This window comes from Sciurus vulgaris, assembly GCF_902686455.1.
Source record: "Sciurus vulgaris genome assembly, chromosome: X".
Taxonomy (NCBI): Eukaryota; Metazoa; Chordata; class Mammalia; order Rodentia; family Sciuridae; genus Sciurus; species Sciurus vulgaris.
This window is the reverse complement of record NC_136471.1, coordinates 126,566,606-127,143,321: the sequence shown is the minus strand read 5'-3', so window position 1 is coordinate 127,143,321 and position 576,716 is coordinate 126,566,606. Positions and strand designations below refer to the sequence as shown.

Genomic DNA, 576,716 nt, shown 5'->3' with positions numbered 1-576,716 from the left:
TGGATGAGGATGCAGGAAGGGCTGAGGGTGGTCAGAAAGGATTCAGTCTTGGAAAAGGGAGGGATTTTTTAAAAAATTTTACTCTTTTTTTCCTTTTTAATTAACATATAATAATTGTACATATTTAAGGGGTACAGTATGTTTCAGTATTTCATATTGAATATTTGTATACAATGTGTAATGATCAAGTGAGTGTAATTAAAATTTCCAACTCCTTATCATTTCTTCTTTTTTGTTGTTGCTGAATTTATTTCTCCTATCTGATTACATCGTGGTACCCATTATCCAACTTCCCTCTATTATCCCTGCCCCTCTACTCTTCCTAGCCTCTAGTAATCACTGTTTTACTCCTCTTTTTGAGATCAACTTTTAAAGCTTGCACACTAGAAAGAACATGCAGTATTTGTCTGTCTGACTTATTTCATTTAACATAATGTCCTCCAGTTCCATCCATTTTGCCACGAATGACAGGATTTCATTCTTTTATATGGCTGAATAATAGTTTTGAAATAGCAGCATTGAGATGACAGGTGGCAGATGGTACCATGAATTTGGATCTTAGAAGAAAGGTCTGAGCTTGAGATATAACTGCATGTGTGTGTGTGTGTGTGTGTGTGTGTGTGTGTGTGTGTGTGTGTCTTAGCTTTGGGTGAAATAACCTATGGAGAAAATATGGGGTAAAGAATATTGGGGGCAGTTGACCTGTAATAGGATTATATTTCCTTCATTATGACACCAGCCATAATACTTTGTTCTATAGTGGGTAAAATTAAAATAACTATAATATCAAGAGTTCTGATTACTAATTTCTAAGTCTTAGAGTCAAACTATAGATAAAGGTTCTGAAGTATTTAAGTCAACCATTTAAAACAGATGAAGGATTCTGTTTTAGAATATTAATATTGACTCTACCACTTGCAAGGTGTGTGATTTCTGATGAATTACTTTACTATTGTAATGTTCAATGCCTTCGACTATAAAATGGGCCTGTCAAGGTTACTTTTTCACATAATTTTGATTGTGTGAGCTAATGCCATTCAAATTGGTACACTAAGAAGCTTCTTTAAAGTAACATAATAATGATAATAATAACATTAATAGTTTTTATTGCACTATGGAATTACGTAAGTAAAAATTATCTGCCAACATAATCCAGGTCATTCATACATACAAGAGATATTTCTAGATAGGATGTCAAGTGTGATGATCGAAGTAATAGAAGCTTACTTTCTTAAGCTTCAAAAGTATCGGGTTTTGGTCACTTAATATGTAAATATAAAACTACTGACATTTTTCAGCTAAAGTATTCTAACCCTGAAATAAGCAATGGGCCTTGTTTTGTAATAAGAAAAAAAATGAAAACATCATAAAAACATCAATTCCACTACTAAGAGCAAAAGCTATAGTCTTGTTCCAACCACTTTTGCAGATAAGATGATGTAGTTGAAAGAATGGTGGTTAAAGTTGCTTTTTCTAATGATGTTAGAACACTCTGCACTCCTTGTTCTATAGCATTAGCACTCCCTTGCCACAGACATTAAATGGCCCACACAACAGGCACTGTATTTTTGAATGTAGCATTTTGATTGCCTGAGATAAAAGATGGGATGCAATGTGAATGCCTGAATACCCTAAGTTATTAATATTAACAGGCCAACTTCAGGATGCACACATCAACCTTTCCATTTTCCTTGCTTGCAAAATGATTTTTAGGAAAATCAGATTACATTTATTTTGCATATTTACTTCATTTAGATTGAAATTACCTTTGGTCTCCTGTTGATCTATGAAGAAACAGTACCCACATGGTTCTGAGTTTAAAGATCCGTAGACAATCTTATGGGGTAACTATCATAAAATCAATGAGCAATCTTTCCCTAAGCACCAAGAAAAAAGACACAATTTAATTCCTAAGCATGAGTCCTAACAAAAAGATAAATGATACATACATCTTTAAACTGAGAGACATTTATTCCTAAACAGGCACCTATAAATCCCACCACTCTCATACCAAATGCAGAGTTTCTGTGTGTACTCAATGAGCAATTTTTAAAAGTTAATTATTTCCTTTTCTAAGTCTCCAGTTAATCTTCTGTTATGATTTTATAGCTTCTTACTTATCAGAACTTTTTCAGATAAAAACTTGCTTTGGCTTCTCCAAAAAATACCAGAAAGCTTTTCATAACCTCCCCCATCTCTACCAAAGAGGGCCTGTCTGGGCTGTCATGTCAAGCTATTTCCCAGTCATTCTTTTCTCCCCACAGTGATTCTCCAGGGATATGTGTAAACAAAGAGAGGGAAGGGGGTGTCTTAAAATTGTGCTTCTCAATAAACTGCCCCTTAGATAAGTAGTAGTAGATTGGGGAAGCAATCCCTGGAGAAGTGGGACAGGAAAGGGAGGAAGCTACTTCAGGGTGGGTTCTTGGGTGGATCACTGCTGTGGACAACCCAGTCTTTCTGCAGCTTGAGACATCTGAAGACACTCTGGAACATGCCTCAGAGTTGTTGCACCTGAGGGGCAAAAAAATTGGCATATTCAATGTGCCAGCCATTAATTGAGGGTGTTTTTGAGACTTAAATATCTGGCACACATGGCCTGTCCAGTGCATACACAAGTCTGCTTCCATAGCCAGAGAAATCCCTCAGGTCTCTAGAGAGCCATGGTGATATTTGCAGTAGAAAGTCTTTGGCAAGTGTATAAGTTTCCTGTTGCCACAAATTTAGTAGCTTAAAACAACACAAATTTATAAGTCTTCTTATTTAGTAGGTCAGAAGTTTCACATTTCTTCTGAAAACACCAGGGGATAATCCATTTCCTTGCCCTTCATAGCTTCTAGAAGCTGCCTAGATTTCTTTGTTTGTAGCCCTGTCTTCCCATTTTTAAAGTCAATGGTGTGTCTCCAACCTCTGCTTCTGTAACCATATCTTCTTCCCTGATTCTGTTCCCACTGCTTTCCTCTTATAAGGACCCTTGTGGTTACATGGGCCTATCCAGATAATCCAGTATAATCTCCCCATCTCAAAATCATAACTATCACATCTGCAAATTCCCTTTTTATTTATCAATTCACATATTCATCTGTTGTGGGGATTAGAATGTAAACATTTCTTTTTTCTTCTTTTTATTTACTTTTTTAAAGATAGGGTTACTCTATACTGCCCAGGCTAGCCTCAAACTCATGGCCTCAAGTGATTCCCCATCTCAACCTCCCAAATTGTGATTAAAGGTATATACCACCATGCCCACCTCAGAACATAAACATCTTTGAGAACCAATTAATTGTTCTGTACCTGTCACAAAGGATACAAGGATCTTGAATGCCCAGGGATGTATGGGGCACTGACAGTTTCCTTCTTGACAAAGATAGGCTGGTGCAAGGTAATGTGATTAATTAATCTTTGAACACTTTATGGAAAGAAAAAGTAGGTTCTGTATAAATAAATATAACTTTTATTAAACTAATACAAATTGACATCCTCCAGGTCTCCTGTAATGGTGCAAAACCCTAATACATATAATATCAAGGGGGATATCTAGTTGTTATTTCAACATTAGAGTTAACATGTTTGGAGGCCCAGGATCACAGAGGAAAATAGAATGCCAGAATTTCAATTTCTTGTCAGTTACACAGGGGAAAAAAAAAGCCTCGAGACAATCGTATCTTATTTTAGGGGCCCATCTAATTTCAAGATGTTTCATCAGAAGCATAAAAATATTTTTCTGGGGAACATCGCTGTTCTGTTTATGAAAACAAAAACAGCAAGTGTCCACACAGGTGTTGGGAAGTAGAGAGAGATAAAAGTGAGAGTAAAGACTTTTTTTTGCCATGATGGGCTTCTGCAAGATGAACCAAATAGCTTCAAACCCTAGAAAAGTTAACACTTGCCAAAAAGAATGAAGATAAAGAAGGTTAGGAAGAAACTCTGCAATAGTCCCCAACATAAAGGATGGCTAACCCTTGCTGTTTCTTTTTCTCTTTCTCTTTTGTCTTAATAAGGCTTTGAGAGAAATAGATCCATACTCTTTTGTTCCAGAATAATTTACTAAGTAATTTATTTCTAGAATAATTTAGCCAGTACCTCACATAAATGCAAGTTTTATGCTAGGCATGGAAATTCAGAGGTGTGCAAGAATTGGGCTCTATTCTCAAGATGATCAGTCTAGTTTGAGTAGAAACAGGTAAAATAAGCAATTTCAGTACACTATAATACTTTCTATTTATGGAGTATTGAATTCTTCCTCCCTGGTTCTTCACTCAACTGAAGTAGCATTATATAACCTCACCTTTACCAAATATACTTCAGAGGCAGGGTTACTTCCCTGATCTTTTGATTTTGGGTTAGTAAAGGTGACATGCTTTAGACAATAGGATGCTAGTGGGCATGACAGGACCAAAGGCTTGAAATGTGTTTGTGCTATTGAGTTTGTCCTTTTGTACTGTGTGCACTGCCATGAAATGAACATGCCCCATACAGACACTACCTTGTGATCCTGGGTCCTTGACTGACACATCTGGAGTTCATCACATGTCCTGGGCAGCCACTGGTCCATGAAATAAGACACGTGTCAAACAGAACTGAATTCAACCTGCACCCTAGAGCCAGAGGTCTGGAACCTAAAGCTTAGAACCCAAAGTCTGAATACCAACCTATCCCAGTCTAGTTGCATTCAAACTACAGACCTATGAGTACCAGAATAAATGATTGCTACTTAAAGTCACAGTGTTTTGGGGTGGTTTGTTATGAAGCATTATTGTGGCAGTAGCTGATGGATACATTCTTGCAGAAACTGGGAATGAGGACCCCAGAAGAATGGAAAACTAATGCTCAAAGAGGTAGTTGAAAAACAAAAAAGAAAACACAAAAAAAAGAACAGAAAATAAATAATCTTCCCCTTCCCATGATAATGCCTTCTCTTATTTAATTAACAGAGGGTCAAGTGAGGAAATCTTCCAAGAGCCAGGTCATCCTGGGGACTGAAGACATGAAAGATGAGATGTACTCATGACCTCTGCTTCACAGAACCTCTCATATGTCCTCCCTTTCACCTCTGCTTTGGATCTCAAAGGCCTTTTATGGAAATGAATTGGAAAGGAATTACAACTAAAAAGCTACACTTAAAGGAAGGTAAAGGTCAGAGCCTTTTTATCCATTAGCATCTGTATGTGGTAATCTCCTTATGAAATCTGGGAAAATGACTAAATGAAAAAAGCTATAGCAATATGAGACCTAGTGTTAGGCAGAGATAGGAAATGAAATGAAATGCAATGAAAGCTTCTTGGTCACTTTGGAATTCAGGGGCCTTATTTTAAAATGTGGAAACTAAGCTGGCAATCACTAACAGAGAAACTGCGGTAGCCTGTGACTAGATATAGTTTCAAATAAATTGAAAATCTCTTACCAAGGCCCCTTAAAATATAGTATATAAGGACATTATTATATTGGCTTACTACTGATTATGATACCGCTGTTTACTGGTGACGAGTTCTGCTCCCTCTAATGTTGAAGTTTGAACACTAGAGAAGCACGCCAAGGCAAGCATATTAAGCAGGTTTTATTTAAAGGTAATAATACAGACTTCTCCTGGGAGGGAGAAGGGGGCCATGGCTGATGTTCTAAAGTCCCAAGAAGTGAGCGCACCCTACATCTTTTATAGGTTAAGGTCTCTTTTGTTCTCCAGTTCTTTCCCCCCTTATCTCTTCTTCCTGCCTATGAGGCCTGGTTTTGCATTAAGTGAGAAGCCATGGGCAGGGGGAGGGCCAAGGCGATTCAGGCAGGTAAGGGCCCAGGGGTCATTAATTAGCATCTCCTTGTCTGTAGTCCCTGACAAGGGCAGGTAAATTTGGTTATCAATGGGCTCTGCAGGCCTATGACATTCCATTCTTCCAGGGCGGTCTTCAACTTCCAGAGGCAGATGACTTTCATAGCCTTCGTTTCCTCAATTTGACCCAATCCCCTATTTCTACACTAACTGCCTGTCCCCAATTCTGGCTTCAATTAGATTTCTAAGTTTCAGAGAGATAAGTATATAAAAATTCTCTTCAGGGTAATAGTGCTGGAACGCTATCTGTTTTAAACCCACATTGCAAATACATTAAAAAAATTAAGTAAAAATGTCCCTGCTAAGGTCTTCATGCAAATATAAATTGGAGGGTACATGTATATTAAAATAAATCTATGTGCAAAGATTCCCAAGATCATTTTTCTGTCCTAAGAGTTGAGTCTTTTTCAGCTCAAATTATACTTTGTGTATATATGTGATGCCTCTGGATTCAGGTATAGCGTACTTCATCTGAAATACTCGGGACCAGAAAGAAGTGTTTGGGATTTCCTTTTTTATTTTGGAATATTTACATATATAGAATGAGATATCTTGGGGATGAGATCAAGGCTTAAACACTAAATTCATTTATGTTTCATATAAATCTTATGTACAGAGCCTGAAGGTAATTATACACAATATTTTTAGTGCCTTTGTGTTTTGACTGCGACATATCACATGAGGTCAGGAATGGAATTTTTCACTTGCGGTCTTACATTGGTGGGAAGGTTATGAAGCATTTCAGATTTCAGATTTTCAAATTATGGATGCTCAACCTGTACTGGCTTTTGTCACCAAGGGCAAGGTGGAGATTATGAAAATGTCATCTGTGCTTCCCCAGGCATGCATACACACACAGAGCTAGGCAAGTCAAAAGAGAATGCTGGAAAAACTCAGTTCAATCAGCCCTGAGCAGCCTTTGGTTCTGATTTCTGCCCTTCTTGGTGCCTTCCAAGTCTTGCATCAAGGTCTGCATGTTTATCAAGTGAATCATGCTCCAAAAGTGGTGTCAAGGCTTGCCCTTTCTTATCAAGCCTCCAAGCTTGGCTTCTAAAAGATGCATAGTACACACAGGTGGAGAAAAGGTCATTTCAGAAAGGGCTTTAATCAAATATGCCACACCATTCACCTGAAGCCAAATTGTTTTACGTGGGTGAATTACACAACCCCTTCTTCAGTTTTCTCCCTTCCTCCTTCTTCCAATAACCACTCTGTAGCTCCAATTGAGGTATTCAGAATGAGCTTTGCTATTTAATCTAACAACTAACCACATACCATGCCACAAGCACAAAAATAAAAGCAGAATTGACTTGTTCTGAAATGACTAAAACTCTTGGAGGAAAGGATTTGGGGCATTTCTTTTCTTTTCTTTTCTTGTCTTTTCTGTTTTGTTTTGGTCTTAAAGGGAAAACAAAACGTAGAAATGAAAAGTTGGCTATTCTTAGTTGTGAAAGCAGTACCAGGAAAGTTTAGAAGACTGGCCAAACTCAGCGTATGCAATGACACATAAAGAGTGACTCCTTTCTGGCCTTTCTCATTTGAGTTCTTTGCTTCCCAGTAAAAGTGCCCCTATTATGACAAGTGAGACCAGAGATTTGGGATGAAATATCTAAGAGTGATTTGTGTGATATTGGACACACATTGTCTTTGCAAATATGGTAACATGCTTTTGCACTATAGTCCTGGAGACCAGTTCCAACTTAGAACCCCAAATGTAGGGATCACATTTGCATGTAAAGGGTCTTGTATCATTGAAGAATCAGACCATGAAGTGGGGTATTTGACCATTGGTAGCATTCCCTCCAGCTTCAGCCCCACCCAGGGCCCTCTGCCCATTCTTCTCTAAGAGGCCAGCTCCCAGCCTCTCCCCATTCTTGCTCTCAGGAATTTATCTCCTTTTTATTCAAATTTATGAAATTTGTTCTTAATTAAAATGTGCCGGCATCTTTTCCCCCACTACTTTCCTATTCTGCATTTTCTGCTTATTCTTTTCCATTTCTAATCCTCACTTAAAGCAATTCCAGTAGTGGTAAGGTGTAGTAGAACATCAGACCCAAGTCTCAATCCGAATCTCACCTCGCCACCTAGTGGCCGTGTGACCTTTGGCAACTCACCTTCACAACTGGCATTTTTTAAAGAGCATTATAATTATACACAGTAGTTGGGTTCATTTTGACAAAACCATACATGCATGAGATTTTATTTCAGCCCCTGTTATCCCCTCTTTCCCTTTCCTCCTCCCTTCCCCTCTCCTCCTCCCTTCCCCTCTCCTCCTTCCTCTACTCTACTGATGTTCCTTTTGTTTCAGAACCAGTCAATTCTGCTTTTATTTATTTTCGATTGGTTATTTCTACTTATACATAAAGGTGAAATTTGCATATACACATGATGTGATTTTGTTAAATTCATTCTGCATTTTCTCCCCTTTCTCATCTTTCCTCCCTCCCTTTCAATTTCCTTCTTTTACTCCACTGATCTTTTCTATATCTTTATAATATCCTATACTCCCCTCCCTTCTTTCCCTTATTTTGGTCTAACTTCTACATATTAAAGAAAACATATTGATTTTCTGAAACCGGCTTATTTCACTTATCATGATGTTCTCCATTTCCATGGGTTAACCTGCAAATGCCATAATACTAATTCAATGCAATCCCCATCAGATTGGCACTTTTTCAGTGGAAATATTGGGATAACCAATTTTGCCAAAGAAGATTATTTGAGGATATAGTGAAATAATACATGTGGACTTGTTTTGAAAGTTTTCAATTACTAATTTGAACTTTTGATAACTAGTAAGTTTCTTTTTATTGTCAGTTTGGGTTAGGGTTTTGGCTTTCCTTATTTGAAAATGTCAGCACTTCAAATGCAGCTTCTGATTGATATTCTCTACTTTACAGCAACTTCTACCCACCCTTTCCACCTTCTGTCATCCAGACCAAGATTCAGGAACAGAGATAAGTCCCTAAGTGGCACAGACAAACCAGTAAACTGACTATTAGAACCTGGGAAGAACCACCTGGTGGCACGAAACTTAGAAGTAATTCCAAAGAAAAGGTAACTTTAAAAGATTCAAGGCTTGAGGATCTAGGAAGAGAAAAATACCAGTTGAGATAATGGGCAAGGGAAAACCAGTCTCAGAGCTTTGCAATGTGTACAACGCTGGCCCCAATGGCCTTGTTTTCTTAAGGACATCTGACTAGGAACTTACTTAGACTCAGCTGTGGATGTTCTGTAAAAGTAAGAAAAGAAATGAATTTTACTGAAGAAGAAGTGCAGTTCTGAAATTTTGTTCTGAATATGTTTTCTACCCTGAGATTCCTTACCCATCAGGGAAATAGATTCTTACACTTTGAACAGCTGGCTGAGAGTGTGATGGAAAATTTATATAAAGCTGGGGCTCTGAGGAGACCTCGGGGATAAAATTATATCCCCAAGGCTATAGTTTTATCAATTTTTATCTCTTGTCTGATAGTTATGGATGCAACTAGCCATGAATACAAAAAAGTCTTCTGTTTGGAGGTGCTTCTGGCATTGAACACATTTCTAACACTAAAGCAATAGCACTGACCACCCACAAAGTTGGAATCTGTCCACTTCATGCCCTAGTCATTCAACTTCAAGTCAAAGTGGCATGAATCTGAAGATCTCTTCATATCACTTATGCAATAATACTTAATGGTTTGACACATTGTCGCCGCCCGCAGCAACAATCCAGGGGGAAGGAATCGGAGGTGGACTGGGAATGAACTACTTCTATTATCTTTCTCTTTAGTGGGCTGCTTTGTTGCTTGCTTGCTTGTTCGCTAGTTTATAGAGGAAGAGAGGCTTGCTTGCTTTTACTACGCTTTCAGAGAGGCTACGCTTATCAGAGAGGCTACGCTTTCAGAGGAGCTATTTCTTAGAGTTCTGCTGCTTCTTCTTAGAGGTGAGTCCTGCATCCTGCGTCCTAAAGGTGCATGCTAGAGGTGCATGCTAGAGGCGTGTCCTAGAGGTGCGTGCTAGAAGTGCTGTGCTATCAGAGGTGCTTCTTAGTGGTGCATCCCGTGTACTGCGTCCTTCATTCTGCGATCTAGAGGTGTGTCCTTAGTCCTCAGTCCTGCGATCTTCTTCCAGGCAAAGAGAATGTCTTATATACACTAAAGCAGCCAATCAGCTTAGGATTAGCACGATTGGAGCACGCAACCTGGTACCAATCAAGAAAGAATGAGGAACTTGTGTCGACCACTAGCGCAGAAGAGACATTAACCAATCAGGCAAAAGGTCATGAGAGATCATGCCATGTTAACACTAATTATGCGCCACCTCTTGGCCCAATGCCAGCTGCCATCTTAGAGCTGGTTAAACATGTCTCTGCAACACATGATCATTCTGACCAAGTGAATAAAATTGTTTTAAGGATACCAACACCATTATCTGTTTCTACAGTCACATACAGAGTGGCCCTGGTCTTGGTTCCTCCAGGATAATATGAATAATTAAAATAATATGCAATATATAAATACTGTGAAATCTCTCAAATTTTTAAACCTAATGAGTTTAACACTAAACAAGTGTTAGGTATCAGTCCTGCCTGTGGGTAATGTTACGAAGAAACTTGGCTAGTGTTTCAGAGTGGATTGCAGATGGTAAGGTTAGGAGTTTATTCTCAGCAATGAAAATCTCCATTTGACTTGTTCCTGTGAAGCTGTGATAGCTGTATTAGGAGAAGTCAGTGGGTTAACTTTATGTATACTGAAGTAAATTGAGCTAGATTTAAAGGATTAGATGTAAAACTGACAAACAGACCAAAAAGGAGCTGGGAAAGTACTAGAGAAAACACAGGCATATATTTTTCTAATCTTGTAGTAGGAAAAGCATTTCTAAACATGACATTTCCAGGAGGAAATATTTGAATAAGGATAAATTTGCTTTTATAAAAATGTAACGCTTCTGCATGTCCAAAAATTATAAATGTTAAAATACAAATGACAAATGAGGAAAAAATATTTATAGCACGTACAACACAAAGTTCTTTCCAATCATAAAGATAAGCAACTCAATAGAAAAATCATCAAGGATATGAATGGGCAATTTACAAAAGAAAGAAAAGACCTAAAGACAAATACACTTTTTAAAATATTGTTGAACTCAGTAACAATAATTTTCAAATAACAATAACAAAGTAGAAACTCATATGTTAAAGTTTGGCCAAACTTAACTTCATGGAGATTGAAGAGCATTTGGAGAACCATGCACCTTCACATATTCTTGGAAGAAATGTAAAGTCATATAACATTTTGTAGTTCAAGTTTATAATGTATTTAGCCCTTTGGTGGCATAATCTTTGACCAAAAAATTATTCTTCTAGGTATTTATCCTAAAATAATATTTAGAATGATGTGCAAACAGATATCTGCTTGTATGTTCATTGCTACTATAGTAATTAATATTGGGAACATTTCAAATGCCCACCAATAGAGAATTTGTTAAGTCAATTGTGGCACTGTAGGTCTATTTTCAGGGTTTCTCAGCATTATCACTACTGACATTTGGGCCATAGGTCATTTTTGGCTGTAAGGGCTGTCCAGTGCATGTAGGATGCTGAGCAACATTCTTGGCCACCACCCATTAGCACCTTCTGCCCAGTTGTGACAACCAAAAATGTCTCCAGACATTGCCATCTGTCCCCTTGTGGGAGGGAGCAAAATTGCTCCTGCCATTCCCAGTTAGAGGCCACTAATTTACATGAATGTGATGCAGTCTTTAAAAAGAATGTCCCATAGCCACACATACTGACATGAAAGACAAGCATGTTATTTTGTGAAATTAGATAAGTGATTGCTGAATACTATATACTATGTATAATCTGATTTGCATAGATAAAATAATTTTGCATAATTATCTGTGATGCTAATATGTCCCTAGGTAAAAGTCAGGGAGAGATTTGCTAAATCAGTGGTCAGCAGTCAACCTCTAATCCTAGGCATAGATGAATGTCTTCGTTTAGTATAAGTCACATGTCATCTCTGATTCTCAGATTCTCTCATCTCTATGCAAGGTCACCCAAACGGTCAAGGATTCATGAGAAAACACATTCAAAACAAGACAGAATCACTGGGTGAAAATATTCTGTAAAAAGACATAACCATCTTTGAGACCATTGTTTTTAAGCTTTTTCAAAATACATTAAAAATGATTTCTAGAAGATTTTTTGTGAGTATGAAATTCCTGTTTCAGAACCCATCAGCTGATATTTACCTCACCCCTCAATTCCGCTTTATCCGCAGTCCCCTAGGCTTCTCTTTTGCTCTATTTACTTGGTATTTCTTTTTGCTGCAATTCATTTATTTTTGCACTGACCTTTTTTTAAAACAAAGAAAATGTGACCTTGAAACTTTGGTGAGACAAGCCATTTAAAATATGAAGGTCTCTAGTGCTTTTTTTTTTTGTACAATGCTGGTATCTATCTTATGGACTATAAAGAAGAATAATTTTCTAGGTTTTCACTGTTTAAAAATAGGCAATGATGATCAGTGGTCTTGGAATTTAAAATGTCTAGAGAACTCAGAGAATGATGGAAGTTTGGGAGCAAATATGAGTTGTCCTTGCTTATCTTTCTTTGAATGAAAATAGAGAGGGTGACTACAGTGTCAAATAAAAGAATTTATTTGATTGAGAGATTTCTTTAACAAGAGGCCCCATCTGTGATACAAAGAACAAAATTAACTGCTATGCTTCATTTGTTTTCATTATCTACAAAACAGCATGTCTCTGAGATCAAGCAGATTTCATTCATTTCTTCTTTAATGCAGCTTTGGCAAGTGCCTCTGAGGAGAGAAAAATCTCTTTTTCTTGCAGGCCAGAGAGCCTATGGGAAATAAGGTAAGGCATGTATTGGATTCAGGAATTTAACACAAAATAGATAATATGATCATATGTAAGGGAGAAATTGTCCAATAGACATATTATACACATGTCTAGAAATGTTGAATGTAGAAGAGTCATTCCCGGAAATGATGAAAGATTAGATTATCCGAAGGAAGATTAGACGAAAACTCCAATTATGTGCAAACAAAGGGCTATATTCTGCTGAATTGCATACTCTTTGTATAAGCAATTGGGAATTAATTCCAGAGTTCCTTCTTTCAGTAAGTTCTGCTATGAAATAACAGCAACCCTAAATAATTCAAAAGTGAGTTATAAAATTACAAGCCTATTGTAGACTTTTAATAAAGAGTAGCTACCTTGAATAATAACCAGCCACCATTCACCTGAGTCAGGTACCCTTATTACTTCTGTGGTGTGCTTGGCTTCCACCTGCCCTGGGTGCAGGCCACAGATGAAGGCCTCAGTGGATTTGTAATAGTTAACCAGCAGCTCCTTGACCCTGGAAGCGCAGGTATCATTGCTCGCTCTCCATGTCCAGGAGCTTATCCACATCAATTTCCAGCTCTGCGATCTCTTCTTCCTGGCAGTCATAGAGGCAGGTGAGCCGTTCCAAGATTCACTCCTCTAGGTTGAGGCGCTTTTGTAGCTCCTTGCAGTCCTACTTGACGGTGACCTTCCATTGGCGTCTACTGGGCCCTCGTTGTCCGCACCGCCCGGGTCCTTGCCTGCCACCCCAGTGGAGTTCTGAAAGTACAGGCAGGACCCAGGGCCACCACCGCCTGGCCTGAACGGGACTGCAAATGCCATGTCCCCAGGGAGGTCACTGTCCACCAGTGTTCATTTATCTTCTCATCTTTTTTGCTTCCCCAATATGAAAAGTTTGAAATCCTCTATCATACTTTAATTTCTGAAGTTGTTTTTTGTTAGGAAGAGGCAGCCATCGCTTTACATTAATAAGTAATGTGCACAACTCTAGTGATATTTTTCTATTAATCTTTAGCAAAGCATGAAATTTAATCTCCTCAGTGTGATAAACTTATAGAATTGATGAGTTCTGATCATGGGCCTTCATAACAAGGCACATACTTATGTAAGACATTATTTCATATGAAGAGTTTTATATTAATTTCTGAAGTACTTGGGTTAATGATATTTCATTAAGTAACCCTTAACAAATGCACGATGTTCGCTTTCATGGAGAAATTTCATGGAAACTTAATGAGTTTATTGTATTACAATGTTTGTTTTGAAAATCTTTTAAATGAGATATTACTATTAATGGACTTATTACTCACATTTCAAGAATCCCTCCAATTATAGGGAATTTAATCATTGAAATTTGTCAAACCAGATAGAGAAAGCAGAAATCAAAACAGGAGCATATTTAAAAGTTGAATTTAATACAGATGTTATAAGGAGGTGACATCTAATAAGGAGGGAGTTTCCTTATATATATTAGTAAACAGAAAACTGATCATTCATCCAAATTTTTCTTTTTTATGCATGTGATTTTTAAAAAGAAGGAAGAATGTTGGAATCAAATGAAAGAAGAAATAGTTAAATGAACAACTACACTAGAATGTTGTACTTGCTAAAATAGAAGTAAAACAGAGTGCCATGGAGCAGAGAACAAGGGAAATTCATCACACTTAAATGGGAAAAGAGGAAATTGTATTCCAGAGAAGGTGATATTTGAGTTTAGTCTTAAATTTTGGTTTAACATTAACTAGGCACATGAGAGGTATAAGGATGTCATAGGCAAAGAAAATATGCAACATGGAACACTGTGTTTCAAGAGGTCATGGTATCCAGAGGGATTTTGGAATAGCATGAATTAAGGTAGTGGCAGTGAAGAGAAGAGGAGAGGATGAATTGGGGTGCTATTTCAGATAGATTAATATGCCTTGGGTGACTACATGCACAGTAGGTGGTTGGAGAAGTCTGGTGCATTTACCAGATTTCTGACCTGGGTGACAATAATGTGTGGTAGTGCCAACTGCCATTGTAGGGAATACAGAAGTAAGAGTGAGTTTGTGAGAAACAGGATGAGTACCATCTTGGACATGCATTAGGAAATCCCTGTGTCCCAAGCAGCTAAATATTTGATACTCTGGATATTTGACACAGAAAGAGATCTGAACTGAAAATACAGTATTGAGATTATGAGTATCTTATTTGCTTCAGGATATCCTGTTATATACAAAACCAAGTAGTCAGGACAGATACAAATTTGTTTAGAATTCCCAGGGGCCTGCTGAGGAATTGGCATTCTGGGAACATGGGGTATGGAAGAAGGTGGGCTTGAGGGTTATGACTGGGGAGCAGTGCTGAGAAAGAGGTCAACAAATGACCAGAAAATTAGGGCTTAAAAAAGCAGGCGATATGCATGAACATTCATAGCAGCATTATTTCAAAGAGTGGAAATAACCCAAACCCATCAGCTGATGAATGGATAAATAGAATGAGGGATATCATTTAGCAATAAAAAGGAGGGAAGTACAGATATGTGCTACAACATAGATGAAATTTGAAAACATTATGCCAAGTGAAGGAACTTAGTCACAAAAAAAATTGTATGATTCCAATTCTATGAAATATCCTGAACAGGCCGATCTATTGAGATAAAAAGTAGATTAGCAGTTTCCTAGGGCTAGTAAAGGGGAATAGTTTAGTTCCCTCCAGTCTGAGGGAACTGGAAGGCAATTGCTAAAGGGTATGAGGTTTCTTTGGGGAGTGATGAAAAATTCTAAATTGATTGTGGTATTGATTGCACAACTCTGTGAATGTACTGAAAACTATTGAATTCTATATGTTAAATGGGTAAACTGTATGGTATATGAAGTATATTTCAATGAAGTTGTTACCACAAAACAATTTTATAGTCTTATTTCATAAATGAATATTTTGGTACCTATTGAATGTCTACCAAAAAAAATATACATATGATGGATTGTTAAGTGAGAAAAACAAATTGCAGAGTAAACTATATCTTAGAAACCTATTTTTATAAAAGTAAACATTGAGTAAATCCCTATACTACATATTTATGTTTGTGTAAGTTGTATGATATGTCCGAATGTATTCTGTCAATACATGACAGAACTAGTTTTGTTATAGCTAGTTATAACAAAAAATTTATGGAAATATAAACACATTGATTTCATAAAAGAGTAGAAATGAGGGAGAAAGTGTCCTTCTTAAATACATGTCTGGACATTTTTCTATTCTTAAGATAAGAAGGCTATACTTTTATATTTTAAAATAGTATAAAATGCATAAACAAAAACCAATGTGGCTCTAGACTTTGAGCCTCCTTATTAAAGTAATGACTCCCTTTCTCTTTTGCCTGTGTCCTGCACTGAGTACCCAACTGGGCTCTCAACCCAAAATAGAGCAATTCATCCCAGTTCAACCCAACCTTGTATCCATGGACAGAAAACTAATCCATGCTTAAAAAGAGAAAAAGGGAAAGGAAAAATTAAAATAATGTTAGAATATTTGAAGATGTTAAAAATATTTCATTTGGTTTTTAATTGACAATTTTTATTAGCTTCTTTTAGCTATACATATTGGGATTCATTTTGATATAATTATACAAGCATGGGATGTAATTGAAAAATAATAATTTTTGACAAGTACCTACTCTATGCCTAGAACTTTACATCAAGCCTCTAATTTATGCCCTCAGAATAAACCTTGGAGGTAGGCATTCTTACCTCCACTAGACATACAAAGATTCTTAGGGAAGTTAGATAACTCACCAAGGTCATGTAGCTGTCAAAGTAGAAGGATGTGTCTACCTAGTTCTTTCCCAAAATCTCAACAAGTTTTATATGTCAAAGACCCTTGAGTTCATAATTATGTTCAGAGAAGAGAACAAAACCAACCTTAAAAAGAAACTGCTTAAATTATGTATGCACATGTATGAATATGATATAAAGAATCCATCCATTATAAGTAATTGCAATGCACCAATAAAAAATAAATAACCATTAAAAAATTAAGTTGATCAAGTTTTAGAATGAAGAAGGAATAATCTTCTTCAGGCTGGGCCAATACAGAGGAATATAGAGTAAAAATATCAAAGACCCAGAGGGACAATGAAGTCTGGGAAATAATTTGCAGTTCACATGAATTTTGGAGAACAGGAAATACATTTTAAAGGGTTGTGACTTTGACAATTATTCAAATACATCAGACTTTTTTTCAGAGGATACTGAGATTCAGTCCCAGTTTTCAGAGACAGCAACTTGAGGGAACTGAACACACAAGAGTTCCATAGTCACTTCTGCCTTCATTCTGTCTAGGTCTCCACATTACCCCCATATAACTTCATCTAGTTTCTTTTTTTATTTGTTTGTTTATTTTTATTGGCAAATTACAATTATACATAATGGTAGGATTCACTATGCCGTTTTCATACATGCACATAATATTATTTAAATTGTTACAAAGGTACAGCAATTTAACCCTACACCTCCTCAGATAAGGGTGAATACCAAGTTCCCACTAGTCCAGGCTGGGGTTCATATTGACTGTGTTTTGAGGGACATTGGCCTTACAGACAGCAGTACATTGGAGCCAGCTTGTACCAGCTTGCAAAGAGCTAGATCATGCACAGTCTCTTCCAAACTCCACATCCAATGACATAATCATGCATAGTGGAAAAATTTATACCATGGATACTGATAAATGCTCCAAATCAGAACTTTTTTTCTAAAGACTGCCTCTGGAAATTTACACAGATGGATAGTGATAAGGGAAACTATGAGGAAATTTTGAGCATCTGGGAATAGACATAGGAGGATGAAGAGACTGAGAGGATAGTATGATATCCATTGCCTGGCCTGACCTGAACAAGGGTATTTGAACAAAACAGAGGAGCTCTACACAGCAGGAGCACTGGGGAATAAGCATCACTATTTGGATATCCGAGTTGTGATCTACAGTGGGGATGGAGAATTTTGTCCAGTATGCTTTTGTTTACTTTGTACATGATAGTCCTAATAGTGCAAAGAAACAATCCCTTTTTAGCATCTTAAGGGTTCCCTCCAAGAGCACTGGTAACAATGACAATTCCTGGTTCCATTTCTTAAAAGTTGCAACCAAAGACTGAGATGGCCTTGTTCATGAGACTATGTGAGGTATTCCTGTAGATGCTCAGAAATAACCCAAGTTGACTTTGAAGGAAAAGGCTGGAGATCTGGTGTCTTCAGGTAGGGACTATTATATAGTTATATTTGGACATTAATAATGATATTGCCTCATTTTTATTCCTCCTTACAAGACCTGAGAAAATTTGGTTTATGGTTATTTTTCAGATTGTGCTGGGATGGAGCCCACAAATTTGGATCCCATTTGGCTATATGATAGGCAGACTTCTAAGATGGCCCATGATTCCTCCTTCTTGGCTTTTATGTCCCTATATAATCCCTTCCTGTTAAGTGTGGGCAGAACCTAGTGACTTGCTCCTAATGAAGACAGTATGCAAATGATGGACTGTCATTTCAGCTGACTGTCTCTATTGCCTTCTTAGCTTTCAAACTTTGATAAAGCAAGTTACCATGTTGTAAATGTCCATATTTCAAGGAACTGAGTGTAACCTCAGGCCAATAGCCAACAGAGAACTAACCCATCAGTTCAGTAGCCTTTGAGGAACTGAATCCTGATAACAACTATGTAAGTGAGCTTGGAAGCAGATACTTCTTCAGTTGAGCTTCATGTAGTAAAACCAAAGCCTTGAATGTGTAGTAAGAGTTCCAGGGCTAGAGGAACCACACACTTAAATTATGCTTAAATTCATGACTCACATAAACCATGTGCTGCTTTAAGTTGCTAGGTTTGGGGATAATGTGTTAGGCAGCAATAGGTAACAAATAAAGGCTGGGATAAAGTCCACAGGCATTTATGCACTCAGTTTCATATGTGCACTAACAATCATAAATACTAATAAAAAAAAGGTAGTTAAAAGATGGCAGACTACTAAAAGAAAATACCCAGTGGTGTAAAGAGATACTGTGAGAAACAGAATTTGGAAAGCCAGGTAAATCTCGTTTCAAATTCTGGCTGTCAAGCACAAGTCAAAGCCAAGGTCTGACAGATTTGGCCAGTAAAGAAACATGAGTCCTTTTTTAGAGTCAGAGAATTTATTACATAGACACTGAAAGGAAGAACAGCCAAAGACATCAGCTCTTCATGTCCCTTAAACAGAGGAACATTGAAATAAAAGGGGTTAAATGGCTACAGCATGAATGATAGCACATTTTCATGTCTATATACAAGAATCATTTTGCATTGCTATCAGTTGTCTACAAGTTAGAGTTGCAAATTTGCCCCCATAGAATCAGAGGCAGGTAAAAGGGAAAGGTATGTAGTTTTCCACTGAAGTACAAATTTTTTCTCACATCACTGTTCAAGTGCTATAAGAATATTAACTTTTTTAAAGATTTGCAACAATGATTAAGAATGGTAATGTTATTATCAGCATTTTGTAAAGCAGAAATCTAAGGCACCCAGAAGTTAAACTGAGCCATTCAAAGTCACCCAAACTGAGCCACAGAGCCATGCTTTGAACTGGGTCTACGCTGTGAGGCACCACCCTCTCCCTGCCTCTCTGTGGTAAGCCAATCAGTTTGATTGTACAAAGGTTCTAAAGAAGGAAATATCAAAAAAGAGAAGTTTAGAAAAACCTAAAAAAATTTTTTAAAGAGAAGTTTCCAACCACTAAGATCAGGAACTCCAGAGAACTGAGAAAGGGTCAATTTAGATGATCAGGTTGTTCTTCATTGTCCAGAAGCTACTGTTTGTTGTCCTCTCTGAATCAGGAAAGAATCCAAAAGTAAAACAAAATGAAGTTTCTGTGAGGGGCGGTGTTTTCTTCCTTGTGAAATAAGAAAACCAAGACACAGAGCAGTACTGTTCCTAAAATTCTGGCAAATTTTGACAGTTTAACAATTGCTAAGAAGTGCTTCAGTCACATGGTAGCCATATTTCCTCTTAATACAACCACATGGGAATCTTTGGTGCCAGGTTATGATGAGCTTCTATTGTGGACCTGGAAGTCCTTCACTCTGAATCTCAGAGACAGAAAACACTGAAAACCCATTCTTGGCACAAAATACACCTTCTCTCACTAAAGCACTGCTAATCTATGAAACAATTTCCCCCCAGACATCTGATAATATCTGGAGATTTTGGATTGTCATAAATGGAGAGTGAGGGGTACTACTGGTCCCCAGCAGGTTGAGGCCAGGGATGCTGCTAACCATCCTGCAATGCACAGAACAGCACACACAACAACAAAGAATGGTTGTGAAACCTGTCCTAGAGAAAGGAGTAAGTTGAGCCAGTGACATAGATATCACTTAGAACATCTCCAGAAAAAGAAGTACATTGGGGAAGAAGGGACAGATGGATGAGTGCAAAAGCAGTAAATTACTGGATTTACACACCTCCTAGAAAAGTCAGACATCTGGTTCATGACTAGAGCCAATAACTGAGAATCATGCCACGAAATTTAGAGTCTAAACAACCTTTCTTTCCATGCCTACGACATCCTCAATTGACAATTAGGATCACCAGACACCTTGCAAAATATCTGGACATCCATTTTCTGGTTTCTGAGTAGACACAGAAATATGGAAAACCTGAGGTGCTTCATTATTCAGCAGCAAAATTGATTCACTGAGAGCCCACAAGCATAACCACTTTAACTTACCAGGTGCATTAGGATAATTTGAACTGCATAATAGCGAAGCCAAAAAGCCATTCAGTCATTGACAGATATAAACAAGCCCAAGAAATTTAAAAAGAACAGCCTGCCCAGAATAAAACTCTAACATATGTTGAAAAATAAAATAATCTTACTGAAAAAAGACCTCACTCTACCAATATAAAAGAAAGAGGGAACACATTTTTAAAGTAAGCGATACCAGATTTACATGCTTGTAAGGTAGCTCAAATGTACCTACAAAGACAAGAAGAATTTAATACAAATTTCTACAGTGAGAAGAAAGAATAATTCAATCTTCTCTTATCTCTTTGAGAGATAAGGGCATTCATCTGTAATAATCCCCTGTGTACTTCATGAGAGAGTTAAATTTGGAAGTGTACAATTACAGCACCAGATAGCAAAAGGTCCCTGACATTTCATTGTAAAACAAAAAGGTTGGACCTCTTATTGACCCTCTTATGGTTTCAAGGAAACACTCTAGGAAGACGCAGGTCAGGAAGTAGCTGCCTCTTAACCCTCAAAGAAAATTTCACCATTTTATACTTACGCATAGAGAGAAAAGAGAAAGGAAGAAGTATTGTTTAGTTCCACCTAAGTACCAGGCATTTAGAGTATAGTTAATCCTCATTATTTGCTGTAGTTATGTTCTATAAGATTACTACAAACATGGGGTCAGCAAATACTGAACCATTGTTCCTAGTAGAAACACAGGATTAGGTTCTGGCAAGCATTTGTTCACATTTTCATCTGATCAACACATAACTTTCTTTGATTTATTTCTGTTTAAAGATCTTATTTAATACATATTGTTCATTTGTTACCATCAAACTCATGGCCAGCAGTACTATAAGTCATGCCTGAATGAATCTTATCTAACATACATGTTTTCTCCATAAGGCAGAAAGCCTTCTGGCACTTAGGAACACTAGGCAGCACTAGAAGGTACTTCAGCACTACACTTGGGGGCCATTTTACACAGTTAAATTACCAACAAAAAGCATGAAAATGCAAAAATGTGGCACTAAAGACTGGAAAAAGGACACTTCTTTATAGTATAAGAGCTAGACCAAGACAGAGCATTGTTTGTTTGGCTCCAGCTACTAATGTACGTTTCAGAACTCAAAAATTTGGCCATGCTGCTTCTCCATGTGAATTGTTGTAAAATAGTCACAGTATTAATCTTGGAGTTACAAATAAATTTTAGCAAGTGGGTGAATTCACAAATGCAGAATCATGAATAATGAGAACCAACTGTATATTATACTGTCCAAATCTCCCAGTGACTGAAAAATAAGCATTGTCGTCTGTTTTTTACAGTAAGTGGTCTATCTGTTGATGGAGAATTCTCGAGTTTCCATAACACTGTGCTAGGACTTGAAGTCCATTGAAGGTCATCCAATAGCAACAATCAGGCAAAGTATGAAGGATCAGTGGTGGATCCCAAGAAATAACCAAAGTGGCAAAAGAGAAGAATGCTAGAAGGGCTATGTTTGCTACCACATAGTGGAAGCTCCAGGAATTCTCTGAGTTTTTTCCAAAGTAGTAGGAGAGATTGAGAGAAGAATTAATTTTGTAACTTCTGAGAATGGGATGAAGAGATACTGCTTTGTAAGTGTTATTGTGAGGCCCTATTTTGTCCAGGTCTAGTGAAATGTGGAACATGTCTATGAGGTCAATAATGTGCTCCCCAGGGCTCATGAAAAAGTGTTCTCTTATACTAAGTTTAAATATGGCACCATTTCTTTTCAGTAAAGACTGAGGTTGTGTACATCTGTGCAGTTCTATGACTGATAAATTCCTATAGGCACTGTTTGGGGATATCTTCAGATTACAATACTTGGCCCTAATTTAGGGTAATGGAAATACTTAGGATTAGTCCACATTTGATATCTACATTATAAATCATCCTTCTTATAAAAGCATTGGTAGTTTAAAAGAAACCAGGACTAAAGTAGATGACAGATAAAAGGAAATAAATTCAAAGGCATTCTTAATATTCTCCATATATTCTTGTTTGATATCTGGTTGAGGATAAGTTATAGTTTTTTATTCTAAACTTCTTAAGAGAATAAGAGGTTTCCATAGATACCTAATCCAGATCTTTAAGAAGGTTTTGAAGTAACTTTAGTGGAAAATAAAAACATCCAGAAGAAACTAAATAAACCCTATTTTTTCAAATGCTGATGTTTCCAACTAGATTACTATCTAGAAAGTCTAAGCTTAAAAAGCAAAAGATTTAAGAAGTCTTAAATCTGAATCCTTAAAGTAATCTATTTTGAGTGGGAATATGAGGTATTTAAAAAGTGTGCAGGGTTAAGTATCACATAATCGTTTTACCATAATATACAGTGGCTTTTCATAGGTATCAACATTTGAGGAAGTGCTATAATTGAGATCACAATAAAACAAAGATTTCTTTTTAAAGAATAAAGCAACTAAGCCAGCTTTAATGACTCCCAAGGAGCCTTCATGCTTTTGTTTAAATACCTGACTGTCAACTGTTTAGGTTCATTTTAAAAGTTGCAATCAATAGAGAGTGCTCCCTTTTGTCAAAGTCAGTTGTAAAACTGCAGATAACATAGACTGCTTGGCTAGGAGACAAATTGCATGAAGTTCTGACTCTGGTTTATTAGGGCCACATCTTGTGAATCAACCATGGTGCCTAGAGAAACATCTTGCTTCTAACTGGTGTCTGATGTCTTGCTAAATTAATTAATGAATGGGCAAGTGCACTGGCAATACCAAGGGGACTGGGGAAGACAACAAACAATAATCTCAACAATTTCACCAATCTCAACAAATAGGTTACATGTCTCCAAATAGAATTATTGCTTCCTCCTTTGAGTCTTGCCTTTTCAGAAATAGTCAATAATTTCACCTTTTTGTTTTCTTGTATTGTGGTTTTATTGTCTCCTTTCTTAAGTAGATAGATCAATAAACCAGATTCATCTAGGTAAAGGATAAACTGCAAAAGAGGGGTGAGTGAGAATGGGGTTAAAACCCCTTCCTACAGTAGCACTAAAATCTCAGTGTTGCAGAGTTACCTTAACAAAGCTGATAATGCATAGTACCTATGATATGTCATTATATGCTAGGATATTCTCCCATTATACCAATATTTACTATACCTGGATATAATGGCACCATTACCTTATCTCTACAGGGGGTACAGACGCCAAGGAAAGGAGTTTAAGACAACTCCTTTTATGATGCCTTTAATCTGCCATAAATCTAATTATAAGACTTACGCCTCATCTTAATGTTTTTCCAATCTCTAAAAGCTTTTTAGGCATGGTGGATAAATTACCTTGTGCTCTCTCAATTTTATGGCTAACACTTGAAGGGGAGTCTGAAAGCCAAGAGAATATCATTGGTTCAGCAAACATTTGCTGGGCTCCTTGTATGTGATTGACTGTGAGCTGGGAGCTAAGGATACAGATGAACAAGCCATGAACCCCACTCATAAGCACTTTTAGTCTAAGAACCATAAACAAACATATGTATAAACAAATAGCTCTATGATGAGAAGCATAAGTTGTGATAAATGCATGTATAATATACAGTGGGACTCAAAGGAGAGCATCATCAATTCTGTTTAGAGGATAAAGGAAAAGCTTCAGAGAAGACATGAAATTGAACCAAGCCCTGAGTAATGAGTTGTTACCAAGGTAGTTCAACCCCTTACAGTGAAGTGGTATTCTTCAAACTTAAGTGATATAATGATAGAAAGAAAAAAGTTTTGACCTCTAAGAATTGACTTATTCTAATGGTATTTGGAAATGCACATACATCAAGCTAAGTATAAAATCTTTATGCTTTTTTCTATTATAAAATCAAAACAAATTTACAAATTAAATATGATCAAAGCTACATTGCCAATAGAATCCAAATTAGCCCCATTTCATTTAATGTAATGGATGATGTTGCTTTCTTGAAACTAAGTTGCTGACGTTGCATCTTCCCTTTCTCTGGCTTATCAAACGAATATGTACAAAGTAATATACTTAAAAATAAAGTAGCATGGAAGAGCTTATGATAGAAAACAGTTGCCTTCCCTAGAAGAAATTTCTATTTCTAATTTTGTTCCTCTGATTGGTACTATTATACTTCTCAATAAATTACTTATATTGATACTTTTACTTATGTATCAACCTTAAGATTTCTGATTTCTCAATTTTCAGATATAGACTTAGTTGACTTACCTGCTCCTCACTTTCCCTCTATATTACACATAAGAGAATGACAAAAGTAGTCACCTCTTATAGCATTTTAAGCCTCCTTGTCTGGGATTATCAAACATGGGCTCTTCCTTTTTTCTCCTTATTTTGTTAGACAAAGATAATACTACCCCATCCTATGTTTCCTATGTTTCCTCCTTCCCTTTCATGTCCCAAGTATTGTCAATTAAAGCTTTCTTCTGCATGATAACATGTATAGCCTGACTTGTAGCCCAGTTAAGTTTCCTATGATTTGGTTTATAAATTGAGTCTAAATTTTAAAAACCTATACACTTTGCTAAAATTGGTTTAACCAAATATCATTCACCCTAGAACAAAAAAGATGTTTTCTGGAGGCAGACTGTTGAAATCTCAGCTCTGCTTGTAACCCTGGATGAACAACATCATCGTGCCTCCATTACCTCATCTGAAAAAGAGGCAATAATAATTTTACCTAACTCATAGTGTTACTAGGGATATTTAAGTGAATTAGTATATGTAAAATTATGCTGCCTATACATTGTAACTCCTCAATAAATATTTAGCTTTTATTATAATCAATTTACTTCCTGTGGCTTTTGGAAAAGACTGTCCCTAGCATCAGGTTTGAACAGATTATCTGCCTTACTAGTGGTCTTTTCCTTATTCTGTATTGTCTCCAAACTGTTCACGTTGTATCTTCTGCTGATTCTCCTTATATCCAGACACTTTCCTCCATCCTCTCATGTGCATTGTCCCTCCTGCAGCTGGACTGAACATCTCTAAGTTGGCTCATAGCTTTTGCTATCTTCAGATTTCCCTGTCCCATCACCTTGGGACTCCTGTTCAGTTTTCTATTCTCTTAGATTCTCCATTTCCCCTGTCCCTAGACTTCCTATCTCTTGGCTTGTTCTTATCATTTTTAGATAAAATATATTCTCAAGAAACTTCTCAAGGAAAAATGTATAGATTTCTAACTTTCTTGCATGTCTGAAAGTCATTTTTAAGTTAAAAATCTTTTTTTCTTCAGAACTTTGAAGTTCTTATGCTTTTAGTGGTTGGCCATGTGTTCCAGTTCACTTGTGATAGTCATGGTTTATACCTGTTATCGCAGAGACTAATCCAGGTGAAGTGTCCTGGTCTAGACAATAAATGACATGATCCCTGCAGTATTTAGCATCTGGTGTTGCTGATGAAAAGAAGGATAGTGGTTTAATACTTATTCTAGTCTAAATAACTTTCATATTTTGTCTTTGAAAGTGTTAGACTTTTCTCTTTATCCTTTGTTTTCCAAAAAAGCTATAAGATGTGTAGCTATTTTTTAATTGTAATGGCTGCTTGGTTGTTCTACAATCCAGTCTTTTTCTTGTTCATCTATAGAAAATTGTCACTTTTAACTTCCTTGAGACCTGCCTGCTCTCCATTTTCTTCTATTCTCATTTTATTTAATTCCCAAGTTTCTGACGTGGTTGTTGAGAGGATGCTTAGGATGCTCACAAAACAGGGAATCCAGAAGGAGGAATATATATATAGAGTGAGGAAGTCAATTTTGTACAAATGCTTTGCCTGTAGTACATGTCCATAAAAATCAAAGTGACATGTTCTCTACCTAGAAAAGATTTCCTCTACTTTTATCTATAATTTTCCAAGAAATTAGGGTATATCCTATTTGTAGTTTTTTTGGGAGAAAAACATTCACTTGGGAAATTATCTTGAAAAAGTAGATTTCTCAAAACTTCCATGAATCAAAATATGGTTACTCAATTATGCCAAATGTCTCAGTGCAGGTTAATATTTTCCAATCCCTACAATAACAAAACAGTAATATGCCTGATAGGCAATGAAGAATTCATGTTGATTTCAAAGATACAAAACGGGCAGCTAGAGAAATAGAATTGAACAGGATGATGTTTAAAATTATGTCTCTCCATCCTTTTCCTTTTCTGCTGTAGTTTTTTTTTTTCCTTCTCAATCACACATTACCATAACATTTCAGTCCTCACATCCCAGGATAACTTGCAAGACTTGGGATATGGCAGAAAAACACTCCAAGGTCATAAGACATTTGCAGTTTATTATGCCATTTGAAAGAGAGAAAAGGTTTGATAAAATATTAAAATGTTTCTCCTGAAACTCTCCTAGAATCCTGTGGCCATCACTGCACAAAATGTTCTCTTTTAGTACAGCAAATTAGAGCCCTGGGGGACCCCAGTGGTTGTTTGGTATATTTAAGTATTTAGCCCACAGGCATTTTAAGAGGATTCCTATGGCATTCTCCTTAGTTCCTTCCAGGTGTTGTTTTCTTGAGCTGATGCTGGCAGATATATATGCCAGAATATTTAAGCAGGCTCAAATTTGGCCAAGATATCTATGGATATTGGAAGGTCCTAAAAAAGGACTGATACAATAGATCATTGAAAGTTAAGAGTGGAATACTAATCACACAACACCATCTGTTTTGTATGAAACTGAAACGCTAAGCCACAAGAAAGATTTAGACAACAAAATGGTACCTAAGAGAAGATATGTTTTCCTTTGTGTGACAGAAAAGCCTCTTATTGAAGATGCGCAAAGATCAATAATGTTTTGGTGAACATTGTGGTAGACCACTCAGATTTCCTTTCAGGTAGGAAGGACTTATACCCCTAGCTGCTGGGAGTACTATTGGCTATTGGCCCTCATCAGAGACTGCCTCAACTCAGTCTAGCAGATTGGATCAAGCCTGTGTTTTCTTTCTAGAGCAACCTCATCCAATGATGATCTATCCAGGAGGCATCAAGGCCCAGAACCAGGGCTCATTCCTGGACAGCTTTGAAGGGACATCCTAGTTCTAAAGTTTTCATGGTACTAGCTGACAGAACTGCATTCTGGCTCAACTTCTCCCTAGCCCAATCCTGCTTCCTTCAGCTCTTGATCCCTGAAATAACTTCAGACCTTAACTCCAAGTTCCATCTTCAAATTTGCTTCTAAGACAATCTGACTTGTAACATATGGGAAGAACTAATGTACAAGTACTTTGCCAAAACCTATGGAAGCAACCACTTGATGTTTGTATGGCATTTCAAAGTTTGTTAGTGCTTTCATCTCATTAGCATCTTAGGTACACTCGGAGTTAGGGACAATTTTATCTCTGTTTTACAGATCAGGAATGTGAATCTCAGAAAAGTTAAGTGATGGACACATGGCTCAATTCACTAAACCACTGGTGGGACTCCTAATGATGAGTGGCCTTAAGGATAGGAGCCACTGAGTTTGACTATAACCTCCGGTATAATTTCTCCATTGCCACCATAACAAATGACCACAACACTGGTGGCATACAACAACACAAATTCATTATCTTACATTTCTGTAGATCAGAAGTCCTGGTGGGCTTAGCTTGTTTTCAAATTTCTTATTTCACAAGGCCAGGAACAATCTGTTGGCTAAATGGGCTCAGATTATGAGACTCTGAGAAAAAAATCAATTTTCAAATTAATTTATTCAAACTGTTTAGTTCCTTGATGGCTGTGAACCAGGAACTGGTCTTTGTTCCTAGAGGTTTCCCACATTCCTTCTTATGTTCTCCATGTGCCCCACCCCCACTCCAGCATCAGTAGGTTAAGTCCTTGTTATGCCTCTAATCTCTCTAACTTTGAATCTGCTACAGCTCTCTGAATGCCTCTTCTGCCTTCCTCTACTGTGGCATCATCCATCTGACTCCTACTGGAGAAAATTCTTTTCTTATAAGGGTTTGTGTGATTAAATTGAACCTACCTGAGTGATCTTTATGACTATTTTAAGTCCTGTAGCCAGAATTACATTGGCAAAGCCCCTACATGGCAATACCTACATTAGCATTTGATTGAATAACCAGAGGATGAGAATCTTGGAGAGACATCTTTGGAATTCAGTCTACCACATTTCATCACTTTTGTATCTAAAGCCAACAGCAGCCCCAAGGTCCAGGAAGCAGGTGTCTCAAATACATTTGATCTTGCTAACTTTGGTTGCTGCTCTTAAGAGGTTAACACTTCTGAAATAAGGCACTATGAAAACCATCAAGGTTATACATCGTGTTCACACTCAGCCCCCATCTCCTTGAGATATACCACTGTATATAGTTCAAATAAAATTGGTAGTTTTTATGAGCAGAGTTTTGCAAATATTCCTAATTATAGCATTTACCTATTTCCCAGGGATCCTTTCTCTGGATCCTGATGCAGTGCATCTGTGAGAGGACCACAGGAATTTATAACTTTTGAAGTACCTCTAAGTCACCTTAACCTAAGGGAAGAGGGGGATACATTGTCATAAGACTCAGGTTCTATCCTACCACTAGGCTTTTATATTTGTCGTTCCCTTTATCTAGGTTATAACTTCCTTTGCTTTTCACAGGTCTACTTATTCCCCATCCCTCAGGTCTCAGTTTTCATGTTCTTCTCTCAAAAAACTTTTTTTGACCACCTTATCTACTTGAGATTGTCCTCTCCCTAATTGTATTTCAGTTCCTCCCTGTTTTCATTTCCTGTACAGTACTGATCATCATCTGCACACATTTTATTAAAGTATTTACTTGTCTCTTATCTACCTCCTAAACTTGCATGTAATATTGAACAAGCCAAGGATGCTTTTATACCTTCCTCTTAGGTTTAGTGGGCTGCTCGATGCTCAACAAGTGTCCAATGAATGAATGAACAAATGACGAACTGCAGCAAATTCATGAGTGTCGCACCCTATTCCTGTATACACCAAAGTCTTCCCTAGGAGCTCATCCACTTTTACAATAAGAATATATGCTCTAAGTTATTTTATTTTACTTTTGGTACTGGGGATTGAACCCAGGGTGCTTAACCACTGAGCCATATCCCCATCCACTTTTTCATTTTGAGACACAGTCTAAGTTGCTTAGGGTCTCTTAATTGTTGATGCTTCTCTTGAACTTGTGATCCTCCTGCCTCAACCTCCCAACTCACTGAGATTACAGGTGCAGGCCCCCATGCCCAGCCCCAATAAGAATATATGAAAAATAAAATAATTTGGTCCAATTTGAATGAACTTTTGAGATGTGGATTCAATATTCAGTCAACTGAGGAAAGATTCGTGTAATGCTAGAATTTGAAATATTGAGGAAAAAGAAACCCTTCTGTTTCATGACACTTATAGTTTTTTTTCCATATTATGGTTGACTATTGCAGTTCTTTGCTTAAATATGTGCCCAAATGTGTATAGGCTTCCAAGTAAACATTAGTGAATAATAAAAACTTTATGGTAAAACCTACTTCAAGTGCTTCTGTCTTGGTTACTGTAAGTGGTGGTTCTAAGTCCTACCCTTTCGGGAACTAAAGCTTCCATGAAACTGATTTTACTCATGTATGTGACAGGATTGATTCATGAGTGAGTGGCAAAGCAGTACTTTCTTTTCCTTTCACTAGCTTCTCCAGTTTTCTCTGTCCTTCTCTGTGCCCCAGCAGACTGACCTATATGAGCTACACCATTTGACTCCCACTCCCACTCCATGCCATTGGCTTCTGGTTGATTTCAGCTAAGTACCTAGAAAGTGATCTGAAAATAGGAGATTTTTTTAAATGGCAAAAGTATTTACTACCTTGAACCTCTGCCAACTTTACACCATTCTTCTGTTATCACAATTTCCAGGGGTGGGGGCACTTCCATACTTCCAGCTATCACTGTGTCTACTAGATCTGTTCCCTCCTTTGCCTCATCAGGTCTAAGATTACTAATAGCTTTCTAAAGTTGCTACATGCTGGTACCCCAGCATCCTTAATGGTTCCCTTAACTCTACCCCATACCTCTAAATAGTAAATAGTTCACTTAGATGATTATAAGCCTAGAGAAGCTAAGAGGGCATTCCCAGGATGTCATCTCCTGCCTGCTATCTGTGACCATTTAGGATGGTAGCCAAATGTTTTCCATCAGAGTTTTTTCTGTCTTGATACTTCTGATGTTTTAAAAGACTGAAAATGGCAAAAAAAAAAAAAATGAGTTCACAATTGGACAGGGACTTTCTTTTCTGCTTAATTGAAATTAGAGTTGAGAGTTTAAAGTTAATTTGAATTTCTTTAAATGAGGAAGCCTAGATTGAGTACTTACTTTTGAAAGCTTAATTGTTCAACTTTGGAGCATTTTCATTTATTTGTGAAAGATAATAAATCATTTGAGTGGCCTGTTTTGCCTACAAAGTGCTTCATTTGGCTCTATTTCAAGAAATGAACATGGCAAACAATACTAGTAACATGAATGGTTCTGAAAACAAGCAAAGAGATGATAAAAAGTCTCCATTCTTTGAATCACTATAAATAGGTCCTAGCACTTGAACAAAACTCATCAGATTAAGTATTTACCATTTTGCCTACTTGCAAAGAGGCCACTTTCTACAAATTGTAAAACACCTTATGCCTACTGATACATGTAAATTTTTATATTACAATTTCATACAGGTAATGAAGTACTACGTGGGAAATGCTTTGGATCTTAGGTGGAAAGGAGACATCAGTAAAATGGAAACACTGGACCTGGGTCTATCCTTAGCTATGATGTGTTCTGGAAATAAAATTTTCAACAAGTTATTTCACTTATCCATGCTTTGGGTTTCTTGTGTTTTTCTTTTTATTGTGGTGCTGGGGATTTGAACCAAAGGCCTTGTGCTTACGAGACAAGCACTCTACCAACTGAACTATATCCCCAGCCCCGGGTTTCTTGTTTTTAAAGACATAGTAATAAAACCATCCAACTTCACAAATAATGAGATAATTTGTATTTCCTCTAAGCAAAGCCAAGACCAAGAGTAGAGAATAGGTAGTTCACTTAGGAGGCAGTCCCAGAATGCAGAAACAAGAGAGCAGAATGAGTCAAGGAAAGGAAAAATATAAGAAAATACTGCACGAATGAGCTTGTTGCCACCAAGGGTAACTTGAACTCAAACCAACCAGGGCATCAATGAAGAATGTTCCTCAAAATTGTTCTTCTGAAAATAGGGGGCATGTGTCATTGTCTAAAGTGTTTATCCAGAGTCTTTCCACTTACTAATACCAGGTAATAACTCTCTAGCACCTCCAGATGTGCCCATTCAGAGATTAATAGGGTCCTTTGGAGCCCTAGGGTAGAAAAGAAAAACAAGGCTCTATGTCCTTGAGATTGGATATCTTCAGAGTATAATGAGCTATCCACCACAGACTTGCTGAAGCCAGGTGCATGTGATATGTGATGATGTCTCTGTTACAGGACATATGCTTTAGTGTTTTTTTTCCAGTACTGGGAATTGAACCCAGGTCAAATGCTCTACCTCTGAACTGCACCCCTAAATCCAGGAAGTATATTTTTAAAACTTTTTGTTTAAGGTCTGAACTAAAGGACTTGTGGTGGAGAAGTAGAGGAAGAAAGGTTTGAAGACATCTGAGGTAGAAATGGCAAAGTTCATGACTAGCAAAAAAAGAAAAACCTGGACTGAACTTTGTATTTCTAGTAAGTTTGAAACCAGTGAAATTTCCTTTTCCACAGCAGAATAGGTGGTAAGATGAGTCAATGAAAAGGTTTCATCTTGAATGATGCTGGCATTTGGGTCTAGTTCTCTCCATGTCTAATGTTTTGTCCTTGTAGAGAGATATTCATGAGTGTGGTGTTCCTAACCTCTCCATCTCAAAATGATTACCTGTTTGGTATGAGATCATAAAATAGACTTGAAGAGCCCTATTCTTTTCTCTTCCTGCTTTGTTAGGTTAGGGTGTTGATTTTTTATTATCTGCATCCCTACTGTTTTATCATAGGCCTGTAGTTTTCAGAGATTTTGATGATGTCTGATTGATTCTGGAGATCAGTGTTAAGAAGTTCACTTGTGCACAAATATAAGCCACATTCTCCAATATTGTGTTATCTTTCCCTATAGGTTTAGAACGTAGGTAGTAAATAGGGATGCTATTAGTTCTTCTTGGACCCCCACAAATGAAGACCATTCAACTAGAAAGAACTACCAAAGTACTGCTCATTAACCACAGCTCATTTTAGAAAGGTCTTGGTGATAAATGGAGAGTCTTAATAATTATGTAGGAATAGGCTACATTTTGGGGATGAAATAAGAGAGCACACATTTTCAGGAATTTAACAAAGGGATAGCCAGAAACCTGGACAACTATCTTAACTGACCAAATACACAATGGTGTATGTAATCAGAGTGCATGGGTGGAAGGCACTGAAATATTGGAAATATAAGGGGATGGGGAAAGCAAAATATTTCATTTTGGAGCAGAATGTCTTCTTAGTACATTTAATTCACTGAAAGGTGCAGCATTTTCTGGCTATTTTTCTTTCAGGGTCAGACAGCCAATTTTCCCTATTACCAAGCATCGTGGCAGAATTATTATCTCTTCGTGCTTGAAAGGACCTTAGGAAATTAATACAGCTCCCTTATTTTCTGCCCCCTATAAACCAAGATGAACAAAGTTTTTCATAAAGGGTTAGATAGTAAATATTTTGGTCACCACAGGGTTTCTGTCACAACTCAACTCTGCCATTGTATCACTGAAATCAGCCATAGACAATATCTTAAGTGAATGGAAATGGCTGTGTTCCAAGAAAACTCAATTTGCAAAAATAGGTACTGTGCTAGGTTTGCCAATCCCTGCTCTAAACTAGTGCTACTTAAAATATGGTCTGCAGACTAATACCTGTGCAAAATAAATGTTTGTCATTAGTTCATAATGAGATAGGTACACCAATAAATGTAAGCATTTAAAAACTTGCATTGTAATTTGACATTGTAGACACCTAAGCACATGATTTCGGGGGATTGCACTTTTTAAAATATGTTTTTAGTTGTAGATGGACACAATAACTTTATTTTATTTATTTATTTTTATGTGGTGCTGAGGATAGAACCCAGTGCCTCATATGTGCTAGCCAAGCATTCTACCACTGAGGTTATAGCCCCAGTTCATGCACATGATTTTTTTAATAATCTATGCTTATTGTATTTACCAAAAGTATCTGCTGATGACGAATTCAAAATAAAACATCTAGTTCTTCATTCAAACAGTTTGAGAATTAGGCCTCTAAATGTCACACATCTTCTCTTCCAGATAAGGAAGGTGATTCAGAACATGAAGCTGTTCAGTGTCATCCATTCAGTTAGGGGCAGAGCCAGGATTTGAACCCCAGTTTCTCAATTCTTAGTCCAGTGATGTTCTCCCATATGGCACAAATTTCAGTCAGTCTGAATGACTTCGTCCTTTACAGCCTACCCAAAAGGCCACAGCTATTTCTTTGAGCCCTTAAGTCTGCACAGAAGGTTAGATGGTAATATGCCAAGTGATTTTCTGTCAAGGTGGAGAATAGAACCCTTCAGCATTTAAACTCTTACCCCTGTTTCTGGTGCCATCTGGGCTCAGTCTGTTGGTTCAGGTCAGCCTTTCTTTTTTCAGTTATTGATTTAGGATTCTGCAACTTTCAGGCTGAATAGATGGAAGAAAATGAAAATAAAAATTAATTCAAGTGTTCCTTTTCATTTGTACCCCTATGCAAAATTACTGGGTTAAAAGGAGAGTTCAATGGCCCTCAATAAAACAAAAAGTATATTATTCTAAATATTATGTCTCCTTTCCATTCCCTACCATCCACCCAGAAGATTTTCAACTGTCACTTCCCTAGGAAAGAAATAGCTACTTATATATCCAAAGAGAGTCCGAATAGCTATTAAAAATGCAATGAGTAATTAGGGGCAAAGGCAATGTCAGAGGAAGATAGAGCAGCTGACAGAATTTGTAGAGGGCTCTTAAAGGCCTACAAGTCTAAATGATGCCAAAGATTCATTGACCATGTCAGCAAGATCAGCTTACAGAATGGTTACTTAAAAATGAATGAAAAATATTGATTCAGAAATGAAAAAGATGATGCACTAATACAATTCAGCCCATGAGATAAAATGACCACCCCCTGGTAAATCAAGGATCAGTTTTAGATACAACTGCTTGAATTTTATTTTGAGGACCTTTAGATGCTTAACAGTCTAATTTTCAGATTTCACTGATTTAGTGTCATTGGTGAATGATTTAGGACTTGGGCCAAAGTTCATCTATTCTGAATAAAGTACATAGAGCAGAGACTACAAATATTAGACATTTGTTATGGACTTGGTTCATAATTATAGACTTATTTCTAATTATACCTTATTTTTTCTTTTCTCTAAGTAGAACCTTGAAGAACCTTTGCTGGGTGATGGATGTGGCAAGCTTATTTGTTTCATTGTGTTTCTAAATATGCACGTGAAACAAAAGGTACTTGTGTTGGGGCATCTTATAATTTGGTTATTCTTATGGTTCTGATGGTCTTTTTCTTTGAATTAATCCAGATTAATATTAATTGGATTTTTAAGATCTTTTGATGTATCTAGGGCAATGAAAACATTCGGACTTACACTTATTCAAAAATATTCACCAGAAAGGAATGAAAAATATGTAGCTGCTATGGAAACAGTAAGAAGCATCCTCAAAAAAATAAAAACAATTGCAATATGATCCAGTAATTCCACTTCTGAAGCTATATCTAAACTAGTTTGAAACAGGATCTCAATGAGATATTTACATACTCATATTCATTGAGGCATTAGTCACAATACCCAAGAGGTGAAAGCAACCCAAATGTCCATTATGGGTGAATGAATAAAGTAAATATAGTGCATAAATTCAATGGAATACTGTTTAGACTAAAAAAAAATAAAGATATTCTGTCACATGGTACAATATGGAGGAACCTAGAGGACATTATGCTAAGTGAAATAAACCAGTTACAAAAAAAATACTGGATCTTTTCCCTTCCTTCTGCCTGTCCTCCTCGCTTTTCTCTATCCTCCTCGCTTTCCACTCTCTCTCTCTAGCACGCACCCTTTCTCTTTCCCTTTCTTTTCCTCTCATTTTCTCTCTTACCCTGCAGGGAGACACTCTGTTTGCTTAATAAATTCCCTTATGTGAAAAAAAAATACTGTGTGATTCACTTATATAGGGTAGCTATAGTAATAAAACTAAAAGAATCAGGAGGTATAATGGTGGTTACCTGGAGCTAGGGGGAAGGAGAAATGGGGTATAGAGTTTTAAGAGGTATAGAGTTTCAATTTTTCAAGGAAAAAAATCTAGAGATCTACTTCACAACAATTTGGATGCAATTAATACTGCTGAACTGTACACTTAAAATTATTTAGATGGTATATTTTGTGTTTTCTACCATCATTTAAAAAATAAATTAAGAAATATACACTAGTTTCTTCATATGTCACCATGGAAGTTTAGGAAGCAATGTGCTATAATGGGAAGACACTACAGACTGTAGCATTGATAGGCCAAGATACAAATCCAGACTTGTCATTTAACAGCTCTGTTGTATCCAGCAAATAAAAGTATTTCTCTAAGCTTCAGTTACCTTACCTGTGATATACTCATCTTGTAAGAATGTTGATCTGACTAAAAGTAATCATCAATGTAAAGCTTCCAGTATGCTCAAAAATGATAGCTACAGTGATGATAATAACAATGATTATGATAGTGATAATGTTGAAAATGACAACAACTTGTTGCAAGGTGCTACAAGAGAAAAAAAGAATCAAAGCATTCCCAACCCTAAAGTCCTATTAGTGTTTTGGATTTTCTCTATTGGCTTCTATCTAGCAAAAGAGATCAACCTCCAGTTTCGCTTAGGATGGTGTGGGGGGCCAGGGGCAAACTTCTTCCTTTATCTAATGGAATCATTTTAAATGATGAGATCACAACTTATTTTTTCCAAACTCTTCATTTCTCAGGAGCAAAATAACCTTCTCAAATCATGACCTGAGCCTGGATAGCAAAGAATTTTGCAGGCACTAGCTATGAAAAAGGCAGTCTATGTTCAAATGCCAGGAAGAAATCACTCTGTACCACACTTTGCCAACTTCATACTCAGATACATTCACCTTCATACTCATATATGTTAGCTGTCATGCAGCCTGTGTGCTTTATGGTTATAGTCATAGTCTGCAGAGTAGATTATGTAAGGCCTCCCTTTTGAAACTTTGATTTTAGGAAAAGCCTGTCATGAAGTATCAGGATTTTGATTGTAAAGAATTTTTAATATAGCATACTACATTATTATGAAATAAAAGTGAGACGAAAATAAAAATGGCCACTTAGCTGAAAAGTGGTGGGGTTTTGTCACCTGAAGTGATCAACAAAAATAAAATTCTCAAACAAATTTCAGATTTTGATTATCTAGGCCAGGGGCTGAAAAACTGTTTCTGTAAAGAGCCAGAAAATAAATGTTTCAGGCTTTGTAGGCCACAGTACCTCTGATAAAACTATTCAACTCTGTCATCAAAACACAAAAGTGGTCATAAATAATATTTAAATAAATTAGCATGGCTGCATTTATGGACACTGAAGTGTGTTCCAATAAAGTTGGATTTATAAACACCAAAATGTGAATTTTATATGATTTTTAATTTTCACTAAATATTATTATTCTTTTGATTTTTTCAACCATTTAAAAATATAAATATCATTCTTAGTTGGGAAGCTATATAAATAGCCACAGGCCATATCTTACCTTCAGGTTATAGTTTTCTGACACCTGATTTGGGTTATTTACCCTTTAGAATGTTGTCAGTACTAACAGGTGTTATAAACATCCATGAAATGAAATCCAAACATCTTAGATCACATATGAAGACATTTGCCATCTGACTTGAATTTTTCTCTCATTATCATGCTCTAGCCATCCTCTCTCCACATGTATCCATTTTTCATCATTACCAGGACTGTCATATTACCATGCATTTTCCTCTCCCTTTCTCCACCATTCCTACATGGTAAAAACTTATTCATACCTTAAGGTACAACTCCAGCGCCCATGTTCTCCATGAAAAATTCCTCAAAGGTTCACAGTTTCTTTTGTATACCTCATCTGTGACATAATAATGTAACATATTCTCACTTTTTGTCTATATCACAATCAGATGGTCATCTCTGTGAGGGCACAAAATGTGTTTTATTAACAACTGTGTATTCCCCAAACTCAATTCTAATTTTTACCTTGTAAAAATGTTTTCTATAACTCATAAAATAGTGCTTGTTTAAAAGTTCATGCAAATCTATGAGAGAGCATACAGGTCACGAAATAGTCCCAGGTTTTTGTTACATTTAGTTTTCTAATGATTCAATGGTAAAATGCAGACATTATTCAATATTTCATTATATTTGATATAACTATACTCATTATTTGGTTTCTCCATAGTATTAACTCTGATAGCTACTTTGTGCAGGGTCTGCCCTTATTGGAATGTATTAAGAAAAGCATTAAGACTGGATCTACTAGAGGAAAGTCTTTCCAAACAGCAGTAATAACCTTGGGCCTCCATCCCCACTTGAAAATCCATACCTACACAAACAGGTAGGGCAAGAGCTCAATGACCTCCAACCAGGAGTCTTGAGATTCCCCTCTCAAGAAGAATGCCCTTATTGGGAAAGGTGGAAACTGAGGCTATCTCTATAGAAACCTAAGTGACCATGCCAGCAGTTGTATGATCAGGCCAGCAACTCTTACTTAATCACCACTAAGTAGATCCCATTTTTTGGTTGATGATTGCTGCTGATATGCTCCACTACGAACTTAAAAGGGAAAGAAAGTTTGGGATCAACATTGAACAGAAAGGGGCACACTGGCACTGATACTAGATACCGCTTTATATCCTGTCAAATGTTTGTTGTAGTATAGACATGGCAACATGAACTGAGACAGAATTTGAACACAGAGTACATTTATGACTATCTCCACAAATTCTTTAACAACTTACTAACAGAGAAAACCATGACCACTACCACCTACTGTGACTTACTACTTTACTTAACATCAGAAAGTATCTGCTAAATTCTTCAGTTCTTAAGATACAAGTCAAAAAATAATCCAAAACACAAACAAGAAAAAAAACAAAAATATTAGATGGGGGAAGGAAGAGGGATGCCAACAGATTTTACGAAACACAGTTCTATACTTCTAATGTTTCATGTAAAAAAAAACACATGCCCACCAGAGCCACATGTACGGATGGAGAGGTGAGGATACCATCCAAAGTCAATTCTTAACATAATATAGTCAGTGTTCAATAAATATTTGTTGATGAATGAACTTATGAATATAGTCAGACACATAATCAGAAAAGCTTTCTAATATACCCATTAACATACCTCTTCTTTGCTTCCTTACAGCCGTGGTAGGAAGAGAGCAGGAAAGAACTTTCCTGTGACAAGGAGAGAATTCCTGAGGAGCTGCCAAACATTTTGTGTTACTTGTAATATGAGCCCTTACTCTTACTGGTGGCAAGTGGACACAGTTTTTATGGCTTCTGAAATAAGGGTCATATCACAATGGAGTAATTCACAGAATCTTAGCAAGCAGAGATATAAAGAAATCACCCAATTGTGAAATGAGAAGGTAGAGCTCAGAGAGATGGCAGAACCCACTGAAATCCTCCGAGTCAAGGTGCAGACACAGCAACTCTGAGGGAGGGTTTGTTCAACTCTACTTTATTAAATATACATTTTCATTCCTTTGTGATAAATAACTAGAAATGAAAATTCTGGGCCAAACTAGGTATGCGCTTAATCTAATAAGAAAATTAAACTTTTCCCAAGTATTATTTCACATTTCCACCAGTAATGTACAAGATTCAGTTCTTCCATGTCCTCAGTACATGGTCTACTCAGTACTTTATTTTTAAGCATTCTGGTGAATATATAGTGGTATTTTTATTTTTTATTTTTATTGGTTCTTTTAGTTATATATAACATTAGGATTCATTTTGACAGAATTATAAGAGCATGGAATATAACTTGTTCTAATTCAGTCTCTAGTACATCTCCTTCCCCACCCTGTTCTCTTCCCTCTACTCTACTGATCTGTCTGCTATATATTTATAATTTTTTAAAAATTAGTGTCTTGTCAATGTACATGATGGTGAGATTCACTGTGGAATATTCATATATGTGCACAGGAAAAGTTAGGTCAGATTCATTCCACTGTTCTTCCCTACTGCATCCTTGCTCCCATTGCTTCATTCTCCTTTGTCTACTCCACTGAACTTTCTTCTATTTTTTGTCCCCCCTTATTTTGGATTAACTTCCTCATATCAGAGAAAACATTTCACATTTGACGTCTTGGACCTGACTTATTTCACTTAACATAGTGGTCTCCAGTTCCATCCATTTACTGGCAAATGCCATAAAGTCATTCTTCTATATGACTGAGTAAAACTCCAATGTGTGTGTATGTGTGTGTGTGTGTGTGTGTGTGTGTGTGTGATATACATATATCTATCTATGTATATCACATTTTCTTTATCCACTCATCTGTTGAAGGACACCAAGGGTGGCTCCATAGCTTAGCTATTGAGAATTATGCATTGATGCATTGGTATGGCTGTGTCACTGTAGTATGATGATTTTAATACCTTTGGATATATACTGAGGAGTGCAATAACTGGGTCAAATGGTGGTTCCTTTCCTAGTTTTTTGAGCAATCTCCATACTGCTTTCCAGAGTGTTTGCACTAATTTGTACTCCCATCAGCAATGTATGAGTGTTCCTTTTTCCTCGTATCCTCACCAACATTTATTGTTGCTTGTATTCTTGATAATTACCATTCTGACTGGAGTTAAATGAAATCTCGGTGTGGTTTTAATTTGTATTTCTCTAATTGCTAGAGATGTTGAACATTTTTCCATATATTTTTTAAATAATAACTTTATTTTTAAAATTTAGTTTTGTATGTGGAGCTGAGGATTGAACCCAGTGCCTCACGCATGCTAGGCAAGCACTATACCACTGAGCCACAACCCCAGCCCTCCATACATTTTTTAACCATTCAAATTTCTCCCTCTGTAAAGTGTTCAGTTCCTTTGCCCATTTATTGATTGGGTTATTTGTTTTTTGGTGTTAAGTTTTTTGAGTTCTTTATATATTCTGGATATTAATGCTCTGAGGTGCAGATGTCAAAAGATTTTCTCCCATTCTCTTGGCACTCTCTTCACACTCTTGTTTCCTTTGCTTTGAAGAAATTTTTTTAATTTGATGTCAGGCCATTTATTGATTTTTTTTAATTCTTGCACTTTAGAAGTCTTTTTAAGCAAGTCAGTTCCTGAGTTGACATGTTGGAGTGTTGGGCCTACATTTTATTCTAACAGGCACAGGGTTTCTCGTCTATTTCCTAGGTCTTTGATCCACTTTGAGCTGAGTTTCGTGTGGGGTGAAAGATAGGAGTCAGATTTCATTTTACTACATATGGATTTCCAGTTTTCCTAGCACCATTTGTTAAAAAGGGGCCTTTTCCCCAGTGTATTTTTGGCATCTTTGTCTAATATGAAATATCTGTATTCATGTGGGTTTGTCTTTGTGTCTTTTATTTTATTCCATTGTTCTTCATACCTGTTTTAGTGCCAATATCATGCTGCTTTTATGTTTATAGCTCTGTAGTATAATTTGAGGTCTGGTATTATGAGGCTTCCTGTTTTACTTTTCTTACTAAGGATTGCTTTGGCTATCCAAATGAATTTAATGACTGTTTTTCCTATTTCTGTGAAGAGTGTCATTGGAATTTCAATGGGAATTACATTAAATCTGTATAGCACTTTTGGTAGTAGGGTCATTTTGACAATATTAATTCTGCCTATCAAAGAACATGGGAGGCCTTTCCATCTTCTAAGGTCTTCAATTTCCATCTCATTTTTAAGGTTTGGAAATTTTTTCTGATATTATTTAATTGAAAATAATGTGCATTCTTTTAGTTTGTGTTTCAGAATCTTTTTCAATCCCAATGAATCTTAAGTTGGGTTTTATAATGTTATCCCAGATTTCTTAAATATTCTGTTAGTGGTCTCTTAACATCTTTTCCCTATGGTCAACTTTATTTTCAATATTATATACTTTGTCTTTGAGGCCTGAAAAATCTATCTTCACAGTGGTCTAATCTATTGGTGATACTTTCTTTTAAATTTTTAAATTTTTAATTTGTTTTATTGATTACTTTATTTCCAGGATTTCTGTTTGGTTCTTTTTCAGAATCTATATCTCTTTATCAAAATGATTTTCACTTTCTGCATTTTCTCTCTGATTTCATTCATTACATTTTCTTTTAGCTCATAGAACAGTTTAACTATGAACTTTCTAAGGCCCTTCTCTGACATTTCCTCCACTCTGCTATCAGTGAAGTCCATTGTTGAAGTATTATGGGCTGTTTGGAATGATTTGTTCCCTTGATCTTTTATATTGTTTGTATGTCTATCCATCTGTGGCTATAGTTCTCACTTCTTTTAAGTGAAGGACTACTTTGTGAGCTTCTTTCTCTTAAGAGTCCTGGGTTGGCAGAATATGCAGGTAAAGACATTTTAAGTCATGTGTGATCTCTGCTGTTCCCAATATCAGCACCTCTCTAAGGGATACCACTGAACCTTATTTACTATAATCACTTCAGAGACAAATTTTATTCTATTCAGCCTTATAAAAACAAAAACTCATTGTAATTGTTCTTTATGTTTCATCAAATTCAGGTATAGACCTGTGATATATTTCTGGAATAGGTTAAAAAAACTGTTGTTGAATTTAATAAACTTACCATAACCTTAAATGAGGGCTAAAATGAGGGAGGAAGGAAGATTGGGCAAAAATGAGAGAGGGAAAATAGAAACAGAGAGGGAGATAAAACAATAGAAGAATAACATACACCCATGTATAAAGGAGAAATAGATGAATGGTTGGTATTCGAGGTAGTACAGACAATGCAAGAGAATGAGGAGGGGTAAGAGCAGCAGGTATAAACTTGAGCTAGGAAAACAAAGATAGGAAAGTCGATTCCAGTTAATGCTTTAAACCATTAGATAAAATACATTCAAATGGGGTGAAGGTACAATGCTGGCTATTGGGTTCACAATTATCACTCAAGTAAAAGAGTTATTTATATGATCAAAGTTGACATTAGAGTTGTTTATAGTAAACCATGTTTACTAAAAACCATGTTTTCTTCACCTTGTTGAATCTTGGTTTGGTTTTCATTGGGGTTTGGATGTTTAGCAGATGTCCATCAGCCTTTGGCTGTGGATCTCTCCTGACTTGCAGGGGCACAGGAGCCAATTCCCCAGTTGCTATGCCCCTCCTACTAGCAGCTTCTGGTTTTCAGTCCAGGGGCCTGCAGGTGACTGATAGGAGGATGCGGTGTGTGGGTTGGCTATTTCTATTGTGTGCAGTAGTTCAGGATGCAGGCTCTGGAGTGGACCTGCTCCCCTCTACAGGATCTTTTTCACAGTAGTGAAGATCCTGGTGGCTGTCTGTGAGTGCAGGAACTCTGGTTGTGGGTTTTCCATGGGTGTTCCATGGTACATTCCCCTGGATAACACCACTCTTTGAGGTAGTGTAGTGAAGGGTCTCAGGTGGTTCTCCTGGACTCTAGTTTCCACTGCTCCAGGTTGTGAATGGTGGGCATTGATTCCCTCTGTTTAGTAAGTCTGATGCAAGTTCCTGCAAGTATCCAAACAAATGCCCTTTCACTCACCAGTTGTGATCACAGGTCAGGCTGTGTACCAGTTAAGATTGAGATCGGCCCTTTCCTGCTATGTGGACTCTGGTAATTTCCCACTATGCTTCTGTGTCACTGAATATTCAGGCAACTTCCCTCTGGTATGACCCTGCCATCCCAGGGATCATCACTAGTCTTCTCACATTGTCTCCCCACAAGGGAAATGGATTGGGGCCTGGCAAATCTATTTTTCTTTGTTCAGAGCCAAAGCTGCTTTGTTGCTATCTCTGTGTCAAGCCAGTGGATGCTGTGCAGAGCTTTCTCCTCTTACCTGAGTTGGAGAGGCTGAGCAAGGTTAGGAGCACTTCTTGGCCCAGGTCCCCACCAACCCATTCCTCTTGTTTGTAGTGAAGGGGAGGGAGAGGGGTTTCAACAATTTTCGTCTAGTAGTAGTCCTTGTAGAAGTTCTCTCTGGCTGGATTCTTAATAGGTCTTACTGCAGATAATTTCCTTTGCAGCCATCTAGGTGTGGGAAGACAGAGTGCTGATTTAAGGGGGTGACTGGTCAACTGAAAGATCCATGAGATTGCTGTGGATCCCAGTTCAGTTTTCTTTTCATGATTTGTTTTTAAGCTGTTTGCACTGTTTTAAGGACCCTTTTGTTACTGTCATGCTTTAAATTTTATATGTCTTTCCAAATGTCTTTAAGTGGGCAAGCTTAAGAGATTTTTCTGCTCCCATCTCTCTTTCTCTCTCTGTGGTCCCAGGTCTGGGTTGGGGTTAGGGGACTCTGAGTTTGTTTTCTACTCTGGAGATCTATCTTCCAGTCTCTCCAGGTCTCAGATATTGTAACATTAAGCCTTAGAGCATTTATTTTGTCACCTGCCTCTCAATTCTGTTTTTCCTTTGCTGCCTCTTTTTTGTGTTATAAGGAGATCTGGACTTGTTGCCTAGCTTGGTTACACCATCTTCCTGTCTCTGTAGTGGTATTTCACTGTGATTTAATTTGCCCAATGATGTGGAAAACTTTTTCATGTGCTTCCTGAACATTCATATAGCCTCCTCAGTAAGTTGTTGTTCAAGTCTTTTGCCCAATTTTTATTGAGCTCTCTGTCTTTACTGGGCTATAGGAGTTCTAGAGTTTGTCATATTTTTAAAAAAGCCTTGCAAATAGTTTTCTGAGCATTTGACCAGAATAAATGTATTTGGTTCACAGTATTTCACTGCTGTCTTACCCATATATACTATTTATATCCCTCATCATACTCCTAAATACTGATACCACTTATTCTTAGATCACTGAACTGACATGTACTTTCAACTTGCAGCTGAATCACATGATTTCTACTGCAGGTTGCAACAAAAATCCACAACAGCCCAATATAATATATGAAAATAGATGTGGGAGATATTGAATTTCTCATATTGCTATCAAGCCTGTTGACCAAAAGCTATTTGATTCACAAAGCCCTTCCTGAGTAGATGGGTCAGTGTTTATTTTCATGGATTTTGCTGTTCTAAATCAAATCAACCAGCCAACAAGCCTTTATTGAGTGCTCTAAGTCATCTCTATAAGGCAGTACATATTAAATTCCAGTTCACAAATCCAATTCCTCTTTTTTTGCCCCAAGTGTTATTTGCTTTCTTTTGAAATCCTGTATTAAACCCTTTCATCATTTTTAGTAGCCAGATAGCCAATGGGGAAATCAAATTATTTCTCTGAAACTTGACATCATCATAATTCTAGTACAAGTAACAATAATCATAATACTAATAAAATTCTAACTTTTTGTAATAATTTATAGTATGTGCATATAATTCAATTATACTTAACAACTACTCCATAGGGTAGAAATTACCTGTTTCACTGATAAGGAAATAGTTTCAAAAAGTAAAGAAATTCTAAGCTAAGTAGAATCTTCACCCCTGTGATCCCAACTACTTGGGAGGCTGAGACACAGGTATTTAGAGTTCAAGGCCAGCCTGAGCAATTTAGCAAGACTCAACTCAAACAAAAAGAAATAAGTAAAGAAACTCATTGAAAGGGGTGGAGCAAGATGGCAGCCAAAATCCTCCAGTGACTGATCATTTCCCTAGAAGTGCACCAGTTTGAGCAGCTATTCATGTGCCAAACTACCTTCATAAGAACTAAGGAAACCAGGGAAGAGACCATGGTGCCAGTTTTTAGTGTACTAAAAAGATGCACTCAAGAAGTCAGGAAGGAAAGAGTTGCAGTATCACCCCCTTTCCCAACTCAAAGCAGTGTGGAGAGAGATTCCTTCCACTTAGGGAAGAGAGAGGAAATTAAGTTTCAGGACTTAGACTTGAAACCGAGCACCAGGCCCACCAAAGCAAATCCATGTGCAGGTAGAGCCCCACAAACACTACCCCCATGCCAATACCCACAGACAGCTGCTAGAACTGCATTTACCAGGCAGTTGATAGCAGTCACAACCCCTCCCCCCAGCTTTGGACAGCAAAAGTAGAAGATGCCAACCACTGGGTAGCAGGACACAAAAACGAGTACAGGACTTTATCTTGGAGTTCAGTGCTCGGCCCACCATAGCAAGACTTAATACCAAACAGAAAACAAAGGCCCTGTACACAAACCAGGGCTCACAGATTGAGGTTCCAGACTGACTGTGGCATCAGGTGGAGACATGAATGCTGCCTGGAGGGATCTGAGTTTTCGTCTACATATTGTCAGCCTTACAGCAGGCCTACAGTTACCTCCTCCCCTCCAGACTGCACAATCCCTGCAGCTGTGAGGCTCAAGTGCAACCCAGGTTAGTATCAGCCTTGGTGGCCAACCGACTGTCTCCACCACCCACCCCCAGCCCAGTATTTGCAAATAGAGTCTCTAGACATGCCCCAGCACTAGACAGAGATGTTTGTTCTCTGAAATTGATTTGTGTTTTGGCCGGCATCACCACAAGCTGTGGTGCACCTGAGACTGTGCAGGTCCTTATAGCTATGAGACTCAGGTGTGGCCCAAATTAGTATTAGCCTTAGTGGACAAAGGACTGCCTTCACCAACACTACCCCAAACTGAATAGCATGTCATGGAGCATAACTTCATTTGCTGAGGCTATGACAGGGTAGTTGGCACAGGACTTTGCCTTAGAATTCAATGCAGACTGCCAAAACCTAACACTAGGCAGATCCTAATGACTTCTGTTCCCAGGCCAGGGTCTGCAGACAAAAATCTCAGGAACAGGACCCCTGTCAGGTGGAGACAAATAGACCCTGTCTGTGGAACTGCTATTCTGTCCAGCATCACCTGTGGCTGTTTGCAACAGTCTTGGGCCACAAGTCTACCTCAGCAGTAGGCAGTCCATAGTAGTGTGGGTCTTGGTCCTACCCCAGTGTTATGCTGGTCTTGGCAGGTCATCGGCTCAATACATGACACACTTTTATGGTGTTCTTGGTCACAGGTGTGACATAGGAACTTGGGGCTGGTCTCTCAGTAGTGAATCTGCCCAGAGCCAGGCAGAATTCCACAGTGCCCAAACACAGACTAGTGACTAGGTAAAAATATTCATATACATCGGAAGGTCAAATTTAACTCAACCAAGACTATGCCAAGATATTTTTAAATCAAGTTCTCAAAGTTTAAAAGATAAATAAATGACTTTCAAGGAAGTAAGAAAAAAGAAACAATGCATAGGGTGTCCCAAATTTACCTGACAGAAGATTTCTTGGGAAAAACTTTACAGGTCAAAAGACAGTAAGTAGCATGAAGTTTACAGAGTGTTGAAGGGGAAAAAATCAACTGAAAATAGTGTAACCAGCAAAGATATCCTTTAAAAATGGAGAAGCAACAAAGATATACCTAGACAAATAAAAGCTGGGAATATACATCTCCACCAGGCCTAAGATACAAGAAATGCTAAAAAGGAGTTCTTCAAACTGAAAGAAAGAAATATTAATAAGTAAGAAGGCATAAAATTCATTCATAAGAGTAACCATACAAATTCACAAAATTCTAATACTGTTAACATGGTACATGAAGCCATTCATAGCATTAATATGAATAGTAAAGAACAAAACAACTAAATAATGACATTAATATGTTAAATGATATGCAATATAGAAATATGTGAAATGGGATATTGATCAAAATGTGGAAAGCAATGGTGTACATGTGAAGAGGATTTATTTGTATATCTTCTGTATTCCTTTTTTGTTTTATCTTTATGATAATGTTCAGTTGCTATCATTTCATAATAGCTTGTTATAATCAAAAGATGTTTCTTGTAAGACTCATGGTAACCACAAAGTAAAAAATGTAATAGACACACCAAACAAAATAAATAAGGAATCAGAGCACATTTACCGACAAAAGAAGACTGTAAGCCAGGGTGGAAGAAAGGAATTACAATAAAATTAGAAAATACGTTACAAAATGGCTATATCAAGACCTTACCTATTGATAATTACCTTAAATGTCCTGGATTAAATTCTCGAAAGCAGGACTAGCTGTATGTATATCAGATAAAATACAGCTCAAACCAAAAGCAGAAAGAAGAGACAGAAGGTCATTATACAATGACAAAGGGGTCAATTTATCAAAAAATACCAATTGTAAATATATATTCACCCAGACTGGAGTACCTAAATAAATGAAGCAAACATTAATAGTCCCAAAGGGACAGATATGTTCCAATACAATAATAATAAGGGACTTTAAAAGCTCACTTTGGCAATGGGCAAATCATTCAGGCAGAGAATCAGCCAAGAAGCAAAAAACTAAACTGCATTGTAGGCCAATGGACCTAACAGGTAACTGCAAAATATCCCATCCAACAATGGAAGAATACACATTCTTTTCATCAGCACTTGGAATATTCTCTAGGATATAGCATATGATAGGCCATAAAACAAATCTTAATAAATTTGAAAAATTAAATCATGGTATCTTTTCTGAACATAATACACTAAAAGTAAAAATTAATAACAAGAAAAACTTTGGAAACTATGTAAACACATAAAAATTAAGCAATTTACTCCTACCAATGGATCAAGGAAGAAATCAAGAAATTTAAAACATGAAAATGGAAACATACCAAATCAATGGGTTACAGCAAAAGGAGTAACTCAGAGGGAAATTTAGAGTAATCAATGCCTACGTCAAAAGAAAGAAGGAAAGAACTCACAAAAACAACCTATCACTGCACCTCAAGGAACTTAGAAAACAAAAATAAACCAAACACAAAATTAGTAAAAGGAAGTAAATAATGAAGATTAGAGAAATGAAATAGAGACTAATGGAAGCTAACCCACAATGAGGCAGGGTGAGGGGAAGAATAGTAGTGCCATAGACTAGACAATGGGAAGTGAAGGGGAAGGAGGGGGAATAAGCAAAGGAAAGAAAGTGAAATGAATATGACAAAGTTTTCCCACGTACATATATGAAAACAACACAGTGAATTCTACCATCATGTTCATCTACAAGAATGGGACACTAACTAGAATAAGATATATTCCGTGCTTATATAATTGTATCAGAATGGATTCTGCTGCCATATACAACTAAAAAGAACCAATAACACAATCAAAATAGAGTGGTGGCTTCCAGAAGCCAAGAAGAATAGGCAGGGAGGGAAAGGTTGATCCATGGGTAGTAAGTTACAGTTAGATAGAAGCAAGAAGTTCTGGTGTTCTATTGCTATTGGATGATAGTTATTTACTGTGTATTACAAAAAGCTAAAAGAAAGAAATGAAAATATAGCTGTCCTTAACCTGAGTTAAACATATATACACATATACATCGATACCACAACTTTTATGTCTTTATGTGTCACCTAAAAATTAATTCAATTAATTTAAAAAATGAAACTCATCTGAGATCATGTAGGTATTGACCATTAAGGAGAAAATCTGACCATCTGGCCTCTCATTTCATAAAAGAGATTACTGGTTTATCTACATTGTGAGGAATAGTTTTACAAAGGTGATGAGCCTATTCCAAAATTAGATGTGACATAGAAAGTGTAATTCCTACTAAAAGCTGCTTAAAATGAGGTACCCTAGGAATTTGGTTCCCATTTCAGTCCACTTAAAATATTTCAATGACTTGTTCTTGTCCTTTAAAAAGAAAAGTCAAATAATTGAAAATCATGAAGGAGAAATTAAAAGTCAGTTGAAGATACACCGCAGTTAAGGTCTTTTGAAAATTTGAGCATCCTTCCAAATAGCTTGTTCTTGATTTCCTCTTCACTTGTTTGTTATGGTCTGTATACACACCCCATATATGGAATTTGAATCATGTGGTTCTTTTGTATTTTTGTTGTCAAGTGTCCTCAACCATCTCTAACAGATATCCCAGTGTGTACTCCCACATGTGCTGGGAAGTACTCATTTACTGTTACCATCCTGTTACTTGACCAACTTGCTGCCTCTGCTGCTAAGGAGGAATATTGTGAGCTGTATTTTGGCTCTGGAGGGCACTGCTAGCCTTACCAGGTGACTGCTACCACTTCCTCACCCTAAGTTTTCAGAAGGGAACATTATCATATCACTCTCTTCATTCCAAATGAGTAATATTATATTCATTTCCCTATCTCATGTCAACATATCACCAAACAGACTATACCTCTTCACAAGACTTTACAGTGAAGCTGGCAAAAATAGAAAGTTTAAAAAAAACAGAAGAATTAAATAGCAGTACCTTCAATAAAGACCTAGATTTCCTTAGGAGACTTCTTGTCTTTGCTCCCAAGCAGTTTATTTCCCACCACTAGAAGCTCATGGGCTTCTTCAGGTATCATTCTGATCCTAGGATCCAGAATGAGAAAGGTTCCTTATTCTATTGTAATGGTCACCTGATAAGTCCTTATTTTAGGTTATTTTAATCTCTTTGCAGGATGATCAGGAGGGAGAATAACATGTTTTCTAGGTGTGAACCTTATTCAGCTACAAAGATGTGGTCCTTCAGTACAGGGAAGAGGACACCCATTAATGGAAAATTTATTAGATATGGAACATCAGAATTTGAATCTACTGATTGGCCCTGGTCCATTAGATGTTAAAGCAACCTATCTCAAATCTGTTTGAAACCAGTTACCTGGCATCAGTGACACAAAAGTTAGAGGCAACCAATCACGATGAACTTGACTCTTGTGCCAACCAGAGAAATCTATTCATGACTTATTTAGTGTTCTTTTCCCTTTTTGTCCTATATCTCACCCTTTTAACTTCTGCTCAGTCACAAGCATTGGATTCACACCTGAGTGACATAGCTTTGCTCTTATAGGAAGACTACAAATGCAGTTACAGGACTACTTTGATTTTCTTAACATTTATCACATAAGTTAAATTCCCAAAGTTCCCATTACTCAGCCTTAAATAAAACTATGTAGAAGAACAAAAAACTCATCAGTCCTTTTCTAGTTTGCTTCACCAATTTTCTCAGCTGAAAGTTTTAGCACTTTCTTACTGGGAATTTAAAAATTATATATGTATTTATGTACCTATATACACATATATAAACATGTGCTATATGGTATATATAAAGATATGTTGTTATACTTAAATTGAGTCATACTGCAACTACTGTTTTTTTCACTCATCAATATGTCATTAGCATCTTCCCATATTAATAAATATAGATTTATACTATTCTTTTTAAAAGCGAAATAATTCCCTATTGCATTTCTCTATCATAATACCTTTAACAAATTCCGATCAATATACATCAAGGCTGTATATCATCATTCTTTTGTCCAGAGATGATAAAAACAAATTCGAATAAGTTTATGCAAAAACAAGAATTCATAGAATAATATAAATGAAAATTTCAAGAGCAGATCAATAATGACTGGATCTTCAGGCTGAACTATCAATAAGAATTGACCTCTCACTATCTCTCACTTTGATTCATCCCTCCTCCTCCTCACTTTTAAGATTTACTATTTCTTCTTCCATGTTGCTGGGAAACAGTGCAAATATATTCACTCTTACGATTGGTTTTTTGTTGGGTTACCATATATGCTGGACTATAAAATAATCATTGTGGTCAGAATAGATTAATTTGAGTGATTACTCTGAGTTGTCATCTCACAAATGTAGAAGAAAAGAATGGAGAGCCATGATAGACAGCATGGGAGAAGGTAGTTCCTCAAAATAAGATCAGAGTGCATTTGCCAGATGAAAACAAAATAAAGATGCCAAAAATCAATGAATAAATCACCAGAAATTGGCAGCTAAATCTCTTCAAATACTGATGTAATGATGCTGAATAAAACATTTTCAAAAAATCTACCAGGATATGCACAAGTAAGATACTTATACCAGTTTCACTTGTCCTAGAAATTCAAGATTTTTTCAATATTTGTGTATCAATAATTATAAATTACAGTTACCATATTGGTCGGTTGAAGAAGAAAAATACACACCATTAGGTCAAGAAAAAAGATAAAGAGGGGACAAGAAAAGAGCACTGACCTGAGTCAACTCCCTTTAAAAACCTTTCCTGGAAACCTGCCCAACAAACTACTGTCACCTTTCATCTTCCAGGGACCTTGAAAGTCTGGGCACACTGATACACCCAACGATAAAGGAGTTCTGTCACTGAGAAAGACAGGAAAAAATAGGCTAGTAGAGATGACTCTTAAACTCTGTATATCTTTGATTTCTTTGTAGCTACTTGATCTATCAGATGGATTTTACCCTTAATTGTTTTAAAGTAACCCTTGATTTGTCCTACTTAATGTTTTTTAATTCTCAATTAAACCTTTGCTTGATTTGCATCTACATTTGTCTAATATATTTCCCACAGTCTTTTATTTTAAATCATTCTGACTTTTTTATGTTTTCTATTATACTCAGCATTTATTTATATTTATTATACTTGATTTTCTTGCACAGAACATGCTTTTTATTTTTTAAAATGTCCAGCTTGGAGCTTAATTTTTTTTAGCACTGGGGATTGAACCCAGGGGCACTTAACCACTGAGCCACATCCCCTGCCCTTTTTATTTTTTATTTTGAGACAGGATCTCACTAAGTTGGCTAGGGTCTTGCTAAGTTGCTGAGGCTGGCCTTGAACTTGTTATTCTTCTGCCTCAGCCTCCCCGGTCGCTGGGATTACAGTCATGCACCACTGTGTCTGGCCATTTTTTAATATATAAATTTATTTTTTACATTTAATGATAAACACATTTGGTTATAATCTTTCACGGTGTTTATTTTTTTCTCGACAGTTTATTTCCTTTTTCTTTTTCACAGTCTTTGTTGTCTTTCTTACCTTTTGGCTTCTTTCTGATGAATTTATAGTTATGCATCTTATTTTAAATGATAATTTTTGATAAACACATATTTCATCTCTGAAGTGTATTTATTAATTTTAAAATTGAATAATGCCTACTAACAAATTCACTGGAAATGAGAAAACAATTCCACTCTTCTCACTTCCCAAAATTATTTTGTTTTGAGTTTCATCTGTTTCTGTGATTTTTTGACCAATTATTTATATTAAAAGCATTTGTTTATGTTACTGTAATAGGTAAGTTTGGATTCTAGTTTGCAAGTTAGAAACTCCCAAAAAGCTTAAACAAACAATGCTCATCTTTCTTGCTATAGCCCACCTGCACCTCAGCCCTGCTCTGGTCTGGTCCTCAAAACCTCCATCCCTCACCTCTTACAACCCTGTGTCAGCTTCATATGCAGAAAAATTGTTGTTAGTTCCAAAATCATTTCTCAACTTTGAATGATTTTATTATACCTGGTCACTATTCTCTGGAGACCTGGTAAAAAACAATCCCCATTTTTTTCCTATAGGTGTTTTAATGTTTTATTGATTTCTTTCTTTGGTCTTTTCACCTTCACTCTTCAAAGGTAAAGTACACACAAATTACATGTTTCAAGAAAACCTTCAATATTTTACTCTATAATCTAAAGTGGGAAAACAAGGCAATCAATTTTCAGCAACATCTTTTTTCATTCTTTGCCAGAGCCAGAGGCACATTACCATGAAAACTGTGTTGTCTTTATGAAAACAAAATGTGCATTCCATCAATGGACACAAGGGAGAAGCTAATTAACTTGCACCAGAAAACAACTATATTTAATCTTCTTGGATAAAATTATATGAACAAAACTCAATCAGTTCAGATTTGCTCAGCAGGCTCCTTGTGAAGTTTTTCATCTCATAAGGAGTTTGTTCTCCCTTATCTTTATTTGAAAGAGTTCTCAACTGGACAAGGATTGACTTGACACACAAAATTTTACACCTCTAGGTAGGAATGATATTAAAAATATTTTATGATTAGTCAGGCGTGGAAATGGACCAATCAGAATGGATACCAGCTGTAAATAATATGCCCAGATATTTAAGTGGACAGCTTCTGAAAAGAAGTTGTGACTATGAAAAGTCTTGTATCATAGGATGAGACACATCCAGAGGCCTCTAACTCCTTTCTTTCTTCAAATCCTGTGATTCTCCTTCCAGTTGGTTCTCCATCATTTGTTTAAAACCTCCTCTTAGGCTTATCTAAAGAAAACTAACCAGAATTTTATGGGGAAGAAGCTAGAAGGGGTAGAAGTAGAGAAAATAATTTCAGGCAAGTATATGAATACAATAATTTTCTGTAAGTGTAGAATTACTATAAAGGTATACTCATATGTCCAAAATTGGAGCTTAGAAAACCAACTGAAAATTCAAGGATTTGAGGTTATTGGCAGAGGTCCACCAAGAAGGTTAGCTACTTGAGGTTCAGTTAAGAACCCATGTCCATAAAAAAGTGAATGTTTCCTTCTATAATTAAAAAAAAAAATCAGAATGTCAAATAAAAAAGAAAAACTTGTTAAAATTGAAAACAAATGAGCCTAATTTTATATCCACTTGATAATATAACCAGACAAAATAATTAGTTCAAGTGTCCTTAAAACACAGTGCTTTAACTTTGCATCATTAGGATATACATTACAAAGAGAAAAAATGCAAAGAAATTTCATTCAATGATTTTGTGGTTAGTGTTAATACAGCATTGTTATTTTGAAACTATTTTTGCATATCAAAAGGTAGAGAAAATAAATGGCATTGTCCAAGATTTTTCCAGTGTAAAAAAGCCACATGTATAAAACAAAAAAGAAAAAAATACTTTAATATTAAGTTGGAATTGAAAAAATCAATATGAACTCTGTGTATATGTGTGTGTATGTGTGTTCTAAGGCTGTCTGCTGAAAGCACCTGAAAATAAAGGCATATCAGAAACTATAATCCACAAATGCTATTAACTACTGAAAAGAAGCAGGGTCCTGTAAAGAAACCGTTATTTCTAGGTATAGGATATTAGAAATTCAAGGTGTACCTAGAGCATCCTGTTGAGCCAGAGAGCAAGAAAGTATTCAAAGACTAATGGGCTCAACCATGGTGGCTCACACCTGCAATCTCAGTGGCTCAGGAGGCTGAGGCAGGAGGATGGAGAGTTCAAATTCAGCCTCAGCAACATCAAGGCACTAAGCAACTCAGTGAGACCCTGTCTCTAAATAAAATACAAAATAGGATTGGGGATGTGGTTCCATGGGTGAGTGCCCCTGAGTTCAATCCCCACCCAGTACCAAAAAAAAAAAAAAAAAAAAGGATTAATGGAATCCAGTCAAAACAGCTTGAAGGAGTTCCCACTGACAAAATTTGGGGCCATTTTAAAATTGAAAAGTGTAAAGTGGCTGTATATTTGAAGAATGCAATCAAATTTTCATAATATTATAACTAAAATTGCCTGGCACATTTATAAATCTTTGCTGCAATAAATGAAAATTGTATGTCCTCCAAAAAAAGTAATGACTATCATTAATTGAAATGCATTACCTATATTAAAATCCATGAATCTGTAAGAAGAAAACAATAAAACACTTCTTTGCCATCATTGCAGGGGATTATTACACCTACTCTTTACCCTAAAATTTGTATTGAAAAAAACCAAATATTTATCCTAGTTTGCAACAGCAATTTTATTTCAGAGTAATCAAACTGACATAGCTAATGAGAAGGCTCTTCCTCAAAGAAAAATGATAGTTGTTAAGTGTAGGATGGATGATTGAATTAGAAAGCCACCAATTTGTATCCTCTTAATGTATCCCTTCAGTCAAATGAGGATTGTCCATAGATGCGAAAACCACTAGGTAAACTGATGGTAGGGAACTGGATAATCACATCGTATTAAAGAATTACCACAGAGATTAAGACTTGCTTGCCAGGGAGCAATGTAACTTTACAAGGGAAGGATTTGGTTATCATCACCTTAATCCAGTGACCAGTTGTCATTATTGAACATAATGGGACAATTAGAATTAGTAAGCTCCCTGAGGTGATGTGGTAGGAAATGGCACACCATCACTTACAAAATATTCCTCCCAATTAATGTTAATGTGAATTAAATCAAGCCTGAAGATCCAACATCTAGTTTATAGGAAATACATGAGTTAGAGAAATAAATAAAATAAAATCATGAGGTAACAATTGAATAAGTCCAGGAAGCATAATTATTATATGAAACAGTTGCATTCCATTGACCATCAAGGGCTTTGCACAAATATCACAATCTTCACACCATGCAGGTTAGAACTCACGGGCAGAAGCAGAACAGAAAGCATCATGGGCAATACTATAAAAAAGGGACCTCTCATGAATAATCTTATGAACAGAGGGAGCCTAGGAAGTGTAGGATCAAGAAAGTGATAGACAAGTGATTATGTCACTGTCAGCCTCTGCAAATGTGAAAAGAGAGCCTACAGAGTGGGAGAAAATCTTTGCCATACACACTTCAGAGACAGCACTAATTTCCAAAGGTTATAAAGAACTTTAAAAACTTTACACCAAAAATACAAAGAACCCAATCAAAAAATGGGCTAAGGAACTGGGCAGACACTTCACAGAAGAAGATATACAGGTGATCAACAAATACATGAAAAAGTGCTCATCATCCCTAGTAATTAGAGAAATGCAAATTAAAACCACCCTAAGATTTCATCTAACTCCAATTAGAATGGCTATTATCAAGAACACAAGCAATAATAAGTGTTGACATGGATGTGGGGAAAAATGCACTCTCATACATTGCTGGTGGAGTTCCAAATTAGAGCCTGGCAATCTCGTGGGATGTTGAAGCCAATGTGCTGCACCTTCCTCTGGGGTAGGGAGAGCCAATTCCAGCTAGCAGAAAACCTGGAAAGACTCACCAAAAGCCAGTCAGTGGACAATTCTGTTTCCTTAAGAAAGTGATCCCCTATAGGGACTCCTAGCCTGGTCTCTTCAGCATTTCAATGGATGGGGGCAGATGTTTGGGGGGGTAAAAGAGATTTAAGGGAGACCACAATTATATACAATGCATGCTATGATTGGATCTTGGTTTGGCAACTATAGATATTTTAAAGTGAATTGAGGGATAAGTTATTTTAGACAATTATTGGGAATTGTGCTAGATAATCACAACCATGTAAAGATTCCCTATTATTTCTTTAGATATGCATACTGAGCATTTAGGGTGAATGTTGTGAAGTTTATAAATTAAAATACTTCTGACATAAATAGATGGAGCAAATATGGGAAAATCTAGATGAGGGATGTCCATTACATCTATTTTTCTGTTTGAAAAATGTAAACATACATATTCCAATAAATGTGTAATGAATTTTATCAAGCCTTCAGATTTAATTATATATTTTAATTAAATATATTCAATGTTAAATAAAATATTCAATTACATATATATCTCATTATATATAAATAAATATACAGAATGTGAGTTTACTATATTATTTTCTATCAAGTACTAAATTATTGCAAGCAAGCTGAAGATTTTAATTAAAATAATTAGAGCATCAGTAGAAGACTAAGCAGGACCTGAATTATTAATAAATGTACTAACTGGATAGTCCTGCTGAGAACCTTAGCTCATTTGGATTTAATGGTGGCATACATTATTTCTAATAGTAGATTTAATGTTTCTATAGCATTTTGTTTTCATATCAAAATACTGAAAAGTAAACATTCCTTCCACCTTATGCAACCAAGGAAAACATTATCAGTGTTATTTTTCCCAAAATTTTCTGTGCAGATTCATTGTAAACCTTTCATACTTTTATTCAGTCACCTTACTATTTTGGTTTTTAGGTGTTGTTTTGTTTAGTTTTCAACTTTTTGAAACTTTAGTTATTAACTAAACTATTTAGTTATTAAAATTTAGTTTTAAGTTTTTTTTCATATAGAAACAACTTATTGCTGGGGACAAGAAATATCAGAATTTTTGCAGCCAGTACCCACCACACCCTCAGCTCCTACTTTAAAAAAGGAATTTTTATAATCACCAGTCCTCTGTACAGTGCCCCACCCCCATCTCACTGTACACAACTGTCTGGCTCTGGATCCTGGTTCAGAGTAGGCCTGGGCTTGTAGCTAGCTAACCCTGGAGTTGGCCTGAGCCTTGAGCTCACCTTGGTGCTGCCCATCAGCTGACCCTCCTCAGGCCCATCCCCTCTTGGAGCTGGCTTCTGTCTTGTCTCCCTTCGCATGTCTCTTCAGAACCCCAGTGGGGGTAGAATGGGTTGTCAGCCCCAGTTCTGTCAGTTCTACTGGCACTGGTATGGGCAGTGCCTGGTCACCACTTTACTCTCTTGCTCCAGTTCTTTAGAGTGAATTGGACTCAATTTGAAGGAGTCACTTGAGCAAAGACTGTTTGTGCCCATTCGCAAAGTCCTCTGATAGAGTGAGGATGTACTGGCCCTTGTAGTAGTTGATGAGGTTGAGATAGTACGGTGGAGATGACATCCTCTTTCTTGATGCTGGTGATTTCACTGATCTCATTGATGGTGATCTGGCCTCTCCCCACTTTCTGACTTCAGCCCCATTAGGATTTCCAGTATAGTCTGGGACCAGTAACTTACATAAGACAGGAGGCCAAGATCTGAGAGGGGCTTCTCAGGGATTCCTGTCTTCCCTTCCACTTTGGAGAGTTCATAGCTGAGCTCCATCAGCAGCTTGCTATAGTCCCGGCGTTGGTAGGGAGGCAGGGCAAGGATGCAGGCCACACTGTAGTCTTCTGTGGACTCTTTTTCCTTGGAGAAGTAGTCCACAAGGTGGAAGCCCTTACAGTCACACTTCATCATGACATAGAAGGGGAAGGAGTCCGTGTCATAGTACAATGCCTTGTGGTCAAGGAAACACTTGGCCAAAAGACAGATTCTGGAAGAAATTCTTCTTCTTCCATCTGTCAATCTCAAAAAAAGGAGATGGTACCCTTGAGCTAAATCTCATTGCCTGGAGGATGTCCAAGGTCACACTTGGTGAAGTGACGCTGGAGACACTTGAGACTACATCCATACCTCGAGGCAGATCTCACACAGGTAGAAGACAGGCAGCATGGTGAGCTCTTGTGGGTGTGGGGAGAAGTACCACAGCTTGAGGCTGTTCCATGCACTCAAAGTTCTTCATCTGGGAAACAATATCATTGGGGCTTCAGTCAGACACCTGGCTGCCAGTCATGCATGGTGCCAATGGTACTCCATCTGAGCTGTCCTGGGAGTCCTCATCAGTGCCCAGGCAATTAGATTTTCACTTCTGTCCTGGCTGAGCTTCCACTGCCCTATGGGCCGATCCATTCTTGGGGAAAACTGTGGGCTGTCTTGCTGGGGAAACCACCTCCACCTTTCGTTTCAACTCTCTCTCTGGAGAGCCGGGCGGTGCCCAGGAAGTCTGTTCTTTTTTTTTTTTTTTATTCTTTTTCTTTTTTTTTTTTAATTAAAAAATCATAAATTAACATAGGGCAATATTGTTTGATTCATTCGGTTATGTTTTTCCCTTCCCCCCCACCCCTGCCACCCCTCTTTTCCCACTATACAGTACTTCCTTCCTCCATTCTTACCACCATCCTTATCCCTAACCCTAAACCTAACCCTAACCCTAACGCTAACCCCTCCTACCCCCCATTATATGTCCTCATCCGCTTATCAGCGAGATCATACGTCCTTTGGTCTTCTGAGATTGGCTTATCTCACTTAGCATGATATTCTCCAATTTCATCCATTGGCCTGCAAATGCCATAATTTTATCATTCTTCATGGCGGAGTAATATTCCATTCTATATATATGCCACAGTTTCTTTATCTATTCATCAACTGAAGGGCATCTAGGTTGGTTCCACAATCTGACTATTGTGAATTGAGCAGCTATGAACATTGATGTCGCTGCATCACTGTAGTATGCCGATTTTAAGTCCTTTGGGTATAGGCCAAGGAGTGGGATAGCTGGGTCAAATGGTGGTTCCATTTCAAGCTTTCTGAGGAATCTCCGTACTGCTTTCCAGAGTGGCTGCACTAATTTGCAACCCCACCAGCAATGTATGAGTGTACCTTTTCCCCACAACCTCGCCAACACCTATTGTTGCTTGTGTTCTTGATAATCGCCATTCTAGTTGAGGTGAGATGGAATCTTAGGGTCGTTTTGATTTGCATTTCTCTTATTACTAGAGATGTTGAACATTTTTTCATATACCTGTTGATTGCTTGTACATCTTCTGTGAAGTGTCTGTTTATTTCCTTAGCCCATTTGTTGATTGGATTATTTGTATTCTTGGTATAGAGTTTTTTGAGTTCTTTATATATTCTGGAAATTAGCGCTTTATCTGAAGTACGAAAGGCAAAGATTTTTCTCCCACTCTGTAGGCTCTCTCTTCACATTACTAATAGTTTCCTTTGCTGAGAGAAAGCTTTTTAGTTTGAATCTATCCCAGTTGTTGATTCTTGCTTTTATTTCTTGTGCTATGGGAATCCTGTTAAGGAAGTCCGATTCTAAGCTGACATGTTGAAGATTTGGACCTACTTTTCCTTCTATAAGATGCAGGGTCTCTGGTCTGATTTCGAGGTCCTTGATCCATTTTGAGTTGAGTTTTGTGCACGGTGAGAGATAGGGGTTTAATTTCATTCTGTTGCATATGGTTTTCCAGTTTTCCCACCACCATTTGTTGAAGAGGCTATCTTTTCTCCATTGCATTTTTTTGGCACCTTTGTCTATTATGAGAAAATTGTATTTATTTGGGTTTGTGTCCATGTACTCTATTCTGTACCATTGATCTACCTGTCTATTTTGGTACCAATACAATGCCGTTTTTGTTACTATTGCTTTGTAATAGAGTTGAAGATCTGGTATTGCGAGAACCCCTGCTTCGCTCTTTCTACTGAGGATTGCTTTAGCTGTTCTGGGTTTCTTATTCTTCCAGATGAATTTCATAATTGCTTGCTCTATTTCTGTAAGGTACATCATTGTGATTTTAATTGGAATTGCATTGAATCTGTATAGCACTTTAGGTAGTATGGCCATTTTGACAATATTAATTCTGCCTACTCAAGAACATGAGAGATCTCTCCATCTTCTAAGGTTTTCTTTAATTTCTTTCTTTAGTGTTCTGTAGTTCTCATTGTAGAGGTCTTTCACCTCTTTTGTGAGATTGATTCCCAAGTATTTTATTTTTTTCGATGCTATTGTGAATGGGGTAGTTTTCTCTTTCTGAAGATTCATCACTTATGTATAAAAATGCATTGGATTTATTAAAATTGATCTTGTAACCTGGTACTTTACTGAATTCACTTATGAGTTCTAAAAGTTTTCTGGTGGGATTTCCGGGTTGCTCTAAATATACAATCATGTCATCAGCAAACAGGGATAGTTTGAGTTCTTCTTTTCCAATTCGTATCCCTTTAATTTCTTTGGTCTGTCTAATTGCTCTGGCTAGAGTTTCAAGGATGATATTGAATAGAAGTGGTGAAAGAGGGCATCCCTGTCTTGTTCCAGTTTTTAGGGGGAATGCTTTCAGTTTTTCAACATTTAGAATGATATTGGCCAAGGGCTTCACGTAGATGGCCTTTACAATGTTAAGGAATGTTCACACTACCCCAATTATTTCTAGTGTTTTGAGCATGAAGAGATGCTGTATTTTATCGAATGCTTTTTCTGCATCTATTAAAATAATCATGTGATTCTTAACTTTTAGTCTGTTGATATGGTGAATGACATTTATTGATTTCTGGATGTTGAACCAACCTTGCATCCCTGGGATGAAACCCACTTGATCGTGGTGCACTCTCTTTTAAATATATTTTTGTATGCAATTTGCTAAAATTTTGTTGAGAATTTTTGCATCGATGTTCATTAAGGATATTGGTCTGAAATTTTCTTTCCTCGATGTGTCTCTGTCTGGTTTGGGTATCAGGGTGATATTGGCTTCATAGAATGAGTTTGGGAGAGTTCCCTCTCTTCTATTTTATGGAATACTTTGAGAAGTATTGGAATGAGCTCTTCTTTAAAGGTTTTGTAGAACTCGGCTGAGAACCCATCTGGTCCTGGACTTTTCTTTGTTGGTAGGCTTTTGATGACCTCTTCTATTTCATTGCTTGAAACTGATTTATTTAAGTTGTGTATGTCCTCCTGGTTCAGTTTAGGTAATTCATATGTCTCTAGAAACTTGTTGATGTCTTCGAGGTTTTCTGTTTTGTTGGAGTATAAATTTTCAAAATAGCTTCTAATTATGTTTTGTATTTCACTCGTGTCTGTTGTGATATTTCCTTGTTCATTCCAAATTTTAGTAATTTGAGTTTTCTCCCTCTTTCTCTTTGTTAGTGTGACTAAGGGTTTATCAATTTTGTTTATTTATTCCAGGCCCTTCTAGCTTTTAGGGTCTGGATTGAAAAATCTGCTGATATTCTTGTTGGTTTCCCCCTGAATATAATTTGATTCTTTTCTCTCGCAGCCTTTAAAAGTCTGTCTTTATTTTGTATGTTAGGTATTTTCATAATAATGTGCCTTGGTGTGGGTCTGTTGTAATTTTGTATATTTGGAGTCCTATAAGCCTCTTGTACTTACGTTTTCCATTTCATTCTTCAGATTTGGGAAATTTTCTGATATTATTTCATTGAATAGATTGTTCATTCCTTTGGTTTGTTTCTCTAAGCTTTCCTCAATCACAATAATTCTTAAATTTGGCCTTTTCATGATATCCCATAGTTCTTGTAGATTCTGTTCATGATTTCTTACCATCTTCTCTGTTTGGTCAACTTTGTTTTCAAGATTAAATATTTTGTCTTCAATATCTGAGGTTCTGTCTTCCAGGTGTTCTATCCTATTGGTTATGCTTTCTATGGAGTTTTTAACTTGGTTTATTGTTTCCTTCATTTCAAGGATTTCTGTTTGGTTTTTTTTCAGTATCTCTAACTCTTTATTGAAATGATCTCTTGCTTCCCGTATTTGCTCTTTTAACTGTTGATTGGTGCAATCATGTAATGCCTGCATTTGCTCTTTTATCTCCTCCTTCAATGCCTGCATTTGCTCTTTCATCTCCTCGTTTGCTTCCCTGATTATTTTAATTATGTACATTCTGAACTCCCTTTCTGATATTTCTTCTGCTGTGCTGTCGTTTGGTTTTATTGATATAGCATCTAGGTTTGTTTGGGACATTTTCTTTCCTTGTTTTCTCATATTGGTCAGATGTCAGTGGGACTCTGAGATATTGCAGATTTCCTCTATTGGCTTATAGTGTCCCTGTAGATTTCCAGTGTATTACCTCCCAGCCTTCAGTAGCCTGAAGTCTTGGAGTAACTTGATAATGCAGTGCTTTCAAAGAAAGCTGCCCCTAGCCCACTACTGGTTCCAGGGCTTGGAGCTGGCTCTGTGTGGAAAGGCTCTCACTGGGGGGCTTGCTCCGAGAAGCTGAGAAGCTGGCCCTGTGGGAGGAGCCCACTGCTGGAGTGCTCAGGGCTGCCTGGGGTGGACTCTAGCTGCCGTGCCCTACTCTAATAAGCCACCCAAATCCGGGCCTGCCGCCCGGGCCACCCAGCTTCACCTGGTGGGGGAGACTCACCCCGTGGCTCTATTTTAGTCGGAGTCTCTCAATGCCTCCCCTTCTTGAATCCTGGGTTCTGTAGCGACTGGAGATGCAGTCACCATCAGGTTCACCATCTTGGATTGCCCCGTGGAGAAAGCCTGGGGCTGGAGGGGGCAGGGCTGCCTGGAGAGGTCTCTGGCTGCCCTGCCCTGGTCCCAGAGGCTGCTTGTGGGTCGGAGCTCTCCGCTGGCTTGGGGACTTGTGCCTGGCTCTGTGTAGAAAGGCTCTCACTGGGCGGTCTGCTCCGAGACGCTAGCCTAGAAAGGCGCTTCCCGCTGGAGGGAGCCGGGCTGCTTGGGGAAGTCCCTGGCTGCCCTGTCCTGGTCCCTGAAGCAACCTGCAGGCAGGAACTCGTCACACTGATCAGGGACTTGGAGCTGGTTGTGTGCAGAAAGGCTCTCACTGGGGGGCCTGCTCCGAGAAGCTGGAGAATCTGGCCCTGTGGGAGGAGCCCACTGCTGGAGTGCACAGGGCTGCCTGGGGAAGACTCTAGCCCCCTGCCCTACTCTAATAAGCCGCCCGAATCCGGGCCTGCTACCTGGGCCGAGCTTCACCGGGTGGGGGAGACTCACCCCGTGGCTCTGTTTTAGTCTGAGTCTCTCAATGCCTCCCCTTCTTGAATCCTGGGTTCTGGAGCAACTGGAGATGCAGTTACCCTCTAGTCCACCATCTTGGAACGCCGGAAGTCTGTTCTTGAAGGGAATCTTGGCCTATTTCTTGGGGAACTGGATCTTCCTTAGGTCCAGGCGCTCCTGGGTCACCCATTCATCCAGACATTTGTTGAAGTCAATATAATGGACATAGAAAAGCTTCCAGCCACTGCTGTCCTTCACACTCAGGATCTCAGCCAGGAGCCATTCATCTTCATGGTCCTGGTTCCAACGCAGCACAGGTAGGCAGCAGCCCTCGATTATCTCCCCCCTCTGCCATCTTCCCTCCCTCCACTACCACTTCCAGTTTTAAATTTTATCAGGGAAAATTCCTAACACTCAAAGGGCAAAGAATAGTCTAGTTTAGCCCCATGTACTCATCATACAGCTACACTACTCTTCAGCTGAAGATCAATCAGCACTCCCTTTCCTTATCTCATCTACACTCCCTTTTCTTCCTACAGATTATGAATTTTCATAATTCATAGTGTTATGAAGCAAACATATTGTTTGACCCAGAACACTTTAATATGTTTCTTTGAAATGTGTTGTTCTTTACATGACTTCAACCTTATTATCAAACCAATGAAACCCAATAATTCTTTAGTATCATCAAAATATCCAGTCAACAGTCAAATTTCCCCTAGGCAGTTCATAAATGCACCTTCAAATTTGATTTTCTTTAGAATTCAAACAAGGTTCATGTGTTACATTTGCCTGAAATGTCTTTTAGTTGTGTGCAATCTATACTCTCTTTTATTTAATAATACTTCTTAGAGTTCTTTCCTATGACCTATTTTTTATTGGCTGTATAGTATGCCATTGTATAGGTGTCTCATAATACATTTTATCTATTACCCAGTGGCAGGTGGCTAGGTTTTTCTTAGTCTGTTACTGTTATAAGCCATACTGCAATAAATAGTCTCAAACATACTTTTTTGTACACATATGAAAGCATAAATATGTAAGACAAATTTCTGTATAAGGTATTGTGCATTAAATAGTATGGGACTTTGCAATTTTGATAGAACCTGATGAATTGTCTTCCAAAGAGATTGCCCCAAGCATATGTTTCCCCATACCCATATCAATATCAAATACTGTAAAATTACCTGCCTACAGTGTATTAAGTGAACAATGGTAGCCACTGTTTCATTTTCATTTTCTTAACTAGGAGCAAAACCATATTTTTGTATGTTTATAAGACATTGGTACTTTGTTTCCAATGAACTATATGTGACCTTTGGCCACTTTTCAATTGGACTGTTAGCTTTTTCTTATTGATTTGCATGAATAATATATATAGTTGGGAAATTAGTTATTTCATGCATATGTTGCAAATACATTTTCTTGTTTTATTGTTTACCTTTTAATTTCTTTGTGCATTTTCTGATGCACTGGATTTTTAAAAAATTCACATGCTGTGATGGTTCATTTAAATGGTCAACTTGATTGGATTAACAGATATCTAAGATTAAAATGCTTCTGGATGTGTCAATAAGGGTATTTCTAGGAATGACTGACACTTGGGACAGCAAACTGAGGGGAAGATGCATCATAAATATGGGCAGCACAGTCCATTAGGTTAGGGATCTGGATAGAACAGAAAGTTGGAAGAATGAAGAAACATCCACAGATATAAACTCAATTATTCTTGAGTGCATGCTTTTTTCTTTTTTTTTTTTTGTGGTGTTGGGGATTGAACCCAGAGCCTTGTGCTTGCAAGGCAGGCACTCTACCAACTGAGCTATATCTCCAGCCCTGAGTGCATGCTTTGATTGCTGCTGTGATGGCCTGAGAACATCAGACTCTACCACCTTCAGTCTTCCAAAGGGGACTCTGGCTACTGACTCTCCAGGAAATTACCAGGACTTCAGTCCTAGACTGGGACTACATCTTCATTCTGAAGCCCCAACTTCTTGGACTGAGCAATTACTGGTTCCTCCAGCTCTCCAGCCTGATGACAGCCATTGCAGGATTTTCCAGATTCTGGTCATGTAAGATAATCTAATAAATCCCTTTTTTGATGATAGATAGATAATTGATAGATGGATAGATATTCTGTTGGTTATGTTCTTCTAGAGAACTCTGACTGATATACATCCGCTCTTTATCTATCCCATGATGATAAAATTTCTTCCATGTGTCTTTATATACAGGCATTAGAATTTTCAAAGTCTTCTTCATATCCTTGTAACAAAAAAGAGAGGCAGATTTGGCTAAGTGATTCCACTCACATCATCTTCGTTGTGAACACTTATAAATGTTAATAAGTATGCAGGCATATATTTTTCCCCTAAATTCATATCAGAGGTATCCCACCAGAAATGAACACTTTCATCAAATAATTTTGAGAAATAATGAATAACATCCTGGATGGTCTTTATTTTCCTTTATTACTTTTAATGATGTAACTGAGAGTAATTGAAAGAAATGATGATTAATGCTGTTTCTCCTGACTATTAAAAGAATTTCCAATATTGGTTAATTGAGTAAGGCCTTCAGTGGAATTGGTTGCCTAAAAGTCCTCCTAAAACAAAAGCAAAAACAGTCTTTAATAGAAGGAGCTAGAAGTTATATTTGTTTAGCCTCTTAATGTATAATACTGGATAATGGAAGAGATAACTTGGCCCCTTTTGGTTGAAAAATGATGCTAAGAACAACTGAGAAGTTAAATGAGTTGCCCAAGGTCACACAGGGATCAAGTGCTGGAGCCAGGATTCTTATCCATATTTGCTAGTTTTGACCCCAGCCACTATCCCATGTTTTCCCAAGAGGGTAAGTCAAAAAGTGCAAAGGGTATTAATGTGAGGCAACCATACTTTGAAAGGAAATTTGGGGTGTTGATGGTCCTCATTTTTTGTGCAATTTCTAAGAAAACTAATTTATTTTATTTTTTTAATTTTTATTTTGATTCATTGTACACAAATGGGGTACAACTATTGTTTCTCTGGTTGTACATAAAGCAGAGTCATGCCATTTGCGTAATCATACATGTACATAGGGTAACGATGTTTGTTCCATTCTATTATTTTTGCTTCCCCCCACCCTCTCCCCACTCCTCATTTTCCTCTATATAATCCATCCTTCCTCCATTCTTGCCTCCCTCCCACCCCCCATTATGTATCATCATCCACTTATCAGAGAAATCATTCAACCTTTGGTTTTTTAGGATTGGCTTATCTCACTTAGCATGATATTCTCCAACTCCATCCATTTACTTGCAAATGCTATAATTATTCTTTATGGCTGAATAATATTCCATTGTGCACATATACCACAGTTTCTTTATCCATTCATTTATTGAAGAACATCTAGTTGGTCCCACAATCTGGCTATTGTGAATTAAGCTGCTAAGAACATTGATGTAGCTGTGTCACTGTAGTATGCTGATTTTAAGTCCTTTGGGTATAGGTCAAGGAGGTGAAAAATTAATTTTTAATAAAATTATTTTGCTTATACAACATTTATCTTGCCAAAATGTGCTATATTTTGTCTGTATTCTCTCCTTCCTACAGTTGTCAAGGCATCACACTATACTTTTTATGGGATAAATGCTTGATATTTGTTGAATGGACTTATTGTTACTCAAAATCTCAAAAGAAATTCAGTGATTGGTTGCTACTCATGAATCTTGGCATTATATGCACAGGAACACATATATTTAAGATGTTCACATCAGTAAAATTTCCCATTTTTTACTGTGAAGATATCAAATCATTTGATTAAGGAGATGTTTCCGTTATTAAATATAAAACCCAGAACCTAAATTTAACCAAAGAAATACAACTTGGATTTTCTTTTTAATAAGCCAAATTAAAGTATTATATGAATAAAAGTAGAATTCTTCAACCAAAAGTATATGTTGAGATATAGATATATGTAGATATGTCAGCCTACTGAAATCTTAATGTGCAAATTACAATCATAAAAACTTATATTGAATGTTCTCCATGTGCTGGGTGCCAGATTTAAGCCTTATCTGGTTTATCTCATTTCATCTTCTTAATAACCTTTTGAATTACTGTAAAATTTCCCCATTTTACAGGTAAGAATACTAAGGCTCAGAAGCCAGGGTAGATTTATAACTTAAATAAGGGTTATGCAATATTGACTGTCTAAACACTCCCTGTTGCTCTGTGCTCATCTACTAGAGTTGAAGGATTTGATTTTCTCAATATGGCACCAGCTTATCCTCCAGTCTATGGCATGACTCAGATGGAGAAGGCCTGAAAAATGATTCATACTTGATAAGTCTTAAAAATGAGGGGATAGGTAAGATTTGAACTAGCAGAGAAAAGAAGAAAAGGCCATCCAAATGAAGAGAACTAACACTGGGAATCATGGACATTAATACTTGACAAGTGATTTATGCCTTAACTTTAAAAAATGTGATGGCACTAGCTATTTGTAGGAGTAATGACCCCACACTTTCTTTTCCATCTCTAACAAATCAAATCAGTTACTAACACTAAAATCACCTTCTTCTCTAAGAAATAAATTTCAGACAAGTTAAGAAACAGGGTGCTGTGAATGGTTAAAAATAAAGAAAATAGAATGTAAAATTGAGTTTTGTTTTAACCTTTTTAAGTCAAAACAATGATAGCTCTCACATAAATTGTACAATAAATACAGTCTGAAAGTTGACATGAATTTAGCATGTTACTGTCCTTCATGATGCAATCAGTATTATCAATTACAGTCCCAGCAACCCTGAGCACCTTGTGAAGAATTGCCAATAAAGTACTAAAATAAGCTTTGCATAAGCTGGGAGTATCATGACATCTGTTTTCAAAATTACTGTTCTGTAATTGTTGAATCTCATTACAGTTGGTAAAAATTGTATTCTTTCACCTGGGATAAGTGCCTATGATTTTTAAATAGCAACACATCAGAAATGACGATTGTGACTCCATGCTAATTTCATGGTTGTGCTATGTTTGCTAAAAGCAGAGGATTCTTACCAATTACTTATATCACTCTGGATGTTTATGGATGTGGGCAGTAATAAACCTTACCTCAAAGGTGACTTTGGCAGAAAGGTAGTGTAATAGTTCATGCCACAGAAATTCCAAAAGTAGAGCACCTTCAGGGATTCAACAGAGTCATTGGAGATGTGTGTTCTTTCTGTTCCTCTCCTCTGAAGATTTGAAATTCGCAAAAAAAGAATAAACAACTTATGATCAAGTCTATAGGGTTGAATTTATCTTAACACTTGCTGACCTTATAGTTGTAGGACAACCGTGGGTGGCGATCTATACCCATCCACCCTCATTTATGCCAATCACGTGAGAGGGAAGCTTCTTGTGGGTCTCTCCTAAGACTGAAAAGGCTTCCTTCCCAGATGCCCTTGGCAGGTTTCTTCTGGTATCTCTCTTTGGTCCAAACTGGCTTAGGACTGTCAAGTCCTGAACTAATTACTTGAAAGAAGAGTAGAATTTTTATGATTGGTTTGGAGCCTAAGTCTCTGGGGGTAGGATGGATTCAGGAGGGTCAACCACAATACCTACCATGCCATGATATTTTAGTTCATTATTAAACTTCTTAGGACATCAAGAAAGCTCTCTGCCAAAAGCAGAATTAATCCCTAGAATTACAAATGATCTTAGCAGACAGTCTCTGATGCATCACAGTCAACACTAGAAGTGGTAGTACCTATCACTTCATCAATTTTGTGGTCCCAAAGATATCTGTTTCTCTCCTCTCTCCTCTCCTCTCCTCTCCTCTCCTCTCCTCTCCTCTCCTCTCCTCTCCTCTCCTCTCCTCTCCTCTCCTCTCCTCTCCTCTCCTCTCCTCTCCTCTCCTCTCCTCTCCTCTCCTCTCCTCTCCTCTCCTCTCCTCTCCTCTCCTCTCCTCTCCTCTCCTCTCCTCTCCTCTCCTCTCCTCTCCTCTCCTCTCCTCTTCTCTCTCTCTCCTCTCTCTCTCTCTCTCTCTCTCTCTCTCTCTCTCTCTCTCTCTCTCTCTCTCTCTCTCTCTCTCTCTCTCTCTCTCTCTCTTCCCCCACCCCTGAAATTTGCAAAAAGAGGAGAGTACTTTCTTCTTAAGCTTCCGGGATTCATGATATTCCTCTTCACACTGGTGTCCAGCAACACCTCCACCTCTTATCTTTACTGCCATCATCTGGTATTGACTCTGTTCAGGTGCATGACTAGATCTTATGATAACTTTGGAAGCATTCTGATTAATAATAACTGCTTATTAGTTGGTTGTGATATAGTTAAAGTAGTTCACAAGTACAACCCTGATTTGGATCAAGACTATAAATCCTTGAGGCAGTACATCTCCAACTTCAATGCGCATGCATATAACAATCATCTTATTAAAATGCAGATTCTGATACAGTAAATTCTCACAAATGAATATATCACTGTCAGCAAGAGCAAGGGGACCTTCAGAAAGACATTGTGAGATGATGGTACATGAAGACAAGGTGGGGACAGCAAAATAAGCCTAATAACAGGTTGTGTTGCAATTTTGCATTGCATCCCTACAGAAAAATGGAGTATGGAAATGTGGATATTGGATCTGCTCTCTGTCATTCACAAGATTAAGCCCAAACTATGATTCTTCCCACACAAGCCTCCAGATATAACAGATGACCTCAAGGATTCATATTGCTTTATCTTATTCCTCCTTTCCTTTTACCAATCCTAGATCTCATCTTCAGTGGTACACTAACTCATGATACTGCAATTAGAAAAGCTGCATGCTAGATCCTGTGACCAGTTTTCCAATTGGTTACCTGTCCTCAGTTCACAGTGGCCAACTTGCCTTTGTATGTTCCTACCAAGTTCTGGAGTTCTGAAGACAGATGATACCTGTCTGCTCTGCTATACACTCCCATGATATTTTCAGTCATGCACCTGAACCTAGCTTGGGGAACCCCACAAGAGTAGATTTGAACAACAAAGGCAGAAAATACACCTCTCTCCATTTTCCTAAGTGTATCTTTTACACACACACACACACACACACACACACACACACACAAAATGTTTATGAAATCTGAAGGGAGTCTCTGTTAATTCGAAGCCCCTTGCTGGAGGGACCCCCAGAACTGTGTGTGTAGCTTCCTGCTTCTCCCTTTAGACCAGTGTTAGGAAGAATGATAGGCATAGAATGATTCCATTTCTTTCATCTAGTTCAGTGTCTATTCCAAAATAAGCATTTCCTTTAAGCATTGCTGAAAACCATTCATCAGTTTCTGCTTGGACTCCTCTGAAACAGCTCATTCCATTTTTGTGGGGACAGCTCTATATTTGAGAAGTTCTTTATTCTTAGCTGAGAAGTGGCATCACTACATTACTTTCTTACGTTGACCCCATTTCTAATTTTTTTATTCATTTTCCACTTGGAAATTCTTCAAAAAGTTAAAGATAGCTATCATTTTCCCTAAGGTTTCTCATTTCCCAGTGAAACATGACAGGGTCCTTTAATGATTCTACATTTAACATGATTTCCACACTTTATTATCTTAGTAATTCTCACCTGTTCCTCATTTATCAATATCCATCTTGAAATTCCTTTCCCAGGCTCTTACCTAATAGCATTTAAATATTGGGACAGGTCCCTACAACACTACACTAAATATTTATCCCGGGTAAGAATCATTTGCTTGTTTACTTGTTTTCTTGCTTGTTTAAATGGCTGATTCATAGGACAGACTTTAATGGCATTTGAGTCAACTAAAACATCTAGGGCCTTTCCCATGCTCACACACAGAAACAGCTATTAAAGCAGCTGTTCTTTATCCCAGGAGATCATTGATACAGAATAAAAGGCATGGTACTTAGAAGACATACATTCAAGCTTTGGCTCTTATGCTTACTAACCTTGGACAAGTTACTTTGTCCTTTCTGAGTCTCTGCTTTTTCATCTGGAAAACAGGATTTCTCAGATCTGTGTTACTTCACTGATGGGATTCTTTGATCAACTGAGAGAATACAAGTTACATTCTTGATTAAAACTATGATAAAAAAATTTAGTAATGCCCAGTTAATATCTCATGCTTGTACAATCCTGATCCTATTTAATTCCTGAAGATACTAAGTCTGTAGTAAGTCATCAAGATATTTCCTGATTCAGAAAGACAGATAAAATCAATGAGTGTTAAACCTAAGTTTATACCCACAGTTTATTCTAAACCAATTTCAATATGATCACTCTCCTTTTTATGCCCATTTTGGTCTTTATGCTTATGTTTCAAAACAAATCTAAGGCAAAAAGAGAAAGAGAAATATGAACCATCAGTATACCAATCTATAAGAATGAGCAAAAGCTGGTGTTTGATATTATTTTTTATTTTTTATTTTTACATATATATTAAGTTCAACATTACAGATGAAGTTGAAACTCTCTTTTTAGTCCTATCTGCCATCCTTTCCAGAGTCAAATGCCAGTACAAAGAGCTGTACATCTTCCCTGTCCACGTTTTTGTGATTTACTACAAAGATGACATCCATAGACCACATACAATGGTGATTTATACATTTAAAATTATATGAATGATATTATGTCATGTATACCTTAGTACAAATTGCTGTATTTACTCAATAGTATGTTTTGAAGATCTATACATGTTGAAACATACAGTTTACATTTACTCATTCTAACCAATGTATATAATCTATGCACAGGGCATAATGTATTTATAAACTCCTCTATTGGCCAGTAATTAAGGTATTCCCCAGTTGTTTTGCAATTATAAATTATGCTACAGGGTTCATTGTTCCAGAAATCTCTGGCGCCTCCTATGCTAGATTTTTCTCAAGGATTTATCCCTCAAAATGAAATTGCTGTATTCCAGGCCATGCCAAATTTTAACAACAAATACTGCAACCTTCTGTACAAAATGTAGGAGTGAGAGTGAGGAGTGGTACTTGCACCCCACATCTTTCCAATATTATCAGATGTTTTTATGATTATCATTTTAATAAGCTAGAAATGGCATCTCATTTTAATGTTCCAGTTTGAGTTTCTTTTCATACAGTTATTAGGCATTTATAGCTATTGTTCTGAAAATTGCCTAGTCCTATCTGTATTATTTTTCTAATGCTACTGCAACAAATCCAGTCACTTAGAATGACACACATTTGGACTGGGGATATAACTCAGTTGGTAGAGTGCTTGCCTAGCATGCACAAGATCCTGGGTTCAATTCCCAGCACCACCAAAAATATGACCAAATGTATTATCTTGCTGGTCTAGAGATCAAAAGTTCAAAATGGGTTAAAATCAAGGTGTTGACAAGGCTACACTTTTTCTGGAAGCTGAGGGGGAAATCTGTTTCTTTGCTGACCTATGTATTGTCACAGGATGGTTAGCAGTATCCCTGACCCCTACCCACTAAAGTCAGTAGCAAACCTTCCAGTTCTAACAATCAAAAATATCTTTAGATATTGAAAATGTCCCCTGTGGGGCAAAATCACTCCTCATAGAGCTTTATACTCTAAATCAGACTTCTTTGTCTCCTATGATACTAACTGAAGGATCTGTCAGGGATGAAGGTAGCACAGATGGGAAAGATTCTGTGTCTTCTGGAAATTAGAATCATGTGGGTAAGTTAGGCAAGTAAACATAAGACTTCAAATCTTGACCAGATAAGATAAGCTTCCCAAAAAAGGTGTAAAGGCAACAACAATAACAAACAAAACTGAAGTTTGTGTTCTAGATCATCTTGTACTAGAGAACATGAGTCTGCATATTTCTAGTTAAAGTATGCTTGGAAATAAGACTTATTTTCTAGGTTATTCATAGGTGAACATTGTCTCAATATGCCATGGGTACAACTGAAGTGAAAATTTCTTTTCCATTTTAATCTACTCTCTTTATATTAAAAAGAAATCATAATCATACATGATGTGCAGTAGACTAAAATAGGTTCTTTCCAATTGTACCATGAACCTGAAAATTAACTGAGAAAATAATTATGATTTGAACAACAATTTCCATATAATTACAGGATGTTTCTATAATTGCCACAGTTTTTCCTTTTAAAAAGTGCAAATTTTCCCTTTGGTTTATATTATTAAATTGTTCCTAAGACCCAAGACACATGTAGTTAACATTCTTTTCTCATTTTTTTCCTCAATAGTTGAGTAGAACCAAAGGACCTAGATCAAGGCTCTCAGATAAATCTGTATTTTCTTAGTCAAATTGATTTAATATTTTATGATTGCAACATGTGTCCAGATAAGTCTTGGTCAATGTAATTACTTACATGTACCACTCACAAAGTCTTTTGTCAGTCCTATAGCTCTCAAAGTCACGAATTGCCCCTTGAGATTAAGGGAGGCAGGACCTCAGTCAAAGAGGCAGTGGGAGACATTGTGAACAAACTTGAGCAAGCTTAAAAGGAATCAAGTGATGGAAGAAGAGCACTGGGTGGGAGTCACAAGCCTTGGTTTATGGATGAAACCAGAAGTTCCAGCTGCTCCAGATTTCCACTCCTAAGAAATGAGGGAAGAAAGGCCATGGGAAGACAAAGATTCTAGGCTTCGTTTAGCTGCTTGCACAGGCCTGATGGAATACAGGAGCCCAGACTGCAACTCAGTTGTATGAAATGTGCCTTCTCTGAAGATCAGAGGGACCTTCATGTTGAGGGTTGGGGAGGCTGAGGGAATGGGGGGAAAGCCCACATATCTGTGGAAAGCTGTTTGGTTTTTCTAATTCACAAAGGGTGGAAAAGCCTTTTGAAAAAATGCTATCTCCAGAATTAGAATACAAACATATTCTACTGACAGAAATGATAACTCTCACAAGGCCAATTTATAGCATCTACTCAGAGCAATAATGTTAATATATATTAAATATTAATAATGACTGATTTTACTGATTTTACCAAGGCTTCTGTCCAAGTTTATTGCCTGATGAAACATTTCATTTTTCAGTCCACAGACAGTTAAAATATAATGTATCAAATGCTAAAAGAGGGTTTCATGTAGAGAGCAGGAAGAAAAGAGTCCATGATGCAATACAGAAGGTTGAAATACATATCAGATGGAGGGAGCACCAAGGTAGTGGAGAGGAATGAGTCTCAAGAACACAAGTCAAAATAGGATGACTTTAATTGCCCTCAGGTGAGGCTTGCTTAATCCAGAGAGGATAGAAGGTCAGGGAAAGGATGAGGGTAGAGGTGGGATGGGAATGACATGATCAACTTCATTCCTTAGAATAATCATTATGGCAGCAAGTAGACATGGATTGACCAGTCAGAAGACAAGATACCAGATGAGAGATGATGGAAGATATGGAAGAAAGGTTGGAATTAAATAAATGGACTCAAGAGCTCTCTGCAGAGAAATTGTTGGTGTCTCTTCAACCATCCCTCCCCAATGGTCCTAGCCTGCTGGACATCAGGCCTCCTTTCTCCATACTTTCCTGAACTCCAGTTTCCTTCCACAATCATTCCTCCTACATTCAACTTAAGCTAGAGATAGAGAGTGAGTGCAAGGAAAGAGGCACAGAATGGTAGTCAGAAGCCCTGTTTCTCAATTCCAATTCTATTCTTCATAGGTTCTGAAATCTTGGGCAAATTGCCTAACATTTCTACCAAATCTCTGTTCCTGCACCTATAGCACGGGAATTTCTTTTTACCTTATGCCATAAAGTCTTTGGTTTGAGGTTCAATTATGATAGTGCTATATAGTAATATGAAATAATTAGCAATTGCTGTTTCAGTAATATTGCCTCTATATCTACATCTTGGACCCCCATCTCCTCCTCACACATATACAGAAACATTATAGGGAAGACAACCACTTGACATAAAAGAATATGATGGGAACTGAAAAGTCTTAACTTTATACCTAACTAGACCTCTAACTATGGGCAAGTCACAGTTCCCCTGAGCCTTGAATTAATAATAGCCAACACTTACAATGAAGAATTAAATTTTACTCCATGCATGCATCATTATGTCAAAATGAACACCAATATTATGTATAACTATAATGCACTAATAAAAACATTTTTTTAAAATTGTTTTCTAAAAAGTAAGACAGTTTAACTCCTTGACATGTTCTAACTTATTTAATCCACAGAACAACCCCCAAATGTAGGTACTGTTATTATTCTTCCCATTTTATAAAGTTGGACATTTGGGACGCAGAGAAAGAAGTAGCATGCTCAAGCTGCACAGTAAGTGGAAGAACTGGAATTCTATTCTAGGTAGTCTGTTTTTATAGCTCACATCCTTAACTGTTATGCCTCCCTTCTAGCTATGAGTATTGTCTCCATACTGGTGTTTTATTCTTGTTTAAAGAGTGGATTATTTGTATTCTCCATTTTCATCTTTAACTCTATTTGATAGTTTGACAACATTCAGATTTATCTCATTAATTTCCTTGGAATAATCTCCCCATCAGTATTTTAGGGATAGGCAAACTCTACAAAGATATGCTATGAGTCATTCCTTCCTATTTCAAAGTATTTGATGTTTGGTGAATTCAACCATTTTTCTAGGAAGCCTAGTTCCTCATTTCACATTCCACTAATTCTTTGAGTGAAAACCATTTCTAAATCCACCCTCTCAATTTCCTTTATCACTTGTTTGTGGTCACCAGTTTTATTTGGCCCTTCCAATATGTTCTTAAATAAAATCACATGACCTCAGTCAAAAGCCCTTTATCCTTGTAATCCACAGCATTTCTCAAATTTAGCCCTAATAGCAAAAGATAAGTTTAAAAAGCAAACTTGGAATTAATGAATATTTTATTCAATATTTATTTTTTGTACTGTCACATGCATAAGATGCATAAAGTACATTGAGTTCAGAATCTTTTCCAAGCTTTATGAGTTTCTCTCTGTCTCTGCCTCTCTTTCTCTCTCTCTCTCTCTCTCTCTCTCTCTCTCTCTCTCTCTCTCTCTCTCTCTCACACACACACACACACACACACACACACACACACACACACATACACACACACTAACTTTTTAAAAAATTTCTTCCACTTTCATCAGGGGCCAGTGAAAGATTTTCTAAAACTCAATAAATACTTCTAACATTTCACCCTAGTGTTTTCCCACAGCTTAAATCATGATGGGAACTTCAGGATAACATTTAGAAAAGTCTTCCTCTTAGACTGGTGTGTAGCTCTGAACTTCTTTATAAACAGCCCATCTTGTAATTGAGCATAATCAAAAAAGTAAGAAACATTAAAATATGTTCAATAGTCATTTCACACCCTTTAGACAGTATTTAACTTAGTAGTTTTCAATCTGGGGCAATCTGGCACCCCAGGGACATTTGTGATATTTGGAGACATTTTTAGTTGTCACTACTGTGGGGGAGGGCATTACTAGTAGAATCTAGGGGATAGAGGCCAGAGATGCTACTAAACATCTAATAATGCACAAGGCAGCTGTGCCTCCCACACAACAGCTCCCCTCATGCAACAAAGGATCATCCAGCCTAAAATGTCAACAGGTCCAAACTCAAGAGACCCTTAACACCTCTGTCAACATTTAATACAATTTATGCTTGCACAATTCAATGTCCTGAAACATGTTCTTTTAGTGATTACATAACATTTTAGCCTGCAGACAACTTTGGTGAAACTAAAGTTCCTTCATATTTCATTCATTCTGTAAATGAGAGTATTGGTACTATCAGGTTATAAAGACAAACCAGGCCCAAAGCTTATGTAGCCAGAAAAATCAGCCACCCACAGCCATTTTTTACTGTTTTTAAAATACTTCATTTTAAAAAACAAACAAGCCAACCTAATAAAGTAAGCCAAATTTCTTCTTCTAATTTAATTTCCTGTTCTCAGAATTTCAAGTTTCTAAGACTTAGTGTCATCTGATGTCACTTCTGGCTTGATTTTATGTTCATATGAAAGGATATGTCATAGCAGACCTCTTAAGCTTCTAAATGAGAGAATATGTTCCGATATATGACATAGCAAAAATTACACCGTCAGATAAGATCCAAATCTGAGTAATCTGACATAGGCTATACAGTAAAGGGTTTTGTCTTCTTAGTTATGACACAGAAAAATGTGATTTATTCTTATCAACCTCATTTGCACAATGAGTTGCCCTTGGAAGAAAATGGCACCCCTTTCAGTTTGTGATAGCTACAGCTTTTTCAAACTATACTAATGATCATTCTTTGCTTGGCCCAGTGCCACCAAGGACTGTTGGCTCACCCCAAAATCAATCCTCTCAGCTACTCTCTTATTTTCATTTAGTAAATTTAGAACATTATGAAGAACCCTTCAACCCCTCTCTGGGATGATATCCAGGAGCCACTTTGCCTAAACAAAGTCATTGATTTTAATGGAACAAATGAGAAAGCCAATTTGTATTGTGTGGCATCCTGACAAAAATGGAAAAATGCTAGGACTCATTTGTCCCAAATTCTATTCCTAATTATAATAACAACTCTATAACCAAAGCAATCTTTCAAAAGAGTGAATTAGATCATGTTACTCCAAGGTTAAACCTTCTCCATAGCTTTCCATTACTGTTAGGATAAATTTCCAAATCTGCTGTACAGCCCATGATGTTATCTTCTAATCCCTGCCTTTCTTGCCAGTCTTAATGCACTCCCTCTCCATTGAATTCTGTGCTCCCCAGTTCTGGATCTTTCTACATACTCTTTCTTTTTCTAGGAAAGTTTATCCTGCCCACACCTGCTCCTTCGAATTGCTTAGGTAATCCTTCTCATCTTTCAGATCTTGGCTTTAATTCATTTTCTCAAAGAAATCTTTTCTGCTTTGCATCAGTCTGCTAAAATTTACATTGGTCAAAACAATTCACATGGTCAAGTCCAAAATCAAAAGGTGAGATTATAATAAGGCTAAGGCAAGAGTATGGATGTAAGGAGGGTGAATTGGAGTCAAGAAATCACATTCATCTTCCATGTGTACAGGTAATGACTAGACATGTAAGAGTGCTCATTTGTACATAGTCAAATCATTTATAGAGTTTAATGGTGTCTCTTTCAGGTGCCTTGTCTCAGTGTGTCCTTCACCTAAAGCCCTATCACACCCCACAACACCCTAGTAATATCTGTTAAGGTTATTTCCTTCAAAAACCTCAACAGCTTATTCTTTCTTAGAAATTCTACTGAAAGGCATTCTAACAGGGGCAGGTCCTAAGCTCTTGTAAACAAGAAGGCAGCTGTGTGCCTGAGAAAGTGAAAAACAGGTCAAATGGAGCCAACCTGGATATTCTAAGCTGACTGTAAGTAAAACTTACAAAATATGGACTATGTTCAGACAAGGCCACCCTGTGACATGTGTGGAACAAGGCCAATCCACAACCACAAAAAATGATTCAATAACCCTCTCTTCTGCTCAGCACGAGTGGCTGATGCTTCTTGATCACTCAAGCCTTGCTTTAATCTCCTGCCTGCTCAATAAACATTATTAAGTTACCCAATCACAAAATTGTCCCAGTCAGATTTAGCCCAAGTCAATGCACTCTAAGGTGGCCCTCCCGGATCCACGGTTCTTCTGGGGGAAAGATATCCCTTTTGGTGACAAACTTAATAAACCTAATTTTGTTTGAATATAGATGTGTTTCTGGGAGTGTTTAGTCTGTGGGCTTGAACTCATTCCCTTTAGTACTCATTCCTATTCAAAGAGTTAAGACCTCTGACATGGACCTGGTTGAAAACACACTAAATTTAGGATCTTTAAATGATATCACCAACTGCATTTGCTATTTATCCTTTTTTTTTTTTTTTTGGGGGGGGGGTGCTGGGGATCGAACCCAGGGCCTTGTGCTTACAAGGCAAGCACTCTACCGACTGAGCTATCTCCCCAGCCCCTGGTATTTATCCTGACTAGACAATGTCCTAGCTACAAGACTAGTAGTCACTGGTGAAGCATGATGTCCCTCTTCTAGAAATTCTGGATTGAATTGTCAGTAATATAGTTACAGTGATTAAATTTATTCTCCCATTAGTGCCTAGACTTCTGTGATGGTTTAGATATGAGGTGTCCCCCAAAAGCTTATGTGAGACTATGCAAGAATTTTCAGAAGTGAAATGATTAGATTATGAGAGTTGTGACCTAATCAGTAGGTGTGGCTGGAGGAAGTAGGTCACTGGGGCCATGACTTTGGAGTTTATATTTTGTCCCTGGCAAGTGGAGTTCTATCTCTGCTTCCTGGTTGTCATGTCCTGAGCTGCTTTCCTCTGCCATGTCCTTGTTTCATGATGCTCTGTCTCACCTCTGACCCAGAGCTATGAAGTTCACTGACCATGAACTAAGACCTCTGAAACCATGAGCCTAAATAAACTTTTCCCTTCTAAATTGTTCTTGTCAGGTCTTTTTGTCACAGTAGCAAAAAAACTGACTAAAACAACATCCAACAAGATAAGAATATGTAGGGGGAAATCCATCCCCCATGATGTAGCTCTTTTTGAGACACCAACTTGCACAGAGTAAGCAAAATCAGTTCTTACAAGGACCAAGACACCCATTCTTCAGAGTTAGTGTGGCCCAAATCCCTGGTTCATTTACCTCTTTGCATTTTTTCCAATGAGAAATTTGTACTTTATTCTACAACACTGCTTTCACTTGAAGTTCAAAGTTACTGAAGAAATAAACAGTAAAAATTTTTGGTACCAGGAATTGAACCCAGGGGTGTTTAGCCCCTGAGCCATATCCCCATCCCTTTTTAGTGTTCTCGCTTTGAGATAGGGTCTCACTAAGTTGCTGAGGCTGGCTTTGAACTTGTCATCCTCCTGCCTCAGCCTCCTGAGTTGCTGGGATTACAGGCATGCAACTTCTACCAATTTTCCAGATTCTAAAATTATACATTACTCATATTACTAGAAGACATACTCACCCTTGTAGAAATATCATTAATCATAGTATTATCAGTAATTGTCATATTTTCCTGAGATAAATTATTATTTGGAAAAAATAGATACATATTCAGTATCAACCTGTATACCAAATAAAAAGTGTTAAATGCTTTGAAACATTTTCTCAGATATTCAAATAAAGTAGGCCTAGAATCGGTAACCTACATTTTTAGCGTAGTCTAAATTCTCCAGTTTCATAAAGAAGATGACTATTTTTAAGTCAAATGAGGAAGGGGATGGGTAAGGAATTTATGAATATTGATTGTGTTTTATAAATATTATTGTAGAGGTTTGAACTCCAATTTTCTCACTTGGCTTTTTTTCTTCTATTCTTAATTTAAAAGATAATGATACAAAGGTGGTAGACATTAGAGATGTTTGCAAATTCACCTTTCTCTGGACACATAGTCTGTATTTCCCCACCCTGTTGAACTCAGGGTGGCCATGAGCTTCTCTTTAGTAGATGAAATGCCAAAGGTGATGTATATGAATTTCTTCCAGTAGAAAGGCTTCAAATTGCCATTGTTGGACTCCCTTTCATATCATTTCTATCACCATGGTAGCCAGCAAGACTCCTGATAGTGTAGGCTCCATTAACCTGGGTCCTAGGATGATGAGACATGGAGCAGAGGCCCCCTGCCGACTCACAATGAACATGTGTAATGTGAAAGGGAAATAAGCATTCGTTAAGTAATAGAAATCTTTCAGGATATTTATCACAGCATAACCTAAATAGAAGTCAACATTTCTATTTTAAAAAAGAGACTTTAGAAATGGTACAAAGGTATATAAAGCTACACAGAGTAGCCACTACTTATATGTGGCCATTTAAATTAAAACCAGTAAAATTAAAGATTCATTTCCTCACTGACCACATTTCAACTGTTCAATAGCCATATATCACTCGTGGCTCCTGAACTGGAAAACAGATACAGAATATTTCCCTCATCACAGAAAGTTCCATAGGACAACACTGAACAGTTAAACAGTAAAGTATTCAAGTCATTGCCCATGCCCCTCCCCCAATCTCATCCTAAAGGTTATGCTTCCCCATAAATTGTTATGTATCATTCTAATTCTTCATCTGCATTCATTACTTTTTCTATGGTTTTACGTTATAAACATAATTCCACCTATATATATACATATACATCTACATATTGCTTGGTTACTTGCCTTTTTGATGTGACTAACAAAATATCCTTGTGTTAATTAGCTTCTCATGTCTGTGACCAAAATACCTAACAGGATTGACTTAGAGGAGAAAAAGTTTATTTTGGGCTCACAGTTCCAGAGATTTCAGTCCATGGTCAGCCAACTACATTGCTCTGGACCTGAGGCGAGACAGAATGTCATGGTGAAAGAATGTGGTAAAGGAAAGTTGTTCATTTAATGGCAGCTGGGAAGCAGAGAGAGAGAAGGAGAAGAGAGAGCACATGTGCAAGGAGAAAGGGACAAGGTACAACCCAAGTGCACACTCCCCGTGAACTTCTCCTTCTAGTCATGCCCCACCTACCTACAGTTGCCACCCAGTAGTCCATTCAAAGTATTAGTCCATCAATTGTATTACTAATTAATAATGAATAGTCCATCAAATGGATTAATCCACTGATGAGGTTACAGCTCTCATAATCTAATCATTTCACTTTTAGACATTCCTGCTTGGGGATGATGTTTTCAAAATATGAACTTTGGGGGAGAACATTTCTAGATATAAATCATAACAATCTTGAAAATTATTCTGTTCCATATATTCCCTTAAATCTTATTTAAAGCTAAATAATATTACACTTAAGGAATTTTCATAATTTCAACTGCTTCTCCTGTTAGAAATTTTAGTGGTTTCTAGAATTAACCTCTCAAGGCACATTGGCATGGACCCTTTTGATTCTTTGCCCATGTTGCATGTTTTTCTCTGCTTTGAAACAATACATGATATATATTGCATTATGGTTTCTCTTTTCCCATTAAATAATGATAAAATTTGGACATTAGGTCATTATATTCTCCTAAATCTTCTCTAATGTTTTCATAATTTTGATTTTACACATGGCTCTTGAATATAAATGAAATCTATTATTTAGTAAATAAATACATAAAAATAAAAATGTGTAAGTTAGGAATCTAAAACATTGGTTTCTTCCATATAGATAGTAAATTATGTCAATTTACCTTCCTGACTAATCCATCTTTGCCAATTGAATTTAGTCATCTACTAATTACAAGTAAACATTCATCAGTTTCCCAATTCCCTTTTCTGTTCTATTAATCTATGTTAGTTTTAAGTACTATAGGTTTTATTTGAAGTACTATAGCTTTATAGAGAATTTATAAAATATTTTGCTTCTGATATGGCAGTTTATCTTCAATACTCCTTTATCAAAACTCTCTTGGTCCTTTTTCTATACATTTTCCATTCTATGTGAATGACAGAATTGGATTGCCAACTTCCTTTTAAAAGTTCTTGTTGGAATTTTGAATTGGAAAGCACTAAGCTTATAAGTGAATTTGGCAAAAACTTGCATCCTTATAACAGTGAGTTTTATCTAGAAACATGACATAACTGCATTTTTCAGATACTATTTAATATCCTTCAGTAGAAATTTCTTTTTCAGTTTTCTTCATATAAATCTTACAAATTGTGTTATATTTAGTCCTAGTTTCATTTTTAAATATATGTATTATGTTGTTCATATTATATATATGATCTTTACATTATTTTGTTTTCAAGTAAGATATTACCAGTATAAAAAGGCCACTAATATTTAATTTTTTATTTTATGTCATCTTAATTATATGATCATTCTGCATAGTTTTCATCATTTTCAGAGAAGTCTTTCAGATTTTAAAAACAGGTACTAAGTGTTATCTTCAGACAGAGATATATTTCTCTCTTCTTTCCAATAATTATTCTTTGTTTCTTTTCCCAATCTTTCTACTTTGGCAGGACATTTTGTATACCTCCTGGATTTGATTAAAAATAATTCATAAATTTCTCCAATAGGCACAGGAAAAATCAGTCTTTAATTATCAAGTGATTTTTCAACATGCATAAAATGATTACTCAGATGAACTCCTTTAATCTGCTGTTATTGTAATAAGGAACTGAAAAAACAATAATACATTTAAAAGTGGACAAATGATCTGAATAGACATTTCTCAAAAGAAGACATACAAATGGCCAAGAAGTATATGAAAAAATGCTCTCAACATCACTTAGCATCAGGAAAAAGGAAATCAAAACCTCACCCCAGTAAGAATGACTAATATCAAAAAGACAAAACTACACAACCAGTGTGATTCTACATCATGTACAACCAGAAAAATGAGAAGTTATACTCCATTTATATATAATGTGTCAAAATGCATTCTACTGTTATGTATAACTAATTAGAACAAATAAAAAAATTAACTCCAAAAAAAGACAAAAATAATAAGTACCATTTATAAATGCCCAAATTCTAAACCATTCTTTCATTCCTTGGATAAACCTTACTTAATCATTATGGAATACACAGCTAGATTTCAAATGCTAAATTTACTTAGGACATCTATATATGACCTTATAAGTGAAGTTGTTCAAATGGTGTGTGTGTGTGTGTGTGTGTGTGATCCTTCTTTGATTTTCCTATCAGTATAATAATAGCCTCAGATATTGAACGTAGAAGCCTTTCACGTTTTTATGTGCTATATAAAAATACAGTTCACAAAGTATGGAAGCAATCTTCACTGAAAGGTTTGGGAGAAAGTACTCAAAAAATGGCACTTCAGTACTGAACATTTCTGAATGTAAATCATTGAATATCATTTCTATTTAATTTATGATTATTATTCTATTTCATTTTGATACTTCTTGAGTCAATTTTGTAAATTCATATATTCTAAAAGTTCTTGAATTTCATTTAAACTTAAAATTTTATTAATACACAGTTGGTGAATCCTCTCATCATGTAAATTCCCTTCGTATCTCTTATCATGTCCTCTTTTTAAATTCCTACAGTTATTTACTTACGTTTTCTTTATTTTTCATGATATCAGACTGAGGATTTTAAAAAATAATGAAATTTGTGGGCAAGATTGTAGCTCAGTGGTAGAGCACTTGCCTAGCATGTGTGAGGCAATGGTCTTGATCCTCAGCACCACATATAAATAAATTAATTAAATAAAGGTCCATCAACAAATAAAAAAAATTATAAAATAATGAAATTTGTGTTCTATTCATCAACTATATTTTATAGAAAAATGCCTCCTCTAATGTCTACATTTTATACTTACACTTACTTCTTTCAGATTTTTTGTTGTTCTTTTACTGTGTTTTGAATTTCGATGCTAATTTCATTCTCTGTTTCTCTGTGAAATATATTCTTAACTATATATTTGGCTTCAAGCACTTCTTTGACCATATGCAACATGTTTTATGTTTTGTGGGGCTTTCATTGACCTTTATTGCCTTATAACTTGCTCTTTTTTTTTCTTTAAAGAGTAATTTGGATTATTTGGGCTTTATTTGTCAATAATTACATTACACTGTATTCAGAAAATATGGCCTGTAATTTTTGCTTTGGAGAATTTATAGTCACAATTTATAGTCACAATTTATAGTCACAATTCATATTCACAAAGAATATTATCTTCAGTTTGTTGATTATGAAAATATATAAAGTTAAGCTTCATAAACGTGTAACCAAAAGCTCTGATGTGTGAATGCTAACCCATAACAAGGGAGGGTAGGGAGGGGAAGAATAGAAGTTTATTGAATTAGACAAAGGGGAATGAAGGGGAGGGAGGAGGATGAGAGTAGGAAAGTCAGTAGGATAAATCTGACATAACTTTCCTATGTTCATATATGAAACATGATCAGTGAACCTCCACATGTACAACACAAGAATGGGATCAAAATTGGAATGGGTAGCACTCCTGTATGTATGATATGTCAAAACACATCCTACTGTCAAGTGTATCTATAAACAACAAATTTAAAACGTGCTTTTGTGCTTTTTATGTCAGTATCCAGGAAGCTGTGTTAAATTCTCCCAGTATGTCTGAGGACTGGTCTATTCTCCTTTATTCTATTAGCTTTCCTTAATACAAAATTCTGTTCATAGTTGTCATATTCTTAAACTAACATATGAACTCTTTCTCTTTTAATACTCTTGTCCTTCACATTTATTTTAACAATATTAATATTCTACCCCCACAGAAACATCAATTTGAACAACTAGCCATGCACAAAAAATACTTTCACAAAAGCTAAGGAAGGGCTGGGGAGATAGCTCAGCTGGTAGAGTGCTTGCCTCGCAATCACAAGGCCCTGAGTTCGATCCCCAGTACCACAAAAAAAAAAAAAAAAAAAAAGCTGAGGAAACCAGGTAAGAGATCACAAAAAACATACTCTGCTTCCTATAAAGATAATGTGGGCCACAATGTAATTTAAAATTTTCGAGTAGTCACATTTGAAAAAGCAAAAGTAAGCAGATGAAATTAATTCTACTAACAGCTATTATTTAAACCAATACATCCAAAATATTTTGACATGTAATCAATATGCAAAAATTATCAAGGCAATATTTGACTTCTCTTCCTAAGTTTTTGAAATCCAGTTTATCTTTTATACTTATAGCACATCTTAGTTTGGACTGGCCACATTTCAAGTGTTCCATAGATACATGTGGCTAGTAACCACCATGTTGGGCAGCCCAGTTTTATGCCATGCTGCTTTTGAAAGCAAATACTCTCCTGACACTGTTAGAAAAGATCCTGTGTGGGTAATTCTTTTCAATCCCAGTTTGACATGAAGAAATCTGGCTCTTCCTGGAAATAATTTTATGTTTATTTTGTGCTGATTGCAGATACACAATTAATTCCCCTTTGGTTCTCATTCTCATTATGTAGTACAGCCTCTTCTCCTGATCTATGCAGCCAAAAGTCAGAAGTGCTTTCTTGAAGCCAACTGTTAATCCATTCAAAAGACAGATTAAATGTTTTCCTTATTTGATGCCAGCTGCATATATATTTCTATGTGCTCATAAGTTACATTTTCAGGCAAATACCTGGCCCCAGTTCAGACAGGGCTTTTTATCACTCTTGGGACAGCACTAGGGTTGAGGCAAGCATCTGATAGCTTTCCTTTATTCAATCCCCAAGAGGGTTATGAGAAGGAAATAACATATACGTGTAGCAATTTATTTTGAATCTCTAGAGCATCCACCACTTCAGTTATCTTCTACCAGCAATTCTACCAAAATTAATCTCCTAGGCCCCTCATAGGAGCTCCCTGAAGCCTCACAACTCTAGTAGTATCAACAACTTAGAAACTGGAGTTTTAAATAATAAAGGTTGCCCTTTTTCCATGGTTCATATAACGTGTTGACAGGCAGGACAGTGGGGACTGGATATCAGCATTTGGGAACTCCAAATTGCAGCTTGATGTACATGACAAACAGAGAATAGTAGTTAGAAGTTCAGCCAGAAAACTTTACGTTAAATATATCACAACTCGGGGCTGGGGAGATAGCTCAGTCAGTAGAGTGCTTGCCTTGTAAGCACAAGGCTCTGGGTTCCATCCCCAGCACCCAAAAAAACATATACATATATCACAACTCCATCTTACTCAAAAGTTGTGCGATCTTGGGCAAGTCACTTAATTTCTCTACCCTTCATTTCCTTCAACTCAAAACATGTATATTCCAGATGTCTGTCAGAAAGATTAAAGGATATGATGTGTACAGAGTTTTGTTATAACCACCCCCTAGAAAAGTTAGCTGAAAAAATTTTTATTTTGTCACTGGAACAATTGCTTTCAGGCTTAGGTTCAAATGCTAGCTCTACTATTACTAAATTTGAAAGCTTGGACATTTCTTACTTCTCTAAGACTGCTTCCATGACTGAGTCAAGGTTTTGGGCTCAAGGGTTGTCATTAGAATTGAATAAGGCAACGTATGTAAAGTACTTTGCACAGTATAAGCCACACATTGAATGCTTCATACATTGTAGCTCTTGTTATAATGACTTGATATGATACTACAATGACAACATTTCTATTATAATGTTTTACAAGACTAATTCTAGTTGAAGTTCCTAGAAGAATGCTCACCCAAATACACTGGCACACCTCAAACTCTTGAGAATACAATATCACTAATCATTGACCTCTATTGAACATTTTGATGTAAAGGCATTTCATTTGTTTTGAAAAAATTATTAGGACACTAGCAGAGGACATATAAGACCTTTAAGACAGCCTGACTGGGAAGGTGTGTACAATGAACCAGCTGCATGGCCATAGCAGCAGTCAAGCAGTCTGCTGGAGTTATTAGTGCATCTGCCATGCCCAATTCATGTTCTCCATCCTCATGCCCTATTTGTCCCTATAACTTTTAATCTCTGAGTTACAACTACTTGCACTCCTCAAGATGCATTCTGTCTTGATCCCTTAGCTCCCAATGTTAGCTTAACCTCAACTCTGCTTTCTGCCTACCCTGGTGGGCCATTAGCACCATATGGACCCTGGGTAGATTTTCATTCAGTGTCTTTATTTATACAATGATATTTATTTCAGCAAAGCAAAGGAGGGGGTTACTATCTGGGCATCAGAAAAGCAAACTAAGGTGGCCTCAGGGCCAGAGAAATCTCATTCCTTTGGCTCAAATTAGATTTTGCCCAGCAAATGAGCAAAAGTTAGTGTTCCCTGCTTTCTGTTGCCCCCAGACTCTTCCAAAAAGTCAATGCCATTAGCTATGAAAATGCCTCTAGCAGAGGAGCAGCTTGTAAGAGAACAGTGACAGCATGATGTACATAAAATGCTTTGATGAAAGGCAGACTCTTCAATACAGAGGGCTTCCCCGGGGAAATTAGGGCTGGCAAGCTCAGGAGCACACTCCATATGCCTCGTCTACCATCATCAGCCATGGCCACCTGTGACAAAATGTCCCTACCTTCTAATGTGCCTCAGGCCCAGGCTTTCCTCTGCTGTTTACTTCTTTTTTCTTGTTTCCTCACTTGTAATCTCATTTTTGCTTTCTCTTCTCCTGCTCCCTGTTCATTTAATTATTCATTTGATAAACATATCCTTAGCATTATGTGAGACCATGCTCTCTCCATTTCTCAAAATAGCTTTCCTGGTGCATCTGCATCACAATCATGTAGGCTAATGATTAAAATACATACTCCTGGATCCCTTCCCAGCCCCAGTGAATGGAACCCTCTCGTAGATGGAGTTCAGAGACTTAAAATCGTGATGTTCTCTGCCAGTAGTGTGATACACAAGCTAGTGTGTCAATTATTCACATAGAAATCCCTAGCTATGGCATTTTCTTCTGCTTTGTCTACCCCTCTCCTACAGCGGAATTCCCTCCAAGCATCAACTCCTAATACCACCCAGACCCTCATGCCATCTATTAGACATGCTAACACTAACTGCTTTAACAACTACACCTGCAAAATTCTGTGGCTTAACAGAGTAATGGTTTATTTCCTGCTCATATAGCACTTCAGTGCAGCATAACTCCTCATGCAGCTTTTCTCAAAGTCATAACTCAGAACCCAGACCCTTTCTTCTGTGGCTGCCCTATCTTCATGATGTAGATCCCTAAGTGTCCTTCAAGGATGCCCTCCCTTCCGGCTTGTGAAAAGAGGAAGAACATGGGGGACTCCAGTAGAGGTTTTCATGAGCCAGGCCTGGATGTGGCCTTTCCCACTTCTGTTCAAATTCACACAGTGAACCTCAAGGAATGCTGGGAAGTAATCTAGCCATATTCCCAGAGAGCAGAGACTTTATTTTACTTTTATTTTTAATTGATAAGCCAATCCCAAAACCATTTAAGCTGTGAAAGTAATAGATGCAGAGTTGCCAGGTAACAAAACCACAGTGTCTTTCTTGCTTTTGGAAGACAACAATTCTTTTTCTTCTGTGATTATGCTATATATCTTTGTTTTAGAAAACAAAAGTTTTAAAGAGAATTTGTCAATCTGTACCTCATATAACTCATTCAAAAAATCTTTCTTCAGCACCAGATGACAGTGACCATAAGCGTGCAAACTGGAAGGAGCTATCCACAGACTTAAGAACTTCACTAAAATGGGTTGCAATGCCAATGTTGGCATGGATCATTTTCACAGAATGGGAAAAAAATCAATCCATTTGCCCTCTAGCATGCCTTCTGCAGAGGGACCCTGCTGAACCATAAAGGTGAGGTGCAGCCTTATTTTGATGCTCAGTATCAGAAATCTCAGGTGTCCTCCAAATGTTTTTTTTAATTGCCAGCTAAAAATCTGACCATAGTCAATCCTACCAGACAGAATTTTATTGACAGCAAAAAGCACTTGAGTGAGACTTGGTGACCAAAAGAGTGTACAATCAAGAGTCTGTTACACTGATAGAGATTCTGTAGCAAATCCAAAGCCCCAGAACTTTGGAGGCTGTGAAAAATGGGCAGATATTGTAAACCAGAAGAGTTCAAATTCATTATCTCAATCCCTTCACTTTGGGACTATAAAAGAATTAGCCCAGAAGTGCAATTTTGGGACTCAATGGTAAAAGGGGAGTGGCTTGCCCCTCATGACTCTCAATCATGAGATGGACAGTTGGAAACAATGAGAAGAGTAGCAGGGTGCTGTTGTTTGATGATATTGCAAACTGGAGTCTTCTGGGAGAAGTCTGTTTATATTTTTACTGGACTCAAAAAGATGCTACAACTCTATTTTGGCAAGAAACAGGGAATAAATGGGCTTTATTTAAACCCCAGCTGTACAGATTAACAAACCATGCTCCACAGCTACATTTTTGCCAGAAATGCAGAAACAGCAAAATATAATCAAATCCCCAGTCACACACAAATCAGCATTGGTAGCTACTTAATTTCTCGGTCAATCTCAGGTTCAAGACCTAATAGTCTTTAACCTTAGAGATATAAGAGCAAAGAAAGTGTCTATAGTAATACCTTATATTTCTGAAGAACTCGACTGTTTATATAGCACCTTTATTTTAATTAACAGGATGGTTGTGAGAATCAAATCAGAAAATGTATAAGGTGAAGTTTTATCTAATTCATCATCATCTTTATCACCACCAGCATCAGAGTCATTCACAGTAACATCACCATTCCACACATGTATTGGTCCTTGCCATTCTTTGCTGGGAATGTCCCCTTCTTATTCTCCACTTTATTCTACACTTAAAATTATACCTATATTTCAATTAAAACAGATTAAAACAGTGATTCCCTCTCATAGAGTTTTGATATTATATAGCTATTTATTTCTTCTTTTGTGAACCTTTTTAACTCCTCTATTGGAATAAAATTATTAAGAGTTACATGGGGGCTGGGGTTGTGAGTCAGTGGTAGAGCACTTACCTAGCACATGTGAGGCACTGGGTTCAATCCTTAACACCCCATAAAAATAAATAAATAAAATAAAGGCATTGTGTCCATCTACAACTGGAAGAATTTTTTTTTTTTAAGTTACATGGGAGTTTTTCAAGATGGCAGAATAGAGGAGGTTGCATTCCTGGCTACTCCGTGGAGTGAAACCAAGGAAACCAAGCTTCTCAGCAAGGTGGGTGTTTTAGTCCACTTTTTTGCTGCTGTGACTAAATGACCCAACCGGCACAACTGTAGAGGAGGAAGAGTTTATGTGACTTCTCACGGTTTCAGAGGTCTTGCTGGCTCCAATCCTCGGGGCTCAAGGTAAGGCTGAACATCATGGCAGGAGAGTGTGGTGGAGGGAAGCAGCTCACATCATCAGGAAGGAGAGGAGAGAGAGAGAGGGAGGGGAAGAGAGAGAGAGAGAGAGAGAGAGAGAGAGAGAGGGAGAGAGAGAGAGAGAAAGAGAGAGAGAGAGAGAGAGAGAGAGAGAGAGAGAGAGAGAGAGAGAGAGAGAGACTGAGACTCTACTCTCCAGATACAAAATGTATACCCCATAGAAATGCCTCCAATGAACCACTCCCTCCAGCCGCACCCCACCTGTCCTCATTTACCACTCAGTTAAACCCATCAGGGATTAATTCACTGATTAGGCTAAGACTCCCACAACCCAATCATTTCTCCTCTGAACCTTCTTGCACTGTCTCTCACATCCAAACCATAACAGTGGGTGAACAAAATAGCAGGAAGACTTTACTGGAATTTAAAACTGGGCACTCAAAGCAGATCAGGGACTCAGGAGTTTGAAAATAATAAAATAAAGAAGAAATTCCCAGTGGCACAGTGGCTGTCACAGCCAGGCCAGAAGCTCTGGCCAGAATGGTCCCTCCTTGAACATAGTGGAGAGACAAGGGAATTAAAGGAACTTACATTTTGGGGAGGTCTGAGGCATGTCTGGGTACAGAGTGTTTAGAGATCAAGGACATTGCTTGGCAAACCTGAAAGACGTGCTGCACGATATCCATGTGCGGAGAAAGAAACTGCCATCTCTCCAGGTGGCTGCACAGGCCAAGGAAGAAACCATTTTGCAACTGAGGTGTGGAGGCCAGCAGCTGAGGAAGCTGTTCCCTGGCAAACCCAAGTTTGGCCCAAAATACAGGCCCAGTAAACACACACTGCACACCATGGAATGTGCTTAAATTACCAGGAGAAAATCAAGCATGGAGAGAGGTTTACACAGGGGACAACAGATCTCAGAAACCTACCCAGATCTACCCCTTCCGCTTCAATCCAACTGCTTGCAGGACCTGCTAGGAGAGACTCATATGGCCAGGAATTTGGAAGGGCAGAGTGGGAGAAATTGTTTGGAGACTTAACCCCGAGACTATGAAATGTGGGGTCTGAAGGTGATGTAGGGGACTAAGAATTGGGTCCCCCACCACACGAGTAGAATCCAGGGGTACAACTTCCAGAATGAACCAGCAAGTACTGGGCACTAGAGGTGACTGATTTAAAATCTCCAGACCAATTGGCATTCATTAAAGAGCCTGGAGCATGTCTAAGCCTAAACCCTACCTCTAGGACTCCACTTACAGGATCCCCTCTTTTGCTCCAGCAATCTAGTGGGTGGAGCATCACACTCTAGAAGACACCTAAAACTGCTGAGAAGCTGAGAATGTTTTCAATTCCAGTGGAAAGAATTCTTTTTATTTTTAATTTGGTTTTCAATTTTTACTCTCTCTATATATTTTTTTCTCCTGTTTCCCTTGATTCTCTCTTTTCTTCTGCTAGTAGCCAATCTCTATTGTTCTCTCTTTCGCTATTCCTTTAATTTTTTACTTCTTCTCTCCTCCTCCCTCATAATGTTCACGTCCTATATTACTTCTGTCCTCTCTCTGTCCACCATTTGAAATTGTATAAACCCTTTAGCAAATTTGCTGTTTTTATCGTAGGCAATAACTAATCATATCATTTCTGTTTATTGTGATAATTAATATTGTAGGCATCATTGTAGGAACTATTTGGTTTAATTCTGTATATTGTTTGCATTGATTGCTGTTATTATTTGTCTCCCCCTAAAGAGTGAGGTACTGGAAACCTTCAGGGACACTATAATTCCACAGGGTAGAAACTCTATTGTCTCAGATCCATACTGTTAGATGGGTAGACACACAAACAACATGCAAAATCAAGGGGACGAATTGCCCCAAACAAACCAAGATACTCCAATAACAATTCATCCACACCACAATGGAAGAAATGTCAGAGAAGGAGTTTAGAATGTACAAAGTTAAACCGATCTGCAAATAAAGGATGATGTAAGAGAGCAAATAAAGGTAGCAAAAGATCACCTCAACAAAGAGATAAATATCCTGGGGGAAAAAAAAAAACAAACAGAAATCCTTGAAATGAAGGAAACAATAAACCAAGTTAAAATCCAATAGAAAGCATTACCAACAGACTGTACCACTTGGAAGACAGAACCTCAGGTAATGAAGAAAAAATATATAATCTTAAAAATAGAATTGACCACAGAGAGAAGATATTAAGAAACCATGAACTTCCAAGAACTATGGGATAACATGAAAAGACCAAATTTAAGATTTATCAGGATAGTTGAAGGCATGGAGATACAAATCAAAAGAATGCACAATCTTTTCAATGAAATAATATCAGAAAATTTCCCAAACCTAAAGAATGAAGTGGAAATCAAATATAAGGGGCTTACAGTACCTCAAATTGACAAATTTACAAGTCATATTATAATGAAAATGCCTAACATACAAAATAATGCTAGAGGGTGGGGGGAAGGGAAAAAATAACAGAATGAATCAAACAACATTGCTCTATGTAAATTTATGATTACACAAATGGTATGCCTTTACGCCATGTACAAACAGAGAAACAACATGTATCCCATTTGTTTACAATAAAAAAAAGAAATAAAAAAAATTTTAAAAAAACAAAATAATGCTAGAATTTTAAAGGCTGTGAGAGAAAAGTATCAGATTACATAGAGGGGGAAATTAATTCGGATCTCAGTTGATTTCTCAACCCAGACCTTCAAAGCTAGGAGATCCTGGAATAACAAGCTTTGAAAGAAACTGGATGTCAACAAAGAATCCTATATCCAACAAAATTAAGCTTCAGATTTGAAGGAGAAATAAAAACCTTCCATGATAAACAAAAGTTAAAAGAACTTGCAACCTGAAAGTCTGCACTACAGGATATTCTCAGCAAAATATTCCGTGAAGATGAAGTGAAAAAAAAGTGAAAACCAGAAATAGGAGGAACTACACTAAAGGAATAGTCAATCAAAGGAGAAACTAATTCAAATTAAAAAATAGAAATAAACCCAAATGACTAAGAACAAAAATCATATCTCAATAATAACCTTGTACATTAATAGCCTAAACTCATCAATAAAAAGACATAGACTGGCAGATTGGATTTTTAAAAAAGACCCAACAATATACTGTCTCCAAGAGACTCGTCTCATAGGAAAAGACATCCACAGACTGAGGGCGAAAGGATGGAATAACACATGTCACTCACATGGACTGTGTAAACAAGCACAGGTTTCTATCCTCATATCAGACAAAGTAGACTTCCAGCCAAAGTTAATCAGAAGGGACAAAGAAGGACATTTCATACTGCTTAAGGGAATTATACATCAAAAAGACATAATAACTGTAAATATTTATGCACCAAACAATAGAGCATCTACATATACCAAACAAACCCTTCTCAATCTCTAGAATCAAATAGACCACAACACAATAATACTGGGTAACTTTAACATGCCTCTGTTTCCACTAGATAGATCCTCCAAACAAAAACTAAATAAAGAAGCTATAAAAGTAAAAACTACAATTGATAATCTAGACTTAACAGACATATATCTCATCTATCGATGACTGAATACACTTTCTTCTCAGCAGCACATGGATTATTCTCTAATATAGACCATGTTATGTAAGCTATCACATCTGTTGGCATACAATTGTAATATTACCTTAATATATTTTTAGCATCAGGAGGGTTATTTTGATAGCTCCCTTTCCATTGATATTAAATCAAATTATAGCTGTATTTTTTCTTCTCTATTTCATATATTTCTGCTCCTACTCTTATTTTTTCCTTCCCACTACATAATTTGAAAATAATTTGATTGTTATTCTAGTTTCTTTCTGATATAAGTACTTTAAGTTATAAATATTCATCTGAGTACTATTTCATCCCAAAGGTCCTGATGTTTTAGCTTTTATTATCACTTTTATTTTCAAAGCACTTTTTATTTACTTTTCTTGTACTTTCTTCCTTGACCTCTGAGATATTTATAAGTGTGCCATTTAACTTAATTTTGAAATAGTTGATCTGGGTGTGGGGTTCTATATATCTTAAGGTGGTTGGTTTCTAATGTAATAAATCATGCAGGAAACATGGTCTGCATGATTTCACATTTTAAAAAAGTAATGGGGAAAACAACGGGAAAAGAGTTACATGGATGGATGTCTGAATCAATGGGTGGCTAGATGGATGGATGAACAGATGGTGGGATGCGTAGATAGAAGATACAGAGATGTAGAAAGTACAAAGGTAGTATAATATTATAATTACATACTTTGGCTCTGGAGCTACCATAAGTCCAAATTTCAGCTCTACTACTTAATCTTCAGTAATATCCTCTTCTCCAGTTATGATTTGGAGTAAATGGATGAATTCATTCAGTGTTTGATGTGGTAAGCATTCAATTAACAGTAACTGTTTTTATTTTGATAGCAAGTTTAAAACAAAACTTATATGTTTTTCCCATCCACCAATCTTTAAGCATTCTGAGAACTTATTGTGTAACTTTCAAGCATACCTATTAGGCTTGGAGTCCCTTGAAGCAGTGACTATGTTCTGTTCATCTTTTTATAGCCAGAACAGTATCTTATACAGAAAAGAAACTTAATAAATGTTTTTTAAACATGAATGAGTGACCACTTGTTGGATTTAACTCACAGTTGGCCTAAAGAATGCCAAAATAAATAAATAAATAAAATTTTCCTTCATTATCAACTCTCCTCATTTTCCTTCATATCCTTCTTTCCTTTCTTCTTTCCTTCCAACTCTCTCCATCCTTCCTTCCTCCTTTTTTTAAAGAATAACACTAAAAAACAAATAGTAGAAAATTTTACTCCTTTCACCCTAAGAACTACTAGAACTGGTTCATATTAACCGAGAATTAATAATCTTGTTCTACCTTAAAAAATACTTTTTATTAAATAGCAGATAAATCACTATGGGTGGAACTCTCAGAGTAGGGGCATTTAGGACTGGTGCTAATTCCTCTGGAATACCATCACGGGGTGAGGTTTTTCAGGAGGAAGGGCTCTAGGTCAGGTTGTAGTACCAACTACTCCTGCTTCTGTTCTGGAGAAGCATGACTTCCTAAACTGGTTATTAGGCAGAGGTTCAGATGTCCTCTGAAGTTGCTTACTGTCCCCTTCCATCTGTATAATGAGTCATGTTTCTATAAGATGAATTCTGGATGACCAGCTCTGATAGGATAACATTCAGGTGAATACAGAACTATCAAGAGTCAAGAAAGATGCCTCAATTATATTTCTCAAAAATTAGAGTGTGTGTGCTCTGCACATGTACACACACACAATTCCAAAGTGTAACTTAGTCCTTGCAATATCATTTCCTACCTTTATTTCTTCAACATATTAAAAGTATGCCAAGCCAATTTCTTTTTTTCAATGAAATATAGTGGTTACTACTACATTTTCCTGGGACAATGCAGTCCCCAACATCTAAAGTTTCTATGCTCCCTCTCTCTACATAGTGAATTTCTACAATAAAAAAGACTCATTTCTCTGTGCATCACCATTCCTTTGTTGTCTAAATGAAAACTTTCTGATGCACTCACTCATTTATGTATCTCCCTCTTTTATTAGTCTAAGAACTGTTTTGGTGTAAGGTATCTCATTTATCCCTGTATTCCTAGTGCCAGCATATTGTGGTCTGCATTCTAATAATGCTGCTCAGTGAATATAAAAGAGGCCACACTTTTCTCATGTAGTGGTATCATACACAAGTCCTCCAATTGAACCCAAACAAGGTAGCTATTCAGTAAGGGTTTTGATAAAGAGATCAAAGGCTCTTGCTTGCAATTAGAGCCAACTCAGTTCTGATGACCATTTGACAGCCAAAATTTTCAGAGACAACTGTGCTAAGATGCTTCATAAATGGATCATGTCAGTACTAATATAAACAGTTGGTGCTCTTAAATGAGGAGAAATTGTTTGAATTACAGTGATTGCCTCATTCCTGTGAATTCCCTCAGCAGCAACACAATCTGTTCACCCAAAAGGGGCTTTTGAAAAGCATCCCACATTGCAAGGCAACGCTTGATATGATGAATAAATTCTCTCAAAAACATCTGTTAAGGTACAGCTTCTACAAGGCAAAAATGATTTCTTTAAGAGTAGTGAATTATATGGTAGTGCTTCTCTGTTAACCAAATATTGTATAACATTTTCAAACCTCATGATCTCCCCAAAGAATGTACAGCAACAGTAAGGGAAAAGGGAAAAGTAGACCAAGGTTAACATTTACTGAGTGCCAGATATGGGTGCATAGAGCTATTGTTTCACTGATGCTAAATATCTTATTTTGTTGTTACTTGTAATTTCTTGATTGTACTGTTCTGTCATCCCTTTATGACACAGATCAGATGTCATCTCTTCCAAGAACCCAGCTCCAGCTCCCTTCAGGCACCTTGTCTGAGTGCCTTCAGCATCCCATATATAACTCTATTGCATTGCCATTCACAGTTCCCCAAATAATGTCTGTTTCTCTTATTGAATGAGGAGATCCTTGAAAATAGGGTCAATTTTTTGTATCCATCAAGTTAAATAGTAATTCCTCCTGATTTGGGGCTTGGAAATGCTTGTCAAATGGATATATGCATCTGCTCTGCTGTTCTTAGTCAGAAAGCATAAGTTCCCTTTCACAGCATTTCCATGCTGTGATGTTTTATTTTATATGTCAACCAGACTGGGCCATAGTGTACCCAGACATTTGGCCAAACATTATTCTGGGTGTGTGTGAGAGAGTGTTTCTAGATGAGATTACCATTTGAATAGATAGACTGTGTAAAATGAATTACCCTCCTAATGTGGGTGGCCCTCATCCAATCAGTGAAAGGTCTGAATGGAACAAAAGGACTGAGTAAGGTAGAATACCTCCTGTCTGACTGCCTTTAAGCTGGGACATTTTTTCTGCCTTCAGACTCCAACTGAAACATTAGCATTTCCTGGGTCTTGAACCTCTAGACTAGAACTATACTATTCGTATAGTCTCTAGTTTGCTCACGGTAGATTTTGGGATTTGTAAGCTTCCACAATTACATAAGCCAATTCCTTATAACAAACTTGTCTATCTATCCATTCATCCATCCTTCCATCCATCTATCTTACTGTTTTTCATTGCTCTGGAGAACCCTGACATACACATGCATTTTACTGGGATTAATTTTCTAACTTTATCCTAAATATTTTACCAAAATAACAGATTATGGATTAGGATCCTTTACCAAAGGATTCTGGCCCAAATCTCTGGGGTAATAGTGCAAAAAAATGCTTTAAATGGAGAAAATTGAACAATTGGCTACATTGGAAATATAATAACTTAAGCATTCATTCTTTTTATGACTCAGGCCTTTGGACTTATATGACTAGGGTACTAGTTTACTCCAACAGGAGAAGGAAAGCTTTCATGTTATTCTCCTGCAGATCTAAAGAACTTAAAAATACTATGTTTTAAATTGTTATCTTTCTGGTCTGACAAAGAAACATTATATGATAGATTTAGGAACTCTTGTGCAACCCAGAATTCTTTTAATTATATTACAGTAAATTTTACATTTTATTTCACTGTACCACACAGTACACAATTTCCAGTATCAACACCCATGAGAAGTCAGATAACACAGTCACTATGTGCATATTAATGAGGCTCATATTTCCTCCTTTATTCACCTTCAAGGACGTAGAGAAGACTCTAATACATCTACTTTTGAGATTGTGCTGCCTAATATCCTTCAGATTCATTCAGGCTGACATCTCTTGAACAAGAAGAGAATATTTATCATCAAGGATCCCCTCCTCTTGAAATAATTTTCACCTTGACATCCTATGTAATGTATTGGCTTCATCTCTCAGAATATTTTTGCTTTGTTACCTGAGCTGGATGATGTTATCTTTCTCTCACTTATTATCCATTATCATTTGCAAGTCAAATTCAAGTTTAAAACATTTTATCTCAATAAATTTAGATAATACATGTGTATCAATCAGGGTTTGACTACAAAAAAAAAAAAAAAACAGAAACCATTCTAGGTGTGTTGAGCAGAAAGGGATTTGCCATAGGGAAATTGGAGGCTTACACAACTCCTGGGAGGGTTGTACAAAAGAAAGTCAGGGAAATTGATTTAAAAAATTATAGGAGTCACAGGATTTGCCACCAATGGACTCAGATGCCTGCAGTGTTAAAATAAATAATTTTTTGGGGGTGGGCATCTATAGCCTCTATCTTCTATGTTCAACTACCACTAAAAGATATTAACATTTCAAATTATGCCCTCGTTAACAGAATGAAACTAGAACCCTAATGACAAGGGACCTGGGAGATGTAATGTTCATTCTTTCAGCCCCTGTAGTAAAAGAGCAAGCTTAGAAAGGCTGGAATGTTACCCAGAATCCATAAAAGGTATTTGGTACAGTATGTGAACATGCTCAGTAAATCTCTAACATGCCAAGATTGCAGAATCAAGGGTTCACACAGTGCTGGTAATGACAAGATCCAAGCAAAAGCATTTGACAGTAGCACTGAATCACAAATGAGCAAACAGAAAGAAGGGAACAGGAAAGGAGGAAAAGCCAATCTCAGGTGCATTATCAAAGTTACTGATGTACTAAATGGGGTCTCCATTCCACCAGAGAGGCAGAAAAATGACCACTGTAAAGATGGGATATTGAAGTATATGTATTATTATCCCCCCTCGTTGTGAGGGTAGTTCCTGGAGTTACTTCCCTCATATTTCTGGTCTGGGCTCATACAAAGTTCTAGCATGATCCCAAGGTATCAGAAGAGACCTTGAGGCAGAATGCAGAAAGGTGTGCTTGAGGTGGGGCCTTGTAAATGCAAACTGAGCCTAAATTTGCAAGGAACTGTCCATCACAGATGCAGTCGAAATCAGAGGTAGGCTTGAGAGGGTATGATGCAGGTACTAGAGGCATCTTCCTTAGAGGATCAGTCAAGAGTTCCCTTCCCCTGAACTTCATCATTGATTTCTTCTTGCAAGAATGACTATCTCCACTTCTTCACCTACCATTTGTTTTCAACTCACCATCATCAAATTTCAAACCCAATTAAGCTGAGTCTCTATTTGATTATTTTTATAGACAAATTAAATGATCATGTCTTAGTTTTTCTGTTTGGGAGGTGTTGATATAAAGATGGCATTTATCTCAGGCTGGATTAGGCACTTGACACTTTAAGGATCATAAAGTGTGTGCTGCAAGAATAAGTCATATTGCTTAAGTGAACAGAGGCAGGAACAGCTTAGGCAGTAGTTGAAGAGATCTTCTAAATGCTCATCTGAGCCCTAACATCTGTTCTTTCAACCTACAAAACATGACATTAGAAGTCATTCCTTTGTGCCTTGAGGACTTCTTGTTTCCCAGAACCTGCAATTACTTTGCTAGGGAATATCTTGGGCTTTCATTAACAATATCAGAACAGGAACAGTTAGCAGTCAGTAGAGCACAAGATGGTTAGATAAATGAGCCATGGATTCTGTCGTGGGAAAAAATGCCACCAGAGGTGATTAAGAACAGCCACTCATTATGGTTTGCCCTACTTCTCAATCTGCTATTCATCTAGCTCATATACCATTACCATCTCCCACAACTCTGTGAAAAGGTGCTCATTTCCCTGTCATTAATTTTCATGGTCATTCTTTAGCCTTTCCTTTCCATAGGTAAACCAGAGCACTTCTAACCCTGACTTTAGGTGGGGGTTGGGGTATTGGTGGAAAACCTTTAATCATTTAGCCATTCCACTACATGGGTAATAGTTTCATTCAAGTTCTTTATTTGAATAAGAGCTCAAAATAATATTACTTTGAAGGAAGAAGACATATATCAGTAAACACAATACATTATGATTGATATATAATTGGTCAATATTTGTCAATAATATATTGTTATTTTAATATAAAATTGAGCAAATTATATCCAAAGGTGGGTGATTGTCTAAGTGTTGTCAGACAGAGCCTTGCTGTAGCCTTCCTTGTTCTTGGCTGGCTTTTTTAATCCATAGGAAAAGTTATAGTAGGGAAGAAATGAGCAATTTCCATGAAACAATCTGAAGTCCAGAGCAGAGTTGTGTTTGCAAAATGCATCAGAAGAGACCGAATGTATACCTTTTCCTCCCTCTTCTACCTGGCCATTACTGTTCAAGGCACTCATTCATCTCTGCAAGCCTGACTCTACCATCCTCCACACTAGGGTTACTCATCCTTGGCATCACTCATATTCAGGTTAGATTCTTCTTTGCTTTGGGGGATGCCCTGTGCTGTTATATTTACCAGCATCCTGGCCTCCACACAATAGATGCTCAGAGAGCCCTCCAGTTGTGACAATCAAAATTATCTCCAGTTATTGTCACATATTCTCTAGAAAGGGATTTAATAGCCTTCACTTGAAGACTACTGCAGGTCCAAGAAGTCAGTGAGCCCAAAGGGACTCCAGAAGATTCCACTGCATTGTGGAAGGTGTAGAAAGGACTAGTTGGCTAAATGTTCGTTGTCAGCACCAAATTTAGCCCATTGTCAGATGTGGTCAGAGCCTTAAACAATTACTAAAACAGAACTAAGGAATTATTATTTGTCAGGGGAGCATTGTTGAGCAGCCCCCTCTTTTAAAATTTATATAGATCCTTCAGCCAAAAACATATCTGAATAGCTGAGCACTATAAACAAATCTCTGGTTACCTGAGAGAGAAAAATCAGTGTTGATGCTGGTCCCCTGCTGTGTTCACACATCTCCTTAAGCTTTCCTTTTACCCTCAGCAATAATAAGCCCATTCCAGTCCACTCATGACCTGCTAATGGGATGCATTTTCATATTTATCTGCTTTCACGTTGTCTGTGGCCTCTTTGGGAACATTCTCTAATCATTTCCCACCCCTTTCGAGAACATTAGGTATTAATTCAAGCTTGTCAAATCTTATATGATATATTCCATTCAGGAGCTAATACCTCATCAACCTTACCTGGCACTGGAAAATTCAATTTCTCAAGACCCCAGCTGTTATCCTGGAGATCTGTTTGGAACGACTAATAGGAAATGTTCTTGCTGAGCTCTTTTTTTTTTTTTTTTTTTGGAAGCTGGTAAATTTCTATGAGTTATATGTGAAGGATACCTCAATCAATCTCCAGAAATAAAGAATATGAATACATTCACAATATAGTAATGTAAGTACTTATTTGTTATCACCATAAATAACCACAAATAATAATGATACATATACACAAGTTAAGAAGTTATAAAAGACAATTTACATGAAGGCTGTTGTTGCTTAATTTCAAAAAGCACAGTAAACTGTGGAGTGATCTTTGATAAGGTTGGAGGCACATCATGTTAAATATCCAGTCAATATCAAATTTTTTTTGTTTAAATTGATACCCAGGTTAAAAAGCCAATCCCTAGAGATACACTGTGGCAAATGGAATTTAAACTTCCGTAGCTCATCTTAGAAGACCAAAATAGTCTCTTTGCAACATCAGAATGCTCCAGAGTTTTCTGCGTTAAACCCCAGTTATGAAAACATTAAACTTCATCATTTCATCTGGAGACAGGAAGACCATGATCATATATACTGTAGCAGCAGGTTAATAACTACAATAACTTCAAAGAAGTGATGAGAATAAATGATATTTCAGAATATTTACAACAACTGTAATCTGGTATAAAAATCTCTGTTATATGAATGGCAAAGTTACAAGTACCATTAACACTATTGTGATTGCTGCATTCCTAGTGGAAAGAAATGCTCAATTTCTGATAGAGGTCACTTAAAATAAGATGCTTTAAATTTTAAATTTATGGGACTCATAGATTCTGTCCATAGACTTCCAGGTTAAAGAATCCCTATTCTGTGACTAATATATTCCAATTCAACACAAAGGGAACTCAAGGCAGAGTTGTAAAACATTTGAAGACCTTGGAATTCAGATTTCCACTCAGCATCTGCCAGTTACCTCTTTGATATCATCTAAGTTTCCCCATCATTCATTCATTCTTGGCTTCAGAAACTCCCTTGTTTTTCTCTGAATAAGGTCGAGCCTAAAGGCCTTTGCACTGGCTGATCTCCATGCCTGAGGGGAAAAACCTGCCCAAAGATTTCTTCATAGCTAAGTCTGTAACTGCCTTGAGATTTTGACCTGCTGTTTAGAATTGCAATTTAGAATTTAGAGTTGTTACTTAGAATTGCAATCTGTGCTCTGAGAGTTAATTGCAGCATGCTTGAAACTGGCCCAAGTTGTTCTGTTGAAATGAGAAATATACCTATATGGTACTGACCCCTGACCAAGATATGAAGTCTATTGATTAATAATGCTGCTGTGTAACCACGAGTGTGAGGAGTTTTGGGGAGGTTTGTACCAACTTGTCAACATTGTTTATTGATAATAGTAAGATTGATGATCTGAACCTGGTCAGGTTGAGACTCTCAGAGGTCTCAGCTGTTAATACTGGTTATGTAGCAGGGATATGCATCAAATAACCAGCAAAATAGTTTTTTAAAACTCTAGCCAAAACTCCACTTTGGGTTCTCTGGTACCAAGTACACATATATGGCTCCTGGTTGAAAAGGAAGAGTGTGTCCTGCTATGGCCCTTATAGAAGGAAGATAGTACATCCCTACCCTTGACCTCTCCAGATTCTCAAGATAGCCTTTGGTTGTGATGTATATCCTTTTCTTAAGGCTCTTTCTTGACCATATAATTTTCCTGTAATAAACTCCAGAATTTTAAGCACTGTCATTTAGGGTCCAGTGAGTGTTCGGCAATCAGGTCCTGCTTAACTGCCACCATTATTAGAGCAAAATTCCTGCCCCCAAATCTCCCTCCTCCTTGTCTCCAGTTTACTTGTCTTCTTGTGCTTATCATTATTTGACATACTATGTATTTTACATATTTTATTCATCACATTACATATTTATTTGTTATTACTTTGTTACATTTTGTCATCCTCCCATTGACAGATTCTATGAGAATGGAGTTTCTGCTTTATTTTATTTTACTGCAGTATCTCCATTGTCTGGACCATAGCAGACTTTCTACAAATATTCAATGAATAAATGAATGAATTGAAGAAAGATGCAGAGTACAAAAATCACTTAGAGTTCAAGGCTGTTTTGGCTCAGCTCTATGGCTGAAAATCAATACACAGAAGCTTAGAAAGATGGACAATGATAAAGAGTGTGTTCACCTGCTGATTATACTCAAGTCAGTTATCATAAGGGACAGAGATGTTAACTGACAGCCGGCTGCAATAGGAATTGATGCACATAATCTACATTGAATCAAAGACCAAAAACCTGATGTCCATGAAGGGCTGCAAGTGGCTAAGAGCTTCTCTTTCTGACAGATATTTCAGCATCCAAAGGCAATCAGAATCACCCAGGTGTAGCATCTCTTCGAGTTTCCCTAATACTTTATAAGGTTTTGTTTTTCAGAGACTTTGCTCAAGGGATGGGAGAACGACATGGTTACAGTTGGCAGGCACCACAGGATTTCTCAGCCAGGGACATTAGCAGGGAAATTTGGGAATCTAAAAGTTTGTTGGTGAGCTGCTTTGATAGAGCACTGAATCAGAGGTTTGGCTTCTCATCACTGGAAACATTAATTTGTAAATGCCCCCGTTTGTACTGCTGATCTAGAAAATACAGATTAACTTTGAGTGCTGTCCAGTTGAACACAAATAAAGTCCTTCCTTTCTCTAGAGCATGATTTCCAAATGATGATTGTGTATCAGAATCATCTGAGGAGGTTTTTAAGAATACAGAGTCTGAGGCCAAATTTAAGAATTATTGGGATTGAGGAAGGCTTAGAGAAACAAACCAAAGGAATGAACAATCTATTCAATGAAATAATATCAGAAAATTTCCCAAACCTGAAGAATGAAATGGAAAACCAGGTATAAGAGGCTTATAGGACTCCAAATAAACAAAATTACAACAAACCGACACCAAGGCACATTATTATGAAAATACCTAATGTACAAAATAAAGACAGAATTTTAAAGGCCACGAGAGAAAAGAATCAAATTACATTCAGGGGAAAAACAATAAAAATATCAGCAGATTTTTCAATCCAGACCCTAAAAGCTAGAAGGGCCTGGAACAACATTTACCAAGCCCTGAAAGAAAACGGATGCCAACCAAGAATCTTATACCCAGCAAAACTTACTTTCAGATTTGACAACGAAATAAAATCCTTCCACGATAAACAAAAGCTAAAGGAATTTAAAAGAGAAAGCCGGAATTATAGAACATTCTCAGCAAAATATTCCATGAGGAAGAGATGAAAAACAATGATGCAAATCAGCAACGGGAGGAACTAGCCTAAAGGAATAGCCAAATAAAGAGGAAACCAAATCATGTCAAAAAACAAAAATGAGTCAAATGACTGGGAATACAAATCATATCACAATAATAACCCTGAATGTTAATGGCCTGAACTCGTCAATCAAAAGACATAGAATGGCAGATTGGATTAAAAAGAAAAATCCAACAATATGCTGCCTGCAAGAGACGCATCTCATAGAAAGACATACTCATAGACTAAAGGTGAAAGGATGGGAAAAAACATACCATGCACATGGACTCAGCAAAAAAGCTGGAGTATCCATCCTCATTTCAGATAATGTGGACTTCAAGCCAAAACTAGTCAGAAGGGATAAAGAAGGACATTACATACTGCTTAAGAGAAGCATAAATCAGCAAGACATAACAATCATAAATATCTATGCCCTGAACATTGGCTCATCCATGTACGTCAAACAAATCCTTCTCAATTCCAGAAATCAAATAGATCACAACACAATAATACTAGGCGATTTTAACCTCGAAGACGTCAACAAGTTTCTAGAGACATATGAATTACCTAAACTGAACCAGGAGGACATACACAACTTAAATAAATCAGTTTCAAGCAATGAAATAGAAGAGGTCATCAAAAGCCTACCAACAAAGAAAAGTCCGGGACCAGATGGGTTCTCAGCCGAGTTCTACAAAACCTTTAAAGAAGAGCTCATTCCAATACTCTCAAAATATTCCATAAAATAGAAGAGGAGGGAACCCTCCCAAACTCATTCTATGAAGCCAATATCACCCTGATACCCAAACCAGACAGAGACACATCGAGGGAAGAAAATTTCAGACCAATATCCTTAATGAACATCGATGCAAAAATTCTCAACAAAATTTTAGCCAATCGCATCCAAAAATATATTAAAAAGAGAGTGCACCACGATCAAGTGGGTTTCATCCCAGGGATGCAAGGTTGGTTCAACATCCAGAAATCAATAAATGTCATTCACCATATCAACAGACTTAAAGTTAAGAATCACATGATTATTTCAATAGATGCAGAAAAAGCATTCGATAAAATACAGCATCCCTTCATGCTCAAAACACTAGAAAAAAATGGGGATAGTGGGAACATTCCTTAACATTGTAAAGGCCATCTGCACTAAGCCCATGGCCAATATCATTCTAAATGGTGAAGAACTGAAAGCATTCCCCCTAAAAACTGGAACAAGGCAGGGATGCCCTCTTTCACCACTTCTATTCAACATTGTCCTTGAAACTCTAGCCAGAGCAATTAGACAAACCAAAGAAATTATAGGGATACGAATTGGAAAAGAAGAACTCAAACTATCCCTGTTCGCTGATGACATGATTGTATATTTAGAGTAACCCGGAAATCCCACCAGAAAACTCTTAGAACTCGTAAGTGAATTCAGTAAAGTAGCAGGTTACAAGATCAATGCTCATAAACCCAATGCATTTTTATACATAAGTGATGAACCTTTAGAAAAAGAAGTTAGGAAAACTACCCCATTCACAATAGCATCGAAAAAAATAAAATACTTGGGAATCAATCTCACAAAAGAGGTGAAAGACCTGTACAATGAGAACTACAGAACACTAAGAAAGAAATTAAAGAAAACCTTAGAAGATGGAAAGATCTCCCATGTTCTTGGAGAGGCAGAATTAATATTGTCAAAATGGCCATACTATCAAAAGTGCTATACAGATTCAATGCAATTCCAATTAAAATCCCAATGACGTACCTTACAGAAATAGAGCAAGCAATCATGAAATTCATCTGGAAGAATAAGAAACCCAGAATAGCTAAAGCAATCCTTAGCAGAAAGAGCAAAGCAGGGGGTATCGCAGTACCAGATCTTCAACTCTACTACAAAGCAATAGTAACAAAAATTGTATGGTATTGGTACCAAAATAGACAGGTAGATCAATGGTACAGAATAGAGGACATGGACACAAACCCAAATAAATACAATTTTCTCATATTAGACAAAGGGGCCAAAAATATGCAATGGAGAAAAGATAGCCTGTTCAACAAATGGTGCTGGGAAAACTGGAAATACATATGCAACGGAATGAAATTAAACACCTATCTCTCACCCTGCACAAAACTCAACTCAAAATGGATCAAGGACCTCGAAATCAGACCAGAGACCCTGCATCTTATAGAAGGAAAAGTAGGTCCAAATCTTCAACATGTCAGCTTAGGATCAGACTTCCTTAACAGGACTCCCATAGCACAAGAAATAAAAGCAAGAATCAACAACTGGGATAGATTCAAACTAAAGAGCTTTCTCTCAGCAAAGGAAACTATCAGTAATGTGAAGAGAGAGCCTACAGAGTGGGAGAAAATCTTTGCCACTCATACTTCAGATAAAGCGCTAATTTCCAGAATCTATAAAGAACTCAAATATCTCTACACCAAGAATACAAATAATCCAATCAACAAATGGGCTAAGGAAATAAACAGACACTTCACAGAAGAATATGTACAAGCAATCAACAGGTATATGAAAAAATGTTCAACATCTCTAGTAATAAGAGAAATGCAAATCAAAACCACCCTAAGATTCCATCTCACCCCAATTAGAATGGCGATTATCAAGAACACAAGCAACAATAGGTGTTGGCGAGGATGTGGGGAAAAAGGTACACTCATACATTGCTGGTGGGGTTGCAAATTAGTGCAGCCACTCTGGAAAGCAGTGTGGAGATTCCTCAGAAAGCTTGGAATGGAACCACCATTTGACCCAGCTATCCCACTCCTTGGCCTATACCCAAAGGACTTAAAATCAGCTTACTACAGAGATACAGCCACATCAATGTTCATAGCTGCTCAATTCACAATAGCCAGATTGTGGAACCAACCTAGATGCCCTTCAGTTGATGAATGGATAAAGAAACTGTGGCATATATATAGAATGGAATATTACTCCGCCATGAAGAATGATAAAATTATGGCATTTGCAGGCAAATGGATGAAATTGGAGAATATCATGCTAAGTGAGATAAGCCAATCTCAGAAGACCAAAGGACGAATGATCTCGCTGATAAGTGGATGATGACACATAATGGGGGCTGGGAGGGGTTAGTGTTAGGGTTAGGGTTAGGTTTAGGGTCAGGATTAAGGAGGGTGGCAAGAATGGAGGAAGGAAGGACTGTATAGTGGGAAAAGAGGGGTGGGAGGGGTGGGGGGAAGGGAAAAAATAACAGAACAAATCAAACAACATTACCCTATGTAAATTTATGATTACACAAATGGTATGCCTTTACTTCATGTACAGAGAAATAACATGTATTCCATTTGTTTACAATAAAGAAAGAAAGAAAGAAAGAAAGAAAGAAAGAAAGAAAGAAAGAAAGAAAGAAAGAAAGAAAGAAAGAAAGAAAGAAAGAAAGAAAGAAAGAAAGAAAGAAAGAAAGAAAGAAAGAAAGAAAGAAAGAATACAGAGTCTGGGGGCCAGCAGTGTAGCTCAGTGGTAGATTGCTTGCCTACCATGTGTGAGGCCGTGATTCAATTAGTAGCACTGCAAAAATGTTAAACATATATGCCCTTCCTCTCCACTCCCCACCATGACTAGGATTCTAAATCATTAGGTCTGAGATAGGGTCTGGAGAATCAGTATTTTTTAAATTTTCTGTGTGTAATTTTACAGTTTGAGAACATCTGCTCTGAACTGTGTTAGAAAGGATTAGTGAACTCAAAAGTGATTGGTAATTTCAATGAGCAAATTATATTCATTTCTTTTGAATTATAGGGGAAAAACATTTTTTACTGTCAAGGCAGTGAAATCTTTTCAGAGGAGACTATGCAATTTGCTCAAGGCTTGGTGAGTTTGCTGACACCTTGTTCCTGTCTTCCATTCTTTGTCCTATTGTTTAAGCTTCCAGAAGGAAAGTAGAAAAGTTGAAGATTAAAATATATAACATTATAGGTTTGCTTTTGAGTTGGTTAGGAAGAAGCTGGCACCTGACTGTTATTCATAAGTTGTTGAGACGAGAGAGAAGGGTCAGGTGGCATACGATTTTCCCAAGAGTGAGGAGTTACAGCTAATAACTGGAAGACCTTGAGATAGAAACAAGGTCTTTCCCCCAATATGCCACACCCCTACCCCAAAACAAAGTTCTTTCCACAATTCTGTACTGCCACTATGAAAAAGTGAAATAGTAGGTGGTCACACACAATTCATCTAGAGTGACCAAATACTCATTAAATTAAATAGCCTCATCCTCAGCTTGTGTTTAAGCCATAAAGGTGAGGCACTGTTGAAAAACACATCATCAAAATTCTCCCTTGCATCCCAACAGCCAACATCATTGCGTATGGCCGAACTATCCCTAGAAGACAGTCATATCTGGAGCCAGCAAATATTAGCTTCTAAAATCTGATTGTGCAAATTTTTCCCAAATTCTGCATTCAATGACATCATATTGATAGATTGAAATCGGCCATTGTGGGCATATTTATACCACAGAAATTGTCAAACACTACAAATCAAATCTTTATATTTCCTGGAATTTTGGATGTTAGATATTTTACCAGCATCAAAGGTTATTGTCCAGGCCAAAGTAGACAAACTAAAATGTCATTGGGTTGTTATTATGTAGTCAGGTTAAATATTATTTTTTTAGTTTTTATTAAAGTGGGTCTACTATATTGAGAGCAGCCATATGCCAAATATTGCCCTGTTATTCCACACTGGGGGATAAACAAGCCTCCTCACTAATTTCTGAGTCATTCTTTTTGTGACTAAGAAAGTAGTTCAGAGAAGCTCATTATTCTATGACTTTCCACTTAAAGAGGGACCTCTGCCCACTATGACAAGCCTAAGATGAAAGCTTACAGAAAAAGTGATTTGTTTTGATAACTTCTTCTAACATAATACAGCTGGAAGTTTCATGTCAAACTAAAGTTTCCCCTCTCCTAAAGTAGCTGTCTTCAGTACTGACCTCGAATGGAAATCATACAAGACACAGAAATTCACAGCCCAAGGAAAATGATCTGCCAGCTTCATTTAACAACCAATTTGGCATCACCACCACTGGTGGTGATCGATTGTAGAACATCTGCCTTCAATCCACAGATTATTGAACTAAAGACATAAAACTGCTTATTCATTAATCAGGGGGAAAGGAGTCACCATTGGCCAGGCAAGGGAAAAAGAATACATTTAAAACCTTAGAACCTGAGATATCAGGAATCCTGCTGGTCCATTTTCTAAATCCCTGGTGTAGCATCTTCTCTATAACTGGCACTGTTATATGTTTGGTTCTTCCTTTCTTCTGCTAAATCCCCAAACATCAGAGTGCATTTTCATTCAACCAAACTGTAATGGTTAATTTGAATTGTCAGCTTTATTGGATTAACATATGCCTAAGATTAAGAGGCTTCTGGGTGTATCAATCAGGGTGTGTCTAGGAATGACTGGCATGTGGGAGAGTGAACTGAAGTGGAGACCCTCCCTAAGTGTAGGCAGCACCATCCAATAGGATGGTAGCTTGTGTGGAATAAAAGCTGGAAGAACAAGAAAGCAGCAGCAGATGCAAGCTCCATTCTTCTTGAATGGGTTCTTGATTGTTGCCGAGATCAGACTTTCCCTTCTTCACTCCTCCAAAGTGGACTTTGCCTATGATTCTCCAGAGAGTTTCCAGAAGTCTTCTGTCTTGGACTAGGGCGGCACTGTTGATCCCTCTTGTTCTGAGGCTTCAGCCTCTTGGACTGTGCAGCTACTGGTTCCTCCAGCTCTCCAACCTGCAGATGGCCATTGTGGACTATCCAGCTTCTGGTTCTATAAGCCAATCTAATAAATCCCCTTTTTATAATCATACTTCCTGTTGATTCTGTTCCTCTAGAGAACCGACTAATACACAAACCAACAAAGGAAGTAATGGGATCCAAAGAACTTATTAATGAATCAAAGGACACAACAGGAATTGTTTCCATCACTAACTGTTGGAATCTATGGGCTGTGCAGGAATTTGTTTTAAAAAATCCATCATCATCAGTTAATTCCAACAGACAGTCACATTCAAAATACACTTCTGCAAACACCCCAGTTAATGTCTGTTCTGGAAAATGCAGAGAGTAAAATGGCCAACATGATATTTCTAGTTAATAAAATCTTCCAAGAAAACTGTTTGTGCCCCAAACTCTCACTCTTAACTTCAAGGAATCCCTAGACTTTTTAGATGACAATTCACTCCAGTGACCCTTACTATTCAAATATCAGTCCTTCATATTAAGGCTAGACAAGTATATCTGTTGCAGACTGTTTACCTATTGACTGTTTCAGTTGGGTTCATGCCCTCAGTGGTCTCCAAAGAGTCAAGGTTGATTTGCATTTGTGCTGTTCCCTCAATATTATTTTCTTTTTATGACAAAGGGAATAAAAGACTACTGTCCTCGGGAACACATCCTATCTGAAATATTGGAAGAGACAAGCCAGCGAATTCACTTATGACCAAGAACTCTACTCCAGCTAGTATAAATAAAGGATAAAGATCTCATGGAACAGGGATCTGTATAGATTCCAAGTTCCAGGAGAAGCAGAAATAAAGAAGATAGTTTCAGGAAGTTTAATGATACCTATACATGAATACTTACTCTGTAGTCCTATCATTAATTTAACTCAGTTGTCCATTCTCTGGAGTGACTATATCACTTGATATAATGACAAGAATGTGAGTCACCACTGCCAGTTCTATAGTTTCACTACCCTGGGAATACTGTCCATGCTTGTCTCATTAGACAGTGAGCAAAGTCATGTATACATGGAAAATTTCCCATTCTCAGGACTACCAACAGGGAACAAGATAAGGTAGAAGAGGAAAACGGAGGTGAAAGACAAATCCACTAGCATTTTTACTCAGTACTCTAACAAGCCAAAGAGTGCCATAGCCTGAAGTTAGTTTTTTTAATGAATAATGATTGGGATTTGCACATTATGAAATTTACCTTTATAAATTGATTATCTAAGCTGGCTTGGACTTAAAAGGAAAAATATATCCATCCATGTACAAAACTAAAGCAGTCAGCCATTCTGTCATCCAATAAGTTGATTCACTGTGGAAAAAAATCAATTGCATGAAAATGGTTGATCTGGTGACCTAGAACAGACCCAGACTGAAAGGCACAGAGGATCTGACATTTGCGTGTCAAGAAAAATCATCATAATATTAATTGTGCTTACTTCTCACTGTGAGGTTAATATTTTTGCTCTTCATTGCTAATTCAGGATCAGAGGTCAGAAATCTTTTTTCTGTGAAGGACCTGATAATAAATAAGTTAGTTTCTTCAGGCCATGTTATCTCTGTTACAGTTATTCAACTCTGCTGTAGTGCCAAAGCAACCATAGACAATATGTACATGATGGGTGTAGCTGTATACTGGTAAAATTTTATTCACAAAACAGACAACAAATTGGAGTTGATCTGCTAACCATTGTTTGCCAACCCGTTTTTGATCATTTCTTTTCCTCCTCCCTCAAACACCTAACTTCTTTTAAATATATACCAGCAGAGGCTACAATCCATCACTCCATTTTGTTGTGATCATCAAGAAATGTCTGATTTTTAGACCTAACTCTCCATTTGCCTCTTAATCTTTTATACTTGTCATTGTTCTTGGCAACTTTTCTACTCATGGAGAAGAGACTTCACTCTGCATCCTAGTTTCTCTGTCCCTTGAAGTCTTCACCTCCAATCACCTTTTCCTCTACTCAGTTCTCACTTTCCCCTGTAGGCTGTCATCTGCAATAACCAAACTAACTCTAAAATCTTGCCTTCAATGTTCTCACTAACCATAAATGCTCCTCCTCTAATTAGCTTACTCTAGTTCTCCAGACACCAGTGCTTTCTTGACTCCCTGAGGCCATTGGGACTTCCAATGTATTGGTCCCAGTACTTTTTCCTTGTCCATCAGCCTTGCCTTCCCCAGTCCTCCTGTCCTTCCTTGACCAGTTCGGACAGCAATCATACCCTTGTGCACTCCCATTAATTTCACTACCTCACTTTCCCAGTTCTTCACCTATTCCACCACTGCACTTGAGCATTGAGTGTGACTGGAGGAAAAACACAACCATGACCACAGATCTCATGTGGGTGTTGAGCATACCTAACAGTCCTACCACATGTTTCTAGAAAAGTTAATTTTTCCTTTCTTAGAGACAACCAGTTTACATCTTTTCTGTCCTTTTAACCCCCAAAGTCACTTCCCCATACTCACTGTTTCTGTTTAACTGGGAAATAGAAACTAAGTTTGTACTTCCCTGGGCTTAGAAACATTTGTACTGTGGAGTTGAAGGTTCTCTAAAGACAGGCACTTTCTGCATGGAATACCCAGTTTCTTGTTTGCATTTCTGCAAATCACTGAGGGGATTGTGCTAGATTTTTCCAGAGCTGAAAGACAGAGAGCGCTAACATGGGAAGACACAAATTCCCCAAGACTGAAAAGGAACTGGGGCTTTGAGGTGGGCTCCAGAAGCAGATACTCATATCTCCTTCCCACACAATGAAGAGGTGGCATAGGATTGAGAGGGAATGGTTACAGGGATCTCTCTAGGAAGGCCAAGTCCCATTCTCAGCCTGAGCATTAGGTTGCATGGCTGCCTCAGAAACTTCTGCCTCCAAGGAACCTCATAAGCCTTAACAACAAACATCACCAGTGACCAGAGGTCCTTTCTTGATTATCCTGGGCAACATAAGGCCCTTGAGATCCTCTGCTTTACCCTTCAATGGGGTCTGTATTTTGATTGAAGTTGAATCTCCAACCAGGTTACTGATGGTTCAGGACCAAGTAAATTCATTTCAGAAAACTAAAAGAAATAAGGCATTCTTTACATCCTATGTTGAAAAGTAAGACATAGACCCACTACATCTGATTCTGAACAATGCAACTCAGAGGAATAAATTTTTGCTGGTGGCTTTTTGATGCATTCTACTTTAAGTGAAATGTACAAAATGTGAATTCAATGAAAAGCAGGATGATATTATCCTCAGTCTTCCTGGTCATAACCAAATATTTGCAATGCAAATACTTAGGCTTCCAACTATGATACAACAGAGGTGTCTTCTTGAACTTATGAAGCTCAAACACCTAGGATATCACATTAAAATTCCTGCACAAGCCTGTGGAACCATCTGATTTCATGTACTCAAAAAAAAAAAAAAAAAAAAAACGGAAGAAAAAAGAAAAAACACCCTAAGCTTTTCAAAAAGGGCATAGAAAGTTAGAAAATCTCATATCACCAAGAGTGAGCAAAGAGGCCTTGGGTGGGGAGGAAAGTGAGCGGAAATCAATTTTACTTGCTTCGGTCTCACAATGGATTTTGCAAAGTAAAGGGTAGAAAATCAATCTTGTCAAATCAGTGAGAATTTATACACTTGAAGGAGTCTAAAGGTCTTGGAGGGTGTATTAGGCAGTAGAATGTTCTTGTCCTCTATCACATTGTGGAGACTACAGAACAATGGTTGAACTCTTTTCTGTGCTGAGAGGACCGTGACAAGGATTTTTGCCATGTCTCTCAAGATAAGCCAAGACAGCAGCTAAATCTGAAATTGCCTTCTTCAGTCCAAGTACAAACACCTTGAAGGGCAGGACAGGAAGAAAATATAGGAAGCCCTCAGTGTGCCTGTTCTTTGCTCACCAGAATAAGCCTCCAGATTGCATCTCACAGAAGGCCCCTTATCCTGCCTCTGAAGGTATGTGCCTCTGGCATTTGAAGGCAGTTTGGAGACCATCTGATAAGACTGGCCTCCTTTGATCATAGGGTAAGTCCATGCCAAACTTAGTAGGAACTGGTCGCTCCCAGTGACATCACCAAAGAATCTGAAAGAAAACCAGGATATGGAAGCTGGACTTTGAGCAGAAAGGAGGCCCTGTCCTTCTCTGAGTTTTACTCTCCCAGGTGTGGAGATAAGTGCTGAAGAGATGTCAGGAAAGGCAAGGAACTGATGTCTTCTGTCCCAAGAAAGATGGTCAAGATCTAGGCCAGGAGGTGACCTGTAGCAAACTTAGCTGCATTTTGTGAGCATGTTACTCAGTTTCTGCTCTGGTTTCTATAAACTATGGAGAATCCTCTTGTAAAATATCTGCCTAGTTGTAACTGACCTACTAAGATGTACAAAAGAGTCATGAAGGACAACATAAGAGAGAATGGCACTCTACTACCACATCTGACCCCCTAGGCAGGCATGCCAGTGGCCTTAAACTGGCAAAAAAAAAAAAAAAAAAAGGCCCAAAAAGGAATGGAGTCAAGGCTGAGATGTCCCACTTCCTGGCCTCATGTGGGCCTTCATTCTTCAGCACCAACTCTGATGAAGTAGGTTTGATGTGATTAAAGGAAACATGTGGTCCCTTGACAGAAGTTGTATGAACTTAGAGAAATTACTTGACTTCTCGGTGCCTTGGTTTCTTTAGGTGTGGAATGGATATAACAGTACTTATATCATAGAGTATCATGAGTATTATATGGGTTGATGTGTGTGAAATTCGTAAGAGTCACGCCAATACCATGGAGTCATAGATGAAGCACCATATACATGTTTGATGAAATAACAAAAAAATCATTATTATGTAATTACATGTTGAACTTCAGATGAACACAAAAATCGATGGCTATTAGCCATCAAAAAGTATGGTAGGAAGAATTCTAAGATGCCCCCAAGATTCTATGGCTCTGGTGTATATACTTCTTCTGCCAGGTATTCAAACATTAACATAGGTTCTCCTTTGAAGAAATTTTGTAAATGTAATAAAGGTCCCAAGTCAGTTGACATTAAGGTCAGGATATTATCCACTAGGCCTGACCCAATCAAGCATGAAGTTTTGAAGTAGAGAGTTTTTTTTTTTTTTTTTCCACATGGTCACAGAATAGGAAGTCAAGAAGATGCATTCCATTTAGCCTGGAAGAAATTAAACATTCATGCTATGAACTTCCTATGGAAGTGGTCACGTAGTGATGAATTGGGTGGTCTCCAGATGCTGAGAGCAGCCCCTGGCTGACAGCTAGCAATAAGACTGGGGCCTCAGTTCAACGACCATAAGGAACTGATTTCTGCCACCAACAAGAGAGCTTGGAAAAAGTTCTGTGAGCCCCAGATAAAAATCCTTGCGCTGACCAACACCTTGATGTCAGTCCTGTGAGACCATGAATGGAGAATCCAGCCAGCCTATGCCTAAAATTCTGACCTACAGAAACTAAGATATGATTAATTTGTGTTAAGTCACTAAATGTGTGATCATTTGTTACTCAGAAATAGAAAACTAGTATGGCAGGAAAGAAAGACAAAGAAAGAGAGAGAAAAAACCAAAAACATACACAAGTACATGAACATTCAGTGCTGTCCTAAGCCCAGGCAACCTCTCCTCTGCCCTACCACATTACAGGGAAAGATTTTCCCAGTATCACTGACGAAGTTCGTCCAAAAGGTTCTCAGTTCAGAAAAAGAAAGGTTCATTCGCCATGCCAAGTTGATCTTCTGGGAAGGTTCATTCTGTGCCCAAAATCACTGGCAGCACAAGGCTGACTCATCCTTAGAAGCAGCAAGTTTGGGGTCTCTCAGCAGGCCCATATGATTAGAGGAAGTTCTGTGTGGTATCTAGGCCTAAACTTGGCACAATCTCCCAGTGTCACATTGGGACCTTTGACCTACAAACTTGCATCTGGCTCAACTTTTCAAGAACTACTTAGGAAATCAGGCAGGGAGCTTTTAGGACCCAGAGGCCTGAGCTTTGGGACTGACTGAAAAAAAAAAAAAAATACAGAAGACAGAGTTTGTAATGGTTAAGAGCTCTGGCTTCTGCATTAAACTCTGGCTTTACCATCTACTAATTGTGTGCCTCTTTGCAAGTCCCTTAACCCCTCTTCACCCTCATCTGTGAAATGGGGATAGGAGTTGTAAGGATGCTTACAATTCACTAATGCATCATGCCCAGCTTTTAGCAAGCCCTCTAAAATGGCAGCTGTTATTTAGTTGCTTTTGATGCTGACCTGGTCTTACACTGAAGTCCTAATGCTGGGCTTTTATCATATTATGAAGGCCCAACCCTGTGCCCCGGAATAGATAGCTAAGCACATCTTGATCCCTTGTTTAGGAGCTCCTAGTGTCCAGTTAATGACTGATCACTCCAGCCTGGTACATGGAGTATCAGACCATGTCAATCAGCCCTTTACAAACCCAGAATAAAAAATCATCATCCTTCCCTGGTCCCTTTCTCTCATTTTCTTCTTTTATCATAACATACATTGTGCTAGCAATGTGCACCATCTAGTCAGTGTTTCTACTGAATAAAACCAAGCAAAATGTAACATAATGGCAATATGAGGCTAGTCTACAAACTACATAAGTTTGCAATCTAAAACCAGACAAAATGGTCACCATTTTTAAAAGATGGTTTCATGAGGCTAAGTTTACATCCATCATCCATGAACGTAGGGCCTATTAAATGTTACTTAACCAACTTTGATAATACAATTTGAGGTCTTGCCACACTAGGATGACAAAGCATTCAGAGGTATATGTTACTTATAAATATAACCACATCTAGACTCATAAAAGTATGCTATTTAAATAGAATCTTCTTTCTGAGCATTGCTAAGTGAGGTAACTTGAAATTTCCCTAAATTGCAATGAGAGAGGTGGTTATGGTTATTTTTCCCATTTGTGAGGATGACCATCTATTATATGGATTTGCAAATTGGTTAATTGCCTGGAATAGTTAGGAAGAAAAATGCTATTCTATAATTCTGTTACAATCATGAATTAAACTCAGTGGATTTAACTAAGGGAAGATTAACATAAGCCAGGGGTCTTTCTGGTACATTTTATATGAAAAAACAGGGTATTTTTTTAAACTGATGTTTTAAAAAGAACTATAGCAAAATGTCTACAACTCCTTATCCCCTGGCAAAAGATTTCTTGGCTGGAGAGTGTAAGATTCAGGAAGTGAAATATCTGCATTCTTGGTCACCCTGGTATACCTAGAATAGTATGTGGCAAAGACACAGGCACTCACTAGAAAGTTCCTAAATAAATGAATTCAACAAATTAATGAAATGAAATTAATTATCAAGTGGCAGGATACTGATGTTCATTAGCTGTCTAAATTCCAAACACTAAATATATATATGATTAAATTAAGAAAAAAAACGGGAGGAAGTGAGGTTCTGTAGCCACATTTTAATTACTGGGTACTTTGGAAAAGAAGCAAACCTGGTGTCAGTAGAATCTATCGCCACAAAGTTTTCATTCTTGAATGGAAATTTCTAGAGCCTCTGTTGTAAACCATTTTATGATGGATCATTTATGAGAAGCAACTCTCTTGCTTGTTATCATGTGACAACAGCGCCACCTTCTGGGAGAACTAGTTGAGCATTTTAGGATAATATTCTGGAGGATTTTTTTTTTCACATTGCAAATTAAATTTAGAATCACAGAAAAAAAACATATTGGAAATGTCTTTAAAGATCACCTAGGCCATATGTCATCTTACAAGTACAGACTTGCCTTCAGTAGTTACGGTATTTTCTTTCTCTCTATTGATGAATTCATCTCTCAGACAGAACTGAAACTACAATCATCAGTGCTAAACTACATCACAAGTTTCCCGTAAATCTGAAACTGTAAAGCAGTTAAAATCCATTCATTGAACATCTAAAGAGCACTGTCCAGGAGAGATTTCTGCACTGATCTATATCTATCTATGCAGTTTAATATAGTAGTCACTAGCCAAGTGTGGATATTAAAATACGGCTAATAACATTCAGGAACAGGCTTTTTAATTTTACCTAAACTTTTTTTTTTTAAACCAGGGACTGAACTCAGGGGCGCTTGACCACTGAGCCACATCCCCAGCCCTATTTTGTATTTTGGGGACAGGGTTTCATTGAGTTGCTTAGTGCCTCACTTTTGCTGAGGCTATTATTACAGGCGTGCACCACTGCACCCAGCTTAATATTACATAAATTTAAATAACTTAAATTTTTTGATTAGTCACATTTAGGTAGTACAGGGTTTCTCAACCTGAGCACTATTTACATTTTGAACTGGATAATTTTTTGTGGTATATGAGGTGCTGTCTCCTGTATTGTAGGATGTTAGCAGCATCCCTGGCCTCTACATACTCTATGCCTGTAGCATAATCTCTCAATTGGAACAACCACAAGTGTCTCCAGACTACCAAATGTCCTCTGGATGGAGAGCAAAAATCACCACGGTTGAGAACCACTAGACTAGTAGATACTACACTAGACAGCACAAGTCTAGAACATACTCAACACGTATATGACAGTTTGGTTGAGAAAAAGAATTTGCCCCTACACTCTACTAGGGTGTAGTAGTTTTGTCATAATAACGAAAACAATAAAAAAATAGGTAAACAAAGAAATGTTTTATCTTCTCCTATCATAGAGAGGTGGAGCCAAGAGAGTAATGTCGGAAAATTCTGCCTCAGTCAAAATTCCCCAGGTTCTTAGCAGAAAATCTATATTTTAATCTGGCTCCTCTCTACTTGATCTCCCTGAGTTTTGGTGTATTACCTTGGAAAAGTAGTGAATAGTGCCCACCTGGTAGGTTTTCCGTGAAGGCTAAACTAAACGATGTATTAAATGTTCCTTCCTTTGCACTTGGCATGTAGTAGATGTTTAAAACAGTAGCCATTATTTCAGACATTCTTTCAAGGGGGAAGCAGGGGCATCTTCATGCCTTCCAACCAAGAATATAAAGTACCTAATGTGTTTCTATTAAAAATAAAACAAACTAGCCAAACTCTATAAACCTAATTTTATTTTAAATTTCAGTAGCCATAACATTCAATGTTATCCTGTTGTTTTTGAATCCGTTCCCGTGACAAAATTAAAGGTGTAGAAGAAAGCGTTTCAGATCCTCTGGGAGAACAAGTCCGCTTATCTTATGATGCTGCTGGATTCCAAAGCACTTCCGGATTCTCAGGCGGCATAACTGCATCAAAGAAGGGGGCCCTGGGGAAAGATCATGAGACAAGTCACATGATTTCATTGATCTAAGACTGCTTTTCCTTTCCTTCTTTTAAGCATATAAAATACAATATTGTTATAAGTAAATAATATGGTACTGTTTAAGACTTTTCTGGTTTTTTTGTGGAGGGCATTTTTAGGTCATGTTCTCTCTTTTCTGCTATCTAACTGAAATAAGCTCATTGGGTTTTAATTTAGAACAGAGCACAAGAAATTTAAAGCTTAGCCTTACTAACAAAAGCTTAAGAAAACTCATTTGGGAATTACACACTACACAAAAATTCTAATAATGAAAATAAAAATCACATTTAATAGGAATGTTGTCTTTTACCTTTAAAGTAAGGTAATATTTCTAGGGGCAAGCATGTCTTTTTTATAATTTTAGCAATTTATAAGATACTCAAATAAAATGAGCTATCAGTGAATCATAAGTGTATGCTACCTTATTAAGTTACATTTGCTTTCATATTCTGTATTCAGAGCTATCACAAAGCTTCAACTCAGGTAAAAAGTGCATTAGCATAAACCTTGCCTGGGGAACATTCAAGAGTTTACATTTTAGGACGGTGGCTTTCAACAAGAGACAGTGGGGGTAAGGGAAGAAGTACTTTGCTTCCCAGGGGACATTGGGCAATGTCTGAAGTCATTTTTTATTATCACAGCTTGGCTAAAGTGTTACTGGCATCTAATGGGTAGAGAGTTAGGGATGCTACTACATATCCTGAAGTGCACAGGACAGCTCCCAACTGGCCCAAACTGTCAATAATGCCAACGCTGAAAAACCCTGTTATAGGGTAAAAGGATAGGGAATGATTTTCCACTCCACTCCCACTCCCTGCATCAAATTGTAATGTAAATTCTCTTTGGGTTATTTTTTTTTTTTTTTTAGAAAAGGAAAACTCTACACCCTCAAAAGTCCCTAAAACAGTATCCCACAGTCTGCACTTCAAAATTGTCTATGGAGGGAGATCTATAGGATGTTAGGCCCCATCTCAGAAATGTTGCTTCAATAATTGTTGGCTGAGGCTTGTGCTATCAGGGGCAACTGTATTTTTTAAAGGCATGGGCCCTGGGTCATTTTACTGTGCAGCTACAGTTGAAGATACAATTGAAAGGATACTGTGGCCTCTACTTTCCTATAGCCTCACCACAAGCTACAGGGTAAACTGAGTTACACATCTCTCAGGTGATGGAGAACAAGGAGAGGTGGAAATAGACCAATATAATTTTTAAAATGAACTCAAGATTTTAAGACAGGCCCTAACAGCACTTTCAGAAGGGCCCTGTTGGAATTTAGGGCATCTTCCAGATTATGTCCAGATGATGTGCCCAAGGAATATACTAACAAACTGCAAAAAGTAGACTGTCAGGAAATAGAACTTAATCTCATCTCACTAAGGATTATCAAAGGATGTGATTAATCACATGTGCTAGATACACTGTCAGGGGAGATAATGATAAAAGCATTAAGAAAAACAAGACCTCAGAGCAAGCCCAATAGAGAATTATGAAAAGCATGACATCAGAGTAAGGTCAATTTAACTACTAATGACAACAGAGTAACTGCCGACTAAAAGATCTAAATATAAACTTCCCTCAAAAGAAGAAACACAAATGCACAACAAATATTTGAAAAAATATTCACCATCTCTAGCAATGAGGGAAATACAAATCAAACCACACTAAGATTTCATCTCACTCCTATCAGAATGGCAGTGATCAAGAATACAAACAGCAATAAATGCTGGCGAGGTTGTGGGGAGAAAGGAACATCTGTATATTGTTGGTGGAACTGCAGACTAGTACAACCACTCGGGAAAGCAGTATGGAGGTTCCTCAAAAAACAAGGGATGGAGCCACCATATGACCCAGCTATCCCACTCCTTGGTAATTACCTAAAAGGTCTAAAATCAGCATACTTCAGCAATACCTCAATGTTTACCTCAGCCACCTCAATGTTTACAGCAGCACAATTGACAATAGATAAATTATGGAATCAATCTAGGTTCCCTTCAATAAATGCATAGATTAAGAAATTGTGGTACACACACACACACACACACACACAATAGAGTTCTACTCAGTCATAAAAAATGAATGAAATTATGGCATTTGCAGGTAAATGGACAGAAATGGAGAACATCATGCTAAAGTGAAATTAGCCAGACTCAGAAACTCGATGGTCAAATGTTTTCTCTTGTGTGCAGAAGCTAGAGTAAAAGAAAGGAAAGGGGAGGGAAGGATAGGATAACATAAAGAACCATTCAAATACAAATTAATAGATGAGTGGAAGGAAGTCTAGTAGAGAAAAGAGAATGGGGGGAGAGGAGGAAAAGGGGGATCATGAACTGAAATCAATTTCCATGCATGTATGAGTTTGTCAGGATGAACCCAACTACTATGTATAAATAAAGTCATATGTATACTATATTAATGTCAATATAATAATTTATCATAGTAAGTATATAAAGTTCTAATTTTGAAAAAAGAATAGCTGCTGACTTTTTACTGCAAGTAGGATGATGTATTACAACTATAGCACTAATTCCATATAAACAAAGCTGAAAATCCTCTACAGTTTTGTAGCCATTTGCTGGCACCTACTTTGCTCAATAATAAAATCAGTTAATTGTATTTATGAATTGGCATATTCCTTTGTGTCTTGATTTCCTTTTTTCTCCCAGCAATACTCATGATGCTTCAAGGCCAAAGTGCACTTTGGGCGAAGGGGCTCCTGTCATGCTGGGCTGAGAGAGTAATGTTTAGTTCTCATTGTGTTCCATGAACAAACACTGATTTAGCTGCTAATCAAGAATAGTGATATTTCGGTCACTCCATAACTCGGGTTTCAAGCAGAGGATATCTGTTTCTTGGTGAGGCAGTTTTTGCTGCTTATCGATCCCCTGCTGTTTACCCCATTTGTCTACTGCAATCACCTGCAGTCTGCCAGCATATCGACTACTTTTTGAGTGCAGATTGCTCATTGTCTGGCACCTACCATCCGCCATTTGCCTGCTGCTTGCCTGTTGATCGCCTGCCTTTCACCTACCATCACCCACTGCCCGAGGTTCACCTCCGATCCTCCTACAGCAGTCAGCAGACTGACCACAGACTGCCAGTGGAGCACCAGCTGCCTGCTGTTGCCTGGAAGTTCACTGTCACAGTACCTGCAGGTTTGGTTACACGTGGCTGCCACCATGTTGAGACAACAGCCAGGACTTGTAGGACCCCTGGCCAGACTGACTGAGCCCCATCTCCAGGATTCTTCAGCCTGACTGATCACTCCCTGCCTTTGGAGCCCTCACATCAACTGACTGCTCCCCACCACCAGGAACCCCAGACCGACCAACTGCACCCTACCACCAAGACCCCCAGACCAACTGACTGCACCCAGCCTCCAGGATCCCACAACCAGACAAACACACCCACCTCCAGACCCCCTGCCTGACCAACCGCACCCTGCCTCCAGGACCTCCAGCTGATCACACCCATACCCTGAGATGCAGCTCCCCATTTGCCAACACATTTGGAAGGCAGAGCAGCCATCTTGGATAATCCTGGATGTTGCTGCCCACAGCAACAATCCCACCATAATTTATCAGAGGTGGACTGGAACTGAACTACTTCTGTTTTCTTTATCTGGGCTACTTCCTTGCTTACTTGCTTGTTCACTAGTTTATAGAGGAAGAGAGGCTTTGCTTACTTTTAGAGGAAGAGAGGCTTTGCTTAGAGGAAGAGAGACTTTGCTTAGTTTTAGAGGAAGAAAGACTTTGCTTAATTTTAGAGGTGCTACTCTTTCAGAGAGGCTACTATTATCTGCTGCTTCTTCTTAGAGGTGCGTCCTGCATCCTGCGTCCTAAAGGTGTGTGCTAGAGGTGAGTGCTATCAGAGGTGCTTTCTATCAGAGGTGCTTCTTAGTGGTGAGTCCTGTGACCTGCAACCCGCGATCTAGAGGTGTGTTCTTAGTTCCACATTCTGTGAGCTCCGATCTAGAGGTGCATTCTTAGTTCCGTGTTCTGCGATCTGCGATCTGCGATCTAGAGGTGTGGCTTTAGTCTTCCATCCTGCGATCTGTCAGAGGTGCTGCTTAGTCCTGCGTTCTGCCAACTGCGATCTAGATGTCCTCCCAGGCGAAGAGAATGTCTTATATACCCTAATGCAGCCAGTCAGTTTAAGATTAAGTAGCACGGTTGGAGCATGCGCCACGGTACCAATCAAGAAAGAATGAGGAACATCTGTTGACCACTAGCGCAGAGGAGACATTAACTAATCAGGCAAAAGTAGATCACGCCGTGCTAACACTAATTATGCGCCACCTCTTGGCCCAACGCCAGCTGCCATCCTAGGGCTCTCTGCACTGGAAGCCATAGCTCCCATCTTTAGGTGGGGCAAATCCCATCCTGAGATGCCTGCTGGAGACTTGAAGCTCATTGTTAGGTACCTCTCATGCATCAGGCTACTGAAGACTAGGAGGTTTGAATACTATATGACTGTTATAATGTAGATTTTCTTTTTTCTCCTTATTTGAAAAATTTTAAGTTTTTCTTTCTTTACTGGTCTCACTCTTTTCCTTTTGTTTACCTGTTCCCTCAGAGTCTCTTTCTCCCAATTCACATGCTAACAACCAACTTCTTTGGATTACACTCTCACTCTTTCTATTATCTAGAACTTCTATATATTCTTTTCTTATCCCATTAACAGCTACATCCTACACCCATCCACATCCTCTTTGTCCTCCATTAGAAACTGTAGACCTTATTGCAAATCTATTTGTTTATACTGAAGATAATAATTGAACTCATTCTGTTTATTATGACAATATTGTTAACGTCCTCATAGGGGCTATTTGGTTTCCGGTTGCATACTGTCTGAACTGGTCACTGCTGATATTGACCTCCCTCTTAAAGAAAAAGTTTTGGAAACCTATAGGGTCACTATAAGCCTATGGGGGAAAACTGCAATACCCCAGATCTGCACTGCTAGAGGAGAAGATACATGAGCAACATGAAAAGACAAGGGAAGAAAATGATCCAAACAAATCTAGATTCTATATTAATAGAATCCAATGACAGTATGGTAGAAGAAATGTCAGAAAAGGACTTCAGATTATACATGATTAAGATGATTCATGAAGCAAAGGATGAGATAAGAGAGCAAATGCAGGCAATGAATGATAATACCAATAAGCAGTTGAAAGAGCAACTGCAGGAAGCAAAAGATCATTTCAACAAAGAGATAGAGATTCTCAAAAAAACCCCAAACAAACAGAAATTCTTGAAATGAAGGAAACAATAAACCAAATAAAAAACTCAATGGAAAGCATCACCAAAAGACTAGACCACTTGCAAGACAGAACCTCAGACGATGAAGACAAAATATTTAATCTTGAAAATAAAGTTGCCCAAACAGATAAGATGGTAAGAAATCATGAACAGAATCTCCAAGAACTATGGGATATCATGAAAAGACCAAATCTAAGAATTACTGGGATTGAGGAAGGCACAGAGATACAAACCAAAGGAATGAACAAACTATTCAATGAAATAATGTCAGAAAATTTTCCAAACCTGAAGAATAAAATGGAAAATCAAATACAGGAGACTTACAGAACATCAAATGCACAAAATCACAACAGATCCACACCAAGGCACATTATAATGAAAATGCCTAACATACAAAATAAAGATAGGATTTTGAAGGCCGCGAGAGAAAAGCATCAGATTACATATAGGGGAGACCAATACGGACAGCAGCCGACTTCTCAACCCAGAATCTAAAGGCTAGAAGGGCCTGGACCAACATATTTCAAGCTCTGAAAGAACATAGTTGCCAACCAAGAATCCTTTACCCAGCAAAACTAACCTTCAGATTTGGAGACAAAATAAAATCCTTCCATGATAAACAAAAGTTAAAAGAATTTACAAATAGAAAGCCTGCACTACAGAATATTCTCAACAAAATATTCCATGAGGAGGAAATGAAAAGCAACAATGTAGGTCAGCAAAGGGAGGAACTACCTTAGAGTAAAACCACTCAAAGGAGAAACCAAGCCAACTTAAAAACCAAAAATAAGCCAAATGACTGGGAATACAAATCATATCTCAATAATAACCCTAAACTCAACAATCAAAAGACATAGACTGGCAGAATGGATTAAAAAGAAAGACCCAACAATATGCTGCCTTCAAGAGACTCATCTCATAGAAAAAGACATCCACAGACTAAAGGTGAAAGGATGGGAAAAAACCTACCTCGCACACAGACTCAGTAAAAAAGCAGGGGTTTCCATCCTTATATCAGATAAAGTGGACTTCAAGCCAAAGTTAGTAAGAAAGGATAAAGAAGGACATTTCATACTGCTTAAGGGAACCATAAATCAGAAAGACATAACAATCATAAATATCTATGCCCCAAACAATGGTGCATCCATGTACATCAAACAAATCCTTCTCAATTTCAGGAATCAAATAGACCACAATACAATAATTTAACACACTGCTGTCACCACTGGATAGATCTTCCAAACAAAAAGTAAACAAAGAAACCATAGATCTCAATAACACAATCAATAACCTAGACTTAACAGACATATACAGAATATTCCATCCATCAACAAGCGAATTCACTTTCTTCTCAGTAGCACATGGAACCCTCTCAAAAGCAGACCATATGTTATGCCACAAAGCAGCCCTCAGGAAATGCAAAAAAATAGAGATACCGCCTCGTGTTCTATCAGATCACAATGGACTGAGAGTAGAAATCAATGACAAAGTAAAAAAAGGAAATTACTCCAACACCTGGACACTAAATAATATGCTATTGAATGAAACATGGATAACAGAAAACATCAGGGAGGAGATAAAAAATTCTTAAGAGGTAAATGAAAACAATGGCACAACATATCGAAATCTCTGGGACACTCCAAAAGCAGTACTAAGAGGAAAGTTCATTGCATTGAGCTCATACATTAAAAAAATAAAACGTCAACAACTAAATGACCTAACATTACATCTCAAAGCCCTAGAAAAAGAAGAACAGAACAACACCAAAAGTAGTAGAAGACAGGAAATAATTAAAATCAGAGCTGAAATCAATGAAATTGAAACAAAAGAAACAATTCAAAAAATTGACAAAACAAAATGTTGGTTCTTTGAAAAAGTAAACAAAATAGACAAACCCTTAGCCACACTAACAAAGAGGAGAGAGAAAAATCAAATTACTAAAATTCATGATGAAAAAGGAAATATGACAGACACCACTGAAATACATAACATAATGAGAAGCTACTTTGAAAATCTATATTCCAACAAAATAGAAAATACCAAAGACATCAACAAATTTCTAGAGACATATGCCCCTCCCAAACTGACCCAGGAGGACATACACAATTTAAACAGATCAATATCAAGCAATGAAATAGAAGAAGCCATCAAAAGCCTACCATCCAAAAAAGCCCAGGACCAGATGGATTCTCAGCGGAGTTCTACAAGACCTTCAAAGAAGAACTCATTCCAATACTTCTCAAAGTATTCCAGGAAATAGAAAAGGAGGGAACGCTACCAAACTCATTCTATGAAGCTAATATCACCCTCATACCCAAACCAGGCAAAGACACATCAAGGAAAGAAAATTTTAGACCAATGTCCTTGATGAATATATTCAAGAGTCTTTCTGCCCCCTCCGCGCCTGAGGTTCCGGGGAGGGACTCAAACTCGGGTTCTTGCGTATCCTAGGTTCCTTGATGAATATAGATGAAAATATCCTTAACAAAATACTGGCAAACTGTATCCAAAAACATATTAAGAAAATTGTGTACCACGATCAAGTGGGGTTCATCCCAGGAATGCAAGATTGGTTCAACATCTGTAAATCAATAAACGTAATCCATCATGTCAATAGACTTAAGGATAAGAATCATGTGGTTATTTCAATTGACACACAAAAAAGCATTTGACAAAATACAACACCCCTCATGCTCAAAACACTAGAAAAAACAGGGATAGTAGGAACATACCTGAACATTGTAAAGGCTATTTATGCTAAGCCCACAGTCAACATCATTCTTAACGGAGAAAAACTGAAAGCATTCCCTTTTAAAACGGGAACAAGACAGAGATGCCCTGTTTCACCACTTCTAGTCAACATCGTACTTGAAATACTAGCCAGAGCAATTAGGCAGACCAAAGAAATTAAAGGGATATGAATAGGAAAAGAGGAACTTAAGCTGTCACTATTTGCTGATGACATGATTCTCTATTTAGAGGATCCAAAAAACTCCTCCAGAAAACTTCTAGACTTCATAAATGAATTCAGCAAAATAGGTTATAAAATCAACATGCATAAATCTAAAGCATTTTTATATATGTGATGAAACATCTGAAAGGGAAATGAGGAAAACAACTCCATTCACAATAGCCTCAAAAAAATAAAATAAAATACTTGGGAATCAATCTAATCAAAGAGGTAAAAGATCTCTACAATGAAAACTACAAAACACTGAAGAAAGAAATTGAGGAAGACCTTAGAAGATGGAAAGATCTCCCATGTTCTTGGATAGGCAGAATTAATATTATCAAAATGGCCATACTTCCAAAGGTGCTATACAGATTTAATGCAATTCCAATTAAAATCCCTATGACATTTCTCATAGAAACTGAAAAAGCAATCATGAAATTCATCTGGAAGAACAAAAGACCCACAATAGCCAAAGCAATTCTGTGCAGAAAGAGTGATGCAGGAGGTATCACTATACCAGACCTTAAACTCTACTACAGGGCAATAGTAACAAAAAAAGCATGGTACTGGCACCAAAATAGACAGGTAGATCAATGGTACAGGATAGAAAACACGGAGACACACCCACATAAGTACAGTAACCTCATACTAGACAAGGGTGCCAAAAACTTACAATGGAGAAAAGATAGCCTCTTCAACAAATGGTGCTGGGAAAACTGGAAAACTATATGCAGCATAATGAAACTAAACCCCTATATCTCACCCTGCACAAAACTCAACTCACAATGGATCAAGAATCTAGGAATTAGACCTGAGACCCTTCACCAAATAGAAGAAAAAGTAGGTCCAAATCTCCATCACATTGGCTTAGGACCAGATTTCCTTAACAAGACCCCCATAGAGCAAGAAATAAAAGCAAGAATCAATAAATGGGATAGATTCAAACCAAAAAGTTTTTTCTCAGCACAGGAAACAATCATTAATGTGAAAGGAGAGCCTACAGAGTTGGAGAAATCTCCACACACACTTCAGACAGAGCATTCATCTCCAAAGTTTATAAAGAACTTTAAAAACTTTAAACCAAAAATACAAAGAACTCAATCAATAAATGGACTAAGGAAATGGGCAGACACTTCACAGAAGAAGAGATACAGGTGATCAACAAATATATGAAAAAGTGCTCATCATGCCTAGTAATTAGAGAAATGCAAATTAAAACCACCCTAAGATTTCATCTAACTCCAATTAAAATGGCTGTTATCAAGAACACAAGCAATGATAAGTGTTGGCGTACATGTGGGGGAAAAAGGCACACTCATACATTGCTGGTGGGGTTGCAAACTGGTACAGTCACTGTGGAAAGCAGTATGGAGATTCCTCAGAAAGCTTGGAATGGATCCACCATTTGACCCAGCTATCCCACTCCTCGGTTTATACCCAAAGGACTTAAAATCAGCATACTAGTGATGTGGCCACATCTATGTTCATAGAAGCTCAATTCACAATAGCTATATTGTGGAACCAACCTAGATGCCCTTCAATTGACAAATGGATAAAGAAACTGTGGTATACATACATAATGGAATATTACTCAGCCATAAAGAATAGTAAAATTATGGCATTTTCTGGTAAATGGATGAAGTTGGAAAATATCATGCTAAGTGAAATAGGCCAAGCCCAAAAAACCAAAGTCCGAATGTTTTCTCTGATAAGTACATGACAATACGATGGGAAGGGTGGGGGGAAGAGAAGAATGAAGGAACTTTGGATGGTGTAGAGGAAAAAGGGATGGGAGGGGGTGGGAATGGAAAAACAGTAGAATGAAATAGACAGTAATACCCTATGTATATGTGTGATTACATGAATGGCATGAGTAAACATTGTGTACAAACATAGAAATGAAAAGTTGTACCCCATTTGTGTACAATGAATCAAAATGTGTCTGTAGAAATAAAAAGTATTTTAATAAAAATAAAAAAAAGAATAGTGATATTTCTTGAAACCCTTCCCTTCCCTCTGAAGAAGGGGAAATTCTGCCTTTTCTAACAACCATGCAAAGCCCAACTCAGAACATAGCTGTATTTCACCTGATGTTCTCCTATTACTACACTGTTGAAGGAGGACAGTAATTTAATTAAGCTGCTTTCCTGAGCACAGAGAAACAGGTGGACTGGATCGACAGGGACATTCAGAGACAGAAATTACTGCTTCAGTTTGCAGGTCCAACTTTCCGCACTTCTCTGGAACCATTTCAGGTGAGTTTTCAGCCTGATGGGAGGTGACTTCACCAGAATCCCAAAAGTGGTACAAGGAGGCAAAACATGTGATTCTCCCCAGTGACAAATTATAGTTTATTTGTCTATTTATCTATTTATTTATGGTGCTGGGGATGGAACTCAGGGCCTTGTGCATGCTAGGTTTGTGCTTTACCACTGAGCTAGGGGCCCCAGGTCCCTAAATTTACACTTTATAAACCAGCTGTATCCTTGGCTACACTGTCACCATGTGAACTGTGAAGCAAAGGAATTAAAGTCTCTAAATAATGACTTTGGGAAATAAAATGGAAAGAAAGAGCTGATGAAGGCCATTTGAAAATCTTATGAGATAAATGACAGAGAAGGATATATATATATATATATATATATATAAAACACATCTTTATATATATTATATAGATTATTATTATCTGCATAATTATTGATTATTAATTATAATATATTAACATTTTGATATTAGTATTGATATTAATATATTATATATATGACTTTAAGGAGCCCTGAGGCACTTTTGCCTTTGTGTATCCCTTTCCCAATAAAAAATATTAAAAATTACGTTTTACAACTATGTTGGTATAAGGATGAATATAATCCAAATTGGGTTTCATTCATTTTTCCTTCTGATTTTGAAAGAAATTAAGATATTTCTGTGGGCCCTGAAGCACTACAGGAGAAATTGGCCCTGTATATATGCATAGCATTTTTTTGAAAATAAGAAATCATCAAAATGCAGATAGAAATGCCCAGTAATTATCCTCACTGTTTAACATAAAATTGTCTCTGTTTGTTCCTTCTGCCTGGATCAGTCTTTCCTAACCCTGCCAGCACGCCCCAAGATGGAAGTTTGGTCATGGCAAGTACCCTGTGGCTGTGGAGAAGGTGGAAGAATTCCTTGGCCCACTTTATAGTTCTACACAGGATCCACCCAAATTCTTAGTATGTGGGAGGAAAAAAAACAGATTACATGACATCAAAATCCTTCTGGTGGGCAAGTCTGCTTCAAAACTCACAAGCCCTAAAACTTAACATAATCAACACTCTGGTAAGAGAACAGGTACTGACCTGGCTGCTGAACTGCCTCTAGGACAATTAAGATTGCAATGAGGTGTCACCCCAACCTGAGGGATCTTTGTTCCCCATCCTAGCCCACACCTCAGGAAAATACCCCTCCTCCTGTGCACACCACTCAACCACAATGTTGAGCTGTTTGGGTTAGGAGTGTCAGTTCTTATTATGAAGGAGTATGGATTTATTGTTGGTTAACTTATAATAGAAAATGTCTCTGGATTGGTGTGAATTATTAAAGAAATACCCTAAACTCTCTATTAGCTGCATTTTAATCCTAAGTCAAATGTCCAGTAGTTTGTCCCATCTGTGGTACAATAAGACATCCTGGAGCATCATGTAACACCAAAAAGGCTTCTGCTGTATCATTCTATAGTATGTTTTAGATAACTTTAATATTTAAATTCTTAAATAATTACTTAATTCTCTGAAAACTGGCCTACTCCATATATGCATATTAGAACATCCCAAACAGCCTATTTCCGACATGCAAAACAATAGGAGGGCCATTTACAACATAACCAATACTGCACCCTGTTAAATACTAACTAGTCATAACTTCCCCACATTTGGTGGTGGCAGATGGTAAACTTTTATAGGATTGGGAGTCAGAACTTAGTACCTGCCTCCTACTAGGGCCCAAAGGAGTCTTTATAGATTAGGGCTTAGGTTTGGGCAAAGGAGAAGCACCTTCTCTCTCCAGGAAGAGTTGAGTCAGAGGGCTCTCTGGAGGCACCAGTTCCATGGGTCGTTTGCCTTCAGCATTCTTGGCACAGGTGTCTGCTCCAAAGTCCATCAGCAGGCATGCCAACTCTTCACTGGATAGCCTGGCCACTGCATGGAGAGGCGAATCCAGGCCTTTGCCTTGGTTCACACCTGCTCCTAAATAGTCATAAGAACAAAAGAGGGTTAGTCAAGGAGCAGAGTCTGACCACCCCATTTCTCAAAGCTCTGAGCCTCAAAATTCTCTAAGAAAGCTAATCCATGATAAGCATGGCAATCTGATGATTGGATTCTATTTAATATTATGAGGAAATCATCTGACAATGTGCCTGAATGTACAGCATGAGCTATCTACCATATTAAGTAAAAAATGTGCCACTGAGCATTATACATTGGCATGATACATACAAGAAAAATCCTGGCAGCATGAAAGCTGCACATTCATTATTAAAATAGTCTTAAGTATTAGCCAGTATAGGCTGAGAAGGAGGATAGATGCTAAAGTCTTGCATATACCAAGCAGCCAAATTCATACAATGAACAATCCCACAGGTTTTTAAACCTGGGACTTGAGATTGTGTGATTTGGACTATAAAAAGCAACCAACTCATGAAGACATCACCTAGGTTGGGAGAGCCAATTGCAAGATCATAGGGAAGGTGGCCAAGGTCTCCTCTTCAGGAATGTGAATTTCAAAGATCATCTCCACCTAATTCCACAATGATAGTCTTGACAAATCCCTGCCCAGTCCAGATCATGGCTCTTGTGATATGTGAAGACATGTGGCTTTGCTGTCCCTGCAGCAAGATGAGAATCTATATCCACTCAATAAATGTGAACTGAAATGAGGAATGACAAATATGGCTCTTTCCTGGCTAGTAGCTTAAAATCTATTTAGAGTGATAAAGAAAAATGAAATTATATCATTTTCAGGTAAATGGATGGAACTTGAGACTGTTTCGTTAATGTGAACAAACCCAGAACGCCAAGGGTTGTATGTTTTCTCTTATATGTGGAAGTTTGAGAGGAAAAAGGGAAGGGGGTGAGTGTCATGAAAATCAAGGGGAGATCAGTGGAGGAAAGGAAAGGGACCAAGGGGTGGGAGAAGGGGAAATTCAGGGGAATGATATTGGCCAAATCATATTGTTATATTGTGTGCATGTATGAATATGTAACAACAAATTCCACCACTGTGTGCAACCATAATGTGCCAATAAAAAATGTGAAAAAAGTCTATGTAGGGGGATGGGAGAGAGAGAGAAAGAGGAAAAATAGAGTGAATGAATCTCCTGATTCATAGCAATGGCTGCTAAATGAATGGAAGGCAAAATAAAAAGGGCTATAAGAATATTCAGTGGGGAGGAGAGACTCCTGGAGTCTTAAAAAATGAATAGGATTAAAATAATTAAAGATGTGATAAAATGGTGAGAAGGGGGCTGGACAAAAGCAAGGAGGTGAAAAGGAAAATGAGAACCTTTTCAATGAAAATATTTACAATAGGCTAAAAATGGAACAAGTTCAATTTCCAAATAAAGAGAATTGGTGAATATGGTCCCTAATTGGAAGATTCAGTCCAAATGCAGCAGCACTGCGAGTTACTTTTTAAATTTTTTTTTAGTTATAGATGGACACAATACCTTTATTTTATTGATTTATTTTTATGTGGTACTGAGGATCAAACCCAGTGCCTCACACATGCTAGGCAAGCGCTCTACCACTGAGCCACAACCCCAGCCCAGCATTGCAAGTTATACAGGGCCTAATCATATGACTGGCCAGAGGAAGAGAAACAGAGAAAAGAAAAACCAGTGATCATGGAGGACCACCCCTGGAAGGTGGTATCATCATCATCATCATTATCCTGGTGACAAGGTAAAGAACTAAAGTTTTAACAGTGTAAAATAACTCTCCATAGAAACTCAGTCAGTATGAACTCTGATCTGGCCCAATTCCACTGCCCGCACTCTCCTCTGCTACAATAAAAAAGACTTAAAATACATTTACTTTACTTTTCATTTTCTTTCCTTATTTTGGTTTGCTTTTTGTCTTACCTGACTCCAGAAGCTTCCTGACGCAGGCTATCTGCTGGTTTTCACAAGCCAAATAGAGGGGTGTGCCCAGGTGGCTGATGTTATGGTCAATGTTGCCCCCATGAGCAGCAAGGGACTCAATGCACTCCGCATGGCCTAAGTTCAAAGCAGGAGAAAACAGTTACAGCACAACTTCCCTTAGCTAAGGAAACAACACTGTCCCTGTTTTTGCATGTTTAAATTTGTTAGCAACATATACAGGGATCAAAAGTGATCTCCTTCATATAGAATAAGGAATGATTTTAAACACAAATTGTGATCTGTAGCTGTGGATGGAACTGCACTTGAGCTTCCTAGCCATGGTAAACAACCAGCAATCATTCATGTGTTTCAAATGTTTGTGGTTTTGTAATTGGTCTGAGTTGGGGAGAGCTATGGAGGAACAGGGATTGAAGATGGACCTAAAGAAGAAATGGCATGATGTGGGTCACAGGACAAGGAAGAAAACTTAAAACCTCAGCAAGGCTAGGCCTTGGAGAAACAGGCCACAGTGAACATAGGTCAAGCTTCCAAGAAGCTGGCAAATCCCACAGGAGCAGGGTCCAGTCTGGTAAACTAGGTATAATGAAAGCTGAATCACTTTTCCGTGGTTCAGAATGCTGTTCTTTAAACATTACTCCTTTATGTTTCTCAAGTTATACCATTTTAGCTATATGTATCCACTGAATTTGATAAATCAGTGTGTCGATAAATAAATGTCACTGGGCATGGTGGCACACGCCTGTAATCCCAGTGGTTCCGGAGGCTGAGGCAAGAGGATCATGAGTTCAAAGCTAGCCTCAGCAATTTAGCGAAATCCTGTCTCAAAATAAAAAAAATAAATAAAAAGGGCTAGGAATATGGCTCAGTGATTAAGTGCCCCTGGGTTCAATCCCTGGTACCAAAATAAATAAATAAATAAATATCAATGCTTTGGTAGGTAATTATCATATGGGTTGGGAAACTATTCTGTTAAAGCCACAAGGAAAACAGAAAGCCCACTGGCAAAATGTAATTGTGATGATAATGATGATGCTAAACATCGGAGAAAAGCAAAATTTACAATTTTATTTTTTGTCTCAGTTAAGAATATCAGTGAATCTGTGGCTCTATGAAAAGAATTACATCCCCCCACAAAAATGTATATCCATCTTATAGTTCCCAAAATTGAAAATTCGTTTCACTTAGCAAACTTAGGTGGCCCTAAGATACTATTTCTTGAGGCCCTAAAATAGAAGAATATAATTTGTTCCATAAAACTGCTTGATTTCTGTGGGGTCACAGGTTTCACAATATGCTCCACAAATATTGATGGATTATCTACTATGTACCAGGTCCTGTTCCAGAAAAATAATGGTGAACATTCCAAATGCAATAAAACGGAGATTTTAAAACTTCTGTACATCATCATCAGTTGGAGGGCTTGTTAAATCAAACAGATGGTCAGGCCCCACCCCTAGAGTTACTGATTTAATGGGGCTGGAGTGGCCCAAGAGTCTACATTTGCAGGTCCCCTCATGCTCATGCTTTTAGTATCAGGACTTCACTTTGAGAATTACTGCTTCAAAATATACCTTCTCCTCCCTCTTTTGACAGTAAGATGCTCCTTGAAAAAGTGGGTGGAAAACCTAAAATTCTCAACAGATTTACCTCTCTTGGCAGCCTCATGGATGGGGGATGCCAGATCACTCTCAGGATGGGGGCTGGCCCCATGTTGCAGAAGCAAATTCACACAGTCCAGGCTGCCACTGACACAAGCATTAAACAAGGGAGTATGCCAGTCTGTAGTTGTGCCATTCACCTAGGGGGGAAAAAATGCTCTAAGCTACACACAGCTATAAAATGGGGAGTAAAATAACAAAGTCTAGAAGGTTGTTATGAAAAACTGAATGAGGTGTCAAATGCAAGGCAGAAAGAATATTATGGAAGATTCTATCTCTTTCATGCCCTCCCCAGGAACATGAACTTTGAACCTAGTTAGAGTAATTTTCAAAGTTTCCAAACTAATCTTATTTTAAACTTTCATCCTAGATCAATCCAATTTCCTCAGAGCAACCACAGTAGTCTTCTAAAATTGTTAAAATATAATTTTTAAAAATTTAAAAACATGATTTTCATATAAATATAGTTATATAGTTACTATAAATATAGTATTAACACTATCTTAGTGTTAATACTTATTACATTGTGGTGGTTTGCAAAAATAGCCACAGTATCTCTCTATCCCACTATGCACATCCCTTTGCAACTCCTCCCATCACAAGATGGAGACTATTTTTCCAATCCTTGAATCTAGGCTTGCCCATGTGACTCACTTTAGCCAATAAACAGTAGCAAATATTATGTAGAAAGAGCCTACTCTTACAATCCCTGCTACCATGTGGATAAACCCAGGCTGCTTGCTGAAGTAGGAGAGATCACACAGAGATTTTTCCATCTCCCCAGCCATCCTGACCAAATGTTTTATGCTTTCCACAAAATTTCACTACCCTCCACCCACAGCAATGAAAGCAGAAATATAGCAGCTATTTATTAGTGGAGGGCAATGAAGAAAATGCTAGAGACTCTGAGCATGACTTTGCAGCAAAAAATTCAGTATTTCACATATCACTAATGCAAACAAGTTTGATGGACCTAATAACTCTTGAAAAACACCACTCTTCATATTTCAAACCAGGCTCATCAAAAGTGCTGGAAATTATTCAGAAGGGATAGAAAGAGTCATTTTTCATTCTTAGATAATATTTGTCTCTAAGATATTATTTGACCTGCACTTACCTGAGCTCCATGCTTTAATAAAATACTTGCACAAGACAGATGACCTCCAAGACAGGCTTCATGAAGTGGCGTCACACGGTCTGCTGTGGTGAGGTTCACAGGCCACCCCTGGCACAGCAGAAATGAGAAGAGTAAGGAGTGCAAAGCATCAGTGCCCTAGGGTTGGTTTTCAGCCACAATTCCAGTATTTATATGACAGTTCTTCTCAAAGTGTTGTACTGTCACACACTACATTAAGGTGTTGATGGTGGTGTAAAAAAAAAAAGAGGAAACTGACATGCACTGCAAGTATAATATGATACAACCATTAAGGGAAAGTTTGGCAGTATCCGTTACAGCTGATGAGACACATGTCTACCACCCAGCAATATCACTAAATAAATATATACCTAGATAAATATACAAGAAAGTTCACAATAGCATGATAGCTTGAACCTACAAACAACCCAAATGTGCATCAACAGTTAAGTAGATTAATAAACTTTGATATAATCATTCAGTGCAATATTATACTGAACAAATTATAACTGCAAACAACTGCAAGAATGAAGCCTGCAAAAATTATGTTGAGCAAAAGAAGAAAATACCCAGTATAATACATACTGAATGATTACATCAATATAAAATTCAAAAGGAGGCACAACTAACCTATATTGTTTCCGAATACACACATAGGAAATAAAACCACAACAAAGCAAGGAAGTCAGGATATGGTTACTTCTATGGAAGAGGGACAGGACTGTGCTCCAGAAAGCATAAGGGGAGCAATGGGGTAGGTGTTGCTTTGGGGGAGCCAGCAATGTACTGTTTTTCCATTTCTTGACCTGGGAGGCAGTCACATGGCAGGTGATATTCTCATTATCATCACTCTTTCTTAAATTGCACATATGCATTTAAGTTATTTTGTTTGCGTACTTCTCAAATTAAAAATTTTCAAGTTAGCACAGCCTAAATTGCTATGTTTAACAAGCAATTATTAAATTCTAACAACTTAACCAGTGTCTTTTTCTTGTAGGACAATTAAAAGGAAACTGCAAGTGAACGCAGAAATATACAACATGTGCCTTTTAGGAAGTATAAATGTATTTTATTGCTTTAGGAAATTAACATGTACCTATTAACCAATAAAATATTTCTTTAAATATAACTACTATATTTAGTAATGCACAGGATTCAATAATTTATGTGATAAAAATACCACTTTTATACAATTTTTTTTTTTCTCAAAAGAAACCAAAACTCTGTCCCCTAATGACATTTACTTTTTTTTGGTACTGGAGATTGAACTCAGGGACACTGGACTACTGAGCTACATCCGGCCTTATTTTGTATTAGAGACAGGGTCTTGCTGAGTTGCTTAGTGCCTCACCATTGCTGAGGCTGGCTTTGAACTTGTGATCCTCCTGCCTCAGCCTCCCAAACCGCTGGGATTATAGGCAAGTACCAGCACACCTGGCACCATTTACTTTTGTTCTCGGTCTTCTGTGGCGGGCGGAACCGGGGCCCAGGGTTACGCCATGTGCATCCAAAGATGGCGACTGGCAGAGAGCAAATGGCGTTCTGATTATGCATGGAGAAAGGCAGAACGCATTTACAATTGGCTGTATTATAATCAGTTCAGCCGCCTAGCGCGTGGACAGATATACTTTACGTGTATGCTCGAGCGAGTGACTGCTTGACCTTTAACAGGATTGGATGGACATATCTGGTTACAATTGCTTATGCATGAGACTGCTTATATATTGAGGGTGTTATTTTGAATAAAGGGGAAGCTGCTTGATGAACCTTTGAAGTGTGTGTGTCTTCTGTCCCGCTGGTCGGGCGTAAGCGCGAGAAGCAGCGGTTTTAGGTAAGCGAAAAGAGCAAGAAACCGCGCCGAACCGCTTGGAGCAAGCCGGGCAAAGAAGCCGAGGTTTTCCTCCGTAACTGGAGCCGCTTGAAGCAGCCCTGGGGCAAGCAGCGGTTCTCGGTAGTCTTCCTAGCTCTGTCTTGGTTTTAAGGAGGGGATGAGCAAACGATAATTCATGAGTCAAATACAGTCCACAGTCTATTTTTTGTATAAGGCAGTAACTAAGATTTTTACATTTTAAATGGCTGAAAAGAAATCAAAAGAATACTTGGTGATATATCCAAATTATTTCATTGTCTACAAAGTTCTACCAGAACACAGTCGTGCCCACTCATTGTTGTATTGTCTGTGACAGTTTTTGCACTACAACAGCAGAGAAACTAGTCTGCAAAGCCTAAAATCTTACTATCTGGTTCTTTATGGAAAAATTGCCAACTCTGGTCTTGATCAAAGGAAAGAATACATCATTTCTTAACTTTACTATTCATACCTGACTTAAATGCCCAATTAGCCAGGAAGTTTTACATACTTTTAAAAAGTAGCTTTGTCAATGCAACAAGGAGGATGTAATTTTCCCATGAGACAGGAATTATGTGAAGGTATCAGATACAAATGGTTGGAAGAGATCCAGGCACAGAACTTGGGTAAAGAAAAACCACAAGAAGTGTGGCCCATAAGAAAAGGAACATAATGTCAGCAAGACAAAGCAAGCCAGGAGTGACTTTTCTAAGTCTTCTTCCCTCAGTCCCAACCCTCTGCCGAGCTACCATTCTATGCCCTTCTTCCCTTCAATGACCCTTTTTTTCAAAACTTGCTTATCCCCGTTGTTTCTCTGTTTACCCATTCTCTCATCTTCTACCCATGCAATCCTACCAAAACTGTTTTTTAAAGATTTCTGGTTTTTATTTTTGTTTTTGTTTTGGTATGAGGGATTGAAGCCAAGGGTGCTTAACCACTGAGCGACATCCCAGTCCTTTTGTATATTTTATTTAGAGACAGGGTCTCGCTAAGTTGCTTAGGACCTCCCTAAGTTGCTGAGGTTGACTTTGAACTCATAATCCTCCAGCCTCAGCCTCTCAAGCTGCTGGGATTACAGGTGTGCACCCTCGCACCCCGCCAGTGACTTCTTCTTTATCAAATCTAATATGTAATGCTCTGTCCTTCACTTCCTTCCACCTCTGAATTTGCTACATATTCATGTTGACTTCATGAAATCTCTCCTCTGACTTTTAAAATCCAGCTCTACCTGATTTCCAACCTCTGAAGACCTTTCTTCTCTCTTTGACTCTGTCCTTTCCTTCCTTATATCTGCAAACATAAGCAGTCCCTCAAGGATTTGCCCTCTTGTGGTAGGACAGAATGGAAACGTTAGCAGTTTAAGAGCTGACAGGCTGTGTTTTTGCACGCTGACACACAGCAGCTCTGCATACTGACATTTAACCATAGGGGCTAACAGGTACCTGTAACAGGTAGCCACTGTAGCAGAAGCAGGAAACAATGTGGTGGGGACAGAACAACCCCCATTTAGGCTTAGTGCAGTGACAGCCCCTAAGCTGTATGTGCTAAGAGTCCCAGCTATTGACAAGCTTGTGTCCATATAAGGAATGTAGAATGCACCCTCCAAGAGAAGAGCACCAACTCCCTTGCCTTGATGTACCCCAAACTTGCTTATTATGTATAAAAGTAAAAGCTCTGCTGTGCTCAGGGCTCAGACTTTGGGAATTATCCATCCAGGCTGTGGCGCCACTAATAAAATGTTGCTTCCAGATCTTGGTGTCCTAACCCTCATTTCCTGCTTCACTCTAATCTTTTTCTTTTCTCTCAATACTTACTCTTTCCCTCTCTCCCTTTCCCCCATCCCCCTTTCCCTCTCTCGCTCTCTCACACACACACACACACACACACACACACGAGCATGCACTTACTGTCAAATCTAAATCTCCACCCATGGTACATTTTCTAATTTCCTGATAAGACAAAATCAACTAGAGACCCAGCTAGCAACATAAACTCAGCCTTTGCCAACCTGAATGAAAGCTCCATTTTGCTAACCCTAATTCTCTTACCTGCTCCACCATCTTGTTTCATACCTAGAATTGAGGCCTCAGGAGGGAAGATGGCAGAATGATTCCCAATTCCCAAGTTCAAATACTAGCACCATCACCGAGCAAGTGATGTGACCTTAGGTGACTTATCTCCCTAAGTCTCAATTACTTTGTCTGTTAAATGGGGACAACTGTACTTACCTTAAAAGATGATTATGAAGACTAAAAATGATGTATGAAAAATTTAGCACTCAGTAACTTCCAGGCATTTATTATCTGAAATTTCTTCTTCTTTGTCACTTAGCTTTCAATCAGCTGCCATATCCTAAAGATTTGCTGTGTCACAATGCCAGTTATCTTTCCTTGTTTCCACCCTGGTAGTGATTTAACCTTTTGAGAATCACAGTGGGCAGCATAAGGAGTTTGATGCAAGTTGCTGAAAAGTCAGTCCTCATCATTTGCTTGTGGTGAGATGTTACTGAAAAAGTTCTCAAGTCTTAACAATACATTGGAAACACCTGGGAAGCTTTAGGCACATCCTGATATCCAGGCTGCATACCAGGGCAATTGCAATATAATCAAAAGAGGATGAATTCAGACCTCAGTATTTCTAAGGGCCCCCACAGCCCAAGGGGATTCTAATGTGCAGTCTGGAGAGAAAAAGGTCGCTGATACAGTCAAGTGGTACTCAATCACTTTCTGCTGACCTAATAAATCACCACCATTGTTTTTTAAATAAATTTTTATTGAAGCACAATACATACAAAAATGCTCACAGATCCTAAGTGTAAATCTCAGTGAATTAACACCAAGAAAACATATCTGTATAACCACCAAACAGGTAAAGAAAACAAACATTACCAGAGACCTGCATGTGCCCCCTTCAAATTACTACCTACCTCTCATCCCCAAAGATATTCATGAAACTGACTTCTAACACCATAGTTTAGTTTTCTGTGGGTTTGACTATTATATTAATTGATCCATGAAATATGAATTTTTGTGAGTGTGCTTGGCTATTTTAATTTCAACATGTTGGATGGATTCATTCATTCATCCATTTTCATTACTATATACAGTTTCATTCAATAATATCTATAGTTCAGATCCGGAATATCCTCCAAGGGCCCATGTGTTCAAGGATTGGCCCCCAGTCTGTGGCAGAACTGGAAAGTGGTAGAACATTTAAGATGTCGGGCCTAGTGGAAAGAAGCTAAGTTACTAGGAGTTTGCCCTTAGAGGGAATACTGGAACCCTGATCCCCTCCTCTTTTACTGCTTCCTGGTCACCTTGAAGTGAGCCGTTTCCACCACCCTAGGCTTCTGCCATGATATACTGTGCTGCCATGGGCCCCAAGTAACAGAGTCAAGTGACTGTGGACTGGAACCTCAGAAACTATGAGGCAAAACAGACCTTTCCTCCTTATAAATTGATTTTCTCAGGTATTTTGTCACAGTGATAGAAAGCTGATAAAATCATATGCCATAATTACCCATTTTACATTTGATAGACGTTTGGCTTGTTTTCAACTTTCTTTTTACTTGCCATTATGAATAATGCTGTATGAATATACCTGTACCTGTTTTTTATAAACATATATATCTACTATGTGTATACCAGAAATGGATTGCTGAGTTATAGAGTAGGAATATGTTTAGCTTTAGTAGATATTACTTAATAATTGCCCAAAGTGGTTTGTACAAATTTACACTTATGCTGGTAATGAAAAGGAGTTCTAGTTGCTCCACATCCTTAACAACACTTGGTATGATCAGTCTCTTCAAATTTAACCATTCTAGTGAGGAGCAAGGATAGGAGTATCTCAAACTTTTAATTTATATTTCCCCAGTTGACAATAAGCACAGTTCAATTTTTATTGAATATTTGGATATTCCCTATTATGAATTGCCAGCTCAAGTCTCTTGTTCACTTTTCTGTTGGGTTTCCTGGCTTTATATTTTTTTGTATTGGTTTTAGACTATGAAATCTAACATTGACTTTAAATTAGATTAGGAATTTCAAAGTATCAAAAATATTTTAATGGTTTTGATCCCCATACCACAAAAAACATTTGTAGATATTTATTTACTCCTGGTTTATGGCTTGCCTCCTCATATTTCATGGTGTGGTGGGTGTTCTGGGGATTGAACCCAGGGGTGCTTTACCGCTGAGCCACACCCCCAGTCCTTTTTATTTTTTGAGACAGGGTCTCCCTAAGTTGCTTAGGGCCCTACTAAATTGCTGAGGCTGGCCTTGAACTTGTGATCCTCCTGCCTCAGCCTCCTGAGTCACTGGAATTACAGGTGTCTGCCACCACACCCAGCACCTCCTCACTTTTTAAATATGGCCTTTTAATGAAGTTCTTAATTTTAATGAACTCCAACTTATCAATCTTTTTGTTCCTTTTCTCATGTTATATTTCTTTTGTGTCAAATGCTTCTCCCCCTCCTACAACCATCAAAATAACTTTTTCTTAACCCTCAACTCGGTGGTTCCAGAGAAGCTTTAAAAAAATACCAATGCATGAGGCCTGGCCTAGGCTAAATCAGACTATCTGGGATAAAGTTTAAGCATTTTTATTTCTTTAAAGATTAATCCTGGATTATTTCAGAGTGAAGTTATGACATCAAATAACCAGTTACAGGTTCAGATTTTCCTTTAATGAGAAGTTTTTAATAATTTTTTCTTTGTTTTATAAGTCATTTGAATGCTTTATCTGATTCCTCTTACCAAAATTTTTGTAGTTTGCCAAAAGTGCTTTTCAGTATTCCTTGATTATCTAAAATACAATGTAGATTGTAATAAGAAAATAGATACCATTTGTGATGACTATAACTGAAATAGATAATTTATATGTGTCACCTCAGTAAAGTCTGTCAAACCCATTTAAGTTAGCATAAAAAATTGAATTTAGGCTCTCAGGTCATTACTCACCTATGACAGTATAACAAATTCACATCCTTCTCATGACCTCATATTAACAAAATATATACTTTCTAAATAAATCCTTGACTTTGGAGTTAGATCATGTGATGTGTTTTAACCAATCTGATATTAGCACATTGTGATGAGCAAACATAGGAAGTACCATATTCTTGCATGGTTGGGCTTGCCCTGCTATGCTCCAGCCTTTTGCCAAGAAAAGAAAATCCCTCAGGTAACCAGTAGTCTATAAGGGATGAGAATAATGTGCAGCAGAGCTGTACCCAACCCACAGCTTGGAGCAGAGCCCAGTCAAGCCCAGCTTAGATCAGCTGATCCAAACACTCATTAGCAAGAAATCATGATTACCATATTGTGCCATTGAGTTTTGGGATGGTTTGTTGCTGAGTTTTGAGGTGCACTGATGCAGATAGTCATTAGAATGCTTATTTATTTTGTGAAGACAAAATTGAGGCTCTGGGATGATAACTCACTCAAATAATGTGCTAGAGCTTAGACAAAAACATGCTTCTGGCTGATGTTCAGTAAACATATAAATACTGAATATAAATAAATATCTATCCAATTTAACAAGTGATATATAAAAGCTGCAATGATCATTTTTCATCCTATCAAAATTGGGTAGATATTTCATTTTATCTGAGAAGCAGACTAACATTTTTGCCAGAGTTATGTGTTATAATCTATATTTCTATTTATAATAGGCTGCTGCTATGAAAAACAGCTTAAGATAGTGGCTTAGGATAGTATAAAATTTTTCCTTAGAAACTATTTTCTTATAGGATGATTTCTTAATCTATTTAGGTCCATGAAATTGGATTTTTTTTTTAAGAAAAGAACTTTTATTTTCACTAACCTCTACCTCAAATTCCACATGTCCTTCAATAAATAAATATAGGTAACAAACCACAGTAGTAAAAACAGTTTATAGTATTGTCACCAATAGAAACCACAGATATTTTTAATGCACTATGATTTTTGCATGTATTTTAAATATCTCTAAATATAGGCTCATCCTACTTAAAAATATAAAAAGAATCACCATTAGATCTTCTTTAATGAATTGATTTAAAAGTCTACATGTTATTATGTCATACATTGTTTTAATATTTTGATAGATTTCCTCTGTGTTATGTTTTATGCATTTAAAACTTTATTCAGAGAAGGCGTGTACAGACTTTTGTCAGATTGCCAAAGAGGTTCATAGCACAGAAAGTACTAAGAGTTCCTAACCTAAAAGATATAGTGTCATTTTAGAGAACAAAACTTTCTGAACAAAAACTTGATTAGGATTTTGAATGGTGATTTGAACTGCTTTCTTACAAACACCTTTGTGTGGGTTCCTAATAATTTCAAGCCAGGAAAACTCAAATCATTGTGTACTGGAAATTATAATAGAGGGACAGACAATCTAAAATCAAACCGTTCAGAGTCATGGTCAACTGAGGATTTTACAAATGACAAGACTACATACTTAAAAAGACATTTTCAAGCATTTATTTTACATTAGGCATTTTCAACCTCAGCACTACTGATATTCTGGGCCAGATCATTTTTGATGGGGATGGCTGTCCTATGCACTCTACAATGGTTAGCAAGCAGCATCCTTAGTTTCTACCCACTAGATGCTATTATCACCACCACTCCAGTGTGACAACCAACAATAGCTCCAGACATTGTCAAATGTCCCCAGAGGGGTAAATGTGCCACGGTTAAGAATCCCTGTTTTACATGATAGTTTCTAAGACCACGGATTATTGAACAGTGTGAAGGCAACTTGAATATGCTAACTTGCCAGTTACTCATTTAACAGATATTTAGCACAGTACCTACTGTGTGCTTAGCATCGTATTAAACTCTGGTATCATGCCAGCTGACAAAGAAGGAAATGATAAAATAACCAATACAAAAAGAAAACAAGAACAAGTTACCTCTAGTTACGTAAGAGGAAATTCATTTCTTAATGTCAGTCTATGATTTCTTTTTTCTAAGTTTGATGTAGCAATAGGATGTGCTAATTATTTACCAGTTTTTTTTTTTTTTTTTAAAGAACTACCTGGCTGATCAGGTTCCTCAGAGAGAGCAGACGTCCATGGATTGCAGCTTCATGCACAGGAGACCAATCAGACACAACATCTGTATGGAAAGGGAAGGATGAGTCACATTCTGCTAACTCTCCTAAGACTGGGAGTCTCATCATTATCCATCAATTTAGAGCCGAACAGGTCCTGAATGAAGACATAGGAGTCACTCGAAAAAAATCCCCAACAGGACTTCAGCATTTCTCTATTAATGTTTCTTGCACACAGTTTATCTGAAATGCCTAGATAACTAAAGAACTACAGCCAGTGCCCAAACTGAGAACAAAAGAGGCAGATTATTAGGGAGATTATTATGTTAAAGGTGAAAATAAGCCAGGCACAGAAAGACCAGAAAGACAAGCACCACATGATTTCGCTCATGTGGAATCAAAAAAAAAAAAAAAGCTAATCTCATATAAGTTTAGAGTAGGTAGTGACTACCAGAGGCCAGGGAAAAGTGGGGAGGAAAAGATGGTGAGAAGTTGACCAACATGTACTAAGTTACAATTAGGTAGGAGTAAGAAAGTTCTGGTGTGCTACTGCACAGGAGAATAATTTTAGATAACAATTACATACAGTATATTTCAAAAGCTAGAATAAAGGATTTTGAAAGTTTTCACCATAAGGAAATGAAAAATGTTTGAGGAGATAAGATATGTTTAACCTAATTTAAACATTGTACAATGTCTATATCACACCTTCACATGGTACTCCATAAATATATACACCTTTTGTTTTTACATATCACTTAAAATAAATTTAATTTTAATTCAACAAATTTTTCAGAGCTGTTATTTATTGATTTATTGGTGCATTATAATTGTACCTAATAGTGGAATTCATTATGCCCTATTGGAACTTGCACGAAACCTTATTTGATCAAACTCATTCCCCAGAACCTTCCTTTTCCCTCCCCCGATCCACCACCATATGATCCACCCATCCCACTCCTTGCTATTTAACAAATTTTTTAAAAGAGACAGATTGGGATGATAGATGACTGTACTTCCATTTTCACACTGGTCTCAAAGGCAAATGGCCCATTTAGTTAAGTGAGAGCTTCACTAATTACCAGCATTAGTGCGTTAAGCTGTGTTTGCCAGTCTAGTTTCCTGCATGAAATGCAAACTTTGACATCTCAGCAAACAGTGCCATATACTAATAGTAGTAATCATGTAATTACATACACCATTAGGTTTGGAATCGAATCTGAACAAAACCTTATCTATTTATAGATTACCTCTTGTCTTGTCCTAATATAAAGCAAAAATCAGACCTTGAAACAGGGATATTATTTACCCCCCAATATCAGTGTGCCAGAGTCATTAAAAGCAAGCTCTGAATTCAGACCCACTTGACCTTTTCTGGGTGGTGGACCCCATGAACAGGTCTTGACTCTCAGTTTCCTTTTTGGTAAAGTGAGGACAACAAGATACATATCCATGGCTCAGCACATATTACTCACAGTTATTATCTTTCCCTAACACTAAACAGAGAATCTCAATTATATCACAAAATCATGGCAATTTAAAATAGCAAAAAATTTATAGCCATACAGGAGGAATAAAAATTCTCAGGGGAAAAAAGCCTGTAAACTCTACCTTAACACTTTAAATGCTTTCCTCTTGCCTTATAATTAAGTGTGAATGTACTGAATGAGGCACAGGCCTCATTTCTTTCTCATCTCAAACTGTGTCTGATTTCCAGAACAAACAGATGCAGGAAGTCAGAGTGTGAAGAGGCTTGCCTGAGCTTGTGTCAGCTCCAGCTCTGCCTGCTTTGGTAAACACATGATATACTAACAAGGTATATATATATGGTCTGATACCAGTTCTGCCTTTCATGAGAGCTAATAGCTTCCTAAAAGCTGAGAAAACCTGGAGAACCAGAGTGGTGACTAATGCATTGCAAACTGAAAGGCCATGAAGGGGAAGGCAAGAACACTTTGCATTTACCACATGGTGGTTGTGGCCTGCCTACCACCTGGAGCCACCAGTGCCCTGGAAAATCTGTCCCAGTGAGCAAATTACCATTGTTCCAGATGGATTCATTAAGCATTGAGTACATAAAAAGAAGCGAAGTGAGGCCACCTACACATGCCCATGCAGTGCTTTCTTTGTGAGTTCACTAAGATCTTAGGGCAAGGTATCTTAAGTGAAATGACTTTTCCCACCTCCAAATTCTTATGCTCAATAGACATTCAATGAATGTCTCACAGCATTCTTTTACATTCCTAATTCAGTAATAATAGTGCCATTTCTAGGACTTGGAATCTAAATTCCAGACTAGAGATATGGAAAGATTTAGCTCCCAATTAGAATTAAAAGGACAACTGAGTCCACTCATTGGTCCTGATAGTGCAAAATATCATTCACACAAAATCCTGAGCAAGAAGAAAGAACCAAAAATTAAGAAAGGTTTTGAAAATTGGTTTTAAGCAGGTTTACAAGTGCATCCTAATGGATCACTATGTGTGATGATTAGTCCATTTTTTTCTTCCAAGTGCTCAGCTGCTAAGAAATAGAGCTGCCACCCTCCTCAACCTTCATTTTTTGGGAGGTGGGGGTACCAGGAATTGAACTCAGGGGCACTCGGCCACTGAGCCACATCCCCAGCCCTATTTTGTATTTTTTATTTAGAGACAGGGTCTCACTGAGTTGCTTAGCACCTCACTTTTGCTGAGGCTGGCTTTGAATTCATGATCCTCCTGCCTCAGTCTCCCAAGCCACTGGCATGTGCTCCTCTTCCTTAAAGCTACTAAGATTATTAGAGCTGACAGTCTAAACAGTCCAAGCAGTATTCTTGGGTCCTAAGTTGTAATTGTTCAGATGTCATGAAAATGTTACAATTATATTATTAATAAACAAAAATGGGGTTTATTTTCTACTCATTCATGATCAAACCATTATTTCTCCTATTTAGGGAAAATTAAGAATCATGTACTTTTTCAAGAGAAAAACAAAAGCTACCTGATGTTTTGCACACACAGAGAAGGTAGTATCTGCAGAGCAGACAGCCTGTGTCTTTCTGAGAAGTACAGAGGGTTGTCTTGGTGCACATAGTAAGGGGCTGACAATACCAATGCCTCTAAGCTAGCTAGCTAGCTAGCTAGCTAACAGCTCCATTGAGCTATAATTCACATCCTATATAATTTTCCCATTTAAAGTGTACAATTCACTGCTTTTCATTACATTCACAGAGTTGTGCAACCAATACCACAATCAATTCTAGAACATTTTCATCACCCCAAAATGAAATCCCATGCCCATTAACATTCACTCCACATTTCCACTTCCCTCAGGCCCTGGCAACCATTGATCTATTTTCTGTCCTTGTGGATTTGCTTATTCTTAAAATTTCATGTAATCAGAACCATACAATGTGTGTTCCTTTATGACTGGCTTCTTTCGTGTGGCATAATGTTTCAAGGTTCATCCACATTATAGCATATATTAATACTTCATCCCTTCTTTGCTTAAATAGTGTATGGATGACCACATTTTATTTATTCATCCATCAGTTGATGGAAGTTTGTGTTGTTTCCAATTTGGGGGTGTTATTAATAATGCTGCTATAAACATTCATGTACAACTTTTTTGGTAGCTGTATGTTTCAATTCTCTTGTGTATATACCTAAGAGTGGAACTGCTATAAGATAATGGTAACACAATGTTTAGCCTTTTGAAATTATATTCCACTTTATATTCCCATCAGTAATGTACAGGGCAGAGCTTCCTCTCCTAACTTAAAAGTCATTTTGGTTTAGGGTTTCTTAGGCCTGTCACAGTATATCCTATGCTACTGCCGAAAAAGAAAAGCATGGGTTCTTGCGAAGCCTCAATCCATCTCATGTTTATATAAGAACTTTACCCTCGGCAGGTCTCAGAACAAATCGAATGATTGTGCTAAAACCTGAAATAGTGACAATGGATAGATTAATACTTTTCTAACATTTAGAGCGCATAGATTGTGTGTGCTCGTGCAACATGCATGGGCACACACAAACACACATATACAGTTTAGCAAACACCACAATTGGCCACACAGATTAGTCCATAGGCTCCCCTTTGCTCTGGAAAACAGTGAAAAGATAGCAGAGGTTCGCACCTTGTGAAATTCAAATGAGGTTCTGCCTGCGTTATGGTTTGGATGTAAGGTTTCCCCCGAAAGATCACGTGTGAGACAATGAAAGAAGGTTTAGAGGAGAAATGATTGGTTATGAGAGCCTTTACCAAATCAGTAGATTAACCCCCTGCTGGGATTAACCAGGTGGTAACTGAAGGTGAGTACGGTGTGGCTGGAGGAGGTGGGCATCTGTGGCATGTCTTTGGGGTATAGATTTGGTATCTGGTGAGTGGAGTTGCTCTACCTGATTTCTGATCATCATGTGATCTGTTTCCCTCCATCACACTCTCCCACCATGTTGTTCTACCTCACCTCAAGCCCTGAGAAATGGAGCTGGCTCTCTATGGATTGAAACTTCTGAAACCATGAGCCCCCAAATAAACTTTTCCTCCTCTGCAGTTGTTCTGGTCAGGTCTTTTAGTCACAGCAGCATGAAAGCTGATTAAATCAGCCTGGCAGGACCTAGTGCTCCCCCAGCGTTTTCCAGAGCCTATCCTTCAAGCAGGCAATGAGCTGTAGGCTCATCACAGGTCTAGTTAAGACCAGAAGTAGCCTCACCTACCTTCCTGCTAACTGACAGCTGGAAAGAGCCGACCATGCAGAAAAGGGGACCTAGTTTTCCTGCCAAAATATGGATGATGCTCACAGTAGGAGACTGATAGATAAAGGGGAGGTTGAAGATTACAATACTCTTTTCCATTGACTCCACCAAAGTCTTTGAAACTTGAGGGTCATTATATACATGTAACACGGTATACAAGCCCTTGACACATACTAAGTATTCTCAGAACTATTTTAGCCATGGTTTATTAGTTTTTCTGTCAAAAAATAGTTGAAAAATGAGGTCACTGGCAGCACCATGGATCCAGTAGTGTATTACATAGGTAAAATGGGGCAGGGAGCTCTCATAACAAAACTACTCCACAAGTCCTCCAATTGGTGCCATTAAACTTACCTTTTTTAAGAAACTCGTGTCTCCATCAAACCTACTGCACATTAGGAAGGCTGATATTTCATTTTTATTGCACTTTCTGGAATGATTTCTAAAATTTCCATTAATTCAGGAGAGATTTAAAATACACTAATTGGTACATTGCAAAAGAGCTATTAACCAAGCTGAAAGCCCGAGCGAATGCTGGGCAGCAGCATAAATCTATCCATCTCGGGAAACATTTTGCAAGGTCAGGAGGAGAAAAGACCTCTCTTTTGGTTTGTTCTGAGGGGATGGGCACTTTCGCCTCCAGTTTTTGGAACATGATAATGATGGGTTCGATGGAATGACTCAACATTGGAGAGGATCTGGGTGTTGTGTTTATAATCACAGTGGACTTTAATTTGATTCCAGGATAAAAAGAGAAATAGAGTCTCAAAGTCAGAACGAGGGATAGAGAAAGGCCCACTGAGACAACTCCTGGGCAAGTTGCACCTTCCCACTGCAATTCTTTTCCCAGTTGCATCATCCAGATGCTCACTCACTATCTCTCCATTCTCCATAGGAATCTCATTTTCACCTATTCTGTTTAACTGACAGGTTTCCCTCAGAAAACTTTCCCCTGCTGAGGTGCACCAATATTTAAGATTCACCATAAGAGAATGAATTTTTTTCCATTCAATGCCTGTTCTTAGCTGTTTTCTGTTTAAATGTGAAAAGTCTACAGGGTGGCTCAATATGGTGAAAAAAAGAGAGAAATTACCTCTTACAGTTGTGAGCTTACAGGCAAAAATCCAAAGGTTAGACACTGAAAGTGGGAAGAGTGGTTATGTGTTTGGTTGGGTTATGATGGTTATTATTTTCCAAAGTGTCTATGGACTAGGTATGAATTAGTTTCCTAGGAAAGCCATAAAAAAGTACCACAAACTAAGTGACCTAAGACAATAGAACTGTATTATCTCACAGTTCCAGGGATTAGAAGTCTGAAATCAAAGTGTCAGCAAGACTATACTCTCTCCAAGGCTCTAGGGAGGAATCCTTCCTGACCTCCTCCAGCTTCTGGCAATGGACACTCATCCTTGACATTCCTTGGCTTTGTAGATGCTTCACTCCAACCTCTGCCCCTGTGATTACACAGCATTCTCCCTTTATGTATCTTCTCCATGTCTTATAAAAATACCAGTAATGTGGAATTAAGGGACCATTCTACACCAGTACAACTTCATTTTAACTGATTACATCCACAATGACCCTATTTCCAAATAACCCATTCTGTGGTATAGAGTGTTAGGATTTCTTTCTGGGGACACAATTTAACTCATAACAAGGTACTTTCAGGAAAAAAAAAAAAAAGATATTCTTTCCTTGCTCCTGGGACAGGAAAGTTGAGCATTAAAAAAATTCTCTATAGAGTTGGCTGCCCATATTCACAGCCTTTTTTCTCTGCCAAGGAGGCAGAGAAAAAAAACCCTGCAGGTGAAGATGGGAACAGTAAAATTCCCCAAGATGAACTATTGTCCTGGGCCCCATTTTCCCTCTGATTTACCCTTGTGCCAGGGGACATGCTTCAGCAGAGTTGAGTTTCTCTGGGTGGCAATTTGGAAACAGCACTCTGAGTGTTCCACATTCCACACTTCACCAAGGTCAAAACTTCAGAAGCATAAACAAATGTAACCAGCTATAACTGGGGTTTTATCCCAAGTGCAAGACTAGTGCAAAGCAGAGAATGACTCCACATAATAGGAACAGGGAGAAGGACTAAGAGGACTTGCTTCATGGGAGCAGTTGCCTGGCTGGGTGTGGAAGGTATGAGTAGGAGTGTGTCAGTCTGATTCAGAGAAGGAGGTAAAAAAAGCAGAGGTGTCCAGGAATCTATCCTTTGATTTCCAATTCTTTGAAAACTTTCCTTCCTTTAGTCCCTGTGGAATTACAACATCTGGAGTCTCTTCCTGCTTCCCTGCCAACTCACTGGTTCCCTATCCTTAACCAGGGGTCTGTCCCAGGGCTTAATCCTTGGCTCTCAGCTCTTGGCCATCAGAAAATTTGTTCTTTCACTGACTTTCAACCACAGCCCTTGTGCAAAACATTCTGAGGTCTGACTCCCAACCTGTATTTTTCCCAATCTCAGTCTTGTATCATCATGCTGTGCATACAGCAGGGTTATTAGTACTTTTTTTTTCTTTTATTTATTTGTTCTTGTTAGATATACATGAGAGTGGAGTGTATTTTTACATATTATACATATATGGAATATAACTTCCCAGTCTCGTGGTTGTACATGATGTGGAGTTACACTGGTCACGTATTCACATATGAACATAGGAAAGCTATGTCCAATTCATTCTACTGTCTTTCCTGTTCCCATCCCTCCTCCCATCCCTTCAGTCCCTTTGTCTAATCCAATGAACTTCTATTCTCCACCCCCTCCGCCCCCCCCACCGCCTTCATTGTGTGTTAGCATCCACATATTAGAGAGAACATTTAGCCTTCAGTTTTTAGAGACTGGCTTACTTCACTTAAGCATGATGTTCTCCAGTTCCATCCATTTACCAGCAAATGCCATAATTTCATTCTTCTTTAGGGCTGACATCTTCCCTTCCTCACTCCACTCCAAAGCTAACTTTCCTTCCCAACTTGCCTTTTATCAGGCTCTCCTATCTCACAATAATTTAGGCTTGAAAACTTTATCATTTGGGACTGACTTTTATCTTTGAGCCCTTGTATTTAATTAAGCAGCATAGCCTGATTATTCTTTCCTTTGAAATTATCACCCTTTTTCTATCATTTCCAAACTTTGTTCCAAATGTAAATTTCTATGCTTAGATTAGTGTAGTAGGTTCTCTGACCATCTCCATCAGCATCACCTTGGAGTTTGTTGTGAATGAATATTCCCAGGCCTCTCCCCAGACCTACCAATTCATCAGAAGCTTCACCACCTGCATTTTAGCAACCTATCCAGTTGAAGTTGAGACACACAAGTTTGAGAACCAGAGCATTAGTGCAGTAATCTCCTGGGATGCCACCACAGTCTATCCTGACTATAGCTACTCAATTTGTTTACTTACAGCCTTGATTATTGCCAGGTCTCTGCCCCAGAACTATCAAGGGCTGCCAACTCCCTGACTCATGAAGGTTAAACTCCTCCACCTAGTTTTTAAAGCCTCATCATATGGTTCCATCTCTCCAAATTTGTCCTCACTAGACTCCCTGAGACGTTCTGCATTCTAGCTATAACAACGTGTTCACTTTCTAAGCAACACACCTTTGAGTATAACACTTCCCCACCTCAACCCACTCCTCCTGCTGCAACCAGCATTGGATTGGGACCTTTCAGAAACCTTGGCCAGTGAAAAGTGGCTAGTTCCTCTTTCCCACATGGAAATGAAAATAAACGTAATACTTAGGTGTAAAATAATTGTGTAGAAATCAACCAAATTACTGATCCTTTTCTGTAGTGATTGGTTTGCTTAAAAACATATTTAACAGTTCTTTTTAAAATGTGATTCTTGGTGCCACACTGCTTTCCTAATACTTCAAATTTGTGCTCAATGTATCCACTGACTAATTCAGTTTTGCCTTTGTGGATGCAAAGCCTATTCACCATTGAGTGTTCTGCTTATTTTATGAGTAAAATTGAATAAATAAATGAATGAGTGAGCAGATTTCTCTGCTCAATCAGTCAGAGGGAATGCACTTTGTATTTTATTTGTTCCAGTGCTTGTGCAGTAGGAGATTAATAAGTCTTTGCTGACTTCAGAGTCCCTGTTTTTTGTCCCCTGATTGAAAAAATATTGTGAGCAGCCTACCAGTGTCAGGAATAGAATTGCAAATTGAATGTTATAATCTATCCTCAAATGCTTAAACCCATTTTTCAGAATCCTTTCAGGCAGAAAGCACCTGCTGAATGCTCACAAGACAGTGACAGTGCCCTGACGTGTGGGATTCTATACATAGGTAAAAACACCTTCTGACAGATGAGACTCATACCTGTAAAACACCTCTTCAAAGTGGAAAAAAACTCTCCTTTTAAAGTGAATCAATCAATGCTCAGTGTTTGAACATCATTTATAAACTCATCCCTCAACTAAATGCTAACTATTCAAAACCTTTTCACTGGTTATGTTTGTTTGTTTATTGAGTTTGTTTTGCAGTACAGGGGATTGAACCAAGGCCCTCATGCATGCAAAGCACTCACTCTACTACTACTGAACTACCTAAGACCTTTAAATAAAAGAATTATTTTAGAATTCAACTTTTTCTTAATTTATAAATTAATCATCTAATCCAGTAAGTAATGCATTTGACCCCCAAGGAATGATTCTTTTGAGCTATAGTTTTTACTGGAGAATAATCTCTGACAATTAAATTTGTATCATCAATAGGACACTTCAAGTAGAGCTGTACACATTTTTGAAAACCACATCAAGGACCTATACCAGCAAGCTGTGGACTTCTGTCCAGCAACTGCACCCTGGGCACATCTCAAATGTACCAACTGAAACCACCAGCCCTCTTCTCTCCTAAGCATGTTGGCCACCCTCCCCAGCACCCTGATTTCACAGCCCCTAAGACTCACCCCCCATCAATGGGTTTGAAAGGAGCCTGGTGTCAGGATAGCTTCCTGGCCCCAGGGGCTTGCTGCCATTCTTGCCCCCTTGTTCGCCATCCATGGTGCTCTCCTGGACCAGCAAGCTCCACGTTCCACTTCAGTTGCTCAGTGAAGTCCAAATTCCATGCACCTCATGCTCTGGGAAATTCCAGTTCTGTGGCTGGCTGAACTGCACAAGTCCTGGTCAGACTGTCTGCAGCAGAGAAGAGTACCTGTGGTCAGAAACGGGCGAGTGCACACACACACACCACCTAGCTGGCTGCAGTCTGGCCAAAGCCCACATCAGCCCCCCAGCCCTAAGTCTGCAAAACTGCTGATGTCACGTCCTTTCCAAAACTGAGACCAATCAGTGAGGAAGCCTTGGAGTTTATCAGGAAGGAAACTTAGTTTGTAACTTTTGGAGGATGAAGGGAACAGGGTAAGGGGGAGTGAAGGAAACAGCTCCCTTACTGCAAAGTTGCTCACTCTGCAGATTTGTTTGCTACTTGGGGGCTTCTTGGTGTTGAGACAAGCCCCAGCACCCAAGAGCTGAGAAAGCTGGTTTTGCAGCAGCCTTGTGAATTGCTTGCACAGTAATATGCACAGCACGCCCTGGCCATCTGCACATGTGGTTTCAATTTTGCTGGGAGTGTCTTATGGAAAAATGTGTCTATATGTTACAAAAATGCAGGATTTGGAAAGAACTTCTGTTTTCTTCCTTTCAGCTGCAAGAATTTCATTAAATGTCCTATTTCACCCTTCCTCCACACATTTTAACTTCTAGATAAACAGTGAAAATTTTCCATTGGAATAGTGGATCCCTAGATGGCATGGGGTGTGGAAGAGACCTTCCGTTTTCAATTGTTAATTATAAAAATATTATTTTGTTAAGATTTTATCAATTTGCCTATACAAAATACATAAGCTTTCTGTGTGTGTGACTTTTCAATTTCCATTTTTCCACCACACCCCTGGGTGCTGGCCTAGGTTGATGGCCACCCCTAAATTCTTACCCTCCTCTCTTCCATGTGGAAGACGATTTTTCATCCCAGTGGAGGAAGGCTTTGAGTTTACTCTCAAGCATCTGCTGTCTGTGAAATGATTGTGGATTTGTTTTAATGCCAAAAATGAAGCCTTACTGTTTCAGACATATGAATCCTCAATTGAAATCTTTAGTACACACCGTGAACAGTTTGAAGCACATTCTCCATATTTTTCAATGCATTTCTGTGCATGTATAGATATATATCCTGAGCATCTAAACACACATGTGTGCTCACACACCACACACACACACACACACACACACACACACACCCCTCTATTACTTCACATTTTCACTTAAAATTATATTATTATGCTGTTCTATGCTTTTTACACTTATTTTGTTTGGGAAACATTTCCTTTTCAGTTTATACAGCTATGTTCCTTTCTTTATTCACTACTGCATTCCATATTGTGCCAGAAGTATTTATTTATTCTCCTAGCAAAGCAAGCAGAATGTTACCATTTCTTTTACTCCTATAAAAATAACTGCAGTTCATATTTTTGTACACATCGCTTTGTGCACACATGTAAGTATTTTCAGAGAGATTCCCAAGAGTGGAAATGCTGAGTCAAAGGTGTGCTCATGCACATGGGATAAATTATGTGGAACTATATGCACATGCACACACACACACACACACACACACACACACACATAGGAATGAACACAAGATAAACTGGTGAATTCTGAAAAAGATCAGTAGATTATATGAATGCTTATTTCTGATTGTGATATTGTACTGTAATTTTACAAAAAGTTACCATTGGGGCAAAGTGATCTAAGTGTACAAGGAGGCTGTTTATATTATTTCTTAGAACTGCCTGTGAATCTGTAATGATCTCAGTACCAATTTTAATTTTTTTTTAAAGTCTGCTCATTTAAAATTGGGATAAACACTGCCAAATTGCCCTCCATCTCTATTTGCAGAATTAACTGAGAAGGCCATAAGCATACAAATTCTTCAGTACTCTTTCTGGAAAGACTCGAAGAACTATAAACTTAAACTTGTATTTGGCAGAGAGTAAGAATATTACTCCCAGTATAGACTGGATTAGGAGTTAAAACAGAGGAGTGTGAAGGGGAAACTGGATACCATCACCATTTTTTTCCTAGTAAAATCTTCACAGTTCAGCTTCTTTATTTACTTTTAATCCAATTCCAAGAAGAAAAGATTTTCCCATATTCAAATTTAAGTTCCAAAATGACAATAGAGAAAATTTCCAGGTTGTTGCCCTAGTACCTGGGAGGGCATTCACCAGCTTTTCTCATTTACATTTATAATGTTGATCACCATAGTGAACAGGAGGATGGGAACTGGATTTTTTTTAACTGTTTAATGTTTAAGCACAGTTACAAAAGTTCTCCATGCATTTTTAAGAATTAATATGAGGATAAAGCATATAAGCTGTGATTATAGGGTGGCTTACCACAAACCATAGAGAATAGCAATCTTAATAATTTCTAGTTGGCCCTTGTGTTTGTCACTGTGGGTCTGTATGTTTGGTGAAATTGATGCAGGTTAGATAAGGAAAAAGAATGACAGGCTGCAGGAGATGGTAAGGACACAATCACTCCTTACCAGGAGCAGTGTTCACATGAGCCAGTGCCTCTGCCCACCCTCGCTTAGCTGGCCAAGGCACACCTCACTCACAGATTACAAGTTCTTCCCTCCCAAGGCCTTGGGAAGCCTTGAAAGTCACTTCCAATTAGTCAAAGTTGATCCAGCTGGCATTTTTTCTAGCACAAACCCTTTAAAACCTAAGAGGTACACATCTCTGATAATTGGGAACTCTGCTTCTCAGGCAAAACTTCTATCTACATCCGTTGTTCTTGCAGAACTGGCTGTGTATGCTGAGTATCTGATGCTACTTTAGAGAGCAATCACTCCCAGGAACAGTACAGTGAGATTCAAACAAAGAAGTGTTTTTTTGAAAAAACAATCTGGAATAATGTGGTGTTCTTGGAGAAACAAACAGTCAAACTAAGAAGGAGAGAGTCTACCTAATGATGAGCCTGGACTCTCCAAAAGTGCCAACAGTGGGGAAGACAAAAGTGGGGAGGGGAAGCTTTCTAGACTAGAGGAGAATAAGGAGACTTGATAACTAAGATCAGTGGATGATCCTTGATCTGATCCTTGACCAGATCCTGATGGTGGCAAGAGACAGAAAGGACATGAATGCCACAGTTGTGGAAATGTAAAGGCAGATGCATATCGGATAACTGGGGGTCACTAGATGACCACCGCGCCATGGTTCTTTGGGAGAATTTCTAAACATGCTCTTAGGAGATGCACGATAAAGTTCTGGGTGCAGAGAGCCATATTGGATTGTGAGGCCAAGGGGAAATGGGTCCCTGTCTACACGTTCTGCACCAGATTGAATAAGTCAATGCAAGTTTTATAGTCAAAACACATGAGTAGGGCTGAGGCTGTAGCTCAGTGGCAGAGTGCTTGCCTAGCATGTGTGAGGCACAGGGCTCAATCCCTAGCACCACATAAAAACAAAATAAAGGCATTCTGTCAATCTACATCTACAAAAATTTTTTTTTTCAAAACACATGAGTAGATACAAAACCTGGGGTGCTCAATCTGTTTGCATGGCATTGTCATTCCTCGTGAATGTAAAGGCCACATATCCCAGAAACATGGGCTGATTGGAAGCACTTCTCATTGCACAACAATGCAGGGTCATAAAACAACCAACCTCTGCCTTTATTAAAATTTGTGATCTTTAGGCTATCATGGGCTTTTTGCCATAAGAAAATACTGACCTTGCCTGCTAAAGTGTTTTGCCTTACTCACCTCATCTTGATCCTAGCCCTGGTGAAGAATCGTGATGCCTGCAACTTACAAATAGTTCACTAAAACATATACGCATATGTATTAATTATATATGGATTCACACATACAAATATGCTATATAGATGCATGTGCTCATGTGTATATATATATGTATACATGTGTATGTGTGCATCCATACATGAATACATCAAAAGAGAATCAAATGTGGCAAAATGCTAACACTGTGAATTGAGATGATGGACCAAAGATATTCATTGTGCTATTCTTGTAATTTTTCTGTAAGCTGAAAGCTTTTAAAGATATAACAATGGTAAGGGAAGAAAAATTAGTAAATGGAAATTAAAACCAGATATGTTTTATACAGGTTAGGATAGGAAACTGCTATTCCCAGTGTGCCCCATGTATTTGTTCTGGTACAGATTCTGCTAAGGGAAGGACATGATATATTCCATATGCAAATGGAAAACATTCATGCAAGAGCAGACCTTGGCAGTGATTTGTGATGGGAGAAAATATGAGGTCCGCCAGTGCAGAGAGCATCCTTCCCTGACAAGCTGTGGTTACTCATTGATTCATCCCTCACCATGGCAGCTTTGGGCCATGTCTCTGAAGTGTCAGCTATTCTCTTTGTGCTCTATGCACAAATCTTCTGAGCAATCAACATTGTTACTGAAAAAAGTCATCCACAAATCTCATGTTTATTTGACATGGCAGTGTTAGAAATATCAGGGAAGAAAATTACTTTAGGAGAAATAATTCTTTAATAAAATGAACACAAAATTAGCAATGCCGAATGACATACCCAAACATTTAAATAATTTTAGGGATTTTGAAAGCATTGAGGTTAAAATATTCAATTGATACAAGCTACAAGCAAGCTTATTTCTTTAAAATAATGGGTCAAGGCAGACAATGGAGTCATAAGTGACAGAAGGTGTATATATATATACCATCTGTCTATCACATATATAAATAAGTATATATATATATATATATATATATATATATATATAGAGAGAGAGAGAGAGAGAGAGAGAGAGAGAGAGGTGCATGTCTATCCACATAGAGAGGGGGGAAGTATATAGACAGATAATATTGGGTACTGACTTAGTTATCGAAGGATTTTTCCCCTAAAATTATTTATTGTGTACATATTTTAAATTACATTAAACTAAACAAAGGGGAGTGAAGGGAAGGGAAGTAGAATGGGAAAAGGAAAGTGTGGAATGAATATGGCATAAGTTTCCTAGGTACATATAGGAATACACCACAGTGAATCTCACCATCATGTACATCTGCAAGAAATTAATTAAAAATAACTATGGGTAAGTGGTAGAAAGATCAAGAGGGAAGGGGGCAGGGGGGAGAGGGAAAGGGAAGAAGAGGTACTGGGGACTGAATTAGAACAAGATAAATTCCATGCTAGTATAATTACATTAAAATGGATTCTACTGTTATGTATAACTAAAAATAATCAATAAAATAAATATTATTTGGGGCTAGAATTGTGGCTCAGTGGTAGAGTGCTTGCCTGGCATGTGTGAGGCCCATAGTCAGCACCACATATAAATAAAAAAAAAAAAGATCCCTCGACAGCTAAGAAAAATATTTAAATAAATAAATAAATAAGATATTATTTGAAATAGTTTTTCAGTATATAAATCCCACTTCTAGAAATCTCCTAAGAAATCCTTCATTTTTAAAGACTTATTTAAAAATAAACTTTATGAAAGTTTTATCTATAGAAGAAAGAATTAGAAATAATCTAGGTATACAAGTTGAAAAATGTTAAGGAATATGATACAATCATTTAAAAGGATTTTATCAAAAGGTTTGAGACTTTAAATATCATTGCAATAAGGTTTATAAGAAAAGTAAGCATCAAAAATAATTTAATAAGATACTAACATTAAATCAGGCAAAGAAATAAAAGACACATGGGGTACAGTAGTCCCCTTACCCACAGTTTCACTCTTCGTAGTTTCAGTTACCCTGGATCAAGCATAGTCTGAAAATATTAAACAAAAAATTTCAGAAATAAAGAACTCATAAATTTTAAATTACACACCATTCTGAGTGGCCTGGTGAAATCTTATGCCATCCTGCTCTGTCCTGCCCACATCAAGAATCATCGAATTGTCCAGCATATTCACACTATACCCAACACCCTGCCATCTCATCCCTATCAATCACTGTGTAGTCATCTTGATTCTCAGATCAACTGTGGCAGTGTCACAGTGCTTGTGTTCAGGTAACCCTTACACAGTAGCCTAACACCATGTCACAATGCCTCTATCAGTCTCCTCACTCTGTCTCATCACACAGGCATTGTATCATCTCACATCACCACCAGGAAGAAGTGAGTACAGTACAGTGAGAAATTTTGAGAAAGACAGAGTAGGGCCACATTCACATAATTTTATTATAATATATTGTTATAATTGTTCTATTTTACTATTATCATTGGTGATCTCCTATTGTACCTAATTCATAAATTAAATTTTATCATAGATATGTACATATACAGGTATGTGTAGGAAAAATCAGTATATATTGGATATGGTAGTATCCATGGTTTGAATATCCATTGGAGGACTTAGAATATCTTACCTGCAGATAAGAGGGGACTACTATACTGAAAAAACACTAGAAAAAGTCACTTAAGATTAACAGTAAAAATTGACTAACAGATATTATGTACATTGCGACCTGATGTTATATATTTATGTATTGTTTATTCCTTGTATCGCTAATGCATACGTTTTTCAAGGACAACCGTCTTGTCTTTCACACTCTTCCACAACACCCAGCACATAATAGATGCTGGGTAAAGTGTGTTGAACAAATTGAGAATTTATCCTGGAGCACTTTGAATATAAATCCTAGTGTACTTCAAATATGACTGAAAAAGTAAAAAAAAAAAAAAAAAAAAAAAAAAAATATATATATATATATATATATATATACTGTTTTGGAAGTAAAACATACTACATACTATAAAAATGTTATACTCTGTATTCATGATTTAAGAACCTCAAACTGCAGGCAAAATATCCCATAAAAACCAGATGACCAGTCTGATGGTCTAAATATAGGTTAATAGAATGTAGGACTATTTAGGAAGGAAATTTATGTAGGACTATGTAGGACTATTGAAGGAAATTTAAAGATGATCTTGTGTCCAATACAGTACTTTCATTCATAAATCATAAGACATCAACACCACTCAAGATGCAAGAACCTAGACTACCAGATATGTTCTGATGTGTGGTCTCTCAGGACGTAGTTCAGGATTGGGATATTGACACACAGCATAGTTGGGACTCTGTACAAATGACTTGCAATATCCATGGTCTGAAGTTTCAGAAAACAATAGAACAGCAAAACCTCAAATCCCTTGGAGCCATAAGCAGTTTGAATATTCTAGAGCATCCCAGGGTTTAATACAGAGGTCAGGCATTCAGCAAGATCCCAGCTGACCAAAAAATGCACTTGTCAGAACATCTCAAAGAGGGAAGTCCCCAGTTCCTGAATGTTCTGTGATAGGAAGAGACTCACCCTTTCCTCTTTGATCTTTCCATGGCTAGCAGTGGCTCAAATGGCTCCTCATCTTCTTTCAAATTCATCCTTTCTCTTCACCATATTTCCATCTTATGGCTATTTAATTGTGTCACCTTTGATAAAGTTTCCAATTCATTTCCCCTTGATAATATTTCTATTAGTGAAACTGGACTCTCCTTATTAATTTATAAGTGAACCATGATATGTTGAAATGTAGATATCAGTGAGCTCACCCTGCCCTTTAATATTTGCAACACATTGAATTGTACTTCCTTTCATGGAATTTGGAATATCCTATAACTTCCCCAACATTTGTGAAAAGTGTATTCCCTAAGATTTGTAAAAATTCTTCAGGAGTTTGTTTATCTTGTTAATCTATCACAGAAGGAAAGGTGCCATACCACCTTAAATAGGTAAGTTTACATATTTTTTGCCACCGTGTAATTCAATACATATACTACAACATGTAGAGCCAGATAATAACTAGACTTTTTCCTTATCCTTCTAAAAAAATGTGCAGGGTACCATATGTTTCACACTGTGCTGTAGGTATGAATGATTTCACTATTTTGCAAGTAGTAACTCAAACAATTGAGAATGAGTATTAGTATCCCTATTTACCAAAAAAGATTCTAAACATTTGCTTCCCAGTCTCAGCTGGGAAAGGGAAGGAAGCTAAGGGCAGGAAGTGAGGATCTCCTTTGTTCTAGTCAGAATATTAGCTTTTGTTAATATCCATTCCCTCAGTTGTTGAACCAGGGATTGAACCCAGGGGCGCTTAACCACTGAGTCACATCCCCAGCCTTTTTTGGTTTTCATTTTGAGACAGGGTTTTGCTAAGTTGCTTAGGGCCTTGCTAAATTGCTGAGGCTGGCCTCTAACTTGTGATCCTCCTGCCTTAGCCTCCTGAGCCTCTGGGATTACAGACATGTACCACCACACCTGGCAATTGACTTTTAATCTGCCCTAAGTATCACATGCAGCTTTTCTTCATTTGTGCTTGTCCTTTCATTTTATGTATGGCATTTTTTGCAACATGACTTTTAATGTATTCTAATTTATCAATATTTTTCTTTAAAATTTTTGCCTTTGTTATTATGCTTAGAAAATGCCTTCCCCTTCATGTACACTCATGTACAATTTCTTGTAGTATTTTTACCATATTATTTAAACTTTTTAACATTTACAAAAATTCAAGATTTGTTTTTGGAATATGACATAAAAACTTAAACCTTTTCCCAGATAGTAAACTAATTAAGATTATTAGATATTACAAAGTTGTAATAATCAGAAGTCTAGAGCAGTGCTAACAGATACATAATACAAGCCACATATGTAATCTAAAATTTTATTGTACGTATTATGTTTTTATATTAAAAAGTAAAAATCAAGTGGAATTAATTTCAATAATATACTTTATTTAACCTAATATATCCAAAAGATTATCACTTCAATATGTAACCACCACCAAAAATATTCATATTTCACATTCTTTTTTGTACTGAATCTTCAAAATGTGATGTGTATTTAATATGTATAGCACATCTTCATTCACCTAGCCACAATTCCAGTGTTCAATAGCCGTAAGTGGTGGATAGCTACTGTACCAAATAGCATAGGTCTAGAGTAGCTTCTCAATCTCGGCACTGTTGACATTTGAATCTAATAATTCTTTGTCGTGCACTCTCCTGTAACTTGTAGGGTGTTTAGCTGCATCCCTGGCCTCTACCCAATAGAGGCGAGTAGCTCCATTCCCTCAGTTGTTGCAAACAAAAAGGTCTCCACACATTGCCACAGTTGTCCCTGTGTGGGGGGCAAAACTGTCTCTTGTTGAGAATAAAAGGACTAGAAAAACTAGGGGGGGGGGGAAGGTTGGAAATGAATCTTAGGATCATCTGAGAGAGAATTTTCATTTAGAAGCTTATATTACTGTAATCACTGAACCATGACAGTATTTACAATAATGGTAAATCTGTTGAGTTCCCATGTTCTAAATTCATGAAGAGGGAAAAGAGGATCCAAAAGGAGGAGGAGAGGCAGAAAAAAAGGAAGATAGGAAGAAGAAGAAGAGAGAAAAGAAGGAGAAGTCTCTTTACATACCTTTATGCTTACTTTGGGCACCTATCCACAGAAAAAATATTGACTCATCATTAAGCCCACCTTGGTGGCTGGCATCAACATGCAATCATTTCAAAAACACTGAGGATCTTGACTTTGAAAATAAGGCAATGTTGGGGTGCCTATATGCATCAGACAGTGCTTATGAGTTCAGGTTGTTGGGGGCATCTATTGCTGCATAATCCTAGAACTATCTGCTTCAAAGAGTATTCAACATCAGAAATAATGAGAGCAATAGAGGTCAAGCTCTGTATGAGTTAATCTCTTCCAAAATCTCTTATCAACCAGGACCTCAAGAATTGGAAGCCCCAAGTAACTGTGATGTTTTCAAAGTATTTTTTTCTGTGTATCTTAAAAAAAGGCAGAGAAACCAAAGTTACAGCATAGATTTATTCAAGGAAGAAGAAAGTGAGGGAGAAAGAAAAAGAGAGGGGGAAAGGTGGAAGGAAGGGGTAGAAGAGAGGAATTAAATCAAGAGCACATCCTGGAATTCTTAACATTCATTATAATCCTATTCACCTGGATTTACATGGGTCTGTACAATATTCAGAATGTTGACCCATAGGTACTGGGAAATCCTGTATTATCAGAAAATAGCCTATTATGTTCATTCTACTTCACAGATTTTTTAAGTTTATTAACAACAAGAGCTAAAAACTTTAAGGTTCCAGTTTATCAGGGATTTACTGTAATTGACAGGTCATTTGAAGATACTAAGGGTCTAACTGTTGGGTGTCTATAAGTACCCTTGGTACAGCAGACAACAACCTACTTATTTCCAAATAGCTTCCCATGGACAATTGGGGCTATTGGTACCGGAGGAATCTTTCCAGTGGCTCTGGCAGACGTAGCTTGTGGATGGCTTCATGACATGCTCGACCCAAGCATTTCCGGACACACAGGCGGCAGAGCTGGGCAAGAGTAGGTGGGCCTGAGAGAGGGAATAAAAATGGTGTGAACCTCGTGGTGGGTGGGTGGTGAGGGAAGATTAGAGAACTAGAAGAGGCCGGAATTTTCTAAAAGCAGAGAAGCTGAGTCTATATAGGAACTATAGAACAAGGTAGCAAACACTAAATACAGATAGGGAATCCTGATTTTCTCCTCCAGAAGGGATACTTTTCTTCAAGTTTATCTTCCAATGGTATTGAATTACTGACATCAGAGAATGAAGCAATCCAGAGGCAGTTAGGAAAGAAGTGTGAGGTATAAAGAGAATGCACCTCATTTATGTGTACCCTGTGTTAATGAATAGTGATATACTACTGAACAAGGAGAAAATGTAAATGAAAGTACCTAGCATGCAAGACCCAAAGATAGAGCTGCAGAGCAGAAGGACAACTGCAGAGAGTGTCAACAGGAATTTTGACCTGTGTGGCCACAGAGACAGTATTAAGAGATGGGTCAAGGGCTAAATAGTTAACCCTTAAAGTCTTCCTGGACCTTCCGGCACTAGCTGGCCATGAAGTGGTGCTGGCTAGGTCCTGCATCACACCCAGAGGGGCCCTTCGTTCTTGCAAGGATTTCAAGCTCAATAGGGATGTGCAGAAAGAACTCAGAGCACTTAGACCCCATAATTCCCTGAACTTCAGTTTCATGGGGTCTCATAGTGTTCTCACGGCCATAACTTTCAGTAGCTATGAATCCTTAAGGAAAATAAGTTGATGTGAGTCCAAAACATGGTTGAATAGGATAAATGAGCTCTGGATTGGAATACTAGTTTTACAGGGGCATTCATATTATCCCATTATTTCCTAACCTATCAGTAAAGATCTCTTCAAGTAGATCTAACTACTGACCTATACAAAGTTTCCCTTTTCAAGAAAACCCTACCATAACAGCATCTTATACCTTGTGATAAATGGTGGAGTGAAGGGTTGGGAGTGTAGCTAAATGGTGGAGTGCTTGCCTAGCACGTGTGAGGCCTTGGGTTCAATCTGCAGTACTGCAAAGAATAAGAAGGTAGACTGCATATGCAAATATCCAGGTAACACTTAGAATGACATTGACAAGGAGCTTCCACGGATTGAGCCTCTATCCGTAGCTACCTGGAGGATGAATCACCTTCAGTTAAAATCTTGGGAATCAAAAACTTCTCCAACTGTTGCCCCTTATGGCTAGGGTCAGACTGTAGAATTAACAAAATAACTAAGTTCTTCTGAAAAACGGTTACATGGACAAATTGTCCAGTTTGCCTGGAGATGTTCAGACACAAGTGAACTTGGCAGAGCTGATGTTCGTCCTTTTAGAGCAGGTGCCTATATTTATAAAGGTAGAGCACAGAGGAACTTGCTTATAAGAAAGCAAAGCCTAGACCTGGCAACATTTTTGATAGAAGAAAACCGGAAATGTGACAACTGCTATAAACTACCCTCAGCCAATCATTGCAAAGTACCTTGTATTTTCAGACTGGCATCTGAAAAGGAATATCAAAATTCTTCTGGTGGAGATTCAAAACAGCAATCACTAATGACATAGACCACTGGGAATAATCTAGACCAGTAGTATTTAAAGTGTGGTCCTTAGACCAGCAGCAGCAGTATCAATTGGGAAGTTATTAGATATGCAGAGTCTAATTGCAGACCTCCTGAATCAGAATCTGCATTTACATGAGGTCTCCAGGTGATCTATATGTGCATTAAAGCTTAAGAGAGACTTCCTAAAATGATTTAACAAAGCATTCTACTTGGAAGATATTAGACATGGGGGTGGGTTCACCAAATGGAACCAAGGAGTGAAATGAGACCCCCACACACTGGAAATTGTTTCAGAAGCTTTAGGATTGGGGTCTGACAGCATTAAGACTGCATGTTCTGGGGTCAGACAGCTTGATTAGAATCCTAGTCCCACTTCTTAGTAGCTGTGTCACCCTCTGCAAGCCAATCTCTCCATACTTTACTCTTCCCATTTGCAGCTGGCGCAGCACCAGCTACTATAAGGTTCTCACTGCTTTTAAGTTTCAAGAATTCAGTGAGATTAATCTATGTTTCAAAGCATCTCAGTGCTGGCACGATTTATCTTTAATATTCTCCCCAGCATACAAATGATCAATGAAGGCTCAGAAAATGTACTCTTACTATACAGACATAATAGGATTCTCTTTTGAATTTGAAATGCCAAGCATTTTAGAAGGTGACCTTTCCTCCCCCAGCACTGAGAGTTGCTCTCAATGCTCGTGATGGAAATAGTAGTGAGGGGATGAGGAACACAAAACTGCCTACTGCCCAATCTGGAGAAAAGGCAAACCACCTTACCATTTAGTTAGGCTCTGAAATACACCCTCTGTCCCTCCTACTGCCCCTAACTCAGATATGGTCACATGTCACCTAACAATGGGATAAGTTCTGAGAAACGAGTTATTAGGCACTTTCATCATTGTGCAAACATCATAGAATGCACTTATACAAACCAAGATGGCTATGATGTCACTATGTAATATAATCTCATGAGACAGTAGGTTGTATATGCAGCCCATCATTGACAGTTGTTTTCAGGCACGTGGCTGTATTTCTAATCTGCCTCTGGATTGTCTCCCAATATTACAAAGCTGACTTTTGGTTTGCTTAATCATGTGCATATGATAGGAAAGCCCTGGCTGTTTAACCTTTTCAGGATGAAAACAAGACTGTCTGATTATTTTCTTTTTTTTTTTTTTTGGGGGGGGGGGGGTTCTTTTTCTTTTTTATTTTTTTTTTAGCTTGAAAGTTTTCTCTTTTTAATTTTGATTCATTGTACACAAATGGGGTACAACTATTGTTTCTCTGGTTGTATACAAAGTAGAGTCTCACCATTTGCTTAATCATACATGTACATAGGGTAATATTTGTCTCATTCTGTTATTTTTCCTTTCCCCCACTCCTCATTTTCCTCTATACAATCCATCCATCCTCCATTCTTGCCTCCCTCGCACTTCCTGATTTTACAGAAAATAAAAAGCAATGATCTGATTGCATGTAAATGTTATTTTGCTATTAAGTGAATGAACACAGCATGTAAAATTCCAGAAGCTACCACAGTGATACCAGAACTTGCTGCCTCCCACAATATCACCCCCAATTAGGAAGAGAAAAAGAAAAAGGAAATATTGCAGGGATGTGGCAGGAAGGAGAGATAGCAGTGTGCTTAAGAAAGAGGACACCCAGCCCTTCCTTACCTTCTCGGAGCAGGAGTGCCTGCTCCACACTACTTTTGGGAATTGCCAGATCAAGAGCACTTTTGCCCTGTGCGTTTCTGAGCTTCAGATTAGCCCCATAGTCAGTGAGCAGGTGGATGATCTCCACACTGGACTGCCTCGCTGCAGCATGGAGGGGGCTGTCCAGCCATTGGCCATGGTCAACACTGGCTCCTTAACAAAGCAGATGGCCACAATTCAACATTGTGAATGTAAAATACAATCAGCCTAAAATGCAGTCACTGTATATGAATTTCATCTCAAATTCCATGATATATTTGACAAATCTTTGAAAATATGTGACTTCAACCTAGAACTTCAGCAATGCCTACTAAGACCATTCAAAATATTTTGATGAAAAAAAGTGAATTTAGAGATTTTTAATCATTTCAAATAGTTTACTTGCTTTCCCATACAAAATACTTTACTTACAAAATAAAACATTTGAGGCTTCTGTTACATAATTATTTTGTATTTTGACCATGTATAAAGCTGAATTTATTTATTTTTATATTATATTTAGTTACTTACTTATTTTCATAATTATTTTATATTATTTAGGGCTCAAATAATTTCTGAACTCCGTAGAGTAAATGCTGTGAATTAAAAAATGACCAATAAAACATCTTGGACATAAAAATTCTCAACTAAAAGTTCTTACTACAACTTTCACCTTTATGTCAAAGACTAAGTATGTCGAATCTTTAACCAAATGATACTTACAAGATATTTTACTTTTCCCTAGAATCTCAGTTTCTGTATATGCTTTTTAGATTAAAAAATAACTAATAAATTTTGCAGAACATATGTAAAATAGTCTATATCAAAAGTCTGTTGTTTTTACTGCCCAGCATCTTCCTGGTAACCACAGCTAGATTTCCCTCTAGGTTACCACCTTCTTGTGATTCCCAGTTTATGTGTTTCTAGAGAAGCTTAATAACTACAGAATAAACTAAAATCTAGGCCTAAGCCAATCAGTATATTGTATTTTTTTTGGCCACCATGATTGGTTCAGAGATGGGCATGTGACTCAAAAAGAGCCAACCCCTTCTTGCTGTGTATGCATGAGGAAGGCAACAAGCCCAAATGTTGCTGGCAGCCATCTTGAGACTACCAAGAAGAGCCATACCAGGTAATTGGAGTCAGCATCAAAGGAAGCAGAACTGATAAATACAGACACTCATTTCTCTGGAGAAGTTCTGTTTTTAGCATTCAAGCATTAAATACTATCAAAAATTTGTTCTATCCTAATAAGAACCTCATCTTTGAAGTCATTTTTTAAAACCCACAAATTTAGCAGATTCTTCTCATAAAAAGATTTCTGGTAATTACCTAATTCCAAAAGCTTCTTCACACAGTCTACTTTCTGGTATGTGCAGGCTACATACAGGGGAGTTCCAAGCTGAGGTACCTCTTGGTCAATGTTAACATTATTTGCCAGCAGAATCTCCATGCACTCCCTGTGACCTGGTGAAACATAAGATAACCCCACTCAAGTTAGGAACAGTTGAATAGTCACAGAATTATAGGATTGATTATCTGAAATGAGCTTTAGAAATAACCTAAATCTCTTTTGGTAGTAGAAAAAAAATTTGTTTGGTTTTGGAAATCATAGGTACAAACTCCCCAAACAGAACTACAAAAAAGAACAGCATGCCCATGCTTCTTTTTTATGGATATTTTAAAATTAGAACATTATAATCATGCATATTATTTAGGTTCATTTTGACAAAATCATACATGTAAGAAATTTTATTTCAATCCCCATTTCCTTTCCCCCTTTTCCTCCTCTCCTTCCTCCCCTTATTTTCCCTCTTCTACTATACTAAACTTACTTCCTTTCTTCTACATATACATAGAGGTGAAATTCCCTTTGGTACCTTTATATATACATATATAACATGACTTTGTTAAATTCACTCCCTTTATCTTCCCCTTCCCCATCCTTCCTCACTCTTGTTCTCCTTCTTCTACTCCATTGATCTTCCCTGTGTCTTTATGATATCTGATCCCCTCCCCAACTGCCTACTTTCCTTTGTTCTGCTTTAGCTTCCACAGGTGAGAGAAAACATTTGACCCTTGTTTTTATGAGTCTGGCTTATTTCACTTAGCATGATGTTCTCCATTTCCATCCATTTACCTGCAAATGCTATTATGTTTATGGCTGAGCAAAACTCCATGGTGTGTATATACCATATTTTAATGATCCACTCATCTATTAACAGGCATCTGGGTTGATTCCATAATTTGTCTGATGTGAATTGTGCTGCTGTAAACATTGAGGTGGCTGTATTGCTATAATATGCTAATTTTAGTTCTTTTGGAGCTGAATAGTTGATGCCCATGCTTCTTCCACTCAAATGTTTCTCTGTAATTCCTTAGAGAACTCCAACCAAACTGAGGCTCTGAGGAGCACAGCTGAAATCACTTTCTAGAATGAAGCCACCATTTTACAAATGGAGGCTATAAGACCCAGAGGGATAAATGACTCACCTTGCCATTACTCTAAAGACAGTGCTCAAACCCAGTGCCCAACTCTGTTCTCTCTCCATTACAAATCTATCATTATCTTCTACATCCATGCATGTGAGATTGGGTGTGTGGCCTGAAAGCTTGTTTAGGTTAGCCTGGAAGATACCTATGAGAAAGAATTAAAAGTCTCCTGTATAGAATATATTTAAATACACTTTGAAATTCAGTGGCTAGCAAGATTAGGAAAGTAAGCATTCTCCTTGAAGAGTTTACCTAATGAAGAGACAGACATGATTAATTTGCAGTATATGAATGATTTGCTCACGAGGGAATGCTTCTGAGGTATTGATGGGAGCTTATAAAAATTCAGTTCTCCCTGAAGATTTAAATGTTTCCTTAAATAATCTTATCATCACTAATTTAACCAACCTTTCCTTTATAGATAACATGAGCTTCATCCTATACCTGCATGATTTATCACAAGTTCTGATTTAATCATATGTATGTATGCATTACAGTGTACAAATCAAGACTTGTGTATGAAGTATTTGGTCACATAAATAAGTCTTATACCTGGACTATAATATCAATATGTCAAGATACTGACTCAGACTGTGAACCAACTTTCTCATAGAGGTTTAAAGTTACACAGATTCAGAAAAAAAATCTAATTAGTGCCTAAAACTGCCTAACAAATACAAGGCATCTAATAAACATTTTTTAATAATTCTTGTCTTTTTTTGGCATAACAGGAACATTAGCCTAGTTTAACGTAAATTTAAATAATCTCAGGAAGTTTTAAAAAATGAACATAAAAACAATGACTAAAATTCATATCTAAAACAATGAATTTGCTGAGCATTCTTCTATTCTGTGCATATTGTTTTATAACGAGCTTTTATGAAACAGAAAAAATATGTAGAAATGTAAATTGTAGGCACATAGATACAAAACACTCCATGTATAATCAGGCAAGCACTGCAGGATTACTTAAGAAATTTGAGCTGGGCGCATTGGAACATGCATATAATCCCAGCAACTCAGGAGGGTAAAGCAGGAGGATTACAAATTCAAGGCCAGTCTTAGCAACTTAGTGAGACCCTGTCTCAAAAAATAAATTAAAAGATCTGGGGGTATAGCTTAGTGGTAAAGCACCCCTGGTTCAATCCAAAGTACAAAAAAGGAAGAAAAGAAATTTGAATCATTCCCAGCATTTATCTATTTTTAAACATTTGAATGGACATGCAAGTAACCTTTTCACTTCAAATCATTATTAAAAGTTTTTAAAGACTTTAATTCCATTGCCAAAAAATCCATTACTCTATAATTTAAAGGACTTACTTGATGTTTGGGGATTGACCCACATCAGTAATTAATCAATAAATGTTTACTAAGTTTGTTCTGTATATAAAAGACATAGATACATTGAAATTTGGGTCTTTTGTATCATTTAAAATATTCACTGGGGGAAAATACCAAATGACATGTTTATTAACCTGGGGCAAATCTTTCACTTTTGCCTTTCATCTCCAAGTATACCAGTAAAGACCTATTCTAGATTCTACCTTCTCTGTTGTATTTCTGATCTTGATATAAGTGAAGTAACTGTACTGCTAGGTATCACCAAAATGTTGCACTTTCGGTATGACCTTTGACAAATGGTCTTATCTTTTTAATGGCATTTTATTGTTCATGTGTAGTCTATGCATATAGTTTTAAAATTCCTTAAAATTACTCTTTTTTCTCATTTCAAAAGTGACTGAGAACACAGGAGTCTAGCGTCAACTTCAAAATTTCCAATGCCCTGATTTTTTTTCAATGACTGTGACCTTGAAGTCATCAGCTCAGCTGAAGTGTGTTACTTAAGGACAGTTACATTTACTAATCCATTAGCGATATGGATTAGTATCATCCTTGGCTTTCAGACACTTTCATAATTTATTTTATGTTAGTGGTTGATATTTTATGAGCTTTGGAAGATAAGCTGTTCTTTTCTACTAAGGATAGAGACATAAGCTCAGTATAAATCATGAAGTTACAACTTCTGTCTTGGCTGCTCTAGCTGCTTCCAAAACACTAGCAAAGAGGCCCAGGAAGTGGGACATCTAAGACACAAAGACATTCCAGTGTACTGAGAGGAACTGTTTCATGCCACAGTGGCATTTCTGAAAGATTTAGGCAAATTGAAGTTACTGCTGTGGGATTTCTAAGTCACACATATTCCATATTCAGTGGAAAATCTGGGTGACCCTCATATGGCCAACACTAGGCTATTGATTTATGCAGATTGGAGTGAGCCCACCACTGTTTTGTGTGCATTGTGGTGGCTCATTTACCTCTCTTCACTGCCTCATGGATAGGTGAGGCCAGGTGCATCTCAGGCTGGGCCTTGGCTCCAAACTCCAGCAGCACGTTGACGCACGCAGCACTGCCACTGCAGCATGCATTGAAGAGGGGCGTGGCTCCATGAACTGTCACTCCATTGACCTAACAGTGGGCAAGGAGAGACCCAAAGGATTTGGTACTTTGTTCTCACTCTCTCCAAGTATGTATTACTATGTATGTGCCTAGGGAAACTCCCAAGCTGATGAATGAGTGAGGGAACTCCAAGTCTTTACATGAAATCTCATAAGGTTATAGGTCGGTCAGATTACATATAAATTCCTATATGTTAAACAGAACATTGCCTGGCACTGAATGAACATTTGCAACAACTATTATTCCCATTTCCAATTAATATGGAGCTCATCTCCCCTCCCAATTGTAAACAAACATGGCAGGAACCCAAAGTACTAGAGAAACCAACTAGCCTAACCCATTAAGTTCCAAGTTCTCAATCCTGTGACTATTTCAATGAAATTGACATAAGTACATTAAAATAGGTTGGAAATTGGGCTGGGGATATAGCTTAGTTGGTAGAGTGCTTTTCTTGCAAGCACAAGGCCCTGGGTTCAATCCCCAGCACCAAAAAAATAAATAAATAAATAAGTAGATTGGAAATCATCATCTAGAACTTATATCACTTACATATATCTTCATGTACATATGACACATATATTTCAAATGTTGATCATTCACCTATTATTTTTTCTCAAAATAATAGATAGATCTCTAAAAATACAATAATAATTTCCAAGTACAATAAATGGTATATTTGTTGCTCAATTTAAGTTTTTATAGGTGTGCAACATCCAGGATGATGGGACAGAATGGGTGAAGATTCCAAATCCTGTGCTTGCAGAAAACTCCTTTACAACTCCCAGCAGTTATACTATCCTTCTTGTCACATATTTCCTCTCTGGTCTATTATAATCCATAGAAATTGCACAGGCCAGCTTTGACTTCTGAGAGATCATGACCAAGCTAAAGGCACACAGACAACAGCCTTCAACACGTTGTCTCTAATCATCCTTGGTAACTTCTAGTGATAAGGAAGGCACATGAGAACCAGCAAGACTGGGAGGAATCATTGAGTATCAACAATAGATAGGAAAGAACATCATGGGACCCAGGTATTCAGGAAGGGAGGCTCTGATATGATTCAAATGTCCTATCACAATGGTGGTTTGATGTCAAACCATTTGGCCTCAGTAAGTAAAGATGAATGCTTGGACTAATCAGGATTATAAATTATCTTATTTAGAAACAAAAATGATTTGTCTCCAGGAATCTGGTAGAATCCCATTAAACTGGAAAATTAAAGAAGAGATGCCTAGATAGCAGAGACAAACAAATACAGGGGAAATTATGTAAACTTATATGCTAGATTTTTCTTATAAACAAAAAAATATTTCATGGAACTGGTTTGATTTGTTTTTTTACTAAGCACCATTCTTATCCTCAGTCCAGAAACTCTTTTTGATTTCTTGTAAATTTCTCTCTTAGTTCAAGTCAGCAAACATTTACTGAGTATCTACTAGAGGTCAATGTCTTATAAAAAAAGATAAGTAAGACAATTGCTTCCCCTTGAGTAGGTTGAATTCTATCAGGGAAGACAAACATAAGAGATAATTTAGATACAATAAGTGTTTTAGATCACTGTGTGAGCAGGACAAAGAAGAGCATAGACTTGAGAAATAGGAAGAAAAAATAGCAGAATCTTGTGATTAAAAAAATAAAGAAATGGCAGGAACAAGATGATTCCCAGGCGTGGGAAACCAAAACAACGTTTCGCCTAGTCTCTGAAACTGGGAGCCCAAGATGAGGAGCAGATTCTGGTTGGAAGAGCATAATACGCACAGTGTCAAATGTGCTGAGTTTGAAGTATCCATGCAACTGAGGATTGTGGAGAACTTTCTACTTCTTGACCAAACTTTCACTCATTTCTTTTCTCATTCTGATTTAATGTCAAGTGGTATAATGCAGCATTTATTGACTTTTGCCTTATGAAATTGCCAAAGACAAGGGACCGTTGTCTTATCCTTTGCTTTGTCCCCCACAGAATATCCCCTCTAACCAGAGAGAAATGTTCAACATTTCCCACCAGCAATCTGCTTGTGAGTCCAATCATTTAACTTGAAAGGAAATTGCCCTCCCAGAGCCTCACCCTCATCATTACACATGAGTTAAGTGACAATTTAGAGAAGCACCACCTAATGGAAATGCACCTCCATGATGACACTGGAAAAATCAGTTTGTGCCCAGAAGACTTTTATATTCAGTTCTACATGTAGAAACCAAACTTCATATACAATCTGAAAAAAAAATCATCAAATACTTAAAGATCTCGCAACTCATGAAACAAAGAACATGAGACTAGATTAAACAATGAACTTAGCAATAAAGCATTATTTGGGTGTCACTGAGATTTGAAGAAATTTTGATTTTTATAAGCTTATTCTGAGAGCTGTATTATACATAGCACCTCCATTATTCTCTGAAGAAGTTAGGATATAAGTTAAAAATAAAATAAACCTTAATTTGTAGAATTTTTTCAATGTATTATTTATTAAAAACTCACTTAATTTTATAATTTTGCTCAGTACGAATAGTGGCTGGGTTAGGCTATTGAATTGAGTGTTTTTATTATTCTGGTAAAAATCGTTCTTTTTTTTTTTTTTTTTTTTTTTTTTTGTGGTGCTGGGCCTTATGCTTGACAGGCAAGCACTCTACAAACTGAGCCATATACCCAGCCTCTAAAATTTGTTCTTTATAGCATTTGATAACAAAGAATTTTTCTAAAGTCAGCATCACAGGCTGGAGAAGTAGCTCAGTGATAGAACACTTGCCTAGCATGCATGAGGCCCTGGGTTCCATCCCCAGCACTGCAAAAAAACAAATCTGCATCACAATTTTGAAAAATTCCTGTGAATTACTGAATCTGGATATTCACACATGGTTAGGCCAAGAAAGAGGAGTAACGGTAATGATGGGATATGAATGTGCATGGGATAAGACTGTCACTACCAGTCCCTCTCAGTGAGTAAGCAACCTGGAAGGTGCTATCTCTTTAGGTTTTAGCAGATGTACCTAGGCAGACAGACCCATGTGGGCAGGAGTGGTACTCACATGTGCACCATTTTCCAATAAGGCTTTAGCACAAGCCACATGACCTCCAAGGCATGCCTCATGGAGAGAAGAGACCCGGTTAATTGTCACAAGGTTCACGTTGACACCCTATAATTTGGAAAGAAGATAATTAAATGCTCCATCAGCCAGAGCAGTGAAAGCAATGTTGTTCAACAGGTTCTTGAAGTTTTCAGTCTTTGGTTGTAATGTTAGCACTGAATAGAGAGGAGTCAAGACCATGGCTAGGTGAATCTTAACACAGCATAGGAGCTTCAAATTCATTTATTTGACAAATGTTTATGCAGAATTCTGGATCAGGGTCTTCAAAATTTATGCTACTGGTCTCTCTCCTCCAGAGCCTACTGGGAAGGCAGAAATGAAACCCAAAAAGAGCAAAGGTATTGCTATACTGGAAGCATGTTCACATTTCACTTGGGAGCACAGGGCTTCTTTGGGTCTGGCTTGGGAAATAAGAGAAAAAAAAAACTTCACAAATGAGAAGATAGTACTTAACTAAGGCTTGAAGCATAAAAACTTTAAAACTGGGAAGACAGAGTATGCCATTAGGACGGAACAGAATATGCAAATGCAGGAAGTGACAGAAAGTATGGCAGGGCCACAGTTGGATAGTTGGTTTTTTTTCTGAATCAGAAGGAGCATACAGAAAGGGGAAGCAGAAGATGGGGAGAGATGCAGGAAGACAGTGAGCTGGAGCAACATCATGAAAGACCTTGATTTGCAAATGGGGAGTGCATATCTTCTATGGAATGGGGCACCTATAAGTTTTTTAGGCTGTGGAGGATCTGGAGCTAATAGATTAGCTGTTTTAGGAGAAGCATAGTGGAAGCAGCAACATGGAAGGTTGATGGCAGGGGCAGAGATGTGAGACAGAAACAAGGAGCACTATGGAGACATTGCAGTAAGTGCAGGCACAGACCTGTATGGGCCTGCTGTGGGTGGAACAGCAGTGGGTATGAGGAGTAAGTGATGGAACACAGAGAAGGTTGGGAGCTAAAAACTGGGTCTGGAACAGAAGAATGACTCTGGGCTTAACAGTAGAAAGTTCCATATGGGGTGCTTCTAGGAGTCACATGCTCTGTGGCAGAAGCACTGTTTAGGCCACAACCCCACTACATGGAGAAGACTCTGAAGTCCCAGGGTCTTAGACCAGAGGGATTATCCTAACCCTCATCTACTTAACCAGGTATGATTGTCACCACCATTTCCTAGCCTATTCCCCTTTCCCATACTGCTATGTTCCATCTTGCTCATCCTGGAGTCCAAGGTCAGCCTAGCTGCTGGACAACTCTGCCTTTGTACCCTTATTTTAACAATGTGGCTGTTACAATTTCCTCTGTGATTAACATTTTCTTCTGCAAAAGAAATTAGGTCCCTGATCTGTCTGTCCTTCCTGCCAAGTCCTGGTTTTGAGTTCCTGCTTTGTAATGACCTTCTGAAAGTTTCCAAAGCCTTGTGACACAATCTTGAATGGCAAACTCCAATCTAGTACTCACTGCTTTCTGCCACATCTCTGTAGTGTCGGCTGCAACCTGCTGTGGTCAGGTTTTTATTGCTTATCCTTTCATCATAAGGGCTCCCTATGCCTCCTGGATCCTGTTCATTTTCATGTTCTGAATATAATGTCATTACTATAGAGCTGTACTTCATATTTTAAATTTTGTATCTAATAAATTAGGGAAGTCTTTTCCTTTTCCTTTCTCCATACATGATTTGTTTTTTAACATTTTATTGGTGCATTGTAATTATACAGAAGAGTGGGCTTCACTGTGATTTCCTTTTAAGATTTTAAAACAGTCTAGTCCATAAGGTGGCAGCATTGTGCTAGAAAAGAAATTGCAGCAATACAAAATCTCAGAATACCTGGAATTGGAGAAATGTAATGGACAGGCCTGAAAGATATCTAAAGTGAATCACCTTAATTGTGTGTGAGAAAATGGGGAGGCAGGAAGTTCAAATTATATGTAAGACTTGAGGCTCCCCAGCTATTGGTGACAGCCAGCATAATAACCACAGAATTCTTGAACCTTGGCTTAATACTTTACTCACATTTACTCAGAGTGGTTTAATGTTTTACTCACATTTACCACATTATCTAAATGTGAAATAAAGTTTTAAAAAGTAGAATATATTTTTTACTAGTGTGAAAGGTAAAGAAGTAGGGATGTCGCCAGAAAAGGTTGAAATTTTTATGAAATGCTCCTAAACATTTAATCACACTATAGAAGCTAACATACTTAGGAGTAGGGTTAAAAATAAAAAGGGTTAAATGCAGTGTAGGATCCTGGGTTGGATCCTGTAACAGTGAAAAGGCTCATGAAATCCCAATAGTCTTCAGTTTAATTAATGGTATTGTACCAATGCTAATTTCTTATTTTTGACAAATGTACTGTATATGTAAGATGTCAACATTAGGGGAATCTGGGTAAAAGATGCATGGGAATTCTCTGCACTGCCTTTGCAACTCTTCTTGAAAATCATTTCAAACTAAAAAGTTTATTAAAATACTAATAAAAGTATAGAGGTGGGGGTCTGAGAGGGAGGTGGATATGAGACTTTTCTTTTTTTCATTATTTTAATTATTGAACTATGTGAATATATTGAATACATAATAAAATAATCAGATCAGATGAAATTTAAAGTGCTTAAAAAAAAAACAAGCAAGTCACAAATTCAAGTTCAACACCCATCATTGCTGACAATACTGTTTTCCTCCGCTTACTTTCTTATGAAATAACAGAACTTAGAAAGGAGGAAGCAAAAATGTTGGGGGTGGGGGCAGGCACACATAAAGATCAGTGCTCCCAGCTGTTTAAATTCAAAATGGTAAATAATACAAAAATGGTTAGGTGATAGCCAGGATGTGGAAAATGGGCACAATGACTCAACTCCACTGTATACATAAAAACTCAAAAAAAAAAAAAAAGCAAGTAGTAGAATGTGTACTTTATTTCATTTGTTTCACAAATGTTTACTAGGCTGCTACTCATTATTCAACATACTTGGGATGTAGTCATAAATCTTCACTAAAGAGTAAGATTTATATATTCTTCAACCTATTTCAGTGCTCACTCTTGAAAGTGGGGCAGGCAGCCTCGATGGTGCCCAGCGATTCCCAATTCCCAATGTTGAGTCACTCATGTAATGCCTTCCCTTTGAGTCTGGGATGCACTTGTATCTAATGAGTAGAATATGGCAAAAGAGGTGGGATTTTACTTTGGAGATTAGGTTATAAAAAAAAATCTTGCAACTTCCTTCTTGGGTGCTCTCTCTGAGGAAACCCAGCTGCCATCCCATGACACAACCCTGTGGAGAGACCTATGTGGCAAGGAATTGAAGTTTGTCAACAACCATATGAGTGAGTTTGAAAGCAGATTGTCCCCCCAGTTAAACCATGAGATGTCTGCAGCCATGACTGACACCTCGTGACCTGGGAACTGGCCCACAGAAACTGTAAAAATCTATTTGTTGTTTCTAGTGACAATGTTTTGAGGTAATTTGTTACACAGCAATAGCTGACAAGTGAGATTTCAGGACTGCTATCTCTAATGTACACTAGGAGAATACGAGGTGAGTTAGTTCAACATAAATTTGAAGGAACCTTTCATTGATCCTCACAGAGAAACTTCCTATGGAGTAAAGAAAGCCCAGAAGGGAAAGGAGGTAACTGGACCAAAAATGAGGCAGCTCCTCAGGAAAGGATAAGCAAGGGAAGCAAATTGTGAGGAGCAAGAGCATATGCATGCTTGGAATGGCCGTATGGGAACCTAAATGAGGCAAAGAAGACCTCTGCTCCAGTCAAAGCTAATAAAGAATGATGCTCAATTATGGCATAGCACAAAGGGTCATGTCTTCAGTTTACTTACTTGTGCAATTAAAGTTTTAAGGGCCAGTAAGCGTCCCTGAGCCGCAGCTTCATGAAGTGGGGATCGATCAGCCCAGCAGTCTGAAACACAAATCAAGCTCAGAGTCAAGGTCTAGACACTTCTTTCCACAGCTTGTTCATGCTGCCCCCCCTCACTGGGAGGAAAGGAGGTATCATGCATCAAGCTCTCTTGTCAGTTACTTTCAGAATGACAAGCTACTAAGGGCACAAAATCTGTTTGTTGTGGTATGTGCAGAGGGGGCACAGTTGATCTCTCTCAGCTTAAATGAGCACCTGAGAAGGAACTCTTTATTAAAAGTGCCAAAGGACAATCATTTGTTCAGGTAGAAAACCTACTCTGGTTTGCAAAATTTGAACATTTCAAATTGTGATTATGTTCTTCATATGTTCAATAGGATGTAATATGATTTGGATTTAACACAAAGGGCCTCTCTTAACAATCTCTTCTAGGTGGTCCCAATGAGGATAACAACTCAGGTTTTCCATATCTGCAGATTTGGCAAAAACAAAATCCTACCCGAAAAGTGTGTGAAATTGAAATAACACAAGACCTCAAGGAAAGGGTGAACTTCTCTGATGGGTGAGAACCAAAGTTATAAGCATTTCAATAAGCTCACCCCCCCCCCCACACACACACACACAGACATTGAAATCCAATGTACCTTCTCTAACCCTTTGGATTACAAAAATTGGGGAAGGCCATACTTTTTTAGCATTGTACATTGAGAAAACCTAAACCAGCATTCCTTGGGGAAATGGTTGATCCCAGGCCTGGGCCAGAAAAAAAAAAAAACTGGTGCCACAACCAGTGCGACCAAACTCTCAGGTCTGGCGAGGGGTGAAGGGGGATTGGAAAGTAAAGATTCACAGACCCAGATTTTGAAGATTTAACTGGGATCTGGGGGAGCTTTGCCCTCTGATGGAGATGCAGATCTCAGGAGTTACACAAGTGATCTCTATTCACATATGTCTCATTATCAGGTTAAAATAAAGACTATGCAACCATTATTCTTTGTATTCAGGAAAGTTACAGGAAACTAGGACATCTATGTAGCTTTTCCACAGTTGCAATCCACAGTTGCAAAGTGCAATGTTAGGAGCTTTGTGTAGCTCTCAAAAAAGTCCATTGTTAAAAGTTACTATAAGGCAGGCAGGAACTGGAGAAGCGGAGCTGGTGAAACATTGTGGTTGTCTAGCATAAAAATTCCTTCCTTCCCAGGAGCTGTGTGCCTGAGATCAAGGTCAGAGCTGATAGCCCTCTTGCACACAGCCTCCTCATGCAGGGCATTGCCACAGCAGCTGAGCATCCTGTGCCTTGTACAGGAACATTCTCAGGCACCCGGCATGCCACAGCCATGAGGTCATCAGGGACCCTCAATCTCAGTCACTGCTCTCCCATCCTCTGTCACCACTCTCTACAAGCTGGACCTCAAACATCTTGTCAGAAAGGAAGGAAGTGCTCAAAGGATGATAGGAAATGTTAGAAAGACACAGAGACTAACTTGGAGGGGCCTCTACTGGCTAAATATGGGACAATTTGAGCATCAAAATAAACAATGACAATGAGAAATTATATGCTATCAAATAAAATAGGAAACTATAAATTCTCACTGATAAAAGTAATATATAAATACAGAGAAGAGAAAGTGCCTCCTCAGAATGCTGACTAAAATATGTGGAAGAAATGATAAAGTCAGCCTCAAATTATTTCCCCACATTAAAAAAAATACAAATTATAGAGGAAACAGGATAATTATACAGTGAACAGGGATAATTAGAAAATGGAACAAAATCCTACAGCCTACCTTACCCAGGTAATCAAAGCTGACATCAGCAGTGATAGAACAAATCAGTACTGCGTGCCATTTAATGGAATGTAGTGAACCACATCATGTGTCATCAGAGGGAACACAATGTGAATCATAGGCCATTGCTTCTATGATATTCCTGCGCAAAATGTCTCTGATCATGAGGACACCGTGCACTAACCCAAACTGATGGGACAGACTAGAAAATAATTGGCCTATAATCAGTTCAATGAGGGACTGAGGAACTGCTCTAGATTGAACAGGGTTGAACACTATATCTAAAAGCAACACTTAACCTTGAATGGGATCCTTTTATTATAAAGGACATTATTGGAACAGTTGGCTAATCTGAATAGGGTCTCTGAGCAAAGACAAGTGGGAATTCTTTGTACTGCTCTTGTAATTTTTCTGTCAGTTGAAATTATTTCTGAAATAAAACGTTAAAAACATAAAGATAGGTAGATTGACAGATGAAATCATTTGTGAGCCCATACTCCTGCTATAAATGTGTAATGCTTTTATAGTAAAGAAAAACAGATAAAATTTTGTAACATGAACATAATTGTGTTTGTGTCATCTTCACATGTTCCTGAGCTGGTTAAGAGTTGATGAGCAGATAGCCATAAAGAAAAATGAAATTATGGCATTTGCCAATAAATGGATGAAACTGGAAACTATCATCCTAAGTGAAATAAGCCAATCCCAAAAAGCCAAAGACTGAATGTTTTCTCTGATGTGTGGATGCTAACTCACAGTAATGGAGGGTAGGGAGGGGGAGAATAGAAGTTCACTGAATTGGACAAAGGAGGATGAAAGGAAGGGAGGAGAGATGAGAATGGGAAAGACAGTGAAATGAATTAGACATAGCTTTCCTATGTTCATATATGAACATACAATCAGTGAAATTCCACATTATGTACAACCAAAAGAATGGGAGGTCTTACTCCATGGATGTATGATCTATCAAAATATACTCTACTGTCACGTATATCTAAAAAGAACAAATAAAAAAGAGTTGACGAGTAGAATATTTTTAAATCTCTTTTGATATTTATTTTCATAAGCTAGAAATAATGAGATAACATATGCATATAACCCTCAATTAGTCTGCCTTGGTTTTCCTCTAATGCATCTCCATCTCATTCAATATTAATTGTGCTTCACACATTACCCCTTTTCTAATTGCTCTTGGAGGTGAAGACAGGCACTGGGATGGGGAGGACAGTATACCCACAGCTGGCAACTCAGCACCCTGACTAATAGAAGAGGCAAACCCATCAATGCAGGGATTTTTTATTCTGTTGTTCTAACATTTGCTTAGTCAGTCATAGTCACTTGAAGGTATCCCAGGTTGAGCACCTGTAATCTGAAAATTGAAATCCAAAATGCTCCAAAATCCAAACCTTTTTTTGAGTACTGACATGATACCATAAATAAAAAATTGCACATCATGAAACTTTGTTTCACACCCAAAATTATTTAAACAACTGGATGAAGTTATCTTTAGGCTATGTGTATATAATGTATATGAAACATAAATGAATTTGGGGTTTAGACTGGTGTTCCATACCCAAGATATCATATATATGTGTGTGTGTGTGTGTGTGTGTGTGTGTGTGTATGCAAGTATACATAAAATCTGGGAAAAATTGAAGTCCAAAACACTCTGGTTCCAAGCATTTCCAGTAAGGGATACTCAACCTGTGAAAGTATGCTATTCAAACATAAAAAGATTCAAGTAGCAACTTGCCATTAAAAGAGTTCATTTAGGATATCAACATGGAATAGCTTTATAATTTCTAAAGTTTTTCTTCATGCAGGCTGTGATGATCTTCTTTCATCCTATTTCACATCCTCACCTTATTTCAGACTCTGTAACTTTCTGATACTCATTAGTCCCATATATGAAGATGACAAACCTTACAAGTCTAATGTTGGGTGAAAGAAACCAGACACAAAAGAGCATGTGCTGAGTAATTCTGTATCGGTGACAGAGAGGAGGACAAACTCACCTTGTGTGTTAGGAGTCAAAAGCAACCCGAGGAGGGGTGAGGTCTGACAGGAATTGGGCATGGTTGGAGCCATGCTGACAATACAATGTCTCTTGCTCTTGGGTGCTGATTCCTGTGTTCACTCTGTGAAAATTCATCCCACTGCTTGCGAAGGATTTGTGCAATTCTCTGTATTTACATCATATTTCCACAAAAAAAGACTTTCAAAGGACTCAGCCACCATTTAAAATGTCATTGCTGATCCCTTCCACAACTCCTACCCTCTTCCCACTCCCAGGGCAGGATGTGGCTCTCTCTGGTCTACTGAGCTGCTAGAGGCCAAAGGAGAGCATGTTCTTCACATGCCTCCTACTTCCTCCTTCTAGATGCCAGCTTCTCTGGTGCTTTGGGGGTGGGAAGAGGCAAGAGGGACAGGAAGATGCCTTCCCAATTAACCGGAAGAGGAGACCAGTCCTGTTCTTTGAGCCTCAAGTGCAGAGTTCACTTTGGGTCTGTGGTTTGCCTTCCACTCTTGGGCTCACTCCTAAGCATCTTTCTTTCCTGTTGGAGTTTGGCCACCTCTCCTAGTGTCCCCTATCAAGGCAGCATCTTCTGATGCCCCAACTCTAACACTGTGCTTCTGAGGTCTCAGTGGCAAGCCTGTGGCCCCATCTTCCATTGCACCAAGAAAGAGGGAAGGGTGATGGTCCTGGGATTCACCCTCAGCACACCTCTTCTTTCCAACTCTTTCCTCCTGGTTGAGTAGCATAGTAGGATACATGAGCATGTCATATGCTCAAGTAGACTTCCAACCGGAGAGTGAAATACCAAGCCCCCTTTCCTCTCAGGCACCCCTTATCTAAACTTGTATTTCTCCTAGAGCCCCATAGCTTTCTCAAGAGGAGGGGATAGTCTTACTTTATGAGTAAGATACCCTGAATTACACATCCATCTCTTTCCTCCACATAAACAGAGGTGTCATGGCTAGTGTCAGAAGTAGTGCTGAAAGTGGAGTTTGGAGACTTCAGAAAATACCTGATTCTGTTTTAAGAACCATTGGTCTATTCTGTCTATTCTTCAGTAAATTCTTAGATTTACTGGTCTTGGAATGCTTTGATATCTACTTTCTCTCGATAAATTGTGAAATAAACCAATTATATCATCCTAAAAATAGAAATAATTTTTGTCCCCAACTAGAAACAAAATCATTCACAAGAAAGTCACCTTTCCAGTCCCATGGTGGAGGTCTCCTGTTTTTCTATTTTTTGTTGCCAAGGTAGTCTCTCACTCTTATCTTTCTTGTTTTGTGAATTGAAATTAATTGTGAGAAATTCAGAATAAAAATTATTTGGCAGGTTAGGAATTTTTCCATTCCTTTCAGGAAATATGCAACTAAACTCTCCAAGTAAATGAATGCTTAAGTAGTACTCGGTCATTCTCTTCTAAGGCAAACTATTTTTAGTTATTTGGCAAACTGCCTGGGTCATAGGGCTGCAAACACATTATGAAAATAGTTTACTCTACAGATAAGTTTGTTTGCTCCTGATGAGGTGTACAGAAAATGTTCAAGTCCTTTTTCATTTCCTCCTTTGAATTTTTCTCAGAATGTCATTTATATCTCTAGTTCTCAAATTCTTTTAATAACAATTTCATGACAACTTTTAAAACCATATATTTCAATAATGAAATTGGTTCAGATGGAATACAGTTGTTTAAGTTCCAAGTATTCAGAATAAAAAACAATTCTTTTTTGCATTTTTTTCTTACAGTTTTTACCCTGGCTAATTTTAACAAGGATTTGAGATTACTGGTTTATTATTCCAAAAGACCATCTAACTGATTATAATCCCAAGGGTACTGTAACAATCTTTATTCTTATTCATGTTCTGAAACCATATGAAGCAACATCTTTCATGGCATTTGTCGAAGAGAAGAAAATCATAAGGAAATTCAATTTTGAGCCCAAATAAAGGTAAGAACCTAGCAGAATTAATGATATCTTAAGGAAAACAAAGGTAATTGAGAAAATATAATAAAATTTGAGATCTCTAAAAATATAATGAAATGGAGTTAAATATTTTCTAGAACATCTAGTTCTTGTCAGAAGATTAAACTTGATCAATGAACTGTGTTAGAAGGAAGCCTCCTTTGAACTCATTAGGAGCAGGAGATTGAGCTAAAGGTGACAGGTGGGGAGACAGAAGTTCTGCCAGGAACTAGTTGTCCCAACTTGGAAAAAGCCAGCAGGCATCTGAGATAATGTAACCACACAGAGGATGGTGAGGTCAAGGCTTGGGGAAACAACCAGCAGAACTAAACAAGAGCAGAAATCTAGGTGGGAGGTTGGGCAAAACTGCAACAAAAGCAAGAAAATCCTATTGGAAGGGAAAGGACAGGAAAAAGGAGTGAGGATTTTGAGTCAGACAGAGGGATAGCTGTCAAGTCAAGGTCAATTCCTTGAATTTAGAACAAGGACAAGTGATTTTGAGCATAACACTTGGAAATAGAACTAATCTGTTTTATTTAGCTTAAAATAGTTTTTGTTTGTTTTGTTGTTTTAGTTCTACCTCCTCTCATCTGCAACTGTAAAATCCCTCAAATTCTGAAAACCAAGCTTTCCTCCAAATTCCATGCAAACTCCCTTGTCTGCAAAACATGGCTAGGACTCAGGTTAAGCAATTAATTATTTTTATTTGTACTTTCACTTAGCATGAATATTTATGTTTGCACACCTTATTATTTTTGAATATCCAAAAGCTCCTGAATTCTGAAAAAAGTCACATAGTATTAAATATAGCTTATAGCTTAGTAAAGATTGAAAAATCACAAATCTCTCTTGAAACAGTTAGTGCCTATAGAACTATCTATGTTCCAAAGGGGTATCCAGTGATCTGCCTGGTGCTGTACACATAAGCTAAGGGCCAAAGACAATGTTTCAAACTTATCTACATAAATGTGTGTATTATATTTGACAAAATACACAAAGATTCTTGAAAGATCAAAACTAGTAACAGTCAACCATAGCTTAACCCAACTTTCATGAGTTATATACAAATATAATACTTTCAACCACAAAGTTGTATCAAATAATTATTTTAAAAAATGAATTTCTAAGAGATTTTACAGCCAAGAACGACATTTAATAAGGGATGTTAGGTGCAGCTTCCAAAGAAAAGATTTAACTCTGCCCTTGTTTTTGACATTGTTGACAATAGTTTATAGGAATGGAAAGCAGAATCAGGAAATTTAACTTTGAGCTGAGACTTTTGTAAGTCAGTTAGCTAACTTAATGATTAAATGTCATTTATTTCCCCAGAATACATTTTCCAACCAATGAAGAGGAAAGATAATTTCCGGATTGACTTTAACACCGCCACAAAATTTTGTTCTTGATTTTTAATACACCTGCTTACAATGTCAAAAGAAAAAACACCTTTAGAATCATGTAAAACTATGGTCCTGGCATCTTACCATCACATTACTATAGAAAAACTTATTTGCCAAATCCAGATATGCTATGATACATATGTAGGTGGGAGTATGTGAGGTGACATACAGACACACACATAGGAAGGAAATTAAACTGAGAAATTAACATGCATTATTCTCACTTCTGCCTCTTGTTAACTAATTGAAAATATGTTTTTGACCTTGTAATACTATTTACTTGCAGTTAAGTGACTATTATCCCAGAAGCTTGAACAGGTAAAGCTATTTGAGCCAGAGAGTAATCAAATCTATTTAAGAGCTTTGAATTCTGACTCCAGGCCAACTGAAATCACGTTTTTGTGGGTTTTGACTGCTATAAAACACTTTAGGAAAAGTCACTCATTAAGGACCATAAAGATAATATTAACGCACAGAAGCAATGACAGAAAACATTTTTACAACCTCTGGCAATATTTACTTTGTGGGACTTTACCTCATTTAAACCCTGAGAACATCGAAATTAATACTAAAAAGTCTAGAAAGTCCCTGCTCAAATTTACAGGTTAAATTAGAAAATAGCTTTCCAGATCATGCTTAACTTGAAACTAAAGATAAGCATTAATTTTTTTCACCAAAGTAACATACCTCCCTGAAATGTGTGACAAATGTAATCCCCAAAAGAAATCTCTTTCCACAGTCCAGGCCTTCTGACACTTTGTGAAACTTCAAAATTCTTCTCATTTTCCCCAGTTAGTTGAAGCATTCTGATGCTTTGTCTTTGGAGGTCCTATTTCTTTGGATAAGACTGCTGATGTCTAGTGTTTTCCAAGTTGCCTAGTGTATTGGAATCACATAGGTCTATTTTGAAAGAGAATCCTGGGTGCAAATTGAAATGGATACTAAAGAATGATGTAATCCTGGAACCCTGCAAACACCAAAAATACAGAGGGAGATTCTGAACTCGTTTATGAATAAATATTCCTCTATTAAGTGGCAATCCCAGTAGTGACAGAGATACCTGATTCATTTACTTTATAGCATCTCACTACAGTTAAAGTGAATTGCTTCTTAAAAGAAATGTAGTCTAATCTCTACTAAGCATGAGACTTGATAAGACGTTTTACCCAAATCTTGGCATTCCATATTATAACCACTTTTCTTTGTGGTGCTTTGCATGGTGGCACTCACAACTGGACTTAGTGAAGTTTTCTGACAGTGACAAGTGGTTAATCAATAACATTTGCAAATGACAGCACAAAAATATAAATAGCATGCCACCTTTGCTGCTTTAAATCAAATGGCTCATTTTATTTCCTGAGGAAATTTAGTCTTGCTTGAATGTCATTAACTTGAAAGGTTGATTAAAAATATTAAAGAAGTAGAGCTGGGGATGTGACTCAGTGGTAGAGCATTTGCCTGGCACGCATGAGGCCCTGGGTTTGATCCCCAGCACTGCAAACAAACAAACGAAAATTATTAAGGAAAATAATGCTATCTAAGCAATTCTTTTGGCCAGTAGAAATGAGGTTTCTCAAAATTACTCTTAAAAGTCACTATTCTGTTTTCCTCTTAAATAATAACTGCTAATTGCTCTACCAACTTGCAAAAATTAAGCTGAAAATTCTTCACATATTGGTGCAGCCAACATCATTTGCTAATTTAAATGACAGGTAATTTTTTAAACTGCCCACTCAAAACTGAAGTATAAAGAAAATCTGCCTTCTAAAACACTATTCATATCTAGGAGGGTATATTTTAAGTATTGGGAATAAATTCATGTATTTTTACCTGAAATTCCACCATAGATCTCTTCTGCTATCCTAGCCGCTTCTTTTCTATTTCCTTTGACGATATAGAAATGGGTTAGGAGAGCCAAAAACACTTTAATTAAAAGTTTGAAGAAAAAAAAGGTAGCAAACATTGTAATAAAAATGTTTTTAAAGCCATAGAAAACAGGTCCATCTTCCATTTTGGCTTATGCTCTGTATAGGTTCCTAGGACTGCAAAATTTCACTGAGTTATAATTGGTATCATATGACATCTATTTTAAACCTTCTAGCACTCCGTGCTCCTGTTACCGAGAACTCAGTTTGTAGGTTCTAATCTAACTCTGATTTGGCGACTGCAGATACTGACATCCATGGCAACGTTAAATAAAGAAATTTCCTTCCAACCAGAAACTCCTAGGAGTTCTAAATTATTACTCAGTACCATCTAATAAATGGGATTCAGTCTGAAACTTTTTATACTCTTAAATTCCTACTTTTGCTATATTATTGGAAAGCAGGGTTAGAAAGTTAAAAGACACTTCTCTGACCCCATAGGGACAAAGCAAGTTATTTGATGTTCATACAAAGAAATGTGAATATAACCTATGTTCTTAGTGGGAAATACTACTCCTGGGAACATTTCATTTTCTCTTTATTCTAAGGTTTATGGAGGATTAAAGCACACATCTAAAATAAGACCTGCTAAAAAAGACTATTTACTCAAAGTCAGTATTTAATGAAAGGTCTATCATCTTGGATGTCTCTCCAAGCAAAAGCTTCAAAGTGACTGGAAGTGTTAGACTCCTCGCTGTGGTAGTTTTGCCCATGACAAGTACCCACAGTAAGTTTCCTTCCCAATCATTCACCTCTATTTCAAGCATCAATAAAGGTGGAGCCTCTTTCTGGAAAATGTGGGCTATCCTCAATCTTGGAAGAGCCAAAATAAAATGGATAAAAGAGAAGCTTTAGGTTCTAGGTGAAGTAACCCAAGATTCCACAAATCAATACCTTCCCTAACTGGACAATATTCTCTTATCAGCTGACCAACACAAGTGGATTTATTTTTAATTTTCCTCACAATGTCTCTTCTTTCATTCTTTTTTTTAACCTTTATTTTATTTTTATATGGTGCCGAGGATCGAACCCAGGGCAAGCGTGCTAGGCAAGCGCTCTACCACTGAGCCACAACCCCAGCCCTCTTCTTTCATTCTTGACTATATTTGATTTTCTAAATTTCTAAAACCTACCACTGAGGCAAATTATAAAAAAAAAGACCAAATAAATCTTATTTAATAAATGATTTATGCAAAACTTTGGGAGTTTCTCCTAGCACTCAGGCAAATTAAAATGACTATCTTTATAAGAACTATTTCTTGGCACTGTCAAGGTCAACACATGGTCATACATTGAGTCACATGATATAGCTCATCCAGTTCACGGCACTGTAAAGATTTTGAGTTGTTTCCATTCTCAAGGAATAGATACTAACAAAAGGTTTCTTTACCAAGCTTAGAATATCTGGTAGAACACCACTGTAGGAAAATACATAATTACAAGTGCCTTAGCTCACTTCCTGTATCTTCTTCTCCAATTGGACTCTATGGAGGCTGCTGTTGGCTCATGTCCAACCAGTCATGTATATATCTCATTGTAACATTCTTCATCTTGTTTTGGTTTTAATTTTCACTTAAACCATGCAGTCCTGTTTTTCATATACAAAAAATGTTGGTTCACATAGATGGCTATACTATTTCTGAAAGACTGTCTTTACTACATTTGAGCAATATGTTTGGCATAGAAATGAAAGGTTAATGCTATTTAATAGTTAATTCACAGTATCTTTTACAAATCAAACAGTCTACCGAGTTTCTCAGCCTCAGCACTACTGATGTTTTGAGCCAGACACTTCTGTTGTAGGGGATGTCCAAAGCACCGTAGAATGCTTAGCAGCACCTGATCCCTTGTTGCCAATGTCACACCCCATTCAGATACAAGCAGAAACGTTTTGACTTTGCCAGACATCCCCTTGGAACAAAATAATCCCCCACCTCTCTGTTAAGACCTACTGAGCCTAAGCCTAATATAAATGATCAAGGATAAAATAAACTCAACTCCCCAAAGTACTGCAGAATACAAATCAAATTTTATACAGAACTGTAATTAATTTTCATAATTTCATATAGAAAATCCAATCAATCATACAGTTTAACATCCAGACATATCCTTTTAGGCATACAAGGATAGATAAAAAGTTCTTTAAAAACACTTCACAAAAGTTAACACGGACCTATTATATGTGACATTGCCAAAAATAAGTTCTGGTGTAAGATAAATCAGTACACACAAGTGTAAGTGACTGCTTTACAATGTTTCTAACAAAAGGGGTGGGAAAGCTGGGTTTTTAAAAACGAAGTTCAAATCCAAATTTCTCTTACAATACCTGGCAAGATATAAAGTATAATTATGTAGTTCACACAAACGATAGTGTATAGATGTATTCATTTATCTTATGTGATAACTCTAGAGCAGTGAAAAACAAGGGCTTATTTGGGTCACGAAACAATGGTGCATTGGAACTTGCTATTCCATGAGCAAGAAAGAATATTTCTAGAAATAAAGGATGACAGAGAATGATTCATCTTCTGAAGGACATTTCCTGTTTTACTAACAAACCAAGCAACATACTTACACCAAAAAAGAAAGGGGAGGGTGGGGCGGGAGGACACTCCCTGCTCCACTAGTAACTAATATTTGGTCCATAAAACAAGACGAACTCAGAAAATTGTCAAAATGTCATTCTCAACTTTATTTTTGGGCATATAGCATGTTTTAACAAACCAGCTTTACATGTGCAACCATCTGTAATATCAAAAGAAATACGATATATTTTTAATATTATCAATATTAAGTTCACTTTTAAATAAATGTTAAGTAGCAGGGTAGAACAATGTGTTTCCACATACTGACCAGTGCAACACTGACAGTTACAACTAAAGTATATTTTCAGGAAGTCTGAAAATTAAGATTTATGTAAGACAAATAAATTTACTTTCATTTGTTTGAAAAAAGGAAAATAATTCTCACTTGTAAATTACACATTTTACATGCAAAAACAATTTTAAATGCAATTTTCACTTTAAATAAATAACAACTGAAGAATTCAATGACAATTTTGAAAAAAATTAAGCAGCAAAAGGAAAAAATAATAGTGTACCTTTTAAAATTGCTAAGTAGAATAAATAAAACCAAATGTTAACCATTTCTCACTTTACCATGAATATTGGCACTGTTTATTTCATATTTATGTCAGTTTCAATGCATAAAAATCCTAGTAGGACTGAATGATTTGGATCAGCCCATTATTCTCCAACAAAAGAATCCCTAACTTCTAGATTTTAAAAATTGCACTCTTGCATTTGTGTTTTAGTACAAACAAAACACAAATATATTTCTTTTAGATCAGTGGCAACCAGGTAATAGGCATATTAAGATACTTTTAAAAAGTAAGAAGTTTTGTGAATGTTGTCATTTTAAAAATCCTGTACAGAATCACAATACTGACAGAATCTATCTAGTGCACCCACAAGTGCCTCATTGTTTTGATTTCACAGTCCTTTTCGCACAAAAGCTTATTCTAAAGAGTTCAAAGACTTAATAATACACACCATGTGGGTAATTTGGGGTTAAAAAACCCATGGCTCTGGGCAACAACAATTAAAGTTAATAACATCCACTCACAAAGAGACTGTGTCCTAAGATTCAGACTTGGTTTGTTATAAATAAAACATTCTTAACTAAAGCCTTTCTGCACACTGACAATACTTATCAGACATCAGCTAGGCCACAGTGAAAGAAATGACTTATATCAAAAGGACAGGGTAGCAGCTGGTTTTGAGATGGCATACCTCGTACATTCTGCTCAGAAAACACAAAGGCCATTACAGAAGACAAAATTATGCACTGAAAATGTGGAGGGCTTCTCTGCACTATCATCAACAGTGATATCGGTCCCTAGAATTTAAAAATCAAAAGCTTCTTCATAAACACAACTGAAGATGAAGGTTCTACTGAGGCGAATTCATATAATCGGATCAAAGAAGTACTTGCAGTATGCCAGTGACCTTTTCCTGGCATTAACTAACATGAGTAGTCCTGGCATGTTAGACATTTTACCAATTCATGTCAACTATGACTATAACAAAAGAAGCCATCTGAATGATCAGCAAAGAGCAAATGCAACCAGGGTCCTTAATGGCAGGAAGGATCTAGTTCAACATTTTACACATAAGCAGGTACTCAAAACATGCTGGTAACTGACAGATCATCTTACTTAAGAAACCTGCTGATTAAATGTAATGCTAACTGAGTGGACCCAATAAATGTTTTAAGAGCATGACTTAAATGTCTAATAAATGTATAAGAACGTGACTTAACGTAGTTCATGTAATTGTTGTACTTCCCTAAAGAAAACTTGTAAACATCTGGTGAGTGTCTAATTAATGGTTTAACGTTAAAAACTGGCCAAAAAATGCCCAGAAACGTTTGGCCCTTCAGCACCCAAAGCTCTCAAAATATAATGTTAAAACATCTCTGCTAGAAGGATTTCAGTAATCTGAAAAATGTCATACCTGAGTGGCTTAAACGTTCTCTTCTACATTTTAAGGAAGTGCAAGGAGTTTCTACACTCAGGAATTGCATAAGTGTTTATCTTTCCTCAAAAGAAAACATCGAATGATATAGAGGTAGCATAACTTGCTAAAATTAAAAATCAAAAACGAACAAAGCAAGGTTATTTTCAATCATCTCAACAGAATTATTACAAATGTTTTAAAATTTCACAACCCGGGTTCCCCATTCTATCTGGTTTTAGACACCTCATCCTTCTCAACGTTTTCTGTACTGTGAGAATTTTGAGGAGTCCAGGCACCCCTTGGCCCAGTGGCGTCTATTGCAACATCAATGCTAGAATCTGGAGTCATCCATCTGAGGAAAACGAGGAAGAGATAGTTGAATACAGCTAATAAAGCAAAAATGTAGCCTGTCACTGGGCCACAGTGAGAGATGAGCCTGTCCAGTCGCTTGTCCATCGGCAGCATGGCTTCCCCCGCCACCCGCTCGTACACCTGGAGGAGAGAAGACTGAGAATGAGTTTGTGGACCCATCACAGGACAACTCACACTGACCAGGAATGTTTCAGAAACACACAGAAGTTGCTCGTGCTTATTACTGTTGTTCTTACTATAACAGGTCTTTAATGAACTTATTAGCATTTGATTCAGCTCTCATGGGGTACTTATTCTGGGGAAAAGACTGGGCTAGATATGTGTGATACAAAGAATAAACTACATTTAATTTCTCGGAGCCCCTACAAGATCACCATCAACTTCAGCTGAGTACTAGAACGCCAAAGGCCTGTAAAGTATGAACAGTTTTTATGGGTCACCACTGCAGAGGATATTTAATTCCAAACTGACTTCAGCAGTGCTCAAGCAGGATTGGCCTTTTCAATGCCTTGACTGGGCAGAGAAAGCTCTCACTGGCATCTGGCAGACATCAGGTACAATCAGAGTGCCACAATATAGTGGGCTTCTGGGGACACACAGGCTCTTCTTTCAGCTGCCACAAGGCCATCCATGCTACACAGAAACATTTCCTAGACTGCAAGTAAAAGAGGGGAAAACAGGGGGTAAATTTTAGTAGGTAGTATAGTTCAAACTTTAGCAAACTAAGTTTGCTGCTGAGAATTGGTAAGTAGGTGGCTTGCTTTTTAAAATGCTGAGCACGTTTTTGCTCTAAACTAGCAAACAACAAAGATCTTTAAACATACTTTTTAGAACACATCAAATGTGCCAGCATTACCATTTTTAATTGCATTGAAGCATTATTTGTGCTCAGTTTCACAGACCTGTAAGCTGTCTTCTTTTGAATTCAAGAAAGTTACAACATGCAGTACAAGTTCGAGAGGTCAGTGGCCTTTAAAAGTACAGGACACTTTCATCTAGTTCTATCTTGAGGACATTTTAAATACAAATGTTTTAATCAGGATGATGCCAAGAAGTATGTGGAGGCTGAACTCCAATTAAATTTTGTGATCAACTTTTTGAACAACACAGTTAAAAGGAATTGAAAACAATCAAAATGTTGCTGGGCACAGTGGCTCATACCTGTAATCCCAGCAGCTCGGGAGGCTGAGGCAGGAGGATCACAAGTTCAAAGCCAGTCTCAGCAACTCAGTGAGGCCCTAAGCAACTTAGTGAGACCCTGTCTCAAAATTTAAAAAATAAAAAGGGCTGGGGATATGGTTCCGTGGTGAAGCATCCCTGGGTTCAATCTCAAAATAAAAGAATCAAAATGCCTAGAATTAAAAGACCAACTACAAATTGACCTGTTCAGGTTTTTTTCATGTTAGTTAATTTATTATCTTGAGTGATAAAATAATAATTGACAACTATGAAGAAAATGTGACAATCTGTTATAGATGAGGATTTATTTTTTTCTAAATGTATACCATAAACTACCAGAGTATAAAATAAATATACAGATGCTTTATTATTAAACATAACTAAGGGGCTGGGGTTGTGGCTCACTGGTAGAGCACTTGCCTAGCACGTGTGAGGCACTAAGTTCGATTCTCAGCACCACATATATAAATAAGTAAATAAAATAAGGGTCCATCAACTAATAAACATATATTTTTAAAAATATTTTTAAAAATAACTAAAAGCAAATATGTGGTTATAAAAAAATCCTAATTAGCTCCTTTAATGTACGCTGACAAACTGACACCATAGTTCTTTCTCCTGAATTTCTTTACCAATAATAGCTCAGACTTCTGAGGTTTATATGATGTCAATCAAGAAGGTCAAGTCACACAACTAACAGAGTTCTCAATCGGGGTGGATAAAAGGGTGGTATCACAGGAAAAAAAAAAACCTGTCTAGCCAAATATCCCTGCCAACCATACACAAAATTCCATCTCTGCTCCCCAGGGTCACATTAGAATTTAGCAAGTGGTTGGGGACCTAGGGGACAGGGAGATAGGAATATACAGAGTTTGAAGAAACTACCCAGGTGACTCTGACATGCACTGTCACAGGTAATCAGTGCTAGATTCCAACTTTCAAAGGAAAAGGTAGCTATTTCACATGGGTAGAGATACTGCAAGATTTCTAGGTCAAAGTGCCTAAGAGACACTTCAGTCAAAATCATTTATTTGAAAAAATGCTTACATTTCAACTGAAAATTTTATTGTATGTGACCATTTTTAGATATAAACAGGTTTTTGAATTTATTTTCAAATATGGGCTCATCCTATATACTGAATCTTTTAATTTAAACCAAGTAAAAAAGTCTTACAGTAAAGAACAATGTATTCTCTTCTCAGCTACACCTTGCTACTATACTACCTTAGGCTAAAAACTGTCTATTCCACTGCATACCCTGAAAGTATAAAGCACTACTCTACACTACAACCTTCTCCATAGTCTACCTGGCTGTCTTTCTGGTCCAGAATTTCCATATACTAAGAAAATGAATTGTTTCCATTCTGCTTGTTACATGGTGATAAGAAGCATGAGGAAAAAGTAGTCAGGAGAAGGACCTAAAGGACAAAACAGAATAAATGAAGTCTCTAGACCAAAATCAGGAAGCACTGCTCACAAGCACACTCTCCTATGGAAGGGTGTCAATCTATTTCCTACACCCATCCTGTTGGAAATTCCCTATGGCTATCTTTTATTTGTGATCATTTTTTCAACTTTTTATGTATATTTTGAATTCTAACTGATGTTCTCAATCAGCTCAAAGATGCAAAAATCATTTTCCTGCCAAAAATCACAGTACTTAGCAAAAGGACCACGAAAGGTTTAGGAAGTAGCCTAAATCAAATATTAACAAGCTATGGACTGGGGTTGTGGCTCAGTGGTAGAGCGTTTGCCTAGCACGTGTAAGGTATTGGGTTTGATCCTCAATACCATACACAAAATTAATTAATTAATTAATTAAAGGTATTGTGTCCATCTACAACTAAAAAATATTTTTAAAAAATTTTAACAACTTATGAAGTTGTTCTAATTGCAAAAACCATGCATTTTCTAACAGATCTATATACTTTCAAATTATAAGTAGCCTTAAGAAAATGTCTGAGTATTTTTTTGGGGGGGTAGGGTACCAGGGATTGAATCGGGGCACTCAACCACTGAGCCACATCCTCAGCCCTATTTTGTATTTTATTTAGAAACAGGGTCTCAATGAGTTGCTTAGCACCTCACTTTTGCTGAGGCTGGCTTTGAACTCGGGATCCTCCTGCCTCGGCCTCCCACACCACTGGGATCATAGTCATGCGCCACCACACTAGGCCTGGTGAGAAAATTTTAATACTAGTTTTGCTTCTAATTGCTATGACTTCTACAAAAGTTTGTAACTTTCTTATGCCCAATTTAATGAGTAAGCTAGACTACAGAACTGCTATTTTCAGAAGTCAAGTGCAACGATTTGACTAAAACTTAGCCCAGTATGTGTATCAAAAGTAATGCACAGTTCCTTTCTTTTCATATGGAAGAGAATTCATAAATTTAACCAACAATATCAATGGCAAACTTGTATGTAAGAGAAAGCAAATATGTGTGTGAAACATCAAGAGTTCAGGCAAAATCTTTTCTCAGCATGTGACATACTTTTTCAGTTCTTTCTGCAACATTCCTCCAAGTGTAGAAAGTCTTTACTATGTTATGGATATTTTCTGGAGCCAGCAATGCCCCCGACTTCTGTTGTAAAATAGCTTTTTCCAACCCTTCACACAAAGATTTTACTGAAGGCTCACACAAAATAATAAGATTTTCTGGAAGCACCTCGGGAATTCCACCAACCCTGGTACTTACAACCTTGAAAAGAAAAAAGGAATTACATGATCCACTGTAGTTAGACTTCAGGAAAATCAACAAAATCAAGTTAAAAAATTATTACAGCATGTGTCTCAGTGTTTTTTCAAAATACAAACACAGAAACCCCAACAACATAAGCCCTGAAAGTTTTTTACCTGTAAACCACAACTTGCTGCTTCCACAATCGCCATGCAGAATGCTTCAGTAAGAGACGTATTAAGAAAAATATGTCCTTGAACTAAGACATTTCTAACATCCTTGTGTTCTAAAGCTCCCAAAAGACGCACCCTGATTGTTTAAATGAGAGGGGAAGAAAGAAGGGAGTGAAAAATCATGCCACAAAAGAAAGTTAATTTCTAAACCTAGTCAGCTATTTATATTACACTTAGATTCTTTTACTATAATGTCTACCACCTCTAAGAATTAGTATCACCAAACAATGACCTAAAAGTCTTAGAGAGCTCTTGAGTTATAATTCTTATAACTAACATACTTTTAACTTTTGTTACATATACCAAATTTCATCTTCTCCAAAACTAATTTGCATTTAATGAAAATATTAATACACTTCAATGATTGAATATTAAAGTCTCGTTTCTAACAGGAAAATGGCCCTTTTAAAATTGATGTTTCATACATACACATTTTGTGTGTTATCTAAGATAGCGAAGAAAAGACCTGTCTCAACCTAGATGTGCAGAGCAATTTACGTGATTTGGGTCATGATATTCTTTTCCACTGCTGGGGATTGAACCCAGGGCCTTGTGCATGCTAGGCAAGCACTCTACCAGCTGAGCTACATCCCCAGCCAGGGCCATGCTATTTAAATCACAACACAGTATGGCTCAGAAATCTGCAAATGTTTTCAAAGTGGTTATTTTTTTGTGTGCCTTCCACAGTGCCTCCAAAACTGTCCCTCAAAGTCACATAATATTGAACTAAGGGGAAAAAATAAAACTGTGAATTCTCATTTTATATAAATTCTTTAAAAAACAGGCTTTGAACTACATTTTTATATCAATTATATGTAGGAGAAGCAGCACACCTAAAATAGGCATGTAGTCAAAACCAAATATGGATAGCTGATATTTTCTCACTCACGACACTATGGAAGCCATCAATACCTGTCATGTAGCTGGTATCTTTCTCGTACTTCTTCCAAAATGATTCTCTTTGGTCCCTCTCCACCAATTATGAAATTTAAATCTGGATATTTCTGACAGAGTTCAGGTATTATACCACTAAGCAAATCGGTTCCTGGAAATATAAAATAAAGATAAATGTTAGAGATATTAATATTTAAACTTTAAAAATCATCAGAACTACTGAGAATCCACTCACTTTGAAAAGCATTAACTGTGCCCTCTTCTAAGTTGAGAAGCCAACTCTCTTGAGAGTGGACTGCTTCATAAATTCCCAGGAGTCCCCAAGAGTAGAAATTCTTGAAGATAAAGACCTTGACATCCACTGTTACCTTCCACACACCCAAAACATAGACAATTAATCCTGTTTAAATATACTATTCTTTAAGTTATTTACTTGTCCACATAAACTTCTAAAAAGCAATATTTAAGGTGGTTAAGGTTTGAGTTAGCTTTCTCCAGAGCAGAATGACTGACAGGAGATCTAGGTCTTGTCTCTGCTTTACTTTTTTGTTTTTAACCAGCAAGTCCTTTGATCATGGCAGTCTATTAATTGCAGGGAACTATGTACCTAAAGACCAAGGTCTCTTTCAGCTATAAAATTCTATCAATCTATAATTCCACTTCCTGCCACAGGAAAGGACTAAGCAACAAAGTGTACTGCTACCTCCACTTTGCTCAAAATGCAGTTTGTACAAAGGATTTTGCAATGAACACTACATTGTTAGCAGAATTTAAAATAGTCCACCCAAACCAGCAAGAGCCCACTTTCCCAGAATGGGAGTAAATGAGGATAGTAGGACCTCAACTGTTAGATCTTTATCGTCCACAGAACAAAAGAATGCATCTTGATTCCTCTTTTTTAAAAAATGATTTTCTGATAATCTGTAACTACAACCTCATGTAATATAAAGCAAGAGAGTAAATCATGCCCTACAGTCTGAAAAAGTGAGTGGCTGTCCAAAGCCACCACAATGTTGTTACTATTTGGTTATTTACACCCAAGAATTGCATTTCTTATGTTCACCTTCCCCAAATAAGCAGATCAATTATAAACAGATAGTGGGAGAAATGACATATATAAGGTCATTTTCATTAAGTAATGCAAAGTAGGACTCATTAAACAAACACTGCTGGTATTTTCAAAATATGATGGCATGCATCAAAAATAAATTCCTATGCAGTTTTTCTGAATTAATGAAGGCTCCCATTAAAATCTTAGCTGTCTTTGTTTCAAGTCCATTATCAAATTCATCAACTAGATTTCCACATAAACCAAAAGGTGGCTAAATAATCTTTAGCCTTCTGTAATTCCTTCATTTTCTTTCTTTCCTCTCCTTCTTCCCCTTCCTTCAAATATAATGCTGAGTTCACTCTTCAAACAAAAATAGAGCAATAATCCTAACTGCTGATAATTTTAACATTTACTGGATGCTTCTGTATCAGGCAATGTACTTTAAATGCATTGTCATTTAATCCTGACAATCACTTTACAAGAAATGAGAATGGTTAATACTATCAGTGTTCTGTAACAGTATTATCAGAATAGAGGGTTTATTTCCTCACTACAAAAAATCATTCTGGTGACCCTAAGAAGAGTCTTACACAGGAACATACAAAGAGACTTTCAATTGCCATACTCAAAACAGATAAGGAAAAAACTGTTTTAAAAGCTCAGTCTAACAATATTTTAAAGAATTTTCTGATCTATCCTAGGATAATGGTGGCCAGGCTGGGAGCAGGGGCACAAGAGGTCTTAACTCAATAAGAGCTGGACTCACATTTATGTCTGTTACTTACTGTGTAACCTGGGTGAGCTACTTACCCTCTCTGAGACTCAGTTTCTTTGTCTGTTACATGCAGATAACATCTACCCTACAGTTGTTGGGAGGGTCAAGTGAGGTACTGTACCATGCACAGGCTTTATGAACTGCAGAATACAAATGTTAAGTTGTCATTACCACTATAAGAAGAAGTGGGGCGTGCCTGCACACACACACAGAGCACGGGGAAACCCTGCCGGAGAGCAAAATGGAGCTAAGAAGCCAGCCAGGGAACCTGGGCAAGGAGGATATGGACTTAGCCTCTCTTACTTAATCCCCTCCAATATGCTTTTGATAGCTGGTACAACAGACATCTCCTGAAGAAATTAATTTGTTAATAAGGAATGGACCATTAATATAACTACTCACTTTTGGACTACAAATGTGGCTGTTCCTTCTTAGAAATGCCACTTTTTGCAGGGTGCCTGGCATATGGAGAGAGTTCAATAAATATCTGTTGAGTGTTAAACTGAGAACAGGAGAAGCCATACCTTCACTCTGTTGGTAGTTAGCTCAGCTGGTCAAAACATCACAATAGTGAAGTAAAGGTAACGAGTTTAACCTTTGGATGAATAGTTAATTTTGCTAACCCTTAATCCCACATGCCTCACACTCATCTACCTCACAAAGGTATACTATTTGATTAAAAAATAAATTAGGCACATTTTCTAAGTTGAAGCACACATATCACCAATATGCCAAGAGGAATTCAGAATAAAATCCCAGTCCATTCATAACTTCATTATTTTTAATTTTTCCGGTGCTGGGGATTGAACCCAGGGCCTTGCACATGCTAGGCAAGTGCTCTAGCACTGAGCTACACCCCCAATCCCATTCCTATCTTCTCAGTTAAAGACAGAAGCATATTGCTGCCTTTGCCCCCAAAATGTGGTCCAGTTGAAGTTTTTCTTTACCAATCTCCCTTAAGTGGGCTTAAGCTTCCCCTTCCAAAAGTAAAATATACCAACCAAGGACAACGTCTAGGTTTTAGGTCACTTCCTAGTACCCTGGTACACCACTATGTTTCATGGTTACTCGAAACCTGCTGCGTTTGTTCACAAACCTGTGTGATGCCAGCTGTACTTGTCACTGGTAATTTAATTACCACATAAACTGACAACGTAAGTTTCTACGAAAACTAAGCTGAATGGTTTGAAAAATTCAATAAAGGAAAGTCACAGGAATACGTTCTTGTCAGATGAGGAGTGACCTAAACCATTGTGTAAAATTGAAAGCAAATTTAAAAAGTCCAGAGAACATTGATTCATACCCCTTTAGGTTTTCACCCCACTTAAGAGAAACCCAAAGTGGCAATGGTAGACTGTGCTTTGTGAAGGTGACTACACTGCAAGATGAAGCCACTGAAATCAGTGAACCAGTACCTGAAGCCAGCAGCTCTACATCAAACTACTCGCTATTCAGTGTGGTTAATATTTTGAGTTAAGATCAAATATTTCAACAGGGCAAATATTATTTTTAAATGAGCTCCAATTTAAGTGATTATTTAATTATTGGACAGGTTTTTAAATAGCATCCAGAACCTCTCTATGGGTGGGCTTTTTGTTTGTTTGTTTTTGGCACCAGAGATTGAACCCAGGGGTACCTAGCCACTGAGCAACTTCCCCAGCCCCATTATTTTGAGACAGGGCCTCACTAAGTTACTACGGGCCTAAGTTACTGAGGCTGGCTTGGAACTTGTGATCCTCCTGTCTCAGCCTCCAAAGTCGCTGGGATTACAGGTGTGTACCACCACACCTGGATCTATAATGATTTTAATAACCAGACTATTTCAAATTCTGGTAAACAAGCTTCCACAAATGCTGTGGTGGTGTCCATGAGTTCTGTAGAGGTACTAAAAAATCCTCCTTGATAATACCAGACATTTAACAAGTCCAACCTGGGCTAAGGACTTTATAAGAACCATCACTGAACTTTCACAAAGTCCCCACTGTGGCTTAAATTAAACAAATGAAAAAAAACTGAAAGATAGAGATGTTAAATAACTTGCCTCTGATCATACAATAGGGTAGAGCCAGGCTCTGACCCTGGGCCATTGAATCCTCTCCTCTTTATCACTTACCTGCCAACGTCATCAATGTCTCATTTATGATTAAGTCAAACAAGCAAGCTATAAAACAGCTGTGTGCAAAACAGGCCCACTGATTTTGAGCGTATGAACACAGGCATAAGAGACAATTAATTATAAATCAAAATGTCCATTAGGGTCATCTCTGAATGACACAGGTACTCCTGATTTTAGTTTTTATCTTTGTGCTTTTCTTAGCCTTTAAAACATCTGCAATAAAGATATTACTTTTATAATAAAAAATAAATGGCCATGTGGTGAACTGTATTCTTTACTTCTTACCACATGTGCAGGGCCGTTTTAATTTTGTAAAAGATCTTAGTGATGACACAGCATCTGATTATTGTTTTTATCTTTCATCAACCATTAACACATCGAAGGCTGGGGACAGCGTTCATCACCATTCTAAAAATTTCTCTCCCTGGATGGTTAAACCAATGTCAGAGTTTTCTTTACTCTGGTTAATGCAGAAGTAATTATAAAACCATTAAACAAAATGAAAACCCAAACAATTATCTCATATATACAAGTATTCAACAGCTTTCTACAAGGAAAAACGACTGCAATGCAAATATAGCTATCATTTCATTACCTTTTCTGTAAACAAGTCTGCTGACAACAACAACAGTTATTACACTATCATGCCTCCTAAATGGGTCTGGAGTGAAGTCAGTAGGATCTACAGCATTAGGAATGACGGACACTATTTCAGGATTCAGTGCTGCTCTTAGTACAGTATTTTCCTTACTAGTATAAGAGACACAAATGATGTGGTTTGTGTCACAAAGAGATACAGTTAGAAGCTTGTTTGTAAGCACCGAGCTGACATCAGCAAATCCAAAAAGGGAATGGTCCGTGAAGACTGTCTGGAGCCCCATTGTCTTGGCGTGGAAGAGAGCATCATGGGCCATGGCAGAAAAAGAACTATGGGAATGGATTATGGTGACTCTCTCCCGAACAAATATGTACCTGAGCAATGGCAGACTGTGAAAGAGGGTCGTGGCTGTAGATTGGTTGTACATGACTTTCAGAGGCAAGTAATAGACTTTGAGGCCATTAGTGAGGTAACGGATGCCTTTTCGATTTCCGTAAGCATGGGTGACAATTATGACCTTGTGCCCTCTTTCAATCAGGCACTGAGAGAGCTGGTAAATGTGGCTCTCCACGCCTCCCATGTTTGGGTAGAAAAAGTCAGACACCATGCATATATTATGGGCACAGGTGCTACAGGTGGAAGGACTTCCAGGGCTAACCGGGGAGAGTACAGCTGAGGAAGGCTGGCCGTGCCCACCTCCTCCTCTACAGGTCATGCTGGGATGATTTAGGCATCAGTTCTTAGAGAACCCAGTTATGTGCCACCTGAAAAAGAGTAAAACAGAATCTCAGCTCAGAGACACAACACATTCCATATTCCAAATCCTGTTAGAAAGTAGCTTTAATGTAAATTTTTTAGCTTTTCCTCTAGACATAAAAACAAAGCATATAATGAATTTACTCACTTGACAACTTTTACTTGCTTAACATTTACTCTGTGCCATACAACAAAACTAGATTCCACACAATGTCTTTATTTTGCTACAATGTCTTCATTTTGCTCTAAAAGTCATTGCTACTCACAGTTCACAATAACCAAGCTATGGAACCAACCTAGGTGCCTTACAAACAATGAATGGATAAAGAAAATGTGATATATATACACAATGAATTATTACTCAGCCTTAAAGAAGAATGAAATTATGGCATTTGCCAGTAAATTGATGGAGCTGTAGAATATTATGCTAAGCGAAATAAGTCAATCCCAAAGAACCAAAAGCCAAATGTTCTCTCTGATATGTGGACGCTAACACACAAAAAGGGAGAATAGGGAGGGGAAGATTAGAAGTTTATTGAACTAGATAAAGGGAAACGAAGGGAAGGGAAGGAATGGGAATAGGAAAGACAGTAGAATGAATCCGACATAACTTTCCTATCCTTATATATGAATACACAACCAGTATAACTCTACATCACATACAAGAATGGGATCCTCTATGTATGTCAAAATGCACTCTACTACATGTATTTCTAAAAAGAATAATAAATTTTTAAAGTCATGGCTACTCATAATTCTAAATGAGTTTGTTATAACATAGTACATAATGGTTTGCAACACTGGCGAACTAGTTCTCTTTGATAATTACATATACACACATTGCATACACACGTACATATACATATGCATATTTTTCCTGTTATCACTTCACCAGCTTCTATTTATTTTTTAAATGTTTTAGATTTGTTCTAGTTATATATGACAGTAGAATTCATTTATGCATTTTGATAAATCATACATAAATGGAGTAATTTCTCATTTTCTGGTTATACATGTTGTAAGATCATATTGGTCACGCAGTCATCTATCTTATGTCACAAAGCTTCTATTTATTAAATGGCCACTATACAAAAGGAATTGTGTGCTAAGAGTTTTCTGCATCTTATTTGTAGCTTCACCAAAACCCTATAAGGTATTAACTCTATTTTATAAACAGAAAGTCTAAAGTTTAACAAAGAGTAAGAAATGTGTCCAAGATCACTCAGTTCCTTAGAGGTAGAATAATGTGCTTCATTGGTGATCCTGCCTATCCCACATATTTGGATCAGGTTTAACTCACAGGACACAGGAAAAGTGACGTGCAAATTTTTGGCCTCGGCCTGAAAAAAGTTCTGTGGCTTCCACTTATGTATTCTTGGCTACCCTAAACTACCACGTAAGAAGTCTAACTACTGTGCTATAGAGATGTGGGGAAATATGAAGTGGGACAAACTCTCAGACTACATGAGGGAGCCAGAGGCCCAGCCATGCTCATGTTATCTGAACCCAGTCTCTAACCAAACTGCTAGCTAAATGCAGCTTCCCTGGTAACCACTGGCCAGACCAGAAGTACCACTAGCCAATCCTAGTAGACTGCACTATCATGAAAAATTGCAAAATGGTTGCTGTTTTACACCACTAAATTTCAGGGAGAAAGGATGATTAAAACAGGCTAGGATTCAAATCTAATTATACTGGTCTACTGCCTGTTTTTGTAAGTAAAATGTTTTAGGGGAACACAGGCTCGTCCATTCATTTATGTAATGGCTACTTTTGTGCTACAACAGCAGAGTATCTGCCACAGAGACCATATCACCCACACAGCCTAAAATATTTACCATCTGGCTTTTTACAGAAAGTTTGCCGATCCCTGCTCTAGAGCTTAGCCACTGATTCTATTCATCTCATAAGTTTCTGCTAGTATTGGCTTTGTGTTTTACATTAAAATATATCTGGAGCTAGATAGCACCTTTTCAAGTGTCACCTAAAGTTCATGCTGTGGAAAATCCATATTTTCTCCTTCCTAATTGAAGGATGGTGATAAACTGCTCTCTTCACTTTTTCCTTAAACTTTCTTTCAGTTATGTAGGCCCTTCCTCCCTGAGAGTCCCTCCTTTCAATGTGGAATCTGAGAAAATAAAGGCCAAACTAGAGACAGGTTCCATCTCCAGCCATTTCCTACATCTAAAGAGGGAAATGTGTACCACAGGGGTCCCCTAAAACCATAGGAATGTGAAATGCTCGTTTGATATCACTACAGATTCTTAGACTTTTAAAGTGTCTTGGAGATCTAGTTTAAAATCTTCCTTAGCTTACAAATGAAGATGTCCAGGGCTCCAGAAACAACTATACGATGGGAAGCCATCCTTAATCTCTGAGTTTCAGATTTCACCTGCAAACTCAGAAAATACAAATTAACTGTGTGTGCAAAGTCTTAACATCAACTCTCTCCAATAAACTCATCTACATTTTAAATATGCTCTCAGAAATACTCCAGAAGTGTCTGCTGAACTGAATTCACTAATTAAGATTCAATATTATCAAATATTAAGAATCCTCAAGTTCGCGCTTTGAAGTGGTTTAACTAATATTGTCTTACTGTGATTTGTCACTTAAACCTGAACTTCCAGTTCTTTTCAGTTTTAAAAGATGAATGATAACGAAAACAGTGCATAATGAACCAAATGAAATTATTTTAGATTTTGTCATTGACGTGCAACATTCTGAGGGTTCTGCCCACCATCAGGTTATCACTTCTAACATCTTTATGAGGTAATCGCTCAATATACGTCATAATCTGAGAATCTACGACTTTAAAGCTGAAAAAAGGCTAGAGATACGATGGATTTGTCTCTCAATTTACAAATGGGAAGTGACACAAGTTGAGCAATTTCTCCAAGGTCTCCACCCAGTCACTTAAACTGGAAAACTCAAGAAGACCTTATTCTCGACATGGACAACGAGCCCCAAGCAGTCATTAGTAGTAGAGGCTCCTGGGGAGCCTTGGGGAGACCTGGCAGACGTTGGGGATCAAGGGGACGGTACTTCACAGACAGCCTGGGCAAAGCCCAGGCGCCACTCTGAGAGGTAGCTAGGGAGCGCTAGGGCCAAGGAGGGAGTGCCCCCGCTCAGTCCGCGACTCCGCGGGGTCAGGCATGGTCTGTCTAGGCCCAAAGGGAGGAGGAAAATGGCCAGAGGGTGTGCAGGGGTCCAAGGCCCGGAGTCCCAGAGTCCCCAGTCCCTCGCCCCACCTGCCTTAGCCAACGAACCGGCTCCAGCCTCAAAGCTTCCTCAACCCACACGACTCCGGAGACCCTCTGACCCGACTTCCGGGCCTGAAGCCCGATCGGCTTCATCCCCTCCACAGCCGGCCACACTCCCGCAGGAACAGCACAGCCCTACCTAAAGTGGCCGATAGTGCGGAAGGGGAGAGGGCAGATGCGCACTTACCGGCAAGTCCCATGGCCGCCTGTGTCCGGACCTCCCGCGGCTGTAGCCGGGGTTCCGCCCCACAGCTCCGAAACTCCAATCCGGGGCGTCCGCGCCCGAGCGCCGCGCCCCCCAGGCGTCCAATCACAAGGAGGCACTGAGGTCACATGCAAGAGAGACGTTCAGTTGTCCCCACCCTTCAGCGCAAGAGGTCGCGTCAGCGAGCGCGTGCGCAAGTCTTCTGGATGCGGCAGAGTTGGGTGCGTTTGCGTCCTGGTTGCCTAGTTACGGCGTCTCTTCAGGAAACCTGTTTTCTCCTTTCTTGCTTCGGATTGGAGAGACTTGGGTGGGAAGGCTACAGAAAGCCAGGGTCAAGGTGGCGTTTTGTTTGTAATCATTGGCGCCACAGGAGAACCGTGATGGATCTTAGCATCCTGGCAAGGTTGCCAGATGAAACAAATAAAAATACACAAAAAGAGCAGATCAAAACAAATAAAAACGTCAACTCTGAATTTGAGATAACAATTTTTATACAAGTTTGTCCCAAATACAGGAGACTTCACTAAAAAATTCTCAATGTTTAAAGTTCTAAATCAACTGCGCAACTTAAATCTTCTCGGACAACCCTGCACAGTAGAGGGGGCGGCATCTGAGCACTCCTATTCAAACAGGTTCAACTGGCTATATTTGGTGCTTGGCCAGAAGACTAATAGAATCAGTAGGAGTAATCTATGGTTATCCACCCTTCACAGTTGTTACTTGGAGTTCACCAGCCCTGCCATGCCATACTTTAAAAGAACAAATTCCTTTTTGAGCACCATCACTACCACCATTGTGGCATCTCTTTTAAACCTGCAGTAAACCTATTCATCCCTGAACATTTCACCAACCCCAGCCCCACTTTTGTATTTTGGTAGTACTTTGGCATTGAAAATGGACATGCTCCAGCCTGTCCTAGGCTCTGGGCATTAAAAGGTAAATAAAAACCAGGTGTTGTGGCACACGCCTATAATCCCAGCAGCTCGGAAGGCCAAGGCAGGAGGATGGCAACTTCAAAGACAGCCTCAACAGTTAGCAAGGCTCTAAGCAACTTACCAAGATCCTGTCTCAAAATTTAGAAGGAAAAGGAGGCTGGGGATGTGGTTCAGTGGTTAAGTGCCCTGGGTTCAATCCCTGCTTAAAAAAAAAAATAGGTAAATAAATCGTGATTCCACCTCTCAAGAATTCACAATCTCATATAGACACATGACACCACTTATAATCCGTTAAATATTAAGCAACAGTATCTATTTAAGGCTATTTTCTAAAAGTCAAAAGAAAGTTGCAGTAGGAGGATTAAAATATAAATCTAGAGATAACTCTAACTATAGCGTTCAGCCTAAATGTATGACCTCAAAGTATGCCTTTAGAGAATTTGCTTAGAAATCACCAAAATTAGACCAGATTACTTACATACACTATATTCTGATTACACTTAATAAAATATAAGGGCAATCAGTACAGTTGTAGAATTAATGATCTAAAATGGAAAAGATGTAAGATAAATGTGGATGTCATCTTCCCTTGAAATCCAGCTCTTTGCAAATTCGTGTGTAAATGAGATCCCTTAGATAATTTTGAAATGGGAAGGCAACAAATATGTATTGAGAGCTTGCTATATATGTGCAAAGCACAGTACAGAGAAAATCTGGCGTGAACATTGCCCAAAGGAATCAAAATGGAGTTAAGGTATATGCAATTATTTATGATAAAAAGATAGGAACTGACAAATGCCATAAGAGAAATACAAGAAAAAATACAGGAATTTCATGGGGAAGAGTATTTCTGTCTGTGAACATTTAGCCAGAAGAGTAAGTAAAGGGTGTCTGTGCAACTCTTGAGAGCAAGACCATTTCAAGAACAAAATGAACAAGGAACAAAGACAAGTACTCACTGCTCATTGTACACTGGTATATTATTACACAAAGAAAGAGATGGGGAAAGGGTGTGAATAGGAAAAGAGTAACATTTTTAGTGAAGGTTAGAGCAAACTTATAGAGGATCTTACTAAGGAAAATGGACTTGGTATTGAGCCAGACTTCCAGACAATATGACATTTTCAATGAATATTCCAAGACTCATCATTCATTCTACCTCAAACAGAAAAATGAGAAGAAATACAAAATAAATGAGGAAAGCACATGTTGCAGCTGTGATTTTTTAAAAAGGGGATATACTTTTCCTTGTATCAGAAACAGAATGAAAATGCAAAATGATGATCAGGGCCAAAGTCAGATAGGTCCCATACTCTGTATATATGGCAACAGGAAGACATAAACCAGGGTTCATCTCCTGTAGAATAATAGAAACTAAGAGGATTCCACATCTGGCTAGAGACAGGAACCAACCTTATGAGAGACTATTGTATTAGTGGCATTCAATAAACCATTTGCCAATATGGGCACCCTTGTCTAATCCCCTCCCACATTGATTCTGAGGTTTGGTCATACGATTTGCTTGGCAATGGGACATCAGTAAGTGAGATTACCACAGAGACTTAATAGGTGTTCATGGACTGGTTTATGTCCTATTGGAAACTTTTCTCTTGAAAGCCAATGGCCATGTTGTGAAAAAGCTCAGATAAGATGTTAAATGTTGGAAAGAAACATGGAAAGAGACACCTTGAAAAATGAGAGGTCATGGGATGGGGTTGTGACTCAGTGATAGAGCACTTGTCTAGCATGTGTGAGGCACTGGGTTTCATGCTCAGCACCACATATAACTAAATAAATAAAATAAAGGTCCTTCAAGAACTACAAAAATTTTAAAAATAAAAAAGAATGAGAGTCATCTTGAGCATTCTAGCAGTAGGTGAGTTTCCATTTTAATGTAACCAATGGAGTGACTTCAGCCTATACTATATGCAACAAAAGAACCACCTAGCTGATCCTGATCAAGTCACAGAATAATGTGAGATAATAAGTCATTGTTGTCTCAAGACATTCAGTTTTATGGCAGTTGTTACAGCAATAGATAACCAGTCTTCCTTACTTAACCATCTCCCCCACTTGACGATCAAGATTGAAATAATTTATGGCAATAGTTTCTGCTTTTCTGGGGATATTACCTTGCTTAGAGAACTAAACTAAGCAATGTGATCTGCAATATGCTACTATCACTGCTAGTCTGAGAGATGATAAGCAAATACACACACACACACACACACACACACACACACACACACACACACAGATCTCAAAATTAGTTTGTAAACCAAAATTCCAAAACATTGGAAAAGATAAACTAAGAAAAACAATACATAAGATGTAATGATAGAAGTTGGACTCATTCCAGATACAATTAAAATAATAGGAAATAATAGAAATATATGGAAAAAATTGAGAATTTGGAAGCCAAAGCATGAAGAAATGAAACAAATGTCAATGGATGTTAATCAATTATCAATACTGAACATAAAGAAGTAGGAATATTTTGAAAACTCATTATAATGATAAAATTTAGGTTAAACAGTTGAAATAAAAATTAGTATGGTGGAAACAGTACTAAGGAAGTCACTTCTCTTTAGTGCATAACATAGAGATGAAATGTATCAAACTACAATCAAAGCCTTGTCTCTGGAAAACTATTCTAGTAGCTGTAGAAGAGATCAGGTTAGGCTATTTCATTAGTCCTGAGTGCCTTTGCAATTCAAAGTCCAGTCTGCAGATCAGCCGTGCCAGCATCTGAGAACTTAAGATGCAGATTCTCAGGACCCATTCCAGACACATTGAATAAGAATCTACACTTTAACAAAAGATGCTGACAGGCCAGGCGCAATGGTAGCTCAGGAGGCTGAGGCAGGAGGATCCTGAGTTCGAAGCCAGCGTCAGCAGAAGTGAGGTGCTAAGCAACTTTGTGAGACCTGTCTCTAATAAAATACAAAATAGGGCTGGGGATGTGGCTCAGTGGTTGAGTGCCCCTGAGTTCAATTGTCAGTACCAAAAAAAAAAAAAAAAAAAAAAGATACTGGCAGACTAATGTTCACATCAATGCTTAAGAAACATAGTCCAGACAAGAGGCAAGGAGGACATGATCAATTTTAGTGCAATGAAAAAATAGGAAAAAATCACAGGAGCCAGAGATTGGCTTGAACAATGCATTCTTCTTTGTTTTATTCCCCTATTGTGAAGACCATCCTTCCTTCAACGGCTTTCTGAGGAAGAATGATGGAAGATTGGAGGGATTTTCTAAAACCTTGAAGGTTGGAAAATACGTTTTTCATCCCTTCAATTTTATTTGTTGTCTGCGTGCCAAGTACTAGTACTGATATTATTTTCCTTCAGAATTTTAACAGTATTGCTCTGGTCTTCTATCTTTCAGTGTTGCTGTTGAGACATATAAGGTCATCATGATTTCTGTTTTTATGAAATTATCGTAATTTTTACCGTAGAAGCTTGTACAGTTATCTCTTAGCCTCCTGCGGCCTGGAATTTCAGTTTTATGCTTTGGTATAGGTGTATTTTCATTATTAGTCTAAGCACTCTGAGAGCCTTCTTATTTGCCAAACCATGTACTTCAGCTCAGAAATTTCCTTGAATGTTTAAATTATTGATTACATATTCTTCCATTGTCTCTCTGGTTTGCTGGAACATTCCTTATTCAGATATTAGACCCCCTTTGTATTTCACTTTTAGTTCCTATTTATTTTCCTTTTATTCTACTTCCTGAGAAATGTCAACTCTATCTTCCCCACCCCACCCCCACACTGGATTCTTAATTTCTCTTAGAATTGTTTTAGTTTCCTAGAGCTCTATTCTGTTCTCCAGCATTGTCACATTGTGTGTGTGTGTGTGTGTGTGTGTGTGTGTGTAAGAGAGAGAGAGAGAGAGAGAGAGAGAGAGAGAGAGAGAGAGAGAGAGAGAGAGAGAGAGAGAGAAAGAGAGACAGATACTGGGGATTGAACCCAGGGCCTCACACATACTATGCAAGAGCTCTACCACTGAGCCACACGCCCAGCCCCTGGCACTGTGTTTTCTAAGAGCCCCTTCCCTTTTGCTTATTGGTTGCACTGTCTTCCCTTCTTGCCCCACCTCCTGGATATCAATGATTTGACATTTTCTTCTCCCTCCTTAATCTGTTCCTTCCCAAATTGCCTTTTTCTGTTCGTTTTATTCTCTTTCATATTAGAGGTTTTACCAGATGTCTGGAAATTCATGGTTACCCACTCATATTTAAAAGTAAGGGACAAAAGAGCTGATCAGAATTCTGAGCCCTGGGGTGGGGCCTATTGACTCAGTTAGACAGTTTCACTGAGAATCCCCCCTTCAAACTGATTTCAGTCACTTTGGAGTCTCTCCTCTTGGGCTGGCCACATTCCCCTCACAGAAACACTTTTTGAGTAAAGACCTGACTGCCAGCATTGTGGTTGCACATAGAGGGCTAAGGACTGAGGTTCTTAGCATTTAGTATGCACATGTTTACTTAATGAACCTGTTCTCAGTTCAGTACCATGTTCTCATGGATGCCAGGTATCCCCTAGTCCAGGTGCATTCCATTTTACCCTAGCCAGAGAATTAATAACCTCTCATTTCCCTGGGCTCAGGAGGAGCATTCACCCCACCACGGGTTATGTGTGGTGGGGGGGCAGAGATCTGGGATCAAACTGTTTCTTATTCAGATTTTATTTTTCCCCACCTGAGGGGCCGGGGATTCAAACCGTGGTCCTTGCGCATGCTAGGCTTTTATTCAGATTGAACCTCATTTAAACATTCCTCCCATTTACAGAAGTACAAGGGACACCAATTTCTGAGCTTTGGGGGAACTCAGCTTTCCCTATTATTGGCTTAGATTCCTATTTGTATTTTCAGATCTGCCCAACCATTTATAACTCATCCACGTACTTTTCAGCTTTCAGAATGTTGTTTCTGTTGACCTTACTGTTCACCCTGTCTTTGTAGGTTTATGCTCTTATAAAATCCCTTTCCTCTTGGGGGAGTGGTTTACTCAGGGCATTGGAAGACAACAAAAGTAGATGAATGTTTTTATGCAGACAATTTTTATGGACTATTCAGAGTCCATACCATTGAGATGTACCATAAACATAACTCGAATCTTTCAGTTAATGTATACATGACTTCATTTGAATTACTGAGAACTTGGCTGGGGGCATAACTCAGTGGCAGAGCATTTACCTAGTATTCATGAGGCACTGGGTTCTATCCCAGCACTGCAAGAAAAAAAAGGAACTGTTCTGAATTGCTGAGAACTGAAACTTAAATCATGGTTACTCCTTAGTTTCACTGGGTTGCACACTTACACAATGACAAAAAAAGGTGGAGCTAGCTGATTCCAACAACCCATCAGCCGACTGACAGAGTCCTTTACTGTAAAGGCTCAAAAAACAATATTTCTTTTTCATGGTAATTGGTGACACTTGATAAAGTAAGGAATATTTTACACCAAGGGATTGGCTAGCTTTTTCTATTAAAAAAAATACATATTTAAGGCACTGCAGGTTATATGATCTCTGTCATAAACTATTCAACCCTGCTATTGCAGAGCAAAAGTGGCTATAGATAATGCATCAACAAATGAGAAGGACTGTGCTCCAATAACACATGATTTACACAAACAGGCAGTGGATCAAAATTGGCCAGTGGGGTTGCTTACAAATAATATCAGTGGTGAGATAACAAAAGGCAGACTTTTTATAAACTGAGATATTACAAGGGTCAAATAACAGAATATTTTTGGATAGTTGTTATTTCATAACTATTGGAGAATACATCTTTCCTTAAGTTCCTATCTAGAGTTACAACATCTGAATAATTCAGATATGCCATGTTCTAGCTGAGTTTAAACAATATGAATTGTATAAAATTATCCTTGACTTTCCTTTTAGAGAGATTTTCATTCACTGGTCACAAAATCAATGCAGTCATTTACTATTCATTAAATAATTACTTATTAGACACTATAAACAAAGCAATTGTTCTCACACTGAAGATTAAGAGTAAGTTAGCTCTTCTTGCTCAAATGATCAAATCCATAAAGTTCACAATTTTCACTGAACTATGGCTTTCCTCAAAGGGCTTAAAGTGTATTTTTTGTGTCATCTCTTTTATTAAATGTCTGATAGTATTTTAATCATCATCCAATTCTGACTATTATGCTGCCCAATTTGCTTCCACCTCTACAGTGGAAAATACATACAAAAATCTGTGCTATCATATTAATATGTTCTCTGGCCTTGTGGCTTAAATAATCAGGAGCATCATGCATTACTGGCATTTACTATTTGCTTTAAGCTCTTAGGACTTCTCTCATATTTTTATTTTGCAACAAGTTGAATATTTTCAGCTCACATTCCAGGGCTACTAGTATGACAAATGTTTCTGTACAATGACTAGTGGACTCTAATAAGCAATATGCCATTTATCCTACTTTCCCCACTCAGGGACCAGCCCTATCCTGATCCAGCCTCAGGGATCCAAGTGCAGATCTCCTAGTGATTTGGGGGAAGAAGAAAGGAAAGGGACTTGGCAGTGCCAAGCCAGATGGTATGTAGTTTGGCCTAGACTCGGGCTCCCTATAATATCTGCATCTAAATAGCAATTAGTGTTCATTTTGGCAGTGCATATACTAAAGTTGAAATAATACAGAGAAAATTAGCATGGCCCCTATGCAAGGATGACAGGCAAATTCATGAAGCATTCCATATTTTTTAACAAATACAAAAGGATCAGTATAATCCCTTGCATTTTATCAGATCATAATGGAGTGAATTTAAAATTCAACAAGAAAAATTACAGAAACCACATAAACACATGGCGATTGAACAATATTCTTTTGAATGACGACTGGATCATAGAAGAAATGCAAGGAGAAATTTTAAAATCCCTAGACCCAAATGAGAATAGTGATATAATATACAAACATGAAGGCGGTTCTAAGAACAAAGTCCAGCCGGCGTGGTGGCACATGCCTGTAATCCCAGCAGCTCAGGAGGCTAAGGTAGGAGGATCTCAAGTTCAAAGTCAGTCTCAGCAATTTAGTGAGGCTCTAAGCAACTCAGCAAGATCTGTCTCTAAATAAAATACAAAAAAGGACTGGGATGTGACTCAGTGGTCAAGTGCCCCTGGGTTCAATCCCTGGTACAAAAAAAAAAAAAAAAAAGAAGGAAGTTCTGCCTGCATTAAAAAAAAAAAACAGAAAAATCCCAAATAAGCAGTCTACTACTATATCTCAAGGTCCTAGAAAAGCAGGAACAAATTCCAAAACCAGTAGAAGACAGGCAATAATTAACATCGAGCTGAAATTAATGGAATTGAGAATAAAAATTATAAGATCAATGCAACAAAGAGTTGGTTCTTTGAAAAGATAAAATTAATAAATCCTTAGCCAAACTAAGAAAGAGAAAGAAGAAAGAAAACCTAAATCAACAAAATTAAAGATGAAAAAGGAGATATCCTCACAGGCATTTCTGAAATTCACAGGTTTATTAGGGACTATTTTGAAAATTTATATTCCAATAATTTGGAAATTCTAGAAGATAATGGCAAATTTCTAGATACATATGACCTACCCAAATTGAACCAAGAAGACATAGAAAACCTAAACAGACCAATATCAAGCAATAAGATTAAAACAATAATAAAAAGCCTTCCAACAAAGAAAAGCCAAAGACCAGATGGATTCTCAGTTGAGTTCTATCAAACTGTTAAAGAAGAGCTAATGCCAAACCTCCTCAAATTATTCCATGAAATAGAAAAGGAGGGAATACTCCCAAATTCGTTCTATGAAGCCAGTATCAACCTGAGGCCAAAACTAGATAAAGGCTGTGTTATGGCTTGGATATGAGGTGTCCCCCAAAAGCTCATGTGTGAGACAATGCAAGAAAGTTTAGAGGCAAAATGATTGGGTTATAAGAATTTTAACCTAATCAGTGCACTAATCCCCTCATAGGGATTAACTGGGTGGTAACTGTAGGCAGGTAGAGTGTGGCTATAGTAGGTGGGTCATTGGGGTCGTGCCTTTGGGGTATATATTTTGTTCCTGATGAGGATCCAGTTGCTGAAATTACAGGCATGTGCTACCGCACCCAACTGAAGAACTTTCTTCTGATGCTGGAAAGTGAACTCAGGGCTTTGTACATGTTAGGCAAATGCTCTACCACTGAGCTACATTTCCAGTTCCTGATGAGGACCGACCGATCTCTCTCTCTCTCCTCTCTCTCTCTTTCTCTCTCTAGCTCCCCTTCCTGGTGCCTTAGCTTGAACCACTTTCCTCCACCACACCCTTCAACTATGATATACTGCCTCACATTGGGCTCAGAGCAATAGAGTCGGTCATCTATGGTCTGAGACCTCTGAAATTGTGAGCCCCCAAAATAAACTTTTCCTCCTCTAATTGTTCTTCAATTAAAACAGACTCATCAAGGAAAATAAAACTATAGACCAATATCCACGATGAGTACAGACATAAAAAACTTTTTTTTTTTGTGGTGCTGGGGATTGAACCCAGGGTCTTATGCTTGCAAGGCAAGCACTCTACCAACGGAGCTATCTCCCTAGCCCCATAAAAATCTTTAATAAAATATTAGCAATCCACTGAGTGCAGTAGCACATACCTGTAATCGTGGGTCAGGAGGCTAAGGCAGGAAGATGGTAAATTCAAAGCCAGCCTCAACAACTTAGTGAAGCCCTAAGCAACTCAGTGAAACCCTATCTCTAAATTTTTTTTAAAAAATTCAAAAAAATATTAGCAATCTACACTCAAAAACACATTAAGAAGATTATACACCATTATCAAGTTGGTTTCATCCAAGACATGCAAGGTTGGATTGACATACCCAAATCAATAAATGTAATTCATCACATAAATAGAATTAATGACAGAAATCACATGATCATCTCAATAGATGCAGAAAAAACCTTCAGTAAAATCTAACACCTGTTCCTATTAAAAATGCTGAAGAAACTAGGGCTAGGATGAACTTACCTCAACATCATAAAGGTTATATACAACAAACCCAAAGCCAACATCATATTGAATGGAGAAAAACCAAAAGCATGTCTTCTAATCAGGAACAAGACAAGGATTCTATTCAATATAGGTCTTGAAACTCTAGCCATAGCAATCGGCAAGAGAAGGAAATTAAAAAGGGATACAAATAGGAAAAGAAGTAGTCAAACTATCTGTTTATTGATGACATAATTTTATATCTAGAAGACACAAAAAATTCTACCAAAAACGTAAAGTTGATAAATAACTTCATCGAAGTGGCAGAATACAAGATTAACATACAAAAATCAATAGCTTTCCTGTAATCCAATAATGAGTCAGCTAAGAAAGAAATCAGGAAAGCAATTCCATTCAAAATAGCCTCAAAAATATCTGGGAATAAATCTAATGAAAAAGATGAAAGACCTCTACAATGATAATCAGAATGCTGAAGAAAAAAATTGAAGAATAAAAAGATGGAGTGGCCTCCCACGTTCTTAGATAGAAATATTATCAAAATGGCTATATTGCCAAAAGCGAACTGTAAATTTAATGCTATCCCCATCAAAATACCAATGACATTCTTCACTGAACCAGAAAAAAAGTCCTAAAATTCATACAGAAGAATTAAAGACCCAGAATAGTCAAATCAATTCTGAGCTTCAAATTAAAAAGCTTCTGCACAGCATAGGAAACAATTAAGAGCATGAATACAGAGCTTATAGAATGGAAGGAAATCTTCACCAGCTGCTTTTTCAATAGGGTAATAATATCCAGAATATATAAAGAACTCAAAAAGCTTACACCAAAAAAACAATAACCCAATAAATAAATGGGCAAAAGATCTCAACAGATATTTCTCAAAAGAAATACAAATGGCCTTTGCAATCAGGCAAATGCAAATCAAAACTACATTGGTATTTCATCTCACCCCAGTCAGAATGTCAATCATCAAGAATATAAATAACAATACTTGCTGGCAAGGATTTGGGGGGAAAGGTACACTTATACATTGATGGTGGAATTGCAAATTGGTACAACCACTTTGGAAAGCAGTATGGAGATTCCTCAAAAGTCTGGGAATGGAATCACCATATGACCCAGTTATCCCACTCCTTGGTATTTATCCAAAAGAGATAAAATCAGCATACATGCAACACCAATGTTTATAGTAGCACAAGTTACAATAGTCAAGTTATGGGACCAGCCTAGGTGCCCTCCACAGACAAATGGATAAAGAAAATGTGGTGTATATACACAATGGAGTTTTATTCCATAAAGGACGAAATTATGTCATTTGCTGATAAACCGATGGAACTGAAGAGTATCATGCTAAGTGAAATGAGCGAGATACAGAAAGTCAAGGATCAAATGTTTTCTCTCATATGTGAAACATAGAGAAGAAAACAGGAATAAAAAGAGGGGTCTTATGAAAGTAGAAAGGAGACCAATAGAGTAGAGGAAGGAAGCGGAGAAGGAGGGAAGAAAGGAGGAGATGGGGAAGTACTAGGGAATGAAATCTACCAATTTATGCTGTGTCCATATATCAACATGCTACAATGAATCCTGAATACATATATATGTGTATGTACATATATAAGTATGTGTATAAATATATTATAATGTATCAACTAAAATAATCGTAATAATAGAAAGGAGATCAGTAGAGCAGAGTAAGTAGATCAGGGGAGGGAGGAGGAGAGGGAAAAGGAAGGTACTGGAAATGAGACTGATCAGATTGTTACGTACACATACAAATGTGACATAATGAATCCCACTACTATGTATAATTATAATGTATCAAAAAGCTGCTGGGATTACAGGTGCCCACCACCACACCGCTCTCCCCGCACCACACTGGCTCCCCCCCCCCCCCGCTTTTTTTTTTAACCAATCAAGGATAAGGGTGACTCTTTTAACTGTGTAGTATTCCTTGGGTTGTCTTCCGCCCCAGCTCTCATGGGAACTTAACCAAATATCATAGAGAGGAAGGAAATGGTAGAAACTGAAGAAAACACTAAACTGTCCCCAGGGAGGCAGTTTTGAGATTTGAGTCTCTGGTATCCACATGTGGTCTCCCTGTGAATAAACAAAACTACTTGGTGCAGTAATTGCCATACTGTGTAGTGAGCCTAAGATAGTAACAGACCCTTGGCTAGATGCAGATCAGCCCATGACTCTAGGGCAAGGACCAAGAATTAAAGACAGGAGGTATCAAAGAGCCTAGATCTAAAACTACAGGCCCCAGAGAACTTCAAGGAACAAAGGGAGAATTCAGGAATGGTTTAGGAACCCTGATGGAGGAAGGCAGGGATTTAGGCCAGGATCCAGCAATGCTACTGTTTATCATTGTCTTTCTCTTTGTGATTGTCCTGCTCCAGGGTGGTCTAGCGTGAGAAATTTGGGCTGCAAAAATTTGATCTGGACAGTTTGCAATCATAAGAGGGTTGCAGTGTAGTGGGGAGATAAATATAAACATGAGTATTTACACAACTGTGTAAATGTTATAAGATTGTGTGTCTGTCTGTCTATGTAAGATGCTATGGGAGATCAGTTTCTAAGTTATTTGATAATCATGTTGCAACAAGAGTTGAGATGTGAATGAGACTGAGAGCTAAGTAAGTACAGAAACTTGGAACCAGAGGCTTAGAAGAAGCCCAAACTCTCAAAATTGTCAAGGGCATCAGTGGGCTCCCCTCTGTCATGTCAAGTCCAATTTCGATTTAATCTCAAAGCACAGGGCGATTCCCAGCTGCTCCTTGGGTCACACTCATTTAACCTTATTTACAATCATAAACCTCTGAGAATTACTTTTCCAAAACTGAGGTGGAAGGGCTGGCGTTGTGGCTCAGTGGTGGAGTGCTCGCCTGGCACTGGGTTTGATACTCAGCACCACATAAAAATAAATAAATTAAATAAAGGTATTGCGTCCATGTACAACTACAAGATTAAAAAAAAAAAAAACTGAGAACCATCACGCTTGGAGGTCCTACAGATCTGTCTCTTGCTTCAACAGTGTTTGGACAGAACAGACCTGGGGACTCCCTTTTCTTCTAGCTTCCAATTGCCTTCCAATCTGATCTTCATGTACAATCTCCAAGACCAGCTAACTCCACTTTTTGTGGTTAGCTCCTTATTGACAACCAACCACGGCCTCCCAGATTCGTCAGAATTATTCTACTGAGGTGGAGGCTGCCGTCAACCACCTGGTCAATTTACATCTGCAGGCCTCCTACACGTGCCTCTCTCTGGGCTACTATTTTGACCATGATGATGTGGCTCTGGAGGGCGTGGGCCACTTCTTCCATGAGTTGGCCGAGGAAAAGTGTGAGGCAGCATCGGAGCATCTCTTGAAGATGCAAAACCAACGCAGCAGCCGCTCCCTCTTCCGGGACGCGCAGAAACCTTCTCAAGATGAGTGGGGCAAAACCCAGGATGCTATGGAAGCTGCCTTGGCCCTGGAGAAGAACCTGAACCAAGCCATTTTGGATCTTCATGCCTTGGGCTTTACCCGCACAGACCCACATTTCTGTGACTTTCTGGAGAACCACTTCCTTGATGAGGAGGTGAAGCTCATCAAGAAGATGGGAGACCACTTGACCAATCTCCACCATCTGGCAGGCCCCCAAGCTGGCCTGGGTGGGTATCTCTCCGAAAGACTCACCCTCAAGCATGACTAGAAGGCCCTGGAGCAATGTGGCCTTAGATGGGCTCCTTGGCATATCCTGGCATCAGAGTTTTGGCCTGAGCCTCTCTCTCTCTCTCTCTCTCTCTCTCTAACCCCTAGGCAGCTTTTTAACCTCCGTGGAGCCCCTCCCAAACCTGAGACCAAATGAAAACAAAGCTTTTTCCAGCAAAAAAAAAAAAAAAAACTGAGGTGGAGTTTTGTTGTATTCATGTTGCTTCCTGTCCCTCCAACTTCTGAATTTCTCTTGTTTTGTAAAACATTTTCAGCATAAAATGCTGAGTGGAAGCATATTTAAAAACACAAAATTCCAGCCAGGCATGGTGGAGCATGCTTGTAATTCCAGCAACTCAGGAGACTGAGGCAGGAGGATCACAAGTTTGGGACCATCCTTGGCAACTTAGCAAGGCTAAGGACTGGGAATGTGACTCAGTTGTTAGGCACCCCTGGGTTTGATCCCGGTACCAAACCAAACCAAATAAGACACAAATTCTATGGCTTGAATAATGGTGTTTATTTCCTTTAAATACCCTTAAATATGAAACATCAGAGAGTAGTTCACTAAACTCAAAAACTACAAGCTGGTCAGGAATTAGAAATTCAGTGCTGATCATACAAATGAAATTCTGCATAAGAAAGAATCAGAATAATTCACAAGAGTTGCACTTAGCAAAGGACTCAGCAACTGCAGTTTTCCTCATCCGCTTTGAATAATCAGTCACATGGTACCTGTCACTCCATGACAAGCAAACCTTTCTCATGCACCAAAAAATGGGTTCCTCGGGAGCCTTCTTCTCCAGTCTTCGATGTGCAGAGGTATCTGCAGCTAGAAGCCATCTGTAAATGAATCAGGAAATCCTCAGCTGATGTCAATGGAAGGCTGGTCTGGACTTACCATGGCACTATGTAAAATAGGGGAAAGACGGCAACAGCAATTTGCAAAGCAGCATGATCTTTAAAATGACAGGGATGGGGAACTGGAGCAAAGGTGAATCAAGGATTCTCTTGGCTGTGGAGCCCCTGGGCAGCTCTTTTCTCCTTTGGAAAGCGACAATGCTTTGGACATGCTGGTTTTCCACTTGTGCATGTTCTGGTGTGGAAAGGGCACCGGTCCTCACAGCTGTAGCCACAGAAAGTGAAGATGAGAATTGAGAATCAAGGACGGAGTTCAAAGGGATAACTGTTCTGATTTAATTAAATTTTCAAAGGAAAATTTCAGATGTGTATTTAAAATGTCAATATAAAATCCTGAATGCTTTCCCACATATATTGGAAATTTATTAAAGTCCAATGGATAACCTCTAACTGTTCTATTCATCAATAAATTTCTTGCTTGCATAAATTCAGCAACAACCCCTTTATTGAAGAAAAAACAAACCCACTTGGACATATATAGTGAAAAAGAGGTTGAATCAGAGTTTGCTTATCTGAGCTTTCCTTCCCCAAAATGATTGTTTAAATCTTGTCCATTTAGGTTTTCCTTAAGAACTATAAACCAGGGCTGGGGAGATAGCTCAGTTGGTAGAGTGCTTGCCTCACAAGCACAAGGCTCTGGGTTCAATCCCCAACACCGCAAAAAAAAAAACTATAAACCATTGATAGTAACTAGGATTTTCCTAATTTCACAATTTATCATCCTTCTGTGTACTTTCACTTAATCCTTAGTTGCCAAATCTCTGTCTTATTGTCAAAAAGGACTTGGGCACTGAGAAAAAAAATTAGCTTACTATGGAATCCCATCAAATCAAAATGGCATTTTTCATTAAATGTTGATAAGCCAAGTTAAGGCAAAAGCCATTGACCTGCAGGTGTCTGGATGAAATATTTTGTGCTTCTGGCAGCAGCTCTCTAGGCTTTCTTTGCATTCAAAGCAACTGCAGTTTTCTGGGTGCTGGATAAGATCTCTGGGACACTGTGTTTTACAGACACACTCGCAACGATCTTCATCAAATTTCATGTGTGGTCCACAGAGAGCTGGTTCCTGTAGATGAGAGTGGTCTAAACAGAAACAAAGTGTTACTTAGATGCTGTGACCTGCATAACGTGATCGCCAAACTTTGTCACAGATTCCACATCATCCATAACTTGGATTTACCCAATCCCCTTTCCCACACATTTGTACCCTTAATTTGATTTCACAGGACAAACACAGAATTCTTGTGTTTTCTTAGATTTTTTTTTTATTCTTTAAAAATCACAAACTGAATATTTCTAAGATATATTTAAGGATTTTTAGATTGGTGGCTTGTTGAAAACGTAAGCTTCCACAACCAAGGATTAGTAATAAGGACTGGGGTTGTGGCTCAGTGGTACAGCACCTGCCTAGCACGTGTGAGGAACTGGGTTTGACCTTCAGCACCACATACAAATAAATACATAAAGTTACTATGTCCGTCTACAACTAAAAATATTTTTAAAAGGATTAGTAATAAAATACAGGCTGTCTAAGGACTAATGTCTAAGTCCTCCCCAGTTTTTTTAAAAACTTAAAAGAATAGGAAGCATTGGTGTTACAGAAATATACTTCAGAACTTACAAACCAAGGGTGGCAAAAATGATGTATTTCCTCACCACAGATAACTATACCGGCATAAAAGATACAACAGTGACCATGAACTTTGATTCCACAGATGTTTACTGGAAGACACACTCAGCCAAAGAGAAGGCTCTGAGAAGTCTCTGACATTCTTAGCTGACAGATACTTCCAGAAGATGTACAAAACCACTGGAGAATGTTACTTCATTTCCAAGTCTAATCAGCAAGTTGAAATTTGTTGCAATAAAAAATGGAAGAGACAGAAACTTTAGAAGAATGTAACTTTGTCACATTGGTATTCTTGCAGGTTTGAGAGGAAAATTCATGTTTCTTCCCCAAATCTGCTTCTTTCCCAGTTTGCCTTGTTTGGAAAATGGCAGCATCGTTCTGGACTCACCCACTATACTGAGTTTGATCACCATGTCCACTCAGCCCCACCTCCCAGAACTTGCTCATTCTTTTCCATCACCACTGCTACTTCCATAGTTCAGTCAGTACCTTGTTTTCTTGTGTAGATAGCTGTCACTCATCTCACCACCACAAGTTTTATCAAACAAACCCAGTCACATCACTCCACTACTTTAAATGCCTTGAAAGTTCTTTTGTATCAATAAAAGGCAATTTTTCCCACTACAACATATAAAACCTTCCATGAACTAGACCCTAATAACCTCCCAGACTTATCTTCTGGCATATACCCTATGCACCATTCATATCAAATTCCAGTTCTTATTTCTGATATGCCAGAGTCTCTAAGACATTTGTCCTTATTCTTCATTCCACTAGATCCGTGATATCTTTCCCAACATCTGCAAGTTTATCTAAGCGCCCTGACCCTGTGCATGTTTCCATTCTGTCCCCAGTCCTTCCTTACACTAATTGCATTAGTCTGTTTATTTCTGTTTCTCCCGTTAAGTAAAACATCATGGAGGTTAAAGACCAGATCTCATGGTTTTGATTAAAAAAAAAAGGCACTCAATAAAACATCTGTTGGATTTATTTGGCACAATAAAAAGGGTCCTGAAGAACCTATCTAGGATTTCAAGATTTTGATAAAACTATATATTTGATCATTAATGACATACCAAAATAACAATCTCACATCAATCAGTCTCATGATTTTGACTTCTAATTGATTCTGTTTTAAAAATTATGTGGAGTGGGTGTCTGGGATGACTCCATTTTGAATTTTGTGAAGAGGAAAATGGTGTGTTGTATTAGCCATAAGCCAATGAGGCGGATGGCACTTTAGGGTAAAATGGACTACACTGATACAGTGAAGTGCAGAGAAGATTTGCATTGATCACTAGGTGGCAGCAGAGATCCACTTACAAAACGATGCAGTATCAACATTCTTGGACAGAGTGGCTTAGGGAAACACAACCCCCCACAAGGTGTTTGTTGAACTTCAGCAAATTATGAGGCAGAAATAATCTTTATATCCTTAGAGTCAAGTTAAAAGGAACAGAAGATACGCAAGTGAACTGGGTGGAACACCAACTAGTTGAGGAAGATATTCTAAAGTATTATATATTGATTTCATCCCTAGGGAGCTTGATGGTGGATCAATGTGTTCTGTCCTCAGCCTTATTCCATTTATCATTGTTTACAATGAACTAATGGAATTTCTCAAAATAAATTCTTGAAATTGTGACTTTTTGAGAAAGGAAGGGATGCATTGTATATTTTACAGTATAGAATTGAGACCTTGTTTTTCTTTTCCATTTAGAACAATGACCTGAATCTAACAATATAAAATTAAATTGCACTTGGATTTGCTAACTCAGTTGCACTTGTTTGAGGAAAAAAAAAGTCATTGTAGAAAAGACAAATAGACTTAGCAGTCACATATGTGAAAAAGATGTTTGGTGAATAGTTAGCTCAGTGTATGTTACCATTTTGGTGGGACCACTGGAGAAATGAATGTGAACTTGGCCTACATTAGGGAGTTGTGAGAGATGAAAACTGGAAGTGATTGTGATCTTGTCCACCTGCACTTTTTTTTTGGGGGGGGGGTGCTGGGGATCGAACCCAGGGCCTGTGCTTACAAGGCAAGCACTCTACCAACTGAGCTATCTCCCCAGCCCCACCACCTGCACTTTTTACTTCCATCATTGCTAACAACTTCACAAAAGTTCCCCTCCCTCCTTTCCTGCCCACGTCAACTCATCCTCTTCTATACTGTTACTGATTTGATTTTGTTAAAATTTTAATTTGCTTTTACTCTCCTGCTTGAACCATTTGGTGATTTTCCTTTGACCTTAGCATTCCACCCATGCTCTTCCTCTCACATCCAGGCCCTGAATGTCTATATTCCCCCTGCTCTCCTTCTCCAGTTCTCTCCTTCGCCACTACTCTTTGCGCCCTCATGCCTGTGTACTGAACGAATCCTTCTCCAGGAATGACCTCCAGACAAAAAGAAGTTAGCTCACTAAGGTTAAGTCCCCTCCTACAGCAGACCATAGTCATGACCAGTCCAGTCCATAGGGACCAGTTCCTTCACCTGGTTATTTAAGACATCCCCCCACGGGGGTTCCAGCTTCAACTCCCTGTAGGATTGGTTGACATCTCTTAGCAACTTTATTGCCATATGCTACCTCCCTGTTCTCCCTTTAATGCATTGTACCTGCATACAAACCTCCCACATGTAAAACTCTGTCTCAGAGGCAGAGTTGGGGAAACCTCAACTAGATCAGCCTCTAAGCTCTATGTATATTGTCTCCCACGATAACTTTCTAACACTATTAAAATGAGTCACATAGGGAAGAATCAGATTAGTTTGACATGGCTTTATAGGGTAAAAGCTGAACAAATGAATGAATGCCAAAGAGCCGGGCTATTCAACAAGGTAGCTCTGGGCCACATGTGGCTGTTGAGCGTGAAATGAAGAGTCTGAATTGAGAGGTGCTGAAAGTGTAACAAGCATATTGGATTTCAAAGGTTTAGTGCAAGGAATGTAGGTGTCTTGTTAAGAAGTTTTTTACTGGTTGCAAGTTGGAATAATGCTATTTTGGATATATTGGATTAACTAAAATGTATGAAAATTAGTGGTACCTGTTTCTACCTCTTTAATATGAGCAACATAAAACTAAACTTTCATTATAATGACTTTCATTATATTCCACTGTTCTGGAGAGAGAGAGAAAGATTCAAATTCAATATAGCAATGGGAATGTGTGCACTCCTTAGTGCCTCCTTAGTGAGTGCTGAGTTTCCCCATAACTGATGCATATTCTGGCAGAGGGTGGCTGAACAGTTGATGGCAAGAGTGTCGAGAACATTCCAAATCTGCACAGGCGTTTAAAGTACATGAACTTTAAGTTTACCTCATACCCTAGGTTGAGCTTTCATAAAAACATTTAGAAGGAAGCCAAGAGACAGGAGGATAGAAAGTTGCTATTTACAGCTTCTAAGACAGATTCTTAGCATTTACTCCTTAATATTCTTGCCTGTAGACCATAGTTTAAAACAAGCAAGATTTGAGTTGCATGAGTCCTTGTGATTCCCCTACCCCCCCGCCCAGTGGAACCATGTCAAGCTCTCTGGGAAATAAATTTTAAAAGTATTAATTTTCAGTCATATGTTCATCATCAAAAATCAGCATTACAGAATAAGAGCAATGACAATAGCCTATCTCACTTTGTTCCCAGTTCATCTCGGCCCCATATCCACGTTTTGCTTTGCTTTTGCTCTAGTTCCAAAAATGCCCCCCCCCCCGCTTTTAAAAATTATTTGGCATGTTTTTTCATGATGCAGTTGAAGGAAACCAAGTCCAAAATTACTTTGTGTTCCTGTGAGACTTTCAAATGAATTAGTTAACTGAGCTTGACTAGTGTTTAGTTCTGAAGTGGTTTTTATTAAAATTTAGCATTCTCTTTTGAATCCAGTGCTTTGTGGTAGTGTAATCACTTTTGGCTTTTCTTTGAGATTAAAAAGCAGAGGGATCAATTGGCAGCCCCACTATATGATCACAGCACAAAGGGCTCCGGAATCTGACTGCTTCTATTGCTTTTGGCTGTGTGACCTTGAGGAAATTATAAGATATCTTGGTGTGCCCATTTTGAATTGCAAAAAAGAAATTATATGGGGCTGGGGTTGTGGCTCAGTGGTAGAGCACTTGCCTAGCACGTGTGAGGCACTGGGTTCAATTCTCAGCACTACATAAAAATAAATAAATAAAATAAAGGTATTTTGTCCATCTACAACTAAAAAAAATTTTTAAAGAAATACTAATAAGCTTGTGAAGGGCTGGGAATATAGCTCAGTTGGTAGAGTGCCTGCCTTGCAAGCACAAGGCCCTGGGTTCAATCCCCAGCACCACAAAAAAAAAAAAAAAAGCTTGTGAAGACAAGTTAATACATAGAAAAGATTATGACATTGCTGAGTCATAGTAAGTACTCGATAAAGTTTATTGCCATTGCTTTTATTTTTATAATTACTATCATTATGTCTCTATTGCTATCATTACCTTCTGTTCCAGCAAGTGGATTCTCCTCCTGTAAAACACATTTACATTTGTTGGTATCCCATTGCATATCAATAGGACAAAGCTTCTTGGACTGGGGACAGCTAGGAAAAGAGAACAATAAACCAAATTTAAAAGTTTTCAAGAGTAATCATAATTTTGGAACATGAAATAAATTTCTGGGCTTAAAATTTTAAGACATTTGTGGTGGTAGATGCCTGTAATGCCAACTACTCTGGAGGCAGGGGCATGAAGGTCCCAAGTTCAAGGCCAGCCTCAGCAACTTAGTGAGACCCTCAGCAACTTAGCAAGATCCTGTCTCAGAATTAAAATAAAAAGGGGCTGAGAATATAGTTCAGTGGTAAAGCATCCCAGATTCCATCCCTAGTATAGCAAAATAAATAAATAAATAAATATTTCAAAAATTTTATTGTTTTATTTTTAATATCAGTTATACAGAAGGAATAAGTGTTTGAGATCTACTGTATTACAGAGCATGGTGACTACAGTGAATGATAATGTATTGTATATTTCAAAATTGCTATGAGTAAATTTCAAATGTTTCCACCAACCAAAATAATTATGTGAGAATAGTTAAGATTTTAAAGAGCTTAATTCATATTTATGAACTACATCTTATAAGATAGTAATTCTGCAATTATAAATATTCAGTTGAGAAGCCTTTAGAAACCAAACTGTAATTTAGGGAAGTTATTAATCTCTTATAAAAGATGGGTGTTAAAACCATGCAAATTATAGCTGTCAACAGTTTATTCAACAAAAGCAAATATTGTTCTCACATAGCTTCTAAGATTACTTTCTTTAAAATAGATGAACATGGACTGGGGCAGCAGAAACAGCTTGAGAATGAATGTTCCTTTTCCGTGAGCTTTCTCTTCTGCTTGAAAGGCAGAAGTGAGTCTGGAGTTCAGCATAAACCAGCATAAAATCACCAGTTCACTCGTTCATTCCTTCTACTCACACAATATATTCACTGTTTTACTTCTGCAGAATGTATCTCACTTACTTTATCTTTTCATTCAGTGTTTTTGTAATTTTCTCTTCAATTCTCTATATTTAAATCCTTTTTTTTTTTCCTCAAAAATCAATGATCCTTACCTTTGGTTTCAGAAAACTTCAGAGTCATAATTTGTTTTATAAAGAATCACTAGATTATCCTCAATAAATTCAAAGTCAAACTAACTTTTTTGGATGTATGTTGGAACTTGATTCATTCATCAATGTCTAAGTCAAATTATCTTTAATTTATTTTAATTTAAAAGAAGAATTTTCCATTTGGTAATCTTTGGGGAAACGTTAGGAGGTTGGGAACTTCATATACTGATAATTGCCACCTCCCAATGGCTCCAGGAATCCTTTTCATTTTTTCTTTTTCATTTCAGGACTTGAACATACAAACAGCCTGAAATGAGTTTTATTTAATGCTTGTTTTGGAATGCTGGGACATATGCCAGATTCAAGGCTGTAGTAGTTTTACAATTGCGTTAGACTTTACACACAGGAACAGAGAACTGACAAGAACCAAGGCATCTACAAGTAGCCATGCCAGAGTTCATAACCACCAGCCACACTGGTTCTACCACAATATACATCTAATGCCTAATAAAAAATACATTTACCAAGTTGTTGTTATCAATAGATCTGGGTTTTAAGCTGAAAGATGAAGAACTTTAAGAAAAAATGATCACTCTGTAATTAATGAACTATTCTCCACCAAAAGCTTTGGCAAAAGCAGGAATTAATAATTGAGTACAAGAAAGTCTTACCGATCTTCTTCCAGGATCTGGATGGATCTTCTGATAATCGAATATGGATGGCGGGGGGCAGTTGGCAAGCACTTGCAACCTGTATGATTGGCAACTTTAACAGGCACTAATTCAGGTACCGATGTCAAAGGCACAGATATCTCAAAGAGCTATAGCAGAAAAAAATAATCACAATGTGTAGATTATTTTACACAGTATTTTTATTTAAATTTCTACAACCTGCATTTTTGCCTTTGTCATTTACAGTGGAGACTTCATCAAAGTTGTACATTAACAGTGGAACTAAGAATGATAAGGGCTGGTACAATCCTGGGCTGGGAGTCAGGAGACCAGTTACTAATTCAGCTTTATGAAGTATCTTCAGTTTTTTTTTTTTTTGCAAAGCTCTTAACTTTTTGGTGTCACTGCACCTTTATAAAATGGTACTGTTAGTCCCTATGTCTGCTTTAAATCTGAATATAAATTGTAAGAATTAAATGAGATTGAAATATGAAGATTATTTGAGATCTTGGTGGATTAGATAATTATTAAAACTACCTATCCCTTCCTATACCATCTCCATTGAAGAAATAGTTTCCTGCCTCTTGACTTTGAACTTGGCTATGTCACTTGCTTTGGCCAATGGAATGTTAGCAGATATGACACAAGAACATGCTGGAACTGTGCATGCTTGGTGGGGCTTGTTTTCTTATGCTTCTGCTTTTGGCATAAGAAGAAAAAGATCTAGCAGGCTTACTGGTCCAAGAGATGAGAGACACAGGCAGCAGATCTGGGTTTACAATGCAGCTTAGAGTTAAGCCCAGCAGAGACCACCCTAAAACAAATGGACTTCAGATATACAAATGAGAATAACTCATTATTATTCAAAGTCACTGAGTTTTAGGGTGTGTGTTATATAGCATTGTGAATTAATGGCTCACATAAGATCATAATGCCCCCCAGATTATTATAGCTAAGATGTATATCATTCTTTCTGTTCCTATATGCCAGGCTCTGTTGTCGGTACTTGCGTATTAATTTATTTACCCCTTATTGAAATCATTATGGGGTAGGTTTTTAGTAACCTTATCCTACAGATAAAGAAACAAATATCCAAAGGGATTATATACCTTTCCAGAGTGGTTCTATGATGTATGAATGAACTTGATTTTAATGCATGTCCATTGAATCACCATCCCATAGGGTTCTTACTGTATATGGTATTCATTTATCCACTTTGTTTCTAAGAGGTAGTTCACCACATAATCCATAACTTTGGAGTGAGAGGTAATTCTTTCAAACCACTACTAAAATGTTCACATATGCATGTTTGGAAAGAAACCCTGCTCTACACTTATACTTAAATACATTCTTTAATCATTTTTTGAGTACTATGATCAAAATACAGTGCTCATCTATTAAGTGGAAACAATCCATTAAGTTTGTGTTTATTCTGACCTCTAACATGTAATGGAACTTGCATGAGACTAAGTAAGAGTGTTTTCAGAGTGTTTACTTTGCATAAGCTTCATCTTCTTGCACAATTCCTTAGCTATGCTCTGAGGAATAACATAATCATGAACTAAGCTCTCTTTCATTATGCAAGCTTTGTTTTACTAAAAGCTGATGCGTAGCCATGCTTTATGTCATTTTTTTTCTAATTGTCAAATGGCAAGATCAGATTTTTCACCAGTTCCAAGATTTTCTAAAAGTATTTTGGAAAAGAAACTCTCAGTTTAAAGCTTGTTTTATAGGGGAGAAGGACCAAAATTATAAGTTATCTTATTCGTTCGGTGTTCGGTGAATAGGCTAATTGCCTAACATGAATATATTTGGTGCATGTGTAACTTTATTGTACTACTTCCTTTTGAGATCATGAAAAGAAGAGATTATATGGGCAAACGTGACAAATAAATGTATCAACGTGTGAGGAATTTACAACACAGGACCAGAAGGAATGTAGTTTTATTTACAGCTTTTTAGTAATGCTTTCCTAAATTTGTTGCTATGGCTCCCATAGGCAACATTTACTCTATTGTACAACAATTTATCTGCTTGGCAAAGGGGATTTTATAAAATGGAGAGGGGAAAATATTTCTTTCATGGGAACTACAGAAATTTTTCCAAGTTCTTTTGTACTGAATATTCTCTCTCTGCTGGTTCCAGGTACTTGACCATTTCTTTCCTCTTCCTTCAACTCTGTCTATACCCTTCATTAAATGAAACTCTTGTCAGTCTCTCCATTTGAGCAACACAGAACTAACACGAGATGATGCAGCTATCTTCACTGCTTTTAACATTCTGTCCTGATAACTTCCATTTGGTTTTCTGGTTCTTGACATTATAGCACAAGAGACACAGTATCTAATAAGAGTTCAGGCTATGGAGTCCCACAAGTCTGGGTATGAAATCCGGCATGGTGGTTCACACCTGTAATCCCAGCAGCTCAAGAGGCTGAGGCAGGAGGATTGTGAGTTCAAAGTCAGCCTCAACAATTTAGTGAGGCCCTCAGCAACTCAGCAAGACCCTGTCTCTAAATAAAATATTTTAAAAAGGGCTGAAGAGGCACTGGGGTTGTAGCTCAGTGGAAGAGCACTTGCCTAGCATGTATGAAGCACTGGGTTTGATCCTCAGCACCACATAAAAATAAACAAATAAATTGGAAGTATTGCATCCATCTACAACTAAAAAAGGATAAGTTTTTAAAAAGGGCTGGAGACGTGGCTTAATGGTTAAGCATCCCTGGGTTCAATCCGTGGCACCAAAAAAAAAAAAAAAAAAAAATCTAGGTGTGAATTCCAGCTCTGCCATTCACCAGCTGTATAACTTTGGATAAGTAATTTATCTCTCTGACCTTCAGTTTCTTCATCTATAAAAGAGGATAAGAATTCAGGCATGGTGGTGCACGCCTGTGATCCCAGCACCTCAGGGGGCTGAGACAGGAGGATTTGAGTTTGAGACCAGCCTCTGAAATTCAGTGAGACCCTATCTCAAAATAATTAAAAAAAAAAAAAAAAAAAAAAAAGAATGAGGGATGTAGCTCAGTGGTAAAGTACCCCTGGGTTAGATGCCCCAGTATCAGAGAGAGAGAGAGAGGGAGAGAAAAAGAGAGAGAGGACAAAATACCCTTTAGCTTGTTTGGGGGATTAAATGAGATTAAGCACCTAAAGCGTTTAGCATAGTGCTTGGCAACAAGGTCAGTGGTAGCTACCCATGCGACCACCATCAGAGTATTGGAGAGGGCACACTTGCTAATGTCTCCATACCTGTTTGGAAACGTAAGAGGTGCTCGTGTTCATACAGACAAGGCTCTCTTCATTGCAGCAGCCACCGCATCTGAACACATTCACGCAAGGGGGCTTGAAGAACGTGTTGGTACTCTTCCCCAGTTCATTGGCGACTTCCACGCACGTCTCTCTAGGGCTGCACTGGGTTCTTTGCCATTCCTCATCTATAACTGCAGAGAGGAAGCTCATTGGGGCCAGCAGATGAAATGACCCTAACATGCCAACCTGTGCCAGGGTGCTGAGCATAGGCATTTTCATGGTTTTCTGCTTATTTTACTAGATGGGAATTTTTTGTCAGTTCTTTTTTTTTTTTTTTTTTGTCAGTTCTTTAAACAAAGATTACAAAAAAATTAAACCCCAGATCTGTGTCCTTTCCCATTTATACTCTACCCTTCATAGAATTTTTTATTTCCCTTTGGGGAACTATAGCACATCCTGTACATAATCCCACTGAATCCATCTGGGGAATGTGGCTAATAAGTAAGTAAATGGAAGCATGTAAAAATAACATATTAATGTTATTTATCAAATGTTTACAGGATACAGTTGGATAGCATTTCTTCTACTTGAAGTCAACTGTGGATAGGTTTTAGCACCACTGAGAAATATGTTTCTGTTAGTTGCTTAAGTAACTATAATGGGACTTAAACCTGGGAACCATGTGAATGGACATGTAAATGGAACTAATCTTTTCTCAAATCAGAGTTTTCTCACTGGTGAATGTTCCTCACTGACGTTCACATAGCATGGTAAATTCATTTGAATAGAAGAAGCAATCCTCTGGCCATAGCTAACTTGAGGAAAACAAGAAAAAGAGAAACAAGCCTCTGGAAATAAAAAGAAAATTACATGTTTTCTCATAAAACAGTACTTGATTTTTTTCTCAATTTATTTTTTAAGTCAGATTTTGACACTTGGATACTTAATGCACTATGACTGCTTTTGGGGGAAAGATTCAATTTTACAATAAAAACATACTTAAAGACTTTCTTTCAGCTTCCCATGGATTGAAGTGTAGACTTTATTGTAGATTAAGGATACGGTGAAAACTTCTTGTTGCTTTTTTTTTTTTTTTTTTTTTTTTTTTGTGGTGCTAGGGATTGAACCCAGGGCCTTGTACTTGATAGGCATGCACTCTACCAACTGAGCTATCTCCCCAGCCTGAAAACTTCTTGTGATAGGCAGCTTCATAACTGACCCCCAAGCTAGGCATGATGGTGCGTACCTGTAATCCCAGTGACTTTGGAGGCTGGGGCAGGAGGATTGCAAGTTCAAAGTCAGCCTTAGCAACTCAGTAAGCCCTAAGCAACTTAGCATGACACTGTCTCAAAAAAAAGCGGGGGGACTGGGGATATGGCTCAGTGACTGAGTGCCCTGGGTTCAATCCCCAGTACCAAAATCAAAACAAAACAAAAAAACTGACCCTCAATGATCCCCACCTCTTTGTGGCCAGGCCTCATGGAATCTCCTCCCCTTGTGTGTAGACAGGACCTACTGACTCACTTCTTATGAAGAAAATACAGTAAAAGTGGTGAGATGCCACATCCATGATTAGGTTTAAAGAAAAATGCAGTCTCTATCTCTTGCTGGCACTCTCCCTCCTCCTTTCTCTGCTCACAGGCTTTCAAGAAGCAAGCTGCTATGTTGGAAAGATCCACATGGCAAGAAACTAAGGAAGGCCTCTGGCCAACAGCCAGTAAGCAACTGGGACCCTCAGTCCAAGAGCCTGTGTGGAATTGAGTCCTGCAAACAACTGCTGAATGAACTTGGAAGCACATCCTGCCCCAGTTGAACCCTGAAGTGCCTGTAGTCCAAGCTGACATCTTGATTACAGCCTCTAGAGAGACTGAAACAGAGAAACCCATCTAGGCCATGTCTGTATTTTGGATGCACAAAAACTGTGAGATTAAAAATGTTTGTTTATTCAGGAAGTTAGGGGTCATATGGTTTCTCTTATATGTGGAAACTAGAGAGAAAAAAGGAAAAAAAAAAAAAGAAGGCCTCATGAAAATAGAAGGGACACCAGCAGAGCAGAGGAAGGGGACCAGGAGAATACTGGGTAATAAAATTGACCAAATATGGTGTGTGTGTGTGTGTGTGTGTGTGTGTGTGTGTGTATGAATATGAAACAACAAATCCCATTGTTATGCATATTTATAATGGACCAATACCATTTTTTAAAAAAATGTTTGTTTTAAGCAACTAAGTTTTGGGGTCATATGTTAAGCAGTAGTAGACAAGCATGTCTCCAATTTTACTACATCTTTAAAAGGCTGTGTTGGTCTTGCCCCAGAACTTTCTGAATTCTCATGCACATACTTAGAGAGGGCCTCTGCTTGAAGTATACAGACATGAAACTACTGTTTGAAATTTGACCCTAATCTAAATTATTCCTTTAAACTATCTTTTTTATGTTCTTTTTCCATTTCTACTCCTTAATCCCAATTTTTCTCATCTGTTGCTTCTACAATTACTGAAAATGCAAAATATAACATTTTTGCCTGGGGTGCACTGCTTATACTACACAATTTACCTAAACTTTATTTCATAATAAAAATCTTCCTAATTATGAATATTTATATAAGAGGCTGAAGGCTATAAACAGGAGGGATAAATTATTCAATTAAGTTTTAATGTAAATATTATTTAATTCCCTACTATTAATCATGAATTTTCAAAAAAAACCCAAGTAATCAGTTTATGAAAATTTTCCTCGTTTAAAATTCTACTTAAATGTTGCTTCCCACTCACTTTTTCTCTTTCAACAACTAAGCTTTGAAAGTTGGAAGGTAAGATCTGAATCAAAATTGTATGCAGTTATCACTAATGCTACTGACTAAGGGCTTCATAACTCTACCATCCCTTACTACTGCCAGGGAATTACCCTGACATCCATAAAAGAGAGTTGATTACAAATAATAATTGGTGTAACACACTGATTCAATTATTTACTGTGTCTAACTTTAGATAATTCCCCAAGTAATAAGGAGAGAAATTTTGGAGTTTGCAAATTCCATTAATTTTTATGATTTCCTCCTTAGAAAAATGACAATGTGTCGACTTTTTAAAGTCACTTAGTTTTGGTTTTATGATATTGCTTGTCTCCCAACAGTATCACCAGGTTCACCTCAAGCCTTCAGACAGGCAATCTGGTTAAGGCCATGCAATAGATATAATCATTTACTAGGCAATCATGTTATTCAAATATACAATGCTAGATCAACAATGTTGCAGTAGCTTTTGTTATTTTGACATGTCATCAAAAAGTTAAATGCCTAATCAGAGGCCACACTTCATTGGATATGCATTTCGTTCGTTATGGTGCAGTATATACATACAATGGTTTTCTTATAAAGAATATCCACACCTTACAGGGAAACCATCATTTCCCCCTATTTCAAATTATATTCCTCTCCCTCGGGAGATTGGTTCCAGGATCCCCCACAGAAACCAAAATCTTCAGGTACCCAAGTTCCTTACAGAAAATGGCTAGTATTTACATGTAACCCGTGCAACTCCTCCCATATACTCTAAATCACTCTAGATTACTTATAATATCTAAGAGGATGCAAATAGCTCTTATACTGCATTCTTTAGAGAATGATGACAAAAAGTCTCATATATTCAGTACAGATGCAAATTTTTTTCTCAAACATTTTCCATCCACAGTTGGTTGACTCTATGGGTATGAAACCTGCAGATACAAAGGGCTAACTTTGTTATTTTCTACTCTGGAGTTTTGATTATTTTGTATTGAGAATTTTCTCCATTATTCTCAACAATACCAGTACCCATTATTATAGCTCAGCTTCTGACTTCTAATTTTCGAGTTTATTAAAAAAAAATCACAGAATGTTGAAGACATAAAAAGCTATACATTTTTTTTTATCTATGCATATGGGGCAGTAGAATGCTTCTTGTTCATGAATATCCAGGTTGTTTTATTTTTAAAGTAAACCCAGTGATTTTCTTCTATTAAGAAGTCTTGCGAGGGTTTCTTTTGCCCTCACATCCCTGAGTTAAATTTATCCCCATATTTTGAAATGTTTTTGTGCTGGTTTTAGACCTCAAAATCATATCGTAAGTATTTCTCTGTAGAGTAATAAATTAAACATCAGGATCCTCCATTAATACCAAAGCTGTAAAATTAAGACACCCTTTTATTCTCCCTTTAACATCTGTCCTATTCAAACTTTTGGAAATTGGTACATTTGTCACTATCTGATAAAGAGAAAAAATTTGTGTCTATACTCACACACCTACCTTTGAGTGTTTCAATGTCATAGAAAGTTGCTGCGAACCTGGTGGACCGATGAGATGCTGAGCGGGAATCCATACTAGTAAAACTTTTCAGCTTCAGCCGGCACCGCCACAACTTCCAGTCCTCAGAATGTGTGATTCGCAGTAGCTCCTCCAAACTGGAAGCAGCCCTAATCTGCTGTTCAGATTGTTCTAACATTGACCGAGATGACCGCTTAAAAGGAAAACGGGTTTAAGAGCAAGTCACTAAATCTGTCTTGACAAATTTCATTGCTAATGCTTTAAAACGTAAGTAGATCTGTAAAGAAATTAGAGAGATTATTCAAATATACATCAATGCCTAGGAGAAATGACATCTAGTACCTTTGATTCACATTTCAGTTATTCATGATTGAATCAGAGGATTTGCTTTTTTCTCCTGATTTCTCAGAACTCTTACAAAGAATACTGTAGTGGATTGAATGGTGGACTTCAAAATGATATGTCCACATCCTAACCTATGGAACCCATGAACATGACCTTAATTGGGGAAAGAATCTGTGCAGATGTAATGAACCTAAGGATCTTGAGATGAGATTGTCCAAATGGGCCCTAAATCCAATGAACAGTGTCCTTGCAATAAACAGAAGAGGAGAAGGTATAGACACAGAGAAGGTCATGTGAAGACAGAAGCAGACATTGAAGTAATGTAGCCACCACATAGGGATCACATAGAGCCATGAGGAACGGAAAGAGGTAAGGAAGGAAAAATTCTCTCCATGAGAGTTTGACACCTTGATTTTGGATTTTTCCTATTGTTTTAAGCCACTGAATTCGTGGGAACTTGTTACAGTGGCCACAGGAAAATAATACATATTTTTATCATACTAACTTTATGACATTAGTCAATGACAATTGTTTTCATCTTTGTTACATCTTTATTATTTGTTAGAAACAGATTCACAAAGTTCTGGGGAACTCCTGCCTACAATCAGGCAAGAAAGGAAGATTTTGAGACCCTGATAACCTAACTTTGAAACCTCTGTGTCCTTTTCATTTCTTTGAAGGCTTGTTTATTATTTCAAAAGCATGCCTTTTTCCTTATAAAATGCACTTCTAGAATTTACATTTAAAAATTGCTTTCTCAGTTACATGAACTGTATTGATAGATAAAATGTAATTATATTAGATGAGTTTGTGAGAAAAAAGACTCAGTCAATAAAAGGTTTTCAGTATGTAATATCTTTTTCAAAATTGAGGGCTTTTATACATGCACACAATGAAATACTACATGATCATCAATACCAATGATGTAGAGGTAATTTGGGACAGAACGAATTTATATCTTACTTGGGATGTGCTGCAGAAATAATAAGGTGATCTGCCTATGGCTAGGACTTGGGATTTTCTCTTGCTGAGCCTGGAGTTACTGGGTTCTTGTTTTGCTGGGTGATTGGGATGTACAGACTGAGGGCATTTTTAGAGCTGGGGTGAGGTAAGAGATGAAGAGCCATGTGGATACTGCGAGAGGAAGGCGGAAGGGAGAGATGAATGTCTACTGCCTGCTGCATGGGAGGAAAGAGGCAGGCAGAACCAGAAACAAGCAAATAGGATTTTTAGGAAGCTTTACCAGAGTAGTGTGAATGGACACACTCCTCCATTGCGCCTTGAAAACAGTAGGTAAAATCTATATTGTTCATCAGTATTTGGGGAGGTTTTTTTTTTTTTTTTAGATATGATAACGGGTACTGAAAAAAAGGCACTCAGAAGAGAAAGTGTAGTTGAAGTTATATGTACATATGGTGTGTGTTTCATCTATACATATATGAAGACATGTATACAAATGTATATGGTATGTATATGAAGATCTGAAGACATGAAAATGTAAAAATGGTTATTCTTTAGATCAAAGGTCATCAAATTATAAACTTCTGACCTTAAATAAAGTTTTGTTGGCACACAGAACACAGCCATGTCCATCTAGCTTCATATCACCTATGGCTGCTTTCATGCTACAATGACAAAGTTGAGAAGTTATGACGGAGACCTTCGTGGCGGTTTTGGTCTGAGGTCACCTGCCTCTTTCTCCTCAATGCTTTAATATCTCAGCCATTATCTCTCCCGCTATTCCATCTATAATGCTGTCTCTACTTTCTTTTTTGAAGGACTTATCAGATATATGTTGAAGTCTTTAAATCTACTTATGTGTCATTTAAATGTGCTTTTATATTTACCTCTTTTTCCCCTTCACCTATCTTTAATATTTTATGGGCAAAACACATTTAATTGGTTCATTTTCCTAATCACCAATTCTCCAAATGTGTAGTTAAGAGTTTATTTTGTTCAATCATTAATTTCAATAATCATATTTGTAATTTCAAATATTTCTACTTCATTCTTCTTCCCATGTCCTTTTTTTTACCCATTTCTGGAGGTCCTTAATTTGTCATTCTAACTTTATGGATATTATTCTTTTACCTCTTTGAGGGTCCAGAATATACTTATTTTAAGTATTTCTTCAAATTATTTTATATTTTAGCTTCACAGATATGATTGGTATCCTAGTGCTTAATTTTATTGCTGCCTATCTCAGTAATAAGTATCTTTTAAAACTATTTTTTAGTTATAGATAGAATACCTTTATTTATTATGTATTTTTATGTGGTGCTGAGGATCGAACCCAGTGCCTCACACATACTAAGTAAGCACTCTATCACTGAGGTACAGCCCAAGCCCCAATATTAGAATTTAATAGTCTCATCTTTGTTGGGAATTTTTTTTCTTTCTCACCATTCTTTCCTCATCATTTAGATCCACCAGTCGTGTGTGTGTTTAAACAAGGTGGGAGAATTCTGAATGTGTTTATAAGTCGAGGTAAACAGCCAAAGAGAGGAAGAAACTAAAAGTTTATGCATCAGAGATACAGCAGGGACTGAGAAGGTCTAGTCTGACATGAGTTCCAGAGGTAAGTCGTCACAGTATGAATAGACGAGAGGATGACCCTCTGAGACAGGTGAGCTATAGGGAACAACATGGAGTTGTAGATGGCAGGGTTGCCTGGGAAGTTTCATGAGCTCATGCCTGTGGCTTCCTACTTCTCTGTGAAGTGTGAATCAAGGCAATTTTCTGGGAAGCTTGAGGAGTACAGATGGGGTTTGTGGGCACTGGCATCGAATTGAAGTGACTTGCCACAGCTTCTTCATCTAAGAACTCTAGGGATGAAACTGAATAATTGCTAGTGTCCCTGGCAACTCTGAAATTCAATGAGTCTATATTTAAAGTCTCATTTGTCAATAGGCTCTATTTTCCTGATTATTCACCTCCTGTTCTTGTTGGGTGATATAACCACTTCACATCCAACTTAATCTCCAAAATAAAATTTTGGGACAATACTACTTCCACACAAAGATGATGAAAGCAACCAAATAGCTTTTTTAATGTTTTAAAATTATACTATATTGAAAGGATTTTTATTTATTGAGGTGAAATTTCATCCAATACTATCTATAAATACAGACTGACATATGCCTTCATAATTCTTAAGGGTTTCAATTCAGTTTCAGAAATATTTTAAAACTATCCAACCATGAGAACTCAGAAGAAAATATTAATTCTCTGGATTGAATTAAAATCAATGAATGGCTCATATGACTTGTCTCATTAAAAATGCACTGTATACTCAAGTAGTCAGCCATTTAAGCATCCTTTGTCTCATAATTTAAAACACAGTTAGAAATAATTTAGGAATTGCAGACACTCATTTTGCTATTATAAATGGAAGTATTAAATTCAATGTAAGTAGACCCCTGACAATGAATTCACTGGGGCATACATTTACTAAGTCAAGAATGGCTACCTAGGGGCTGGGGATATAGCTCAGTTAGTAGAGTGCTTGCCTTGCAAGCACAAGGCCCTGGGTTCAATCCCCAGCACCGCCAAAAAAAAAAGAATGGCTACCTAAAATGGATGGAACTGGAGACTATCATGAAATAAACCAATCCAAAGAATCAAAGGCCACATGTTCTTTCTGATATACGAATGCCGACTCACAGTAGGTGTGTGGGGAGGGGAGAGGGGGATGGGAATGGAAAAAGACAGTAGAATGAATGGGACATAACTTTCCTATGTTCATATATGAATACACAAGCAGTGAAACTTGGTATCATGTATAACCACAAGAATGGGAAGTTATACTCCATGTGTGTATGATATGTCAAAATACACTCTACTATCATGTATGACTAAAAAGAACAAATAAAAAAATTTTAAAAAAGAATGGCCACCTATTACTTCTAATTGGCTTTCTGCACTGGTTGATTTTTGTATAACCAACTTTATGCTATCTGCTTTGGAAAGACAAAAATAAAAATTCAAAGTGCAGACATAGTCTCAAAATACATACTTAAACCATTGATTTCAATGGTTTTAACTACTAAACTTTTGTCAAACAAGTTGCACTTAATTTCTTCCTATTTTCTAATGGAAGTGCTAATCAAAACTAAAACAACTAAATAGAAGTCAGAAAGAGGAAGGAAGTGAAACAGCGTTAGCAGATGTTTTTTATTACAGCAGTAGCCTTTTTTCATAATTCATGCAAGACTGTTAGCAATTTCATTTCTAACTAACAAATTATTCTCTGATTTCTTGGCTACCACAAGCCAGTATCTAATTTGTGAGGCTTAAAGTCTTTGTAACAAAATTTTACCATCATGTCAAAGTATACATATTCCTCACAGAGTAGATCTACACCTAGTGACTTAGGGTATTCATTCCTAACAAGCTCCACACCCATAGCAATTCCATTGGTTGGCTGACTACACTTTGGGAAGGATTTAGAGCAGTGGTTCCCAACTTTGGCTTCACCTTGAATCTACCTGGAAAAAAAAAACTTCAAAGAAATACTGATGTTTGCATCTCCTCTTCAGAGATTCTCATTTTATAGGCTTGAATCTCAACTTTGCCATCAGGATTTTTATAAATTCCTGGGTCAGCCTCAGGGGAAGCTAGGTGAGGAACATACAGGAACTCTTTATACTATCTTAGCAACTTTTCTGAAAATCTCAAATCACTTAAAAATAAAAAGCTCATTAAAAAAAAAAACTTCCCAATCAATTTTAATGATTTGGGGGTGCGTGGTACATTCTGATTTTGAGTTCAAAGACCTGGGTTAGAGCCTGAGCTCTGTCTGTACAAGTCCATTGATCTTCAGAGCAGAATACATGACTGATACATGCTTAGAAATAGTTCTAGTTTCTTTAAATCCCTTGAGTTATACCTTAGGTTCAAAATATTTGTATGAGTATCTCGCTGAACTGGATTTTAAAGCCTTTTCCTCACTGAAGTTACCTGATGGGTTGCAGGCCACTTCCCAGCCTGTAGGACTTTTTCAAGATTAAAGACCAATGATATTGTTTTCCCAACTAAACATGATGAGCTGGCTGCCCATGTGAAACCATCCTAAATGACAGACTAAAATGCCCCTAATATTCCCCCAAATCCCAAACAGCCCATTTCTTGAAATAAAATTTAACATACTACATACTGCTTTAATTCAATGTCAATTTAATTAAATAATATATGCTTTAATTAAATAATACATACTGTTGGAATTAAACTGAAAAAATATAAATTATAATTCTCTTAAAAGGCAGTCCTAATCGAACCACCATTTGACCCAGCTATCCCACTCCTCGGCATACACCCAAAGGACTTAAAATCAGCATACTATAGTGATGTGGCCACATCAATGTTCATAGGTGCTCAATTCACAATAGTTAAACTATAGAACCAGCTTAGGTGCCCTCCAACAGATGAATGGATAAAGAAAATATGGTACATATATACAATGGAATATTATTCAGCTATAAAGAAGAATAATAGGGGCTGGGGAGATAGCTCAGTCGGTAGAGTGCTTGCCATGTAAGCACAAGGCCCTGGGTTCGATCCCAAGCACTCAAAAAAAAAAAAAAAAGAAGAAGAATATTATGGCATTTGCAAATAAATGGATGAAGTTGGAGAATATCATGCTAAGTGAAATAAGTCAATTCCAAAAAACCAAAGGCCGGATGTTTTCTCTGTTATGTGGATGCTGACACAAAATAAGTGGGGAGAGGGAGGAGTCGAAGTTCATTGGATGAGACAAAGGGGAATGAAGGGAAGGGAGGAAGGATGGGAAGGGGAAACACAGTAGAATGAATCGGATGTGACCTTTCTATGTTCATATATGAATACACAACCAGTGTAACTCCACATCATGTACAATCACAAGAAGGGGAAGTTATATTCCATGAATGTATGATATGTCAAAATACACTCCACCGTCATGTATAACTAAAAAGAACAAATAAAAAAGGGCAGTCCTATAAAATATTTCAAAGGCCACTTCCCAGCCTGTTTAAATGGAAATATATATATGGATGCCAAGTGGAAGGAGCTGGGCTTGGGAGTATGCAGCTGGTCCCCATCCCAGCTCTGAGCTGACAGGCCATCTTCAAAGACTGCTAGGAGGGGACCCTGGCTTGTTTCCTCAAAGAGCTGCAAAAAGTTTTTTGGGGGCCATTCCAGGTTCATGCAATTAAGAACCTCCTGTCCCAGACATGGGAAAGAAAATCAGCTTTGCTCAATTTGTCATTGGACCTCTTGAGAACGATGGGTATTAGACTATTTCCAAGCCTTTAAAAACTGCAAATGCTATTTTCTTTGTGAAATTGCGTTGGCAATGTCTTCAGGAAGTTTGACGATAAGGGGGTATGGTGAGTAGCATTTGTATATTTGCAATATCCAGGAGCTTTGGGGTGTTATGGAGAAAACACCTTTCATGCAACTTTCCCTAGATTTGCTTAAGAGTTCAGAAGAGCTGCCTGGGGCTCAGCTCTCTTATTACTCACCCTGGAGTTCAGGGAAACCACGATCAGCAATTTCCCTTTGCAGTGTGTTTGGGGAAGTGGATTATATTGCAGTACAAATAGTTCCGTGTTCCTTTCACCTCTTAGCAACTTCTTTGGTTTCACTGGAAGAGCATTTTGCATTTCATCTCTATCTTGATGGCTAAGGCTTAGCCAAAACCACCACATTTTTCCTGGTTTGGGATCCAAGTTGCACTGTCACTCTGTGCTCCTGGTTGTCCTCCACAGATGTTCTCCCTCCTGCATCTGTCAAGGAACCTGCCTGGGTCTTAAACCTGGGAGTCTAAGTTGACTTTGCCTCCCATAGTTCTCAGGGAAAATAATGTCCCCCCAAAGGAAGCTTTGCCTAATATTGTAATCCACTCTTATGTCTGGACAGGTTATTTGAGAGGAGAGAGCACAGATTCGAATTGTTCACAACTAGCTTTGAATGGGATAACACTCTGGAAAATGTGTTGGCAGTTTCTTATAAAAATAAACATATGCTCACCATATGACTAGCAGCCTTACTACTGGGAATATACCCTTGATAAATGAAGCCTATGTTTACATACATACACACACACACACACACACATACACACACACAAAATGTATACAGATGTTTATAGTTGCTGTATTCGTAATAGCCAAAAACAAACAAAAAACTCCCCAAAACAAACAAACAAACAAAACCCCCTGGAAACAACTCACATACTAATGGTTAAGCCATTCATGGATTACTACTCAGCAATAAAAAGGAATGAACTACTACAGCAACTTGGATGGATCTCAAAGGCATTAAGAGCAAAAGAAGCCAATCTCAAAATGTTACAGACTGTATTCCATTTGTATGACATTCTCAAAATACCAAAACAATAGTAATAACAGATCAGAGGTTGCCAGAGATTGGAAGGAGTGTCTGACTATAAAAGAGTAACCGAAATGAAATTTTGGGGTGGTGGTGAAGGAACAATTATCTGCATCCAAGTTATAGTTGGTGTTACACAAATCTATACATAAGATTCATAGAACTGCACACCAAGAAGGAAGAAAAGTAAATTTTTCAATATAAAAATTTTTAAAATAATAAAATGGCTTTGAATCAAGGTACTACTTCCTTTTAGCTTTTGACCGAGGATAAATTATTTAATTTTCTTGGTTTCTTCATTTATAAAACGGCAATGTTAACAATATCTCAGACTATATAAGGCCAGATATGGGAGAGGGTCAGATACAGAGTAGGTAGGCATACAATAAATGTCCTCTTTTTCCTTTCTCAGGGGTGGGCCATCTGGTCCTATGTGTTGGTTTAGAGGTTTGTGCCTTATGGTCCTTGATATCCCTTAGTAACCAAAGAAGAGCTTGAAAGAGCAAGATGGGGCAACTCTAATCACAGGAAATAAAAATTAAAAATTAAGTGGCTGATGATACATAACGGGGGTGGAGGGAGGTAAGGAAAGAATGGAAGAAGGATAGATTGTGTAGATGTAAATGAGGGGTGGGAGGGGGCAGGGGAAGGAAAGATAATAGAATGAAGCAAACATCATTACCCTATGTACATGTATGAAGAACCAAATGGTATGACTCTACTTCATGTACAACTAGAGAAATGATAGTTAGACTCCATTTGTGCACAAAGAATAAAAATTAAAAAAAAAAAACTCAGAAGAAAAAAAATTAAAAACCAGAACAACTTTCCCAGGGAAAATCTAGGACAAGCTTTTTTCTTAAAACAAAAACAAAAAAACCTTTGTAGGACGTATTTTCTGACGAAAGGCTAATTTTAAAGTGCTCATGTTTTACATGTCTTTGTAGATAGATGAAGCAAAAAACAACTCAATCTTCAACTTTGAGTTTTGTTATCAGGGTCTGGCCTGATGGCATGGGGCATACCATCTGGGAGTGGGGAGGAGAGTGCACACTTGCTAATAACGATTGCTGTGGCTATGGCTGCTGTGCTGGTCAGTGCAACCTGCCAAGGGCTTGATCCTGCATCTCTGAAATCCAGAAACCTGGCCATCTGGGGGCGGGTGGGGGTTGTTTATTTCAGGAGCCTCATGCTATATACAGTTTTATATTTAGATACATATGTGAGACTATAGACTTAAGAAAGGAACTACAAATACCAGAGCTCTGTGTGTGTGTGTGTGTGAATTTATGTTTGTGCATGCTTCTCTGGATATTTTAAGGGGATTCTAGGACCTCCATATCCTCCAATTTGATGAAGATCATTGGTGATTTTCTCTCCAGTCAAATCATCTAGCATTTGTATATATTTTAAATATATATTTTAAATCTGTGTTCTACTCAAATGCGTCTGTTTCCATTTGACATAGCTGTTTAAAAAATGAGGGGGTAGATGGGTGTGGGATGGGCTTGAGTGGCAAGATAGCTCTAGATCTTTTAAAAGTATGCTCTCTCTGAATGACCCCAAGAGAATAGATTCCTGGGATATGTTATAGTCCCTGAATCACTGATCTCAATGACCAAGGGCCCACTGTTCAAAAAAACAACTGAAAGCTTTTATGGTGATTAGGTTATTGTTAAAAACAATTTCATCCCCTCCCTCTATCCTCTGTGGAAGGAGTGTATTTCCTAGTTCTATTGATGTTGGGTATGTCACCTACTTTGACCAATGGGACATTCATTATACGACATGATACAGGCTCAAGCTTACATATGATCTCCCAGTTCTCCTTCATGTTTGCTAATAGCACAAACACAGGCTCCTGCTAACCCGCTGATTGAAAGAGAATGAGCGCCATGTGGGGCAGACCCACCCTTTACCTGTGGTTGAGCCTTAATCCCATGACCCCCAGCCGACCCACAGAGACATAGAATAAGTTCTTAATGTTTTAAGTCACTGAAATTTGGACTGACTTGTTACCCAGCATGACTATGGCAATAGTTAATGGCTACAGCTCTGTTTCAGTCAAAATATAGCATAATCCACTGGATGGGAGGAGGATCTTCAGGTAAAATTTGATTATGCTTTCTAGGCAGCCCTTCTTGCCACTGTCAGTCAACCCAGAATGTCCTTTTTCACATTTCTTCCTAAAGATCTAGTGTCCCACATCAACATCCATTGATCACCTTCTTTTCTTCATTACCGGCATCCTTTGCACAAAGATGCCCAATGATTCCCCGTCTTACTGTGACAATGTAGTTAGTTATGAACTAAGTACACCTTTGCAAAAGGTACTTTTATCTTTTTTCATCCCACTCTGTTCTCTCTCTCTCTCTCTCTCTCTCTCTCTCTCTCTCTCTCTCTCTGTGAACTCTGGAATTTAGGGTACTCATTCAATCAAAATTATACATTTTCTAACTCTATCCACAATGGAACGGTAAGTAACAGCAAAATATTTCTCATATTCCTGTGCCATTTTCACTCTCCAGAGACAATTTTAGCCAAACCCAGATTTCAGGAAAGCAACAGTTAGTATTTAGTAATACTCAGTAAATGATCAAAAAAAAAAAAAAAACCCTCTATAAAATGTATATTATTACTTAAAGTTTCAGGCATTAAAATCATCCTCCCCACAGGTCAAAATGAATTCTCTGGCTGTTGGTAAGACATGCAAATATCTAGGACATCTTTATTTTATAAAAATATCATTTTTACTCATGTACCTGGCACATGGGAGACATTCCACAGATGTTTGTTGAACCGAATGTAGTTTTCCTTTTCTGGGGGAGGAGCCTCCTGAGCAACAGAAATAAACCTGTCTTCTTTCAGCATACTTCACCCCAGTGACTGACCATGCTTGTTTCCCATCTCCATTAAAGTTGTTCCAAGCATGGAAACCAGATTTTCTAAGCAAAGTCGAGGGTCTTCCATGTGAGGAAGTATGATGGAAATCAGTGAATTTGGTCTTTCTACTCTGTCTCCTCCTGCCCCACCCAAGATGTCTCAATACATTCATTCTTCATCATTTCTGTAAGCTTGGGGATGCTTTCAATACTCTAGAGACAAAGATACATTCTTGGGAGCATTTTAAAAGACCAAAGTTCTGTGTGATAGTCATTGATATATTCACCAAATAGCATCACCTTTCTACCTTCTGAGTGCAAGATGGGACTGCATTTCCTGGCCCCTTGTGGCTAGGTGGGCCAGTAGGTCTAAAGGCAGTGACCAGAAGTGATGTGTATCAGTGCTCTTTCCCTTGTCATAGTGGTTCCTAACATTCTAGATGTGGATACTCAGCTAGCTGCATCCCAATATGGAGTTGACACTACATGAACCAGATAGTGATATGGTATGAGCAATAAATTAACCACTGATGTTATAGGCCACCAAGATTTTCTGGGTGTTTGTTATGACAGCATATCCTGGTCTAGCCTGACAAAGTATCTGACTAGAGTATTTTGCCATAATTTACTATGTCATCACAACCACCTAATATTTACAGAGGGCAACAGAGGTTTTAAGGTTCTTAGGGATGAAGGAAAGCATCAGGGTGTTTAAATTTTGTCCAGACCTGCTGTGTGGCCAGAGCTGCTTTGTCCATCTCTCTTTCTGTGACCACCAGGCTGGAATAATGGGCTACTGTGATTTTCTTCCATAACGTTGGCTGCTAGAAGCAAACACCTTATAGGATAGCTTGTGGCTGGAAGGACCTAGAAGACTCTTTGATACATCTACCCAAACCCTAAGCTATCTCCATTGGAAAATAAGAGTAAATTACTGCCTTAGGAAAAATGCTTTAGAATTTTTTTTTAAATTCACAAAATCACACAAATTATGATGAGTAGATATTAGAGACTATTTAATGTAGTAGTTTACATCCTGGATATCTCAAAATCCCACAAGCCTAGTCTATCAGTCATGGACAATTGTACACCATGAAGAAAACAAAACAGTGTAAATGACCTTGTAGGTAGCCTATATTCCCACACTATTTCTCCAACCTCAGTATCTGCACTTCTAACCTCCATTCACCTTTCTCCAGCCACACTGGTCCCCTAATACCCAAACACCCAATCAAATCAATTCCCTGCCCCTGTCATCGTTACTGCACTGATAGTGACCTCTTCCTCCTTATGAAAATGAAACTGAATCAGAGAATTCTTCCTGCTCCCCAGCATTGTGTTCCCACCCCTTACTTGATTCTGTTCATGTCATATTTGACATGTTATAGACTTGCATATTGTCCTCTTCTACCAACTACATTTGGAATACAAGATCCAAGAAAGCTAAAACATTGTCTTATTTCCTGCTGCACCCCAGCCCCTAGATCAGTGCCTAGACATAGTAGGTGCTCAGCAAATGATTGATGAAAAACTTATTGAAGAAATTACCAAATATTGGAAAGTTCTAATGAGAAAGAAGGGAGATTCTCTACAAATGAAGACATCTCAAGTAGTCAAGGTTTTCATGATGTGGGAGATGGGATGGGACACTCAGAGTGTCTTCACTTAATAATGCTGTGGTGTCTTGGTAAGGACTGGAAGAATGAGCAGCAAGACAAAAAGAAAAGTGGACTCAACTACCATAAAAGCAACTAAAAATAAATGCTTCATCTTACCTGTCTCATCTCATGTCGGTCTCATCCCCAATTACATATCATTCCCACCCTCTGCTCATTTCATGCAACAAGAAAAAGTTGGACCTAGAAATATGCTCAGAAACAATTTTACTGTCATTTTTACCCCTATTTCTCTAGCACCTTTATCCAACTCTAGTAATAAATGTGTCTGGGGGCTCCAGATCTTTTTACCTTGAGTTCTGCAGGGAATCATTTGTGTATACAAACATCATATTCTCGTTCCAGAAATTTTCTTTGTAAGGGGTTTATACCAAAAGTTTATCTACAGGTCTAAATCAGGATGTTAGAGTTACAAATATATCATTCAAGATGTATGATACAAGAAGTTCTATTATATTCTGGGTAGGATACCAATAATATGCTACAGTGATATAAAAGCCTCAACCACCAGTTAGTTAAAAGTGACTAACTAGGTTAAAACACATCTGTGCACAGATGTATTTGACTACAAGATCGTAAATGAAGAAATCAATGAAAAATATTTCAGATGCCTTGTGCCAAGGACTATATCTGGTAGAAAAGTCAATCAGAGCACAATGGGGCTGTTTTTCCAGCAACAGTCAGTGGACATGGCTATACATGACTTCCTAAGTACTACCGGGGTGGGGAATGGGAATGGACCTGCTTGCTGGAATTAAGTATGGAAGGTACCCCTCAGTCCTTTTTATTCGATTCACTTGACACAATTTCAGAAGGCAAGTGTCACAAAGGTAATGAAGTCTGTGAGCCCCATGGCTTCTCATAAGTTAGAGGTCTTCCATATTCCTGTGGATTTTGGACTTATTCCAGATTTACAAAGAATTTGAATGACTCTATTATCCAGCAACATTCTTCCAGTGGACAAAACAAAAAAATTAGTATATCAAACAGCTCAGGAGGCTGAGACAGGAGGCTCATGAGTTCAAAGTCAGCCTTAGCAACTTAGTGAGGCCCTAAGCAACTTAATAAGGCCCTGTCTCAAACATAAAAAGGGCTGGAATGAGGCTTAGTGGTTAAGTACCCCTGAGTTCAAATCCCAGTACCCCCCCCAAAAAAAAGTAGTATAGAGAAAAGATAAAGAAATTTGTTGCTACAGTGATTCATCTTCATTTGTGATACTGAAAAGATTTACAGAGATTAGCTTCCCTTAGTGTCTTAAGGAGACCCCCACATTCCTGGTACTAAGAATTGTTTATTAGATCAGCTAGAAATAGTGCTAGTCAGAAGGCCGATGTGAATGGCAGGACAGTGAGATTGCTGGTACTTACTTATTTACCACAGGTCCAAAGTATCTACAATATTGTACTTCAAGCTGTCACATACAGATGTGAGTCTATGCAGATGCAGCTCCCTGGAGTTGTGAATTGCACACCCAGTATATGACTGTTTCGACTGTATTTTAAAAAAGCTTGGGAAAATAGAGACAGAAGAAAATCCCGTATCTAGGCTGTAATATGATTTTGTTAGAGAACTAAGAAGAAGCTTTTCTTATTTTTAGAAGAAAACGTGTTTTTCTTAGACTGAGAAACTTAAAAGCTATATAGTACATGCAATGGATTCATTGAGATTTTCAGACAGATTTGCCTCAGTTCACATGTTCCATGCATTACTGAACCCAAACAGCGATTCTTCAGAGTACAAGTGGGAAGACTAATGAAATTAGCAAGCCTTACATTCAAGTGGCGTTAAGCACAATTGTCCGGTACTGTAGCTGTTTACATGGTTGCTATAAAAACGTTGTTTACAGACTCAGAGAACTGTAGGGCAAGCACCTGGCGTGGTGGCACAGACCTGTAATCCCCATGGCTCGGGAGGCTGAGGCAAGAGGATCAAAAGTTCAAAGCCAGCCTACATTTGCCATGTGTAAGAACATGTTTTCTGTCACATGCAAACTCAGCAGCTTTCATCTACTGTCCCATTATACACATTTATATGTTAACAGTAAATTCAAAACATTTAAAACTTCATTGTGCCCAAGACGCACAGAGAATTCTAGTGTTCACGTTCTTTAAAAGAACTAAATGACCTAAAGAATACAACTTATTTCTAACAATTCAGTCTCCTTTATTGTATCACCAAATAAACCGAAGCATTAAAAGTAAACTAGAGGGGCTGAGGATATAGCTCAGTTGGTAGAGTGCTTGCCTTGCAAGCACAAGGCCCTGGGTTCAATCCTCAGCACTGCAAAAAAAAAAAAAAAAAAAAGTAAACTGGAAACATTTGAAAACATAGTGAACCCAGCATATCTAAAGGATTCCTGAGTTTTGTGGACTCACAAACAAGCTGGACAATCTGAAAAGTCTTAACTTTCTTCAAATAAGTCAGACTTTTTGTCTCTGTTACCTATGCACAAAATTTGATCCCCAGTTGGGTGAAGTGGCACACACCTCTAATCTCAGTCATTAGGGAGGCTGAGGCAGGAGGTTGGTGAATTCAAAGCCAGCCTCAGCAACTTAGCAAGGTCCAAGCAACTTAGTGAGACACTGTCTCTAAATTAAAAAAAAAAAAAAAAAAAAAAAAAAAGGTGGGGGGCTGGGATGTGGCTCAGTGGATAAGCACCTCTGGGCTCAATCTCTAGCACCAAAAAAAAAAAAAAAAAAAAAAGAAAGAAACACCCAAACCAAACCAGAATAACAACAAAAAGACTGGATTCCCTTTCGCCTACAATCTGGTGCTGAGATCCAACAAGGCTGGTGGCAGTAAAGTGGAGCGCAGGATTGTGATTTCTCCCATGTGCATTTTAAATCTGAAGTCACGAAGCTGCTAGACAAGTTGACTCCCACCCCTGCTTGACCTTTGCTTATTATCAATCCCCAGGCTCCCCTAGCCACAGATGTCAACCAGGAACACTTTTAGACATTTTTCCTATGACATTTTAATACAGATATACTGTAAATCTGTTTATGTACTATACATATATTTGTGCTTTATATTCAAAATTTTCACATACCCCTCCAATAAACCAATTTTCGCCTGTTGGGGGCGATATCATCCCTGTTGAAAACAGGTTGTGAAAAAACAGCTACATAAACTCAAGCCCACATTTAATTATCATCAGTAATGATTTAACACCCTTCAGTCAAAACAATTACATCTGAATCATCTTCAAAATAAAAAGTTTTAAAAATATATAATCTATGAAATACTTTAAATCGGGTAAAAGATTGCTCCAGCAGTAACACCAGTTATTTTATTTTTCAATTTTTAATTTTTTGCAATCTGTTGGACTCAACTTGATTCTTACTCATAGAACCCAAGATATGATTACTATTGAATTCTGTACACGTTTCAAAAAGTGAAAAACAAAAACAACCTTTGAGAAAAGGTTCTGGACGGTGGCAATTGGTAATTTGTAAAAGCAGATAGAATACGTCCATAGAAGGGCTCATAATTTTCAATTTACAGAAGAAATAGACTAACTTTTGCTACTCACAAAATAAATGGCCCACAAAATTGTGTGTGTCATAAGAACAAATCCGTGCTTCAATAGACAACCACTGTGCCTTTCGCATATACAATTGGGAGAAACTTCTCCATCTGAAAAGATTTCAGAATATTCAAGTTCAATTACAACTCAGAAAAAAAGCCCGTCTGAAAACAAACAAACTCTCCAGCATTTTGCAAGTACTCATGGCAAGAAGCTTATTAAGCCCGAGAAACAAAATAGTCACTAATAGACACAGGATATATTCTGCACACTATAAAGAGAGCTCTGCATTTTTATACTGTTTCAAAAACAGTGATGGCAAAGAAAGTCTTCTATATAAATCAGTAAAAATCTTCATCACATTATAAATCTGTATAAATCTTCATATCAGTAAAAATTGAGCTCACCTACCTTCACTGGTCCATGTTCATTACCGAAGCCCTGCACCAGCTGCACATAAGACATTATGAAAATATTCAACACTGCCCACTCTCTGTACATTTTGAATATTTTAATATCCACTAATGACTAAGCAGTTGACATCAGGCGGCTAAAGAAAATGGTTTCAAAAGGCATTCTCCAGAAGGAAATTTCGAACCCCTAGAACTTCACATGGAAAAGCGATCAGTTGTGATCAAAATCCAATGAAATGACTTCAATTAGGCAAGGTACTTTTTTTTGCACAATCCTAGTGGAGAAGGGGAGAGGGAGAGTGAAAAAAAAAAAAAGTTTTAAAATGTTCTCATGCTCCAAAAATAATCAGGAGATGGTCATGTCTCCCACCTGAAGTTAGAAAGCACTCTACATTCATTTGGTATCCAGCAAATTAAAAAAAAAAATCTCCACCCTAATCCCTAGGTTCTAGTTGCTTTGTAGGGAGGTGGAGCAGCCTGCAATGCTTACAGCTACAGAAAACTGGAACCCAACTCTGGATTAAAACCTTTTTCACAACCTTCATGGAAGCTTGCAGAAGCATGTGTCTTAAATCTGACACAGATTTTGGCAGAAAATGCAGAGAAGTCTTGGCTGTAATCCTGTTGTGTCCCTACCAATAGCAGGGCGGTTTTAAAAACTGACTCCAATGCTCAGGGCTGCGGTTATTTTGAAGCAGATAACCTGTAACATGACACCTCAGCACATAGACTTGATGGTTGTATTGCAATAGGATTGCTTAGGAAGGGACCTCAGATGTTTGCATGCTGACAGTAACACAGAAACCAATCAAAGAGCCTTCAAAAAACCCACATGTGTACAAAAATAACAAAAACACTGATACACACATACAAAAGGCAAACATACACAGAATTTTGTAACAGAAGCTTAACAACTTAGGTCAAAATGAAGAATGCTATTTTTTAAGGAAGTAACAATCAGGTTTATTTGCATATGCCAGGAAGTATCCTACATACATTGCCCAAAAAGCCATGTTATCACTTTAATGTGGAATTCTTTAGAAGCACCAGCTAAGTCAACTTTGGAAACTGAATGCCTCAAATGGCTGGACAGCACAAATGACAAAATTCTAGGAAGCATCGAGATCTATTCCTGTGCTCTTCGCTAGTTTCCAATCTTTGATTTCCAGGTTTTGGCCCTTTCAAACCCATTTTTTGCATTTCTGAAATCAAGAATAGCCTCAGAAATTTCTTCATTCGTGTTCATCACAAATGGACCTAGGATAGAAAGAGACATTCAGAAAGTTCTGGGTGGCAATATTTTCCTCTATGTATTCAAGTACTTTCTAATTTGAGACAAAAATCTAGGCATATCTGAACAGTAAAAGTTCCCAGAGGACTGTGATACAAGATTCCTGGCTAATATTGTATGTGATCACAGATTACTGTAAAGATCAAACTTTAAATGAACAAATGCAATTGAATCTCAACACCATTCACTGAAGGTGCCTCACCATCAAGGACAATTTCTTTATTCAAAACATTCTTAGGTTTCGTTCTACAAATATACTTTAGAACCATACTTTGTAGTTGTTGCTTTTATAGCATTAGTTGATATCAAGAATCGCACCAATCTGATATGAATTGGCAAATCTCATCATAGTCTAGGTGTCTAAGCAGTATATTAGGCTATGTATTAATATAAAGGTTTAAAAACATTTTTGAAAATTGGTAGCATCTCATTGACAATAAACAGGAGATTACGAAATTTTCAAGTCAAGAAAGCATCATTTTTTTATTATTCCCTAAGGGTCAGCAGATTTTTTTTCTATAAAGTACCAGAGAGCATATTATTTTAGATTTTATGGGTCCAACGGTGCACATCTGAACTACCCAACTCTCACTGAAGCATGAAGGCAGCCACAGACAATATGAAGGTGACTACCTATGTCTGTATTCCAACAAAACTTCATTTATGAAAACACACAGTGGACAAATTTGGCCCATGGGCTATATTTTGCTAATCTCTTTGTTGAATTCCTGAATCTGGACTCAGATTTTGCTAAAAGTATACAAGTTCTCTCCCAATTTATCAAGAGGAAAAGTGTCTGTCTTGTCCCTTTTCTTCACACATTGTAGGGGTAAAGGGGCTCTGGAGTGTCTCAAGGACAGCTCTCATTGGGCACAAGTAGTGTCATGAAAGCAAGTGACAGACTTGTCCTTTCAATATGTTTCTTCTGCTAGCCTGACATTCCTTTTCTAGAACTCTCTCCACTAAGGGTCTTTCTCTGGGAGACCCCAATTTACATATAACTGTATTACTTAAATACATATAACTGTATTACTTACTCAATTAAGTAATTTTATTTACTTAAAATTACACATTCAAATTTCTTAACTATTATTATCATATCAACATAGATTTGGTGATCACTATAATTTAAAACCTGAGAAAGAAGACACAGGATAATATGCCAGATTGATGTTGACAGGTCTTTGGGGAGGTTATGGGAAATAGAATGCCAATAGAAAAGGAAATTTCAGTAAAAGCCATCTACATTCATTCGTTTTATCTGTTAGGTATTTATTGAATACCCATTAAATGCCAAACACCTTGCTAGAAGCTGGAGGTGAATGGTGAATGACAGACTCTGTACTCTCAAAGACCTCAAATTTATCACATAGACATGAAAACAAATAATAAACCAAATTACAAAACAGTGTGATACATGGAATAATAAAAGTGTGTAAAATCTACAGAGTCCATACCAAAAGAGGAAGAGGAGGGATCCAGGAAAGGGTTCAGTTAAACAAAGAATGGCGTCTTTGGGACTATCCTTCTGGGGAAGTTCGAAATAGAGTCATAGTGCTGCAAGGAGGAACTGAAGGGCAAAAACGAATGGGGATCTGAGATGGAGGAAGAGGCCAGACAGTTTTGGGCTTCGGAGGCCATCTACAGGAAGAAGTTTGGACAAAATTCTGTAGATAATCAGAAAGGGTACGTAGGAAATGACATGATGTAATGTGTAGCTTTTAAAGGCAGTTTTGGTGTCAGTGTAGAGAAGCCATCTAGCCTGGGAAGCTGAGTCAATGGTGGAGCGAGTTGTAATTGGTGGAGTCTGGCCTGGGAAGCCGAGTCAATGGTGGCGTAAGGGTAATCGACATACAGAACACAGGAGGTCAGGGGTAGAACAAGAAGTTTGGTTCTGCATATTTTGACAGAACATTTTGGAGACAATAAAATGGTTTGCTGTGGTACATTGTTGGGACTATGGATCTAGGACTCATGACAGAAATTCCACCTGGAAGTGAAGGTTTGAAGAATGAGAGAGCCCTTATATGCTGAATAAATAATAAGTCCAAGAGAGCACCCTGGAGAAGCCAACTTTTTAAAGGACACAGAGGAAAGGGAAGTGGAACTTGGAAAATGAAATCAGGTGTCAGGCCAAGGACCGATTTCCTGCTCATCATAATTTTCCTATAGTTTACACCTGTAGAGCATCACTATTGTGCACCAGCTATTTTTCTGCAGTACATATTTGGGATTCAATTCTGACACTTTTCTGGGGTATTCTGCCATGTTTCTCAATTTAGAATGTTCACATGAATCAATCACCTGGGAATCTTATTAAAATTCATATTTTGATTCAGGAGTTCTGGGGTGGGGACGAGGATTCTGTAGTTCTAATTATCTCCCAGGTGATGCTAATCCTGCTGATCCATGAACCACATTTGGAGAAGCAAGGCTCTGGTATGCAGGGAAGCACTGGAAGCTTGGAGCCTACAAAGCCAAGTTCAGAGACTTGGGAAGAAAACCGAGTCCAGAAAACACCTTGGTGCCAAGAACAGCATGGTATTAGCCATTAATGAAAATAGCACTAGTTCTCATATAGCCTAGAGATGGTTGTAGTTGCCTCTAAACATTCTTAGGTAAAAGGAAAACTTGAATTCTGAACTATAGAAGTTAAATAAACAAAATAAGCAAACAAAACAAAATGTTTCATTTCTTAGTAACTGATATTTTAAAAGACATTCTGTTTTGGTAGGTTGATCTGAGTTTGTATTGGCAGGCATACTAGTGTCCCTGTGTTTCAAGCCATTGAAAGAGGATTCACATAAGTAAGTGTATGGTGGTTTTGAGCACTCCCCTTTAGTCTGTCACCTAATTCTTTTTTATACCAAGGTACCAAGGATAGAAACTAGGGGTGTTTAAACACTGAGCCACATCCCCAGCCTTTTTTTTTTTTTTTTTTTTTGAAAGACAAGGTCTTGCTAAATTGCTGAGGCTGGTCTCAAACTTGGGATCCTCCTACCTCAGCCTCCCAAGCCACTGGGATTACAGGCATATGCCACCATGCCCAGTTCTGTCACCCAGTTCAGCTGGACTCTTGTTTTTCATTACAGTTGCAAAGGAAGTCATCTAACTTAAAAGATGTCAATCCCACACACCTTTTTCCCACCTAAATTCTAGTCTCTACAAATAGAGATTATGGCCCTACTCAGTTTGAATGCAGCCTTCTTCTAGAAGAACAATTTCAGTGCTGTTAGGTCAAGATAAAAAGAAACAGGGTTGGAGTTGTGGCTCAGTGTAGAGTGTTTACCTAGCACATGTGAGCCCCTGGGTTCAATTCTCAGCATCACATAAAATAAAGGTATTGTGTCCATCTGCCACTAAAAATATTAAAAAAAAAAAAAGATAAAAAGAAACAAACTATTAACCTTTGGAATAAAAATTGTATGCATGCAAAATGGATGCCATATACTATAGTCTAGGGGGTTATTATTTAATATTCCCTCTGACTTTATTAATAGAACAAAAAAAGAAGACTTGCAAAACAAGCATGTTCTTTAAACTTAAGATCAACTGGGGTTTACCTGCAATCATTGTGTATATCTGGGAATTCATGAAAGGCAAAGTAACACAATGAATTTGAATGCAAATTAAATTTAATAATCAGTAAAGTGAACATATGTTTTGTTTTGTAGGTTTGTATCTAAATATTAAGTTGGGTTCTAGGTGCTTTTAGATGTTTCTCATTTAATCAAATGCTAATGATATGAGACAGTCAAGATTCAAAGAATTGAAGTGATTGGATCCTTAATGTCAGGATTTTCTGCCTCCAAGTACAGTACTACTTCTACAAAGCTGAAATTACCTCTATTAGTAAAGTAAAGAAGAATGACTTAACTAAACTTTCAAAGAAATATTATTCCTAAGTGGTCCATATTTTTTCACTAAAAATAATAAACTATAAGGACAGTATCTGCTATGGTTTGAATATGGTTTGTTTCTTCAACTCATGTTGAAAGATTTGATTGCCACTGTGGCAGTATTGGGAGGTGGTGCCTTTAAGAGGTGATTGGGTCATTAAGAGGGGCTAATGCTTTTCTCTGGTGAGTTCTTATTCTTGTGGAGCTGGATAAATTACCATAAGAGTTGGTTTTTATAAAGCAAGGACACCCTTGTGTTTTTGTCTCTTCTGCATGCACCTATTTACCTTTTTGCTTTTTGCCACAAGTTGAAACAGTATGAGGACCATACTGCAGCCATGCCCTTGAACTTAGCAACCTCCAGAACTGTGAGCCAAAATAAACCTCTTTTCTTCACAAATCACCCACATCACATATTCTGTTACAGCAACAGAAAACAGACTAAGACAGTATTAAAACCACTGGTATTTTTGGTGAAGAAAAAAATGATATTCAGGTCCCCAGTAGACAGCAAAACCTTTTTTCAAGTTGAAATCCCCTATGACACAACACAAAAGCACTCTTTTATTCTTCCCACAGATCTATGATTAATGTCCTACACCTAGGTACTTGAAAAAATTTTTTCCCTCAAAAGACAGAGGCTAATGTAGGAAGAAGAGGCTAATGTATGTATTTGCCTCTGATGGTGAAGAAATGAAACAACATCTTTAAGTTTGTTGATGGAGAGTGAGGACGAAAATCCAGTCAGTCTTCCCAGTAATTTTATGTATGTACACTACTCAAAGAAAAAAAAAAAGTTGACCAGGAAAATCAGCATCATTTGGGGCTTACCATGTTGGACAACTGGTTCTCTTAATGGCTCCCCAGCAATTAAGACAAAATGGCTTCTCTCAGGATCCTAAAGTTAACAAGGAAAGCATCAAACAATAAACATGCTTGTTTTTGAATGTCAAATTAGGAGTAATTTGTAGTTGACATGCTAACTAAATGAATTACAAGTAATGAACTACTTCTGAGTACAAATTCCAAAAATATTTTCTGTGTAATACTCATTATGGAAACATTTATTCTTTAATATATTTAGTAGTAACTAGAACTCAAAAATAAGTTTATGACACCAAAATATTAACATTCTCAAAGGAGGAGAATTTAAAATCTTCTTTAACTAGAAACATCTTCATGACAAACCATGTGACTGACTTGGCTTATTATAGAATTCACTAACAATATAATTTTTAAAGGGGAAGATTACTTATACAAATCCAAATAAAATTAGATTTTATTTACTTTTGACATTTATTACTAGTAATGTAAAATATGCCCCAGATATATTGCACTAAATGGAACCTTATAAAAACAGAGCATCCAAGGAACATCTGCTCAGACAAGTTTCTTTCCAAAGAGGTCCTATTTTTTTTGAAGCCTCTAAAAGTTTTTGATTAGAATTGAGGATTTGATTTTTTTTCCTAAGACTGGAAAAAATATTAATTATAATATCAAGGGCTAGTGTGATGCAGGGAAAGACACACTTTCATATATCTTTTGGGATATTTTGAAATTGGTATAGTAGTATTTCCAGAGAGCAATTTGAAATTGATTCAAAACTTCCAATATTGCTGATGTCCTCTAATCTAATAATGCCAGTTTCCCACAGTTTCTTCATTGTAGAACTATTGATCACAGCAAAAATTGTAAATAGTTCTCCAATGAAGAGGGGTTGGATTTTTTAAGATGAAATATCATATGGCCATTAAAATTAATCTTCTCAACAAATATTTCAGAGTGTAAATGTTTATAATGTAAGTTTTTAAAATACCACAAAATGGTGTATATACGGTATATTTTTCACTCAGGAAAATAAAAATATCATACATTGAGAGACTAAGGAAAAGACAAACCAAAAGTTTAGCATTGGTTCTTTCTGAGTAATGGAAATGAAGGTGAATTTTATTTTGTTTCTTTTTTTTAAAAAAAATTTGCACCACCAATGTGCTGTGTTAATTCTAAAAGTTAAAAAGAATGGTTAAAGGTGGAGTTTAGTGATAGATCCCAGCCCCCCCCAAAAAAGCTAAAAAGAAACAGAATGTATGAGAAAATATAGATATTTTTATAAGTTTGTATTTAGGGAATTATTTTATAATCAAATGCATTTCAGACTTATATGACCATTTCATTATATAAAATGACATTATTTAAATATTTTAAGCAATTAATACATTAACTCTCAGGGTCTCCAAAATCATACCTACATCCAATATTAACTTTTCAATAAATTTACTTATTCAAAATGGTACTTTGATTTGAAATTAAGGAGAATTGTAGTTCTGTTGGAAATGAATTATATATATACTTAGATATATGTGGTGCTTTGTGCTCTCACAATTTAGTTATGCTCAGACAGAATGCTAGTAGGTTCCAGCTTGTTCTTATTTTCCTCCACGCCATATCCAATCCTTCTTCCTGATGTTAACCCTGCTGACTAAAAGCAATACCAAAACCATTTTTCAGACTTCTGGCTGCAGAACTACAGACTCTTTCACTAGATTCTCCATCAGTTTCCCTTTTGTGGCCTCATTTCACTGTCTGGATATGCTTAGATTAACGGGATTAGTGACTTCTAGATTAACTGGATTAGTGACTTCTCTGATTTCTCAATTTCTGCATTTACAGCTTGGTTTTCACACAGTTCCTCCCAACTGTGAATCTTTCTTTGGGGAGCTGTCTCGTGACTGCCATCTTGTGAAGAATCCCAAACTAGCCAAGTGGGAAGGCCACGTAAAGCAGAACTGAGGCACCCCCAAACAATAGCCCTAGCTAAGCCTAACCACTAGCCTGCTAGCCAAATGAATGACACTGGAGAAAATAGCATATTCTCACCATGATTGTGAGAACGTACAAACTATTGTTGTTTAAGCCAAAAAATTGCAGAGTGGTTTGTTACTAGTTGAATATTATGTATTTCTTTTTAATCTTCTCTCGGGTTTATCCAATTTAGAAAAAACAATTAAAAGCAACATGATTATGTACTTTTAAACAAAACCTTGAAAATTTCTAAAACTTCATCAATTTCCTAATAATTCAGCATTTACCTATATCTCATACCATTATTTTAAACTATATTATATATTTATGTACTTCTATTAACATAAAGTTCTAGGAATCAATATAATGTTTCTAGTCCCAGATTTATTACTAGATGCAACAAAAATTAATAATTCTTTACTTTTCCATGTATTTAATAAAAACTGCCATATTTAATAGGGCTGAATTTTGTTTCTCCTCCTGGTTTTTCAACTTCAAAAAAATTAAATGGGAAAGTAAGGTAGATGGTTTCTTCAACCCTGGGGCTGGTGTCACTTAATACATCCACTTAGTTGATGATTAAATCATTTCTTCACATTTAAAAAATGAAGCACAGAACTATATTGTTTGGACCTTTCTCTTCTTTTCTCCTTCTAGTTCAAAATTCTTGCATTTCTTAATACTACCAATTTTGTAGATCTGCAGTTGAGTTCAATGCACTCAAGGCTCAGGACAATCTTTGCAGTTTTAGCCTTCTTCCAGAAAATTGGCCTAGTTTTCCACCATAGCCACTCCACTTCCTGTCATAACACTACTTTCCCTGGTTCTCTGTGCCCAGAGAACATTTGTGGGAATGCTACCAGCATAGAAAGAAGCAGCAAAATGTTTCTATCTGAAGTGATTTCTTTCTTTCTTTCTTTTCTTTCTTTCTTTCTTTCTTTTTTTCAATGTGGCTATATTAGTTTTAAATGGTAAAAACTAACCATTTTAACTTTAATTAATTTTTAATTTAATTGTCAGTTATCACTAAAGATTCATTCTCTGACAGTTTTGAAGTGGTGAAATTTTAGTGTAAAAAAAGAGACATCATTTATAAGTTGATCTGAAAGAGGATGTCATTTAATAGTGTTTGGGGGTGTTTTTTAGTAGGGGCAAGGAGATATACTTGAGTTCCAGGGTCAGAAAGCAAAAAAGAGGGCTGGGGAGATAGCTCAGTTGGTAGAGTGCTTGCTTCACAAGCACAAGGCCCTGGGTTCAATCCTCAGCACCGCAAAAAAAGAAAGCAGAAAAGAAATGATTAGGGGTTAAGAGAAGAAAAGAAAGGTGTGTAAATGCTGACTTCTCATTTCTTAATTCAGAAGATAGATCTTTTTTGAGTGTTAACCATGCCCTAAACTTTGGAATGATAAAACCTTGAAAATAAAAGTTTGTACTTTTGATATTACTCAAATAAAATGATGACTTTTCAATTATTATTTGGGCAGTAGGATACAAAGACATGTGCATTTTGTGTGAAATACAAAATTATTAAACTCCTGGGAGTTGGTGGATTGGATTTTTCATCACTTCAGAAATCCACAGGATGGCCCACATTTCTTTCAATGAATTTCCATAAATTTAACCTCTGAGTGGTGACTTCCCTTCCTCTCCTCTAAACTAGATCTGTTCTGTGTCTTTTAAAAAATAATAATAATAATTTTTGCTTTCCTTAACTAGTCTTCTTTGGTAAACTCTGGTTATTTTTTTAGATATTCAGTAGAGCACTGATGTGGTTTGTAATCTCAGTTGCTGTTATCATGAAACTCCTCATCTACAGTAACCTTGCCCATAGTGGCAAATGATGAAAATCATGCAAAAGCAAAGAAAATGAAAGACCTGTTTAAGACATGAGTCCTGGTGTGGCTCTAAGTCAATAACTTCATGGGGTTTCATGAAAATACAAAGGTAACAGAGGCCCACTTACTACTTCATTTAGAATTACCCCAACTGAAACTCATGATCTTTGGGGGCTGAAGTCATGTCTTTTACTTTAGTGGACATTCTCAGAGTTCCTGGTTCAGAGTCAGGCCCTTTGCACCTCACTTTAAAGCTTACTTTTAGTAGTTGGGTGCAGTGGTGCATGCCTGTAATCCCAGCAACTCTGGAGGCTGAGGCAGGAGGATGGCCTCAGCAATTTAGCAAGGCCATAAGCATCTTAGCAACAGCCTGTTTCAGAATAAAAATATAAGCCAGGTACAGCGGTGCACGCCTGTAATCCCAGCAGCTCAGGAGACTAAGGCAGGAGGATGGTGAGTTCAAAGCCAGACTCAGCAATTTAGTGAGGCCCTAAGCAACTCAGCAAGACCCTGTATCTAAATAAAAAATAAAAAGGGTTGGGAATGTGGCTCAATGGTTAAGCGCCCCTGGGTTCAATCCCTGGTACCAAAAATAAATAAAATAAATAAAAATATAAAAAGAGCTGGGGATGTGGATCAGTGGTTAAGGCCCCTAGGTTTAATCCCCAGCACTAAAAAGAAAAAAAAAAAACAACTTACTTTTAAAAATTATTTATGTTATTCCATAAGTATTATTGCCAAGCTATGTCTTGAGTTCCACTGATACTAACAACAGATGATTAAAGTCCAGATGAAAGTCCTCTGATTCATTTAATGTGTTAATAACTTCTAAACTATGACTTTCTAACTCGGTTTGTTTGATTGATTATAAATACAAAGTTTGAGATAACAGCAGGACTTTGAGAATTAATCAAAGGGCATGCTTTTGCGATAATAGAATTTATCGTAGTCATATATTACTCAAAAAATTACCAGAAATGAAATGAACTTTAGTATGACTTAATTGTATATGATTGTTCTTACTAAGTTCATTGTTTATACTTCTTAAACCAATGAAAAGATAAAACAGTTAACTGTTATCAGTTTTTAAAAATTAGTGGTTTCTTTCATCATGAACTTTTTACACATAAATAAGCAAAAACAGAATGTTTCATTTTATTTCTCTTTCCATGATTATTTTAATCAACTGTTATATTTAATCAATCTTCATCTCGTTATTTCAGTGAGGTCTGCATGAATGGTGCCAGTTTGAGAGACTGGTTACTCCCTAGTTCTGAAGATAGTCAATGAGGAACTGATTGTCTACCTCAGTATACTGCAGGTGAGACTGCTAATAAATAGTAAACTAGTAGAAACAGGGATCTTAAGGTGAGATGGAGTGTTTCATATCAAACTCATGTGCTCCTAATCATGGAGTCATCAGAGCAAATATTACTCAGGAGAAAATCCAGAGCAACAACCAGGAGGCCCAAGCAGCACAGGGAGCCTTAGCCCTTGAAATGGAGGCTGTTCTAGAATGACTGGTACCAGTCCAGGATTAAATGTCCTGGGTAGCCTGAGGTCAATTCTAATCTTCTAAGAACTCTGAAAAATTCAAGTCTGTTTTGAAGCCATTGTGGTTTGGGCTTCCTCTAAGAAGTCAAAGGGTCTGGCAAGAAGACTCTTAAATCTAGCATTAAATCAACCCCCCCTGCAGTTCCTCCTGCTACAGCAGGCAATTCATCCTCTGAGTGAGGAAGTTAAGGGTCCCTGCAGGCTGGTATGTGCTAACCTGAGATAGGTCAAATATATGCTGAGATGGAGCAAAGGAACCCAGTAGAGAGAAAGCATGGTTTTATAATTTATTCTTTTCTTGCCCTCCTCTCCTGTCTTAGAGATTGGCTACTCTAGAGGAAACTTTCCCCACTGCTGGTTGACCAAGAAGATGGGCAGGATGCTGAGATAAAGTATAGTGACAGTGCAGGAAGACAGAAGCAGAAGAAAACCAGGAACTAAATCAGCTCCTCATTCATGATCACAATTTAGCACAGTACTAGAAGGTCACATCTTCCTTCTTTATCATATCCTCAGCTAAGGATAGTTCTTCATTGAGGATAAACCTGGCTTACACCGTGACTAAATCAGGGTCCCTTGGGAATTTTTCTTTAGTTGTAGAAATTGCCCAGGATATGAATCCTTATTATAGAACACGTGTGTGGTATAAGTTATCTGTTAAATTAGGTGTTTGGATCGGTAAACTTTCCAGCTACGATTATTGGGTACCTCCAATGTATTACACCAAGGATTGGCAAACTTTCTCTGTAAAGGGCCAGAGAATTTTAGGCTTTGTGGAAACACAGCAATTCAATTCTACCTTTTTGGTGTGGTAGAATCCATAGACCACAGAAAAGAATGGATGTGACTATGACAAAATAAAGCTTTATTTATGAAGACACATTGGGATTTGGCCTATTATACATCATTTATTGACCCCTATGCTAGATGTAAGGAGACTCTTAGGTATTTCAAATATTCTTAACAATCTCATACAGTTGGCCTTAATTATTGCAATTTCGAAGACAAAGAAAATGAAGCTTTGAGAGGTTTAGAAACAGGTGCAAAGTGTCATAACGAACAAATGGCAAAGCCAAGATTCAAATCTTCACAATTTTTTTCTTGTTGTCATCTAAGGGGAACTTTCTACTCTCCTGTGGATATAAGTGACACATGCCCTCTTTAAATGCTAATTTTTTAAACATCATTTTTTGATAGAAGTCTTTCTAAGGTTTCAACAGTGCAGGTTATTGCTTAAACACAGAACAATGGCAGATTGTTCTTTGAGCCAGGAGTGCTGCTTGCCCATGAATTGATGATTTCTAGCTAATTCCTTTCTATCTCAGTTGTCCCCTGTCCTTCTGGCTCTCCTCATCACTTCTTCCTGGTGTTCCATTTCAGCTTCTAAATCCTTATTATCTGCAATGTGCTGTTACATTATAGAAAGAAATGAGGTTGCTAAGTTAAATAACATTGCAAACTAATCTGACATCAGTAGGTTCTGGCCCCATGTATAGTTTTCATGCCTCTTTTCTGAATTGGGTTGAAATATGTGAAAGTGTCATTTTTTGGTAGGTCAAAAATGGCAGTTTCGTATGGTTCAACCTAATATTACAAGGCATCGATTCTGAGATATACATTCTTTCTAGTGCTCATGAGATTTTTCTCCTATTTACTTTACAGTTCACGGAGGTGCTTCAGATGATTAAGGTAACAGAAGGTGGCTGCCAGAAAGTGGGCTAAGATCTAATAATTCCTAAAATCCATTGCACCCTGTATAGGGGTCAGGGGGCCAGAAGTGAGTCACACTAGCTCTCTATCAGTCACCTGTGCACTGAAATAATTCTCATTTCTACTTCTTAAAACTCATCTTTCCAGGAGCTTTTGCACAATTGTCTCTTTAATCCTCTTTATTAGAGTGACTCAAAGCTATCCTACTGGCTTAATAGTCTCACAAGAAGGTGAGCAAGTTACTCAATGGAATGAAACAGACATGAGAAAGAAGCTTGGAAACATGGACAAAATACCTCTCAGGACTTCTAAAATATTAAACTTTACCTAAAAAAACAGATATTCATCAAAAAAGGAAAAGAAACACATCACATGGTCCCCTCAGTTCCAAATGGGGATTATTTTCAAATGGCTCTATGTGGCTATGCAAGCAGATCAATATTTACCCTTCTAGAGGGCCAAATCATTTTTACTTATACAAAAAGCAAAAGAAATCAATTTTACAAAGGACAAAAATTAAAGACAACAAAGATGTGTTGCCTCCAGGTTCAAACAATGGGGGACTCCACATGATTCCTGAAGATAAGGAATCAATATATATGAAACTTAAACCAATAAAAATAGCATAAATTAATGAAAAAACTTATGGCATAATTTATTCCCCCAGGAAGAAGAGGAAAAATTTCCAGCTATATAAGAGATTGAAGTATGTTCCTGGAAACTAGCAGAAAGCACAAGTTAAGAAAAGTAAGGGTTTCTAATATGTACCTTGTTCTCCACCTGGACACTGTCACCTTCTCCGAGCACTGCTGTGTGATGAGGTTCTATTTTCTGTTGAGCATCATCAGGCCCTACAAAAAAAAAAGATGATCCACTAACTTTAAGACATATTATAGTCCTATGATTGCACATTTGGGCAACCACTTAGCACCATATTAGTTTCAATTTCTGAAATAACAGACTTAGAAATCTCCTCAAGCCTCTTGGTCAGGTAGATTTGACACTACCAAAGTCTGAAACTGGTTGCTTTTCAATATAGATGAGAATAGGGAGGTGAATCCTGCATTGTGTCTCCATTTATGATTCAATGGATAAGCAAAGTCCTTGGTATTACATGTTCCTAAGAGTGTTTCCTTGGGAAAATTATAAACCTCAGAAGAAGTAATCATACCTAGGAAAATTTTCAAATTCCATGATTAATTCAATTCAACAAATGTTTACTGAGCACCTACAATTGCCAAGTACTATGGGAAAATACAAAGATGTGTAAAGCAGACTTCTTGCTTACAAATAATTCAAAATTTCATTGGGACCAGGTATTGTGGCACATGCCTGTAATCCCAGCAGTTCCAGAGTCTGAGGCAGGAGGACTGCAAGTTCAAAGCCAGCCTCAGCAACTTTCCAAGGTCCTAAGTAACTCAGTGAGACCCTGTCTCAAATATAAATTTAAAGGGCTCAGCATGTAGCTTAGTGGTAAAGTACCCTGGGTTCAATGCCTGGAACCAAAAAAAAATTTAAAAACAAAACAAAAACAAAAAGCAAAATCTCTTTGGAGCAAACAAAACACATATACAAAATAATCAGAGAATAATACAACTGAAAAATAAATGTTAGATAGCTATTGAACAATAGCTATTGAACTATGAACAAGACCCTATTCTAAATGCTGTAGAGGGTGTCTTCGGGATAGGTAAGTTTTCATTCCTTCTGTATTGACGTATCAGATGAAAGAACAAATGAAATTGACAAACAGTTGATTGGGAAACAACAAAAAAGTTGATTGGGAAAACAGGGGCTGCAGGGTTCTTTCAGATCTAGAGACCCCAGAAATTTGTTGTGGAGGAGATAAGACTCGAACAGAGCTCTGTAGGACTAAGATAAACCTGCAAGAAGCAAAGTTAGGTAAAGCGGAATTCTAGACAAGAGGACAGACAGTGGGAAGGCAATGTGTGGACATTTCTGGGGAAACTGAACCTTCCACCATTGCTCGAACATGCTTCTAGAATGATAGAAATGGAGGCTGGCTTTAGAGTTGGCAATAAAAGAGAAGTCTGGGAATTAAAGAAGAACCTCATTTAGAGTTGGATGATATTTTTAACTGTGATATGGAAGAGCATTTTATTAGGTGTGCTTTATTGAGATCCCCTGGGAGCAATGGACCAAGTCTTTATCTTCAACTAATTCATATATAGCTCCCATTACCCACGTGGTCCCTTCCTGGCCCCTAATTTTGTCATATAGGATGTTTCATGATACATAGACCAAAACAGTTTATAAACTCTTTTGCAATGAGTTAATGGAGTGAGCTGACAAGAGACAGCACTTAAAGGTAATGCCGAGTTGATAATTCTCTGCACCCTTTATCAGAGTGGCTTCTTCTACTAAAGTGCTCACTGATTTGTGAGGAAATCTTAATTTAGAAACCAAGAGTTAAGCTGTCTGAAGGACTCTAATCCTAACTTTACATGGGATGCAACTTCTGCCCATTGTCCCTGCTAATGTATGAAAATATTGATACTGTAAAGGTAATTTGAAATGTTCCACCCTAAGGCAGACCTTTCTTACACTGGAGTCACATTTCCACTTTAATTATTTTAAATGTACCTGTAGCTTTTGCATTGTTACATGACATGCTTAAATCAGGGTCACAGAAGGCAAAGACTGATTTCACCATCATTTCCAGGTCATTTCTATGACATTTTGCCCAATCTGGTTATCTACTGAACCCAAAATTAGTCTCAAAGAAAATATATCTTATTGTTTCTGATTACTTTCAATTATAAATAGGGCCAAATCAGATAATAAATAGTTTCCATTGAGAATCTGTGCCAAGAATGTTCAATCTAATAGGGCAGTTAAGAAAAATTTAACCAAAGACAATTTAATTGCAAAATTTTTACCTCAACCATCAGAAAAAAGCAAAAATACTTGAAAACCTATTTTAAAGTTAGTGCTGAGGCTGGGGTTGTGGCTCACTGGTAGAGCGGTCACCTAGCATGTGTGAGGCATTGGGTTTGATTCTCAGCACTACATATAAATAAGTAAAAGGTCCATCAACATCTAAAAAAATATTTTTTAAAAAGTGCTATGTCTCCAGTATGCCATTAACTGCCATACATCCCTTCTGCATATGCCATCTGGCCCTTTTCTTTTCCTTCTCTTTATAAGAACTGCTGTCTCACTTACTCTGTGTCCCACACATTCTGGTACTTCCATTAAATTTTGACATCATCAATTTTATGTGTATAGTTGAAGACCCCTTACCTGATACAATCAAGACTGTTAATTGAAAAACACAAACTTTCTCAAACATTTTATTTTAAATTGAAGTATAAATATGCACTAGTTTCTGAAGTTTTATAAACACAGCTAAAATGGGCCTGTTGGCTGGATTCAAGCACTGTCTTTCTTTGTAAGGCAAGCCCACATTGCATCACCTAAATCCTCCTGGTTTATTACAATTTCCCCTCATCTTTGCCATCTGTCTCATTTATATTGATTCAAAGGCATTTTCTTTAGTAATTTATTTGACAAAGCATTTGACTAAGTTGTTCTAGAATATCATCTCTCTTTTCACATTTATTTCCTTAATTTACATACTGTCTAATTAAATTACATAATTGCAATTATTGGTGCAACTGGCACAAACAAATGGAGGACAAACACAATTGCCTTTAAGTCCAGTACAGCTCGGCTGGTGGGAAAAGGTGATCCTCCCAGTATTCAGGTAACTCCCTCAAGGTATTCACTATGGAATTCAAGAGCACGGGTCAATCCAGTTAATTGAGTAAGTGGAGGTCAATTAAGAGCCCTCTGGTATACATGTGTTTGCCCACTTTTATTGTAATATCCAAGGACCATGTCAAGTTTCTTAATACCACTCAGAATCAGAAACCAAAGGTTGAATACCAACTAAGCATGAATAGCTACTTATTTAAGTGTGACCATTTTACTGCCTTTGTGAGCCAGTTAGCTGTCATTTCAGTAACTACAGACAAATGTTTTTAGATTTCTAAATGCATTTTTTCAGCACCAACATTATATTTGATATCAATCCTTTTAGGGGACTGGCATTCAAACTGATAAAACCATAGCAAGCTTCAGGGATGCAACACATACCCTTTTGATCTCTGCATCAATGTGTACTTCTCATCACAGCTGCAGGGAAGGGGTTCAGTACTAGTACCTGTGGGGTCTATTAGCTTTCTGACCATATAGTTTGTATGTTCTTTTGATTTTTTTCTTTTTATCACATGCTGCACTGAATCCAGCTGCGGGGATGGTCAAAGGATTTTTCGCCTCCATAAAAGACTTTTATCAAAGGCAACAGTTGACTTAGAAAGTTTTCCATGGTTAAAGAAAGCAAATGTATGAAAATTTACAAAGAGCCTTGAGAAGCATGCCATGGATACTTTCAAATGAGTCTTGAATATTTTCTTTTAGTAAAAATGCTAGTTTTATTCATCTTATATCAGCTCTGTTAACTCCTTTTCTTTGGGGTATTTTTAGAAGACAGTTAAATGGTCTCACTGTATTTACTTTGAACTTGAAAATGTATGACTGACCTTGACAAGTGTATGTCCAGCCTCTCCTATCATTCGAAACTCCATCTGTCTGTAGTCAAACAAGTACTATCTACATCAATTAATACTTTTTTTGTTGTTGCTGTTGTTACTGGAGATTGAACCCAGGGGTGCTTAACCACTGAGCCACATCCCCAGTCCTTTTTATATTTTATTTAGAGACAGAGTTTTACTGAGTTGCTTGGGGCCTTGCTAAGTTGCTGAGGCTGGCTTTGAACTCACGATCCTCCTGCCTCAGCTTCCCAAGCTGCTGGGATCAACAAATATTTTTAATAGCTCTCTCTCTTAAATTTCTACTTTGTGAAGTCTCCCCTGATTATTTTCCCAACCCAAATTGCAGCCTATTTTATTGTAGCCTGATACACTAGTTATTTTATATTTATTTTTATTAGTGTATTGTAATTATACATAATGGGATTCATTATATCAAATCTGTACATCCACATAATTTGCTCAATCTCCTCCCTCAATACCTTTTCTTTCCCTCCCCACCTCCCTCCCTCCCTCTGATCCACCTGCTCTAGTCTACTGATCTCCCTATTATTTTAATTAGTTCATTTGAGATATATATATAATATATATATATATATACACACACACACACATACACACACACACACATATATATAAAATCAGGAATCATTGTGGTGCATTCCTATATGGACAAATCTTAATTTGGTAGATTTCATTCCCCAGTACTTCCCCATGCTGCCTCCTCCTCCTACCCCATCCCCATATTTATAACACCTACTTCAATAGAATGGAGGTGCTTATTAACATTTCAAAAAGGATAATTACTTGCTTATCAGTTGCTGCTATCTGTGATTGGCTTATGCCAGTCCAGTTTTGCTAGCAAGATAAAATCAAGGCAGCAAGGTCAGAAAGCATTTTCTGGGTTCTATATAAATTTTATAAGTCAGAATGCATTCAATAGCTCTTTCTGTTTTGCCATTTCTTTTCTTGATTATTTGTTCTTAACTTTTTTTTTTTTTATTATTAACATCCGTATTAGAAATTGGATAGGAAGAAGGGAAAGAGATAAAATTCAAACGAGATCCTCATAAATTCAAATGAGATAAAATTCAAATGAGGTTGCTCATTAATTCAAGCAGAGTCCTAAGAGGCCAGTTTTGTGAGCTTGATTCTCTCCATGGTCCCGCTTTCTCTGGATAGATGCAACTTCACTTTAAGACTATAGAACACAACCAACCCTATTTTTTAGGGGGAGAGGTGGTACCAGGGATTGAACTCAGGGGCACTTGACTGCTGAGTCCCATCCCCAGCCCTATTTTGTATTTTATTTAGAGACAGGGTCTCACCGAGTTGCTTAGTGCCTCAATGTTTCTGTGGCTGGCTTTGAACTTGTGACCCTTCTGCCTCAGCCTTTTTTTTTTTTTTTTTTTTTTTTTTTTAGTACCAGGGATTGAACTCAGGGGCACTGGACCACTGAGCCACATCCCCAGACCTATTTTGTATTTTATTTAGAGACAGGGTCTCACTGAGTTGCTTAGGGCCTTGCTTTTGCTGAGGCTGGCTTTGAACTCGTGGTCTTCCTGCCTCAGCCTCCCAAGTCACTGGGAGTACAGGTGTGTGCCACCTGGCCACACGACCCTATTTCTTGTCAGATGTTTTGCATTTGTGGCCCATGCTTACAAACAGGGATCAGGCCAGTGAGAAGAGATGACTCAGGAAAATCCTGCCTCACCTCAAGAAAAATGAGTGGATGTATAGGGCACTCTCCGCCCTGAGAAGTACAGAGCTTTTCATGTGTTAATTTCTGGAACTAAAGGTCTCTCAGGAAACAAGGTTGTAAGGATGGATTAAAACAAGTTTTGAAGATTACCTGTTAATTTTTCTCCCCTTGATCCTCTACAATGACATTAAGACCAAAATCAATTGTAGAGACAACAGACTAAGAAAGATCTTTGATTTTTGAAATGATTGGAAGAAATTTAAAAATGGTATTTGATGACATATGAAAAAGTTACAAATTTTACATAAAATTTTATTGTGTGTATTTGTATGTATTATTATCTATGGCTGCTTTTGGGCCTTGCAGGTAGGGTTGAGTAATCACAACTGAGACTCCTTTGTGGTTCACAGAGATGAAAGTATTTGTTGTCTGGGCCTTTATAGAAAGTTTGCTTCCTCCTGCTTTTTCTTATTCCACACAGATTTCTGGAATTCACCTTAAAATTCATGTGCTTTCTTTATTACTTTCCATTTATGCAGATTATTTTGTTGGTCTTGAAATCATAAAGCAGGGGTACTACTTCCATAAAAAATGTTTTCTCTGTTTTTACAAAGTATTATGGATATCAGAAGATTATAAAAACAAATGAAGCCTCATTTCTTCCAAGTGGTTAATATAGCTTAATGTATGTGCACAGGGATTTATATACACTACTAAATTATTTCCATACTTTCTTGAATGCTAAAATAAATGAATTTTGCTTTTGACCCTTAATGGAAATGCTATTCAAAGATGAATCAAACCTACTTAAACCATATTAGGAATAAGTTCAAAATACTGTTATTTCCAGAAGAAAACTTGCAGGTAATTAAGCACTCTTTTTGGAAAATATAAAGAATGGTTTAGCAGGGCATGGTGGCACATGTCTATAATCCTAATGGCTCAGGAGGCTGAGGCAGGAGGATTGAAAGTTCAAAGCCAGCCTTAGCAACTTAGAGAGGCCCTAAGCAACTTAGCAAGACTGTGTCTCAAAATAAAATACAAGAAAGGGCTGGGGATGTGGTTCAGGGTTTAAGTGCCCCTGGGTTCAATCCCTGGTACAAAAAAAAAAAAAAAAAAAAAGGATGCTTTAAACTAGCTCTGGGTGTAGCCTTTGAACTCTGAGCAGATGATATTAGCAAGCCAGCTATCCTGGAACTTAGAGTGTATTGCCCAAAGAGGTGGCCATGTTAAGGCCCCTGGGAGTTCATTGCTGGCACCTGCAGGAGGCAGGTGGCGAGGATCCAACCAGAGAGGGTCTGAGAAACAGAGATTCTTGGCCGGCACCTTGGGATCCTACCCCTCCCCCACCCCATTGTTGTCCACAGGGTTGAGAAGCAGAAAATGAGAACCTGTGGGTTTTCCCAGAAGCACAGCTAGAGATGAACATTCTGGTGCAAGAAGTTTATTTGGGAGGTGATTCCAGGGAACAACAGTCCAGAAGTTAGGAGGCTTAGACAGGAACAGAAGGCAGACAATGAAGGGCAAGTCATCAGACACACTCCCACCAGGAAACTTTAGGGAAAGGTCTCTCACATAGGCCTCCGGGTTATTCTACCTGAGGAGCCAGGTAGCTTTCAGAATATTCATTCTCCAGCACTTTCATCCTGCCTGTCTGGGGCAAAGCAGCCTTCCAGGGGTTCAGAGAAAGTAGCACAGATATTGGCCATCGGAAGTTAGTCCTGAGGATGTACAGCCCCAGGGCTATAGGTGCAGCACTAACAGCATCTGCTACAACCATTTCCTGCCTTGGTCTACCAATGCGTACCCTTGGCAAGTTAAATAACTTCCTTTAGGTTTCACATTCCCCATATAAAAAATGAGTTAACTGGTTCTCAAATGTCCCTTTTTTACTAGACTCAACAAGCTATGCATACACAACCCTTAGAATAGGAGAAAACCCACTTTGAGATATTTCAAAGGTACCTGGGACTGCTAATTCACCTCCTTTCACCTCCCAGGAGATAGATTCCTGCTCCTATTGGAGTTCATTACAGCTCCATCCCCTTATCAGTATGGAGGTTGCCAACCTCTTAGGGAGATAATACACATAATCATGCCTGAACATGTCTGCACAGAGACCACAGCAAAATGGCTGTCATGAATGGTATTCATATAGTCCTCCCTCACTGAACATTCTGAAGCCATAAGCACCCTGCCCTGAGTGTACCCGTGCTGGGGATACAGAGAGGACTGGTGTATCTGATTGTACAAAATAGTTTCCATCTACCATTTATCCCTTCAGTAGTTTAAATTAAGTTGCAGTTGAAGCCAAAATGACATGCCTATAACTTACCAATATACACATCCCCAGATATGGTATAAATGAAACTCGTCCACCCTGGAAAAGGACCAGCAACATTAAAATGTTAGTGTCCATAATGCCAAAAGGAACAAATATATATAAAGCAAATACACACATGCATGTCCTCTTACAAACACATGCAAGCACACGTGCACACACACAAACACACACTTCTAAACCCAAATTACTTCGCTCCCAATGTTTAACAGCCACCCAAAGTAGAAAGCGTACAATTCACTTGGTGGTGTATCTGTATGCCAAAAGTCATATTAACAAACAAATTGTTCCTTCCAGTTCTATTCACTGAAACACTCCAATTTGTCTTGGGTTTGCTGTGCCTCCAGGTAGTTCGAAGGGTAAATAACGCTACAACTATTTTTTTTTGTACTTAGTTGAATTCTAGTTTCCAGTGAACTCATTCTTTCTTATCAATTCCAAGGATGTAAGGATGCAAAAACCCCTGGGGGACTAATGGGTTTCAGATGGCCTGTGAAATCTCTGGAATTGTCCATACGATTTTTCAAGAGTGTGCATTTTTCTGGGAAAAGGGTACGTAGTATCTATCAGATTCTTACCATGACCTGAGGAGCCACGAACTCAGAACCAGCCACAACCCAACATTTGCACTCTGAGCACCAGCACTTGATTTTCATGAATATGTATTGTACTTGTGGCTCAGAAGAGATGCTGTGTTTGCAGTGAGAGACATAAACCTAGCAATGGCAAACTCAAAAAGGAGTCAGGATGTCACTCCATATGCCTTCAGCAGAAAAGACAATCTGGAAATGAAATATAGGGCAGCGTTCTTGGTGGGAAGGATAGGCCCAGACTGGAGTCTGTGTGGGAGTCAACAACACAGTGACAGAGTAGACAAAAGCAGGCACAGAAGGAGTAAGGAGGATCAAGTACACTCTAAGGATATGGTTGTGATGGTGGGTGGGTTCGAACACACAAGAGTACCCAAAAGAAAAGAACTGATAACATCTAACACAAGTGGACTCTTAAGAAAATCCGAAGGTTGGTCAAACACACACACTTGGCAGATGTAAAAGTGAACAAGGCCCTGCGAGGGGTGTTCAAGTGCACCGCTCTGGGAAGGGAGGTTCATGGTAGATGCTGAAAACACTTGCCAGGCTCTGTAGCACACTCGGCTTTCTAATGAATACTGTGTTTCCCGTTCCTATTAAGCCTGATTTATAATTATACTGTACAACAAAATCCCTTTCTTCTCAGCTTGCTTTGTTAAAAAAAAAATTGCCACTGGAAATTTTCAAAATGCAAATGACTGTACTTTTTGAGATTATAAAAAAAGTAACATTATTTTAAAGATATGAAAGTATGGACCATCTAAACTGGAAATCTTTCTTTCCTCATGCTACTCTGACATAAATATTGTTAGCCATTTGGTATTTGTACTTAAAGGTTGGTTTGTTTCCTTTTATGCACAATATAATGGCTTAAAAATAGAACTAAATGTTCTGAGGTTTTTCGGGGGTGGGGAGGGATACCACGCATTGAACCCAGGAGCGCTTAACCACTGAGCCACATCCCCAGCCCTTTTTAAATATTTTATCTAGAGACAGGGCCTCCCTAAATTGCTGAGGCTGGCTTTGAACTTGAGATTCTCTTGCCTCGGCCTCCTGAGCTACTGGGATTATGGGCATGCACCACCGTGCCCTGCCAAAATATTCTGTTTTGAATTCCTTTCCTTGTCAAAACACAGAGCAATAATTCACCCATGGGAAAGACTGCATAGCTTTGAAAGATCTCCACTCAGCACAAGGAAGTTCAGTGTTTTTCAATACCAAATAAAACCTCATTCTGAAATGGACTGAATTTGAGGCCTCCCCTCTGAACTAGGAACAACTTCCTTATGCCCTAAGGGGCTTCCTTGCACTGTGTGGCCTGACAAAAAAATTGGGAATGGAGAATGTCCCCTGTCTAGTCTGTGTAGAGGACTAACTAAATTTGCATATGTGTACTTCCTGCCCTTTGTCCCATTTTGTTCCCTCTTCAGGCCAAGAAAATCTACATATGCATATCACTCTGGCTTTTGTTTTTATGAATTGTAACTGCTTCTGTGCCGCCAGCCAAGAGAAGCAATCTAGCTGCTTTTCCCCAGTTTCATCAAAATGCACAGAATTAGCTTTTCCTTTATCCCATCTTTCGCCTTCTTTCATCTTGATTTTATGAGTGTGAGTGGCCAAATCGAGCCAGTAAGGATCCAGGCAGGATCTCTGGGGTAGGTTCACAGTAAAGGTATCATTTTAATTTTTCTAATTTCATTTCTCCTCCATCTCCTTTGCTTCCCTCTTACCCTCTAAGCAGAAATCTAGTCCAAACATAATTGCCGAGGTCAGTTTTGTTTAAAATTTTTTTACCCAGGAGTACCAAACATTTGCTTAAAGGAATGACTGAGTCCGTTTATTAAATGCATTTACCTATTTTTTTTCTTCCTGTTAAAGTAGTCTACTAGGATATAGAGTCTTCTTTTGCCAGTTACACTATAATTCACGTTACTGGTTGGAAAGCACAACGTTAGTGGGCAATTTCCTTTTTCTTTTCAGCATGGGTGACCACCTGCACTAGTTTCTATTAAACCTTATTTAATTTCTATTAAGTATATTTCTTAAGGCTAGCACAAAAGAAAGCAAATGCCAAAGTATGTGAAAGCATACTACATATTTAAGAACGACCACATTTTGTTAGAATTATTTCTCTGCTAAGAGCAGGATTGCATCAGCAAAGGGTTGTCCTCAGAGATTTTCAGGTACCCTCCTCCCCTTTTATGTCATGCACCAGGAATTGATGCCACCCTTACAATTTTGTTGCTGGTCAGAGGTCACATCCCTCCATTTTCCTTTCTTCTACAAACGTGGTTGCCAAGCTACTGTCTCCTTGCAGCAGGGAAGCGCTTCCCTTCCCTTAGGCAATAACAAATAAAATGAGTTGGGATGGAGGTCATATTTTTCTTCTGGCCCCCTAGGACAGTTAAGTCAGCAACACATATAAGTTAGACGTCCTTCAGCCAAACATAAAAAAATGTACGTTTCTTTTAATTATGTAAATCATTTCTGTGGGATTTGTTCTCATTTCCAGGGAGGTTCCTAATTCTTACAAACATCTCTAGTGAGAGTTTTTCTTAGGCTGCATTCTTTGGCTTAATCTAGATCATTTCCCTCCTTCTTCAGTCTTGTTTTTTTTTTTTTTTTTGTATCCAGGATTGAATCCAGGGGTGCTCAACCACTGAGTCACATTCAAGCTCTTTTTATTTTTATTTTGAGACAGGGTCTCACTAAATTGCTGAGGCTGACTTTGAACTTGCAATCTTCCTGCCTCAGTCTCCCCAGTGAAATTACGGGCATGCACGCCACTGGGCAGGATCCTTCCTCAGTCTTAAGAGTTCATTATTCCTGGAAATTTACCACCCCATCCACATGTATCTGGAGAAGAAGTAGAAAATGGTGGTGACACACCAAATCCATAATAGAAGTCAGCTCTGGGGAAGAGAGGAGAGGGTACAAGGGTCAAGAAAAGAATCAAACTGGGTCGCACTGGTTGCCAGAACTCAAAACAGCTGTGGTTCCTAAAAGCATGTCCCAGAAGTCCTTGCATTCGGTTTCCACAGGTAAATACCTCACCATGGACTTAATGCCTGACTTCCTGGGACAGAAGGCAGAGCTGTTCGGTCTTCTCCTCCTCCTCTTCATTCCACCAAATTATTTAAAAATTTTTATTCAGACATACAGAAAAGCTGCAAAAATAAGACTGACAATTGCCATACACCATTCACCGGGATGCCCCCAAAGCCAACGTGTTATCATACTTGATCATTTTTCTTGCTATAAATGTCATTCTTTTTTCTGAAATATTTCCAAGTACCTTACAGACATGATGCCTCTTACCCTGAAAGAATTTTCAGTATGTATTCCCAAAAAACAAGGCTATTTTCCTACAAAAGTATAGTGCTGTTTTTATTTAATACCTTTATTTTATTTATTAATAAAATGGAACCCAGTACCTCCACATGTGCTAGGCAAGCGCTCTACCACTGAGCCATAACCCCAGTCCCAAGTATAGTTCTCTTATAAAAAAAGTATGCAATTAACATTGATATAATACCATTATCTACATATTCAAATTGTTGCAATTTTCAGAATAATGCCTTTTATGGAGAAAAGAAAAACAAATTTCTAGGCCAGGATCCACTCCAGGGTCACATGCTGTGTGCTTAGTTATCACATCTAACCTTCTTTCATCTGAAACAGACCCTCAGTCTTTTTTTTTTTCTTTTGTCATTAAAAGTACAGACCAGGGCTGGGGAGATAGCTCGGTCCGGTCGGTAGAATGCTTGCCTTGCAAGCATCAGGCCCTAAGTTCATATCCCCAGCACCAAAAAAAAAAAAAAAAAAAAAAAAAAAAAAAAGTACAGACCAGTTATTTTGTAGAAAGTACCTCAGTTCAAGTTTGTTTGCTGTTCCCTCATCATTAGACCAGATTGTTTGCTAATCCCCTTCCCTTCTAGATTTAGATAAGAATTTTCATTTATTTTCAATGCTTTGGCTTTAAAAAAAAAAAAATGGAAGAACACAAAGGATGAAATAATGAACACATATTTGTTTCACTTTGTGTGTGTGTGCAGGAGCTTGAACTCAGGGTCTCACACAAGCTGAGCAACCACTCTACCACTGAACTACATTCCCCACTCCTTTTCTTTTAAGATTAAACTATACAGGTAAAAGAAACGTCCCCTAACTGACCCCAATTAGTTTTCTACACGAGGAGAATTGAAACTTTCTAGAAGCCCCACTTAAACCCTTCAAGGGAGCCAGACATGGTGGCACACGCCTGTAATCCCAGAGACTCAGGAGGCTGAGATAGGAGGATCACAATCTGGAAGCCAGCCTGGACAACTTAGAGAGACCCTTTCTCAAAATAAAAATAAAAACAGCTGAGGAGGTAGTTTAGTGGTAAAGTATTCCTGGATTCAATCTCTACTATGAAAAGAATAAACTAAATTTTAAAAAGTAAAAATTATTTTGAAAAGGGCTGGAGATGTAGAGAGCCCCTGGGTTCAATCCTCAGAACCACCAAAAAAACACCAAATTCTCCCATCCCCAAAACCTTCAATGGCTTCCTGTTCTCCCAGTAAATACAAGTCCAAACTCCTAAAGCTGGCAGACTCTTTTCAAACTGATCTTGCATCTCTTCACCATTATCACGGAGCCTCTGATTGTTTTGCCTCCATGTTTAATTCTAACCCAGCATACCCTTCCTGAGGAGGGGTGGAAAGACAGGGCAGCAGCCAACCTTAAAGGGAGCTTTGTGGAGCAACAGAAAACCAACCAACCAAGTAACTATAAAACAACAACAAAAATGAACACAGACAGGAAGCGTAGATATAAAAATCCTCACAGCATTCATGGGGAAACCTAGGATCAGACTCTACACTTCTTCAAACCTGTCTCCTGGTTTTTAAAATAAGGAAAGAATAGGTACAACACAGGGCTATTATGATAATTAAGTGGCACCGTGTGTGTCTGTGTACAAATATAAAAATGTACATAGACGTATGTGTGTAATATGTTTTTATCCTTCTCTGTACGATGCCTGACACTTAGGAGGTTTTTGTTTTTTTTTTTTTTTTTAAAGACAGTTCCCTTTCCTGCCCATTCCTTCATTTTCCACTTTGCTCCAAATTCCTGCGGGTCAGGAGGTTATATACTTCTGATGAGGCTGTGACCCAGGACAGAGAAGGATCACAGTTCCAGAGATGACCACACGCTCCTGTCAACACCAAGCCAAGTAGTCCCCTCTCAGATTGCATAAGACACTGAGCAATGCTTGGCAGGGTCCTATTTCCCAAAACACAGAGTCAAGAGCTCAACATTTTGGGACTGTTTTCCAGAATGTCCTCATCAAAATCCGTATGGCACTTAGGATGCTGTCTGTGTGCCATTGAACACTGCAGTCTAGAATTGGTGACGTAAGACAGGATTTCTGTCTTACAGAAACTGATAGCTCACTATAAGATCTATAAGCTTGCCAAAAATAGTCATTTAACCCCCATCTTGTAACTATCCATAAACAGCAAGAGAAAGAGAGGTGTCAACGTTGTGGCTGTGCACTCTGGGAAAGAGGTTATTCTACATGAATTTGTGGGAATTCTATCCAAAGAAAACAAGAAAATGCCCATTTTGCCAAATTTGGTGAGTGACATCAAAAGTAAAATGCCCAACTATATTGCATGCTACAAGAGTAATGACACTTGAGACAATTGGCTTTCTGGAATAAAATAATCAGAATATACTGCATGTAGAGACAGGCACAGTGGCATACAACTGTAATGCCAGCAACTTGGGAGGCTAAGGCAGGAGGATCAAGTTTTTGGCCAATAGCAAGACCCTATTTCAAATTAAAAAAAAAAAAAAAAAAAAGCCGGGGGGCGCTGGAGACATAGCTTAGTGGTCAATGGTAAAGTGTTCCTGAGTTCAATTCCCAGTACCAGAAAAAGAAAAGAAAATTGATATAGTTCATGCATTACAGAATGATCATTGATCATTTTACAGGCTTTGCTTCTAAGCCTTGGGCATATAACATTAAGAGCCATCTGTAAAGATCCTATCTTTTAGAAAAAACAATTGTCACAGTTCGGTTCATATTTATAATACTGAATATTCATTACTCCAAGGTTAACAGAAAAACTGAGAAATAGATAAAATTTAACATTTTGAATGGAAAATGTGTTAACAATATAAGCTCTTCACAATGTTAATTCTCAGAAGACAACCTTCTGTGTGACCTGAATGGAGCCTAGCCCACTACAGGATAAACTCTGCCAATAAAACAGAAAGAAGAAAATGTATAAGAATCCTCTGGGAGCATATCTTGTTCTTTAAAGATTAACCCTACATAGAAGCACTGAAGATTTCCAACTAAGAAGCTATTTAATACAATAATTTTGAACAGAAGTAATACATGCTATTATTTCTTGGTTTTATTTCAAAAGAACATGTCTCATCCTCAAGTACACAGTATTTACTATTGGTTTTCTAATTGCTCAGAAAATAATTCAAATATGTAGACATAATCACAAAATTACATTGCAAGCTGTAAAACAAATGATTTTAAGCACTTGAAGTTAGAGTAAAGCCAAGTTTATAGAATATTAAGTTCTAAAATATACAGAATTTTGAGGGCTAAATAAAGGTTCAAAAAAAAAGAGAAATTTGAAATTAGAAGGGAATGTCATAAATACTCCTAAGATTATCTTAGGACATGTTTAGACAGTTGACTATTTTTAAGGGAAAAGGATTTTTAAATAGTATGTGCAAAATATGAAAAAATACACTGCTGTAAAACTTGAAATGTGTTTAAATTCTTAGATCAGTTTCTTATTTCATACTGATTATCCATTTAAACTGTTTTCTTCATCTAAAGATGATATATTGGGAAAACAATATAATTTTTAAATTGATGGAAATTATTTACTCAATTAAGATTTTAAAAAATTTTCAATACTCATTTTTTTACCTATCTGAAATATCTTGAGTTTATTTGCCAATATGCCCAAGGCACTACGAATAGAGTATTGATCACTAAAGAGCCATTAATTTTTTTGTGTGCAGGACAAGATGGCACTTGAGAATCAGAGTGAAAAGTCAGACCATGCGGATTAGAATCTCAACCTTTTTTTTTTGGTGCTGGGGATCGAACCCAGGGTCTTGTGCTTACAAGGCAAGCACTCTACCGATTGAGCTATCTCCCCAGCTCAGAATCTCAGCCTTAATACTCACTAGCTAATTGCCCTTGGGCAAGTTACTTAACTTCTTTGTACCACAGTTTTCTCATCTGAAAAAATGAAACAACCCCATTCCTCACCTCAAGGGATTGTGAGGATTGGGTAAAGTTCTCAGAGCAGTTTCTGGCAAACAGGAGGCACTTAGTAAATTTTAGCTATGATGATTAGTTCGTAACATTCCTCATCCCTGGTTTTTTGCCACTTTCTCCTGTATGTCAAAACTATACTTTAAAAAAATACAATTGTATCTCACCATACATGAAAACCAATCCCATCAAAAGATACAAATTTCAGTTAGTAAGTTTAAAAGATCTATTTTCACATTATATATATTATATATAGTGATTATATTTAATAACAATGTATTATATTCTTGAAAAGAGCTAAGTGTTCTCACCACAAAATGATAACTACATAATGCATGTTAATTAGCTAGATTGTCATTCTACAAGATATATAAAGATACGGATACTTCAAAACATCAAGTTGTGTATGATAAATACAATTTTATCTGTCAATTAAAAATAATTTTAAAAAGAAAACTAATTCCAGGTGAGTAAATACATCAACATGAAAGGCAAAACAACACAACACTTTTTTTTTTTTTTTTTTTTCAGTACTGGTGATTGAACTGAGGGGCACTTGACCATTGAGCCACATCCCCGGCCCTATTTGGTATTTTATTTAGAGACAGGGTCTCACTGAGTTGCTTAATGCCTCGCTTTTGCTGAGGTTTACTTTGAACCTGTGATCCTTCTGCTTCAGTCTCCCAAGCTGGATTACGGTGTGTGCCACCACGTCCGGCTCCAACAAAGCACTTTTTAAACTAGAGCACATTTTCATGATCTTGAGTTAGGTAATGAATGTTAAAGAAGCCACAGAAAGCACTAATCATCAAGGAATAGATTCATAAACATTTTTTATTTATTAAAATATAGACGATATAATAGTATAGAAGAGAAGGCAAAAGGGAGAAGATATTTGCAATGCAAATAACTGATAATAATTAGTATTCTGTATATATAAAGAGCTCCTAGAAATTGATATGAGAAAACATGGACAACTCATCCAAAGAAAATGTTATGAAACTTCTTGCTGGATAATTTTACATTTCCACTTCTGGTTCCCATTCATCACTGCTCTGAAGACTTATTGATTTACATCCATAAATGTTATATGTATATTTAAATATGAGGAAAATTGATTGAATACTCTAACTAGAAAGCTTTGCAAAAACTATCCATGACTTAAATCATGTATTTGGTGTGGTGAATAAAATCAGCTTTCACTGTCTCTATGGAAATACCCCAAAATCTAAAAAATTACATGAATCATTCATGTTTGGGGTATTCTCCTTAACAGTAGAGAATAACTATGAAAAGACATTCAGGCAGGAACTCTGAGGAAAACTTACCATGCATTTCTTCAGACTTATTCAAATCACTTTTAAAAAATCAAAAGGGGTTGGGAGTATGGATTAGTAGTAGAATGCTTACCTAGCATGCATGAAACCCTGGGTTCAATTACCAGTACAGAAACAAACAAAACAAAACAAAAAAAGTCACTACTCATTTTTGAGTCAGTACTCATTTTTGAGTCATTGACCTTATGGAAAAATGCATTATAATTTTAACCAAGATCCTAAGTGTTGCAGTTGACTATAAGATGACCCCATGATTTCTGCCCCCTGTACTGCCCTGTGTAACCCCGAGTGTGGGCTGCACCTAGTGACTTGCTTCTAATCAGCAGAATACAGCAAAAGTGACAGGATGTTGCTTCTGAGATTAGGTTATAAGGACTCTGACTTCCATTTTACCTGTCTTCTTTTACTCTCTCACTTGTGTGTTCTGATGAAGCCAGAGGCCATGGTGTGAGCTGCCCTGTTAGTCAACTTTGCATCACTGTGAACAAAATACCTGATAAGAACAACTCAGAGAAGGGAAAGTTTATTTTGACACATAGTTCCATGGCCAGCTGGCTCCAAGGCAGAAACATCATGGTAGAAGGGCATGGTGGAAGAAAGCCACTCAACTTATGGCAGTCAGGAAGTGGGGGGTGGGGGCTGGGAGAAGATAAAACTCTTCCAGATTATGTCCCTAGTGATCTTCTTCCTCCAACTAGGTCCCACATCTTGAGAGTCCATTCAGCTATGAGTGGATTAATCCATTTGACGAGGTCAGAGCCCTCATGATCCAATCATCCCCTGAAAGTCCTACCTCTGAACCTTGCTACTTTGGGGATCATGCTTTCAACACAAGAGGTTTAAAAGGGGGACATTCGAAATCTAAGCCATAACAGCTGTCCTACAAAGAGGCCATGTGGCAAGGAACAGAGAACAGACTCCAGCCAACAATCCTCTAGGAACTGAATGCTGCCAATAATCACATAAGCATGAGTTTAGAAGTGCATCCTTCCCAGGTGAGGCTCATGACTACAGCCTTGGCTGATACCTTCACTGCAGCCTTGTAATAGTCTCTGAGCCAGAGGACTCAGTCAAGTTGTGAGACACTGTGAGATGCTACATGTTGACTTAAGGCACCAAGTTTTGGGGTGATTTTGTTATACAGCATATAGTTAACTAATACAATAAGGTTTATTTATACCTTACTGTGATTTGCCAAGTAGTTACTGATGCAGAGCATTAAAATCTACTTTTTAAATCAAATGAAGAAGATTTGGTTCCTTTCCTTTTTCTCTCCCTTTAAAGGTAAATATAGAAGCAAAAATATATTGACAATATTTAAGAGGTTATATTAGTTTCCTGTTGCTGCTTCAATAAATCACAATCATATCACTGCTTCTATTGTCATACCTCCTTCTCTGTGACTTCCCTGTCTCCATTTTTCATGTATGCAGACTCTTGTGATGACACTGTGCCCACCTGAATTATCTAGCTTAATCTCTCTGTATTACTCAGCTTTCCATTACTGCAACAAAATACCTGAGATAATTGACTTTAAAAGAGGAAAATTTATTTTGGCTCACAGTTTTAGAGATTTCAGTCCATAGTCAGTTGGTCATTTTGCTTTCAGGCCTGTGGCAAGGCAAACTATCATGGCAGGAGTGCATGGCAGAGAAGGTTGCTCACCTCATGGCAACCAGGAAGTGAGAAAGAAAAGAAAAGGGACCAGGATCCCAATATTTCCTTCTAGGACACATCCGCAGTGACCTAACTTGCTCCCATTATGCCCAATCTCCTAAAGTTTCTACTACTTCCCAATAGTGCCACAGATTGGGATCAAGCCTTCAACCCATGGCCTTTGGGAGACACTTATCCAAAATATAGCACTCTCCATCTCCAGAGCCTTCATTTAGTCATATCTGCAAAGTCCCTTTTGCCACATAACATATTTGTAGGTTCTGGGGATTAAGATATAAATATCTGGTGGGGGGGGCTTATTCTGTCTATCACAAAGGAACTGACTATATGTTCTCTAAATAAATCTTGTTTATTCACCTACAAATATTCAAAAGAAAAGCTATAAGGTGGGCTGGGCTTGGTGAGGCATGCCTATAATCCCAGCGTCTCGGGAGGCCCAGGCGGAGGATGGAAAGTTCAAAGCCAGCCTCAGCAACTTAGCAAGGCCCTATGCAACTCAGTGAGACCCTGACTCTAAAATATAAAAAGGGTTGGGGATGTGGCTCAGTGGTTAAGAGCCCCTGGGTTCAATCCCTGGTACCCCCCACCAAAAGTTATAAGGTAAGGGAAACAAAAGATTCACAAAATCCAACTTTTTCCATACTACAACATTTCTACATTTTTAACTTTCCAGATCATGCTTGTAAGTACCCAGAAGCAGAGATGCTGCAAAGGAAGATGGAGAAAATAAACAGAGTGGCTACTGAGGGCTTTGATGTAGTCAGTCAGAATACAAAGGGGACATGAGGACCAGAAGGCATAAATTTCTTGGAAAAGATTGATATTTTTCCTAGAAACACAGATTTATGTACTTCATAATGAATGATAACAGACAGTGTTATCTGATCAGTTTATGCAAGAAAAATCAGATTGCCTTGCAAGAGATGGTAAAAGTCACTACAAAAGAACCCTACTTATTCTTATTTTAGCCAAGAACTAATGTGAAAAACGTGTGGCCAAATGTGAAAGGAATCTGGTACTGTCAGAGACTCGACAAATTGGATTCTTTGTAAGTGATGCACCGTCCAGCTCAATTCCTGATATCAACTGACTTCCAAATCATCACTGTATAAAACATCTGTTTCGGTGAGATTAGCACAACCCAACGGAAACATGCCTAGCCCAAAAGAAATAAAAAGATGGTAAAAATCAATTCTAATACTATTTATGGGAAGGAATTCAGATAAAACCTAGCCTAATTCATGAAAAATAGCTCTGAGCTCCCTAACTGGGCTTCCCTTGGGACTCAGGCATTTGGGTGGTATCAGGGATGAGATGGTAGCAGTATGTACTTCTATTTCTATCCAATTAGTCTGCTAATGATACAACCAAGTCGACATTAAATCAGTTAGACTGCAACGTGTATGCCAAAAGCCAAACATAACCCAGATATCCATGTCAAATCCTTTTACCATGAGTAACAAAAGTCATCTAAATATTATAAACAAAACATGTCAAGTATCCAGCCAATGTTCTTCATATTTCAAGGAATATTTGATGCAACAAAGCATCCAAATAAAATAAATTTAGACAGTCCTTGGAGTTTGTGATAGAATTTGACCTGGAAAAGTAGTAAAAAATAAGTAAAATAAAAAAAGTAAAAGTAAAGTAAAAAATAAGTAAATAAATAAAAGGTAAGCTTGAGTTGAATGACTTCATAACAAAATTTGTATAGCATAAGATTTTATCCAGTGTGTTTAACTTCAGGTGGCTGAGACCATCAAATTGGCAAATAATACTTACTTTATAATACTTGAATTAATTGGTGCCCAGTACTGGACAGTGAAGTCTAAAACTTTGAATTTGTCACTTAATTAAATGGAAGCACAGATATGTGTGTGTGTGTGTGTGTGTGTGTGTGTGTACGCGAGAAAGAGAGAGAACTCGCTAACTGAAAGTAATGTCTTGGTTGTCTTAGCTCTCTTGCTTCATATTCCTCTAAAAACGTGTTTGAAAACAAATCTCAGGATTAAAATTCAAAATAACAAGAAAATTCCAGTACAGATTTGCAAACGGGCATGCATTCATTCTCTCACAAGGCAATATAGAGGTGATAGCTAAGAGCAGAGCCAAAATGAACATGAACTATCTACCTTCTGCTGATGGGGTCATGGAGAAACTGTAATGCTGCTGAGAGAAAGTGGAGATGCCAGGCTAGGTGGTGGTGCACACCTGTAATCCCAGCAGCTCAGGAGGCTGAGGCAGGAGGATCACAGTTCAAAGCCAGCCTCAGCAAAAGCAAGGCCCTAAGCAACTCAGTGAGACCCTGTCTCTAAATAAAATGCAAAATAGGGCTGGGGATGTGGTTCAGGGGTTGAGTGCCCCTGAGTTCAATCCCTGGTACCCCCCCCCAAAAGAAAAGAAAGGAAAGATGCCATTTTTTTACTACAATCTAACAATGTTTTTTTGAATTGAACAAGTACATACCTTCTTGACTATCCCTGGAAACCTGTCCCATTAAAATCTCTATATGGGAAGACAAATGTACAAGGGTGTTTACTGCAAACTAGTTTGCAGTAGCCAGGTGCTAGAACAAAGTGAATGGCCACTGATAGGAAATAGCTAAATGCATTGTAGTACGCCCATGATGTAGAACATCACTGCTAAAAGGAGCCACATGAGTAGATTAGGAAGGACTTCCATAAGGTATTGTTCAGTCAAAAAACAAAATGAAAAGATGTACCCCTTTTGTGTACCATGAATCAAAATGAGGTCTATAAAAATAAAAAGTGATTTATAAAAAAACAAGATGCAAAAAAGTATAATGTGATTCCATTTTAGTAAAGTAATGACAGAATAACCCTATATATGTGTATATCTGCATGCACATGTTAGTGTAGAAAGTAAGTGTGGCAGTAAGAACGGCAAGATTTAATTCCAGGATAGATCTGGGATATACAGAGAGAGAGGGCACTGCTATAGGTCGATAAGGGAGAAAAAGGATTGAAGGGAAGCAATATCAAAAGCAGAAGCAAAAAGCATTACACACAACAGTTGAAGCACATGAGCTCTTGCACTTACTGTCAGAAAAATCACGCACAGTATGGATCTAAATTTAATGAACAATGACCTTGAGTATAACCGTTCTCCTTTCTTTCTTTGTTTTTGCAGTGCTGGGGATGGAACCCAGGGCCTTGTGCATGCTAGGCAAGTGTTCTGCCACTGAACTATACTCCCAGCCCTAGCCATTTTTAAAAATAAAATTGACCTTAAATACTTGAGAGTGTTCTAATGATTCTTTGACTTCAAATGTCAACTCAAAGGTTAGCCTTCCATAGCAATACCTATATCAAGCAAAACCTGTGTCGCAATCAAGTATGCGTTTGTTCTTAAGTAACAAAGTTCAGAATTTGCCTCCAGAAATACTGTGAATTAATAGGGGCCAGAAAGTCAGGAGACATGGGTAATTTACTTGCCCTACCTCATCCATTAAGTCTTGACATGGCCTTGACCAAGTTTCAAAATCTGTTGTGCCTGGGTGTCCACACTTGTAAATTGACGGGTGTGACCCAGAAGGTCAGGCCCCCAACGTTCTATAAATTCTTCCTGCTTTTCTTAACATTTGCTTATTTAAACATGATTAAACATCAATAAATTACATAGGACTTTGTGTTGAGGTTTGTAAACAACCACATTCCAGAGAAGGTAGCTCTTTGTTTTGTTTTGTTTTGTTTTTGTTTTTTTCTTCACATGGTTACTAACCCTCAAAACCCATCATACCTTCAGGAATAGGCTGGGAATGCTTTGCTCCTTGGTCCAATTTGAAGTCCAAATATAAGGTTGGTGTGCGAGTGTAAACCTTGGACTGAAAAGAAAAAGGAAACCATCAGCATTTTTCTAAGAATAAAGTCACTGGAGATGAAATTCAGGGACTCACACATGCTAGGCAAGTGCTCTACCACTGAGCCACGCCCCCAGCAGAATAAGGTTCTTCACTTCAGTTGGGCCCTTCTGTAATAGGTCCAGGCTCAGATGCATTATATTTATGGTTCCTTCTCTGGAGGTGTTATTAAAACAGGGTGGGCTGATAATACAGCTGCTCTCAAGGGTCTTGGTCTAGCTTGGTCCTAGCTTTATAATATGGAGGACAAGGAGGACAAGCTAATTTCAGGATGACAGATATCTCCCTACAGCCATTTCTCAAATATGGCCCAATGGGTGTGTGTGTGTGTGTGTGTGTGTGTGTGTGTGTGTGTGTATATATATATATATATTTTTTTTTTTTTTTTTTTTGGTACTAGGGATGGAACCCAGGGGTGCTTAACCACTGAGCCATAAGCCACATCCCCAGCCCTTTTAATTTTTTATTTCGAGATAGGGTCTTGCTAAGTTGCTTAGGGCCTCACTAAATTGATGAGGCTGGCCTCAAACTTGCAATCCTCCTGCTTCAGCTTCCTGAGCTCTGGGATTACAGATGTGTTCCACCATGCCTGGCCCCCAATGTTAATATTTTACCGGCCAATAGTTGCTCCACCTTTCTCACTTTTAATCTTCCACTTGATATAGTAGTTTATCTCACATCCAAATGTATGTTTCTTCCCCAGGACTCAATTAAGTCATTTTCATTTTGAAATTCAAAAATGTGGTTTATATATATCACTTTTTCTCAGTTGGCTCTTTTGCCAAAAAAAATGGTCTACTACTACTGGTTTGTAAAAGCCCCAACTCCAAATGTAAGAAAGGCAAACTTTTGGAGACTTTTTCATTGTAAACAGTGCCTTTGATTCCATCAACAGTTAAGTAGTTTGTGATTCAATATAATACCATACTGAATCATTGGCACAGACCAAAATCCAAGGGATTAGCAGTCTTGCTATAAACTTTATGGTGCCTCATTACTTACCATAAAGCCCTAGTGACTCCATTCTATCTTTTTTTCTTTTTTCTTTTTTGAAACTTAAAAATTCACACAAAAATGAAACAGCATGTAAAATAGAGCTTGTCAAGGATGTAGAGTAACTGGAATGTTCACACGCTGGTAATGGAGTATAATTTGGTACAAATACTTTGGAAAACTGCTTGGTGGTATGTAGTTCAGACGAATATATGCATAACCTTTGACCCAACCATTCAACTCACAGGTGTATACCCAAGTTAAATATTCAACTAAAGATGTACAAGGATCTTAATAGTGGCACTGTGGATAATAACAATAGAATGGACAAATGAATTGTAATACAGTTATGCAGTGAAATACTATAGAGTGAGGAAGATGAATAAACCTAACTACATAAAACAAATCAGAGCAATCTCACATGCAGAATATTCAGCAAATAAGGCAGGCAGCATGTGATTTCATTTCTGTAAGGTTCATAACAAGGTGAAATTAACCTCTGGTTCCAAAAGTCAGAAAAGTATTTACCTTAGGAAAGTTAAAAACTGGATGGAGTTAAAAAGGGGGTTCCAGGGACACTGGAAACATTCTGTTTCTTGACCTGGTTGCTGGGTTCATTGGTGTATTCACTTGGTGAAAATTCTTTGAGATGTACACTTGATGTGTGTACTTTTCTGTTTATTTTTTAATAAAAAACTTACTTTAAAAATGCATTTATAGAGACTGGGGTTGTAGCTCAGTGGTAGAGGGCTTGCCTAGCACGTATGAGGCACTGGGTTCAATCCTCAGCACCATATAAAACTAAATAAACTAAAGAGAGTTATAAAAAATATATTTAAAAAAGTAAAAGAGGGTTGTGGCTCAGTGGAAGAGCACTTGCCTAGCATGTGCGAGGCACTGGGTTTGATTCTTAGCACCACATATAAATAAATAAATTTTAAAAAGAAAAAAAAAGAGTCCACTGTGTGGATGGACCCCATTTAAAAAAAAAAAAAAAAGCATTTATACATATGAAAAAAGAGGGAATACAAAATCCAGAATTATTTACTACCCTTGATAAGGACAGAATTTTGTGGAGAATAATTACATAAGCTCCATGAGAACAAGGACATTTCTGCCTTTATCATTGAATTCTCAGGGGCAACTTATCAGTCACGTAGTAGGTGTTCAACAAATATTTATTTATTTATTTATACATACATACATACATACGTACATACATACATACATACATACCTGGGATTGAACTGAAAGGTGCTTAACTGCTGAGCCTCATCCCTACCCCTTTTTACTTTTTATTTTGAGACAGGGTCTTGCTAAGTTGCTTAGGACTCACTAAGTTCTTGACACTGGCTGTGAACTTGCAATCCTCCTGCCTCAGCTTCCAGAGCCCCTGGGATTACAGGTGTGTGCCACTGCATCCCACTTCAACAAATATTTATCAAATGATGTTTTGCAATGGAAAATTCCATATGGTAATGTATTTTTGACAGTATATATAGGATATTTATCAATATCTTTATCTATACGTAGCAAAACACCTCTTTTCAGGACAAGTGAATTTTACATGGCCGAAGTGTATGTCTGTACATTAAATTAGAATTATAAATTATAATAAATAATGTTGACTATCAGTGGATCTTTTTCTCTTCTTATGAATGTCAGCTATCAAAGCTTTGGGCTTTAAAATGATCTGGTAGTAAATTTTACTCCAGGCTTTCGTAATTTTGTCAAAATGAACCAAATGTTATCTTTAACTAAAATGCACTAATAAAAATAAAATAAATAAAATGGTGTAATGGGAGTTTACATGACTTAGGAGGTCAAGCTCTATTAGTAGACCTTCAAAGACTGGCAAAGGAAACTCCCCTGTGCATACATAAATGAAACCAGAAAGACCTGTGACATCAAGTACAATCCAGGGCCAAAGATTCACAATCAGTCTGAAGAGCTTGAAGCATACATAAAACAAGGGCAGCACGCGAGGGACACAGGATCTGATTCCTCAGGATCATTAGGTGATTAGGTGTGTACGGCACCATCTGGAAAGAGGCTGGTGGTTGTTTTTTTTATTTCTGGTGAAGACATCTAAAGTTACCTCTAAAAAGATCCGGGGTAAACTTCACATAATATCAAATGACTCCTCTGCTTGGGCAATATTAACTTTCAGACAAAGGACCCCTGTTTGGTTTAAGTGTCTTTCTCAATCTCTGCCTCAGTGGCAGATGCAGTGTCCCTGCCTACAGTAAAGAGATGACTCAGAGAAGTTTTGGGCTGAATTTTTCCTAGCATTCTCCCAGAATGTGGAATAAAAGTAATCTTGAACTGAAATCAGCAGTCTTTGATATTGCTGTCCCTGCTGACTAGCAAAGCATTTATCTTCTTCGGGGTTTAGTCCACTCATCTGAAAACTTTGTGGGGACACTTGCTGATGTTTAAGTCTATTTCTGAGCCAGAAAAGTAATGTTTTTCCTTTATACTCTGATCTGTTAAATTCTCATCTGAGTTCTGGTGAAGCAAGTTCCCCTGTGACTGGAGCTCTTGAGAAGTGAGAATGTGGCTGGGTGAGGGAGAGCAACTAGGACAGTGGGGAGCTAGTGGGGGGCCACTGGTTAATTCCCCTCATTCTTGCCCTCAGCTTTAGCCATCAATCTTGCTCTCCTGGGCTGGCCATTTTTCTTCTTTTATTCCTGCCTCTAGCTTCTCCAACTAAGTCACATTATCCCAAAACTAGTAATCGAAAGACTGCAACTGCCAGATACATGCACACACAACCGCATGCACACAGAACGTTCTGTTTTCATTTTATGCATTCATATGAAAATTTTAAATGGAAACCAATGAAAGACTTTATTTATTGTTGTTTTTTTGGTTTTTAGTACTGGGATACTTTGCCACTGAGCCACACCCCTAGCCCTTTTTTAAAATGTTGGTTTTTTTTGGGGGGAGGGGGGTAGTCCTGGGAATTGAACCCAGGGCCTTGTGCTTACAAGGCAAGCACCCTACCACCTGAGCTATCTCCCCAGCCCCATAAAATGTTGTATTTTGAGACAGGGTATCACTAAGTTGCTTAGAGCCTGGCTAAACTGCTGAGGTTGGTCTCGAACTTGCAATCCTCCTACCTCAGCCTCCTGAGTTGCTGAGATTATAGGCTTGTGCCATTGTACCCAGCAATGAGAGACTTTATAAAGCCACAAATATATTCCATTGCCTTAGCGTGTGAAAAAAGCTAAAGGGAATTTTAAAATTAATTTTAGAGGTATTTTTTCACTCTTATCTATACCCTAAAATAGAATTCTGATTCTAGTATCCTTTTGTATTGAAAAATGGATCACTGAAGATTTCAATATCATATATCTTGAATAACTGACTTAAACTAAACATGTATTATTCTACTTAATATATAATAAGATAAAACTCAATTGGAAGCTGTTCCCATGAGTATGTGAGTAGGTGCACACATGTATGCAGATATATACACATTTTTTGAAAAGCAGGTTGATTTTTAAAATTTTTGTTTTTCCATCATAACTCTGTTGAAATAGCACTGTAAATTATGTTCACTTAAAGACAAAAATGCCAGCCTCCAATGCACTTTGAACAAATCTGGATTTAGTTTTTCTATTACATATGCTGCTGATTTTCAAGCGTAAAGAAATATCACAATTAGGTACATTCTTTCCTGTATTCTGTTTATTTTTATGGATAGTATTAAGCTATTAATAGATCCTCAAGGTGAAACAGAAATTTAAATAAATCATTCTTTTTTGTTATGGCTCAGCTATCAATGTATCTATTTCCATAGGATTGAAACAAATTGGGCCATGACAAACTAAAATAGAACATTCCTCTACAAATCTGTTTCAGCATGGACAGAACTAATGCGCTTAAATTCTATTAGTGAAATTGTTTACTTTTTCCTTTTCTCTGTTTTGGTCCTGATTAATAATGCTTGCACAGGTACTAAAATCCCAAATTATTCTTCCTTCTTCTTTCTTCCCATTTCCTAATTCTCCTTTGAGAATATTTAGAAAACTTTCCTTTAACAAGTTTAGCCTATATTTGAAGAGCCTAGTGGCTTAAAATCATGTGGTTCAAATAATGTACAAGGAAGCTTCTAGAACATAAGTAATGTAACTCTTCATAAGAGTTAAGGGTAAATTTTCCTACCTACAACAACAGGGGTGCTACCAAATGCAGGAGAGCCTTGTGTCTCTTTCTCTATAAATATGTCAGAACCAAACCCTTAATGAGTCTCAGACACCATTTCAATAACAACCACCAAACAACCAAGACAAAACAAGGTCTATAAAACCACTTCCTTTCAAACCCGAACTACCTTCATTTTATATCCTTCAAAGACTTCCCAGTTACCCTGGCTTTTAGTATGATACCCTTGTCAAGCTGGCTTCCTTCCTCCGCTTTTATTCACAAATGTGATCTTAATTAGGAGATGAAATTACTTCCATATGGAAACCATGTGGCTTTAAAACATCTTCCCAAGAAAAAGAGCATGCTGCATTGCTATATGTGAGTGTGGCAAAGGGAATATCTTTAATTTTGCCTCTTCTCCTTTCACAGATAACTGCTGCCCATTTTTCCAGAGTACTACTGCTTCTGTCACCAGGCTGTCCTTCCTAGAAACAAGTGACAACAATTTAATGTCCATGTCAGAGCTGTAATAAATGCTTTCACATTTCTTTGGGGGATCTGTTTCACAAACTATAATTTAGTGACTTTTCAAGAAATGCACTCAAATTCTCGATCTAAAAGAATTTGCTAAACAAATTAAGTATTTATACTAAGGAGTGCCACTCCCCAGTATGAAGAAAGAAACAGGGTTTCTACCTGTTCCTACACCTTTACCCTCCAGCAGGTCCATCCTTCTAATGATGGCAGTTTTGTTTTATGGGTTTTGTGTGTGTGTCATTGCTAACTTGGGACCAATATTATTGCATGTAAATCTCTGACCACATTTCTGATTTTTTCCTTTATGGTAAAATTATGAGTCTAAAGGTCTAGACAATGTAGCCCAAAGCAAATTGGTCAATGTAATCATCTGTTTAAACAGCAATTTTATTGAAAATGTCTACTGCTAGCCACTCCTTTTTCTGGTCTTGGTAATTTCGCTATACCACAGGGCAGTTTTCAACTCCTTCAATCAATTTAGGTTTTTTTCCCCATCTAATCACCTACCATTAGAAGATTAACACATTCAGTAAAGTCCCTATTGTTGCACATTTAGATCTTTTTCCTTGTCACAAACATAGAAGGGAAGAACTAATTGATAAAAAGGAAAAAAAGAAACACAAAAGGAAAAATATGTGAAAATCTTTAAAACATGGAAAAGAAGAAAAATAATTTAACCTGAAAAAAAGTTTACAGGTACCATCTTTATAGTACAAATGACAATATTGTGACAATCTGTATCTAGTAGTATGCTTTTTAAGAAATCATCATTTTGATCATTTTTTATACTAACTGACTGACTTTTATCCTAATTGTTTTTGGTCAAGTCACTTGGTGAGTACCTGTAAAAAGTACCCATCTCATCAAAATGTTGATCCACTTATTATTTTTTTGGTTTTTTTGTTTTGTTTTGTTTTGTTTTGTGGTGCTGGGGATCGAACCCAGGGCCTCGTGCTTGCAAGGCAAGCACTTTGCCAACTGAGCTATCTCCCCAGGACTATTATTTTTAATCTTAATTTAAAAAGCAGAAATTGGGGTTTCCTTACTCTTTAAATTTGACTATTGGTTTAGATGTATTATTACTCTTAATTTAACAAACAGTATTGTTAGTATAAGAATAACAATAGCTAAACATATTGAGGACTTAGTAAGTACTAAGCACTGTTCTATGGGCCTCATGTATATTAATTAGGCTGCTTATACTTCCCTTTTACTAAACTGTTATGTACATACACGAATAGGACACAATGAAACTCACTATTCTGTATAATTTATATGCACCAATAAAAAAACTATCTGCTCATTAACCTATTTAACTTTTCATTCATTTATTAATTCTCTAAGTCAAAAGATTGAGAACCTATTATCGTTTTTATCACTGTTAAGTTTCTACATACACTTGGGTCTAATACAGGTAGATTCTTTTCTACCAGTTACAAAGAGAGCCTCAATGGAGAAAACCGGATGTCCACTTTACCAACTAACTCAGGAGCCCTAACTGATAGAAGAATATCTACTGTACGAGGAGTTCATGGCAACATCTAGCTCCTCTCCCATGGCCTCCCCTTCTCCTCACTTTCCTTCTACCAACTTTACACCTTCATGGTCTGTTGGGTTTTGTGTTAGGGACAAAATACTTCAGCGTTGACCTATTCTCTCCACCACATACATAGTGAAGAAATTCACTACCACATTCCCGTAGCCCCTGGGAAACTATGCCTTCCCTTTTCTCTTGAAGATTTTAAGACTGGGAGAAACAAAAAGTAGATTTACCACCTAATTTAAAGCAAACTTCCAACCCTCGTTGTTTAGAATAAGCTAATGTTCTTCAACGAAATGATGTTTTCTGTCCTCAATCCAAAGCACTCTGATTTCTGAATTCTTGATTATTTTAAACAATTCTGATAAGGAGTGGAAGAGATTAGTTTCCATCCTCAGTGCCAAAGGTACTGTGGGAAGAATTAAAACCCGTAATCATATTTTGACATATACATGAAGTGTTACACAAAGAGAAGACAAGGAACTTTGGGGCAAAATGCCAAGCCTCTGTGCAGAGTGGGAGTTAGAGAGGACCAGAAAACATTTTGAACTTCTATCAACCATAAAGGATTGTGGACAGTGTTGAGCATCGAGCTGTCCAGCTGACCAAGAATTTTGAACGTAGCTAAATTATCCTCAGTCTAGTCTCTACTGTATCATTTTCTCAAGCAGCCCTACAACACTCCACTCCCTCTCCTTCTCCCTCTCATCTTCTATTTATGGGACAGGTGGAGAGAAGAGAGGGACTAAAAGGAAAGAGAACAAGGATGCTGACAGGAAATTAAGCCAAAGCCATGTTAATTATGAAACTGGACTTTGATTTTTTTTTTCACCCTTTGAGTCAGCATCCTTGCCCAAAGTTACAGATGTTCTAATTTCTTGGAAAATTAAAACCAGAGAAAGCAAAAAGATCCATCGCTTTTAATAAATAATCTACCCATAACCTTATAAAGGTAACAGTAAAATGAAACCACAAATGGCCCCTAAATATGCCAGCAAGGAGCCTTCCTATCCCTTATCTCCAATCCATGGGTAATGTGCTCCAAGACTGAGTCAGCAAATCTATTTACTGATGCTGGAATATTCTTCACAAGGCTTTGCAATATTTTGAATCTCTATTAGCCACATTTGTTATTTGCTACAATTTTTTTTAAGAGTTCTTGCAAGAAAGTGCATCAAGATGTAACATGACAAACTGTTAGGCAAAGACAAAATTGCATAGAACTCTGGGAAATGATAACTTTGTATGGATAGGATCCTTCAACTTAATGATAAAGGGGGAATTTACATGGTACAAGACTTTCCTAAGTGATCATTTGTGGGGCATTCTGAAACAGACAGAATTTCTGCATAAACAGACATATGTCTAAAGATATCCTTTTGACATAGAAAGAGAAAGGGGTGTTCATTTTGAAGCTTCCTTCTATAAAAATGAGCTAAGGCATTCTCAAACGGGAGATTTATGCAGAAGGGTTGAATGATAAGGAAAGGGTAATGTTTCAGGTTCAAGAAACCTGTCTTTGGGTCTAGTCTCCTTCTGCAATGAACTATGTGACACTGGGGAAAACTTTTTGCCTGGTTGAACTGAAGCTTTGTCATCTACGAAGCAGCCAAGTAGGAGAGTTGATCTCTCAAGTCTATTGTCGCTGCCCGACATTCTGATTCAAATGGAGAAGTCCAAAGAAAATAGAGGAGTAGGTATTGGTTGGCTTAGAGAAGCATCTCACTCTACCAGAATTCCAGACTCTTGCTTCCATAAGAACTTTGTTCAGGTCCTAATATCACATTACAGCAATAGAGAAGCTGAACAAATGTAAAGTCCCTAACCAACTATTACATACATGGAGCAGAGATAGTCCCTGTTTATTGGGTAAAAATGGCCCCTATTTTTACCCCGCCCCCCCCCCATTGCTTGCTTCTCCACAGCAGGCTAAGGCCACTAACCCAAAGCCCACTGATATACCAAATTCAAATTCTCACATAGCAAACAGCTTTAAATACATTCCAAATAAACAATTTTAACCATCTGGAATCTATCTACTTCTTATACCCTAACATCTGCTAACCAAACTGCACTCAACATCTGCTAACCAAAAATAAGACAAACTTTATATCTAAAAAGTACCCCAAACTGCTGCTGTCCTTTGCAGTTGTCTGATCCAAAGGCAACTCACCTTACTGCTAGTGACCTCACCTAGTGACATATCATAACACATAAGTCCCCATCTCTTTCTCCTCTCCCTCAGGATATCTCTTGTCCTATTTCCCTTCCCACTGTCCTGGAAACTCTTCAACTATGAGGGACTCCCCCCTCTCATGCAACCTTATCCAAGGACTGCCTAAATTAATCTTGTGTTACTGCCTCTCATGAAATTGACTCTTCTTTGATTAACCACCAAACCCTCAAACTTACTAAACCAATCTGTATAAAATAAAGTATTCAAACAGATCCCAAAGTATCAAATATGGCTTCTTGGGTCTCCAAAAACAAGAGGAAAGGAAGTTTCCAGTTATTCAACAACATCTCAGAGAAACTGCAGCACTGACCAAATCTGCTGAATAGCCGGGGACCTATAGGAGTCAGTTATCTATTTCCAATTCAGGAGAGGGCTTGTTCAGGAATTCCTGGGCAAGTAAAAAGTGGTCAACTCCTTAGCAAAATTATAGATTGGTCAAGATTTTCCTCTTAGACCTCTTTATCTTTAAAGTTTCCACAGCTAAAGCCTGCTCTTAGCACAAAATCTAATTTACAATGGGTTGCACTGAACTGGTAAGTACCTGGGTGAGCTTGTGGTTAAGAGAGCAAACTCTGGAGCCAGGCAATCTAGTTAGAATCCCAGATCTGTCACTTACTACATATGTAACCCTGAGCAAGTTGCTAATCTCACCTGTTTCCATTCCCTATCTCATTAGGTTGTTCAAGAGAATCTCACTGACTTTTTATATGCCTCCTGAGCGTCTCTTAGCCTCACTAGCTCCTGAGCCCCTGGTGTCCTATGGAGATGCTTGGGTGCCACTGTGGCTGCCATTACCCCTCCTGGCTGACTGCCAAGTTCTGATACAGCCTTAATTACTCCCATTCCCCCTGCAGCAGAGGAAGCTACAGCCATTCCAGGGCCTGGGTTTGACCTGACTGGCCCACTGAGGCTCTGGATTCTCCCTCCACATCAAGACTTTGATGAAGAATCAAGCTACAAGATGTGCTAAATTGCTTCCTTGTTCTGATTTGATTCCATATTATTATTATTTTCTGAAAGTTAATAAGTCTAAGTAAATATAGGCCATTGCTTCTAGCAGCTACACAGTATTTCATCTCATGGGATCTCCATATTTTTCTTATTATCCATTCCCTAAGTGATGAACATCTATCACTGCTGACTGCTTTCTACCACCTGTGTTGCTGGGATGACCACTGTCATCTGTCTGCCTGGTGAAGTTTTAGTGGAACAAATTTCCAGGAGGGAAATTTGGGGGATGCCCCTTAGATGCAGTGTTAGCTTGAGTGATGCCAGCTTGCTTGCCACAAAGAATACAATGACAACTGCCTGCCAGCCATGATGTTGCCATTTCTTCCCATCCTTACCAGCTCTTGACAGTAACCAACTTTCTAATTTCCGCCAATCTGAGGGGTGTCAAGTGGTAGCACAGTATTTGAATTTGTATTTCTCTGCATATTGATGAGAAGATTACTTCTTCATATTCTCATCAGCCTTCTGTAATTGGCTGGAGGATTTTCTTAAGGCCTAGTGCCTGGAGTTGCCAGCAACACAAACAATCTGTGTTTATAAGAAGGCAGCAACGTGTCACCTCAGAGAGTAGTGGCAGTATGGACATGTGGTCTTGTTCTCCTATGTTAATGCTCTGCACTGCCCAGCTACTTTTTCTGCAGATATAACTGCTCTAGAGCCTGGAGGTTTGTTTGTGCAATGAAATTTCATGGAGTTGGGGCTGGTGATGTAATAAATGTGTCTTCTATTACCTTTTGGGACTTTTTTTCTTGTGGGTACTGGGGATTGAACTCAGGGTTGCTTAACCACTGAGCAACCTCCCCAGCCCTATTTTGTATTTTATTTAGAGACAGGGTCTCACTGAATTGCTAGCGCCTCACTTTTGCTGAGGCTGGTTTTGAACTCTTGATCCTCCTGCCTCAGCCTCCTGAGCCACTGGGATTACAGGTGTGTGCCACCATGCCCATCTTGGAATACTTTTTTTTTTAAGTGAGATAAGTGCAAATTGAGGTTGAATTCAAGTTTGGCAGACTTAATGGAGATACATCTAGTGCAGGGGATGCAACCCATCCTATGCTGCTTAGAAAGAGAAAGAAAATCCTTGTTCCACCCAAGCAAAGCAGGATTAAAATTGGGTAAAGATGCTTTGCTTCTGTATTTAGAATACAATTTTAATTTTTTGACTTGATTAATAAAGGCAAGAATTTTTTTTATCTGACCTGTATTTCATCTTAGGCATTTGATAACAGGAGAGGTTTGCATTCAAGCTTGGGATATTTTACTACTGAGATCATTTTTATGCTGCTACTTGGGCTTCTCATATACCCCTCAACATGGCTACAAATAATTTAGCAGGAAAATAGAATAGGGAGTGAATGTACAGCCTAGAATACCAATGTTCCTTGATATAAATATAATGAAAATACTCTGTATTCACTTCAGATCCTTCAGGGGCTACAATTGAGTCTAGAGAGCAGAAGTTAATTTTGGTGGGAGGAGGCCCACACAAACTTCTCATCTCCCTCCCTGAGGGGGCAGTCACCACTAACTGTCAAATCTAATACAATAATAGAACATGACACTAGGGAATGTTTGGGGGCGCCTCTGGACCCCTCCCTAATGTCCTGATGAGGAAACACTGCCAGATGCTCTCTGCCTTCCTCAGCAATCCCTGAGGGTAGGAAGGGATTGATGAGGGTAATTCAAGGAACTGAGCATGCTCAGCTCAGTTCAGGCCCAGCCCTTCTGGGCTTTTCATGTATCTTTCTTTCTTTTTTTTGCCATGAGATAACAAGCATGCCTCTGAAGATGCCTACGATCCTAGAGCTCTTCCTGGAGTGGTTAATGAAGTGGGGGAAGTATTAGCAAACCCAAAAGGTTTCAGGTACAAGTCACGTGCTCTTAGCCAGATTCAATCAGTAATAGAGATGATATTTGCACCCCTACCTGGCCACCTTCTCAGTCTACTTCTTAGTCCATTCTGAATTGGAGAGAGGTAGCAAGGAATATCATCTTTTGGTTGTCTCCTCACCCTCAACTCTCCACAATTGACTTCTACCAAATTCTAGGCCCTCTCCAATGTCCTAGTCTGCTTCAGTGCATCTGGCTGACAGAGTGTCAGTTAAAACCAAAGAAAAAATTTCATGACAGTCACCAGGAACTCTTGCTTAAAACTTCTTTGGGACTGATAAGTAACGGATGGCCTCAAATCAGTATCTCCACCAAGTCTCAGAAGTTAGTCAGAGACACTGAAAGTCTCCCAAGGCAGACAAAGTCATAGGTGAGTATGGACTCCTGACAAAGACAGCTACCACAGCCAGAAGTGGAGGCTGCTTGGGAACAGAATCTGATCAGGACTCAATTGGCAGAAACATAATTGGTGTGTATGGCAGGAGAGGGAAAGGCAGGCAATCTACAAGAAAACTGGTGGAGAAAAGGTAGAAAGGAACAAAAATCAATGCTGAAGTAACCAAGATGGAGTAGAAAAGTTGCTGGGTTGTTTTCCTTACTCCTTTGAATAGCCCAGTTCTCCCTCTCTTGTGGATCACTTATTTACGATAACAGGAGAGCTGGGGATATAGCTCAGTTTGAAGAGTACTTGCCTAGCATGTGCAAGGCCCTGGGTTTAATCCCTAGCACCACCAAAAAATAAACAACAGAAGGTGGGGTGACGAAGCCAAAATTACTTTAAAAACCTAAAGATGAGACAAAAACTAACCCAAGACAGGTGTTTGAAGGTGGTAGGAAAGATGATCCTTGTTGTGGACTTCAAAATGGCTTCCTTTAAAAGGAAGCATTTAAATATCTCCAATTGGAATATTACTCAGTCATAAAGAATCAAATTATGGCATTTGCTGGTAAATGGATGGAACCAGAGACTATCATGCTAAGTGAAATAAGCCAATCCCAAAAAACCAGAGGCCCAATGTTCTCTCTGATATTTGGACGCTAACACATAATAAGAGGAGGGGAGAATAGAAGTTCATTGGATTAGACAACAGGAATAAAAGAAAGGGAGGGGGAATGGGAATAGGAAAGACAGTAGAATGAATCAGACATAACTTTCCCATGTTCATATATGAAGACAACCAGTGTAACTCCACATTGTGTGCAACAAGAATGGGAAGTTATACTCCATGAATGTATAATATGTCAAAATACATTCTACTGTCATGTATAACTAAAAAGAACAAATAAAAAATTCAATAAATAAAAAAACAATGTCTCCAGTAGGTGTTTATAGTTGGTCCAGGAAAAGAACTATGAATATGATGGTTTCCTTCCATAATGTTAAAAATGATTATCTATATGGAAGCAAAGAGAACAAGGAGGCCTGTAACATTTTCAGAAAAAGAGTCAAGCTATTATTTCTCAATGAACAAGGACAAGCTGGACATTAATCAATTCATGTTCTAATCCAAATGTAATATCTACATTCTCCACAGTGAAAGGCTTTAATAGATACTGGCATGAGAGCAAATTACCAGATGAGTTTTACATGAACAAGGTAACTTTTCTAACCTTCTTAGAACATTGGTTTATACAGTTGGACACCGTTTTACACCTCTGTGGAGAAACATCATAACTCACGCTGTCTCCTACACTGGATAGGCTTCCCATTCTTTTCTGGGTCAACTCTGTCCTTTAGATTTAGGCTCACTTTTCTTTAATCTTCAGATTAGGCTGAGCCTTCTAATCTGTCTTCCCATTAACCCACCACACTTACTATTCTGGGGACTCACCACAATATACTCATGTTACCAGTTGATGGGTCTGTCCTTCTAATTGTGCCCTTCCAGCTTCTTGATTTTTTCATCTTTTCTCCCCATACCTTCACCGTTGGCCCTCAGTACATGTGTTTGTGCTCAACTGAACGAATGTCATAACTTCCCAGGATGCCTTCCTGGGAAATCCTTCCAATCTCCCCATGGTGGATGTGGAAGTCCTTCCAGTAATGGTAGGTTCTTTCAGCTTCCTCATCTCCTTTTACTAACCCAAGGGAATAAAAATAACCCCTGGATCTGCAATGGATGATAAAAAGGATTCCCTGTGGTTTTAAGACTGTACCATGTTCCTCTTTTAATAGAGTAGTTACTTCAATGATTTAGAGCCTATTTGAGTTAAAAGTTTAAAATATTTGGCCATACTGGAGTACCTATTCCTGCTCTGTAGAATTCTTTCTAAAAATAGATTTATTGAGGTATAATTAACATACCATAAACTTTTAACACTTTAAGTAATTACAATAATATCGGACACTGAATTTACTTATCATATGTAGTGTAAGTTTGGTCCGATTATTCAAAAGCTACATGCTCCCAAGGATTTGTCCTTTGGTCAAAATAAAGTTCTATGTTTATAGCTATTAACAACATAGATTTATATATGCTGATACCAGTTTTTAAAATACTGACACCCATCTCAGCTTTTTAATACAATATGCTAGAGTTATCTACAGAAAGTTCTTTGATGCTATCCTGTATTTTTTGCTATGCTTAGAAAAAATATGTGCTCCTGAGGAAAGACTTATCATATCCTAAAATTACAAGCCTTGACAGTCACAGGAGTGATTACAACAATATGCTAAAAATGTCCACTCATCTTTTTTAAAGGTGACATCTTGGTTTTTTATGGTTTTCATTAAGCTCTTAGTTTTCCCTGCAAATTTATAATCCTGATCACTAGCGCAAAGGATGTATGAATGGAACAGAATGTAACTTCTGGCTTAAAAATACACCTATCCATTCTTCATTTACTGGCAGAAGAGGGCTTGTTGACACCATTGGAATGTACTTCCTAGGTGATTGGGTCAATGGGGACATCTTGAAGGAATAAGAACATCTGGCACCCTTTGTGCACACCAAGAATGGTATTTCTGGGGTGAGTGGGCTGCCCTGGGCAAGAGCAACCTTTTGTACAGCTGATTTGAGCAGATCTTGACCGTTGTTTATTTGAACATTCCTAACTGCAAATGAAGTGCCAACTATGGCTGCCTACCACAGCACATTTTCTTTGAAGTTGCTGGGTGCATTTCTTTGGTATTCTCTTATTTACTAAGCAAGACTAACAACCTAATTGTGCCCCATTTTGCCCTTGTCTGTGGAATGATGCTGATCATATGCTTGGGCCACCTGGCCTGCTCCGGGTAGGTGCCACACAATGAACTGCTCCATGAAATTTGAGATGAGATAGGACTATGCACAACATGCTTAGGCTGGTGGGGGCACCTCTACCTGAACCTCAAATCCCTGCTGTTTAAAACCCTCCAAGAGAGGGTGCAGGAATATACATACAAGGCTTGCATAAGCCTTTTATACAAACCATTATAAGACAATCTCTGCCCTCTCTATTTTCTTTCCCTCCCTTCATCTATACAAGCAGATTTAATTCTTCCTCCTTTGGACTACAATGGAATTTTTACATACTGTTACTTTAGGGTTTCCCATGTCACATTATAATTCTGATGTTTGCTGGCTTCTCTAAACTATGACCCCACCCTAAACTATGACCTTTCTTGAGGACAATGGTTGTATCTTATTCACATCGTATCTCCAATGTACACAAAGCAGGTTCTTAATGACTGAATGAACAGAGATCCCAGAGAAATGGGACAAGTGAACAAAATGAGAAGTGCCAGTCCAAAAATGTCATCAGTTAGGAACACAGGATGCTGGTGTGGATCTAGAGGGAAGTCAAGATGCCGATGAGCTAGGCAGCTGGTTTGGACCCTGATGAGCAACCGCAAGCAGATGAAAATGGTGAGCCCCTCAATTCCATTTTCCCACAGTACTTTGCAATATTCTCTCCAATGATGTTTCCCTCCTTCCCCTAAGTCAAAGGGAGACCAGGAAGCGCTCCACCTCACCCTGATAGTCCCTTTCCTCTCTCCTCCCCATCAGCCATTGCAGTACACTTATTGAAGGCCTCAAAAGGGAAATTCTGCCAGAATTCATTGGGGTGACTGTAAGTTGTTTAGGTGGAACTTCTTTAGCATTTCTTGTAGCATGTAATTAAAATGAACCCAAGGGGGGGGGGGGGACACTGGAAATAAAAGCCAATGGAAATGAAATTATCAGAAAGAAACATAAAATTACATGATGAAAAATCTTGGATTCCTAAAGTGACCGAATCATACTAGGTCTACCTAAACTGCCACAAAGAGATAATGGACATTCATTTGTATGTGTCCACTTAATATTTAGCATTGAATATTACACTATTAACTCTTCTATTTTTATCTATCTTTTTTGGGGATAGTGGGTACTGGGGATTAAACTCAGGGGCACTGAGCCACATCCCCAGCTCTATTTTGTATTTTATTTAGAGACAGGGTCTCACTGAGTTGCTTAGTGCCTGGCTGAGTAGCTGAGAATGGCTTTGAACTCGAAATCCTCCTGCCTCAGCCTCCTGAGCTGCTGGGATCATAGGTGTGTGCCACTGTGCTCAGCTTGTATATGTCTTCTTACACTGAAAAACCTTGATGATTCCATTGCATGTACAAGGCCCTGGATTCAATCCCCAGCACCACCAAAAAAAAGAACCACCTTGATTCCTAAAAACACTAACAAATTTACTTATTTATCTTATAACACACATGAAACTGTTACCAAATTATAATACCAACACCAACAATAAAACTACACATCAAAGTATAAAATTTTTGTGTCATTCTTTTGGTCTTTAGAACCTAACCCACTAAGAAATGTGCAGCCAGAGAACGATGTTTAAAAGCCCTGAAAATAAATATTTTCTCTGTGTGGTCATGTTGCTGAAATCTTTACACCAATTTTAGATTCTTCATTTGTTTCGGTTTGTTTTTGATTTTAAGATTTGTTTTTTGCGGGCTGGGGAGATAGCTCAGCTGGTAGAGTGCTTGCCTCGCAAGTGCAAGGCCCTGAGTTCGATCCCCAGTACCGCAAAAAAAAAAAAAAAAAAAAAAAAAAAAAAAAAAAAAAAAAAAAAGATTTGATTTTCTTTTTTTTTTTTTCCTTTTCTGGTTGATGTTTTAAATATGTAAACATGCCCATCTTTCAAAATTAAAAATGAAAAGACATTTATTGAATTTATCTATGTTCCCCCACCTGTACCATGAAGGGAAACTTTGTTAATTATCTACAGATCTTACCCACAGATCTGCTCTTCTATCAGAGCTTTCTGATTTATAAGTAAAATAAATTAACAGAAAGGCCATTGGAAGGAAGGGGTTCTTTCTGAGCAAGGATCATTTTCCTTTGCTTGTTCTCTGAGACAGCTGGAGTCCATACTCTCAAGTGCCTTCTGTCAGAAACCCACAGTCTCACTCAACCTCTGCCATTAGAAGAATATCTGTCATGGTTTTCAAGCTGGACCCATGAACTTGTTGGAATACTTTAAAGGCAAAAAAAAAAAAAAAGTGTGTGTGCTTCTGCTACCTGTTTTGAAGACGTAATCATTTTGTTTTAAATGCGACTTTGCAAAATTGTCCTCCTGAGCTTGAAAGAGCAACTTGTACCAAGAGAACAGAAGCAAGCTTGAGTAGGCAGAGGAGAAATGGGCTTCACTGAGTATGCCCTGAAATAGAGAAATAGGTAGAAGGCAAAACTGATCTGAGCAAATTCCAGGAGTTATTTAGCAAAGTCCTTTGGAAACTGATTTTTTAAAAATTTAGTTATCATACAATACAGGAAGAGATAGTCTGCCAATCAGAAAGAAGATTCTTTATAGACCACATGAACATGTCCCAAAGCTTTGGAAAGGAAGTAAAAATAGCACACACTTACACAGAGTTTACTTCGTGCCAAACACAGAGTACTTGTTCTAACTACTTTACATATATTTATCAATATACTCTTCCTAAAAGCCTTTTGAACTAGGTCACTATAGTCCTCTCCATTTTACAGATTAGAAACCTGAGGCTCAGAAAGCTTAAGTGAGTTCTCCAAAGCAAGTCAGTGGTAGAGTTGGCCTTGAACCCAGGCCATCTGGCTCCATGATTGCCATTCTCTGACCCTGGTGGGGCTGAGGACTCCTCGGGGCTTACTTCTGACATAACTAATAGAATTTAGAGCAGCAGGAGGCAAGTCAGAGGCATTTGTTGAGAAAAGAATTGTGTTCCACAGAGAGCTGGCAACGGATATAGCTGATGGGCTGACTGATAAAAACGGTATGGGGTTTGGAGAACTGCATACTCTCATGAAATAAACATGTGATTGTAACCTTCCAGAAGTGACAGAAACTATTCAAACTATCCCATTTTTATCTTTTCTCCCCTCTCAGCCTTCACATTAGACCAGGCTGTCCTGGCAGAAGCAGAATCTTGCTCAAAACTGGTGATAGCTTTCCAAGGGCCAAATAAATGCTTACACACGTACAACCTAAGAAATGGAGATACATCCTGCCTTGGAAATATCAAAGACAGTTTTGTTGTGGGTAAGGGTATAGCATCTTGCACAAAAGCTCCTAACCTTTTCTGTGGATGCAGGAACTTGAAGTCCAGAAAGATTAAATACAATTTGCCAAAAGCCATGGAACCAGACCATTTAACATCTTCCACAGGAGCCTAGTCGAACCTCGTCACAATGGGTACATTCCTATCCTGGATGCTGTGCGCATTACACATACTCCAAACGGTGGTTCGCAGCCTACAGGACGGGCACCACCTAAGAGTCTGTTAGAAATGCAGAATCTCAGCCCAGCACAGTGACGCACACCTGTAATCCCAGCAACTCAGGAGGCTGAGGCAGGAGGATCGCGAGTTCAAAATCTGTGGCCTCAGCAATTTAGCGAGGCCCTAAGTAACTTAGTGAAACCCTGTCTCTAAATGAAATATAAAAAAGGTTGGGGTGTGACTCAGTGGTTAAGCAACCCTGGGTTCAACCCCAGTACCAAAAAAAAAAAAAAAAAAGCAGAATCTCAGCTACCACTGTAGACCTGCTGTATCAGATTCCCAGGCAATCCATATAAATATTAAAGTCAGAAGTACTACAATGGTAACTAAGTCTATGTCTTCCATGTTCAAGATATTTTAGTTGCAGGAAGGGGAGGTATTGTTGATTCTGTATGTTATAAATACAGCAATCTCTTGAAAGGTATAGTCTCTGCCTCACCTTGTAATTTAACTTGAAATTATCTTCCTGATGCAAAACAATATTCAGTGTGTTTTTATACTGATCTAGACCCTTTATGTACAAAATTATGTCTCTTATCAGACCCACAGAGAAATGGCCAATAGCCCTCAGTGACTCACTGGTGTCCTTTGTTCAAAGCAGGTTAATTATCTTTCCCAAATCATAGTAAATCCCTTTAGCATAGATGGCAAATAAAAATCTCAGCTCAACTGGGTTAACACAAGGTAATCAGAATAATAATAACACCTACTACTTCTGTGGTGCTTACAATGTGTCCAGCGCTATTCTGAGAGCTTGTTATATAAAAGGACACTTAATCCTTACAGAAATCCTATTTTATGGATGAGAAAACTGATTCACAGAGAAATTAATTGGCTTGCTTAATACTGCACAGCTAGTTCATGGCAGGTATTCTAACTCAGTCTGTCTCCAGAGTTCACACAGGTAAGTATTGACCCATCCTGCTTCTAGAAATCCAAATTAATGCTACTCAAGGTTCCAAGAGGCTCTCATTATTAAAATGCTCTCAAATCAAAGAGAATATAATTCACTTTAGAGGTTTTACTTGACAAAAAGAAACAATAGAGGCCAGCAGCTACCAAGACATTATTTTAAAAAGCTAAAACATTACCTCTGGTCTCTAATTCCTCATTGCAATTGTAACACCACATGGTCTGCTGCTTGAAAATGCTTTAAAATGTCCTGCCTATAATTAGAACCGGCTTCAACCTTAAAATTGACTTGTGTTTTCTATAAATGAAAAACATTTGTAAAACTATAAAGATTCATGATATTGCTGGCTTTGCTTATCTGTTAAATCACTGGTCTGATTTTTCTTTTTAGCTGCAGACAGCTCAAGTCTTTTTCTAAATGAAATCTTACAGATAATTCCAATATAAGCAACTGGACAGTCTTGTGCTTTGGCTAAAATGGAGGGGAACTACCTGCTTTCTACCATCCACTCCCTGAAAGTTATGTCCCTAGAATCCTAGAAACAATGAAAAATACCACATGGGACAAAGGGAACAGTTTCACATCTGCATTAACTTAGTTCCCCTTAGACCTCTCTGCCTGACACTATTCTCAGTGATGTCCTAACTCCAGGAAGGCCTGACTCCAGGAAGGCCTCACAGGATGTTAACTCTCCTCTGCAGACCGGAAGAGAGGAAAGTTTCCACAAGCAGCTGAAAAGGGAACTGTTCAATGCTGGGCAAAGCAAAAACGGGTCACAGAAACACAAAGAAAGCTCATTTCCAACTAAGGCAAAGTAAGCAAGAGGCCTATCAGAGGGTAGAGAGCATCAGCTATGCTTAATGGAGAGAGAACTTGGATTTTTTTTCCTTCAATTACTTCTGTGTGCACTGGAAATACAAAGCAAAAGAATACATACACCTAGACATGGGATAGGTAAAAAACTGAGGTTATAGTGCTGAATAAAGAAAAACTAGTAAATCCCAACCAATAATCATAACCAATCTGTTAACCATGTAATACATCCTATTGAGTAGTAGTTAGTAGCCACTGCCAAGGCATTATCCTCATGGGTACACACAAAACGTTCAAAGTAAAATACTAATGAGTTAGTATTTAAAATAATTTTAAGTGTTGGTGGCCTGCTGGGAGAATGACAAAGTAGTTCCTAAGATCTTCATGCTCTCGTGGCCAGGTGCCATGTGTCCAGACCCTTCACAGATCCCCTCAGATCCTTTTAACCATTTCTGTGTCTTCTCCAGCCCCAAAATCTGTGGCTGCAGCCAATGACTAATGGAGGAGGGAGAATGAAAGCCCAGCTTCCTTGCCTGGGGTGGGTAAGGACAACTCTGAGCCATTTGCATCTTCCACCATCCCCAGCAGGATTAGGTTAAAGACACCCTCTTCAGGACTTTGCCTGAGATGGCGCCCTTGCTTGGCTTCCTCCCCAACTGTGTCCTGGTTCCTTTTACTATTCCCAGGAGCACTTCCTTTAAAATCACTTGCACAGGAGTCTGCATCTCAGGGTCTGCTTCTGGGAAACCCCATCTAAGAGAGCACGCTACCCAGCTCACCATTACCTCAAATTGGCTGGTGTGAGGCCATTGGCCTCCCCAGCAAGTGGTTTCAGTGTGCAATAGCACAATGCTTGCCACAGCTCTTTCCTCCCATAAATATGTCCATAATGTTTAGCCTCAACTGATTTGATGTGAACAAAAAGGTGGGGCCCTAAACCTAAACAGTATAAAGTCTCAGTTGAGAAGAATACACAGGACATGTTGTGTATGGGTTAAATAAATGGTCACATTAACTTGTAAAAAAAAAAAAAAAAAAAAAAAAAAAAAACCTCTGTATACTGCAGTAGTGTGCTTTCCTTACTTACTAAGTAGGTCATAAATAATCTACATAAATCTTTATGGAACAGAGTTGGTCCTGCTGTTTGTTCCTTTGTTTGTTTCTTAAAGGCAACAATCTTATAGTCCCAACAAGTTTTAATTCAAAGCATTAAATAGGCACTACAAGTGGAAGGGATTAGGATAAATCTGCATACATATTAAAACGAACCTTGAAAATTGTTTTTCAACCAAATTCGTATGTGGCTGTGTTCCCTTGTAATTTTCTTAACTGTATGGGTTTGCACATAGCAAAAAATTCATGGGTTCCCTCAGGTTGTACTTATTCTGATACCTGTGAAGCAAGTTCATCCCTTGAGACACAAACTATAATGAACCCAATGAAAACTGACTGCAGATGGTGCCAGTCTTATGTCATCTCATCCCTCACATTTCCCAGACATGCAACAGCATGGCTTACCTTTATTCCCAGGGCTTCTCCAGAAATGACAGCAATTGTCACACCATCCTTACTGGGCTTGGGGATCTCTTCACTTTTCAGCTCCTGGTACTGTGGCTCTACCATCTTCTCTGAGCTTCTCAAATTAACCCAAAGTTGCAGACCATGGGCTGGCTCCTCAGAGCAAGGCATCTCAGCGTGCAGAATGCCCCGGCCTGCGGTCATCCACTGCAAACATCAAACCAAGAAGATGGAGAAGTAGCCCAGCCCTAACACATTTACATGTGAGATGATTACAACATCATCTCTAAGTGATGCATCTGACAGGTGTGCTCTCACAGTCCTTGGGCAATTTGAGAAGTAATAAACATCAGTGAAAATGGCTGGAGCTCTTTCCAGTTTTCCAAATGCTTCTTCATTTGAAATCAAAGAATCAGAAAGGGAATTCCTGCACATGGAAGAATCCTCTCCAGGATATCCCTGAGTGTTAGGGAAATACCACTTAAATGAAGAAAGCAGTATTGGGCAGAGGGAGAAGCCAACCAGCAATGCAGTTACAACACAGGCCTGAACCAATCTGACAAGGAACCCTGGAGTTGAGATGAACCTTTAGGACTATCCCAAGTTGGGGCAAGGTGGCCAACTTTGGGAAAGGAGGGATGGAGCAATGAGCCACCAGCAGCCAGTATGCCCAGCACCAGGAATATATATGTGTGGGTCTAAATATATATGTGGAAGCTCTCAGTATCCACTACACCATCGATAACTGACTTGTGCCTTTGGTTGCCCAATTCCAATAATGGAAGAATCACTACTTTGGAGACGTAGTTGTTGCCTCCACTGCTGAGCAGTGTTTATTTCTTTATTAAGAGCATATTAGGAGCTAGCTTTAGAAACTAACCTTGGAACCTGGGAGTGAAGGGATGGAGTCTTATGGGTACATTTCCTGCTTGTCTTAGCTTGGGTTCTGCCACAGAAGAACCTGAGACAAGGGCCTATCTGCAGGTAGATTATTTGGAAAGTGATGCAGAAGCATAAGTGAAGAAGACAGGCAGGGCAGAAAGCCAAAGAGCTGTGTTAATGAGGTTATATCTGTGGACACCTGGGACTCAATGCCACTGGGGACCATGGAAATACCCTTTAGAATTACTGCATGGAGGAGAGGGGAATCTAGGACATTTTGATTCCCATTTCCATCCCTCAATGACTAAGAGTTCTAATGGGCATGTTATAGTCCTGGCACATCTGGGCTGCCCAGTACATGGGCTGGAGAAAGCCCTCCGGGAGAGTAGCAGCACTGGAGATGGGGTACTGTGTACATACATAAGAACTGTCCAATGGAATATTACTCCGCCATAAAGAATGATAAAATTATGGCATTTGCAGGCAAATGGATGAAATTGGAGAATATCATGCTAAGTGAGATAAGCCAATCTCAAAAAGCCAAAGGACAAATGATCTTGCTGATTAGCAGATGAGGACATATAATGGGGGGTGGGAGGGGTTAGCGTTAGGGTTAGGGTTAGGTTTAGGGTTAGGGTTAAGGAGGGGGGCAAGAATGGAGGAAGGAAGGACTGTATAGAGGAAAAAGAGGGGTGGGAGGGTGGTGGGGGAAGGAAAAAAAATAACAGAATGAATCAAACAACATTACCCTATGTAAATTTATGATTACACAAATGGTATGCCTTGACTCCATGTACAGAGAAACAACATGTATCCCATTTGTTTACAATAAAAAAAAAATAATAATGAAGTGTTAAATCAAGCAAAAAAAAAAAGAAAGAACTGTCACCATTTGAACTCAGAGGTGGGCCAAGAAACTACAAGGCAATATCATCTTCCATCCAGTCCTTATGGGAGGAAAAATCCTTAAAGAAACCATTGCATAAAATAACTCTTGACCTCACAATTGCACTTGGCACTGTGGAGAGAGACAAAGTTCTATGAGAGCAAATGAAGTGGTCCTGCAGTTCAAGGTAGTTTACCTGAGGGTGAAACCCTCAGGCAGAGTAAGGATTGACTAGGGGAAGGGGGAGAGGAAGAGGAAGAGGGTTCCATACAAAGGAAGCAGCAGCATGGGATAAAGACTCTGAGGCAAGAAAACCAGTCATATGTTAGAGATTTCTTTCTTTCATTAAGTCTAAATAGATTTCTCTCTATCTTCCATTTAACAAGGTTGATTAAGTTGGAGATTCAAAATTTTTTGTCTGACAATAGCTATTGGTGTTCCTCAAAGACATCCTCCCAATTTTAGGCCTTTTCCTGTTCCAGCAACAGTTCATCTTTCCATAGGTCCAATGTCTTTGTTAACCTTTTCACATATAACCTAGTTTGGCAATATTTTTCTTAAAATGGCCCACCCATTGAATTTGCAAGGGGAAAAAAAGATTCTCTTTCCTCACTATTTGCTATCTCTGAGGTCATGGGCATCTTTTTTATGTTTTACTATCGTTAAGTCCTTATTCTCCCATTTTTTAAATGAAATAAAAATAATACTTATTTCAATGAGATCCTTCGTGTGAAAATAAACTGAAAGATACTATGCAATCATCATCCTAACCAAATGTGAAGTTATAATAATAGAAGTGTTGACCAACACCTCACTTATATGGCTGCAGAAACAGCCATATGATAAAGCCAATGCAGAGGTCAAACTGCTTCCCATGATCTCGACACACCCACTCATCATGTCTACCTTTCCAGACAGGCTCTATTTTATGTTCTGCTCCGGTGAGAGGTTACTATTGACTTTTCACCACGACTCTTGGTCCTTTTGCTTTTCTGTCTTTAAATTTCCTGTTCTTTGAAACACCACCATTCAACTATGTGCATTTATCATCCACAAATATATAAATGATCCCAGAAAGTACCTGATACAGAGTTCAGATTTACAAAGATGATCCAAGTAATTCTTAGGAATTTTAATTATAATACATCTCAGACAAGACTAGGATGGTGCAGGAGTTTAGGCTATTGTCTCAGGTGAAATAAGACAGTACCTGCAAATGAGTTAGACGGTAAATAGTAAATCATCTCTAACGCAGCAGAGAGATGGAGAAAGATGAGGACTGAAATCATTGCTGAATTTGGCAATTGGGACATCACAAGTGTTCATTGCCTGAACCACTTCAGAAAAGGTTTGGGGAGGGGCTGCCGAGAGACCAACTCTGATTTCAATGAATGGAGGAAGAAAATGGAGGAAAAGGAAGTTGAGACAGTTACTCTCGATTACTCTTTTGAAAAATGTTAAAAAAAAAAAGGTGGGACAGAAAGCGACTGAGGGGGGTCAAAGAAAAGCATGAAAGAAGAACACAAGAGACCTGCCCGCACAGGTTTCCAGGCTGAGTGGAAGGATCCATAAAAAAGGGAGAGGTCAGAAATAGTATAGGGAGAGGACAGAAAGCATGAATGTACTAGAAATGGTCAAGGTCAAGGACACACACCCAAAGACTACTAAAACATCAGAGCAATCCTTTGCCCGTAGCCATACCTGCAGGTCTCCAGGGTTCATTTTACCAACATGTCCACAGAAGTCTTCATGGGCCATACTTCCCCCATCCAGAAGATAAGATACCTTTAAAAAACAAACAGAAGAAAAAGTAGGTCCTCTGCCTAATTGAAAATCAGATTTTGTTTGGTTTCTTATTATTAGCTTATTTGAGTTCCTTATGTATTTTGGATATTAACCCCTATCATGCTTTGCATACCATTTTCTCCTATTTCAAGTTGCTTTCCCATGGGAGAAAAAAATGAGCAAAGGACCTGAAAAGACATTTTTCCAAAGAAGACATAAAATGGCCAACATGTATAAGTGAAAATGTTCAGCATCACTAATTACAAGAGAAATGCAAGTCAAAATCACAATGCAATATGACTTCACAACTGTCAGAATGGCTATTATTAAATGGCCAGAATATAACAAGTATTGGTGAGGATGTGGAGAAAAGGGAATCCTTATATATTCCTAGTGAGACTGTAAATTGGTAGAGCCATTATGGAAAACAGTATGCGCATCTTGAAAAAATTTTAAAAAACAGAACTATCAAATGATCTAGCAATCTCACTTCTGGATATATATTCAAAGAAAATAAATAAAAATATTGAAAAGATATATGCATTCCCACGTTCACTGAAGCACTATTTAGCCAAGAGCTGGAAACAATCTCAGTGCCTACAAATGGATGACTAGATAAAGAAATTGCAATACAGTAGAATATTAAAAAAGGAGGATATTCTGCCATTTACAATAGCATGGATGAAACCAGAGGACATTATGTTCAGTGAAATAAGACAGACTCAAAGACAAAAATGCATGATCTCACTGATAGAAACAGAAAGGAAAAGGGTGGTTACCAGGGATCAGGCACAGGAAAAACATAGACATGTAAGCCAAAGGGTATAAACTTGCAGTTATAAGATCAATAAGTTCTAGATACCCACTGCACAGCATGTAACTAGAGTTAATAATAATGTACTGTATAGGTGAAATTTGGTAAGGTAGTAAATATTTAGTATTCTTACCACACACACACACACACACACAAAGTAACTATGTGAGGTGATAATCATTCCATATTGGACACATATATCAAAACATCACATTGTATACCTTGAATATATACATATATACATATAAATATATACATACATATATATATTTTTTTTTACATCCCCAGTCCTGTATATATATTTTTAACTTCTTGACTATACCTCAATTAAACTGGGGGAGGGGAAGACAAAAGTATTAAGTGGCAGGGAAGAATTATTTGATTTTTTCCACCAAAAACTTGTTGAGGAAAATGTTGGTAGTAACTAAGACAGTAAAGCGAGCATCACTAATAATCAGAGAAATACAAATCAGTGACAGGGTCCCACTACCCACCCATGCAATGTCTTTGAGAGAATTTCAGATGCAGCAGCCCTGGCATGCCAGAGCTCATAGCCAGTCACTGGGCTCACTCCCTCAGTAGGTAGTTCCTGTTGAAATAGTAGGGTCCATGTTCACAGGCGTGTAGGATGCAACATCACGTATCTCCGTACCCTCCCCTAAAAACTAATTCAGGAAGTCCAAAGGAAACATTTCTGATACCAGGCACACAAATTTACTAGGTACTCAATAAACGCTTATGAAATATGTCAAATGAATTCACATAAAGTCAACTTTTCCAGATTTATGTCCATATTGAAACTAAAAAATGGAAATTCTGTGCTACCCAACAGAGTAACCACTAGCTATATGGGACTGTTGAAATTTAAATTAATTAAAATTAAATAAAATTTGAAGCTGGGGGCAGTGGCACATACCTGTAATCCCAGTGGCTTGGGAGGCTGAGGCAGGAGGATCTCAAGTTCAAAGCCAGCCTCAGTTGCTTAGTGAGGCCCTAAGCAACTCGGTGAGAACCTGTTTCTAAATAAAATATAAAAAGGGCTAGGATGTGGCTCAGTGGTCAAGTGCCCCTGAGTTCAATCTCTGGTACCCCCCCCCCCACCAGCCACATTTTAAGGGCTCAATAGCCCCATGTGGCTAAAGGCTATCATAATGGATAGGGGAGTTTATAGAATATTTCCATCTTTAAAGAAACTTCTATTTGACAATGTAATCTAGAAAATGAACTTGAAAATCGGCAGTCAGCAATGGTAGGCATTTTGTATGGGTAGAAAACTCTGAAAAGCAGAAGAAAATCTGCTTTTTATTTTCTTATTTAAATAAGATTTAAGTAAAATCTTATTTTACTAAAAGGAAAAAAAATCAATGGAGGAAGTACTGGGGAGTGTTATTGGCCAAATTACATTGCAATATCATGTGCATGTACAAATACGTAATAACATCCCACCATCATTACATCTATAATGTACCAATAAAAGTGTGGAAAAACTTTAAAAAAAAAAAGAATTTTTTTTTTGTTTTTCTTTTTTTGTGGTGCCAGGGATTGAACCCAGGGCCTGTACTTGCAAGGCAAGCACTCTACTGACTGAGCTATCTCCCCGGCCCTAAAAAAAGAATTTTTAAAAGGCAAAAAAAAAAATCAAGCAACTCTAAAATTCTCATTTTTAAGGCTGTTATGATTACTCTAGAAAACAATGATTAAAGAGTAACTAAATACTTAGAATTTTTAATTACCTAAGGGATGTGGTAATACTGTTTTTTGAAATGCACAACTTAGTATTTAAGACTTAAAATGTCATGTGTGTGTCAGGATACAAGGATCTCTTTGTACATTCTATTTAGATTTGACAACAGTTTTGCTTAATTTGTAAACATTTGTGAAATTCATCTGTGACTCCTACAGGAATTGCCAATCAGCCTAGACAGTCCTGAAAGGCGTGTAAAAAAACGAAGTTTATCTGCAAACCACTCATGGCTCTTCCTCTCAGGGTGACAACTTCTAACAGTTACTTTATTGGATAAATGTTTCATACTTTAGCTACCCCAATGTTTTCCTTAAAGTTAACGTTATTATCCTTTTTCATATCAGAAATTTCACTTCAAATTTTTATTAACCATTAGTGAGTGAATGAACCAGAAAAAGCAAATTGTGATTAAAATCCCAGCATCTACTGTTACGTAACCACTTAAATTTCAATCAAATAGAGCAGTTTAAATTGGTATTTAAAAAGAATGAATTGTGCTTTTTTCCCAACTTCTTGAACTCATAGCTTTTACCAATTCCCTAAATTGCATAAGCAGATGATGACACATAATGGGGGTAGGAGGGGGGCAAGAATGGAGGAAGGAGGGACTGTATAGAGGGAAAAGAGGGGTGGGGGGGAAGGAAAATAACAGAATGAATCAAACGCCATTACCCTATGTAAATGTATGATTACAACAAATGGTATGACTCTATTTCACGTACAACTAGAGAAACAAGTTGTACCCCATTTGTTTACAATGCATCAAACTAAATAAATTATTTTTAAAAAAAGCCATTTCCATTCTGTTTGGACAGAAGCTCCCCTTTGAGTTCTCAAAAGAGTCCCTTTCAAATCATATTCTTTTCCATTCCCAAATATTTTTCAATTATCCAAGCCTAAGGGCTTTCAACTTGCTCATCATCAAAAAATGTCAGGGAACTTCAAAAAATAAATTGTTGCGTGACTCATTTAAAGATGAAAATTTAAGTGGACACCAAGAGAGGAGAGGTTTTTTTTTAATTTTCAAATTTGATCTATAGAGAACAATTTCAACACTGTTCTCAAAGATCGTGAAGACCATCATCTCCCCTATTCCTTTACCTTTGCAGAGCGGACCTCCTCTTTCTCCCTGGTAATACAAAAGTAAACATCATTTCTCCCATCCTAAAGACTAGAAAATCTGAATTCGAAGTCTGGTCACCGAAGAATTACTGAACACATAATGCCTACCTTTTACTACATAAAGCAAAGACCTCAGAAACCAAGGAAACCCTGACCTTTTATTATAATCTTTTACTTTTTGCTAAGTGCTGTAAATGCTACCCTGAGACCTTACATATAAATTAATGTCTATAGAGGATTTAAAAAATAAAAAAACTCAAGCTGTACTTCTGAGCGTTGACACAATCCAGATGATTTTTTAGGGCATTACATAATCACAAACACCTGGAGAACTGCCGTGGGTGGTTGACGAATTTTGAGTGTTATGTTTAAAGTCAACAGTTGTGTGTGTCTAATTAAGTAAGAAATTTGTAATCTGAACCAGGTGTTTTCTTAAAGCACTTGATGTGCTTCTTGGTCTTGCATCCTCTTTTCCTCCTTCTAGTCCTTTCCATGGATCTTTACTAAATATTTTTGCTTCCTTGTCAGTTCTTATTTCTTTGTGTTTGTGTATGGAGGGAGAAAGAAACAAACCCGAAACAGCGATGACAGAAAAGTGTCACTTGCCATATGTAATTTAGGAAATGTGTCCCTCAAGGAACTATAAATTAATTCTGAAGAATTACAACCCAAAAGAAAATATAGTTTGTTGTTTCTTTCCAAATGGTACTTAGAAGGAAGAGTGTGGGTACCTCATTCTCTGGCAATAAGATGCAAAACTTAAAAGCAAGAAGTTTATATTCTAAGGGAATTTTTTTTTTTCATTTCCATTTGCCTTTAAGTGGTGTGTTTTTTGTTTTTTTGGATTTTTTGTTTTTGTTTTTTCTCTTTTGGTAACTGAGTAGGAAAAACAGAAAAACAAAACAAAAACAGAAGTTGAGGTCATGTGATGAGAGATGCCAGTAAGGAACAACCTGCATAATAGACGCTTCTAATGAGTCTCAGGGATAGAAACATGACGTTTGAATCCATGCAATTAAGAACCCAAGCTATTTTACTAAAATATTTTAACAACTTGGGCAATCACTCAGAAGCCTAAAAATCATCCCGCTAAATTGATTGATCCAATCCAAAACCCCACATGTATACCCTCACAAGAACCGAAAGGTGGTTTTAACAAAAAAGGAAAAAAACCAACACAGTTCAGATGTTTAACCCACAGGCAAACCCAAGTAGTTTAAGTTCTACTAGGTCCCTCCTTGACATTTCTGTGCCACCACCCTGCAAAGACACCGATGCTTCAGGGACTCCTGCTTCACTACCCTCATGGCTCTGTCTCTAGAAACTAGTCAAGCTTTGGGGCCCTGATTGGAATCTCAGGTTTGCTACTTGCCAGGTGTGAGATGTGGGGTGAAGTCCTTTAATTTCTTGGAGGTTCAATTTATGCAGAGTTCACATTTGTGGGTCCTCCCTCAGATCCTCCAGCTTTCGGAAATAGATTTCCCCCAAAATTCTCATGGTTCACTTCCTCACTTCATTCAGGCCTCTGTTCAAATGTAACTGCCTATGTGAAACTGCCTGTGACCAGCCCAATGCATGTAATTTATCAATGTAGTCTTTATTATAATTAACATCACATGAATTTTACAAAACAGTTGGTTTCATTTATATATATATATATTTTTTTTAGTTGTACATGGACACAATTCTTTTACTTTATTTTTATGTGATGCTGAGGATCAAACCCAGTGCCTCACACATGCTAGACACTGAGCTACAGCCCCAACCCAGGTTGGTTTCATTTCAATCTATTCTTTATCCTCACACTCTGATTTGTTTCTTCTAGCTTTTTCACTATGAGATATACAATTGGTATTCATTTATTGTCTGTCTGCCCTAAAAAATTATAAAATCTCTGAGGGCCAGGACTTTTCTAAAACTCATCTTCAATAAAACCCAGCGCACAGATGACACTGAAGATTTGCTGAATGAATGAATGAAGTGAATGAACAAATACGATCTTGAATCTGCATAGAATTTCAGTCTTTACAAAGCATCTGATCCTGGGTACATATCATCCTCTACACATTGCTGATGAAAACATTGTGGCTGATTATGATTAGTGTGTGTGGTTCCTAATAGCAGAGCAACGACCTAAATCAACATTTTCTGTCTCTGAAAATAAAACTATTTACACCCTCCCCAGTTGCCTCACAAATGCTGATGCCCTGTTGGCAGTAACATAGTGTCGCAAACGCAGTGGTTCCTCTGACGAGAGTTCTGGCAGGTGTTGCAATGGCAGCCAGGCTGTAGGAGTTTCACACTGGTAACAAGAGGATGTCGCCAATGTCAGTGCCTTAGGTGAACTGGCTAGCTCAGGCAGAGAATGGATCTCTTGCCTCAGTATGCCAAGTTGAAAATCAGTTTCATGATTCCTAAGTAAAAGGAAAAGCTTGGCCAAGGGACCCGGAGCCACAGTATCCTGAGATAAAGTGATCATGGAGTCCTTCTTTGGTATGGACACTGAGGGGTTCTACCCAATAACATCTAACTAAAAAAAAAAAAATGGCTTTTTTCCTCTTATATTTTTATGTTCCCATTCTCAAAAGTCTCCAAACCTACTCTTTTTCCTTTCATTCTGATGAAAATTTCTCACATGCACATTAATTGTATTCGCAAACCTAAGTATTCAGAAAAGTTGAATTGCAGTATCTGCTAGTAGAATTGCAGGGCCAGGATGCCTCTTTCTCTCTGAATCCAGAACAAGATTCAAACTTTTAAGGAATCTCTTCAAACTATTCCTGCCTGTCCATGTAATCAACAGCCTAGGTTCCTAACGGGGACCACCTACGTTCTATAAATTGTGGTAAAGGCGCTCACCTGCATTGTTTTACTTTCCACGTTACACTGAAGTGGCCTCAAAGGAATGATTTGCCAACTTCTAGGATTAAGCAAAATCTCCCCCACACCAACAGTCTCCTGTGGGCACCCAGTGGAGAAAGTACGCAGTTACGATGACTGTTGCTTAAGAGCGCCCTCTGCTGACCCAAATGATGTGTGCTCACTTTTTCCACAATCACACCTCAGCAAACCAGGTGTATGTCTTGCTTATATATCCATTAAGAAGTAAATATGCCTTCTAGCACATGCATGGCATCTGTGTTCAAAGACTGAATGTCAGTGTAGCAGGCTGCCATCTTATCACCAAAGCAGCAGCTATGTTGTGGTTTAGAGGGAAGTTATTCTGTTCAGCTCAAACTCTGGTCAAAAATTGTCCAGGGAGACACCTGAGAATGACGTGCCTGAAAACTGCTCCCACAGAGAGTCCTAGTCAGGTTGGGGGTTCATAGGGTTCCTACAGAGGGACAGGTTTGAGGGACTTGTGTCAATTTCCCTTTGGTTGTAATATTTTATTTAAAATGTCATTATTTCCTGACATGGTGTGCACACCTGTAATTGCAGTGGCTCAGGAGGCTGAGGCAGGAGGATCAGGGGTTCAAATCTAGCCTCAGTAACTTAGTGAGGCTGTAAGCAAGCTAGTGATACCCTATCTCTAAACAAAATATAAAAATGGGCCGGGAATGTGGGTTGGTGGGTAAGCACCCTTGGGTTCAATCCCTGATACAAAAAAAAAAAAAAAAATTATATTATTTAATTGAATTGACACCTTTTAGTGAGTGTGCTATGATTCCCTGATTTAATTCACTATAGTGATTTAATTTGTCAAACTTTTAATGAAGGTACTCGATGGTACTGGAACATAGTTTCTAGAATTTTAGATGTCCAGAAGCAATAAAATGTTTATAACAAGGGAATTTTAGAGAAGGATGCTAAATTTTTATCTTCCTTTTGTCTTTTTAAAATAAACTTTTACCCAGGTGTGGTGGTGCCCACCTGTAATCCCTGCAGCTCAGGAGGCTGAGCAGGAGGATCATGAGTTCAAAGCCAGCCTATGCAAAAATGAGGCACTAAGCAATTCAGTGAGACCCTGTCTCTAAACAAAATACAAAATAGGGCTGGGAATGTGGCTCAGTGGTCCAGTGCCCCCCAGTTCAATCCCTGGTACTCCCTCCTCCTCCAAAAAATAAATGAATAAAATAAACTTTTAATTTTGGAATAATTTTAGATTGATGGAAAAGTTGTAAGGATAGGTTAGTTCATGTGCAGCCTTCTCCTGGCTTCTCCTACCATTAACATATCCCATAACCTCTGTATACCTGTCAACATTAAGACATACTGTTAGCTACAACCACCCTACAGTGTAATAAAACACCAGAACTTTTTCCTCTTAAGTTTGTACCCATTGATCAGATGTTACTGTTAACTAAAATATATAACATGTGGATTTCACCAGTTTTTCCAGTAATGCCCTTTTATCTGCTCCAGGATCCACGTCATCGTATCTATTTAGTTTCTTTCATCTATGGCAGTTTCTCATTCTTTCCTTGCTTTTCATGAGCTCAATAATTTTGAAAAGACATGAAGACTAGATGGCTATCAATTTATAAAAGGCCATTTGAACAATCAAAAAAGAAACAGCAATATATAAAGAATTTTTTAAAATTATTTATTTATTTAGTTTTGGTACCAGGGATTGAACCCAGGGACACTGAACCACTGAGCCACATCCCCAGCCCCCCCCTTTTTTTTTTCCTTGAGACAGGGTCTTGCTAAGTTACCCAGGCTGGCCTTGAGCTTGTGATCCTCCTGCCTCAGCCTCCTGAGTAGCAGGAATTATCAGTGTGTACCACCACACTTGGCAATATTTTTTAAAAATTTATCTCTATTTTCTTAATCATTTTCTTCTTTCATTTTGGCCTGTATAGGGGGGAACAGCATCACAAGTCACAAACAGGAAGTTAGGAATCATCAAGAAGGAACATAGTGATCATTAGTTCCCTACCCTCAGGGAGCTACAACTCCAGCAGGAGATAGGCTATTAAAATATACAGACAAGTGTATATAAGATAAAGAGGAATAGGAGCAGTTCCAGAGGATACACAGAAGAAGGATTAATTCTGATGAAGAATCTGGAGGAATCGGGGAATTATTCATGGGAGAGGCATCCCCCCCAATGGGCCTTAAAAGATTGAAATAATGAGGAAAACCCAGGGTGAGGTGGGGCCAAAAGTGTATAGAAGAGAAAGAACTTTTAGTTTGTAATAAAGTGTCATGAGTGATTAAAGTATAAATTTATTAACTGTCATAAGATCATGGATGGTCTCCTTGTAACTTTAAAAAGTTAAAGAACTATCCTTCTATATCCAGGCATAACAATCCATTTCTTCATTAAACTAGAAGTTCAGAGAAGTAACAGCATTGCTCTGCACTCACAGGGAGGAAAATTTGGAACCCTGAGCCCAGAAAGCATCAGGTCCCATAGTAAATGGGCTTGGAAGGAGTATGGCAAGTTCGATTTTGTGATCTATGCCACTCATGCAACCTTATTTCAAATAGTAATAAAACCCTTTACTCATCTGAATGTGAGTATATTGAGATAACATGTACAGAAAGGCAACCTTGTTCTGGAGGGAGTGGTAGTATGGAAGAGTGGACAAGTGTGGGCCTAGAATCAGATGGGCCTATCCAATCCTGCTCTGCAAGAGAACCTGACAAATCACCATTTTTTAAATTTGTTCTATTTAGTTATACATGACAGCAGAATGCATTTAGAATCATTGTACACAAATGGAGTACAACTTTTCATTTCTCTGGTTGTACATGATGTAGAGTCACACCATTCGTACAATCATACATGTACATAGGGTAGTGATGTCTGTCTCATTCCACCATCTTTCCCACCCTGTCCCATTCCCTTCCTTCATTCCCCTCTGCATGATCCAAAACTCCTCCATTCTTCCCTTACCCACCCCCCGTTATGTATCAGCATACACTTATCAAACACTTGACCTTTGGTTTTGTGAGATTGGCTTATCTCGCTTAGCATGATATTCTCCAACTCCATCCTTTTACTTGCAAATGCTATAATTTTATTCTTCTTTAAGGCTGAGTAATATTCCGTTGTATATATATATATACATTTTCTTTATCCATTCATCTGTGGAAGGGCACATAGGTTGGTTCCATAGCTTAGCTATTGTGAATTGAACTGCTAATAAACACTGATGTGGCTGTGACACAGTAGCATGCCTATACCTTTGGGTATAGGCCAAGGAGTGGGATAACTGGGTCAAACGATGGTTCCATTCCAAGTTTTCTAAGGAATTTCCATACTGCTTTCCAGAGTGGTTGCACCAATTTGCAACTCCACCAGCAATGTATGAATGTGCCTTTTCCCCCACATCCTCACCAACATTTATTGTTGCTTGTATTCTTGATAATTGCCATTCTAATTGGAGTTAGATGAAATCTTAGGGTGGTTTTAATTTGCATTTCTCTAATTACTAGGGATGAACATTTTTCATAAATCTGTTGATTGCTTATATATCTTCTGTGAAGTGTCTGCTCAGTTCCTTAGCCCATTTATTGATTGGGTTATTTGTATTTTTGATGTTAAGTTTTTTGAGTTCTTTATAAATTCTGGAGATTAGTGCTCTGAAGTGTGACAAATCACCATTTCTTTAGGTTAAAGATGGTTCTACTTATTTCAGCTTGGTAGTGCCTCATTCGTAAAATGAGGGAATAACAATTTTTACTGTTTTGCTTTGTTTTTTGGTACCAGGGATTGAACCCAGGAGCACTTAACCACTGAGCCACATCACCAGCCCTTTCTGAGACAGGGTCTTGCTAATGTGCTTAGTGCCTTGCTAAGTTGCTGAGGCTGGCTTTGAACTGGCCTCAGCAACTTCTGCCTCAGTCTCCTGCCTCAGCCTCCCAAGCCTCTGGGATTACAGGTGTGCACCACCAGGCCCAGCACAATTCTTACTTTTCAAGGTTGCTGTGAGGCTTAGAGGTAAACTATAAATATATGAAGCTTCTCATAAAATAGTAATTAATACTGCATGACAAATTTCCTTTAGGTTTAACCCTGTATGAGCAGGGCTTTCAGGGTTTTGTTTTTAATTGACAAGTAAAAATGTATGGGATACAGCATATGTAATAATTGTATACATTGTATAATGATCAAACCAGGGTATTAAGGGAATAAAATTACTATGTTGAAGAGACTGCTATATTTCCATGTTCATTACAGCACTGTTCATAATAGCCCACATATGGAATCAACCCAAGTGTCCATCAACACTTGGATGGATAAAAAATATGGTCTATATACACAACAGAATATTATTCACCCATTTAACAGGCCTTTCATTTTAAACGAGTCTACTGACTGAAGAACCCTGAAGCAGCTTTGCTAATAGTATTGAAGATTTACATGAAGCTTTTGTATATGTAATGATTTGTTAGTTCATTTTGGACTTATTTTTAGTCTCATTGAAAGCATTAACGTATATTTGGTGACATAAAATAATCTTTTAATGATGGGTTTAGTCTTTTATACACACACACACACCAATTTTTCTACTTAAGAATTCTTGGAAAGTGCTCTCGTGAATGGATGGTTTCTGCTTGTAATTGTAATGTAGTCTGGGTGAGATGGATGGGAAAATCTGGGATTTATTTGGACTAATTTCAAAGAATATTTCACTTAAAGTTCTACCTTCCTCTACATGGCCTATGCTTGTTGACATAGGCCAGGTTTTAATTCTTTGTTGTAGGACCTGCCCTATGCACCATAGGATATTTAGCAGCTTCTCTGGTCACTATCCACTAGATGGCAGTATCATCCTCAGTTGTGACAAACAGAAATGACTAAACAAATTGCCAAGTGACCTGGGTTGGGCAAAATTACCCAGTTGAAAAGAACTGACATAAATAGCACTCTACAAAAAAAGTTGAGCTTTTAGGCTAGAGATGGTTCTACTTTAACAATTATTTCAACTAGTCAGTTTCAGAATGTAAAATACAACTAGAGATCAAGCTTGACCTTGAAGACTTTCTCCAACAATGGCCCAACCTATAGCTTTAGATGCCATCACATCCCCCAGCCCCATCCTGTCCTTGTACATACAGGGTTTTTTTTTTTTTTTTTTTAATTTTGTTTTGTTGTACCAAGGATTAAACTCAAGCCCAGCTGCACATACAGTTTTTAAGTCTGACAAGACTATTCATTGTTTCTATTCTGTCCCCCTAAACAGGACCTCCACACTTACCTCCACTGCCCAGTTAAATTTTCGCTTATTCTTTAAGGCCTTACTATAAATGTCCACATTTCCCCCCTGAAACCTCCCAGATCTTCTGTTAGAAGTTATAGCTTCTGCCAGGTGCAGAATGACTTCGGAGGCTGAAGCAGAAGGATCACAAGTTCAAAGCCAGCCACAGCAATTTAGCTGAGGCCCTAAGCAACTTAGCGAGACCTTGTCTCAAAATAAAAATAAAAAGGTGGGATGTGGCTCAATGGTTAAGAGCTCTTGTGTTCAATCTCCAGTATCAAAAAAAAAAAAAAAAGCAAGTGAAAGTTAACATACTCTTCCCACCCCTTCTCTCCTGTCATCCAGAAACCTTCCCTGGAAGCAGTGTCACCAGTTTCTTAAGTACCCATTCAGAGATAATCTAGGTATGCCCAAGAACTTGTATCTTTAATGACTTGTTCATTTTCTCTCTAAGCACCACTTCTTTTGGTACTGTGACATGTATTTTGTAATATTATTTTCTTTGTATCCACATAATCTGTGGAAGTAAGCATTCATTTTAAGAAATCTGTCTTCACCACAATAAGCCTGATAATAAACCATTAAACAAAGGTATACTCTTTGCTTTTATACAAATCCCACAGTATGCTTCATTTTCTGTACCTTGCTTATGTTGTTTTCCAAATATCATGGGGTTTGTTCTGTACTAAGACCTACCAAACTGTCATTCTTAAGGGCTGGGCAGTGAGCTATCGTATAGATACTATATTTAAACTACCGGTTCTCAACCGCAGGTGACTTTGTACCTACGTCCTCCCACCCAGCAGACAGTTGACAAGGTTTGGGAACATTTTTATTGCAAGGGGGTAGATGCTATTGGCATCTAGTGGGTAGAAGCCAGAGACACCATTAAACATCCTCCAACACACAGACAGCACTCGGGCTCCCCGTACCCACCGCAGCAAAGAATTATCCATCCAAAATGTCAATAGTTGCTGAGGTTGAAAAATCCCAGTGTAAACAGTCTGTGATTGATAAATATTTAAACAGTTTGCAACATTATCTTTATAAGTAATGCAGCACAATATTTCATTTTCCAGATACATAATAATTTCCTCATATATAATTTCCAGATATGTAATTATCACCCTATTACTCTGAATACTTTGTTCCTTTAAAAAAAATTATACTGGGATAAACATGTATAATAAGCCTTTGTTCTTACTCTGGGCTGTTTTCCAGGAAATTATTAGATTCATAGATGTAGGATTACTGAGTTAATGGGAAATAACTTCTTTCTCTGGAATTATATAAGGTTCTTATTTGCATTAGGAATAGAATGTTTCCCCTAATTACATCTATTTATTGCTTTTATGTAGAAAAGTAGTTGATTTTTACATAGCTATTTAATACCCTGCCATTTACTTAGAGGTTTTGGTTGACATTCTTAGTGTGGTGGCACCCAGGGATGTCTTAGGGGTGGAGTGTCCCTCCTATAATCTATTAGCTTCTCCCCCAAATCAACATATATTCTAAAATCCATATGCTTCACTATATCCACAACTTTAGGACAAGTCCTGAGCCCTCTGATCACATTTTCATATGGTTCTGAGAGCTTTGAAGCATTAATAATAGAATCATAGATACTGAGGGCTGGGGATGTAGCTCAGTTGGTAGAGTGCTTGCCTTGCATGCACAAGGCCATGGGTTCAATCCCCAGCACTGCCAAAAAAAAAAAAAAAAAAAAAATCATAGATACTGGAAAGGAAGAAGAAAATTATTTGTAGGTAATATGATAACAAAAGAAGATCCACAGTAGCTGAATTCAGTTTGGGCTAGCAATATCTGAGTGTTAAACATGATATAACTAAAGTTGTATACTAATTAGAACAAAAAGAAAAAATATGGCATACGATACTCATGAAACAATAGTCTCTATGATATTAGTAAAGTATTTCCTAATTTTTCTAGAATCTTTTTTCCAAAAATAGATGCTGAATTTAATCAAGTTTTTTCAGCCTTGATTCAGCCTGGATGGTATGGTTTGCTTTTGAAAATGGTGCATAGCAAGCTAGAAGTAACAGGCTGTGGGAGATGGGAAGTTGGAATTTGGTCCTAAGTTTTAGGTGTGAATCACTAGGGCCTTTCCCTTCCTCTCCAGGATATTGTTTAGGCACTGCCTACAAATGCTGCTGGCTACCAACCAGTTATTATGAGTGTGGCTTTTCTGATAGGCACACCCTTGGAAACAGGGTGGTTTTGTTCTCCTGAAGAAAATCAAAGAACCTGCTGAGGCTTGTAGTGAAAAACTTTTTAAAAATATTTTTCGGCCTACTAAGAACATAATGAATGAGACCTATCCTAAAATGACACAGGAGTAACCAACCATCTCAGTTTATGCAGGCCTGAGGGGTTCCCAGGGACATGAGACATTTCAGTGATAAAACTTGGGAAGTCTTAAGGCCATAATTTTTAAGGGTGATTTGGAAAGACACAAAGTATGTTTTTTCTCAGGGTAGGTGTGAGCTGTGAGTAACTCTTTTTTTGAACTAAACTAAACTTGGGCACGGCGTTCTTATTTTTCAGGTCGTTCTGTGCTTCTGATCATTTATAGCTGCCCTAAACAAATTATCACATCAGGAGAGACTAGAAATAGGGTAACTGCAAAATTATTCCACCCTTTACTGCTCAGGTCTTTTTAAAATCTTTTGGTCCTGGGAATTGAACACAGGGGTGCTTAACTACTGAACCACATCCCCAGCCCTTTTTATTTTGAGACAGGGTCTTGCTAAGTTGCTGAGGCTAACTCAACTTGCAATCCTCCTGCCTCAGCCTGAGTGGCTGGGATTGCAGGTGTGCACCACTACATGCAGCTTAGAAAGTTCTTCTATTAGTTAGTATCTATGCTTTATTTGGAAACATGCAAAACAATCTAATCTTCCTTAACACTACTGCACCTCCTATCACTGAAAAGGGTCTTTTTTCCTTAATATATAAGAAATTTGTATAAAATAATAAAAATAATATCAACAAGAATAAACACTGGCAAGCTCTGACAAATATAGTTTAGCCTGAAAGATACTTATGGTTCACACACTATTGATAATACAGCACAACAGAAAAAAACAGGCCAAAGATAAATATCTATGATGAACAAATGTTTTAAAATGAAAAGAAAAATCAACCTTACTCAGATAAAAGAAATGTCAATTAAAACTATGATAAGGCATTATTTTTCACCTGTCAAAATGGCAAAGATTTAGCTGGGTGCAGTGGCACATGCCTGTAATCCCTGCAACTTGGGAAGCTGAGGTAGGAGAATCACAAGTTTGAGACCAGACTCAGCAACTTGGTGAGGGCTTAAGCAACTCAGTGAGACCCTGTCTAAAATAATTTTTTTTTTTTTTTTTTTTTTTTATTAAAAGGATTGGCTGGTTCATTCCCAGGTTTCAGCACACACACACACAAAAGGACTGGGCATGTGGCTCAGTGGTAAAGCACCCACTTCTGAGTTCAATCCCCAATATTTAAAAAAAAAGAGAGAAAAAAGACAAAGATTTAAAAAGTATACACTTTTTTTTGGTGATGTTGAAGGTAATAGTTGCTTTCATATTTCACTATGCTAATGTCATTTGGTACAGTCATCATGGCAGATGCTTAATGAGACCAATAAAAATTAGTTTTTTAAAGAATATTAGAAAAATGCTAACAGTATAATGTTAGGTAAAAAAAATACAAAACAAATAGCAAGATAGCAGAAAAAAGTACTGGAGGAAAATACATCTATAACAACAATAGTTATTTCCATATAGTAAGGCAACTTTACAGTTCGTCCTAATTTTGTTCTTTATATTAGACAGCATTTTCAAAATTTATCAACCTGTATAATTTAGATAAACCTCCAGAGGTGATGAGACTACAGGTGAATTTGGCTTTAAATTGTAGACTTTTAAAGTCCGTATTAAGAGATAGCCGAGTCCCTGGCTTACCAAACTTCCTGTGGAAAACCAACAGTCATTTCTCATGATACAAGGCAGTTATGGTTTATAAAGTTACCATGATCACCGAGTTAGTGAATACTGAACCACTGTTCCTAGGGGAAATACAGGATTGGGTTCCTTCAAGTCTCTGGTCATGGTAATTTTGTCAACCTCTCAATATCTGGCTCTGTTTTATGTATTTCTATTTAAAGACACATTATGTAACATGTATTGTCAATTAATTGACATTGAACTGTCAGTCAACAGTGTTATAATTCATACATGAACAGTTTATCTAAGATACATTTGTCTCTATGAGAAAAGACATATTGACAGTACTCTTGTGCTTAGGAATGCTGGAAAGCACTGTGGTACTATGCTTGGGAGCCACTTTAAATAGTGAAATTACCAATAAAAAGCATGAAAATATAAGAAATATGGCACTAAGACCATGAAAAGGACACTTGCTTACATTATGAGAACTGAAACAAGAAAGCAGAGCGTCACCTTAGCTGCATGAATTGCCACAAAAGTCCCACAAGTATTGATTTGGGGTTCCAAATAGGTGAATTCATGAATATGCAATCCACAAATAATGAGGATCACCTGTAATTACTGATTTAAGCTACAGATTTAAGGGAAATTCCTAATCAAAAAGAAAGAACCAAACATGGATATTTGACAGTTGAGTTATTTAAAGTTGAATGCCTTACAATTTATAAAACAGTCCCCTTAGAAGGCACTTTCCATAATGGAAATGAAACCAATGTGTTTCCTCATTGATTTTATTAAATACTCATTGTCTTCAGCAAGAGTCATCTCTTTTTATTATCTAATTAATTTCAGCCAGTAGTTACTGAATGGCTCTGCAGGGAGAACTGTGGGATGATCTCTACTGAAGCACTTTACAGTTTTCTTGGGTGTGGTGAGGGGAGGTTGAAGTCCCATCTAACACAAGAGAGACAGGAGATGATCAAGGACCCTTAATGGATAATGTGTGAAAGACTGGTAAAAATATAACGCCATGTAGATCCAACAAAGGAGAAGGTGCATTCTCTTGGGATTGTCTGGAAAACTTGATGGACATAATGACATTTGAAAAGATTTTTAAGGGATTAGTAAGATAGAAACTAGAGGGAGATATGCAGAGACATGTTCTGGGAAATGAGTTTGAATCCGACATGGACATAGAGAATGTGATATGCATAGCTGTAATGTAAGGCACAGAGCCTCCCCCCCGGTAGATTAGCAGACAAGAGAACTGGATGGCAAATGGCTAGAGGAAGACAGGTCCCAACTATCCTGGTCCTGTTTCTAGAAGCTTCTGTGGGTTCATGTAACTTAACTGCTGTGGTGATTTTTTTTTTTTTTTTTTTTTTTTTTTTGTGGTACTGGGGATTGAACCCAGGGCCTTGTGCTTGCAAGGCAAGCACTCTACCAACTGAGCTATATCCTCAGCCTATGATTAACTCTTTCTCTGTTCATTTTTCATATCCTTATCTAGACTATATATGGAGATGAGCAGAGATCATGCCTCATTCTTTAGCCTCACACCTGCGGCCTTGTACCAAGTCCCCAACACATAACACACACCCCAAAAGACAAAAGGTCACCCTATACCAACACCTGCATGTCACCAGTCTTCAGTAAATATTTACTTATTTACTAACTGGCTTTTCAGTTAGACCTTTAACAAGCCCTAGATCATTTATTAAGAATACAGAGGGGGCTGGGGAGATAGCTCAGTTGGTAGAGTGCTTGCCTTGCAAGCACAAGGCCCTGGGTTCGATCCCCAGTACAGCAAAAAAAAAAAAAAAAAAAAAAAAGAATACAGAGGAAATAGCTAAACTTCGTAACAGGAAATAAGTGTCACTGAGTTTTCCCAGAATATATGTATGTGTAGAGAATGGAAAACATTGAATGTGCCACAATATTATATTACATATTTTTATTTCCATATCTAACCAAAACTAAAAGTTACTATGCAACAGAATCTCTAAATTTTGTAATTAAACTTGAAAAGGTCTAAGTATTTCCTCAAAAATCCTAATTTTTAGGCTATGTTACATTTTGGCCCCTTAATCCTATAATTTCTTAGAATTTAGTATAAATACTCACTAAGTTCTTGAATTATCTTTTGGGGTTTATAGTATTATATTACATGAGGTTAAATGTTTCTGAATAATCTTGCATAGAAATATACATAAAACGAATCCCATCTTAGTTTTTTCTACCTCCAATGAGTTATTTTAATTATAAAAGTACTTTAAGAAGCCAATTCTTGCTTATTAACTGCTTGAATAGAAAGGCCTCCAATGGCACAAATTCAAAGAATATTAGTAGTTAATACTTAAACTTGAGTACGTCTCATGTAAAATTGACATCACAATTCTATAGTAAGACAGTACATAGCCAGAAACTTGTAAAATGAATTTTAGTCTATTATTCATTCTTCCAAAATTCAATTTTCCATTAAAAATAAGAAGCGAGTTTTAAAATACACACTTCGCTGGCAAATTATCATACTTACTGTTTCAAAACCTCGATGTGGGTGATCAGGAAATCCACCCGGTCTACCTCCTTTAAATTCATCGAACAGTAAAAACGGATCCAGATTTTTTAACTGAAATGAAAATAAAATTCAACAGATTAGATGTACTTTTTCAGCCACAGTATCCCAGAGGCTGCATTCAGGAACAGATCTAGCAAAACCCATCAAAAACTAGGTTGCCAGAGAGCAACCTTTGGTGATAAAAATTGCTTTCAGGAAGAACTCGTTATTCCTGAAACAATAGGAATTCTTTGCTGATTGTGTTAGAGAGTTGATGTTTTACTCTCCAAGAGTGGACAAACATTTCATGATCACTTGAGATATAAATAGTGAAGTATAAATAAGATCATCTGTGCCCTAAACAGATTCATAAAGGAACAGACTACAAAATCAAGTATTGCCATGTGATTGTAAATGCTCTAAGGGAAGACAACTTTACACATGTGAGAATGAGGTAGACTCAGAGGTGGCAATTGAGCTAGGTCTTGAAGTGCAAGTAGGATTTAATCATTAAGCTATAATCCCAGCAGCTCAGGAGGCTGAGGCTGGAGGATTGCAAGTTTGAGACCAGCCTCAGCAATTTAGTGAGGCCCTAAATAACTTGCCCAAATCCTGTCTCCGGATAAAAAATAGAAAGAGCTGAGGGTATGATTCAGTGGTTAGGGGCCCCTGGGTCTAATCCCCAGTATAAATAAGTAAATAAATGCAGAGTTGCTAATTAAAAAGGAAGCAGAGCTTAAAAGATTTGGAAAATCCTCAGCCTGCTCTTAATAAAGCTTTGTCATTGTAAAGAAAAAAAGTATGTTCGGGAGAAAAACCAAGGGTGTGGCCAAATCACCACTTGATAAGGAGCCATTTTAAACAGAAGCCAGAACCTATTGTCCAAAATAATGGAAGAATGACCCCACTCTAATGCCAACTTCCTTATTTTTGAAGTGCTGTAACAAAATACCATAAACAGAGTGGCTTATAAATGACCAAAAAAAAAAAAAAAAAAAAATGTTTCTTATTGTTCTGAAGGCTGAAAAATCCAAGATTAAGGCACCAGCAGATTCAGTGTCTGGTGAGGACCCACCTGGTTCATAGATGGCAACTTCTATGCCATCTGTGAACTGTGTCCTCAGATGCTGAAACGGGTCAGCTGACTCTGGTATTCCATTTATGAGTGTTCCATCCCCATGACCTACTCATCTTCCAAGGGCCCCCACCTGCTAATAACATCACCTTGGAGATTAGGGTCTCAACATCAATCTGGGCAAAATTTCAACCATATCAGAACTATTTGTAATACTGGTTGTACATTCAATCCTTCTGGTCACCAACTCATGACATGGGAACACACACAGGAAGAAAACCATGACAAGGAAGACATTACAGAAGTCAAGGGGATGACCTTGTCAGAGGACAGACAGATGATGACGGTGGGAACACGAGGTTAAGGGAATAATTCTGTAAGATGGGCCCACCATGCTGACCCCCACATGCCTTCTTTGCCAAGGAGCAATTTGCCTGCAACTCTGCCAGGCATAAGTGGACAGGATGTCATATTCCTCAGCAACTACCTGTTATCTGCAGAAGGAATGCAGACCCAAGATAATGTCCATGGGAGGAACCCAGGTTACCCTGAAGGGGAAACTTTTGTGATGCTTTTCATAGACCAGATCCTGAAACTCAGGGAAATTAGCATAATTCCTCCTAACCATAAAATCTGTATGAATAACTAAGAATCCAATTAGAACTGGTCAGCAGGGCCCAATGTACCTAGAGTGGTCATGGCAGTGGGAACATGGAAATCTGTATCACCCTGCTGTCAGTCAAAAGTCAAGAGGTGGACCTGGGTGGGACTCTCCAGAAACTTCTCTGGGATCCCCAATAAAACTGGAGTGCAGGAGAGGCACACTGTCCCTCTCCCCCTTGAGAGTGTCCCCTTCCTCTTTTCCTATCCATTCAATCAACTCATGCCTGTTACTCTGAGCTACATGTCTGAAATCTTTCTGATTTGATTTCAAGAATCAGGGTTTGAAGTAGGGAGTAGTCTCTGCATGCCTCAGTTTCCTAGAAGGCCCCAGCCCTGTAACTACAAGTTTTACTGGCCAAAAGGTGGAAGATAGTGTAAGAGATATCTTTCTCCAGTAATTAAGAGTATTTTGTGTTATGTTGTATACTAAAGTGTTATTTGCAGGGCTGATAATTAGTCCTTATCAAAGTTCCCAATATTCTCTAAACATTGAGATTTGACAACATGTTAATTAAATACACCTCATCTGTATACAAAATCAGTTTATGTGAAACTGATTTTCTAAAATGTTTTAACTAAGACCCCAACTCAATCACATCTGTTTTTCTCTACATATTAAACTGATGATCTTGTAAATTTTTCCTTTCATATAAACACTTCCAAATCCTTTAACTGCCAAATTCAAGCTGTAGCTTCCAAGTTATTTATTTATTTTGGATCTCCTAAGAAAGCAATGCAAAATCTGTGGTCACCACCCCTCTGGCCCACAGCACTTCCATAATAAAACTCCAACAGCCTGGTATTTTGTTTAAGTCAGGAAGCACTGGAAGTACCAACCAGGAATGGTAGTGCCCTGGGGATAGGACACAAGCTGTGCTTTTGTTATGATGAGCCACTGAATCTAGAATACTTCTATACATAAGGAAAGTACCCCACAAACATCCAGAGTAGTACTTGTGTTAGATTCCCTAGTTTCTCTGTAGCTAGGTGAGGGCATATGATTGAATCTGGCCATAATGTAGAAATTACAGAGTGGAACTTTAAGAAAAATTCCTTCTAAAGGGGAATGGACAGCTGACATGTGTTCTTTTGCCTTTCCCCTCTTCCTCTTTTCCGTGGCAGAATGTGATGGTTGTTCTTGCCCTTGTCATTGTTTGGATACAAGATGCTCCCCCCCAAAGCTCTTATGTTAATGCAGGAATATTCAGAGGCAATGATTAAATTATGAGAGCTGTAACCTAATGTGCCCATCCTAGTTTGAATGAACTAAATGTGTGGTAACTAGGCTTGGTGAGCTCACTGGTAGCATACCTGGAAGGGTTTATCTTCCCTGTGGTCCCTCACCCTCTCTCTCTGCTTCTTGGCTCCTTCCCCTGTTTCTTGGCTGCCCAGAGCAGAGCAGCACTCCTCTACCATGCCCTTCTGCCATGATGTTGCCTCATGGCAGGCCCGAAGCAATGGAGTTGGCCAATCATGGACCGAACCTCTGAAACTGAGGGTCTAAATGTTTCCTTTTTAAGTTGCCTTGTCAGGTATTTTGGTCACAGTAATGCAAAGATGACTAACACAGCCCTAATAGTTGTCTTGGACCATAAGGTAATGCACTAGGAATATACAAAGGATTATGACCTAAGATAGAATGAGCTCAAGTCTCTAGGAACAGTGAGACTTTGGGTTGGGGTTGTAGCTCAGCGGTAAAGCTCTTGCCTGGCACATGTTAGGCATTGGGTTCGATCCTCAGCACCACATAAAAAAACTAAATAAAGTTATTGCATCCATCTACAACTAAAAATATTAAACAAAACAATAAAAAGAAAACAGTGAGGCCTTTACCCTCCTGAACTGCCTAAATTTTGGGGATTTACAAAAGAGAAATACAAACACTTAGATTAGCCACTGGTTTTGGAGAATACTTCTGTAAAACACAGCTGTACTTAATCTTAAATGATATAAAGCCAATAACAACTGGGGCAGCAGGGTAGAATCAAGTGATTCTAGGTTAGCCTACATCAAGACAAGATGGCATCAGAAGAGAGAAGCCCTTCAAGGTAGAGTCCAGCAGCTCACACCACATCCTAGGCTTACTCAGCCTCTAGATTGTGGCCCCAGGATAATAATTACAAGGTTGCAGGAGACCACAAGCGCATATTCCAGACTGAAATCTAGATACAGCCTTGAACTATCTTGAGCTGTGATTCTTACCCCCACTATCTTAACTCAATAATGGTGAGCACCATCTACAGAGGCTAAATCAATGAAGACCAAGATTTGGCAGGGCTATTTGATGATATTAAGGAAATTATTTTAACTTTGAGGTGTGATAATGGGATTATACTTATGCACATATTTTTAGATTTTATCTTTTACAGACACAGTCTGAAATATTTATAAACGAAAAGATATCTAGAGTTCCCTTCAAAATACTTTGGAGGGAACATGGATGAGGATATACACAAAATAAGATTGCCCATGAGTCAATTATACTATTTTCTCTACTTCTTGTTGTTTGAGATTATTCACTTAAATTAAAAAAAAAAAAAGTAGCCCAAAGAGAATCACATCCCACTGAGGAGTGTCTGATGGAAGGAGTGGGGCGAGCACAGAAGAGGACTGGCTTTCCTTCCTGCTGGGAGCAGAAGGGAACCACTCCTCACACCATAATGAAGCCAGAATTGGGGACAGGCAGTTAGTGTAGAAACAGGAATCAGGCAAATCGAGGAAATGGAGGCCATGAAAGCCACCTGCCTCTGGAAGTTGAAGGCTGCCCCTGAGAGAAAGTAATGTGAAGGATCTCCGAAGCCCACTGATTACCAAATTTACCTGTCCTTGGAGTTGCTAATTAATGCCCCCTGGGCCCTTACCTGCCTGAATCACTTTGGCCTTCCCCTTGCCATCTGCTCCTCACCTTTTTTGCTATGTCACCAGGCAACTCCTGGGCCTACTCTGGTAGGCAGGAAGGAGAGATAAGGGGGGAGAGAACAGAACAAAGGAGACCCTAATCTATAAGAGTTGCAGGGCAGGCTCACTTCTTGGGATTCTAGAACATCAACCATGACCCCCTTCTCCCTCCCAGGAGAAGTCTATATTATTACCTTTAAATAAAACCTGCTTAATATGCTTGCCTTGGCGTGCTTCTCTGATGTTATACTACAACACCCGAGGAAGCAGAACTCATCACCGGTAAAAGGCGGTATCAATGCTACTCAGCTACTTAAACTCCAGTCTGGCTCATCTGGTCCATGTATAATCATATCCAAGCATGTGAGCCAGCCCCAGTCCATCTCTTCTTTATTATTAATTATAGAAAGGCTCTAAGAGCATTGTAAATTCTCTTTTATCTCCACATTTGTGGTGATAGGACAAAATCACTTGTGGCTGCTAATACTGAGCACTGTTGTAAATTCTATGCTAAAATAGCATTGGGGTCCAATGTTTATGAGATGTTGCTTCAGAGACATAAACCTTGGTACAGAGGATTTGAAAAGTAACTTCCTGGACATTAGATAGGTGGTTTTATTTTCTGCTGTTGAGATTTAGGGGTCTACTTTTCTGACAAGATGGTAGTGCAGAGTGCTGAAAAAACAGGGCAGCAGTCAGGACAGTGGCACACACCTGTGATACCAGCTTGGGAAGCTGAGGCAGGAGGATCATGAGTTCAAAGCCAGCCTCAGCAACTTAGCTAGGTCCTAAGCAACTCAGTGAGACCCTGTCTCAAAATAAAGGGCTGGGGATGTGGCTCAGTGGTTAACTTGCCTCTGGGCTCAATCCCCAGTACCAAAAATGAAAAACAAAATTAAAAAAACACAGCAACAACCTAAATGGTCAAAAATAGGGTCATAAGTAAGAGCATAATAGTAGTTTTAGACAATGGAACATGGCATAGCTATTAAAATGCCATTTATAAAGAATTTATCATTGGAAGTCCTTGGTCAACTGTGTTAAATGAAAAATATCAGTTCACAAAAATTGTTGATTCTGTGTAACTCTCATGATGTACCAGATTATCTGGAAAACAAAACACTCTCTAGCTTAATTGCAATTATACCGAGTTAATGAGATTAGAAATTATTCCTATTCATTTATTTTCCCCTAAGGTAGAAACATCCCTGGGACACAGGAGACTGAGTTAGTAAAATATGTGGGGTCTTCAAAGCCTGGTTTTTCAGCCAGTGACTCTTAACTAGGACCATGGAGAGAATTCAAGGATGTAATTTTTTTTCCAACTCAAGTTTACATCTTTATTTTCACTAACCTCTACCTAAATGTTTTTCTGCATCTTTTATTGTGGTAAAATATACATAGAATAAAATTTAGCATTTTATTCATTGTAAGTACACATCAGTGGCATTAAGAATACTCACATCATTGTGCAGCCAACACCACCATCTCCAAACTGAAATTTAATACTCTCTTCAATTATGAATGTATTCAACAAACTGTAACAAATTACAGGTATCTGTGACTTTGACACCAATAGAAATCGAAGGTGTTTTCATAACATATTGCAGTTATGAGTAGGTGTCCTGAATTGTCATTTATGCTCCTCATAGCTTTGAAATTAGGATGTTATTAGAACTGCCAGTAATCTTATTTAGTGTAAAATTACTAGATTATAAAATTGCTTTTTAAAACTTATTTTTTCAGGCTGGGGTTGTGGCTCAGTGGTAGAATGCTCGCCTAGTATGTGTGAGGCCCTGGGTTCGATCCTCAGAACCATATAAAAATAAAACAAAGGTATGTCCACCTACAACTAAAAAAATAATAATTTAAAAAGAGAGCATCCCAAAAAATAAAAATAAAGACTAATATCCTTAACCAATTAAAAAAAAAAACAAAACACTTTTTTTCATGGTACTAGAGAGGCACTCTACCACTGAGCCACATCCCCAGCCCTTTTTTAGTATTTTTTTAAATTTAGAGACAGGATCTCACTAAGTTGCTTAGGGCCTTGCTAAGTTGCTGAGGCTGGCTTTGAACTTGCAATTCTCCTGCCTCAGCCTCCCAAGTTGCGGGGATTACAGGTGTGTACCACAGCACCCAGCTATTTTATTTATTTAAAAACATTGTTTTGGGGCTGGGGACATAGCTCAGTTGGTAGAGTGCTTGCCTTGCAAACACAAGGCCCTGGGTTCAATCCAAAAAATTCCTTTTGCAAAGGGATTGATAGGTTTAACCCAACTGCCAAACAGGTCAAAATTTTTTTTCAGAAAATCCTCAGCAAATGTGTTCTTGATGGTTGGACTCATTAAAGTATGATAGAATATGACACCACCTCCATCTGCCCCTATGCATTTAGCTATTGGTATAACCCGGTCTGTGTGTATCCTTGGCAAACAATATTTGATGGGCCCTGAGAGATTTGTGGGTAAACAAGAAGCTAACCTCGTAAGAGAAATAGCAAAGGAACAGTTGAGGAAACCTGGTGGGGTCACTGCAGAGTTAGATTGACAATTTAACCCCCTACCTCAATGGCCAATATTCATGCTCAGTGAAATACGTCAGACACACAAGGACAAATACTGCATGATCCCACTTATATGTGGAATCTAAACAAGTAGAAGCAGAGAATGGTAGGTACCAGGTGCTGAGGTGGGGGTTGGAGAGATGTTAGTCAAAGGTCACAAAATTTCAATCAGTTAATAAGTTCAAGGGATCTATTTCACAGTATAGGGACTATAATTAATGACAACGTATTATATCCTTGGAAATTGCTAAGACCACAGATTTTCAGCATTCTCACCATTTTGTCAATTCAAAAAAGAAATAAGCAAATTTTTTTAAATATCCAATCTGTCAACAATGTAGGGCAGCACTCACTGAGGAAAGTCAGGTTTTAAAAACCCTATAAGCAACTTCCAAAAGATACTTTTTATTTAAAAGTGGAGACAGTAACCCTATGTAGAATGGTATGAAACTTAGGTTTAGCAACAAAGTAGCAAGATGCTATCCCAGGGGCTGGGGTTGAAGCTCAGTGGTAGAGCACTTACCTAGCATTGGGTTCGATTCTTAATACTGCAATATAAATAAATAAAGGTTCATTGACAACTAAAAAGATATTAAAAAAAAAAATCTGAGTAGAGTTTAAGAGGATTGACAACCCAGCCTTACTTTTCAAAATGGAAGCCATTTCCCTTATGCATTTCTCCTCTTCATCAAAAAAATTTTGGAGGGGCTGGGGAGATAGCTCAGTCGGTAGAGTGCTTGCCTTGCAAGCACTAAGGCCCTGGGTTCGATCCCCCCCCCCAAAAAAAATAATAATAATAATAATTTTGGAATCTGGTATGGTCCTCAGGTTATGACCACCATTTGATACCTCTTTGTGGATACTAAGAATTTTTTTCCCCTGCAAATCTCAAGTTCCCCATATGATTCAAGCAAAAAGATTCTCTAATGTTGAAAAACATCTATCTCCCCTTTACTGAGTTCCCATCTATGAGCCCCTCGGCAGAGGTCTACAGAGTTGAATCTTATCAGTCTCTTTGTGAATCCAAATCCCTGACAATCTGGGATTGACCAGGAACGGATACCTGACCCATGCCAGGTTAATCAATTCTCTCTCCTAGGAATTTGGAATTGATACCCTGGTGCTCTGAATTGTGAGCATATAAACTGAGGAGCTGTAGGGTAGGTATGTTTGCTGATGTATGTGCTAAATCAGAGGAGGTCAGCCCAAGGTAGGACATGGTTGTGCAGACAGAAGCAGACACATTTCCCAAAGCTCAGCTGTACTTGTTCTGTATTCACATTCTAGAAATTTCCTTTGGGATGGGGATTGTCTGCATGCAGCCCCAATAATGAAACTTAGAGTTGGTATCTATGGCACCCCACAGGGCAGCTCATGACCACCTTGGCCCTCTCTTCCCAAATCATCCTCAACATCCCACCAGTTCTTTCTGAAAAGAAAACAAGGAGCAGCCACCCAACCATACCTCGGGTCTGCCGATGCTTCTGCGCACCCGTGCTCCAACCCCTTCCGACTGCTCCCGACTAAGCACTGAGAGGGTAACCTTCTTGGAAGACCCCATGTTGAAATCCAGAAAGAGTGTTCTGATGCTGTGCTGTAGAGGATAGACAGTAAGAGGAGGGACAACAAAAAAGAAGTTAGACGGAAGGAAATGTCCAAGGACTACAAAATAAAAGATATTAAAATTAGATTTACCCAAAGGGTAAGAGCTATAAATTTCTATTTGTTTGTTTATTTTGGTACTGGGATTAAATCCAGGGTTGCTTTACCACTGAGCCACATCCCTAGCCCTTTTTACTTTTTTATTTTGAGACAGGGTCTCACTAAGTTGCTTAGAGCCTCACTAAACTGCTATGGCTGCCCTTGAACTTGTGATCCTCCTACCTCAGCTTCCTGAGTTGTTGGGATTACAGGCATGCACCACAATGCTCAGCAACAGCTAAAATTTATTGAGTGTTTACTACATGCAGGGTGTAGATTAGTTGATTTCAAATAATAATGATAGTACATTCTAGGTGCCCAGTACCCTGCTGATTATTTCCAATTATCTCATGTTAATTTAGTCATCTTGTACTATATCTGAATTATCTCACTGAACCCTCTTGACCTCCCCCACACTACCCCCAGTGCCACCCATGAAGAAGGGTGACAGATGGCAGGGGGATTTATGTGGCAAGATAGGAAACACAGAGGAAAACCAAGAGGTCCATGCCTCTCACCAGAACATCCGGAAGATCTTAGCAGTGAAAGGGATCTTCAAGGATCATTGAATGCAAAGACATCTATCCCTGAAGTTCAGGGTCAACTTTGTAGGCAAGAAATCTTTGAGCTTTCTAAAGCTAAGGCAACTCATGGATGAACTGCCCTTGAGGATGCACTCCATATTATTGGAGTGTTTTCTCATTGAGGGGTCTAAGTTCTAACCAATGGACTATCACTGAACGGATGTAATTACCTCGGCTTCAAGTATTTACAAATAGTACCCTGGGTCCCCTAAACCTCTTCAAGTGAAATGTTACTAATTCCTTCAAAGTTTCCTGCTGAAATTCAGAAGTCTTTCAGCAAGAAGCAGATTCTGGAGCCAGACAGCCCAGGTTTGCATCCCAACTTCACCTTTGACCTGGAATTCTCTGTGCTTCGGTTTCCCCATCCACAATATGGGAGTAATAAGTGCCTATATCAAAGGGGTGTGGTTAATGCCATCAGAATGCTCACTGCTGTTACTCAGGGGGGCTCTACCCAGCAATACCCTCCAGTCAAGCCCTATCCTAAAATGTACCCACCCCCAGTAGAAAATTAGTAAATATTAATGAGTGACAGAATGCAAGGCACAGAAATTAGTTTAATACTCAGAGCAGCACAGACCTGTCATCATCTTCACGTGATCAACTAGAAAGTATGTTTATCCCCAGCTAGACTACTCCGGGTCCTTACAGATACCCACAATTAAATTCTATGCCAGTGAACAACTGATGAGGTATTTAACAGGCTTCGGTGCTTTGCAGAAAGAAAAGCCATCTAGAACCGTCACAAAACCTCAGTACTACTGGAGCATCTCTGGTCATCTCAGGAGTCTGCAGAGGGTTGGGGAAGGCGGGATCTTGCCACCTGATCGCCAACATGCTCCACCCAGCCCACTTCTGCGGGAGCCCCAGGCACTCACGCAGCAATCTCTGTAGCCAAGGAGCTGGACGCAGCGGCCCTGGAGCCTCCGTGGCGCGGAGGGCACTGGACCACACCGAGCACACCGCGGGCAGGCTCGGAGGCCGCTGGCTCCTCGCGGTGACTCAGCGCTTCGCCAACTGCGGCCTTGGGGAGGCGGGAGTCTCTCGGTCTTCGGGGCCCTGACCGCCACTCCCTCTATTCATGCTCGGCGCAGATCCTGTCGCTCCGCCCTCCACCTCCCTGGGGCCAGCTCTGCTGCCCTTTGGTCTCTGCACCTCTCCCGCAGCGCAGAAGAGATGGGCACCCCAGCAGCTTGGGGACTTGCTAGGTCCCGGGAGGGGTATGCGGGTCCGGCAGGTGCTCTGATCACAGCAAAGGCCCCCAATTTGCCTTCGCGGGAAACCTGTCTTTATCGACTAGTATCACTCAACCCGCAGAACTTGGCTGCACAGATTGCTTCCTCCACCACCTGGAGGCACCCCTTGGCGTGATCTTAGACAGGTGGCTCAGTTTCTCTGCGCCTCAGATTCCTCAGTGAAATGAGGCTGCCGATAATAGTACCAGCCTCGTAGGATTATACTGAGAATTAAATGAGCCTGTCACGTCCTAGGCACCATAAGATTGCTTGTTATATAATATAAGATTTCTGCTGTTTGCCAGTTAGAACTGGGGTTGGGGGAGGAGCCAAGAACTAAGAAAGACATCTCTGTTCCTACCTAAAGAGCAGGCGGGCTCCAGCAGGAGGACAATTGGTTAAGAGCTTCCATGTTGTTGGAACACAATGAACAGGCGTTGGAGAGTTTCCCCTGGAGATGAGGAGTTGCCACCAGTTAGCCAGGCAATCTAGTTAATTGCTAGGACTATTAATCAGAGGTGCAGGCCTGGCTGCGGTTCCTGTTTGTTGCCTAGTTTTGAGAACAAAAAGAAAGTTGTGCCTCTAACAAAAAAGGCTGGCAAACTGTAAGGGACCAGATAGTAAATATTTCTGACTTTGCAGAACGGAGGTTTTCTCTGGAGACTGCTCCAGTTTGCCTTTGTAGCAAGAAAGCTGTCGTAGATAATACTTAAATGAATGAGTGTGACTATATTTCAATAAAGCTTTCATCATGGATGATGAAATCTGAATTCAGATGATTCATTTAATTTTGAGTTCATATAATTTCCACTTGTCACAAAATATTCTAATTTTTGTTTCAATCACTTAAAAATGTAAAAACCGCTCTTAGTTCTCAGACTGCACAAAATAGATAATTTTGGCTACAGGCCTTAAGAACAGGTTAATACAGGAACAGAGACTTTTCCCCAGGCTCCTTACACATCAGTGGGGCTCCAAACTACCTTTTCTACCTTATTTATGTGATGTAAGGCTAAATGATAGTACACATGAACATTAAAAGCACAATGGAATAATGCAGCTTATCACTATTATATTGTAAGTACATGGCCCACAACTGATGGAGGCCGAAGACATACTAGCCCCTGCATGGTTTCCAATGATTACATCATCCTCATTTGACCCTATAAAACCAAAATCCCCCTGTAACTGACGGCCATTTTTCGCATCCGGAAAATGGGCCTGAATGGCGCCCGAATCTGCGAAGGAATAAAGGCTTCTCAGAATCTATCAAGGTCTGCTTGAGGTTTGCTTCCTGTCCTTTTGCACTTACAGTAAACAAACCTCAGGTCAGCAAACTTTCCTTTATTCTGCAGCGAGGCCCAAGGATCAAGCATGGGAGGGCCCATTTTCTGGGTATGGAGCTGCCCCACAGGGAGTTACAGAAGGAGTCTGGGTTTTATAGTTTCATTGGAGACTGCGGACATACAGTTTTGACAGACAGGGGTTAGTTGTACAGGATAAAACTTAAACTTAGGGAAGGTAGTTGTAAAAAGGTTGGAACTCATTATCTGGGGAGAGGAGTCCAGATCCCGAGGGATGAGTACTCAAATCTTGCCCATTGCTTTACTTTCTCTGGGATCCTTTGTTCCCCAGAGTTTCAATATTTGCTGTGCCTCCATTTAGGACTAATTTGCAGTGGGGGAAGGTCAAAGTTTAGGGCCCAGCATTCAGTATTTGCCCCTTTCCTTTAGGGCCCACTGTTGTTAGGAAAGGATGCACCTGGGAGAGGTTTCATGTTTGGTAATTTCCCCTCCCTTCTCCCGAGCCACACTGTCTCTTGTTTCTCTTGGGGAGCTATCTTGTAGGAATATTATTTTCTATAACCCTTTAATAAGTACTACTCCAACTGTCTCTGTTTTAGTCAACTTTTTCGCTGCTGTGACTAAAAGGACCCAACCAGAACAACTTTAGAGGAGAAAAAGTTTCAGGGCTCACAGTTTCAGAGGTCTTAATCCACAGAAGGCCAGCTGGATTCCTCTGGGCTCGAGGTGAGGCAGAACATCATGGTGAAAGAGTGTGGAGGAGGGAAGCAGCTTACGTGATGATCAGAAAGCAGAGAGAGAGGTCTCCACTTGCCAGATACGAATGTATACCCCCAAAGGCACGCCCCCAATGCCCACCTCCTCCAGCCACACCCCACCTGCCTTTCAGTTACCACTCAGCTAATCCCTATCAGGGGATTAATTCACGGATCGGGTTAAGACTCTCAACCCAATCATTTCGCCTCTGAATCTTCTTGCATTGTCTCACATGTGAGCTTTTGGGGGACACCTCACATCCGAACCATAACGGTCTCCAAGTGAGATATAAGCCTGGGCACTCTGTCCAGCACTTTGCAGTCCTTATTAATGCTCTGCATTCTTTACCCAAAAGCTCAATGTTCAACCAATTGCTGGATCCTGGAATGCCAGCTCTCCCCTCTCACTCTCTCATCTTGAAAGCCTATAGAATCTAATTTCTAAGATCTTTCAATACATCCAGTCCTTTCCATTTTGTCTTCTCCAACAGCCACACATTCTTTCTGACTTAAGTTGTAGGTAAATGGAATAAAAATTGCTTAAAACCTTCAGTGGAAAGTTCTGTGATATCTTTGAACTGGCCTTGCCCTTAACGCATTTGCTGAAGGATAAATGCACACACACACACCAACTTATTTTAGGTTCTGGAATGTGCATGCTCCTTCTCATTGGTTTGCTGTGCCTCTGTATGGAACTTTCTTTCCTGCTCTTGGATCTGGCTTATCCCCATTCATCTTTCAGTTTTTAGCTTCCATGGCATTCTCTCTGGAAAATCTTCAATAGCTATCTCTTCAAGTCTAGGGAAGATGTTTCACCTGGAAATCACCACACCTGCACATTGTTTCCCAGAGCCATTGTTTATCAACCTCTGAAGAAGTCTGTTTCCCTGTGATGCCCTGAACAGTGTCTCTCATCTCACAAGCTCTTGTTCTGCAATGTGACTTTCACACTCCATCAAAAGTAGAGCTTACATCTCTTCCTCTTGAGTCTAGACAGAGATGGTGATTACTTTGTCCAGTGCAATATGGTGGAAAGGACACTGGCCAGTTCTGAGTGTGTCTCTGAAATGGCCTGGCAGCTTGCATTTACTGCTTCATGGAAACCAACTACACAATAAGATAAATAATGACCCAGCTTGTTATGGAAATTGAGCTCAGCAAGAGACCATGCTCCTCTCCTCCAAGGATGGGAGAACTCAGGTGTATTTATGCTGGCAGACCCAGATGAGCTAGTACTTTGAAGTTCTGGGCCCTGAGCTGAGGTTACATGTGGCCTTTATAGGTAATCTGACATATTTTTTAACCATTACAACATTGGTGGGTATGAATTCTTGGCCTACATGACCAAAGACCATACACAGGGAATTTATGATAAGTAATTCACTGGTATAGAACAAAGGCAGTGAAACACTTGTGTCATTGCCGAGTGGCCTTCACCACAGGCAGCAATAACTCAAGATGACTTGAGTTGATCTCCCTAAAAGCTGTATTTCTAAGAACTAAGCCTATGAGATCATAGTTTAGATAGCAATTAATTGGTATAGCAATTAAGTGATGTAGATACACTCCTACAGAGTTCAGAAAGTTTCAAAGTATAAGAAGAAATGACTCTTCACAGGTACCTGTTGAATCTCTGGCCTTAAAAGCCTGTCACAGGGATATTAACATTTCAAGAAAGGGAGACTCCTAAAGAAAGCTATTTACAATCCAATAGATAGGGACCCAGGGTTAATCATGTTCCCTGAAAAGAAGCTGACATTGGGGAGGGGGGAAATTAACTTTTCCCCCAGGCATTGTTTCTTCATCATAATGTTCTTATAATTTCTTTTTATAATCAGGCCTGGTTCCTCCATCAAGCTGGGCAGGGTGGCACATGCCTCTAATCCCAGTGACTCTGGAGGCTGAGGCAGGAGGATCACCAAGTTCAAGGCCAGCCTCAGCAACATAGCAAAGTCCTAAGCAACTTAGTGAGACCCTGTCTCAAAATAAAAAATAAAAAGGACAGGGGATATGGCTCAATGATTAAGCACCCTGGGGTTCAATCCCTGGTAATAAAAAAAGAAAGAAAAAAGAAAAACAATGACCTCAAGATCACCATTCTAGGAAAAAAACCCACACTACATGAAGTAGAAGCCTTGGAGGAAGACACACCATACAAAGAGACAGAAGCCAACAATACTGAGGCACAAAACACAAAGAAGTCATCATGGAAATGTATCTACCAGCCCCAGGTGCCCCCCAACCCATGCCTTATGGATAAGACATGAACACCCAACCCTGTCCTTACAACTTCCTGACCCACAAAATTGTGAAACAAAAATGGATTGTTTTAAGCTATTCTGAGTAGTTTGTTCTGAGTAGTTTCTGAGTAGTTTGTTTTGTAATAATGGGTACCTAAAAAATATGCCTTTATGCAAGAAGAGAAAAGAGGCCAGACGAAGTGGCGCATGCCTGTAATCCCAGCAACTCGAGTCTGAGGCAGGAGGATTACGAGTTCAAAGCCAACCTCAGCAACTTAGTGAGGCCCAATCTCTAAATAAAAAATATAAAAAGGGTTGGGGCTGTGGCGCAGTGGTTAAGCTCCCCTGAGTTCAATACCCCCTCCTCTGCCCCATACCAAAAAAAAAAAAAAAAAGGAGAGAAGAGGTAGATTTTCAAAACTCTTCAGTCTAATGACAAACTTTTACAAATACTTATCCTTTCAGAAAGTGGACATCCCATTTAAGTCATCACCAAGGTGACCAGTCATCAACCAAGATAAATAATTATTAAACCAGACTTTAGAGATTAAATGTTGCATCCCTTTGGCCAAAGCAGTGACCTCCAAAGTACAGACGTCCCAAAAAGGTCCCTCTGTTTTTTGTTTTTCAAACTGTTTTACCTTTTTTTTTTTTTTTTTTTTTTTTTTGGCTTTTTTTAAAAGTTTTACATGACAGTAGAATCCATTTTGTCATAATTATACAAGTATGCAATATATCTTGTTCTAATTCTGACTCTAGTACCGCTCCTTCCCCTTTACTGTCCCCATCTCTGCTTCCTTCCAGCTATTGATCCTTCTGACATTTACCCAAAGTTTTGAGGTTTTTTTGTTTGTTTGTTTTGTTTTTTCTTAATATTTTCTTTCTTTTTTTTTTTTTTTTTTTTTAGTTTTGGGGTTTTTTTTAATTAATTTCCTGTGAATGCACATGATGGTGAGATTCACTGTGGTATATTCCCATATGTACATAGGAAAGTTAGGTCAGATTCATTCCACTGTCTTTCCTTATAAGCAGCATTTACCAAGACAAATTTATAATAAAAGAAAACAAGAGGGAATAATTTAGATGATCATTTTACACTGCTATTATGTGTGAGCTCACTGATGGTTTATTTTGATCACTAATAAGTTAAGAGTTTTTGAAAATTTTATTTTCTTCATCCATATAAATTACTGAATTTCTTTTCAAAGATATATTTTATACAAGTGTGGGGCCATCTTAAAAGCCTCATCATTTGCAATCATTTTTCTTCTTCAAGCAATCAACCAAAAATACTTTCCTGCAGATTTTGATAATTTGTCTCCTAGGACAGTGTAGCTGCTATTCATTAAGTGACAAATATCTCTGGAATATTCACCATTAGGGATTCAGACTCACTGAACCCAGGAAATCAGTTGGCTTCAAATCAAGGACTGATTAGTTTGTAAACACTGGTTTCTGAAGGCCATTAATATATTGGGTGGTTGAAGTCATCCAAATATAGCTAGAAAAGATGAACACATGTGACTCCCATTTTCACCCTGGTGAGAGCTTCCCACACAGACCTGGTCTGTTTCCTCAACCAGGGTAATGACCTAGAAGCTACACGTGACCTACTGTTGCATAAACCTCCTAACCGTGTTCCTCTCTGTCTTTCCTGTGGGTTTTTGACAGCTTCCTAGAAAAGAACACCGTATGTCCCTCTCTTTGGAGCCACAGAACATTCCTCAAATCCATCACAAGCAAATCACTCTTGGCCCTGAAAGGCTAATTCATCTCTGAACCAAGAAGACAGGAAAATTTAGGTGAATGAGTCCCCTGATACTTACCTCAGTTACCCTGATAACTCTTCTCAGTTTTCAACCTTGGTAAAGTTGTTTCTTCTAACCAAATTAGATGAGAACTGCTTTTGGATTGCAGTATTGGAATTAAAATTAAAACTAATTTGAAGTAATCTCTAGTTAATGTCATGTCTGCTGAGGTCTATATGCATGGCACATACCCAAGTCTGAGATTTACTCCAAATGCACCAAAAATAGTAAAAGTAATGATAATAAGTTAGAGTGATGAATGAATAGTTGTATGTCAAAATTAATACAATAAAATGCTAATTGTAGAATCTACATGATGGTGTGTGAAAGCTTCAACCTCTTTTCACTTTTCTATATGTTGAGACTTTTCCATAACAAAATTTCAAGAAAAAATAATTTAAATCAAAGTGGGAATCAGGACTGGAAGTCCTTAAAGATACCCTGTTTGTTCACTTTCTTTGCTTCTAACTCTGGCACCTGTGCACAGTACAATTCAGTCAATGTCTGTGAAATTGAGCTGTTGAACTGAATTCCAAGCTACTAGGTCACTTCCACAGCAAGCAGGACTTTTTTTTTTTTTTTTTTTTTTTTTTTTTTTTGGTACTGGGGATTGAACCCAGAGGCACTCAACCACTGAGCCACATCCCCACCACCACCCACCCCCTTTTCTTAAATTTGGAGACAGAATCTCACTGAGTTGTTTAGGACCTCACTAAGTTGCTGAGGCTAGCTTTGAACTTGCTATCCTCCTGCCTCAGTCTCCCGAGCCACTGGGATTATAGGCGTGTGCTACCATGCCCAGTCTCGCCCAGCAGGATTTTTCTAGAGCACCAGTTGACAAATTTACTCGGTGAAGGTCAGGTAGTAAATATTTGAGACTTTGCAGGTGCAGTCTCTGTCATAACTGCTCAACTCTGCCATTGTAGAATAAAAGAAGCCAGACAGTGTACAAATGAATGACGGCCCTGTTCCAATATGTCTTATTTACAAAAACAGATGGTGCTCATAGTTTTCCAACTTCATCTAGACCCCAAATCCTTACCTCCCACCAAAAATTGAGAATAAAATTAATTAAATGCCTATAGCCAATGTAAAGATTTCATAGATTTCAGGAAATATCACAGCAACATTAAACAACAAGGCTTTGAGTGAGCACCTTGACCCCTCACTCACCCATCTCCTTTCATCAGGAGCAAGGCTGTTTACTGAACCCAAGGTTTGATAAGCAAGAATCCATAGGAGAGACAATGTATTAATCTTCAATTCCAGTAAGTACAAGTGATGAATGTAATGTACAAAGCTGCTCTCCCCACCCTTTCCGTTGCAACCATTTCCCCGCCTCCCAACTACTGTCATCTGTGAACATCCTAGCTAGCTATTGGTTCATCAGTCAGCTTGCAAGTATCCTTCTCCGTTATTGGTCCCGTTAGCCCTGCAGGATTCTTAAAGATCGCTTCACCGCCATCTTTTCTCTCTTGCCTTTCTCTCCCCCTGACTCACTTTCTTTCTCCTCCTTGCTTTTCCACTCTCTCTAGCACGCACTCTTTCTCTTTCCCTTTCTTTTCCTCTCATTTTCTCTCTTACCCTGCAGGGAGACACTCTGTTTGCTTAATAAACTCCCTTATGTGATTTCCCCCGTGTCCAGGCATGGTTTTCATGGGATTCCTTACAGTGAACATCAGATCCCAACCTCCCAGCAGAGTACCAGAAGGAATCAATGCAGACAGTGATGGAGTGATGCCCCCAGTGGAGACAGAACCATGGGAAAAGCTCAGGCTGCAGAGAGAAGCCGTTGGCACCCTTGTGGGCTGACTCTTTAGTAAAGACAGACAAACAGACAATAAAAATGATAAATAAGTAAATTATGCATTGTGTTATAAGGTCATAAGTATTATGGAAAAAAGATAGAGAAGAGTAAGGGAGATTGTAGTATTAACAGGGTGGCCTGGTCAGGGCTCATTAGTAAGAAGCTATTTGAAAGAGAGCTTGGAAATGAGCCAGGCAGATTTTGGGGACAGTTGATTAAGCAGAGGATACTGCCAACGCAAAGGCCCTAGGGCAGATGCTTCTCAAAGTATCGGAGGGGTAGCAAGTAGGCCATTTTAGCAGTGGTAAGATGAAGTAAAATAATATGAGATGATGTCAGAAACAGTACTCAGGGATCAGAAAAGGGAGGACCACTGGAGAATTCAGACTGGAGAAGTGGATAAGATTTGACTTACATTTAGTCTGGCTATTCAGTGGAGAATACCTGCAGGGTATAAGAGTGGAGGAAGGAAGAACAGTAGGTGAGGGATGATGGCCACTTTGGCCAGTAGGTAGCAGTAGAGATATTTTAAAATGGCCAAATTTGGGACACATTTAGAAGACAGAGCTAACCATATTTCAGCAATGATTGAAGGCTGGGTGTACAGGAACGACAAAACAAAGACAAGTGTGATCCCATCTTCTTTAGCATGAGCAACTGGAAGAATAGAGTTGCTAGTAGCTGAGGGGAAGACTGTGGGAGGAGCTAGTTTGAGGGGTTAATCAATAGGTCTGCTTTGGGCAGACCTAAATCTGATGTATCTATTAAATATTCCAAACATAGATGGATGATTTAGCAGTGAAATGTGAATCTAGAATCCAGGGGGAAAATCTTGACTGACATTTGGAATTATAAGTGGTGTTTAAAGCCATAAGCCAAAGGATTGTTTTTTTATTCTAAAAATGTAAAAATGTGAGCTTATTCATGTGTAAAGTCAAATGATCCCATGCTGGGTCCCTTTAGCTGTGCTGCCTGCTAAAGGTTTACAGGAACAAGCTTTAGAGAAGATTTCTAAGGGTCTCACTGGGTGAAGGTGACAAGGCAGTTTGAGTAAATTAAATTCTGTAATTGAAATAGCAGTTTGCCAAAAGTTAGGATTTAACTAAAGATATGGAAAATGCAGAGTTATTGCAAGGTTCAGGAGAAGTAGCAGAGGAAGTGAATGAATAGAAGAACTAAATAAATCTATGACATTTTGACTTGGAGGAAACCACTCCTCCCAGCTGCCTTTGAGTGTTTTAAGCCCCAAGAAGGGATGGAAATTTCAAGAATTTCTACATTTATACCACCTCCTCCTTCACCTCCATAAAGTTACTTTTTATTCTAAAATCCATCTTTTACCATGTTACCACATATAAGCAGTGGCATAAATACAAATCACCATATGGAAAAGAAAGTTAATTGGCAGAAGGTAGAATTAATTTACTTCACTAGGTTGTTATGCTACCGTTATTCTGCTTCACTCCCAAGATATCAATGACTGCATGCTTTATCCCTAGAGGATGGAGAGCTATTCGGAATTCATCGGTGACTTTTATTTGCTATCAAAGTATTATCTACACTCTTGAATTTTCTGAAGGATTCTTTGCCCTCCCCCAAATTCCAGTTTCCAAACCAAAATATTAAAAATGTCTCTGTGAGTTATTTTTCACACACTGCTGAAATTAAATTGTGACTTGTGCTCCTCCCCCTACTAGACATAAGCCCCCTGGAAATGTGGGCTGCCTCTGTTCTGTTGACTGCTGTGTCTCTCAGTAAGATTTGACTGAATGAAAAATAAACATCTCTTTGACACCAGGTGTGCTGGTATATGCCTGTAATCCCAGCAATTTGGGAGGCTAAAGCAAGATGATCTCAAGTTCAAGGTCAGCCTTGGCAACTTAGCAAAACTCTGTCTCAAAGTAAAAAATAGGGGCTGGGGATATAGCTCAGTTGGTAGAGTGCTTGCCTCATAAGCACAAGGCCCTGGGTTCAATCCCCAGCACCACAAAAAAAAAAAAAAAAAAAAAAAGTAAAAAAGAATTGAGGATGAAGCTCAGTGGTAAAACATCCCTAGGTTCAATCCTCAGTAGTTTAAAAAAAAAAAAAAAAACTCTTTGAAAGTCAATAGTTTTGGGCTGGGGCTGGGGCTCAGTGGTAGAGTACTTGCCTAGTATGTGTGAAGCACTGGGTTCAATCCTCAACATCACATAAAAATAAATAAATTAATTAATTAAATAAAGGTATTGTGTCCATCTACAACTAAAAAATATTTTAAAGAAAGTCAGTAGTTTTGCTCTCGTCTGGTAACCCCAAACTTTATCACATCATAGATGCTTATGAGTAAGTTAAATCATGCAATAATTTATAAGTTAATACAGTGTGTCAATACATGCCAAAAGAATGATTGATTTTCTTGGGTATCCATAGCAAAGCCTAAAAGATGTCATTAGATTTGTTATATGTGACCAGAGAAAATGGTGGAACTGTCACAGGAAAGCAGGGAGCTGAAACTCCAAACCTCGGCTCTTGTGTTCTGACAAAAGAAAATTTAGACACCAAAAGTCATGCAAGAGAAAGTAAAGTAAAAGCAAAGTGAGGCTTAAGCAGAGAGCACTCTAGAGAGAGAGTGGCCATCTCCAAGCAGAGAATGACAAAGGAGGCAATGTTGTGTCCAAGTTTATTACTGTTTGATGTTTACCAGAACTGGGGACCACCTTCTGTATTCTTTGCCAATCAGGCGTTTAAGTCCTTCTTCACATCGGGAGGTGGAGTTTTGGTCCTCTCTGAAACTGTCAAGGTGCCCCTACTATTTAGGGGTCTTCATCTACAAGTCCATCCTATGTTAATGTGGGCACTGGGGTCAATTGCTGGTCCGAAGTTACCTTAGTGTTCCTGCACTACTAAAGGAATCTTCCTTCCCAGACAAATGGACACATTTATAGCCATAATTCCTAACTTCATATCAACCTGTCAAGAGTTAGTTCCGTTAATCCTTTTCTCTTGCCATGTTTTCCCATTAGCTCCTTGGCTTCTGTTTATTTTTTACAAATTAACGACCACCCTTTGCTTTCTACTTTGGAAGTTGTTTATAGAACAACACTTGTGACCTTGCCTGCATTTCACTGCTCATTGCTAGCTGCTACCTAAACAACCTGTGAAGTCAAACATTGTGATATTGTCATGATGTAAAGTAACAATCACACCATTTCCTTGCAATCTTGGTGCATTGTACTGAGCTCCTTTCTGTTTCTAGATTCTTAATAATTGCAACTGTGGAAGTGTGCTCCTTTTTGATCATAGTAACTATTCTTTTGTGTTCTCCAGGCTCCCTTTGTCCAAGTGTTGAGTTGAAGTTTTCATTGCTTATTCTCTGTGCCCTTTGGCATTACCTAATGGTTTCCTGACTGATTCCTGTGAGAGAAGTCAGCGTCAGCAGTCCGGTTTTGCGGAGATATTTTCTTGTCCTTTCCAGCACAGAGCTCTCTAAACAAAGGCAGGGTTATCGCATGTACCCAAGAGCTGCCTGGGAAAAGCAGGAGCTGTAGTTATCAAAGTTGGAACCTTTATGAAATATGCTTTTGTCTCCGTTTTTGTTGCGTTCAATCAGATCAACAAGTGTTGGCTAAGTGTTGAGCGTGGTTTCCTGTAGGATTGTGTAAGGCCCTGCAGGACAATAAACGTTTGGGGGGCACTGAGTAATGTAGCCATTTCTGAGCCAGCAGCTGGAAAAATGTGAGCCGATTTGCTGCTGCTGCAGAGAGGACAGCTGAGGCTGTGTTCCTGGGAGAGCAGATTAACTTCGCCACAGTGGACTCAGGCGACTGAACAAGCCAAAATGGTGCGTTTTAGTGGCAGGTGGCTATCTATGCACTGTCACATCCTACAGGAAAATAGGTTCAGATCCAGGTGTCATGGGGCCTGAAAATTACAAAAGTTAGGGAGCCCAGCATAGGAAAAATAGTACAAAATTATGAGTATGTAATTGTTGGGGCTTCCCCTTGCAGTTTGGAAGGGACTGTGTAATTTGGGGATCAGAGGCTTAGACTGCTATTGTTTCACTGTAAATTCACCTCTTGCTCAAAATCTCATTCAGGGAAGCTATCGAATTGTGTACATATCGCCATCAGCTCAGTCTAGCTTCTGATGTTTCCTTTGCTGACTGCTTTTCATTTCGACTTTGTAACTGCTTCCAAAAAGACAAAGAATTTGCATTTATACCTTCTTTTCTTTATATTTTCATGTTAATTTAGCTACAAATGTTTGTTCTTAGTTTCCTGAAGTCTCCCTAAATCAGAGACTTGGGGGTATTCTAAACAGAGATAGAAAGATGAAAAAGAGGTTAACTGTACAGTTAGTTATACAAAATTATATGAAGTTCTTGTGGATCATAATCATGTCATTGGACTTTTAAAAACAGTACAAATACATCATGATCTACATCAGCATTTCTCAAGTTCTCATGTGTACATGGATCACTGGGATCTTGCTAAAATGCAGATTCAGATGCACTAGGTCTGGTGTGTGACCTGAGAGTCTGCATTTCTAATCAGCTCCCAGGTAGTGCCAATGCTGTTAGCCCGCGGACCATACTTTGAGTAGCATACAAGTTTTCATTTGCAAGAAATAGGATGGTACAAATACACCACCAATAAGTGACTGCTTCAACCTGATTTTAAGGTAACCAGTGCCAGGATGGGAAATCCGAAGCAAATCTACAGAGCAATTGCTTTTTTTGACTTGAGAACTCAAGAGGAGGTCTTTCCGCCTCCCATTAAGTCCTATGCCTAGCAGTTGGAGGCAGGGGGATGAGAATTGAAATTTGATCTTCAAGATTCCTTTCATCGCCTTCAGTGTTTTAACTTTACTATGGTCTACTTTTACATTTTACCTCGGGAGTGGGAAGGTGAAGAGGTGTGTCTTTCCAGAACATCTACTAGGGTGCTGGGCATTGTACTACCACTTTCTCTTGGCTCCTCATAACCCTTCAAGGTGGTTATTGTTTTTACTCCCTTTACAGATGGGGAAGCTGAGGTTTGGCAGGGTGAAGTAATACACCAGGTTGCACAGAAACAGAGTGAGGATACAAACGAACCCAAACATGACGCTTTCACCCACATCGACCTAAGCAGTACTATGTGTTAAACTAATTCAGCTTGTTAACTCATGGATTTATCACTTTTTGCTTTCCTCCTAAGGGAAGTGCCCAAAAAGAGTGCCCTGGGCAGAGAGGGGTCAACAAAAGAAGAGAGGTTTTCGAAAAGAAAAAAGGGCTTAGAAAAGTGCTAGAAGGCACTGAACATGAATTTCACAGTCAAAGCCAATTTTAGTCCAACAGGAATAGCATTGAAATTTTGTTTTCTTTGTGAGAAAATAGTCCTCCCCAAATGTCTGGTTTTCATAAATTCCTTTCAGAGTAATTAAGGTATGGTGTTCCAGAATACTGAGGATTTGAGTGTTCATGTTAGAGTTCCTGTCATACTATGCCAAGATCAACTCAGTTTTCTCTGTCCTGCATAGCATCATGCGAAATAGGAATCTGTCAGGTTCTGGTATTTGGTTTTGACCAGCATAGTAAGACTTTTTTTAAACCACTGCCACCTGACTCTGAGTTAAGCTTCTTGTTCCTGTTGAGACTTGCCATTGTACTCTGTTTAGTTATTAGGCAGGAAGATAAGTGGGTCTGGCTTTGGGCAAATATTTGAAGATTAACTTTGTCACAGATTTCCCTTTCAGACCCTGCCCAGTCCCTTCTTGCAGGATCTTCCTCCTCCTTCCCACCTTCCCCCTCTACTGCCCTCCCAACATCTGTACTGTGTAATTACTCGACACTAATCAAAATATTTAGCTAAAATGACATGTAAAATAAAAGAAGATAACTGAATCAAGTAAAGGAACAAGGAATTGCTGCCCTCATCTCTCATTCCTAAAGGATAAAGCTGGAAGGCACCATCATGAACCAGTCAGGGAATAGACTTTTTGGTTAAGAGAATTATTCAATTGCTCTATTTAAACTCATATATATTTCCCCCCTCCTTGGGTGCTTCCTGCTCTTCTTCTGTACCACTTAAAACTTACTCCAATCTTTGAGGTCACATGTTCTTACTGACTTTCAAAATGTGAACTTCTTACTCTCATGATATCCTTTCTTATAAACCCTAAATAATCATAGTGATTACAGTCATGTTAAGTCAATATTCATCTTCTGTGTATGTAATAAGTTACATAATGCTTGCTGGCTTCCTTGTAGAAAATATTATATTGATTTCTACTACTGTTTTGTTTTGTTTTTCCCTTCCCTATGCTTTAATATCTCTCTAGTTTCATGTGCTTATGGAAATAGGCAGCCTGAGCTATTTGGTAAGCAAATCAATGTTTCTATTCTACATGGGTGGTAATGAGAGTCCAGCCAAATCCCACCAGCTCCTCTATGGAAATAGAATTCTGTTTAATGCTAACTAGGTGTAGGATCTCATTATATTTTGAAAGGTTTTTCTTTCACCTTCACAATTGAATTTCCCTTTAATAAGGGGGGGCAGGTGGGGGAAGGCTGCTCAGAGCAGGGTTTGCTAGGCCTTGGACAGGCATTTGAGTCAACAGGTACCTGAGCCTTGTTTACTTATTGTCCCAATAAAAGAAAGAAGGGAAAAATACAAAGAAGAGACAGAGCAAACAGAAAGAGAAAAGAGGGTCCCAGCCTAAGTAGGAACTAGCAAGCTTGTCTTAGGAGAAACTCATCTGGAGTTGACAAAAGCGTGTGTCAACAAAACAGGGCTTTGAAGTTGGTTAAGGAAGCCTTGGAGTCCACCTCAGGGAGGGGAGCTCTGAAGGTCTGGCTCTTCAAAGACATGGGGCTTCAGGTGTTTGTTACATAAGAACAACATTACAGACTTGTGTGCACAAGATGTTACCCCAACTTTGTGAAAACACGCACGTGCATGTATATATTTGAAAAAAACAAAAAAGAATCTAAAGGTGCATTCTTTTACTTACTTGTAGTTCTTGGTTTTGTAGAATAAACCTTTTCTACACATGATTTTAGAAATGAAAAAAAAAAATTACAAAGGGCAAGATTTTGAAATGAACAATTCTGTTGAAATTTGACAAATTTTATTTTGTCAGATTCAAGAAGGCTTGTAAACCCTGAGTGATTTATTGGAGAATCTTGAGGGTTTCATACTTTTCTTCATTCCTAATCAATATTCTTCTTCCCTTCAATAGACCCAGGAACATTTGTGGATGTGTCAGTGGATTCTGTAACTCACTAATTTTTATATAAAATTTAAAAAAAATTTAATGTCATGCATGTGAAAGTTCTATACATAGAAAATTGTGTCTATTATCAGGCACTGCTGGGAAGGACTAATACCACCTTGTACATTGGGTTTCGCATTTTACAAAGGGTCCTTGGTATCATGAATTGACTTAGCATCTGAAAAAATTCTAAAAGGCAAACTTTCTGTTCAACCAACCAGATCTATGTAATTAGCACTCTGCTTTAAAGAGTAATATTTTAGCTGTAGACATAAAAGAAATTTGGCACAAGTTTTTATACTTTTCTCTTTCTGCCTTATTAGTAAATTTTTAAAACGTTGAAACATGAAATGGAAATGCGCCCTGCAACTCTGTCTAATGTTTGGCTCCTGCAAAGGGGTCTAGGTCTCACAAAAAGTATACCTGCGTGGTTTCCATGAGTTTCAAGCAGATTCTCAGCTAGCTATAGGTTTTGGATATAGAAAATAAGTTTATCTAGGCAGGCATATGCGTGGCGTTTCCAACGAAGACAGAGGTGTAAGGATGGCATGACATTTGCCTCCGCAGATCCTGCCACCTCCACTCCATCCTGATCTCTGCCCTGTCTTCTAGCTCCAAGCAAAGAAACCAGTGACCACAGTGGACAGTACCCACTGTGCTCAAAAGAGATCCATTCCACTTTTCTATCTCTGCAAAAGAATTATCCTTTTTTGAAAATCAGTAAAACAATATCCAAAACAAAAAGTTATTATATTTAATGAATAAGATTTCCACTACTTCTGTCCATAAGTCAAGAAAAGCCCTTGAAGGACGTTTTAGGGATTAATAAATAGTCTCCTAATTATTAATAATAAATAGCTCTTCTGTGAGCTCTCTGGAGTGCCATTGTTAAGTAAATAATAAAGGCGAATAAATAATAAAAGCTGGTTTTCCCAATTCCCTCTTTCAGAGTTGTGTGGTGTATGTCAGGAGGAAAGGTGGCTGGGATCGATGGTGGTTTAAGCAACATCTAGCTATCTTTCTCGGTCTCCTTTTCTTTTCATTTCCTGCCATGGTGGGCTCCTCATAGTCCTGGGCCAGTGGGAATGATCAGATGGATTTACTTGGCACCTGCCTCCAGACAGAGCAATGCCTATGTAGGTGCTTCCTGATCAAGCGTGATGAATAGGATGCAAATATCTTCTTTTTAAAGCCCAACCCTGGCATAGCCAGAGGAAATATGAGTGATAGTAGCTCAGAACAGTAACTTTGCTTAGAGTTTGAGAGTTAAACTTAAGGACCTGCACATAGACTTCGGCTCTAGGGAGTCTAAGGTGAGTAAATTATCTCACATCATCAAATGAAGATCTTAACTAGTGTACAGCTAACTATAAACAATGATGTAGTTTTAGAGGGCAAAGAAGAACAAAAGGAAGTTTATCTCTGTGGCCGACTGCCTAACATTTGTCTTTTTCATGATCAGACTTGAGATCAGACTGAGGTTACAGCAATAGTCTTAGTGGAGCCAGAAAACTGATGCATTTATTTTTCGAAAATAACTTACTAAATGCTTTACATGCTTCTGATATAAAAAGCAAGAGTGTTGGGCTGGGGAGATAGCTCACTTGGTAGAGTGCTTGTGTCGCAAGCACAAGGCTCTGGGTTCAATCCCCAGTGCCACAAGAAAAAAAAAAAAAAAAAAGCAAGAGTGTTTTTACTTTGTAAAGGTATTACTTTTTTTAGGTCTTTTAAATCTCTTTTGATAATTTTTGTTGCATTTCCATGTATTTTCTTCCTTTTATTCTATCTTGAGAAGTCACTTTGATTTTAAAATCCCTGAAATATTTGAAATTATACCCATATCCTTTGTTTGAAGATCTGGCCATTACGATGTCATTTACCATGACATTAGTCTCACGGTTAAATCACTAGCTACATAAATGGAGGGAAATTTCAGTTGATCAGTTAATTTATATATGGTGAGCTGTCTGGAGTGCAATTTTTTGAAAGTTTTATTATATCCCATTCGATTCAACAAACACCTAATGAATGTTTAAGGAATAAAGAGCATTTTGATAAGGCGGTATATAGGGTGGTGTAAAGAATGGTAAATTTATGGTGCAGACTGGGAGATGATTTCATTATTCAATTCACAAAATGCTTAAAAAAAATCAGCATATGGGTTGGGGTTGTGGCTCAGTGGCAGAGCGCTTACCTAGCATGTGTGAGACACTGGGTTCAATCCTCAGTACCACATAAAAAAATAAAATAAAGTTTAAAAATATCAGCCTATTTATAAAACTCAGAACAAAGGCAGTAGAAAAAGCTGTAGGTATGTGTGTAGTTATTTATAATATTCATCAGTCTTGTTTTTTTAAAATTAGCATTTATATTATTCCTAAATGAGAAATAGTTGAGTAAAACATAGGACAGCTAAAAGAGAACCTAGCCAGAGGCTGCAGTCATTCAAATTATTTTATTTTATTTAGGACGATAATATGGATTCAAAATCCATTCTAGAAGAACTTCTTCTCAAAAGATCACAGCAAAAGAAGAAAATGTCACCAAATAATTACAAAGAACGGCTTTTTGTTTTGACCAAAACAAACCTTTCCTACTATGAATATGACAAAATGGTGAGACTATTCCATTGTTTTCATCCTTTTTATTATCTTTCCATAAAGTACTTGATTATGATGAAAGAATATCAGGTTTCTCATCTTATGCAATGAAGATCAATTGGTATCTACTGATTACATTGCCTTTCCTTAACCAAAGTATAATAAATTCAAGATGAAGGGCTTTAACATTTTTTTATTTTGGAATAAAAAGAAAGAGTGTTTTTACGTTGTATATGTTGGTTAACTTTACTAAAGCAAATTATGACTTTATAAGCTGGGTGTGATGGTGGTGCATACCTGTAATCCTAGTGACTCGGGAGGCTGAAGCAGGAGGATCACAAGTTCAAAGCCAGCCTTAGCAACTTAGCAAGACCCTCAGCAAATTAGTGAGACCGTGTCTCAAAATAAAAAATAAAAAGGTCTGGGGATGTGGAGATGTGGCTCAGTGGTTAAGGCCTCTGGGTTCAATCTCTGGTACCAAAAAACAAACAAACAAAAAGATGACTTTAGAATAATAGTTCTCAACTGAAGACATTTTTGCTCCCCAGGGGACACTGGGTAATGACTGGAGATATTTTCAATTATCACAACTAGTCATGGGGCAAGTACTACTGGCATTCAGTAAGTAGATACCAGGATGCAACTAAATATCCTACAATACATAGGACAGACCCCACAACAAAGATCTCTCCAGCCCCAAATGTTAATAGTGTTAAGGATTAGAAATGTTGCTTTGAAACAACACTGGGAAAATGAATATCTCTGTACAGGTGAGAATTTTGACTTTGTAGAAATACTAAAATACAGTCATACAATTGAAATGAAGTGAAGATGTTTTGGTGAATTAAATCTTGATTTTCCTGAGTATATTAACCACACGGCAGGTGATTTGAAACACATTTCATGATTCTCAAACAAAATTATAACTACTACTTCAACACTTGCTTTTGGAGTATGTGTGTTTGTGTCTACACTTGGCTACTCTAGAGTAATGGGAAATGATTCTCCATTGATCACCCCATTCCCTAATCTCTCTCCCAAGCATAACTTTAGCTTCAGGGTTTTCCTTATGCTCCATGGTGCATCACATGAGATATCTGGTATTTTGTGTTTTAATTCAGAAAAGAGGCAGTAGAAAAGGCTCAATTGAAATCAAGAAAATCAGATGTGTGGAGAAAGTCAATCTTGAGGAGCAGACACCTGTGGAGAGACAGTACCCATTTCAGGTAAAACAACACACAACATCACATAAAGTAGATTCTTTCGCTGACATTTTCTATCATGAACTCAGTATATCAAGGCAAAATAAGGATATTGCAAAATGATCTTTTAAGAGAATGATAAGCCTTGGAATATTCCTAAATGGGAGTTGCACATTTTGCTAAAATTCCGTCTACCAGTCTGCATCCCCTGGAGGGAGGGGAAGCAAGATGAGAGTGTAAGCTGCAATGGTCTGACGGGCCTCAGCTCTGACAACCACTTTTATTAAGCATTGCTGAGTGTCTCTGCTGGGCTGCAGGTAATAGAAACATTATACAGAATAAAATATTGCCCCTGCCCCAAGGTATTTACGAGGAGGAAGCAAAATAGACTAATGAACGAGGGGTAAGATGGAGGTCAGCAAAGTACATCCACAGTGCTGCAGGAAGTAGAAGCCTTGCTCCTCACAGCAAGATGGCAGGGGAGATGATACCCTGTTGAAAGTAGCACTCAGGCTGGGGAGGTCAAATAGGTATGTGTGTACTTATTTATAAAAAATAGTTATAAATAATAGTTACAGAGTTTAAGCCTGCAAAGAAAGGAAAGACAGCAGAACAAAAGAACAGAAGGTATTGAGGCACTGATGTGTGAAATAGGAGTCACTCTAAATAAAGAACCCCCGTGACAGAGACAGAGATGATCCAGGAAAGGTGAACAAGGCAGAATCATGAAGGACTTTGCACCTCATTCTAAGAAAGTTTAATTTTACCCTAAAATATGGTATGCTATGGAGAGTATTCCTTCAGTACCTTTTGGAAGTGGCTTGATCTAAGTCATGCCCTGCTTTTATTATATCACTAACACCTCTTTCTGATTTAAAGGCAGATGGGTTGTCTTTCAGATGGTCAGATTACCCAGTGCTAGTATTGGGGACCTGTGGCCAAAAATGAAATACAGTAATACAGCTGATCAACAACCCATATTTCCCACTATAATAACATTACCCAATTGGGAGAAGGCAGGGAAGAGTGTGCTCATGGAAGAGGCTGCAAAGTCACATCACAGAAGCATAGGGTACTCAAAGGCACAGAGGCTTTGGAATCCTGCAGAGCTAATCCTACCATGTGTATAGCTAGAAACACAGATCCAACTTTTCTCTGAGTATGTTTCCTCATTTGTTAAAAAAAAAAAAAAAGGCATACTCCTATATTTTTCATAGAATTGAAATAGGATTAAAATATTAAAGTATCTAGGAAAGAGCCCAGCATCTAGTAGTTGTTTATTTAGTAAATGGCTCATTTATTGTCAAGAGAAAACACTGTAATCTTCAAATGTTTAAACAAGTTTCTTAAGAAACAACAAAAAAAGACTTATTCTGGAGATTTCAAGAGTGCCACATGAAGCAACAAGACTAAAGTAACAAGTAGACAAGTTTTACTCAATGTAAGCATGGACTGTAAAATGATCGGAATATATGAAAACTGACAGAGGTGACATGGCCAAGTAAAGAATATTCCCTTCCTAGATGTGTTTTGTTTTTTTTTTTTTAATACTTTTTGAGTTGTTGATAGACCTTTATTTTATTTACTTATTTATATGCAGTGCTGAGAATCGAACCCAGTGCCTCACACCTGCTAGGCAAGCGCTCTCCCACTGAGCCACAATCCAGTCCCCTAGATGTGTTTTTAAAGATATAGCAGTTGATTTTCCAATGCGCTGTAAAGAGAGTTGATCACTGGGTAAATGGATGGGTCAGAACACTTGTAAGACACATGTAATGTCTAACATTACAATTCTTCACGGTCCAGGGCATCCCTACTGAGACATCAATGCTCACCGCTGTCAGATGCATCATTTCTGTGATTTTCAAAATTGTTGAACTATGTGGGATAAAATAAACTGAAAAGTAGAGAATAAAAAAAAAAAAAAAAAAAAAAACCTAGATTTTTCTCCATCTAATTCCGAAGCTAATATACAATATATGAACAAACTCAAGGTTTCTTTTGGGTAACAGAAAATTTGCAGGTGCACTAGACTGAACTATTATATCAAAATGAACCATGTCCTTTCCTTTCCAGATCGTCTATAAAGATGGACTTCTCTATGTCTATGCATCAAACGAAGAGAGCAGAAATCAGTGGCTGAAAGCATTACACAAAGGTAATAAAAATGTCATAAAAGAGTCATAGGGGCTGGGGTTGGTCTCAGTGGTAGAGTGCTTGCCTAGCATGTGTTGAGACACTGGGTTCGATACTCAGCACCACATATGAATAAAATAAAGGTCCATCAACAACAAATACATATAAAAAAAAAAGTCATGGATTGAATTCTCTTGAAGCTTGGTGGAGGAAAGATAAAGCAGTAAAATGACCCAATGCCCAGATATAATCGACTGATTTTCCTACGAACCCCAGGGAATATGCCAGACCCATCCTCATTTTGCATTCTCATTGTTAACGGACAGGAAGCCTGAGGATCAGATTCCCGACCCCCCTCCTGCTCAGCACAGAGCTAGCTATTGTGTCTTGCCCGCAGCTGGGGAAGCTAAGCCACCTGCTTTCCCCACTGAGCTTGCCTTTATCAGGGCAAAGTCCAGGTCCTAAAGGCACTGTGTCAAGTCCTACTATATTTTCAATGTTCATAGAAAGTTCCTCTTATACTCATTATTAGGTGGGAGTGTTGCAGTGCAAATTTTGGAACTCGATTGGAAAAAGATTAGTTACCCAGGAATCAAAATCCATAGACCAGGAGCTTAGACAGGAGGAAGACAAGTAATGTGCCCAAGAAATTCCAATGATCATTTGGAACCAAAATCAGAAACTTGTGTTTTAGAATCTTTATTCCTTTTGCTTTCTGTGATTTTGTAATAATTTTTAGCAGTAAAGTTTCTTAATGCCAGCATTTTTGGCTAAAACTGAGCTGAGTTAAACTAAGGGAATGATATTACCAAAGCCCACTGTTCACTGAAACCTATTTTGGGGGGCCAAACATTTACATACATTATCTATATTCTCCCAGTGACTCAGCAAAATATTTATGATTATTATCTCCACATACTTCCTTGAGTCGGTTCCAAAGGAGGAGCAGATCTCTTGAGATCAAAATAAGAAATCCCTCTCAAAAAACTCTACACCAAGAATACAAATAATCCAATCGACAAATGGGCTAAGGAAATGAACAGACACTTCACAGAAGAAGATGTACAAGCAATCAATAAACATATGAAAAAATGTTCAACATCTCTAGTAATAAGAGAAATGCAAATCAAAACCACCCTAAGATTCCATCTCACCCCAATTAGAATGGCAATTATCAAGAATACGAGCAACAACAGGTGTTGGCGAGGATGTGGGGAGAAAGGTACACTCATACATTGCTGGTGGGGCTGCAAATTAGTGCAGCCACTCTGGAAAGCAGTGTGGAGATTCCTTAGAAAACTTGGAATGGACCCTCCATTTGACCCAGCTATCCCACTCCTTGGCCTATACCCAAAGGATCTAAAATCAGCATACTACAGAGATACAGCCACATCAATGTTCATAGCTGCTCAATTCACAATAGCCAGACTGTGGAACCAACCTAGATGCCCTTCAATTGACGAGTGGATAAAGAAACTGTGGTATATATACACAATGGAATATTACTCAGCCATAAAGAATGACAAAATTATGGCATTTGCAGGCAAATGGATGAAATTGGAGAATATCATGCTAAGTGAGATAAGCCAATCTCAAAAAGACAAGGGACGAATGATATCGCTAATAAGTGGAGGATGACACATAATGGGGGGGAGGGAAGGGTTAGTGTTAGGGTTAGAGTTAGGGTTAGGGAGGGGGGCAAGTATGGAGGAAGAAAGTACTGTATAGAGGGCAAAGAGGGGTGGGAGGGATGGGGGGAAGGGGAAAAAATAACAGAATGAATCAAACAACATTACTGTATGTGGATTTATGATTACACAAATGGTATGCCTTTGCGCCATGTACGGAGAGGCAACATATATCCCATTTGTTTACAATAAAATAAAAAAAAAAAAAAAAAAAAGAAATCCCCCACCTAGCAATGCTTCTTAAACTAGTCTCTATTAAGACCTTATAAGCGTCTTTGTTGTATTTCAAAAGAGGCTAAGTTGTTATAGATTTAGTATTATACACCAAGATTAGAAATTAATTTCTTTGGTTTAAACATTGATGTATTCCTATAGTTTTTAAAAAACTATGTATCTATTTCAAGAAAAGTAATCCATAAGCCATTCATTAAAGATGTCAAAGTCATGAAAGACAAAGGATAAGCAACTGTTCTACATCAAGAGCAATTAGATAACTAAATGTCACATTGACTCTGGATTGGATCCTTGACCAGAAAAATTAAGCGACTATAAAGGACATAATTAGAACAGTTGGAAATTTTTTAAAAATATGAAATTCATATTACTAGTAATATTGTGTCACTGCTAGATTTCCTGAATTTGATCATTGTATTATGGTTATATAAAAGAATGTCCTTGGCCAGCGTGGTGGCGCATGTCTGTAATCCCAGCGGCTGGGGAGACTGAGGCAAGAGGATTATGAGTTCAAAGCTAGTCTCAGCAATTTAGCGAGGCGAGGCCTAAGTAACTCACAAGACCCTGTCTCTAAATAAAATACAAAAAAAGGGCTCGGGATGTGGCTCAGTGTTTAAGTGCCCCTGGGTTCAATTCCAGTATCAAATAAATAAATAAGAAAGAGGATGCCCTTAAATATATCTATCTATCTATCTATCTATCTATATATAGATATGTATTTAGTCGTAGATGGACACAATTCCTTCATTTTATTTATTTATTTTTATGTGGTGCTGAGGATTGAATCCAATGCCTCACACATGCTGGGCAAGTGCTGTACCACTGAGCCACAAGCCCTGCCCCAGAATACCCTCATTAATAGAAGTTACATGTAGAAGTATTTATGGGTGACATTATTTAGGTCATAATATCTGCTATTCACTCTCAAATTATTGAGCAAATGTAATAATGATAAAAATTTTAGAAATAATGATATGTATGTATAGAAAGAAAAAGCAAAATGTTACATTAATAATTGGTGAATCTATGTTAAGAGTATACAAATGTTTATTGTACTATTATAACTTTTCTGTACATTTGAATTTTTTCAAGATAAAAAGTGAAGGGAAGTGTAAGCTATAAGAATTTTTGTCTCTTTATTAAGTTCTAGTTCTTCTGTCCAGCCTCCTTCTACCACCAGAGAACACTGTATGTGATAACCTTTTCCCTACCTCCTTGGATGGATTTCTAAAATTCTAACAGCAAACTGATTTGTATATGCATTTTTTTTTTTTTTTTTTTTTTTTTTTTTTTTTTGGCAGTGCCGGGGGCTGAACCCAGGGCCTTGTGCTTGTAAGGCAAGCACTCTACCAACTGAGCTATCTCCCCAACTCCTGTATATGCATTTTTAATAGTGTTTTTTTTTTTTATTTAAAAATGATATGTTATTGTGTTGTTCTCACTATGCACATGGTTAAACTTCTTTTTTCTTTGTGTGGTTCATTAACTTCTGAATGAAAACCATATCCTTCAGGAACCATTGGCTCTTACCTCAGTTGTTGGCAAAATGGAATTTTTATTGTTCTGTAATGACAGTGCTTGCTGGCTGTGTTTCTCCTCTTGGGCCAACATCTGCTCACATGTTGTTTCCTTTCTACCTGCTCCTCAGAGATAAGGGGCAACCCCCACCTGCTGATCAAGTACCACAGTGGGTTCTTCGTGGACGGGAAGTTCCTGTGCTGCCAGCAGAGTTGCAAAGCGGCCCCAGGATGTACCCTCTGGGAAGCATGTAATGCATGACCCCTTGCTGGGCTGAACCCTGGGTGGATGGCTCCCCCTTAGGACCAAATTTCTAGATTCCGGAACAGCTTGCCAGGAAACAAAAAGTGCCAGAGGGATTGGCATCATGATAATCCAGCCCTGCAGATGCTATGTAGCAAATGAAGTTTAATCCTAGGGTCAATTAAATCGTGTTCATTAAAATAATAACAACAGTGGCGCACGCCTGTAATCCCAGTGGCTTGGGAGGCTGAGGCAGGAGGATCATGAGTTCAAAGCCAGCCTCAACAAAAATGAGGCACTCAGCAACTCAGTGAGACCCTGTCTCTAAATAAAATACCAAATAGGGCTAGGGATGTGGTTCAGTGGTCAAGTGCCCCTGAGTTCAATCCCCAGTACCCCCATAATAATAATAACAATAATAATAATAATATTAGTATCTGGCATTCTTTCATTCCATGGGAAATATCTTAAAAGGTAAAATCGTTAATTGAATAATGAGTTATTATTTCCTGCCACAATTCTTCCTAGCTTAACCTAAACTCCAAGGAAGTAAAATGTGGTGAACATATCACCATGGTTTAGCCATGTTTCCCACTCAATAAGAAACTCAGCTCTCCTTATAGATAATAAAAATCATAAACCAAGAAGAGAAACAAAAATTCTTTTTTTTTTTTTTCTTTTGTGGTGCTGGGGATTGAACCCAGGGACTTGTGCATGAGAGCCAAGCACTCTACCAACTGAGCTATATCCCCAGCCCCCTATTCTTTTCAAATATATAACAAAAGTTAAAATTTAAGTGAAAAATATATATATGTATATATATTTATATTTTTCAAAATGCTGATAAAGTTTTAAGTATATTAACTGTATGTGGGTCTTCCCTCCACTGTGAAGGGCTGAGAAGGAGTAGTGTCTGTTTATGGTAGAGATCATTTTCTCCAGTGGTTCTGTCTGTGGTCTGGTATCCTTACCTATGAAGCCAGATTACCTCTCTGACCTTGCCCTAACTCCCTGGGAAGGAACAGGAAGAAGGCCAGAGAGAACACTACCTTGGGAATAACGTCATAGGCTCTGTTTTCATGGCACTTACCAGGTGTCCTGGGTGCCAGAGTTTCTCTACCAGACCCTGAGTATAACTTCAGAGTGTAGATATGTTGCAGCTCATGAGCAGCAACATGTGATATTGTCTATCTGCCCAAGTATAATGTACTCTCTTGGATTCCTCTGCTGAGCTACTGGGCAGCCCATAGGCACAGAAAGCCAAGAGTTGGATATTTTCTGTCTTCAAGATGCCCTGGTCCACCCTTTTTATGGGCTACATAGCCTACCAGTAGATTTAACAAATATCTCAGATTGTTTAAGACATTCTCATTTGGTGCCTGGCAATTTGGCATAATTATTAAAAGCATATCCCTTCACTGTTTGTTTCAGGGGCTGGGGATATAGCTCAGTTGGTAGAGTGCTTGCCTTGCAAACACAAGGCCCTGGGTTCAATCTCCAGCACCACACACCAAAAAAGTGTTTCACATTGGGTAATAAACCATATTGTCACCCCACTGATAAAGCATATAGTGGTTTCGTTGTCACAGATTGAGTATCTATTTCCTTGTAAGAGAAACCAACAAATATCATAAGAACAGAAAAAAAGCATGTAATAGATTTATTTATATATTCATGAGCTATTTATTCATCTTAAATAATTATTAAAGTATCTTGTATGAGCCAATCAAAGAGGAATCAGACAGAAATACTGAACCCTAGGCTCATATGTACTACCTAACCAGATTAGATATCTGTGACTCAAATACAGGATAGATATGAGGTATAAATTAGTAGTTTATGGGACTAAGAGGAACTTGAATTTTCAATCCACATTTATAAAGTTATCAATAATTGATCATAGAGGAATGGTGTTTGAATTGGGCATTATACAAGAAAGCTACAGAATCACTCTAGATGTTGTGTTTGAATTCAGTTAATCTGGTTCACACGATCTGGTTCCTTCTTTTGATTCCTAACATTCTCTTGCTTTGTTTTTGTTTTATTTCACATTCCTTCTGATGACACTTGGTTTTACATTTCAGATGCTGATCTGCATATTGCCACCAATGAAGAGAAACACAGAGCTCCCTCTTTCCCAGACAGGGTGGTAAGTCAACTTTTTTTTTTTTTTTTAATATCTCCCATTGTCAGGATATATTAAGCAAATGAAGAGCTGCCAGATTCAAGACCAGAAAATGTGGACTTCACGCAGACTACTCAGCAAAGAGAGAAAAAATGTGAGCAATCACTAATAGCTGTGGGTGGTATCAAAATGGAATCATATAGAACCATTGTAACATTTAATATTTTTGTATTAACTACTAGGTCTTTTCCTAACCAGTAAACCCATAGTCACACACACACACACACAAAAAGTGGGCACACGTGAGAGAAGTATTTAAGATGGTGTCATATGTAACTGGCAACTCTTAATAGCTATCATTGTTTCCCTACCACCGGCATGGCCAAGACTGCCTCATAGAAATATCCCAGTGAAGGAATGGGACACAAGCATTAAACAACATAAATTTCCCTTCATGATTCATCCAAAGCTACTCAGTGGAATTCTTCTGTGTCTCCAGATAAAGTCTTGGGCAGATTCCATAGTTTTCCATTCACTTTCAGATGATGTGTTGCCCCAATTGCTAGTAGTGACAAGAACAGCCTCTGAACTGTCCCACTGAATGTTATAATCACATGACTCCAAATATTATTTTGAATTACAACTTCACTTCACGCCTTTACCTAGCTTGGGTCTGCATCAGCTGGCAGCCTGCTTCGGGGGAATGGTCATGGAGAGGCTAAGATTTCTCACCCTTTCAGGGTTGGAGCCAAAGGGGATCTAGTGAAAAGGAGATGCTCATACATAGTTGGTCCTATCATGATTAGGTATTGGTGGCATCTGAGTTTCCTAATGCCTATTCTTGGTCTTACGTGAGATCTACATGAAGATCTAAACAATTTTATGACAGAACAGATGTCTTAATATTGAGCTCTTAGATTTCCATCCCTCAACCCTTCTACTGTGTCAATTCACCCATCCTGGGCAGAGTTCCTTTCAAGATGGCTCCAAGACAACTCTTTCCCAAGGGTGGAGTTGACATATAGGAAAACAAACAAAACTTTGATTTCTCTGCATAATTGAACTATATACAACTTGCTCTCACACAACAGGCTGCTGTACTTTCTTTAGTTCATTACTAGTTTCCTGCTTTTAGGCTTTCCAGGCAGGTTTCAGCCTCCTCAAATGATAGTAGTCCTGTAAAATGCCCTCCTAGGGATTGCTCATCTGAAAGTACGAGGACCTTACCACCTACCCATCAGGTCTATAGTATCTTAGGTGCTTATTTTTGGCTACACCCATTCACATACACTTACTTTTTTAAAAGTAAAACCATATAATTTTTGTGAACCAATGGGAAGGACAAATAATCCATTATTGTAGTAGGTTGAATAGTCTCCCCCAAATTTTACATCCATCTAGAGCCTCAGGATGTAATCTTATTTGGAAATAAGATTTTCTCTGATGAATTAAAGATCAAGATGGGATCATACAGGATGAGAGTGGGCCATAAATCCAGACTGGTATCCTTGTTAAGAAGATGGAAGGACATGGAGAAATACACAGGAGGAGAAGGACTTGTGAAGACCTAGGCAGAGATTAGAGTTATGGTACCACAAGCCAAGGAACACCTAGAACCACCAGAAGCTGGAAGAGGCAAGAAAATACATTCCCCTAGACCTTATAGAGGAAGTATGGCCATGTTGAAACCTTGATTTCAGACATTTGGCCTCCAGAACTGCGAAAGAATAATTTTTGTTATTTTAACTCATCAAATGTGCAGTAATTTGTTATGGCAGCCAAAGGAAACAATTATTATGGTTTAGAGTTTTCACTTTTTATCAGCAACATTGCTATTTGGATTTGGATACTTGTTCCAGTCCAAACTTAAAAATTATGATCCTCGGGCCAGGGGTGTAGATCAGCGGTGGAATGCTTATCTAGCATGCACAAAACCCTGGGTTCCATCCCCGTCATCACATTAAAAATATGGCCCCAACAGCAATGTCCAGATTCAGCAAATCTATAGAGACAGAGGTCAAATAATGGTTGCCTAGGGCCAGAGTGGAAATGGAGATTGGCTGCCTGTGGGCTCAAGGGATTTTATTGGAGTAATGGAAATATACTAAGAGTGGATTATGATGGTTATACAACTTGACAAATTGAGTAAAAATCATTTAATTCTACACTCGAAAAGTGTGAATTCCAATGAAGTTTGTTTTAAACAAATCTAAGAGCAGAAGATAACTTAGGAGCTAGAAACCATTGCATCTCACCTCTAGCAGGAAATTCTTTGGGAAATGTGTTGAAAATTATCAGCCAAGCAAATCAGTGACTAAGGGTTCCTAAGCCTATTTTGATTATAAGCTGCCCAAATGAGCCAGGGTTCAGAAAGGGTATTGTGAAAAGCATGTTTTCCTTTGTTTTGTTCTTACCAAGCACTAAATAGAAGACATATTTTCTGAATGGTAGAAATAAAAATCAACTTGCTAGTCATTCTATTCGGGTTTCCATTTAAGGAACTTTCCAATGCATTCATATTTAGAGAGAACCCACTTCATAGCGTGTGTGTGTGTGTGTGTGTGTATGTATATATATATATCGGTATCCTGCATCACAAAAAATTTCCAGGATGTCAAAGCCTCAACTCCAAATAAATGATATACCTGAAAAAAGTAAAAAAAAAAAAAAAAATGAAAAAATTAAATAAATTTAGATCTCACATGTGTGTGCGCACACACATACACACACACGCACAATTTTTTTTTTTTTTTTTTGCAGTACTGGGGATCAAACTCAGGGCCTTGTGCTTGCGAGGCAAGCACTCTACCAGCTGAGCTATCTCCCCAGCCCTCCCCAACACACAATTTTTAATGAAGTATAACATGCACTTAGAAAGGCATATAGGTCCAACTTGACGAATTTTCACAAACTGAACACATCTGTATAAAACATTCAGATTAAGAAATAGAACGTCATAGAACCTTATGCTCCCTTTCAGTCACTACATCCCATCAAGAGTAATTGCTAGCCTAACTTTCAATGTCATAGATTATTTGCCTGGTTTTGGACTTTACATAAATAGAATCATGAAGTATACAGTCATTTGTTGTCTGTCTTCTTTTGTTCAATTTATGAGATTCACATTGTTTAAGTGTGTGGTTGTAGTTTATTCTTATTGCTTGGAGAATTCCATTGTATGACTATGCCACCATATTATTTTCTTATTGCTGGTCTAAAAAATTTAGTGACTTAAAGCAACACAAATTTATTCTCTTATAGTTCTGAAGGTCAGAAGTCTAAAATGATTCCATACAGCTGTATTCATTCTGGAGACTTTAGGAGAGGATCAATTTTCTTGCCTTTTCCAGCTTTAAAAGGCTATCTAGGGCTGGGGATATAGCTCAGTTGGTAGAGTGCTTGGCTGTCATGCACAAGGCCCTGGGTTCAATCCCCAGCACCACAAAAAAAAAAAAAAAAAAAAAAAAGACTATATTCTTCAGTTCCTGGTTCCTCCCTCCATCTTCAGAGTCAGAAGGGTAGCAGCCTCTGCATTCTTTGACTTCTGCTTCCATGCTCATATCTTTTATCTAATCCCTGACCACCTTTCCTCCCTTTTTAAGAGGGTCCTTTTGATGACATCAGTCCCATATCTACAATCCAGAATAATCTCTCCATCTCAAATTCCTTAATCATAATCTTCAAAGTCCCTTGTATCATGTAAGATTGCAGAGACATGTTTAAGTAGCCCTAAGATGGCGGCTGGCGTTGAGCCAAGAGGTGGCGCATAATTAGTGTTAACACAGCGTGATCTACTTTTGCCTGCTCAGTTAATGTCTCTTCTGCGCTAGTGGTCAACAGATGTTCCTCATTCTTAATTGGTACCATGGCGCATGCTCCAACCATCCTACTTAATCCTAAACTGATTGGCTGCCTTAGGTATATAAGACATTCTCTTCACCTGGGAGGAGATGGCAGGACACAGGACTAAGAACGCACCTCTAGATTGCAGGTCGCAGGTTGCAGGATGCCGGCCGCATGCCGCACCCCACACCTCCAAGAAGCGACCCACCTTTAAGAAGCAGTAGACCTTTGATAAGCGTAGCCTCTCTGAAAGAGTAGCACCTCTAAAATTAAGCAAAGTCTCTCTTCCTCTAAGCAAAGCCTTTCTTCCTCTATAAACTAGCGAATAAGCAAGCAAGCAAGGAAGTAGTCCAGATAAAGTAATAGAAGTAGTTCATTCCCAGTCCATCTCCGATAAATTCCCGTGGGATTGTTGCTGCAGGCGGCAACATAAGATAATCACAGGATCTGGGAATTAGGACATGAGCATATTTGGGAAGCCATTATTTAATCTACCACAACCACAGGGTATTCATTATTTTATCCCCTTAATGAGCACTTTAGTAATTTCCAATTTTTATCTAATTCAAAACATTGTGCTATGAATGTTGTTTTACACATCTTGTTTCACTGTTAGATACACACATACACACACACACACACACACACACACACATATTTGCATAACTTCTGGGTCATAGTTTCCAATGTGTTTTTACCACTTTGTACTCTAACCAGCCAAAGTATACATTACAGTAGCTCCATATCCTTACCAATACTTATTATGCCTCCTTTCCTTCCTTCCTTCTTTCCTTTTAATTTAAGAGCTGATATACTTTAGTTGTTAGTTCCTAGTTCCTGAATCTGTGCCTTACTATGATGTAGTAAAATCTCCTGTTCTTCAAAGCTAAAGATTCCTCGGGCCGTTCCTATTCTCAAAATGGATGCACCATCTTCAAGTATTACTCTACCTCAATCTGACGGTGACACAAAGAAAAACTACAGTTCCCAGACAGATGTCAACATGCGGTATATTCCAAGGGAAGACTGTCCTGACTGGTGGCAAGTAAGGAAACTGAAAAGGTAAACCTCAGCTTTTGGGCTGTCTGCTCAGCATGTAGATAATGCCCCCATTATCTCACTGCCTTGGACCTCACCCTCAAAACCCTTGATGCAGGCCCTAGCTGAGACAGGGCTGTCTTCTCAGAAAACATTCAGAACTTGAACTAGAAGACTGGGGAAGCAGGTGACTCTACTGGAACTGAGCAGCATAGACTTGCCATTTAGATTATCCTACCTAATGTTTTAAGTGATACTTAAGCATTTTATTCCTTCCCTCTTCTGTTTCTGCTTCTTCCAAAGAAGAATGTGTCTGCACATTTCAGACACAGAATCTTTAAAATAAGCCCACTCTATGAAAGATGGCTTAGAATGAGCTTACTTGATTAGTCAAGTTTTTCAGCCTAAAGGTTCTATCTAAAGCCAGAATCGAAAATACCTTGAAGTTGGTATGTAAATTGTATATATCTCCAGTATCTGGCACTGAGTCTAGCCATGCTCAATAAATGTTGAATTGAATCATAAGATGATCATGGAGAAAGGATCACATGACTTCCCTTTCTTATTTGCTGCCTCAGACTTCCTCCCCATCACATTGCCACTGTCTGCCATCTTCTCATCCAGTTTTGAGCCTCCCTACAGGGTACTAATGTCTGTCTTCCCCACAGTGATGCACATCCTTTCTCTGACTCATTATGTATTTCTGTTTTCTCCCTTGTCCTCTTTATTCCTCTATTCTTTCCATGTTCATTATTTTTACCTAAAGTAAATGCCTCACTGTACCGATGATACAGCCACAGGGCCTTATGGAATTTGAGAAAATGTAAGTGTATTCTTCTGGATTTTTTTTTTTTTTATATCACAAGCTGTGGTCCCTTTCATTTCAGAGTGCAACTAGAATCCAAGTGTGTTAATCCATACCTGGTACCTGAGGGAAAAGGCTACATTTATTTGCTTGTGGCCCAAAGCTCCTATAGAAGGAGATGATCAACAAGCCCAGATCCAAGGAGAGTGAATGTCATGTTAACTTTATGCCAGGTTGCCTCCCTGATAGAAAGCCCAGCGATTCACTGAGGGAGGTGTGTAGTGAAAAATGACTGAACAGTTTTCCAAAAACTAGAAGAAAATGTTGATTCATATGGGGTTGTTGTGGAACTACCAATTCATGAATTGCCAGATCCTATCTGCATTTTAAAAGTTGATATTTTGGGCTGGGGCTGTAGCTCAGTGGTAAAGCACTTGCCTCAAAAATGTGAGGCACTGGGTTTGATCCTCAGCACCACTAAAAGACATTTTTAAAACAGTTGATATTTTGGTCATCAAGAATTTTTTAGCATTAATTAATATTTTATTAAAGAACCATTTATCTTGAATACTGAGTTTTTGACCTGTACCCTTAGATTTTGATCCATCTTTAATTCTGACCCTGAATTTTGCCCTAGACCTTCAGAAAACTATTTGTTCAAAGGACTGGTTGGTCACTCACTTCTTAGCATGAGACATATTATATCTATGATTGAATTAGAATACTTTAATGCTTGCTAAAAGGTCTTCATGGAGCTTGAATTTTAAAAGGTCAAGTGTATATTCTTCTAAATGTTTTCTATGCACATGCTAAAAATATATCTTATATATATTTATTATATATATTTTATAATATATCTACATATATATATTACAAAAGCAAATTTACTGCTCAGTCTTCTTTGCCCTTTGTTCTTTTCTAAAAAATATTTTTTAGTTGTAGATGGATACAGTACCTTTATTTTATTTATTTATTTTTATGTGGTGTGAAGATTGAGCCCAGTGCCTCACATGTTCTAGGCAAGCACTTCACCACTGAGCCACAACCCCAGCCCCTGCCCTTTGTTTTTTTCACTTGGCATCTTTGACATTTTTCTCATCTGAACACATGAGGATATACCTGATTTTTAATTTCTTTTTAAATTTTTAATTGTGGTAAAATACACATTTACCACAATCAGTCATTTTTTTAAGTTCATAGTTCAGTAATGTTAAGTACATTCACATTGTTGTGTAATCTACCTGATTATTTTTAATGTCTATAAAGTCTCCTTTATGTGGGTAAACATAAGTGATGTACTATTGATGGCTATTCTACACAAACTCTTTTTTTTTTTTTTAAAGCAGTGCTGGGGATCAAACCCAGGGACTTGTGCCTGCAGTGCAAGCATTCTACCGACTAAGCTATCTCCCCAGGCCTATACAAACTCTTAAAAACAAGAAGGTTAAATAAATTGCTTAGCCTTTTTAAATAAGATTTTTCTTATGAAGAGCTACAGCTGAAATGTTGTTCTGGTGGGCAAGATTCTGTGGGAAGGTGGGAGGGAGGCATTTCAGTGTTTAAGGACTTTCTCTAGGTCTTCCTTGAGATGGAGCCAGAAGAACATTTCCTTGCCAATGAAATGTGGTTTTGAAAAAGAGCCTCGTCTATGAAGGCAAACAGGAAATAGGTCCTACATTCCAGATAAAACAGTTTGGGGGCTTTGGGAGGTAGGCACTTCCCCATACGCTTACCACTCAAAATGAAGAGATAAAATGATAGGTGGCGGAGGATGAAAATCCTGTTTATCCATCTATGTCCAGCTAGAGTTCAAATTTCAGTAATTTGAAGACTTTTGATTATAGTTATAACAACAAAGAGGAGGATAGCTTATTTTAAATCTATAAGTGACAAAATGCTTGCATATCTGTAAGAAAATCAGAGCAAATGTAGTTCAAATGATTTATTAATCCAGGTTTGTTATTATTTGCGGTCATTATAAGCCATTATTAGCAATTCTTTTTCATTTAGGCACATTGCTAAAATATTGCTTCTTACTGAAGTTCCTGAAAAGACCAGTGGGAAAGTAATTAGTTAGCTTAAATTTCCAAACCAAGTAAAATGTGTGGGTCTAAATGTCAAATAAAGCTAAATCATAAATGAACAGAATTACTTTTGACATTTAACATTTATAAGTATGCATGAATCTATAAATTTGTGAAACATATCTCTTTGTTTGCAGCAGTGAAGATGTTGCATGCAGTAATCAGTTGAAAAGAACTATTGTAAATCACAGCACCTCAAAGATATCATGGTAAATCAAGTGCAGATATTAATTTATATCCAGGATTGGCTTCCATTTGTAGGAAAGCTAACAAAATGTGCAATGATTTTGCAACTAATTTTACATTTAAGGTGAAGATAAACCAAAAATGTCCACATAGTTTGTCTTTCTGAACCCTTAAGTGGGTCTGAATCGATGGTTTGTGGGTTACAGTTCTTACACTAATTTCTCCTAGCCATCATTCATGACATATTCTGGGTTAGTGTGAACATTATTCTAGCTGGTTCAGGCATCTCTAGCAGGAGGGAAAGCAACCTGGAGTTGATTAACTCTTCCCTAAGGATAGCTTACTACACAACCCAAATTGTCTAACTTTATATTCTCTCCTGAAGGGGATGTATTTCATGAGCCCACTGTTTTGAAAAAAATCAAAGCATGTTATATGGATGTACGAAAATGTCACAATGAAACCCATGAATTTGTACAAATAATTTGTACTAATAACTGTAGTTTAAAAAGGAGAGAATGAAAGACATCTATGTTTCTGGGGGGGATTTCTGTACTGAAGAGCCATTCTATTATTAAACTGGGCATGAGCCCAACTCTTCACTTTGCTGATGCCTTCCTAAGTACAAAAATAGAAACTTAGTCTAGATTTTATGTATGTGGATCGAAAAAGAGTGGGGCTTAATATTGTAGTACTAGGCACTTGGATTGTTTCATGATGATTATTTTCATTCATGTTGTTTCTTGACTCTTGTTAAGGGGGTTCCCTGAGTCAAGTTCATCTGAAGAAGAGGAAAACCTGGATGATTATGAGTGAGTGTTGAAAGTCTTCTGTGCTCCTCTAAGATTAGGCATAGATGTTTCTATTTGATTCCTCAAAGGCATTAAAATAGATGGCTCAGATTTTCTTAGGCGGCTGTGTTTACATGGGTAAGCTCAGGTGGGTTCTAAATGACAGGTGGCAATGAGTTGGGTTGTTATCAATGAGGATATTTCCCCCAATCTGGACTTTCTAAATTGACTGCACATTTTCACTGGATTTGTCATATATCCAGTGTCCCCTTCATTTCATATGATGTTTCTGTTCATTTTTTATCCCCTGGAGGCCTCTCATCAGGCCTTATTAACATTGAATCAGATTTAGGGGGAAGTTATTTATGATGCAGTGATTTTACAAGGTAGCATACTGAAAACTTGAATATGGCAGCATTTCTGTTCAGAGATTACTATTATCAGGGTGATCTTATCATTTAGCATCCAAATGGGATGCTTTAGACAGAGAAAAATTTCACTAAACATTTGGCATAAACTGAACTATTCTGGGCAAATAAGAATGTGTAACTATCCTAATTATACTGAGTCTCATTGATCTAAGTGGCCATTAAAGTTCTTTCCAAAAACTAGGGTTCTAGCATTCTACAAAGAGCAACATGTAATTGTGCCCGAGATGTAAAGATTGATGTTAAGGAAAGATGGGAGTAATAGAGCATATTGCATTTTTTACTCACTTTATGCCCAAAAGTATAAAATTCATTTGGATACTAAGACTATGCATATTTCTAGTTCTATTTTCATATGAGGGCTGTCACTGATTCATTGGTTACATGTGAAGCGAGAGCTTTTATAAAGTACATGTCACTGTTTGCACTCCTCCTCTTAACCTCTAACCCAGCCTGGTCTTGGGTATGCCAGTCACAGAGGGTAGACGTGCTGTAATCTCCCTCCCTTTGTAGTACAATCTCTTCCCCACATTCTAACTCTCTTTTAACCCCACTTTCTGCCCTCATATCTATAGTATAATTTATATTAAGACATGCAAAACTGAGAAGGACCAACACAAGGTCATTTCCAAAGGTAATTGCACTTTGACAGAAGGCAAAGACTCAAATGAATGGGACTGAAGCTCCCACTGTGACAGTTTTGTGTTTTAGCATTTAGATGAGTTGGAAGTCTTTAATTTGGGAAACCCAGACCTTACCATCTAGACAGACTGTACTGTAAATGGCAGATGGGAGATGAACATAATGGAAATTGTCAGGCAAGACTTGTCCTCTTCAAAAACCAAAGATGCACTAAAGGGAGCTCAGGACTATAGGGCTACATGATTCAAAGATCAGCCTTCTCACAGTATGCTTGATGCCCCCCACTTCCTATTCTGTTAGTGCCACTAGAACATTTGTCTTATGGCCATAACTTCAAAAGCAATTCTACTTCACTCAATTAAAGATGGTGGCACTGAGATTTAAAGGGAAAATAATGTATTAGTACTAGACCTGGGCTTCTGCTGATCCAATATTGAAATACAGAAATTTAAAAAAATAAATGGAGCCAGGTGTCAGCAAAATGACATAGGCAAAGTGTATATTCATGTGAGAGTGGAGAGGATCAGGTATATACACCATTTCACCTTGTGTCTCCAGGCCTCTCTCTTATTCCTAATCATCTCTTCCTTCTATCCCCCCATATCCTAGATCACATTCCCTAAATAGTCTTTTTTTTTGTTTTGTTTTGGTACCGGGGATTGAACCCAGGGGTGCTTAACCACTTAGCCACATCCCCAGTCCTTTTTACTGAGACAGGGTGTTGCTAAGTTGTTTAGGCCCTCACTAAGTTGCTGAGGCTGGCTTTGAACTTGAGATCCTCCTGCCTAGGCTTCCCAGGTCACTGGAATTTCAGGTGTCTGCCACCTCACCCAGCCCTAAATAGTCTTTTGATTAGCTAGTATTGGTTATAAATTTTAATTGATAAGAAAACTATCAATTAACATCTCAAGTGTTAATTATGCACTACTTATAAGGGTAGAGGTAGAAAATATTTTCAAGCTTACCAAGATCAGCCCTCCAATTTTATAGGTGGGGAAGTCCAAGATCAAAAAAGGCAAAGTGGCTTGTTCAAAGTCATGAACTACATATTGCAAAGTTATTTCTAGAACCCAGACCTCCAAGCTGGCTGGTCTAAGGCTCTTCTTTATTGAACTATCCACCAGCTGGTATCCCCTCCTTCAACTAACACAGAGAATATACAGAGAACCACTTCCCATCTTTCCCGCCAAATTCTGAGACCTTTTATGCCTTGATTTTCTCCTGCAACCCTTCCCGTCCACTCCCACCCTGCTCGTGTACTTTTTTCCTCCTCAGATGTCTTGCTCCAGCCAGGGGGTCCTCCCAATCCTCCAAACCTGTAGCCCATCCCAAGCCATACTCCACTCATTTCGTTAGTACATTTTAGCCAAAGCCAAAGGCCACAGACATTGTTGACTCCACATGAGAAATAACTCTTTGCCTGTTGAGCTCCATATACAAAGTAAGACATGATGTTCTTGGCTAACTTAGTAAAAAGGAAGATATTTAAAGGTTATTTTAAAAGAAAAGAACTCCTGTCTTTCCCACATCATCTTTTTCTCAGTTCCATCTCACCAATCCAGCCCTAATATAATCTTAGATGCTTATCTACTGCTATCATGAAAATTTTCTTAAACTTTAAATAAGCATTTGCTTTGAAGATAGATGATGTAAAGTGTGTTTCTATCAGATTATTAAAGAAAATGATGGAGTTGAAAGACAAGAGCATTTATCCTTGGCAATTCTGAATTTTCTATTGGAAGTGTCTTCCTTGGTCTAATATCTGGCCCTCTTGCAAAATGGTGACATGAAGGATAACTTATAGGTCACCTAGAAGGAGGCCAGAGCTTCCTGAACATCAGCCCATTTAAAACTTCAACTGTTCAGACTTTGCCCCAGAATCAGACTTGAGTGGTAGGGTCTCAAGGATCTATATTTTTGAAAATATCCTCTGGTGATTCTTTTGAGGAGTAGGTCAATGCCTCATTTTGCAGATTAAAAATTTGAGTGTCAAATGATATAATTTAAAAATTATTAATTCTCAATATGGAATCTTTTCTTCTCACAGCTGGTTTGCAGGTAACATCTCCAGGTCACAATCTGAGCAGTTACTGAGACAAAAGGTAATTATATTCTTTAAAACAACCCCTAAGAATCTCTATTTCTCTGTCTCTTTTTAAAAGCTATTTATTTATTTATCGCACCAGGCCTCACACATCTAAGCACACAGTCTACCACTGAGCTACATTCTCAGTCTAGGAATTTCTTTGTATTAGTGGGCCCAGAGGTTAATGCAATTCTCATAGAAATATTGCTAAGTATACAGTCAACTCATCGTAGTGTTGGTTGTCTAGAACTTTGTGTCCAACCACATCTTCTACTTCCATTATCTTGCACAATTAAGAACCCCATTGCGCAATAAAGAACCCCAAAATTTGGTGACTTGAAACAAGATTTATGATTCCTCACAGTTCTGAGTCAGCTGGCCCAGATGCTCATCTCATACAGGCTCACTCTTTTTTTTTTTTTGTGGTGCTGGGGATTGAACCCAGGGTCTTGTGCTTGCAGGGCAAGCACTCTACCAACTGAGCCATATCCCCAGCCCTGTAGACTCACTCTTATGGCTGCATTTAACTGGTGGATTGACTGAGGGTTGAATTCCGCTGAGAAAGTCAACTGAGCGCCATAGTATGTCTCCAAGCAGCCTCTCCATGTGCCTAACTGGGGCCTCCTCACAGAATGGCAGTGGTAAAAGAGGACAAGGACCATATTGAAAGCACTCATGAAGTTGCTGCTGTTGTCATATTTTCTGATGTCCCGTTGGTCACAGCAAATCATATGGCCCTACCCAAAAATCAATGTAGGAGGAGACTGCACAGGACCATGAATAAGAGAGATGATTTCTTTTGGGTTGTCTTATTTTTGCAGTACAGGGGATAGGACCCAGGGCCTTGTGCATGCTAGGCATGTGCTCTACCACTGAGCTACATACCCAGTCCAAGAGAAATGATATATTGAGGACCACCAGTGTAATCATTTGCCTCCTGTCTGTCACCACTCATTAGTACCTAAACCAGAGCACAGCAGATGTAATAGGGAATACATTTATCTGATTTTATCACTAATTGGTATGGAATTACCAATAGCAACCTCTTTTATCTATAAAAATGATACTTGAATATAATTCAACCTAACAAAATAGTGAACATACCAGTTATTTCTTTGATAGCTACTTATGAGAATCTGATGACTTCACTTGGTACTTTGTCACATTCATAGTTTATCATCTGCTCTTTCTGAATCTGGATCTGCTTATAATTAGTACAAGTCATTGAGAAAGACAAATGGAATCTAAAACTTTAACAAATGATTTATTCTGCATCTTTGGTTTTCTAAAGCTTTCTAAGGATGTGGCATGGTGATATGTGGTTCTAAACTTTCTTTTTTTTTTGCATTTTTTGTTTTTATTATACTTTTATGGTTTTTATTTTTTTTATTTTTTTATCTTTACAGACTGCATTTTGACTCACTGTACACAAATGGGGTACATCTTTTCATCTCCATGGTTGTGCACAATGTAGATTCATACCATTCATGCAATCATACATGTACACAGGGTAATGATGTCTGTCTCAGTCCACCATTTTTTATACTCCACTCCCTCTCATTTCCCTCCATGTAATCTGAAGTTCCTCCATAGAAACATTAGGCTTGTGTAAGTATAAAGCTAAAAATAATAGAGTTAAAAATTAACTGGGGGGGGGGAGTTGAAACACACAGAATAGATTTATAAAGACATTGAGTGGGCTGGATATTGAGCACTATCACTCTGGTCTGCCATGTACAAGGCCCTGGGTTCCAACCCCAGCACAGAAAAAGAAAAAAAAAAAAAAAGATATTGAGTGAGAAAAGAAGGAAAGCAAAACCGTGGGCCCCCTTCTATGCCAACTATTGGACAACCTGGACCCTTAGTGACAGTTAAAGTGAATCTAAAAGACTTCTTTCCCCACTGCCTATGTGAAAAATCATTGTTGAGAACCATGAAAATAATCCTTCCTTTTCAGGGAAAAGAAGGCGCATTTATGGTTAGAAATTCCAGCCAGGTGGGAATGTACACAGTGTCCTTATTTAGTAAGGCTGTGAAGTAAGTATGACATAGATTTATTTCTCTTATCCTTCTACATGTGTTCTTTGAATAGGCTGATCACTTTGTCACATTTTAAGACAAGACTCCATCTATAAATTCTGAAATTTGCACTTAAAGTATTTTTGTCAAATGTGACCATTTGTAGCTCTTTTTACCCCCTACTTTTGAGAGACTTCTCTGAGTGATCGCTTCCCTCCCACCCTAGACAATGGCAGAGTGCCCAGAGTACAACATGCCTCAGTAAATATTTTTTAAAACAATACTCATGGTGGTGACTAAATTAGAACAGATTATATTTCATGCTTCTATAATTATGTCAAAATAAATTGTATTGTCATGTGTAACTAAAAAGAAACAATAGGGCTGGGGAGATAGCTCAGCTGGTAGAGTGCTTGCCTCCCAAGCACAAGGCCCTGAGTTCGATCCCCAGTACCGCAAAAAAAAAAAAAAAAAAAAAAAAAAGAAACAATAAAAAGAGACTCATGGGTGATTCCCTTCAATTCAGGCCTAAGCTTAGAAAGAGAAAAATACAAATGGTGGCCTCACTCTCTCAGCCCTAGTCACCTGCTGAACTGGGAGAGCTACCCAGTGTCCAGTATCGAGTAAGCCTTTCTAGTGAGAGTGGAGATAGCAGAAAGTCAAATCCGTGGGGCTGTTTTCTGCCTAGCTTCTTTCCAGGATGCTATCCCCTGTGGTTAAAAGTTCTGGTTTGAAGTTGAACTTCTAGATCCAAAGCTGGCTCTACCATTTCAGAGTTTTGTGACATTGAGTATATTTCTTAATCTCTGTTTTGAGGTTCATTTGAAAGGGAGACATAGTAATGATTATTATGTTCCACGGATGAAGTGAGTTAATACACAAATTAGGTCAGAACAATGCCTGGCACATAGAGAGCACTTAATAAAATAATAGCAATTGCTATTATTGTTGCTGCTGGAAAAAGTAGTTGTACTTACTCCACTCCCTGCACCCCAACAATTAGGCATATAAGATAACCCAGTGTCATCTCATGCAAATCATTATAACCAGCATCAAGATCTCTCTGCAGAGGTTTATAAGCCATTTTCCCATTGGTTTTGAGCTGCTTTGTTCCTCATAATGATCCTCCAAAGCAAATAGGAAAGCTGGTTTTACTGGTGCCATTTCATAGATAAGAATGAGATTCAAAGAAAGTTAATAAAGACCTGCCCACAAAAGCAATAAGCAACCAACCTGAAGCCAGTCCACCAACCACTGAGATGTATTTCTTCATCTACACCTCTGTGTCTACACTGAGACCCTCAGTGTTTTGGAATGGAAATCTAGCCAAATCATGACTAGGACCGTTTGAAAAGAAAATATTTCTATTTCTACGTGTGGAACCCTTTTTTTTTTCCTCTTGCGGTGCTGGGGATTGAACCAGGGCCTTGTGCTTGCGAGGCAAACACTCTACAAACTGAGCTATATCCCCAGCCCTGGGACCCTTTCTTAACAGCTGAATTGAATGGCCCTTGACCTTGGTGCTTTCCCTGGGTGCCCTACTCCACAGTGCTTACATGAGTATTTATGATAATTAAATGATGAAAAGTATTTTGAGAATTTTTTTTTTTAACAGAGTACTTACTTCCAACTTGAGATAATAGGGTGTACCCTGAGAGGCCACATGGCATTTTCCAGTGCCAGAAGTCATGTCCTCAGTTTAGCTCAGATACTAGGATGCACATGGATGCTGACTAAAACAAATACAGTTAGAAGTCGGAGAAGACTGTGTTCACGGAGTGACCTCTGTGGCTCTCTGGCCTGGCAGTTTGGGCCAAATCTAATATCAGATGTTCTCCTAATCAAGCTTCTTAATTCTTAATTCCAGATTCATTTTTGAAGGGGACCAGATGGACAAATTTGCAAATAAATGAGAAATCAAATGAAAATAGTCACAATCCATGAATATAGAAACCTTCCTTATGAAACCTTATCAGTGTCCTAGAGGGAATTTCATACTGACACCAAGAGCAGATTAGCCACTTGCAATGAAAATAAGCACCCTTTCTCCTTTTTATAATTGCAATTTTTTTTCTTTTTCTTTTTCTTTTTTTTTTTTTTTTTGTGGTGCTAGGGATTGAACCCAGGGCCTTGTGCATGCAAGGCAAGCACTCTACCAACTGAGCTATCTCCCCAGCCCTATAATTGCAATTTTAACTAGGTTGGTATTCTAACATCAATAATTCATTAACTGCTTCTCGTTGGTCATACACACACACTCACACACACAAACACAGAGTCTCATCCAGTACTTACAACAACCAGAGGAAGTAGCTAGCAAGTGGTAGAACTGGATTCACAACCTGGTACTTGACCACAGTGCTGTACTCTAAAATCTAAGACAATCATAATTATTCCTGATTAGCCTAAATCAAAGTGCATCAATGCTCTATAATTTCCAAAAGGAGAGAAAAGGAAGAAAATGTTTTATATTGAAAAGGTTTTAGTTCATATGAGGAGTTAAAGGACATCTCTACCACTTCATCCTACATCCCTTACTCCCAAAAGAATCTCCCACCCATGCTCTGGAGTGAGAAGACCCACACCCTAATCTTCTTTTGTCTCCCATATTTTCATCTCTACTATTATCCTAAAAGAGAATTTATGTTCGGAAATGACCCTGAAGAACTGCAAGGATTTTAATGACCAAAGAAATATTCTATTTTTGTATTTACTAAGGGAAGAATAGTCTGGAAAGTTGGAATTTCATTAGTCATGAATTTTGTATGTGTACAAAGGATACATTGAGTTCAGAGAGCAGCCCTCTTCCATAATTGCTGTCTGTCATGGTTACCTCTAGAAAAACACCAGAGGTCAAGACTGAGGAACCTACCCTGACTTCCCTCTCCAAAATTTGCAAATGCATCCAAAATAATTATCTAACCACTATTTAATCAAGCCTCAATTGTTTGTTTAAAGTGTTCTAACATTCTTTTTTCCTTACTAGTGATAAAAAAGGAACTGTCAAACATTACCATGTGCATACAAATGCTGAAAATAAATTATACCTGGCAGAAAACTACTGTTTTGATTCCATACCAAAGCTCATTCATTATCATCAACACAATTCAGCAGGTAATTTATCTCATATAGGTCTTTGTTGACAAATATCAATTTTTATGGATACTATGGATTGTCCTAATATTCTTAATTATATAAGGAACCAAGAAAGTAGGGCATAAAAACTCCCAAGCCCTTTGCCTCTGATCTTTTACTTATACTTCCTGAAATATAACAGGATACACTCCATAATGCCAGAAAGAATAAAGTTGAGTGATTTGAGTGACTTAGAAGGAGAAATTCTCTTTATAAAAATATTTGTAGGTTTTTGTTCCTGCCTATGGTAGCAAGTTGATCGTAAAATTCAAATATTAAGGAAATATGCATCATTGGATAGATAACCCCCATGAACAAGTTAGTTTCAATTATGGCAGTTTTTTTATATACTGACAAACACTTATTATTGATGATAAATATAAATCATACATGTATAAACAGTGTACTTTTACAGAGATAAGATTTTCCACATATTATTCAGCTGGTATTCCTTCTTCACTATGTCTTTCTTTGCAAATACATGTAGCTTACTTTGTTCTACGGAATTCTATTGAAGAGTTATCCCAAATTTATTCATGTAGCCCTCTATTGATTACCAGTTGGATCATGTCCTATGTTTGCACGTTTCACTGGGTATTTCATTGCACAGTCCCATACACCTAGTTGAGTACTTCTATAGCAAATTCCTAGAAGTGGAATTTCCAAGACAAAGGCTAAGAAATTTAACTTGGAAATTGTTGAATGCTTTTCAGAAACATTATTGAATGCTTTTCACTAACAGTTTCTGTCTCATCGTCACCAACACTGGGTGCTATTATTCATTTTTATTTTTGCCTAATGGGTTGGAGATTATATATACATATAAATATATATATATATATATATATATATATATATATTCTCCCCTCTGTTTTCTAGAATAGTATCACTTAAGGACAGTGACTGGGAAATTTCCAACAATAAGTGCATAAAAATAAGCCATGGGCTTAGCATTGAATTTGTGCTGCTGCATCTGACTTGGTTACATGCTCATAGGTGGACTGGCCTTATTTCTAGCTTTAATTTTGGTTATTACTTGCAATGTTTCTTTATCCAAATTTCCTCAATTCCTTATTTCAACTTGAAGTATTTTTTTGAGAAAGGAATTGTATAAACAGGCATCTTTACATGAATTATTCTACCTAAGGGATGCACAAGAAAATTTACAGGGGATAGGAAGAAGATATTAAAATGTTTATTTAGAGTTGCTTTTTAAAGTCTCATTTTCTTAAGTTTTCTATTTGTTAATGTATTTTATGATTCACACAATATATCATTGCAGCAGTAGTACATAAACAGATTTTGGAGAAATGCATTAATTTTTAAATTTGTTTATTATTTTTGCTGACTAAAAGTATAGGAGTTTTAAAGTATGGAGAACACTCATATCAAAAACAAATAATTTGGCCCAGTTATTCCACTCCTTGGCATATATCCAAAGGATTTAAAATCAGCATACTACAGTGACACAGCCACATCAATGTTTATAGCAGCTCAATTCACAATACCTTAACTATGGAACCAACCTAGGTGCCCTTCAACAGAGGAATAGATAAAAAAAAAATGTGAGATATATATGCAATGAAATATACACATACATACACAATGGAGTATTACTCATCCATAAAAAAGAATGACTTTATGACATTTGCCAGTAAATGGATGGATGTGGAGACTATCATGCTAAGTGAAAGAAGCCAATCCCAAAAAACCAAAGGTCAAATTTTTGCTGATATGTGGAAGCTAACACACAATAAAGGGAAAGGGGAAGAATAGAAGTTCAGTGGATTAGATGAAGTAGAAAAAAAGGAATGGAGAGGAGATAGGAATAGGAAACAGTAGGATAACTCTAACATAATTTTCCTATGTACATATATGAAAATACCTAAGTGAATCCCACCATTGTGCACACTCACAAGAACAGGGTCCTAATCTACTGTCATGTATAACTAAAAAGAACCAATAATTTTTTAAAATGCCTAGAAAAAGGAAGAAAAATGTACATGTGTGATTGTTCCCATAACTTGGAAAATACTCCACATTTGAAGGAAGAATTGTTTACATTTTTGAATGGGTTCTTTCTAAGCACTGTAAAAATTATAATGATCTTAACCAAGCTTTATCATAATGCTATGTAAATTTAGTAATAGGTTTATTTTGGTGAAATTTGGTAATAGGTTTAATTTTTTAAAAAAGCAGGTGGTTTAGTTTTTATCTTGTACCCTCTTGTATCATTGAAATGTTTGCCAAATGAATGTGCTATTTGTACACATATTTAAGTGTAGGACTATAAGGAGACAGCCAAATAGAAATGAGAAAATTTTTAAAGTGAAAGATTCCATCAAGCTACTAATTTCTACAGATTTTTTAAAATCACATAAAGTGATTTACTCAACTTTTGTCTTGAATTTACTTAGTTAGGTCAAGCAAATTAATACAATTACAAGATGAACATAGAACAGATTCTCTTTCTGCATCAAAACATCCTGAACCCTGCCTTCTCGACTATTCTGGAGAGAGAATAATTGTGAACTGATGCCATGTGATGTGATGGGATGCAATGATATGATGCTGTTTCATTGCAGGCATGATCACACGGCTCCGCCACCCTGTGTCAACTAAGGCCAACAAGGTCCCAGTCTCTGTGTCCCTGGGAAGTGGTATGGATACACCCTTGGGCTCTTAAACTTCATTTCCCACCATTTTTCGTTGAAGCTTACATAGTTAACTAACTGGAAAAAGGATGGAAGACAGGAAGGAAGGTCCTGTTCAGATTGTTCCAAGGAGGGCTTCAGCTCTGATATGTTGAGTCATTTTCTTTAAAATTCTATCCGCCCAATTTAAATCTGCACTCTCCCTGGCAATACCAAAAAGATTATCAAATTTCCCCTCTTATTTGATCCTACCATTATTCTCTAACACCCCATTGCCTGTCCTTTTTCCTGGCTTCTGTGCCCATTCCATGGAGCCAGTCCTCAACTTAGTGTTTTGGATAATAACATCCACCTAGATTAACAAAATCTAACAATATTTTTACCAACCTAAGGGCATCAAGCACATTTTGACATTGACTTTCTCCAAGATGTCTCTGGTTGGCAAAGTGTTTTACTCTAGGTCTTCTTTTTTTTTTTTTTTATTTTGGTACTAGGGATTGAACCCAGGGGCACTTAACAAGTGAACCACATCCCCACCCTTATCATTTTTTATTTTGAGAGCGAGTCTGGCTAAATTACTGAGGCTGGCTTTGAACTTAGATCCTCCTGCCTTAGCCTTCTGAGCCACTGAGACTAAACCTGCTTATTGGTAATTGCAGTTGCTTTGACAACAGTTTTCCTGAGCAGTGGTATGTAGTCATAAGACCACATCATTAAGAATTTTTTTGAGTTACTGACTTAAAATTAAAAAATTTGGCTAGGTGCAATGGGGTGCATGCCTGTAATCCCAGCGACTCCAGAGACTGAGGCAGGAACATCACGAGTTCAAAGCCAGCCTCGGCAATTTAGTGAGGTGCTAAGTAACTTAGTGAGACTCTGTCTCAAAATAAAATATAAAAAGGGCTGGGGTGTGGCTCAGTGTTTAAGCACCCCTGGGTTCAATCCCTGATACCGATTCCAGAAAGAAAAAAAAAAGTTTTGGTTTTGTTATTCTTCATATTGTCAATATAAGAAATCACTTAGGAAGTTGTCGGTCCCAAAGCCTTCTGTATTCATCTTCAAGAGTGTCTGTCTTGTCTTCTTAGGAATCTGGGAACTGAAAAGAGAGGAAATTACCCTGTTGAAGGAGCTGGGAAGTGGCCAGTTTGGTGTGGTCCAGTTGGGCAAGTGGAAGGGGCAGTACGACGTTGCTGTTAAGATGATCAAGGAAGGATCCATGTCAGAAGATGAATTCTTTCAGGAGGCCCAGACCATGATGTAAGTTCCCCTCCTAAGGAATGACATTTTAGCTCTCCCCATGGGAGGCCGTCAGTACTCATAAGCCTGTCCCTAATATATGCAAGGCCTAAGCAAGTGTCCTCATGTTATAGATAGAAATATTTAGAAATTACAAGTTAATAAACTTAAACAACAGTATGTGTTGTTACTATTACTTTGATACATCATGACAGTTTGAATGGCTAGATTTGAATTCAGAGTTCTGACTCTACAGTGAAACCAGCCTCTGGCCTTTGATCCTCCAAACTCCATTTTGCCCTCTCTCCTCCCACCCATAGCTTCGTTCTGCACTATGAGGGGCCTGGGTAATTCATGCAGACAACATTCGGCACATCCAGGCTCCCTCCATGTCACCACAGACAACCATCTATTAGCTAATGATCTCAACTAGAGCAAGGTTCGCCCTTGAAGAGATAGACCCAAGGAGTGTTCTGGAAGAGGCCTCAGGACTATATGGACAGGAGGTTCCAGCATCCTGGTACCCCAGGAATGGCTGAGAAAGGGATATACAGGCTCTGAGCAGGAAATGTCTCTTTCACATTGTGGCTTCTCTGACCTGTGAGGAGGTGCATGGTGGGATGAGGGACAGAGTGGGGCTACTACCCAGGACTAAGCACTGAAAACTAATGTACGACCACCAATATTCTTTTCCTTCTTGGTACCTTCAGTACAATCTGGTAAAAATCCCTTTCTCACCCCACTTTCTTTTTCTCCTGATAAATGAAGGTTCCCTTCCTAATGAACCTAGATTCCAAGCATAACCCTCAGTTCTTAGTAATACATCTCCCCCACCTCGTGTATGTGTGTGTGTGTGTATGATGCATATAATTCACCTTCTTCTTGTCAACGTGGTGAATCAGATTTTGTGAGGTTTGCTGGGACTTTCCTGGATGTTGCATTGAAAGTCCTGTATCTCAGAAACCCCTCAGTCCCAGGCAAACCAGCCCAACTGATCACTCTACTTTAGGGGAACCAAATATCAGGGTATGAAAACAATATTACAGTAGGGCTTTTGTCAAAGATAATTGAAATTGCAAATCCTAGCCTGTTGCAGATTAAAAGCATGTTTAAACTTTTTACTCACAATCCTCCTTTTTCAGGGCATATGGAAAATGGAGTATAGAGTACTGAACTTTGAAAATCTGTACTTTCCAGGAAACTCAATCATCCCAAACTGGTTAAATTCTATGGAGTGTGTTCAAAGAAATACCCCATATACATAGTGACTGAATATATAACCAATGGCTGCTTGCTTAATTATCTGAAGAGTCATGGAAAAGGACTAGAACCTTCCCAGCTCTTAGAAATGTGCTACGATGTCTGCGAAGGCATGGCTTTCTTGGAGAGTCACCAATTCATACACCGGGACTTGGTAAGCCAAGCCACTGAAGCTTAAAGAATGGAAAGGGAGTACTCCACAGTGGCTACTTCCAGGGATGGGGCCACTGGGAAGGACAGCAAGGAGGGCACCCTTACTTTTACTTTCCTTACTTGTGACTTGTGTAAACATCTAACACTATTATAATAAAACTTATGACTTTAGAGTTGAGCAGCGTGGTGCATGCCAGGCAACTTGGGAGGCTGAGGCAGGAGGATTACAAGTTGGAGTCCAACCTTAGCAACTTAGGGAGACTCTGTCTCAAAATAAAAGGGGCTGGGAATATGGCTTAATGGTTAAGCACCCCTGGGTTTAATTCCTTGTACCAAAAAAAAAAAAAAAAAAAAAAAAAAGCAAGGAAATGAAATTTGTGGGTCCTTGTGTTGGGATAGGAGTGGAATGGAGAGCATTGTGTGTGGCACTACGTGAGGTGTGTCTTTACAGATGTTCTTGTGCTGCATACAAACATGTCATGCCCATCAAGTCAGTGCATTCATTCTATGTCACTGTTGCAGTGTTTATATCTTCAAAATATCTTTTGATGTACAGTATCCAGTGGTAAAAAGAGAGGGCCTAGAAATTTTTCCTCTCCCCTTGGTAAGCTAATGTTCTGTGCTTAATAACTTTCATATTGTTTGACAAGCATGGGTGTTTGGGTGAAAATTCTCATGGGAGCACATTTGCATTTTGAAAAAACTGAATATTGCAAGGGGCAAAAAGACAAATTTAAAGCATTTAGAGCCGGGCATGGTGGCACACATCTGTAATCCCAGTAGCTCAGAAGGCTGAGGCAGGAGGATTGCAAGTTCAAAGCCAGCCTCAGCAACTTAGCAAGGCCTTAGGCAACTCAGCAAGATCCTGTCTTAAAGTATAAAAAAGGGCTGGGGTTGTGACTCAGTGGTTAAGTGCCCAAGTTCAATCCCTGGTCCCCACCACCAAAATCATTTGGGGTTGTGATAAGCAATCTTAGATTTTGCCTAGAAAGAATTCTGCTGAAGAGGAAGAAAAGGTCTGATTCTGACATCAGGAAATTCTTGGGCACTTCTACCACTCAGAGAATTTTTCTTTCCTCCAAAGGCTGCTCGGAACTGCTTGGTGGACAGCGACCTCTCTGTGAAAGTCTCTGATTTTGGAATGACAAGGTATTCTAATGATCAGCTTTTTTTTTTTTTTTTTTTTTTTTTTTGTTACTGATGTTTTATAGTATAGTTGAGATTTCTAACACATTTTGGTGTGTAGTGTTCTTATCAATTATACTCAATTTTTTTGGTTTCCAAAATTTTCATTCTCTTATTTTCTCTGTGTAGTAGGGTTTCTTTATGAGCAAATATACAGTGTTCCTTCTGCTAATTATTATAAATAATATGTATATGTTATAAGAAATATAACAACATGTATCCCATTTGTTTACAATAAAAAAAAAAAAAGAAATATAAGCATTAGTATATAAAGTAAAAAGTAGAATCTACCCCCAAGTCCTTCCCACCATTTCTAGTAATAGAAGTAACTACTGTTAACATGTTTGGTGAATGTTCTTTCAGATCTTATTAAGTAGTCTCAATCATATACTCAAACATGTACATTTTGTTTTCCCCAAAATGGAATTACACCAGACATACTTAACTTTTTGTACATAACCATATACTGTGAATAGCCTTTTATGTTGGTAAATACAGGGCTTCCTCATTTTTGGTGGCTGTATACTATTCTATGTATTTAATTGTTCCTCAACATGGGGACATTTTATCATTATTACAACCAAGGGTTTTGTGAACATCCTTAAACTTACACTTTTATGGTTTGCATATCTCCATAGGCTATTTTTCATCACTGTTTATAACAGAAGACTAGAAATAATTTATACTATTAAATAAAATTTGTTAATTCATAAGAGAGAATATTATTCAGCCATTAAACATGATGTTGTAGTAGAAAATGTAACCACATGCAAAAATGCTCACAATCTGCTATTAAAGGCAAAATAGATGCAAATCTCTACACAACAGAAACTCAATTTTGTTCAAATTATGTAAATAGAAAAAATAAGCCAGACATGGTGGTGTACACTTGTAATCCCAGTAGCTCAGGAGGCCAAGGCAGGAGGATTAGAGTTCAAAGCCAGACTCAGCAATTTAGCCAGGCCCTAAGCAACTCAATGAGACCCTGTCTCTAAATAAAATATAAAAAAGGGCTGGGGATGTGGCTCAGTGGTTAAGCACCTCTGGGTTCAACCTCTGGTACCTAAAAAGAAAAAAGAAAAGAAAAGAAAGAAAGAAGAAAATAAAAAAGTACAAGCAAAAATATAACTTGAGTGACAGAATTACAATCATCTTTGGGATGGGATTCTGAGTGATTTCATTTATCCATTTTTGTGTTTTCTCGTATTTACCACTTTTCATTCATGTTTTGCTATTTTCAAACTAAGCTGACACATTGAAAGGAAAGCAAAAGATTCAGAAAACCAGGGCATTCAGCTAAGACTCTGAACGGCTGTATGCCCTTCACTAGCCTATTCCACCACGCAGGCAACCGCGGCCAGCAAAGATTGTTTTAGTCAGCTTTTTTGCTGCTGCGACTAAAAGACCCAACCAGAACAATTATAAAGGAGAAAAGTGTATTTGAGGGCTCACGATTTCAGAGGTCTTAGTTCACAGAAGGCCAGCTCCATTCCTCTTGGCTCAAGGTGAGGCTGAACATCATGGTGGAAGAGTGTGGCAGAGGGAAGCAGCTCGCATCATGGCAATCAAGAAGCAGAGAGAGATCTCTGCTCTTCAGATACAAAATATGTACCCCATAGCCACGCCCCCCAATGAATCACTTCCTCCAGCCACACCCCACCTGCCTCCAGTTACCACTGTTAATTCCATCAGGGATTAATTCACTGATTAGGTTAAGGCTATAACCCAGTCATTTCTCCTCCAAACCTTGCATTATGTCACACATGAGCTTTTGAGAGATACCACATGTAAACCATAACAGAGGTCTTCCCATTTTACATCATCATGTGCTTAATGTCCGTGTTGATGTCCCCCCCTAGGTATGTTCTCGATGACCAGTACGTCAGCTCAGTAGGAACAAAGTTTCCAGTCAAGTGGTCAGCCCCAGAGGTGTTTCACTACTTCAAATACAGCAGCAAGTCAGACGTATGGGCATTCGGTAAGGAAGTGGCCACACAGGATCTAGCCCTGTTTCATAAACTGGCTTCCGCAACAGGAAACCACAAGAGCAGCAACATCCATTTTAAAGAGGCCATTTTACAAAATTATACATATGGCCTGAGACAAGCAAGAGATCAAAGAAGACGACTTACTTTCTTGGGTCAGGTGTTAGAATGTCCTGCACATATCATGTAATTTACATCCTTCTAGCATTTTTTCATAAAGTCAAAGGGGATAAAATTCTTCCAATGAAGAGTTCAAACATTTTTTAAAGGAGTCATTAGAAACTAAATCTGAGGTTTCTTGAAGTCCAACAAGTTGAAAGACTTAAGATGGAGTCATTTTCTGTATGAAAGTAAATGGTAACTATTCCCTTCTGAATGGATCGATTCTTTGGGCATCCCTAATGGAAACATCAGACATGACTCAGCACTTTCTTCTGCTTGGCATTAGCTTTTCATCACTATGACAAATATCTCAGATAATCAACTTTGAAAGAGGAAAGGTTTGTTTTGGCACAGTCTTGGAAATTCTAGTGCATGACCAATTGGCCTCATTGCTTTGAGGCTTGTAGTGAGGCAGCACATGGTAGAGGAAAGCTGCTCACCTTATAGCCAGGAAGCAAAAAAGAGAAGAAAAGGAGGGGCAGGAGACCCACTATCCCCTCCAAGGGCATACCACCAAGAACCTAAAGACCTTCCACTATGTCCCACCTTTTACAGTTTCCACACCTTCCAGTAGCACCAACCTAGGGACCAAGCCTTTGACATATGGCCTTTGGGGGACATTCAAGACCCAAGCAAGAGCGAGCTCAATCCTCATTTCAAGTAGTCTCCTCTCCTTGTTAAAATTCATAGGTTAGATCAGGGGCAGGCAAACAATAGCCCAGGAAAAAAACCAGGTGGCCTATTTCTGTAAATAAGTTGTTTTTGTTGTTGTTTTTGTACCAGAGATTGAACCCAGGGGTACTTAACCACTGAGCCACATCCCCAGCCCCTTTTATAAAAATATATTTTATTTACAGACAGGGTCTTACTAAGTTGCTTAGGGCCTTGCTAAATTGGCGAGGCTGGCCTTGAACTCATGATCCTCTTGCTTCAGCTTCCTGAACCACTGGTATTACAGGTGTGCACCACCATGCCCAGCTGCAAATAAAGTTTTATTGGTCCATAGCCATGCCCATTTATTTCCCTATTGTCTGTGACTGATTTTGTGCTACAGTAGCAGTATAGAGCTGTTGCCACAGAGGCCACATGACCCATAAAGCTTAAAATGCTTATTAAAGAGCCCTTTACATAGGAAGTTTGCTAACTCCTATTTTATTAAAATGTCTATATTAAAATTTAGTGGTAGAATGCTTGCCTGGCATGCTCAAGGACCTGACTTCAATTCCCAGCACTTCAAAAAAACATTTTTTTTTTTTTGTAAAGGTAATTAAGAAAGGGAATCTATTCTTAAATTGTGCCTATAAATTTTGAGATTTGTTTTTTAATGTGGTGAGAATGTCAGCACTATTTTCAATCACTCTCAGATGGGGTCCAGGATAAGTAATCTAAATTATCATAAAATTATAAAACATATTAAATATGACAGACCTATTTCATGCCTATTTTAGTCCATAAGTACAATTTGACTTACTGCTTAATATTTGCAAGATGGTACCCAAAAAGAAACATTTCATTAGTTGTTTATTTTTCTATGCAACACAGTTTTATGGGATTTTTTTTGTTACCGGGGACTGAACCTGGGGTGCTCAAACACTGAGCCACATCCCCAGCCCATTTTTTATTTTTTATTTTGAGACAAGATCTTGCTAATTTGCTTAGGGCCTCGCTAAGTTGCTGAGGCTGTTCTTGAATTCTCAAGCCTTCTGCTTTAGCCTCCTAAGTTGCCAGGTATGTGACAACATTTTAAAAAATAACTATTTCCTTTGGACATTTGGCATTGTTCATTGGAAAAAGGAAAGCAATATACACAGAAAAGGAAAAAATCATGAAGATAGCATTTTGGTGAATACTTAATGTCATTTTATATTGATTAAATTTTGTACCTTGTTGTCAAAATTAGTATCAATATCCATACATCAGTTGATATATTTAATGAATGATATCTTAAAACTCAGCACTCTCATTTAATAGTTATAATTTGATTTTGACCAAAAACCATCCTTATCCAACCTGAGTATTCACCTTATGCAACAAAACTTGGCTCCAGATATTTTCTGGCTGTTTACAGACAATAATCTATTCTTCATTTTTTCTCAATGAGGATATACGAAATGAATCAGGGCCTCTGAAAGAAATTCCCAAAGAGCAGCCCCACTGATTTTTTAGCAGTGATGTTAACCTTGAAATACGTGCGTAGGCTTCCAAAGAGAAAGTTGTGAGGGAGCAGCATTGGATAGTTGTTTTAGAATGTGGGTTTTTTTTTTTTTTTGTTTGTTTTGTTTTGTTTTTTAAAGAGGAGCCACACTGGGCAATGTGGCTCAGTGGCTAAGCACCCCTGGGTTCAATCCCTGGTACCAAAAAAAGAGCCACAACAACTTAAAATATTGCTTTATTTATACATATCTTACCAAAAAATCTGTAACTTTAAAGTAAAAAAAAAAAAAAAGTTTTAAGTTAGTACCTCAGTTATGGCTCTAGAACAATTTTCTTCTTTCTTACATATTCTGGTTTTCCAAGGTTTTGAATCTGGCAGACTGTTGAAATTCTCTGTCCTTAAACGGAACAGCACTCTTCAGAAGTCTGCCAGATTCAAAACCTTGGAACACTTTCAAATATATCGCATGCTCTATCCTATTTAATCCTCATGGCAAGTTCATTCAGTGTAGATACTCTTTTACAGACAGGGAAACTGAGGCTGGGAGCAGCTAATGAATGTACCCAGCTTATAAGCGGCAGAACTTGGCTTAGAAGTTCTCACAGGGCCGAATGTAGTGGCGCACGCTTTAATCCCAGTGACTTGGGGGGCTAAGGCAGGAGGATGACATATTCAAGGCCAACCTCAGCAACTTAGCGAGGCCCTAAGTAACTTAGTGAGACCCTATCTCAAAATAAAAAATAAAAAGGTGAGGGGATGTGGCTCCATGGTTAAGGCCCCTGGTTTTAATCTCTGGTACTAAAAAAAAAAAAAAAAAAAAGTTCTGACTGACCTCAAATTGCTACCCTCTTGGCCATCATGACCAGAACTCAGTTTCTTAACATGGCGTCTACATGCCCTGAAGGATTGTGAACATCCTGAAACTGAACACAAAAATGCTAAAGAGAAAGGCAGTGGTGCAGGAGAAGGGGAGAGGCATCAACGATTTTATGTTTAATTCTTCTGAAAGGTAATTCGTGCAATGAAGTTGTTGCACACACAACTGCCAAAGCAGAGAAAGAGAGGGTGAGGTCTTCAATTGATTACTCCCAGAGGTTGGGGCTGGGGTTCCCTACACAAGTTTTTGTCACTGTGAGCTGAATGAGGCCCCGGCTGCCTGCCTGGAGCAGCCCAAGAACCTTGGCTCCAAGTGGCCTCCTCTGAAGTTGCCCTTGCCATTCACTTCTTTCCAACAAGTACACTTAGACTCATTCCCTGGTTCTCATCACAGCCTTCCGGACCTGGGTGCGAAGCTTGTTCATACTCTGTACCTTCTCACGTTGGCTTTCTTTTGTTTTTTTGGTGTTGTTTTGTTTTTGTCTACTGACCACCCTTGGTGTGGTGCAGGGATCCTGATGTGGGAGGTGTTCACCCTGGGGAAGCAGCCCTATGACTTGTACGACAACTCCCAGGTGGTCGTGAAGGTCTCCCAGGGCCACAGGCTCTACCAGCCACAACTGGCATCGGACACCATCTACCAGATCATGTACAGCTGCTGGCACGAGGCAAGTATGCCCCCTGAGCTGGAAGGGATCCCAAGTGCGTCCAGGGTGGTTGCTGTATCACCACTGGGACAAAATTTTTTCAGGGAAAGCACTTGCTTGAGAAGAGGTGGAAATGGCCCTGGGCTTCTGCCCTCAAAAGGTTGAGATCTAAAACAAGCAGTTCAGGTGCGGACAGTTTACTGAACGACTCATGTCCAGCACTATACTGAGAACTTCACAAATATTAACTTATTTTTTCATCAGGAAACACACTATGAGGAATGTACTATCATCATCACTAAAAGTAACAAGAGGAAATAGAGGCTGGCCCATAGAGGTTAAATGACTCTGCTAAGATCACACAGCTAGTAAAAGGCTGGTTGGTTAGTGCCAGGGTCCCTGGTCTTAACTGTGGAATCTGTCCTCAAGTGGAAAATGTGTAACAGCAAATACCTAACCACATATAGAGAACACACAGAGGACACTATTCCATTATCTCTTCCCCTGACTCCCAAACACTGAATGAAAGCATTCCATGCAGGTAGAATATAAGGGCATCTTCTGGGGAAGATGTGGATTCATTTGCAAGGCATCTACTGTGTTCATAGAACTAATGGGGGATGTTAAGGAATTATGAAGCTCATTTGTGCCCGCTCTGAACTCAAAGTCCTTACACACACACACACACACACGCGATATGACTGAAAACAAGTATACAAAGAGCTCAGAGGACAGAGAGTAGCTTCCCAAATATACTGATCTGAGCAGAATCAGGAACCGTCTACCAAATGCCCCTGGTTTGTGAGAGTGGACGTTGTCAAAGGGTGCCTGTTTGAGAACAACTCAGGCCAAGTTTTGAGGCAGGAAGCGCAATGATGTTCTAGGCTGGAGCTTTTGTTGGAAAGGCTGCAAATAGGTTTGGAAGAATAGGTCTGGTTCAGCCTCTGGAAGCCAAATGACAAGAAGAGTGCAAGTTTTGTTTTTTATAGGTCATGGGAGCCTTTGAAGAATTTTAAGCAGCGACATGATAAAAGGAGGCTCTGAAGAATATCAACCTAAGAGCCCATAGCTTATAACTATTATGGGATACTTACTCATTGACAAAAGGGCCTAATGCTGCATTCATTCATTTACCAGTAAAAAGCAAAGCAAATTGGTGTAGTAGTTAAGCATGTGGATTATGGAGCCAGAATATCTGGGTTAAATCCTGCCTTAATCACTTAGTAGTTGTACAAGGCTCCTAACCTCTCTGTGCTCCACTGTAAAATAGTACTTTCCTCAAAAGATTATAGTATGGATTGAATAAATTACTATCAAGTCCTTAGAACAGTGCCTGGTACATAGTCAGTGCTTTATGTTTGTTATTATTATTGTATATATAATTACAAAGCAGCTATGTACCAAGCTCTACACTTGGAACTACGAATAAATGAATGCATACAACTTATAATTTTATACAATTTAAAAAATATGATTTAATAAATTGATGCATATAGTTCCTAATCTCTTGTATTGGAGTCTGCAGTCCCACTTTGCAGGAGTCACTGACTACATCATATAACAATATTTTATCACATAGCCTTAAATGCTTGCCTGGAATATGGGCACTTTGTAATTCCTCACCCTACACCACTTGGACTAGTACATAAGTTTTCCCCACCCTTTTCTACCCCAAAAGTACAGTCCAAGAGTCTCAGGCAGCATTAGAGGGTCATCCTGTCACCACCCGCAACCAGGCTGACTTACTACTGTTATCTGTGTGATGAAGAAGAGCAGATAAGGGTTTTTCAGATGAAGCTGGGCACCTCTCTGGGCCTCCTGACTCTAGCTCCTGGGCATATGACTGGCCCATCAGAGGGACAGGGGCCCTGAATAGGGAGGAACTGCCCACTTCTCACAGTTGGTCCATGAAACTGTGGGAGTTATGACAGAATTCATGAAAGGGATTGCACAGAGACAATACCCAGTTAGAGTCTGCATATGGTGAGTAGAGTTTGCAGGTTTGAATTTCCCCTCCTTTTTAATATTTACTTTGCAACTTTTCAAATCCATAAAAAGATTGAACAACATTCAAATATTTCATTAGATTCTGATATGTCTTTCTGGGAATTCTTTGTGCAAAACTGACTCTGTGTGTTTTGTTTCCCTTTTTTTCTTACAAAGAAGTGGCATATGCATTGTTGTTCACAGGGTGCTGCCCTACTAGTGACGGAGGTGACTGTTTCTCTCACCAGCGGAGCTCATTATCAACTTTTTGCTAATCTCATAGATGAAAAATGGCATTTTAGTATAGCTTTAAAATGTATATCTTTAATTGAATGCGGTTGAGCCTCTTTTCATATATTTAAGGGTCATATATCTTTCTGAGAACCATTATCCCCTTTTTTCTATCAGGTTTTAATGCTCTCTTTACAAATCAGGCATATTACTATTGTTGTCTGAGATATAAGCTGTATTTTCCAATATTTCTTTTCAGTTTTTCAGTTATACTTTGATTTGGTTAAGTGTTTTATGTTTGTTTGTTTTGACCATGTAAATAAATGTCTTTTTAAAATATAGCTGAATATGTCAAAATTTGCTTTTATTGCTTCTGGAAATTAAGTCATAGTTATATGGGCTTTCCCACACCCAAATTATAATGGAATTCACCCAGATCTTCCTCTAGTACTCTTCATTATTTTTTAAGTCTCTGATCTAGTTTGTTTGTTATGGTATACAGTATGAAGTATGGCTCCAAATATATTGTTTTAAATGTTTATCCAGTTTTCAGAAGCACTATTTACTAAAAGACCAGCTTATCCCCAGAGATGTGATACCACCTTAATTATAGTGAAATGCCACCCTAATGTTATTTCCAATTTCCATATGTATTTGGATTTATTTCAGGACTTCCTCTTCTGTTCTTTGTTCTCTCCATGTGCTAGTACCACATTGTTTTAAATGTCTGGAGACTGTACAATGTTTTAATACTGTGTAGGCTAGTACACCCCACCCATTACTCACCTTCTTCTATAGTTTCCTAGCCATTTTGCATATTTTAACAATCTATGAACCAAAGAATCAATTCGTTTAGCTTGAAATAAACTTTCATATTTTTTAGAAGAATGTATTTCATTTGAGAAATGACATTTTTATGATACCAACATGACCCATTCTAGAACTTATGTATTTTTCAGCAGTGTTTTAAAGCTTTCCTCATTGGGGAAGGGAAGTATATTTTTAAGTATTTCATTTTGATGATGTTGCTATTAGAAATGGAGTTTTCCGTGATATCTTCTAAGTGGTCACTGTAGGTATATGTGAAAGTTATTGATTTTGTATCTTAGTTTTATATCCTTCTCTCCGGGTAGATTCCTTTGTTGTTTGAGTTGGTTTTACTGTTGATCCTCTTGGGTTTTCCAGGCACACAATTATGTCTATGCAAACAAAAATAACTTTCCTATTCCAATTGGTGTTCCAATTATATGACTGTAATTGTTTGTTTGTTTGTTTGTCTGTTTTAGTACTGGGGATTGAACTCAGGGGCACTGACCACTGAGGCACATCCCCAGCCCTATTTTGTATTTTATTTAGAGACGATCTCACTGAGGTGCTTAGCGCCTCGCTTTTGCTGAGGTTGGCTTTGAACTTGTGATCCTGCTGCCTCAGCCTCTCAAGCCACTAGGATTACAGGCCCGTAACTGTTTTCACTTTCTAATATCTTCAACATGATATTCAGAGTGATAGATATTGCAGGCCTCCTTGCCTTGTTCCTGATTTTAGCAGAAATATCTGCAACTTTTACATCAAAAGTTATTAGCTTTAGGATTGAAGTATAAATATTTGATATTTTTATTTTTAATTATAATTTGCATTATCTAAAACATTGGATTTTTTCTTTTACGTAGCTCCCAGAAAAGCGCCCCACATTTCAGCAACTCCTATCTTCCATTGAACCACTTCGGGAAAAAGACAAGCCTTGAAGAAATTAGAAGTGCTGATGAGAATTAATGTAAATATTGGCTAACATTTTCATTCTTTAGAAGGAAAGTAGTAAGTTCCAATGTAATTTAGCTAGTTCTTAATAGTATTCTGTATGCTGTTTGTCTGTTATATTATGTAGAAATGAGCAAGGTAGAAAAAAATTTCTAGGCTTGGGAAATAGCTCAGTTGGTAGAGTGCTTGCCTTACAAGCACAAGGCTCTGGGTTCGATCCCCAGCACCGCAAAAAAAAAAAAAAAAAAAGAAAAAAAAAAATCCTTGAAATTTAGGTCAAATTAGTAATTTCCTTTATGCTGCTCCTGATGTAACACTTCCCAGTCTACAGCAGAAGTATATTGTCATATTACAACATGGAGAGAGTGTGTAACATGTGTCAAGATTGGGTAGAATTGAAAAATTATTTGTTAGACATTCATTCTTTTCCTTATGTTGTCATTATGAAAATTAAATATACTATCAAGTACAGAAATGTGGACATTTGCCTTTGTATTTCAATGGTCTTTGTATTTCAGCATTCATGAGAATTAAATGGAGAGTTTATTAAAACACAGATTTCTAGGAACAACTTGAGGTTCTGATATGGCAGGCCTGAGTGCAGCCTGTAAATCTGTATTTTTCACAAGCTCCCAGACATTGCTGATGCAGTCATTTGAACTACCTGAGTGCACCTCATTTTGTGGTGGGGCATTGTTTTGTGGTTCATAATTCAATCCAAATGGCACAACTGTCATCTGATATCCAGATTAGAATAATGATTGTTTACCTCATGTATACACATATACAACTATAATATTATTCAACAATATATTAAACATGTTTCACATAGAGCAAATTTTAAAAGATGCTAAGATACAATTTGATAACTTTTTCTTTAACTTTAACCTTAACCTCGACTATGATCAATCACAACTCGGTGAAACCATGATCTTTTTTCTAAAATTGAAGGCATTGATGCTTTCTAGTCATTTTAATTTCTTGAATTTGGAGCTCTGGGGGCTCTTGGCTTATTTGACAGCTGAAGTTTCAATTTCAGTCTTGGATCCTAACATAAAGATACAGAATTACTATTTTAACTTCTCCTGGCTATTATAAAGGGTTTTTTAGTTTTAGAATGTTTCTGGGAGTGCCCTCCTTTACAATCTGCTGCTGAATCTATTACGGTATTTTTTATAATATCTTTTGGCATATTTTATTGCCTTTTCTAGAAGGGAGAGAGAAAGGTTATCTGGGGGCACTATTTTTTTCAAAGACCTGATTAAGCCCTACTGCTATTTTTCAGATAAAAATTAATAATCTCCCTTAAGGGACATCCCATTAACTCCCTCACCCACCAGATAGCTCAAATGTTCCCTCTTGTTTATTTGTTTCTTGACATTTAATTAATGATTCCTTTATTTCAACAGCAAATTGACATTTGGGACTAGGGTTGTAGCTCAGTGGCAGAGGCACTGGGTTCGATCCTTAGCACTACATGAAAATAAAATAAAATAAAATAAAGGCATGCTGTCCATCAGCAAATACAAAACAAAACAAAACAAAACAAATGAAAATTGACATTTGATAATCATCTTCTATTTTGAACAAAGGTACACAAATCTCAATGTATAATGAAATGTACTTTAAAAATAATCACTATGTCATTTATACATTCATTCATTTACTTTCTTATTTCATAATTACTGTGTGCCAAATTCTTTCCTACCCACAGGAAGAGAAGGAACAAGTGACACAACCCTTCCTTCTCCATGAGCCTGCAGTGGGAACCTGCATCGCGGACTGTTAATCTTTCTTTCTGGTCTCCCTCTTGAAGATTGTTTTCCTTTATTGTCCTTATTTTTGTGTATTTGATCTTTTAAAAAATAATCTGCTTTATAACAAAAGTAGTACATGCTTGTTGCAAAATTCAAACAATACAGAATTGTTTACTATGAAAAGAGACCAAAGCCTTGCTTAGAAACCTGACTCCTGAAACCAAGTCAATCAAGAATTTAAGGTGCCACTAGAGGCTTATCAGAAAATAAGTCCAGAAAGAGCAAAAACCAAAAAAACGACATCAACAAAAACCCCTCATATATTTTTAAAAAAATGCGTAATGGCTTTTAAAATGTGATTTCATTGTGTTTTGTGGCAATAGGCAGCATTCATGGTTATAATTTTAAACAGAAGTCTGCCCACTCTCTCTCTGGGGAGTGAAGAAAAAGGCAGACTTATGTGACAAGAAACTTCCTCAAAGGGCAAGTCGGAGAGCAATTTCAGATATGGCATTTTCTAGATGAAGTCCAAAACTGTTGCTGAACTTTTTATGATCTGCCCAAAGTTAAACACAAAGTCAAGAGAGTCTAGCAAAATCCATATCATATCTGCTTAAGTTAATTAAGAGAAAGATTCTAACATAGTAGATTTATAAAGCTGAGTTTCTCAATTTTGATTCTGACTTTGATTCTTAGGTGCATGAGGAGGAGAGATTGGACCTAAGGTCCCATCTTTACTAATGGGGAAGGCATGGATTTCAAATGAGGGAGAATAATTCATTGACAGACATCAGGGGATAGGAAGGTAGCATCTGCCCTTTCTGCCTTGACTACTGCTCTTACCAACTCCACCCCATAAGAAATAATTAAATTCTCAGGAATGCACTTAATGAATGGCTTCAGATTCTATAAACAAATGCTCCTCCCGTCTCTGAACTCCACAATGGATCATTCATAATTTCATTTAACCTTTGCTTTCTTAGTTGGCAAAGTTTGCCTGTAAAAAGGCTCTGTGAGCTAGTCATAGTGGCGCATGCCTGTAATCCCAGTGACTCAGGAGGCTGAGGCAGAAGGACCACAAGTGTGAGAGCAGCCTCAGCAGGCTGTGGGCCCAAGGAATGGTATGATGGTGAGGTCAAGGATGATAAGGAGGGACATGGATTTCATGCAAAGATAAATTGCTCCAGTTTTGCTATCTGAGTATCAGATAATTGAAAATTAGATAATTGAAGAGCCTCAAATGACTCAGCCTGATTTAGTTATCTTGAAGCTATTTTATAGGGGATTTTGAAAGTCATTCTCTCCAGACTTGGCTAATTGATCCACCATTACCATTATCACATCAAATTTATTAAGCACATAGTTACTCTAACATTTTGCTGGTCACCATATAGTGTGACTCAATGGGTAGAGTTTTGGTAAGTTCATCTATTAATCTAATTTTAATCAATATTCAGATATGTAGTAGATGCTGTGCTCAGAATGGGGCTGGGTACTCTGAGAAATATAAAAGTAGCACTAGGTTTGCTTCCTAACCTGACGGTATAATACAATATGAATATAACTCTTTTTTTTTTTTTTAAGTTGTTGATGGACCTTTTTTAAATTTATTTATTGGGCTGGGGATATAGCTCAGTTGGTAGAGTGCTTGCCTCACAAACACGAGGCCCTGGGTTCAATCCCCAGCACCACCAAAAAAAAAAAAAAAATTATTTACTTATATGTGGTGCTGAGAATGGAACCCAGTGCCTCACACATGCCAGGCAAGCACTTTACCACTGAGCCACAACCCCAGCCCTGAATATAACTCTTTTTGACCTGATTTTGCAATTTCTTTGCCCAATAATTTGAGAATTTAGGATACATCCCAAGACATTTGAGAGGGCAAACATCCCAGACAATAAAGATGACAATTTTGTCCATGGAAATGAAAAGCAAACAGAATGGGTAGAAATCCCAGTACATAAGAACACATAGACTGCAGGAGTGTATACATCTAATAAGTATTTATTGAGTATCTGCTTTGTGCTCAGCACTTCTCAGACACTGTGGGTATACAAAAGATTTAAGAGATTGGGTATCCACTTCAGAGGATGAACAGTTGGAATTTCCACTCACTCCACAGTTAAAGAACAATGGAAGCAAGTTTCTATCAGACATGCTCTGGAGGTTCACGGAGGCCCTTGTGCTAGTTTTGTGTTGTCAGGGAGATATTGATCAAGCAGCTTAAAAGTGAAAAAACAACGTCCTCTACCTGCTCTCTGATTTCTCCTTTCTGTTAGACATGCCGCCCTGAAGAAGACATGGTCCATTCTAAACATCACTGTGACAAAATTACTACAGTACTTGAATTAAGTTAATGTAAAGAAAGTGTGCCATTTTTATCTATGGCACTTAGATTAAAGTGACCAGTGTGTAGCATTCTCAATCTGGTAGCCCCAGCAGCTCACAGCACAGATTCCATACAAGGTCCAACACTCTCTATCATGATATAGTCTTTTTTTTCCACAACTCTGATTACTCAACAGATGTTTCCATTTCCATTATCTCTACATAGGCTGTGAGGCCAAAGGCATACTCTCCCTATTTTACTCTAATATCAGCCTCCCTATTGGAAATCAGAAGATTAGTCAAGTTCAGAGACAGATATAAATACTGAAAGCAATGTCAGGGAAGATGCCCACTGCTCAGTCATGATGTCTCTGGGCACTACTTCCTGAACAGAGCCATAGTTTTGATATTTAATGACATTTTATAATCTCATATTTTCAGTACCATGAAATTAACATGCACATACAATAAAATCACCTTAGGAGGAAAAGGACAAATTTTTCTAAAATGAAGTCTGAATATCATCACTGTTTTGGAATCCTGGATTATTTTCTCCTTTACCAATGTCCACGGAGGCATAAGGATTTTCTTCTTGTTTTGTTTGATTTTTCCTGTTAAATAAAATGGATGTTAGAAGGATACTTCTCCATGGACCAGACTGATGAAGATCAAATGGCTTGATGGTACCATGTGCTAAGGATGTGAGTTGGGGGAAGAAGAAAATTTCATAAATTGGTGATACAAGTATATTTGATTAGCCTCTATGGAAAGCAATTTGGTAATATCAAAATTAGAAGTGCACATTGACTTTGACCCAGCTCTCCCACTTCTAGGACTTATCTTGCGCCTATATTGGCACACACAGGAAATTACCTACATTAAGCCATTGCACCTTTTTTATAGATTCAACCATTGGTCACAACACAAAGTCTATCAATAGAGGACTGGTTAATGAAATTATGATCTATCCATAAAATGGGAAACCACATTGCCCTAAAAAAAAGATGGAAATCTCTTTGTACAGGTGATATGGAAATATCACTAAAACATATTAAGTGGGAAATAAAAAAAGCAGAAAATTGTACATAGTTTGCATATACTAAAAAAAAGTGTCTATAGCTATATATCTCCAAGAAACTGATAATTTTGGTTAACTTTAGGAGGGAAACTTAAAGGCAAAGAACTTTCTTGTGTATTCTTTTGTATTTTTAAGAATTTTAACTAAATATGAAATGTATTACCTAGTCAATGTCTGGCTTTTAAAATGAAGCTACTTTGGAGAACTGAAAATTATAGTAAAGAATATTAAGTGAAATAAATTAATACATGCAGAGATTCAATCAAGAACATGTTCCATTTGAACTGTGTGTAGTTTTGCATAGGTGTTATAAAATATTACTTAACCTATTTCGTAAGCCCAGTGAAAGTCACTTATTTCTCAAAGTTAGTGGGAAAAAATCCAGTGGTAAGCAAGATTAGAAATCCAATCTCCAGCTGGGCATGGTGGCACATGCCTGTAATCCCAGTGGCTTGGTAGGCTAAAGCAGGAGAATCACAAGTTCAAAGCCAGCCTCAGCAACTTAGCAAGACCCTAAGCAACTTAGCAAAACCCTGTCTCAAGAAATAAAAAAGGTTGGGAATGTGTCTCAATGGTTAAGTAGCCTCTGGGTTCAATCCCTGGTACCAAAATTAAAAAAGAAATCAGATGTTTTTTTTTTGTTTTTGGGTGCTGGGGATCGAACCCAGGGCCTTGTGCTTACAAGGCAAGCACTCTACCGACTGAGCTATCTCCCCAGCCCCAAGAAATCAGATCTTTAATGATTTAAATCTTCAGTGAACTTTGATCTTCAACTCAAGAACAAATTAGAGTGCCTGACTATAAACTAAGATGATATGGAGTTTGAGCTACCCAAGGAGGAACAAAGGCCACTAAAGGGAAGCTGTTCGAAATAATCTCAGAGCTCCTTCTTGAACGACTTACAGTGAAACCCATCACCAGTTAAGTCTCTAGGGTCACTTGCAGACTAAGAAGAACTCAGCAGTGAGGACAATCCTGAGTCTACCCACCACTGCTAAGTTTTCAGTGCCTCTTGGCAGTAGGGAAATAATACTGTGGCTGGGATGAGTTTATAAGAACACACTAATAAATCGCAGGCTAGATATCTATGTGGCCTGCTAGGAAGGTGAGTGCTAGTGACATCCTGTAAATTTCTGGAGAATGCCTCAGAATGTTTAGGGGCAAAATTGTCCAACTAAGTAACTGAACGATATAACCTGCCACTTACTAGAAACTTTCCAATTAGTATTCCCTAAATCTTCCTGTTTTAGGATAGGTCTAGGAAAGGACCCTTACCTTCTTCGATCTCTGATCCCAGTGAAGATAAGGATGACAATGCCAACCACTATCAGTCCCATCACAACTCCAAAAACAATCAGCCATATGGTGACAGATGGCTGGTAAGGAGGTGCAAGTGTCGTATAAATCCCCAGAAATTCCAGGCTGTTATCATCCAGGCGGAAAACTCCATTGATACGGCTCCGGGACGTTCTATTCCCAAAAGCAAAACAGTAAAGGGGATAATGAGGCAAAATAAAATTGTGTGTAGTTATTCACTCTTTATGTCACAGTTCCCAAAAGAATTTAATTTGTATATCATAAGAATATATACCTAGGGCTGGGGTTGTGGCTCAGTGGTAGAGCACTTGCCTAGCATGGGTGAGGCACTGGGTTCAATCCTCAGCACCACATATAAGTAAATAAATAAAATAAAGGTCCATCAACTAAAAATGCTTAAAAAAATAAAGAATAAACCCCTAAAGCAATGAAATTTGATGAGCAGGTCTAATGAAAGAATTTTTTAATGGTTATGTACCTTTGATATCTGGAAACCTAAATTAGGTTTGCCAACAGCTACACTGGAAAATTGAACAGCAAATGTGGAAATGTACAAATGGCTGGTATTTATTCCTTTGTGACTTCCATGCTTTAAGGGCAAAGTTAGCATATTTGGCAATAACTTTCTGTCTGCCAGAATATATCTGCAGTGACTTGATATCAAATAATGGAAAGGGAGAATTTAATATCTCTTTTCTATAAATAAATTACATCCTACACTCAAGTTTCCATAGTAGAATTTTCCAAATAAAAGGTGTTGGCCTTTGGAAGCAGCATTGGAGAGTAACACAGTAAAGGGACCTTTGCCAATTTCTCCAGTACTGGGATAGGAAATGGCTAAATTTTATGGAGGAAAAAGGATGAAGATCTTTTAAAACAAAAACAGTTGAAATGGAGAACATTCTGAATCAAAGACTGAAGTGTCTATTATCACTTGGGTATATCCCAGGTCAGGAGGTTAGAAACACCAGAGAGGGAAAGGGGCCAAAGCAGAATTAGCCATGTAACCCCTGGCAACTTCTGGGGTTGACATCTCAAGCCATTCAGGAAACAGAAACTTTGAGGTCTGTTGTAGATGGTTAAGAATCCAAGCAGACTGGTCGCTCTCACAAAGATCTCAGTCAGCACTTCTACTGGTTTTTGGAGACACAAGACTTCTGAAAGCAGTGACTGAATCTGGGCATGGTTGAGTGACACACCCCAACCAAGCCAGATTTTCTAGGCACACCCTCCCCTGCTGGTCTTAGATCTGCTTTCAAAGGCAAGCAGCATTCACTGATACAGCTCAAAAGGGCCACCTACTGTGTTCTCCAGTAGCAGTGGCTGTAGTAAGCTGTTTTTTTTTAAAACAAGGGGAACCATATATGAGGTTGATCCATCCTTGACTTCTGCTGCCTTGTGGGAAACAGCTGAGGCAAATAAGACGAACTATTTCTTCTCAACATTCACTGTCCATACTAAGTCCCCCTCCTAATATAGAGGACAACCAATGTCCAAGGAATCCTGTGCTTGCCTACCTTGTTCCAGGCTTTGGGCAGTTAAACGGATCCTCCATCAATGTCCCTCTAGCAACTGATGGTAATACCTGTCCATGTCCCTTCTGCACTTACTATTTTCCACATATGCTAGTCACACTTCCTTCAGTCAGCATCTGCTTCCCTTTGCCTGTGATCATTGTCAGACACAAGATCTGCCCTGTCTATAGGCCAGAAATGCTGGGGAATTAACGTCACTTTGAAGCAGTTCCCAGCCTGTGACTGGTGAGTGGTGGTGAATGGATGATAACCCAGCTCCCTCACCCCTCTGATGGGAAAAGTCAGGTGCATATTCCCCACATTCTCCCAGACAGAGGTGCCCCGCAGGTAGTATTAAGCTCTATGTGACAATAGTGGTGATAATGTGTAATCTATCGTCTTCCCTCTTTGTCTCCTGTCCACATTTTCCTATTGGTGCTTTTTGAAATGGCCTCCCAAATAAACTACTTATAATTAAATCCTTGTCTAAGGGCCTGCATCTGTGGGATTCTAAGTCAAGAGAATTCTCTTGTCATTTGATTCTTTTTCATCTTTAAACCATTTTCTTATAAATTTTAGTGCATGTTAATTGTAAAAAATATATGTGTTGCTTTGTGACATTTTCATACATGCATATAATGCACTTTGATCATGCCCACCCTCCCTATTACCTTCTCTGTTATTGGATTCTTCTGGAATTAAAACCTGAATTCATGGGATGAGGCAAAACATGTGAATGATTCAGAACAATGCCTGGACCTAAATATTAGCTATTCTTGCATTTGTTAACTCCCTCACCCTTACATGCATTGTTTGAAAGTAAAATGTCACCTGATAGCTTCTTCAACGTCACTTCTAGGGATGATGTCAGATACATTTTGAGGTGCAGTGACAAAGAAGTTGAAGGAGATTCTTGGTTTCAAATCACTCACCCGTACATCCTCCTCTCTGTGGAGAAACAAAAGTAACATCTTCCCTTTGGGCACAGAGGACACAATAAAGAGAATGACATCCCTCCTGGTAAAAAGGAGTACTGGAGGATTGCAGGCTAAAGAGACATGGAGTAGGACAAACAAAGGGAGGAGATACTTGTCCAAAAAACTTTAACAATGCCCAAAACACATGAAATCACATTTTGGCACTATTTGTTCTGCTAGCATATAAAACCCATATTTTTTTAATGATAGATTTCCAACTGGAACACCCAAGAGAATCAGCATGGAATCATTGGTGACTTGGAATTGTGATAAAAAACATGGTAGGCAGAGACGGGTTAGTACCAGGGACGTAGATGGTGTGTTTATACTCCCTAACCCAGCCACGCCCAGCAAAAAACATTGTGCTACACACCTGGGTGAAGGGAAGAAGTAGAGTGTAGGATACAATGTGACAAGATTTGTGTTGTCATAGCTGCCAGAGTGATCCTAGTAAAAACTAAGATGGATCACATGGCTATAGCCCTTGAATCAATGCCTATCCCTCTCAGAATATGAGCCAAAGTCTGTAGAATGGCCTTCAGTGAAGCCAGAATTAAAGATAGGCAGTTAGTGTTGAATAGGTGATCTGGTAGGATGGAGAGAGTAGGATGGAGAAAATGGAGGCCATTTGAGTCAGCGAAGTTGGAAACCGTCCCTGGGAGACTGGAATGTTCATGTCTCCAGAGCCATTTGATACTACCCCTCCCAAAAAGGTGGTTAATGAAGCAACTCCTGAGCAGACAGACAGCTACTAATCAATACCCCCCACTTCCTGCCTCCCACTCCACCTTGGCCCTTCCAGTCCACCTGCTCACTCCTGCCACACCATTCCACTGACATCTCCCGGTCACTATGCAGGATGGGGGGAAATGAACACGATAAGGGAGAAGGATGCAGGAGAACAAAGGAAACTTTAGTCTATAAAAGGGGCAGGGTGTCTCCCTTCTTGGGATACCAGGATACCAGCCATGGCCCCCTTCTCCCTCTGCGTTACGACCTTTACGTAAAACCTGCTTCACATGCTTGCTTCGGCTTGCTTCTCTAATGTTCAAACTTCAACATTTGAGGAAGTAGAACTCCTCACCTATAACCGGGGTATCATCAGGGCCCACATGAACTTCCTTTACCCGTTCCTACCCTCCATGCCCCAACACCACCCCGACCACATCTCCTACTGGTCTTGTAGTAAACACCACTCCAGCTATACTGGCTTTCTTGCTGTTCCTTCAACAGGCCAAGGACAGTCCTTCCTCAGAGTCTGTGCTGCTGTGGCCCCCAGCTGATACATTTTCTCCCACTGTCTGCATTGCTGGCTCTCTCTGCTGCTTTGTGTATTTGCTCAAATATTAGTGAAGGTTTTTTTTTTGACCAGTTTGGTTAAAACTGAACTGCTCCTCCATTCCCCAGCCCTCCCCAGTCCTTTTCCTATGGTATCTTTCTCCCTAGCATTTATTACCATGTAATTCTGAATAAGAATAGATAATAGTCAGGCAATGGGCCCAATTAAGGTCTTATCCAAAGGAGGAGACTCCACCTGGAGGCTAATCCTTGGAAATATTAATGGGCACCATCAATGCCTATTTCAAAAGTAAAAGACCATAAGGCTTTTCTGTGGGAACACTCCAACAAATTTCTTAGTGTGTGTGGGGTGGGGGGTCGGGTGCAACTAAAGGTGGGAGTGGACCCAAATGGGAGTTACAGAAAGGATTAAAACTCAGGCTAAATGACACAGCCAGTAATTTTTCAATGCCTGTTTAACATATATTTTGATCCATGTTTATACCCTCAAACCATGTAAGCCCCTAAACTAGCACACCAAAGTGGATTTTCCTGCTATCTGGCCCCCTCCAGCATCTCAAGAGTTCTATCTCTTCTTACTTAAATAAATCCTACTTGCTTACAATTCCCTTCCCTTACTGTCCATGGAAGGAAATTGGCAAAGTAGGGAATGTAGTCTCATTGCAAAACTCGGGTTTCAATTCTACCATGTCTCACTTCTCTCTCTCTTTCTTTCTCTCTCTCTCTCTCTCACACACACACACACACACACACAAAATTACCAGGATATAAACTCCATGAAAGTGGAAATTTCTTTTTTTTTTCTTTCAGTGCTAAGGGTAGGTAAAAACGTTTGGACAAGAGAGTGAGACAGCAAAATCTGCTTAATAAGAACAATGTTCTTGCTATCTGTAACTTAAATAAACCACAATTCTCCCTAAATAGAATGACCCAAACTTCGGGATGCCAAAGAAGTTTAAAAGTTAGTAGGAGGTTTTTCTTAATTTCACTCGAAGAAAGTTTAAGCCCAATATCTCCTTAGACTCAAAAGAGTAAGAGAATGGCTGGTTGGAGAACCTGAGAACTCAGCAGCAAATCAACTCACCCAAAAGGAATCGTCTGTTTTTTGATTTCTGAAAAATACTTTCTCATGGCATAAGCGACAGATGACCGGAACAAGTACATCTCATTGTCATTCCATTCATACTGCAAAATGAGAAGATAGACACTGCTCATTAGGGATCCAAGGGCACATTTAAAGCTTGATACTCCCTCAAGCATTATTTTTAATATTCCAAGGATTTCTGCCATTCATTAAGCCAGTGACCTCCAACATGAGTCTGCAGCAGCATCACCTGGAGGGTTAAAGCATCCTCAAAGTTTCTGATTCAGAAAATCTGGAATGAGACCCCTAAATTTGCATCTCTAATCAGCTCCCAGGTGGTGATAATGCTGCTGGCCAGGCAATCATGCTTTAGGAACCGTTGGGCTCACTGATTCTTTCATTTAGTTGAATCTAAACTGAAATGAGCATCCTGAGGATAGATTTATTGAGGGGGTCAACCCAAACTTGTGGGTTTTACTTAAAATGTCTGTATTTTGGAGATAAATAAACTGATTTTTTGGGGGGTACTGGGAATTGAACCCAGGGGTGCTTAACCATTGAGCCACATCCCCAGCCCTTTTAAAATATTTTATGCGCTTATTTTTGTGGTGCTGGGACTTGAACCCAGGGCCTTTGTGCTTATGAGGCAAGCACTCTATCAACTGAGCCATATCCCCAGCCCTATGTTTTATCTTGAGACAGGGTTTCACTAAGTTGTTGAGGCTGGTTTTGAACTTGAGATCCTCCTGATTCAGCCTCCCAAATTGCTGGGATTACAGGCATGAACCACCATGCCCATCAGTTCTCACTATTTTTATAGTAAGTTCTCGATATGTGTAAAGAGAAAAGAAAAAGAAAGAAACTTGGGGCTCAAGATAAAAACAACGTATTGTAAACAGCAAGGTAATCTGTTCTTGTTTTCTGATTCTGAACAAATGGCTTGCAAACACATAGCAGCTGAAGACCTGCTTAAAGAGGAAAAAATTTTACTCTTTCTTCCAGTAGATGGCAGTAGAGATCACTGAATAGCACAAGACTTGTTTCTCCTTTCCCTTTCAGACAAAACATGATTTCACCCTGAAATTATTACATTGACTTTAATTGGTTTTCATCCAGGTTTGAGGAGAAGGGAGTTTCTTTAATAGTAATAATAATATTATTAATATTTTTACTAATAATATTCTGGTTACTACTTCCATATTTAAATTTTTTTTTAAAGTCTGAGTTCTCAAAATAAGGCCATAGATCTCGTTGATAATCACCAGAAAATAACTTGAACAGGGCAAATATTCTGACCCTGATGTGTACATGCACTAAAATTATAGGTCTGGTCTCATCAAAGCCGACTGCTGCTTAGTGAATTGGCCTCAGAACATTACACCATGGAACCCTCTGAAGACTATTAGCCAATCCCTCACTGCACAGAGGATATGAGCATAAATATCGAGGGGGGGAAAAATTGAATCCTTTTGTAAAAATTTATTTATTTTATTTTGGTACGGGGGATTAAACTCAGGGGCACTTAACCACTGAGCCACATCCCCAGCCCTTTATATATTTCATTTAGAGACAGGGTCTCACTGAGTTGCTTAGGGCCTGGTTAAGTTGCTGAGGCTGGCTTTGAACTCTCGATCCTCTTGGCTTAGCCTCCAGAACCTCTGGGATTACAGGTGTGCACCACCACGCCTGGTAATTGAAAAGAATTCTGATCTGTCATGAGTAATTAAAACTTATTAGGCCAAGGGAGAGCTAATAAAGTATGGCAAAGATTGAAAAAAAAAAAACTCACACTCAATGATTATTAAGAAATAGGAACATGAACTCAGAGTTTGGGAAGAAATGAACTTCTATTTTTATTATTACTTTCTTAAATTTTTATTTTTCACTCCTGTGTTATTTATATTTTGATGTCTAACTTATCTATAAAAATTATACTAAAAGCATTTTTGAGTCTTGGACTTTTCATCTTTGGATCTATACGATGAGATGACAATTTTCTGTAGCACCTTGGACTTTTTTATCTAGTAACCCCAGGTTGGCTTCTAAACCTGCAAAGCCTTCAGGTTGCCACCCAGGCCTTTGATCCCCATCTGCCAGAGATTTCCTGTCCTCTCCTCTTTCCCAGTCAAAGCTGCTGCTGAACTTCCTTAGGCTGGCTCACTTGGGACAGGTGTTCAGAAGGCAACAGCTGACTAAACTAAAGCACGTATTATGAGTCTAAGTCAGTAGTGAACTTTGCTGAACTTAGAACCCCCTTGAGAGCTTTCGAAACTCTTAATGCCTAACTCTCTTTTGGTTTGGTATGGGTTGTTGTTTTGTGTTTTTTACATGACTTGGCAGGTTTCTTTTTTATGTTTTTAATTTTTATTGGTGCATTATAATTATACATAATAGTGGGATTCCTTAATGCCCAATTCTTGATACCACACCAGGGGCGATTAAAGTAGAATCTCTGGGGATGGAGCCCATATATTATTTTGAAAACTTCCCATGTGGCTCCAATTGTGGCCAAGCTTGAGAAGCAGTGTTTGAAATCAGAGCTCCCCAGACTTTACTGTGCATACAAATCACCTTGGGAGCTTGCTAAAATGCAGATTCTGGTTAAGCAGGTCTGGGGCTGGGGTCTGAGAGTCTGCATTTTTAACAAGCTTCTAGATTTGAATGCTGTTGGTCCATGGACCACTCTGAATAACGACAGGCTACAGATGACTGACTAAACCAAATAAACAAAAACCCTTAAAAATACTGCTTCTAGGGGCTGGGGTTGTGGCTCAGTGGTAAAGCACTTGCCTAGCACATGTGAGGTACTGGGTTCAATCCTCAGCACTATGACGGGTTGACATATTTGACTCCATGGAAATATTACAGGCCAGGCTATATGGGCAATGACTAAACAGACTCCATTTTGCTCTGAGACTCCATGTTATGTAGGAAATGAGCTTTTCCCATGGGAACACCCTGCCTCTGCACCTATCATCAGTTACTTAGTGTGACATGTTTAGGAATACAAAATGGGAATTCTTATATGATAAAAAAAATCGTTCTTTTGATTCCTGTTTCTCCTAAACAATGCACCATGTGAACGGTGATGTCAACAATGATTGTGCGGATGTTAGTAACCATTCTTTAGTGTGTACCTAGGTAAGGGTCGTCTTGACCCACTTCCCCCTCTGTTGATGATCTCATGATGTTAGTTTGTAATTTTGAATCATAGCAATAGACACTTATGATTGATGTGATTTTTGGTATAAGAACCCCTGCAACCCTATGGTCAGGGTTGTTCTCCCAGTAGCCATTCTTTTGGGACATTGTGTGAGACAGTCAGCTGGTCAGTTTAATAGACTCTCAAATTTGGACTTCTCAGTGGTGATCCATCTGTTCTTAAGTTGCACCCCATAACAAGCAGCACATAGAAATAGATAAAATAAAGGTATTGTGTCCATCTACAACTAAAAAAATTTTTTTAAAAATAGTGCTTCTAAAAGGAGACATCCTCTCGAAATATAACCATGTCCTCGTTCTCAAATACAAGTAATGGTGAGAAGTTCATTGGAAGGGTGGGTATTTGACCTTTAAGGACGGTATAGATGTTTTCATATTGAGCTTCACAACAACCTCAAGATAATAAGTAACAAGTAGGCATGGCCTATCCAATAAGGAATTGGTTGTAGGGAAAATTAAAAGCTGAAGGCCAGAAGCTGGGGCTTATAGCCTTTCTTGTTCTAGACCATACTGGATTGGGCTGATTATGTCCTATTTAAGGGAAGAAAATGTGCTGGAAAATAATGGGTGCACTATCCGGAATACTCACTGCTTCGGCTCCAAGAGCTGATTTTAGGCTTATCCTCACTTTGATGCTTTGGTCAGCATCTGATTAAAGAGAAATTGCAGACTACTGGTTACAGATTGACCACATGTGTTTACTCTCTCTCCCTCCCAAGGTCCCACAAAGGTGATAGTGAAGGAATTTTTTAAAAGGTCTAAACACACTTTTGGAAAATGAGAAACGATGGGAGAAGGGTGACTGCTTTCTCAGAGGACAGGAAGCCATAGCCTGCTGGGTACACAGAGGGAGTCCAGACCCAAAAGAGTCAGAGAATCCCAGGGAAGCTTTGGGTTCAGGTACAGCAGAGGGTGGGCTGAAAACAAGGGCAATGGATCAGGGTGTGGTTAAAGCCACTTGAGGGAACAGTTGATCCTCCTACCGTCATGAGCCTTTGCTCAGAAGGTCACTTGGAGCCTGTGCGCCAACAAAACAAGAGATAATCCAAGAAAGAAGGCATGGGATTCAGGAAACAGAGGGTTCTCCCCAGGAGAACAACAAAAAAGATGACTCATGAGGAAAACTGGGGTCTGAGTGAGACAGGAGGATCCAAGACTCCAGGAGGAAAGTTTCCAGGGGGAGGAACTGAGGTTGAAAAGAATATATATGGGGCTGGGGAGATAGCTCAGTCGGTAGAGTGCTTGCCTTGCCTTGGAAGCATAAGGCCCTGGGTTCAATCCCCAGCACCTCCAAAAAAAAAAAAAAAAAAGAAGAAGAAGAAGAATATATGTTGGAATAACTCGGAAAAAACAAACACAATGTAGATAGCAAATTAGGTGTGCTGAAAAACATCGAGATAAGTAGAAATTCTGGAACAAGTCACATGAGAAAGGATACCAAATGGTATATTACTTGGCTCTGTAGGCAAAATCATGAAAACATTAATACTAAAAATCATGATAAGCTTTCCTGGGAAAATGAGAAATGGAAGTGGAAAAGGAGGCAGAAGTGGAGGCCGAAAACCGACTGATTAGAAAATAACAATGGAAATTAGATATATGAAAGTAACTGCCAGAAAGAAGAGGTGATAGTGTTAAAATTGTTACAGGTGTCTGTCTTTGAAGAGAAGGTTCAAGTGCAGTGGTTTGGAGATTGTTACACTCTTGTTTTAAACATGAGACTAATAAAACACTTGAAAGAGTTTGAAGCAGAGTCAGAAGCAGGTTCTGCACAGAGAGAACATGCATTCAGCTGTGTCACCACCCTCATAAGACTGGGGCCAAAGGAGACTAGGGGTGGCAGACAGGGAACAATGCAAACGTGTCAGCTCAGTGTACTCACAAGGACTCCAGTCGGTGTTCCACCCCACAAAAGAATTCCTGTTCTGGTCTTTCAGCCAGACAAACAATGGTTCAAAGTAGTTAAGCAGTGGTCTTACGTCCATATTCTTAGCTCCTACCACATTTTCCAATGCTAAGGTCCAGGGTTCTGATTTTCCAAGCCGCAGCATATTGCTACATGAAAAAAGAAGGGGTTCAGGGCCTCTTAAGGGATTCCACATGTAACATATTTTTACATCTATGATCTACAATTTCTTTTCTTTGGTTTGACTAAATTTGCTCCCAGCAGATAAGAAAATGAGGCATATTAATGGATGGATTCATCCCTCAGTTCTCTCTTTTGTTCCAATTACTACCAAGAGAGATGTGTAGTTCTGAAATGGAGAGAGGAGGTGACCCATCCAGCCATTTTGTGGGCTAGGTTCCTGTCTGACCACAAATTAAACATTTACTTTGTGAATGAGGAAAATTTGAGATCTAAAAGTTCTTTTTTAGAACAAAGAAATCAAATTCAAAACAGGAACAGAAATGAGCAGTACTGGACACTAGGAGAGGTTCGACATTTTGAGACTTTTCTTACAGCAGCTTCTGCCCAGCTTCGAGGGAATTTGAGATATCACATTTGTACAGGGGGCCTTCATGCTTAGCTGCTTGACAAAGAGCTTCTTGAAACTGGAATTGGTAAATGGTCCTTGTGTAATATCTGTGCAAGAGACAAACAAACAAAAAGGCCCTGCCATGTTTAGTTACTATGGTAGAGTCATAGACGGGGCATCTATTTAAATTCTGGAGCCCAAGAAACTAAAGAGATACTAACAAACCTCTTTCTCCAGGAAAACCCAAACATGAATTGTATAGATTCATCATAATCCACCTGCATTTTTATGTATTAGCTGATAAAAAAAGACAGTATGATTATGTCAGAATGAACCCCACTATTATGTGTAACTATAATGTACTAATAAAAACATTAAAAAAACAAGGTGTATTATTATTCTTTAACTGTTTGCTCACATTAGTATTGTTTTACAGACTTACAGTCCTTTCATATAAATGATGCCAATCAGTCCTCATGCATGCCAGTAATATTTCTATTACTGGCAAATTCAAGATCTGGAGCTAATAGGTGAAGAACATGTATTTTTAGATTTCAGGTTTAAATTGTTCTTTCAATACATGGTGAACTCTGTCAGTAAGAAGAAGACAAACAAAAATACTTTTTGTTTCTTCCAATAGTATTATTGATTCCTTGATGATCGAGAAAAGATCTACAAGCTTTCTTTAAGCCAACAAACCACGTTGGATGAAACTGAATTGAAATTGATCATGTATATTGAGTTTAAGGTGGGAGGTGGAGAAAGAAAAATTGCAATTATCACTTCATGGAGCCCTATTTATCTATCATTAGCATGGCTGTCCACAAATTCTAGAAGTTCAACAGAGGAAACGTCATTTACCGGATAAATGAGTAATCATTAGAAACATGGAATAGAGTCGCAGGGTCACAGTATGTTTCGTCGTGAGGCACAGGTTCCACCACCCCAACAATCTCTCGCCTTTGGGAAGAAAAGGAAAAAATACATTAGGTGTAGGTTAATTGATGTGAGAAGTAGAGCTGGGCACAACTAGGGCAGTTTCGGCTGACAATAGCATTTATATTGGAATTGGTTGTCAGGGGAAATGAAAACAGAGTAAAATATCAGAAAAAGTAAAGTCCTTGGGTGGTTATCGCTCATTGCTTTAATTTAACCAAAATATACCACTGGAAAATAGCTGCATCTTCAAAACACGAATTTAAGAAAATCCATACAGTGCATTGCATGCCCCAAAACATACAGCAAAAGCCCTGGAAGTTCCTCTCAGGCACCATACTTCATGTGCCCTTGGCAGATGTCATTTTGTAAAATTGAAATCTTAGGTTTTTTCTTCAAGTACCTTCCTCTCTAACCTTGGCCCTGATATCACCCACCTTCCAGCACAACTGACCCGTCAACCTCCCTTAGTCTTCTCTAGCTGTGTCTCCTCTGCCATTTCTCTCCCCATATTGTAGTTATCAACACACAACTTCTTGTCCTGCAGACTTGGACACCTGGAGAATGGAACTGTGTCTTGGTCATCTTTATAGTTCTAGTACCAACCATGGTGCCTAACACTAAGGGAAAACTTCATTTCTATTTGTTGAATGACTAAACGAATAATTAAATTACTTTAAAGGTCAGATTCTATGTACCTTTAAGATAAACTGAGGGATCACCAGGCGCAGTGGAGGATGCCTGTAATCCCAGGAGCTCAGGAGGCTGAAGCAGAAGGATCACAAGTTCAAGGCCAGCCTCAGCAATTCAGTGAGGCTCTAAGCAACTTAGAGAGAACTTGTCTCACAAAAAAAAAAAGGACTGGGGATGTGATTCAGTGGTAAAGCAGCTCTGGGTTAAATCGTCAGTACTAAAGAAATAAAATTGAAAAAATAATAAATAAACTGATCCAAAAAAAAAAAATCAGTCCAGTCAGAAAAAAAGGGTAGCTCAACTATATATTTGGCATTGTTTCAAAAGGGATACGTTTGTCCTTTATGACTGTGGGGTCCTAGGGACAGCTTCAGTAATACTCAAACACTAGAAACACAGTTATGCTAGGTGTGGCCTCCTTCCTCCCAAGGAAGATTTATGTTAACACAGAAAATCTTGGAGGAAGAATGGTACTAATTTAAACTTGTGGGTGGGGGACTGAATGCTACATATGAGATCTTCACTTCAAAAAGGAAAAGCAAAGAAGTAATTGACAGGGCTCTGACTAGTATGTAGTGGTAAAAAGCTTTCTTTCTCTGTGTCTGTCTCTCTCACCCTCTTTCTCTCTCATAATTGTTTCGTAGCTGCATGTGCTTGACACAGTGCAGGGCACCTGGGATACAGTGACAGGTAATATGCCAGGTTCCCTCTAGCTTGAAATTCTCTCCTTTTCTCTCCACACACACCTGGCTAACTCCCACACCTTTTTCACGACTCAACATCTGATCCCCCAAGGACTTTGGATCTCCTCTTAAATACTCAGGGACCCCTGTATCTTTCATTCACAAGATCACACACTGCAGTGGTTTTATCTTCCATGTTGTACCTTAGACCAAAAGTATGGAGCAGGGGATCAAGGACCACATTTGAAGTGATTAGTAGTAGATCTCCAGTGCTTTGCCCAAAATGTGAGGTCACCATTTTTATTTAAAAGGATAAGCTGGGTGTGGTGGCCCATCAGCTCAGAGGTTGAGGCAGGAGCACTGGGTTCAAGGTCAGCCTCAGCAAATTAGGGAGACTCTGTCTATACATAAAATATAAAAAAAGGGCTGGGGATATGGCTCAGTGGTTAAGTGCCCCTGGGTTCAATCCTCAGTACCAAAAATAAATAAATAAGTAAATAAAATAAAAATAAAAGAATGGATACAGAATACATAAAAGTGAATAGATTGATCGCTTCCTAAATAGTGCCACAGTTTAATAAGTGACCCAACATTAAGAATATAAGAGCATGAAGTAGTGTCATCTGACACGAGATAGGGGGCAGAGCCAAGGAAATTATTTTATCTGAGGAGATGGCACCCAAATGGAGACTGAATTTATTAAAAGGAGCAGTTAATGTGTGTGTGTGTGTGTGTGTGTGTGTGTGTGTAGTGTGATGGTGTTCCTCTAACCTGAATCCAGTTTTGCTCTTTTTCCCATATTTAACTCCAATCACCAGCTTTCAAGATTTACCTATTCAAATCCTAGTGATTTTGACTATGAAACTTTGTCTCAGAATCCTTACCCTAGTTCTTTTACATTAGATTCTCTCAGAAACAGACCCTTGAGATAAGGTCGTGGGAGATGATCCCTGGAAACATCAGCAAAGGAGCGAGGAGATGAGACAGGGAAATGAAAGCAACCCAAAAAAGATTTTACTGAGCAAGTTACTACTGTAAGTAATTGGAACTTATTCCCACTGAAGAATCCTAGGATCCATTAGGGCGTCCTCAGCACAGAGGCTAGCCCCACCTGAGGGCAGGGGAGCTGGGGTATTTATCCATCAACTCCCATCAGTCACCGGTTGAGGGCTGATGGGGATGACATTAGTTCCTCAGCCCCTCTTGCCATTTGTGGGTTCTGATGGCCTTAGGAAGCCCCAAAGACAAAGAAATACAGAGACACCAGTTTGTGTGTGTGTGTGTGTGTGTGTGTGTGTGTGTGTGTGTGTGTGTGTGTTTGTGTACAGGCCAGTCAAATGCTTTCAAATAAACAACCACCTCATGAGGTGAGGTGACAGTTCACTGATGGCATCTTCATTAACTTACTTCATCTCCCACCACTTTTTCATCCACTGCTCTTTGGGAATTTCACCCTTAAAGACCATCCACCTCCACTTCTCTAACATGTAAGTAAATGGCAGCGTTCCAACAATCGTCAGTGCTTGCTTGAGCAGGAAGTTTATTTCTGTTTCTGAAAGTAAATGGAAAAGGGCCAATAGTGAGATGAAGATGACAGTGGCTGTTTTGTGTTTAAAAGGAAAACTTTCCTAATCTCAAGATATTAGTCTTCAAATTATATTTACTTAAGGATGATTACATGAGGAATATTAACAGTGGACATAATAATATATGTACATATTTGTTTTCTCAGCTAAGGGATTTGGAGTAGGGTGAAGCCCTGGAACAGAACAGGTACATAAAAATCTGCAAGTTAACCTTAATCCTTATTTTTTTTTATTAGTTTCATTTGCCTTTCTTAAATATTCCTTATCGTAGTTAATTAGGGCCATTTCATCTACTTTCTCAGGCACACTGTTTATTCTAGAAAGCTCCATGAAAGCAGTGACTGTTAATGTCTCATTCTATGCGGCATGCCTCATCTAGTGTCTGCCACATAATGCCCTCCTTGAGTCCTCGGTAAATAAGCAAACATTAAACAGATGTGGTGAAAAGCTAGTAAACCAGGAGCAGAGGAAAGATCATAATGTTGCACAATAGGGTAACTACAGATCACAATAATGTACTGTACATTTCAAAAGCTACAAGAGGGTTGGGGTTAGCTCAATGGTAGAGCACTTGCCTGACCTGCATGAGGTTCCAGCACTGGAAAAAAGCAAAAAGGGCTAGAAGAAAGGATTTTGAAAGTTTCCATCATAAAGAAATGAACATAGACATTTTTACTCTAATTTAAACGTCACACCATCACACATTGTTTACATGTATTGGAACATCATGTTACCCCATTAATGCATATAATTTTTATATTAAAATAAATTTAATAAAAATATACAGAAATAATTAAATAGAGCCCTCCTCAAGGACACCATCCACTGGATATCCAAAAACGCAAAGTAATTTGAATGCTCTGATACCTTCCTTACCAAGAATTTAAAGTGCTTTTACAAGGAGGGAAGGGATGAACAAATTTACTTAGGATCATTCACAAATCAAGGTCAGAGCCAAGAAAAAGAGTAAGAGCTTTTCAAATCAGTAGTTTAACCATGTCTGATATTATCTTAAGAAACATAGTGATTCCATCATCTTTGCCTATCTTCAAGGAATATTAAATGATAAAACAAGTATTTGTCTGTTCATTGACTTGAGTGAAAGATATTTTTAAATTAGGAATCAAGCATTGTTGCCATGAATTTTCTTTCCTTTGTCGCTCTCTTTGTCGGATGATGACACTAGTGGTCTACATAATACTCCACTGGGTCTGTGATTACAGGAACTATTTCAAGATGACAACTTTATACTGGCCTACTCCCAGGTCCTCATGAGATCACCAAGGGCCTGGAGCCAGAGATCAGAGCAAAGTGAATTGCCCACACAAGCATGGAGCTCATGACCTTGACCTCATTGACCAAATATTCTACCAGCAGAGCTAATTGTTAGATCACAAACAGTTAAAATACACGGAAGACACGGAAGAGGAGAAGGCATAGGCTCTTATTGTCCTTCTTTTACAAGGAAGAATCAAAAGCCATGGCATCGCCACTGAAGCATGTGGATCTCCTGAATGTGTGTTGCGTTTCATCACGTCCAAGACATTCAAAGAGAAACTGGCAGCCCCAGGTCAAGTGCACTGCCTCAGGCAAAGATGTTACAGAAAACAGGGGTCTGAGCAGATGTTACAGGGAAAAAGTATGCTTCCACAGGATGAACAAAATGTTTCAGGACCTTTGAATTTTGATTCAATCGCCTATCCCAAATTCCAAGCTATACTTTGCATACTGTTATGGGAAAGGCTTCATATTAGGGCTTTGGTCCTGGATCTGCCACTGCATTTTTTTTTTTTTTTTTTTTTTTTGCGGTGCTGGGGATTGAACCCAGGGCCTTGTGCTTGCAAGGCAAGCACTCTACCAACTGAGCTACATCCCTAGCCCTGCATTTCTTTTTGGCCTTGAGTTATTTTCCCTTTCTTTTCTTCAGTTTCCTCCTCTATAAAATGGATTTTAGAATCTATGCCAGTGTTAACATTGTGAGAAGTTTCTACCTAGAATCACGGCATCTTTTCAGAAGCCTGATACTAATTAGCTGATGGCTTTGGATAAGTCATTTCTTAATTCTGTGGGACTGTTTCAGCATCTTTAAAAAAAACTCACTGAGTTTCTATTAGATATTTTTAGGGTTCCAAGACCATTCAGTCAGTTACCTCTCTTATTCCTTGTTCAAAAACATAAAACCACATGTTGGCATGTTCTAATAAATACTTCAAAAAATGTTTTTAACCAGGAGCAATTCCCAGTTACCCAGAAATACACTTTATGTGGCAAAAGCAAATATTTCCTAGACATGCTAGGAAATACCTTTGCCCACATTAGACTAATGAACCCCAAAACAAACCATGAAAAAACTTACCATTGTCTTCCCGAAAATCAGGTGGCAAAAGACCAATGGATTTCAGATGCTTAGGAGTAGCTGCAGAAAGTGACATGATCTCCCCAACAGCTTCATGGAACCCTTCATTAGCTCCGTTTCTTAGCAGGTAAGGTTGTATAGCATATGCCATGTCATACTGGATGTGTCCCATCTCATGATGAGCTGTCAGGAAGTTGTCCATTGTCACTTTTGTGCACATCTTGATTCTGTATAAAAATGGGCAAGATTAAAATGAATGTCACTGAATTTCGTTTAATCATTATAGTAGAGTTGTATGTTTTGGTACCATGAATTCTCTACAAGATTTACTCACTATTGAATTTTGTGCACCTATCTTTTATGTCCTTACACACTAGTTGCTCAATATGAAGTGATAGAGCTAAATCCTGTTCTCCCACTCACACACCACTAGGAACAGAGGTAACCAGAGCCCTCCACTATAAAAACTCTGAGGAAAATACTCTATAAGTAATCAGTAGACATGATCTTGGGCATAACAGTGGATGAATACAAGCCCAGTCTACTAGAAGCACCAAGGAGGGCATAACTAAGAATGCAATGAGCAATCTTGACCTCAATCAATGTGCAGGAGCTTGCCAAGTAGATGGCAGGGAGGCTGATATTCCTGGAAGTGCTCAGTGATAAGGGCTTCAGAAAAAAAAATATGACATTCAGGATACTACAAGCCTTTCTTTTTCTTTTCTTTTCTTTTTTTTTTTTGGCGGTGCTGGGGATTGAACCCAGAGCCTTGTGCTTGCGAGGCGAGCACTCTACCAATCTACCAACTGAGTTATCTCCCCAGCCCCAAGCCTTTCAATATAGCCAGTATAGATAGAGAAGTAGTAGAAAGGGTTGGGAATTGAGACTAGGGGATCATTAGTATGTAACTCATGGAATGGATATGAAGCCTAATAGATCAGGAATAGAATGGAAAGAAGAGTCAAAGCCTTAGGAGATCCCAGTACCTAAGGACTGGGGAAGGATTCAGGGAAGATGGAGAAAGTGCAATAAGAGAGGTCAAAGGAGTCTGGAAGAGGTGGTGCACACCTGTGATCCCAGCAGCTCAGGAGGCTGAGGCAGGAGGATCACAAGTTCAAAGCCAGGCTCAGCAACTTAGCAAGGACCTAGGCAAATTAGTGAGACCCTGTCTCTAAATAAAATCCAGAATAGGGTTGGGGATTTGGTTCAGTGGTTGAGTTTCCCTGGGTTCAATCCCAGGTACTCTCCCTCCAAAATGGCATTGGACTCACTAATTAATATCTTACTCAGATTTTTAAAGTTTGCCAGAATGACCTTCTCCATGACTGTTCATTCCTCCTACTCTTGAGATGACTGTATCAGCCCGTACCTGTAAGGCAGTGATTCTCAACTAGAGTGTGGTTCAGAATCCCTGGAGGGTTTGTTAAAACTCAAAGTACTGGGCTGGGGAGATAGCTCAGCTGGTAGAGTGCTTGCCTCACAAGCACAAGGCCCTGAGTTTGATCCCCAGTACCGCAAACAAAACAAAACAAAACCTCAAAGTACTAAGCCCCACACTGGAGTTTCTGCTTCAGGAAGCCCAGGGTAGGGCCTGGGAGTTTGCTTTCCCAGCACATCCCCAAGTGAAGCAGATGCTGCTAGTCCAGGGACCATACTTTGAGATTCACTGGACTAGGTTAGTAACAGGAACAAACAAAACGAAAACAACAAAAAATAAAAGACAACTGGTAAATAATGGTGCTGTGACCCCATGAAATAAGGACTGCGTTTGGTAATTGGGTTGTGGTTCTTTTCAACTTGGCAAGAACATTTTTATTCAGGTGGGCATAGGGGTCATATTTCAGTAGATCCCCAAATTAATTTTCCTACCACTCTGATCATATCACACTGCCCCCATAAATACCCTGTAAAGACTCTTCAATGCTCAGGAATCAATTTGGCTTCCTTTACACACTCAATATCATTCCAATTTGCTATTTTAACTTGGTTTTTCTGTTTCCCTTTTGAAATAATTATAATAGCTATTATATATTTATTGTCTATAGTGTGTAAGATTCTGTGCTAGGAAACTTACATGTATTTTCTCACTTTTAAGCCTCCCTCTAGAATTGGGGCTGGTATTCTATAGCCTGCTGCCTATTTTTATAAATAAAGTTTCATTGAACCTCAGTTGTAACCATTTGTTTATGGATAGCTTAGAGCTGCTTTCATACCACAAATGCAGAGTTGAGTAGTTATAATAGAGACTTTCAAAGTCCACACTCCTTACTGTCTGTCCCTCTGCAGGAAAGGACTGCCAGTCCCTACTCTGGTAAGTGCTGGTGGGCCCTTCCAGGTCTGCTTTAATCCCCAGCTGCCTGAGTCAGTGCTAATAAGGGCCCAAGATGGCTTTCTTCTTCACTGCTTTGGCTAAATGAGAGGTGCCTCAACCAGGAGGTTATGTCTTCCCACACTTGGGGTACACTACAGCCAATGACTAACTAATAGAGGGTCCAAGGGGCCAGTCTCCTTGTTTTCAGACATGACCAACTCTTGATTCAAATCAGGCTCCAGAGAGGTTCAAGGAACCAGGCTGAGGCTAAGTCTCCACCACAGATCTTATTTTTCCTTCCTTCCTTCCTTCCTTCCTTCCCGTTTTAGCCTGTTTCCCTTGTGCCAGAAAGCATCTGTACAAGAATCTTCATTGCAAGCGGGTAAACCCAGCCCAAGACACTCACAACCTGCAAACTTGAAATTACTACTCAGCTTTACAGATAAGGAAATTGAAACCCAAGGTTAAATACCTTTTCCAAGGTTACCTAATCATTAAGTGACACACCTAGGATTCCAAAGCCTGTGCTCATCCTGCCACACCACACAGACTCCCCTTCCTATATTTGTTATTCTTGCCTAACTTGCTGACTTCAGAACATAGGCCAGGTCCTGCCCCTCTGCATCTGATCCTGCTGTTCTCCTCCCAATTGTCCAAAGCCTTCTTGCTTTTCAGACCCAATTCTGACGCCACCCACAAAGCCCTGTTTGATCCTCTGTCTTCTTCCAGGTGTGGCAAGATCTCTCCCAGTTCCCCATAAAGCATTTCCTGTGTCTCTCTTATGACACGTAGCACTTTCTCCCTTTCATCCTAGCTCATTATTCACTCATCCTGTTTCAAAAGGAAACACAGAGGGACAGATCGATATCTGACTCACATCTCCATTTTCTATAAATCTCAGCACAAAACTTCTCTCATGGGGGCACCACTGTCCTCCTGACCATGCAACTCATTTCAAATGAGGCAGAGCATCTAAAGTTCAAGTTAGGACCTGCTGGCAATCTTCAAGATCCAGATGTGCTCTCAAGAACTCACAGTCTTAGTTCAAAGAGTTATTGAATAATCTCTTCTGTGCTCGGAAAAGCAAAGAAGAAATCTCTGCCTTCATCATTTTCCATTTAGGATCTGTGCTATAAGTATCAGCCCAACTACCTGAAGTCACCCTTCCCTAGGTCCCAAGCTGTAGGGTGGCAGACCACTTTCCGGCCATCAGCTGGCTCAGTTAACATGGAGTTTTCCCAGAATCCTTGAGTCATATTAGGAAGGCCAACAGATACAAAGAACTTCTCAGCCTCTTTGAAGATCCTCATTGCATCCCAGTTCTAAGGGGAGAAAAAATAAGAACAGTATTTAATTTCAGCATTAAAAGAATAGCATTCTTTCTGTTAGATATATATATATTGACATAACCTTTCTAAAAGGCAGTATGGTGACATGTATGAACAGCTTTCAGAATGCTTCTACTCTTGTTTAGGTAATTCTGTCTCTAGAGAACTAACCTAGGGAATTATTGGAAATAAGATCAAAGAATTTACATTGAGTGTATTTTTTTGGCAGGGGGTACCAGGGATTGAACTCAGAGGCATTCAACCACTGAGCCACATCCCCAGCCCTATTTTGTATTTTATTTAGAGACAGGGTTGCACTGAGTTGCTTAGTGCCTTGGCATTGCTGAGGCTGGCTTTGAACTCGCGATCCTCCTGCCTCAGCCTCCTGAGCGCTGGGATTATAGGCAGGTGCCGCTGTGCCTGGCTGAGTGTATTTTTAATAGGGAAAAAAGTGGAAACAACCATCATAATGTTTTGGAACTGGAGAGAGACAGCCATAGGCATCTGCCTCAAAGCAAACTCTCCTTGAGATTAATGTCCCAGGAGATGACCAAGTCTGCTTAGGAGATAAGGCCCACATCAGGCAGGTTAAGCGGGTAACTGACAATCAGCTCATGAATCATCATTAATAACACAGATAATTTCCTTCAATCTTGAACAAAAGTCGAGTTTAATTTCTTTCCTATATCAAACCTGGGAATAAGAAACAGAATATGGGCTGTGGATATAGCTCAGTTGGTATAGAGTGCTTGCCTTGCAAGCACAAGGCCCTGGGTTCAAATTCCCAGCACTTTAAAAAAAAAAAAAACAGAATATGAAACTCTGGGTTTTTATTTATTGACCTTCAAAGGTTTAACCTCAGGAAATTGGTATTGATGAGTAACATTCTTTTAAAATTTGAATTTAACTGATACATAAAAACTACATATTTCTAGGGTATCATGATGTTTCAATACAAGGACTTAAGAATTAATGCACCATTTATGCTAAGCCCATGGCTCCATTTATGCTAAGCCCATGGCTAATATCATTCTAAATGGTGAAAAACTGAAAGCATTCCCCCTAAAAACTGGAACAAGGCAGGGATGCCCTCTTTCACCACTTCTATTCAACATCGTTCTTGAGACTCTGGCCAGAGCAATTAGACAAACCAAAGAAATTAAAGGGATACGAATTGGAAAAGAAGAACTCAAACTATCCCTGTTCGCTGATGACATGATTATATATTTAGAGGAACCTGGAAAATCCACCAGAAAACTCTTAGAACTCATAAGTGATTTCAGTAAAATAGCAGGTTACAAGATCAATGCCCATAAATCCAACGCATTTTTATACATAAGTGATGAATCTTCAGAAAGAGAAATTAGGAAAACTACCCCATTCCCAATAGCCTCGAAAAAAATAAAATACTTGGGAATCAATCTCACAAAAGAGGTGAAAGACCTCTACAATGAGAACTATACAACACTAAAGAAAGAAATTAAAGAACACCTTAGAAGATGGAAAGATCTTCCATGTTCTTGGATAGGAAGAATTAATATTGTCAAAATGGCCATACTACCTAAAGTGCTATACAAATTCAATGCAATTCCAATTAAAATCCCAATGACGTACCTTACAGAAATAGAGCAGGCAATTATGAAATTCATCTGGAAGAATAAGAAACCCAGAATAGCTAAAGCAATCCTTAGCAGGAAGAGTGAAACAGGGGGCATTGCAATACCAGATCTTCAACTCTACTACAAAGCAATAGTAACAAAAACGGCATGGTATTGGTACCAAAATAGAAAGGTAGATCAATGGTACAGAATAGAGGACACGGACACAAACCCAAATAAATACAATTTTCTCATACTAGACAAAGGGGCCAAAAATATGCAATGGAGAAAAGATAGCCTCTTCAACAAATGGTGCTGGGAGAATTGGAAATCCATATGCAACAGAATGAAACTAAACCCATATCTCTCACCTTGCACGAAACTAAACTCAAAATGGATTAAGGACCTCGGAATCAGACCAGAGACCCTGCAGATTATAGAAGAAAAAGTAGGTCCAAATCTTCATCTTGTTGGTCTAGGACCAGACTTCCTTAACAGGACTCCCATAGCACAAGAAATAAAAGCTAGAATCAACCACTGGGATAGATTCAAACTAAAAAGCTTTCTCTCAGCAAAGGAAACTATCAGCAATGCGAAGAAAGAGCCTACAGAGTGGGAGAATATCTTTGCCAATCATACTTCAGATAGAGCACTAATCTCCAGAATCTATAAAGAACTCAAAAAACTCTACTCCAAGAATTCAAACAGTCCAGTCAACAAATGGGCTAAGGAAATGAATAGACACTTCACAGAAGAAGATCTACAAGCAATCAACAAACATATGGAAAAATGTTCAACATCTCTAGTAATAAGAGAAATGCAAATCAAAACCACCCTAAGGTTCCATCTCACCCCAATTAGAATGGCGATTATCAAGAATACGAGCAACAACAGGTGTTGGCGAGGATGTGGGGAGAAAGGTACACTCATACACTGCTGGTGGGGCTGCAAATTAGTGCAGCCACTATGGAAAGCAGTGTGGAGATTCCTTAGAAAACTTGGAATGGAACCACCATTTGACCCAGCTATCCCACTCCTTGGTCTATACCCAAAGGACTTAAAATCTGCATACTACAGAAATACAGCCACATCAATGTTCATAGCTGCTCAATTCACAATAGCCAGACTGTGGAACCAACCTAGATGCCCTTCAATTGATGAGTGGATAAAGAAACTGTGGTATATATATACTATGGAATATTACTCAGCCATAAAGAATGATAAAATTATGACATTTGCAGGCAAATGGATGAAATTGGAGAATATCATGCTAAGTGAGATAAGCCAATCTCAAAAAGCCAAAGGACGAATGATATCGCTAATAAGTGGAGGTTGACACATAATGGGGGGGAGGGAAGGGTTAGAGCTAGGGTTAGGGAGGGGGGCAAGTATGGAGGAAGGAACTACTGTATAGAGGGTAAAGAGGGGTGGGAGGGGTGGGGGGAAGGGAAAAAAATAACAGAATGAATCAAACAACATTGCTCTATGTAAATTTATGATTACACAAATGGTATGCCTTTACGCCATGTACAAACAGAGAAACAACATGTATCCCATTTGTTTACAATAAAAAAAAAAAAAATCAAAAAAAAAAAAAATTAATGCAGAGACCCTGCACCTAATAGAAGACAAAGTAGGCCCAAATCTTCATCATGTTGGCTTAGGACCAGACTTCCTCAACAAGACTCCCAAAGCACAAGAAATCAAAGCAAGAATCAAATAAATGGGATGAACTCAATCTAAAAAGCTTTTTCTCAGCAAAGGATACAATCAAGAATGTGAAGAGAGAGCCTACAGAGTGGGAGAAAATCTTTTCCACACACACTTCAGACAGAGCACTAATCTCCAAAATTTATAAAGAACTTACAAAACTTTATACCAAAAATACAAAAAAACTCAATCAATAAATGGGCCAAGGAACTGGACAGATGCTTTACAGAAAAAGACATACAGGTGATTAATAAATGTATGAATATATATAATTACATCTCTAGTAATTAGAGAAATGCAAATTAAAACAACTCTAAGCTTTCATCTTACTCCAATTAAAATGGCTTTTATCAAAAACACAAGCAGAGACCCTGCAGATTATAGAAGAAAAAGTAGGTCCTAATCTTCACCTTGTTGGTCTAGGATCAGACTTCCTTAACAGGACTCCCATAGCACAAGAAATAAAAGCTAGAATCAACCACTGGGATAGATTCAAACTAAAAAGCTTTCTCTCAGCAAAGGAAACTATCAGCAATGCGAAGAAAGAGCCTACAGAGTGGGAGAATATCTTTGCCAATCATACTTCAGATAGAGCACTAATCTCCAGAATCTATAAAGAACTCAAAAAACTTTACTCCAAGAATTCAAATAATCCAGTCGACAAATGGGCTAAGGAAATGAATAGACACTTCACAGAAGAAGATCTACAAGCAATCAACAAACATCTGGAAAAATGTTCAACATCTCTAGTAATAAGAGAAATGCAAATCAAAACCACCCTAAGATTCCATCTCACCCCAATTAGAATGGCGATTATCAAGAATACGAGCAACAACAGGTGTTGGCGAAGATGTGGGGAGAAAGGTACACTCATACATTGCTGGTGGGGCTGCAAATTAGTGCAGCCACTATGGAAAGCAGTGTGGAGATTCCTTAGAAAACTTGGAATGGACCCTCCATTTGACCCAGCTATCCCACTCCTTGGCCTATACCCAAAGGACTTAAAATCAGCATACTACAGAGATACAGCCACATCAATGTTCATAGCTGCTCAATTCACAATAGCCAGACTGTGGAACCAACCTAGATGCCCTTCAATTGATGAGTGGATAAAGAAACTGTGGTATATATATACAATGGAATATTACTCAGCCATAAAGAATGATAAAATTATGGCATTTGCAGGCAAATGGATGAAATTGGAGAATATCATATTAAGTGAGATAAGCCAATCTCAAAAAGCCAAAGGACGAATGATATCGCTAATAAGTGGAGGATGACACATAATGGGGGGGAGGGAAGGGTTAGTGTTAGGGTTAGAGTTAGGGTTAGGGAGGGGGGCAAGTATGGAGGAAGGAAGTACTGTATAGAGGGTAAAGAGGGGTGGGAGGGGTGGGGGGAAGGGAAAAATAACAGAATGAATCAAACAACATTACTCCATGTAAATTTATGATTACACAAATGGTATGCCTTTATGCCATGTAGAAACAGAGAAACAACATGTATCCCATTTGTTTACAATAAAAAAAAAACACAAGCAATAATAGATGTTGGTATGGATGTGGGGGAAAAGGCACACTCATACATTGCTGGTGGAGTTGCAAATTGGTGCAGCCACTCTGGAAAGCAGTGTGGAGATTCCTCAGAAAACTTGGAATGGACCCACCTTTTGACCCAGTTATCCTACTCCTCAGTTTATACCCAAAAGACTTAAAATTAGCAAAGTACAGTAACACAGCCACTTCAATGTTTATAGCAGCTCAGTTCACAATAGCTAGATTGTGGAACCAACCTAGATGCCCTTCAATTGATGAATGGATAAAGAAACGGTGGTATATATACACAATAGAATATTATTCAGTCATAAATAATAATAATATTATGGCATTTACAGATAAATGGATGGAATTGGAGAATATCATGCTAAGTGAAAAAGCCAAGCCCAAAAAAACCAAAGGCCAAATGTTTTCCCTGAGAAGTGGATGATGATATATAATAGGGGTGGGGGTGGGGGGGGTGAGAGAAGAATGAAGGAACTTTAGATTACATAGAAGGAAATGAGAGGGAAGGGGTGTATGAAAAATGGTGGAATGAGACAGACATCATTACCCTATGTACATGTATGATTACACAAATGGTATGAATCTACATCGTGTACAACCATAGGAACGAAATGGTATACTCCATTTGTATACAATAATCAAAATGTAGTCTATAGAAATAAAAAAAAAAATACAAGTACACATTGTATAATGTTCAAATAAGTTTAAATGTATCTATCTCTTTTCTTTTCTTTTCCTTTTTCTTTTTTTTTTTTTTTTTTGGTGGTGCTGGGGATTGAACCCAGGGCCTTTTTCATGCTAGGCAAGCACTCTACCAACTGAAAATATTGAAAGTTTTTTCTTCTAGCTTTTAAAAATATACAGTACATTATCTTATCTATAGTCACTCTATTGTGCAATAGCATACCAGAACTTCTTAATCCTACCTAACACTAACTTAGTTCCCAATACTCTTTTTGGGATCTGGAAACCACCATTCTATTCTCTACTTCTATGACATTAATTTTTTTTTTGCCTTCCACATATATGTGAGATCATGCAGTACTTGTCTTTCTGTGCCTGTATTATTTCACTTAACATAATGATTTTCAATTCCATCCATTTTTCGCAAATGACAGGAATTCATTTTTTATGGCTGAGTAGTACTCCACTGTGTACATGTACCACATTTTCTTTATCCATCCATCAGTTGATAGATACTTAAGTTGCTTTCATTTCTGGGTTAATGTGAATAGTGTTGCAGTAACCCAGGGAATGAAGATTTCTCTGATTTCATTTCTTTTTAACAGATCCCAATAGTGGGATTGCTGGATCATATTTAATATTTTTCTTATAAAAGTATCACATTTATTTTGATATCTGGTTTCATTTTTAAACTAGAGCTGTTGGACAATTACTTAATTTAAAATCCATTTTCAGAGGTGTAGCAACATTAATAAGTTATTCAAAAGAGTAAATAAAATTACTGGACCATGCATTTAGAAAAGCCATGTTTAATAGTCAAAAGTTCCAATTATACTAGTTAACTAGTTAACTTTAGCTTTGTACTTCTAATCATACCACTTTCATTTTGAATTCAATTTGTCCTATTTGTGCAATTATTGCTATGCCCAAAAACTCTTCCCAAATTTTAAGCCTTTCTTTACCATTTAAGAAGTCATGACTTAGCTGTTAATTCTGTAAAAGAAATATCAAATTTTAATTTTCACCTCAAACTTGTTGGATCAAAAAGTACAGTATATTACTACCTATGAGTTAAAGAATGGAATAAAACCAAAAGTGCCATCTATATAATCAACAAATTATCTGATAAAGCTTTTTAACTATTTCACTGTTCTAGTTAACACAAAAATAAACTGGTTCCAAAAGCTACAGCATTTGACATTTTTACTGCAAGATACTTTCCTCACCCACAGCATGCAACTATCACAATACCTGTCCCAACGATCCCATAGATAACATTAGAAGAGACAGTGGATGGGAAAATGCTTTGGAAAGGCAAAGGACAGACATAAAGATGGGCATCTACTGCTAGCAGTTCAACTGCAAAATGGGGCTAGCACAGCTGCAAGGGTTTGGAGGCCTTTGCAAGTTCAAGTTTTTATTCTGCTGTGGATTACTCCCAGGAGTATATTTGTGAAGATGCTCATTGCATTGCTACTCATAGATGCAAAACTATTAACAAGAAAAGGTTCAGCAATGCACAAGTAATAAATTATTACATGATCATCTAAAGAAATTTTATAAAGCAAACAGAAGTATGATTATTAATTCTACACAGAAATGTAAGATTTAACTGAATAAAGAAAACACATCATTAAAATTATAATAGGGTTTTGTCGGTTTAAGGAAATACAGAGAATTTAAACAAGTATCCCAAGATGGTAATAAAAAGTGATTTACGAAATACAAAAAGCAGTAGCTTTTCTATACACCAATAATTAACTTGCTGAGAAAGAAATCAGGAAAACAATCCCATTCATAATAACTTCAAACAAATACCTAGGAATAAACCCAACTAAAGAGGTGAAAGACCTCCTCAATGAAAATTATAAAACATTGAATAAAGAAACTGAAGAAGACACTTGAAGGTGTAAAGACCTCCCATGTTCATGGATTAGGAGAATTAATATTTTTTAAATGGCCATACTACCCAAAGCTATCTACAGATTCAATGCAATCCTCATCAAAATACCACAGACATTCTTCATGGAACTAAAAAAAAAAAAAAAAAAATCCCAAAATTCATATGGAAGCATGAAAGATCCAGACTATCCCAAGTACTGGAGACATTGCAATATTCAATTTCAAACTACAGAGCCATAGTAACAAAAACAGCATGATACTGGCATAAAAACAGACACATAGAGCAATGGAACAGGACAGAGGACCCAGAAATAAATCCATGCATCTACAATCAACTGATTCTTGACAAGGATGCCATAAACATATATTGGAGAAAAGGCAGCTTCCTCTACAAGTGGTGCCCAGAAACCTGGATATCCACATGTACGAGACTGAAACTTGACCCTAATGCTCACTCTGTACAAAAATTAACTCAAAATGAATCAAAGACCTTATGGTAAGACCTGAAATCTGAAACTACTAGACAAAAACACAGGGCAAGCACTTCAAGATATTGGCACAGGCAACAATTTCCTAAATCAGACTCCAGTAGCTCAGGAAACAAACGCCAAGAGTGGACAAATAGGATTACATGAAATTAAAAAGCTTTCTATAGTAAAGAAAGCAACCAACAGAGTGAAAAGAAAGCCTATATATGGGAGAAAATATTGCCCAGCTATGCAGCTGACAGAGGAGTAACATCTAGAACATATAAAGAACTCACAAATTTTAACAAAAGGATAAGTAATCTCATTTAAAAAGTGCAAATGATCCAAATGGACACTTCTCAAAAGAAGAAATACAAATGGTCAATAAACAAATAAAAAAAGATGCTCAACATTTTTAACCATCAGGGAAATGCAAATCAAAACTACATTGATATTCCATTTCACTCTAGTCAGAATGGCCATCACCTAACTAACTAACTAACTAACTAACTAACTAAATAAATAAATAATAAATGCCGGAGAGGATGCGGAAAGAAAGGAACCCTATTCACCTTTGGTGGGAATGTAAATTAGTACAACCACTAAAGAAAACAGTATGGAAGTTCCTTCAAAAAAGTAGAAGTAGAATTATCATAGAATCCAGCTATACCACTCCTGGATATATATCTGAAGGAAATGAAGTCAACTTACAAAAGAGATACCTGCATGTCCATGGTTATTGGGATACTATTCACAACAGCCAACTTATGGAACCAGAGTAGGTGCCCATCAACAGATGAATGGATAAGGAAAACATGGTATGTAAACACAATGGAGTATTATTCAGCCATAAAGAAGAATGAAATCACGTCATTTCCTGGAAAATGGATGGAACTGGAGACCATTATGTTAAGAAAAAAGCCAGACATAGGAAGACAAGTATCACATGTTTTCTCCCATATGTGCAAACTAAATGAAAAAGAAGATGACCTGAAAGTAGAAGAGGAACTATTGGGGAATAGGAAGAGGAACAGGGAGAGGAGGGAGAGGAGGGGGGAAAGCAAGAGAAGTCAGAGGGAGGGTGGACACAATCAAGGCACAATATATGCACATATGGAAATGTCACAGAGAAAACCATTAATTTGTAAAATTAATGTGTGTTAACAACAAAAAAGGGTGATTTAAAGGATTGTTGTAATATTTTTAACAATGATGACTTTTTAAAATATCTTTTTTTAGATGTCAATGGACCTTTATTTATTTTTATGTGGTGCTGAGAATTGAACCCAATGCCTCACACATGCTAGGCAAGTGGTCTACCCACTGAGCCACAATTCCAGTCCTGATGATTTTTTTATATGTATATTTTTTAGTTGTAGGTGGACACAATATCTTTATTTTTATGTGGTGCTGAGGATTGAACCCAGGGCCCCACATGCACTAGGTGAATGCTCTACCACTGAGCCATAACCCCAGCCCCAACAATGATGATTTTTAAATATCAAAAAAATTTTCTAATTATATTCTTGGGTTTTTTATTATTCATAGAGACGACTGACTAATTATTAGCAATGACTAACTTCGGAATAAGTGATGTCAGGCTGTTGATAATTTGTACATCTTACTGCTTACAGGAAAATTCAGGTCATCTTCATTTTGAATACCCCTTAACAAGATGAATACCATATCGGTAATTTAAGCTACTTGAGGTCACTGACATTATAAACAACTTTTCCATGAAAATATAGATACATAATAAAATAAATTTAAATTTGTTTGAATTTTTTAGTTACAAAGTTTCACATACAGAACGTAAGAACAGAAAAGATGGCATAAAAAGAAATGAAGAGGAGAATTTATATTATTTTTAAGACCTCTTCTTCTTACCTGGTTCATCATTGCATCAGTAACATCTATATTTGGTTTCTCTTGGAAGGGAACTGTCAAAGAGTATAGATTTGTCCAAAATCTACCCCACATATCACCTGTTGTTAAAAAAAGAATATGTTAATATATGACAAAGACAGCAGAAATATAGAACTGATTTTACATGGTGCATGAGGTTAGATTGGTAAGCAAGTCATATGTTATTTCTAAACAATCTAGTTTCTGTGCTTCCCTTTTTTAAAAAATATCTTTTAGTTGTCAGTGGACCTTTATTTTATTTTATTTATTTATTCTTTTGTGGTACTGGGGATTGAACCCAGGGCCTTGCCTTGTGAGGCAAGCACTCTACCACTGAGCTATATCCCCAGCCCTTTATTTTATTTTTATGTGGTGCTGAGAATCGAACCCAGTGCCTCACACATGCTAGGCAAGTGCTCTACCACTGAGCCACAACCCTAGTCCACCTGTGCTTCCCTTTCACTACTACTTTTTCACTTTTTTCTTTCTCTATTTAAACTTGCAATATTTCCTTCCTCTATCTCCTCTAAAAGGCTAAAATGGCAGGAGACTATGTGGTCAGGTAAAGCTTGTTAGGGAATCATCCCAGTTTCCCCTATCTGAAACTACTACTCAAATGCACAATTTATTAAATATATGGAACATCATAGTTACTATAAATTAAAAAGTGATTTTCATAATCTATCATTCATGGGACAAAACACTACAAATTAAACTATCAGTAATGCTTGGTATTGGATGCAACTGAGATCATATAAGATCATCATTCAAAAACTTCTACTAAGCAGTAACCAAATTTCATTTTTATTACCATAGTGGGTGACTTTTCAAGCATCCCCAACAATGTAAGGCTGGATTCCAAGGTCAGAGACACTAAAAGGGGAGATGGATCTAGAAAAATGTCATCCATGTAACAGCAAGATCAGAATCCTGGCACCAAAGATATGGGTCAACACAACTACATGAAGAGTACTCTAGAGGATTCATTTTTATTTTTATTTTATTTTTTAGTAGAGCCAGGCATGGTGGTGCACACCTGTAATCCCAGTGGCTGGGGTGGCTGAGGCAGGAGGATTACAAGTTCAAAGTCAGCCTCAACAAAAGTGAGGTGCTAAGCAACTCAGTGAAATCCTATCTCTAAATAAAATACAAAATAGGGCTGGGATGTGGCTCAGTGGTTAAGTGCCCTTGAGTTCAATCCCCGGTACCCCCCCATCTCAAAAAAAAAAAATTAGTAGAGATGAAAGTGAAGCCCTATACTCAGATTTTAGAGGAACACTTATTCACCACAGAAATACACATGTGACATCAGGATGAATCACGGTTCACAGTAAAAGACCCAACAAACACTGTGGCACAACTTCTAAAACACAAACAAGACTGTCAACTAAGTTGATAGGACTGGAGTATCTAGAACAAAGGCAGTCATACTCATTTTTTTCTTCATTGATCAAACCTCATCTGAAGTAACTGTTCATGCCAATTGAAGGGGGTATGTACAAAGTACAGCTCATCCAAAGGTGGATGAATATGAAATTTTAAGTGGAATTTTAAGGAATGGCTGAAAATTTGTGTAGGATATTTAACTTCAAAAAGTATATAATTGATGATAACATGAAAGTCATTAAAACATATTGAATACATACTCTTGTCCAGGTACCATGCTGTGTCTTATATGGTGATTGTTTACATCTATCTGGAAGGTCATCTTGTAAAATAAGAATTGACATATTCTGGGTAACCACATAGCATGGAAATAGTAATGATGAATGGAAGGCATTGGAGAACTGTTGATTCAATTCCATGTAACACAGAACTTTTTCTTTTTTTAATTTATTTTTATTGTAAACAAATGGGATACATGTTGTTTCTGTTTGTACATGAAGTAGAGGCACACCATTTGTGTAATCATACATCTATATAGGGTATTGTTGTTTGACTCATTCTGTTATTTTTTTCCTTCCCCCCACCCCTCCCACCTCTCTTTTCCCTCTATACAGTCCCTCCTTCCTCCATTCTTGTCCCACTCCCACCCCCCATTAAGTGTCATCATCCGCTTATCAGTGAGATCATTCCTCTTTTGGATTTTTGAGACTGGCTTATCTCACTTAACATGATATTCTCCAATTTCATCCATTTGCCTGCAAATGCCATAATTTTATCATTCTTTATAGCTGAGTAATATTCCATGGTATATATATATATATACCACAGTTTCTTTATCCATTCATCAGTTGAAGGACATCTAGGTTGGTTCCACAATCTGACTATTAGAACTTTCTTATAATTGGTGTCATGTAGCAATAGGTTATTGTACTTTGGAAGGCAGAAAGAGCCCCATCACACCAGATGGATTTAAGCAAATATTAAACTACTAAATAATGCCTGTCAAGGACATTGTAGAGAATTTATGTTTTACTTTAGGGTTAAAGTCTCCATGGGTCCTTTGTCCATATTCTCTCCTGCTAATAGAAATGAGATTTGACGATGGAGGAAAATGAACTACCAGAAACTTGACTTGACTATAGAAGGGATGGTATGTATGCCTGGCATGAAATTTTCAAATATTTCTATTTTATTTGGCCTTAGCTGCTTGGGCTGGAAAGAGGAGGATGGTCACTCTCCTTCATTCAGTACTCACATGAGTCCAAATCCAGTACTTTTCATCAAGACTTAATGGCATTATCTGGAATGAACTCATGAAGCTTTCGTCCAGAACATACTTTAATTGTAGAAAGCCTTTCTCTCACTCCTACCACTTCTAGCCTAACAAGATTTTCTTTTCTCTGACAATATAATAATAAACTCACAAACTCCATCTAAAAAGCTTATTCAACCAAAATGAATACTAAAAATTATTTTCCTCATTTCCACTCTCATTTTAACTTGGAATTCTTTTTCTACTTATCTTAAATAACTCCTTTATCCTTTGGATTATAGCCAACAATAATGATGTATAAAAATAGCAATATAATAGAGAATGATTTAAACTCAACTTTCTGTTAAAGAAAATGCTTTCAAAATGTGATCTCTATAATGTTCCTACAAGTACAGAATTGTTCAAAACTTTTATGTTGGATCTCACTCCAAAGACAATTTTGTTTGTAGAAATAACTAAGATGACAAGGAACACGCAAAAGATTCCTGAGGTTTCTTACCAAGCAAATGAGCAGGAAGGCATCCAGTTGGACTGATATAGGAAGGGTAGGTATCCATCAACTTTGCTCTCACGTAAGCATGAAGATGTTCATATAATGGTTTAATCTGAAAAGCCCAGGAAGAAAGTTTAAGACAAAGAGTAAGCAAATCAAATTTCTAACACTCAAAGCTAGAAATAAGAGCTTCATTACGTAAGTAGAATTTCCTAAATTATTTCTTCTTTTCTCCAATATTCTGGAATTTCAAAGCATTCCTTCTTTACAGGTATTGATGATGACTAGCCTTACCATATCAATCAATAAAAACACCTGGAAGAATGCAGATCTCAAAAAGATAACAGATAACCAAAGAACATTTCATTTTTAAATTGAGGTATAATTTACAGACCGTAAAATTCACCCATTTTCAGTCTATAGTTTTGTAAGTTTTAATAAATTAAAACTGCTGAGAAACTATCACCACCATCCAGTTTTCAAATATTTCCATTCCCACACACCAAATTTCCTTGTGCCTATTAGCAGCCAATTCCAATCTCGCCTCCAGATCCCAGTAATGACTGAAATTATTTCTGTCTCTATACTTTTGCCTCTTCTAGATATTTTATGTAAACAAAATCACATGTGATCTTTTATGTCTGACTCCCTTTGCCGAGAACGATGTTTAGGTTTATGCATATCGTTGTGTGTATCAGTAGTTCTTTCCATTTCATTACTGAGTAGTATTGCATTGTATGAAACTATTAGAGTCAGTTTATCCACTTACCAGTTAAAAGATGACTTGGTTATTTCCAGTTCGGTGCTATTATGAATAATGCTACCATGAACATTTGTGTATATCTTTCTTGGATATGTATATTTCATTTATCTCATATAGATACCTAAGATTGGAATGCCTAAGTCATATGGTAAGTGTACATATAACATTTTAAGAAATTGTCAAACTGTTTTCCAAAGTGACTGCCATTTTACATTTCTGCCAGAAATGGTATTGTCAATCTTTTTTGCCATAGCCATTCTGGCAGATGTGTAGATTTTGATCATGATTCTAGTTTGCATTTACCTAATAACTTCTTAACTTGTTTATTAGTCACTTGTGCAATTTCTTAGATCTTTTGCCTATTTCTTTTTTGGGGGTACTGTTTATTTTACTTCCATTTTTGATACTTCTACCCAACTATGGCTGTGACAGTAGATTCACATCAGAAGTTTGAAGGTACAGGGATAAAGAGGAGGCATAGGGGTCAAAATGAAGGAAGAGGGGCATACCAAGAAGTGTCCATGGGACACTTCTACTCACAGAACTCTCTTCCCTGGAAAAACTTCCTTAGTCAAGAAGAGGGAAAGGAGAAATACTAGGGAATGATATTGGTCAAATTAGATTGTTATATTGTGTGCATGTACAAATATGTAAAAATAAATCCCACCGTTATATACAACTATAATATACTAATAAAAATGTGAGAAAAAACTTCCTTAGTCAAAGGCTAATGAAATAATAGTATCAACTGTCCCTCAGAAAGGAGAAAACTCTACGGTTCTACTAACAAAGGAAGACGGTGCTAGCCACAAGTACCTCATAGAAACCATTCCCCATAATCTAAAAGATTATTCCTTCTTAAAAATTTTCCTTCGAATCTGTCTATTGGCAACTACTGATCAGTGAGCAAAAGGAGAAGTTAAGCAGAGCAATTCTGATCATGTATAGAGCCTGCCTTATTATTCTCAAAAATCATTTCAAGCTCTAATATTCCATAATTCTATGAGGCCTGGGAATGGCTGTCCACTATGTTAAAAACAACCCAGAAGGCCTTTGGCTAATTTTTCTGTGCACTGTGGTTCCTCGGTTACCTCTGCAAATGTACGTTCCACATCTTCAATCAACTGGTTGCGGTTATAGCCATAACCATCTGCTCCCTCTGCTTCATAATCTCCTCTCCAATAATCCCCATAGTCTTCATAATCTGGTTTTAAAAAGCAAAAGAAGAGAACATAAGTGAAAGAAAAGAGAGAAAATGGAGTTTGCATAGATTAGCTTGCTGAGAAGTTAAAAGAAATTTATAGATTTATCACATTTTTATTGCCCTTCCAAACATCAACTCAAAGGGATGGAAATGAATAACAACACTAGCTAATTCTGTTAAGCACTTGTTCTGTGTCAGGAGTTGAAATGTATTATCTTATTAATAAACACAAAAACTATAGGAGATTGCCATTATTATAACCCCCACTGTGCAGATGAACAGCCTGTGCTTATTTCTGAAATAAATTGTGTTGTATATATTTAAGGTATACACATGATGTTATGAGATACAGATACATATTAAAATGTTTATTATAGTGAAACAAATTAACATATCCAACATCTTGCATAGTTACCCTTTTTTTTTTCTCCTGTGGCAAAAGCAGCTATAATCTATTCATTTAGCAAAAATTCGGAATACAGTAAACTACATTAACTGCAGTGCTCACGTACATTAGATCTTTAGACTTACCGTATCCTGCTACCTTGTACCCTTTGACATACATCTCCCCATTTCCTCCTATCCCATCCCTTATAGCCATGATTTTATTCTCTTTCTCTGTATATTTGACCTTTTTGTTTTTTAGAGTCCACATACACATGAAACCATGCAGTATTTTTCTTCCTCTGTCAAGTTTATTTCATTTAGCATGATGTCCTCCAGGTTCATCCATGTTATAGCAAATGATAGAATTTCCCCCCTTTTAAGGCTGAATAACATTCTATTGTACATATGTTCCACAGTTTCTTATCCACTTGTCATCAGACAGATGGGCACCTTAGCTGTTCCCATTTCTTTTTTTTTAATTTTTATTTTTAGTTGTAAGTGGACAATAATAACTTTATCTTATTTATTTATTTATATGTGGTGCTGAGGATGGAACCCAGTGCCTCACACATGCTAGGCAAGCACTCTACCACTGAGCCACAACCCCAGCCCCCCCATTTATTTATTATTGTAAATAATGTACAATGAACATGGGAGTGCAAATATATTTTTGAGGTGATGATTTCATTTCCTTTGAGTATATCCCAATAAGAGGGATTGAAGGTCATATACATTTTTAATTTCTTTAGGAACCTTCATACTGTTTTCTATAATGGCCACACCAATCCACATTCTCACCAATGATCTATGCTTAGAGCAATGAAACCACTAATCCAAGGTCATGTAGCTGGTAAGGGACAGAAGCACACCCCTACTTTTCTAACCCTGGAACTTTACTCCCTAGGTCAGTTTATATCATTAGGTTTAAAACATGTAGATGTTTTTAGTTGTAGATGGACACAATACCTTTTTAAAATTTATTTTCATGTGGTGCTGAGGATTAAACCCAGTGCCTCAAATGTGATAGGCAAGTGCTCTACCACTGAGCTACAACCTCAGTCCATGGATCTCTAAGTCTTTTTAGTCTCATTTTGTTCAGGGTCTTATATTTTCAGATATGACCCTACTCATCTTAGACATTGTAACAGTGGGCCTGTGTTTGTTTGCAAATTATATGTATACACAGCACATCTTTCTGCTTCATTTAGAATCTAACCATCAGGAAAAACAAGCTTGTATTAGGGTATTAGCTAATAAAGTTTGCAAATATATTTTAATCATTTTTATTTTTACACATGCATTGGCAATGAATGATCAGAAAGATGAGGAAAGAAATAATTTGGATAGAAGGATATGCATGATAATAAAATTGATGATAAGCTACTGTCTTCAGCTTGCCTAAGGCAATGGAAGAAACTAATAACAATAAATGAAAAAAAAATTCTTACTCAACCCCAGGGGACAGTGAATTAGCAAAGCATAAAATTATTCATAACACCATGACTTCAGCTCATTATAAAGGTAGAAGAATAAGTTATGAGATATAGAAATTCCTTCCCAAGTTAATATTTTTATGACTACTTGATTCAAGTTATAACTACAACTGAAGAAAATAAAGGGTTTCCAGCTTAAACTAATCTGATTTTTTTTCTTTCTTAGTCACCACCCTGAGGTAGACATGTAAATGAGTTTTGAAAATGAACTGTGGCCAGGGCTGAGATTGTGCAGCGCTTGCCTAGCACACGTGAGACACTGGCTTTGATCCTCAGCACCATATATAAAACTAAACAAAACAAAGTTATTATTAAAAAATTCACTTAAAAAAAAAAGAAAGAAAATGAACTGTGGCCAGATGAGGGTTTATGTAAAGGACAGTGTCTCTGTCTCTCATTCTGTGTGAGAAATAGGATCCCAACTCAATCCCCTGATTCCCTCAGGAACCCTTGGGGGACTGAGACTTCCCTGGATAACTTATAATTAATAATTTCTGGATAATTAATTCATTTAAGACCTTGTAGTTGAATCTCATCCCTGAGCTGTTTAAACTACAGAGTTCCAGTGTACCTTTTTTCTTGCCCCAGTAGTTTCCTCTTGAGACAGATAACATGAATGATTTAGCAAATGACTGTCCATTTAGGGGCATCTTGATATCAAAGGTCACGCTTGATCATGAATTGGAAATAGTCCCATGGTCCCACAGAGATCTACAGTCCAGCAAACTTACCATTTGCTCTTGCCATCTCATTTTTCAGGACCACGTACTCTTCATATAACGGCCTCAGCTGCTTGCCAACCTCAGACCTCCAGCCTTCCCAAACCCAGAGCCTCTCATTATAGTCTGTGCTGTTTGCCATTATGTCATCCAAACCTGTTATCCCAAAGTCCCAAAGGAAAATAAACATGCTTTTGTAAAAAATTGTATTTGTAAACAATTATATGAACTTTAAAGAATTAAAAGATTGGCAGATGTCAAAGTCGTAAAGTTATTAAATGAAATCTTGTGATTAATTAACCTCCTTGCCTTTACTATAGATCCAAATTATGTTCACAGAGAAAAATACACCAGTTTAATAATTTGGTTACTGACAAATTACTTGAATGTGATAGAATTTATAATGAGAGTTTTTTTTTTTTTTTTTGCAGTACTGGGGATCGAACATCAGGGCCTTGTGCTTGTGAGGCAAGCACTCTACCAGCTGAGCTATCTCCCCAGCCCCTATAATGAGAGTTTTTAAAAGTTAAAATAGCATCTGTGGTGCTGAAACAGATTTGTAATCTTATCACCTTTGGGTTACCCATCTGAAAAGTGAAATGTCATTAGGTAAAATCAATCTCATTTTTAAAATTTGGGATAAAGAAAGCAAATTTCATAATCACCACTCAAAACTAATAGCCTACCTGGCTCAAGTAGTAGGCACTCTTGTGGTTTATTTGGGTTACACACTTTTCCGGTACTATAGATGGTGCTCATCATATTTAGAATTGTGTTCAACTGCAAATTGAAGATAACAAATAATGTTAGAAAAGGAAAATATGCTAAAGAAAATTGTAACTTAAAGATATCCTTTTAGTCATGTGGCTTTTTGATGCCTCGGAATGTAGCAATTCACTTCTTTTCCATGTATCTTCCTGTATGTAGGGGAGGAATACCTCATTTAATTTTCCTCACTGTCAATTAGAACATAATAAATGTATGAGGAATAACTGAAATAAACAGATCTACCAGAACCCCAGGAATGTTTTTCAATTCCATATACACAAATATGTGCAAGTTGAACAACAGTGGAGTAACAATGTTCATTGAGGGAAGTGGAGGACATGAGAAAGGCAGAGGTAAGCAGGAGCCAGATCATGAGGGACCATCTATGCCATAGTGACAAATTTGAACTCTGTTCTGTAGGTAAAAGAAAGAAAAGAAAACCATGTAAAGAAAGACATACTATACAAAGTGTGGCCCATGAATCAGTGCAAAGCAGCAAAAGGTCTGTTTCCACGCTGTGATAGGTACAGGAATTGAGAGAGAGCGAGAAAATGAACTTTAAAAAATTATTTGATATTTCCATGGCACCTAAGTAGGTAATTAATGAACTTAACCAAGTATTGATTTACAATGGATTGAAAATAAAGGAAGAAAGGAGGGAGAAAGGGAAGAGGTGGTTGGGACTGGGGAAGAAGGAAGGAAGGGAAGAGATGAGAGGGAGTGGGAGGGAGGGAGGGAGGAAGGAAAGAAAGAAGAGAGGAAGGAATGAAGGAAGGGAGGAAGGAAGAGAGGAAGGGAGGGAGGGACAGGTTCTCTCCCACAGATGATTTAAGAAGCACTGTATTAAAGGTCCTGTTTCTCCTTTTCCTAGTTTCCTCTCCCGTTATTCTTCCACTCTACTAGAGTCATTATCCTACAACAGTAAAGAGATAACCAGGCTTGAAACTTCCACAAAATCCCATAGTCCAAGAGAACAAACCTAAATTCTTTACCTTGCCACAAAACCCCTCATAGTCTCTTCTCTGCCTGCTTCCTCAACCTCCTTCCTCTTCACTGAACACATGCATCCTGGACTCTCCCTCTTTCCCAAACTTCAAGCTCTTACTTGCATTTAACCAGTTTTAAAATCTGGCTACATATTACAATTATTTGGGGATCTTTTAAAAACAGAATGTCCAAGTTCCACCCGGGCTAGACTATGCTGCCTAAGTTAAAATGGCCAAGGTTTCTCATGGCGTCCTTATGAAAACAATGGAGAAACATGGAATGGATAAGATAAAGTGGATTGATAACTAGTGGGATAATTGGATCCAAAGAATGCAGAATAATAAATATCAACTTGTAGAAATAAATACCATATGGTTTTATCTCTGCCCTTATCATGCATTTTTATTTTTATAAAAATGTCCTTGTTCCAAAGGACAAGTAACTGAGAAAGAAGACTTTGATGTTAAATAACTAAACATTTTAGATAAAAATATTTCAGTAGGTTATAACAGGGGTCTGCAAACTATGTTCTGCAGACCAAGTCCTGGCTGCTGCTTGTTTTTGTTATTTTTTGGAACACAGCCACATCCATTCATTTATATATTAGCTATGGCTGATTTCCTGCTACAATGGCAGAGCTGCCTAGTTGTGACACCAACAATATGGCCTGCAAAACCTAAAATAGTTACTATTTGTTCCTTTACAAAAAAAACTTTGCCAATTCCTGGGCTAGAGGAATGGAATGAGGGATGTTATTGGAACAGGGATGAATATAGGCTTTCTCGAATTTGGACAAACTATCTAAGAAAACAAAATTTTGAAGTGCCATTTGAGGGCAACGTTGGTGGAAGAGATTTGGAGACTCCACTGACATTGAGGTTGTTGTGAGTCAACCATGGCATTTGGCTATCAAAAAAACAAAACAATCTAATATGGTCCTAGACTGCCTTAGCAGGTATAGATCATAGGGTGCAGAATGTCATATTCCTGCTCACTTCTGTGCAGATCATAACCCAGCGTCTTCTTCCACCCTCTAAAAGATTCCAGTTTGGATAATAAATTATAGTCACCTGACCTTTGTAATGTCAGCATTACTATCTTTGCAGATGAAGGAAGCATCCATGGGTGACATTAATATTTCTCAAACATTTCAACTCCTGGGGGCAGTACTGAAATGTTCCCGAACATACCTGTTTCTGTTTATCGGTGGAGAGCACCGAGGACCCACTTTGCTGAAGTGCCTGCAATTGACGCTTGACTGTGAGATTCTGAATTTGTTGTAGGGGATACGTTTTAGCAAGCTTTGACTGTTCTTCATAAAAGGCAGACCATTTGGCCCCAGCCTCATTCTGAAATGGTAAAAAATAAAATTGAAGTTGGAAGAGCACTGATTAAATAGATAAAGCAGAAGATATGGTCCAGAGAACATCTGGTGAAACATATACTATTTCCTGAGTGGCTTAGTCCTCTACTTTGCTGAAGGTCAAGGTCAGGTTAAAAGTGATCAGGCCACTCTTGGTCACTCTCTCTTTCTGGCCCAGTGCCTAGTTTTCCCAAGGGTCCTGTCCCCAGAACTGGAAGTAAATTCTCACAGATAATACACACTGTGAGGCCTTGGAATTTATGGCCTTAGTGCAGTGACGTGGGCGAGTTGGCTAAGGATTCAAGGATGAATGCTTTTAAAGGAGAACTGAGTAGAGCTCAGAGTGGACATAGTGGGAACATAGTCCCTCATGACCATGGGAACCAAGAGGAATGAGAACCAGATCACAGTAAGCTCCTAGGTGCCATGACTTAGCACAGAGATTCTGACCTCAAGTTGTGATCCCAAAAGAAGACTTCACAGGACATGACCATTTGGTAGCCATGGAAATTTTCTACCAGCAGAAGAAATCAACAAGCAGGTCATGATGCCAGGACACGCTTGTTTCTCCTCCCCCCATCTTGAATATCAATAGGAAAGTGGACTTCTCCAGACTTTTCTTGCAGTCTTCTCCCAATAAACAAATTCATTTCCACTTATCAAAGATTAAAATGAACAACTACTTTGTATATCATACTGCCCTAGACCATACAAAAGAGGTAGCTGAGGCTGGCTTTGAACCTGCCATCCTCCTGCCTCAGCCTCCTGAATTGCTGGGATTACAGTATGTACCACTGTGCCCAGCCTCATTTAAACTTTTAATAACCCTGTGAGATAGAAAATCATGGCATCTACATTTTTATATGTGTAGGAAGGGGCTTAGAGAAATAGTGAAGCTGCCAATCAATTGCCAGCATTCAATTTAGGGCCCTTGTGGCAAACAGACTCCAAGATGGCTCCCATAATCCCTCTCTCTGGTGGGCACAACCTTGTGCAATCTCCTTCTCTTAAGAGCAGACCTGAGACTTGCTTCTAGCCAACCATGTACAGCAAGGTGACAGGATATATATATTTACATCACAAAAGATTATAAGTTTTATCTGGCTAGAAGACTCCCTTGTTGACTTTGATGCAGCAAGAAGCCATAATATGAGTTGTCCTGTGGAAAGGGCCACATGGGAAGCAATCGAAGATGGCTTCTAACATTCTGCAATAAACCAAGGACCTTAGTTCAGCAGCATACAAAGATCTGAAAGTTAACACTAACCACACTGGCTTGGAAGTGGATCTCTCTCACCTCAAGCCTCAGAGGAGACCCTGACTCTAGCTACCACCTTGAATATGACCTTATGAGAATTAAAAAAAGAAGATCCATCAAAACCGTGCCTGGGCTCCTGACCCATGAAAACTGTGGGATAATACATGTGTGTTGTTTTAAGCCACTAAGCTTGTGGTAACTTTACTATAATAGATAACTAGAACAGATCCCAAAGGCAGAACTCCAGGCATGATGGCACTTTCCAGGCCAAGGAATTTTACTTTTATCCTGTATCAGGCAGTCACTGAGAAGCTTTAAGCAGGCATGTGACATGATGGAAATGGTGCACGAGTCACAGTAATGGACCAAACAAGAGAAAATAGTGGCAGTGAAAATGGAATTTTTCTTTTTTCCTGCAGTGCTGGGGATTGAACCCAGGGCCTTGTGCTTGTGAAGCAAGTGCTCTGTCAACTGAGCTATATCTCCAGCCCTAACTTTTGTCTTTATTGAACATCTGCAACCCCTCAGGAACTGCTTCTCAGTTACTCTTCACATACACCAACTTTAAAAAAAAATTTTTTTTAAATATTTTTTTTAGTTTCAATGGATATTTATTTATTTATATGCAGTGCTGAGGATTGAACCCAGGGCCTCACACATGCTAGGCAAGTGTTCCACCTCTGAGCCACAACCCCAGCCCCACATAGGACAACTTTTTGAAGGAGTTGTCATCATCCCCACTTCAGAAATGAGGGAAACGAGACACAGAGCAGGTAAACAACTCTTCTTAGGTCATACGGCTAGTAATTGAAAGGACCAGGGCACCAACCCAGGTGTATTTACCTCCAAAGCTAATGCTCTGAACCACTGTCCTATCAATTGTATTTGACACATTCTAGTTTTCTCTCTAACATGCAGGAGTGGGAGGAAGTGAACAGAGGAAAGAAGAGTTTGGTCTAAGAATACTGGTTTATCAATCTCTACCTTTCTTCATCCTGTTCAGGATCATTTACTATTATTTAAAATTCTTGGTAAAACTTTGATGCCAAATTATAATTTTATTGTTGATCTATTTTGGAAACAACTCACAACTCCCCCAAATGCTTCATTCTTCCAGTATTTTTTATTTTACTGCGTGTGGGTACTTTGAGGCTGATTTGATTTTGTCACTACTACTATACAAGTGTTATACTTTATATTACCAAAAAATTACTTCACATTGCCTTGCATTTTGGCCTCTGAGAATATACTGTTCCTTCCCAAGCTATTCTTTTTAATATTATTTATACCTTATTCCATATCCTCACCTTAAGTCTCCTAAGCCTTAATAAAACAGATTGGCTGGAATGCAGAGAATGGAAGTCAGTTCATATATACTATTCAGATTGTTTAGATAATGGTCAACAGCTCTATGTAGTTTTTGGACCCGAATAATGGATGAAATGAAACACAGTATGCTAGTTTACATAAATCCAGGACTTGAGAGAAACTATTACAGATAAAATAGGTGACATTCCACACTATCCCTGTGCAAGGCAGGAGAGAAGCAACTAAAACAGAAAAATTCTCCACAGCCATGCCTGGGAGTTTGGGGACAAGACACACATTGTTCATCTAGTACCTTGGAACCTAACAAGCTTGGAGGAAAACCTCTACACTTGAGTTCCATATGCTGGCCCAGATCAGGCCCTCAAGGCCACATCAGGTTCAAAAGATGAAAGTTGCATAGATTACATTTTAAGTATATCCCCCAAACTGGAATTTTTTTTTTAAAACTTCTTCTTTTAAAAAATATTTTTAGTTGTAAATGGACACAATACATTTATTTCATTTATTTATTTTCATGTGGTGCTGTGTACCTCACATGTGCTAGGCAAGTGCTCTATCACGGAGCTACAACCCCAGCCCAAACTGGCTTGCTTTTTTTTTTTTTTTTTTGGTACTGAGAATTGAACCCAGGGGCCCTTAAATACTGAGCCACATGCCCAGCTCTTCTTTATATATTATTTAGAGACAGTTTCTCCCTGAGTTGCTTAGGGCCTTGGTAAGTTGCTGAGGCTGGTTTTTGAACTCATGATCCTCCTATCTCAGCCACCAGAGCCACTGGGATTACAGACCTACTTTAATGTGCCCAGCTCCAAACTGGCATGTTTTTAAAAACACTTATTCAACAGTAATATAACTTATGAATATGAATCCCACTACTCCACCTTAGGATTCAAAAAATTTTTTTGTATTTTAGATGGGAGGTTTAGTAGTTAACACTTACAAACATTTTTTTGTTTTTCTGTATTTTATCTATGGAGGGAAAAGTGCTCAGCCCTGAATTCCATTTTACTTGCATTACAGTGATCTTTCCTCACTCCTATGCTCGTGTGTGGGTATTATGGGTACACTGAAGCATGGAACAGACCTGTTAGAGATAAGGATTAAGTTAACCTTTTTTTCCTTGAGTACAGAATAGTGGTTTTGAATGACCCTGCTCTGCGGTGCATGGTGGTGCATGCTTGTAATCCCAGCAACCCAGGAGGCTGAGATAGGAGGATTGCAAGTTCAAAGCCAGCCTCAGCAACTTAGTGAGACTCTGTCTCAAAATAAAAAAAAATAAACAGGCCTGGGAATGTAGTTTAGTGGTAAAGCATCCCTGGGTTAGATCTCCAGTACCCCCCCCCCAAAAAAAAAGGTGTGGCCCCCAGCTTCTGATAACTAAGAAATATTTATGAAGTGTTCTTAGAGATCTTCCAGACTCCAGTGAGGCAGTCTTAAACATGCACTCCAGCTGCATGGACAGAAGTTTGGAGCGGCTGTAGCTGGTACCACCAAATACTAAAACAGTGAACCAGGGTGCATCTGCTAGCAATGGAATCTTGTTCTCTTTAGGGAAAAAAATGGTCCATGGACCACCTATGTTGCTGGAGAACTTCCGGCTTTGCTATTAAAAATCAAGTGTGTCTTTTCTAAAGTTGCTTTTAAGGAGGTCCTGATTTCTCCATACAGCAAGCACTAGGTTTATCTTTGTGCAACTTTAGGTCAGGATTGAGGTGCACTAACAAAATATTTTGGTTATCTTTCTATTTGCTTAAACTCCTACTATTATTTACTCCATTTCATCTTCATAACTAGGTTTCTGATTTAGCTTTTACTAATGTTCTGATTAATGAACTTGCTAATTTCCCATATTTGTAACCTTTTGGGAAGATTTACAAAGAATTCTATCTAAAAACAACAACGATATAGTTACAAAGAAGGGGCAGCACATAAAAATATCATTTTACTGAGAAGTTAATTATAGTTTAACTAATGAATATTCAATCTGTATTTGCTGTAAGGCAAGGGGGAAATTTATTGTGTAGCATGTGATAAGAGTTTGGTATTTAATTTTCACTGAATTTCTGAACTACTTGGAAACCTGCTTTGTTCAAACCAGATGTTTTCATTTATTAATTGCTGAACGAACCTATTAGTACATAAGCACAGATAACAAATAGAAAAATTATCTTTTCAATAAAACATGTCCAACTGTCCAGAGAGTGGTGATATTTTCAGCTTGTTAAAGTGATAGCGACCTTGATATAGCATGAATATGTGTTGTCTCAAGTGCAATTACTTAGAGACCCAGCTTAGTTCTTCTCCAGTGTCTCTTCTTTGAGTTGCATCTGATTTCATTATCAGTTTTCATCTGAATCCACTGGGAAAGTGTATGATTTTGTTTTGTTTCTTGGCTGGGAATTACTTAATCTTAAAAGTTCTGTAAAGCTGGGTGTGGTGGTGCACACCTGCAATCCCAGCAGCTCAGGAGGCTGAGGCAGGAGGATCACAAGTTCAAAGCCAGCCTTAGCAACTTAGCAAGGCCCTAAGCAATCCTAGCAAGACCCTGTCTCAAAATAAAATATAAAAAGGGTTGGGGGGCTGGGGTTGTGGATCAGTGGTAGAGCACTTGCCTAGCATGCGTGAGGCACTGGGTTCAATTCTCAGCACCACCTATAAATAAATGAGTAAAATAAAGGTCTATCAACATCTAAAATATATTTTTTTTAAAAAAGGGCTGGGGATGTGGCTTGCTGTTAAACACCCCTGGGTTCAATCCCCAGTACAAAATAATAATAATAACAACATTAATAATAATAATAATGTCTTGTAAGAATACATAATGAGTGGAGTCAACCACATAAGCACCACAATGACAGAGAAAAGTAGAGAGCTTTGCAAACCTGTTTTGAACCAAGATTTTTTTCTTATCCCTATCCGATGCTCCTTGTCACACTCTCGGTAGGAAGCGTTTAGGACTCTATACTGATCAAGTTTGATGCCCTCTATTATTTTAAGTTATTTTCTCACAACTCGATCTAAGGATTGCCATAATAAGTCAGATCCATAGGCTGAGAAGTCCAATATCCTGAGAGCTCAAAGTTATACCAAGGAGCAATATGGAAATAGCAGATTGTCTTCAATAATGTTAAACTGATAGGATATAAACATACAAATGTCACATTGATTCCCAAATTTCCCTTCCTGTATAAGTTATCTGTTGCTACAATAATACTATCTAAGAAATAACCAAAACCCTTAATGGCCTAACTTATTGTTTGTGTCTAGAATCACTGGTAGTTGGCTTCTGCTGGGCAACTATTCCACGTGTCTCTCGTTTTCAGTTGGCTAGCCCAGGCAGGTTTTCTTGGCAAAGGCAAAGATGTAAAGAACAAGCCCAATTATTCAAGTGCATTCCAAGCCTCTGCTTTCATCATTGCTGCGAACACAAACCAAGACACATGATGAAGGACACAGTAACATAACCTGCTGTGGGATGGCACTGCAAACTGATGTGACCTTAGACACTATTATAGGAAAGGATGAACAACTAAGCCCATCAATGCAATTGACCATACTTCCTTAACCCACAATGGATCTATAATTCACACATTTGCTTAAATATGTCAAAACCTATTTACAGTTCTAAATGTCTCACGTTTTTTAGATTAAAGAACAGCCCAGTTTTACAAGTCTTATCAGTTTTACCACCTGTGGTGTAAATGGCACTTCCTTCTGTTTACTCTAAATCTATCTCTATTGAGCTTTCAACTGTACTGCCTTTCTAGTTATTAAGAGGTTTGGCCAATATAGCTGGGAACACTTATCTATCCTTTCTTGTTCCATCTCAAATTATTCAGATTTTTAAAAAATTTTGAGTCAGATTTTCTGCAGCTCCCAACTTTCTCTGATCCCCTTATATCATTCTGATTGCTCTTTTTGGTGTAACAGTGTCCATTTCTAAAATGCTCCCTTTAAACGTGACCATAGCATCATGTTTCTATGGAAAAATGTTCTCTTTTATATCCACAATCTTCTAGACCATTGTGGGCCTGGAAACTTATTCAGTTAGTCTTCAGGGAAGAATACTGAATGACTTCTAGGTTTGTTCCTGAATTAAAAATAACTTCTGATGGCTCATTAGCTCCCAGGAGAAGCCAACATATAGTCAACTTTGATTTTCTAAATCACTTCTAATTATGTATTTTTTTAAAACATATTTTTTAGGTGTTGATAGACCTTTATTTTATTCGCTTATTTATATGTGGTGCTGAGAATTGAACCCAGTGCCTCACACATGCTAGGCAAGTGCTCTACCACTGAAACACAACCCCAGCTCCCTGAATTTATGTCATTTTACTATGAATCACAACTTTTGGTGGCAAGATTATTTTTTATTATAATTTGATTTTTTTCCAAACACTTGCCTATGTATCAATAATCTGCCAAAGATCTGCTTTATGGCACATTATATTCATGTCATTGGAGAACTTTTTTCAGAATTTATAAAATCTCTTTGAGGTACTAAACGAATATACCTTTTTAAGGTATCACAATATTGAGATTCAAAACACAAGTGTCCTTAAAAATATTAATGGTAATTTCAAATATTTTACTTGCTTTCACTTAAGAGTGGATTATTGCTGAGCAAATGTTAAACCCTGGCGATTACAGGGGCAGTTATTTTCTCTGTTCAAGAAGTTCATTTATAGTTTAATCCCAAAGAAAATAAACTAGATCATCAGATAGTCTCATTAAAATAAATCCACACTTTTTAATTTAGCAAGTTAGTACATTTTATAAGAACAGATGTTGGTCTGTAATAAAACATGAAGTCAGTAGTATATAAATTTATGGGGATGAATTCTCCCCTTTGTGCAGGAAAGGTTTGTTGTCAAGATACACAGTCAAAGGTTGATATTTGTTAATTCTTGACCCTGAGTTTGCTGCTTACAGGCCAAGAAGCAGGCAAAGGAAGGAACATTATGGCTGTTTCTGGGAACTGCATTGCCCCCAAGTTCATACTGTCCCAGTAGCTGCTCTGTGAATCTCAGCAGAGTCTCAGAGGTGGGAGACTCTCACTTTCCCCAGCTCTGACTTTTTCAGGTAAATATTTATTTAAAAACTACCCACTGAGGGCAAAAGAGGATAGTAGAGAGGGGTGATATGATTAAAACCCAATATATGCATGTATGGAAATGTCACTCATTAATTTGTACAGTTAATATCAGTTAGTATTTATAATTTAAGAAGGAAAAAACCTGCTACCTACTTGAGATAGCAATGACACTGTGGGCTTTTCAGAATATAAAATCCCTGAATAATGCTATTGTCATCAATGTTGATGTGGAAAACTGCCAGACATGGTGTTAAGATTACACTTACATGCATTCAAACACATGTAAATTCACTAAACTCAGTAATGTGGTACAGTATAGACTAAATTACTAGTATTATGGTTATAATCTTGTTTGCAGATGAGGGAATTGGGGCTAGTTACAAAACTTGCTCAAGACCCTCAGCTTATAAGATTCAGAGGTAGGATTTGAACCTTACCCAGAGTAGGTCTGGCCCCAGAGTCCGTACTTAACTATAGCAGACACTTATACATGACTACAATATGCATATCCTTATAGCATAATAAATCTCAGCAATTCCTCAACTTAACATCCGCCACAGTGCCCAGTGCATCAGGAATCTCAAGACATGCAATCAGAGAACAGAAGGAGTCATTTCCTCCCACCTTCCCAGGTAAACACACACAGGTGCCCTAAGAGCATTCATGTCCCTTCTCCACTGCTGAGGAAGGAGATACAGGGCCTCTCATTTGCTTCTTGCATTTAAATATTCTCAATGTTCCTTTCTAGTGCCTATACCTTTCTTTCAATTTAGCCACACTTAATTTATATTAATTTATAGTCTTTCATTTCATTTTGTCCAATTCAAAAGTGATAGCACTTTAATGATTCAGAGGTGGTTTCAAAGAACATCACTACATCTCATTCCATACATGCCTTCTCTACATCTGGGCTCTCAACAGAACTGTTACATGTTTCTTCAAAATCCTAACTCTGGGGTTGAAGATTTAGCTCAGTGCCTAGCATGGTCAGGGTCCTGAGTTTGGTGCTTGGTCCTGGACAAAAAAAAAAAAAAAATTCCTAACTCTCTGCTGTCTCTCCCTCCAGAGATGGTTAACATTCTCCCCTGGAAGTGTATTCCTCGATCTGTCCCCAAAGGTGCCTCTTTTGGGATGACCCATATTCTCCCTTGAATGTGTATCTGCTTTGCTAAATAAATCTGTATCTCTGAAAGCAAAAAAACCAACTCCTTCTCATACTAATAACAAGGATGTCTTACTGTTCTCCCATGCCCACAAGCATCAAGCACTGTTCTGGTGGTTTTTTGTACTAATTCAGACTTCATAGCAATGCTATGAGGCACATGAGTATTAGTTACTTTTTCACAGATGAAGAAAGTAAGACCCACAGAGGCTAATTAAGTAGCTGAAGCTCGCCTACCTAAAAAGTTGTGGAGTCAGAATTTGGATGTAGGTAGTCTATCTCCAGAGCTTTTGGGCATGATGCTAGTATACCTCATCATCACCCACGAACCATTCAGCTGAGAATGAAAACAGACTCACAAAACACTGCAATAACCTCCAACAGAAATCAAATAAAAATTGGGTGGGGGGGCAGGGTGCAATGAAGAGATGAAGAGAAGTAAGACCAAAACGTAAGATAAGATAAAACAACCTTTGTGTTAACACTGAGCTGTCCAAATCTCCTGGCTTTCCTCTGAACTTCAGAAAATCGAAAAAAAAAAAAAAAATAGCTTGAGGGATTTCAAATGAGGCAGCAGTTCTCAGATTTGATCTATTCAGTGAATGGTAATAATTTCAATCAAATATGCAACACACTACTCATTTGAAAAAAAAAAAAAAACCTTCCAAACTATAATAATACTTTTGAAGGAAAGTACTGCTGCACAAATGACACAAAAATCTTTTCTCAAATTAATTATGTGATTTTCAAGCACTTAACTGTGTAAGGATACTGCTTAGGGATCTGTGAAAAAATTCTTAAATCCCTGCACTTGTTAAACAAAGCATTTTGCTTTCCTAAAGCATCCTGAGATTTTTTTTTCAGAACTGGTTTAATCATAGTTTTTCTTGGAGGGCTCTTCTGTCACTTTTGGAAGTCCCTAAGAACTCTGTGACAAAGAAAGAAGGAATTCCCAAGTCCAGTCTCACCCAACCCCTGGTTAGCTTAATTACTAGCTGGTTCATTCAGTAAGCCTCCAGTTGCATTTTTCAGTTAATATGTCATTTCAGTCTTTAGATATTCCTGTTGACATTATAGACTAGAGGAAATTATTAACTCAATTACAATAGTATTTCCATGAAATGCTTTATAACTCTATGATGACAATTATTATGGTAACTCTGTAAAGCATATTCACTTGTTTCTAGAATCTGGACTGAGACCAATGAGTGATTTTGTAGCCATTTCTTAAAATGAACTACAAGGTCAATTAAGTTTAGTCATCTGGGACTACAGAATCAGGGATACAAAGGCAAACTTCCAACCTTATAGCTCAAGAGATTTCTTTCATTTCCCTTTTTAGTTTTATGGGCAGTAATTCTAATCTGTAAGAAGCAACAAATAGCCCCTGTGTAAACATGAGAACTCACCATCTTTTGGGCATTCTTCTCACTGATATTTGTGTTATAATCCCAAGAAGCAAGTGAACTTTGATAAGACAGGTCTTCAGCTTCCTGGTTAAACTTGTCCAAAAATGTCTTGGCCGATTCCTCGATGGTGGACTGAGCAGCAGCCACAGCAACAAAGCTGAGAAGGAGCCAGGAGGAGCCTAACATCTTTCCCCGTGCGCCAGGATCCCATCCACTGAACAACTTTCCCTAGAGTAAAATTTCCTCATGAGTTTTTCTCTCTCTTCAGCCTTTGAACTTGGGTTGGGCACTGAGGAGGGAACACACACACACACACACACACACACACACACACACATACACCAAAAAAAAAAAAAAAGAAAAAGAAAAAGAAAAGAAAAGGAGGAGGAGAAAATGAAGAAGAAAACAGTAAACAATCTGCTGAACCAATATAAACTTAATCCTGGAAAGGACAGATATGTAAACAGATTTTAGAATGATTTTCTTTAAAGTAAAATAAATAAAGACATGTTATTCATTAATCCTAGAAAACCTTAGCTTTCCTAGCACTTTATGGTCAAATCAAAACTTGCACATTTGGTTAATATATTCTCCCAAAGCTGTTAAATGTACACTGAGGGTATTATGATTTTATAGTCATGGAGAGGGTTAGAATTAGAGATCATGGGGTAATGTTGGCATTTTTGTTTTTCTGACAATTCCATTAATAGTTAGTTATCCCTCTTTTATTTTTACTTCCAGCCCATGTTCCCAGAAACTCAGTACTTGGGTAACATTTCCCCTTTCAAATAAATGACTCTGTCTTTAAGAAATTCATTTTTTGGATAAATCTTAATTTCCATGGCCATTTTTTAAAATTATAAGACTGCTCTCCATGCATGGGCTAATGCTCTGATCTAGCCATGGAAAACTTCAAAAGGCTCATTTTCAGCTTTTTAGATGACCATGTTAAACACCAGTTCTAAGGCTGACTTCATTATGTTCTTTTTCACTTACCTGTTCAAAACTCAGTTGAGGTTAAAGAGAAGTAAGAATGCCTCCACATGTATGAAATCCAAAGAATGCCCATGTCAAGTTCTGGTCATCCATAGCCATGCGATCATGGCAACATAGAACACAGAGAGATTTTAGTGGTTATCCTGCTGATGTCAGGCGCTAGCTCAGTGTTCTCAGTAACAGGTTGTAAGCATGTCACAGATAAAAGAGAGGAGCGACTTTAAATGGCAGGGCTCATGGACCTGCTTGATTGTGATTATGAAACCTTCACACAGAGAAAACATTTCTTCACCCAGAAAAACAAGTCTTCCAGGTTCAGATGAAATGGCAATAACCAAGCCTTAAAAAAATTTCCACTTCTTAACTTTATTCCAAAGTTGTGCATATTGTTTTAGAATAAGAAAGGAACAATAACTGTTTAAAGTACTTTGTGTTGTAATATTTAAAAATTTTTATTGGTATACTGTAATTATACATAACAGTGGGATTCATTATGCCATATTCATATATGCACATATTTTATTTAAGCATCATAACAAACCTAAAGGCAAATATTTTTATTGCCATTTTATTGCTTATGAAACTGCTTATGAAATTACTAAACCTCAATAATCAGTGGTGGAGTTGAGGCATAGACCCATAGAGTCTGATTCTAGAATACAGACCCTTAACTAAATTGTAGTCGACAGTCTAAGAGTGGTCATGGAGCTATAGGTAAAAAGCAGCAGAGAGACTTGTGCCTTTAGTGAAGATGATGGATTTGGTACTACTACATCAAATATGAATCTAAAATATGCTATAATTTGACAAAACAAAGCAGTTGACAAATTTAAATAACAATAAAGAATGTCTAAAGAAAGTGAGATTCGGGGGTGATCGGTGCAGAAGTTCCAGGAAGGCTCCTTGCGTATTCAAGGAAGCTGAAATCCACTGACTTCTCTCACACAATAGGAGAAAAACGGGCTACAAAAACGGGAATAGCAAGTGAGTCTTTGAACAGAGTTGAGATGTTACTTGAATAAAAGCTGAAACAAATCTCTACTCAGATAACTTCCTGGATGAAACTCAGGTTTGGGGGTGAAAATGGAGTAGTTCAAATTCAATTTGCTGAGGCAGAAAATAAGATTAACATAATCAAATTGAAATGGAGAAAGCAAGAACCAAAATTCAAGCTAAAAATAGGTGGACAAGAAGCCTGAGATAAGAGTGAGGCAGGAAAATGCTGGAAGCCAATAAACTTTGAGAAACAAGGGAAACAGAGAAATTGTTTACAGTGATTCTGTAGGAAAACTAGCTCACGATGCAGAACTGCAAACACTGACTGGATTTTTGGAATGTGTGTTCACTCTTCATTGAGAAGATGTGATGTTCTGATAGCTACTTGAAAGCGTTCTCTCTGAGCCTGTTCCGAGAATGGAAAGAATCCATGGAAGGCCCAGGGAATGGGACCCAGTAAAACAACTGGCCTAAAGGAATGTACTGTCTTTGAGAAACCATGAAGAAGCAGAAACAATTAGAAGACTGAACATGCAACTTTCAAAAGTGCTGGAGGTGAGGGTTAATTTCATAAAGGATAGAGGGATAAGTTTGACCCTGACACTTGACAAAACTATATAATTTTTAGAGCATGATTCGCACTTGGAAAAACACATATCTGCTTCATTGGGGATTCACTAGGAATAAGCCAGATGATGCCTGTCTTATTTACCCTCTGATAAAAGAATATAATATATATTTTTAAAGCCATAGTTTATCTTCCATTTTAATAAGGGATTTAATAAAGCAAAGTGCTATGACTAAATCCAAATGTCCCCTGAAACAACTACACAGTGCAAGATTAGGCAGTCTGATCAACAAGAGTTCGTGTCCAAAACAACAATAAACCTGATTCGACCATTATTTACTGCCTACTGTGTCTGGTACGATTCTACATATTAGATATACACTAATAAGTAAGGCTGTTACTATCATATTATATGAGGTGAGGGTAGAGGAAAGAAACAAAGAGTTGGTGATAAATGCTATCACTTGTGATAAGCAGGAAATGAAGGAAAGAGAACTATGAAGTACAGAGAGATTTTCTACAGGGAGGGCCTCTCAAAGAGGTGACATTTGAGCAGAGACTTAAAGGAAAGGATGAAAATCATGTGGATAACTAGGGGAAGACTTTTCCAGACAGGGGACCAGCAAGCACAAAGGGTGTGGAGGAAGCTAGGGTCCAAACCAGGAGGGCATTAAAGCACTTAGGCTTTTACTCTGAGCAATGTGGGAAGACAATGGAAGGCTTCAAGCAGAAGAGATTATCTGGCAAAAGTTTTAATAGGATCAGTCTGCCTGCTGCTTAGAGAACAATTAATGCACTCCTGCAGCAGCCTAGCCAAGCTGGTTGAATTAAAGCTTAATATCAACTATAAACCCAACTTGGATGCCCAAACAAAAAATAAATCCATCTTATACTATAGTGGATTGTGCTAATAGAAATATGCAATACGAAATACTCTATATAATAAATAAATAAATAAATAATAAATAAATAATCTATGTTCAAGTTTAGAGAGCTACAAGAGACTATCCAGAGGAAAATAAATAAGACAGTAGATGAACCTAAAATAATATAATTTAAAGAACAGTTCAGATTTTAGAAGAGAAGACTTAGGGTGGATAGCTCTCCTCCACTGTCATAAGAAGACTTAGAGAAGATAGCCAATTTACTCTTCCAATTGTTAGCTGTGTGACTTAAGGCATTTAATATCCTCCCTGCACCTAATTTATTTATTGCAAAGCTAATGATAATATTATATCTACCTTGTAGAAATGTTGTATTATACGAATAACATAAGAACACAAAAAACGATACCAGAAGCCTAATGATAAAAGTCACTTAAAATGAAAGGAGCAGTGTAATAAATAATAAACTTCCGTACTAAAATGTTTAAGCAAACCATTTGCAGGGTCATCTTTCAAGGACACTGCAGTAGAGATTAGCTGAGAGTTTGACTCAAAGGTTTGTTTGGCCTATAGGATTCTGCATTATTGAAGTTTGCTAGCCTGGGCTGAAATAGCAGGCTGGAGGAGCTCACCCATGGCATGAACAGGGTCGTTTGTGAAAGGAAAAGGGATACAGCCAGGGAGTCTGCATGAACTCAGCCACGGAAAAACTGTCAAGCACTCTGATCACCTAATTCAGTCCTGGTATACAACATCATACATAAAGATAGGAGGAAACTTGAGTCCATCACTGCTATCTTGAGGGAGAAAAGAATGTCATGAATGTAAATGACTCCTTCCCAAAGCTCACAGATCTTGTCTTTGTGATTGCGTACGCTTTGTACACAAACTCTTCATAGCAATATTTGTAGATAGGAATTGTGAGATCCATTTTACAATGCAGGAAACTGAGCTTCTTAGTGTTCCCATGAGGCAGTGGAGCTGAATTTTGACCCCAGGCTGTTAAAGAGGTCTCTTTCTTCTCTCCATGGCACCATAGGTTCAGTCATCTGCTAACCTCATGTAGGAATAGTAAATCCTTGTCAATCTTTCATATTCTGGGAGCAAGAAAATCCACATTAAGTAAAAGTAAAATTTACTGCTTTGATTATACCAGTTTCATATTTCAAAACCGTTTCAGATAGAAATTTTTCCAAAATATATTCTATCTTAATTGGGATGTTGCTTGGATATTAATGTGTGTGTTTGTGTGTGTGTTCAGATGACTCAGGGTAATCATCTGGAACATTGTTTACTGACTAAGCTATAATGTGACAATGTCTTCAGGGCCTTACATTAAATGGCTGCAAATAGCTTTATTGCTATTAATTCTGCTGTCTCTGCACATTCTGAGTTCATTGTCACTTCCTGGAATATCGACTTCTAGTAACCCTACCCACCACAAATCTCCTCCCTGTTTTTGATCTGCTGTCTGCTAAAGACTTAAATGGAAACTAGATAACCATGGAGTTCCATCAGAAAGTTCCCACTTCATAGGCTCAAACCCGAGAGTAAGTCTTGACTCTGCAAGGGCAAAGTGCATAGACTTTGAGATCCATGTTTCTCTTGCTGCTCAACTTTGTATTTTCAACTGAGTCACAAATGGTGAGATTGCCTAATAGTTATGACAAAATGCTCTCCAGTTCCCCGAGTTGAAAGGATAACTTTGGTAGACATCAAAGAAGAAAGGATATTTTGTATAATTTCTTATCTTAACATTTAGTAATGCTTTTGACAGGAAGAAGAAAGGATATCAGGAATACAAAGAACAGAGAAATTTAAAAGTTTACATGGCCAAGAACTGTTTGCATTTAGCACAATTGATTTTGACCACATGTTTATCACATAAAGTGAATTTATAAGTGCTTTAGAAAACATAAATAACGAGTTGGCTTTTCTGCCTAAAGGAAAAGCTAAAAGCTCTTTCCTGTTTACATTTTAGTCTCATAGCCGTCTGTTTTCCCTACAGATAGAGCAAAGATAATCTTCATTAACCAACTTGACAAATATTTTCAACAGAGTTCAAATTTGTAAGGATAAACTGCATTCCAGGGAGGTTGTACTGATTGTGACTGGCCTGAATTTATAATAGTACAGTGCTTGCCACAGTAATCCTAATTTATTTTCACACCTAGACACTACGAACTGTCAGATGGCACTAGCGCAAGGTAGCCTCTAATATAAATATACATCTTAGGCCTTAGAAGCCCTGAGCTTCAAAAACCTGAAACTTCATTCTAAATGAAATGGGATCCATGACAGAGTTTGAACAGAAGAGTGACATGGTCTTATTTATATTTAAGAGAAATCAATTTGGCCCAAATGTAGTCTGTTCTCCATTCAGTAGCCAGAGTGATTTCTCCGGGCAGAGAGTGAGGAGGCTACTGCAATAACCCAGGTGAGATATGACAGTGGATTTATAGCAGTAGTGGAGTTGAGAGTTGATACGATGTGATTGCATTAGGTTTTTTGTTTTGTCTTGTTTTGTCTACTTCTACATTTTTTATTGGTGCATTTTAGTTGTACATAATGATGGGATTTGTTGCTACATATTAGTACATGCACAAGATGTAACAATATAATTTGGCCAATATCACTCTCCAGCACTTCACCCCACCTCCCCCCTCCATTCCCTGGTCCCTTTCCTCTACTGATTTCCCTTTGGTTTTCATGAGAGCCTCTCCCACCTTTCTTTTCCTTTTGCCTCTCTAGCTTCTGCATATGACAAAAAACATACAACCCTTGACCTTCTGAGTTTGACTTATTTGCTTAACAAAATGATCTCTAATTCCATCCATTTTCCTGCAAATGACATAATTTCATTTTTCTTTATGGCTGAATATAACTCCATTGTGTATATATACCACATTTTCTTTATCTACTCATCCATTGATGAACACCTAGGCTGGTTCCATAGTTTGGCTATTGTGAATTGTGCCTTTACAAACATGGATATGCATGTACCACTGTAGTATGATGCCTTTCTTTCTTCCTTCCTTCCTTCCTTTCTTCCTTCCTTCCTTCCTTCCTTCCTCCCTCCCTCCCTCTCTCTCTCTCTCTTTCTTTGTACCAGAGGATTGAGCCCAGGGATGCTTAACCACTGAGCTGCATCCCTATCCCTTTTTAATATTTTATTTTGAGACAGGGCCTCACTAAGTAGCTGAGGCTGACTTTGAACTCACAATCCTCCTGCCTCAGCCTCCCAAGCTGCTGGGATTACAGGCATGTGCCACCATGCCTGGCTGATGACTTAATTTTTAGGATAAGGTTGAGGAGTGGTATTGCTAGGTCATATGATGGTTCCATGCCTAGTCTTTTCAGGAACCTCCACACTGATTTCCATAATTGTCGCACTAATTTACAATCCTACCAACAGGATAAAAGTGTTCCTCTTTCTCCACATCCTCTCCAACATTTATTTATTTATTTATTTTGGTACAGGGGATTGAACCCAGGGATGCTTAACCACTGAGCCACATCCCCAGCCCTTTTTTGTATTTCATTTAGAGACAGGGTCACACTGAGTTGCTTAGCGCCTCGCTAAGTTGCTGAGACTGGCTTTGAACTCACAATCCTCCTGTCTCAGTCTCCCAAGATGCTGGGATTATATGCATGTACCACCGTGCCCAGCTCCAACATTTATTATTATTTGTATTCTGGATGACTGCCATTCTGACTGGTTTGGGATGAAACCACAGTATAGTTTTGATTTGCATTTCCCTAATCTCTAATGATGTTGAATATTTCATTATATATTTATTAGCCATTTGTATTTCTTCTTTTGGGAAGTGTCATTTGCCCATTTATTAATTGGGTAATTTGATTATTTTGGTGTAAAGTTTTTGAGTTCTTTATATATTCTAGGTATTAATCCGCCATCAGAAGAGTAGTTAGCAAAGATTTTTTCCCACTCTGTAGGTTCTCTTAACATTCCTAATTGTTTCCTTTGCTGTGAAGCTTTTTAATTTCATGCCATTGCATTTATTAACTTTTGACATTATTTCCTGAGCTTTAGGGGTCCTATTGAGAAAGTTGTTGCCTGTGCCTATATGCTGGAGCATTGACCCTATATTTTCTTCTAGGAGTTGCATAGTTTCTGATCTAATTCCTAGGTCTTTGATTCATTTTAAGTTGATTTTTTTTTTTTTTTTTTGCAGGGTGAGAAATAAGGATCTAGTTTCAATCTTCTACATATGGATAACCAGTTTCCCCAGCATCATTTGTTAAAAAAGACTGTCTTTTCTCCAATGTATGTTTTGGCACCTTTGTCAAGGATCAGATGACTCTAGGTGTGTGGGTTTGCCTCTGTGTCTTCTACTCTGTACCATTGGTCTGTGTCTGTTTTTATGCCAATACCATGCAGTTTTTCTTACTATAGCTCTAGAATATAATTTGAAGTCATGTGTTGTGATGCCTCCAGCATTGCTTTTTTGGCTTAGAATTGCTTTGGGTTATTCTGGGTCTTTCCTTCTTGCAAATAAATTTTAAGACTATTTTTTCTAGTTCTATGAAGACTGTCATTGGTATTTTGATGGGGATTGCGTTTAATCTGTATACTGCTTTTGATAGTATGGGCATTTAACAATATTAATTCTGCCTATCCATGAACATGGGAGATCTTTCCATCTTTTCAGATCTTCTTCAATTTCTTTCTTCAATGTTCTATAGTTTTCATTGTAGAGGTCTTTCACTTCATTGGTTAGATTTATTCTTAAGTATTTTGTTTCTTTGGAGGCTATTATGAATGGAATTGTTTTCCTGATTTCTTTCTCAGCAGAGAGAAAGAATTGTTGGTATACAGGAAAGCTACTGATAGTTAGCTCTAGCAGTCTTTTGGTGGAGTTTTTATCTTCTATGAATAAGAACATCATCGTGTGCAAACAGGGATAATTTGATTTCTCCCTTTCCTATTTTTAATCTCTTTTATTTTGCCTAATTGCTCTGGCTAGAATTTCTAGTGCAATATTAATTAGGAGTAGTGAGTGGACAGCCTAGACTTGTCCCAGATTTTGAAGGAAATGCTTTCAGTTTTTTCCCATTTATTAGGAGGTTGGCTTTGGGTTTTTCATAAATAGCCTTTATGCTGTTGAGGTAGGTTCCTTCTATCCCTAGTTTCTTTGGTGTTCTTATCATGAATGTGTGCTTAATTTTTTTGAAGGCCTTCTCTGCATCTATTGAGATGATTAAGTGATTTTTTTCCTTAATTCTATTTTGGGGTGAATTACATTTACTGATTCTGTGTATAAAACCATCCTTGCACCTCTGGAATAAAACCAACTTGAACATGGTGTACAATCTTCTTAATATGTTGTTGAACACAATTTACTAATTGTAGTATATCAGTTTCCATCCATTTGCTTTCAGCCTGTGACAGGCTTTGCATGTAATGTGTGTCTCTTGAAAACAGCATATAGTTGAGTCTTGTTTTTCAATCCATTCTGCCAGCCTATGTCTTTTAATCGGAGAACTGAGACCACTTACAATGTTATTATAGAGAGATGTTTGTTAATTTCTGCTATTTTTAAAACTTTTTTAGATGTTGATGGACCTTTATTTTATTCATTAATTTATATTTTATTCATTGATTTATATGTGGTGCTGAATTGAACCCAGTGCCTCACACATACTAGGCAAGTGCTCTACCACTGAGCCACAACCCCAGCCCTAATTTCTGCTATTTTGATTTACATATAATGTTTAATTTGGTCCTGTTTCTCATTTGTTTGGCTACTTTTCAAATGAGATTTGTTCATTTATGAGTTCTGAGGTTTGTTTTTTATTTCTTCTTCATGACTATTTAAGTGAGTTCTGTAATGTCAGTTTAGTAGTCATGAATTCTTTCAGTTTCTGCTTGTTTTAGGTTTTTCTTTCTTTCTTTTCTAGTCTTTGATTTTGAAAAATAGCTTTGTTGGATATGGCAGTCTTAGTTGATAGTTATTTTTTTTCAGAACTTGGAATACATCATTCCAAGCCCTCCTGGCTTTTAGAGTTTGTGTTGAGAAAGCAGAAGTGATTCTGATTGGCTTTCCTCTAAATACAACCTTACATCCTTACATTTTTCTCCTGAGGTTTTTAAAATTCTATCCTTGTTCTGTATGTTGAGCATTTTAATTATAATGTGTAATGGAGAGGTTTTTTTTTTTTTTTTTTTTTTCTTACTGGGGATTGAATCCAGGGGCACTTAACCACTGAGCTACACTCCCAGCCCTTTTGTACTTTATTTAGAGACAAGATCTCACTGAGTTGCTCAGGGCCTTGGTAAGTTGCTGAGGCTGGCTTTGAAATTGTGATCCTCTTGTCTCAGTCTCTCAAACAGCTGGTATTACAGGTGTGCAACACCATGCCACCATACCTGGTGAGAGGTTTTTTTTTTTGATCTTGTATATTTGAAGTTCTGAATGCCTCCCATATCTGGATGTCCATCTCATTCTGAAGGCTCAGAAAATTTTCTGTTATTATTTCCCAGAAGAGGTTATCCATTCCATTAGCCTGCATCTCACAACCCTCCTCAATTCCAATGATTCTTAAACTTAGTCTCTTAATGTTGTTCCAGGGTTCTAGTATATTCCGATCATGGTTACTTATTTTCTCTTCTTTAATGCTGTCTGATTGTTCAAGGTTGGCCACTTTGTCTTCTAGCTCTGTGATTCTATCTTCAGCATGATCAGCTTTGTTATAGAGACTTTCACTGAACATTTTATTTGATTGTGTCCTTCATTTCCAAGATTCCTGTTTGGTTCCTTTTCAACATTTCTACCTCCTTATTGAATTTCTCATTCATACCCTGTACTGACTTCCTTAATCATTCAGTTGTCTTTCAGTGTTCTCTTGGAATTCATTGATCATTTTTATGATTCTCTTGAATTCTTTTTTTTTTTTTTTTTTTTTTTTTTTTGCGGTACTGGGGATCGAACTCAGGGCCTTGTGCTTGCGAGGCAAGCACTCTACCAGCTGAGCTATCTCCCCAGCCCTCTCTTGAATTCTTTATCTGATATTTCATCCATTTCAATACCTTTGGGGTCAGTTGCTATTGAATTATAAATTTTAGGCAGTGTCATGTTAGCTTGTTTTTTTCATATTTCTTGTAGTCCTCTGTTGGGTTTTATACATCTATTGGGAAGGGCTACTCTTCTACTCTTATTTGTAGGCCTTTTTAGGGCAGTCTTTACTTGCCAAAGTGTCCTAGAGTAGTCTAGATTGAGAGCTCCCCGTAGGTTTGGCATTCACTGCTTTTGTGTTAACTCTGTTTTTGCTGTAGCATTGGATGTCTACATGTGAAACCTGGGAGTCCATCCCTAGCTGGTTCTACGTGGGATCTGGTCATTAGTTTGTTTTTCCCCCACATTTATTGGTGCATTATAGTTGTACATAATGATGGGATTTGTTGTCACATATTCACATATGAATACAATATAACAATATAATTTGGCCAATATCACTCCTCAGCACTCCCCTCCCTCCCTTGCTTCATTTCTTCTACTGATCTCTAGTTTGGGTTTTTGTCTCTTCTATTCTTTATATTAAAGTATAGCTGAAGATTGAGTGTCATTAATTTGCATGTGGAGCAAAGTGCATTCTTCTGGTTGAGTTTAGTTCAGCACAAAGTCTCTACCCTGTGAACTTGTAGTGTCCCTATATGTTTCCAGCACTTCACAGAATAGGGGGAAACAATTAATAGAATCAACCAATGCAAACGATATACAGCATTAAAATAAACGCCTAATCCCTATGATATCTACAATGTTAATTGACACATAAAACAGACATGGTGGGGTCAACAATTGCCAACGGCAAAAACGATAAGTAAACATAAATCAGGTCTGGCATTGAAGCAAACAATAGGTGTCAACTATGTCATCCACAGCAGTAATAATTGCAACAGCATTAATGGTGAGAGCAGGAGTTATAGAAACCAAATAGTTCTAAAAGATGGTAAAAATACAGTTAATTAAGAGAAAAGAAAATGTGATAGGAAGGTAGAAAAGATTTTACAATTTCAAAAAGTGAACAGAGAATGCAGGATAGATGTAGCAGATGATGGGTATAAGGAAGGAGAAAAATAGGAGAAAAAAGGGAGAAAGAAATAGAGAACAATAGAATTTGGCTGCTAGCAGGAGAACAAAAGAGAAAGAGAAATGAGAGAAATAAATGAAAACAATACAAAATCAAACCAAAACATACAAACCCAAAACCCTAATCCTCAAAAGTCAAGAAAAGGAAAATTAAATATATTTTTTAAATGCTAAAAGTGAGGAAAAAAAAACCAAATAGGTATATGTACATATGTCCATGAACCAATCAGCATAGCAAGAACACACACACACACACAAAAGATTCTTAATTAAATGGTCAAAATAGTCCACAAGAATGGATTGTCAGGCATAGGCCCAACTGTCCTTCTTTTCAAAACCCGCTCCCCCCCCCCCCCACCTGGGGATTGAACCCAGGGGTACTTAACCACTAAGTCATAGCTCAGCTCTTTTTATTTTTTATTTTAAGACAGGGCCTCGCTAAGTTGCTTAGGGCCTCGCTAAATTGCTGAGGCTGCCTTTGAACTTGCAATCCTTCTGCCTCTGCCTCCCAAATTGCTGGGATTACAGGTGTGAGTTACCACGCCCGACTCTTTTCATTTCTTCCTGAGCTTCGTACTGAGAACCAGAGCAGGAGCTGGGGTTGTTAACCCCTCCCTCTTTTTGTGTTGCTCTCCCAGCTGGCAGTTGGTGCGGCCTAAGACTGAAGATGGTTGAAATAAGTCTCAGCTTCCCTTCTCACCAGTATAAGATAGGACGGAATAGGAAGGACTGACAGTCTTGTCTGCAGAGACCAGATTGGTGTTGCAAAGTTCAATAAGAGGAGTTCTGGCAGCTGGTGCTTAGGTGTAATCAGGCCTCGGGGGTTTGGGTGGGTGGTGTCTGCTCTAGGGAGATTAAATCAACACACCCCTAGGGCCAGGCAGTTGCCCGTAGTTGCCGGTAGGGAGTCTGGATCTCAGGAGCTTCCCAAGAATTCTATTCCTGGGGCTGGGAAGCCAGTTCTCCACACACTCTGCTGCCCAGAACACAGCCTTCCTGGACTTAGTCCCCTGAGAGTGCTGACACTCGTCTGTCCAGATTCCCAACCCGCTTCAGCTGCTCCCCAGCCGCTAGACTCAAAGGAGAAGCGAGCTGGGCTCCCTTTTGCTTTTCCAACTTGAATCCTCCTGTGTCAAATGTTCTTTGTGCCTGCTTGGCTCCCGTTCTGCTAGATACACCCCAAACCACACAGCAGGCGCTCACCAGGACTGGGTGGCAGTGTTTGCTGTGACCTCCTGCCTCCTGCAGCAGCTGCTGTAGCCTGGCCACCTGGAGATGGCTCCGCCTCAGCTCTCCGCGGCCAGTTGGGGAACACAGAGCGCTTTTCAAACACCAGTACACAGTGCAGCCTCTGGATCAGCTAAGTGCAGGCTGCTTTTCTGATCTCAAGTTTTTCCGTACCAAATCTGTCCATTGTGCTCTCTCTGTTCTCCCTTCCCTGGTGGCCAACCAGCGCTGCGGTGCTGTTGCTGCCACAACCGGCTTGGCTCCAGTGGACTCTTCTTTTTTTAAAAAAAGTACCCAAATTTCTGAGTCTCTAAGACACTCTGACTGTCTAATATTGGATTTTAGTGGAATCCCTCTTTCACCCACCTTGGTGAGGAGCAGAATTCCCGTTGCTTGAATCCCGAGCAAGAAGGAATCCACGGAGCAAGTAGGAATGCAGTCTTCCTCTAGCCCGCCATCTTGAATCTCCCCCTGTGGTTGGATTTTGAATACATTTTATAAGTAGAACTAACAGGATTTGCTGGAGAGTTGGAAGCAGGCTATGAAAGAAAGTGAGTTCAGGATCACTCCAGCGTTTTTGGATTGAACAACTAGAAGGATGAAGTTGACATCATTTAAATGGTAAAATAGCTTTGGGAAGAAGACTAGGAGGTCAGTACAGTTTGTGACATTTGTTAGAAAGTCAAGTGAAGATGTTGGGAGGATAATTTGATGTATAAATCTGGAGTTTGGCAGACAGGTAAGGGACGGAGATAAAAATTAGAAAATTGTTAGCTAAAGATGGTTAGTCCAATACATCTTTTCAGCTAAGACCAAAAGGAAAAGATCTTACTTCTTCAGAATCCACAGTGGGCTGAAAATTGTTACATAGTTCAGATCTGAGAGAAATGAGATATATAAATAAGAAAAAAAGTTATTGAAACAACCTTCCTTAGAGAAGTCATCTGTGCAATGAACAGGGAGACGATACAGGGAATTTTAAGAAGTTGGCCAGAGATAGATGTGGTGGTGCATGCCTGTAATCCCAGAAGCTCAGGAGGCTGAGGTAGGAGGATCACAAGTTCAAAGCCAACCTCTGCAACTTAGTGGGGCCCTAAGCAACTTAGAGAGGCATTATCTCAAAAATGTAAAAGTAAATAAATAAATAAATAAATAATAGGGCTGAGGGTGTAGCTCGGTGGTTAAGTGCCTCTGGGTTCAAGTCCCTTGTACAAAAAAAAAAAAAAAAATGAAGGAGCGGGTTGGTCAGAATATCACATATATTTGCTAGTTTATAGTAAAGTATAAATGTCTCAGAAGCACAGAGTGATTGAGTTGACATAAGTTGTAGGGTCAGGAAAGGCAGCAAGCATGAAAAATAGTCAAGTGATTTAGACCCAGTTTGGGTGAAGGCTTCAACATTAGTGGAAATTCAAAGCATAGAAGACTAATTTTAAAGTCTTCTCTGAGAAGAACCTATCTGTCACCTAGAATTTGAAGGTGACTGAAGAATTTTACACTTTGCAATGCTCTATGTATCTTAGAATAAGTTTGTTCTTATTGGCATCTATCTCAGTTCATGAACTAAGTATAAGAGTCATACTTTTTGATCCAACAGAAAATGTTCAACAGCAATTGTCATCTTGAGATGTAGCAGGCTTATCTTGGAAACCTCATTTTACCCCTCCCTCCTCATCTTCTAAGGTATCTGTCTGATCTGGGTCATAAGTGGGTTTTGGTCAAGAATAATTAGTGACTCCACCCCCAACCTCCCTATTTATTCAGGATCTACCAACTTGGAAGAGGAGATCTCACAGAGAGTTAATGGAACAATACCCAGATAGAGATAGTCATACTAATTTCCAAGGACCATCCCAGTAATTCTGATAAATGCTATAATCCCCTAATTTAACTAAACTCTGTTTTTGCCTTTTGCCAATCTGACAACTCAGAATTTCTTCTATTTTATGAGTCTCTTTTTTTAATGGGTCAAGGTATAGTGCTCAAGATATCTGATCACCTTATTATTATTGATCCCTCCTCATCACTACATACACGTATGTTGGCACTGTTTAGACAACTTCCACCCTTTATTGTCCACCATGGTACTTAACACCATCTGCCACCCTACGTGGATAATTAAATTCTACTAATTTATTTTTATTGTCTGATTTTCCTCACTAGAATATCAACTCCAAAAGGTCAGAGATTTTTCTCTCTTTTGTTCATTACCATATCCCCAGTTGCTTAGAAAAGTGGCTGGCACACAATAAATATTTATTGAATGAAGACATTGAACATGAACTCAATACTAAGGGGGAAAAGAAGATTTCTCAGTTGTTTATATGTGGCATAATTCATTTTTAAAAAAGTTTTTTTAGTTGTAGATGGACACAATACCTTTATTTTATTTATTTATCTTTATGCAGTGCTGAGGATTGAACCCAGTGCCTCACAGGTGCTCGGCAAGTGCTCTACCACTGAGCCACAACCCCAGCCTGTGTAGTTCATTTTTAATGCAGCATATTTTATGCTTGTTGGCCTAGGCACAGAATCAATGAATAGAGATTAGTATCAACTGAAAAAAGGAGGTTGAAAACTTTTCTATACAAGGTGAAATTTGGAAGCTATGATTCAAGTTAATAGAGTAGAAGTATGGGAGAAAAATAGCATGATTACTATAAACCAGATATTGGTCTAGATGCTTTACATGTGTTAAGCCCCTCAATCCATCAAATGACCCTGTCAAGAAAGATATTCTTGCCAGGTACAGTGGTGCATGCCTGTAATCCCAGTGGTTTGGGAGACTGAGACAGGAGGATCACAAGTTCAAAGCCAGCCTCAGCAACCTAGAGAGGCCTTAAGCAACTTAGCTAGACCCTGTCTGTAAATAAAATATTAAAAAATGGCTGGGGATGTGGCTCAGAGGTTAAGCACCCCTGGGTCCAATCCCTGGTATGAAAAAGAGAAAAAGGTAAAATATTGTTACCACCTTTTTATGGATAAAGAAAATGAAGTTTACCTCCATAAAGCTACTTCTCCCAAGGTCATGCCATTAACTAAGTAGCAAAGGCAGTGTTGAACACTGATCAGTCTTTCCATGACCCAGATATCTCATCCTATAATCAATGTTTTAGGCAGCAAGAGAAATGAGGATACTCTGGCATTGTATGAGGTGAACCATCTTTATGTCACAACTACCCTGATGCCAAAGCCCATTGACAACTGTGAAACTGGGGTGTCAAGAAGTGCAGTAACAGCAATGGAATTTCTTCTAATTGATTTCATTTATAATGTATTTTAAATGTATTATTAAATTTATCCACCTACTTTTTAACTAATACTACATTGATTCTTCACTCCTTCCTAGTGCTGTCCCATCTGTGGCCATAAACTAGCATTCATTTTCTCTCAACTGTAGTTATCAGAATCCTTAGATGATGATATGGAGAATATTCTTCTAATAGGAATATCAAAATGAAATGCCAAATGAAAGAATAGTATTCTAGAATATGAATATAAATATATATTTATTATATTATGAATATAAGATATATTTTATGTAATTATAAAATAAGTATTCTAGATTAAGATTTGGGAGATATACACACTTTAAACTCAGCTAGCAAAACACGGAGCCCGTACTCATAACCTTGTTAATTTATTCCATAATCTGGCAGTGCTCTGAATTTAAGAGATCAGAATGCCACCAAGAGTCCATACTATGGAGGTCATTATGTCAAAAATAAGCCAGACACAGAAAGACAAAGATAACATGCTCTCACTCATTTATGGAAACTAGTTGGTCAATCCTATAGAAAAACAGAATAGAGTAGTAGTCGTTACAGACTGTGATAAGTGGGATGGGAAAGCAAAAGAAGTTCAATAAGGGGTACCAAAACAGAGTGAAGGAGTTACTTCTGTTTCTTCTTTAGCACAGAATGGTATCTATTGGTTAAAACAATATATGATATATCTCAAATTGACTAGAAAAGAATATGAATTTCCCAACACAAAAGAGATTAATTTTTAAAGAGATGGAAATGCTTATTACCCTGATTATTATATGTAGTTAGTTAGTTAATTACCATATATATAGTTATATATAGTTAGTGTGTTAATTTCTTACCACATATATATATAGTTATAGTTAAGTTAGTTACCACATATATAGTTATATGTAGTTAGTTACCATATATTTTTTATATATAGTTAGTTACCATATATACAGTTATATACAGTTAGTGTGTTAGTTATCATAGTTATAGTTAGATACCATATATATAGTTATATATAGTTACCATATATATATATAATTAGTTACCAAATATATAATTATATATAGTTAGTTGCCATATTTATATATATATTGTAATAATCAGGTTAATAAGCATTTCCATCTCTTCAAAAATTAATATATATATAGTTAGTTACCATAATGTACCCCATAAAGATGCACAAATATTGTGTCTCAATATAAAATGATAAAATAAAGAGTCCGTACCATTGCTTGAGGAGCTACTATTCTTTCAATGTCATCCTCATAGCCAATCACTAACTTAAACAAAGATGAGATAGGTAAGTAACCATAGACAATATGAAGAGGCCAGAATCTGGCTAAACTGGAAAGGTGCACTAGCAGCCATGTTGGCTGTACTTGTCCCTACAGTGACAATGTATCAGGAGAACTAAGATGAGATAATTATGACCTGTACATCTCAGAAGTGCCACACCTATCAACAATGAGTCTGGTACTGGAATGGGTGTGCTTATTTCAGAATAAATTAACTAATATCAATTATAGAAACATAAGGTAACCTTATAAATCATAAAACCTTTGGGATTCTCTGGCTGATATGACCCAGAACTCTGATAAGGCTTCATTTCTGTGCTCTAAGGGATAATTATGTCACCCCAGCTTTATATGTAACATATTTGATTCATCACTGATGGTTGAGTGAGCAATTCCAAATAGAAGATTTGATAAGTACAGTGAGAACCCAAGAATATAGTCAAGATACTTGCATGTCATAGTTTAGTATATCACAAAAATAATATTTGAGAGAAACAGTCAAGAGAAAAGAGAGAGGGTGGGGGAAATAAGTATTGCATAGCTATAGGATATGATAATGACTCTACAATGTATGGAAGTCTCTTTTCCATTTGTGCCCTTCTCTGACACACAATGTCCCAGATAAGAATTTATTAACATTAGTAGTGATGGAAGGAGTATAAGCTTCCTTGAAGACATCAGACCTCTGGAAAGCTAGAAGAACCAGAGTAAGGCTCAGAATGAAACCTGCTGATCTGGTCTGTAGTACCAGAGAAGGGGAGTGTAATTGGGGCTCTGAAGTTTTCTTCTAGATTATCCTGTAAGACTGGTACCGTGACCAAGAATGCTAATGTTTGATTGCAGAACCTTTGTTCTCTCTCACTTCAGAACCAAAGCAAGTTGGGAGAGATGTGAGGGAAAGTATACAAGATTATAGAATCACCTCATTTCCCAAAATCATAAAGACAGGTATGAGATAAATCACTTTATAAGTCTTCAGGTGCCTAATATCTGAACTTCAAGGAGGGGAAGACCAGTCTGGATATAAAAAATTAATGGGTAAGGGCTGCAATCTCATGCCCATGTTAATACGGTTCAATTGGAATTACAAAAATTTTTCTGGGGCCTCAGAGTCTACCATATGTAAAATTAAAATTTCTTGGCTTTTAATAATATGGAAAGTGTAATATCACCATGAATACAAAAAATCTAGAAGGTATGTTGGGCAAGAGCCTTACTATTCATTATCATTAAAGACCCTCCTAATATGAGATATGCCAGCTTGTCTTCAAATCTCATCAGGAATCTTCTTTGGCTGAGAAATATGTTCACTGCCCAGAAATTATACAAAATAAATTCTAGGGCAGCATTCTATTTTTTTCTGGGGACAGTCAGAATATGGTAGGTCTTAATATTAACTTGGGTTCCATTCAGAAAGGAATTAGGGTCCTGTTGCCTTGGAATTTGAATAATGCCATCATGGTACAAAATGTCATTTTTATTTCAGTGATTTTCAATGTTTCAACCAATGTTGAAAAGCAAACAAGGCCTCCATAACATCTGCGATGATGAAGTAATTAAATTGAAATTTGAAAATTGAAGAAACCTCATAGTGAATGTCTTTCTCTGTTCAGGCTTTTCACTGGCTTTAGAAGTCAGTATTCTCCAAAGCGTTTTTTCTTCTCATTTATTAACACTGAAATCTCCCTAAAATTAGCTGATGAGCAGGAATAAATTACAGGTCACTGGGCAGCTCTGATCATCTTTGGGAACTGACTCAGAATCCTATCTGTATTATTTGTTCAATAAATCCATAAACTCAATTTCACATAAATTCAGTATGCACTTAAAAATTCAAGGATTATATCCACAAGGTGTTTCTGAATGATTCATGATGTTTGGGAGCATGGAGCATTCTGGGGACACTTTTGTTAATTTGAATTTTATGCCTAAAAATAACATTCTTCTTGGAAAAATGAGAAACAGTGAGGCAGGGAAAAACTACATCCATTGCTCATTTTGGATTTCATTCCTGGCACTCTTCTAAGGCAAAAGCTGCTGGTAACCAAAATCCAGAGGTAACAAGGCCCAGGACAAGACAATGCATTAGGTTAGGCCCCAATTTACCCATCAGACAGCATTAGGCACTGGCAATCTAGCACCCTGGAGAGCTCCCCTGGGGTCACAGAACCTCTGACATGTATGGAGACTCTGTGAACCAGCTACCAGTTAGTATAGTAATGAGTTATGGGTGGAGCCAGTCACAGAATGGATAAGAAACTACTTAGCTTTTGTTTAACAAAGGAGGGAGGAGAGAGGGAAGGAGAGTGATAATTCTAGGGCATTAACTAGAGAGTACAGGCCTTTCTTTGTAAGTTACAAATGATGGTTAACATTTATATGCCAGGTACTCTGTGAAGCACTTTTACAAGCCTTATTTATCATCTTGAATTCTCACAGTTGCCTATGAATAAGGAACTCTTATAATTTCCACTTAATAGGAGTATAAATGAAGAATTAAAGGTGTTAACTAAAGAGCTCAAGTCCAGTTAACAAGTGGAGGTGCCCATATTTTACCCCATGTATTTTCATGATGCTCAACTAATTAGAGAGAGGGCTTTGTAATATTTATTATGAAGTATCTGTATTAGATTGCAAAACTATTTCTTCACTCCTCCCTCTGCCCACACCTTTTATGGCATGACTTTGCAGTCTTTCCCATCAAGAGGTGTAGTCTATTTTCCCTCTCTCAAACCTGCCTTAGCCAAAAGAATGCAGCAAAAGTGACAGTGTGTCATTTGTAAATCTAGGCCTCAAAAAGTCCATTCATATTCATTCTCTTTCTCTCTCTTCCCCCTACCCAACCTAGCAACCAAATGAACAAGCCTGAGTCAAACTCCTTGAGTGGGACACACCAGGACACTGAAATAAAGATGAGACAATCAAAGTGAGGCCATCCTAGGCCAGCCAGTCCCCAGCCTCTCTTTACACTGACTGGATACACAAGTAAAATCATAAGACCTGTAGAACTTCTCAGGTGATCCCAGACAAAACTGTCAACCCATAGAATCATGAACTTACAAAATGGCTATTGATGATAGATAATATCTAAGTAACCTCACCGAGTTCTTTCCAAATTATTGATTTGGTTAGGATGCTTTCAAGCTGCAAGTAAGAAAACACTCAACTGGCTTAAACAATAAGAAAAACCTATTAATTCACATAAATAAAAGGTCATGGTACTTTAATCAAGAGTTAATTTAGTGGCTTTGTGATATCAAAGATTCTGTTTCCTTCCATCTTCCTGCTGTGCCACCCTCAGCATGTTGATTTCTGCTCTGAGAAAAGCTCCTTTCATTGTCACAAGATGGCTGCATTGATTTCAGGCAATGCATCCAGAAATAATAACATAGGAAAACAGGAACTATCCCCTTCCCATGAATCTTCCTAGCCAAGTTATTGCATCGGCCTATGCGTCTGTCAACAACTGGAGGATAGTGCTACTGCATCTAATTGGTAGAGCCCAGGGATGATGCTAAACATTGTACGAGGCACATGACAGCCCCCTACAACCAAGAATTATTTGGCCTCAAATGTCAAATTCCAGTGTTGAGGAACTCTAATCTACGTAGTGCTGACTGCATTGCTCTCAAGAACTAAGGTGTGAATAATGCCACTTAACCACAACTCAAATAAGGTCAAGAAAAATAGTAAATCACCTACTCCCAGAAGCAAACCTACCAAGGATTCAAGCACAAAGTTCCTAATCACGTTTACATACAGTGGTCTCAATAACAAGTAAAAGAAAGCAGGAAAAAGATAAAACAGATAATTGGCCCAGACCAGAACAACACAGGAAGGAGAACTACCACTTAGAAGTATTAACTATGTGCTGGGTACCAACAAACATTAACTCCATGAGTGCTCACAACCACCTTTGTGGTTTGGAATTTGTTATTTGTCAAATGCTCAGCAATATTGGTAACTAGTTTGTGTCACTCAGTAAGAGACGGAGTTTAACCCATCAGTGTGTTTTCCAGTGCAATCCCTGGATCCATGGAATGTGGAAATGTTCAGAAAAACTAGCGTGAGTGTTGAGTAAGAAAATAATTATGATTTTTACTAATAGATGAATATGACAGAGTACTTTTGCCTCAAATTTTTCTGACATCAATGCATAGAAGATATTACCTCTCTATCTCTCGCCAGAAAGGAACAAGAGGAAATGGCCTGAGCAGACAGTACAAGCTCGTGTTCAGTCCTAAGGGAGAATTGCTTCACGGTTCTAAACACTGAATTAAACTACTGAAGGGTGTTGGATAATCTGCATCACTGAGGGATTCCATAGGACTTTTCCTTGGCAAGGAGGGTTTGATATGGCCCTGACCACAGGGGAGGACATGTATGGCTAGGGCTACAGTCAAATGCTACTCTGACTGCAGATCAGTTGTGGCCTCTTACCCTCTTCCCTACACCACTCCCCACTCCCTTCGTAAGAACCTCCAGTTCTCTAGGGAGTACAGTAGAGACCATTCCCATTACATCTCCAATGGACCCACGGGGAAGGGGTCCTCTCTCCTTTCACTCCCAACCCTCTCAGCCTTTTATCAGGTCAGTTATGAATGTTAGATCAAGGTGGTCAATATAATGGGTGTTCATTATACTATTGCTCTAATTTTTCTTCCCGAATGACCATTTTTATAATAAAAGTAGTGGGGGGGGAGGGCATTTTACAGGGACTGAAAGTAGATGTGTGGAGCCTTGTCACCATGTAGACATTCACTTCTACTCTGGGAGAAATAGTTAAGCATGAAGAGGTTTGAGTAAAGGAATGATATGGTTTAATTTTCTGTTTTAACAGGATATATCAGGGTTTTCTTCCACTCAATTTGTCTTAATACCAGAAGGATGAGGAGACTTGAAGTTCTGGATGCAGTTTTACCAGGAGCTTCTGAAATGTGCCCTGCATTACTCACAAGAAAAATATAAAGAGCAAATTACTTCATTGACATTATTGAATGGGAATTACCAACAAATGCTTATCTACAGTGCTAATATAAATTCTCAAGCAAAAAAAAAATACAATCCTTATTTTTAAAATTTTTGGTTGTGAAATACACTCAAACTGCGTAAAACCCCAATTCCTCTATAGGTTACTGCCCATGTATTCTGTGTTTGGTTTGCACCAAGAATCATCCTGGCAATCACCTGCAAAATATTCAGTCATGGGGCTTCAGACATCTCAATCGGTTCTTGTCCCCCATGGAGTATACACCTGGCATAGCAAAGATGGTATAGTTCAAGTTATTCTGGAAAGAGGAATTGATGATAAAGTATTCTTTAGATGGGGAAAAAGCTAAAGGTTGAATAATAATAATTAAAACAGAAACAGAAATAAAGCAGTCACTATGAAGTCTCCAACACAACCTATGAACACTTTCAAATGTTATATGATTTTGGCCAAGATATTGAAATCAACAACTTAGCTTCCATTCTTCTTTTATTAGGTAGAATTAGTAATATTCACCTTACTACCCAAAGGCTATTGCGTGAATTGAATGAAATAAATAACAAAAAGCAGTAAAAATGATTAAATAAGATCTGAGGATCAAGTCTTTATATTATTTATAAAAAATGATAGTGAAACTGCTCAACTTGAATCCTCAAAGTAATGAAAAAAGAAAATATTTTAATAGATGGATTTTATTCTACACAATGACTAACCTTAGAAGATAACCTTACCATCTGGAAAGATACAGAGATCAGTCAGAGAGGTGGTAGAAGGGAATACATAGATGGGTATCTATTTGGATTCTCAACACAGAAAAAGAAAGAACTTTGAAACTGAGAAAACTGCCAAGTATAGCCTCTCACAACACCTTCAATTTCCTAGCCCCCCAAAAATGTCTGATATAATTCTCAAGGAGGTTTCTTTCATAAGTGGCATTTTATTTGCTGATCCTTTGGAATGTGCTTGTCAAAGCACTACTTTCTGTATTCTACTGCCATAAACTTTGGTATTTCCCCATTATAGCTGTATAGATGATAATCTAGCAAGCAAACATAATATGTGATGAGAATTTAATACAAGTCTCAATCACCCTTGGGATGATGGCAAAGATATTAACATTAACAAACTTCTGCCACTTTTGAGTCAGCAGATTTTAGTCTTACATTCATTGGTTGAAGTTTCCTTTAGTTCTTAAAAGAGCAAGTTAGATCATCTGGAATTATCCCAAATGAAAGCCATAATGTTTATCCTATGAATGAACTGTTCCACTGCTAGCTTATGGCTCTGTCTTCTCAGGGACCTTTGAGTCCTCGTTTGTAAGAACTGCAAGCAATGAAGAAATAAGACTGGTGACTCAGCCCCACATAGTTGGCAGACAAATCAGAGACATCAATACCCAATATAAGAGACTCTAAGTGTCATTGTTATTAGAGTTTGACCAAATGCAACATTTTGCCATATTGACTGGTTAATTTAATGAAACACTTTGTACATCCATCAGATAAGATTCTCAAACTGAATTGGTTGGGAAGCTAATTTTTCAATAAGTGCCAACTTGTTCAACAACAATCAGAGTAAAAACAAATAGTAATCATTTCAAAACATGATCATCATTACCTGATTAGGTAAAAGTTAATACTGGAATAATTACCTTTTCTCTTTCTCTCTCTTTCCACTTTTTTCTTTGCAACTCTATCAGCAGAATTTTGTAGTGTTTGGGTTTCATTTCTTTGTGTTGAAAATTCAAATAAATACTTTATCCACATTCTCTCCCACTATTTCCCTACCAGATTTATGAGGTTGGGTCTTTCCAGATGATGGATTATCTTACTTCTGAGATTCATATAGTAAAATGTTCATTTAAATGAACTCATTCCTTCTTTATAGTCTAAGTTTAATATTTTCAATATCTATTTTAATAAATAAAATTTCACCTACAGCATACATTTTGTTTACTAATTTTGCTCTTTTTCATTATTTCATTCTAGTGATAACCCATTGGGCATATACAACAAGTATTAGGTTCTTTGTAAAGGTAGTCTGTTTATATCAAATTTGGGACAAGTGTTTTCACTGATTGCTTCTTCTCCACTTTCATGAAACCCTGCTTGCCTGTGGGCACCCAGTTAGTAAACAGTGGTGATGGAATTTAGGCAGTGCAGGTAATGATGTACGTATAATCCTAGATTGATTTGCTTCCTGTGGGATCTAGGGAGGCATCCTATCACTAACTATTTGAATATTTCTGTGTTTATTAATATGATGGTTTCATTAAGTACAATAAATAAAGATCATGAAGTATAATCAATGAAAACCATAGCATTATATCTATTCAGGTCAGGTGTTGCAGCCAAATAGTTCTGAGGGGTTTTTGGATTTTGGAGTTGCAGATAAAGGACTGTGAGATTATGTATTCCTCTGGCACTGGTGCACAACTATGTGAAGCAACCATCCCTTAACATGTAATGATTACTTGCACACTTTTTCTCTCTTACTCCAAAGCTTCTTTATAGCAAACAAGCTATTGGTGGCCAACAGAGAGAACATTAACTTTAAGTATTCTTTCTATTGCTTTCATTATGCACAAGATGCAATTCTTTTTCCTTTCACTACGAGAACTCAAGTACAATACACAGTGTCACTCAAATAATTTTCATCTGTTTCTTTCTTTTCAACTTTTTCTCTGACTTCTTTCAGAATGGGCATAGAAAGGTGGAGGAGCGAAAGGATAAATATTAAAGAATCCAAGAAGGGAGAATGTGTCAAGAGGATGACAAGGTCCCTGCACTGAAAAATGCTTCAAAGATATTTAGGAGGGTGAGGACCAAGAAGCTGTGACCTTGATAACCACAATTCATAATGACCTTTGAGGAAGAAATTTCCTCAGAGCATGGAATGGAAGTCAGAGTGTAAAGAGTTGAGCCGCAAGTGAATGGTAGTGTAATCAAATAGAGCCTTTTTTTTTTTTTTTTTTTTTTTTTTGAAACAGGATCTCACCGGGTTGTCCAGGTTGGTCTCAAACTCATGGGCTCAAGTGATCCTCCTGCCTCAACTTCCCAAGTGGCCAGTACTACAGGTGTGTACCAAGCCTAGCTTACAGACTTATTTTTAATTAACCAGAATCAATATCCTCTAAAGGTTTTCAGACTTTTACCTGTCTATATTTCCTGAATTTATCATGATCTCTTGAATAAAGTGTCAGGAATTCTATAAATTCTTAAGGAAGAGAAGAAGGAAGAAAAAAGGGGAGGAAAGTAAGAAAGAAGGACAGAAGACCTTTATGTATTGGCTTGTGTAAATGAGATATGTGAATTTATAAAATGTAAAATGAGAAACAAAATATTATGTTAAGGGGCCTCGTAAATTTGAAACAAAATGTGGGAATTTTTGAAACTGAGTTTCTTTTTGGTTCTAAGTCTGTATTTTCTCCTACTCCTTCTTCCTTATCCAGGAATGATGATAAATGTGCATATATCACATGATGATATTCACATCTGAAATCTGATTGTTTTTGCAGTGTTGGGAATGGAACCGAGGGCCCCACACATGCTAGGCAAGCACTCTACCACTGAGATACTTCTCAAGTCCACTACTTTCTTTTATGTTATAATGTTTTGTATTGGTTAGTTCTTATGGAAAACATGGATGATGAAACTATACAGAAAGAAAAACAAGTTATTACCATTTACATTTTTTCTATGAAACAAGTCCAGGTATCACCATCCCAGCTAATTCGTTCTGTACTGACTTGGTTTTCAAATGCTGTGTCCTACTTTCATCAAATGGATTTTGCTATGGATTTGGAGAATGAAATGACAGCTGTATTTCCACTTGCTTAACAGCATTTTGCTTCTAGTACATATCACCTCATAATGTGTTCCATCCTGGCACATTACATGATCATTAAATTAAAAATGAGAAGTGTGGTTGATGATTGACTACTCTCTAATCACCCAGTGTTTGTTAAAGGCAGTAGGCAGGAGACATAAGCTCTACTTTGCTGTTTATTGACTGTAGAGGTTATAGCACATCTCTGCTAGCATAAAAATCTTCCCCAACAAGGATGTTTAGTGGAGCAGGCATTTCCCAGCAGAAAAAAATCTCCTCCCCACCAGAATAAACAGTGGAGAAATGATCTAGTGATTAAAATGGATTCATCCCATGCCTTCAAAACAAGAAACATACCTGGTATCAGTGTTTGTCAAGTTTTTTCATAATTGAGACATATGTAGACCTTTTTCCTAATAATGCTCCTATGAAATTTTAATACATTAGATACTGTTTTTCTGTTTATTTACTATGACCTTTCAGAGGGCAACAAACAGAAGTGTAACATCTCATCACTTTTGCTGTGCTCCATTCATTAGAAGCAAATCATAAGTCTGATACTTACTCAGGGGGAGGGGATTACAGGAAGGCATGAACACCAGAAGATGCTTTCCTCACTTCCTGCCGATGTATCTCCTGAGAGAACTCCCCAATAAACCTGCCCATAACTACTCATCTTGAAGTCCATATCCCAGGAGCAACACTGGAGGCAGAGAGGTGAGTTAGAGGGACTTGCTATAGCCTTAACTATGGATGATAGTGGCAGAATACATAGTAAATTTTATTTCCATAATCATTACTATATTCCAAGGAAATGAAATCAGTCTGTCAAAGACACATTTGCACTCCCATGTTCACTGCAGCATATTCACAACAGCCAAGAAGTGGAAACAACTTAAGTGCCCATCAGGTAATGAATGCATAAAGAAATGCAGCATATAGAAACAACAGAATACTACTCAGGCATAAAAAGAATGGATTCCTGTCATTCGTGATGGATGGAACTGGAGATCAGTCTATGAAGTGAAATAAGCCAGGCACAGAAAGATAAGTTCCACGTGATCTCACTCATTTGTGGAATCTAAAATGCTGATCTCCTGGAAGTTGAGCATAGAATGATGTTACCAGATGCTGGGAAAGTAGGAAAGGAGGTAAGAGGAGAGGTTGGTCAATGGGTACTAAGTTATAGTTGGATAGAAGTAAGAAGTTCTGGTGTGCTATTGCACAGTAGGGTGAGTATAGATAATGATAATGATTTTTCCAAAGCTAGGAGAAAAGACGTTCAATGTCTTCACCATAAAGAAATGTTAAGTGTTTCAGGAGATGGCTATTTTGGCCTGATTTAAACATTACACAATGTATACATGTATCAAAACATCACATCATACCCCATAAATATGTACAATTTTGTCTTTATGTATCAATTAAAAAGTAAATTTAAATACAAAATCAAATTTTAAAACTAAAGGTGTCCTCCAACAAGGATACAGAGAACAAAAACAACTCATTTTTAAGGCTGAACATCAGATTAAACATAACTAATAAAAATTAGACTATGATCCACAGTTTGAAAATAAATCACAGACCACACTCAATCACACAATCATAAAGAGGTGATTAGTGCTTTATTAAATTAGCATAGATTGGACTTTTACATATTGTAGAAATAGTCAACAAATAGAATTCTCCTATTGGAGACTGATATTCAGAAAATATATAAGCAATATGTCCTCTTGGTATAACAGGAAAATTTCCATCCTATGAATCAATATTCCCATTTTTATCCATTCTGTTTATAACAATTACTTTTTACTTTTGCTTAGTCATATACAGTGATATAAAAAATATTAAAAAGGATCCATTTTCAGTGATTAACATACCATGTTACAGGTATTATTCACTGTAAAATTATTTTTCCTCAGGTCTTCAAAGTGTGAAATATATGTATATATATATATATATATATACACACACACACATACATACATATACATATATATATACACACACACACATATATTTCTGACTTTTAGAAATGCTTAAATGAGTAACTATAATACCACATGACAGCACCTACACACTGTGTTGTCAAAACAATATTTTAGAATATTTTGAGTAGTTACCACCTTATGATTTCAGTAGTCTCCATGGGTAAAACTGATTTACCCATCACTTTCAAATACATTCAAAATTTCTTACAAAAGAAGAATGACATAATAAAATATATAATCTGTCCTTAGTATTTTAAGATGCTTAACAGTCACAAAGAAACAAGCATTAAATTTCTCGAGGAAGCAGAACAGTAGACCTTCAGAGAGGGGTGAGTCGTTCATCCTCTGTCACAAAAACATCATTAATGTGCCCTCCCTTTGTGTCCAGGGGATCGCAGGGGATGCCATTTTCAATTGTGATTGTGTTTTCACACTTATCTTCTGCATCATCCACTTCAGATGGTCCTTTGTTCTTCCTAAAAGCACATAAAAAGAATGATTGGGATCTAGAAGGAGAAAGCATGGCTGAGTATGGTCTTTGGTACAAACATGGAGAAGAAAATGGGGCATAGGAACCTTAAAATGATGAAATGACCAATATTATATATTTTCAAATAAATTTTGAGATCATAAAGAGCTGATGAGGTGAAAAGACACTATCAAGATAAAAATTCTGCATGGATGATATGTACATATTGATAGGAACAAGTAGTCTTATTTAGAAAACTAAAATAAGTGTATATAAATATGTATATAAATGAATATATATTTACACATGCATATGAATAAATATATGTGCATGTATATACATATATACATGTATATTCACACAAATTGCATGAAGAAATGTGAAGCAAATGTATGGTACATTGGCAAGTCAGAGAAATGACCTCTAGGAGAACTTAATAAAAATTGAATTAAAAAAATCAATGAACTCCTCTCATAGGATTTGACAAATTAATAGTCTTCGAATGTTAACTAAAAATCAAATTGAAATAAGATATCAGAAAGAAAATTCACATTATTTTGTAGAAAGTAAGAATTGTTGTAAATTGCAGATATCACTGATATTTTCTATTCATTATAAAATAGTTGTGTTAATTTCTAAGTCAGGTTTTTGGAACCCAGAACATTCTCCTAATTATAACTTACAGCTGAAATTCCAAATCATTCCAAAACTTCTATATGACAGGATAAATTTTTTAGTTTCTCATACTCTCTTTGTAGCCCCTCCTACTCCAATCTAAGTGGTAACCAGATCCTTCATGTTTCCTTGGAGTGGTGAAAGTTACAGCCTCAAAATCAAAAGTTTTCCCTTCTTATGAAAGACTAAGAAACTGAGCCAATTATGCTTGATATTATGGGGTAAGGGAAAGATGAGAGGTTGGTGCCTGTAGGCAATTAGAGGGAGAAGGGTTTCCCTGAGGGGTCATCACAAGTTGGATGTTGGGACACTACTTCCATGGTGGCACCCTGGAGGCATGATGTTAGGTATAAGATTCCCAGACTTGCCAAAGGTTTTCTTGTACCAGGAATCTGTGGACCTCCAAAGAGGCAAATCTGAAGGGATCCCCCAGCTAGAATGTTGGACATTCCTGTGGTGATCAGAGTGGACTCCCACCACTGTGGACCTTAATGAGTCTCTGACAGGTGAGGAGATAGTAAAGATGACCTAATGATGACTGAGATGGAATTTCCTGTTAGTCATACATGAGAGACCATTTTAATTTGCTTTAAAGAATGTAGTGAAGAAGTTTAAGCCTATTATCCCAGCTACTCAGGAGGTGGAAGTAGGAGGATCCCAAGTTCAAGGCCAACTTGGGTAACTTAGTGAGACCCTGCCTCAAAATAAAATTTAAAGAAGGGCTGGGGGTATAGCTTAGTGGTGGAACACTGGCCTAGTATATGCTAGGCCCTGGTTCAATCCCCATTACCACCAAAAAGAAAAAAGAAAATAGTGGATAAAAGGACAGAAAAGAGAAGGTTCTTCTTTACAGAAGAACGCCAAATAATATAGAAAGGGTAATAGGATTAGAAAATCACAACTGCAGTAGTGACTGATTCCAATGGAGCTCATCAACAGATACTAAGCCATCGACTAAGAGATGGTTTGGGAATAGGATATTCACATGGTCTCAAAATATCACCTCCATAAATGATGTACTTAATTATAAAAAGGAACTTTTATTTTGCCAAGGAGGAAATCTGATGAACTCCACAAACAATTAGGCAAACTGACAAGTGCCTCCAGAAATGATACACTAATAACATTTCAGATATATGTTTTTTCTGTATTCTTGCACCGCCCATTCTCAACTTTTTTTTTTTTTTTTTTTTTTTTGGTCCTGGGGATTGAACCCAGGGGCTCTTTACCACTGAGCTACATTCTCAGTCCTTTTGATTTTTTGTGTTGTGTTGTTGTTGTTTTGAGATAAGGTCTCACTAAATTGCTTAGGGCATTGCTAAATTGGTAAAGCTGGTCTTGAACTTGTGATCCACCTGTCTGAGTCTCCCAAGTCACTAGGATTATTAGAGGTGTGCACTACCATACCAGCTGCACTCTCAATTTTTGACCTGAATTTCATAATGAGGAACTCATCAGAAAAATCCAAATTTAATGAAATTTTGTAAAGCCATTGATCTGGACTCAGTCCAGCATAGGCACTCAACTCAGTGAATAGATGGATCAATGGATGTAGATCAATAGCTGGTTGGCTATAAAACAAATTAATGGATAGATGGCCATATGGATGGATAGAGGATAGATGGGTGGTCAGATAAACAGATGAATGGATGGATGATGAATGAACTAATGCTTCAGGCAAAATTACTCAAACATTAGTCCTAGCTAGATCTTGAATGGGATCCACCACACACACACACACAAAACAAATACATTAAAAAGAAAGGAAGGGAGAGAGGAAGGGAAGGAAAGAAAAGGAAGAAGGAAGGGCATATAAAATTTCTTATATCATATTTTTAATGAGTGGAAGAAATATTCATTTTCCTACCTTAGATTAAGAGTTAGTGTGAATTTTACCAGGATTCACTGATGGTTTACTAAATTATTTCAAATAGTTGAAGTTCATAAAGGAAAGGAAAGTACCATTCCAATGTTATCATTTGAAAGTATTTTGTCATTATATATTCCACCATCAAATGCTACTGTAGTGACACTATGGGCAATCACTAAATTGGAATCATTGGATATTAAACATTAATTTGTAAAACCTTTGGGCCAACGCTGGTTAGAAGTTGGGGTTTGTAGTCCCAGAGAGGTAGGAATAAATAGGCTGCTGTATTTTCTCATCTTCCAGATGAAGACACTTCACTAGCCATTCTAAACACCAGCAATCAATGATCACCACCTGCTGGGGTACACTAGATTTCAATATGTTGAGAGGGTCCTCCAGCCAAGTTAAATCACCTGCTGAAAGACTAGAACATTAAGCCCCTTCTTCTGTGAACAGGAGTATCAGCCCTTTTCAGATCTCCCAGAAAGCAAAAGCAGCTAACATTCTACAGCCATCAGTCACATCACTTCCATTTCTAGTATCCAACATTCCTTAACTATGTTTTGAATGCCTACCTGTGGAAGAGACAGGCCTCCCAAAGGAAAGAACTTGATGAAAGGAAAAAGACTTCAAATTCATTCATCTTCCTTCTCCTCATTTTTAATGTTTTATAAAAGAGAAGAGTGATTTTTTATAGGCATTAAATGCTAGTAAGAAATGTATATTTATAAATTTTCATGAAAAATGCCTAGTTGATGGAAAATATCTCCAAATCACTCCTCATTGGGGTTGGAGTGAATAATAATTTTCTATAATGATGGATTTTAAATAGTCAATTATTACTCTGAATTTTCTATTCTGAATCCATATTACAAAAATCTTAGTGGATGAAGCATTCTGAAGTAAGTGGCAATGCAATGGTAGTCTTACAAATGATGAACTGCCAGCGTCTATTTGCCAGTTTTTAAATATAAGATATTTTTATGGAATTAGAAGACAATTGGCAGAAAGCTGGACACGTGCAGATCAATGTATGGAATCTTATCTCCTCCCCAGCCAGGAAGGAATAATAATCCATCAGGCATCACAGTGAATAGGAAAGAAAGAAAAGGAAGAAGCAAAGAGATGAGGACACTTCTCTTTTTTGAGGGCGGATAATTTCCCAACAAAAAGCTTCTGAGGGAAATTGCTGAGGAAATTTGTCCAATTGAGCTGTGTCCGTGGCAAATTAGGTACTTATTGGTTTTTTGCAACCTTATATCCAGTTGTTCAGAGTCTTGGCATTGCTGGGCTTCACAAACTGCAATGTCAGTAACTTGCTAGCTGGTAGACATGATAAGCAGCTCAAAGGTTATCTAACAGTAATATAGCACTTTGTCACAGTGTGCACTGTAATAAACTGATTCACTGCCTGTGCAGTGATACTAAGAATAATAAAACTTAACTGTCTTTCTGGATCATTCTGATTTGATGTTCTGCTAAAAAAAAAAATGAGTTTTTCCTGCAAAATAAAATAGAGTGCTAATGACTTCCGCTGTTTCTGCAATGTCAGGTGGTTCAGAAAGAGAAAGAAAAAATCCATGACTAAACTACTTCCTAGCAGCCTTGAGAATGGATGTCTCTCATAAATCCAGAAAGAAAAGAATCAAATGAGGAGACAAAAGTCTCAGGTAGCCCTTGGGGCAAGGGTGTGGGTGGGGTGGTTTGAAGAACAGGAATTGCTCTTTTCTGAAATAAAGTAGTGATGACTAAAAGCAGAAAAAGCATTTCTGTCTCTCTTCAAATAAAACAGGGCTCAAGAGGGAAGGTCTAAGAACAGCCAGAAAAACCATATAGGACAGACAAAAATGACTTTCATACAGAAATAGAATACTGAAGAATTAGGATTGTCCTCATAATCAGTATTGATGATTCTTGGAGGAAATATCTGTGTTACGAGACTGATTTGAGTGGGCTTTGGGAATCAAGCCTACATGGTTTTAAATCCTAGTACCACAACGTTCTAACCATGTGACTGTAGGCAAGTTGTTTGATATCTGTCATGTAATAGTGCAATAATAATGATAATAAGAAGTATCTATTATGTGGCTGAAATCAGAGTAGGTGCTTTATATGTATCATCTCATTTAAATCTGAGTGCAACATTATGCAGATTTTATTATTATCCCTGTTTTCCAGATGCAGAATCTGAATTTCAAATATGAACTGCAACTTGTCTTTCAGAATGGAACAATACTACTGAAAAGAGCTGATACAGAACTCTATTTTAGTCTTCCCAGGTTCTCCTAAAAACATACTCATATTGGTTTCCTATTCGTTGTTTATATTTAAATACAGCAAAGGAAAACAATTAGCTCTGATGTTTCTCATTGTATTTATACTTCTTTTTAAATATGGTTTATTCATTTAATTATAACTTCATAAGAATGTGAAGTTCCCCTATATGAAAGTGTTGACTGAGCCTCATTTCCTTGTATGAAAAGTAAGATTTGTGGAAATCCACATGCACTTCTATTTACTGCTGACTGTACAGGAAAAGAAGTAAAACTAGAAACAAACCAAACAAATTTACTAATGACTTTGCTCAGCTGTGAGCATTAGCTAAGGTTCTATGTCCTAAGTCCTTGACCTGGCTTTGTTACCAACCACAAGATTATAATCTTGTAGGCAAGAACCATTCATGTTATCTATGTTTGTTTCTTTCATGATATACACTATAGCTCATATCACAGAATGAATGGTCAATAAAAAAATAAAATTTTTTACCTCTCTGGGCTTTGGTTTCTGGTGGGCTAGATTTAGATAACTGGCAAGGTCTCTTCCTAAGACCCATTTGTAACATTAAATCCAGCTAAGGTATATAAATAGTCTATTAATATACTGGATTTGTAAATCAACTCTATGTACATGTAAGTCTCAAAGTGTGCTGTGTTTATGATTCTATGATATACCACAAAGTTGCAAGTTATATTAAATTATCACTTCATATAACTGTTTTTAGGGTTATACTAACTTACATTGATATAGCACTTTCCAGTATATAAAGCATTTATGTATCTTCTCTGATTTTGTCCTCTCATAATTATTTAACAATCTGAGAAAATATTACTATCATTTTCAATACGTGATCTGCTCAATGTCACTCAGCTAAAAAACACCAGTGCCTGAGACTGGAACCTAAAACCAAGAGTCTTGGTCCAATGCTCTTCTTATTAAAACATATATCATGGGCTGGGGAGATAGCTCAGTTGGTAGAGTGCTTGCCTTGCAAGCACAAGGCCCTGGGTTCAATCCCCAGCACCACAAAAAAAAAAAAAAATATCAAATATCACATCATCAGTTCTGTCACCATCATCATAGTCATCTTCATCATCATATCCCTATTGCTATCATCATAAAACTGACCAGATAACTAAGATGTCTACTTGTGGGCTAAGGCTAGACAAAGATCTAGCATCGACACCACTGTGAAGGATATGCAGTTGATACTGGATGCCTTCCCACCTGTACAGTTGCCTAATTGTTGTCCAAGAGTAAAAGGAAAAAAATCTTTTTTCCACAAACGGCTATTTTCAACTAGATGTTACTAGAGAAGCAACATCCCCAAAAGTGTTTCAAAAGAGGTGACAATTGTAATGGTGTGCTGGAGCTGGCTAGTATAGGATAGCAAGGGCTACCGACTAAATATTCAGAAGTTTTCAACCTTGATAGGAAATTGGAAAATGCTACAAATCAGGTTCTTGAGAGAGCTGGTTAGCCAGTTCATCACTACTCTAGTGACCAGTATACCTCATGGGATCATCCGCATTTTTAAACATGTATTTACTTTTTATGGTACTGACATCAAAACAGACACATAGACTGATGGAACAGACTGGCAAGCACAAAAATAAAACCACACATTTATGGTCAACTGATGTTCAACAAAGGTGCTAAGGACACAAAATGGGGAAAGATCAGTGTCTTGAATAAATAATTCTGGGAATATTGGCTATCCAAATGCAAAAGAATTGGGCTGTAATTGCACACCAAATACAAAAATCATCTCAAAATGGGTTAAAGACTCAAATGTAAATGCTAAAACTATAAAACTTTTAGAAGAAAATATAAGTGGGGTTCATCCCTGGAATGCAAGGATGGTTCAACATTCGTAAATCAATTAACGTAATCCACCATGTCAATAGACTTAAGGATAAGAATCATATGGTTATTTCAATTGACGCAGAAAAAGCGTTCAACAAAATACAACACCCCTTCATGCTCAAAACACTAGAAAAAATAGGGATAGTAGGAACATACCTGAACATTGTAAAGGCTATTTATGCTAAGCCCATGGCCAACATCATTCTTAATGGAGAAAAACTGAAACCATTCCCTTTAAAAATGGGAACAAGACAGGGATGTCCTCTTTCACCACTTCTATTCAACATTGTCCTCGAAACTCTAGCCCGAGCAATTAGGCAGAACTAAAGAAATTAAAGGGATACGAATAGGAAAAGAGGAACTTAAGCTGTCACTATTTGCGGATGATATGATTCTATATTTAGAGGATCCAAAAACCTCCTCCAGAAAACTTCTAGACCTCATCAATGAATTCAGCAAAAGAGCAGGCTATAAAATCAACACGCATAAATCTAAAGCATTTTTATATGCAAGCGACAAAACAGCTGAAAGGGAAATGAGGAAAACAACTCCATTTGCAATAGCCTCAAAAAAATAAAATAAAATACTTGGGCATCAATCTAACCAAAGAGGTAAAAGATCTCTACAATGAAAACTACAAAACATTGAAGAAAGAAATTAAGGAAGACCTTAGAAGATGGAAAGATCTCCCATGTTCTTGGATAGGCAGAATTAATATTGTCAAAATGGCCATACTACCAAAAGTGCTATACAGATTCAATGCAATTCCAATTAAAATCCCAATGATGTACCTTACAGAAATAGAGCAAGCAATCATGAAATTCATCTGGAAGAATAAGAAACCCAGAATAGCTAAAGCAATCCTTAGCAGGAAGAATGAAACAGGGGGTATCGCAATACCAGAACTTCAATTATACTACAAAGCAATAGTAACAAAAACAGTATGGTATTGGCACCAAAATAGACAGGTAGATCAATGGTTCAGAATAGAGGACATGGACACAAACCCAAATAAATACAATTTTCTCATACTAGACAAAGGTGCTAAAAATATGCAATGGAGAAAAGATAGCCTCTTCAACAAATGGTGCTGGGAAAACTGGAAATCCATATGCAACAGAATGAAACTAAACCCATATCTCTCACCCTGCACAAAACTCAACTCACAATGGATCAAGGACCTTGAAATCAGACCAGAGACCCTTCATCTTATAGAAGAAAAAGTAGGTCCAAATCTTCACCTTGTTGGCTTAGGATCACACTTCCTTAACAGGACTCCCATAGCACAAGAAATAAAAGCAAGAATCAATAACTAGGATAGATTCAAACTAAAAAGCTTTCTCTCAGCAAAGGAAACTATCAGCAATGCGAAGAGAGAGCCTACAGAGTGGGAGAATATCTTTGCCACTCATACTTCAGATAGAGCACTAATTTCCAGAATATATAAAGAACTCAAAAAACTCTACACCAAGAATACAAATAACCCAATCAATAAGTGGGCTAAGGATATGAACAGACACTTCGCAGAAGAAGATCTACAAGCAATCAACAAACATATGATAAAATGTTCACCATCTTTAGTAATAAGAGAAATGCAAATCAAAACTACACTAAGATTCCATCTTACCCCAATTAGAATGGCGATTATCAAGAATACAAGCAACAATAGGTGTTGGGGAGGATGTGGGGAAAAAGGTACACTCATACATTGCTGGTTGGACTGCAAATTAGTGCAGCCACTCTGGAAAGCAGTATGGAGATTCCTCAGAAAGCTTGGAATGGAACCACCATTTGACCCAGCTATCCCACTCCTCGGTCTATACCCAAAGGACTTAAAATCAGCATACTACAGAGATACAGCCACATCAATGTTCATAGCGGCTCAATTCACAATAGCCAGACTATGGAACCAACCCAGATGCCCTTCAATTGATGAATGGATAAAGAAACTGTGGTATATATATATACAATGGAATATTACTCAGCTATAAAGAATAATAAAATTATGGCATTTGCAGGCAAATGGATGAAATTGGAGAATATCATGTTAAGTGAGATAAGCCAATCTCAAAAATCCAAAAGACGAATGATCTCACTGATAAGCAGATGATGACACGTAATGGGGGGTGGGAGGGGGACAAGAATGGAGGAAGGAGGGACTGTATAGAGGGAAAAGAGAGGTGGGAGGGGTGGGAGGAAGGAAAAAAATAACGGAATGAATCAAACATCATTACTCTATGTAAATGTACGAATATGCAAATGATATGCTGTTACTCCATGTACAAACAGAAACAACATGTATCCCATTTGTTTACAATAAAAATAAATTTAAAAAAAAAGATTAAAAAAAAGAAAATATAAGGAGAAATCTCTATGACAATTGACTGGGCAATGAATTTTTTAATATGACCCCAAAAGTACAGGTAATAACAAATGAGATTATATCAAACTACAAACCTCCTACACAGCAAAGGAAGCAATCAACAGAGTGAAGAAACAACCTATGGACTGGGAGAAAAGATTTGCAAACCATACATCTCTTAGAGGGCTAATATCCAAAATACATAAGGAATTCAACAGCAAGAAAACAAATAACCTGATTTAAAATAGGCAAAGAAAATGAAGAGAAGATTTCCAAAAGAAGACATACCAAGTGTAACAGCTGAATGCAAAAATGCTCAACCAGGTGTGGTGGCATATACCTACAATCCCAGTGACTACAGAAGCTGAGACAGGAGGATTACAAATTCAAGGTCAGCCTCACAATTTAGTATGGCCCTAAGCAACTTAGTGAGAACCTGTCTCAAAATAAAAAATAAAAAGGTTTGGGGAAATAGTTTAGTGGTCAAGTGCCTCTGGGTTCAATCCCAGTACCACCCCGCCCCAAAATGCTCAACATCACTAATCATCAGAGCAATGCAAATATAAAATGACAATGAGATATCATCTCACATGTTAGAATGGCTATTTACCAAAAAAAGGAAAGATAGCAAGTATTGGCCAAGATATGGAAAAAAGAGATTGCTCATACATTGTTGCTGGGAATGTAAATTAGTATAGTCAGTACAGAAGAAAGTATGGATCTTCCTCAAAAAATTAAAAATACCATATGATTCACCAATCCCACTTCTGGGTATATATTGTGAGGAAATGAAATCAGTATGCTGAAGGAATTTCTGCACTCCTATGTTCATTGCAGCATTATTCAAATAGCCAAAATATGCAATCATTGGGTGAATGGATGAAGAAAATGTGAGACACACAACACACACACTCACACACAATGGAATACTATTCATCCTGTACAAAAGAAAGCTGTGTCCTTTGCAACATGTATGAACTTAGAGGATGTTATGCTAAGCGAAATATGCCAGGCACAGAAAGACAAATTCCACATAATCTCACATACATGTGGATTCTAAAGAAAGTCCAACTAATAGACGCAGAGAGTAGAATGATGGTTGCCAGGAGCTGTAGGGTTAGGATGGCGGGGATGGGAAGATGTTGGTCAAAGGGTATAAAGTTTCAGTTAGATATGATAAATAAGTCTGGGAGATCTATTGCACAGGTATGGTGACTATAGTTAACAATATTCTATTGTATACTTGACAAAATTGCCAAGATAGTAGATATTAAAAGTTCTCACCACAAAACATGATAAGTATGTGAGGTGACAGATATGTTAATGAGTTTGATTTGACCATTTCATCATGTATACATATATCAAAACATCCTGTACACCATAAATATATATGATTTGTTTGTCAACTATACTTTAGTAAAAATAAAATACTTATTTGCTGACTAATAATATTCTAGCCAGGCACAGTGGCGCATGCCTGTAATCCCAGCAGCTCAGCAGGCTGAGGCAGGAGGATCCAGAGTTCAAAGCCAGCCTCAGCAAAAGTGGGGTGCTAAGCAACTCAGGGAGACGCTGTCTCTAAATAAAATACAAAATAGGGCTGGGGATGTGGCTCAGTGGCCAGGTTCCCCTGAGTTCAATTCCTGATACCAAAAAAAAAAAAAAAAACAAAAAATTCTAGGCAATATTTCTGTGAACTGGAGAATCTTCTACATTATGATGTCAATATCTGGGTGGGAAAAAAAATTCTTTCCTAGCAACCCTTTCTCATAGCCCTGGGTTAAGCTGATCTTGAATAATAATAATAATAATTGGTACTTATTTAACTATTTAATTATTTAATAATTGCTACTATATCCTGGGTACTTTACACACATTTATATCATTTAATCATGAAAGCCCTGTGAGATATTACCTCCCTATTATAGATAGAAAAACTGAGACTTATAGAAACTAGGCAATCTGATGAAGATCATATATGTAAATGACATAGCTGGTATTTGAGTTTACTTAGTTTGGACTGCAGTCCAAACTTTCTACCCAATTGCTCTGAATAATCAATATAATGCTGTTACCGACAAACCCAACAGAACTGTTAAAGCTTTGCTTGAGACATTTCCTCAATGGTAAGTTTAAATATGCATACATCTTCGGTACTCTTCTCCATAGAAGTAGAATAGTGACTTCAATAACCCTGTGGTCCCTCTGGGTCTTCTAAGTTTAAGATTTGAACCATACAAACTGTGTTCATTATTATCTAATGTATGAATTGGATTGATAAGTATTTATTTAGATGTCTTCCTCAAAGACTAAGGGCTGTAAGGACAACTCCTATCTATTCCATGATTAAAGTGGGTTTTTAATCACAATTATCAGGGCTATCTCCACTTCAAATTTTACTCTCTCCTCATCTCTTAAGCAATATTTTGCCCAAGGGAAACCCACCACAGATCGTATCAAGCTTAAAACACAACAAACAATTTATCTCCAGGAGGTTGTCATAATTGTCCTGACTATAGTTGCTAATTACTAATGCCCTCCAGGTTTACACAAGAGATTTGTCCATCTGTTTTCCTAGTTTGAACAAGAAATGAATTTATGAAGGCAAGATTGAAACAATTGCTTCACTTCTTCCAGTCAACAAATTATGATGCTGCATACCCAATTATTATATTATTGCAAAATCTGCTCAGAAGAAGATAACTGATCCCATCACGAACTAGCTGAAAGACCAGAAAATGGCAGGAAAATAAAATAATAGTAACAGTTAACACTTATTGAGCACTCAGTGTGTTCCAGGTACCACTCTAAGCTCTCTACTGTATTAATGCTTTCATCCTATGAAGCTACTTCCAGTACTCCTTGCTGTTGCTCTACAAAAGTTATCTATGCACAGACAGTGAAGATAAATTTAACCAGATTGGCTCTAGTGCCACAAACCATATTCTCCCAAACTCAGTTTCCCTGACTCATTGTTTGTGTTCCCTGATATCATACAGTTAATGGATTATATACAGGGCAGAATCTGAGAGATAAATACTTTGAATCTAAGCAGTCTATCTCCAGAATCCGTTCCTCAAACTCCTACCTTAGAGGAGATGCTAGTGAGAAAATTGGGAACCAAGGAGATGAAGTGAATTCACTAAGGTTTCTAGCCATAGCACCTCAGAATTAATACAAAACTTAAAAATATTAAACATAGGTTTTCAAATATTATCAAAAAATGTTAGTATTCCTAAAACAAAAAACCAAATAAACATTTTATACCAAGTCTTTTTGCATTACATATCATTACAAGATCATTAAGAAAAGCAAGCAAGTATAACTTGATTCTAATATTTGCATTTAATTTGAGGTATAGACCTATGCCACATTTATTCCATAACATTTCACTTATCGTTTGTGAAAAGTTACAATATGTAAGATTTAAAATGCTTACTCTCTGTTAGTAACCAGGATAAAACATATGAAAGTAGTAAACGTTTGGAGAAACATTTAGTTGAACACACATTTGCCCAAACACATCCCTTGTGTCTCCTTTTGAAAGGCATGTCCCTGTGACTTTTTAATATAGTATGTTCCTGTGATCCCCACTTATCAGAATTCCTCTTCCTCAGTATCAGAAAGGAAGGTTTAGAAGCATTAAAGTCTTCAGTGAAGAACTGAGGAATCTCCCATCTTTCCCTCTGGATTAGAGGTACTTATAAACAAAATAATTTTCTTCTTTCATCATACTGGGAAATCTGGCCTACTCTCCTTCCTATTGCCTCAGTACCTTTCCCACTGAAATGAAATTTCCTCTTGTAGCAATATCAATAATTTGGACATCGAGGTTTTCACGTACCCCAGAATCCAGGGAAATGAACTCAAGAAGTGGGACCCTGTATGTAGGTTGTTAAATTGAAAGCTCTTAAACAAAACTAATTAGAATAAATTATATATTTATTGAAATGGATCACTTTCAGAGATTCTAATTTAGTGAGTCTGAAATAGGGTCAAGGAACCTACATTTCAAACAAGTGTTCTGGGTGATTCTGATGTAGGGAGTTGATTCAAAGACCATGAGAAACACAGTTCTATATACCATTGAGGGTGGCCTGTAGGCCCTGGGTCCATAATAGGCAAGCCAAAGTAGGGAGACATTCAAAGAACTGTGGAACTGCTAGTATTTGGCTGTGAATTATTACCAAAGATTAACTCTATCTACTCAAAAACTCTGCTTCATTACATGTATCCAGCTTAGAAAATCACAACACAGATAAGAAATATTCATATGGTATAGAACAGAAATAAAGATAGTAATGGAATGAGCTTCATTAAGCAAGGGATACACTGAACTCTTAAAAAAAAGATGAAAGAATAAGTGATATTTTGAAAATCACCAATTTTTCACGTTTAAGGCATTACCTTTGGCCAGAGGAAAATCTTATTTTTCTAAGTTATGAGAAAACAAGCAAATACTTCTTAAATTATTCCCATTAAATAGCTTACCTTCTTCGTTGCCGGATTCCTGATAAAACCAGTAGTGTAATTGCAACTATGACGATACAAAATATCACACCAAATATAATTATCCAGATAGGAACAGCAGGGTCAGTGGGTGGTGCAAGAGTAGAAGGAATTTTTAAAAATTCCAGAGTCTGGTCATTCAAAAAGAAGGCACTGTTGATCCGGTTCCTATTCATTCTAAAATTAAATCATAATCAAAAACAAAATAAGAAAATAAGACAATAAAAACACTGGAAACAAAGTAAAAGAACTGTCTCTCCATGATTATAAATATCTCTATAAACAAAGCATCCTCCTAGCAGGAGACTCCAGGTTGACTAGAAATTTTGCTGAAGGCAATCATGCTGTGGTTTCATTTAATTTGCAGTGCTGGCTGCCAGAGATGCCTGTCTATTACACTGCTGACCTGAATTACTGTGAATGTCCTAGAACTAACTAAAAGTCCTGAGCTTTAAACCAATCTGCCCAACATGTTTTACTTCCTGAGAAATAGTTTCTAGATTACAATAACAGAATGCTATTTAAGGTGGCTTACATAAATATCAACAGCCCCATGAGATAAAACTGTATGTAAAACGTGAGTGAAAAGAATGGGAAGAAAACCAGGATCAGAAAAGAAAACATGAACCAAGAGTTCCTTCAGATCCATCAACTTGATTTCTTTCCCATTAACTCAAAACATTTGACAAAAACTTAGCTCAGTATCATATAACTGCTAGGTGCTGGAGATACAATATGAAATAAAAATGCTCAGAAGCTTACAGTCTTGAAGGGTAGCAAATTAGTATATCCACACCATTAGTGCAGTGCAAAATGTTCTGTGAAAGAGGCAGATATGGGCACAGTGGGGGCAGAGGAGAGGACCAAGTATGTTATAGTGAGCTGTGCTTTGAGGGACAAATAGGAATTCTTTAGATCAAAGTGTCTAGTGAGCACAGGAATGAACTCATGGTAGAGTATGACTTGTTCAGTAAACTGTAAGCAGTTCCATATGACTAAAGGCAATGGTGGTTCAGGAAACCAAAAATCTAGAAAAATCTAAAGGTAAATGTTACTTTTCCCTTTATTTCCCTGTATTTTTGGTGATGACAGCAGTTAGAAAGGTAGCAAAGACTTATTTAACTGAAAACAAAAAAGTGAGTATCTAACCGGAATTTACAAACTAGATGAGGCAATTCCTTGGAGATATGTTATGGTCTTTACTGAATTCACATTATACAAATAGACTTCATCTACCTTTACAGCAGCCTGGAAAACAGAAACATAAAATGAACTTTATGTGACTTAAAGTTTCCTAGTAGCTTCACCAAAAAAAAGTAAAAAGAAACAGGTAAATTTAATTTTAATAATGTATTTTTACCTAATATATCCAAGAAAATATAATTTCAACAATACAGTTTCAATATAATCAATATTGAATTGTTTCATATTTTGTTCTGTACTGCCTTAGAAATTTGGCATGTATTTTACACTTAGCACACACCTCACTTTGGACTAGCCACAGTTCAAGTATTTGATAGGTACACCTGGCTGGTAGTTCAGTACTGGACAGCCCAGGTCTAGGCCTGATAGTAAGTAATGACTTGAGAAATGCCACAGACCAGCACCAGTGCATCAGAGGAGGCCTTCTTTAGCAAATTAAAAATCTAAAAAATATAACGAAAAAGAATCTATGCTGAGAGCTGGGGTGCTGATCAGTGTTTGAGTACCACTTAATATGTGTGAGGCCCTGGGCTCAATCCCCAGTAACACACACACACCCTATACTGAGGCAGTCAGGTGATTTATAGCAAGGGATATTTTAAATGTTTTTATCAAGCCATGGAATGTTTTCCTTTTCATAATCAAATATTGATAATTTGGGGCTATGAACCTTTCCACAAAATAATGAGCCCCACTATTAAGATATAACTCAGAGAATAATGAAAAGTTTCTCTGCACACTGATGCTATCCCCCTTGTTGGTCAACCCTTTGCTGCACTCCAGGCTGGAAATACATTCTACCACCTCTCAGGCTAAATGGAAATTCTGGCTCAGGTACAGATTAAATCTCCTCCATTACAGGAATCCCCAGATGGCATCAGTCACCGTGGATATCTTTCAACTAGGACCAGAGTTGACTTCAGCCAGATCCTCACAAAAGAGCCACTTTCCCTGCATCATTCCATAGGTGTGAAAACTCTAGAATAGATTTAAAATCACTGTAGATGTGGTGGAACATGCCCAGGTCAAGTCCTCACTCTTTTTCTTTCTAGCATGGTGTTATGGTCTAGATATTAGGTGTACCCCAAAAGCTCAATGTGTGAGACTATAATAGGTGAAATGATGAGTTATGGAGCCTTAACCCAATCAATGAATTAATCCCCTGATAGGGATTAACTGAGAGGTAACTGAAGGCAGGTAGCATGTGGCTGGAGGAGGTGGGCACTGGGGATGAGGTTTTGGAGTATATATTTTATATTTGGCGAGTACAGTTTCTCTCTGCTTCCTGATCATCGTGTGAGCTGCCTCCTTCTGCCACACTCTTCCACCATGATGTTCTGCCTCACCTCCAGCCCCAAGCAATAGAGCTGGCTGTCTATGGACTGAGACCTCTGAAACATTGAGCCTCCAAATAAACTTTTTCTCTTCTAAACTTGTTCTTGTCAGATCTTTTTGTCAGAGCAATGAAAAAGTTGATTAAAACACTAAAAAGTTTTAGCAAATCAATAAATCTCCTTGATCCCCAATTTCTTCATTTCTAAAACAGGGATAATGAGCCTATGTTAAAAAATCAGTGGGGTTAAAATTAAATGCTATGGATGCATAAGACATGACTTATGAACCAGAAAATGTTATGCACATATGAGGTACAACTATTTTGTCCAGCCACATAGATTCTTCAGCCCTGAAATTCCTACATGTGAATGCCCTCTAGGTACCATCTCCTTTCCCCTCCCCACTCTATTCTTTCTTCTTGGCACTGTTTCTTTTGTTTTCATCCAAGTCTGGTATGCCCTACTTGGTCCTAATATAAATTCTCATCCTATCCACCATTGCTACCTCCTACATAGCTTTAAGACATTTGAAACAGACATTTGGTTGAGAACATTCATCTACTTCCCCTACCTTTACCCCAAGCACTCACTCTTCCTCCTCGCATCAACTGAAGCCTAGTTTAAGTACAGTGCCTTCATTTTCCTGGAAGCCCTTCCAGATTACAAGACTTGAACAAAATCTCTTTTAACATGAAATATGATATTACTAGTTATTACTCCCTAAGTGGTGGGTCTTAATGTATTCTTAGTGGCAAAAACGCAAAAATAATTTAGTGCAAAACCCCTTATTAGAACAGATTCAGTCATTCTCTGTTGCTATGATCCTCAGTACCTTTGATCCAGCAAGATAAACAGATAATTGTTCACAAAAATCTTTGGCGTTTGATTAAATACTCATCATCTTAACTTAATATGTTTTAGACAGCAAATGAGTTCTTTCACTAGACATTTCTTCTTGGGAAAGATAATAATATGCATTTCAGCAACTTGTAAATCTTTTGTAGGGATGGTTACTTTGTTTTGTTCTTTCCTTTTGAGGAAATCATTTATTTCCTGAACTCACTTTTCAAACATACCTTTGCCCACCATCAACTCTGAGACACATAGAGTGTGCATTAATTGAAATAAAACCAAATTGCATTCTTCTACTTTTTTTGCGGGGGGAGGGTACCAGGGATTGAAGTCAGAGGCACTCAACCACTGAGCCACATCCCCAGCCCTATTTTGTGTTTTATTTAGAGACAGGGTCTCACTGAGTTGCTTAGCGCCTCACTGTTACTGAGGCTAGCTTTGAACTTGCGCTCTTCCTGCATCAGTCACTCAAGCCGCTGGGGTTATAGGCATGCACCACCTCTTCTACTTCTTGAAAATAAAAAATTAGTTTTACTTTTGAATGTTTGCTATGATCCCAAGGAGGAAAAACTGTCCACTTGAAATGGGCAAAAGAGATTACTTTTTTTGTTTTTTTTTTTTACCAAATTTCCTTCTTAATGTACTTTTTGGGCAATTTCCATATCTTTATTGTCTTTTATTTTGCAAATCTGTAAGTTCTAGAAAACTAACATAATGCAAATGATTCTTGTCTATAGAAAATCAAATGAACTGTGTCTGGTGAAATATGATTCATCACTGCCTGATAGATAGACTGATGCATGTATTTGTAAATGTATTTCATCATTCTTAATTCCTATACACATGTGGTTCCTTGAAGTCCCCTTTGAAATAATTTCAATGAGCTGGGCACAGTGGTGCACACCTGTAATCCCAGCAGCTCATGAGGCTGAGTCAGGAGGATCTTGAGTTCAAAGCCAGCTTCAGAAACTTAGCGAAGCCCCAAGCAACTTAGTGAGCCCCTGTCTCAAAATAAAAAATAAAAAGAAATGGACTATGGCTCAGTGGTTAAGTATCCCTGGGTTCAATTCCTGGTACCAAAAAAAAAAAAAAAAAAAAAAAGTGAAATAGTTTCAACATCTTACTGGTTCCCCCATTAATTAATGAGACATTAAAATCTTCAGTAGTATTCATTTTTAATTTGTACAAGTTATGATTTTACTTTTATTGTTACATTACCTTTTAAAGATAAGTCTCTAGAGACCCTAGAAATGACAATATTTTTCCTGGTTTTAAAATAAAACTCAAAGATATAATTTGTTCTTTAAAACTCCTTACATGCATTAACTCATTTAACCTCAGTAGCTCTGGGAGAGAGGTACCATAATTACATTTTACAGATGATGAGAGGAAGGCCAAAAAAGGGTAGGTAACTTGTCTGTATTCAAATAATTATCACAAGGCAAAGTCAAAATTAAAAACCTAGGCATTCTGTCTCCTGACAGCCTGTAATGTGATGATCCATTACAGAATAGTGCCACACAAGGTTTCTTGCCAAAAGAAGACAATAGCACACATTCTTAGCTAATGTTAGTTAAACCCAGGTTTCTCAACTATAGCATGATTGACTTTGGGGTCAAGTAATTCTTTGTGTGGGGTGCTGTACTGGGCATCATAAGATGTTTGGCAACATCCCTAGCTTCTGCCTACTTGATGTTGGTGGCACACCTCCCCCTTCAGTTGTGACAAGAAAAATGTGTCCACACATTGTCAAATGTCTCTTCAAAGATAAAATTGCTCCTGGATGACAGCCCAATGGTCTACCTCTAATCTCTAATAAAAATTAACAAAAATGAAATCTTTGACATCATAATCAATGAATGAAATGTAGAGCGGAGTGAGAATTTTTCAACACCTATGAAAACTGTTGAGTTAATCAGCAAGTCAATTGGCCAAAAGAAAGCATATTTAGGGGTGATTACCTGATGGCTGACTGTACCTCAACAGCAGGAAGAGTATGATTTTTTGAAGGGTCTGTAACCACAAACCAGAATGACACCCTTCGTGTAACATTGCAAAGTAGGACATGGGAAATTCTGTAGACAATGGAAAGAAAAAAACACATCATAAGAATATCATCCAAAATGGCATTACACTGTTCCCTCTGATGCAATTATCATTTTATGACTCACCTTAGCTATGTTTGAAAAGTCATTTCTATCATTTGAAAGAATGATTTAGTAAGAAAAAATTATATAGGAAATTCTCATTGTTTTAAAATCATATACTCAGGGATCGTTTCTTATGAAGGAATCTACCACAAAAATAAAAAAGGAATTAGGCAGTGGAGAATATTAAGGATATTGTTCCCTACCATCTACTAGCTGAAAGCTTCCCTGCTTCAACACTGGGTCCCTCTCTAAACCACAGATGCCTCTTGTGTGTCCTCATCAACTTTATTGGTTCCCTGCCCATTCTACCTTCCTCCTCTCAGATTCAATCAGAATCTGTTGCCTGTTCTTGACTCAATACTTGCACTGTCTGCCTCGACTTCTGTCCATACCCAACCCCGAGCATGGGGAACACGTCAAGAGGTGCCTCAGCCTGTACTTTTGAGGAAACAGTTCTAAAGAACAGTTGCTTTTATATTGCCTTGAACAGACCTCCAAACTTAAGTGTTATTATCAATTCACCAGGAGTCTTTGAACACTGTGATTTGTAGTTACATTCTTTTCAAATGCAAAATGGCACTGTGACTCACTCCATTCTATACTCATGAATTACCCATAAAATTGAAAAGAGAGAAATGATGTTGGTGTGTAGAGAAAAGACTATCTATATGAGGATGCATGAAGGCTCAAAATTATAGGAGAGTTCATATAAAACCAACAGTGCTAAATCATAAATCCTGGATGGCTTTCTGTATTTTCTTAAGAGCAAAATAAGAAAAAAATGGCATTCATATCCATCACATACAAATGAAACAAATCAATCACCTTTATGGAACAAGAGTAAATTAGTTTTGTTATTCTTTAAAAGAGCACCCCATTTTATTACAGTCATTTTTAAAATGTTGAAAGAGAGTACCCTTCTGTCAATAGCTATCTGGAGAAATTCTTTTATTTTCTCCCTGACGATGTCAGGTAGAGAAGTAGACTTGGGTGCAAGGCCCCTCTGCCCAGGGCTGTGTCTGGCAGCAGCAACGGGAAGGAGAGGCTTGAGATTTCCCTGCCCTCCAGATAGCATGGGGCGCCTCCCGCTGCCACTGCGTCCCGTGATGTCCTCGTGTCCGTGGGGCGTGAGACTGGCAGGTGCCAGACGCCAGTAACCGGTGCGGCACGTGCTTTGCCTGCCCCTGGATACCAACTGTCACTTGAACCCTGTGCCCTTCGCCAAGGGTTTCGACCACACACGTCCCGAACCAGATCCCTACTTAAAGACACTGACCCCGCCCACCGCTCACATGGGCCTCTACCTGAGCAGGTACCTGCTCAAGTGCCTGGGCACACGCAAGGCCGCGCTGGCAGCGCTGCCTCGCAGGCCCAGGAGACCCGGACAGCCGCACCGACCTCTGAGGCCCAGGCCCTCCCGCCGTCCCCAGGACCCGGGGCTCAGCAAACCTGCCCTGGGACAGCCGGAGCCCTGGGATCGCCCCCAAGCCCTCCACGCTGTTCTGCATGGCGCTCACCTCGCCGGAAGCCGGAGGGCTGCGGCGGGCACCCCGGCGGCCAGGTGCAACCGGCTCAGGCTGCCCCTCTGGCTGCTCCTGACTCCTCAGCTTACCCCCGCCCTCTACGAACGCTGGAAGCGCAGACCTGGCAAGGCCCCGGACCCCGACTGGCCCCGCAGCCCGGTCCAAGGCCAGGTCAACCCCCAAGGCCTAGCGAGCCTCTACAAGTGCCCACTCCCGCAGCGGGCCTCGGACCCCTGCTCCAGGGAGACGGTGCTGAAGGCCCTCAGCCGGTGCAACAAAGGGAAGAGGAAGTTCGACGGGCCGCTCTGGTTTGAGGACCCCGAGCCCAAGAGGCAGCGGCAGAGCCCGCAGCGCAGGCCGTCCGCCTTCAGGCCGGTCGTCAGAGACGGAGTGCAGCCGTCCTTCGAGCCCCGGCCGGGGCCGCTGAACAGAAGCGTCCGCTCCTGGGCATCTGCCTCTGTGAGGAGGAGACTGAGCCGGGGCCTGCCCTCCGGCCTGCCCGCGGCCTTCCCTGCCTGCTGCCCCACCTGCCAAAGGTCCCACGCCAGCCCAGGACATGCTCTCGCACCCTCTGCTGCAAGTCCCGGAGCACAGGCCCCACCGTCCCAGGGGCCACACCGGGAGAGCCCTCCTGAGCCCCGGCACATGCAGCCCTCTGACCTCCTTGGCTCCTAAGACTTGGAGCCCTGCCACCCTCTTCTGAGGCTCCAAACCACAGAACTTTTATCCACTGACCCCTCTGCCCCCACAGGAGTCCCTGAGCCAACAGCTCACTTGGCACTGCTTCTGGCTCACAGGTCTGCCACCCCCAGACCTCCTCTCCCCACCCTGAGGGCCCACGCTCTAAGGGGAACGTTCAGATCACAACCCTGGTCTTTCCCCTGCCAGCCGGCTCCTGCCTTCTTCCTGGGAGGAGGCTCGCCAGGAAGGTGGCCTTCCCCCCACGTGCCCAGCTTGCTTAGTTAAGTGTTTGTTTTTATTTTATATAGTAGTAATAATAATAGTTTTGCCTTACTACAGATTGTCATATGCTTTCTTTCAAAGACTCCACAGCATGGTTTCTGCAACTTGGCACTGTTGACATTTGGGGCCAGAGCATTCTTGGTGGTTGGGGCTGTCCTGTGCATAGGAGGGTTTGAGCAGCATCCCTGGCCTCTGACCAACAGGGGCCAGTAGCACACCCACAGCCATGTCAATCAATAGTGTCTCCAGGTAATTTCAAATAATTATTAAGGTTAAGGATAGGGAGGTCAAAAAAAAAAAAAAAAAATTACACTGGTGGAGAACTATTGAGCGTCACTGACCTCTACTGGCAAAAAAATAGTCAAGCTTTCTCTGAAAAAGTGTGATTTTATATGTATCAGAGATATGAACAAAACAAAGTGGTGCATGCTTAACAAAAAATCATTTCCACCTTTGGGGGATTAGGAGTGGGAAAAATATCTCCACCAACTTCCTGTAGAGTACTTTGGGCTATGAAAAATTCCTGTTATCTGGTCTTACATTTGCAGGAAATGCAAAATTGTTTTTTTAAAATGAGCTACTTTAAATTTTTCAAATTGGTAGAAATTTAAAAGTTAAATAATACCAAGTACTGGTAGCCCTGCATGGAACTGAAATCGGGTGGTGCTGTGGAAGCCAACGGGTCCAGCCACTCTGGAGTAGCATTTGGAAATGTTTTCTAGAGTACAGAGTACAGCTACGAGAAATGCTTGCAGACACTAATGAGAATGTTCTGTGCAGCACTTTTCATCCTAGCAAAGAATAAGAATAACCTAAATACCCATAAGTAGGGGGATGGATAATGTAAATATGGTATATGGTATCCAGGGAATATTATTCCACAGATCAAAGGAAAGAAGTAGACAAGCTTTTCAAGCTCAGCACAATTAGGTCACATAATTTTAAGTTGAGGGAATACCCTGTGCACTGTGGGATGTTTAACAACAAATCCAGCCTCTACTTTCTAGTTATCAGTAGTACTACTGCCAGTTGCAACAATCGAAAATACTTCCAGAGCTGGGTGTGGTGGTGCACACTTGTAATCTCACTGATTTGGGAGACTGAGGCAGAAGCATTGCAAGTTCAAGTTTGAGGCCAGCCTCAACAATTAGCAAGGCCCTAAGCAACTTCGTGAGACACTGTCTCAAAATAAAAAATAAAAATAAAAAGGGCTAAGGATCTAGTACTCCCCTCCCCCCAAAAAAGAAAAGAAAAGACAAATTCCAGGCATTGTCAAATATCCCTTGAAGAACAAAATCATCCTTGGGTTGAAAGCACTGAACTAACTACATATTTTTTACATAAAAGGACAAATCTCAGAATATACCATCAAGTGAAAAAGATAGGATGAGGAATATTGTGCGTGGCATATGACATTTACATAAATTAAACAAATACAAAGTAACATTTCTGCCATAATAAAGAAGGCCAGAAATGAGGAATGGGGTCATTTGGATACTTGTCTATGTTGTTCTTTTCAGCTACATATTATTTAAACATGGGTTTCATGGTATTTCCTATCAGACAGAGAATACAGCTGTAAATAAACTCCACTTTTCCTGTGGAGATTGCTTTCTAAGGGAGGAGAGGCAGAAGACAAACAAGTAAATAAACATACACTTGGGGAAGGGCAAGTTCTATAAAGGAAAATTATGCAGAAGGATACAGAAAATTCCATCAATGCACCTGCGACCCCGAATACACTCTTCTGTCCCCATAACTACACTATCCCACACAATGAATTTGAGTTACTTAAATTTATTCAGTGTTCCCATTGGGTAGCAAGTCATAGATTAATATAGTACCTCAGGAAATACAATGAAGATATTTTAACTATTTAGTAGTAAAGATTTCCAAAAGATTTAAATTGTTGCTGAAAATATTAAACCCTCCATTTTCAATTGAGATAGTAATTGTTAGGTACAAAAAGTTCCTAGACTAAAACCCTAAAAATCAAGCTTTCATTTTGAAATTTACTACCTGCCAAATACTAGAATTGAGACAAGTCATTTCATTATTCATGAGTTACTAAGAAGGGCTTAATTTCTTAGTGTGCCAGTGGGGGTTTGCTATTGGGATTTTGGTTGTGAAATTCCTTGTTAGGTGTGACTGTCCTGAGTCTTGCACCATGTTGATCATTTTTCATCCCCACCCTCTAAATACCACAGTACTCTCCAGCCATAGATATAATCCCCAACACACTCCACTTCCATATGCTCCATGGGTGGGTCAGTACCATACCCAAGTAAGAAACACTTCTAAATCAACTTCCAAGCTTCAAGGTCATGAAAAGCAAAGGAAGACAGAAACTGTCACAGAGTGGATTAGAAGCAGATTCTGGAAGAGAAGAAAGAACCTTAGTAGAAAAATGGAGAAATATTAAAAGTGTCCATAGTTGAATAATAATATTGAATGAGCATTAATTTGTTTTGATCAATCTACCATGGTTATTTAAAATATTATTAGGGAAACAGGCTAGGGCAGGGTTTCTCAACCCCAATACTATTAACATTGTGGTCTGGATACTTCTTGGTTGTCAGGAGTTGTCTATGATTCTGTATGGTACAGAGCAGTGTACAAACTAAATGCCAGTACTACACATTCAATTGTGAAAACCAAAAAAATCTCTCCAGACATTTCCAAATATCCTTGAGAGCAGTGGTGGGCAGGATACAAAATCTCCTCAAACGGAGAACACAGGACCTGTCTGTTTTGTCTTTGTGACCTTTTAGTAAAATCTAAATGTTTCCAAATTAAATACATACGCGTGTGCATGCACAAACATAAATATAAGAACAAAGTAGTTATTTAAAAGTTGCCTAGGTACAATAAAATTTTTTTACAAGAAAAAAAACTAGGCCATGTTTTAATAAAAAAGTTCTTACTAGCTTCATTGATAAAGAGAAAACATGCATACTTGGAAAAATAACAAAGGGCTATATTCAAATGCAAGATATTGGTACCCATCAGAATAAGGATGACCTTAATAATTACTTAATTTTTAAAAAATTAGCTCTGCTATATACTCAAATGTATGAAGTATTTATTAGAATGCCTCCTGCTGTCCTAATGTCTTAAGAAACACTATACCATCCTTTCTCCAAGGTTGATATTAGGAAAAGAGGTTGCTATGGGTTAAATATAGTATGTCCACTCTGAAACTCATATTGAAGTTTAATCCCCATTTTAAGATATTATGAGGACGGACACTTAACCCAACTATGGTGTTTAGAGGTGGGGCATTTGGGAGGTGGTTAAGATTATGTAAATCATCAAGGTGGAGCCATGATTAAAAACCAATGGCTCTATAAGGAGAGGTATAGAGACCAGAGGCAACACACACACACACACACACACACAAATGAACAATCCCCATCTCTTGCCATGTGGTGTCCTGTTCTACCTCAAGACACTGCCAGCAAGAAGGCTATCACCAGACATGGGCCTCTGACCTTACACCTTCAGAACTGTTAGCCAAAATAAACCTCTTTTCTTTATAAAAGCAGTCTGCCTTGGGTATTTCATTATAGTAACACAAAGTAGATTAATACAAAGTGCATAGTCTCAGCCATTTGGAATCTTCTTCAATAGAATACTAAGTATCCTCCCTTACAAAATGGTTCTGCCCAAAGATACGATTCTTCTAATGTCTTTTTTTTTTATTGATTTTTTTTTTTTATTTCATAAAGTCAGTATCTAATCAGTAACCTGTTGGATACCTACAATCCTACAATAGCCTATGTTATTTTTATTGTGAATAGAGGTTCTTTTTTTTTTTTTTCTTGTTGGGTGTTTTTTTTTTATTTATTGTAAACAAACGGGATACATGTTGACATGTTGTTTGTCTGTTTGTACATGGGTTAAAGGCATACCATTTGTATAATCATAAATTTACATATGGTAATGTTGTTTGATTCATTCTATTATTTTTTCCCTTCCCCCCCACCCCTCCCACCCTTCTTTTCCCTCTAAACAGTCCTTTCTTCCTCCATTCATTCCCCCCTCCCTAACTCTAACCCTAACCCTAACCCTAACACTAACTCCCCCCACCCTCCCCCTTATGTGTCATCATCCACTTATCAGCGAGATCATTCATCCTTTAATTTTTTGAGATTGGCTTATCTCACTTAGCATGATGGTCTCCAATTTCATCCATTTGCCTGTAAATGCCATAATTTTATCGTTCTTTATGGCAGAGTAATATTCCATTGTATATATATACCACAGTTTCTTTATCCACTCATCAATTGAAGGATATCTAGGTTGGTTCCACAATCTGGCTATTGTGAATTGAGCAGCTATGAACATTGATGTGGCTGTATCTCTGTAGTATGCTGATTTTAAGTCCTTTGGGTATAGGCCAAGGAGTGGGATAGCTGGGTCAAATGGTGGTTCCATTCCAAGTTTTCTAAGGAATCTCCACACTGCTTTCCAGAGTGGCTGCACTAATTTGCAGCCCCACCAGCAATGTATGAGTGTACCTTTCTCCCCACATCCTCGCCAACACTTGTTGCTTGTATTTTTGATAATCGCCATTCTAATTGGGGTAAGATGGAATCTTAGGGTGGTTTTGATTTGCATTTCTCTTATTACTAGAGATGTTGAACATTTTTTCATATGTTTGTTGATTGCTTGTACATCTTCTTCTGTGAAGTGTCTGTTCATTTCCTTAGCCCATTTGTCGATTGGATTATTTGTATTCTTGGTGTAGAGTTTTTTGAGTTCTTTATAGATTCTGGAGATTAGTGCTCTATCTGAAGTATGATTGGCAAAGATATTCTCCCACTCTGTAGGCTCTTTCTTCACATTACTGATAGTTTCCTTTGCTGAGAGAAAGCTTTTTAGTTTGAATCTATCCCAGTTATTGATTCTTGCTTTTATTTCTTGTGCTATGGGAGTCCTGTTGAGGAAGTCTGGTCCTAGGCTGACATGTTGAAGATCGGGACCTACTTTTTCTTCTATAATCTGCAGAGTCTCTGGTCTGATTCCAAGGTCCTTAATCCATTTTGAGTTGAGTTTTGTGCAGGGTGAGAGATATGGGTTTAGTTTCATTCTGTTGCATATGGATTTCCAATTCTCCCAGCACCATTTGTTGAAGAGGCTATCTTTTCTCCATTGCATATTTTTGGCGCCTTTGTCTAGTATTAGAAAGTTGTATTTATTTGGGTTTGTGTCTGTGTCCTCTATTCTGTACCATTGATCTACCTGTCTATTTGGGTACCAATACCATGCCGTCTTTGTTACTATTGCTTTGTAATAAAGTTGAAGTTCGGGTATTGCGATACCCCCTGCTTCATTTTTCCTGTGAAGGATTGCTTTAGCTATTCTGGGTTTCTTATTCTTCCAGATGAATTTCATGATTGCTTGCTCTATTTCTGTAAGGTACATCATTGGGATTTTAATTGGAATTGCATTGAATCTGTATAGCACTTTTGGTAGTATGGCCATTTTGACAATATTAATTCTGCCTATCCAAGAACATGGGAGATCTTTCCATCTTCTAAGGTGTTCTTTAATTTCTTTCTTTAGTGTTCTGTAGTTCTCATTGTAGAGGTCTTTCACCTCTTTTGTGAGATTGATTCCCAAGTATTTTATTTTTTTCGATGCTATCGTGAATGGGGTAGTTTTCATAATTTCTCTTTCTGAAGATTCATCACTTATGTATAAAAATGCATTGGATTTATGAGCATTGATCTTGTAACCTGCTACTTTACTGAATTCACTTATGAGCTCTAAAAGTTTTCTGGTGGAATTTCCTGGTTCCTCTAAGTATATAATCATATCATCCGCAAATAGGGATAGTTTGAGTTCTTCTTTTCCTATTCATATTCCTTTAATTTCCTTGGTCTGTCTAATTGCTCTGGCTAGAGTCTCAAGAACGATATTGAATAGGTCTTCTAATGTCTTAATGAATAAAAAAGTAACCCATTGATCTACAAATGTCAACCACATAAATAAAACTGAAGAGACATGTTTGTATTTTGGTTAAACATAGGCAGTTGATCTAGGAATTAATAAGCCCACTTCCTAAAGTTGTAAGGTTGTGGGAAAAGGACCAAGGGAAAGCACATCCCCAAAGACAAGACAGAAAGCAAAGGTTGTGTATGAAAATGGAGACACCCTTATAGGCTGGGGCTTCCTACTTGCTTGGATGATGCTATGCAAAACTAACTGATGTCTTGGCTTCCCCAGAATAAGAAACTGAGACCCACTAAGAGGCAAAACCCAGCATAGGGAGCTACTTCTACTATGGCCATTAAATGCCATATCAACCATGGAAGAATTTTCCTAGGGTACTAAGGAAAAGAAGAAGAAATGAGGGGGTGGGACACTGTTTTCTTGTGTCTACTGTATACAGGCCTTGATTTAAGAGCAGGAAGTTAAGCATGCTTCATTCACTCATCAACATTTACTGAGAGCTAACCTTGATTAGCCAATATAGTTAGACTTCCTATAGTCTCAGGTGCAAGAGTTTAGGGATGCTTAGACCCTTCAATACCAAGGCCAATGTCTTGAGCTCACTAGAACATTAAAAACCAAAATGGAAGCCAGTAACTCCCAAGACGCCAGAATTTGCACATAACTCCATGCCTTATCTGAGAATGGACCCAGGATGTGAGGAAGGCAAAGGGCTTCTAGATTTCATGTAGCTTGTCTAGTCTTTGTCAGGAGGGTCTATAATCTCTGCCCTGCTTTGAACTTCACAGTGTCCAAGCAAAGAAAACACTTTTAAATTCTGTGAGCAAGAAGATAGCCAAGGAGACTACCAAATAAATAGTTTGTTGACCTGCAACACAACAGAATTCTCTGGGTCCTGGAACATGAGGACAAAGTCCAAGTCCATACCCTGTGCTGTGAGCTCCTCTACTCCTTAAGGGACTTAGTGGTTGTAAAATGAATGAATGGAAGAAATATTTCATTCATTCATTTCAATTCTAGAAATTCATTATTTCTAGAATTTTCTCCTGTAAGACCTTGTGAAAAGGCTAGGGTTGTGGCTCAGTGATAGAGCACTTGCCTAGCATATGTGAGGAACTAGGTTTGATCCTCAGCACCACATAAATATAAATAAACAAAATAAAGGTATTGTGTCCATCTACAACTTAAAAAATATTTTAAAAAAGACCTTGTGAAAAACTAAGTTGAGTAGGGGCTGCAATAAGAAATAAGGGAGGAAAGGAAGGCAAAACTCCCTTACCCAGACTCAAAAATTTAGACACAATATAACACAAAAACTATAGTGAAAGAAGCATCCTGGATATACTATAGATGTGGTGATCCAAAAGGAGTTGTAAATGTGGGACGGAAATGGTGCTTAAAAGGAAGTAACATGAAGAATAATTGTAGAAAGTTCGGTAGTTAATTTATTAAGGAATAAAATGATAACAGTTCCTTCCAATTATAGATCATGCACATCTTGTGTGATTTCCCCTGGTCTTTCTTCCAAATGTGACTACAATGAATGTCCTTCAGGATTTGTGGGGAATGGAAAACCAATCAACCAATAAGCCCTTCTTGAATTAAACACCTTTTAAAAGTGTGTTTTGGGACTAGGGATGTGGCTCAGTGGTACAGCACCCACTTAGGATGCACAAAGATCTGGATTCAATCTCCACCAAAAACAAAAAATGTAAAGTATGTTTGATGTATTAAATAAACTGAAATGCCATTAGCACCACTAAATACAAATCCTACATTTTCAATTTTTAAATATGGAGTCTGATGGAATTGAGTTCACTAATATAATTATTTTGACCAATGGTTTTTCAATGAATTTATTTTTTATACCTTAATTTTATTCATTTATTTTTATGTGTTGCTGAGGATTGAACCCAGTGCCTCACATGTTCAAGGCAAGCACTCTACCATTGAACCACAACCCCAGCCCCTGACCAATGGTTTCACTTTTTTTTGGTGGGGGATACCGGGTATTGAACTCAGGGGCACATGGCCACCAAGCCACATTCCCAGCCCTATTTTGTATTTTATTTAGAGATAGGGTCTCACTGAGTTGCTCAGCACCTCGCTTTTGTGGAGGCTGGCTTTGAACTCTCGATCCTCCTGCCTCAGCCTCCCCACCTGCTGGGATTACAAGTGTGCACCATTGCACCTGGCTGACCAATTTTTTTAACCAATAAATTATATTAACACATACACAGGTGGTTTCTTTAAGCAAATGGCTACAAAGAAGGAAAAATGCTCCCTCCCTCTCCTAAAGTCTGAGAAGCCCTGGTCTGAAGGTAATTCTCTAAGAATTGGCTCTACTGCCATTTCTCAATGGGGCCAGACAAGGCCACCGGTTTCCAAGGAGTGGTAAGAATCAGGTTCTTGTTTCTGGAAATCAGAAGAAATAAATGGGAGCCAGGCTGCTGTTTTATAAGCACAAGACTGTTAATCCCCTTACCTTACTGTGGATACAAGAGCATGTTGTTCCTTTTTGGATCACAAGATTTATCCTTGAATAATTAAGTAGAGGAAGAAATCCATTACATACCCTAAACCATTTAACTCAGAGAAAGCCATGCCTGAGTTACACTTCTAACTCTATTGCTAAAAGTAATAAATTATCTAAATGTCAAATTTTGCATAAACTATACAGATAAATTTCTCAGTTTCCCTGGGAAATAGACTATAAACTTTAAGTGTAGATCATAGTTTCCTTAGAAAATTAGAACATTTTAAAAATTCTGTGAAACTCTTAGTAAATCTGGCCTAAATCATATTATAAATAGTTGAAAATACTGGTTGCCATCATCAATCTAACTCCCAAGAAAAACTAAACCTAATCTAATGAAACGAGAGATTACTTTTAAATTCATTTTTTCATCCATCTTCCATTCTGCTTCTAAGAAAACCCAGCAAACATCAAGAAACTGATTTGTCAAAATTTGTAAATAATGATGGTTGAAGGAATTGCCTGATTTCTTTCATAGTTATTCTATCTTCCTATGTCTACCACAGCCAAGTTCAGGGGTGCAGGCCTGGGGTGTACCCATCCTCCTAATCTCATGCCCAGCACAAAGCAGGCCTTCAGTGCAGGGTACTTAATTCCATGGCGCTGACCTCCTCAGTCACGATGAAGGAAGAAGTAGATGTTTCTCACACCACTGCCTTTGGCCATCAGTCAGTGCTTTCTTTATCACCAAATGACATCTGGAGCAGATGGGGTAGCCTTCCTGTCACTTCCGGCTCCTCATCAAAACTGCCCTCCTGCCTCGAACCCACAGCTGCTCTCCTTCCAGCAGGTCTGGCTCAACCAGGGATCCTTTGTGAGGGCTCCAGCCCTTTACCCTCCAGGCTCCATGTCCGCCCTGCACACACTCCCCTCCCCCAGCTTCATTCTTACTCATTTAGAAGTGGGGGGCAGGAGGTGTGGGATCAGACAGACAAGCAAAGGCAAAGTGCTTTCTCCCTGGCCAGTGCCCTCTGTGGCTCCCTCTTGCTCTTAGTGGTCCTTGGTTGTGATGGGCATCCACATGCTCTCCATTCAGAGTGCTCCTGGGGGCCTTTGGGGACCCCTCTGGGGACCTCTGCACTGCAGGTGCCCCACACATGGGTGATGCACTCTGACTTCTTCCAGTCTCCCCACCCACCTGTGGCTAGGTCTCCAATGGTGCACCTCCAGCCTCACTCCACCACCTTGCCTTGCCCTGCAGTTGATTTTCTGCCCAATAGGCAGTGACCCTATCCAGTTCCTGCTGGAAGCCTCCTCTTGGGCCCAGGAATGTACTCAGGTACTGACTGTTCAGAGAGCTGCCCTCTCTCACCCCAACCGCAGGTGGCTCAAGCCAGCCCTGCACCTTTAGACTTCTCCAGCTGAGAGGCTGGTGCTGGTTTCTGTCCCACTGCACACTCAGTGACTTGGGATGCCCTCCTATCTCTAGAAGCCTAGCTGCTGCCATTCTGGTGGCAACTGGAGAGAGTCCTGAGAATTTCTTTGATCAGGGAGCATCCAACCAGGAAATAAAATGTCAGTCTCCCTCTCCCAGATTCACCCTCTGATTCTATCAGTTCTCTACCCGACTTGAGGTAGCAGGCAAATGAGCAGGGATATCACTGTAGATATATAAGCTCTGGTATGGAATGGGCACCATCTAATCCTCATGAACCCAGCTGTCTTCACCTGACTGGCTGCACTGGTGTGTGCACAGGAACCCATTCTCCCTCAAGCCCCGTGGGGAAGGGAACAGAATTCTCACAGCCCTCTCTTCAGGCTCACACCCACTGCCCCTCTGACCCTCTTAGGGAATCCCAGGCTTGTCTTCCACCACCCATCGGGTCATGATACCCTGACCAGATCAGCTCTCTGGGAAATCCTGCGGGGATGCAGCCAGGACCTCTCTTTAGAAGTCACATTCTCTTTCTGAGCCAGTCATATTTTTATGCCTTAAGTATATACCAATTTAGGTCTCCAAATATGAACAGGCCTCCTCAGGAGAGAATGAGCTCTGTATCACTGGTGATGATCAAACCTGATGTGAATTATTGTATAAGGAGTGGTTCAAAGGTGGGTGGAAATGAGAGAGGATTCATTATTCTGTTACCTGAATATCTTTAGTTTCAGTTCATGAAATTCATTTTATTCTTTGTACTGAAAAGCATCTTCAAAGTCTTTTGCAACATTTATGGATAATCAAGGAAGGAGAAAAAAGTAATGAATAAGCAGCCCATGTCCAAGATTTGGATCCCTGAAATTATTCTAGAAAGCATATTTGGATACTCCCAGAATTCCCTCTGCCCACATTGCACCAAAAGACCTCTAAAAGTTGATGATTTTGAAACTGACCCACTAACTGAACTACTGGTACCTTTCATCCATTCACTACACAAGAAAAAGGCAGACTCTCTGCAAAGTGAGTTTCAACCCTATCTTGCATTACATATCCCCTTTCGCACAGGAGAAGCCTGTGCATTTAGGAATGCAGCTTGTTTTTTATGGTAGGGAATGTAGAATACAGCCCAGTACATGTATTACGTCTCAAACACATTCTGCTTATCACTCTTCTCCCTGACAGCAGTATTGCCAGGACTCACACTGCCTGAGCCTTTACAGAAGAACTTTACTGATCCCTGTTCTAGTGTTGTACTTTTTGATATTTACAACTGGCAACAAAAGCTTCTAGATATCCTAGGTATCCAATTCCAAGTAAAATGCATTTTGTGTAACCTGTTCAGATATTCACAGATTCTTACAATGTCTTAGGTTCTGAAGGAAAACATTCCAAAGGTGATTTCTTCAATATTAATCTGAAATGTTACATATTTAGTTAATTTTTCCTAAGAAAGGGAATATTTTGCATAGCCACATACCAGGTAATATGAAGATACTTACAGGAAGTAATGAATACAGCAACGTATAAAACCTGCTTACAAGAAGTAGTAGAGAACACATAGAAACCACATGGGTTAGCATTGCCAGATAAGCAGTGGCTTTTATTCCTTTTCAATTTCTTGTAATTTGATCACCTGTTTTTACTGAAAAAGTTATAAATAGTTGTGAAAAGAATGCCGCAGTTTTACAGCATAAAAGTAAATACTTTTTCTAAAACAGGAACCGAATTTACCTAGGGTAAAATTTTGTTTTACTATACATCTCCTTGTAGTTTTTTGAATCATGTGGAATATTTAAGTTAAAAATATACATGGGATTACTATGTCAAATGAACTCCAATAAGTATTATATATAACTATAATGCACTAATAAAAATATTGAAAAAGTCTTCTATAACCTGTTTATTTGTTTCAGTGATTGCTGAGAAAAGGGTATTCAAATCCAAAACTATGATTGCAAATGCTGTAAATTGGTCAGTTTTGTCTCATGTAGTTTGAAGTTCTGCTAAGAAAATAAACATCTGAGAATAAAAAAAATACAGATAGGTAGGTAGATAGCAGGACACAGTGGCACATGACTGCACATGCCTATAATCCCAGCAACTCAGCAAGCTGCAGTATATATATACACACACACACACACACACACACAGTATATGCAGTATATAATATATATAATATATATTATATATAATGCACATGTACATGCATGCACACATGCAAATACATATACCATGTATTTATTTTGCTTCCTAAAATTTCACTCTTCTTTTTTATGCTTTATATTCAGAGTCCATGCATCAGATAGATATCATGAGTTTGAGGGAAGCCAACCAGGTTCTGAATAATTATAGCATTCAGACTAAAGAATAAAGCAGATTTTTAAAAAAGAATAAAGCAGATAACAGACCAAAACAATATATATTATATAATAGGTCGGAGGATATGACTTTGATCAGCAGGATTGTCTTCCTAATTTTAAAAAAACCTCCTGAAATTAAGTAAATTTACCCATACTGTCTCAGAGAACTGAGCTGAGGTTGGTGTCACCATGTACCAGAGTAATATGTGAGATACTGAACACTCCATATGTGACACCTATCAATCTAAAGCTCCTCAGCTGTAAAAAAAAAAAAAAAAAAAAAAAAGTATAGTCTTACTTGTGTGTATGTCTCCCCATGCCAGTGGGATCTGGTTCTGTACTTAGCTAGAAAGTGACACTGAGAATGTCTGGTGGGAGGCGGGAGGGCAAGCTAGCTCCCAAGGAGAAAGGAACCCACACCCAGGTTCTCCTTCCAGCTTACCAATCAGATAAGACATTTACTCTTAAAGGGAGGCATGAGAGAAGGAGCAGAGAGATACCAGGAGTGTTACCCTCATCACAAATAGTAAGGAAAGGAAATACCATAAAGAGAAGATTCCTCCAGAATAATAGAAAAAAATGTGAAACTATTCAAAATTGTACTATGTGCTTTTAAGAAAACTGACAAGATGCTATGATAGACACCAATTAGGGAAAAAACCTATACTTATTTCAGCTATTTTCAAGATGAAAATAAAGTTCTTTACTACCTATCTATCCATCTATCCACCCTTCTTCAAGGACAATTATACGTATACAATGGAAACAGAAAGCTTAAGACATATAGCTGTGATTTTGGAAGTCAGTTACCTTCATATTGTCTATTGAACAAAAAAAGCACCATTGTAACATGATGTAAGTGGTAAGCCAAGTTACATTACAAAAGTTCTTTTAATGTTTAATAAAAATGTGGATCCCTTAAAATTGGCTAAAAATTATTTTCAAGATCAAGGATCAAAATAATCCATTGTCTCACATAATATTGCAAATAGTCAATTAACATTTTGTACTGTTTGCTTACTCTGTTGTTTCTCTGTTGGGAACTTTTCTCATGGAGAAAGCCACCATTGCTCTGAAGAGGTATTCTTCATTTGTATCCCAGACATACTGACAGAGAAGGAAAAGAGAGATATGGGGTTAAATATGGTCCATTAGTTGCTATGCTCATTCTCATATTCTCCACACTCCCATCCCATCTTCTTTGTACACAGAAAACAAGAACATGATAAATCATGTACCATAACATCCAGAGTAGGGCTTTTTAGACATTCTATAATTCCAAATTTGGTATGTTACCTGTTGTACTGTCTTTCTTAGAACCTGCAATATTAGTAGCCAGTCAGTCAATAAGGCATTTGGATAAATCATCCTGGCCACATATAGGCCATTCCCTTCCTCCCTTTCTCTATTCCCTCATAAACTGACTTTCCCTCACAGTTTCCTTTCCTTATTCAGATCAGTAGTTTTTTTTATTAGTTCTTTTTAGTTATACATAATATTAGGATTCATTTCAACATAATTTTAACAGTATGGAACATAATTTGCTCTAATTCAGTCCCCAGTACTTCCCCTTTCCTCCCCTTCCTTCCTCCCCCTCTTCCCTTCCCTCTACTGTAAGGATCAACAGTTTTCTTAGTTGGAAACTAGGTTCTAAACTCTAATACCAGAGATTGTAATCAAATTTGGAGAGAGTGTCTTTATAGAGATGATTAAAATAAAAGGAGGGTGTTAGGGTGGGACCTAATCCAATATTATTGGTGCCCTTAGAAGAAGAAATTTGGACACAGACTCACAAAGGAAAGACAATGTGAAAACACAGGAAGAAGATGGCCATCTACAAGCCAAGAAGAAAGGTCTGGAATGGATCGTTTGCACATGACCCTCAGAAGAAACCAACCCTGCTAACACCTTGATCTTAACTTCTAATCACCAGAACTGAGAGAAAATAAATTTCTGTTGCTTAAGCCCCTCAGTCTGTGGTACTTTGTCATAGCAGCCCTCGAAAGTACATACAGTATATTTGACTCATTATGTTCGTTCATATAGCAAATGTAAAAACCTGAGGTAAAAGGGGACTGGCATGTTTAAGGGCCACCAGGAAGGTAGTGCAACTAAAACAGAAAAACAAAGGGAGAAAGTACTAAAGGCTGAGGGAAGGAGAGGTTTGGGTTGGGTAGGGGTTGGTATATCATGAGAACATTGTCAGAATTTGGGTTTCACTCTGGACTGAGGAAACATTTAAAAACACATTACTTCCAGTTCTCTTCTGGTGGAGGGTGGAGAGTAGATAAAAACAGGTTATACTAAATGATAACAAAAACATATCACTCAATTACCTTCTCTGGATAAGAAGTTTTATAATCTTACCTCTTCTCTTTTTCCTAAATACTACCAGATCATATTCTTCAAAATTCCTTCAATCACTTCTTCTTCTTTTTAAGTTATTATTTCTTCTTTTAGTTATACATGGCAGTAGAATGTATTTTGACATATCATACATGTACCCATTCTTGTGGTTGTACATGATGTGGAGTTACACTGGTCACATTCACATATGAACATAGGAAAGTTATATCTGATTCATTCTACTATCTTTCCTAGTCCCATCCCCCATTCCTTCCCTCCATTCAATCACTTCTTCTTTACCTTTTTCTCTTTCAGTCCTATCTTATATAACTCTGTAATATGATGCCATCAACAAAGAACAACTCAATATCTTTTCTCAGGTACAAGTATTGAATATTGCACTTTAATCAAATATAGATACTATATGAAATGTTCCTTCAATCATTTAAATTGAACTTTTCATTTTGTATTATAGTATGACAGTTTAAAAATAGGTAACTGGTTCATGGCATAACACCTAGTTTTTAATAATGTATTTGTTTCCAAAATCAATTTTACCCAGAATAAGAGTAACTATAGTTCAATTTACTAAGAACAAAACATAAAGAAGAAACTCGTCCAGTTAAAAACAGTACACAAATGCTATTCAAACAGGGATGGCTTGTTTTCAAAATGGGGAGATGGGGAATGAGCCTGTTCAAGTATAGATGAGAATGATAATCCCAATATAGCAAATGACAATGAAGATGTTAGGTAGAACTTGTCAAAGCATGAATTTAAATTGCTTTTCAGATCTTGGAGGTGATTTGACTTAATCTCCTGTCCTTTCATTGGTTCCTCTTAAAAACAAGAGCATGATTTGTTTCAGCAGGAGTCCTGTTTGGGTCACAGAGCAAAGCCCCAATTATTTGGATCAGAACAGGACTACATCAAGGTGGGTATCCTGCCAGTGGAACCAACTTATCTTGAGTAAGGGTGGAAGGATTGAAAGCTAGTGCTGGAGGTAGCATATTTCCACGAAGGCATTCAAAATGCTTCACTGAGTCTCTAGGTATAAAAGCAATCAAGCACATGTAGTACATAATAAGAAAATGGACAATTTAAGAGAGGATAAGGAAATAGGTGCCAAAACTTAAACATATGAATAATTTCTGACCCCAAATTCCACTCCTGGGTAAGCAGTTCTCCAAAAAGAAAGCATGTGGAAAAGATATGTACAAAAATGTTCACAGCAGCTTAAGTAACTGTTGCATATATACTTGACACATAACAGGTGCTCAAAAAAGTATGTGAAGCTGAAAACATCTTTATATGTTTATCACATATGACTCCACAGATTACCGGTTCATATTAGTTGTTATTTATTCATCCATTGGTTCAGATTCCTTGGTTCCTCATTTCCATAACATTTATGCCAAGGCCCTAATGTCCCAGCTCACCTTGCTTTTTGCATACATCTCAGGACACTCAAAACATGGCTAAACCCATGTGTTAGGTGAGTAACATAATTGGAGAAAGTCACAAAACAGGGCTTGTTGGCTTAACTCTAAATTCATAATGACCTACCCCCAAAGTGCCTGGGAACCCCTTAGTTTTCCTCTGTCTCTGATGGCTCACATGACTATTTCAATCTCTTACAGGTTCCTAACTTACAATGCTTTCCTTCACACCTCACTTTCACTAGATACTGTTGCTTTATAATTTACAGATACATCTCAAGTCATCAATTTTAACTCCCTCATCCTCCTGACACCAAGATATAAAACTTCCTCCATTGACACACATCCTGTCCATCTTCTCCCTTGAAGGACCAGACATGCTGTTCCTCTCCTATCAATGGCTATCCCCTCTACCCCCATTAGGAATGCCTCCCGGGCCCCTCTGAGAATCTAAACAATATCAGTTTCCCCTCTCTCTTCTGTGTATTCAAATCTACCTGGAGCCTGTCCAATGACTTTTTTTTAAACCATGCTCAAATTTTCCCCACGGAGACAACAGTAAAAATAAATCACTTTGTTCACTCTTCCTTTCATTCATGTACCATCTCTCTCCTACCCTTCAGTCAAAATGCTCAGAGGAGTTGTCCATACTTCTGTTTCCACATGTTCACCACCCATTTATACGTCACTCCATTTATAACCCTCCCTCTAATATCTGCCTTCTGGCTCTCCCAATCCACAAAAGCAGCTCTCTCTAAAGTGACCACTGACTTCCACATTGCTTAACACAATGAGCGTGTTTCAGTCTTCCTCTTGGTTGGCCTCTCAACAGCATTCGAGGCTCTCAAACACTTCCTTCACATTAAAACAAAACTCCTTAACGTGGTAGCCCACATATTCCCTGACCTGGTGCCTGGTCCCTTTCAGAAACTAAGAACATGGTGATGTGCCATTCTGCTTTTCACTGCCCCAATCCCAGACACCTCAGCCTTCCTTCTGTCCTTCATGCTTGGCAAGTTCCTTCCTGTAATGAGGTTTCACCCATGCTGTTCCCTCTGCCATTCCTTCTTTTATCCACTTTGACTCATGGTTTAGACCTTATAGAAGTGTTGGATTCTAAGGACCCTGATGAGGCCAAACCTTGTAATACTGTCAAGATTTCACATTTGCATTTGCTTTACTACATCTTTAATGGATGACTGCTTCCCCACTTCTATAATCCCCCTAGGGCAGGACAAGTCTGAATTTAGTGTCAATGCATCTCCACCAATCCAGCATGGCACCGACTCTAAGGATCTTAGATGAGAAACCCTATACGCTGGGTTAGGGGATAGGGTAGAGAGTGGATTCTGCAGTCAGTCTGCCTGGATTCAAATCTTACCTCTATCACTTGCTGGCTTAAGATCCTGAAATGGTCACTTCATTTCTTTGCATCTTGATTTTCTCACCCATCCAATGGGAATAAGAGTACCTACACTACCTTTTCCAAATAGTTGTCATAAAGGGCTACGTGAGCTGATAGGAGTCAAGTGCTTGGAAGGTTCCCTGCTAAAAACTAAATTAAGTTCTCAATCAATTCTGGCTGTTATTAACAATTATAACTCACCAAGTGAAAATAAAATAATATGTTGGTGGATTGGCCTGCAATAGAATACCTCTAAATTCTTTTAGCACACTCTTTTTGGTTTCTAGCGTAAAGCATCTTAATGTCACCTACTGGGGGAGAAATTTGCACATTACACTGGGAAGCTGAAACTAGAATTTGACAATATGATCTTATTAATTTAAGTAGTCTTTACTGTTTCTATATCCACAGAGGCCTTGTAAGTATTTTTAAACTTCAGTTTCATAAGTATACATTACATATTGACACTTTGGTAGAATTTAAACTTTATATTAGAATTGGAATTTTTGTGCTATGAAAGACTTTATGTATGTAATACTGTTCCTTCTTTTCCATGACTAGAAAACAAGCTGACAAAATTCAAATGACCACAACAATGAGAGGCAGAGCCAACCCATACCCTCAGTCTCCTTAGGTACACGATGCTGGATTGAGAGGTTCAAGTTTTCTAAATTGTTTGGTATCACAAAACTTCACGTTTTCCAGCATATACTATAGCATACACTTCAGGCAAGCCCACTGTAAACAATTTCTATAATTTACCTTTACTTTTAGAAAAGACTTCAAGTCTTTAGAAATAATATATTAACATTACTATGCAGAGAAAGGACCATTATCAGAGAAAGAAAGCACAGTCATTAGCTAACAAAATTTAAAATGAACATGCAGGTTTTCCACTTACTGCTTTATCTCCAAGAGCTGTTCTGATACTGAGTCTCACTTTAAAGGCATTTTCTGCATCTGCCAGAAAGAAAAAAGAGCAGTAAATGATAATAAAATCTGCCAAAACATAGCCCATTAAGGCCTAGTATTTAATGAACTAAAATCAACAGAACACAGAACTACAAGTAAACTGCCCCTAAATGCCCCTGAAAGTTCAATGGCAATGATCTTAGATGACTTAAATTTTCTTTAAAACTCTTAAAACAGTCACAGGCTCAACTTTTAAGCCACAATATGCCTGCAGATTTAGAAAATTAAAGAATTCTTTCAGTCAATGACTTGTCAATCATTTAGAAAACTGTTAGTCTATTTTTAAGTTTCAAGGCTACCTACCTGGTTGACAGAGTTCAGCATGAATAGCAGTCACCAGGAAAAAGAGGAGCCACAACATTCTTCTGGATGGAAAACACAAGGCAAACTGAGAAAAAAAAAAATCCACCCTCCACTTAAAGCTGCCTTAGCCATTCTGTGACCGGATTAGAATATCAGAGAAATCTAAAAGGTTTAATAATTAACACTCATACACTTGGGTTAATACTGCCATAGAAGCAGGCCATCTCCTGTCAGTTATTTACGAAAATCTGTTTGAAAAACAGATTAGTTGTTTTTTCCAAACTCTACCTCAGAAGAATGTTTCCTCTGCTGACAAAATGGGGATCCGGCCCCCACCCCTTCTGTAACCGCCTGGTTAAGTGCACAATGGAAAGAATGGAGTCCTCTCTGGAGGTTTTCCTTGGCATGAACTTTCCACCTTTTTAGGGCTAAACCACCTGGTTCATAGATAGGCTTTCTGAATTTGGGACATAAATATCACTCCTTTCTATCTCTGGAGAACAAAGGATACACTTCCATGAGTGTCCTCACCTGATTCTCACCTTGGCAGGTAAACATCCAAGCTCAGCTTCCACTTCAAACAAAGGGGATGGTTTTGTTTAGCCCAAGGGTCTGACCATTATGGAAAATCCAAGTTAATGGTATGGAATGGTGCTGCCCAATGGAACATTCTGCTCCTCTGCTTTGCTTTTGTGATACTGGGGATGGAACCCAGGCCTCCTGCGTGCTAGGCAAGTGCTCTACCACTGAGCTGCATCCTAGCCCTAAATGGGACATTCTGTGATGTTGGAAATGCTCTGTGCCTGTGCTACCCAGCATGTAGCCTCTAGACATAGGTGGCTACAGAGCACTTGAAATGGGGCTAGTGCTGCTGAGAAACCAAACTTTTTGTTTCTATCACTTAATTCAGTTTAGCCACAGTGGCTAGTGACTGCACTGGTCAGTATAGCTATGAAACAGTGACTGAGAGCTACCTACCATGAACTAGGTCCACTGGATTATCCTGCTAATCCTCAAAACAACACCTCAGTTGTTGTAATCACCTGACCTCTGAGAGAACCGAGGATTCTGGTGTTCAAGAAATTGGCAGCAATGGTTTGAGTGGAATGGGTGTCCCACCCTTTACTAGCTGGGTTGACTTACACTAGAACCCAGCTCCACCACACTGAGCCACACTGCATCTATGGTCCCCATAGGTCAAAATGGAAATTGCAACAAAACCCCAGAGATGGTCTGAGCATTAAGATAATGAGTGTAAGATAATGAGTGTACAAAATGGAGTTTTACTCAACCATGAAGAATGAAATTATGGCATTTGTTGGTAAATGGATGGAACTAGAGAATATTATGCTAGGTGAAATAAGACTCAGAAAGCAAGGGTCAAATATTTTCTCTCATATGCAGAAGCTAGATCAAATAAGGGGCAAAAGGTAGGGGGAAGTTCATGAAAATAGAAGGGAGATCAGTGGAGCAGAGGAAGAGGACTGAGGGCGAGGGAGGACGGACAAGAAAAGAGAACCATGGAAAAATGAATCTGACCAAGCAAGCTATGTCCATATATGAAGCTAATTTCACTTTTATGTATAGCTATAAAGCACTAATTAAAGAACTGTAAAAAGATAATAAGTGTAAAAGACTCCCCTGGTGGGCATCCTACTGACACCAATAGAAGTCTCCCAGGCCCATGTCAGAGTTTTCCTCATCCAAGTTGCCTCTTCATGAATCCAGTCCCCAGATTCCACCTCTTTCCTCAAAAATCGTGAATGGAAAAATTAGATTGGGTGCCACTGAGGTTAAATAGGAAATTGCGATTTTTAAAGCAACAATGAAGAAAATATGAATTATGGCACTTCTGCAGCATTTTAGAGACACATTGTTTCCCTTTCCTTGTAGGGGTGAAATTTCATTGGAGATGACCCATTTCTATTAGTACAATTCACCTGAGGAAGCTTTTTCTCATCTCCTTTGCCTTGGCTGCAAGAACAGAGTCAGAAAAAGCTGTACCACAGGGAGAGGCTGCCCAGAGTCAGCCCAGCCAGTCTGGCAATTTCATTGTGAACTGCAATGGAAATTTCCTAGAAGAGCTGACTTAACTATCCTCTGGAAAAAAAAAAGTCAGACTAGATGAAGTTATCTGGGGGAGGAAAAGTCAATACACATAGAGATAGAGATTATAACAAAGTATTCTATTTGTAGAGTGCCTGCCTAGCATGGGTGAGGTTCTGAGTTCGATCCCCAGTACTGAAAAAAAAAAAAAAAAAAAAAAAAAAGAAAGAAAAAAAGACATATCCTGAAATAAAGCTATCCTTTTATTTCTAATTACCAAAAATTCTTTTTATCAGTTATTGATATTCTGTTTATCAATTACCTTTTTATTATCTATAATTATTATCATAGTGTTTTTACCATTTCGTACATTATATTAATAAATTTCTTTATGTTTATTCAACCCTTAGGCTGGGTTTTAAAGTTTATTTTTGGCATACTGCTGGAATTAGTTGCTGGATTTTCCCTTAAGATTTAAAAAATGTATTTTCTTAGAAGAATATCATGTAGGTTCAAGTGCTGATTCTTGAAGTGTTCCTCCTTTCCAGGACCTTACACTATCACCTTGAATATGATGTAGAAAGATTTCTAACATTGCCCATGAAGAATGTGGACCATGCATATTATAGAGGAAGAGTTCTTAGAAATTTTTCATTTCTTACATGATCATTTATTTTAGGTTTTTTTGTTTTGTTTTGTTTTCTTCCCGGTGGTGCTGGGGATTAAATCCAAGACCTCATGTTTGCTAGACAAACATTCTACCAATGAGCTACATTCCCTAGCCCTGGCTGTTTACAATTTCTAAGAAAATATTCATTTTATAAAGATATTCCAGTAATCTCATGGACTTTCTGAAATATTTCCCATAAAATACCTACATTTGTTGCTATGCTCACTTTATGTTTTCTAGTATATATATTAATTTTTCTCACTTCCATTAAACTTGTCAAAGGTTTATCTATCTAAGTTGCAGTTTAATCAAAGAACGGGGTCACAGATCTAATTTTCAATTCTGTTCCGTTTCCTGATTCATCATCTTATGTACATTTCTTAAGTCCTTACTCCTGTGATCATTTTATTTCTTATTTTTATAACTCTTGAGTTAGTAGGCTCATTTTTTTTTTTTACTTTCTTGATTAACAATTGCAATATCTAAGGTTATGAATTTTCTTTGGTCTACTGTTCTGGCCATATAACATAAGGCACATAGATGTAAAGTGATCTCATTCTTATTTTTTTAATAGTTTATGTTTACAATTTCGATTTTTTTTCTATATCCCAGTAATTGCCTAGAAAAGTATGTACAACCAGAAAAAAAAAAAAAAAAACACCAGCAACAGAAAAACCACCAGCCCAAAATGGAACATTCATAACACAGGCCTTTATAGGTCCTGCCACATGAATGAAAAGACAAACATTCAAATGACAACTATGGGCTGCCAATAACTTAACTTTACGTATGAAGATGCCACAAGTTACTTATGACATGGAAGGAAGTAAAAATAAATTGTTAAGTAACTTGATGGAGATCTCAATAAAAGAGATGGAAAACAGAACTCTTGTTTCTCAACATAATATCTTTCTTTTCACAAAACACAAATTTAGTGTTTGTTTTGATGTATAAAATTTTTTTCAGTACTGGGGATTGAACTCAGGGCCTCATGAAAGTAGGCAGGGGTCTCTACCCTTGAGCTACATCCCCAGTTCTTTTGAATTCTGAGATAGGGTCTCTCTAAATTGCCCAGACTGACCTTGAACTTGTGATCCTCCTGTTTCAGTCTCTGGAGTTGCTGGGATTACAGGCATGCATCTGGAGTGAAGCACAAATTTTAAGTAGTAAATTTCCAGAGGATTTATATTTGTGTTACTTATTTCATAAACTGCTCATTTCAGCAATTTCACATGAGAGCTTAATGACTTATTAGTAACCATGGCAATCTTGACAAATGAGGCAGTTTCATTCTGAATATGTTACTATTTACTTCTAAATGTTCTAGACAGCAGAAATTAAAAGTTTAGATTACCGTTGCCATGAACATCACAAAAAGCCACCCAGTCTCCTGAGACAGGATAAAGAAATTGATTTCTCTGTTTTTTTATATTCCACTACACTATTGCAAAGCAGTTTCTAGGTACATAACTATTGATCTACTGCTCAGGGGTAAATAAAATATGAGATCACATGAAATAAAAACATTTATGCTATTTTTGACTCATGTAAGATGCCTTTTAAAGTTCACCAGAGTTAAAAGCATGTGAGGATATGTAGGCTCCATTCATCTGCAATAAAACAAGAGGTAGGGAGGGCCAATGCCCCTTTTAAATTTGACACCAATTATTCTGCTTCATTGTCACAAACAGGAATGATTTTATGCTCTTTAGAGCTCCAGTTAGTAGTAAGATGCATGAGCTATGAGAAATACACAAATGAACCAAACATAGTCTTTGTCATCTAGAAACTTACAATTTTGTAGGACAAAAAAGTAAATCACATCAACAAAAGATGCATGTACAAATATGAACAAGATATTTTTGTTTATTTGTGAAAATATATTTTGTATTTTTCAATCAGGGTGATTTTGTCCGCTGGAAGACACTGGCAATGTCCAGAGACATTTCTGATCATCACAAAGAGCACTGAAGAAAGAATCAGCTGGAATCAGATGAATGGAGACCAGGAATGCTGCTAAATCAACTTCAGAAACATTATTTAAGCCTGTATCTGCTAACTTTGTTTCTTGTTATAATTGGGTTAATGGAAATAACTCACACAAGGAAAGACAGAATATAAGAGAACCAAATTTGTGAGTGAATGTTGTATGTTGTGTGTGTGTGTGTGTGTGTGTGTGTGTAAAACTAAGCATACTATAAGACTATAATATTATTTGTTCTATATAATGTGATTAAAAATAAGCTCAATTATCTGTTTATTAAGAAGGCTAATGAGAAAGAATAATTTCCTGGTTATTGGAGCCCTGGGCACATATGAGCTGCCAGTTCAATAACCCTTGAAGAGAAAGTGCCAGCACATTGGAAACTCAGTGTCATAGAAAGACCTTCCTACCTTACATTGTCCTTTGCCTGGTCATTTACACTGCTATCATTTCCACATTAAAATCTTCATTAGCTCCAGTGTCAATGTAAGAGACTCCAAACTCTGAATATGAATCTATTGCCAATGTGATTTACTTTCATGTCCTACAAAACTGTAAGTTTCTAGGTGGCAGAGACATTTGGTTCATTTTTGCATTTCTCATAGTCCACGAATAGTTTCATAGTTTAAGGAAACTGAATTGATTAATGTGAACCATAAGTAGAATTCTAATAAGCTTGAGACTATGGGAGTGAGTATAGTACCACAAAGTACACTGGAATTTTATTTTTTCATTCCTAGCCAGAGAAAAACAATTTCCAGTATCCTTGATAAACAAGGAGCCCTGGGCTTTGAAATATCTTCATCTCTGTTCCCCTACCTCCTGCCATTTAAAAAAAATTTTTTTTAGTTGTTCACAGATCTTTATTTATATGCAGTGCTGAGAATTGAACCCAGTGCCTCATGCATGCTAGACAAGCATTCTACCACTGAGCCACAACCCCAGCCCCTCATGTCATTTTTAAGATGAGAAAATCAGCTAGGATATTTGAAAAGCTCATCAAATTTTGTAGGTTAATCAATAGCCATGACCATTATGTACTTTGTCTTATTTTCCACAGGTTAACATTTTTGTTTGTCAGAGAAAGTTAATCACTACTGCTTGGAAATAAAAATTAATTCAGACAAACTAGGTGAATGTAATTCTGCAAACTTTTTATACCTAAGGTAGTAAATTAAAAAACATTCTGTTTTTTAAACAGAATGTTCAAGTGTCTGTGTGACTCATCATGACATGGAGACCAATATTTTATAATGAATCTCATGTAGTAAAAGCAAAACTTCACTGACATTTCTTCCTATGTTTCTGTTTCCACTATTTCTCAGATATGCTAAACAAAAATTATGTGACACTATTATTTTGACTTACCTCCTGTACTAGTCCCAAAAACCTACACCAAACTAAAATAGAGTCGGTCATGCTAAATGCCACATAATCAAATTGAGACTTTAAGGAGGCAGGTACACTGCCAAAACAGACCAGTTTTTCTTGAAAACAGGAAATCCTAGTCTACTTGGGTTAACATACGTAAGAAGGAAGTCCTTCTGCTTTAACCCTTATGAAAAAGTAACCCAAAGGAATTTAATATTAACCAATCAGTATTTCTTCTATTGTTGTTTCCTTGTTTCCATCTTACAAAATGTATTGTTCTGCTACTGCCCAGTGAGAGCTTTCACCCTATTTTGTAGAATGGAGGATGCCTGATTCATGAATCACAAATAAATGCCAATTAGATCTGTAACTAAATTTGTGGTAATTTTGTCTCTGGATAGTTCTGAGTTTTCTCATGGTTTGAGCAAGTCATGATTTTTTTTCTAGGTTAAAATTATTGCAGACATTCTGTAATGAGACAAGGAAATAATAGGAATTGCTATAGTTGTGTGTTATGCAATAATAATAAGCTGTATTTGGTATTTGCCTGAACTTGTAAAACTAAAATAAAGGCGCCTGGTGACAAACTTGCTGTATGGCAGGATGATACTCCTGAACAATGCTGACATGAACCTTTATCTATGATTTGAGTGGTGGCTCCTAGTCTAGTTATGTTCTGGTCTTCATTAATGAAAAAAATTCATTAATGAAGACCAGAGCATGACTGGGCTGAAAAATCACTACTTAAACCCCTGGACTTTTGGAGCAAACAGTCAGCAGCACTGTGACCAGAGGACTCTACATCGCTCTGTCTCTTGACTGCCCTGGCTGTTGTCCACTCCATCACTGATTGCTGGTCGACCATTGTCACCGAGGTCAGATGACTGACCATGCTCCCGCGGTGACGACTGCCATCCAGCCTCCAGCTTATCGGACACCTGAGGGCATCCAAAGACATCTGAGTAGCTGAGAGGGACTACAGCTGAGAAGAATACCGTCAGTCTTGCTGACTGACTTCCTGGCTAAGAGACGTTGCATTGAGTAAGTCCATGGGGATTGGACTCTAGGTGAACAAGGGAGTGAATCTTCAATGTATTTGTGACTTGCTATTATTAGGAATGTTGAATGTGCATTCCATGAATAAAATCCTCTTGTTGGAACCAAACATGATTCCTCTCTTACTCACTGCTCGCGACACATTCTCTATGGTATAGTATTGTCCATCCTTAATATTCTATTTTGCTGCCAGCTGGAGGTCACCCAGTCATGTTTAGTACTGTCTATAGGTGCTTCCCTTGCCAACCTCTACGGAGGGAGAAGAAAGCCATCAGGTCATGTAACTTTCAGGCTATATGTTCTTATTTTCATAACAGAATCTTAAACTGCTCTAATTCTGGTTGATACAAAAGATGTATAAATTAATATCCCAGAGTTTCCACTCTAGGGTGATAGTGAGCAAAAATGACCTGATTTTCATTAAAAGCCTCATAATGAGAAATGTTTTGTGGACTGCATAAAAGATGTGCACACAAAACCCCTATTACTGAAATCAGAGATGCTAGATATGCTGTTGTAGACACCCATCGTGTGCCCACAAGAGACCTTATTAATCTAATACAGGACTTTTTCCTTCTGAGCATGGACTCAGCCACAAAACTTTCCAACTCAGTTATTCAGCCGGCTAATATAAATGGACAAGACTTGACATGTGAGTGGAAACTTATTTGCCATCCAAGGGAAAGAAGATCTAAGTATTACCGTGAATTAAACCAGAACATTGAGGATCTGAGTACTTACACTGGAAAGTTTGGATGTTCATGAAATTGATTTAATGCACTATGTTTTGTGATCATGACATCAGTTTACATACAGAGGATATTTGGGTAAGTCCATATGATACATATTTCCCACTTAATGAACAGCATCGTCATAGTGAGGAATTGGCATTTCCCTCTGGGCTAAAAAGCTTAAGAAAAACTATGTTTCTCAAAAACAAATCCCGATTGGTTTTGAAAAACACTGTAAAACCTTCAAATAATTGTTATTTGATATTTTCTGTGGCCATTTGTAAGCTTATAGTGAAACCTATTGGTCATCTTCAGCTACTCTTCTGGATCCAAGGGTATGTAACTGATTGCTTTATTTTTCCTTAATGAATTACCTCTCTAGTTCTTTAAACTATTTCTTTTATACAATGTTATTTATATTTTGGTAAGGTGCTTCAAATCATTTGTAGCAGAAGGTGAATATAACTAATGCTATAAAAATCAAGGCAGTAACAGTTGTGTACTTGATCCTATTTCATGTGAGTTTATTTTTTCAGGCAAAAAATGACTGGCATTTGAAACATTTTCTATAAATGAGAGTTCTCAGGGTCAAGGTAAACTTAATAAAAATGTTTTGTTGAAAACTGTTCTTTACTCTGTGCTCCTTTAGCTCAGCATTGTGAATCCCCTCCCTGCTATCTTCACAGCAGAGGTGGATAGAAGGTGGGAGAGAAAGGAAGTCATACTTTATATGTGATTATAAAATCTTGACTGCTAGATGTGGACAAAGGGAAAAAAGATCATGAGCTGCTGGCATATGTTGAATCATATGTAGCCAATGTTACTACCACAGAGGGAAAAACTATAGTCCTCTACACAAGTGAAAAAGGGCATATTTTCAGTGAAGATTTATTGAGAAGTTGTGTGAGGGGCTGTCCTAAGTACTCTGAAAATGGTTTCCTTTGTTTCCTGCCCCCAAATGCTGCTAACTGGATCAACAGACCAGCACTTACCAGATCCTTTTCTACCCATCAACCCCTTATCACATCATCTTTAACTTTCTCCTGATTTCTTGCCCCTATTCAAATCCAAGTTGGGGGAAATTTTGGCTATAAGCTCCTTGGGGTATGTCTTACTTGTCATTGGAACATAGTACTGGATGGATCCGTTTTGAATAAATGCATGAATGGAGAAGAGAAAGTATCCTTCCTGCAGGAGTGCCCATTCAGAGATTTTTGGACCAAAAAAAAAAAAAAATTAAAGTTTACAATGACCTCCTCACTCTTCTCTTGTAGATCCCAGAATATTAAAAAAGGAGTACAAGAGGACAGCAAGCAGAATTCTAAGCGTGGTGGTCTCAACAGGCCCTAGACACCACGAGGGAACCAGGAAGCAGAGGAAGAGTGTGCTTATGCCGCACATCTGCCTAGTATTTCAAGTATGTTGAGGGGTTGGAAAGAACAGTTTCAGTTGGCTCCTGAGGTGGGGTTAAAGGACATGGAACCTAGCTGGAAGGAAGAGTTTCACAACTAGTTTAACAGTTCTGCTTCATACCTGGTTTCGGTTCATTAAAGGGTGGTGGTTAAAGTGCTGAGAGAAAAGAGAACAAGTCATATTTTAGAGAAAGATCAGAGAACCGCGGTCTCATTTCACGCTAAAAATGCCACTGGTGTCTAACCATGGCCTGGACAATTTTCTAAGGAGACCTGCGATCCCTCTAGTAGCGGGACCTAGTTCTGGCAGGAGAGGTGTGGCCACAACCGAACCAAAAGTGGGTGGCCTGGGAACCCTGGGACGTGCCAGGACCTAAGGCAAGTAAACAGGCATGCGCAGGATAAGCTTGACTGACGTGGGCCCAAAGTTGTGGCGTGTAGCCTGGGAAGACTGCTAGGATTGGCCAAGACGGAAGAGTGTCGCTAGAGGGAAGGGATAGGACATGAAACCCGGGCCCTAGCCTGGTCAAAGAGGAAAGTAGGGACCTTGGCACCGTGGAAACGGCCCGGTCACTGAGGAGCACAGGTCCCAATGCCCAGAGGAAGAGTTGTAGCCTGGGCGAATCGCCGCGGCAAGACCTGAACAAGAATGTGACCCGTGCGGGAAGGGAGGGGCACAAGGGAGGGACTTCGGGTGGGCAAGATGGACGTGACCGGGTGATCACAAGGATGTAAAATGCCTTATGCTCAGTGATATGTTCTGGACGGAGTGTGGGGGCGTGGCCGCGGATGGAGGTGGACCCCGGAGTAGCGCGAGGGAGGGTCGGTAGCAGGAAGGGAAGGAGGGGCTTGAAGTAGGCGGGACGCAGAGACGTGCCCTGAGCTTGGGCGCGAGCCGGGCGTTGCCTTCCTGTTCCCGTACATAAGGACAGTGGCACCTATGGAAGATAGTGACGTAGCCGCAGCGAGAGTCCGGTGGTTGCTTTAGATGGTACCCACCCGTCTACATTGACCTGGAGGGGAGTTTAGAGCGGAGAGCGTGGCCAGGGCAGGGCTTCCGTGTTCATGGATGCGGAGGCCGGAAGTGCAGGGGCGAGGCTTGGCGTAGGAATGACGTTTCCCGGCGTGAGGGGCGTTGCGAGTTGCGAGAGAGCGTAACCAAGATGGCCGCGCGCAAGAACTTTGGCTCCGTAGAGCGAGCGACAAGGTTTCGGTTCGTTTCGGGTCGTACTACAGTGTGCAGCGTGAGCCTCAGGGGAGCGCGGTAGCCAGAGAGTACAGGGACTACACCGTGTCTCCACACTGATGACCACGCTCCACGAATGGGCCCTGGAGCTGAAGAAGCTGTGGGTCCTGCCGGTATGGCCGAGGTCGTGGCGGGGCTTCTCTGAAGAAGGGGAGGGAGGGTAGCGGCGGGGAATAGCTCCCTTCCCGTTCTAGCCCAATTTCTCCAGTGTCAGGGTTACCAGCCACCCTTTTTGGATCCTGCTTATTTAAAGGTAGAGCAGTTGTCCCACAGACTTTGGCAGATAAACAAATTGCAGTTCCAGAAACCGAGGCACAGCAAGTTGGGACTCTCTTGGATCTGCATTATTGAGTTTATCCCCGACTGGGCTAGGGGTAAAGGACAGACTCACAGCTATCGCCAGTATAGAAGATCAACAGCACAGTTGAGTCTTGTGGAAAAGCCTGAGCTTTGTCCACTCTTCAGTTCTTCCTGCCCTTTTTCTTTCGTGTTATACCCCAGAGTTGGAGGAGAATAACCTCCAAAATACAAATATTGGTGACAGGGATTCTCCTTCAGTGTTAAGTGCTACTGCTTTGAGGCTGCTGGTAACTCATTACTGTCAATATCAGTGTAATTATCTCATTTATTTTTGCTGGACAAGCTTGAGAAATAGGTGAAATTAATAAAGATGTGTAAACCTTACTTTGGATAGAATTTGTTCAGTGTCAGCCACTGAAAATCACATTGTTTTCTGCTTTTACTGCTTCCTTTATAGGTATTCTGCCCATCTCCACTCTGCTCTTTAAAATCTTGGTGTGGTTTAGAGAACTGTCAGAAATCTATGCTGAGAGAAGCAGCTGTGCCCATTTCTCAGAGAAGTCATGTTGCAGCATATATGGGAATTCACAGTGAACTAAGTACCTGGGCTGGAGTTTACCAAAAGGCCAAAAGCAACAAGGGTACAGTTCTCTGTGCCAGTACACACCTTCTCTGCCCTCCCTGAAGCCAGGCAAAAGGCTGCTATTGTTTACAGTTGGAGTGCAGTAAAGATTGAGTAAATTATGAGTGAAAATGAGTACTATGGAAATGATGGAAAGAGGGAAGTGCATTGCATTTCATTAGCAGCGCTAGAACTATTAGTTGCAACACAAAAATCAAGTATAAGAAGTATATCTTGAAATCTTTGGTAACTCCAGATTGGGATCTTGCCCTCAGGAAAGAAGTAGGTGAGAGGAGGAAGGTAAGCTTTCTTGAATGACAACAAAATCTCTAAGTTAGTTTTGGGGGAAATGTAAAAGGCTGGCTTCCTTCCAAAATCAGAAGGTGGAAAAATAAAGGGTCAATTTGATGACAAGGAATTTTTCAGTGTAACTGTAACCATTTACCAGAACTTTTGCATAAGTATAAATGGTTTAGTCAGACAGTTCAATCTGTGTGGCACTTAATACACAATTTATGAATGCTTTTAAAGACCTAGAATTTTTTTTTTCACACATTTCTAAATCTGCAAAATAGCCAGTAAGGAATGTGTTAGAAAAATCCAAGGCTTGCATAATCAGTGGTAGCAAAGGACATGTAGCACAGAAAGCCTAGCTCCCATAAGGCCCATTGAGCCACAATCACTTTTGACATAGAACATTGGATATATAAGTAATTTATTACATTATTCTCACTGTATTTGTATACATTTCACATTTTACCTAATAAGGGGGGAGAAAGGCAGAATCTGATTGTATATTCAGATAATTTGTTGCCTATTGCTTTTTAAACCTGTTCAGGGAATTCAGGTGATGAACATACTCAAAAACTCAGTTCTCACTGGGCACTGTAGTGCACACCTGTAATCCTAGCTATTTGGGAGGCCGAGGCAGGAGGATTGCAAGTTCAAGCCAGCCTTAGCAACTTATCAAAGCCCTAAGTGCCTTAGTGAGGCCCTTAGGGACCCTGTCTCAAAATTTTAAAAAGTGCTGGGGATGTGGCTCAGCAGTTAAGCACCCCTGGGTTCAGTCTCTAGTACCAAAAAAAAAAAAAAAAAAAAATAGGTACTCTTACTTGGTTCAAGGTATTTCCATGATAATGTATTGAAAGTTTATATCTGGTCTGTCTTTTAAGTCCTAAGCCATACATTTTTTTTTATTGGTGCATTGTAGTTATACATAATAGTGGGATCGTTATACCATATTTGTCCATGCACATAATAATTTGATCCATTCCACACCCAGTACCTTCCCATCCCCTCTCATCCTTCCTCCCAAGATCCACTTGCTCTTCTCTACTGGTCTTTCTATTATTGTTACTGTTTTTTCTTAGTGCAGTATAATTATGTATATATGAAATTCATTGTGATTTGTTTTTGCATGGACATAGCCTGAGCTGAACTTTTTTTTTCTCTTTTTAAAAATTTTATTTAGAATACCTACTTGTAGAAGTTCTGAGCTGAACTTTTACATGGCCTAAACAAGGTGAGTTCTGTCTGAGCCATTTTGACATACTCACTCTAAAAACTATATGTATGCAAGCACACACGTAAAACTCAACAAAAGTGATTTTAACTTTGAGAATTTCTAACACCTTTTGGGTAATGCTGACATACTTTTGTGTCACTACTGGGTATGAGTTGAATTGTACCCCCCCACACTCGTATTTAAGTCTTAAGGCACAATATCTTAGAATGTGACCTTAAAAGTGAGATTGAGGTCATTAGGGTAGTCCCTAGTCCAATAAGACTGGTGTCCTAATTAAAGTGGAAATTTGGACACAGACATAGTGAGAATGCCCTGTGAAGATTGGAATTAACACTGCCACATGCCAAGGAATTACCAAATGTGAGGTGTAGTAGGATTCTCCAGACAAACCATTAGGGACTGGAAAAGATTATTTTAAGGAATTTACTCCCATGAGTGTGGACTCAGGCAAATCTGAAATCTGCAGTTCAGGCCTGCAGGCTAGAAACCCAGGGAAGAGTTGATATTGCAGCTCAATTCCAAAGGCAATCTAGAGGTAGAATTTTCTCTTCATCAGGAACCTCAGTCTTGTCACTTAAAGCTGGATTGGATGAGACCCATCCACATGAGGGTAATCTTCATCTAAAAAATAGATTCTCAGTGACCTTTAGATTGGTATTTGATCAAATATCTGGGTTCCATGCCCTAGCCAAGTTGACCCATTAAAAAAAAGCATCCAAACAAAGGCCTGGACAGATCCTTAATGGCCCTCAGAAGGAACCAATCTGGCTGATGATTGTATATCAGACTTCTAGCCTCCAGACTGCAAGACAGTAATTTCTGTTGTTTAAACCAACTGGTCTATGGTACTGTATTACAAATGAGTACAGTAGCCTAAAGATCCCAGGTTTGGGGAATTGGGCCTGGAGGTAAGGAGTCTCATGGGATTTACTATTTACCTTCTAGACCCCTTTAACATGATAGCCACACATTCCTGCTTCTCTGCTTCACAGTACACAGTAGCAAAGTGATGCAGGCACAAAGCACCATACTATGCTTCATTTTACAATATGATTTTCTCTCCTTAAACTTAGATGTAGCCTTCTCCCCTCTACCACAAAGGGAACAGGATCAAAGACATCAGTACTGAGAAGAGCCAGTTTATAGGCAATTAATAGGGTTGTGTATTGAAAGGGAAGGTGAAATTATAATGTTTGTTTTCTTGCTCAGCATCACTGGGGCTGTGATGGTTTTCTTTTTAATATGTATGTTTATACTTTGGGGAAGGTGATATGAAGAAATACAGCTCAGATCTTAACTGAAATGTGTTAGTGCACCTCAACTTTTCTTTGTGTGTATTTGCTACCCACTCCCTCCCCTGCATGGCCATATTCCTTTGGTAGAAGACAAAACCTGAGGAGGCATGAACACTGCTATGAACTATTTTGCTGTTTCCCTTCCTATACTGTGTGCATTTCAGGAGGCTCCTAAAAGGAGAAATGTCGTGCCTGGAAGGTAGACATTAAACCTTGCTGATCTTTCCATTTCGGCACTCAGCACTGCCTGGAACAAAGGAAATGACAATAAATGTTGGAGTGAGTATTGACAGAAATCCATTAGAAATCTCAGAGCTTGGTTATGTTCATACTTGGGTAGGTTCCTCTTTTGGATCAGGCAGGACTTTGTGGTCCATCAGATCTTAAAAGGAGAGAGATGAGACCCTGCTCTTAAAGGATAAGCATCCACATCATGGTGTGAACTACTAGTCTGAATATCATGGTCCTACATCAATGTTTCTATTGATTTTCAATCTGTTTACACTTTTTGCTCCTCTGCCCTCTAGGTTTTTAGGTTCCTACAAGTTATTTGGCAACTGATGGAAATTTGACCCTAAAGATAGAGGTGATGAATAATCTGAGGGTCATTTGCTGTGGAGTTTTTTGGTCCGCAGGTCCTTGAATCAAAACTCTGCAATCTATACCTCAACTGAACCTGTGAGTACAACACTTCCTTAAAGAGCAAAGAAGCTTGTTGGGTTGAACATTTCCAGATAAGATGTCACTGGCAGTCCAGCGTGGGATTATATGCCTTAAGAACTGTGAGCATGACAGTTTTCTGATTGATCCATTAAAATAAATATAGAAAGTCCTTTCTTGACCAGTTTTAGTATGCTAGAATGATTTCATGCAGAAACCAGACAAGAGGGATGTCCACTTTCAGACATCTTGGAACTGATACTTCTGTTTCTTTTTAGCAATGATCTTTTTACTAAGGCTGATCCACAGACTGCAGATGATTTCTGTGAATCTTAACTTTCCTGAAGTTGCATATTAATGTTTCTAAGCAGTTCACGTTCCAGAATATTCTGACCTGATTTACAAATGCCAGAGTTAGTTCTAGCTGACCAGCTTGCAAATGTGTGCTCTGCTATAAACACTGGAGATCAAGTGAGGCAGCAGATGGTCTTCCTCAAACCTCGTGTCCTTTCCTGGGAAATATAAGTTAAGTGTCCTCATTGGGTTGTCGCCAGGATTCTTCACCATAGGACATTGACATAGGAGGTGGATCAGTCTTGTTGGGAGCTCTCCTGAGCACTGTAGGTGCTATAGGTGTTGAATGACATCCTTGACCTTTACTAGTAGCATCCTCCCACAGATGATCTTGTTTGAAAACGTCTCAAGATATTTCCATATCTCCCCTGAAAAGGCGGGGAGGCACAATAACCCTAATAGAGAACCACTGGAATGATAGAATATGTTATGTGATGTTAGTGAATTGGCCAAGTTTATCTTTTAAATAGTTATTTTGTATATTTTCCATTATTCGCAGTGAATGAACATAGTTTTCAAATATTGCCCTTCAAGATTCAAGGTTTTTCAGCTTTATTTTCCACTTTGCCATTACTCTCTTTGAACCAGTATGCACATGAGAAAGGGAATTCCTTAGCATTGCTAATCTGGCTAAACCTGTTTTCTTGAAATGGCTCCATGAATATATATATATATTTTTTTTTTTTTCCTCCAACACTGACTATGTTCTCATTGAAATGAACGGGATTATCCTAAATTTCTAGTGGCTTTGTGTGCCCACATCCTACCTACACTGGTATTTTGTAGTCTAAAACTTAGGGTGGAAAAAATTAGTCATACTTAACTAGTTACTAATGTTTTTTGTGTGGAATTTTTTCCCTTCTGTGTTCTTTTTAAAATTTTTTTTTAAGTTGTAGATGGACACAATACCTTTATTGTATTTATTTTTATGTGGTACTGAGAATCAAACCCAGTGCCTCACACATGCTAGGCAAGTGCTCTACCACTGAGCCACAACCCCAGCCCTGTTGTTTGTTTTTATTTACAGAAGTTACAGAAGGTTAAAGATCTAAAGTCAGTATGTTTATGTGCTTAGGATACTTTGCTGCTTTTAGTGCTAACAAAAAATAAAGATAGTAGCCTGAAGAGGAGAGACTTCACTTGCTTAGTTTCCCACATCGTAGGACACATGCTTGTTTCCAAGTTGGTAGGACAAATGGCATGGTCACCATTTATTTGGCTATTGGCATACTGCACTGTCCTGACCTGTTTTCACCCAGCATTTTATGGTCTTTGTTTTCTCACTGAGCATTTCCTCTTCTGATATCCCGACCCCTCACCTACTTAGCTGTGTAGACAGCATTCATTGGTTTTGGCAGCCCAGTAGCCCGGTGTATGGCCTGATATACACTGGAGGCCAAGAATGATCCAAGATTATTGAGGGTTAGAAAAGATAACACACAAAATCCTTTGCTAGTGCCTGCGTCACAGTGGAGACTCAGTGTTGGCTGCTGCTTGTAGTAAGACAGTTGTCTTAGTCGTCGTCGTCATTGTTCCCCTCACTGGCTCAGTACCTTCCTCAGATGCTTAAACCCAACCATTTTTAAGATGAGGTGAAGCAGTGTAAGGAATGAATGAAAGCTGGAGGTTACAACATATTCTGGATGCAAAATTTACATCAGCTTTGTGTTCTCTGCTTTATCTTTGCTTCCTGCGGTTCATCTTTAGCTGTCAACTCAGATTGCCGTTTGCCATTATCTCAGTTAATAGACTGTTAACTGTTGAGGGTCTTAACTGTGGGGACTTGTAACATAATAATAAGAAAAGCCTGTGCCTATCACTAGTGTGCCACCTAGTGAATTTGAGCCTAATTGTTGCCTAAAAAAATTTTACATATGAACATGTATGATTACATGAATGGTATGAACCTATATTGTGTACAACCATAGAAATGAAATGATGTACCCCATTTGTGTACAATGAATCAAAATGCAGTCTGTAAAAAATTAAAAGCTAGATAAAAAAAATAATAATAAAAAAACTTTACATATGAGATCCTATTCTTTTTTTTTTTTTCCTTTTTTTTGTACCAGGGATTGAACCCAGGGGCACTTAATCACTGAGCCACATCCGCAGCTCTTCTTATTTGTTTATTTATTTTTAAATTTGAGATTGAGTCTCACTAAGTTTCTTAGGACCTTGCTAAGTTGCTGAGGCCGGCTTTGAATCTGCAATCCTCCTGCCTCACCCTCCTGAGCTGCTGGGATTACAGGTGCACACCACCACACCCGGTTAATAATGTTCATTCTTATATTAATGAGATAAAAAGAATGTCAGCTAGAATAGAAATGGTACAAATTTGATATTCTTTTAAAGAAGAAAAACATCTTTTTAAATAACATGACTTGGATAGCACTGTCTAAAATGTAGCCACAAACTATTGTGGTTATTTACATATAAATTCAAAATCATCCACATTTCATAACTACATATGCCTACCCCTTACAGTTTTGTACATTTCTATCTCTAGAGGAATTTGTATGTAATAGCACTGATCTATGTTATGACTTTTACCAAGTTGTTCTCCTATTTTTCCAATCAGTTTTGAAGATCACCAAACCTAACAAGCTATAGTATTAAGAGGCTCCCTTTGCAGTATCTTCACAAAGAATTTTCATAGTCTATGATGCCCCAAACTGTTGTCTTTCATTAGCTTTCCAATAACCTTGAGAAACAATGAGCCAATTAAGAGCACCTTGGGATTGCACAGTGGCCTTGGGGTTTTCTTGAGCTCCCTGCAGTTTGCCCTGGACTGACCACAGAAAGTACAGACTTTAATCTCCTGTGCTGATAATGGCCTGTGTATCTGGTGGTGAATGAACTCAGCATCAAAGTGCCTCTTACAGTGCTGGAGCTCCAAGAAGATAATTTGTGATTTTGTGATCATCTTCAACAAAGTCATACAGAGGGTCCCTGTGTATCCCATTACTGCCCTAAGGGCAGGACCTACAAAGATTGGTCTTCAGTTCCATGAGGAAAAAGTACATCCCTCATGAAAAGGGCAGAACATTGCAAGGGACAGGATAAATAATAAATGAGGGTAGAAGGTGATGCTATCCAGTAGATACAAAATACCAGCCACAAAGGTAATTCTGATTTCTAATGGGTTAGAAAAGGGAAAAAGAATGAACTGAATTTTGGTAATATACTTTGTTTAATCCAGTATTCAGGATTGTCTTTCTTTAACATGTTGTCATTATAGGAATTATTCACAAGCAAGTTTACATTCTTTATACCAAGTCTTCAAAGCCTGGTGGGTGTTTTTCCATTTCCAGCACCTCTCATTTTGGGCCGACCAAGGGGAGCACCAGAGGAAGCCCAGAGCTTGGGGAGGAGGAGGCGGAGGAATGAGATAAATGAGAGAGGCTTGAATGGGAACATCTGGACCCTTGGACACAGTTACAGGTTGATGTACATTTGTTAACATGAAGGCACCGTGGCAAAGCTGATAATTTAGGGAAACTGCTGAGGGTCAGAACACAGGAACCCAGGGGTGTAAGAGAGGAGGGAGAGCCCCCAAGAGGCTGCATATGAAGTCTGGGGTGTAGTGGCCTGAACTTGGCTAGTGATCATGGGCAAGGCAAGGAAGAAATGACCCTGAAATATTCTTCAAGAAGAAAGAATGTGATCAGTGGGGTAAGAGGAAATAAAAAGGAGAATCCAGCCTTCCCAGCAATGCTCTTCATCCTCTCATTCCATCCATGAGTATTGATGGAACACCAGCTGGCTTGCAGAGCAGGGAGAGGCAGATAATTATCACATGCATACAGGTAAAACTAAACCTGTGTAATAAGTTGCAAAGAAAAACATTGGTGCTTTAATTTTTTAAAATTGTAATATGTGGGAATCATGTCAGAAGAGGATAGGAAGAGAAAGGAGGTGGTGACCAGGCAGGCAGAAGTAGGAGCAAGCAACGAGTGGAATGAAGGAAGATAGATCGGACCAAAGGAGGAGGATCAGGAACTGAGGGACTAAGGGAAGAATGAGCTTTCCACATTTGAAGAGCTAATGAAATACATGACAGAAGCATAAAATAAATGAAACCCAGGACTTCATATGAAACTAACTACATCCTTACCATAAAATCTAAATGGGTTTGGGGTTTTATTGCTTATCAGCAACAGATTACTAATGCCTCTACATAATCACCATCTCTGTTTCACTTTCTACATGTGAGAAAATCCTGAAAATAAAGCCTCTGTTAGAACACACTAACAACTACCATTTTAAGAAAAAATATGAGCCAACTACCAAGAAATTGGCAGTCTGCTTTTGAAGTGGAAGAAAAAGAGGGGAGGGAATAACAAAAAATGTGAACTGTCTTCAGAAAAACAAGACCTTGGCAAAAAGCTGACTTCAGTAAGGGACAAAGACCAAGTCCTCCCACCCCAGTAAAGCAAAGTGCATTATTGATAGCTTTATGGTCATGAAAGGGTAGTGAAGGAATGGACCCAGTTTTCTTGTGCTAGTTAGTTCTTGTGGGTGTGAGAGTTGATGCTTTCCATTTCCTGAATGAAGTGGCCAACAATTAAAGATGACCAAGGAAAGAAAGAGAAACTTCATGCTAAGTTGGGGGGAAAAATGAAAAGGATAACCAAGGGTATCTTCTTAGGGACCTGATCACTCTTCAAGGAGACCCTCATTAATTGGCTATGAAGAAAGTGAATTCACTAATCATCAGCTGCAATATTTCAGAGCAGAAGATGTGTGATCTCTTAGGGCCAGCCAGCTTTAAATTAAAATCAAGACGATTCTAGGGCTTTCTAGAAGGAGACTGCATTCTGGTCATATTATAATGTTAAACTGTTAGGCCAGTTTAAATGCATTCTGTTTCAGGTTTCTGAAATAGGATATAATTCATCTTCTCTAGGGAACAAGAGAAAAATAAAAACATTAGGTTAAGATCTCTCCAGAGATAAAAGAATACTATGCTATAGGAGGGAATTTTAAAAAGAATATTGTGAGTTTCCATAGGTCAGGATTTCTCAACTGTAACACAGTGTTTGGTGCTGGATGGCTGTGGGACATTCTAGTCTTTATCCACTAGATGGCACTATCACCCTCTAGTTGTAACAACCAAAAAAAAAAAAAAAAAAAAAAAAAAAACGGTCTCTAAACATTGCCAAATGTTCTCTGGAAGCAGGATCACTGCCCTTGTTGAGAACCACTGGTCAAGAGACCCAGGAAAACACGACTCAGTGTCTATACAGCTGGGCTGCTAGGGCACTTTTGTACCCCACCCTCCAAAAATAACAAGGCCAAAACTTTGAATTTCTGTCTGGGCAGTTAGTAAAGCAAGAGAAGTGTCTTTCCTATCAGAGTAAATTAGAGGCAGGTTTCTGTTCTTTATGAAAACAGGATGCCCCTGCCACACACAGGGCATTAGACTGGATAACAGAACAGCTACTTGCATCGAATCCTTACTCATTCTTAGTGGTGGGGCAAGATGCAGGGGGCCACTGATAATGACTTCTGTCCATTCACATTTCTGGTTGGTTTTGATTCTACCCATCCATGGATGCTTCTAAAAGACTGGGAACTGGACCACCCCAAAACCACTAGATGGGGGTTCCATTCATCACATGTGGGTGTCTCAACAGGTCTCTGCTAGCAGGAAGTATGCTGATATTTATTGCTGCAGATCCCTGGGACCTGATTCTGTGGGAAAGAGTCAACCTCAGTCACTTCATCAGTGTCTGTGGGGGACGAACCATGTGTTCACACCATAATAGATGATGTCCACATTCGAGTGACAGGCCAAGAACTTGAGGGACCTTAGCACTGTTGGTATTCTCCCCTGGTCCTGCAGGGCGGCTGCCTGGTTGCTGGCGCAGAGGTGAGCTCAGTGTGCACACTGTGCACGTCAGCGGTTTCCCACTAGCCACCCAGCTGAAAACAGTACTCGATGAAAGTTTGCTTTCCAAAATTCTTCCCCCATTTCCTTGTTGAAAACAAAGTCTGCCATTGGAAATTAAATTGGCTTGGCTTTGTGTTTAAAGCCAGTTTGGGGAAGGGGGACTTGGGAAATTAGCAATGAAACAAAGAAACTAACTTGCAAAAACCCCATTTCCACCTGGCGCTAATGGTTTTTTTGTTGCAAGGGGACTGACAACACTGAGTTCAGGTGACATTAGTAGGCAGACTGGGACATGTTGGCTTTTCAAGATGGCAGACGTGAACCCCTGCCAGGTGCTCTCTGGCCTGCCTCTATCCTCTGCTTTAGACAGTTGAGGCTCCGAGTTGCTAATTCTGAAGACTTCCCATTGCTAGTGGTCCCACCCTGCTCTCTCCTAGTGCATTCACTCTGGGAGAGTGTGGACATGGTTCCTGGGGGTGATCGACAGTCATCTATCAACATCCAGTGGAAGGACACCTGGATCCTGGTTTAAAACTGCTCACCATCTCTTATGACCCAGCCACCTGTCACCATGTCTGGAATAACAGGTACTCTTTCCTTGTGGAATTTGAAGATTCTACAAACAAATCAGGTAAGAAGGAGATCTGATGGTCCTATTTGCAGTTAAAGGAAGAGTGTCATATCAACATCAGACACATCAAACTGTTTCCATGGCAGCATGGACCTCTCTTGTTAGCCATGGCACAGAACTCATCTGTCTTTTCTTGTGATAAAATCCACATCACAACATTTACCATCTTAACCATTTTTAAGAGTACAGATAAGTAATATTAAGTTCATTCACATTATTATGTAACCGTCACTACCATCTATATCCAGAAGTCTTTTTATCTTTTAAAACTAAAATTCTATACCCATTATATGAGTCCCTATTCTCCCTCATCTCAGCCCCTGGCAACCAAGACTCTGCTTTCTGACTTGGTGGATCTTACTATTCTAGAAACCTATGAGTGGAATCATAGTATTTGTCTTTTTTTGACTAGCTTATTTCATTTAGTATAATGTTCTTGAGAAGTTATTTGTAGCCAGGCGCAGTGGTGCATGACTGTAACCCAACTACTCAGAAGGCTGAGACAGAAGTATCTCACGTTTGAGACCAGCTTCAGCCACTTAGCAGACACCCCACCTCAAATAAAATACTAAACTGAACTGGGCAGCACACACCTGTAATACCGACTACTTGGGAGGCTGAGGAAGGAATATCTCAAGTTCAAGGTCAACCTCAGCAATTTAGTGAGGCCCTAAGCAACTTAGCAAGATCCTGTGTCAAAAATAAAAAGGACTGTGAATGTAGCTTAGTGGTAAAGTGCCCCTGAGTTCAATCCCTAGTAGCAAATGAATAAATAAAAGAAGGGCTGGGGATCTAGCTCAGTGGTAGAGTATCCTGGGTTCAATCTCCATTGCTGACAAAAAAAGAATTTGTTTGTAAAGGCCAATGTTGTAGCATATAACAGGATTTCCTTCCTTCTAAGACTGAATGACATCGCATCGTATGGATAAATCACATCTTGCTTATTTATCTCTCACATTTTGACTATTATGAGTTACACTGCTATGAACCTAGGAGTACAAACGTCTCTTTCAGACTTTGTTTTCAGTTGTTTTGCATATGTGCCAGAGAATTGATGAATAATCAATGAACTATTTTGAACGTATGTAAAAATTCCCATCTTTTTTTTCCTGCAGGGTTGGGGATTGAACATAGGGCCTCATACATGTTAGGCAAGTTACCACTGAGCCATATCCCCCAGCCACATTCTATTTTTTCATATTTACCTTATACACATAACCTAAGGAATTTTTTTATTTGTTCTTTTTAGATGTGCATGACAGTGGAGTGTATTTTGACATATCATACGTACATGGAGTATAACTTCCCATTCTTGTGGTTGTATGTGATGTGCGTAATGTACAAAGCTGCTTCCCCGCCCTTTCTGTTGCAGCCATTTTCCCCGCCTCCCAACCACTTGTCAATCTGTGCACATCCTAGCTAGCTATTGGTTCATCAGTCAGCTTGCAAGTGTCCTTCTCCAATATTGGTTCCCTATTAACCCAGCGGAATTCAATTGCTTTACTGTAGCTACCCCACCATGTTTTCTCATTCTTCTGTCTCTCCTCCTCACTTTCTCTATCCTCCTGGCTTTCACACTCTCTCTAGTGTGCACCCTTTCTCATTCTCTTTCTTTTCCTCTCATTTTCTCTCTTACCCTGCAGGGAGACACTCTGTTTGCTTAATAAACTCCCTTATGTGATTTCCCGTGTCCAGCGTGGTTTCGGTGGGATTCCTTACAATGTGGAGTTATATTGGTCATGTATTCACATATGAACATAGGAAAGTTATGTCCCATTCATTCCACTGTCTTTCCGATTCCCATACTCCTTCCCTCCATTCCCATTTGTCTACTTTTATGCACACTTCCTTCTACTGGTATAGATAATATTTTCTATTAACAAACATATATCTCTATGTATAGATTTTATAATTGGTGTAGAAGATAGGACATGAAATGAAATAAAAGCTTTGCCAGAAATCAATTTCCTTTGTGTGTGTTGAATATGTGCTAATTTACCTTTGCCAACTTTACAAATAACTTCTGTATTAAATAGCAATACTGTTTAATCAGATTTTAATTTATAAGACTGCAATTCAAAAAAATAAAAAAAAGAAAGACTGCAATACAGAACAAAAGGATAATTAGGCTATAAAAATGAATTTTGCATTTTTAGGCACCTAATAACATTTATGTATTTTGTCATTCATTCATTTATTTAGTCATAATGCTTATTGAGTGTCATCCACATGCCAGGTACTACACAAAGTGCCAAGAATACTACTCCTGATTAGCCTGACTTCAAAGTCTAGTGAAAGGGGCACACCTGAAATTAGAATTATAAAGCGAATGTGATTTGAAAGAGTTTTCTCAAAGTGCTGTGGGACCACAGAAGAAGGCTTGTGACATAGACTACTCAGAGGAGCCTATGATGATTTCACTATAAAGGGGTTATTTATATTGGGTATTGAAGAACAAGTAGGAGTTAGCCAAAAGGGCATTCTAGACTGAGGGAAGGAAAAGTGAGTGCAAAAGCAGATATAGTAGCATGCACAGGAAATGGCCAAAAAGCAAAGTGCCATAGCCAGGTTGTAGAATGTACATTGTGGAAGAGGCAGGAAGAATGGTGATCGTTGAAGCTTAAAGGATAGATCATCAGCCAGTAGCTATAATAAACAAGAAAGTGGCATGGCATAATTTCACTTAGTCACCTACTTTATTTTTTTAGATTAACTTAGGCAACAATGCAGAGATAAAAGGGTAGATTAATCCAACCAAGTGAGAGACGGTAAGAGCCTAAATGAAGGCTGTGGCAATAGAAATAGAGAAAGTAAGTTTTCAAAAGTCTTTCTGAAATAAATGCAATAGGAATTGGAAGTGGGATCCTCTTCAAGAAAAAGGTGGGGCTCTGGGGCTGTGGCTCAGTGGTAGAGTGCTCACCTAGCACACGTGAGGTCCTGGGTTCGATCCTCAGCACCACATAAAAGTAAAATAAAGGTATTGTGTCCAACTACAACTATAAAACATATTAGAAAAAAGAAAACAAAAGGTGAAATTAGTCATGATCTTGAGGTGTCTCACTGAGATAGCTCAGGATAGGAATGCCAGAATGTAAGTTCAGGAGTGATGGACAAGGAATAATTTACAGAGAATTAGAGAGTGCATAAAGAAATAGATTTTTTTCTTACAACTTTTTCTGTGATTTAGTTTTAAATGTTACATCCAAAAGGGAAGAATATTTTAAGTGATCATCCCTAAAAAAGAAATGTCTCTTCATGTCTTCAACTCCTATCTAATTCTTATAGGGAGAATACATTTCTCTGAAATATATTCTCTGCTTTAGATGCAAACGGATTTCAGTTTTATTAGTTTTTGATGCTAATCAGGAGATGGGAATGAATAATTGTTGATCCCTCACTGAGGCTCATTTTATTATGCAAATTTTATTTTCCCCCCAAATATCAATTGTTCTTGCCTAAATTTCCCCTGTTTTCATTATCTCATTTTATACCTGATTGTCATACTTTTCTCATTAGCTTTCTTTGTGATGAAGAAATACCATTAAATGTAGTATATTGAATGAGGTTGTTTGTTTATTTGGGAGCGAATCTGTAGGGTCATGTTTCCTTTTTTTTTTTGTAGTACTGGGAATTGAACCCAGGGCCTTGTGCTTGACAAGCAAGCACTCTACAAACTGAGCTATATCCCCAGCCCCTTTTAACCTTGTTTCAGTTGCACTTGGTGTGTTGAAATGCAGTTAAATTTGAAAGCTTTAAAGATGCAGTACTGGAAGAAAATGGCTTGGTTGTGATAGGTGTGTTTTTAAAGGTTCAGAAAAAAACTTTTACCAACTTTAAATGATGAGTTGTATCATAGACTGAAAAGATAATGTTGCAATATTGTCATTTACTTTAAAGAACATTGGGATCAGTTAACAGATAATGTAGATATTCCTTGATATACAACATTGTTAATATATTTTAAATGGTCTAAAACTGCTATGACTACTATATTAGGCATTTGAAATGTGGTTAGTGATTGAGGAGATGAGGTTTTAATTTAATTTTAATTCACTTACATTTCAGTTTAAAAACTAATATTCAACTCAGTTATTAGAAAACTTTTAAGAATGTTTGTAAGTAGGTCAATGTGTGTACATGTTTTTAAGTGTGAATTTTTTGAAACCTAAATGCAGATCAAGTATTTCTGATGAAAATGTAGCATCTAAATTGAGATGTGCTATAAGTATAGAATATACAACAGATTTTCAAGACTCCTACAGAAAAAAATGTAAACTGTCTCATTAATAATTGTTTATATTTTGAGTTTATTTGGTAAAAATAAGATATATTATTCAAATGAATTTCACCTGTTTTCTTTTTACTTTTTGAATGTGTCTACTAGAAAATTTAAGATTACCTCTGTGTCTTGCATCATATTTCTGTTTTTAAGCACTGGTAAAAGAGAACAAAAGCCAATAACTAAGTAAATAATGGTTAAAATGTGCCATAGCTTAAGAGTATATTTTAAACAGAAAAAAAAAAGATAAAAGCAAGCAACTATGGGAAATGATCATCAAAGGAGCTAATAATATTTATGAGTGCTGTGTGACTCCATATTTGCTAAGTGCTTAGTGTATCTTACCAAGAGCTTTCTGTTGACACTAATATTGTCTTTGTTTTTCAGATGAAGATAGTGAAGCTCAACAAGATTAAATGCTGTCCTGCCAGGTCACACAGCTAGCTAATGGAGAACTGAATTGCAAATTCCTAGCCCACATTTGGGTTTGGCGGGAAGGAGGACTCTGAGCTCCTGCAGGCTTCCTGTGAGCTCCCTGCTTTAGTCCACTCTGGAGGCTGAGTGTTTTAAGGGTACCCAGGATTTGTTTTAATCCGGTATGGTAAAATGTGCAGAATGGTAATGACCTTCATGAAGGAGAAAGATCCCTCCACGTAGGAGGCATGGCACACCATGCAGGGTCACGTGGAGGACCCGCAGGTCGGTCAGGAAGCACCAGGTGCAAGGGCAATATGAGGGCAAGAGCCTTTATTGGAGTTTCTGTGGCAAGAAACTGGCAAGGCAGGGTAAGCTGGTTTGAGGATTTGGCCACTTGAATAATTTCAGCCTCTGGGGCCCAAGGCCCTTCCCTAGTTGTCTGATACCTGACTACTTAGGACAGAGAAATAATCACTCCAGTGTAAGAACCTGGAAAGGGGATGATTTGGGGGCTGTGGGCTGGAGAGCTTAGTTTGCATGCGAAAGGTACACTCCCAGTTGTTTTCTCTAGGAATTAGTCAACCTTGGGAGAGACCGTCCTCCTAGTGTCACCAAGGTCCCAGAAGTCAAAGCATGAAACAGGAACTGGAAAACATGGTTATTATACTGAGGCTCCTGGAATGGACCCTTGAGGGCTTGGGGACCTGCACTAAAAGCCCAGCTTTCCCAAGTTTCCAGAGCCCCTGTGGGCCAAGGCCTGGTGAGGGAAGGGAAAGACAAACAGAGGTGGGGGCACCTTTTCCTGCAAACTGCAGACAAGTTTGCAAACAGGCTGCTCACCTGTTTTATGTCTAATCGAATTCAGTGATGCTGGTAACCTTCTAAATTGCCAGTCTAAGTGTACATTCAGATTGTGATTTGATTTTAGATAATCACCAGATGGTTGATTTCAACTCACGTTCTATTCCAATTCTTACATGGGATGCCAATTGTTTTTGATTTTTTCTTATTTGTTGTTCCTTAGCTACACAAATATCATAGTTAGAGGAATTAGTAGATACCTTGTTATCAGTTAAGTGTAAGGTAATATTTTTTTCTAAGTCACTTGAAATATAGTTTATTTTCTAATCTCAGAGTGGAGACAATAACAGGCACTTTCCAGGAAGTGTAATTTGGTGAACTGTGTTCAGGTGCTCTTTCAACTCTGTCATGGAAGGAGACTTGGCATTTATGATGCTTATGTTAGGAGAGCCCCTGGCCCTGCATCCCACTGCAGGACACAGATGTGATTGCGTTGATGGGCACTGAGCTTTCTAGCTTTGCTGCTATGCCACTGGGGATTCAGGAACATAGGACTTTCCCTTCCTTTGTTCTGGACACCAGCTCCTTGCAAGTCCTTGTGAAAACACCCAGAACAGTCTTCTTTTCTCTAGTCACCTCCATAGGGAAGGAGCAATAAAAGTCCTATAGAGGCTTGATTTATCTGGCTGTAAAGAACATTGACCCATATCCCTTTTCCAGTCCCCAAGATGAAGTCCTCCATATGCAGACGTTTTTCATGACCAAGGCAGTAGAACTGAGTGGAGGAAACCAAGGAGAAGTAGATCTGGAACCAAAAAAGGACACAAGCAGGAAAACAGGAGAACTGAATAAAGTCTGGTATTGATCCCATGTTAATTTCTTAGTTTGATGAATGCATCATGGATAGGTAACATTAGGGGAAGCTGGATGAAGGGTATTAACCTCAGCATCATTGATATTTGGGACTAAATCATTCTTTGCTGTGCAAACTGTCCTGTGCATTGCAGGATGTTTAGGAGCATTGTAGGCCTCCACCCACTGGATGCCTGTAGAATCTTACCATCCCCCAGCCCACCCCTGCTACATGGTGACAACCAAAAATATCTCTGGACATCCTTTAATATCTATTGCAAACTCACCCCTGACTGAACACAACTGATTCGCAGTATTCTCTAACATCAACTATCCAATGAAATCCTTTATCTCTTGTTGCATGAGAAAGGACAGAAGTCTTCAGTGTTCATGAGAATGTGTCTAATCAACACTGGTTTACCAGTAGAGAGCATATTTAGGGTTGATTCACTTACAACTGTATGCAGCTCACCAGGAGAAGGCTGTGGTTTGTCAGAGGTTCTTTAGCTACAAACCAGAATGACATCCACTGGGTTATATTACTAAAAGGATGTGGATCCTGGTGTGGTGGCACACACCTGTAATCCCAGTGACTCAAGAGGCTGAGGCAGGAGGATCACAAGTCTGAGGACAGCCTCAGCAGCCTAAGAAACTTAGCAAAACCCTGTCTGAAAAAAATAGAAAGGGCTGGGATGTGGCTCAGCGGTTAAGCACCCCTGGGTTCAATCCTAAGTACCAAAAAAAAAAAAAAAATGTGGAAAATTCTAGAGACATTGGAAAGACACACTATAAGAAGTCCGTGCCCAATGGCATTTGAGTATCCACTCTGATGCAATTTACTATCAACAGATATATACGTATAAAGTCATGTCTATCATGAAAACTGTCTTAAGAAGAAAATTATACCTAGGAATCTCTTTTCAAAATCACATAGATAGGGATCACTTCTTAAATAAGGAGTTGGCCAAAAACTGACCTCAGAGGGAGTGGAGAGTGTTAGGGATCTCATTCCCTTGCACCCACTGGCTGATCCTCCCCTAAGTCACAAACACTTGGTCCCCTCTGAACTTGGCACTTCCTCATTAAGTCTATGTAGTGTCTTCACCTTCAGTCTTTCACTTCAAATCTGGACTAAATCAATGCCTTAACTTGTGGCTTGTATTTTTGTCCCCACTCCCTTCCATTTTGGCATTTAGAACTTCCGAGTTACACACATGCTTTTGAGGGAAAGGTTCTCAAAGAAGATTGTTTAACAGACTTCCAAATATAAGTACTATAATCAATTACCCAGCAGCCCTTGGACAATTTGGTTTGTTTTCTTTAATTTTTTTTTTTTTGTAGATGGACATAATACCTGTATTTTATTTATTTGTTGTTAAGTGGTGCTCAGTATGGAGCCCAGGGCCTCATGTGTGCTAGGCAAGTGCTCCACCACTGAGCCACAACCCCAGCCCAACAATTTATTTTTGAAGTTAGAAGTTTTCAACTGCTAGTAGGAAATGTGCCTTGCTCTACTCCAAGATTGCCAACAGAAATGAAAGAAGAGAAATAGCAGTAGTGTTCAAAGAGGAAACCATCTGTAAATGAATGTGTAGAGCTGAAAATTACAGGAGAGTCCATATAAAATCAACATTGTCAGTGCTAAAATATAAAACTAGATGGTTTTCATTATTTCCTCAAGAGCTAAATTGCAAAAAGTGATGATATCCCACAGCAATGAAACAAATCAATCACATTTACTGATAAAATAGTTTTATTTCTTATTCTTTAAAAGAGCATCCCATTGTATTATGTTCATATTTACAATGTTGACAGAAAGCATCCTTCTGTCAGTAGCTATCTGGAGAAATTCTTTTTTCATTTCTTTTTTAAATTTTTATTTGTTGTTTTTTAGATATTCATGACAGTAGGCTGATTTATACGTACAAGGAGTACAACCCATTACAATTTTTTTTTTTTTTGGTGGTTCTGGGGATTGAACCCAGGGCCTTGTGCTTGCGAGGCAAGCACTCTACCAACTGAGCTATCTCCGCAGCCCCCCATTACAATTTTGATCTCATTCTTGTGGTCGTATATGATTTGGAGTTACACTGGTCATGTATTCATATATTTGCATAGGAAAGTTATGTCCAATTCATTCTTCTGTCTTTTCCCACCCACTTCCTTTCATTTCCCTTTGTCTAATCCAATGAACTGCTATATTTCCTCTCCCTGCCCTTCCTTGTTATGGGTTAGCATCCACATGGCAGAGAGCACATTCGGCCTTTGGTTTTGGCATGATATTCTCGAGTTCCATCCATTTACCAGCAAATGCCATAATTCGTTCTTCTTTATGGCTGAGTAATACTCCATTGTGTATATGAACCACGTTTTCTTTATCCATTCACCTGTTGAAGGGTACCTAGGTTGGTTCCATAGCTTGGCTATTGTGAACTGAGCTGCTATGAACATTGATGTGGCTGTGTCACTGTAGTATGCTGATTTTAAGTCCTTGAAGTATAAGCCAAGGAGTGAAATAGCTGGGTCAAATGGTGGTACCATTCCAAGTTTTGTGAGGAATCTCCACACTGCTTTCCAGAGTGGTTGCACCTATTTGTAGTTCCACCAGCAATATGTAAGTGCACCTTTTCCCCCACATCCTTGTCAACATTTATTGTTGCTTGTATTTTTGATAGTTGCCCTTATGAATGGAGTGAGATGAAATCTCAGTGCAGTTTTAATTTGCATTTCTGTAATTGCTAGAGATGTTGAACTTTTTTTCATATGTTTTTTGACCATTTGTATTTCTTCTTCTGTGAAGTGTCTGTTTAGTTCCTTTGCCCATTTATTGACTGGGCTTTTGTTTGTTTTTTGGTGTAAGTGTTTTGAGTTCTTTGCGTATCCTGGAGATTAATGCTCTGAGGTGCATGTGGTAAAGTTTTTCTCCCATTCTGTAGGCTCTCTCTTCATGGTCTTGATTGTTTCCTTTGCTGTGAAGAAGCTTTTTAATTTGATACCATCCCATTTATGAATTCTTGATTTTACTTCTTGTACTTTAGGAGTCTTATTGAGGAAGTTCTTTCCTCAGTGGACATGATGGAGAGTTGGGTCTACTTTTTCTTCTAGTAGGTGCAGGGCCTCTGGTCTAATACCAAGGTCCTGATCCACGTTGAGTTGAGTTTTGTACAGTGTAAGATATCAGGGTTCAATTTCAATCTACTGCATTTGGATTTCCAGTTTCCTAGCACCATTTGTTGAAGAGTCTATGCTTTCTCCAATGTTTATGGCACCTTTGTCTAGTATATAACTGTATTTATGTATGTCCCTGGACACAATATCTTTATTTTATTTATTTTTATGTGGTGCTGAGAATTGAATCCAGTGCCTTACAAATGCTAGGCGATTGCTCTACCACTGAGCCACAACCCCAGCCCTGGAGAAATTCTTATATTTTCTCCCTGACAATGTCAGGTAGAGAAGTAGACTTGGGTGCAAGGCCCCTCTGCCCAGGGCTGTGTCTGGCAGCAGCAACGGGAAGGAGAGGCTTGAGATTTCCCTGCCCTCCAGATAGCATGGGGCGCCTCCCGCTGCCACTGCGTCCCGTGATGTCCTCGTGTCCGTGGGGCGTGAGACTGGCAGGTGCCAGACGCCAGTAACCGGTGCGGCACGTGCTTTGCCTGCCCCTGGATACCAACTGTCACTTGAACCCTGTGCCCTTCGCCAAGGGTTTCGACCACACACGTCCCGAACCAGATCCCTACTTAAAGACACTGACCCCGCCCACCGCTCACATGGGCCTCTACCTGAGCAGGTACCTGCTCAAGTGCCTGGGCACACGCAAGGCCGCGCTGGCAGCGCTGCCTCGCAGGCCCAGGAGACCCGGACAGCCGCACCGACCTCTGAGGCCCAGGCCCTCCCGCCGTCCCCAGGACCCGGGGCTCAGCAAACCTGCCCTGGGACAGCCGGAGCCCTGGGATCGCCCCCAAGCCCTCCACGCTGTTCTGCATGGCGCTCACCTCGCCGGAAGCCGGAGGGCTGCGGCGGGCACCCCGGCGGCCAGGTGCAACCGGCTCAGGCTGCCCCTCTGGCTGCTCCTGACTCCTCAGCTTACCCCCGCCCTCTACGAACGCTGGAAGCGCAGACCTGGCAAGGCCCCGGACCCCGACTGGCCCCGCAGCCCGGTCCAAGGCCAGGTCAACCCCCAAGGCCTAGCGAGCCTCTACAAGTGCCCACTCCCGCAGCGGGCCTCGGACCCCTGCTCCAGGGAGACGGTGCTGAAGGCCCTCAGCCGGTGCAACAAAGGGAAGAGGAAGTTCGACGGGCCGCTCTGGTTTGAGGACCCCGAGCCCAAGAGGCAGCGGCAGAGCCCGCAGCGCAGGCCGTCCGCCTTCAGGCCGGTCGTCAGAGACGGAGTGCAGCCGTCCTTCGAGCCCCGGCCGGGGCCGCTGAACAGAAGCGTCCGCTCCTGGGCATCTGCCTCTGTGAGGAGGAGACTGAGCCGGGGCCTGCCCTCCGGCCTGCCCGCGGCCTTCCCTGCCTGCTGCCCCACCTGCCAAAGGTCCCACGCCAGCCCAGGACATGCTCTCGCACCCTCTGCTGCAAGTCCCGGAGCACAGGCCCCACCGTCCCAGGGGCCACACCGGGAGAGCCCTCCTGAGCCCCGGCACATGCAGCCCTCTGACCTCCTTGGCTCCTAAGACTTGGAGCCCTGCCACCCTCTTCTGAGGCTCCAAACCACAGAACTTTTATCCACTGACCCCTCTGCCCCCACAGGAGTCCCTGAGCCAACAGCTCACTTGGCACTGCTTCTGGCTCACAGGTCTGCCACCCCCAGACCTCCTCTCCCCACCCTGAGGGCCCACGCTCTAAGGGGAACGTTCAGATCACAACCCTGGTCTTTCCCCTGCCAGCCGGCTCCTGCCTTCTTCCTGGGAGGAGGCTCGCCAGGAAGGTGGCCTTCCCCCCACGTGCCCAGCTTGCTTAGTTAAGTGTTTGTTTTTATTTTATATAGTAGTAATAATAATAGTTTTGCCTTACTACAGATTGTCATATGCTTTCTTTCAAAGACTCCACAGCATGGTTTCTGCAACTTGGCACTGTTGACATTTGGGGCCAGAGCATTCTTGGTGGTTGGGGCTGTCCTGTGCATAGGAGGGTTTGAGCAGCATCCCTGGCCTCTGACCAACAGGGGCCAGTAGCACACCCACAGCCATGTCAATCAATAGTGTCTCCAGGTAATTTCCAAAGAACCAAATGGCCCTCAGTGAAAGCCACCAATGTAGAGCTACATTTAAAAAAGAAGAAGAAAAAAAAAAAAGGTTAAATCTCAATAACAAGCTTTCAAATGAAAAAGATTAGTGTGCATATCATAATGCCATTTTATAATGGCACATATTATGTGCATAATGGCACATAATGCACAAATTATGTTACATAATTATTAATATAATCACGATGTAATTTAAATCATGAGTGTATTTACCTGTACATTTATACAGTATAGGTATATTAAATATTAATTACTTATTAACAATATTGACTAAAATATTTTAAATTTGTTAATTGTAGCACATCATTCAATGTAATGCAATTATAATTATTCATTATATGAATTATATAAAAAAGAAATACAAAATTGTATTTTGACATGATAAAGAAGGCCAGAAACTAGGCACAGGGTCATTTGGATATTTCACCTGTGCTGTTCTTTCCATCTAAAGTCTCCTGGTACATTGTTCAAACATGAATTTCATGTTCTTTCCCATTGGGGAGCCAGGGAATACAGCTATAAACAAAGCAAAGTCTCTTTTCCTGTGGAGTTTGCTTTCTAAGAAGTTAAACAAGTAAATACATAAAAACTTTGGGGTGGGGATAGGAGAGGTGGTGACCACTTTAAAAGAAAAACAGCAAGACTGGAGTGAAACCACAAGTCAAGATTTTTGCTTAAAATTTTCCACTCACTGATTTGTGGGGTTGGATGTAAGTGAGGTATAAGAAGGGGCTCGGATTCTGATTATATCAACTGAGATACTTTTGGTATTTTGGGTTGATGTCCCCTGTTAGGTGGGATAGCCTGAGCCTTGGGCTACATTATTTTTCTCTGGTATCACCTCTAAATGCTGCAGCACTCTCCAGTCGTGGATGTAGGTTCAACCCCCAACACCCACTCTACCTATCCCTGTGCATATACCCACAAACACAGTTTCCTGGGTGGAGTCAATACCATCCTGTCCAGACAAAGACTTTATATTACTTCCCTCTTATTATTTTACCTTTAAAAGTTTTATTATTTGTATAGCTTTAGAGTTCACAAAATGGTTAGTTCTTTGAAATGCTGTCCTGATTTATGATGTAAGTTTTTGTGGACATCAATCCCCAGTTTCCTTTCCACAAGACTTCTATTTCAGCTGTCGGTTAAGATCATCCAGTGGTATTAAACTCTAATAGAACATGTGTCCACAGATTCCTTGGCACTTGTCCCTGAGGGGTGAGGCCTAATTCCTCTTTCCTGAGTGAGAGACCTAGATTTTCTCTTCTAACTGATACAGGTTTGGAAAGGAAAACTTGCAGATGCCACCTGGTCCAAGGGATCAAGGTGAACATGCAGTAGGTCCTATGGACATGATATACCCTTGTGGGGGTCCTCTCTGCCATATCCCATGTGGAGGAGAAAAGGACTAATTGCCGGAGGAGGATGTTGGTGGTTTTTCTATCTATTACCCAAAAAACTTATCTACTCAATGAACACACAATAACCAGTACTCTTTTCATATGAGAGGGGGCATGATGTGTCTGGCCATACCAGCTCTAGCCTCTTACAACAACATGGAGTGGCCCAACTCTCCTTTATTTATAATATACAGGTAAAGGGGGCAAGGACTGGGAGGAGCTTCTTCTGTGATGGACAGGATAAGGTGGAGTTAGGGAAGCCATCCTCTTAGGGGAAAATTCCAGAAGGAGACAGGGAACCACTCCCATGCAGCGCCACACGCTTCCCAGCAGTTCCTAGAAGCCAGGCCTCTGCATCCCATGGCTCAACCTAGTCTGATTCTGCTAAATAAGAATGGCTTCCCACATACCCTGACATTGTATGCACTCTCATTCCCTTCTTCAAAATCCCTATATCTTGGCTAAATTATGAGAAAACAGCAGACAATATCCAATTGAGGATTTTTACATAATACCTGTACAGCCCTCTTTAGAAGTATCAAGGTCATGAGAAACAAGGAAAGACTAAGACATTGTCATAGAGTGGGGGACATTAAGGGGAAATAAATCCCAAGATGAAAAAGGACATTTGCAGGAATTGTGGGGAAATACAAATAAAGCACTGAGTTTATTTAATATTTATCTAGTATTAATTTCCTTAGTTTTGATGACTGTGCTGTGGCTAGGTGAGATAAGAGCCTGAGGGGAGCTGGGTGAGGGGTACAGAGCGGGCTTTCTCAACATGAGCACCATTGATCTTCGGAGCTGGCTTATTGCTTTGGGAACTGCTCAGTGCTTTGTAGGAAGTTTAGCAGCCTCCCTGGCCTCTACCCAGTACACGGCAGCAGTACTTTTCATTCACAGTATCCCCCCAAGCAGCCAAGTATTGAAAGTCAGCAATGCTTCCATATAGTTCCAAAGTCCTCGGGCAGAATTGGGACACAGAACTGCCACAGGTTGAGAACCCTGGTTACACAGGAAAGCTATCTCTAACTCTCTTTTCAATCTAAAATTATTTCAGGGGCTGAGACTGTAGCTCAGTGGTAGATCATGTGCTTAGCAAGTGCAAGGCCCTGGGGTCCATCCCCAGCAACAACCAAAAAATTATTTTAGTTATTTCAAATTAAAACATGTGTGTGTGTGTGTGTGTGTGTGTGTGTGTGTGTGTGTGTGTGTAGGTAGGTAGATACACAGATGTATTTTAAAAGAACTAAGCAATTATTGATAAAGTTACCTGGGCATTGTAAAGTGAACTACATAAAACAAAGCCATGGATAAATTGTAATTTCTAATTAGCATCATTTAAAATGACATAACAGGTAGAAATGTGCTTTGAAAATAACAAATGTATTCAAATTCAAGATATAAGCACTCTGACATTATGAGAAAGGTCGAAATAATTAGCCAAAATTTTAAATACAGGCAAGGGGGAGCTGCTTCTCTGACCCCTGCAAGCCATATCCACCATCCCACAATATGAAGGTGCAAGAAGAGGAAGAAATGGTTGAGCAGGGGCACTGTTTTCCTGTATCCACTGCATCCCAGAAGACAGGTCCTTGGTTTGCGAGCCAGGAAATTAAGTGATATTAATTCACTCACCAATATTTACTGAGAGCTAAATTTAAGTCAGTATGATTAGGAAGAGTTGCTACTAAAAGGGCATTTGAATTCCAAGAGCCTTTGCAAAATATCAGGTGTAAGAGTTTAGTGATACTGAGACACTTAAAGATCAAGGCCAGTGTCTCGATTCCATGAGAAAATTAAAAATCAAGGTGGAGGAGCTGGGGTTGTGGCTCAGTGGCAGAGCAATTGCCTAGCTTGTGTGAGGTCCTGGGTTTGATCCTCAGCACCACATATAAATAAATTAAATAAAGGCATTGTGTCCATCTACAACTAAAAATATTTTTTAAAAACCCATTATATGATTGATATGCACTAATAATTATAATAAAAGAAAAAGTGGGTTTGAGGTAATATATTGCAATGCCATTAGCATAACTAAACACAAAATCTACATTTTCAAGATTGTAAATAATAGGTCTGATGAATTCACTTCAGTAATCACTTTGACCAATGATTTTTTTTATCAATATGTTATATTAAAACACACACGAGTGACTTCTTTACACGGATCTGTAAAAAGAAGGGAAAATGTTCGCTCCCTGTCAAGTGTGAGAAGCCCTAGTCTGAAGGTAATTCTCTAAGAATTGGCACAAATACCATTTCTCAGCAATGGGGCCAGAAAAAGCCAACGGTATCCAAGGGGTGGTAAGAATCAGGCTCTTGTTTCTGGAAATCAAAAGGACCAAATGGGAGCTGGATTGCTGTTTTACAAGCACAAGACTGTTAATCCCCTTAATTTACAGTGAATATAAGAGCACATTGTTTCTTTTTAGATCACAAGTTTCATCCTTGAATAACTAAGCAGAGGAAGAAACTCATTATATGTCCTACACCATTTAAGAAAGAGAAAGCCAGGCCTCGATTACACTTCTAATTCTCCTCCTAATGGTAAATTATCTAAAAGCCAATAATGAGTAAACTAGGTAGATAAACTTCCCAGTCTGTCTAAATCTTAATGTAAATAGTTGAAAATACCTGGTTGTCATCCTTAATGTAAGTTCCAAGAAAACTTCAAGTAGCAAGATCTATAAAAATGGGAGTATCAAGTCTGTTTCTATTCATCCATCTTGCATTCTGCTTTTAAGAAAAACTAGCAAATAATGAGAAAACCATTTGACATCAAGATTTGTAGCCAGGAGTGGTGGTGCAGGCCTGTAGTCCCAGCAGCTTGGGAGGCTGAGGCAGGAGGATCACTTGAGCTCAGGAGTTCAAGACCAGCCTAGGCAGCACAGTGAGATAGTGGGACCCTGACTCAAAAAAAAAAAAAAAAAAAAAATCATCATAATTTCTAGGAAATTGTCTGATTTCTGTTACACTTAGTCCATCTTTCTGTAATTTCTACCTAGGCTAATTTCTTAGGCATATGATGTTTGAATTCATATAAGCCTCTGATCCTAAAAGGATTCCACCCTTGGTTTAATACCCTGCTATTATGGTCTTGAAATTGTTAATCATTTTTGAAGAAGGGGCCCTCTGTTTTCATTTGGTCCAGGGCCCTGCAAATTGCTTAGCCTATCCTGGCTTTATAACTAGAGAAAGTCACCATGGGAATTCCATACAAATTAAGAACATACACTCATGCATTTCTCCTTTATGCTTCAAAGTACTTGACATATTTTACTTAATTCCCTTCAAAGGTAAAATTGATAGATGCTTAGCTTTTAATGAAATATAAAGTCCAATGCACTCTAAGAGATAAAAAGTACATAATACTACAGGTTAAAGATTTCAAAAACACATTACAATTTGTTTTTCAGATGGGCTTTCTTTATGACATATCCCTTGCTAGACTGCCTTTAGTATCAGAAACTATGGTCTTCCAGACACGTGGCATCTGTTGGGACAACCAAGCTCTGCTTTGTAAGAGGAAAATAGCCATGGACAGGAGATACACAAAAGCCTGAGGCCGTATTCCAAAAACCTTTATGTGTGGAGCTTGAAATTGGAAATTCAGATTATTCTCAGGTATCATAAGTTTTCTTCTCTTTTGTTGTCAAACCACTTAAATTTATAAGAATTAATGTTACCTTGTAAGTTGTATCAGACTGAATTCGGCCTTTAGGCCATGATTTGCTGACATCTGATGTACCCATCCTCCTAATCTCATGCCCAGCACAAAGCAGGCCTTCAGTGCAGGGTACTTAATTCCATGGCACTGACCTCCTCGGTCACAATGAAGGAAGAAGTAGATGTTTCTCACACCACTGCCTTTGGCCACTCAGTCAGTGCTTTATCACCAAATGACATCTAGAGCAGATGGGGTAGCCTTCCTGTCACTTCCGGCTCCTCATCAAAACTGCCCTCCTGCCTCGAACCCACAGCTGCTCTCCTTCCAGCAGGTCTGGCTCAACCAGGGATCCTTTGTGAGGGCTCCAGCCCTTTACCCTCCAGGCTCCATGTCTGCCCTGCACACACTCCCCTCCCCCAGCTTCATTCTTACTCATTTAGAAGTGGGGGGCAGGAGGTGTGGGATCAGACAGACAAGCAAAGGCAAAGTGCTTTCTCCCTGGCCAGTGCCCTCTGTGGCTCCCTCTTGCTCTTAGTGGTCCTTGGTTGTGGTGGGCATCCACATGCTCTCCATTCAGAGTGCTCCTGGGGGCCTTTGGGGACCCCTCTGGGGACCTCTGCACTGCAGGTGCCCCACACATGGGTGATGCACTCTGACTTCTTCCAGTCTCCCCACCCGCCTGTGGCTAGGTCTCCAATGGTGCACCTCCAGCCTCACTCCACCACCTTGCCTTGCCCTGCAGTTGATTTTCTGCCCAATAGGCAGTGACCCTATCCAGTTCCTGCTGGAAGCCTCCTCTTGGGCCCAGGAATGTACTCAGGTACTGACTGTTCAGAGAGCTGCCCTCTCTCACCCCAACCGCAGGTGGCTCAAGCCAGCCCTGCACCTTTAGACTTCTCCAGCTGAGAGGCTGGTGCTGGTTTCTGTCCCACTGCACACTCAGTGACTTGGGATGCCCTCCTATCTCTAGAAGCCTAGCTGCTGCCATTCTGGTGGCAACTGGAGAGAGTCCTGAGAATTTCTTTGATCAGGGAGCATCCAACCAGGAAATAAAATGTCAGTCTCCCTCTCCCAGATTCACCCTCTGATTCTATCAGTTCTCTACCCGACTTGAGGTAGCAGGCAAATGAGCAGGGATATCACTGTAGACACATAAGCTCTGGTATGGAATGGGCACCATCTAATCCTCATGGACCCAGCTGTCCTCACCCGACTGGCTGCACTGGTGTGTGCACAGGAACCCATTCTCCCTCAAGCCCCGTGGGGAAGGGAACAGAATTCTCACAGCCCTCTCTTCAGGCCCACACCCACTGCCCCTCTGACCCTCTTAGGGAACCCCAGGCTTGTCTTCCACCACCCACCGGGTCATGATACCCTGACCAGATCAGCTCTCTGGGAAGTCCTGCATGGATGCAGCCAGGACCTCTCTTTAGAAGTCACATTCTCTTTCTGAGCCAGTCATATTTTTATGCCTTAAGTATATACCAATTTAGGTCTCCAAATATAAACAGGCCTTCTCCGGAGAGAATGAGCTCTGTATCACTGGTGATGATCAAACCTGATGTGAATTATTGTATAAGGAGTGGTTCAAAGGTGGGTGGAAATGAGAGAGGATTCATTATTCTGTTACCTGAATATCTTTAAGAAGTTACTTATTCAATTCATGTTATTTTTGTTTAATTCTTTGTGCATCTCAGTATCTTCAAGTTTTCTGTAATATTCACAGAATAAGGAATAAGAAAAAAAGACAATAGCCAATGTCCAAGATCCATGTAGCTAATATCCCTGAAAGGGATATTTCTATAGTGTCAGTTTCCTGGGGCTACTGTAGCAAATACTACAGACTGAGTGGCTTAGACAACAGAAATGTATTTAATTCTCACAGTTTTGAAGCTAAAGGTTCATGATCAAAGTGTCAGCAATGTTGATTCCTTCTGAGGCCTCTCTCCAATCTCTTTATTGATATATAGGTGTCCCTATCTGTCTTCCCAGGGTCTTAACTTTGTGTGTATCTGTATCCTAAACTCCTCTTCCTTTAAGAACAGAGTGAGATTAGGACCCACTCTGGTAACCTCATTTGACCTTGATCACCTCTTTGAAGAGCCTATCTTCAAATACTGTCAAGTACTGGGAGTTAGCACTTCAACATATGAACTTGGAGGGTACACAATCCAACTATAATTCACATGGCATTCTGCCCACATTGCCAAGCTATTGATGTCTTTCATCCATCCGCGATGCTCAAGAGAGGCAGCTGCTGTGTGAAGCTGCTTTTAGTCCTGTCTTGCCTTGTGTGGTACTCTTTCCCATAGGGGAAATCTGGTCACATAAGGGATACAGCCTTCTTTACAGCAGTGCATGCAGAATCCAGCCCAGCACAAGGAGTGCATTTTAAACACACCCTGCCTTGTTAAGCAGCCCTCATTACTCATCCCCCTGACAGCACTGTCGCTGAATTTATACTGCCTGGCAGCATGATTAGCACGTCTCTCCATGCAGGGCATCCCGCCAAGAGCCAAGTTCTCCTGCCTCAAGCACTCTTCCTCTTACAGACTTCTTCTTGTTAATCCAGTCTCAGCTTAAATGGCACCCCCACAAAGAAGCTGTCCCCTGACCACCCAATAAACAAGTCCCTACAAAAGCTTCTCAAGATCAAGGAAGTTAATAGTTATCTTCCTTTGTAACACATATTTACCACCAGTCTCTCCATCAGTCTACAGACACCATAATGTGTCACAGTGGTCAATCACATGTTCCAATTTTGGCTTGGAAATTTCGTGTGCCATAAGTCTAGAAATACTGTCATTTATGTCACTGTACATTATACAGTTTGTTGTTGCTTTTTCATGAAACATCACACAAGTAAAGTTGTAAGTAGGTAGACAATGGTGGCCCCAAGGGATGGTTTGGGGGTTCTTTAGTCCACGTGGGTTTAGTCTATGATAATATTCCTTGGTACCTCTCCAGTAGCCACTCCACATAAATGTGAGATTTTGGTGAAAGGGGAACATGCTTGTCAAAATGTAATTTCAACACAAGTTCCCTATAGCCTCCCCACCCATTGGCACAGGAAATCTAAAGTTAGCACTGTCTTCGAGGGTAGGCCTTCTCACTGGCTACTGAAAACCAGAAGGTAGGTCTCATAGTCAATATTGGCTATTTTGCTCAGAGATGGATGTTAAGAACTAATTTACATTGCAGTTAAACAACTCTCTTGAGTATGAAGGAAAAGCTGGCTTTAGACAGATTCCTTTGTACTATCTGTAATAACTTCAGACAGGAAAAGGTGACTTTCTGAAAGACAAATAAAATTCAAATCCTCCTTTTAGTGAATTATTTGAACATTCCCTTTCCTCAAAGCTACTTTCATAAATAGAAGGAAAATAAGTTTAAGCATCACTCTCCCCTTGGTTATTTCCCTGTTTAAGGAGCAAAATTATAGAAAGATTTCAAATCCACAGACTTGAAACTCAAGCAAGACCATTGTTGATGAGGGGTGGACATTGACTATTGAGAGAGGGAAGGCTTGTTAATGGAATGCAGGAGGTGCTAAAATGCTAACCAACTTTTACCAGAGAATGAACTTAAATTGCTTTTTACATCTTGATGATGATTTGACCCCATCTTTTGCCCTTTGAAGCAGAAGGGTTCCTCTTTAAACTATGAGCATGAACTGGCTGATGATGGGTAGGAGTCCAGTTTTGGTCACAGAACCAAGTCCAAGCTATTTAGATCAGAACAGGATAGACACAGGTATGGGCTGGATATCCTGCCAGTGGAACTAACTTATCTTTGGTAAATGTGAAAGAAGTGAAAACTTATGCATTGGGCATTACATTTTTCTACTAGAGAATTCAGAATGAGGAATTGAGTACATGAACTGATAAGAAAATGTAACACTCAGGAGAGGATAAGGAAAGAGATGCTAAAATGAAACATAGGTATACTCTATGACTCACAGTCCCACTCCTGAGTAAATATCCAAAAAATGGAAAATATATGTACAAGAATGTTCATAGCAGCTTAGCTACCTGCTGTGCATATGCTTGACACATAATTAGTTCTCAGTAAACTTAGGAAATTGG

At 38.3% G+C, this 576,716-nt stretch overlaps 9 protein-coding genes, 2 long non-coding RNA genes and 1 pseudogene across 33 annotated transcripts; 4 read left to right on the top strand and 8 right to left on the bottom strand.

The window, feature by feature from the left end:
• Positions 1-9,624: 9,624 nt before the first annotated feature.
• LOC306650880 lies at positions 9,625-124,588 on the top strand. The gene is made up of 3 exons (XR_013761051.1): positions 9,625-9,789; positions 124,384-124,462; positions 124,504-124,588. It is a non-coding gene; the product is annotated as an uncharacterized lncRNA (long non-coding RNA).
• On the bottom strand, positions 57,795-58,732 carry LOC306651159 (histone acetyltransferase KAT5-like; annotated as a pseudogene). Its single transcript has one exon. The product of its transcript is annotated as a histone acetyltransferase KAT5-like (transcript).
• Positions 120,288-156,489, bottom strand: ASB9 (ankyrin repeat and SOCS box containing 9). The gene is made up of 7 exons (XM_079123260.1): positions 156,205-156,489; positions 146,548-146,627; positions 137,655-137,762; positions 136,527-136,677; positions 134,859-134,993; positions 132,775-132,966; positions 120,288-120,493 (listed from the first exon to the last, which is right to left on the bottom strand). Exons 1-7 carry the CDS (start codon positions 156,296-156,298, stop codon positions 120,369-120,371), a joined length of 885 nt encoding a protein of 294 aa, XP_078979386.1. The 5' UTR covers positions 156,299-156,489; the 3' UTR covers positions 120,288-120,368.
• A 9,630-nt stretch (positions 156,490-166,119) lies between these two features.
• ASB11 (ankyrin repeat and SOCS box containing 11) lies at positions 166,120-191,043 on the bottom strand. Of its 2 annotated transcripts, none has more exons than XM_079123254.1 (7): positions 190,812-191,043; positions 181,776-181,855; positions 177,892-177,999; positions 174,720-174,870; positions 171,244-171,378; positions 169,894-170,085; positions 166,120-166,674 (listed from the first exon to the last, which is right to left on the bottom strand). In XM_079123254.1, exons 1-7 carry the CDS (start codon positions 190,990-190,992, stop codon positions 166,550-166,552), a joined length of 972 nt encoding a protein of 323 aa, XP_078979380.1. In that variant the 5' UTR covers positions 190,993-191,043; the 3' UTR covers positions 166,120-166,549. The 2 variants fall into 2 exon arrangements, with proteins under 2 accessions (XP_078979380.1, XP_078979381.1); XM_079123255.1 differs by lacking the exon at positions 190,812-191,043 and adding an exon at positions 189,669-190,291.
• Positions 191,044-192,734: 1,691 nt separating this feature from the next.
• Positions 192,735-209,621, bottom strand: PIGA (phosphatidylinositol glycan anchor biosynthesis class A). Of its 12 annotated transcripts, none has more exons than XM_079123204.1 (7): positions 209,527-209,595; positions 208,393-208,468; positions 205,318-206,084; positions 200,799-200,931; positions 199,830-199,962; positions 199,468-199,674; positions 192,739-195,915 (listed from the first exon to the last, which is right to left on the bottom strand). In XM_079123204.1, the coding sequence occupies exons 3-7, from the start codon at positions 206,033-206,035 to the stop codon at positions 195,649-195,651; spliced, it is 1,458 nt and encodes a 485-aa protein (XP_078979330.1). In that variant the 5' UTR covers positions 206,036-206,084; positions 208,393-208,468; positions 209,527-209,595; the 3' UTR covers positions 192,739-195,648. The 12 variants fall into 12 exon arrangements, with proteins under 12 accessions (XP_078979335.1, XP_078979333.1, XP_078979334.1 ...); XM_079123206.1 differs by lacking the exon at positions 209,527-209,595 and adding an exon at positions 209,328-209,519; XM_079123210.1 differs by having other exon boundaries at positions 192,740-195,915; positions 206,017-206,084; positions 209,527-209,594.
• A 13,005-nt stretch (positions 209,622-222,626) lies between these two features.
• On the top strand, positions 222,627-223,325 carry LOC306651626 (ferritin light chain-like; the record flags this gene model as incomplete). Its single annotated transcript, XM_079124268.1, has 1 exon — positions 222,627-223,325. A coding segment is annotated over one exon (540 nt), but the record flags the coding sequence as incomplete, so codon positions are not given.
• Positions 223,326-223,667: 342 nt separating this feature from the next.
• VEGFD (vascular endothelial growth factor D) lies at positions 223,668-256,539 on the bottom strand. Its single transcript, XM_079123239.1, has 7 exons — positions 255,715-256,539; positions 239,489-239,699; positions 235,205-235,395; positions 231,960-232,108; positions 230,176-230,276; positions 224,974-225,169; positions 223,668-224,291 (listed from the first exon to the last, which is right to left on the bottom strand). The coding sequence occupies exons 1-7, from the start codon at positions 255,802-255,804 to the stop codon at positions 224,165-224,167; spliced, it is 1,065 nt and encodes a 354-aa protein (XP_078979365.1). The 5' UTR covers positions 255,805-256,539; the 3' UTR covers positions 223,668-224,164.
• A 115-nt stretch (positions 256,540-256,654) lies between these two features.
• Positions 256,655-347,027, bottom strand: PIR (pirin). The gene is made up of 10 exons (XM_079123261.1): positions 346,809-347,027; positions 345,111-345,239; positions 336,423-336,515; positions 318,017-318,100; positions 314,548-314,754; positions 292,088-292,172; positions 277,419-277,463; positions 269,576-269,658; positions 261,738-261,804; positions 256,655-256,973 (listed from the first exon to the last, which is right to left on the bottom strand). Exons 2-10 carry the CDS (start codon positions 345,204-345,206, stop codon positions 256,861-256,863), a joined length of 873 nt encoding a protein of 290 aa, XP_078979387.1. The 5' UTR covers positions 345,207-345,239; positions 346,809-347,027; the 3' UTR covers positions 256,655-256,860.
• Positions 347,028-358,752: 11,725 nt separating this feature from the next.
• On the top strand, positions 358,753-411,320 carry BMX (BMX non-receptor tyrosine kinase). 6 transcript variants are annotated; one of them, XM_079123161.1, is made up of 21 exons: positions 358,753-358,899; positions 364,781-364,927; positions 366,034-366,138; positions 368,191-368,272; positions 371,821-371,940; positions 374,018-374,082; positions 378,788-378,963; positions 379,706-379,762; positions 381,966-382,037; positions 382,773-382,826; positions 385,923-385,977; positions 387,919-387,998; positions 390,967-391,094; positions 393,701-393,775; positions 394,855-395,026; positions 396,203-396,419; positions 397,503-397,567; positions 399,463-399,581; positions 403,292-403,449; positions 407,316-407,419; positions 409,118-411,320. In XM_079123161.1, exons 1-20 carry the CDS (start codon positions 358,897-358,899, stop codon positions 407,388-407,390), a joined length of 2,025 nt encoding a protein of 674 aa, XP_078979287.1. In that variant the 5' UTR covers positions 358,753-358,896; the 3' UTR covers positions 407,391-407,419; positions 409,118-411,320. The 6 variants fall into 6 exon arrangements, with proteins under 6 accessions (XP_078979287.1, XP_078979288.1, XP_078979286.1 ...); XM_079123162.1 differs by lacking the exon at positions 409,118-411,320 and having other exon boundaries at positions 381,969-382,037; positions 407,316-407,579; XM_079123160.1 differs by lacking the exon at positions 409,118-411,320 and having other exon boundaries at positions 407,316-407,579.
• Positions 411,321-411,436: 116 nt separating this feature from the next.
• Positions 411,437-478,525, bottom strand: ACE2 (angiotensin converting enzyme 2). Of its 3 annotated transcripts, none has more exons than XM_079123145.1 (19): positions 478,421-478,525; positions 465,273-465,500; positions 454,844-455,002; positions 452,585-452,678; positions 451,911-452,054; positions 449,187-449,299; positions 447,339-447,444; positions 444,163-444,260; positions 434,177-434,346; positions 430,714-430,940; positions 428,179-428,323; positions 425,321-425,419; positions 424,444-424,566; positions 423,865-424,037; positions 422,572-422,630; positions 418,761-418,861; positions 416,232-416,348; positions 413,845-414,039; positions 411,437-412,102 (listed from the first exon to the last, which is right to left on the bottom strand). In XM_079123145.1, the coding sequence occupies exons 2-19, from the start codon at positions 465,456-465,458 to the stop codon at positions 411,994-411,996; spliced, it is 2,418 nt and encodes an 805-aa protein (XP_078979271.1). In that variant the 5' UTR covers positions 465,459-465,500; positions 478,421-478,525; the 3' UTR covers positions 411,437-411,993. The 3 variants fall into 3 exon arrangements, with proteins under 3 accessions (XP_078979271.1, XP_078979269.1, XP_078979270.1); XM_079123143.1 differs by lacking the exon at positions 478,421-478,525 and adding an exon at positions 466,269-466,485 and having other exon boundaries at positions 465,273-465,561; XM_079123144.1 differs by lacking the exon at positions 478,421-478,525 and adding an exon at positions 466,269-466,485.
• A 12,043-nt stretch (positions 478,526-490,568) lies between these two features.
• CLTRN (collectrin, amino acid transport regulator) lies at positions 490,569-538,027 on the bottom strand. Of its 3 annotated transcripts, none has more exons than XM_079123283.1 (7): positions 537,963-538,027; positions 534,166-534,227; positions 533,792-533,850; positions 528,722-528,807; positions 512,794-512,907; positions 507,426-507,620; positions 490,573-493,891 (listed from the first exon to the last, which is right to left on the bottom strand). In XM_079123283.1, the coding sequence occupies exons 2-7, from the start codon at positions 534,221-534,223 to the stop codon at positions 493,735-493,737; spliced, it is 669 nt and encodes a 222-aa protein (XP_078979409.1). In that variant the 5' UTR covers positions 534,224-534,227; positions 537,963-538,027; the 3' UTR covers positions 490,573-493,734. The 3 variants fall into 3 exon arrangements, with proteins under 3 accessions (XP_078979410.1, XP_078979409.1, XP_078979408.1); XM_079123282.1 differs by having other exon boundaries at positions 490,574-493,891; positions 534,166-534,250; positions 537,963-537,979; XM_079123284.1 differs by lacking the exon at positions 534,166-534,227 and having other exon boundaries at positions 490,569-493,891; positions 537,963-537,993.
• A 5,844-nt stretch (positions 538,028-543,871) lies between these two features.
• Positions 543,872-564,800, top strand: LOC306650876. The gene is made up of 4 exons (XR_013761046.1): positions 543,872-545,622; positions 548,951-553,835; positions 555,771-555,964; positions 560,631-564,800. It is a non-coding gene; the product is annotated as an uncharacterized lncRNA (long non-coding RNA).
• The last annotated feature ends 11,916 nt before the right edge of the window (positions 564,801-576,716 follow it).

Coding starts and splice junctions, on each gene's coding strand:
- ASB9 (XM_079123260.1), bottom strand. CDS start 156,298: ATGGATGGCGAACAAGGGGGCAAGAATGGCAGCAAGCCCCTGGGGCCA. Junction 137,763..146,547: donor TGAGGAACCTGATCAGCCAG/GTAGTTCTTTAA, acceptor CTGCTGTGCCAG/GGGTGGCCTGTGAACCTCAC. Junction 132,967..134,858: donor CAGGAAGCTTCTGGAGTCAG/GTAAGACAAAAA, acceptor ATGACTATTTAG/GAGCAGGTGTGAACCAAGGC.
- ACE2 (XM_079123145.1), bottom strand. CDS start 465,458: ATGTTAGGCTCCTCCTGGCTCCTTCTCAGCTTTGTTGCTGTGGCTGCT. Junction 418,862..422,571: donor CAGCTCTTGGAGCCGAAGCA/GTGAGTATTCCG, acceptor CTCATTTTGCAG/TATGAATGGAATGACAATGA. Junction 414,040..416,231: donor GACGTTGAAGAAGCTATCAG/GTGACATTTTAC, acceptor TTTTGGGAATAG/AACGTCCCGGAGCCGTATCA.
- BMX (XM_079123161.1), top strand. Junction 387,999..390,966: donor TTATTTAGTAAGGCTGTGAA/GTAAGTATGACA, acceptor TTTCCTTACTAG/TGATAAAAAAGGAACTGTCA. Junction 395,027..396,202: donor CAGGAGGCCCAGACCATGAT/GTAAGTTCCCCT, acceptor TGTACTTTCCAG/GAAACTCAATCATCCCAAAC.
- ASB11 (XM_079123254.1), bottom strand. CDS start 190,992: ATGGAAGATGGACCTGTTTTCTATGGCTTTAAAAACATTTTTATTACA. Junction 171,379..174,719: donor CCATGAGGCAGTGAAGAGAG/GTAAATGAGCCA, acceptor ATGTTTCACCAG/GTCACAGGGAGTGCATGGAG. Junction 166,675..169,893: donor GGCACTCCTGCTCCGAGAAG/GTAAGGAAGGGC, acceptor TCCCTCTCTCAG/GCCCACCTACTCTTGCCCAG.
- VEGFD (XM_079123239.1), bottom strand. CDS start 255,804: ATGTACAGAGAGTGGGCAGTGTTGAATATTTTCATAATGTCTTATGTG. Junction 235,396..239,488: donor TGACATTGAAACACTCAAAG/GTAGGTGTGTGA, acceptor TCCTCTCTGCAG/TTATAGATGAGGAATGGCAA. Junction 225,170..230,175: donor TCCACTTGCTGGAACAGAAG/GTAATGATAGCA, acceptor GTTTCTGTTTAG/ACCACTCTCATCTACAGGAA.
- PIR (XM_079123261.1), bottom strand. CDS start 345,206: ATGGGGTCTTCCAAGAAGGTTACCCTCTCAGTGCTTAGTCGGGAGCAG. Junction 336,516..345,110: donor GAAGCATCGGCAGACCCGAG/GTATGGTTGGGT, acceptor TTTTCATTTCAG/TTAAAAAATCTGGATCCGTT. Junction 277,464..292,087: donor TTCCCAGCCTATTCCTGAAG/GTATGATGGGTT, acceptor GTCCTTTTCCAG/GGTGGACGAGTTTCATTTAT.
- CLTRN (XM_079123283.1), bottom strand. CDS start 534,223: ATGTTGTGGCTCCTCTTTTTCCTGGTGACTGCTATTCATGCTGAACTC. Junction 533,851..534,165: donor TGCTGAACTCTGTCAACCAG/GTAGGTAGCCTT, acceptor TCTTTCTGGCAG/ATGCAGAAAATGCCTTTAAA. Junction 512,908..528,721: donor CCCAACAGAGAAACAACAGA/GTAAGCAAACAG, acceptor CATTGTCTACAG/AATTTCCCATGTCCTACTTT.
- PIGA (XM_079123200.1), bottom strand. CDS start 206,035: ATGACCTGTAGAGGAGGAGGTGGGCACGGCCAGCCTTCCTCAGCTGTA. Junction 199,675..199,829: donor CAGCAAGTTGTGGTTTACAG/GTAAAAAACTTT, acceptor TTTCTTTTCAAG/GTTGTAAGTACCAGGGTTGG. Junction 195,916..199,467: donor TTGCAGAAAGAACTGAAAAA/GTATGTCACATG, acceptor TCTCTCCTCCAG/GTGTACGAGCGGGTGGCGGG.